The 576716-nt window shown below is 39.9% G+C and overlaps 9 protein-coding genes, 1 long non-coding RNA gene and 2 pseudogenes across 15 annotated transcripts; 8 read left to right on the forward strand and 4 right to left on the reverse strand.

The window, feature by feature from the left end:
- The first annotated feature begins 66078 nt into the window (after positions 1-66078).
- LOC100970381 (adenylate kinase 4, mitochondrial-like) lies at positions 66079-79448 on the forward strand (annotated as a pseudogene).
- Positions 79449-92706: 13258 nt separating this feature from the next.
- On the reverse strand, positions 92707-97423 carry LOC134730431 (uncharacterized). The gene is made up of 2 exons (XR_010112194.1): positions 97201-97423; positions 92707-93609 (listed from the first exon to the last, which is right to left on the reverse strand). It is a non-coding gene; the product is annotated as an uncharacterized LOC134730431 (long non-coding RNA).
- Positions 97424-97477: 54 nt separating this feature from the next.
- Positions 97478-207529, forward strand: PLPP1 (phospholipid phosphatase 1). Of its 2 annotated transcripts, none has more exons than XM_034960095.3 (6): positions 97478-97999; positions 157001-157152; positions 164220-164500; positions 190467-190524; positions 206344-206520; positions 207049-207529. In XM_034960095.3, the coding sequence occupies exons 1-6, from the start codon at positions 97942-97944 to the stop codon at positions 207175-207177; spliced, it is 855 nt and encodes a 284-aa protein (XP_034815986.1). In that variant the 5' UTR covers positions 97478-97941; the 3' UTR covers positions 207178-207529. The 2 variants fall into 2 exon arrangements, with proteins under 2 accessions (XP_034815986.1, XP_034815985.1); XM_034960094.2 differs by lacking the exon at positions 157001-157152 and adding an exon at positions 141362-141516 and having other exon boundaries at positions 97509-97999.
- On the forward strand, positions 98871-141353 carry LOC100987409 (E3 ubiquitin-protein ligase RNF138-like). The gene is given in 2 exon segments (XM_063604467.1): positions 98871-101701; positions 101703-141353. Coding segments are annotated over 2 exon segments (873 nt in total). The 5' UTR covers positions 98871-101519; the 3' UTR covers positions 102394-141353.
- MTREX (Mtr4 exosome RNA helicase) lies at positions 206802-324772 on the reverse strand. Its single transcript, XM_003827367.5, has 27 exons — positions 324379-324772; positions 310062-310199; positions 308326-308392; positions 304778-304840; positions 303745-303857; positions 292359-292533; positions 290771-290861; positions 289087-289211; positions 287922-288020; positions 287346-287448; positions 285397-285528; positions 282891-282970; positions 281510-281620; positions 279286-279387; positions 273853-273978; positions 265664-265814; positions 254089-254261; positions 253380-253448; positions 244465-244593; positions 234985-235095; positions 232092-232280; positions 226932-227095; positions 221807-221912; positions 218147-218203; positions 216256-216418; positions 209411-209515; positions 206802-207663 (listed from the first exon to the last, which is right to left on the reverse strand). The coding sequence occupies exons 1-27, from the start codon at positions 324510-324512 to the stop codon at positions 207611-207613; spliced, it is 3129 nt and encodes a 1042-aa protein (XP_003827415.1). The 5' UTR covers positions 324513-324772; the 3' UTR covers positions 206802-207610.
- LOC129397774 (serine/threonine-protein kinase H1-like) lies at positions 274395-278727 on the forward strand (annotated as a pseudogene).
- Positions 324578-375648, forward strand: DHX29 (DExH-box helicase 29). 2 transcript variants are annotated; one of them, XM_003827366.7, is made up of 27 exons: positions 324578-325144; positions 333551-333624; positions 334818-334931; positions 335859-335988; positions 336685-336830; positions 338064-338192; positions 341861-341987; positions 342780-342938; positions 346348-346513; positions 346793-346916; positions 348397-349005; positions 350697-350840; positions 354914-355090; positions 355790-355930; positions 357155-357299; positions 357434-357551; positions 358781-358865; positions 359982-360070; positions 361449-361577; positions 361668-361743; positions 362518-362742; positions 364338-364474; positions 364929-365022; positions 368940-369242; positions 370375-370506; positions 371949-372045; positions 375353-375648. In XM_003827366.7, the coding sequence occupies exons 1-27, from the start codon at positions 324952-324954 to the stop codon at positions 375403-375405; spliced, it is 4116 nt and encodes a 1371-aa protein (XP_003827414.2). In that variant the 5' UTR covers positions 324578-324951; the 3' UTR covers positions 375406-375648. The 2 variants fall into 2 exon arrangements, with proteins under 2 accessions (XP_003827414.2, XP_057158282.1); XM_057302299.1 differs by lacking the exons at positions 324578-325144; positions 333551-333624; positions 334818-334931; ... (6 more) ...; positions 346793-346916; positions 348397-349005 and adding an exon at positions 349036-349092.
- A 22312-nt stretch (positions 375649-397960) lies between these two features.
- On the forward strand, positions 397961-400745 carry CCNO (cyclin O). Its single transcript, XM_003827365.7, has 3 exons — positions 397961-398753; positions 399350-399535; positions 400037-400745. Exons 1-3 carry the CDS (start codon positions 398373-398375, stop codon positions 400520-400522), a joined length of 1053 nt encoding a protein of 350 aa, XP_003827413.1. The 5' UTR covers positions 397961-398372; the 3' UTR covers positions 400523-400745.
- A 3860-nt stretch (positions 400746-404605) lies between these two features.
- Positions 404606-413024, forward strand: MCIDAS (multiciliate differentiation and DNA synthesis associated cell cycle protein). The gene is made up of 7 exons (XM_003827364.4): positions 404606-404899; positions 404987-405083; positions 405251-405342; positions 408895-408967; positions 409519-409742; positions 410793-410903; positions 411113-413024. Exons 1-7 carry the CDS (start codon positions 404783-404785, stop codon positions 411551-411553), a joined length of 1155 nt encoding a protein of 384 aa, XP_003827412.1. The 5' UTR covers positions 404606-404782; the 3' UTR covers positions 411554-413024.
- Positions 413025-458397: 45373 nt separating this feature from the next.
- Positions 458398-520504, forward strand: CDC20B (cell division cycle 20B). Of its 3 annotated transcripts, none has more exons than XM_008952727.4 (12): positions 458398-458825; positions 459115-459177; positions 484879-485107; positions 488032-488162; positions 491261-491354; positions 497909-498025; positions 502823-503019; positions 504087-504181; positions 506416-506641; positions 510881-511006; positions 511512-511629; positions 517098-520504. In XM_008952727.4, exons 1-12 carry the CDS (start codon positions 458763-458765, stop codon positions 517196-517198), a joined length of 1560 nt encoding a protein of 519 aa, XP_008950975.2. In that variant the 5' UTR covers positions 458398-458762; the 3' UTR covers positions 517199-520504. The 3 variants fall into 3 exon arrangements, with proteins under 3 accessions (XP_008950975.2, XP_003827408.2, XP_003827409.2); XM_003827360.4 differs by having other exon boundaries at positions 511512-511617; XM_003827361.4 differs by lacking the exon at positions 510881-511006.
- On the reverse strand, positions 467000-471830 carry GPX8 (glutathione peroxidase 8 (putative)). Of its 2 annotated transcripts, XM_003827362.7 has the most exons (3): positions 471348-471830; positions 470493-470754; positions 467000-467706 (listed from the first exon to the last, which is right to left on the reverse strand). In XM_003827362.7, the coding sequence occupies exons 1-3, from the start codon at positions 471549-471551 to the stop codon at positions 467543-467545; spliced, it is 630 nt and encodes a 209-aa protein (XP_003827410.1). In that variant the 5' UTR covers positions 471552-471830; the 3' UTR covers positions 467000-467542. The 2 variants fall into 2 exon arrangements, with proteins under 2 accessions (XP_003827410.1, XP_014200393.1); XM_014344907.5 differs by lacking the exon at positions 470493-470754 and having other exon boundaries at positions 471348-471660.
- A 667-nt stretch (positions 520505-521171) lies between the features above and the next one.
- On the reverse strand, positions 521172-528471 carry GZMA (granzyme A). Its single transcript, XM_003827359.5, has 5 exons — positions 528355-528471; positions 525496-525640; positions 523485-523626; positions 523027-523296; positions 521172-521401 (listed from the first exon to the last, which is right to left on the reverse strand). The coding sequence occupies exons 1-5, from the start codon at positions 528422-528424 to the stop codon at positions 521240-521242; spliced, it is 789 nt and encodes a 262-aa protein (XP_003827407.1). The 5' UTR covers positions 528425-528471; the 3' UTR covers positions 521172-521239.
- Between the last annotated feature and the right edge of the window lie 48245 nt (positions 528472-576716).

The raw sequence follows: 576716 nt of genomic DNA on the forward strand, positions 1-576716 counted from the left end.
GAGAGAAAGTTCTTGGATCTTGCGCAAGAAAGAATTCCAGGCAGGTCCATGGAGTAAAGTGAAAGCAAGTTTATTAGGAAAGTAAAGGAATAAAAGATTGGCTACTCCATAGACAAAGCAGCCCCGAGGGCTGCTGGCTGCCCATTTTTATGGTTATTTCTTGGTGATATGCTAATCAAGGGGTGGATTATTCATGCCTCCCCCTTTTAGACCATATAGGCTAACATCCTGACATTGCCATGGCATTTGTAAACTGTCATGGCGCTGGTGGGGGTGTAGCAGTGAGAAGACCAGAGGTCACTCTCATTGCCATCTTGGTTTTGGTGGGTTTTACTCGGCTTCTTTACTGCAACCTGTTTTATCAGCAAGATCTTTATGACCTGAATCTTGTGCCGACCTCCTGTCTTATCCTGTGACCTAGAATGCCTTAACCATCTGAGAATGCAGCCTGGCAGGTCTCAGCCTCATTTTACCCAGCTGCTATTCAAGACAGGAGTTGCTCTGGTTCACATGCCTCTGACAGTACAGAGTTAAAACTCTGTAAGAAAAACTCCTTAAATCTGAGAAAAAGATTAAGGAATCTGGATCCTTGGAATTGACACTCTTCCCTTTTTTCTTCTGAACTAAAATCCACATTCACGTTTTCCAAGTAATACAGCCTCTGTGTCCAGGTCAGGATACAACATGGTGATTTTTTTTTTCTGAAAAAATTAGATTTCTCTAATTTTAAGCTAAAGTTTAAAAATCTATTGTATGTTCACCCCTCAGGATAGTGTATGGATTTGTGTTATTTCCTTCCTTTGAAAAAGAAAAATGGTTTTTGCAAACCTAGTAAGGAGCCCAGATTCAAGATCAGCCTTAATTTCTTTCAGCAAAGCTTTCTATCCTATTCATAAAGCCATAGACCTATATTAATGATGAACTGTATTTCCTAAAGCTCGTTTGTTTTAATAAAAAGTCTCATTATGAAAATCTCAAGCCCACACAAAAGTAATATGGAGTAATATGGTGAACCTCACAATGCCTATCCCCTAGATTTAGTAATTATAAAACTTGGGTATATTTGCTTCACCTATCTTTTTTTTTCTTTTCCACTGAAATATTGTCAATCTCAGATGTTATTTCATCACTACAAACCTTAATTTACAGCTATTAGTAATAGCCTTTTGAACATAGTTACAGTGATGGAAATAGTCTCAAAAGTTTTTGTTCACATAAATTGCTGGTAGTAGGAGTTTGGTTAATTGGAAAATTCTGCAGTAGGTGTCAGATCACTGTGTTAATTTCTCTTAGAAAAGGAGTATAATGAATGGAGAAAGTGCTTCTCTGTGCTTGAGAGCCCCTGAATCTTTATGACTTCAGAATCTTATTCAGTTAAGAGACATAGGATTCAAAAGCCAGACAGCACTGTGAGCGATCTAGGCTTAATCGCAGTTTATCCCCAGTCACCTTCCTTCTCTGTAAAAACTTCAGAAACAGGGCTGGGCACTGTGGCTCATGTCTGTCATCCCAGTTCTTTGAGAGGTGGAGACAGAGTTTTCATTGCCACTTTTCAATAATGTACTTGAATGTTTTAACACATGGAAAAAATGATTTAATATATTTTTGTCCATTTAATGAACTAAGTGAATATGACAATGAATGTGGTATTTACTAAACTAAAAGACAATGTGAATCTTTGCTATTGTTTTCTTTAAAAGACTTGATGTGAGGCCGGGCATGGTGGCTCATGCCTGTAATCCCAGCACTTTCGGAGGCCAAGGTGGGCGGATCACATGAGGCCAGGAGTTCAAGACCCAGCCTGGCCAACACAGTGAAACCCCGTCTTTACTAAAAATACAAGAATTAGTTGGGCGTGGTGGCGTGCACCTGTAATCCCAGCTACTCAGGAGGCTGAGGCAGGAGAATTGCTTGAACCCAGGAGGCGGAGGTTGCAGTGAGCCAAGATCACGCCACTGCACTCCAGCCTGGGTGACAAGAGCGAAACTCCATCTCAAAAACAAAACAAAACGAAAAGACTTGATGTGGGCACGGCTGTGATCCCAGCTCTTGGAAGATTGAGGTGGGAGGATCACTTGAGCCCAGGAGTTCAAGACCAGCCAGGACAAAATAGTGAGACCCTGTCTCTATAAAAAATAAATTTAAAAAAAATTAGCTGGGCACAGTGTCATGCAGCTGTAGTCCCAGGTACCCAGGAAGCTGAGGTGAGAGGATTGCTTGAGCCCAGGACATCAATGAGCCCTGATTGTGCCACTGTACTCCGGCCTGAGCAACAGAGTAAGACCCTGTCTCAAAAAAACAATTTTTTTAATTAAAGAAAAAAATAATTGGCTGGGTGTGGTGGCTCACACCTGTAATCCCAGCACTTTGGGAGGCCGAGGCAGGCAGATCACCTGAGGTCGGGAGTCTGAGACTAGCCTGACCAACATGGAGAAACCCCCATCTCTACTAAAAATACAAAATTAGCCAGGTGTGGTGGCGTGTGCCTATAATCCCAGGTACTCAGTAGGCTGAGGCAGGAGAATCGCTTGAACCCGGGAGGCAGAGGTTGCAGTGAGCCGAGATCGTGCCATTGCACTCCAGCCTGGGCAACAAGAGTGAAACTCCATCTCAAAAAAAAGAAAAAAAGACTTGATAATTTTGAACTTCTAAAATCTTGTATTAGACTTATGCTGTATGACTTCGCCTTCTTAAGTTTTTTTTCATGAGATCGACTCTTTGGCCTATTATTTGGCTTGGTCAGAGAACTCTTTGTAAGTGTGTATATCCTGGCCCACACATTAGAATGATGAGATATGAAGCCATTCATATCACAACTAGTTTTAGACCTTCTTTGTCTGCTGTCATCTCTTTGAATTTTCTAATTGAATTTCTTTCACTTTTTGCTCTCATGCTTAACTCTTGAATTTAGCTTAACACACAACTGAGGATATTATTAAGTAAAATATGGATTATTTAGAGGGGTCTTCCTTAGAAAGTCTATATATGAATATGTGGTATGCTAATAGCCAGAAAGGACAAAGAAAATTAAGTTTGACAGCTGTGGGTGATCATCCAAAATCAATTTTATTATCACACCCAAAAAATGCTTTGATGTAAGGAATAAATTTATTCATAAAAGGGGACTATATTAAAGGGAAATACTTTATTTAAGTATATTTTGCAAATGCAATGCAGCTACTAACTATAGAAGTAAAAGACTTTTCTGTCCAGTGCTTTGGAGGAGATAAAGATGTATAAGACATCATTCATATCTGAAATGAACTTTTAATCTAGTAAAGGAACTGTGTATATAATTAACTATGATGCAAGGCAATTTATACTGAGGACTATTAGAGAAACAGATCCCTTTCAGTTGGGAGCCTTGAGGAGGGTTGATAAAAGAAGCCGAGAGGTCAAGCAGCAACGACCCATTTTCAGGTTCCTCCTCATAACTGTCCAAAATTTAATATTTGGTACCTTCACCAGCAAATGCAATCATATAGGTTAAATGTATTCGCTTTTAGTTTGGTAAATTTCCTCTAAGATAAGTTTTCTGCGACTTGTTTAATGCTTCTGTATGCTATTTATTCTCTTTGCATTTTGAACACATTGCATTATTCTGTTAATCTTGGACAGCAAAGCACAATGGATTAATAGGGCAAATAATTAGTAACACATTGGGTGGTACAAACAGAAAAATGTATAAGTTTTTCTCACCAAAGATTTGTCTTATTTAAATATCAGTATTCAAAGTGTCAAATGTTTGAACTCATTGATAAGAGCAGAAAATATTGATGTTGTATGTTTTCTTTACAAAGCACTGACCTAATTGCTTTTTAGAATCTGGTGGTGGTGTTTTTTGTTTTTTCTAAACTCAATTTCATCCCCATTAGAATATCCAAAACCAAATCCAAATCTAGTTGACACCTAAACAGTAGAATGTTACATTAGTTTGTGATCCAAAGTGAAATTAATCCCCCAGATGCACACAAACTGGCCTGGCTGGCCGGTTTTACAGTCCACTGCTGCCTTCACTTCAGATTATGTAAACACGTGTTGTGAAACAGCTCTGACGGGAACCTTATAACCTAAACATTGTTCTCTGAAATGTAATTTGTTGTCTTTTATATAAAAGAAGAAATTAAATCAAAGATAATTTGAAGGAAAACAACTCTGGGATTTTGTTTAATTGAATTTTGCTGGGAAATATTATTGCTTGGTAGCACTGGCCCCAAGGTCAGGAAGAAGCTGGGTTCCATCTTACGCCAGGTCAAACTTCTCAAGTGACTTTGCCCCTGTGCCTCACATCAGGCCCCAAGGAGCCCCGCAAAGTGTTCTGATCCTAAAGAAGGGCATTACATTATGTTAACTGAAACCTAAAATGACTATCTCTTTAGGACAATATACTGTTGTGACCTCTCCCTCTAAGAATATTTCCCATGAATGTTAAGTAGAGCCTAGTTCCTGGAAGAGATTGATGTCCTAATCCTCCAGAGCCACTTAAGCCAATAGAGGGCTCTAATTTTCCGCCTTCTCTAAGTAATATTACTTCTTCCCCAGTATTATTTTTATGTTCCAGCTCTTCGGCAAAAATAAAATAAGGCTATGTCTTTTTCAACTTCTCTATTCTTTTTTGAGATGGAGTCTCGCTCTGTTGCCCAGGCTGGAGTACAGTGGTGCAATCTTGGCTCACTGCAACTTCCACCTCCCGAGTTTAAGCAATTCTCCTGCTTCAGCCTCCCAAGTAGATGGAATAACAGGAGCCAGCCACCACAACCAGCTAATTTTTGTGTTTTCAGTAGAGACGGGGTTTTGCCATGTTGGCCAGGCTGGTCTCTCTCAAACTCCTGGCCTCAAGTGACCCGCCCCAACTCAGCTTCGCAGAGTGCTGGGATTACAGGCCTGAGCCACTGCACCTGGCCATTCTTACTTATCTCAGGCCATAAAGTACAGGCCTGCGATGGGGATGGGAAATTGCTCACACTCCAGATTTTTCCTCCTTTGGCGCTCTCTCAATCCCAAGTGATCCTATTGTTTGGTCATAGTAGGCACTCAATATACACTTGTTTAATCAATTAATTAACTAGTCAGCATTCTTTATGGAAAATAATAAGGTAATTGCTATTATCTAGGATGTTGTTCCATAGCCCCAAAACCATTACAAAATAAAATTGGGGTCAGCAGGTTCAATATTAGTCATTCAGTCAATAACTAAGTACTGACTGGTTGCCAGACCTTATGCTAAGCACTGAGCATACAGTGGTGAACAAGCCAGATGTGGCTCTGACACTTTAATATCCCTCACCAACCTCTAGGCATCAACAACCAGGTCATCCTTCCAGGTGTCACCGAAATGCCAGGCTATTGCCCCTTCCTGCTGCCTGTCTCAACTGAATGCTGTGCTGTGGCCACATCATACACATGTTTTGAAGAGAAGAATATAGGACAATGTTGCAATAAGTAGGTCTCTGTAAAGTGAATCATTTTTATCAAAATAAAACTGCTTTTAAAAAGTTAGAGCTGGGTGTCGTAGCTTGCACTTGTAATCCCAGGTACTCAGGAGGCTGAGGTGGGAGGATCACTTGAGGCCAGGAGTTTGAGACCAGCTTGTGCAACATAATGAGACGCTGTCTCTGAAAATAATAACAGAAAGTTAACCAGGCATGGTGACACACGTGCCTGTAGTCCTAGCTACTTAGGAGGCCAAAGTGAGAGGATCGCTTGAGGCCAGGAGTTCAAGGCTGCAATGAGCAGTGATTGTACCACTGCACTCCAGCTTGGGTGACAGAGCAAAAAAAAAAAAAAACGACAACAAAAAACCTAGGTTAATGATAATCACATAAGGTTATGTGGTCACAGAATGAATATGAATGACGTTTTATGGGGGATTCTGAGTGACTCATTTATATTATTACTTTATTATTTGCTTAACAGATTATTCTAAAAAGATGTCTGTCTAAGACAAATCATGGAAAAGAAGACTTGTAGAAATATAGCTACAGTCAACCCATTAAATCAAGAACCTACCGATGGAGAACCTTTAGGATAGGTGAGAAAGATCCTTGGTGAAAGGGGTAGATTCAGGTTTTGTGGGGCCTGAGGCTTATACAGTTTGGAGTTATCTCTTTAAGGAAATACACAACATTAGGAGTCCCAAATTAGAAAGGAGGCCGACCGGGCGCAGTGGCTCACACCTGTAATCCCAGCACTTTGGGAGGCCGAGGCGGGTGGATCAGCTGAGGTCAGGAGTTCAAGACCAGCCTGGCCAACATGGCAAAACCCAGACTCTATTAAAAATACAAAAATTAGCCAGGCATGGTGGCGGGTGCCTGTAATCCCTGCTATTCAGGAAGTTGAGGCAGGAGAATCGCTTGAACCCAGGAGGCAGACGTTGCAGTGAGCTGAGATCACACCACTACACTCCAGCCTGGGCAACAAGAGTGAGCCTCCGTTTAAAAAAAAAAAAAAAAAAAAAAAAGGAGCCCATGCAAGTGAGGAGCCTTGACAGCAGCTTTAAGGCAAACCATCCACAAACCACTCTGCGCAGGGGCAACTGGAAGGAATGTTAGAAGGAGGAATAAGAAGAAATGTTTCAGTCACCTTGTTTGATTATGTCAAGCTCTGAGTTTCTCCACTACCTTTAAGAACTGCAACTTTTACCAAACCTAAGCATTATTTCTGGAACAGTTAAATTGGATTTAGCAAAATAGCATGGGATACAAATTCAGTAATGGTTGAGATCAAAGTAGGACATTTTTCTTTTTTAGATTGGAAAGTTTTTACCTGGGTATGGGTCTTTTAAAAGATACTTTCAGCAATAACAAAGAATTCAAAGAACGGTTTAATTTTCAAAGAGTTACTAGTATTAGTCTATCTTAGCGATGAGGAACCTTTTAAGGGCTCTTGATGCATAAAACAAACAACCAAGAGCAACATGAGAGTAAGGCAACATTTCTTTATACTCCACCTTGTTCCAGAAAGGATCTAATTCTACTGCACTAAAGTGCCCAGCTTTAAAGGATTAATGTTAAGTTTTTTTTAGAAACTAAATTAGAAATTTATGACACTCCTTGAGGAGAGGAAACTAAGACTTAATTCAAATAAATAATTTTATCACTCCCCGGTGCTGTATTATATATAAAACCTTTATTGCAGATAGATTAAAGCCCAATCCAATGCAGTAAACTTTTACTCATTGTCCTAAAGTTGGAAATGCAAAGATAGAGCCATCATTTCTAGTGCTGCCAGAGTTATCTTTAATTAATATGAAACTGACTATGCCCTTCTCTGTAAAATCCTTCAGTGCCCCAGTAGAAAAATAGGCACAGGGCTGAACATGGTGGCTCACATCTGTAATCCTAACACTTTGAGAGGCCAAGGCAGGAGGATCACTTGAGCCCAGGAGTTCAAGACCAGCTTGGGCAACATATCAAGACCTCATCTCTCCTAAAAATTAAAAAATTTGCCAGGCATGGTGGCATGTGTCTGCAGTCCTGCATCCAGAGTTGGTTCCTTCCAGTGGGTTCTTGGTCTCGCTGACTTCAAGAATGAAGGTGCGGACCTTTGCGGTGAGCGTTACAGCTCTTAAAGGTTGCACAGATCCAGAGTGAGCAGGAGCAAGATTTATTGTGAAGAGCCAAAGAACAAACCTTCCACAGCGTGGAAGGGGACCCAAGTGGGTTGCCGCTGCTGGCTGGGGTGGCCAGCTTTTATTCCCTTATTTGTCCCCACCCATGTCCTGCTGATTGGTCCATTTTACAGAGCACTGATTAGTTCATTTTACAGGGTGCTGATTGGTCCATTTTACAAACCTCTAGCTAGCTACAGAAAAGTTCTTCAAGTACCCCTCCTGACCCAGAAGTCCAACTGGCTTCACCTCTCAATCCCCCCTCTAAACAGGACACCCCAACTACTGTTGGGAATTGGGCAATGACCACTCTAGCTACTTCCTGCTGGATAGGGGCAAAGAAGGGGCCCTGCAGTGGTAGTGTCCTCCAGAGGGGAACTCTCTAGGCCAGTCAAAGATCCAGGGGTCTTCAGTAGAAGTTTTGAGTTGAGCTCATTTGGGGTTCCATTTGTAAGACCATCTGTAGCTTGATGGCCTCGATCCTGGAGGAAACAAATTTGACAAGCAGGTTAAAAATACAGGGCCCGAAGGTGAGTAATAGCAAGATGGCTGTCACGGGACCTAGAAAGGGGAGAAGCCATGTTGCCCAACACCAGAGGTTGGTATAAGAGTTTGAAAGGTGTTGTCTGATTCAGAAGCCTTTTCCTGTAAATGCTAGGCGGCGTCTCATACTATCCCTGACTGGTTAGTGTAAAAGCAACACTCTTCCCCTAAGAAGGTGCACAGTCCTCCTTTCTCAGCAGTGAGGAGTTCTAGGCCTTGGCGGTTTTGGAGAGTTACTGCTGCCAAAGAGTCTATTTGGGATTGTAGAGTAAGGATAGATTTTGTTATTTCTTGTAAACTGTCAGAAATCTTTTGAGCGTGTGTGGTAGTAGGATAGTGAAGTAGATAAACTGGCTATTCTGGTTCCTGTAGCAGTGGCCATTCCTAACCCTTTAAGTAGAGGTATTAGTTGTATGACTCTGTGCTAACTGACTTGAGCTTTGAGGGGTACTGATAGGGTCTGATTTCCACAAGCTTTGAAGTTAGGATAACACATTTTATACTGTTAACTTTTAGCAAACTTTACTTCTGTTGAAAACCTTGTAAGTTTGGGATATCAATTATTCTTTGCTATTAATAAGACCTCGTTCAGTCCATATTAACTTAAAATTGGTATAGATGGCTCCTTCCTGATTCTGTAAGTACTTTAAGGTTTAGCTGAGTGCAAACAGCTTGCATGTTTGAGCAGATCAATTATTAGGCAATTTTCCTAACTCTGCTTTTACAAGAGTTTCCTTATCACTTACTGAATACCCATTGTGTCTTTTTCCCTTAATCGCCTGGGAGGAACCATCTATCTTCCTGTCCTGAAGAGAGTTCTTCCTAAGTCTGGTCGGACCTTTGTATAGTAATTAACTAAGATTTAGATCCCCTGTTAGGAAACCTGCTGGGTTAAAGATTTTTGATAGGAAGGCTATGGGTTGTCAGTGCCTCAGTGTTTTTGGGCTACGCCCTTGTTTACACTGACAACAAGGTGGTAATGGAGTGTTATAGGGTCATGGAGAAGACATTCAATTATCAATTATAGGTTTTAAATTTACCCTGGCTTTTAAAGGAATAGGGTACACTGTTTTTTCTTTACTACTTCTATCTCTCTTTCTCTCTGACTCCTTGTCTGTCTCTCTCTTTCTCTCTGACTTCCTCTTTGTCTCTGTCTCTTCCTCTCTTTCCTTCTCTCTTTGACTTTCTGTCCTCCCCCCCATTCTCTTTGACTTTGTTTTTGCCCTCTCTCTCTCTCTCTCTCTGACTCCCTCTTTGTCTCTCTGTCGTTAAGCACCCCGAGGGGAGACAATTATGCCCCCGTGAAAGTCCCCATTCTGTTTCAGTCGGGAATACTGGGGCTTAATCTCTTGGAGAGGGTTGTTCTATACCAAGGGTCCTTCCATAGGTATTTCCGATGGGAGGTTCTGCCTGGCAGCAATTTTGGCCTCAGCATCAGCCCAATGGTTTCCTTCTGCCTTTTCTTCTTCACCTTTTTGATGGCTTTGGCAGTGTAAGACTGCCACCTCCTTGGGTTTTTGCACTGCATGCAATAGCTTCATGATTTCCTTGTGGTATTTAACGGTGGTTCCCCCAGAGGTTAGGAATTCCTTTTCCATATTGCAGCATGGGCACGTAGGATTAGATAAGCATACTTGCTATCTGTATACACATTTATCCTTTTTCCCTTTCCCAGTTCTAAGGCTCAGGTAAGTGCCACTAGTTCTGCTAACTAGGCGCTGGTTCCTTGGGGAAGAGGCTTACTTTCAAGTACTGTTACATTACTAACTATGGCATAACATCACTAACTATGGCATAACCTGCCTTCCGTATCTGATTATCCACAAATCAACTTCCATCAGTATATAAGATTAGGATTAGCTAAGGGGACTTCTAAGAGATCCTCTCCAGTGGCATAAGTCTGGACTATAATTTGTTGGCAGTCATGCTTGATTGGTTCTCCATCCTCTCGGAGAAAAGTGGCAGGGTTGAGGGCCGCACACATGTGTATTTGAAGCACTGATCCCTCAAGGAATAGCGCCTGGTATCTAAGCAGGCGGTTGCCTGATAGCCATAAACTTCCTTTGGCACCTATGCCATTTACATCATTAGTAGTCCAGACGGTGAGATCCTTTCCTTGCATTATTTTGATAGCCTTTGATACTAAGATGGCCACCGCTGCAACTACCTGTAAACAGTGAGGCCAGCCTTTTGCTACTGTATCAATTTCCTTACTTAGATATGCCACTGGTTGCGGGGTTGTCCCACAAGTCTGAGTAAGGACTCAGAGCCCTTTCCCAGAAAGCCTGACACCTGTGTCTTTAGTCTGGTGGCCGCGTTAGTTGCTTTTAACTGGCCGACAGGTGCCCGGTGTTTAGCCCCCAGATTCTAAGGAAAAATAGGACAGAATAGCAAGCGAAAGGGGTCCAGTTGTGTCCGGAATTGGTGGGTTCTTGGTCTCACTGACTTCAAGAATGAAGCCACGGACCCTCACGGTGAGTGTTACAGTTCTTAAAGGTGGTGTTTCCAGAGTTTGTTCCTTCTGATGTTCGGACATGTTCGGAGTTTCTTCCTTCTGGTGGGCTGGTGGTCTCGCTGGCTTCAGGAGTGAAGCTGCAGACCTTCGCAGTGAGTGTTACAGCTCTTAAGGCAGCGCATCTGGAGTTGTTCATTCATCCCAGTGGGTTCATGGTCTTGCTGGCCTCAGGAGTGAAGCTGCAGACCTTCGCGGTGAGTATTACAGCTCATAAAGGCAGTGCAGACCCAAGGAGTGAGCAGCAGCAAGATTTATTGCAAATAGTGAAAGAACAAAGCTTCCACAGTGTGGAAGGGGACCCGAGCGGGTTGTCAACGCTGGCTTCAGCAGCCTGCTTTTATTCCCTTATCTGACCCCACCAACATCCTGCTGATTGGCCCATTTTACAGAGAGCTGATTGGTCCGTTTTATAGAGAGCTCATTGGTCCATTTTGACAGGGTGCTGATTGGTGCGTTTACAATCCCTGAGTTAGACAAAAAAGTTCTCGAAGTCTCCACTAGATTAGCTAGACACAGAGCACTGATTGGTGGTTTACAAACCTTGAGCTAAACATCAAGGTTCTCCAAGTCCCCACCAGATTAGCCAGATACAGAGTGCTGATTGATGCATTCACAAACCTTGAACTAGACACAGAGTGCTGATTGGTGTGTTTACAAACCTTGAGCTAGACACAGAGCACTGATTGGTGCATTTACAAACCTTGAACTAGACACAGGGTGCTGATTGGTGCATTTACAAACCTTGAGCTAGACACAGAGTGCTGATTGGTGTGTGTATAAACCTTGAGCTAGACATAGAGTGCTGATTGGTGTATTTACAATCTCTTAGCTAGACATAAAGGTTCTCCAAGTCGCCACTAGACTCAGGAGCCCAGCTGGCTTCACCTAGTGGATCCTGCACGGGGGCCACAGGCGGATCTGCCCGCCAGTCCTGCGCCATGCACCCACACTCCTCAGCCCTTGGGCAGTCGATGGGATCGGGCGCTGTGGACCAGGGAGTGGCGCTGGTCAGGGAGGCTCGGGCCATGCAGGAGCCCACGGCGGTGGGGGGAGGCTTGGACATGGCGGGCTGCAGGTCCCAAGCCCTGCCCTGTGAAGAGGAAGCTGAGGCCCAGCGAGAATTCGAGCGCAGCACCTGGGGGCCAGCACTACTGGGGGACCCACGCACCCTCCACAGCTGCTGGCCCGGGTGCTAAACCCCTCCCTGCCTGGGGCCGGTCACACTGGCCGGCTGCTCCGAGTGCAGGGCCCACCAAGCCCACGCCCACCCAGAACTCGCGCTGGCCCGCGGGCACCACACGCAGCCCCGGTTCCCGCCCCTGCCTCTCTACACCTCCCCACAAGCAGAGGGAGCTGGCTCTGGCCTCAGCCAGCCCACAGAGGGGCTCCCACAGTGCAGCGGCAGGCTGAAGGGCCAGAGTGGGCGCCAAGGCTGAGGAAGCGCCGAGAGCGAGTGAGGGCTGCGAGGGCTGCCAGCACGCTGTCACCTCTCACAGTGGTACTCACTGCTTGGCGATAGTCCCATCTGGGTCACCAAGATGTGTCCGGAGTTGGTTGCTTCCAGTGGGTTCTTGGTCTCACTGACTTCAAGAATGAAGCCACAGACCTTCGTAGTGAGTGTTAGAGCTCTTAAAGGTGGCACGGACCCAAAGAGTGAGCAGCAGCAAGATTTATTGTGAAGAGTGAAAGAACAAAGCTTCCATGGCGTGGAAGGGGACCCAAGCGGATTGCCGCTGCTGGCTGGGGTGGCCAGCTTTTATTCCCTTATTTGTCCCCATCCATGTCCTGCTGATTGGTCCATTTTACAGGGTGCTGATTGGTCCATTTTACAAACCTCTAGCTAGCCACAGAAAACTTCTTCAAGTCCCCACCCAACCCAGAAGTCCAGCTGGCTTCACCTCTCAGTCCCAGCTACTCAGGAGGCTGAGATGGGAGGACTGCCTGAACCTAGGCGTTCGAGGTTTCAGTGAGCTATGATTCTACCACTGCACTCTAGCCTAGGCAACAGAGCAAGACCCTGTCTAAAAAAAAAAGAAAAGAAGAGTGGGCAAGGGTCTTAACAGAGTTAACTGAAAAAGGCCAGATGCAAAAGACTACATATTGTCTGGTTCTATGTATATGAAATGTCTAGAAAGGGCAACTTTATAGAAATAGAAAGCAAAATAGTGGTATCCTAGGACTGGGATGGAAGCAGACGTTAAATGGCCAGAGGGGAACTTGCTAGGGTGTTAGAAATGTTCTAAAAGCAGATTGTGGTGATGGTTGCAGACTATATATTTTCTAAAATCATTAAATTGTACACTTATATTGGGTGAATTTTATGATAATTTATGGTAAATTCAATGGCTTCATTTTATGGTATTTTAATGTAAATTGTCTCTCAAAGTTGTTAAAGAAAAAAAGTTCAACTTCACTATTAAGGAAAATTTTAATATTTTTTGCTACTTGCCAAATCTACTATTACTAATACCCTGAAAAAAGTGTGGAACATGGACACTCATACACAAATGGTAGCTGTAAATGTGGGGACAGACTTTTGGAAGGTAATTTAGCAATGTATATCAAAGCCTCAAAATGCACGTATGCCTTGAATCATTTCCAGTGTAATATCCTAATGAGGCCAGGCGCAGTGGCTCATGCCTGTAATCCCAGCACTTTGGGAGGCCAAAGTGGGTGAATCACCTGAGGTCAGGAGTTCAAGACCAGCTTGATCAACATGGCGAAACCCTGTCTACTAAAAATACAAAAATTAGCCAGCTGTGGTGGCAGGCACCTGTAGTCCCAGCTACTCGGGAGGCTGAGGCAGGAGAATCACATGAACCCAGGAGGCGGAGGTCGCAGTGAGCCGAGATCATGCCACTGAACTCCAGCCTGGGTGACAAAGCGAGACTCTGTCTAAAACATATATATATATATATATATATATCCTAATGAAATAATTGGACAAATGTAGAAACACACACACAGATGTTCATTTCTTTAATATTTGCAATGGAAAAATTAGAGACAACCTAAACGTCCAACAGTAGGAGGTAAATTAGGAAATATTTATCTCTTAGAATACTGTGTAGCTATCTTAAATGGTGATGCAGATGTTTATATGTAATGTCAAAAAGATGTTTATAAATATAAGTAAAGAGATTACAATTAAATATGTGTAAATTAAAAATGTTTGTTTATATACATATGCATAGAAAAAGGGCTGGAAGTTTAACAAATGTGAACATTAGTTGTTTCTGAGTGCTAGGACTATTGGATGTTTCTTTTTTATTGTCTTGTTTATCTGTATTTTCTAAAGTTTTAAAGTAAAATGTATTATGTCTTATGGGGAAAAGGAAATAAAAGTTTTTTTCATAAGAAAAAATCTCTGGCTGGGTGCGGTGGCTCATGCCTGTAATCCCAGCACTTTGGGAGGCCGAGGCAGGCAGATCATGAGGTCAGGAGTTCGAGACCAGCCTGAACAACATGGTGAAACCCCATCTCTACTAAAAATACAAAAATTAGCCGGGCATGATGGCACACGCCTATAATCCCAGTTACTCGGGAGGCTGAGGCAGGAGAATCCCTTCAACCCGGGAGGCGGAGGTTGCAGTGAGCTGAGTTCGTGCCACTGCACTCCAGTCTGGTCGACGGAGCAAGACTCCATCCCCCCAAAAAAAAGAAAAAGAAAAAAATCTCATTGATTTATCACTTAAAACTAATTATAAGGACTTCTTTCGACATTAATAACAAAAATCCTTTGTACCTTCACACAATAGTAGTTATACTTTTAGTGTTTATTGATGGATAGAAATAATGACAAAAAGCTACTCTAACTTCTAAACCACTTACACACAGCTTTGAATGTATTATTACAGTGTCTATGGACATTTAAACAATTACACACACATTTCAGGCTTATTTATTTAGTCTACGTTACAAAACCTTTTGAAACAATTCTGTGGCCTGCAGGTTTGGCAGGACCAAACTAGAGAATAAAGTCTAAATTCTTTAGCTTGGTATCCAGGATCCTTTTTATTGCAATTTTCATACTTGTCCAACTTCATGCCAGTTCACACAGAACTACTTATTATTCCTGGACTGGCCCTGTTCCTTTATTGCATCTACATTTATATAAGGTATGCCCTGGGCCTTGAATGTTCTTTTTCCTCCATGTCTTTCAGGACATTGCTTGAAAATCTCCCTTCTTAAGTACTTAACTATCTTATCCCAGATAGTTTTAATGTTTCCTTTTCTGTGCTCTCCAGAACTTCATGCATCCACTTATCACATTGGATTGTAATTAGTGGCTTATGTATCTTTTTCCAAATAGATTAGGAACTTCATCTTTGTATCCATAGGGTTTAGCAAGTGCAACAGAAAGAGGTACTTGCAATAAACCTCAGTTGATTGAATGAGTGCACAGAAAAAGACCCAGTACTTGCCCTTAGTGGCTTTCAGGCGGCTTAGGGAGACAGATACATGTCCAATATATGATTAGTCTTGTAGTAAAAGATGTCAATGAGCCGGGTGCAGTGGCTCACGCCTGTAATCCCAGCACTTTGGGAGGCCGAGTCAGGCAGATCACTTGAGATCAGGAGTTTGAGACCAACTTGGCCAACATGGTGAAAAACCCCATCTCTACCAAAAAAAATGTATAAAAATTATCCACACATGGTGGCATGCCTGTGATCCTGGCTACTCAGGAGGCTGAAGTGGGATAATCACTTGAACTCGGGAGGCAGAGGTTGCAGTGAGCCAAGATCGCGCCACTGCACTCCAGCCTGGGTGACAGAGTGAGATCCTGTCTCAAAAACAAACAAACAAAACAATAACAACAACAACAACAAAACAGAAAAAAATGTGAATGACTACACAGAAGAGGTAGTGATACATTCTGACTGGGTGATTAAGAATTGCTTCCCAAAGTAGGGTCCATTTGAATTAGACTCATTTTGACGAAAAAGAAGAAAGGAAAAAGAAAAGCCTTGAGTTTATTCTATAGAAAAATGAGGGTGACTCATTTTGCACCCTCAACCTCAACTCTCTAGCTATTCTCACTGCCCCAGCTTCCCTTCTCATCTCACCGTCAAAAGTGACTGACAACAAATTCCTTGTCAGGATGCTGAATTGGCACTCTAATCTCCTAGCAGAGTTTGCTTACCTGGCCAGATATACATTTGAGTGGTAAGAAAAAGTGCTAGATGAAGCATGCAAGAAGAACTCCTTTCTCATCCTGGGTTTGTCATAGTCTAGCTGATTAGACTGGATCCATGATGCATCACGTAGCTTCTTGATTCTCAGTTTCTTCTTTTGCAAAAGAGGGGTAGTTATGATAATGACAATCCTCTCTAAAGTATATCACAGTTGTTGAGAAGAATTTAGAACATGCTATATGTAAAAGCACTTTTCTAAGCTGATGCACTGTACCAATACTCAGTGTTAGGATTATATCATTACATTTCTGAGAATACTTGTTGGAATTGGCCAGACCACTCCTCCTGAGGGGCTTTCCAGCTTCAGGAAATTTTGACAGTGGTTTGGGGAAAGACATCCTGTCTCCCTTGTATAATCAGATCAGTAGTGGTTTTCAAGTGAATTTAGGTAACAAAATATCTGGTAATCATAGAAACAAAATATTGATGTATTTAATTACATCACCCAAATCAGGACTATGTATTCCTAATTTTATTGGCAAAACGGTGAGTCTATTACATGTATGTAAATAAAAAGTAATGGAGTTACCCTTCTCCCCAGTTCCTGCCACAGTCTGAGCCCAAGTAGTTACCTTAGCTATGTACTCATTATGGTAGTCAGGGTTCTCCAGAGAAACAGAACGAATAGGACAAATGCGTATATAGATGTAGATGTGTGTGTGTGTGAGTGTGTGTGTGTGTGTGTGTGTATGTGTACAGGGCTACCTCAGAGATATTGCAAGTTCCATTCCAGACCATTGCAATAAAATGAATATCACAATAAAATGAGTCACGGGAATGTTTTGGCTTTCCAGTGCACATAAAAATTTATGCTTATACTATACTGTAGTCGGTTAAGTGTGCAATAGCATTACGTCTGAAAAACAATGTACATGCCTTAATTTAAAAATACTTTGGGTTTTTTTTGTTTTTTTTTGTTTTTTTTTTGAGACGGAGTTTTGCTCTTGTTGCCCAGGCTGGAGTGCAATGGCGCGATCTCGGCTCACCGCAACCTCCGCCTCCCAGGTTCAAGCAATTCTCCCGCCTCAGCCTCCCGAGTAGCTGGGATTACAGGCATGCACCACCATGCTAGGCTAATTTTTTTTGTATTTTTAGTAGAGATGGGGTTTCACCATGTTGGTCAGGCTGGTCTCGAACTCCTGACCTCAGGTGATGCGCCCACCTCGGCCTCCCAAAGTGCTGGGATTGCAGGCGTGAGCCACCGTGCCTGGCAAAAATACTTTGTTGCTAAAAATATATATATATATTAACAGGAGCCTTCAGGGAGTCATCATATTTTTGCTGGTGGAGGGTCTTGCCTTGACCTTGATGGCTGCTAACTAATCAGGGTGGTGGTTGTTTAAAGGCCAAGGTGGCTATGGCAATTTCTTTCCTTCCTGCCTTCATTCCTTCCTTCCTTGCTTGCTTCCTTTTCTTTGAGACAGGGTCTTGCTCTGTCACCCAGGCTGGAGTGCAGTGGCACAATCATGGTTCACCATAACCTCATATTCTGGGGCTCAAGCAATCCTCCCATCTTGGGAGTAGCTGGGACTACAGGCATGGGCCCCCATACCTGACTAGCTTTTTTTTTTTTGAGATGAAGTCCCGCTCTTATCCCCCAGGCTGGAGTGCAATGGCAGGATCTCTGCTCACTGCAAACTCCGCCTCCCGGGTTCAAGCGATTCTCCTGCCTCACCCTCCTGAGTACCTGGGATTACAGGCACATGCCACCAGGCCCAGCTAATTTTTGTATTTTTAGTAGAGATGGGATTTCAGCGTGTTGGCCAGGCTGGTCTCAAACTCCTGACCTCAGGTGATCTGCCTGCCTCAGCCTCCCAAAGTTCTGGGATTACAGGCATGAGCCACTGTGCCCAGCCACTAACTTCTAAACAATTTTTTGTAGAGACAGGGTCTTGTTGGGTTGCCCAGGCTGGTATCAAGCCCCTGGCCTCAAGCAATCCTTCCACTTCAGCCTCCAAAAGTACTAGGATTACAGGCATGAGTCACCAGACCCAGCTGTTGTGACAGTTTCTCTTTTTTTTCTTTTTCTTTTCTTTTTTTTTTTTTTTTGAGACAGAGTTTTGCTCTTGTTGCCCAAGCTGGAGTGCAATGGCGCAATCTCAGCTCACCGTAACCTCTGCCTCCCGGGTTCAAGCGATTCTCCTGCCTCAGCCTTCTGAGTAGCTGGGATTACAGGCATGCACCACCATGCCCGGCTAATTTTGTATTTTTAGTAGAGACGGGGTTTCTCCATGTTGGTCAGGCTGGTCTCCAACTCCCGACCTCAGGTGATCTGCCCGCCTCAGCCTCCTAATGTGCTGGGATTACAGGAGTGAGCCACTGCGCCAGGCCAACAGTTTTCTTTTTCTTTCTTTTTTCTTTTTCTTTTTTTTTTTTGAGATGGAGTCTCTCTCTGTTGCCCAGGCTGGAGTGAAGTGGTGTCATCTCGGCTCACTGCAAACTCCGCTGCCTGGGTTCAAGCAATTCTCGTGCCTCAGCCTCCCGAGTTGCTGGGATTACAGGTGCCCACCACCATGCCTGGCTAATTGTTTGTATTTTTTAGTAGAGATGGGGTTTTGCCAAGTTGGCCAGGCTGGTCTTGAACTCCTGACCTCAGGTGATCCACCCACCTCGGCCTCCCAAAGTGCTGGGATTACAGGCTTGAGCCACTGCACCCGGCTGACAGTTTCTTAAAATAAGACAACAGTGAAGTTTTCTGCATTGATTCTCTTTCACACACAAAAATTCTCTATAACATGCAGTGCTGTTTGATAGCATTTTACCCACAATATAGAACTTCAAAATTGGAGTCAGTCTTCTCAAATCCTGCTGCTGCTTTATCAACTAAGTTTATGTAGTATTCTAAACCTTTCTTGTCATTTCAACAATGTCCACACCATATTCACCAGGAATATATTTCATCTTAAGAAACCACTTTCTTTACTCATTCATAAGAAGCAACTCATACGTTCAAGTTTGATCATAAGATTGCAGCAATTCAGTCACATCTTCAGGCTCCACTTCTAATCCTAGTTATCTTGCTATTTTCATCTCATATGCAATTCTTCGTCTACTCTAGTCTTGAATCCCTCCAAGTCATCCATGAGGATTGGAACCAACTTCTTCCAAACTCCTGTTTTGTTGTTGTTGTTAGCGGTTTTTGTTTGTTTTTGTTCTTTCTGAGATAGGGTCTCCCTCTGTTGCCCAGGCCGGAGTGCAGTGGTGAGATCTCAGCTCACTGCAGCCTCAGCCTCTCAGGCTCAAGATCCTCCCACCTCAGCCTTTCAGGTGCACACCACCATGCCTGGCTAATTTTTAAATTATTTTTTGTAGAGATGGGTTTTCACCATGTTGCCCAGGCTGGTCAAGAACTCCTGAGCTGAAGCGATCTGCCTGCCTTGGCCTCCCAAAGTACTGGGATTACAGGCATGTGCCACCACCACACCTGGCACCTATTTTGCTGTTTTGACCTTCTCCTCCATGAATCACAAATATTCTTTTTTTTTTTTTTTTTTTGAGACGGAGTTTTACTCTTGTTGCCCAGGCTGGAGTGCAATGGCGCGATCTTGGCTCACCACAACCTCTGCCTCCTAGGTTCAAGTGATTCTCCTGCCTCAGCCTCCCAAGTAGCTGGGATTACAGGCATGTGCCACCACGCCCGGCTAATTTTGTATTTTTAGTAGAGACAGCGTTTCTTCATGTTGGTCAGGCTGGTCTCGAACTCCCGACCTCAGGTGATCCGCCCGCCTCGGCCTCCCAAAGTGCTGGGATTACGGGCGTGAGCCACTGCTCCCGGCCCACAAATATTCTTAAAGGCATCTAGAATGGTGAATTCTTTCCAGAAAATTTTAAGTTGACTTTGCCCAAAGGCATCTAGAATGGTGGATTCTTTCCAGATTTTAAGTTGACTTTGCCCAGATCCATCAGAAGAATAACTGTCTACAGCAGCTATCAACTTAAGAAATGTATTTCTTAAATAATAAGACTTAGCCTGGTGCGGTGGCTCACGCCTGTAACCCCAGCACTTTGAGGGGCCAAGGCAGGCAGATCACCTGAGGTCAGGAGCTCGAGATCAGCCTGACCAACATGGAGAAACCCCGTCTCTACTAAAAATACAAAATTAGCCAGGCGTGGTGGCGCATGCCTGTAATTCCAGCTACTCGGTAGGCTGAGGCAGGAGAATCGCTTGAACCCAGGAGACGGAGGTTGCGGTGAGCCGAGATCACACCATTGCACTCCAGCCTGGGCAACAAGAGCGAAACTTCGTCTCAAAAAAACAATAATGATAATAATAATAATAAGACTTTAAATTTGAAATTATTCCTTGATCCATGGGGTACAGAATCAGAATGGATGTTGTATTAGAAGACATGAAAACATTAATCTCCTCTTACATCTTTTTTTTGGCGGGGGGATGTGGTGCTTGAATGGATGGATCCTGGAGTCGGCCATTGCTCAAGCACACCACCCAACAGTGCCCTTGCAAAGCAGGCCTCATCCCTGTCCACCGGGCCCAGCACCTCCAGGGTCTAACTCATCTCAGACAGCCCTGCTACTCTGAATCCTGATTTGAAATCTTGGTGAAGGTATGTTTTGTTGTTTTTCTAAGTCTTTTAAAAAGAATTATCTTGGTTTCTTTGCTCCTGATGACTTTTTGCCTAATAGCTGGAGCATGAATAATGCTCCATGACTAATCAGATTTAGCCTGCTGCAGAAACTGTTTTAGTTTATCAACTTAAGGGGCATTCTGTGGGAACAAAGTTAAGATTTCAAGAGGTTCCAATGGTTCGCAACCCTGCCCGACTTCGCTTAGGCTTAATACTGCGCTGAGAGCAGTCAAACCACCTTATGACAGCTCTCCCCAGCTGCATGAAAATCTCCTGTTGTCACTCGGTCATATCTCCTCTCCTACTCTAAGCATTTTGGTTACCATTTTATTCCTAACAACTACACCTTGTCAGACACAGAAGGGCACTCAGGAAATATTTGTTGATGAAATGAATAAAATTTCTGATAAGAATAAAGAGTTCATTGTAAAAAAAAATCAAACTGCAAACAAAATAGATGAAATTATACGTGAATTTCTCTCAACTCTCTATGTATAATGTTAAATCAAGTTTAGCCTAAAGCTGCCCTATTACATATTTTAAATTTGGCCTAAAGGTTTCTCTGTACATCATGAACTATAACCTAAATGGAAGGGTAAACAGACTATAGTCTACTCTTGTGCCAGTCACTGAGTTTTGGCCAATCAAATGTGGCCAACTGTTCAAACCATGCTCAAAGAAGGCAAACAGCTGAGCTGTAACCAATCCAGAGCTGTTTCTGTACCTCACTTCCGTTTTCTGTACTTCGTTTTTCATTTTTCTGTCCAGAAATCTTCTTCCACCACGTGGCTGCGCTGGAGTCTCTGAGCCTACTCTGGCTCAGGATGCTGCCCAATTCACAGATCATTCATCACTCAATTAAACTCTTTTGAATTTAATTCAGCTGAAGTTTTTCTCCTAATGGTAAAAACTCTCCTAAGTTTAAGAGCCATAGTGGAAATCACATGGAAAAAGCTGTAGATTTGATTACATAAAACTGCTAAACTCTGTAGATCAAAAAAAATCACAGACTAAATTAAAAGAGATCGAACTGGGAAAATATTTGCTACATATATGATAGATTTACATGGAAATAAGTGGGGGCACCTAAGATATTCCAGGAAAAAATAAGAAAAGAACATGAAACAGACAATCCACAAAAGAGAAAGTATGAATGGCTAACAGCTAGACAATGACTAAAAACTATTATTAACAAAAATTTAAAAATCAATTATAGTACTCATTTCTGACTGGGGCACAGTGAGCTGGGCACACTACTTCTTTCTAGATCTTCAGAGCCAAGTTTTTAAAACTCAAAGCAGGCATTGACTCAGTTTCTTTGTCTGCATTTTAGGTGTTTGGACCCCACCTGAGGAGCTGTACATAACAAAAGCCCTCAATGCCACTAAACCAATGGGAGAGGAGTAAGAGTACAAAGAATTTAAAACCACAATAGACTCATATTATTCTATTACCAGTAGATAGAAATCAAATACGTTTTATCAATTTGAAGAACGTTTTCCACGTCATCCAGTCACCCAGGCCACAAGATCCTCAGTGACGACAGATAATTATGAAATTAGTTGTATTATTGATACTGCTTTTTCCTGGGTATTGGCTTCCCAGAGGTACTGAGAGAATGATGGAATAAAGCATCGACTTTGTCATATAGAGCCATGTATTACAAGTAAAACTTGCTGTTTCAAAATCTTTTCCTTCTCTTTCAAAAAAACTATCATTTTCTTCTCTCTGAGCAGTTTTTGATAGAGTTCATCATTAGCAGGGGCCTCAAAACAGAACATTGCAAATCATGTCAGTTTCAGAATGATTTTTTTTTTTTTTTGGCTTGCTGATCGCAAACTGCAATGTGAATTTCTGCAAGAGCACAGTGCCATGTCATAAATCATTAGTCTGGCTTCAGAGTCTCTTGCTATTTTCTCTACATGGAGGACAGATGCTTTTTTGTTGAATCAGGACCATAATTTGCATCTGGTAGGACAATGGATCATATTCTCTTCTGTCCACACACAGAGCCGCATTGACAACAGCAAGAGTTGCTCAGAGATAGAGGCAAAGTTTGGCTCAGCCAGTGCTAAATTCAGCTTGATTTTTAAAAGTAAATGATCCAGTTAAAATCCAGTGAAGAGCAAAGCACATAGTGGATTTGGAAGTTTCCTTTGAAATTTCCAGCTCAGTGTATGAAGTAACTCAAGACTCTAATGAGCCTCTCCGACTGCAAGCAACTAAGACCCAAAATGATTGTCTGTATCAGATCCAGGGCTTTCTGTGACAGCAGACAATTTATTGTTATGCTTTACACCCTGGTTTTCCGTCTGTGATTGATATGTGCTCTTCCGCTTTCAAAAGACTTTTCTAATAGTCACGTTTCTTCCAACTGACCCTGCAAGATGAGTCAAAAGTTCCATACTTGCTTTCCACATGGGGAAGGGAAGCTGGGGACCCAGAAAGTTGAAGCAAATTTGCTACTCCCACAAGGAACTCTGGGTTTGCCAGTGGTTATGGAAATTTTGTCAAAATGGAAATGAAACTTCTGCTTCCTTAGGTTATCTTTTCTGTTTAAAATGAAATTCTTTCCAGTTCATCGGTTCCTGGGAGACTGGGTTTTTTGACACATGTAAGTTTAGAATCCCTTCTAATTATTTTATTGTATTTATTTATTTATTTTTTTGAGACGGAGTCTTGCTCTGTCACCCAGGCTGGAGTGCAGTGGCACTATCTCGGCTCACTGCAAGCTCCGCCTCCCGGGTTCACGCCGTTCTCCTCTCTCAGCCTCCCGAGTAGCTGGGACTGCAGGCGCCCACCACCATGCCGGCTAATTTTTTTGTATTTTTAGTAGAGACGGGGTTTCACCTGTGTTAGCCAGGATGGTCTCGATCTCCTGACCTCATGATCCGCCCGCCTCGGCCTCCCAAAGCCCTTCTAATTATTAAAACCAGTTTTCTTCAGGACACTCCAGTCTCTGAATTATGAGCACCCTCTTTTCCGGCCTCTTCTCCTACTTAGAAGCACAGCCCTCTTCTGGCTGAGCAGATAATTGTTGATAAATTTCACCAATATTTTAGAGAGGGTTTAGGGATCCATTTAATTGTTGGCTCTGGTGTATATTGTCTTTGAAACTCATGTGTTCGGGTATTTTTTTTTTTCTCAGTAAAGCTGTTGAAACATATTTCCCTTCAAAGTTTCCTTGATTAATTTTAGATTCCAAGATGCTTTGATCATTTGAATTTGGAAAGAAAGCAGATTTAACTTTGATGAAGGAGAAAAGGTAGAGAGGGAGTGCATTAGTATTGTGAATTTTAGATTTTCCCAAGGAAAAAAGATGAAAAAAAGATTTTTTTTTATTTCAATAGCTTTTGGAGTGCAAGTGGTTTTTGGTTACATGGATGAATTATATAATGGTGAATGATGAGATTTTAGTGCACCCGTTACCTAAGTAGCATACATTGTACCCAACGTGTAGTTTTTTATCCCACACTTACCTCCCACAATTCTATTTTTTAAGAGCATAAAATTCTTGGCCTCTATGACATACTTCCCTTTTCAGAGGATGAAGTTAAAAGAAATCTTAGAGATCTTTTGCATCTTACAGATGAAGAAACTGAATTCAAATAAGTTGTGACATGTCTTAAAGCTATTCCTATGACAATATGTACAAATTTACCTCATTACTATTATGCTAATGATGATGTTAGAGATGGGGTCTCACTGTGTTGCCCAGGCTGGTGCAGTAGCTATTCACAGGTCCAATCATAGCACACTACAGCTTTGAACTCCTGGCTTCAAGTGATCCTCCTGCCTCAGCCTCCCTGTAATTGAGACTACAGGTACACACCACCATGGCTGACTTTTATCTTATTCTCCTATAAAGCTGCATAACATTCTATTAGAATTAGTTAGCATTTTTTAGACATTTTTGTTCAATGAATATTTTGGTTATTTCTAATTTTTCACTATTATAAATAATGCTGCAATAAATAACCTTGTACAGGTATCAGAGTTCAATGTGTATTTTTATAGGACAGATATCAGAAGAGAAGTCAAAATTTTAGTAGAAATAGTCCTCCTATGAGATGGCATCTGTGGCTGCATATCCTTAACGACACTGGACCTCATTTATTTTTTGACTTAAGTCCTTTAAGTAACTGTGGTCTTTTACATTTAGCTCAATAATCTATTTGAAATTTACTCTAGTGTATTATGTGAGGTGGGCAGAACCTTTTTTTTTTTTCAGTATTTAACGTAGAGGAGAAACGGAGCGCTAGGTGTCAGAAAAATAAGGGAGGTAGCTAAAAGCAACCTCCAGTGAATTTTGCATAATCCACCCTGCAAAATAAAAGCCATCAGGTGGCCAGACCTGCCCCCTGTGGCCACCTAAGAAGGCTAGTTAGGGACCATCCATTGTTACAGTAAAGTTGCATCATATATGCATTTGGAGATTTAACTATTTGGCTTTTAAGCTTCTTAGGACCGGATACTAGTGATTTGTGGACATTGTTTTAGAGGTTTTTAAATATAATTTTGCCTAAGTGATTTTTACCTTCCTTGTTGATAATAGAACCTGAAATGCCACCTCCACCCCCAACAGATATACCCAAGATGTGACTAGAGCATGACTAGAACATGCTGCCGTTGGGGGTTTCATTGTTTCCCTCACCCACAATCTTCAAGGATCTTATCAAAATATTCCTTCCAATCACATGTATGCTCATATAGTAAGTTCCTGAAAGGAATTCGAATATATAGTTTGGAGTTTTGGAGTTTTCCAGTGATTTCTTTTTTCTGCACCCCTTATGGGTTGGTATTAAATACTTAGCTGACCTAATCCATAATCAACCTACTCTCTCTCCCTGAGCCTCAGAATCTCAACATAGTGCTTTGGGCAGCCACTACTGATTGATCAGAGCTGGCACACAGGTGAAATAAGTTTGCCATCTCTGGTCTAGATCACTGTTAATAAACACCCCACAGTATAAAGCGGTGGGAGATTTCTGTGGTGAACATATGCGGGTTATCGATATGATGTAAATATCAGTGATCTAGCCCATGGATGTGAGACAAAGATTATTGGAGGTCATCTGGCCACCCATGGAAAAGTAGAATGTAGCTTTTTGGGGAAGAAGTCTCTTCCCTTTTCCATTACAAGGCCGAGGTGAGTCATAGGTCTTCCTACTTTCTATGGAAGGGCAGAGTCGGTGATATAATTTCAAATCAAGAGTTCAGAGGTTGCAGAAAGGAAGTACAGCAGAGGCCTTTGGTGCCACATCCATATCCGATAGGCACTCACTGTTATCTTGACAGCAGGTGGCTTCTGTGACTCTGACAAAAGACTTGCTCAGGAGCTCACATGGTTTGTGCATAGGGCAGGTGGAAAGTATTGGGTAACCTATGCCATCAGGGGCAGAACTCAACCAATAACAGAGGGGAATTATGGTACAACACACCAAGGTATAACTCCAATGGGTACTCCTTGCAGTTTTCCAGGGGTCTTCAGTTACCCTAGTGGGTAATCAGCTCATTAACACATGCTCTCTAATTAATGCAACTTCCCTATCTCATTCATTCCCCTGCTGGGATCCTCTTCCCAATAACCTACTTACGCTTCAATCCTTGTCTCAAAATCCATCTCTGAGAGAAACCAACCTAAGGCAAGAGGGAACATCAACTTTTTTTTTTTTTTTGAGACAGAGTCTCACTGTGTTGCCCAGGCTGTACTGCAATGGCACAATCTTGGCTCACTGCAACCTCTGCCTCCCGGGTTCAAGTGATCCTTCTGCCTCAGCCTCCTGAGTAGCTAGGACTACAGGCACGCGCCACCACACCAGCTAATTTTTGTATTTTTAGTAGAGACAGGGTGTCACCATATTGGCCAGGCTTGTCTCAAGCTCATGATCCGCCCACCTCGGGCTCCCAAAGTGCTGGGATTACAGGTCTGAGCCACCGCGTCCAGCCAACATCAACTTTTTAGTGTAGGAGAACATGTCATTTTGAAGAGCTGATACTGTATTAGCTAATAAGCATTCTAAGAAGCTACCTGTAAGTAATAAAGAATTTCACAGGGGGAAATGGGGATGATTAAGGGGTGCAAAAAATAGAAAGAAGGAATAAGAGTTAGTATTTGCTAGTATCAGAGGCATGTGAACCAGGGGCTGCTCTGTCTATAGAGTAGCCATTCTTTTATTCCCTTACTTTCGTAATAAACTTGCTTTCACTCTACTCTGTGGACCCACCCTGAATTCTTTCTTGCGTGAGATCCAAGAACCCTCTCTCAGGGTCTGGATCAGGGCCCCTTTCCTGTAACACTAGCACAACAGGGTGACTATAGTCAAAAATAATTTATTGTGCATTTTAAAATAACTAAAAGAGTATAATTGGATTGTTTGTAACACAAAGGATAAATGCTTAAGGAGATGGATACCCCATTTACCCTGATGTGATTATTACACATTGCATACCTGTATCAAAATATCTCATGTACCCCATAAACAGATACACCCGCTATGTACCCATAAAAATTAAAAACTAAAAAGAAAAGAATTTTAATTCTTCACTCTGCAACGGGATACAAAGACTTTTGGGGGTGGAGTGTGGAGGGGGATCTGTTTTTGTAGACACAAGGGAGGTACAAAAGGGAGAGGATGAATCTCAGGCAGGGAACCCCTACCCTATTGGACCCCTCCTGGCTGAAGCAGTGAGTATGCTGGGATTGCTAAGAGGACTCGCAGACTTCCTGTGCCACATGCCCCATGAGAGCCTGGGACCTCAAGGAGGGGGGCCAGGCTCAAGCACCAGGAACTGCACCAGAGGCGGCAATGATAAGTAAAAGATTACACTGTGATTTTTTCCATTTGGAAAAAACATTATAAATACTGTATGTCCTTTAAAAAACAAACAAAAAAAGTCGCTTTAGGGTTGCCAAATGTCATTTGATGGAAAGGTTGTCATTGTTCTTAGGTCTTGTATTTTTAAAAATTGTTAAAATTTCCCTATTTTTAGGAAATGCCGTTAATAGAGAAACTTTTTCTTTTTTTGTTTTTGTTTTGTTTTGAGACAGGGTCTAACTCTGTTGCCCAGGCTGGGGTGCAGTGCTACAATCAGGACTCACTGCAGCCTTGACCTCCTGGGCTCAAGTGATCCTCCCACTTCAGCCTCCCAAGTAGCTGAGACCACAGGCACGCACCACCACGTCCGGCTAATTTTTAATTTTTTTAGATATGGGCTCTCCGTGTGTTGCCCAGGCTGGTCTCCAATTCCTGGGCTCAAGCGATCCTCCTGCTTCTGCCTCCCAAAGTGCTGAGATTACAGATGGGAGTCACCATGCTTGACCAGAAGATACTATTCTTAATAATATTCTTATTTAGCAGAAGTAAAAGCTGCCAACCATTTTTCACTCTCCCCTTCTGTGGGGTGGAGGGGCGGTCATGAAATCCTAATCTCTGGGAACGGCTGATCACAAATCCATATGGACACACCCCTACTGTGATACAAGGATTTATACAAGCTGGCCACGTGGTAAAGCCAATGTGTGACCAGCCTCTAGCAGCATAGACCAGCTCAACTAACATCCTTTGGGTGGAAGCAGAGGCACAGAGTTCTCACCATATTCTTCTGCAGCCAGCTGGCTAATCTCCATTCCCTCATGCCCAGTGTCTGTCCCTGGCTCTTCACTGGTCCACCAGGCTTTCTCCAGGAAACCCCTAAGCTTGCACCAGGCCGTGAGAATGCTTTATTGTGCCTGCCCCTCCCTCAGCACCCAGACAGAAGGGAGCATAGAGCCTTCTCAAGTTCTCAGACAAGTCACCTGATCTCTTAATGCCCTCTTTAGGGGGACCTTACTTTGGAAGAAAGTCTAGCTTAATAGTAAACGTTGTTTTTGGCTGGACACAGTGGCTCATGCCTGTAATCCTAGCACTTTGGGAGACCAAGGCAGGTGGATCACCAGGAGTTTGCAACCAGCCTGGCAACAGAGTGAGACCTCATCTCTACCGAAAACAAACAAACGAAAATAGTAAAGGCTATTTTTGTTGTTGATGGTGTTTTTTCAACTTCTTTGAGGTCAGAATTTCACTCTATTGTGAAGAGTTATTGCAAAGTATTCATATCACACCATTCCTCAAATACATCCCTCCAATAATAAAGTGCCATTGTTTATCTGTATAGAAATGGAATTCAAGCCCACCATTCATGATTTTATGATGCCATTAGTAACAAATAAGGGGCTGGGTGCAGTGGCTCACACCTGTAATCCCAGCACTTTGGGAGGCTGAGGCGGGCAGATCACTTGAGGTAAGGAGTTTGAGACCAACCTGGCCAATATGGTGAAACCCCGTCTCTACTAAAAATACAGAAATTAGCTGGGTGTCATGGGGGGACACCTGTAGTCCCAGCTACTTAGGAGGCTGAGGCAGGAGAATTGCTTGAACATGGAAGGCAAAGATTGCAGTGAGCCGAGATCACGCCACTGCACTCCAGCCTGGGTGACAGAGTGAGACTCTGCCTCAAAAAAAAAAAAAAAAAAAAAAAAAAAAGGAACACAACTTTGGGGTAGAAGTTGAGAGTGACTAAGCTGAGAAAGTTCTCACAAAAAGAGATACTGAAAGAGATACTGAAAGAGGAACCTGTGGACCTCTACTTACACACACAGGTTCCAGCATGGATGATCAGAGATGTTCCTCTCCAAACGTTTAGACAAATTGTCCCTCCTGAAAAGCACCCTGATTTTCTGTAAAAGTAATCACATAGTACACCTCTAGTCTAGGGAGCAATGAAACCAGAAGGAGCACAGGATGGGGAGTCAGAAGACCCAACTCAGTCATTTTAGAACTGAGATTCCAGGTGTATTAGTTTGCTAGGGATGCTGTAACAAATGCACAAAGTGGCTTAAACACAAACACATTGTCTTCTAGTTCTGGAGGCTGGAAGTCCAAAATCAAGGTGTTGGTAAGGTTGGTTCCCTCTGAGGGAAGTGAGGGAAGGATCTTCCTTTCTTTGTGCCTTTCTAAATCATCTCTAAATATGGAGATGTTGTCGGGCATGGTGGCTCACACCTGTAATCTCAGCACTTTGGGAGGCCAAAGCAGGTGGATCACTTGAGGTCGGGAGTCCAAAACCAGCCTGGCCAAAATGGTGAAACCTTGTCTCTACTAAAAATAGAAAAAATTAGCCAGTATGGTGGCACAAGCCTGCAATCCCAGCTACTTAGGAGGCTGAGGTAGAAGAATCTCTGTAACCCGAAAGGCAGAGGTTGCAGTGAGCTGCGATCCCGCCACTGCACACCAGCCTGGGCAACAGAGCGAGACTCCGTCTCAAAAATAAATAAATAAATAAATAAATAAATAAATAAATAAATAAATAAAGAGATGGTTATACAATTGCATTCTTCTCAACTTAAAAGCCTCTTTCTGAGCTGGACGCGGCCATTCATGCCTGTAATCCCAGCACTTTGGGAGGCTGAGGCGGGTGGATTGCCTGAGGTCAGGAGTTTGAGACCAGCCTGGCCAACATAGTGAAACCCCATCTCTACTAGAAATACAAAAAATTATCTGGGCATGGTGGCATGCACCTGTAATCCCAGCTACTAGGGAGGCTGAGGCAGGAGAATCGCTTGAACCCGGGAGATGGAGGTTGCAGTGAGCCAAGATCTTGCTATTGCACTCCAGCCTGGGCAACAAGAGTGAAACTCCATCTCAAAAAAAAAAAAAAGAGCCTCTCTCTTTGGCTTGTAGATGGCCATCTTCATGTTCATATGATGCTCTCTCTGTCTGTGTGTCTCTGTGGCCAAGTTTCCCCTTCTTATAAAGACAGCAGTCATATTGGATTAGGGCCCACCCCAGTCACCTCATTTTAACTTGATTACTTCTATAAAGACCTATCTCCAGATAAGGTCACATTCTGAGGCACTGGATATTGGACTTTAATATATGAATTTTGGGGAGACAATTCAGCCATAACACAAGGCAACCTCTCTGGCTTTGGTTTCTTCATCTTTAGAGGGGAATGTTGGCCTTATTGCTCCTTCAGGGCTCTTTCAATCCCAGTGTTCCAAGATTTGCTCAGCCCTTTTGAAGCTGCCAAGCCTGTCCCTGCTATCCCCAGGGTTATAAATATAAGAATTTTCCCTCCCCGGGCCTGCCAACCAGTCCTGGAGGGTGGGAAATGAACAGAGAAATGCTGCGAGGGTGGAGTTTTCCTTTAACCTTTTGTCACTTGCATGAGTGCTGTAATCCGACAAACATTCAGGGCGTGGTGAACTGGGGTTCCTGACATCCTAAAGCAAATAAGCAAATGACATTTGTTCTTTTCCAAGTCCCGAGGTTTTATGTGCCCCAACTATAGATGACAAAATAGTTCCAGGAGAGCTGCAGTGTTTTGTTCTCCCTGCCAATTCATTAGCAACAGAACCGTTGCCGGGCTGTAATCCAGCCCGGCTGACAGCAATTCCCCAGTAAAGGAAGGACACAACTGGAGCTGTCTGTGCAGCCAACAGGGATCAGGAGTGCTCAGATGTACTGACACGTTGGCAAAAAAAAAAAAAAAAAAAAAAACAATTAAAGAAAGAAAAGAAACTTACAAAAGTTTATTGAACTGAGAAGTTCACCCGGTTTCTTCAAGGAACTCAGACAGGAAGGTAGGAAGGAGGGGCCCCCGGCATGGTGATAACACAAATTAGGGGCTGGCCAGCATCATCTTTGGTGAAAATTTAGAAAAATTGGGGTTTTCTTACCTATAAATAAAAACTGTTGGTTTTAGAAACCTAAACTAAGAGTATGTGTGCAAAAGGAAATCTATATAAGGAAGCAGGGCTGGACTGTAGTTACAGGAGGCCCAGGAACAGCCCACTTCCTTTCTTTGTGCCTTTTTAAATCATCTCTAAATGTGGAGATGGTAATACAATTGCACTCTTCTCGACTTAAAAATACTTTTCTTCTAAATCACCTGACACATCTTTTTTTGCCCCTGCATGGTGCTCATAGCCAGTAAGAGATCTTTCAGAGACTCTTTATCAGTCTAGTAGATCTTGCTGGAAGCCGCCAGCACTCCAGATGCTGAATGCAGTCAGACTACAGCTCAAGCACTGACCCTGACCATCCTCCTGGTCTTAAGAATGTGCCAAACCTTTATGTTCGAGCTGCTTTATTAGGAACTTCTTGAGCTTTCTTTCCATGCAATTTCTCCATTCCTACTTTAAACTTTTCCACCCAGCTTTTATGATAATAATGAGCGAGGCTTGGATGCTGCTTTATGGTTTTTGAAAAGCCTGGATAGTATATGAGTGTGTCCATATCTTACTTTTTGTTTCTACCATGTGCAGCAGTGCGGGGGAAGGAAAAAAGCCATTCTTGTGGCCCCCTCCCGGCTTCCTGGAAGCTGCAGTGTGCCTGATGGGACAGGCATGTTCCTGGCTACACTATAGCTGAGCAAAAGGTCTCTGCATACAGAAGACCAGGAGACCATAAGTTCATCATCAAAGAAAAGTCTGCAGCTGGTGGGTTGAGCCTGAATAATAATACATGCCACAACTCACTGCTGTTCAACTCATTCCTCACCTGGGTTCACTGACTTGTGTACCTCGAAATGCTATGTTTTGCTGTCTCTTCCCATCTATACTCTGAGATACTAACTCTTGAATCCTCCCAATTAAATAGGAGTCTTGGATACTAAACCTGGCCCTTTAGAAATCACATCCATTTATTTGTTCCTGTAGTCATTAATTCATTCAGAAGCAAGGATTGGATGTCTCCCACCTACCAAGCACAGGACTCAGCCATAGGGATGCACAGAATAACAGGAAAGGCTTTTCCTGCCTCAGAGGAACTCCTGGCCAATGGTCTCCTCTGACGCATGAAGGCTTCTGGATTTGGATTTTCATTTTGAGTTTTTGAACTTGTAGTACCCATGCGTCCTTTTCAAGGAAGAACTTGACTTCCTTGCTAACGCAGAGCATAGATGTCTGCCAAATCCCTGTACTCAACCAGACTTCCAGTCCTGATTTCTCCTAGTCCTTCCTGTTCCTATTCCTGAAGCCCAGCACAATAGCCTGAAGTGTCCACTTGAGTTTGGAAGCTCTGTCCCCATGGGAAGGGTCATACACTAGAGCCTTTGGGGCTGAGGAGCCTCTAAGACATGGCTTCTTTGGAGTCTCTGTCTTGTTTGTTTTCTCTTGGATCCACCCTGAGCATGACCACCACTGGACTACGATAGAATTTGAAGAGCCCAGTATATGTGAGAGGTCATCTGCAACAAATGAAAATGGGGGCCAAAGGGCAAGGTTTAGTTGTCAGAGTGGTATCTGGTGGCAGCAACCCTGCCAGGTCCCCTGGGAGCCCAGGTCTGCCCAGCACAAGTTCCTCAGCCATCCTTGCTGCTTTGCCTTCTGCCAGGCTGGGAAGAGGAAGGGGATGGTTACTGTGCTGTGAAGAGAAAGGCAAGTGGGCATTGGCCATAGCCTGTGCTTAAGAGGCAGTCACACCTATCGAGTATTCCTGCCCAAAATGCTTAACCTGAATCAAATTGTGACGAGATAATCAGATGTCCAAAAAACCCCCAATTGGCCTGAACTCTTCAAAAATGTTGATGTCAAGAAAGAATTTTTTTTTTTTCTTTTTTTTTTGAGACGGAGTCTCACTCTGTCGTCCAGGCTGGAGTGCAGTGGCACAATCTCGGCTCACTGCAACCTCTGCCTCCTGGACTCAAGCAATTCTCCTGCCTCAGCCTCCCAAGTAGCTGGAATGATGGGCAAGTGCCACCACGCCTGGCTAATTTTTGTGTTTTTAGTAAAGACGGGGTTTTGCCATGTTGGCTAGGCTGGTCTTGAACTCCTGAGCTCAGGTGATCCGCCCACTTTGGCCTCCCAAAGTTCTGGGATTACAGGCATAAGCCACCATGCCTGGCCAGGAAATATTTTTTTACAGGCAAGGGAAATGGGCCGGGTGCAGTGGCTCACACCTGTAATCCCAACACTTTTAAGAGTTCGAGGCAGGTGGATCACTTGAGGCCAGCAGTTCGAGACCAGCCTCACCAACACGGTGAAACCATGTCTCTACTAAAAATACAAAAAATTAGCCAGATGTGGTGGCGCACACCTGTAATCCCAGCTACTCGGGAGGCTGAGGAAGGAGAATCACTTGAACCCAGGAGGCAGAGGTTGCAGTTAGTGGAGATCACGCCATTGCACTCCACCCTGGGCAACAGAGGGAGACTGTCTCAAAAACAAAACAAAAATAGCAAGAGAATTGTTCTACATTAAAGAAAACTAAAGAGACATGACTAAATGTAATGCATGATGCCAATTTAGATCTGGGATTGGAAAAAATATAGCCATAACAGACATTATGGGGACAGTTATGAGTGTGTGTGTGTGTGCAGAAGGAGAAAGAAAAATGTGGCAAAATGCTAAAAATTAGTAAATCTAAATGAAAGTATGTGGCTATTCATTGTACTGTTTTCTCAACTTTGCTGCAGGCTTGGAATTTTTCAAAATAATAAGTTTAGAACTCAAGCATCATCCAGTGGCAGGTAAATGGGTAGTAAGATGGAAAAAATGGAGTGAGCAGACAGCAGGATCCAGGTGGCAGCATGGCAGCCCCAGACAACTTCTGGGCTGGGGTCTAGTCCCAGTAAAAAGTCAGGACCCAGGCTAAAAACCAGGCAGGCAGACAGGCATGAATACAGGGAAGCTGCAGCTTAGTGTGCACCTGGAAGCCTTGGGCCAGCCCCACCATCTGGGGACCAGGTGTGGGTAGAGCAGGTAAATTCCAGATCCACAAACAAGCAAATAACTCCCAGTAATGCCACCTGTAGCCTTTGGAGGCTCAGGACTTTCCCAAGTCCTGAGTGCTGAGTGATCAAGAGGCCAGACAGGACTGGAGCCAGCAGGAACTAACATGTCTGCCTGTTGCCCAAGGATGACAAAAGCTCCAGGCGGAGATGGGGACTCCTCAGGAGGTAGGAACCTTACTGGGTTCTGTTTCCTCTTAACTGGCTACGTTCTGCATTGCCAGATTAAGTTACTGATTAAACCCACAGATGTCACTCTAATTTCCAACTTTTTCCATCTTTTCTGCCTCCTAGTCTCTATTTGCAATTCTTCCTAGCTGTCCTTGTTCTTCTCCTAGTTTTATGCCATTATGATGTGTGGAAAATATTAGACAACCTCTCTATAGTGTCTTAAAACGCCTGAGGACAAAGATTCCAAAACAAAATTTATCAAAGCTGGTTTTGGACTCAATAGTGTGACACGTAGTTTCCAAAGGTCATAAAGCTGAGTGCTAAAGTGATCCAGCTCCCAAGCTCCCTGGCTTTGTCATCCTTTGGCATTTTCCCAAGTTTTCTGGTCCTTAAAGGAATTGCTGATTTCTCCTTCCTGACTCTTTTTAATCTCAGCTGTGCTGAGCAGAGCTTCCCAAATTCTGGGCAGGCCAGCAGCTTAGCCCTCTCCTCTCCAGGGCTCCTGAGCATTCCCCCTGTACATAGGGATGGACAGTGCCGGAGGTCAGCCAGGGGTTGGTGGATGGATCCAGTCAAACTCAGCTCTGCTCGGTTTCCACCATGTGGCTCAGCAACAAAGCAGCCATGACACGTGTTGCCAAGACCATGTGTTGGGAGCCAGGAGTAGATGAATTCCTGGTGTACATAAGGAAAACAGCAACTGAGTTTGCTACAACTGTGATTAACATGCAAGATTCATCCTGGAGATAGCTCCTCCTGAGAAAACATAAGATTTGCAGAAGGGGATTTAAAGAAAGCCCCAGTGGCTTTTCATCTCAATCTTTCTCTCTCAATTTTTTAAAGCACCAAATCCCTATGTTCAAATATAAATTTTAGGCAAGAACCAATATACAGGCCAGGCGTGGTGGCTCACAACTGTAATCCCAGCACTTTGGGAGGCTGAGGCAGGCGGATCACCTGAGGTCAGAAGTTCAAGACCAGCCTGGCCGACGTGGTAAGACCCCATCTCTACTAAAAATACAAAAAATTAGCTGGGCATGGTGGCATGCACCTGTAATCCCAGCTACTCGGGAGGCTGAGGCACAAGAATCGCTCAAACCCAGGAGGCAGAGGTTGCAGTGAGCTGAGATGATGCCACTGCACTCCAGCCTGGGCAACAGAGTGAGACTTCATCTCAAAAAAAAAAAAAAAAAAAAAAAAGGAAAGAAAGAAAAGAAAAAAGAACCGATATACAAAAGAGATAACCTGGCTTGTCTGATTTGTGTGTGTGTGGGAGGGGGACCACAGACCTATGTGGTCTTTCCCAGTAGCCCAGGATACCTTCAAAGTATTATTACGGCTCTCATGGGATCCAGGGTTTGAGAACCATTGCTCCCATCTTTCCTCCCCACATGCAGAGGAACTATGGCATCTTCGCTGATGCCTTCTTTAATGTTTGTTGCTTAAGCTATTTTTTTTTTTTTTGAGATGGAGTCTCCCTCTGTTGCTCAAACAGCAGTACGGTGGCATGATCTCAGCTCACTGCAACCTTCACCTCCCAGGTTCAAGTGATTCTTGTGCCTCTGCCTCCCAAGTAGCTGGGATTATAGGCGTGTACCACCATGCCTGGCTAATTTTTCTATTTTTAGTAGAGACAGGGTTTCGCCATTTTGGCCAGGGTGGTCTTGAATTCCTGACCTCAGGTGATCTGCCCACCTCAGCCTCCCAAAGTACTGGGATTATAGGTATGAGCCACTGCGCCCGGCTTTATTTTTTTTTTCTTTTTTTTTTGACGGAGTCTAACTCTGTCACCCAGGCTGGTGTGATCTCAGCTCACTGCAGCCTCTGCCTCCCAAGTTTAAGCGATTCTTCTGCCTCAGCCTCCTGAGTAGCTGGGACTATAGGTGTGTGCCACCACGCTTGGCTAATTTTTGTATTTTTAGTAGAGACGAGGTTTCATCGTGTTGGCCAGGCTGGTCTTGAACTCCTGACCTCAGGTGATCCACCCGCCTCATCCTCCCAAAGTGCTGGGATTACAGGTATGAGCCACTGCGCCCACTTGAGCTATTTTTATGCTTCAATGCATACCAGGACCTCTATCATATGAGATGTTTTATTTCTTTTTTAAATGTCTAGAAAGGTCCTTTGATGGAAAATGAATAACTCATGATATCTTCAAAAACCAGCATTGGCCTGAAGTTAATATATTTCATCCTAATAAAAAAATAAGGCCGGGTGCAGTGGCTCACGCCTGTAATCCCAGCACTTTTAGAGGCCGAGGCGGGCGAATCACGAGGTCAGGAGTTCAAGACCAGCCTGACCAACATGGTGAAACCCTATCTCTACTAAAAATACAAAAATTTGCCAGGCGTAGTGGCACACACCTGTAATCCCAGCTACTCAGCAGGCTGAGGCAGGAGAATCTCTTGAACCTGGGAGGCGGAGGTTGCAGTGAGCTGAGATTGTGCCACTGCACTCCAGCCTGCATGACAGAGCAAGACAGAGCATCTCAATAAAATAAAATAAAATAAAATAAAATAAAATAAAATAAAATAAAAGTGTGATCACAAAGTCTCACTTTCATGATGCTGAAAAGGCAGAGCTCATGAATCCTTCCCTCTCCTCCCTTATGTGATAGACGAACCCCAGGGTGTGGCTCTTCTCACAGGTCCTGTTGCACTGGCTTTCTGTGAACTCAACATCTTGGATTCAGTTGAACTTGCTTCATTTTTTTATTGTTACACACTACGTCATTCATTACTTTTCCTGCCATTGACTGCTAGTTACATTTTCATCTATAACCGCAAACATCATGGGATAGAAAACCGTGGGAAAGTTAATCTCTAAAGCAATGGAAAGTTCCCAAATGTGAGAATAACAGGGCAACCCATGGTGGGAAATGCTACTCAACAGCTTTATTTCATCACAATAACAATGACTCTTGAGATGGAAAAAATTTTTATTTGATAAGGCTACCATTCATCCCAAAATGGACAATGTGTATTTAGTCATTCAATTCAAATTTGTGTGGCTCATTCCTCAGCTACTTAGTTATTTTTCATTAGATTTCATTAGTGGTTAGACTGTATTTCCCTAGTCCACAGCAGCCAGAGCGCTGTACACTATTAACATACAAATGGGGATGTCTCCTGCCCTTATCATCACTTGGAGTCCCCATCAGTGTTCCACCTGGGAGTCCCTAGAGAGCCTCTCGCCTGAACTCACCAAAAACTTTAGGACCACCATAGGCTTCTACCACTGTCTTCTTCTGCTCGGTCCCTCTTCAGTGATGTCAGCTTCCCAGGCCTCACCACCCACACAGCTAATGAAGGTGTTTCAAGGCTACCTCTAGTGTCCTCAAACGACCCCCTTTACAGGCCCATTGTCACTGCCACCACCCCGATACACGGGTACATGTGGTGTACCAATATGGAGATGAATACTCTGAAGGTCATGGCATTTGTTGCCCAAGTGAGAAAAAGCCTCTCTCTATTTCATGTAATGTACATTTTGTGTAATGTACATGAGCAATTACTGAGGCAGTCTTCCCTTGCATCCAAGATCTTAGAGTTTTTAATGAAAGTAGGGGCTGAGCACGGTGGCTCACGCCTGTAATCCCAGCACTTTGGGAGGCCGAGGCGGGCAGATCATGAAGTCAGGAGATCGAGACCAGCCTGGCCAACATGGTTAAACCCTGTCTCTACTAAAAATACAAAAATTAGCTGGTCATGATGGCTCGTGACTGTAATCCCAGCTACTCAGGAGGCTGAGGCAGGAGAATTGCTTAAACCAGGAAGTTGGAGGTTGCGGTAAGCCAAGATCACGCCATTGCACTCTAGCCTGGCGAGAGGGTGAGACTCCACAAAAAAAAAAAAAAAAAAAAGAGAGAGAGAGAAAGAGAAAGAAAGAAAATAGGGCCAGGTGTGGTGGCTCACGCCTGTAATCCCAGCACTTTGGGAGGCCAAGGCAGGCGGATCACCTGAGGTAAGGAGTTTGAGACCAGCCCGGCCAATATGACGAAACCCTGTCTCTACTAAAAAAATACAAAAATTAGCTAGGCATGGTGGCACACGCCCATAATCCCAGCTGCTCAGGAGGCTGAGATAGGAGAATCACTTGAATCCAGGCGGTAGAGGTTGCAGTGAGCCGAGATCAAGACACTGAGTCACTGAGTGAGCAACAGAGTGAGACTCTGTCTCAAAACAAAAAAAAGAAAAGAAAAGAAAAAAGAGTTTTTAATGAAAATAAGGCTTTCAGATTTTAACATAGGCCTTTCTCTTCTAGGATTCAGTCCTGAGTTCATGGAGGCAGGACTAGGGTTGCAGGGGCACAGTCGAGTATATTCAGAACTGGCCCCCCCCACCTTAACAAGCTTTTCTGGTTCAGTCTCTCTTCCTTTAAATGAGTTCTCTCTCCCCAGCCATCAGTTCCTCTTAAAAACCGGCTTTTGGCAGCTCAGTCTACCAAACAGGTCTAGACACGTCTGAATCCCAGTGGGAGATGGCTTAGGCTTAAACTAAGGCTGCTGACACATGACTTTCCACTTAAAATTTACTCCGGCTCTTTTACCCATCAATATGCTTAAAAAAAGAAAGATAACTTCGCTTACATCAAGCATTCATTCTGAAGTTACTGATTTTCTTTTGCCTTGTCCTTATGAGCTCTTGGATTTCAAATGGTAGACTGGTGAGATTATTACTGATCATTTGACTCATACGCATTAACCACATGAATATTAAGTATATGATTTCTATTTCTCCGTGTCAGCATTCTGTTTCCCTAAAATAAATTTACTCAAATGAATCTTCAATAGGATGAGGAGAAATTGGAACCATCGTACAATGTTGGTGGGAATGTAAAATGGTACAGTCATTTTGGAAATCAGTTTGGCAGTTCCTCAAAACGTTAAACATAGAGTTACCATGTGACCCAGCAACCCCATTCCTAGGTATACCCAGAGAATTGAAAACATAATCACACAACAACTTGTACACAAATGTTCAGTATGATTCCCTTTAAATGAAGAGTTCAGAATAGGCAAATCTGCAGAGACAGAAAACAGATCAGTGATTGCCAGGGACTGGGAGAAGAAGGGAATGGAGAGTGACTGCTAATGGACATGGGGTTTCTTTTTGGGATGATGAAGATCTGAAATCAGATAGTGATGATGGTTGCACAACCTTGTGACTACTCTAAAAATAACTGGATTATATATTTAAAGAAGGTGAATTTTATGTGAATTATGTGTCAATTTTTAAAAATGGATCTTTACGATATATTAAACAATCAGCAGCCTGCGTTTTATAGGAAAACTTAAATGGTTGCTTTACTGATGTTTATAACAAATTACAGCCTTCTTGTAAAAAGCAAGATCCTTTGAAAGCCCAAATAGAAAGAATAAATGCTTTGGCTGCGTGCAGTGGTTCATGCCTGTAATCCCAGCACTTTGGGAGTCCAAGGCAGGCAGATCACCTGAGGTCAGGAGTTCCAGAGCAGGCTGGCCAACACGGCAAAACCCCATTTCTATTAAAAATACAAAAAATTAGGCGGGCATGGTGGTGCACGCCTGTAATCCCAGCTACTCGGGAGGCTGAGGCAGGAGAATCGCTTGAACCTGGGAGGCAGAGGTAGCAGTGAGATGAGATCTTGCCACTACACTCCAGCCTGGGAGACAGAGGGAGACTCTGTCTCAAAAAATAAATAAATAAACACTTTTAAAATTTATTCATTTGGCAACCATTGAGCATGTAGTATGGCAATGCGCCAGCATTGCAGAGATAATGGTGACCAAAACAGACACAGAGATATGGGCAGTCTCCAGACAGTCTGCAAAATAGCTATGCCCAGAAAAGCACAAGGCTTGGTGGGAGCATGTGAAAGGAACATTCAACTCACACGCAAGGGCTCGGGGAGATCTTTTCATAGCCCCTGACTCCTATCAGAGCCCTGGAGTTGAGCCCGAGTCAAGGATGCAAAGAGCAGAGGGAGGAGTGTTCCAGGAGGAAGGAATGGGGTGTGCAAAGACCCTCAGGTGAGAGAGAACGTGGACTATCCTGGGAACCCCAAACCGTTTGGAATGGCTCTTGAGAAAAGATCCAGCCTAAGTATTTGGTCTGAACTGAGTCTTGTTCAAACTTTACTCTGTATGTCAATTAAAATGTTTCAGCTGCAAGTAACAAAAAGTCTGACTTCCACAGACTTAAAGATTAAGGACATTTATTTTATTATTCCACCTAACAGGAAGACTAGAGGTTGGCAGACTTCAGAGTTGGTAGATTCAGGGGCTTAACCATGAGGAACTGTCTTTAGGGACCCAGCTTCTTTCTTTCTTTTTTTTTTTTCTCCCTCTGTCCCTCTCTCCCTCTCTCCGTCTCCCTCTCTCCCTCTCCCCACCCCGACACACACACACACACACACACACACACACACACACACGCTGCCACCACCTTCTAACTGTCTCTCTGCTATCCTCCTGTTCAGCTTCTTTCTAAGACAAGTTCCCCTTGAGGCCACATGACCTGGGACAACATGCTTTCCTATTCTCTTTCAGCAAGAAAGACACTTCTCTTTTCTGAAAGTCCCTAGCAAGCCTCCCCTGATATCTCATTGGCACAAATTTCTGAACTGACCCCTGGCGAGAAAGGGGGAGTTATCCTAAGTGTCTTGGATTCATTATCTAGCAGTGGAATGAATGCTGGGGGGTCAGCCTCAATGTGGCCACAGTGGACCATAAACATAGTTGGCTGCCTTGGGCTGGCACTGCCTTCACCAGCCCCTGCCTTGGGGCCTGTCTCCCACTTTTGCATCAAAGACATGGCCAAGTTGAACTTTAAAGCATGACGTATAATGTGGTTTTCACTGCAAGTTTTGTGAGAATCAACTATCATACTGATAAACTTCTCAAAAATTATCTTTAAACCTCTTCCTTTCCTCAAATTTCCACTCCTTACCACACCCACCACATCTCTTTCTCTCCACCCCATCTTCCTCCCTAGGCCTGCTACAGCCATACTGGCTGTTACCTATTTTCCACTCCTTTTCTTTAAACCACTCAGCTTGCATTTTCCATCCAGCAGAAGCCAGTCCCCTCAGCCCCCATGCCGAGGAACAGAGTTTCAGGTCACCTTCTACATGCTCCCCAGGGTCTCAGTTCTCACCCTGCCTGGAATGCAACAGGAGATCTGCAAGCTGACTTCAGTGTTTCTACCAAAAAACCCCTGTATTCTGTTTACTTCAAACTCTTTCAACCCAACAGTTTCATTAACCATCAATAATTATTAAAAGCTATGAAGACATCACACAGAAATTGTTCTATGAATATGGCTTAAAAATACCACAAACCCCCACAGAAATACAAACTACCATCACGGAATACTACAAACACCTCTACGCAAATAAACTAGAAAATCTAGAAGAAATGGATAAATTCCTCGACACATCCACCATCCCAAGACTAAACCAGGAAGAAGTTGAATCTCTGAATAGACGAATAACAGGCTCTGAAATTGTGGCAATAATCAATAGCTTACCAACCAAAAAGAGTCCAGGACCAGATGGATTCATAGTCGAATTCTACCAGAGGTACAAGGAGGAACTGGTACCATTCCTTCTGAAACTATTCCAATCAATAGAAAAAGAGGGAATCCTCCCTAACTCATTTTATGAGGCCAGCATCATTCTGATACCAAAGCCTGGCAGAGACACAACCAAAAAAGAGAATTTTAGACCAATATCCTTGATGAACATTGATGCAAAAATCCTCAATAAAATACTGGCAAACCAAATCCAGCAGCACATCAAAAAGCTTATCCACCATGATCAAGTGGGCTTCATCCCTGGGATGCAAGACTGGTTCAATATAAGCAAATCAATAAATGTAATCCAGCATATAAACAGAGCCAAAGACAAAAACCACATGATCATCTCAATAGATGCAGAAAAGGCCTTTGACAAAATTCAACAACCCTTCATGCTAAAAACTCTCAATAAATTAGGTATTGATGGGACGTATCTCAAAATAATAAGAGTTATCTATGACAAACCCACAGCCAATATCATACTGCATGGGCAAAAACCGGAAGCATTCCCTTTGAAAACTGGCACAAGACAGGGATGCCCTCTCTCACCACTCCTATTCAACATAGTGTTGGAAGTTCTGGCCAAGGCAATTAGGCAGGAGAAGGAAATAAAGGGTATTCAATTAGGAAAAGAGGAAGTCAAATTGTCCCTGTTTGCAGATGACATGATTGTATATCAAGAAAACCCCATTGTCTCAGCCCCATATCTCCTTAAGCTGATAAGCAACTTCAGCAAAGTCTCAGGATACAAAATCAATGTACAAAAATCACAAGCATTCTTATACACCAACAACAGACAGAGAGCCAAATCATGAGTGAACTCCCATTCACAATTGCTTCAAAGAGAATAAAATACCTAGGAATCCAACTTACAAGGGATGTGAAGGACCTCTTCAAGGAGAACTACAAACCACTGCTCAGTGAAATGAAAGAGGATACAAACAAATGGAAGAACATTCCATGCTCATGGGTAGGAAGAATCAACATCGTGAAAATGGTCATACTGCCCAAGGTAATTTATAGATTCAATGCCATCCCCATCAAGCTACCAATGACTTTCTTCACAGAATTGGAAAAAACTACTTTAAAGTTCATATGGAACCAAAAAAGAGCCCACGTCACCAAGTCAATTCTAAGCCAAAAGAACAAAGCTGGAGGCATCACACTACCTGATTTCAAACTATATTACAAGGCTACAGTAACCAAAACAGCATGGTACTGGTACCAAAACAGAGATATAGATCAATGGAACAGAACAGAGCCCTCAGAAATAACACCGCATATCTACAACTATCTGATCTTTGACAAACCTGACAAAAACAAGCAATGGGGAAAGGATTCCCTATTTAATAAAGGGAATTAAATGGTGCTGGAAAAACTGGCTAGCCATATGTAGAAAGCTGAAACTGGATCCCTTCCTTACACCTTATACAAAAATTAATTCAAGATGGATTAAAGACTTAAACGTTAGACATAAAAACCCTAGAGGAAAACCTAGGCATTACCATTCAGGACATAGGCATGGGCAAGGACTTCATGTGTGAAACACCAAAAGCAATGGCAACAAAAGACAAAATTGACAAATGGGATCTAATTAAACTAAAGAGCTTCTGCACAGCAAAAGAAACTACCATCAGAGTGAACAGGCAACCTACAGAATGGGAGAAAATTTTCGCAACCTACTCATCTGATAAAGGGCTAATATCCAGAATCTACAATGAACTCAAACAAATTTACAAGAAAAAAACAACCCCATCAAAAAGTGGGCGAAGGACATGAACAGACAGTTCTCAAAAGAAGACATTTATGCAGTCAAAAAACACATGAAAAAATGCTCACCATCACTGGCCATCAGAGAAATGCAAATCAAAACCACAATGAGATACCATCTCACACCAGTTAGAATGGCAATCATTAAAAAGTCAGGAAACAACAGGTGCTGGAGAGGATGTAGAGAAATAAGAACACTTTTACACTGTTGGTGGGACTGTAAACTAGTTCAACCATTGTGGAAGTCAGTGTGGTGATTCCTCAGGGATCTAGAACTAGAAATACCATTTGACCCAGCCATCCCATTACTGGGTATATACCCAAAGGACTATAAATCATGCTGCTATAAAGACACATGCACACGTATGTTTATTGAGGCACTATTCACAATAGCAAAGACTTGGAACCAACCCAAATGTCCAACAATGATAGACTGGATTAAGAAAATGTGGCACATATACACCATGGAATACTATGCAGCCATAAAAAATGATGAGTTCATGTCCTTTGTAGGGACATGGATGAAATTGGAAATCATCATTCTCAGTAAACTATCACAAGGACAAAAAACCAAACACCGCATGTTCTCACTCATAGGTGGGAATTGAACAATGAGAACACCTGGACACAGGAAGGGGAACATCACACTCTGGGGACTGTTGTGGGGTGGGGGGAGGGGGGAGGGATAGCATTAGGAGATATACCTAATGCTAAATGATGAGTTAATGGGTGCAGCACACCAGCATGGCACATGTATACATATGTAACTAACCTGCACATTATGCACATGTACCCTAAAACTTAAAGTGTAATAATAATAAAATAAAATAAAATAAAAAATACCACAAACCAAATCCAAAGACAAAAATTGAGAAGCAGTTGTAAAATACACAATAGTTTTTTATATAATCACTCAGAAATAAAAGAACAGCCAGGGCAAAGGATATGAGCTGTCAGTTTATGAGAGAGAGAGAGAACATTTATTTCAATTGTTTGCCTATCAGATTGATAAAGATTTAAAATCTTACTAATATCCAATGTTGGAGGGAATAAGGAGCAATAGGCACTTTTTTTTTTTTTTTTGAGACAGTGTCACTCTGTCACCCAGGCTGGAGGGCAGTGGCATGATCTCGGCTCATTGCAACCTCCGCCTCCCGGGTTCAAGTGATCCTCCTGACTTAGCCTCCCAAGTAGCTAGGACTACAGGAGCATGCCACCACACCCAGCTAATTTTTGTACTTTTTTTTTAGTAGGGATGGGGTTTCACCATGTTGGCCAGGCTGGCCTCGAACTCCTGACCTCAAGTCATCCACCCACCTCAGCCTCCCAAAGTGCTGGGATTACATGCGTGAGCCGCTATGCCTGAACAATAGGCACTTTTGATGGGAACATTAATTGGAACAACTTTTCTGAAAGACGATCTGCATTTATATCAACATTTAAAATATATTTACTTTTGATCAAATAATTAATGCTTCTAGGAATTTATTCAAAGGCTATATTCAGGCAAGAACACAAAAATATAAGTACACATATTCGTCATAGATCTTTTCATAGTAGTCAAAATTATAGGGAGTTAATTAGTGAATTATGGTAAATTTGTGTTTGCAAAGACTTGCTTACCTATGACTACCTCCCCAGAATCTAGCTCAGTGCGTGGTCTATATATGAATATTTACTGAGTAAATGAACAAATAAATATAGTAGGAAATTCTATAGCTATTAAGAATGATGATGTATATAGGCCAGGCACAGTGGCTCATGCCTGTAATCCCAGCACTTAGGGAGGCCAAGGCAGGCAGATCACAAGGTCAGGAGTTCGAGACCAGCCTGGCCAACCTGGCAAAACCCCGTCTCTACTAAAAATACAAAAGATGGCACGCGTCCATACTCCCAGCTACTTGGGAGGCTGAGGTAGGAGAATCACTTGAACCCGGGAGGCAGAGGTTGCAGTGAGCCAAGATCGCACCATTGCACTCCAGCCTGGGTAACAGGAGTGAAACACTGTCTCAAAAAAAAAAAAAAGAATGATGATGTATAGATGTATTTCTATATGATGTATATGTATTTGTGTATGACGATGTATAGATGTATTTCTATACATCGTATATTTCCATAAATTTTCCATTTATTACAATGGAAAATTATCCATCATATCTTACTAAAAGGAAAAGCAGATGACAAAACTGCATAGATAGAATCATCTCATTTTTGTATAAAAAGCAAATGTGTGTGTGTGTGTGTATCTATGGAAAAAAGTTTAGAAGTATATACCAGAATATAAATTGTGGTTCTTTCTAAATGGTGAGATTATAGATGTTGTTTGCATTCTTATTTATACCTTTAAGTAATGTCTGGATTTTTTACAATGAGCATAGATTAACAGATGTGACTTCGATAATCACAAAAATTTCATTTTGAATAACAAAAATACTGCTCTCTATGAATATATGTGCTACAGAAACACACATATATGAAAGTAAGTATAAACTACTTTGTAGTTTTGTATGTCTTTCCAGGATCGCCTGAAGATGACAATGTCCTTATAGCAAGTTACCACCAGGAAAAATCAACAAGTTGTCCAAAACTTGTTCAAAAGAGGCCAGGCATAGTGGCTCACGCCTGTAATCCCAGTACTTTGGGAGGACAAGGAAGGAGGATCAGTTGAGGCCAGGAGTTCAAGACCAGCCTGGGCAACATAGCAAGACCCTAGGAGGCTGAGGCAGGAGGATCACTTGAGCCCAGGATTTCAAGGTTAGAGTGAGCTATGATTGTGCCACTGTACTCCAGCCTGGACAACAGAGAGAGACACTGTCTCTTAAAAATATTCAAAGAAAATGCAAACAAAAAGTCTCAGGGAGTTCTTCAGCAGCACATTGTGTACTAATGCACTAGGTGGACAGGAGGTGGACTGGATCAAGACAGACCTTTCCCAGGCCAGACACTATAGAGGGCCCAGCTGTGATTATCCTCCAGCCATGGTCCTCCCCCGAGGGCCAGGAATCCAAGGAGCCAAGCTCACTCCCTTCTAGATTGTGTTCCAAGTATCTTGGCACTAAAACAGCACCCCTGCACCTGCTTCTTGCACAGACCTTTTGCTGAAGTCTGAACACCAGTGGGTCAACTGTGCCTCTAGTATACACTTTCCAAGCCAAAGAGTTGGCCAAGGGGGATTTATGTATGGGGGTATGAATAACTGGGGTATCCACACATGTGTGCAAGAGTCCCTGGAAGAGAGATGCAGGGTGTTCAGGGGAGGGAGGAGAATGGAGAACAGGCCAGAGGCTGTTTTTTCCCCATGTTGCCACATTCCAGAGTGAAACTCTGATAATGCCAAATTTGAAGCCAGCCTTCCTGCTCATTATGAAGGTATATTTGTAAATGTAGGAGGATTAAATATGCCATTTACAGCTATATTGGCTTGATTTATAACTTTTAAATATTTAGACACATGGTATGTGGGCCTTCATTTGTATTCTTGCCCTGCGTTCCACAAATGTTAGGGATAGAGCCTGGAGACAGAGAGCAAAACCAGTAGATCAGTTTGCCCTGTGAGAAGTTCCAACTGTCAACTGAGAGGGTCTGCAGAAGAGCATAGATGTTGCTCTCTAACCTCATGGACAACTTAGACCTAGACCAATCTTGGATGACATCCATGGCTTCCCAGTAGGTTCACTGGTATCATCTGCTCTCTAGTGAATATGTAAAGCAGAAAACCAATGATGAAAGAGGCCTAGGATGCATCCAGTCCATCAGTGGAAGCAATGCTTATTAAAGGTTAACTCTGATAGGCTAAGCATTTGCTAAGAATAGACAATAGGATTCCCAAGCACTCAGGAGCCTGAAGCTGTATAGATAGCTTGGATTTATTTGGTAGAGAAAAACTGCTTCCCATACAGCTTTCTGGAAAAGCACTGCTTCCTGGGAGCCCTGACGTGGGACTCTGCCTGAGTTTGAAGCATAGTCAAAAATAATAACAAAGGACAACTCAATAGAAAAGGAAAGGCAAATACATTTTGAATATATAAAAATATTTTCAACCTCACAATGTGAAGAAACAAATTTAAAGTATGCTTTTCACATGCACATTATCAAAGATTGAATGATTTGATTATATGAAGCATTAGGTTAGATGTAAGACAATAGGCAATCCTGTGCATTTTGGGTGGAAGTATAAAATGTTACATCCTCTTTGAAGTTATGTTTTGGCAGAATCCATCAAAATGCAAAATATTCAGGTGAGCAGATCACTTGAGGCCAAGAGCTCAAGACCAACCTGGCCAACATGGCAAAATCCTACCTCTACTAAAAATAGAAAAGTTAGCTGGCCATGGTGGCACACACCTGTAATCTCAGCTACTCAGGAGGCTGAGGCAGGAGAATCGCTTGAATCCAGGAGGGCAGAAGTTGCAGCAAGCTGAGATGGCACCACTGCTACTCCAGCCTGGGAGACAGAGGGAGACTGTCTCAAAAAAAAAAAAAAAAAGAAAGAAAAAAGCAATACATTTATACTCTGACACAACCACCTCACTGCAGGAAATTTATCAGACAGATACATACCTCTTTGCATATGTACACAAAGAAATTTGCATATTGCATATTGTATGTAGTAGGGAAAGATTGGGAACAATTTAAAAGTTCATCGTGGCCGGGCGCTGTGGCTCACATCGGTAATCCCAGCACTTTGGGAGGTCGAGGTGGGTGGATCACAAGGTCGGGAGTTCGAGACCAGCCTGGCCAATATGATGAAACCCTGTCTCTACTAAAAATACAAAAAAATTAGCCGGGCGTGGTGTCACATGCCTACAATCCCAGCTACTCTGGAGGCTGAGGCAGGAGAATTGCTTGAATCCGGGAGGCGGAGGTTGCAGTGAGCCGAGATCGTGCCACTGCACTCCAGCCTGAGCCTGGGTGACAGAGTGAGACTCTGTCTCAAAAAAAAAAAAAAAAAAAAAGAAAGTTCATCAATATGATACTGGTTAGGTAAATTATGCCTCATCCATTTAGTGGAATGCTATGTGACTGTTAAAAAACAAATAGGATGATTTATGAACTGCTTGAAATGCTCTTCAAGATAGATTATTGAATAAAAGATTAGGGTGCATGAAAAACAACTGGCCTGTACTCTTTGATAAACATCATGAAAGACAGGTGAAGTAAAGAATGTATCACCGTGAAATTGACTAAAGTCTCATGACAGTCAAATGCAGTGGGTGATACTGGATTGGAGCTTGGTGTGAAGAAAAAAACAATTGCCACAAAGGATAGTATTGGGACAACTGAAAAAATTTGTATTTCAAACTGTATATTAGATAACAGTATTGTATCAATGTCAAATTTCCTGAATCTGATCGTGTCATGGTTATGTAGGAGAATGTCCTTGTTGTTAGACAATATACTAACAAGTACTTAGGGATAAAGATGTCTGTAACTCACTCTGGAATGGTTCAGTAATAATAGTAATAATCAAAATATATGTATGAATATAAAAAATACAATTGTGGCAAAATGTTAAAAGTTGATGAATCTACATAAAGGCATATGAGAGTTCATTTTACTATTTTTGTAACTTTTCTGAAGGTTTAAATGTTTTTTAATAAAAAGTTTTTTAAAAAGAAAAAGAGGTGTAGAAGAACCTCTAGTGTATTACTTTTTAGGAGAAATTCATAGACTGGAAGGGAACAGAAGAAACTGATATCAGTGGTTGCTTCTGGGATATCAGAAATTGGCCTGAGAGAGCAGGTAGAAGGGAGATTTACTATATTGTGTACCTAACTGTAATGCTGGGACTAAAAAATTTTTTTAAAATCTTATGTACGCATTTCCTATTCAAAATGAGAGAGGAAGCAGCAGGAGTGGGTGGGGGAGGGAACCAAGACATTATTTTAAAAGTAACCACAGCTACTAACCAGCAAACACAACTTCACTTTCATTGTATGCATTTAGAGTAACAATTAGTTTTCCTAATTCATTTTAGGCATTCCCATGTACACTGATCAAAAGTAATCAGTATAGTTTTTTTAAATGAAAAGCAGAACCAAAAATGACACTGCTCAGAGACAAGCACTCTTTAGATTTTTCCTATGGCTCCCTGTAGTCTTTTTCCCAAACACTTTTTTTTTTGTTAACATAGTTGAGATCATACTTAATATATAATGTTATGATCTACCTCCTTTTTGGCTTAATATATCAAATATATATCTATATCTATAGATGGATAGATAGATAGATACATAGATACATAGATAGATACATAGACAGATTTTTTTTTAAGACAGGGTCTTTCTGTCACCCAGGCTGGAGTGCAGTAGTGCAATCTAGGCTCACTGCAGCCTCTGCCTCCTGGGATCAAGCGATCCTCCCACCTCACCCTCCCAAGTAGCTGAGACTACAGGCCTGCGCCAGCATGCCCAGCTAATTTTTGTATTTTTTGTAGAAGTGGGGTCTTGCCATGTTGCCCAGACTGATCCTGGGCTCCTGAGCTTAAGCAATCTGCCCGCCTCAGCCTTCCAAAGTGCAGGAATTACAGGCATGAGCCACCTTGCCTGGCCTTCAAATATTTTCTCAAGTCCTTAACAATTTGTTTTAAACAAAAACCTTAATAGCTGCATAATGTACTATCCTATGGATGTCTTACAATTTATTGAACCATTCCCTGTTGTTGGACATTCAGGTTGTTTGCAGTTTTCTAAGTAAATCTGCAGTGAACATAATAACTTGTAATTCTCCATCTGCATTTCAGTTTCTTTTCTTCTTTTCTTTTCTTTTTTCTTTCTTTCTTTTTTTTTTTTAAGACGGAATCTTGCTCTGTCGCCCAGGCTGGAGTGCAATGGCGCGATCTCGGCTCACTGCAACCTCTGCCTCCCGGGTTCAAGCAATCTTCCTGCCTCAGCCTCCCGAGTAACTGGGACTACAGGCATGTGCCACCATGCCCTGTTCATTTTTGTATTTTTAGTAGAGTTGGGGTTTCGCCATGTTAGCCAGACTGATCTTGAACTCCTGACCTCAGTTGATCCCCCCACCTCAGCTTCCCAAAGTGCTGGGATTACAGGTGTGAGCCACTGTGCCGGCCTGTTTTCTTCAGATAGATTCCTAGGGCCATTCGCAGTGGTTCACATCTGTAATCCCAACACTTTGGGAGGCTGAGGCAGGAGGATCACGAGGTCAGGAGTTCAAGACCATCCTGGCCAACATGGTGAAACCCCGTCTCTACCAAGAATACAAAAAATTAGCCAGGTGTGGTGGTGTATGCCTGTTGTCCCAGGTATTCAGGAGGCTGAGGCAGGAGAATCGCTTGAACCTGGGAGGCGGCGGCTGCAGTGAGCCAAGATCGCGCCACCGCACTCCAGCCTGGGCGACAGAGTGAGACTCCATCTCAGGTTAAAAAAAATAAAATAAAAAGATAGATTCCTAGTAGGGAAATTACTGGGTCATAGGATATTAACACATTTGAAGACTCGTGGGACATATTGTCAAATTCCTTTATCAACAGATTGTTCCAGCTCCTTCTTGCAGTGTCAAGGACCTTCTGAGCCTGCAGTGATGGGAATCTCATGGGTTGTAGACTGGATTAGAAGGCAGAGACCTGTGTGGCGGTCTCTGCTGTGCCACAAATCACTACCTGGCCCTGAGAAAAGCAGTTTTTACAAAACACCAATAATAATGATTTTTAAATATATGTAAACCTGAAATAATTTTTAAATCACTTTCATTGTTTTCTTTTCTTTTTTTTTTGAGATGGAGTCTCTCTCTGTCACCCAGGCTGGAGTGCAGTGGCGCCATCTCAGCTCACTGACACAGCCGCCTCCTGGGTTCAAGTGATTTTCCTGCCTGAGCCTCCCAAGTAAGTGGGATTACAGGCACACGCCACTAAAAAATCAGCACACCCAGCTGATTTTTTTGTATTTTTAGTAGAGATGGGTTTCACCAGTTGGTCAGGCTGGTGTCGAACTCCTGACCTCAGGTTATCTGCCCACTCGGCCTCCCAAAATGCTGGGATTACAGGCATGACTAACGCGCCTGGCCTTTAAATCATTTTCATATGTTTGTTTGTTTGCTTGCTTATTTGTTTTGAACCTTGCAACTAGCCCATGAAACAACAGGGAGGTATCATTCCCATTTGAAAGATCAGAAAGACTCCGGGCAACATTGCAAAACCCTGTCTCTACAGAAAAATTAAAAATTAGCCAGGCATGGTGGCACACACCTGTAGTCCCAGCTACTAAGGAGGCTGAGGTAGAGAGGATCTCTTGAGCCCAGGAAGTCGAGCTGTGGTCATGCCACTGCACTCCGGCCTGGGTGACAGAGCAGGATCCTATCTCAAAATAATAATAATGATAATGATAAAGCTGGGTGCAGTGGCTCACACCTGGAATCCCAGCACTTTAGGAAGGCGGGGCAGGCAGATCTCTTGAGCTCATGAGTTTGAGACCAGCCTGGGCAACATGGCAAAACCCTGTCTCTATAAAAAATACACAAAATTAGCTGGGTGTGGTGGCCTGCACCTGTAATCCCAGCTACTCGGGAGGCTGAGGCAGGAAATGGCTTGAGCCTGGGAGGCAGAGGTTACAGTGAGCTGAGATCGTGCCACTGCACTCCAGCCTGGGTGACCGAGTAAGACCCTGTCTCAAAGAAGAAAGAAAACAAGGTTCAGAATGGTTAAGTGATTTTTTTCCAGAATCACCAGCTGGTAAATGACATGAAACACACTACTTCTGGTGCATACTTCAGAATAATTTCCATTTAAGTCACACCGCCTCCTTTTTACCATGTCATGCAATCCCTCTAGATCTTGGTGGGGATTGTCTTAGTGCTTCTCAGACTTTCCCGTGCACATAAATCATCCAGGTATCTTGTTATAATACAGAGTCTGATCAGCAGGCCAGGGGTGGGCCCAAGATGTGACATTTCTAACAAAGTCCCAGGTGATACAACACTGCCAGTCTGTGAACCCAACTTTGAATTGCCAGGTGGGAGACAGTCACTTAAATTCCTTTCAGCAATACTACTCTATATTTCAGTATTTTCACCTAGGATAAATTATTTAGTGTGTAGAAGCTGTTTATCATATAGAACCCACCAGGTTCCAGAATGCATAGACAAGTGGATGACAATCAGTAACTCACCATAGCCTGGATTCCATAATTTTATACCAAAAATTCAAATAATACAGCTTTAAAAAAAACATATATATCTAAGAAGTTATTTGAAGCTAAAAACACAGATTGCAGAACCAGTCAGTACAGAGTAGGATATTTGGCTGAGGAGGCAAGAGCTATATACAGAGAAGTGACCTAAGAACACCAGGGTGCATGACTAAGTACTGGCAAAGGAGAGCATCCCAGGCAGGGGCCACAGCCTTGGAAAGGCAAAGGAGAGTAGGAATTAGTCAAATATTTTAGGGTCAGTAGACAGACTAATTTGGGAAGATAGAGATCTTCCCTATCTTCCCAGGGAGATAAGATGGGAAGTGCAACTCCAGGCTGGATTTTCATAGCTTGTGGATGCTTGGCTGAATTTAGACCTTTATCTGATAGCATACAGGAACATGCCACTGAAAGCTTTTTTTTTTTTTTTTTTGACAGAGTCTTGCTCTGTCACCCAGGCTGGAGTGCGTTGGCATGATCTCTGCTCACTGCAACCTCCGCCTCCTGGGTTCAAGCGATTTTCCTGCCTCAGCCTACCAAATAGCTGGGATTACAGGCGTGTGCCACTACACCTGGCTAATTTTTGTATTTTTAGCAGAGACGGGGTTTCACCATTTTGGCCAGGCTGGTCTCGAACTCCTGACCTCAAGTGATCCACCCACCTCGGCCTCCCAAAGTGCTGGGATTACAGACGTGAGCCACCACATCCAGCCCTACTGAAAGCTTTTGAGCAAAGGAATGACATGATGGAGTTAGGCAGATGAATTTTCGGAGGGAAATAACTGGAGTGCTAAAAGGCCATTGCTGTATTAGCTGTGAGAGAATTGCAGTAGAAATGAAAATGGACAGGTACAGGTACAAGAGATATTGTGAGGGAAAAAAGTAACAGGTTGACTGTACTGGCTAATTATATGTGGTGGATGATAGAAGAGTTTAGGGTGAGTCTCTGGGGTTTCAAGGCTGGATAACAGGAAAGTGGTGGTACCATTAGCAAAAATGGGAACATAGGAAACATGCTGATTTAGAAAACAATTTCCTCCTGATAAGCAACCACAACAATAGCCCCAAACAACTTTATATCCTGGCATGGCCCAGGATACTATGATCACAATGGCAGAAGAAAGACAATTTGAGACAAAATTGCCTTAATTTTCTGATCACTAGTTAATATTCTGCCTTCTGTCTATAAAAACATCTGTCAGGCTTATGACTGGTTTTCCAAGAGTGATAGGTATACACAGATTTCTGCCTACTTTCCACCCATCCTAACAACTGTCGCTGGTCACACAGCTGACTAGAAGTGCAGAGAGAAATGTGCATGCTGGGATCAGCGCCAAACTAACCTGCCTGTATGGGGTTCAGACCAGAGACTGGCATCGTGAATTCTGGCTTTCTGTGCACTCTCAGTACATGCACCTTTAGAAAAGCATTGATCTAATTCTGATTTCATTCTGACTTAGCATGATCCACTAGAAACCTCCTTGCAGGAATCTGAAATTCTGAGTTCAACTCACAAATACACTGGCTTCATTGCCTTATAGTGGCCTCGATGTCCTCAGAATAGCATAGTTATTTGCAGCCAAGCGCAGACCTTTATACACTATTGGCAGCCTCTTCTCGGCGGAGCTCGTGGGAGCCTGAAAGGAAGAAGTCCAGACATGCAGGCAATTTTCTCCTCTGTTCATCAATCCACTCCATTGTCTTTTTCAGTGGTTTGACCTCATGCCACAATTGTAAGGTATTTTGGAAAGCCCTGAGATATATTCATAGCTGTGGCTGTACAAACAAAAGATTTTTAATTAAAATAAAAGCAATAATAGAAACATTTTCAAAAAGAGGGTTGGTTTTTTAAAAAGCCAAATGTCTTTGTCAAATTCTAACTGGGATAGTTCCATGTGTAGATTATTTTCTTTTCCTGTGACTTCTTATCACAGATAATTAATAAGAATTTGTGGAACACCCACTCTGTTCAGAGCACAATAATAGTACTGCCATTGTTTAGGGTTTAAAGCAAGTTGCTAATTCAATAAACCCAGTAAAGGGTTTCTTTTTTTTACCCCTTTGTAACAACTATCTTTTATCTGAGAGATTGAATATATTTCAATGGTAGAATCATGTGGCATCATATATCATGATTTATCATAAATTTGCAGTTGACCTATCAAGTGAGATTGAACTATGATATGAAGCCACCATAGAAAAAGTTTTTCTCTATTTCTTCCCTCTTCAGTCTTCTAATGGAAGTATAGTTTGAGTGGTGAGAGAAATGTTCCAAGAACAGGCAGATGCAACATCAGCATCTGCCACAATAGAAATGAATAATGAATTCTCAGGATAATTTTCTGTTTTTGTTTTGGCAATAAAAACCCGACTTGTGTTTTTATTACTCTTCTCAATCACTTCTTAAGCCAGTAAACCTGATATAGGCAAATAAATTAGTTCAGAAATGTCTTCAATAATGGGATACTCTTAGAGAATGGGCAAGTGACTTTGGGAGGCCCAAGTGGGAGGATCACTTGAGCTCAGGAGTTCAAGATCAGCCTGAGCAACATAGTGGGACCCCATCTCTTTTTAAAAAAAAATGAGAGAGAAAATAGGCAAGTGATTCAAGCAACTCATTATTTCAACCACAGTCACACAGCAGGAAGATATTCAAAATTAAATAAATGCCCCAGAACTTGCATAAGAACAAACACACAGAAAGAAAAGATAAGACTCTGTGGAAACCAGCTGGATTTCATCTGTTACTTCAGCCATTGGGCAAGATCTGTTTGACATATACTTCTGTAAAAGTTTCTTATCTATGGAACCAGCTAAGTTCTTTGAATATCACTTCATCTTGATATTCCTAATGATGATGAAAGATTTGTTTGCTGGGCTGTGTCCAAACACAAGCTGAAGTGGAGATTCTAGGTACATATCAAGATGATTTGGACCAAAAGGAGCTCTTTTGATAATTTGGAGCCCATTTCACTATGTTTCACTTTCGTTGAGGTTTCCATAGTGGAGTGGTTATCACGTTTACTGCACACTTATGTTTCACTTTCAGTAACTGGGATTAAATGGACAGAGACTAAACAATTTGTGTTGTGTCTGGGCATGGTGGCTCACGCCTGTAACCCCAGCACTTTGGGAGGTTGAGGCCAGCCTGGGCAACATAGTGAGACCCTATCTCTACAAAAATTACAAAAATTAGCCGGACATGGTGGCATGTGCCTGTAGTCCCATCTACTCAGGAAGCTGAGGTGGACCAATCACTTGAGCCCAGCAGGTAAAGGCTGCAGTGAGCTGTGAGACGTGACCACGCCGCTGCCCTCCAGTCTGGGTGACAGAGTGAGACCCCATTAAAAAAAAATTTACGTTGCTTCAAGCTTTGTTTTATGTTTTGGGATAGTTTCCCAAATCTTTCAAAATATTGGATTCATTAAGTTTTTTGTTGTTCAGGAGGGTTTTTTTGTTTGTAGAAATGTTACCATTTTCTATAACTATGGTATAATATCACAATCAGGCTGTTGATACAATCAGCAATTTCATCCAGATTTCCCCAGTTTTACTTGTACTGGGCGGGGGGTGGGGTGGGGTGTGTATTTACACAATATTATCACTTGTGTAGTTTTGTCTATCCACCCTACAGTCAAAATGCAGAACGGTTTCATCACCACAAGGATTGCTTGTGTTGCCTTTCTGGAACAATACACACACCCCTCCCACCCCACAAACTGTATTTTTTTTTTTTTTTTTTTTTAAACGGAGTCTCACTCTGTTACCCAGGCTGGAGTGCAGTGGCGTGATCTTGGCTCACTGCAACTTCTGCCTCCCGGGTTCAAGCAATTCTGTTGTCTCAGCCTCCCGAGTAGCTGGGACTACAGGTTCGCACCACCATGCCAGGCTAATTCTTTGTATTTTTTAAGTAGAAATGGGTTTTCAGCATGTTGGCCAGGCTGGTCTCAAACTCCTGACCTCAAGCAATCCACCAGACTTGGCCTCCCAAAATGCTGGGATTACAGGCGTGAGCCACTGTGCCCAGCCCCTGTATTGTATTTTGACCTATCAGTTAGTTCTCCATGTAGACTGGAAAGTCAGATGATAGCAATGAAAAGCATGGGCTCTGAAGCATCACTGCCTGGGTTTGGATCCAGGATCTACCACCATGCTAGGTAATTTATATAACTTATCTAATTTAATGCTCAAAAAAGCCCTGTGAAATAGATATTCTTATCCCTATTTTCTTTTCTTTCTTTTTTTTTTTTTAAGACAGAGTCTTGCTCTGTTACCCAAGCTGGAGTGAAGTGGCATGATCTCCGCTCACTGCAACCTCCACCTCTAAGATTCAAGCGATTCTCCTGCCTCAGCATCCTAAGTAGCTGGGATTACAGGTCTGCACCACCACACCCATCTGATTTTTGTATTTGTAGTAGAGACAAGGTTACATCATGTTGGCCAGGCTGGTTTCAAATTCCTGGCCTCAAGGATCCACCCGCCTCGGCCTCCCAAAGTGCTGGGATTACAGGCGTGAGCCACCGCACCTGGCCTATCCCTATATTCATATGAGGAAACTGACCCTTAGAGAAATGAAATACAATGCAATATTTGCTCAGAGTAACACAAAAACAGACATTCCAACTAAGATACAAAACCGTGATTGTCTGACCCCAAAGCCCACGCTTTTCCCCAACAGCAAACATTAACTTTATAAGAATAAATAAATGCACCTTTGTGCATTTATTTATTTTGGTGCATTTATCTATTATTTAATAAAGGTGCACCAAAGATGCAACTTTGTACATGAAAATGATTTTTCTAGAGTAGAGTTGTAAATAATATCTGTTGGATAGAAAAGAGAATTCCAGGCCAGGCACAGTGGCTCATGCCTGTAGTCCCAGCACTTTAGGAGGCAGAGGTGGGTGGATCATTTGAGCCCAGGAGTTCAAGACCAGCCTGGGTAACATGGTGAAATCCTGTCTCTATTTAAAAACAAAAAACAAAAAAACAAAAAAACAAAAAAAAAAACTAGCCAGGCCTAGTACTGTGTGCCTGTAGTCCCAGCTACTCGGTAGGCCAAGGTGGGAGGATCACTTGAGCCCGGGAGATTGAGGCTACAGTGATCCACTGTGATCTTGCCACTGCACTCTGTCCTGTAACAGAGTGAGACCCTGTATTTAAAAAAATAAAAGAAAAGAGAATTCCAGAGTGTATAGTTTTATTACCCTACAGGACATTAAACAAGTTTTTTTAAAAAAAATAATAGACCTTTCCTTTTTACAAGTTTTTGATTTGCTGATAAATTAGGCAGATTGTACAGACAGTTCCCATATATCCTCTCTTCCTCCACTCTTACCCCCACAGTTCCTCCTATTACTGTATTAACATCTTGCATTAGTGTGGTACATTTGTTATAATTGATGAACCAGTACCGACAAATTATTATTAACTAAATTCCACAGTTTACATTAGGGTTCATTCTTTGTGTTGTACAGTTTTACAGGTCTTAACAAACACAAAATGTCATGCATCCACCATTACAATGCTATACAGAATATTTCACTATCCTAAAAATCTAATGTGCTTCACCTATTCATCCCTCCCCTGAACTCCTGGCAATCCCTGACCTTTTTATTGTCACTACAGTTTTGCCTTTTTCAGGATGTCATATAGTTAAATTAATAATATGTAGCCTTCGTGGATTGGCTTCTTTTACTTAGCAATATGCATTCAAGATTCCTTCATGTCTCTCTGTGGCTTGATAGCTCGTTTCTTTTTAATGCTATATAATACTTCATTAAATGGCCAATATCACAGTTTGTTCACCTATTCAACTATTGAGGGATGTTTTTGTTGCTGCCAGCTTTTGGCACCTATAAATAAAGCCGCTATAAACTTTGGCATGCAGGTTTTTGTGTGAACATAAGTTCTGAACTCATTTGGGTAAATACCTAGGAGTATGACTGCTGGATTATATGGTAGGAGTATGTTTATCTCTATAAGAAACCATCGGCTGGGTGCAGTGGCTCACGCCTATAATCCCAGCACTTTGGGAGGCTGAGGCAGGCGGATCACCTGAGGTCAGGAGTTCGAGATCAGCCTGGCCAACATGGTGAAACCCCATCTCTACTAAAAATACACAAATTAGCTAGGCATGGTGGTGCACACCTGTGGCCCCAGCTACTCAGGAGGCTGAGGCAGGAGAATCCCTTGAACTCAGGAGGTGGAGGTTGCACTGAACTGATATCGCACCACTACATTACATCCTGGGTGACAGAGCAAGACTCCATCTCAAAAATAAAAAAAAAAAAGAAAGAAACTGCCAAACTATCTTCTAAAATGGCTGTACCATTTTGCATATCTACCAAGTTTTTTAAAAATCTAATTTAGGTGCAGTGGCTCCTAAATTAGGTGGCTCCTAAAGTGACTGTACCATTGTGCATATCTATCAAGTTTTTTAAAAATCTAATTTAGGCACAGGTGAGGTGGCTCACGCCCGTAATCCTAGCACTTTGGGATGCCAAGGTGGGCGAATTGCCTGAGCTCAGTAGTTCAAGACCAGCCTGGGCAACATGGTGAAACCCCATCTCTACTAAAATACAAAAAATTAGCCAGATGTGGTGGCAGGTACCTGTAGTCCCAGCTACTCGGAAGCTGAGGCAGGATAATTGCTTGAGCCCGGGAGGCGGAGGTTGCAGTGCGCTAAGGTTACGCCACTGCACTCCAGCCTGGGTGACAGAGCGAAAAAAAAAAATCTAATGTAGTAATCTTATTTCTAGATTATTTCTTTCATAAATTGCAGATATTCAGTCTCTTGAATTCTCCTGTGAACCAGTTTCACAATCCTGATGGCTCCCCAATTAACAAGGTAAATAAATATTTGACATGTGCTTACTTAAATATTTGTGTTAAGGGCCATGCTTTTTACTTTCTAAAAATTATACTTTGAAAATGATAACCTACCATATTTCCCACATGAAAGACATAACCTAACATACACTACAGGAAGAAAATCTTTTGTCATTTTTCTAGCCATGGTAATGAACTTCACAGTCACACTGAGATTTCCTAAGGGTAGACTCACATGTAAACTGGCTCAATAACCCTTTTCAAAGCTAATATTTTACAAGTGCAAAAGAGTACCCGTTGAACATTCCAGGGAACTGATCCATAAATTTATTTCCAAAATGTTTTAACTTGGGAAACAATTACTGGATAAATGCTAAGTTACCCTGGTATAAATCTGATAAAAGTGAATTTTTCAAGCCACACAGTCTCCTTTGTTCAGTATATTTTTAATTTAGTGGTCTCTCTTAAGGGAGGAATTGAAATCAACCCTCTGCAACTGGGTCTTAGGCTTATCTCCAAGAAATAAAATCTCACAAGGTTTTGAGGCCTACAGTCTGAATTCTGACACTGCACAGAACTTATACAGACAGGGTAGAGACAGTAGAATTACAGGTCTGGTAGTGAGGGAGGCTAGGGTGCGTGGTTTGAATGTCAAGGGCGTTCTTGGGCTTGCTGCAAACCTCATTCTGATTCTTCCATTTTTTAACTGTTGAACTGAAGTCTATTTCTCTGCAGGGTTAAGTTATTCCAGACCATGGAGAGAATGATTCGCTCTTGCCACCCTCCTCAGATGCGGAGCCACCGGGCAGATGGTTGGCACTGTGCACATGGCACTTGCATACACACACACACACATGCACACACGCACACACACTCACACACACCTCAACTAATGTAAAGGTCCCAACATAAACATTAGTTCTCACAAGTGCTTCAAGGATTTTAAAGGCTTTGGTGCTGCAAAAAAACATTTAGTCAGCTTGTGACAGCTACAATCCTGCTCCTGTTTCAGGTTTAAGAAAAAAAGAAAGAAAGAAAAAAGGAAACCATACTCATTTCTTCCTTCCACAGCTCAGTGAAATTCCAAAAAATTAGTAAGAATCCCTTAGCCTGCCTCATTGGTAGAAATGTCTGGTTGGGACATTCCTTTGGCCACTTTCGCTGAAAACTGCATACCTCTGGGACTAAAGCATCCCCACTCCAGTCTCCTGTCTCAAAACTGACTGAGAATTGTCTACAAAGATAGGAGTACTCTGTGCAAAAAACCCCCAGAGAAAACAACACAAAACCACACCTGACCCTGCATAGAGCTTGTATTTCCAGAGAGAAAACACAGTCTCTGAGATAGTATTAGGTTGGTGCAAAAGTAATTGCGTTTTTTATAATTACTTTTAATGGGAAATTAATATTTTTTTAGCATCCCTCAGGGCCTCTTTTTATTTTCCCTGCTGAGCAGGTAACCACCTAAGGAGTGTTTGTCCCTGTTTCCATCATAGTCAAGGAAATGTGGGACATTCTTTTGCCTGTGAAATGGGAAAGTTGTCACTGCGATACAGTGTTAAGTTTCTCCGAGAGCCCATCTTTGCAAGTGAAGAGGCCTTCCTTATAGGAAATAGAAATGCTGACCAGGCCTTTTCTATCTAGGACACTTGTGCTCCTGGTCATTTTACTACAGCAGTTTGTGTTTAATTTGTTGTTTTATTTGGCAATAAGCAAGCAAGGAAAACAAGGGTATTAATAATGATAATCGTCATTTGAACTTCCTGGGTACAACATGTACTTGTACCCAAGTGCTGAATACAATTTTTAAAAAGGATTATTTGTATGTGTGCACAAATGAGACTAAAAATTGCCATGAACTTAAATCATTCATTCTCCTTTGTCCCAGAAAAACACATTTTTGTCTCCGTGGCATTTGAATCAACTTTTCTTTCCTTTCCTAATTTTGGCATTTGAAAAGATTTTATGTCATGAAACGACTTTATTTATGTATTCTGCAACCCTTGCCACAAAGCCTTAGGGTGTACCAATTAAAAACATGAGTTTTACCCAGCAAAGAACTGAAGCAATTTGATGATTTTTCATCGATGAAACAGTTTCCATTAGCAAGCTCCTTGCAAAATGATAGTTCTATTTGGCGACTCAAATGCCAGAAATCTGGTTGTCTTTCTGGTTTTGCGGCGAATCCCGCCTGCCTGCGGTGGTCTCTGTTGTTGATTTAGGATTTTGGCTTGGCGGCCCTTTGTTCTTCCCTCTCATCCGTCCTTTGTTAGAAAGGTGGAAAATCAGCAAGGGCTGTAAGCGCCGAGAAAACAGGGAGTCTCCTAGCAGGAGTCTCTTGAGTGTAGTTACCATTTATGGATTATGATCTAATAATTCAAATTCCAGGGCAACAGAAGACCATTGCAGAAGTTTTCTTGGCATATTAAAATCTGCCCGCAAGAGAGTTTACCAGAAAAGGAATCTCTGAGGTGAGGACCTGACGTCCACATCTTTGCGTTGGATGGCCAACATTTCTGAGAAACACTAAGCTGTGAGGTCTTCTGAGAAATAAGCTGATGTCACAGGGTTGGACGGACCTGTTGCCACAAGATGCTAATGCTCTGGAAACCTGCCAAATGTATTGCCTGTTTAAAATGTACTCCATAGAACTACCATTTGATCCAGCAATCCCACTACTGGGTATCTACCCAGAGGAAAAGAAGTCATTATACGAAAAAGATACTTGCAGCTGGGAGTGGTGGCTCACACCTGTAATCCCAGAACTTTGGGAGGCTGAGGTGGGCAGATCACCTGAGGTCAGGAGTTTGAGACCAGCCTGGCCAATATGGTGAAACCCTGTCTCTACTAAAAATACAAAAATTAGCTGGGTGTGGTGGCGGGCATCTGTAATCCCAGCTACTCAGGAGGCTGAGGCAGGAGAATCGCTTGAACCCAGGAAGCAGAAGTTGCAGCGAGCCGAGATTGCACCATTGCACTCCAGCTCTGGGCAACAGAACAAGACTCCATCTCAGAAAAAAATTAAAAAAGAAAAAGAAAAAGATATTTGCACACACATATTTATAGCAGCACAATTTGCAATTGCAAAATTGTGGAATCAACCCAAATGCCCATCAATCAATGAGTGGATAAAGAAACTGTGAGATATATGTGTATTTTTATATATATATCATATATATAACATATATAATATATATCATATATATAACATATATAATATATATCATATATAACATATATATGTTATATTATATATAATATAACATATATATGTTATATAATATATATATATAAAATGGAATACTACTTAGCCATAAAAAAGAATTAATTAAGGGCATTTGCAGTGACCTGGATGAGACTGGAGACTATTATTCTAAGAGAAGTAACTCAGAAATGGAAAACCAAATATGGTATGCTCTCATTGATATGTAAGAGCTAAGCTATGAGGATGCAAAGGCATAAGAATGATACAATGGACTTTGGGGACTTAGGGGGAAGGGTGGGAAGGGGGCGAGGGATAAAAGACTACAAACTGGGTGCGGTGTATACTGCTCAGGTGATGAGTGCACCAAAATCTCACAAATCACCACTAAGGAACTTATGTAACCAAACAGCATCTGTACCCCATTAACCTATGGAAAAATTAAAGTAAAAAATGCATAAATAAAATGGACTCCAGAGAGAAGTTGGTTAAGGGGTATAAAAATACAAGTGGATAGAAGGAATAAGTTCTAGGCCGGGCACGGTGGCTCATGCCTGTAATCCGAGGACTTTGGGAGGCCGAGGCGAGCGAATCACAAGGTCAGGAGTTCGAGACCAGCCTGGCCAACATGGTGAAACCCCATCTCTACTAAAAACACAAAAAATTAGCTAGGCGTAGTGGTGGGCGCCTGTAATTCCAGTTACTCGGGAGGCTGAGGCAGGAGAATCACTTGAGCCCAGGAAGCAGAGGTTGCAGTGAGCCAAGATTGTGCCACTGCACTCCAGCCTGGGTGACAGAGCAGGGCTTCATCTCAAAAAAAAAAAAAGTATTGTTTTATAATGTATTATAAATTGACTTGCTTACTATAAACAATTTACATACAGAAATGAATAAAGGAGAAACTAGCATTTCAAATAATCCCAATCCTACAGCTAACTATTGTGAAAAACTTGATATATATGTGTACATATATGACATATAGTATCTAATATATATCTATTACATTTTATCTATTATGTATTATATATACTGATTTGGCTTTTTTTTTTTAACCAAATGGCTTACACTCTACATTCTACTCTGTAATTTGCCTTTTTTTCCCACATAACAAAACGTCCAGACATCTTTCAAAGTCCAGATACGTATATCTACTCTATTTGGTTTTGGGTTTTTGTTTTGTTTTGTTTTGTTTTTTGAGACAACAGGGTCTCCCTCTGTCACCCAGGCTGGGGTGCAGTGGCGCAATCTTGGCTCACTACAACCTCTGCCTCCTGAGTTCAAGCAATTCTTCCATCCCAGCATCCAAAGTAGCTGTGACTGCAGGTGTGTGCCACCATGCCTGAACTTTTTGGTAGAGATGGAATCTCACCATGTTGGCCAGGCTGGTCTCGACCTCCTAACCTCAAGTGATTCACCCGCCTCGGTCTCCCAAAGTGCTGGGATTACAGGCGTGAGCCACCATGCCTGACCTATCTACTCCATTTGTAAAATGACTACATAGTATTCCATTGCATGGGTATACCATACTTTTCCATCTAATTCCTACTGGTGAAGATTTGTGGTTTCTAATTTTTTGCCCTTATAAATAATGCAATGGGCATCCTTGCATATGTATCTTTGCACACCTGTTTGGGAAGTAGAACTGTTGGATCAAAGGATATTGTGTATACATGTTCAAATATAATCATACTAGTGCCTGTAATCCCAGCACTTTTGGGAGGCCAAGGTGGGAGAATCACTTGAGGCTAATAATTTGAGCAGCCAGGCAACATCATAGAAAGACCCTGTCTCTACAGAAAGTTAGTCGAGCATGGTGGAGCATGCCTGTGATCCCAGCTACTCGAGAGACTGAGGCAGGAGGATCATTTGAGCCCAGGGGTTCAAGGTTACAGTGAGCTGGGATCGTGCCACTGTACTCCAGCCTGTGTGACAGAGCAAAACCCTGTCTCTTAAAAATGAAAAATAAGCCAGGTGCGGTGGCTGAAGCCTGTAATCCCAGCACTTTGAGAGACCGAGGTGGGAGGATCACGAGGTCAGGAGATCGAGACCATCCTGGCTAACACGGTGAAACCCCGTCTTTATTAAAAATACAAAAAACATTAGCTGGGTGTGGTGGCAGGTACCTGTAGTCTCAGCTACTCAGGAAGCTGAGGCAGAAGAATGGTGTGAACCAGAGAGGCAGAGGTTGCAGTGAGCCGAGATCACGCCACTGCACTCCAGCCTGGGCAACAGAGCCAGACTCAGTCTCAAAAAATTAAAAAATAAAAAATAAAAGATTATAAGTATATCATATGCAATTGTGTCCTCCACTTCAGCTAAATATATCATTTCGTGATATTACATGAACTTTGTAAGTATCATTTTAATGGCTGCATAATATCCCATTCAGTGAATTAATGCTTCTAAGTCACATGAATATGACTAATCAAGTCATTAGAACTTTTTTTTTTTGAGACGGAGTCTCGCTCTGTCACCCAGGCTGGAGTGCAGTGACAAAATCTCAGCTCACTGCAACCTCTGCCTCCCAGGTTCAAGCGATTCTCCTGCCTGCCTCCCGAGTAGCTGGGACTACAGGCGCCTGCCACCAAGCCTGGCTAATTTTTTGTATTTTTAGTAGAGGCGGGATTTCACCATGTTAGGCAGGATGGTCTCGACCTCCTGACCTTGTGATCCGCCCGCCTCAGCCTCCCAAAGTGCTGGGATTACAGGCGTGAGCCACCACACCCAGCCAAGTCATTAGAACTTTACTAATCCTGCAAACAGTATACATGAGACGCTTATCCCTCACTGTTTTTAACTGGTAAAACTAGTGGCTGTGTTAAAGCCACAAAACACTAGTGGCTTTAAACACATCCTGAGTGGGACTCAATGTGGCTAAAAAATGTGTCTTGCTGGAGACAAATATCTAAGTGATTTTAAATATTGCAAAATATTTGTAAAGACAGAATAAAGATCAAAAAGGTAAAAGTAGATGAAAGAGTCACATTCCATAATTTTACCAAGAAAATAAACCAATATTTCAAAGATGAAAAATTATTTCTTGATAGCAAATTCAAATCACTTAAGCTGTATATTTCAGTGGAAAATATTTTTTAAAAAACAGCCATATCAGACCAACAGGAGGTTTCTGACTAAAATAGTTCATTAGCAGATCAGGAAACCACAGTGTTTTCTGATCACAATGTTTGCTGATCTAGTTTCTCATCCCTTTGTTTATGCATACATTGTTCCTGGAGACATGTCTGATGACAGCTGTAAGTCCATCATCTTAAAAAAAAAACCTGTAGTTAAAATGCAGACTAGTGAGCCTGTTTCAACATGTCTCCAAGCTGCATTAAATCATAGCTTGATCAAGAATCCACTTCTGAGGCCGGGCGCGGTGGCTCACGCCTGTAATCCCAGCACTTTGGGAGGCCGAGGCGGGCGGATCACGAGGTCAGGAGATCGAGACCACGGTGAAACCCCGTCTCTACTAAAAATACAAAAAATTAGCCGGGCGCAGTGGCGGGCGCCTGTAGTCCCAGCTACTCGGGAGGCTGAGGCAGGAGAATGGCGTGAACCCAGGAGGCGGAGCTTGCAGTGAGCGGAGATCGCGCCACAGCACTCCAGCCTGGGCGACAGAACGAGACTCCGTCTCAAAAAAAAAAAAAAAAAAAAAAAAAAAGAATCCACTTCTGGGCTTGGGCTAGGCGTGGTGGCTCAGCCTATAATCCCAGCACTTTGGGAGGCCCGGGCGGGGGGGGATCAGTTGAGGTCAGAAGTTCAAGACCAGCCTGGCCAATATGGAGAAACCCCGTCTCAACTAAAAAATACAAAAATTAGGCCAGGCACAGTGGCCCACACCTGTAATCCCAGCACTTTGAGAGACCGAGGTGGGCGGATCACTTGAGGTCAGGAGTTCCAGACCAGCCTGGCCAACACGATGAAACCCCGTCTCTACTAAAAATACAAAAAATTGGCTGGGAATGGTGGCTAATGCTTGTAATCCCAGCTACTCAGAAAGCTGAGGCAGGATAATCACTTGTACCCAGGAGGTGGAGGTTGCAGTGAGCTGAGATCGTGCCATTGCACTCCAGCCTGGGCAACAAGAGCGAAATTCCATCTCAAAAACAAACAAACAAACAAACAAACAAACAAACAAAAAAACAGCTGGGTGTGGTGGCATGCACCTGTAATCCCAGCTACTCAGGAGGCTGAGGCTTGAGAATCACTGAAGCCTGAGAGACGGAGGTTGCAGTGAGTTGAAATCGCGCCACTGCACCTCAGCCTGGGCAGAGCGAGACTACGTCGAAAAGAAAAGAAAAAAAGAAGAATCTGCTTCTATCTAGGTGCAATGGCTCAGCCTGTAATCCTAGCACTTTAGGAGGCTGAGATGGGAGGATCACTTGAGTCCAGGAGTTCAAAACAAGCCTGGGTAACATAGCAAAACCCTGTCCTACTAAAAATAATTTTTAAAAAATGAGCCTGGCGTGGTGGCACATGCCTGTAGTCCCAGCTATTTGGGAGGCTGAGGCAGGAGGATTGCTTAAGCCCAGGAGGTTGAGGCTGCAGTGAGCCATGATTGTGCCATTGCACTCCAGCCTGGATGACAGAGTGAGACCCTGTCTCAAAAACAACAACAAAAACAACAACAAAATCTGCTTCCTAGAAACATCAAACATATTAGACCCTACAATTTGGAAGGTTGTTTTTTGCTTATCTGTTTTTTGTTGTTGTTGTTTTTGGTTTTGTTTTTGAGACGGAGTTTTGCTTTGTTGCCCAGGCTGGAGTGCAATGCTTGAGTCACTGCAACCTCTGTCTTTCCAGTTCAAGTGATTCTCCTGCCTCAGCCTCCCAAGTAGCTGGGATTACAGGCATGTGCCACCATGCCCAGCTAATTTTGTATTTGTAATAGAGATGGGGTTTCACCATGTTGGTCAGGCTGGTCTCGAACTCCTGACCTCAGGTGATGCGCCCACCTCGGCCTCTCAAAGTGTTGGGATTACAGGCGTGAGCCACCATGCCCAGCCCATGGAAGTTTTTATTAATTTGCTCTACGTAAGGCATTGCCCAGAATATGGGATTGTAAAAAATGAAAAAGTGGAACCCTTTACTCAAATAAAGTTGTATATAGAAACCTAATATGTAAAACACTAAAGAAAAATCTGCTTTGCTTCAAGCCAGATCAGGGCTCAGAGCCCCATTACTTCAGCCCTATCTTTTCCTCTGTACAGATGCTCCTTGATTTATGAAGAGTTTATGTTCCAATAAATCATAAATTGAAAATATCATATGTCAAAAATGTATTTAATACATCTAACCCACTGAACATCATAGCTTAGCCTGGGCTGCCTTAAATGTGCTCAGAACACTTACATTAGCCTGTAGGCAAACCCATCTAACACAAAGCCTACTTTTTAATAAAGTGTTAAATATTTCATGTAATTTATTGAATACTGAGCTCAAAAAACAGAATGGTTGTACATGGGCACTCACCTTTAACGTACACAGCCGAAAGCATACGGAGCCTGAAGAATGTTTAAAGCATTGAACTAACATGAATTGCTACATGATGAAGATGCTGCAGTGGCAGAATCATCAATTTATCTCTCTTCTGATAAGGCTGGAAAATAGGCACTTGGGTATCCACACAGTACACTGTAGAGTTTGGGTTGTTTATCCTCCTGGTCGCATGGCTGACTGGGAGCTACATCTTGCTGCAGCTGCCCATCGTCGTGGGAGTATCATACCCCATGTTGCAGGGGGAGACTCTGTCTCAGAAAAAAAAAAAGAAAGAAAAGAAAAGAAGAAAAAAAGAAAACAGATCATAGAGTAAGTCTTTTTTTGTTGTTTTTATTTTATTTTTATTTATTTATTTATTTTGAGACGGAGTTTCGCTCTTGTTGACCAGGCTGGAGTGCAATGGCACATTCTCAGCCACAGTAACCTCCGCCTGCCCGGTTCAAGTGATTACCTCGCCTCAGCCTACTGAGCAGCTGGGTTTACAGGCGCCCGCCACCACACCCACCTAATTTTTGTATTTTTGGTAGATACATGGTTTCACCATGTGGGCCAGTCTGGTCTCAAACTCCTGACCTCTGGTGATCCGCCCATCTCGGACTCCCAAAGTGCTGGGATTACAGGTGTGAGCCACCATGACTGGCTGTTTTTGTTTTTAAATGAGACAGATCACCCAGGCTGTTACCCAGGCTGCAGTGCAGTGGCGCGATCACGGCTCACTGCAGCCTTGACCTCCCGGGTTCAAGCGATCCTCCCACCTTAGCCCCCCAGGTGGCTGTGACTATAGGCACATGCCACCACACCAAGCTAATTTTTGTATTTTTAGTAAAGGTGGGGTTTTGCCATGTTTCCCAGGCTGGTCTTGAACTCCTGGACTCAAGCCATCCACCTGCCTTGGCCTTTGAAAGTGCTAGGATTACCAGGAATGAGCCACCACACCCGGCCACAGTAAGTTTTTTTTTAATTTTAAATTTTTTTTTTATAGAGATGGGGTTATGTTGCCCAAGCTGGACTCGAACTCCTGGCCTCAAGTAATCCTCCCACTTCAGCCTCCCAAAGTGCTGGCATTACAGGTGTGAGCTACTGCACCTAGGTGAGAGTCTTTTTTAATGCCAAGCTTAACTAAATTTAAACCAGAACAATTGTACAGTATATTCACAAATATCATTAGACATTATACAGTTAGTAAAAATGATACTGAAATTAATCCATCAGGTGGATTTTAGCAATAATGTAAATATAAAATTCCATCTATTTTTATATATTAAATATTGTGTGTTTATGTGGAGACCACCCTTATTCTACAATCCAGTCAGGGATAGTAGGTTTCATTCTGGTAGGATGAAAGAAGACTTGGGAGATTCAGAAATTTGGAAATAGAGTAGCTCCATGTTTAAGAATTGCTTTAAAAAATGAGTCCAAAGACTACCTACAAAAGAATCACCTTGAGATGTTAAAAATATAGGTTTCTCTACTTCATCTCCAAAGACTCCCATTCAGTGTCTGGAGAGAAGCCCGGGAATCAGTGCTTTTTCAAATGGTCTCCAGGTGATTCCAGTGTGCACTCAGGCAAGAAGGTGGCAATAAGGAGTTTCAGCAAGAGATAATATGGAATTTTGGTAGGCTCCTATGAAAAGCTCAGCTGCAAGAAAGCCAGAAAACAGGTCAGCATGTGGCATCTGAGAAGTGTCATACCAGTGCTATACCAGTCCTGGGTTGCTTGTTGTTAGATTTATTCTCCAGTTCTTTCCCTGTCCAGCTCAGTGTATCAGGGGTGTCCTGACTCCTGCAGGCTGTTTCCTAGGTCCCTTTATAGACTGACTTCCAGCTGGGATTGGCTAGTGAGAGGTACTGATCTGAGTTTGGAAAGCAGAAGGGAGAAGCCAGGGTATTTCTCCCTTTTCTCTATCTTATTCTCTATCTTAGACACCTTCTTTGGCTGCAATTGTGTCTTCTTCATGGTTCCAGCTTTCATCAGATAGGCCCACTGTGGTTCTTGGTCCCACTAGCTGACCACAGCTCCTGGGATCTAATTACATCTTTTTCCATCCCTCCAGCCTAGATGTGGAAATGCCTTCCTATTGGTGCCAATATCTGGGATACTTTAACATCCCCTATTGGCTTCTCAGCTACTCTATCACTCATGTCACCAATTCCCCTCATTAAATTTTCTCTATTCTAAATACTCAGAACAGTGTCTGTTTTCCTCATTGCATGTTGGCTGATGCAGGCCCCAGCCACAGGGTTAGCTAGGGTTCAGAACCAGGTCTCCAGTCAGTCCTGGGATAGGTGGAACTGGCAGGAGCAAGGCAGGGAGGGTGCCAGTCATGGGGTGGGGTCCTTGGGTGTATAATTCAGGACTCTCCAGCTGCGTGATGAAGCTTGGTGCCTCACCATAGGCTATATCTCTGGTTTTCAAAAAAGGTCACAGGCATATAACGTCTTCTGGAAGCCTTACTACTGGAGTGTGTAGCACATAGTAGCTGCCTAATAAATATTTATTTATTAGATGCTTGTAGCTGGCAAGGGAAACCATTTGTTCAGATTTAGGGAAAGAATTTGAAAGAGATTCTTTTCACATATTCTGCAAATGCTTCTGGCATGAAAAAGACATAAAAGATTATTTTTCTAAAGCTATTTATTTTTATTTTTCAGCTCCCAGAAATGTTTTTTTGAGCTGAACAATATCTTCTTGGAATCAAGTGACAGTTTTTTAAAACTAGAAAATGAGGCCTATGAACTAAAGATTTATTGTTATCTACCTAGCAATGAATATTAGTCCATAGCTTATTTTTGCAACAAATATATGTTAAATGAGATAAGTAATATCAGATAATGGTTACATTCGATTTCTACCACAGTTTTGCAGTAAAATGTTATCATTTCTAGGGAAGTAAAAGCTTAGTTGACCGTGAGAACAATTAAGGCTCAGGAAACAGCAAAATGCATTGATATTAACAAGTTAATTTTGTTTTAATTTTATTTATTTATCTATTTTTTTTTGAGACAGGATCTTGCTCTGTCACCCGTGCTGGAGTTCAGTGGCACAATCACGAGTCACTGCATCCTCTACCTCCTGGGCTCGGGCAATCCTCCCACCTCAGCCTCCGGCGTAGCTGGGCCTACAGGTGCACACCACCATGTCCAGCTAATTTTTGTATTTTTGTAGAGACTGGGTTTTGCCATGTTGCCCAGGGTGGTCTTGAACTCCTAGGCTCAAGTGATCCTCCCACCTTGGCCTCCCAAAGTGTTGTGGTTACAGGCATAAGCCCCTGGGTCTGGCTACCATCGCCATTTTAATGCCCATGTTTACCCAATGTTTAGTTCCCACTTAAAAGTGAGAACATGTGGTATTTGGTTTTCTGTTCCTGCGTTAATTCACTTAGAATAATGGCTTTCAGCTTCATCCACGTTTCTGCAAAGGACATGATTTCATTCTTTTTATGGTTGCATAGTATTCCATGGTGTATATGTGCCACATTTTCTTTATCCAATCCACAGTTGAAGGCAACTAGGTTGATTCCATGTCTTTGCTATCATGAATAGTGCTGTGATGAGCATATGAGAGTATACATCTTTTTTGTTTGTTTTTGGTTTTTGGTTTTTTTGATTTTTTTTTTTTAGATGGAGTTTCACTCTTTTTGCCCAGGCTGCAGTGCAATGGTGCAATCTTGGTTCACTGCAACCTCCACCTCCCAAGTTCAAGTGATTCTCCTACCTCAGCCTCCCAAGTAGCTGGGATTACAGGCGCCCGCCACCATGTCCAGCTAATTTTGTATTTTTAGTAGAGACGGGGTTTCACCATATTGGCCAGGCTGGTCTCGAACTCCTGACCTCAGGTGATCCATTCATCTCAGCCTCCCAAAGTGCCGGGATTACAGTTGTGAGCCAATGTGCCTGGCCGAGTGTATATGTCTTTCTGGTAGAACGATTTGTTTTCTTTTGGATACATACCCAGTAACGAGATTGCTGGATCTAATGGTAGTTCCATTTTAAGTTCTTTAAGAAATCTCCAAACTGCTTTCCACGGTGGCTAAACTAATTTACACTTCCATCAACAGTATGTAAGTGTTCCCTTTTCTCTACAGCCTCACCAGCATCTGTGGTTTTCTGACCTTCTAATAATAGCCATTCTGACTGGTGTGAGATGGTATCTCACTGTGGTTTTGATTTGCATTTCTCTAATAATTACTGATGTTGAGCATTCTTTTCATATGTTCATTGGCCACTTGTATGTCTTCTTTTGAGAAATGTCTTTTGACCACTTTTTAATGGGATTGTTTTTTCTTTCCACTTCTATAAATTTTATAATTAGAAAACTTAGAAAGGCCAGAAAAATGAAAATTTAATATACATTAACTAGAGAAAATCAGTAGCATACGTGTGTGCTAGCAACAACTCATTGGAAAATAGAAGTTTTTTTTAAATATATAGTTCCAAACCCTATATATAAATAGGATATAAATAGGATTTGGAACTTCTCCGAGTATTCTTTTTTTTTTTTTTTTTCTGAGACAGAGTCTAGCTCTGTTGCCAGGCTGCAGTGCAGTGGCGCGATCTCGGCTCACTGCAACCTCCACCTCCCGGGTTCAAGCGGGCCTCAGAAATAATACCACAAAGTATATATACTTTTGAGGCCTCTGTTCTGTTCCATTGGTGTATATATCCGTTTTGGTACCAGTACCATGCTGTTTTGGTTACTGTAGCCTTGTAGTATAGTTTGAAGTCAGGTAGGGTGATGCCTCCAGCTTTGTTTTTTTTTTTTGCTTAGGATTGTCTTGGTCGAGCTCTTTCTTGGTTCTATATAAATTTAAAGTAGTTTTTTCTAATTCTGTAAGGAAAGTCAATGTTAGCTTGATAGGGATAGCATTGAATCTATAAATTACTTTGGGCAGTATGGCCATTTTCACCATATTGATTCTTCCTATTCATGAGCATGGAATGTTTTTTCTTTTGTTTGTGTCCTCTCTTATTTCCTTGAGCAATGGTTTGTAGTTCTCCTTGAAGAGGTCCTTCACATCCCTTGTAAGTTGTATTCCTAGGCATTTTATTCTAAAAAAGAAAAATCCTCTAAGAAAAAGACAAACAACTAAATAGAAAAATGCACAGAACAGTTGAACAGATATGGCATAAAAGAGGCTATCCAAGTGGCTAATACAGTAAAAGATGCTCAGCTTCATTAGTTACTAGGGAAATGCAAACCAGAGCCATAATTAAATACCTCTAAATATCCACCAGAATGTCTATAGAGAAAAAGTACTGGTGACGATGTGGAGTAACTGCAATCCTCATACATTGCTGGTAGGAGTGGTACAAACACTTTAGAAAATTGTTTGGTAATATCCAGTAAAGCTGAACATATCCACACTTTATGACCCAGAAATACCACTTCCAAATGTAATCCAATAGAAATGTGTTCATACGTTCACCAAAAGACATGGACAACAATGTGTATAGCAGCACAATGCATAATTGCCCCAAACTTGGAGACTATCCAAGTGTCCATAAAAAACAGAATGGGGCTGGGCACAGTAGCTCACACCTGTAATCCTAGCACCTTCGGAGGCCACGGTGGGAGGATTGCTTGAGCCCAGGAGTTTGAGACCAGCCTGGGAAACATGGAGAAATCTCATCTGTACAAAAAATACAAAAATTAGCTAATTGCAGTAATGTGCACCTGTAGTCACGGCTGCTTGGGAGGCTGAGGTGGAAGGATCGTGAGGCAGAGGTTGTAGTGAGCTGACATTGTCCCACTGTACTGCAGCCTGGGTGACAGAGCAAGACCCTGTCTCAAAAAACAAATCAAACCAAATAAAAAAAAAAACAAACAAAAATAGATGAATAAATTGTGGTATTTTCATAAGATATAGAAAACTCTACAACAATGAGAATAAATAATTTACAGCTACTTGCAATAAATCAATGGATCTCACAAAAGTGATGTTGAGTGAAAGAAGTATGTACTGTATAATTCCATTGATATTTAGACATTTCAGCTGAGCCTAGTGGCTCACACTTTAATCCTAGCACTTTGGGAGGCTGAGACAGGAGCATCACTTGAGCCCAGGAGTTCGAGGTTATGGTGAGCTATGATTGCGCCACTGCACTCCAGCCGGGGTGACAGAACAAGACCCTGTCTCTTAAAGAAAAAAAAATTAAAGACATTCCATCGATATTGAGTACATAGTGTATAATTCCATTAGTAATTTGAGATGTATATAAAATTGATTTATATGTTGTGCTTTACAGTGTTCTAATGGGCTTTCTAAACAACTGTATGTTTAAATTTAGATGGCTTATATGTCTATAACACCAGCAGCTAAGTAAGCATCAAATTTGTCATTGTATTTCCCTCCTTAAACAAACCTGTGGTAAGCAGAATAATGGTCCCCCAAAGACATCCATGTCCTAATTACTAAGAACCTGTGAATATGTTACTCTGTAGGGAGAGGGACTTTGCAGATGTGATTAAATTAAGGGCCTTGAGAAGGGGAAATTATGCTGGGATATCGGGGTGAGTCCTATCCAAAATCATATGCATCCTTAAAATTGGAGAACCTCTCCCAATGTGGTAGGAGGGAGATGTGACTATGGAAGAATAGTTAGAGAAATGCCACATTGCTGGCTTTGAAGATGGATGAGAGAATAATGAGCCATGGAATGAGGGCAGCCGTTGAAGTTAGAGAAGGCAAAGAAACAGATTCTCCCCTAGATCCTCCTAAAAGGAACGCAATCCTGCCAACGCCTTGATTTAAGTCCAGTGGAAAACATATAGGATGTCTGATTTACAGAACTGTAAGATAATGAATTTGTATTTTTTTGGGCAGTGGGGAGGGCAGGGTCTCACTCTGTCACCCAGGCTGAAGTACAGTGGCAAGATCATGGCAGCCTCAACCTTCTGTGCTTAGGCAATCCTCCTGCCTCAGTATCCCAAGTAGCTGGAACCACAGGTATGTGCCACAATGCTTGGCTAATTTTTATTATTATTATTTGTACAGATGGGGTCTCCCTATGTTGCCCAGGCTGGTCTTGAACTCCTAGGCTCAAGTGATCCTCCCACCTTGGCCTCCTAGAGTGTTGGGATTTCAGGTGTCAGCTAGCACACCCAGACAATTTGTATTGTTTTTGAAATACCAAGTTTGTGGTAATTCGTTGTAGCAGCAATAGAACACTGATATACCTTTCTTCTCCTGAATTTTAGTTGGAAAGGCAACATTTTAAAAAAATCTCATGCTTTAATCTCTTATGACTTCCCACTGTCAGTAGCAGCAGCAATGATCCTATAATGCAGGAAGTTTGGCAAGATTGAGAGTTATGAACTGTATAGAATAAATCAGATATGCAAGGAGAAAAGGACACAAAGGGCTTGTCTTCAGTTCAACCCCAGTTCAACTGTCACTGGGGGTTCTGTTATGAAAACAAGCGCTGTTTCTGCAAGGTGCAGAGGCCAGGGCAATACTCCTATATAAATCTGCTCTTGATTTAACAACAAAAATACCTTCATAAATAAGGAAATCGTTCCAGTAAGTATTTGGCATGCCAATGATACTAAAAATCCATTAATGCATCTGAGAAGTGATTATACCTCCCTGAATTGGGGCCAACAAGATGATTCTTTGAGGTCTCCCACAAGAGAATAATATAACCAAGCAGAGAACTTGGCTGTTTAATTAGCAAGCCTGAAAAATAATGACTTGTGAGTGTGCCAACCAATGCTGACCTACTCTCTCCACCCACATTCTCTGATAGAGACTTTGATGTTTTTCCTCCAAGAGTTTTTAAAAGTGTTATGAAAACACAGCTTCAGTACAAGTTTCCTAACCTACACCTACACCCTATACAGGAATTCTGGAACCATCACTTGAACTATCATTTCACACAGAGCATTGACGCGTCATTAATTGTGAATACTTGCCAATTTTGGTTGTAAATTGTTTGGCATTATTTTGTAAAGCAGAACATATGCATATCCATATTCCTATGGCTGCTGTAACAAAACACCATGGATTTGAAACAAGAGATATTTATTCTCTCACAGTTCTGGAGTCCAGAAATCCTAAGTCAGTTTCACTGGGCTGAAATTAATGTGCTGGCAGGGCACTTTGTTTTCTGCTCTTCTGTTTGGAGTCAAATCTCCCTCTGCCTCCCACTTATAAGGACACTTGTGGTTGTAATTAGGGACCACCCAGATAATCCAGGATAATCTTCCTATCCCAGGATCCTTCACTTGATCACATCTTCAAAGACTCTTTTCCCATATAACAGTCACGGGTTTGAGAATTGGAATGTGGACAAGGCTAATATGCATGTGCTTCTTTTTTTTTTTTTTCGAGTTGGAGTCTTGCTTCGTCGCCAGGCTGGAGTGCAGTGGCGCAATCTTGGCTCACTGCAACCTCTGCCTCCCGGGTTCAAGCAATTCTCCTGCCTCAGCCTCCCGAGGAGCTGGGATTACAGGCATCTGCCACCACACTTGGCTAATTTTTTTTTGTATTTTTAGTAGAGATGTGTTTCACCATATTGGCTAGGCTGGTCTCGAACTCCTGACCTCAGGTGATCCACCTGCCTGGGCCTCCCAAAGTGGTGGGATTACAGGAATGAGCCACCGCACCCGGCCATACCTTCAAACTTCTAAATAAAGACCAAAATACTTCTAATATTAAACAATGAAATAAATGTGAGCTAGGCATACATTTAAGAAAGATTCATAAAAACGAGATAATGATTTACCCAATTTTTGTTGTTTTTCAGACGGGGTCTCACTCTGTCCCCCAGGCTGGAGTGTAGTGGTGCAAGCATAGCTCACTGCAGCCTCGACCTCTCTGGGCTCAGGTGATCCTCTCACCTCAGACTCCCCAGTAGCTGGGACTACAGGTGCACACCACCACACCTAGCTAATTTTTTGTATTTTTTTTGTAGAGACAATGTTTTGCCATGTTGTCCAGGCTGGTCTAAAACTCCTGGGCTGAAGCTATCTGCCTGCCTTGGCCTCCCAAAGTCTCTGGATTACAGGTATAAGCCACTGCACCCAGCCTACCCAATTTTTGGGGAATCAATGAGTGAAGGTGGTTGTAGTAGTGTTGGGTTAAATTAAGGAAGAAATGTTTGCAAAATGAAAAACGTAAGCAACAGCTCTTACCACCATGCAGTTAAAACACACACACACACACACACACCACACACAAATACAATGGGTCTGCTGAGCGCTTTCAGATCATCTACTGTTGTGTATTTGTATGATTATCATAGACTCATCAGTTTTTAGTTTATAATAATTTGTATTTATTTATTTCGATTTTCCAGCCCATTTATTCCAGTTCAGGGTTAGTGCCTATCTTGTCAGTTCAGGGTGCAAGGCAGGAACCAGCCCTAGACAGGATGCCATCCCATCACAGGGCACATTCATACGCACACCCAAACTCACTCAGACCAGGACCACGTAGAGACATGCTCCTTCACCTCATGTGGACATTTTTGGGATATGGGAGGAAACTGGAGCCCCAGAGAAAACCCAGGCATATATGGGGAGAACGTGCAAACTCCACACAGGCAGTGGCCCCAGCTGGGTGTCAATTTTTTTTTTTCTCATCAACATTATAATGGAATGAGGTTCTTCAAGGATCTGCTGTATGAGACTAACCCAGAGTAATTTTTCAAATTACTAGATTTAATGAATCAGAATTTCTAAGAAATATGCTGGATAATCTACATACTTAACAAGCATCCCAGGTGATTTTTCTCATTAGGGAGATTTGGGAAATTTCTAGATGAGTGTTTCTCTAGAGTTAATGTGCATAGGAATTACCTGGGATCTTGTTTAAAATGCAGTTTTAGGGCTGGGCGCGGTGGCTCACACCTGTAATCCCAGCACTTTAGGAGGCCGAGGCGGGCGGATCACCTGAGGTCAGGATTTCGAGACCAGCCTGGCCAACATGGTGAAACCGAGTCTCTACTCAAAATACAAAAATTAGCTGGGCATGGTGGCTCATGCCTGTAATCCCAGCTACTAGGGAGGCTGAAGCAGGAAAATCGCTTGAACCCAGGAGGCAGAGGTTGCAGTGAGCCGAGATCGCGCTATTGCACTCCAGCCTGGACAACAAAAGCAAAACTCTGTCTCAAACAAACAAACAAACAAACAAAAAACAGCAAAAGCGGAGGGTGCTAGAAGTAGGGGGCCTAGAAACAAAATTCCCGGGGCTCCCTCCGGGGCCGCGGTCTGGGCTGCGCATTTGGCTGCCGCGCTCCTCGCGAAGGCAGTGGCTTCCAAACTCCTGAGCGCGGTCATCCTCAGACCCCCCTGCTCGGGCAAGGGCACCGTGTGCCAGAGGATCGCCCAGAACTTTGGCTTCCAGGATTTCTCCAGTGGGCACTTCTTGTGGGAGAACATCAAGGCCAAAACCGAAGTTGGTGAGATGGCAAAACAGTATATTGAGAAAAGTCTTTTGGTTCCAGACCATGTGATCACACGCCTAATGATGTCTGAGTTGGAGAATAGCCGTGGCCAGCACTGGCTCCTCGATGGTTTTCCTAGGACATTACGACAAGCCGAAGCCCTGGACAAAAATCTGTGAACTGGATTTAGTAATTAGTTTGAAGATTCCATTTGAAACACTTAAAGATCGTCTCAGCTGCTGTTGGATTCACCCTCCTAGCGGAAGGGTATATAACATGGACTTCAATCCACCTCATGTACATGGGATTGATGACGTCACTGGTGAACCACTAGTCCAGCAGGAGGATGATAAACCTGAAGCAGTTGCTGCCAGGCTAAGACAGTACAAGGATATGGCAAAGCCAGTCATTGAATTATACTAGAGCCGAGGAGTTCTCCAATTTTCTGGGACAGAGACGAACAAAATCTGGCCCTATGTTTACACACTTTTTTCGAACATGATCACACCTATTCAGTCCAAAGAAGCATATTAACCCTGCCCAATGGAAGAACCAGGAAGATGTGGTCATTCAGTCAATTGTGTGTGTAGTATTGGTGCTGTGTCCAAATCAGAAGCTAGCTGAGGTAGCACTTGCAGCCTCTTTTCTAGTTGAAATGGTGAACTGATGGGAAAACAGATGAGTAGAAAGAGTTCCCGAAGAGGCCCTCCTCTGCCTTTCGAAAGGAAGGTCACCTACACATGTTTAACGTGTCTCTGCACGTCTCAAGCCCTTCACAGGAGAACAAGTACAGTGTGGATTTCAAACGGGGTGTAACCTCAGTTCCAGCTGATTTTTGACAGCTATGTTGTTGCTGTGGTATCCTTTTTTTTACACGTGATGATGGTGGTTTCTGGTTCCCCCCATCCCCACAAAGGCTGTTGTACCACAGCACCTGGAAGCCTGAGTCCGTTAAGGGCTCTAGCCCAGATTTGTCCCAGGCTTTCTGCTGTGTGCCTCCCTGGTGACAATGAAATTAAGGCTACTTACTCTCAGTGGTTGTTTCTCTGCTCTGAGTGACTGTGTCCACAGTTCATTTTTTTTCCAGTAGGAATAACTCCTTTTCTGCATCCATGCTCCATAGAGTCCCTCCCTTTCAGACATCCTGGGATGAAAGAATTTGGCTTCTATTTCTTTTTAGACTGCATTTTTTTTTTTGACATCTGTTTTCACTCTTAGGCCATTAAACAAAACAGGTAGTTATCGCTCTTATCCCTCTGAAATTCTTCTAAGAACTGAGTGAGGGGACTGTATTGAATCTCTGTATGCACTGGGAACTGAGCTATGAAGAGGATCTTCTTTCTGAAGAGGATCTTACTAAACTGCTGGTCTGACACTCATGGATTGACACTGTTCCTTTCTTTTATTGTGAAAAAAATTAAACCCCTAAAAATCGTTTGGGAACTCCCTAAAGTATTTTGGGAATCCTCAAAAAACATGGGAGGTATAAGTATTTAGCTACATAAATGTTGTAAGATCACATCTTATGTGTAGAAGTGATAAGATCATTTGGAATTACTGGACTAGTTGAATAGTTAAGGTTTCTATTCAGGACAATAAAATGTATTTTGAAAGTGCTGCTAACTATTGATGCTGACAGTGTTTCACTCCTATCAGTGACTCAAATATATTATAAATAGGTGGTAAAGGGAACGGAGCCTGTGGGGTTAAGTAGAATGTTGTGCTAGCTGTGCCTGGACTGACTATAACAGCTTTATGATTATGGGAAAACAAAATCTTTATTTTTTTTTTTCCATTCCAAAGATTCATCCTACAGGGTGGCCATAAAGTCTAGAATTAGATACAAATATTTTGTCATTCATTATAACATAATATCAATAAACCATTTGTTAAAAGATTTGCCTGGTTTCCAGAGTTGGTGGCCACCTTGAATAATTCTTGCTGTGGTCTGGGAAGGACAATGAAATTTATTCCTGCTGCCTTAAAAATATGTATCCCTTCTTCATGCATCATAACTGTCCCCAGTGAGTGTCCTTTACTATTCCTGAGAGTGACTCCTGTCTAACTTTTCATACTGGTGAGAAGAAAAGGAGCCTATTTTAACACTTCAGTGGTGTTGAAACACATTACTTACTTTCTGAAGATGTCTCAGTGAATCCTCAGTCAATTCACTGCCATATGTAATCTGTATGATAATGAATGCATCTTCCTTCTAAGTACTGCCCAAGCACTTGCCACCTCCTCTCGCATTGTCCCTTCATGTGAATGTTTTTTGGTTACTTTAGTGGAAATATAGACAAGTCTCCTCCCCATCCTCTCAAACATAATGAGATTGTTTACTTTGTAGGTTTATATAATGAAAATGCCCAGTCAGATCTATGAATCGTCGGTACATTATATTGCCTCTGAGCACTTTAGAATGTAGAGTTGCAATTGAATGGCCATTTGTGGAGATGGGGTGCATATCATATGTAGATAAAGCTCAGGTCTCCTGGGGAACCAGTTATAGAGAAAAATAAGTCTGATATGAGGAAAATTGCATGATTTAGAGTATTTCTGCCATAGAGAAAATTTCCACAAACTAGGAAACGTAGAGAGTTAAAGTTATTCTATAGAATACCCAAAAGAGGAAAGTCTGTGCTTTTTTGAAAGGAAAATCTCCAAACTTCTTTCTTCACTTCCCTCTGTGTTTAACTGACCCTCCAATGTGATCATTGCCTTTGGAGTTTTGGAGAAGTACAGGAAGTGGCCTGATCCCTGCTTCCATACTGCACTCCTCTATCTATCCTTCCCTCCCTCTTTCCTTCCAGCTAAATAGACAATTCTAGCCAACATTGAGTCACTCGGTAAGTCTCCAGTGTGTGTGTTTGCTGAGATTGTCTAGCAGTTGAGGGCCTGTGCTGGTTTAGGTGAGACCAAATAGAGATAAATATCTTTTCCATGGTCTTTGAAACGTAATGTTTATTTTGTGGTCAATGGCCTTAAAAAAAATCTATTTCTGGTTTTCTTCAACAAACTCACTAGTTTTTCCCTTAAATGATTTTGTAAAAATTAAAATTATCTTGAAAATGTTTTGACAAAAATAAAATTAAAGGGACATCTTTTCTTGGTTTTCCTTCTACTGCCACACATGACTGTTCTTTCACCTTTAACCAAAGAGGGTGGTTTAGATGGTTGGGTTGTGCTCCGAGGTCGCCCCAACCGAAATTTTTAATGCAGGTTTAATAGTTTAGGACCTGTGGGTTTGTTAAGTATTGTTTGCATTAATGAATTAAAGCTCCATAGGGTCTGGTTTCCAAGATTCTAACCTGACCTCGCATTCTGTCATTCTACCCAGCTCTTAATTCAGTTTGCTTCCATTATCCTAACAGGCTTCTTACTTACTTAGACCTTGGAAATGCTGCTGTGTTTAATACCCTCCAATATTAACACAGACTTAAGATAGGTACTGTTTATTGAAAGCCTACTGAGTGAAATGTGCAGTTTTAGGACCTTTATAAACATCTCAATCTTTCTAGCATCCTATGAAATAGGCATGATTTCATGCTGATAAAAAAGAAGACAGGGGTCCCAGGGATGTGAAGCATCTTGCCCAGGCTTTGGCTGCTGGTGACCAGTGTAGCTGGGACTGCAGCCCAGGTTTTCCTCACTCAGAAGACCGAGCTTGTTCCTGGATGTTATTAATATCTACTTGTGTCCAAGCAACCAAGGGTCTTGAGTCTGCTTGGTTCTGCTTGTGGTCTCACATCAAGAGTAACAGAGCTAGTCTAGGCATGGTGGAGCTAGTCCCTGCCTGTAGTCCCAGTGCTTTGGGAGGCCATGATGGGAAGATTGCCAGAGGCCAGAAGTTCAAGACCAGCCTGGGCAACATCACAAGACTCCATCTCTACAGAAAAATAAAAAATTAGCCAAGCATGCTGGTGTATACTTGTGGTCCTAGTTGCTCAGGAGACTGAGGCAGGAGGATTGCTTGATCCTAGGAGTTCGAGGCTGCAGTGAGCTATGATTGCACCTCTGTACCCCAGCCTGGGTGACACAGCGAGACCCTGTCTCTTAAAAGAAAAGAAAAGAAAAAAAAAAGAAAAGAAAATAGCAGACTCACTAAAGTGATGGTCACCTTTTTATGAAGTTCCTTTTTTTTTTTCGTTTGCTTAAGCAAAGGAAGCTGCTAGAGGAGAGTCTTGGTCTTCCTGCCTAAGAACTCCTTTATGAAAGGAATAAAAGACTGTCAAAGTAGGCTGGGCTTGGGTCCAGGCTAATCTGTGAAGGAGGCTAGGTCATGTTCGTTACCTACCCTTTGGGTGTCCACTGGGTCGTGCCGCTGGAGCGGGCTTTACCCTTGAGCCATGGTGCTCACACATAGGCTTTCGAGCTCCTTGGAGCTATCCAGACCCTGCTCACTTTTCTTTCCAGAGATCAGAACAAATCACTCCCTCACTCCTACTCCAAACAAGGTCTTGTTGATAAACTAGTCCTTCTCAAAGTGCTGGTAGGTAAACCAGCGATGATGGAGCATCAAACACAAGTTAACTCCTGACTTTTGTACCATTGTCTCTCTATTCCATTACATATTAACATGACTCTGAATACCTTCGCCCACCATCTGCTTGTTGTGCAACAGTTGAGGCAGTAACCAGGGGAGATTCACTTCCTGTCTTGTCCTTCTCCAGGGATCACTCCCCTGCTACCCTCCAGCAGCCAAGCTCAGGTGAGCTCCATTTTTACCCAAGGTGTGACCCTCTCTTTGGTTGGGAAGGAGAAAGGTAAGAATAGCCATGAATGAGTAAGGATTCTTAAAGGGAGGTGCTGCTATGGTTTTTTTCTGCTATTTAAGATGCTGAGACAGGATAACTTTAGAAAGATGCATGCACAAACCCATAAATAGTGCTTTTATAAAATTTAGTTCACTGGAACCTGAGTTCAGTATTTGACATTAGCTTTTCTTCCAAAGTGTTTAAGCCTGCTGGAGGTCTTTTTTCAAATAATAAATACCGCATATTTCCAAATGTGTTATGGTATAGGCAGTAGTTACTGTTTGTCTACTCCATGTTAGGCACATTACATGTATTGGCTAATCAAATCTTCATCAATTATCTATGTAATAATCTCAATTAACTTGCCTCCTTGTATTATAAATGGAAATAATCCTGTTTATTTAAACGTATTTTTATGTACCAATAGCGATTAATCAGGAAATTCAAAGGGCCTTTTTTTTGTATCTTTCCCTAATTTGAGCTTCCTATTCTCATTAACAGATAAAACAACACATTTGCTTCAGCCTGGAATATTTGCTTTTGGTGCTTAGAGGCAGAGACAGGAAACGGGCACTCAGGGAGTCACACTGGTAGTTGCACACTGTATCTACAGAGGGCGTGTCTCATCTGTACTCTGCTGGGTTACAGGATGTCAGGAGGTATTTTTGTCCACCTGAGAATTCCATTTATTACCTTCCATTTAACAGACAATGTCTTTCCTTTCTGCAGTTGATTTTGCTAGAGAGGCAATTCATAAGGTGAAGTCCTGTTCATAGTGTGACTTGTTTTCTCACTATCCCCTTCCATTTTTAGTAACTCCTTGGTCTATTTGGTGTCTTTAAAAAAAAGAAGTTGGTAATGAAGACTTCTTTAAATAGGGAAATGTGTGCTCTTTTATGGCATAGATATGAAATCCCTTCCTGTGGTAATAATTAGGTTATTCCCAGAAGCACAGGGTCATTCTTTTTTTTTTTTTCAGATGGAGTCTCGCTCTGTCACCCAGGCTGGAGTGCAGTGGTGTGATCTCAGCCCACTGCAAGCTCCACCTCCTGGGTTCACGCCATTCTCCTGCCTTAGCCTCCCAAGTAGCCGGGACTACAGGCGCCCGCCACCATGCCTAGCTAATTTTTTGTATTTTTTTTTTTTCAGTAGAGACGGGGTTTTACCGTGTTAGCCAGGATGATCTTGATCTCCTGACCTCGTGATCCGCCCACCTCGGCCTCCCAAAGTACTGGGATTACAAGCATGAGCCACCGCGCCCAGCCTCACAGGGTCATTCTTTAAATAAAAGCTTTCCTGTTTAAAGCTTTTCAAAGGAGCAGACCACCTTGAAGATTCCCCCTAGGGTTGATATGTGTCTAATTCCTTTTATAAAATTATTATTGTTTTCATTTTAAAGCTTTGGCTATAAAGTCAGAAATGTCCTAAATAACAAAATATTTCATATTTAATTTAAAGAAAAGCAAAGAGAAGAAAAATGAAAACCCAGTCTTTATGTAAGCTCCAAGGATATTAGGGCTTAGAGGGCTTTTCTAGTTTTATGAGAATTTATACTACTGATTTTTGTATTATATATTATTGGGGTTTTGTTGTTGTTGTTTTGTTTTGTTTTTTGAGATGGAGTCTCACTCTGTCACCCAGGCTGGAGTGCAGTAACGCGATCTCAGCTCACTGCAACCTCCGCCTCCTGGGTTCAAGCGATTCTCCTGCCTCAGCCTGCTGAGTAGCTGGGACTACAGATGCGCGCCACCACGCCTGGCTAACTTTTGTATTTTTAGTAGAGACAGGATTTCACCATGTCGTCCAGGATGGTCTTGATCTCCTAACCTCATGATCCACCTACCTTGGCCTCCCAAAGTGCTGGGATTACAGGCATGAGCCACTGCGCCCAGCCCTATATTCTTGTTTTTGAGATGAACAGATCTCTGGGGAAATTGTTGAGTTACAATGGCATTTTACTGTGATCCTTCTCAAGCTCAGATCATTTCTGTAACCCAATGACGACCTGTCTCTTTGGGGTACTGTCCTGTGAAATGTTAGCTCAATTTTCCCAGAAGTTGTGTGTTTGCCATGAGTCAGAGTGCTTTTCCTCAGTGGGACAGTTGCTGGCCCTCTTAATTTTGGTGTATGTGCTTCAAAGTATGTAAACCTCTAGTCTGATCTGTATATGATATCCTGTTAATTGTATTATTATTTTGATTATCTTGCTGGAAGGTTCATAATTTTCAATTTGATAGAAATAAAGTTTTTTTCTGCTTATAAAAAATAAAATAAAATGCAGTTTTAGATTCAGTAGATTTGGAGTGGAATCTGAGAGTCTGCATTTCTCTTAATAATAGCCTCCGTTAATGCACACACTGCTAGTCCAGGGCACATTTTTGGAAGCAAAGCTCTAGAGCACACTATGGTGTCAGAGACCCTGTTTGAGAATCTGGGAAGGGCTACAGAGCCAGTTCATAGCAAAATACATAAACATGTAATTGATATGCAATTGCAAAGGATTTGCAGGGTCTCTGAACGCTATCCTTAGGCTCAAGGTTAATAAGACACAGACATCAACCTGGTTCTCATGCAAAAGTGACAGGAATCTTTGAATAATAATGTCCAACATCTATTGAGCACCTACTATATGCCTTGGCATTGTGCTGAGTGATCTTGACATATTAGCTCATTTAATCTTCACAACAAACCTATGAGGTAGGTACTATTATTGTCATTCTCATTTTACCAATAACGGGCGGATCACTTGAGGCCAGGAGTTCGAGACCAACCTGGCTAACACGGTGAAACCCTATCTCTACCAAAAATACAAAAATTAGCTGGGTGTGATGGCACACACCTGTAGTCCCAGCTACTGGGGAGACTGAGGCAGGAGACTCGCTTGAACCCAGGAAGTAGAGGTTGCAGTGAGCCGAGATCGTGCCAATTGCACTCCAGCCTGGGCAACAGAGTGAGACTCTGTCTCAAAAATAAAATAAATAAATAAATAAATAAATAAATAAGGAAACTGGTGCACAGAAAGTTCTAAGCAATTTGTCCAAGGGTATTCAGTGGAGTATTCAAGAGCTGGATTCCTGAACCCAGATGTTTCATTACTATGTTTTGCTGCAACTAATGTGTAGTAATTACTTTGAAGAAAGTGATTACTTTCTTCAAAGGGAGTGAAAATGTGGGCTGATGATACCTGAGTTTCTCTAATTCTGATGGACATCAGAATCTCCTGAGGGAATTTGTTAAACATCATTACCAAATAATGCTTGGATTCCAGCCTAGCTTCTGAATCAGAATCTCTGGGGGTGGGGCTGGGGGATTGTGTTTAACTAATGCCCAAGATGATTCTGATGTGCAATATTTGAGCATCATTGTCACAGACTTTTCAAAGGCAGAGTTTTAAGAGTCCAAAGGAAAGCTAAATGAAGTTTGTTGTGTGAGAAACTCTGAAAGGGAAAGTGTGACTCTGAGGGTTAGGAGGCTCCCAGAAATGTATTTCTGACTCTGACCTTGATAAAGAAGAAAAGTGTGGTGGCCCTAGAAAATTCCTTTGTTGTCCCATCAGGATTATTCCTTAACACAGTCACTTAAAAGGAGAAAGGCCCACTTTTAAAAGAAGTTCACCTTGTTGAGGACACAAAAAAGTACTTACAAAGGGGCGTCATTGATCTGTAAGAATAATGCAGCAGAATTAACCCCACTCCCCACTTCTTTTTCTTGCTTTTTTTTTAGATGGAGTTTTGCTCTTGTCGCCCAGGCTGGAGTGCAGTGGCGCGATCTCGGCTCACTGCAACCTCTGCCTCCTGGTTCAAGCAATTCTCCTGCCTCAACCTCCTGAGTAGCTGGGATTACAGGTGCCCACCACCATGACTGGCTAATTTTTTGTATTTTTAGTAGAGACGTGGTTTTGCCACATTGGGCAGGCTGGTCTCGAACTCCTGACCTCAGGTGATCCACCTGCCTCGGCCTTCCAAAGTGCTGGGATTACAGGCATGAGCCACTGTGCCCGGTCACCCCATTCCCCACTTCTAACTCCAGACAAGCTTAAGTGCATGTGAGGGGAAAAGAGCTAATAACAACAACAAAAAGGAGGTGGGAGGGGGGCACAGCTTGCCTCTTTCCTGAACTCTTGCTTTACTTTTCTTTTTCTCATTCATTCATTTATTCCAGTACTTTTTTTTTTTAACTGCATGTGCCTTTATTTTGCCAAGTACACTCTCGGAACTAGGAAGGTCTGCTCCCCTCACTTAAGAAGATCCATTAACTTGCCGGGTGCGGTGGCTCACGCCTGTAATCCCAGCACTTTGGGAGGCCCAGGCGGGTGGATCACCTGAGGTCAGGAGTTTGAGACCAGCCTGGCCAACATGGCAAAACCCCCTCTCTACTAAAAATACAAAAATTAGCCAGGTGTGGTGGTGGGCACCTGTAATCCCAGCTACTTGGGAGGCTGAGGCAGGAGAATTGCTTGAACCTGGGAGGCAGAGGTTGCAGTGAGCCGAGATCATGCCATTGCACTCCAGCCTGGGCAACAAGAGCGAGACTCCATCTCAAAAAAAAAAAAAAAAAAAGAAGATCCATTAACCACAAAGATCAACCCAAGAATGAGTGCTAGGAGAAGGGCAAGTGCAATGTCAGAAGAGCACAAATGGGGTTGTAAGCAGAAGAGGAATTGTAAGATGGAAGAAGGGCAAATTTTATTATGATTTCTAAAACAGGTGGAGCAGGTGTATTCTGACTGGAGGCCAATAACTACCTGGCAATCCTACCTAAGATTTATAATTTTAATTTTTATTTGAGACGGAGTCTCGCTCTGTGGCCCAGGCTGGAGGGCAGTGGTGCTATCATGGGTCACTACAGCCTTATTTCCTGGGCTTAACTGATCCTCCCACCTCAGCCTCCTGAGTAGCTGGGACTACAGGCATATGCCACTGTGCCCAGCTAATTTTTTTGAAAATTTTTTAGAGAAGGGGTCTTGCAGTGTTGCCAGGGCTGGTGTTGAACACCTGGGCTCAAGAAATCCACCTGCCTCGACATCCAAAAGTGCTGGGATTACAGGCATGAGCCACTATGCCTAGCCTATTTTTATTTTTTAAGAGACAGGGTCTCACTATTTGTGTAGGCTGGACTTGAACTCCTGGGCTCAAGTGATCCTCCCACCTCAGCCTCCTGAGTAGCTGGGGCTAGAGGTATATGCCACTGTACCCAGCCTGTCCAAGATTAAAAAAAAAAAAATGTGATGTCTTTAAGATTATAGATACTTTATAGGTAATTAATTTACATATTTCTGGTGATAGATTTTTAAAGAGATTGTTAAAAGAGATATTTGTGGGCCAGGCGCGGTGGCCCACACCTGTAATCCCAGCACTTTGGGAGGCCAAGGTGGCAGATCACAAGGTCAGGAGTTCGAGACCAGCCTGGCCAATTTGGTGAAACCCCACCTCTACTAAAAATACAAAAATTAGCCAGTCATGGTGGCAGGCACCTGTAGTCCCAGCTACTCGGGAGGCTGAGGCAAGAGAATCGCTTGAACCCGGGAGGCAGAGGTTGCAGTGAGCAGAGATCACGCCACTGCACTCCAGCCTGGGTGACATAGTAAGACTCTGTCAAAAAAAAAAAAAAAAAAAGATAAAGAAAAAGAAAAAAAGAAATACTTGTGAGCATCCTACAGAAAGGAACTGGTGATCACCAGGGCCAGGTGTGTGTGGAGTTATTAAGAACAAGTCATGACAAATCATCACTGTTTCTTTGGTAGATTAAGGAACCATGGTAGGTAGTGGGTTGAGTGGGTGGTAGGGAAGCAGAAACAACGGATATGGATCCGCAGAAATCTTTGTTTTTGAAAAAACATGCATTGTGTGTCAGCATATGTCAGACATTTGCTAGGCAATTGCACCTATTTTTTTTATTTGCTCATTACTAGAACCTTTTTTAGAAAACACTGACTTCCTAAAAAACAACAACATAGAATCCAGGCCCTCCAACCTTGACACGGAAGGAGAGATTGGTGGAAGGAAAGTATCTTTCTGGAGCTGGGTTGCCCATCCACAGGGCCCCAAATCAGATCCTAGATACACACTCATCTCCTTTTCATGGGTTTTCACTAAAGATTGTAACTAAACACCTCACACTTGGGAATTGGCTCAAGTGTTAACAGAAGACTTTCCCCTTTTAATACTCTGTAGCAAAGCTGAAAAAGGACTGGAAGCCATAAATACCTTTAGGAAAGATAGGAAATAAAATGGATATATACATGAAAAAAGACCAGAATCTAGATAATCTGATTTGCAAGATAAAGTTTACTCACCTTTATTTAGAGTCCTCTGCAGAGACTATGACTTCTTTTCACTACCAGAGTACTTATTTTAAATGACTGTTGTTAGTATGTCTCTACCTACTTTGAGTGATTTTTCTTTACCCCAGCTGTACTTTTTAGTTACAAATTGTTATAACCTACCTTCTAGAACCAATCTTATCTTCCGCTAATCCCCAATGTGAGTTTCACAGCCTTTCCTACTCAAAGACTTCAAAAAAGCCACTTGTTTTGCCTCCTTTATGCTTTAACCATTGCTCAATCTTCAAAGTTTATTCTTCCTCAGCACCCTTTTCTATTGACTCAAATTGTTTTATTCAGGGCTTTGAAGTTTCAAGGACCAGAAATTCAATTAAATTAGTTCAAGTAAAAGGTTTTCTTAGAATAATGACATGAAATTTCTCAGAAATACCAATCAAAGTTCTCTTGAGCCTTGTATTTGTTGTGAATATTTTAGGCTTAAACATATTATTATTATTTTTTTCTCACATAAGAAGAAATCTGGAGGCAACCAGTTGCTGGTTATTTTTAGTAGAGCTCAACATTATAAAGACCAGTGACACTGCATTTCTTGGTCTGTCCCTCATAATCAAAAGATGGCTGCTGTAGCTCTAGATATCAGGTCCATGTTCAAAGAAGGTAGAAAGGAAGGGAAGGGAATTCAGCCTTTTCCTTTGGTCAGGAAAGCAAAAACGTTAAAGAAACCTGCCAGTAGATATCTGCTTACATTACATTTACAAGAACTCTATCACACAGCTGCTAATAAAGGAAGTGAAATGACAAGCCACATACTCGGAGAAAAAATTTACCACACAAAGAATTATTATGAAGAGTATATGAATAACTTCCACAATTAAATAAGAATAAGATATACAATAGAAAACAATAGAAAAATGAAAAAAAAAAAATAGAAAACACAACAGAAAAATGGCAAAAGACATGAACAGGCAGTTAATAGAAGAGGAAACATTTTTGGTGAATACATTTAGGGAAAGACATCCAACCACATTGGTGACCAGGGAAATGCAAATTAAGGCTACATTGAGATACACATTTATACCTACTAAATTAGCAAAAGTTAAGAAGTCTCAGAATATTGCATTGATGAGAATGTGGAGTTTCATCCACCACTAGTGGGGGTGTGGATGAAATGGTATAACCATTTAGTAAAACAATCTGAGATTATCTCATGAAGTTGAATGTGGACATACTACATAATGCAGCTAGTAATTCCACACAAGAGACATGTACACAAATGCCTGCAGCAAGCATTATTTGCATAAATGAAAACCCCGATGACTATTGTCAGAAGAATGAATAAAATGATGTATTCATATGACAGACCTACTATTGCAGCAGCATGAATGAATGTAAGAAATATAATTGAGTGAAAAAATATCAAGGGTAGAAGATTAAATCTATGGCATAATATTTTTAAAAGCTAAAAAACAAGCAAGTGAAACAATATATATTTTTAGAGATACATATGCACGTGGTTAAACGATATGGAAAAAACAAAGCTAGGGAAAGGTAAATATAGAATTCAGGTGCTTTCAAAGATTCTGCAATGATCCAGGTGTTCAGTTGAATAGAATTGTAGATTCATAGTTGCCCATTTTATTATGCCTCATAACTTATTATTATTTATTTGTTTTTTTGAGACGGAGTCTCGCTCTGTCACCCAGTCTGGAGTGCAGTGGCACGATCTTGGCTCATTGCAACCTCTGCCTCCTGGGTTCAAGCGATTCTCCTGCCTCAGCCTCCCCAGTAACTGGGACTACAGGTATGTGCCACCATGCCCAGCTAATTTTTGTATTTTTAGTAGAGACGGGGTTTCACCAGGTTGCTCAGGCTGCTCTCGAACTCCTGACCTCAAATGATCTGCCTGCCTCGGCCTCCCACAGTGCTGGGATTACAGGCGTGAGCCACCATGCCTGGCCTTTCATAACTTATTTATATGTTATATATTTATGTATCAAACATTACATGATTAAAATTTTTATTTTATTTTTATTTTTATTTATTTATTTTTTGAGATGGAGTCTCGCTTTGTCGCCCAGGCTGGAGTGCAGTGGCACCACCTCGGCTCACTGCAACCTCCGTCTCCCGAGTTCAAGTGATTCTCCTGCCTCAGCTTCCCGAGTAGCTGGGATTACAGGCGTGTGCCACCACATCCGCTAATTTTTGTATTTTTGGTAGAGATGGGGTTTCACCATCTTGGCCCGCCTCGGCCTCCCAAAGTATTGGGATTACAGGCGTGAGCCACTGTGGTCGGCCGATTAAAAACTTTAATAAGGTATGAAGCAAATGGCTTTGACAAAAAGTGTAAAAAGGATTAAAATACACCATCCTGTGAAATTTTCTTTTTGGAGCACATGTACTGGGGAACCAGACATCGACATTTTTAGTTATTTTAGTTTTACAGTGCTATTTGAGTATAATAGAAACTGTATTTGCTTCAGTCAATTTGGGGAGAAAGAACAAAAACACATGGAAACACAAATATCCTAAGGGAATTGAGTCTTTTTTTTTTATTTTTTTTTTTATTGATCATTCTTGGGTGTTTCTCACAGAGGGGGATTTGGCAGGGTCATAGGACAATAGTGAAGGGAGGGTCAGCAGATAAACAAGTGAACAAAGGTCTCTGGTTTTCCTATGCAGAGGACCCTGCGGCCTTCCGCAGTGTTTGTGTCCCTGGGTACTTGAGATTAGGGAGTGGTGATGACTCTTAACGAGCATGCTGCCTTCAAGCATCTGTTTAACAAAGCACATCTTGCACCACCCTTAATCCATTTAACCCTGAGTGGACACAGCACATGTTTCAGAGAGCACAGGGTTGGGGGTAGGGTCACCGATCAACAGGATCACAAGGCAGAAGAATTTTTCTTAGTACAGAACAAAATGAAAAGTCTCCCGTGTCTACCTCTTTCTACACAGACATGGCAACCATCCGATTTCTCAATCCTTTCCCCGCCTTTCCCCCCTTTCTATTCCACAAACCGCCATTGTCATCATGGCCCGTTCTCAATGAGCTGTTGGGTACACCTCCCAGATGGGGTGGTGGCTGGGCAGAGGGGCTCCTCACTTCCCAGTAGGGGCGGCCGGGCAGAGGTGCCCCTCACCTCCCGGACCGGGCGGCTGGCCAGGCGGGGGGCTGACTCCCCCACCTCCCTCCCGGACGGGGCGGCTGGCCGGGCGGGGGGCTGACACCCCCACCTCCCTCCCGGACGGGGCGGGTGGCCGGGCGGGGGGCTGAACCCCCCACCTCCCTCCTGGACGGGGCGGCTGGCCGGGCGGGGGGCTGACACCCCCACCTCCCTCCCGGACGGGGCAGCTGGCCGGGCGGGGGGCTGACACCCCACCTCCCTCCCGGACGGGGCGGCTGGCCGGGCAGAGGGGCTCCTCATTTCCCAGTAGGGGCGGCCGGGCAGAGGCGCCCCTCACCTCCCGGACGGGGCGGCTGGCCGGGCGGGGGGCTGACCCCCCCACCTCCCTCCCGGACGGGGTGGCTGCCGGGCAGAGACGCTCCTCACTTCCCAGACGGGGTGGCCGCCGGGCGGAGGGGCTCCTCACTTCTCATATGGGGCGGTTGCCAGGCGGAGGGTCTCCTCACTTCTCAGATGGGGCGGCTGGGCAGAGACGCTCCTCACCTCCCAGACGGGGTCGCGGCCGGGTAGAGGCGCTCCTCACATCCCAGACGGGGCAGCGGGGCAGAGGCGCTCCCCACATCTCAGACGATGGGCGGCTGGGCAGAGACGCTCCTCACTTCCTAGATGGGATGGCGGCCCGGGAATTGAGTCTTATTACTTTGCAGACACTTTTTGAAATAAATAAGTTGCTGAGACAGTAAGTGCTGTTAGAATGGAGAGAGGGAGACTTACCAATAATATTATGCTAAAGAGCAGTGCAAGTAGAGGAGCGGGGACAGAATTGAGCATGCAGAGGTATCGAAAGAGAAAGTGGAAATGCAGCATGTAAATTGCAGATTCCTTTTCAAGAAGTTTAGTAATGACAGAAGAGAGGAAATTAGCTTCTTTCTTCTTCAGGGAGCTTCAGGACTGTTCTTTGGAAGCCCACCCTACTTTGCTTTTGTTTGATGCCTGTATTACAGGGAGAAAAATTTGGCCCAAGGACAAACTTTGTTAAGCATTTATGCAAGCCTCTGAGGTTTCTTTCTTTATTTTTTTAAAGTATTTTTTTCTGGGATGCACAAACTCCAGAGAAATGGAGTCAGTGCTCTCACCTCTGAGGTTTCATGTTCAGTCCAGGGACACACTCATAGCTGCCCCCCTCCCCCGGGGGTATTAATGGTGTTACCATTTAATTCGTGTTTCCTTTTTTAATTATTTTCATCACCATTTCAAAGTTATTTAACTCATTCTCAATTCCAATGATCACACCAGAATCCAATTATGACAACAAACCAAAACAATCAAACAAAAAAATCCCCCCAAAAAGGAATGAAAGCTCCCCATTCCAAAACAAAATGATGTATCATAGTCATTCTTTCCACAAATAAGGGCTTATTAATTGCTTTTTTTTTTTTTTTTTGAGACAGAGTCTCCCTCTGTCACCCAGGCTGGAATGCAGTGGCGCGATCTTGGCTCACTGCAACCTCCGCCTTCTGGGTTCAAGCGATTCTCCTGCCTCAGCCTCCCGAGTAGCTGGGATTACAGGTGCCTGCCACCATGCCTGGCTAACTTTTTTGTATTTTCCTTTTTTTTTTTTTGAGATGGAGTTTCACTCTTGTTGCCCAGGCTGGAGTGCAATGGCGCAATCTTGGCTTACCGCAACCTCTGCCTCCCGGGTTCAAGTGATTTTCCTGCCTCAGCCTCTCAAATAGCTGGGATTACAGGCATGTGCCACCAGGCCTGGCTAATCTTTGCATTTTTATTAGAGACAGGGTTTCTCTATGTTGGTCAGGCTGGTCTCGAACTCCCACCTCAGGTGGTCTGCCTGCCTCGGCCTCCCAAAATGCTGGGATTACAGGCGCGAGCCACAGCGCCCAGCCTACTTTTTGGTATTTTTCATAGAGACAGGGTTTCATCATGTTGGCCAGGCTGGTTTCAAACTCCTGACCTCAAGTGATCCGACTGCCTGAGCCTCCCAAATATTGCTAGGATTACAGGAGTGAGCCACCGTGCCTGGCCTTATTAATTGCTTATAATCTGCACATGGCACAAGTCCCATTTAAAATAACAGGAAATGACAATGCATTTTAATGGGCTTTGGTTTATTAATCTATTTTATTTATTTATTTATTTATTTATTTGAGACAGAGTCTAGCTCTGTTGCCAGGCTGGCTAGAGTGCAGTGGCATGATCCCGGCTCACTGCAACCTCCGCTTCCTGGATTCCAGCGATTCTCTTGCCTCAGCCTCCATGTAGCTGGGACTACAGGCACGTGCCACCATGCCCAGCTAATTTTTGTATTTTTAGTAGAGACGGAGTTTCACCATGTTGGCCAGGATGGTCTCGATCTCTTGACCTCGTAATCCACCCGCCTCGGCCTCCAAAAGTGCTGGGATTACAGGCGTGAGCCACCGTGCTCGGCCCTAATCACACGCTTTCTAAGTGGGCCTCAGGATTCCCCTTGTGGGCAGAGAACTTCTCTTGTTTATTTTAGCTTCTTCACAGATGTGTACCAGGTATCCATTAGGGGCTCAATAAATGTTGAATTAATGAATGTGTGAATAAACAAAAAAATCACTAATCAGTAAGGTTTTTTTGAATGCTTATTTTTGAAAACGCACTTTAAGAGTAAATTTTTTTTTTAAATAGAAAGAATAAGATCTAGTACTTGATAGTACAACAGGGTCACTATAGTTAATAATTAAATTGTACATTTTAAAATAACTAAAAGAGTATAATTGAATTGTTTGTAATACAAAGGATAAATGCTTGAGAGGATGGATACCTCATTTTCCATGATGTAATTATTACACATTGCATACGTGTATCAAAACATCTCATGTACCCCAAAATATATACACCTATTATGTACCCACAAAAAGTAAAAATAAAAAAATATTAAAAAGTAAATGTTTTTAAAAATTACTTTTAAAAGGTAAATATTTCAAAAGCTGTTTAAGACACTGAGACTAGACTGTAACACAATAGGTGCTCAACAAATGTTTTTTGAATAAATACCTAATACTCAGACATCACAAGTACTTTGAATTTATTGTGACCTTGCAATCTGAGGCCCTTGTAACTCTGGGAGTAAAGAAAGCCACATGATAAACAATGGCACATTTTTCTCAGGTGTAAATTGCTTAAAGCTTTTATGGCTATTTAAACAAGAGGCAAAATAAAACATTCGCATTCGTTTTAAAGAAAAACATCTTTCTTCAAATGTACTTTTTGTTTTTGAGAGCTTACTTGCGGCTATATCTCCAGACTCTGTGTTTAATGTTATCTTTCCATTGGCTTTATGAGTGCTTTGCAGGAAAAGTCGAAGAAGTAGTAGGCACATTTTGTGATTTGTGTTTTACATATTTAAAGAGAAAATATACCAATCATTAACATCTGCAGACGGTTTAACTCTAGATAAAGCCACTTTCATATAATCTTTTCTGGGTTTCACTTCTTCCTCCAGACTGGAACACTGGGCAGCTTAAAGCTGTAAAAGCTTTAAGCAATTTACACCTGAGAAAGATGGGCCATTGTTTATCATGTGGCTTTCTTTACTTCCAGAGTTACAAGGGCCTCAGATTGCAAGGTCACAATAAATTCAAAGTACTTGTGATGTCTGAGTATCAGGTATTTATTAAAAAAATCCCCATTTTACATATTAGGAAACTGAGATTACTAAATGTGGGCTAGGGTCCTCCTGGGAATGGGGCAGGGGGAGTGCTTGCTGCTGTTAAAGAAAATTATCCTGACACTTGTCAAACACATGAATAATTTATTCAAGATTATTACAATAAGGGTCATGACTATTGGAACAGGAGAGAGAAATTGAGCTCAACTCAGAATACAGCAAAGACAGCAGGGGATTTATAGCCAAGGAACAGGCACCGTGTCTGTGAGGGAGGTGACGGTGGATGGAAAATTACTAAGAGGAGACATCAAGGGTAGAGGGATTCTGGCTAAAGGCAGGTCAAGGGCTTCTACAACAAAGGTGTAATATAAGGAATCTAATCCGATATTAAATATCAAGAATTCAACGGTGATCAGGTATCGATAGCATGCTTCTTGCTAACATTTGGGCTCAGCCAGGACACAGGGAGGTCAACGTTGAGGCCTAAGTGAGAAAGGGCTCAGAAGTACCAAACTAAAGGAGAGCATCTCTGTTCCTGCCTACTCTGACCTCTTTTCCCCCCTTAAACTCAGTGGTAACAATCTGACCTGTTTATTACCTCATTCCCATGGAAGGGGTGGGGAGTGGCAGGCAGCCGGTGCTCTAGGATCGTTGGGTAGGGAGCCTAGCTCTCTGAAAGCAGCAATGCCTAGTGGGGGTACCGAGGCCGAGTTCGGAGACCACCTGAGCAATTGCGGTCCAGAGCAAAGCCCCCTGGATCGGAACGGGAGCCGCCCCCACGCCCCGCCCGGCTGCGGAGAGCCGCACTTCTGGGCGGATGCCGCAGGCCGGGAGGGATGAGGCCGACGGCGCTGATTGGCTGACCGCCGCGGCCTGGGGTTTCCCCGGCCCCGCCCCTGCTGCACTCCCCCCGCCCGCGAGGCCGCGCGCCGCCCGGTCTTGCGCTGCCCAGCGGGAGGGGCCGGTCCCCATCCTTAAAGCGAGAGTCTGGACGCCCCGCCTGTGGGAGAGGGCGCCGGGATCCGGACGGGGAGCAATCGGGGCAGGCCGTGCCGGCCGAGGAGGTCCTGAGGCTACAGAGCTGCCGCGGCTGGCACACGAGCGCCTCGGCACTAACCGAGTGTTCGCGGGGGCTGTGAGGGGAGGGCCCCGGGCGCCATTGCTGGCGGTGGGAGCGCCGCCCGGTCTCAGCCCGCCCTCGGCTGCTCTCCTCCTCCGGCTGGGAGGGGCCGTAGCTCGGGGCCGTCGCCAGCCCCGGCCCGGGCTCGAGAATCGAGGGCCTCGGCCGCCGTCCCGCAGCTCAGTCCATCGCCCTTGCCGGGCAGCCCGGGCAGAGACCATGTTTGACAAGACGCGGCTGCCGTACGTGGCCCTCGATGTGCTCTGCGTGTTGCTGGGTACGTACGCGCCGCCGGGCGCGAGGGGCGTGTGCGGCTGTCCCGGGAGGGCTTTAGCGCAGAGCCGCGACGGGCAGCGGGGGTGTGTTGCCTGACGCGTGCGCCGCTGTGGGGCGACACACGGGGGCGGCTTCTGCAGCCGAGGGACCCCGCTTTTGCAGCCTGCACCCCGGCTCCCGCGTGCCCGCCGCTGTCTGTCGCCCGTCGGTGCGCTGAGCCCAGCCCTGCTTGGACGCTGTTCACGCCTGTGCGCTCCATGCCTTGCTCCTGTCCTCTGTTTGCAGTTCCACTCTAGCAGAGCAGGGTGGGCTCCTCCCCTCTGTACGGTAGAGGAGCCTGGTCACTGGCCCATCTCAGTAGTGAAACTGGAGGTTTGATGCACAGGGGATTCTCAGTAGCAGGCGCCAGTGCCTGATTTATCGTGAGAAGCACTTTAATATTTCGGCTATAAAAGGCTAGAACTAGTTCCTAATTAGAAGGTGTGCCAGGTTGTAAATTGTCAGGTTGCAAGTAGGGATGAGCACGCCAAGTTTTTGCGTATAGGTCTAAAGAAGTTTTGGGGGTCGGGGAGGACGCGGTACCCCAGACCTGTTTCCTTGTCTGCCCAGACCTTGCCATGGTGTAGCTTTCCATCTCTTGTGACAGTGTCTCAAGGAGCAGTAGACATTCTTTGGCTGCAGCAGATTTCGCATTGTCTTCCTGATTGGAAGAGTTCAGTTATGAGGCTTCTGGTTGCCAGTTACTCCTTTCTTTTGAGGAGAAAGAACTGGAATCATTTGGATAAGGGATGGGCGTTGGAAGGAGTAGCTTTCACTTTTTATGTATTGTATAAGGCAGTTATGCTGTGAACTATTTATATATGATGGAATAAACAAAAAGCAAGAGCTGCTGGAGGTTTGGATAGTCCTACTGATGTCGAAGTAATCAGAATAGTAGTAGTATTGGCAAGTTCTCAGGGTGGGAGATCTGTGGCTTTAGCCACCTGGATGGAAGTCTGCATAATTGTTTCTCAGTGACAGGAGATTCCCTCGGTTTTAATCCACTAGTTCCTAGTTATTCCACTCTCCAGTTTCCAACCGGGTCATTTAGGCCCTTGCAATCTTGTGGAATTCTTATAAATTCTGTTACCAGGTTTTGTTGTTGTTGTAAGGAAAAATTCCATTTTGTTATCTTTTTTTTTTGGATACAGTCTCTCTCTGTCACCCAGGCTGGAGTGCAGTGGCGGGATCTCGGCTCACTGCAGCCTCTGCCTCCTGGGTTCAAGTGATTATCCTGTCTTGGCTTCTCTAGTAGCTGGGATTACAGGCACCGCCACCATGCCCGGCTAATTTTTCTGTTTTTAGTAGAGACAGGGTTTCTCCATGTTGGCCAGGCTGGTCTCGAACTCCTGACCTCAGGTGATCCGCCTGTCTCAGCCTCCCAGAGTGTTGGGATTACAGGTGTGAGCCACAGCGCTGGGCCCTAAAACTGCATTTTGTTACCTGTTAATATGAAGCATCTTTGTTGTTTCCCAAGACACTTCCTGTTTAGGTCCACAGTGAGTTTTAGGAATTAAGTTTAGGAAAGTGGAACACAATTTTGGAACATTGTCTTTTTTTTTTTTTTTTGGAGACGGTCTTGCTCTGTCGCCCAGGCTGGAGTGCAGTGGCGCGATCTTGGCTCACTGCAACCTCCGCTTCCCGGGTTCAAGCAGTTCTCTGCCTCAGCCTCCTGAGTAGCTGGGATTACAAGCACATACCACCATGCCCGGCTAACTTTCGTATTTTTAGTAGAGACGGGGTTTCACCGTCTTGGCCAGGCTGGCCTTGAACTCTTGACCTTGTGATCCACCCGCCTTGGCCTCCCAAAGTGCTGGGATTACAGGCGTCAACCACCGCGCCCAACTGAACACTGTCTTTATAAAAACACAGTCCTTTCAGATGTCGGGACTTATTAATAATTAAATGTTTTCAAATTTATTTGCAACAAAAAATTACCTTTCATAGAAATGTTACATTAAAAAATATATTTTAACTTATACTTGATGTCATTGGAACTTTGTTAAACTTTGTTTATATTTTAGTGAAAGGAGAGGAAAATGTTCGATCAGAAAAAAATATATTTCTAATGTATTGAATATTATCCTATCATTGCCACATATTGTGCACTATCAGAATTACATATCATCTTCGTCTTTTCCTACTGTGGGAGTTCGATCAATTTGTAAAACAACATAATTTTTTTTCTATGGGCCAAACAGTGATTAGAATGGCTGAAACATAATACTGCTCTGAGGTAGCTGAAGCTAATGGTATTAAACACAAAGCCATATGGTAGATCTGCAATTAAAAAAAAATCACATATAATGGAGGAACTGACATGCAGTATAATTTTATAAATTATGGGTTGTTGTAGCCTGTAGTTTTAACATGATACAAACATCACATAATTATCCTATAAAGGTTAATTTCATTGCTACATTGACCTGACAGTTGCAGGAGTACAATAGCTGTCAATAAGATAAAATTGTGTTTTTGGTGGTTTTGGAGAAAGCTTTGAGGACTTGTTTTAGGAAAAGGCATTTAATCTATTTACAACATTATGTTTTGGTATTACTGGCATTTCTTTTAAAGTAATTCAGTATATTATCACTATAAGCTCAGAATTCCCTTTTCCTAAATAGAAAGTGACCTATTTTACTGACTTTTAAAAATGTAAGATTACATTACATTTAACAACATCAACTGTCCATTGCAAACAGCAGTGAAGGAGACCAGTGGTGCAGGAGATACAAAACTTTTTCACGCTTACTTTTGGAAGACACGTGTTATATAGCAAATGCGCCTTTCTGGTGGAGTCTTTTATATTAAATTTGATTTGTATTCATTTTACTGACAGCAGGAGATTGGTAGCCTAAAATCATGGTAGCTTCAAGAGAGTTTTCAACCTGGCATAAATTTCCTTTTTCTGTGAGGAATCCACAGGTAAGAATTGACTGTTAGAACAAAAAGATGATTAAGCACTTCGTAAGTGCAGGGTTTTGTGAAAGTGGTTCATAATTATAATGTGGATACATTCCAGATTCTGTTAATGACCACCTCAACATCATACAGTATAGCCATTTTAATATGATGATGTTACGTCAACCTGTTATACAACTACTTTATAATTTTACTGTGGGTGATGTGTGTTGAAGTGATCATTAAACATGCCTGTGTGAGTGTGTGTGTGTATATGTTTCTGTCCGTATGTCATCTTTATCATCAGTGTGAAACACGACTTCCTCTATATACACGTTCGAATTATTAGTTCCTTAAGTGGATCTGATAAATCCTTGGAAAAAGAAGGAGAATTTTGAGAAGTAATGTGTGTTAGTTCCTCAAGTGGATATGGTAAATTCTTGGAAAAAGAATGAGAATTTTGAGAGATAATGTATATTTGATTCCTTTCTGAAATGGAACATAGTCTTGCCATCTGTCTTTGGCTCTTTTTATGACTGGTTCTGTGACTATAGAACAGGCCATATACATTATCTGAGCGCATGAGAAAAGCTCTACAGAGAATGGTAGTAGGCTGGTATGAAAGGCGCGATGTTGTTGTAGGGCATCGAGCCCCGGGCCGTCACCGTCACCTCGGCCGCTGCCGCTGTCACCATCGCCTTGTTCCCCCATCCCCCGCCATGGCTGAGGACCTCTCCGCAGCCACATCCTACACCACAGATGATCTACTGCCCCGTCTGTCAGGAGGTGCTCAAAACGCCCGTGCGGACCGCGGCCTGTCAGCACGTTTTCTGTAGAAAATGTTTCCTGACTGCAATGAGGGAAAGCGGAGCACATTGTCCCCTGTGTCATGGAAATGTGACTAGAAGAGAGAGAGCATGCCCTGAACGGGCCTTAGACCTTGAAAATATAATGAGGAAGTTTTCTGGTAGCTGTAGATGCTGTGCAAAACAGATTAAGTTCTATCGCATGAGACATCATTACAAATCTTGTAAGAAGTATCAGGATGAATATGATGTTTCTTCTATCATTCCAAACTTTCAGATCTCTCAAGATTCAGTAGGGAACAGCAATAGGAGTGAAACATCCACATCTGATAACACAGAAACTTACCAAGAGAATACAAGTTCTTCTGGTCATCCTACTTTTAAGTGTCCCCTGTGTCAAGAATCAAATTTTACCAGAGAGCGTTTACTGGATCACTCTAACAGTAATCACCTATTTCAGATAGTTCCTGTGACATGTCCTATTTGTGTGTCTCTTCCTTGGGGAGATCCTAGCCAGATTACCAGAAATTTCGTTAGTCATCTAAATCAGAGACATCAGTTTGATTATGGAGAATTTGTGAATCTTCAGCTAGATGAAGAAACCCAATGTCAAACTGCTGTTGAAGAATCTTTTCAAGTTAACATCTGAAGGCTGTAGACATCTCTGCATCTTTGTACCTGCAAGTGCCATCTTTAAGGGGGAAACTACATGAAGTCACCGTTTTCAGTAACTTGATGTGTATATTAATAAAAGTAATTCAGTCATTTTAATTTTTGATTGAAAATAAAGGTAGGGCTTCTAAAAACTTCATCCTCTTGGTAAGTTAAAAAATGAAAGTTATGACATTAGCTTTAAAAGCGTAAAAAAGATGTTTCACTAATGTAATGGTGAAAGAGAATCCCTGTTGTACTTTATCTTTTTGTAATATTAAATATTCTTGAATTTTTCATTATGTTGCTTTTGAAATTTGGTACATTCCTCCCATTTACTTTATTATTGTACACATTTAACACACAGTAGCAAATTTTGAACGATGTGATTGATATAATCTAACAAATCTGAGCCAGTTATTAGAGTTGCAGAATAGAAACTTGAAGTGCTAAATGGAAAAATCCAAAGGAAAATTTTTAAATGCAGATTCTAGCTGAAAAATTCAACTATAAGAAAATTGTATTTATATAACATTTACTATTTGAGACTAGTAATAATTTTAATTCTTTAAAAAGTGAAAGCTTGTTGTAAATATATTTTCTTTTTGTTATTAGAAGGAAATACAAAGAGAAAAATTTATTTCTTTCATGGGCATTTGGTAATTTCAGTCTTTGACTGATTTGTAAGCCTAGAATATACTAAGCTGAATAGCAGCTCTTTGGCCTCAGAATTTTCAGTAGCCAGTATTTCTGATTAACTGAGTTGAAACTCTTATTAGAAACTTTCAGATGGTGATACTGTATTCTAGAAGATATAAATGAGAGGTTTGGCTTCATCTCAGTTTAGAAATTTATTCAAAGCTAAAGATGTATATGTATATATATATATACTTTTGTGTGTATATATACAGGTATGTGTGTATGCAGTTTGTCAGGTTATATATAAGAGTTTCTATAAGGATTTTTTAAATGGACAAGCAATAGGGGGTTGAAGTGTTTATCTGATTTGTTAAAATTTTGTATATAACCAGATTTTTAAAAAGTGATAGTCACAGTGCTAAGTGATCTAGTTGGCTGCTATTACACCTTAGAAATTGAGTTTACACACACACACAATTACCTGTTTGTATGGTGCTCATTTCTTATTCTCAGATATAATGTGTGACCGTGATATAGTGAGAAAGATTCTACCAACCACTGTTTCACTACTTTTTAGTCAAAATTGGGTATGTTCTTAGTATTCATTAGTGAGAATCATATTTTGTAGAAGGCCCAAATCACAGAATAAAGGACTAAGAGTGGATTCACTGACATTCCATACTAATGTACATTGTTTATGCTTTCTTTAAAATAACTAAAAGAACATAAAAGAGAATCTCAGTAGTTTTCTGCTAATATATACATATATTGTATAAAAAGGTATATTTTGGTTTTGTTCTACACTGAACATTTTTTTAACTTGGTTTAATAAAAATGTTAATTTTGGAAAAGGCGCGATGTTTTAGCCCAGTGTATTAAACCATATCCTGAATACAACTTATTAGTGTTTAATTGCTAAGGGTCATTTCAGATTTTAGCCACTATGGCATTAGGCTGTCGATTAATGGACACTGAGTCCATTAATTTATTCAATGCATATTGATTGAAGGCTAGCTTCGTGGCCAGTACCATGTTAGGTTCTAGGGATACAAAGATGAATAAGATAATTCCTGCCCTAAAGGGCTCAGAGTCTGATGATGAAGAAATAAACAAGTGGTTATAATACATCATGATAAGTACAATAATGGAGGTTTGGAATATGTTCCCTTTGAGCAAAGACGAGGGCCTTGTCTTAGATCTGCTCCATTGTAGATAAATGACTTGTCTGTTTACTCTTAGAGATGCAGAAAGGTCAGAAGTTACCTGGAATTACTCGTAGGTGCTGCTGCTTTTTTTTTTCTTTTCCAACTTGATATAGGGCAGTAGGAACCCAAGTAAGTACCAATGTTTATGACTTATTTGCGGGCAGTCCCACAATATCTAGAAGATTTAGATGGAACTGACAAAACTTTGATTCCTTATACCTGTGTTTTGCTGTTTGACAATCATTTAGAATATCCTTCTGTGCTGTGTGTGTTCCATTTGCCCTTCCAGATCTTTTCTCCACTCTGCTCTGTGCTTCTGGGAAATGAATTACATGGGCTACATCAACTGAGCCCTTCCTTTTTGGTTTCAGATTAGCTTTGCCCAGTGGGAGGGACATCAGAAAGGATCTCCCTAAAAGCTAGTTCCCTCTTGCTGGATTTGGTGTTGCCAAAGCTGTTCTGTGAGTAGTTCACAACTTGTATTCAATAATGGCCCTCTCTGCCAGCCATCTATAGTTACACATCTTTCTGGGTTCTAATAACCCTTCCCTAGCCCCTTTAGACCTGGAGATGATAATGGCTTCCTGACGTTGCTAACCTGGAGTTATACCACCATCTGTTGCTGTTTTCCCTAAACCCTGCCTCTATCTTTTGAAATGGTTCCTTCATTAAGTTTTCTTGAATACTTCATTTGAGTGTGCTGCTTTTCTTGGCAGGACCCTACTGATAATACCCATCTATGTCTAAAACAGATTTGAGGTAGCTTTCGTTTCTGCATTAAACACCAATTACAGTGTCCTTAATGGCAAATGCAAACAGGAGCCCATGGGCTGCCATCTTGGCTTTCTTGGGAGGGAGGGGGTTATGGTTCCCTCAGCATGCTCCAAATGTGGTATCATCATTATGCCAAATCAAAGTCAATGGGTATAGAGTAAAATCTGGCTGCAAAAACATTTGCAACCAATGCTAGATGGTTGTGGGGTCCCTGTTGCTTGTTTTAGCCCAGTAATTATCTCAAATACTGATGCCATTTCTTATTACCATAATGCTGACATCATTTTACCCCTTAAGGATACTCCTAAGGAGCGGTCCCTTTGTTAAGCCTCAATCTGGGTCCCTTCCTCAAAGGGGGAAAAAACAAGTATTTTGGGAAGATTCTCACTTGCTAAATAGTTTCCAGCATTTTGTGCCTTCCCTTTTCTCGTAACATTTATTTGTTCATTCACTCATGTTCAGTACACATTTGTTAACTGTATCATAGGTGCTGGGCAGTGTGTTAGGCACTGAAGATAAAAATAAGTAAACAAATAGGACACGGTGCCTATCCTGACCACTTGCTGTTTCTTCTATTTAACTTTTTTTTTTTTTTTTTTTTGAGATGGAATCTGGCTCTGTCGCCCAGGCTGGAGTACAGTGGCCCGATCTTGGCTCACTGCAAGCTCTGCCTCCTGGGTTCACGCCATTCTCCTGCCTCAGCCTCCCAAGTAGCTGGGACTACAGACGTGTGCCACCATGCCCAGCTAATTTTTTGTATTTTTAGTAGAGACGGGGTTTCACCGTGTTAGCTAGGATGGTCTCGATCTCCTGACCTCGTGATCCACCCACCTCAGCCTCCCAAAGTGCTGGGATTACAGGCGTGAGCCACCGTGCCCAGCCTCTTCTATTTAACTTCTATTAGGAAACTTATTTTGCTTCTGATGAAAGTTTTCTTGTTTTTCTGTTTGTTGTTGTTGTTGTTGTTGTTTTTCTCTATTCTAGTCACAGAGAGGGAAGGAATCTCAAAAAACGAACAAAAATTTGTCAAACTGGCATATTCTTGGGTCAGTCTAGAATCCTATTGCAAGGCTTTTTCTTTCTTTAAATGGGTAGTTAGGAACAAAAGCAGAGGCTTGGAAGAAATTGCTGCTATTTGGCTCTAGTTGGTTTTATTCAGCTGAGTTTTAGCTTAAATTTACCTTACTTGGAATAAAATATAGAAATGTTCAGAAAACTTTCCCCTTATAGATTTTATGAAATGTAAATTCTTCCTTTATATTCTCTTTGAATTACATCCTTTGGAAACTCAAGAATGTGCTATGGATCTTTGTTAATCTCTTTCTCATTTAGTCATTTTTGGCTGAGCTCTACCAAACTTTCCAATGTGTTACTCAGTTTGGGGAATTATTCTGATTCTTTTGGTTAAGAAATTTAAGGTTAAAATTGTCAATGTTTGCCTATTTAAAAAAAAAAAAAAGTTGGCAGCAAAAGTCACTAAACTCCCAGATTTTGAGTGAACTGATTAACATGTAATTTCAGTTTTTATGGAAAGAAATTTGGAATGTTGTCTACTTCCTCCTAATTTAGGTGCCTTAATTCAACATTTGAAATGGAAACATACAGTCTGTACAATCAGCTAATTAGGGATTATAGAGATACTGTCTTGTCTCTTCTTTTCAAAAAAAAAAAGCATTTGCCATCCAGAGATTATGAATAGTGGTTACAGGTAGCATTCTCATCTTTCTATCCTTCTTTCTCCTTTTACCTTCTTTTTCATTGTCATTCCTTCCTCCCCACTGTACTTCCCTTCCTTCTGCTCATCTGCCCTTCAGTCTTCTTGATGTTTAGGTTTAATGTGCAAATGGTTTAGGTAGGTTGCCTTTTTACTCAACTGAAACTAGTCAAAAATTGGGGGCCAGGCATGGTGGCTCATGCCTGTAATCCCAGCACTTTGGGGGACTGAGGTGGGAGGATCTCTTGAGCCCCAGAGTTCAAGACCAGCCTGGGCAACATCGTGAGACCCCATTTCTATTTTTTTAAACAAACAAAAATTATAAAATTGGGAAAGACTTGTTCCTTATAAGCTATGAAAAACTAGTCTATGTTTTTCTTTAAAATGTTAGGCAGCATAGTCTAGTGATGGACTGTGGATTCAAATTTTAGCTCCTCCATTGAACTCTGTGACCTTGGGAAAGTTTTCTCTTTGTGCCTGTATTCTTTAGCTATATAATGAAAGTACCTATGGTTATCTTAAATGAGACTTAAATGAATCAATATGTAAAGTGCCTTGCACTTAATATGCATGATGTATGTTTGTCAAGTAAAATAATTCTCTATAATCCTACTACCTGTAACATAATAATTATATTAGTAGAAATAACATCAACTAGTTTTGTATTAGGGACAAAAACACAAACTTTAAAATGTTTCTCATGAGTACTCATGGAATGCTTTTGAAACTTAGTGTTTTATTAGTCATGTGTGAAAGCCACATACGTGATTTCTAAGTAGTGGTAATTCCAGCCATGGTGAAAATTGATCTGTGTAGGTCTGTGGTGGAGTGTAATTAAACAAATGGAAAAACTGTTATTTTATACAGTGATAAGTCCTGAATTTCAGCTTACTCCAGAAAGTGGAGTTAGCTACACTCTAGTCACCTTTTTATTGCTGAGGTCTTGGGAATGATTACTCCACTTATAAAAAAGTAGAGTTAATATTCCTAAAACTTTTTTTTGCGGGGGGACGTAGTTTCACTCTTGTCGCCCAGGCTGGAGTGCAACGGCATGATCTTGGCTCACTGCAACCTCTGCCTCCTAGGTACAAGCGATTCTCCTGCCTCAACCTCCTGAGTAGCTGGGATTACAGGTGCCCACCACCACGTTGGGCTAATTTTTGTATTTTTAGTAGAGATGGGGTTTCACCATGTTGGCCAGGCTAGTCTGAAGCTCCTGACCTCAGGTGATTCACCCGTCTTGGCTCCCAAAGTGCTGGGATTACAGGCATGAGCCACTGCACCTGGCCCAATATTCCCAAAACTTTTGAATGACCTTAATTATACATCCTCATTTGTATAAATTCTGTTATTTGAATTGCTCTTGGCGATTAAACAGGCAGCAAGGAAAAACCGTTGTGTAATACTTCTTTATATCCTCTCTCCCTAAACCAAGCTTGTCCGATCCATGGCCCACAGGCTGCATGCAGCCCAGGATGGCTTTGAATACGGTCCAACACAAATTTGTAAACTTTCTTAAAACATTGTAAGATTTTTTTGCAATTTTTTTTTAAGCTCATTGGCTATTGTTAGTGTTAGTGTGTTTTATGTGTGCCCCAAGACAATTCTTCTTCGAGTGTACTCCAGGGAAGCCAAAAGATTGGACACTGCTGCGTCTAAACTCTTTTTCAAACATTGTGACATATGTTAAATGCAAATTGTTTTTAAAGTTGTGTGAGCACAATGTTATTTTAAAGTATTTGACATTGCATCATTTTTTATTTATTTATTAAGCACACATTATTTGCTGTAATACAATGCTAGGAGCTGCAAATACCAGTGCAAAAAAATCAGATCTCCATACCAGTGTATGTAAGACAATTACAGATGTTTGTAAAGGCTATGACAGAATTAAAGCAAGATTATAAGAAAGTTAGACTTTTGGGGATAGCAGTCTCAATGAAGGCTCTCTAAAGGGGGAATATTTGAATTGAGAGGTATTGGACTTGAGATTTAAGGAACAAAATGAGTTGGCCGTGGGGGAGCTGGGGGAAAATTCCAAGCATAGGGAGGAGCAGGTGTTGAGGGCAAAAGAAGAAAAGGGCATTTTGTCACAGAAAAGAGGCCAGTGTGGCTGGAATATGGTATGTATCAATGGTATTTTTAATAGTGAATTTTGTAACTTTTATTTCTAAATGCCAGAATGGATAAAAATAATAATTGACATTTATTTAGTGCTCTCTAGGCTTGGTACAGCCAGTGCAGTCTCTCAACAACTCTCTTAGGAGCTTGGTCATCTGCTTTCTGTAGATGACGGAAGTGAGGCCTGGGGAAGTTGGGAAACTCACCCAAGGCAACCTGGCTAACAATGGTATAGTCAGGAATTGGGAAGTGCATTTTTGAGGATTATAACTTTTGAATGCAGATTAACTAGTGTGTATTTGGGAAAGGTTGTAATAAATGGAGAGGGTGAAGTGGGGATGGTTGATGAGTACAAAAAATAGGTAGAATGAATAAGATCTAGTATTTGATAGTACAGCAGAGTGATTATAGTCAATAATAATTTAATTGTACATTTAAAAATAACTAAAACAGTATAATTGGATTGTTCGTAACACAAAGAATAAATGGTTGAGGTGACAGATACCCCATTTACCCTGATGTAATGATTATAAATTATATGCCTCTATCAAGATATCCCATGTGCCCCATATATATGTATATTTACTATGTACCCACAAAAATTAAAAGTAAAAAAAAAATGGAGAGGGTGAGAAAGGCAAGAATGTGGGAATTCATTGTCTATAAAAACAATGATTATTGGGCTTGGTGTGGTGGGTCATGCCTATAATCCCAGCACTTTGGGAGGCCAAGGTGGGTGGATCACGAGGTCAGGAGATCGAGACCATCCTGGTTAACACGCTGAAACCCCGTCTGTACTAAAAATACAAAAAATTAGCTGGGCGTGGTGGCGGGCGCCTGTAGTCCCAGCTACTCGGGAGGCTGAGGCAGGAGAATGGCGTGAACCCAGGAGGTGGAGCTTGCAGTGAGCCGAGATTGCGCCACTCCAGCCTGGACGACAGAGTGAGACTCCGTCTCAAAAACAAAACAAAACAAAACAAAATGATTATTTTAGATGGCTTAAATATTTTGTAACTATTTTAGTTTTATGTTTAACTAGTTATGATGTAGTTTCAGAGTCAGTTTCTGCTTACCATTTTGAGTATATCTGCTGTCTAAAAGAGGCACTTTAAAGTTGGGAGGAGTGGCTTACACCTGTAATCCCAGCACATTGGGAGGCCGAGGCAGGAGGATTGCTTGAGGTCAGAAGTTGCAGGTTGCAGTGAGCTGTGATTGTGCCACTGCACTTCCAGCCTGGGCGACAGAGCGAGACTCTGTATCTGTAAAAGCAAACAAAAAGAAGAGGCACTTTAATATTTCATATCTCAGACTCCCAATAACTATTAAGCATTAGCAATGAGGCTATATCATACTGGAAGATGTAACTAATTTCCCCTATTCAGTAACATGCTCACAGACTTTTTCTTCAAATAGCGTTGTTATAGGCATTCCTTTCAGGTTTTCACAGGAAAGGAAGATCTTTGTCTCTCCCTGTGTTTTAGATGAATCGTGTATGGAGTTCAGAGTGACCTTTGGTAATGCATTCTAGCAGATATAGTTAGAACCTCGTGATTTAGTCCTCAGTTGTCACTGCTTGGAAATGTTTCCTGAGTCTTTTTCAGGGTGGGGTGTCCAGGAAAATGACATATAGGAAACGTGTAGCGGATGAGCCCTTCAGTTAATTGGCAGCTTGTCAAGGCAGATTCTGCCTTGCCTTTTGGTTCATTTGCGTCAGCAGTAGGAGAGATGGGTTTGCTGCTTGGTGCTGGAGAGGTAAATGAGTAGAGAAGAAAGCTATTATCTATTGAATGCCTAGTATATGCGTTTGGTAAATGTTTCACATGAACTCATGTGATCATCACAAAACTCTGAGGTACATAGTATTAGCCTCATTTTATGCCCTACCTACCACTGGAGATACCAAAAATAGGTATGCATTTTTCGATCAAGGGAAAAATATAACCCATGGATTTTTACTAGCTTATTACTTATGGTAGAAGACAGACTCATGGGAAAAATGATAAAACTGTATAATGTTATCGAGTGCCTGTTAGCACTGAGATTACTAAGAATGAGTGAGACAAGGTCTCCATCCTCAAAAGGTACACAGAGCTTTGGAAGGTGAGATAGGCAGGTATTTTAATCAAGTTTTTTGTTTTTTGTTTTTTTTTTTTTGAGACAGAGTCTCACTCTGTTGCCCAGGCTGAGTGCAGTAGCATGATCACAGCTCACTGCAGCCTTGACCTCCCAGACTCAAGTAATTTTCCCACCTCAGCCTCCACGAGTGGCAAGGACTGCAGGTGTGCACCACCATGCCTGGCTAATTTTTTTTTTTTTTTTTTTTTTGAGACAGAGTCTTGCTCTGTCACCCAGGCTGGTGTGCAGTGGCGCAATCTCGGCTCACTGCAAGTCTGCCACCTGGATTCCAGCGATCTTCCTGCCTTAGCCCCCCGAGTAGCTGGGATTACAGGTGTGCGCCACCACGCCTGGCTAATTTTTGTATTTTTAGTAGAGACAGAGTTTCACCATGTTGGCCAGACTGGTCTCGAACTCCTGACCTCAAGTGATTTGCCCACCTCAGCCTCCCAGAATGCTGAGATTACAGGCATGAGCCACCGCCCCCAGCTCTGGCTAATTTTTGATTTTTTGGTAGAGATGAGGTCTCACTCTGTTGCCCAGGTTGGTCTGGAACTCCTGGACTCGAGTGATCCTACTGCGTCAGCTTCCTGAAGTGCTGGGATTACAGGTGTGAGCCATTGTACTGGGCCAGAAGTCTGTCTTTATTTCAGAACAATTTCCCCTGAAACCATTGCAGTTGCTGTACAGCAGAGATAATGTAAACTTTTGGGCACATTACTTTTGGCTACTGCTGAATTCTGAAATAATTCCTGTAGATAGTTCAGAAGGATATGAGTCTATCCACATTAATAGGTGAAAACACTCTAATATTGGTACTTAGGAAGTGTATCGCCATTCAAATACTTGTTATATGAATGACTGGGCAATAAACTTGAGTCAACCATTCTTCCAGGGTTTAAAGTCTAGCTCCATCTATTACTATTGTGTTACTTTGGGCAGGTCACCTCAACTCTTTGAGTTCGTCATCTAATGAGGAAAGAGATGATGCTAATAGTGCCTTTCTCATAGTGCTGTGAAATTAGATGAGATAATGCATGAGACAATGTATGTGAAGTGGTTAACATAGTCCTGGCCTGCAGTAGGCACTCAAATATTTTTGCTGTTTTTGTTATTATCATTATTAAGCTAATAAGCCAATTTGGTACCACTGACACAGTCTGCTATTTAAATGTGATTTCATGTGTTGGTGACTTTTTATTTGTTTGTTTAATTTGTCCTAGCTGCAGTTTAAACACCATTGAAGTCAGAACCTGGTTTGTATTTCAGTTCCTGGTGCCCAGATCATGATGGGAAATGTTTTGATTACTTCTAACCTATTTCTTTCTGGAATCAGATACCTCAGATCTTTTGATTGTACTTCTAGGTGAACAGTATTCCCACAGCTCATAGGCAAGGTACCTAAATGAAGTTCTTGGTTGGAGAGAGAAGAGCAAACTAGAAATATGAATAAATAAAGATGTGTGTGAGGTGAGAATGGCATGGTTTGGATAGTAATAACTTCTCTTAGTCCTCAGCTCCTAAAACATGAAGATTTTATTTCTTGAATATAAACTTGTCAAGAGCTAACTTAAAGTACAGGTTGAATGAGTTAAACATTGCCACTTCTCATCATAACTTCTTTTGATGAATAATTTATTCTTTATTTTTTCTGTAGAGTTTAAGAAATAGATGTATGTAATGATTACAGTCATTTATAGTATTCTGGGGTTGTCCTAATTTTAGGTAACTGTCTTCAGAAAGGTAACTTGTTAAATAGATGACTAAATGTAATTAAAATTCATACTTTTATACTTTTTTCTTTTTCTTTTTTTTTTTTGAGACAGAATTTTGCTCTTGTCCAGGCTGGAGTGCAATGGTGCGATCTTGGCTCACTGCAACCGCCAGCTCCCTGGTTCAAGTGATTCTCTTGCCTCGGCCTCCTGAGTAGCTGGGATTACAGGTGCTCACCACCATGCCCAGCTAATTGTTTGGATTTTTAGTAGGGATGGGGTTTCACCATGTGGGCCAGGGTGGTCTTGAACTCCTGACCTCAGGTGATCCACCCACCTTGGCCTCCCGAAGTGCTGGGATTACAGGTGTGAGCCACCATGCCTGGCCACTTTTTTCTTAAAATTTTTAAAAAACACACTTTTAAGAGAATATCTCTATTTGATCTAGAAAGTATCACTAGCATAGTTATGCAGTGTAGCAGAGGCAAGTGACATTTGTTGTATTTTACTATTTTTCAAAGGGCATGGATAAGAGAAAGGAGTTTTAAATGTGCTCCTTTTCAACTATTGTCTCTGCCTAGCCCAGTAGCCACTTGGAGAAAAGGTTTCTTAAATTGTGATGTTATCAAAACTTGTTGGGCAGGTTATGGATAATGTTCAACTTTATGGCTAGTGTGGATATCTATATTAAAATTTACTTTATGTCCCACAGTATGAATGCAGTTCTCAGTGTTGCCATTGAATATAATTATTAACCAAATCTGAAAACCAGTAATTACCCTCTGAAGTTTTTTTATGGATTTCCCCCCTTTCCTCAGGATTTGACATTGTAAATGATTTTTTAGTGAGTGGCAATTAGTTTGAACCCTTTATTTAAAGACTTCAAAGTGTAATCTAGTAGTAAAAACAGTTGGTTTGGAAGTCAGATTCCGGTCTTGCCTCTGTTATTCTCTGTGATCTCATGGACAAGATCCCATGGCTGCTTCATTTACTGATTGTAAATTATAATGAGAATGATGTATTCCTTGTTTATCTCTCAGGATCATAGTGGTAAATGAACCTCAGTTATTAAGGAGAGTCATCTTGCAGCAGTTGACACCAATGGATTCAGGTAGTAAGACAAGGAGCACATGGTATATAAGGGGCTATTTTGAGCAACTGCAGTGGACTTGTGGGAGATCAATTATAAACTTAGCCTGGCTAAGAAAGCGGTGAGTGTTACTGTCAGCATAAAATAGGAAAAAGTTGAAGACTGAAGTATTTAGAAAGTAGTAATATAGGAAAATGATCCCTGACACAAAGTAGTGTAGGCCTCCTGCCTGGCTTTGGTTACATATGTTTCTTCTGGTAAAAGAGGAGGCAAAGATGAGAGTAGGAAAAGGAAAATTAAAAAATGAAAAAAGGCCGGGCGCAGTCTCTCATGCCTGTAACCCCAGCACTTTGGGAGGCTGAGGCCCCAGCTGGGTGTCAATTTTTTTTTTCTTATCAACATTATAATGAAATGAGGTTTTTTCAAGGACCTGCTGTATGAGACTAACCCAGAGTAATTTTTCAAATTACCTGATTTAATGAATCAGAATTTCTAAGAAATAGCTGGATAATCTACATACTTAACAAGCATCTCAGCTGATTCTTCTCATTAGGGAGATTTGGGAAATTTCTAGATGAGTGCTTCTCTAGAGTTAATGTGCATAGGAATCACCTGGGATCTTGTTTATAATGCAGTCTTAGGGCTGGGTGCGGTGGCCCATGACTGTAATCCCAGCACTCTGGGAGGCCGAGGCAGGCGGATCACGAGATCAGTAGTCTGACCAACATGGTGAAACCCTATCTCTACTAAAACTACAAAATTAGCTGGGTGTGGTGGCTCATGCCTGTAATCCCAGCTGCTCAGGAGGCTGAGGCAGGAGAATGACTTGTACTGGGAGGCAGAGGTTGCGGTGAGCCGAGATTGCGCCACTGCACTCCAGGCTGGGCAACTAGAGTGAAACAATGTCTCAACAACAAAAAAGAAAAAAGTAAATATTGCTGGTAGCTCTGTTTTTGCCTTTCAGGAGCACTTCTGAAGAGAATGAGGCTTTTTTGAGAGGAAAGAGGATTAATCATGAGGACATGCTTTGGAAGGCCAGAGTTTGCTGTCCCGTAAAGAGATTGTGGTAGAGATTTTATTTTCAGTTGGATTAAGTCTAGAATCACATTGATAGTGATTTACACTGCCTGAAGTAGGGAATTTGCTCTTTAGGTTGGTCAATTAATTAGGTCCGTATTCTAGATTTGCTAGAAAAAGGAGCAACTCACTTGAAGAGCTTTGTGGTGGTTGCTCTTATTTCATGTCCTCACATGTTTCATGATTAAGGATGAAAATTGGGCCTGGTGTTGTAGCTCACACCTGTATTCCCAGCACTTTGGGAGGCAGGGGTGGGCAGGTCGCTTGAGCCCAGGAGTTCAAGACCAGCCTGGGCAACATGGCAAAACCTTGTTTCTACCCAAAAAAACAAAACAAAACAAAATTAACTGGGCTTGGTGGTGCAGGCCTGTAGTCCCCAGCTAACTTGGGGGTTGAGGTGGATCACCTGAGCCTGGGAAGGTCAAGGCTGCAATGAGCTGTGATTGCACCACTATACTCTAGCCTGGGTGACAGAGTGAGATAGGGTCTTGAAAAAAGTAAAAAAAGAAATATTTGATTTGAAAGATAGCGTAATTTGGTTGAATATTTTGTAAATTAAAGTTGTAGTAAAAGCAGAGGAGTTTGAAATTTTGGACTGTCAAATAGAATTGTAGCAGAAGTGTTATAGTTGCTATGAGGCTAGCCATAGACATATTTTAGTGAATTATCTGACTTATAGTGAATTATAGGAGACTTTAGTGAATTATATGAGATAAAGACATATTAATACTTTCTTCAATAAAGAATGTAAATGGATACTATTTGAATGGGCTACCATTATGTTTGTGTAAGCTATAATTACCCAAAATAACAGGGAAACAGTGTTGTACCTTTTAAAAGAGCTTAGAATGCTAGGATGATTCTTACCTTGCAATTTCAACTGCAGATTTTGTATTTTATTAAGACACGAAACAAATTTCCATTCATTTTTACTAATATATAGATATTTTGCAGAATTCTTTTGTGTTCATGGGATACATAAAGTTTGAGTATGGACATTGGAAGCATACAGGTCTGAGTTTGAATCTCAGTTCTGTCACCTATTGCTTGGGTAACTCACCTGAGTTCACAGCTTTAGTTTCTTTATCTGAAAAGGACTGTGTCTTAATCTGTATGTTCTCCTTGGCATGTGGCCCACTGACCGTTACATAGTGGGCATTTGTTTATTCCACAAATGTCTGTTGCTCATATACTGTGTGCCAAGCACTGTCTTAGGTAATAGAGATACAAGTAATCATACAAATAAATATGAAAAATGAACCAATAAGTATTGTGAAGGAGAAGTATGGGTGCTATGATAGTTTATAATAAGGGGTCTAAAAAAAAAGGAGAATGAGGTAGCTTTTAAAAATGATTACTTTGGCTGCAGGGTAGAATCATAGATTAGAGCTAAGAAATAATGGATTTAGGGAGATCAGTTAGGAAACTGCTGTAACAGTCCAAGTGAGGCAGACAGTGAGACTAAAGAGGTGGTGGTGATGGTGGTAGAAATGGAGAAAAGTAGATACATTTCAGAGGTATTTGGGAAGTAAAGGATATCTGTCTTGGTGACATGTTGAAGGTGTAGGGTAGGAGAGAGAGAAATGTCAAGAATAGTTCTGAAGCTTCTGGCTTGTATAATTGAACAGATGTTGGTTCCTGCCAGTTACTGAGGTGGAGTGTGCTAGATGAGAACCTGGTTTGATAGGAAGGGGGATGGGGAGGAGATAGTTTGGTTTGGGGCATGTAAGTTTAAGATGCTTTTGAAATATTTAAGTGGAAGTACCAAGTTCTTGTTTGGATAATGGTTCTAGAGCTCAGAGGAATGGTCAGACTTTTGAGAATTGTTGGCATATTCGTGGTAATTGAAGCCATGAGAATTGATGAAATTTCAGGAAGAAGTTATAAAATGAAAAGGAAGAAGACTTTGTACTGAGCTTTGAGAAACACTGACTTTTCAGATTGGTTGGAGGGAATTAAGACCACCAAGACTGAGAAGCAATTCCTTAAAAGCTAGGAGAGTGTTTCTGGGAAGCCAAGTGGAGAGAGTGGTAACGATCTACTTTGTTCTGAAGGGTCAAACAAGATAAAGACTGGAGAGTGTCCACTGGGTTTAGTTACACAAAGATCATTTATAACCTTATGTAAAGCCATTTCAGTGGTGAGTTGGAAGCTGAAAGAGATGGATATTGCCGGGTATAGATTATTCTTTGAAAAAGTTGGATTGAGGAAGAAGGGAGAATGTGGTAGCTTAAGGGAGAAGACACTCAAATATTGGCTGAGTGAATACATGTGCAACATGAACCTCCTTTAGAAAATAACAAGCACAGGCTAGCAGGATCATCTCTGAGGAGGATGGGAGGAGGACCTGTTAGGGATATCAGCTGAAACATGAATAGTCTGGGATCATAGTTTTTTGTGTTTCCTATGATGTGCCAGATGAAGGAAGAAGAATCTTGCCAGAAGGAGAAATGTCATTTTTAGAACAATGGTATAGGAATCGTTGACCACCCTTACAGAACCCTCATTGCTGAGAATTTGATATATTGTTTTCCAACTATCACCAAGTATAGTGGAAAGAGTCTGGGATTGGAGCCTGGTAATCCTGCTTTGCTATTTTCTTGTGTTAGGTCGCACAGTTGATTATTTAGTCCTAAAGAGCTTCAATTTCTTCATTTGTATAATGGAGCGAATACTGTCTACTTCACGGATTTGTTAGGATTAAATGACAATCTGTGTATATAAAGTAGCAGGTATTTAGTAGGCACTCAATAAGCTGATGTCTACCTGTTTTCTTGCTTCTCATGGTAACAGTTGTTTATTGTGTAGTTTCAGCATTGTAAGTTTGCTCTTAGCCTCAAAGGAATAATTTGTGGGAATCCTTCCTTCTTCATCTTATCTTTTGTGTAAAATAACTTGAGTGATACAAGCATACATTTCTGGGGAAATGGAAATATGATTTGCTACTGCAATAATAACCAATAAATAAATATTTTGCCAGACGTTTTTGGCATGTATGCCTTATATTTGTGTGCCTTTTAAAAAAAAGCGTGTGTGTTTTAAACAAAGCTTACTAATTTAGATATGCCAATTTGGTAACTTCCTGCCAGAGTAAGAGTTTTTATGTTTTCCTTCTGAGACACACCTTAGTATAACTTTATTTTAGTTTCTGGGCCATTGCCATTTGGCATAACTTCAAACTAGATGTGATGGACCCACATAAATACTTTAAAGATTAAAAATTTTTTTTTATGGTGGGGGGATATGAACTTTCAAAACCAGCTGAGGTGTCAGGTCTGGATTTTATTTGGTTGTTTAATTTTTTTTTTTTTTTGAGACCAGGTCTTCCTCACTCTGTTGTTCAGGGTGGAGTGCAGTGGTGTGATCACAGCTAACTGCAGCCTTGACCTCCAGGGCTCAATTTGATCCTCCCACCTCAGCCTCCTGAGTAGCTGGGATTACAGGTGCATGCCACCACACCTGACTAATTTTTATACTTGTTTATTTTGTAGAGATGGGGTTTTGTTATGTTGTCTAGGCAGGTCTTGCACTCCTGGGCTCAAGCAATCTGCCTGTCTTGGCCTACCAAAGTGCTGGGATTATAGGCATGAGCCATGTGCCTGGCCATTTAAAATTTTTTGTTTGTATTTTTGATTTTCGAATTTTTTTCTACACATATTTTGAACACTGAGATAACTAATTGTATACCAAAATGACTGAAATGAAGTCAGTCTGATTTCCATAAGTTTGATTGCTAAAGCAGTCTCCTTAAAGGTGTTAAAATGTGCTCTCAATCCCCACCCTACACAACATCTGTCTCCCAGGCTGAAGTGCAGTGGCACAAACATGGCTCACTGTAGCCTTGACCTCCTATGTTTAAGCATTCCTCACACTTCAGCCTCCTGAGTAGCTGGAACCACAGATGTGCGCTGCCATGCTTGGCTAATTTTTAAAATTTTTGTCGAGTCCTGGTCTCACTGTGTTGTCCAGGCTGGGCTCAGGAGATCCTCTCACCTCTGCCTCCCAAAGTGCTAGGATTACAGGCATTAGCCACCACTCCTAGCCTATGTATGAACCTTTACAGAAGTTGATTACCCTAGAATTTTTATAAGAGCATTAGAATTTGCCAGCTTTCTTCAAGAGTTAATATAGGCCGGGCGCAGTGGCTCATGCCTGTAATCCCAGCACTTTGGGAGGCCAAGGCGGGCGGATCACCTGGGGTTAGGAGTTCGAGACCAGCCTGGACAACATGGTGAAACCCTGTCTCTACTAAAAAAAGAAAAAAAATACAAAAATTAGCCAGGTGTGGTGGTACCTGCCTGTAGTCCCAGATACCCTGGAAGCTGAGGCAGGAGAATCGCTTGAACCCTGGAGGCAGAGGTTGCAGTTAGCTGAGATCATGCCACTGTACCTCCAGCATGGGCGACAAAGCAAGACTCTGTCTCAAAAAAAAAAAAAAAAAAAAAAAGGAGTCGTTATAGTAGTAATACTATAGTAAACACATACTTGGTATTCTTTGGAATATGGGCCTTACTATGGAATAGGAGAAATTATTTCTTTCCCAGTTACTAATAAGGGAGACTTCATTGGTTAAGGGAATTTTGTGGGTAGAATTGCTAAGACTAGAAATCTCATTGTTGGTTCAAAGAGAGAAATAAGTTAACCACGTGTTCTCACCTGAATATAGGATGCTTTGTTTTACAAGCTTAAATAATACCCGGACAAAACTCTACAGGTCACAAGTTCTTTAAAGACTTAATAAACTCTGTAGAAACTGTACTTCAAAGGGGAACCTTCTCCTTGATTCACTATCCTGCCTTGTCTTCTGAAATTTATTGGTTTTTGACAAGCGTTTGAAGAAAGACCACTAAAATACAGTGTTGTTAATATTTGGTGAAATGTTCTTGTACATACATCTGTTACAGATTTTCCAAGTTAAAAATTACTTTTCCATTAGAGGAGCTCCCCATACCTTGTTTCTTTCCCCAAAGGGGTGTGTGTGTGTGTGTGTGTGTGTGTAGTTTATAATGTATTTTACTCTTTTGACTTTGGAAATACATAGTGTTTCATTGTATAGATTTGGCACAATCCACTTTTTAACTCTAATTTTTAGACGTTTGAACCTTGGATGATATGGAATACTGTCATTAGTAAGTTCTATGTTAGCTTTTTTTCTTTCTTTCTTTTTTATTTTTTTTTTTGAGACAGTCTTGCTCTGTTGCCCAGGCTGGAGTGCAGTGGTGTAATCTCAGCTCACTACAACCGCCACTTCCGGGGTTCAAGTGATTTCCCTGCCTCAGCCTCCCAAATAGCTGGGATTACAGGCACCTGCCACCACGCCTGGCTAATTTTTGTATTTTTAGTAGAGACGGGATTTCACCATGTTGGCCAGGCTGGTCTCAAACTCCTGACCTCAGGTGATCCACCCACCTCGGCCTCCCAAATTGCTGGGATTATAGGCTTGAGCTGCATCGCCTGACCAGCTTGCTTTCTTAAAAAATATTCTGATTGCTGAAGTTTCTTTTTTTCTTTTGTATTTTTTCAAGGAGTTTTGCTCTTGTTGCCTAGGCTGGAGTGCAATGGCACTATCTTGGCTCACTGCAACCTTCGCCTCCCAGATTCAAACGATTCTCCTGCCTCAACCTCCTGAGTAACTTGGATTACAGGCTGCCACCTGCCACCACGCCCAGCTAATTTTTGTATTTTTAGTAGAGTGGCTCAGCCTGTAATCCCAGCACTTTGGGAAGCCGAGGTGGACGGATCACGAGGAGATTGAGACCATCCTGGCTAACATGGTGAAACCCCGTCTCTACTAAAAATAAAAATAAAAAAAAATTAGCTGGGCGTGGTAGCCGGCGCCTGTAGTCCCAGCTACTCTGGAGGCTGAGGCAGAAGAATGGCGTCAACCCTGGAGGTGGAGCTTGCAGTGAGCAGAGATCACGCCACTGCACTCCAGCCTGGGCGACACAGCTAGACTCCATCTCAAAAAAAAAAAACAAAAAAAAACTCAACACGTGTTAGATCGCTAAAGTCTAAAGAGCCCAGAAAAGAAAATAAATATCATTAGTAATATTCTCACCATCATCCAAAGATTACCCCTTTTAACAGTTTGGTTGCTTATCTTTCCAGTGCTTTTTAATGTCCATACACCCACATTTTTTTTAAACCCATGCTTTAAAAGAAAAAAAAACTTGTGATATTACTGCATGTATACATATATTTTGTAATTTTCAATATAATTGTCTCTGAAATTTTAATGGTTATATGGTATTTCACTGTATGTATTTGGTAGAAGTCACTTTGCCCCCATTTTTGGATATTTAGGTTATTTGCAATTGTGCTATTATGCTGTGTACAACGTCCTTGTGGAAACTTTGGCAAACCTTGGTTTGTCCATCTCAAACTCTCTCACTGTACTCTGTCCTTTTCAGCCTGCTTCTCTCTCTTTTCCAGTAACTCCTTTAACAACAAGATCAGATCAGGTGGACAGATTATTCTTCAAACAATTTACTATTAGGCAACGAATATGCTGGTTTCTGTGAATTCTGGGATTAAAGAGATACATAGACACATTTTATTTGCAGAGATAAAGAATTACAATAATAAACTAAGTGTTGTGATAGGTTTATATATGTATAAGGTCCATGGGGGCTCGGAAAGAGAGCAGGGGTTGTGAGGGCAGTAGGCAGGGAAGAAAGATCAGGGAGTAAGCATTTATTAATCCTCTTAATGTGCCAGGCACTAAGTTAGGCACATTACTAGGCTCTTAGTTTGCAGCAGTTCTGGGAGGTACGTACACAGTATTATTCTTACTTACCAGATGAGGAAACTGAGCTCAGACAGGTAAGTAATTTGCCCAAGCTCCCACAAGTAGTAACTGGGAGAAAGCCAGAAGTAAACCCAGCCAGATATACTTGACTACCCAACTCTGTCCAGTACTCCACCCTGGCACACCAAAGGATTGGTTCCACCAGTAGCTGAATGGAAGCTAGAATGGCAAGTAGGCATTAGCTAGGTGGAGGGGGTGGGGTCATTGCGTAGAGCATGTCAAGAGGTTTGAAATAGGTATGAGGAGTAGGTGAGATGAGGCTTAAGCTAACATTTGATTGTTGTGTTTTAAAAATGTATGTATAGTAAGATTGACTCATTTAGTGTACAGTTCTGTGAATTCAGATAATATGGAATTTAGTCCTGTAACCAGATACAATCAAGATACTGAATTGGTCTGTTACCTCCCTGAGTGCCCTCATTCTTCTTCTTTGTAGTCAGCTCCTCCCACCAGCCTTGACTTTTGGCAAACAGTGATGTGTTCTCTATCCTATATGTCATATAAATGGAATGTCATATAATGTCATATAAATGGAATCATAAAGGCTATATAGTATGTAGCCATTTGAGTCTAGTCTCTTTCACATAGCATAATGCGTCTTTGATTATGCCAAGTACTGTGATGTAAATGTTACTGTACAGTTTTGCTGTAGGTTTTTGTCCCTTTCTAAATGTGCTTATATCACTTCTAACCCTAGTTCCATGTAAACAGAATGTTTTTTGGCAAAGAAGTTATTAAGTTATAGCTTCAAATACCATGGAAGCCCTAAATAGTTTCCCGATAAGTGGCCAGGAGAAAGTACAATTGAAAAAAATGAGCTGTCTCTCCCAGTACCCTTTACCTCAGTTATCTCCTTGCTTTTGACATATAAAAATCACGTGGATGGTTTACTACTGATTGTGACCTTTGCCATCTTAAAAGGGAAGAGAAAGAAAGCGCACAGCTGTACCATGAGGGAGTGGAAGGAATTAATGTTGTTCTTGGCCAGTTGGCACTGTTTTCTTGTGCCTTTCTGGGAAGGGAACAACAGGTGAGAAGGTTTGCTTTTTGTTTTTGTTAGTGTATAAATAAATAGGTTAACTTGTTTTTTATTTGTGTGGAAATGTGAGAGTCCATAGTGAAGTAACCTGCCCTGATAGCTCGTGATTTTTTAAAAGCTCATTAAATATATACACAAATTTATTTTAAGTGTCTTAATGAACTAAGCTACTCCAAGGTTGAGGATATTGTAGGCAATTACTGACGTAAAACTACAAATGTAAAAACCATCTTTGGTAAGTGTCACTTATATCCTATATCCCAACTGCTTTTTCTCCCTTTTATCCTAATTTTAAAATAAAAAAATAACGAAGTACTTTTTATAATAAAACCATGTCAGCCACAGAGAGATGGTGACTGTAAGCTAAGTGATCAGAATGTAGGTGCCTCTAAAAGTTGAGGGTGCACAGTTCTTTGAATTCTTGCCTGTTAACACTTTTCATAACATCTCTGTGAATCACACTCAAATATACTGTACAGTGCTATCACTGATACCTCTCACCTGCCACCAGGCTCTGCCCCTTCCCTACCAATACCTTGCACAAATTCATTGTCCTGAAGCACAGCTTTCTTTCTCAAGAACCAGTGTTGATTTTTCATTTCTTATTGAAACATACACAAATTGTTTACCTGAAATTGAAAACCTTCATGCTGTAGTTTTGCTTTGCCCATTCACATTTATTTCTCTTTGTTACTCATTCCCTTCTACGTTACTTTAGTGAAATCATCCTGTTTTTTAGTTGTCTAATAGCAGATTGAGTTCAGTTACCAATTTTTAAATTCAGTTCTAATTCCATTTCCCATTGTAGTTGTTTTGACTAGTTTTTTTCTACTCTATTAAAAGCTCTAGTTGTTCTCTGCTCTCCTCACTTATCTGACTCTGAAATCTTCTAAATGGTACCCACTTTATTTAGAACGTTTTAGGGTCAAATAAGTACAGGTTGGAATCCTGAGTGCACCACTTAACTATTGAGGCTGACAGCCAGTGTACACCTGGATCTTCCCTTCCCCTGCCCCATGACTCTTCATTGTCTTAGTCCCTTCTATGGACCTCCCTATGATACCTCAGCTAAAAGTTTAAGCAGAACCCAGCTCCTCTAGCACCAGCTAGTGTCTGTTCTGAGTGGCCGATGCTGGTACAAGTATGAGTTATTAAGTATTTTTAATTTCACCCTGTTTATTATATGTATGATTTTAATTAAGTTACTTGTCCTTTCTGAGCCACTCCCAGATCTTTAAAATGGGGATAATAATACCTGTTTTGCAGGATGACTGTTCATTCATCAAATATTTGTTGAAGGCCTGCCTTGTTCTAGGCAATGACTTAAGTACTTGGGATATATTGGTGAACAAAACAGAAATGTCTGTGCCTTCTTGGATCATGTGTTTTAGAATTATGAGAATTAAATGAAAATAAATATTCAATACGGTGCCAGACACATAGAGGTGCCCACAGTGTCTTATCTCACTTTCTTCCTGCTTGCCATACCTTTTCCATCAGGGCCAAAGAGAATGGGAAGTGGGAAGAAATAAACTTCATATTTCATTTGTATAGCTGTGGAGAGTAGCAGGCCCTGGGTCCCTTTGGGGAGGTCTTGCGAACCGGGCATGGCCTTCTGTCAAAAATTATTAGACCAGGCATGGTGGCTCATGACTGTAATCCTAGCACTTTGGGAGGCTGAGGCAGGAGGATTGCTTGAGGCCAGGAGTTTGAGACCAGCATAGCCAACATGGCGAAACCCCATCTCTAATAAAAATATAAAAATTAGCCAGGCATGGTGGCACATGCCTGAAATCCCAGGTCTCCAGGAGGCTGAGGCATGAGAATTGCTTGAACCTGGGAGGTGGAGGTTGCAGTGAGTTGAGATTGTGCCATTGCACTCCAACCTGGGCAACAGAGTGAGACTCTTGTCTCAAAAAAAAAAAAAAAAGTTTTCAGTGATCAGTGTGCAGATATAGGTGGATTAAAAAAATCATCAGTGACCTTTTATCTGTACTTTGTTCTTTTACTACTCAATGAGACTGAGAGCCTGTTGGATTCACTAAGACCAGGTGAACCCAGAGGGCTCTCGGTCTCATTGACTCAATTGGGTTTGAATCCCAATTCTGCAGCCTACGTGGCTTTGGGCAGGTTTCCTCATTTTCAAAATGATACAATAATATTTACCTTTTAAACTTATTGAAGGATTGGAAAGCTGTAACACCTAGCATGCTGTCGTGGCATAAGGTGGGGGTTAAGTAAAAAGTAGCTACTATTAACATTTTTGAAAAGTGCTCCTTCATTTTCCCTGCTCCCTTTCATACTCTTCATCCTACTTTCCTGGTAGTTCATTTCTTCTTAGTTGGCTGTTGACTTTCTCTTTTCTTTCCAAGATTATGGCTCATGCCACTTTTTCCGAGCAATCTTAAAGTCTCATGGCTTCAGCTATTTCCTTTATAACTGATAATTCCAGATATTCATCTTCAGTCTGTATTCTTTTCTGAGTGCCAGATATGAATGTCTAGGTGTGTGCTAGACATGAAACATGTGCCAAATGATCAGGAATGATAATCAGGATGGAGTCTGTATACTTGACCTACAGAGGAAACAAGCTGTCTTATCTGGCAAACTTTTTAGTTTTGCTTATTAAGTTGGTAAAATTTTGAATGACTTTCTTTACTCTTGGACATCTAATGATCTTTTGTAAAGAAGGGGAAGAGAACCCTTTCTGTTCAGAAATAACACACAACTTGATGAGTAGGAGAATTTTTCATGTGATTCTGGAAAGAATTTGCAACACCTGTTTCCAAAGAAAGCAAGAAATATATTCCATATTTTTCTCCCCAAAATGTATTTTGTCCAAACTGAATTGGACACAGAGAACATTCCTTAAGTTTGGAATAAATAAACTTTCTGAAAACTGCTCAGGTAACAAAGTAGTAAAGAGCCAAAAAAAATTTTATTTACTTCTAACCTTTGACTACTAAAAGGAGAAAATGAAAGGGTTCATGGAAGCAAACTTCACAAAAGTAACTGTAGACTTAACTTGTCAGATCCAAATATACATGTAGAAAAATGTACAAACATGGTTAAATTTACATATGCCGGAATTTTGGGGGGAATGGAATGTGCTTCTTACATATTAGTTTTATTTATTACCTTTTTGGTAAAAAATCAGCTCCTAGAAGCAACTCCCACACTGTTTATTTTTCTTATACATTTTGCTGAGGTTTCAACATTTCTCTTCCATAGTTTGCAGCAGGATGGCTACTTAACCAAATTTAATAGGGTTAAGATTTATTGTGTGTATCACATAGAGACCCTGGAAGTTAGGCTCCTTTCCTAAGAGAGAGGCTGTGTAATGTGGTGAAAAGAAGAGAAATTTTTTGTTAAAGTTTTGGTTTCCCTGCTTACCAACTGTGTAATACTGGATTATCTGCCTTAGTATACACTCAAGTGCTGTGCACTTGGGTGAGTTACTTAGTGTCTCTGAGTTTGATGAAATTTAGCCCAGAGATACAATTAGTGCCTTTTTTTTTTTTTTAGTAATTTGCTGTATTTGTGTCTTCTTTTATATTCTTAAGCTAAAGTAGGACTGACCATTTCATCAGCCTGTTTAAAAAAAGGCATTTGGTTTTGTTGATAGTCTTTTCCTTTATTTTTCATTTCTTTAATTTCTGTTCTATATTGCTTTTAGTTTCTTGAGCTTTTAAAAATAAGGTTTTTGTTTTGTTTTGTTTTGTTTTGAGACAGAGTCTTGCTCTGTTGCCTACGCTGGAGTGCAGTGGTGTGATCTCAGCTCACTGCAACCTCTGCCTCCCAGGTTCAAGCGATTCTCCTGCCTCAGCTTCCAGAGTAGCTGGGAGCACAGGCATGCGCCATCATGCCTGGCTAATTTTTGTGATTTTAGTAGAGATGGAGTTTTGCCATGTTGGCCAGGCTGGTCTTGAACACCTGACCTCAAGTGATCCGGCCACCTCAGCCTCCCAAAGTGTTAGGATTACAGGCGTGAGCCACTGCACCAGCCAGTTTTATTAATTTCTAATGCAGGAATTTAAGGGTTTACAATTTTCATGTGTGGTATTTTAGCTGTATCCTTTAAGTTTCGACTTGTGGTATTTTCCTTGTTCACTTTTAACTATTTTGTCATTTACCTTTTGACTTTTCTTGACCTGTGACTCATTGACTCTTAAGTTTTCAAACATAGATATTTTGGGGAGACCTTTTTTTTTCTCCGTTACAGAATTGTTAAGATTAGAGATAATATGTAGGCAAATATCAGGCAAATAGTAGATACTCAATAAATGTTTTCATTTTTCCTTAAAGAAATAAACCTCTGCTATTTGTTTTTTTTTTTGCGTGTGTATAGATGTGTAGAGATGGGAGTCTCCTTATGTTGTTCAGGCTGGTCTTGAACTCCTGGCCTCAAGTGATCCTCCTGCCTTGGCCTTCCAAAGTGTTGGGATTACAGGTGTGAGCCACTGCAACTGGCCTAACGTCTACTTTTGAAATGAGAATGGGAAATACACAATTGCCAATAAGTGTAAATAATACTAAAAGTGACTTTAGTTCTGCATGATAGCCAATTGAGTAGATGAAGTATAGAAAATATAGGGGGATGATAAGAAGAGGGTAAAATTGGGAGGAGGTAAGGGAGAGAAGGAAATTTAGCCCTTCCAAATTCTTTCTCTAGAATTTAGAGAGGATGGCTCACACCTGTAATTCTAGCACTTTGGGAGGCCAAGGCGGATGCATCACTTGCGACCAGGAGTTTGAGACCAGCCTGGGCAACATGGCAAAATCCTGTCTCTACGTAAAATACAAAAATTAGCCGGGCGTGGTGATGTGCACCTATAGTTCAAGCTACTCAGAAGGCTATGGTGGGAGGATTACCTGAGCTTCAGAGGTTGAGGCTGTGGTGAGCCATGTTGGTGTCACTGCACTCAAGCCTGGGTGACAGAGTGAGACACTCTCAAAAAAAAAAAAAAAAAAAAGGAAAGTTAGGGAAAAAAGTGGAAATATCAAGTGTTAATTCCAGTCTTCTGTGAAGTCATATTCTGCTGAACAGTTTAGTCTGTGGGCTTCTACATACTAATTATTTTAGATTATATTTCTTACACTTTAGTAATAGAAGTGTCCTTAGATGACCTTTAGTGTGTATGTGTATGTGTATGTAGGTGCATGTTGCCCTGCATGGCAACAAAAATTTTGTTTTTGGGGAAAGGGTCCCTAGTTTCATTAGTCTTTTTTTTTTTTTTTTTTTGGAGATGGAGTCTTGCTCTGTCTCCCAGACTGGAGTGGAGTGGCACAATCTCGGCGCACTGCAACCTCCATCTCCTGGGTTCAAGCGCTTCTCCTCCTGCCTCAGCCTCCCAAGTAGCTGGGACAACAGGCGTGCACCACCATCCCCGGCTTTTTTTTTTTTTCGATACAGAGTCTCTGTCGCCCAGGCTGGAGTGCAGTAGGGCACTGTCTGCTCACTGCAACCTCCGCCTCCTGGGTTCAAGCAATTCTCTGCCTCAGCCTATTAAGTTGCTGGGATTACAGGTGCCTGGTACCACACCCGGCTAATTTTTGTATTATTAGTAGAGACGGGGTTTCACCATCTTGGCCAGCCTGGTCTTAAACTCCTGACCTCCTGATCCACCCACCTCAGCCTCCCAAAGTGCTGGGATTATAGGCGTGAGCCATCACGTCCGGCCTAATTTTTGTGTTTTTAAACAAAATTGCCTGATCTCAGGCAATCCACCCACCTCTCAAAGTGCTGAGATGACAGGTGTGAGCCACCGCACCCGTTCCATTAGTCTTAAGGAGGTCCATAATCCCCAAGAAATTAAGAACCACCCCTCCCTCCCTCCCTCCTCTCCCCTTCCTCCCCCCTCTCCCCTTTCTCCCCCCTCTACTTCCTCCCCCCTCTACTTCTTCCCCTGCCCCCTCTCCTCCCCTCCTCTCTCCCCTCCCCTTCATCCCCTCCTCCCTCCCCTCCCCTTCCTCCCCTTCCTCTCCTTCGTTTTGAGACAGCCTCTCTCTGTTGCCCAGGCTGGAGTGCAGTGGCGCGACCTCTGCTCACTGCAACCTCCACCTCCTGGGTTCAAGCAATTCTGCTTCAGCCTCCTGAGTAGCTGGGATTACAGGTGCACATGCTACCATGCCAGACTAATTTTTGTATTTTTTTAGCAGAGATGGGGTTTTACCATGTTGGCCAGTTTGGTCTTGAGCTCCTGACTTCAGGTGATCTGCCTGCCTCGGCCTCCCAAAGTGCTGAGATTACAGGCATGAACTACCGCACCCAGCCAAGAAACAACATTTTAGACTTCATTAGTTGAGATAAATTGAGAAGCTTAACAGGAAGTAATTTATTTTTTCCTGCTCTAATAGTAATGACTACTTCCCACTTGAGTGAGATTTGGTGTTCCTTATAATTCCTCACATTACAGCCAGATGACCAGGCAATATACTAAGATCAGGATTTGACTTTTAATGTAGTGCAACTTAAAACTACTGAACATGATATGTTATAAGCATAAATATTGTAATACCTGGTATGAATTACAAAACTGTAAATGCCTTTGATTAGTAAAGTTTTGATACAGCTAAGCCAAGCATTTTTGGCCTCACCTGAGGGTAGGAACAGTTCTGGGAGTAAGAGGAAGCAGTTGGTAGCTGCAGTGGAGATGCGATACTGTAAAAGGCAGCTTTGGACAGCCAGAAGACAAGAAGACACTGTTGGGTTAGAGATGAAAGGTTTTACCCCAGGACAAAAGAATAGGGAAGACCTGAGGCTGGTGAGAGAGGTAGGAGGGTACCCAGTCATACTTGACTGGCCCTCTTGCTTCCCTTTACATGAAGGCGTCATTGCCTGAAAAGAGAAGCTAGCTCAGGATTCTAAAATTTGAAGGATGAAGCAGTGATAGGTTCTTCAGAGGAAGCAGCTAAATGTATGCACGTGGGGGAGTTTTTTTTTCTGAGCACTGGCTCACAATAAAACCTGTGTTTACTCGAGTACTTTATAATTATTCCCTCTTATGTTTCTGGAATCAAAATTAGTGCCTTGTGTTAATATGTTTTGGAAATTTAATGCTCAACCTGTCAGTTTATTTTTAACCCCCTAGATCTGCATTATCCAGCATGAGATCCATTAGCTGCATATAGCAATTTAAAATTAAATTAATTAAAATTTAATACAATTGAAAGTTCAGTCCTTCAGTCACACTAGCCATATATCAAGAGCTCTGTAGCCTCATGTGACTAGTAGCTACTGCACTGGACAACACATTGTATTGGACATTTTTTTTTTTTATTTTGAGACGGAGTCTCACTCTTGTCACTAGGCTGGAGTGCAGTGGCACGATCTCGGCTCACTGCAACCTCCACCTCCTGGGTTCAGGTGATTCTCCTGCCTCAGCCTTCCGAGTAGCTGGGACTACAGGTGTGCGCCACCATGCCTGGCTAATTTTTGTCTTTTTCATAGAGACGGGGTTTCACCGTGTTGGCCAGGATGGTCTCGATCTCTTGACCTCGTGATCTGCCTGCCTCGGCCTCCCTAAGTGCTGGGATTACAGGCATGAGCCACCACGCCCAGCCTGGACATTTCTTTTATCACAGAAAATTTTATTGGCTAGCACTGCCCTAGATAAAATTATGTATTTTCTTTCCTTTTTCTCCCATCAGACTAAAGCTGTTTTATATTAATGCGTAATTAACTTTGATATTTGAAAGTAAAAAACTTGAAAGGCTTACTAGAGTAATATTCTTTTGCTTTTTACATAATTAAAAAGACAGTGCCACTCTTTTATAATGATCTGCCTGAGTGCCATTATTTTATAAGATTTTTCAAGAAGTGGTGACTAAATCAAAGCACTGTTATGGCTTGTATTTATCCCCTTCTACTGAACTCTTGAGTCTCAAGGTTATTTCTACTCTCTCTGTAAGCATGTCTGGAAGGGCCCAAAATGTTATAACAAAATTTCCAATTTAAAAAGTTAGTGGCGGGGCACAGTGGCTCACGCCTGTAATCCCAGCACTTTGGGAGGCTGAGGGGGGTGGATCACCTGAGGTCAGGAGTTCCAGACCAGCCTGGCCAACATGGAGAAACTCTGTCTCTGCTAAAAATACAAAATTAGCCAGGTTTGGTAGTGCATTCTTGTAATCCCAGCTCCTCAGGAGGCTGAGGCAGGAGAATTGCTTGAACCCAGGAGTTAGAGTTGGCAGTGAGCCAAGATCACGCCATTGCACTCCAGCCTGGGCAACAAAAGCGAAACTCTGTCTCAAAAAATAAATAAATAAATTAGCGTTGTTTCGTACATTTTTAAGGAAATCATCATAGATCTCTAAAGTTGCAAGAGAGGGAAAATCGCCAAAAGTAATTATTTTGCTGTAGGGCTACTTCTCTGAGAACCTATCAATTAGGCATAAAGGCTATAGGTTAGTTTTTACTGCTTTGTGTTTTTTTGTTTATTTGTTTGTTTGTTTTTTTTGAGACGGAGTCTTGCTTTTGTCGTCCAGGCTGGAGTGCAATGGCATGATCTCAGCTCACTGCAACCTCTGCCTCCTGGGTTCAAGTGATTGTTCTGTCAAAGCCTCCTGAGTAGCTGGGATTACAGGCATCCGCCTCTGTGCCCAGCTAATTTTTGTATTTTTAGTAGAGATGGGGTTTTGCCATGTTGGCCAGGCTGGTCTCAAACTCCTGACGTTGTGATCCGCCCGCCTCGGCCTCCCAACGTGCTGGGGTTACAGGGGTGAGCCACCATGCCTGGCCTGCTTTGTGTTTTAACAGAGTAAGAAAATAGACTTTTCCTTTGCTCTAGTTTCAATCTTCTTAATATAGGTAGGACTTTTTCAGATAAATTGTATGATTAATTTCAGGAAAAGGATAGTATGGATGATTTCAGGTAAGTTATAGGCATAATTTCAAGAAACAAAAAATGTTTTTATTGTGATAGAGCATCTCAAACACCTTTAGAATCTACCTCTTTTTCCTGTTCCCCCTGTTATTTCTTTGTTTCAGGCCCTTAACATCTCTCATATACACTGGTATTTCTTGCCTCTGGCCTTGCCGTCTATTCTGTCTTCACACTGCTTTTTTCTTTACACAGCTCTTTTCACAGCCCCCTCAGTTAGAGTACAGATTGGATTGTGTGTCTCCCTGCTACCTGCAGAATAAAACTTCAAATGTGATGATTTTGGTCTTTTGTTTTATTATAAAATATTCAAACATGGAAGTATATACAGTAGAAAATAAGTTTTCTCCCTGATTTGATTTGTATTAGTACCATCTCTGCTATTTAACCCCCACTGTTAAATTTGACTGGCTTAAAAAAAAATACCATCTCTGAAGTAACTACTTAGAAGTTGGTCATATGTTTTTCCAGACTTCCCAATGTTTATTTATATATAAACATAAATAATTTTAGGCCAGGCGTGGTGGCTCACGCCTGTAATCCCGAGACTTTGGGAGGCCGAGGCAGGGGGTTCATGAGGTCAGGAGATCAAGACCATCCTGGCTAACATGGTGAAACCCCGTTTCTACTAAAAATACAAAAAATTAGCTGGGCGTGGTGGCGGGCGCCTGTAGTCCCAGCTACTCAGGAGGCTGAGGTAGGAGAATGGTGTGAACCCGGGAAGTGGAGCTTGTAGTGAGCCGAGATTGCGCCACTGCATTCCAGCCTGGGTGACAGAGCGAGACTCTGTCTCAAAAAAAAAAAAAAAAAATTTTTAGAGAAATCAAATTATACCATATATGATGTTTTTACTTATTTTGCTTGGTTTTATGATCTATACTCATTGATTATATTTTTTTGTTTTAATTTTTAATTTTTCCATATTTTATGGTAGGATGTCTGAAATATAAATATATTCTTATATCTCATATCTGAGATATAAATATATATGTGAAATATAAATATATTCTACCGGATTTTATGGTAGGATATTTGAAATATATATTCTTTTATGGTATTCCTATAAGAATATATTTCAGGTATATATGCAAGTACCTTAGCATTGTGGTGACTTATAATAGGTGGTCAGTCAATGTTTGTTTCCATTCTTGGACATATATGAGAAGGGCCATATAAGATTATTAACTATTTATTTATTTATTTTTTTGAGTAGTGAAACTCTAAAGACTCACAGTCTGAGGACTCATGGAGTTGTTCACATCCATGAACAACAATGTTATGAATCTTAGTTATAAAGCAAACCTTTCTCTGGAGCATGTTTGTGTTTTCTCATTTAGGTTTATAAATTGCTCTGAGACTAGCAGGATTGCTGTTTAAGAGTCTTGTGAGGTAGGCTGCCCGATTATTTTAGGTGCTTCCAGTAAGAGCAGATATTTTTTTACTGGTGAATAAGAGACCACATTATAATTTGTCCTTTTTACTGAGAGTGCATAGTATATTGTATACTGTAAACTTGTATAGTATGTGAAAACTTTTTACATGGGAATCTTGGAACAAAGTCATAGATGTCTAACTCGTTTGCTAACTCTGAGGATGTGGAGGATGGATATGGACATAGGAAGTTCAACATGTGTATCATGGAGTGGGATATGTAGGTGTGTAATCTATGATACAGTTTCAGATCTGAGAGTTTCTAGTGGTTCTAGAGAAGAGAACAGGATGGATCTGGAGCTGTTGTTAATTATTTGTAAAGTCCTATTTTGAAGTGTGATTGCTTTTTACTCTTCAGCATCTCCTTTGGAAATCTTATCCCTCTACTTTCCTGCAGGGAGTTTGTTTTGGGTGGATCAGTAAAGAGGATGCAATTGGGGCCTCAACTTCTTTTCTCATTGAGGAAAGAGTGAGGGGTGCTGCTGAGAGAAGTGCTTCTACAGTAGCCATATTTGAAGGTTTGCTTAGAGGTAATGCTGGAGCGTACACAAATTGCCTTCAAGATTCCAGTAGTTTGTGATTTACAAATTTGTTTGAGCAGTTAACATGGGTATATTCAGTTTGTTTATCTTTGTTAGCAGTTTGTGTTCCCAATGGAAAACAGCGTGAGAAAGAGTTGCTAGAGTATAGAATTGTAAGTGCTTCCCTAGCGTGTTCTTGGACTTCAGATTGTTCACCTTTTTTTTTTTTGTCCCTTCTTGGTTTGTTTGTTTGAACTTGAGCCCTTTGGTGTGACAAGTCACATACAGCTTTTCAGGATCTAAGTTTATGGTTACATAAGATTATTGTTTATATGTTTCAGAAGCTTTGCTCACTTGTTCATTCATTTCATAAATATTCCTTGAAATGCTTACTGTAAGCAAGATTATGCAGGGCATGTTATTAGGTGGTAATTAGGGAAAGGGAAAAATGGAAATTATATTTTGCAGATACAACAAAGGCTGAAGAGGTGTGTGTGTGTGTGTGTTTTAGATACACACACATCTATATGTACACAGAGACATGATCCACAGTTGTGTAGGAATAACTTCCTAAACATCTTTAGGATCTACCTCTTTTTCCTGTTCCCACTGTTATTTCTTTGTTTCAGGCCCTTAACATCTCTAATATACACTAGTATTTCTGTCTTCACACTGTTTTTTTTCTTTACACAGCTCTTTTCACAGCCCCTCCATTAGCACACAGATTGGAATTGTGTCTCCTTGTTACCCACAGAATAAAACCCAATGTTCTTAATATGTAGTCTTAATATAGACTCTATAAATAGCCCCTTTATTAATCTCTCTTGAATTACTCACTTTTAGGTTTCAGCTCCCTACTGAGACCCCAACTGGCTTTACCTTCTGTTCCCTCCTGGTTCTGCTTATCTTCCATTGCCCCTGTGGACCTGCTTTCTGTCATTGCCTTCCCTGCCCTCAGTCTCAGGAGCCTGAGACTGGCTTCTAGATGGGTTTGGACAATGGATAGCACTGTCAGGAGGAGAGTAGAGTTGCTGTGTTTATTTTCCTGGTTTCCTCCTGCAAGATCATGTCATGTTGGCTCTCCCAGAGGCCATGGCTCATATCATGGGGCCCTCTTTGTCTTTTCAAGTCTGTAGATGATAGCAGCTTCAGGAGGTTGCACTATCTTTTGACTGTGCCCACACCCTTCACACCTCGTAAATAGTCCCTTTCTTAAACTCTCCTTAAATTACCCAGTTTGGGGGTGCTATCTGTTTCCTGCTGGGATCCTGATGGCTATGTTGCCCAAACCTAAATGTCAGTCATGCTTGCAGTTACAGCTGTGTTATTTTCCTGTAGTACTGATTTCCCTCTTTTATTAAAAGTTCTGTGGTGGCTGGGCATGGTGGTTTATATGTGTAATCCCAGCACTTTGGGAGGCCGAGGCAGGAGGATTGCTTGAGTCCAGGAGTTTGAGACCAGCCTAGGAAACATAGTGAGACTTTGTCCCTACCAAAAAAAAAAAAAAAAATTAGCCAGGAATGGTAGCACAGGCCTGTAGTCACAGCTACTTGGGAGGCTGAGGTGAGAGGATTGCCTGAGCCCAAGAGTTCAAGGTTACAATGAACTATGATCCTACCACTGGACTCCACCCTAGGTGACAGAGTAAGACCCAGTCTCTTAAAAAAAAATTTCTTTGAGGTCTTTTTCATTCTTCACCTCTTTTAGTCTTTTTTCCTTTCTTCTTTCTTGGTGTTGCAGCTGCCATATTATGGCAGTGGAAATGTTTGAATGAATAAGGAGGGGATGGACATCTGAGTTTCCCTGTTGTATAGCATAATATTCATTTAAATGTCTGAAATGAGATCTTTAGAGAAAATTGAGGGAGTGAGTACATGAATCAGTGTAGTCACTTTAATAACTTGATTTTTATTTCATTGTTTTCAAAATAAATGTAGTACTTTTTCTTTACCTTCTACATATTAGGGATTAACATTGATTTACTTTAGTCTTTCTCTTTGTAAAATGCATTTTAGATTTATTCCATTGGAATATTTTGTAATAGCACATATTTGAGGAAGTATGTATGACATATATTTAATAAAATGGAAGAGGTTTCAATTATCACTGAATTGAGGAGAATATGGGAACATCTGTTTACATCTATCCAGGTATTCATGTGTCTGTTTTCCTCAACATATCATAGGAGTAGTGCACTAAGAGCAGACATACATGCCTAACAGTTGTGTTTAGCAAGATCAAAATATGTATGTGGTACTGTCACCCATGGCCCTGATAGGAAACAGATGGCATATTCAAGCTGGATAATTTGAAGAGGATTAAATGAAACAAGTATTCACAAATAGGTGGGCAGAGTTTAGAAAATCAACAAGAGATATTGTAGTATCTTGGGCTAGCAACAGAGAGGATGGGAATATTGCCCCATAGACCTGAAGTGCAAAGAGAAGGAGTGCTACCTCAAAAAGAGAGCTGTGTGGAGAAGGCTGCCTGATAGCAGCGGTAGTCCCAGGTAGAGGGTGAGCCACCACACCCGGCGGTTATTACATAGTTTTAAAAGTGACTCCTCTTAAGGAAATTTTAATTAAGAGAAAAATATCCTAGAACTATGATTAGGGTCAAAACAGTATCTATGTTCTTTAGGTATTAAGGAAAAAGTGTATCTGTCCTAAGAAAGTGTTTATAAGGAGAAGAGTCTTCCTAGAACACTAACTTTAACACAGAACTCTCATCACTACTCTAAAAAATTAACATTAAAAATAATCTTGGCCAGGTGTGGTGGCTCATGTCTGTAATCCCAGCACTTTGGGAGGCCGAGGCAGGTGGATCACTTGAGGGCAGGAGTTCAAGATGAGCCTGGCCAACATGGTGAAAACCCGTCTTTACTGAAACTACAAAAATTAGCGGGGCTTGGTGGCGTGTGCCTGTGGTCCCAGCTAATCAGGAGGCTGAAGTCGGAGAATCACTTGAAACTGGGAGGCAGAGGTTGCAGTGAGCCAAGATCGCACCTCTGCACTACTCCAGCCTGGGCGACAGAGCAAGACTCTGTCTCAAAACAAAAACAAAAACAAAACAAAACAAAACAAAAATGATCTCAGTAGCAGATAAAGACTATTCCATTGCTTTTTGGAATAGTGATACCTGTTTACTCTGGAGGGATGGACATGCCTCTGTGTGTGTGTGTGTGTGTGTGTGTGTGTGTGTGTGTAATACATATGAACAATAGGGGACATAATTTTGACATATTTAACTTGAAGAAAGGCATGCTTAGACAATGACAACCGGATATTGAACAATGCTCAATACTAAGTTTTTTATGAAGATACCATTGTTGTATTAGTGGAGACGGTATAATATATTCTCAGTAAAGACCTCAGTCTTTACTCAGTTCTCATGCTCCTTGATGTCTTAGCATTTGATATATTAGATTTGCCATGTACTAGATACTCTGAGCTTTGGTTTTTGTATCACAACATTGTCCTACTTCTCTATTGTTCATTCATTCTTTTGTTTAAAGAATGGCCAGACTATGCTGCTGAACAAGACAGACACAGCCCTTGCCCCTTGGAGCCTGTGAGCATCCTTTCTTCCTCTCCTATAGCCTCTTTTCATGTTTTCTCTGTGGATATTAGTCCTTAGCTAATTGCTTTGTTTCTTTTAGTCTTGATTTGCCTTCTGTAAGAACTGTTTTATTCTCCTAGCTTAAGTTGCAAATTCTAATGCCAACAACTTACACATCTTTCTCTACTTCTGATCTTTACCCTGAATTTTATTCACTTAGCCATTTAATAAATTTTTTTTTTTTTTTTTTTTTGGAGACAGAGTTTTGCTCTTGTTGCCCAGGCTGGAGTGCAATGGCGCCATCTCAGCTCACCACAACCTCTGCCTCCTGGGTTCAAGCGATTCTACTGCCTCAGCCTCCTGAGTAGCTGGGATTTTGGGCGCCCGCCACCATGCCCGGCTATTTTTTTTTTTTTTTGTATTTTTTTTAGTAGAGACAGGGTTTCGCCATGTTGGCCAGGCTGGTCTCGAACTCCTGACCTCGTGATCTGCCAGCCTTTGCCTCCCAAAGTGCTGGGATTGCAGGCGTGAGCCACTGCGCCTGGCCAATAAATTTTTGTTCAGATCTGTGTGCCTGGTACAAAGGATACAAAAATGGTAAAGGTAGCCTTTGCCCTCAGAGTTGCTGACACACACATAAAAAGTTAAAGTACAGTGTGATAGACATATGTACATGGTGCCATGGGACAGATAAGAAGGGAGTACCTGGCTTGGACTTGAAGGAGAAATGAGAGAGCAACTATCCACAGTAGAAGGCTGAGCATTTCAAATCCCTATGAAACCTAGGGTTTTGAAAACAGTATGTTTCGGCAACAGCAAGTGGTTCAGTGTGATTGGAGCCTTAAGGGGACAGTGGAAGATGAGGCTGAGCATTTAGGGAGGTGCCAGATTGCCCCAAAGGCAGTGTTCTCAATACTAAACTAATGTTCTACCACCATAAATGAGCTCCTCCTGGCAACTTCTCATTTCTATCAATGGAACTTTCGTTCTTCATATGTCCAAACCCTGAAGTGCCATCTTCAGGTCTGCCTCAGCATTTGTGATCAGTGCTCAAGTTTTGTATCATTTCTATATTCAAAACATTCTTCTGTGCATCCTATTCTGTTTCCACTATCTACACACTACTTATCACCTAATTAGTAGATAATTTCAAAACTGTAAATATTTGTGTTTCTTCTTGCTCTCTCCCCTTTTTTTTTTTTCCTGGAAGTTAATTTCTAAAATTCCTCATTTTACCATGTTGCTGACCCTGAGCAAAAGAGGACAGTGATATTTTATTTCCTACGAACTTACATCCTTTCCAAGTGTTTTAAACCCATAATCCTTTTTCTTTCTTTGGAGTTGGGAGTCTTGCTCTGCACCCATGTTGGAATGCAGTGGCATAATCATGGCTCACCGTAGCCTCGAATTCTTGGGCTCAAGTGATCCTTCTGTCTCAGCTTCCCAAGTGTCTGGACTATAGGTGTGTGCCACTATGACCAGCTTTTTTTTTTTTTTTTTTTTTTTTTGAGATGGAGTCTCGCTCTGTCGCCCAGGCTGGAGTACAGTGGCGCGATCTCAGCTCACTGCAATCTCTGCCTCCCAGGTTCAAGTGATTCTCCTGCCTCAGCCTTCCAAGTAGTTGGGACTACAGCCACTACGCCCAGCTAATTTTTTGTATTTTTAGTATAGATGGGGTTTCACTGTGTTAGCCAGGATGGTCTTGATCTCCTGACCTTGTGATCCACCCGCCTCGGCTTCCCAAAGTGCTGGGATTAGAAACATGAGCCACCTCACCCAGCCACCCAGCTAATTTTTAAAAATATTTTTTAGAGACAGGGTCTTGCTGTGTTGCCCAGAATGGTCTTGAACTTCTGGCCTCAAGTGATCCTCCCGCCTCAGCCTCCTGAGTTACTGGGATTACAGGTGTTAGTCACCATGCCTGAGTCCTATAATCTTTTAATAAACACAGAAATCTCAAGCACTGTTATTCCCATGAAAAACCATAGAATTGCAGAATTCAGAGATAATCTATAGCAAATAATACACTGTTCCATTAACTTTCAGTTTTTTCTTCTTCTTTTTTTTTTTTTTTTGAGACAGGGTCTTGTCCTGTTGCCCAGGCTGGGGTGCAGTGGTGTGAACATGGCTTACTGAAGCCTTTACCTCTTGGGCTCAAGGGATCCTCCTGCCTCACCCTCCTGAGTAGCTGGGACTACAGGCACATGCCACCATGCCCAGCCAATTAAAAAATTTCTTTTGTAGAGACGAGGTCTCAATATGTTGCCCAGGCTAGTCTTGAACTCCTGAACTTAAGGGGTCCTTCTGCCTCAGCCTTTCAACGTGTTGGGTTTATAGGTGTGACCCACCGTACTCAGCCTACTTTGAGTTCTTATCGTGAACACAACATGTATTATACTGAGTGAGGTTTTTAAAGGACAGGTTCCCCTTCTCCCAGTCATATTCTAACCTGTTAACCTAGCCAGATCACTTGTCTCCATGGGAGGCCGTATATTCCCTAACTCTGGAAGAGATAGCTTGTGTTGGAATCCTGGTTCCACCACTTCCTAGTTTCAGCAATGTTCCTCATTTCTCTAAGCTTCAACAACGTTATATGAAAAAAGCAGGTAGTGATAATACCTACTTCACAGAGGTGAGGTAAGGATTGAGTTAATCTATGTGGCCTAATTCCCAGCATGTGCAAGCATGCAATACATGTTGGCTACAAAATGCGTGTACCTTGAAAACTTCTTGCTCATTCCCTTTGTGCTCTTGTTGATGCAATTCTCATGCTTCCCTGCCTCCCTCTACCACTAAATGGTCTCCCTGTGCTCCTCCCTATTGCTTGTGTTTTACCTGTCATTTCACGTTCAACTCAGTTGCCTCTTCTTTAATAGTCTTTTCTAACTCCTCCAGTCTGTGTTGACCTCTGAATTCCTATAGGTCCTTCTATGCCATTTTAGTAATTATATTCCTATTTTTATGGCATATTTCTGCCTTTTATGGTATTTCTTCTTAACTTTACATGCAATAAAAGAGTTGTGGAATTACCATCTCAATCAAGATACAGAACAGTTTCATCATTTTCCCCAAAAAATCTACCTTGGGATTTGTTTTTAAACAATTTACTGGGTATACATTATTTTTCTACATATACAATTTAGGTTCTTGAATTTAGTAATGGTTTTATACAAATTTGTCTTCCCTAAGTATGGCTTAGTATTGCGCATATAGTGAGTGAGTTTGTATAAAACAAAGCCTAAAAGCATGGTAAATTTGAATATCTTAAGAAGCCACTAATTTAAATTATTTAACTTTGGTCTTTCAGGGTCATTTTATTTAGGTGCAAAATTTCAACTGAAAATTATTTCGGTATAACTTGTTAAAAGTGGTTTTGGAGCCTTGCCAGGGCTAATAAAACCGGGTGTTTGTTTGTCTTTGGAAAACAAAAGGCTTTTTCTTTCTATTTTTATTACTGAATATATACTTGTGGTTTCTATCATTTTCTTTCTCTCTCTTTTTCTTTCTTTTCTTTCTTTCTTTTTTTTTTTTTTTTTCCCTGAGATTGAGTCTTGCTCTGTTGGCCAGGCTGGAGTGCAGTGGCACAATCTTGACTCACTGCAACCTCTGTCCCCTGGGTTCAAGCGATTCTCCTGCTTCAGTCTGCCCAGTAGCTGGGACTACAGGTGTATACCACCATGCCTGGCTAATTTTTGTGTTTTTAGTAGAGATGGGGTTTCACCATATTGGCCAGGCTCGTCTTGAACTCTTCATGTCAAGTGATCTGCCCACCTTGGCCTCCCAAACTGCTGGGATTACAGGCATGAGCCACCTAAATTTTTACATGTTTCTTCTCCTGGATGACATTTGGTTGTTATGATATTAATTACTAAATTTATTTATGGAATTTTGCCTTTTTTCTTAAACACAGTTTAATGTAAAGCAATTCAATTAAAAATGAATTAACTACAGAATGCAAAATGGAAAACCTTCCTGTTTTCTCAGCTTTATTTTTCCATGGGCCAATTTTGCTCTCCTCCTTGTGGAAGTCTCTTTTATTGTTTATTTCTAAAATCGGAGGTCAATGCAAGTAATAGTATTTATACTTGGAAAAAGGTGGGGCTGATATGGACAAGCAAATGATGCTGCATGATTTCCTTAATCTTTGCCCTTGGGTATAATGGAGATCCATCTCCAGAGAGGGCAAAATATGGCTAGGATTTGCATCCCATTCAGTAGACTTTACTTCCTAATGAAGTGAATTGAATTTAATCATGTGTGTCTTTTTTTCCCTTCCCCAACAGCTTCCATGCCTATGGCTGTTCTAAAATTGGGCCAAATATATCCATTTCAGAGAGGCTTTTTCTGTAAAGACAACAGCATCAACTATCCGTACCATGACAGTACCGTCACATCCACTGTCCTCATCCTAGTGGGGGTTGGCTTGCCCATTTCCTCTGTAAGTAAATTAATAAGTAGGTAGTGATGGGTTTGTTGTGCTGGAGGTTGGATGAAGCATGGAGTTGGGGCGGGGGTAAATCCACAGTACTGTCTTCACCAGTGTTGATATGGTGAATGATTGCTTGAGGAATATACCCACTGTTTTAGTCCAGAGGCAGTGTTTCTCCAGTTAAAGGTGGATGTTACCCAGAACAACTTGATGTGATTCTGAAGAATGATAGAATGATTATTTTTGAATAGGAGAGTCTTTTTGAGTCATTTGGATCAACTCCTCTCAGTAAACAAATGAAGAAACTTAGGTCCAGACACTTGTTAAAGCCCAGTAAGCTATCGTACGGCAGAGCTGAAACTAAGATTATGCTTGCTTTATCATACTGTTAAGTGGAAATTGAGGCCATGAAAAAGGAAAACGTTTGCATATTAAATTTGAGAAAACAAACTCAGCAGAAAGACCACAAATATATGTGCAAAATAAAATTATCAGAATACATTAAGATATGTCACTATTGGCCGGGTGTGGTGGCTCACACCTGTAATCCCAGCACTTTGGGAGGCCGAGATGGGCGGATCACCTGAGGTCAGGAGTTCGAGACCAGCCTGACCAACATGGAGAAACCTAGTCTCTACTAAAAATAAAGAATTAGCCAGGCGTGGTGGCGCATGCCTGTAATCCCAGCTACTCGGGAGGCCGAGGCAGGAGAATCGCTTGAACCCAGGAGGTGGAGATTTCAGTGAGCCAAGATCATGCCATTGCACTCCAGCCTGGGCAACAAGAGCAAAACTCCATCTCAAAAAAAAAAAAAAAAAAAGAAAAGAAACGTCACTATTTCTTACTTTGTACTGTCCTTCAGATAGTTCATCAGTTTGTAGGACAATATTGGGCTTCACTGTTAAATAATTAAAAATTTTCATTCTAGTTTAAGATTCACAAACTAGGTTAAGATTGCCACTTGGGATATTATGCCTACTTTCTTTACCCTTGGCTCTCATTCCTAAATCTTGCCATTGTCATTTTATGTGACTTGGAAATAGAAGGGAAGGAGCAAGGTGAAGATTTACCTCCTTGAGTGTCTTGGCAGTGCAGCATATCACACCTTATTTCTCCTCTGGCCACCTGTCTTGTTACTTGCCTTTCCTAGATATATGACTTACAAAACTTTAGTGTCTCAGTAAACTCAGTAGCCTTGTTCTGCCGTAGGACTGGCTGGCTTTTCTCTCTCTATTTTGCCTCCAAATTGGCTAAGAATAATAACCTAGTTGTTTGTTTTTTCAGCTTATATATCTGAGTTCATTTTGCCTTTTTGTCTGGTAGATTTTTTTCTAATGGGCTGCAGCTCAGTATTTTGAAGGTGAAGGGGTCCAGGATTTTATTATGTTCTAAGAGGTATAAGTATTAATATATTCATATAATTCTAATTTGATTATAGCTACTTTTATGGGAGTAAAATGAGAAAAATCTAGCATTTAGTTTAAGGGGATACTTCTTTTTCTAAGAAATACATCCCACCATAACTGGTTACTTAAATTTTAGTTATTCAGCTTAGGAGAAACTATGTGCAGGGAAGTACTGCCACTTGGATGACAATAGATGGTGTTTCTGTACTATATGAAGTACTAAGTAGTTGTGGTAGCCATGATTCTGAGCAACTGTTGCCAGATAAAGTTTCTTTTTTAAGAAAAACTTGCCCCTGTATTTGAGGAGATAATTGCTTGAGAGTGAATAAATTAATTGTAATAATAACACATATATATTTTTGAGATGGAGTTTTGCTCTTGTCGCCCATGCTGGAGTGCAATGGTGTAATCTTGGCTCACTGCAATCTCTGCCTCCCAGGTTCAGGTGATTTTCCTGCCTTAGCCTCCTGAGTAGCTGGGACTATAGGCGTGCGCTGCCATGCCCAGTTAATTTTTGTATTTTTTTTAGTAGAGATGGGGTTTCTTCATGTTGGCCAGGCTGGTCTTGAACTCCTGACCTCAAGCAATCTACTCTGCCTCAGCTCGGGTTCAAGCGATTCTCCTGCCTCAGCCTCTTAAGTAGCTGGAATTACAGGTGCCTGTCACCACTTCCAGCTAATTTTTGTATTTTTAGTAGAAATGGGGTTTCGCTGTGTTGGCCACCTGGCAACATGCCCCTGGCCCATAATCTTTTATTAATTAAAAAAATTATTATAAAGTAGAAAGAGAAAATAAATAGCCCTTAGTTCTACTACTTGAAGACAACTACTGGTAGCATTTTGATGTTTCCTTTAGTTTGACACATTTTTTTTTGTTGTTGTTGTTTGTTTGTTTTTTATTTTTATTTTTTTGAGATGGAGTCTCACTCTGTTGCCTGGGCTGGAGTGCAGTGGCACAGTCTCGACTTAGTGCAACCTCCGCCTCCCAGGTACAAGCAATTCTCCTGCCTTGACCTCCCGAGTAGCTGGGACTACAGGCACACACAACCACACCTGGCTAATTTTTGTATTTTTAGTAGAGACGGGGTTTTACCATGTTGGCCAGGCTGGTCTTGAATTCCTGACCTCAGGTGATCCACCTGCCTCGGCCTCCCAAAGTGCTGAGATTACAGGCATGAGCCACCGCACCCAATCTAGTTTGACAGTTTTTATATCATTATGAGCACACCACAGATTTAGTTTTGTGCTTTGTTTTTTTACTTATCTTTATAACAATTTTTTTTTTTTAGTTATAGTATTATAATATCAAGCAGCTTAAATAGCAATAGGGCTAAATTTTTTTTTTTTTAAAGGGGTGGAAAAAGACTTAGTATCAATCTTTGTATCAATCTTAGTATCAAACTTTGATTAATTCCTGTGAGTTTGCTGTTAGAATTGACCTGGAAAAATATTTTAATGCCAATTATTTATTTATTTGTTTGTTATGAGACGGAGTCTTGTCCTGTTGCCCAGGCTGGAGTGCAGTGGCATGATCTTGGCTCACTGCAACTGCCGTGCAGTACCACCACACTCGGCTAATTTTTTGTATTTTTAATAGAGACAGGGTTTCACCATGTTGGTCAGGCTGTTCTGGAACCCTGACCTCAGGTGATCTACCAGCCTCGGCCTCCCAAAGTGCTGGGATTACAGGCGTGAGCCACCACGCCCGACCTAATGCCAATTTATTTTTAATTAAAGAAGTAGTATTTGGCCAGTTTCTGGGCCTTAAATGTGCTTGAATGTGCAGGAAGGAATTCTTGCAAATTCTTAGGGTAGATTTGTTTGTTTTAATAGTTTGTGTATAACATCTCTTGTTATATATAGAAAATAATTTTCTATAAAATGAATTATGCTTAACATAACTTTCATATAATGTGCCTTATAATTTGATCAGAATTAAGATTTGGGGTGATAGAAAATCTATATTTTAAAGCAGTGATTTATTTTTACAATGCGAGGTTCATAATCTTTTTAAGAAATATATTCTTTACTGTTTCTTCTTTAGCTATCCAAAAAGGTGCCATATTCAGAAAACTATAGATTTCTGCATTATTTGGCTTTTACATTTTTTTTTTTGTTTTTGGGTTTTAATGATCCATATTAGATTTGACACCAGACTTTTTTTTTTCCATCATTTTTGGCTTTGTGTAGTTCTACCTTCTCCCTTGGTAATTCATTATACATTTACTTTTATAAATTCTTATATTTCTAGAAAAAGGCAAGACTTTTTATGTACAAACTTTCAGAGTAATGATAGTAACAATAAAGTTAGTATTAAATCTCAAATCCATATGTTGCAATGAATAATATACTTTGTCTAAATTTAAAAATTTGTAGTTTCAGGATAGAAAACTTACCTATGTTTAATAGGCTATTTTAAATCGACTTGAGTACTGACTGTAAGTAGTTGCTTTTCTTAAGTGATGATTACTGTATGGCATAACCTTTTAGCAAAAATACTTAGCCTAAAATAACAGTATAGCCAATGTTTGTGACCAACTTATTAAACTTTTTCTAAAGAGTGATTGTATTACTTATGGTGACCTAAACTGGAAATGTACATGGATGTTTGTGAAAAGGGCTTAATCACTTTTTTTTTTTTGAGGTGGAGTCTCGCTCTGTCGCCCAAGCTGGAGTGCAATGGTGCGATTTTGGCTCACTGCAACCTCCACCTCCCGGGTTCAAGCGATTCTCCTGCCTCAGCCTCCTAAGTAGCTGGGATTACAGTGGTGTGCCATCATGCCTCGCTAATTTTTGTATTTTTAGTAGAGATGGAGTTTCACCATGTTGGTTAGGCTGGTTTTAAACTCCTGACCTCGTGATCTGCCCGCCTCGGCCTCCCAAAGTGTTGGGATTACAGGCGTGAGCCACGGCGCCCGACCAAGGCTTAATCACTTTATATATTTTATGTTATTTTATTGTATTTTTTGAGATGGAGTCTGGCTCTGTTGCCCAGGCTGGAGTATAGTGGTGTGATCTCAGCTCACTGCAACCTCCGCCTCCTGGGTTCAAGTGATTCTCCTGCCTCAGCCTTCCAAGTAGCTGGGACTACAGGCGTGTGCCACCACAACTGGCTAATTTTTTGTATTTTTAGTAGAGATGGGGTTTCACCATGTTGGCCAGGCTGGTCTTGAACTCCTGACCTCAAGCAATCCACCCACCTCGGCCTCCCAAAGTGCTGAGATTACAGGTGTGAACCACCACATCCAGCCACTTTATATATTTTATAACTTAGTGAAAAACAGATGACTACCTCAAAGAAAAATGGGGAAAGGGCATGACTAGAAAGCTGTCAGTGGAAGAAAATTGCCAAGAAATATAAAGAAATGCTTTAACATTTAACATTTCTTAAGACTAAGTCTTAAGAAATCAAAGTTTATATTAAAGCAACACTGAGAACACAGTTTGGCCTGTCACAGTAGCAAAGGTAAGAACTTTCCCAGCTTATCAAGCATAGAAAACAGGTGTTCTCATACACAAATCTGGCAGGGGTATAAATTGGCATTAAAAAGAGTATATTGTTGAACCTATAAATTATACTGGAAGGAATTTATCTTGGAAATAAAAGTTTCATGTAGAGAATTAGTTGCAAGACAGCTGATTACAGTACTTTTTATAGAAGAAAATTGGAAATAAGTAAGTTCAGCTGTAGGGGACTGTTTTATGATTTATTCTAGTGATGAAATATTATGATATTTCATAATTTTTGATAATATTGACATAGAAAGATTTTTGTAATATATTGAGAGGGAGAAGAATAGTAATCGTTCTTTCTGAATAGTGGGATTATTGGTATATGAGATATTTTCATTTGGTCTCTTATATTTTCTGTTTTTCCCCTCCCTTGAACATTGTTTTTTCAAATAAGGAAGCCTATTTTTATTTTTTAAAAACCCATTAGAAGTTTTTCTGTTTTCATTTTCATATACCTGAAGTTTAAATGCCTTAACTATATACCCATTTTTACATAGCATTGTGGAAGCTTAACTGTTACGTGTGTGGATTTTGTCTGTTTCTAAGAAAGTGCCAAAAGAAAAAAAAAGATCAAAATAACTATGTTTTGAGATTTCACAGTAAATCAAACTTCACTCCTTGTCCTGTGGCTCAGCAGTCTACGTAGCTGACTAGGCTTTTTAGAAGTGATTGGTTGTCCGTGAACCTGAGTGGATCTACACATACCCATGTAACTCCTTGAATGTGGAAAGTTTGTCTTTTGTGTTGCAGCATGCTGTAATTCAATTCTGACACTAACCACCTGGAGTTAGCATGAGACTCCACAGATTTAAGGTCATTGTCCCCAATAAGACTACTTTCACTGTAGTTTTCAGGTGCAAATTTGAAGTTCCCCAGGCTGCAACTCTGGGGGTTCCTGTGACTCTGTCAGGTTCAGTAATAGGCTAAAACAACTCATAGAGCTCAGGAAATCATTTTACTTATGATTATAGTTTTATTATAAAGAATCAGAATGAGCCAAATTAAGATACACAGTCAAGGTCTCAGGGTGGGGGGCAGCCTGAATGTAGAACTTTTCTGTCCTCTCCCAATGTCATCAAGATGTGTCACTTTTCTGGCACATTGATATGTTCACCAACCAGGCAGCTCCTCCAACCTTCAGTGTCCATTGTTTTTATTAGAGTTTTATTATGTAGTCATGATTGATTGAATCATGCCAAGCAATTGAACTTGATCTCTAGTTCCCCTCACCTACCTGGAGGTTGAGCTGGTTTAAAGCCCTGTCCCCCTAATCACATGGTTAGTGTGACCAGCCCCCATCCTGAGTCATTCATTAGCATAAACCCAGGTGTGAACCAAGGGGCTCAAGAATAACAAAGACCCTCCTATTACTCAGGAAATTGTAAGATTTTCGAGTCTCTCTCCCAGGGACAAAGGCCACATTCTTTGTTATAGACCCCAGTCTCTGTATTTTTTACCTATAGCCTTGGTACCTTGAAAGTGTTTAAAGCACTCAGTTGTTGGTTTGATACAATTTAATATTTTTTAAAAAAGTTTTCGTTGTTTCCTTTCAATCTGCCAACCCAAGTTTACTTAGGAGTTGGAAACTTTCCATCTAATATGGGTTTCTATTGTTGAAAAAAATTATTCTGATACTTGTTAAAATGGTAAGGAAAACTTTACTCAAGACTATTGCACCTAGTGCAATAGCGGAGGGCTCAACTCTGACTACAACAAGGAGAAGGGGGTGGATTTATGGGTGAGGGGAATCAGTGGATGGAAAATCACGAAGAGGAGACATCAAAGGTAGGAGATTCTTGTTAAGGCAGGCCAAAGATTTATGTATCAAAGGTGGGAGATGAGGAATTTAATCATATATCAATGATGAGGGGCTTCTTGCTTAGCTGACTTAGCAGGACTTTTGCTAAGACTGGGCATGTCCTGTCCTTGCACACCATGCAAGGACAGGCTGACATGAAAGGCCAAGGTTGAGGCCTAGTTGAGAAGAGGGTTCACAGCTGGTTAACTAATGTTTAGTCAACTAAAGAGCCTTTGTCACTGTCTATTAATGATGAACTTTATCTTAAGCGTGCATTGCATAGTGAGTTAGTAGCTCATCGTAGAACATCTATGTAAACATATCTTAATATGCAAAAAACCTGTGTTCTAGGTTAATTCAGAAATATGCATTATTTAAAATCCCATTATATCTCCATTTAATAGACCAAGTATTGGTCTATTAAAATTCCTTTACTCTAGGATGTGGATTGTTATAGTTTTTGGTTGGAGATTTTTGCAAAGTCATTCTAAGTGTAAAAAATACAGAAATGGAAATAGCCTCTCAACCCAAAATTTCTAATAATGTAGTTTTTTTTTTTTTTTTTGAGACAGTCTCCCTTTGTCACCCAGGCTAGAGTGCAGTGGTATGATATTGGCTCACTGCAACCTCTGCCTCCCGGGTTTAAGCAATTCTTGTGCCTCAGCTTCCCGAGTAGCTGGGATTACAGGCACGTGCCACCATGCCTGGCTAATTTTTGTATTTTTACAAAATAGAGACGGAGTTTCACTACATTGGCCAGGCTGGTCTTGAACTCCTGACCTCATGTGATCTGCCCACCTCAGCCTCCCCAAAGTTCTGGGATTACAGGCATGAGCCGCTGCACCTAGCCTCGAATAATGTACTTTGAATTATCCTTTTCAACTGATGTTGTTTGTGTGTTAGCATAATGAAAAATGTCTAGCTTTTGTATACCATTAAGCACTTGTATTTTTCTGGCATTGATTAATCAGATTTTCACTATAAATATTACTAGTGTAATAATATATTAAGTAGACAATATTCACAATTTTAAAGGATAAAATACGACTTTTTAAGAAATATTAAGAAATATTTTTTATTAATTTTGGTAGTCTAAGTGCTCCTAAGTTAATTTTAAAAAATCACTTTTACTCCCTTTGTTAACACCTGGGGGAAGTAACACAGGATACATTTTTTGGGTTGAATTGTTGTGGAATACCACATTTGAAAAGTTTGGGATTTGATAATGTTTTGGAAGATGAGGGAGATTATTTACTATATATACGTGGATTTTCTGAAGTTCTTTGTTTTTGGTACATTGTTTGAAAAAATAATATTTTTTTAGAGAGGCTGCCCACAAAGCAGGTAACTGAGGTATAATTTTTATTATTTTGAATAGCTTACTTAAATGGTAATAAGAAATTGCTAGTCTTGAGGAAGAAAGAATGAGTGGGTTAATAAGTTTATTTTTATAAAGTGTAAAGTACTATATAAGTAAAGTGTTCTTATGGCGAAGTGGCTTTAGAATTTTACCCTGCATAGCAGAGGAGATTGGAGTTGGTTAGGTTTTATGGCAAGGCACATCTCTCTTGCTGTCCTTTTCCTGTACTGGTGCAGGAAGCTGGTATCCAAACAGTCTATTGCTCACATTTGTTTGTCATTTCTCCCTTGTTTTCATGGGGACATAGGCGCTGTGCTGCCATTTCTTATTTTCACCTCTATAGGCAGTAAGACAATAATCTTCACTAGGGTAGGAATGGTCTGTATTGCTCACCATTGTAACCTTAGTGGCATGTAATAGGTGTTTAATAACTTGAGGTAGAAAATTTTATGAAAAACTACAAAATGTTAAATAGAATAAGATTGTTGTTTATGTTTGATAATGACTACTACCATGAAAATTCAGCTTAACTCTGGAAACTGACCATATTTCCAAGTCATCTCTTGCTATCAGATACCTCATTAAAACAGTTTTTCGGGGGTGAGGGGGGAAAAAGGAGACTTACATTGAATGCGTATCCTGACTGGAGATATGTGTGTGTGTGTGTGTGTGTGTGTGTGTGTGTGTGTATATACTATATACTATATATATATGTATGAGATATATATATCTCCAAAGGGGGAAATATAAATATATAAAATTTAAATATAATACTTAAATATAATATTTAAATATAAATATATAATTATAAATATTTATATTTCCCCCTTTGGATGTATCTTATATAAATATATATTTATAGATCTTATAAAAATAAAAATATAAATATATATGTATTTCCCTCTTTGGAGATATCTTAAAATATGGAGGAAATGTCTATTAGAATTGTAGAAATATAGTACTGTGGAGATTGGTTTCTTAGGTTGGAAAAAAGTTTTATTTTCTTGTTTACTTATTCTCATGTGTAGCTGCATTTCCTATCCACAGCATTGTGGAAAGTACTGATTCTCAATTCTTATGAGCAATTTTATTAACAAAATAGTAATAGCTCCATTATTTGACAGTCTGACCTATATGTCTGGGTTCTTCAGGCTTCTAGCCTACATCCACATTCTTCTCTACTTGTTCAGGCATTAAGAGAAGAATGTATTTCCTGAAATATTTCACAAGTGGACACAGTTCTTTCTATTCCGTGGGTCTTTTGGTCTGCATATGGGGTCTTTTTTTCTTCCAAACTATTGAGGTGGTACTTGATCTCACAGTAAATCCCAAGGCACCTGCCATCTGTGTGTCAGGATTTCTCAGACTGTTGCCAGCTGCTGTCATCCCCAAGGCAGTGTATCCCTTAGTGATTTGCTACTGTGGTCTCTAAAGTTGCATGCCACTCTCTCCTGGGCATCTGGTATGTTTTAGATTCATACAATGGAATACTGTTCAGCAACAAAAAGGAACAATATATCCATGGTGCTATATAGGTGATCCTTAAAACATTATTTTGTGAAGGCAGTTTTGTAATTTTCGCTAATATTAGAAGAGTCCCTTCACATGTAAAAGAGTTTTTAACCAGTTTCCCAGATTTGCTGGATACCCCAGCACCAATATTTCTAACTAAAACTGTTAGTATTTGTATTATGGTTCCAAGATCCTGAGCATTTGTGCAAGAGGAAGTTAAAGAAGATGTGGTGTGACCATGTTCATATGTTGTCCTTTCCTGTCTCTAATAAAGGACGGCGAAGTGTTCTTGTGGTATTTGGTTTGTGGAAGCAGTAAGTTACCATATCACATACTCTGTCTTGAACCATTATAAATATTCACTGGTAAAATATAGAAAGTTGTGTTTATTTATAGCTGAGTATGAGTTTACTATGCAGAGAACCTGAGTCATGGGCTGACTAGTGAATGTATCAAAAAGCGGAATGTGGGAATGTAAAAGGGTGCAACAACTTTGGAAAACAGTTTGGCAATTTCTTAAAAAGTTAAGCATCAACTTACCATATGACCTAGCAATCCCACTTGTAGGTATCTACCCATTAGAAATGAAAACATATCTACAAAAATACTTGTATATGAATGTTCATAGGATTAATCTTAATAGCACAAAACTGGAAGCAATCTAAATGTCCATTAACTGGTGAGTGGGTAAACCAAATGTGGTATATACATACAACTGAATACTATTCATTAATAAAAAGGAACAAAATGCATGCTGTAACACAGATGAACCTCGAAAACATTATGCTGAGTGATAAAAGCCACATATAAAATACTACATATTGTATAATTCCATTTATATGAAATGTCTAGAAAAGGCAAATTTGTGTAGAGACAGATAGCAGATGAGTGGTTGCCTGGGTTTCTTGGTGGAAGCAGGGATTAAATGCAAATGGGCTCAAGGGAATTTGGGGGGTAATGAAAATATTCTAAAACTAGATTGTGGTGATGTTGCATAGCTATATAAATTTACCAAAACCATTGAATTATATATATACTTAGAATGGATGAATGTTATGGTATGTAAATTATACCTCAATTTAAAAAAAGGGAGCGTGAAAATGAATTTTGCCAGCTCAAGTAATAAGAAACAGTGTTTGACAAGGGTAGTCATTTGAGAAATGATGAAAGAGATTTAGAGATATAATCTTTCAGGTGAAAGGAAAAGGGTTTTGACTTGATTTGATAAACGAAGAAAGGGAACTCTTTCACTTTTGCCTTGAAATCTTCAGTAAATGTCAAAGTTAACATCAAGTATCTATTTAAATGTTTGCATTTCTCCACACTTTTGTACACTGTGTCTGGTGAAGTAAGTTGATGGTGTGCACTAACCCTTTTGGAATAGTTTATCAAGGATTTAATGTTTGTATCTTTTAATTCCACATACATATATATCTTAAGGAAATAACTAGAAATGCAAACAAGAATTTGTATTCAGAAATGTTCACTATAGCATCACATAGGGTAATCAAAAAATTAAAAATAACCTACATGCTCTCAAAGTAGGAGGAATGGTTAAATTATAATTGATTTTGCTTTGTCTCTCTTGGTTTCAAGGAGTAGAAATTCTAACTAGATTAAGTAAAATTGGGCTTTGTTGAAAAGGGTAAAAGGTGCTCTAATAACCCCAAACAGCAAGATCACTGAGGCCTTTTGGCAATGGGGAGCCAGAGCTACTTTCCCATTTCACCCGTTCAGGGACCAGGCTAGTCACTGCTTCCTCCTCTGTAGACCTGCTTTGTTCTCAGCTTCTTCTTCAGCCAGTCTTCCTTGTACATGGCTCAGTGTTGTTTGCCACCTTGGACTTACTCAGTTTTTGTTAAAATTCACATATTTCCAGAACAGGAATCTGAAAGAGCTGTTCTTTTTGAGCCTTAGGTGGGTCAGTGAACAACCCGTGGTTTGGTCTTTTTCTTCATCCCCTTCCAGGGGTCTGTATTTAGGTTTAGATAGTTAGTGAAAATGAAATGGCACTGGGTAATGACATTGATTCAATACATCTTGGCTGGGCACACTGGCTCACGCCTATAATCCCAGCACTTTGGGAGACTGAGGCAGGTGGATCACCTGAGGTCAGGGGTTTGAGACTAGCCTGGCCAACATGGTGAAACCCCATCTCTACTAATAATACAAAAAAACTAGCTGGGCATGGTAGTGCACACCTGTAATCTCAGCTACTCTGGAGGCTGAGGCAGGAGAATCGCTTGAACCCGGAAGGTGGAGGTTGCAGTGAGCCGAGATTGCATCATTGCACTCCAGCCTGGGCAGCAACAGTGAAACTCTGTCTCAAAAAAAAAAAAAAACAAAATCTCATAGGCTTATATGAGGAATGGCAAATATTGGCCATTATTTATTATCAATTTAAAAATATTTCTAAGGCCTTTGGTGGTGGCAGCCTCTTTTCTTGATTCTCTCAACAGAATAGTGTACATTTGTGGTAGATTCGTGCTTATTTTCTTATATTTCCTTACCAAAACTTGAAGTCTGGATATTACCCTTTCTTATTAAAACCTCTTTTACTAAGACTGGCAATTGAAATCCCATTGGATGCCATATTGGGCACTGTGGACCAATCTCCACCTCCTGTATGCCCTCTCTTTCTGATGTGGCCACGGTGAGGTCACTGTCTCCTGACCTGCCCTTACCCCACTCATGTCTGCCTTAGTGGATCTTCTTCCTCTCCTCATCTTCCTCTGCTGTTGCTCTGTGCCTCATCCTCCACTTCTTTTCTCTCTGTATACATCCTGTACAGTGTTTTGTACCTCTGTGACTTTAGAGACCCTTTCTATCCCCAAATCTCTGTCTCTGTCCTAGACCCCTTCTGCTGAGATGGAGTCTCTCATAACTACTGGCTTATCGAATATCACACTCAGGGGTATCACCAACTCTCCTTTTCTTTCGAACATTCAGAATTTTTTGTACCTCAGTTTATTCTCTGCTATAATTATGTACTGTGCCTTATTCAATTTGTATTCCTGGTAGCACCTAGCGGAATTCCTTGCACAGTGGGTTTACTTAGTATTTGCCCACATGAATATTTTTATTTTTTAAAATGGGCTATTATCCTTTGTATGGGGTTTTATTTTGTTCCCCTACTATCCTGAAAAATACCCACAAACTTTTTTTCTAAATCTAAGAATAGTTTCTAACATGGTTTTTGTGGTCAGGGGGGAACAAAACCCGTTAATATTAATGGACATACATGTTAATAGCATTTCTAAATACATCTGGGCATGTGTATTAGGGCCTATATGTTTTCTCTGAGAATAAGGACACACAGCCTAGTGAGTTTTGGACTCGAATCCTATTATATGTGAATTTTCTTTCTTTCTTTCTTTTTTTTTTTTTTTTTAAGACAGAGTGTCACTCTGTCACCCAGGCTGGAGTGCCGTGGCACAATCTCGGCTCACTGCAACCTCTACCTCCTGGCTTCAAGTGATTCTCCTGCCTCAGCCTCCCAAGTAGCCGGGACTACAGGTGCATGCCACCACACCTGTGAATTTAATTTCTATACTAAATATACTATTCCAAAAGAAAGAAATGTTTATTGGAAAATGCAACCAATTCAGAAATATGCTTTGTAGACAGTGAAAGTTTCAATTATTTTGTGTAGACTAAATTAGATTATAGAGGTTCTTTGGCTGGGCACTATGGCTCATGCCTGTAATCTCAACACTTTGGGAGGCTGAGCTGGGTGGATTACTTGAGGTCAGGAGTTTGAGACCAGCCTGGCCAACATGGCAGAACCCTTCTCTATTAAAAATACAAAAATTAGCTGGGCGTGGTGGTGGGTGCCTGTAGTCCTGGCTACTTGGGAGGCTAAGGCAGGATAATTGCTTGAGTCCTGGAAGTGGAGTGTGCAGTGAGCCGAGACTGTGTCACTGCACCCCAGCATGGGCAACAGAGCAAGACACCATCTCAAAAAAAAAGAAAAGAAAAAAGAAGTAGTGGTTCTTTTTATGTACAAAATAAATTTGCTCATTGGGTTAGAGTATGGTTATTGATTAGGGGGCTAAGCATTTAGTTACTGCATGGGGCAGCCAATAATAAAATCACAGCCCTGTGTATTTACCTCCACAGTGTGTGCTGATAAGTGCAAAAGGTTTGTGCAAATTCTTTTGAAGTTATATTGTAACCATGGTATATGTATTGAAAACTTGGCCATTTTACCCCATTCCTATGAATGAAAACTATTTGGTGCATCAGAGGATAGTCTGAATTGGGATATGAAGGCCAGTATAAGTGTCAGTTAGCAAAGTCAGCTCTAGATTAGTTTTTTTTTTTTTTCTTTTAAGGCGTAGCATTACTAGAAGTATAGCTTTGGGAACCTTGTAGCATCTTAAAGACTTTTAAAGGGTTGACAGCTATTGGCAAATTGACTAATACAGAGAACTAAACTTTGGTTCATGTATTCAATGTCTAAATGAAAAATGGGAAGATAAAAGAGCTAAGAATGAAATGTGATTTCATGTGCTTCTCCTTTTTAGCTCTTATAATAGATTGAACAGGTTTGATATTTGTGGTAAATACACTCAGGCAGAGTGACAGAGGCTTGGTGGTCATTTAGCCTTTAGGGCCTTAGTGGAGTTAATGAGAACTGCAAATGGTCATCAAGTCTTGGTGCAAAGCAACACTTTTACAGTGAGTGTGTTAGCTTAGTGGTTATGGTATTACTGCAGGGACATGGATCACTTAGGGAGAGAGCGTTTCAGGCTTGGGTCAGTCTTAAAGCAGATCTCATGTGGAGGGTTTCTGCTAACCTGCATCTCTTACAACACAGTACTAGTCAGTATGCTGTAGTATTAATCAGTAGGTCAAGTTCAGTGAAGTAAAGGAGAATTGAATTCTTGAAGTTCACATTTAGGCAAAAATTTGGCGTTTTAGGAGGTGAGTATAAGACATGATCTTTACAGAAAACGCTGATGATAAAAACAGCGCTCTCTGTTAGGTGCCTTTATGCTTGACTCCATTGTCATCTTTTCTTAAGAAACTAAGCTCAGGACTGGGTGCAATGGCTCATGTCTGTAATCCCAGCACTTTGGGAGGCTGAGGCTATAGGATCAGTTGAGCTCAGGAGTTCAAGATCAGCCTGGGCAACATAGCTAGACCTCGTCTCTACTAAAAAACAAACAAACAAAAAAACAAAAAAAAAACCCCAAAAAAACCAACTAACCAGCTTGGCATGGTGGTGCGTGCCTGTGGTCCCAGCTGCTCAAGAAGCTGAAGCGGGAGGATAGCTTGAGCCCAGGAGATCAAGGCTGCACTTAGCTATGATCGCACCATCGCACTCTAGCCTGGGTAACAGAATGAGACCCTGTCTCAAAAAAAAAAAAAAAGAAACTTTAAGTTCAGATTCCTTTTTATAGCAGCTTTCAGCCTGCTATAGACAATACAGAAATGAGTGGATAAAGTTTTATTTAGATACTCTGATAGCTTAGCCAATGACAATGACCTATCCAAATATGGAATGCTAAAATGTTTTCTTTTTGGAAGCAAAGCCCATGAAAAATTGGTTTGGAAGTAGCGTTAAAAACCTGGTGATTAAATGACAACAAGAACGTGAGAAGAGATTTTTCCAAAATCCATTTAGTGTGTTTGGACAGAAACAAAGGAAAGATAACTCTTTGTTAAATTGGTTAATAGAGGATTTGAACACTTTGTTTGCTGTAGACAAAACATCTTTATCTTAAAACTGTAATCTTTCTAACTTCTGTTGCATGCATTGCTGCATTTCCTTTTTTACATGTGCTCTCATTTATTTTCATGGCAAATGCATTTTTAGACAGAGTCTGTGGGATAATTATTGCCATTAATTAGTTTTGATATTTCTTTTTTAATGATATTTTCATTTATTCCCTTTTGCTAGCTGGATTGCCTTTTGCAATTCTTACTTCAAGGCATACCCCCTTCCAACGAGGAGTATTCTGTAATGATGAGTCCATCAAGTACCCTTACAAAGAAGACACCATACCTTATGCGTTATTAGGTGGAATAATCATTCCATTCAGTATTATCGTTGTAAGTTAAATCCACTTTTCCAAGTTTATAACTTTTGGGCACTTGGCTTAATTTTCTGTTACTCTTTTAATGCTTAAATGTGTAATCCTCCAAAAACAATGTATGCTTTTTAAACCTTTAATTGATGCTTTATTTGATCAAGAGAATCTCAGCTATTTTAAGTGGAGTCAAAAAATAACAATGTGTAATTATAAGAGCCAGGCATGGTGACATGCCTGTAGTCCCAGCTACTCGAGAGGCTGAGGCTGGAGGATTGCTTGAGTCTCGGAGTTGGATACTATAATATGTGATGATCACATCTGTGAATAGCCATTATACTCCAGCCCAGACAACACTGCAACATCCCATCTTAAAAAAAAACAGAAAAAAAAACACGAAAAGAACCTTGCTGGCTATGTATAGATTTTATGCTAATCTTTTCCATGTCACTGTGATTGTTAGAGCTCTAATTTTATTGTTTTAATAATCTCGTGATCAATAGTTGAATGTTATAGCAATATGATTCTAGCATACTTTATACATAGGATATCATTTTATAATTTATTGTATCTGTATGTATGTACCTACCGTTTTTGATTCTCCCTCTGTACTGAGTTCTAGAAAAGAAAAATTTTGCTAAGTGATGTTAAAACTTTAATGCATGCCTACTTTAAATAATTTTTAGATAATATCATACACAGGAGAGAAAAGCTATAGTTCTATATATGATTAGTAGTGAATATGAAAGAATTTTTACTGGTACTGAATGCAAGAGTGAGTCTTAAACTAAAATAGTAACTGTTGTTTTCCGGTATTTCAGGTGGAAATGCTTAAAGAATGTGTCTAGGGATAAGACTATTGACTGGACTACATGATTTTTATAATCTCTACTAAAATTCTGTAACTTAACAGTTTTGTGCTCCATAGCTTGTAATATTATGGTTCCAGCATGCTTCCACTGCATGGCTCTGCTGACCATAACTTGTGACTTTATAAACAAGATTTATGTTAGTTAAAAGTAGAAGGCTGGGTGCAATGACTCACGCCTGTAATCCCAGCACTTTGGGAGGCCGAGGCGGGCAGATCACCTGAGATGAGGAGTTCGAGACCAGCCTGGCCAACCTGGTGAAACCCCGTCTCTACTAAAAATACAAAAATTAGCTGGGTGTGGTGGCACACACCTGTAATCCCAGCTACTCAGGATGCTGAGGCAGGAGAATCGCTTGAACCTAGGAGGCGGAGGTTGCAGTGAGCCGAGATTGCACCACTGTACTCCAGCCTGGTTGACACAATGAGACTCCGTCTGAAAAAAAAAAAAAAAAAACCAGAAAATATGGTGGATGTGGTGGCTCACGCCTGTAATCCCAGCATTTGGGAGGCCAAGTCAGGAGGATCACTTGAGCCCTGAAGTATTGAGACCAACCTGGGTAGCATAGCAAGACCCCTGCCTATATCCATCCCCCTCCTCACAAAAAAAAGGCCAGGTATGGTGGGTAGGAGCCTCTGGTCCCAGCTACTCAGAAGGCTGAAGCAGGAGGATCCTTTCAGCTCAGGAAGTTGAGCCTGCAGTGAGCCATGATTGCACCACGGCATTCCAGCTTGGGCAACAGAGTGAGACCCTCTCTCAAACACACAGACACACACACAAGATTTTTTTTTTTTTAATTAAAAAATATATATAGTTGTATCCAGGAGATAGGCCAAAGATGACAGCATATATATCATGTCTGTTTTTGGAGTTTATTTTAAAAAAAGAAAAGCTTCTTAATTTAGAAATGTCTTAAGAATGATCGTAATACCTTATTAGCAATGAAAGTTAACTTGTAATTTGTGGTGCATAATTAATAAAAGAAAATCTTTGTATATAGATATTTGTTTTATAAGACTGTGAGCTCCTTGAAGGCAGAGATGATATCTTGTTCATCTTTGTGTCCACCGCCTGGCATGGAGCCCAGCATGTCCTAGGTGCCTGAATGAAACTGTATGGAGGAAACTATAGAGTAATTACGCAGTAATGTTGGTGACTCTCCTGAAGTACGGGGAAGTTTTAGGAAATCAGGTATTCTTTTAATCTAAACAAATCTTTACACTGAATTTTTTCTGCTAGAAGAAAGCCAAGTCTATAATTCTTCCATTAAGGAGGGAGTAGGGTCTTTTTTAAAAAAGTATATATGTTTCTGAGTGATTGCTAAGTAATTAAATATAACATTTTTAGTAGGACTTTTAGTTGCAAATAGCCAATTTCAGACAGGATTCAAATATTCAAATAAACAGTGCTAGAAATAGACCTGTCTTTCAATTCTGCCTTGTTTTTTGGTCTCAGTAAAAAGGATGCCATGCTAGCAGAACTACAGGAATTTGCTCTAGCCTGGAGGGCTGCAGTAGAGCAGGACACTGATTGCTGGGCACTGTGTTGATGTGCACGGCCTACACAGGGCCTGACAAAATGCTTAGTTAGCAAAAACTCATGAATTATATTTCATTAACTTGGAATTCTTTTCTATTTCTTTTCTTCTTCTTCTTCCTCTTCCTCCTCTTCCTCTTCTCTCCTCTCTCTCTTTCTCTCTCTTTTTCCCTCTCTTTCTGTCTTTCTCTCTCTCTCTCTCTCTTTCTTTCTCTCCTTTGTTTCTTTTCTTTCTTTCTTCTTTCACAGTCTCCCTGTGTTGCCCAGGCTGGAGTGCACTGGCGCGATCTCAGCTCACTGCAAACTCCGACTCCTGGGTTCAAGCGATTCTCTTGCCTCAGCCTCCCACATAGCTGGGATTACAGGTGCCTGTCACCACATCAGCTAATTTTTGTATTTTTAGTAAAGATGGGGTTTCACTATGTTGGCCAGGATGGTCTTGAGCTCCTTACCTCGTGATCCACCTGCCTCAGCCTCCCAAAGTGCTGGGATTATAGGTGTGAGCCACTGCGCCCGGCCTATTCTCTACTGTCTCAACATAACCTGTGAGAAAGTTATCTTTACATTTAATAAAATGGCAAGCAAATTAATAGATGAATGCAGACTGCTTTAAAAAGAACAGATTGTTTAAAGGTATTGTTTTCATCTCTACAGTATCACTGAAAACAAACACTGCTTAGGGCAGTGGTTTTATGTATGTATGTTTTGATTAATTGATTGACAGAGTCTTTCTCTGTCACCCAGGCTTGGAGTGCAGTGGTGTGATCAGAGCTCACTGCAGCCTCAACCTCCTGGGTTTAAGTGATTCTCCTGCTTCAGCCACCTGAGGAGCTGGGACCACAGGTGTGCACCACCACATCTGGCTAATTACATTTTTTTTTAAAGAGATAACTATCTCTCTGTGTTGCGCAGGCTTGTGTCTCAAACTCCTAGGCTCAAGCAGCCCTCCTGCCTCAACATCCCAAAGTGCTGGGATTATAGGTGTAAGCCACCATGCTCAGCCTTATGTGCTCATTTAAAATAATTCAATTTTACTCATTAACTCGGCCTCTTTCAGGCAATGCTCGGTTAGACTTGTATACATTTAACTTTATTTACTAGAAAGTAAATCATTTATTTAAAAAAATCCCTATGATTAAGACTGCATACCAGGGCCTTGACATGAGTTGCAAATGATTGATTAATAAATGAGTGATTGAGGGAGCTGGCAGGTAGAGAACCAGGATTATTATAGTTTCTGAGAAGACATGAGATAATTTCAATGAGGAGGAAATGGTCAGTGAAGTCAAATACACTGAGAAGTTAAAGTAAGTGAGAGTTGATAAAAATCTGTTTGATCGGGCTGAGTGCGGTGGCTCACGCCTGTAATCCCAGCACTTTGGGAGGCCGAGGCGGGTGGATCACAAAGTCAGGAGTTTGAGACCACCCTGGTCAAGACGGTGAAACTCCTTCTGTACTAAAAATACAAAATTTAGCTGGGTGCGGTGGTGGGTGCCTGTAATCCTGGCTACACAGGAGGCTGAAGCAGGAGAATCACTTGAACCTGGGAGGCGGAGGTTGCAGTGAGCCGAGATCACGCCGCTGCACTCTAGCCTGGGCGACAGAGCAAGACTCTGTCTCAAAAGAAAAAAAAAAATCTGATCTGATGAAACAATTTTGACTTTTGAGAAAAAAATCAGTAGAATAAAGGAAATGGAAGTGGTTAGAGATATTTAGGAGGGAGAAGAAGATGCGGAGATGTGTCATTGATTTTAGACAATTCTTTTGGGAAGGTGGGCCCTGAATGAAAGACACAAAATCATAGGGACAGTGTAGAAACATATAAAATGATCTTGGTTGATGGAGATTTAAAGGGGATGATAAGAGAATACTGTGGGAGATAGGCTTAAAAAGGTTGAATCACTCTGATTTAGATAATTATTAGCTTTGAACTTCATAAGTATTGTTTTACTCCTCCAAACATTTTTATTTCTTTGATAATTTATCATATCCCAGAATCTAAGTAAATAATGCATTATAAATAGTCTCAGTTTAAGGATTAGGCCACACTTGGCTTAGGTGTAAACTTCATGAAAGGTTAAGAATTGGCATAAATGGCTCAAAGGTTAGGGTAAGGAATTAAAATGAAACAAAAGAATATGGTTATCTTGTGTGGATCAAATGGGCAGACGCATCTCTGCATTTAATTCAGAAGAATTGATTTAGAACTTCTTTATTGTCTGCTTCTCTCAGCGATGTGAGTTGACCTAGCATTTGCTGGCTTTAGAGACTCCCCTGCATTCCCATTATTAATGGTTAAGTTTCAGCTTACACTACTTCTGAAGATCAGCTTTTAATCTGTGCCCAGTATTCTGAATATTCCTAGCAAACTAATTTTCTGTCATCACTGGCAAGAGCCAGGATTTGGGTGGCCATAAACTATGATGATTATGACTGGGAAGACTCACAAAACATACTACCTGTTTCTGGAAAATAGTTCAGTGCCTAAGAACAGCTCATACCTGAGATGTGGAAGTTTCAACTGCTGAAACTGTGGTTGATTAATATGCTTGATATGTTTTCAAGAATCAAAGATTAATTCCAAAATGAAATGTTAGATAAGTTCTTTCTGGCTGCTGATCTGTGAGGAATTACTGGGACCCCTTAATGGCCTAAGGAGGCAATGTGTACTGAAATGGAAAGGGTTCCTCTGTTGGCAGTCAGGGATAACCCTAAGCAAAACTGTAAAGGAATGACATTCTTGGAAGTACATATAGTTTACCTCTCCTGTGACCTGTTCTCAGAAAAGAATCTGACTAATTCATTCACGTTAAGGACTATAATTAGAACTGTATTTTTATGGGGCTTAACGTGTAAACTAAGGGCATTTGCTGTTTACCCAAGGCAGCACCTTTCACTAAAATTTATTGACCACCTACTTTGTTCAGGTCACTCTGGTGATATGAGGTTTTCTGTTCAACAATTAAGAAATCCTCCTTACCTTGTAGAGTTCATAGTCTCATTGTCAAAGTTAAAACATTCTAATTATGGAACTCTAGGAGCCATTGAGCCAGGTAAGGAAAGGATTTTAGGTATCAGATTCTTGAAATCCCTTTCGGGAAGCAACCGTTTATTTTACTTATGGTAAGACTTACTCTGAAGACAGTTGATCCTCATTAAATGGAAATGTTTGAATGCTTTATAAAATTGTTTATATAAATTTAAGGTGAAGCAGAGAAGCTAGTAATGTATCTCAAGTCAAGCTTTGCTACTTATATTCTCTCCACACAGATTAGCAAACCCACTGTTCAGGCTGCTCTGTGGTTAAGTGTTTTTTTTTTTTTAATTTTTATTATTATTTTTTGAGATGGAGTCTCGCTGTGTCGCGCCCAGGCTGGAGTGCAGTGGCGCCATCTCAGCTCACTGCAACCACCACTTCCTGGGTTCAATTGATTCTCCCGCCTCAGTTTCCCAAGTAGCTGGGGATTATAGGTGCCTACCACCACTCCTGGCTAATTTTTTGTATTTTTAGTAGAGATGGGGTTTCACCATATTGGCCAGGCTGGTCTCGAACTCCTAACCTCAAGAGATTCACCTGCCTCGGCCTCCCAAAGTGCTGGGATTACAGGAGTGAGCCACAGTGCCCGGCCTTAACTGTTTATTTTGGTTTCAGGTAGCTAGAGTCTTACTGTCTTTTTTAATAGCAAATGTTATTATTTATAATGTTGCCATTCAGTATTCTTTGAATTCTCAGGATATGGGTTTGTTAACTTATAAAGCATTGGAAACCTTTTTATACTTTTAAATTAGTGACTAAAAATCCCGTCCCACCCCTTGGGACCCCAGCAGAGGTCACCTGGAAGGCTAAATCCCTGCCCTCTGTATCCTCCAGCAATCCTCCCTGAAATGATTTTACTCTTTTTAATATGATGGATGTCTTTGATTCAAAGGAATATTTGAGAAAAATGAAGCCTCTGTCAGATAAAAGTACTTATACACAGGAGTTTCTGATTGGGGAAGTAGGTATGTATGTATGTATTTATTTATTTATTGAGACAGAGTCTTGCTCTTGTTGCCCAGGCTGGAGTACAATGGCACGATCTCGGCTCACTGCAACCTCTGCCTCCCAGGTTCAAGTGATTCTCCTGCCTTAGCCTCTGAAGTAGCTGGGATTACAGGCACCCACCTTCATGCCTGACTGATTTTTTGTATTTTTAGTAGAGACAGGGTTTTACCATGTTGGCCAGGCTGGTCTCGAACTCCTGACCTTGGGTGATCCACCTCCCTCGGGCTCCCAAAGTGCTGGGATTACAGGCATGAGCCACCACACCCGGCTGGAAGTTTGTTTTTTGGACAAGCCATAGTTTTTGTCCTCCAGGATATATCACTGTCTGCTTTTTAAAGCTCTGTTTATTTGAATACAAGAAAAAAAAATAAGATCTTGTTATTTTAGGTAAGTGATGATATAATTTTGTCCCAGCCATGACTTTGTAAGTAATGTCCACCGTTGATATGACACCTGTTTTGTGGTTTAGAATTGGATATCCTAAGTTGACTCTCCATTGTAAAGAAAAAAGGGGCTGGGACTGTTTTTGAAACAAAGATATTTTTGTGATTTACCATTTCCTTTTTTCCCCCTATGTTTTGTTTTGTTTAAAGTGCCTGCTTGCTACTTTAACATGTTATTTTTCTGTTTCTTTTTCAGATTATTCTTGGAGAAACCCTGTCTGTTTACTGTAACCTTTTGCACTCAAATTCCTTTATCAGGAATAACTACATAGCCACTATTTACAAAGCCATTGGAACCTTTTTATTTGGTGCAGCTGCTAGTCAGTCCCTGACTGACATTGCCAAGTATTCAATAGGCAGACTGCGGCCTCACTTCTTGGATGTTTGTGATCCAGATTGGTCAAAAATCAACTGCAGCGATGGTTACATTGAATACTACATATGTCGAGGGAATGCAGAAAGAGTTAAGGAAGGCAGGTGAGTGTTAAATCGCTAATGCTTGTTTAATCTTGTATATTCTTGGAATAGAAGGTTTCAGTGACTGGAAGATAAGCCACGCACTTAAAAAGAGAAGTTAGTGTTATCACTGGGAGGTGAATTTTGATCTTGTATGAATTGTTCTCTCTCATCATGCCTTTTTCCTTTTTTATTGCTGTCTTCCATTTAAAAGTGTTTTATTGCAGCTCTTTTTTTCATCGCCAGCATGTAAGAATGTTAAATGAACCTTATAGATCATTTAGGCTAGAGTGAGCAAACTTTTTCTTAAGATGCCAGATAACATATATAATATATATAATTTTTTTTTTTTTTTACATTTTTATATTATTATTTTGTAGAGACTAAGTCTCACTATGTTGCCTAGGCTGGTGTCAAACTCCTGGGCTCAAGTGATCCTTCCACCTTGGCCTCCCAAAGTGCTGGGGTAACAGGCATGAGCCACCACACCCAGCCAATAGTAAATATTTTAGGCTCTCTGGGCCATATAGTCTCTTTCACAACTATGGAACTGTGCTGTTAATAGCAAGAAAGCAGCTATAGACAATACTTAAATGAATAATGTGGCTATGTTCCAATAAACTTCACAAAAACAGCGGCTGCCACAGGGGTCATAGTTTGCCGAACCCTGATCTAGTCCCACCATTATTTATGAAGCTCTGCTAGATCTTAGTATTCTTAGATTATTATTATTGTTTAGATTTTTTTTATAAGGTAACTTGGTTCAGGTTGTGACAGCTCTAGGTCATCAGGTTGCTGTCTTATAACGCCCTTATTGGGCTCCTTTCTGCATGCTGGGACACCTTTAGACATGAATGAAACAGAATGTTTAGAACTCAGAAGATCCAACTTTTTAAATTGATAGATGAGGAAAAAATAGAGAACCAAGAACACTAAGTAAAGCCACTAATTAGTAGCAGAGCCAATTCCTCATTTCAAGTTTCAAAATTGTCAGCCTTATCTTTTTATATATCAAGTTTAATTTCCTTTAGTTGTTCAAAGTACAAATACTTTCTTGGGTAAAACATCCTTTGTTTGTTTGATTTTTTTTAGATACGATTTCTAGATACTTCATTGTCTTTGTTGGTATTCTTGAAAGCAACGTGGGCCTGCTAATAGCTTCAATTTTTTTTTTCTTTTCTTTTTTTTTTTTTTTGAGATGGAGTCTTGCTCTGTTACCCAGGCTGGAGAGCAGTGGCATGATCTTGGCTCACTGCAGCCTCTGCCTCCCGGGTTCAAGCGATTCTCCTGCCTCAGCCTCCCGAGTAGCTGGGACTACAGGCACGTGCCACCATGCCCTACTAATTTTTGTATTTTTAGTAGAGACGGGGTTTTACCATGTTTTCCAGGCTGGTCTCAAACTCCTGACCTCAGGTGATCCGCCTGCCTCGGGTTCCCAGAGTGCTGGGATTATAGGCATGAGCCATGGCACCCGGCCAGTAGCTTCAATTTTTTGTATTTAGTGGGGATGAAAAAAATCTTATTTAACTAGAGTATATACTATGGTATTTGCTTGGGGTTTAGCAGTGAACAAGACATCTCTGGTCCCCATCTTCATGGACCTTAATCTGGCAGGGAAGATTTACATTAAACAAAGGATGAGAATGTAAGAGAACTTGCTTGGTGACAATGAGGTCAAAGAAGAGAAAGCTCAAGCTGTTAAATGGCAAACTTTGAGGTGGTGAGGAGGACTGATATGGGTGTAAAGTCTTAATGAAGGAGGGAAAAGTGACTGAAGAGGTAGACAGTTGAGAAATAGTTGGTAAAAGGTGATAGTGTTGATTCGAGCTCAGGTGAACAAGCATTTTTATAAGGGGCTAGAGGAAGAATGGTCCAGAAATGGCTTTGAGGAATGATGAAAACACCAACATCAATACTGGACTCTTAAGGTGTATGGGCTGTGTAGATCTCATTCCCTGCAAGGGCAAGCAGTATCCTAGGGAAAGCCTCTTTAATTGGATGGCTAGGAGGTACAGAGAGCCTTCAGGGAACAGTTTGGAGACACAGGGAAAGATAGAAGACTTTAACAGTAGAGCCAGAATTCCAGAGTGTTCAGTGGAGGAGTAGGAACAGAGGGGATGAACAAATGGCTTGGGTGGAGGAGAGGAAGCCTATTGAAAATGAGACTGAAATTTAAAACAAATTATAAAGAAGAACAAATAGCTGGGTAAAAACATACCATGTAAAACAAAATCTGATACAAGCTTATCCAACCTGTGGCCCACATGTGGCCCAGGATGGCTTTGAATGCAGCCCAACACAAATTCGTAAACTTTCTTAAAACATTATGATTTTTGTTTGTTTGTTTATTATCAGATATTGTTAGTGTATTTTATGTGTGGCCGAAGACAGTTCTTCTTCCAGTGTGGTGCGGGGAAGCCAAAAGATTGGACGCCCCGATTTAATAGAATAAAATTATCATGATTTCTTCTTCCATCTATAACTTAACCATATAACCTTTAAAAAATACCATACATATTTATGAATGCAATGATAAAACCAACTATAGGAGTACGGCTAGCGTGGTGGCTCATGCCTGCAATCTCAGCACTTTGGGAGGCAGAGGCAGGCAGATCAGTTGAGGTCAGGAGTTCAAGACCAGCCTGGCCAACATGGTGAAACCCCGTCTCTACTAAAAATACAAAAAGTAGCTGGGCATGGTGGCCGCACACCTGTAATCCCAGCTACTTGGGAGGCTGAGGCAGGAGAATCGCTTGAACCCCGGAGGCAGAGGTTGCAGTGAGCAGAGATTGCGCCACTGCACTCCAGCCTGTGTAACAGGATGAGACTCTGTCTCAAAAAAAAAAAACCACCTCCGCCCCACATAAAAAAACACTTATAGGATTTAAATCACAAAGGAAAAAAATAGAATAGATACTAGTCGAACTACTCTTTTAAATAGCTTTTTTGAGGTATAATTCACATGACATAAAATTTTGCCCATTTTAAGTGTACAATTGAATAAATTTGTAAAGTTATTTACCGTTACAGTCAAGTTTTCAGATATTTGAAAAGCTTGTCCCTGAGTGTTTACAGTCAATTCACACTCCCATCTGCAACCGGAGGGTCAAGTTTCATTGCCTATAGTTTTGTGTTTTCTAGAGTATTATATAAAAGGAATCCTACAGTGAGTACTTTGTTGTGTCTGCCTTCTTTCACTTAACATGTTAGTTTTGCAATTCATCCATGTTGTTCCTTTTTCTCCCTCTGAGGTATATTCGATTGTATGGATATAACACAGTTTACTTATCCATTCATGCAAATATTGATGGACATTTGAGTTGTCTCCAATTTTTGGCTATTAAAAATAAAGCTGTTCTGGCTGGGTATGGTGGCTCACACCTGTAATGTCCGAACTTTGGGAGGCCAAGGCTGGGTGGATCACTTGAGGTCAGGATTTCGAGACCAGCCTGGCCAACGTAGTGAAACCCCATCTCTACTAAAAATAACAGAAATTAGGGAGGTGTGGTGGTGCACACCTGTAATCCCAGCTACTTGGGAGGCTGAGAAACTGAGGCACAAGAATCACTTGAACCCATGTGGTGGAGGTTGCAGTTAGCCCAGATCATGCCAGCCTGGGTGACAGAACAAGATTGCTTCTAAAAAAAAAAAAAAAAAAAAAAAAGATGTTCTGAACATTTGTGTACCAGTACAGTAATATATACTTTTATTTTTTCTTGAACAAATATCTAGGAGTAGAAGTGCTGGACTATATATAGCATGTGTGTATTTATTAATGGCCAGTCTTTGTTATTTTAGCCATTCTAAGGGTTTTTGTTATGGTATCTCAGTGTGGTTTTAATTTATATTTCCTTAATGACCAGTGTTGCTGAACATCTTTTCGTGTGTTTCTTGTCCATTCAGATTGTCATTTTTGAAATGTTAATTCTTTTACCCATTAAAAAAAAATTAGTTGCTTGTCTGAGTTGTAAGAGTTCTTTATATATTCTGAATAAAAGTCCTTTGTTAGATATATGTTTCGAAAATATTTTCTCTCAATCTGTGGCTTGCTATGTATTTTCTTATTTATTTATTTATTTATTTATTTATTTATTTATTTATTTATTTATTTATTTATGGGACAGGGTCTTGCTTTGTTGTCCAGGCTGTTTTTGAACTCCTGTGCTCAAGCGATCCTCTTGCCTCGGCCTTCCAAAGTCAAAGTGCTGGGATTATAAACATGAGCCACCATGCCCAATCAACTTTTTCTTTTCTTTTTTTTTGAGACAGAGCCTCACTCTGTCGCCGAAGCTAGAGTGCTGTGGCACAATCTCGGCTCACTGCAACCTCATGCCTCAGCGTCTTGAGTAGCTGGGATTACAGGTGTGTGCCACCATGCCCAGCTAATTTTTGTATTTTTAGTAGAGACGAGTTTCACCATGTTGGCCAGGCTGGTCTTGAATTCCTGACCTCAAGTGATCTACTCGCCTCAGCCTCCCAAAGTGCTAGGATTACACGCGTGAGCCACTGCTCCTGGCCCAACTTTTTATTTTCTTTTTCTTTTTTATCTTAATTTAAGTTCTAGGATACATGTGCAGAACATGCAGGTTTGTTACATAGGTATATATGTGCCATGGTGGTTTGCTGCACCTATCAACCCGTCATCTAGTTTTTAAGCCCCACATGCATTAGGTGTTTGTCCTAATGCTCTCCCCATGCCTTACCCCACACCCCCTGACAGGCCCCGGTGTGTGATGTTTCCCTCCCTCTGTCCATGTGTTCTCATTGTTCAACTCCCACTTAGGAATGAGAACATGTGCGTTTGGTTTTCTGTTCCTGTGTTAGTTTGCTGAGAATGATGGTTTCCAGCTTCATGCGTGTCCCTGCAAAAGACATGAACTCATTCTTTTTTATGGCTGCTTTCTTTTTCTTTTTTTTTTTTTTTTTTTGAGATGGAGTCTCGCTGTATCCCCCAGGCTGGAGTGCAGTGGCACGATCTTGGCTCTCTGCAAGCTTCGCCTCCCGGGTTCACGCCATTCTCCTGCCTGAGCCTCCTGAGTAGCTGGATCTACAGGCACCCACCACCATACCCAGCTAATTTTTTGTATTTTTAGTAGAGATGGGGTTTCACCGTCTTAGCCAGGATGGTCTTGCTCTCCTTACCTCATGATCCGCCCACCTTGGCCTCCCAAAGTGCTGGGATTATAGGTGTGAGCCACTGCGCCCAGCTGGCTGCTTTATTTTCTTAATGGTGGTTTTTCAAGCTTAAAAGTTTTAAATTTGATAGAATCTAATTTATCATTTTTTTCTTTTATGGTTTTTGCTTTCTGTGTCCTAAGAAATCTTTACTTGCCTCAACGTTCCAAAATTTTTCTTATTTTTTAAAATAAGTTTTATGATTTATTTGTTTAGTATTGTGATCCATTTGAATTATTTTTTTGTGTATAATGTGACAAAAAGGGTCAATATCTACTTTTTCTCCATTGAATATCTGGTTGTTCCAACATTATTTATTGACCAAAAAAAAACATTTTCACATTGAATTATGTTGGCACTTTTGTTGAAAATGAATTGACCACATAAATGTGGGTCTATTTCTGGACACTTAGTCTAGTTCATTGCTCTATATGCCTCTCATGCGAATACCATACTGCAGCTTTGTAATAGTTTTAAAATGAGGTGTAATTGGAAGCTTTTAACTTTGTCCTTCTTTTTAAAGCTTGCTTTGTCTATTGTAAGTTCTTTATGTTTTCTTTGAAAGGGCAGAAATTTTATTGAGATTGCTTCAAATATATAGATCAATTTTTGAAGAATTGCCATGTTAATATTGGGTCTTCCAATCCATGAATATGTTGTATCTCTCCGTTAACTTAGGTTTTCTTTAGTTTCTCATGCCAGTGTTTTTTAGTTTTCAGGGTCTGGGTCTTGCATACGTTTTGTTAAGTATATTACTAACTTAATGCCATTGTGAGTTTTTTTTTTAATCAATTTCCAATTGTTTTGAGTGTGTAGAAGTAGAATTTGTTTTTATATTAATCATGTATCCTGCAATCTTGCTAATTTAATTTATTAGTTGGAGTGATTTTATAGATTCCTGAAGGTTTTTTGCTTTCCCATTGATGTTGTGTGTGAATAAAGAGAGCTGTACTTCTTTTCTCTTTTATATTGCCTTAGATTTCTTTTCCTTTCCTTACTACACTGGCTAAGACCTGCAATACCAGGTTGAATGAAGTGGTGAGAGCAGATTGCTTGTCTTCTTCCTGACCTTAGGAAAGAAGCACTCAGCCTTTCACAAATATGTTAACTGTGTGTGGTTTTTTTTTTGTAGATGCTTTTTGTTAGATTTTTATCATGAATGGGTATTGGATTTTGTGACATGCTTTTTCTGTGTTTGTTAAGATGGCTATATTGTTTTTCTTCTTTATTCTCTAATATAGTATATTATGTTAGTTTTTTGAATATCAAAGCAACTTTTTATCCCTGGGGTATATACTTAGTCATGGAGTATTATACTTTTTATATTAATTGGATTTGGTTTGCTAATATTTTATTAAGGATTTTTACATCTGTGTTTATGAGTTATTGGTCTGTAGTTTTCTTGTAAAGTTTTTGTCTAGCTTTAGTGTCAAACATTTGGTATTAAATGTTGAATTCATCAGTGAAGTCATTTGGGCCTAGAAGTTTCTTTGTGGGAAGGTTTTAAGTTTAATTTTATTTTTTAAAACTGAGACAGGGTCTCACTTTGTTACCTAGGCTGGAGTACAGTGGCGTGATCTTGGCTCACTGAAACCTTGACCTCCCGGCTCAAGTGATCTTCCCACCTTAGCTTCCCGAGTAGCTGAGACTACAGGTGTGCGCCACCACGCCTAGCTAATTTTTGTTGTTGTTGTAGTATTTTTTGTAGAGACAGGGTTTCACCTGTTGCGCAGGCTGGTCTGAACTCCTTGTCGCAACTGATCTGCCCACCTTGGTGCCCAAAGTGCTGGGACTGCAGGCATGAGCCACCACTCCTGGCCTATTTTTTAATGTTTTAAAAAATATTTATATTCATTCATTCATTTATTTAATTAATTAGAGATGGAGTCTTGTTCTGTTGTCCAGGCTGGAGTGCAGTGGCCCAGTCATATCTTATGGTAGCCTTGAACTCCTGAGCTCAAGTGATCCTCCTGCCTGAGGCTCCTACTTAGCTGGGACTACAGGTGCATGCCTTCAGGCTCGAATAATCTTTGTGGGAAGGTTTTAAATATGATTTCAAGTTTTTAAATAGATATAGAACTATTCAGATTATCTGTGTTTTCTTCTATGAGCTTTGGTTGTTTGTCTTTTAAGGGATTTGTCCATTTCATGTAAGTTGTCAAGTTTATTGGCATCAAGTTGTTCATCATGTCATTATACTATCTTTGTATTGTTTGTAGGAACTGCAGAGATAGCCTCTCTTACATTCTTACTATTGATAATTTGTGTCTTATGTCTTTTTTTCTTGACTGATCTGGCTAGAAACTTATCAATTTTATTAACCTTTTGGTTAGTTTCAAGGGTTTCTTTTGATTTCATTGATTTTTATCTATTTTTTGTGTTCAGTTTCATTTATTTTTGCTTTTATTTTTATTTACTTTCTCCTGCCTGCTTTTAGTTTTGTTTGCTTTTCTTTTTTCTAGTTTCATAAAGTAGATGCTTAGATCACTAGCTGTGTCACAAATTTTGATATATTGGATCTTTATTTAACTGAAAATATAGTTGATCCTTAAACAATGCAGGGACTGGGGCGCTGACCCCCTGTGCAGTCAAAACTTCACATATAACTTTTGACTCCCCCATAACTTAACTACAAAGAGCCTACTGTCGACTGGAAGCCTTAATAACGTAAACAGTCCATTAATGCATATTTTGTATGTCATATTTATTATATACTATCTTCTTACAATGAAGTGTGGTAGAGAAAAGAAAATGAGAAAACCATAATGAAGACAAAAATATGTATCTGCTATTCAGTAAGTGGAAATGGATCATCCTAAAGGTCTTTATCCTCATTTTCTTCACTGAGTAGGCTGAGGAGGAGGAAGAGGAGAGGTTGGTCTTGTCTCAGGGGTGAGGGAGGTAGAAGGGAGGCAGGAAAGGCAGGCATGCTCAATGTAGCTGTTATTGAAGAAAATCTGCATGTAAATGGACCTACACAGTTCAAACCTGATTTGTTCAAGGGCTAACAATACTTTCTAATTTCCCTTGCGTCTTCCTCTTTGATCTGTGGATTATGTAGGGGATTTTGCATTTATCTTTCTGTCATCGATTTCTAATTTAATTTCATTGTGTTTAGAGAACATACTTTATATGATTAGAATTCTTTCAAATTAGTTGATTCCCATCCCCCTGGGCCCCCACATTTTTCACATACAGTCTATTCTGGAGAATGTTCCATGTGCACTTGAAGAGCATGTGTTTTCTGGGTGAAATGTTCTGTAGAAATCAGTTTGGTCAAGTTGATTGATAGTGTTACTCAAATCTTATATATCTTTACTGATTTTTTTTTAACCAACATGTTTTGAGTTATTTTTTGGGGAGCTTGAAATCTCTAACTATAATTGTTGAATTGTCTTTTTGTCCTTTCATTTGCGTAAACTTTGTTTTTTTATCTTGTGGCCGTGCTGTTCAATATGTAACACTTACAAATGACGTTTTTTTTTTTTTCTGCTGTATTGCTCCTTTTTGGTATCAATGTATTTCTTTGTGTTTAGAAATATTCTTTGTTTTAAAGTCTATTTTGCCTGATATTAATATATAGTCACTCTAGTTCTCTTATGCTTATTGTTTGGGTTATATATTTTTCTATAAGTAAAACTTTTAGCTTATTCGAATCTTTGAATTTAAAGTGTATCTTTTAGAGACAATATATAGTCATATCTTGCTTATTCTTTTTAATCCAGACTGAAAAATCTTTGCCCTTTGATCACAAATTTAATGTAATTACCAATATGGCTGGATTTTTCTGACATTTTGCTATGTGTTTTTTTTTTTTTTTTTTTTTTTGAGACAGGGTCTCTGTTGCCCAGACTGGAGTGCAGTGGCATAATCTTGGCCCACTGCAGCCTCTGCCTCCTGAGTTCAAGCAATTCTCCCACTTCAGCCTCCCGAGTAGCTGGGATTACAGGCATGTGCCACCACGCCCAATTAATTTTTGCATTTTTAGTAGAGATGGGGTTTCACCATGTTGGACAGTGTGGTCCCGAACTCCTGACTTCAGGTGATCCACCCACCTTGGCCTCCCTAAATGCTGGGACTACAGGGGTGAGCCACCATGCCCAGCCTTGCTATGTATTTTCTATGTTTCGTCTCTTTGTTACTGTTCTTCCTATACTGCTTTCCTTTGTATGAAACAATTTTTTTTTAGTGTAGCAATTTAAGTATCCTACTGACATGTTATCTGTTGTTTTGGTGGTTTCTCTAGGGGTTACAATATACATCTTCATATATTTAATTTTTTTTTTTCAGGTTAATACATGACTAAGCTACAGGAAAAAAAAGCATATATGTATTAGTTTATTATTTACTTATAACCAAATGAAGAAAGGTGTTTATTTTCAGTGATCATAGATTAACCTGGGAGTTAACTATCTTCTTATTTTCTGGCATAAATATCCAAGCTTTTGCATGCTGACCATTTGTTACTCATTTTCATCCTTTTGGCATTCTTGTAACATAGGCATGGACAATAATATTGTCCCACTTTTATGAATAAAGAACTTGAAGCACAGTAAGGATTAGCAACTTGTTTTTGATTCTAGAAACTTAATAAAATGGAGGTGGGACTTCAGTATCAGGGTGTTGATTCTCTGTTTTGTACTTTTCCACCAAATGCCATGCCTATGTCTCTAATATCTCTCTTGGATCAACCAACATGTTAATAAATTAGGCAGGAAAACTCTAATCTTTTCTCTCAGCCAGCAAATTTAAGAAAGTCATTGTGGTGATGAGTGTACCTAAAGTCTAGAAAATGTCATTGTAAATGATTTTTTTTTTTTTTTTGAGATGGAGTCTCGCTGTGTCAACCACGCTGGAGTGCAGTGGCGTGATCTTGGCTCACTGCAACCTCTGCCTCCCGGGTTCAAGCGATTCTCCTGCCTCAGCCTCCTGAGTAGCTGGGACTACAGGCGCCTGCCACCACGTCCAGCTAATTTGTGTATTTTTAGTAGAGATGGGGTTTCACCATATTGGCCAGGCTGGTCTCGAACTGCTGACCTTGTGATCTGCCCGCCTTGGCCTCCCAGAGTGCTGGGATTACAGGCGTGAGCCCCCTTGCAAATTATTCATACATATATTATTTCTCTGGTTCAGGTACATAAATCTTATTTTGTTTTAGCTGAGAATTTTCTTGTGATATTTCTTATTGATGATATTTTTGTTTCTTGCACAAGCCATTTTGACAAAATGTGAAATATATTGATTTAAAATGGTATAAAAATAATTATTTTGTGATATATACATGTCATACTCATTCACTGTCTCTTCCTGGTGTATATAAATTGGCTGCCATATACTGTTACTTTGATTGCACTTTTAACCTAAGTATACTTAGGCTTTTTACCTATTTAAAATTTCTACAGCCATCCATATGCAAGTGTCCGCTTACAGTCCTGTGTAAGGGTTGGGAAAGCACCCTCTTTAAAAGCAGAATTAATTTTGGATAACTGAAATTGCAGAGCTATATATGTTGAAAGTAATTATTATTTATAGCTTTTTTTTTTTTTTTGGTCTGAGACGGAGTCTCACTCTGTCGCCCAGCCTGGAGTGCAGTGGTGTGATCTCTGCTCACTGCAACCTCTGCCTCCCAAGCTCAAGCAGTTCTCCTGCCTCAGCCTGCAGAGTAGCTAGGATTACAGGCCTGCACCACCACGCCCGGGTAATTTTTGTATTTGTAGTAGAGACGAGGTTTCACCATGTTGGCCAGGCTGGTCTCAAACTCCTGACCTCATGATCTGCCCACCTTAGCCTCCCAAAGTGCTGGGATTATAGGCGTGAGCCACTGCACCAGGCCTGTTTATAGCTTTTAAGATAAGCTCCCTTAGTAAGCTTTGGGGTTCTGAAGCAAGGAGCAAGGAAAATCAAATGTAGAAAAAGTTTTAGAAAGACTTTGTATCTTCCTAGAAAAATGTAATTTCCATCTGTCTTTCCAGAATGAGTCAGTTGTTGCCAATTTCAGAGCTGTATAATAGTGGTACATAACTGTGGGTATGCATTGCTGTTCTATTGTGGAGTATAGTTTGGCTGGATACATACTTTCCTATTATTTTTCTCTTGAATTTTAAAAGTCAGAAAGCTAAAAATGCAAAAAATCCAGTCTAAATATTGTCTATAGTTTTTTAGGATTATAGTGTAATCTGCTCTTTTAACTTATTTATCTCTATAGCCTGCCACCATATAAGCTTTTAATTATAAAATTATGATGCTTGACATTGGGGAGAAAGGAACATAAGCACCCATAATGAGTCATTTTTGTTGACTGTATAAATGAGTCAGAGTTACATGTAAAGATGAGAATATCCTCCTACAATTTTGGTTTTTGGTCTTGATTTTTTCCCATTGACTCTCTTTTCTCCCCGCCATCCTCTCTCTTGCACGTAGCACACTTTTGCGCTCTGTCTGCTATTACTGATATTATAAACCTTTTACTGGACTTCAGTTGTAGTGACCATTAGGTCCTAAACATAGAACTAAGAGCATAAGTGGACTTTAATAGAATACTTACTAATTTTAATATCTAGAGTTCATAATTTAGAATTAATGTATGAGAATTTACTGTAAATTAAAAGGGGCTATATACTTGCAATATTAGAACATCCAGTTATCTAGGACTGCCATTACTAATGCCAATGAGAATACCATTCCTCTAAGATTTTCTGGGGAAAAAAAAAGCTAATGAGCCCAGGTAGTTCACATCTGTAGCTCCCTTCCCAGGCCAAGATTCTCTTTAGATCCATGGCCCTTAAATTTTAATGGTTCATTAGAGTTATCTGGAGGGTTTATTAAAACACAGATTGCTGGGCCACAACCTCAAGTGCCTGATTGAGAAGATTTAGCATGGGGCTTGAGAATTTGTATTTCTTCTAACAAGTTTCAGATGCTGCTTTTGATCTTGGCACCACAGCTTGAGAACTACTACTTTAGATTACCTGGATTATGAAAACATGACCTTGGATGACATCTACTTCAGGATACAAGGGTTTATATTTACCGTTAGGATGAATTTAAGGGCATACACAGCTAGCTAGTCTATTTGTTATTTTTAAAAAATTAAGACAGGGTCTTGCTCTGTAGCCTGGCCTGGAGTGCAGTGGTACGATCACAGCGCACTACAGCCTTGACCTCCCGGGTGCAACCAATCTCCCATTTCAGCCTCCCGAGCAGCTGGGACTATAGGTGCTTGTTGGCACCTATAGGTGCTGTTGGTGTAGCCACCATGCTTGGCTAATTTTTGTATTTTTTTTGTAGAGACAGGGTTTCACCATGTTTCCCAGGCTGGTCTTAAACACCTGGGCTCAAGCGTTCTGCCTGCCTCGGTGTCCTACAGTGCCGGGATTACAGGTGTGAGCCACCGTGCTGTGCCCGGCCTAGCTGGTCTATTTGTGATAGTACAGTATGGAAACTATTGGCTGCTTGAAGAGATTTGCTTTTTTTTTCTTTTTTTCTGGCTTTTATTTAAATTGTGTATGTTTTAGCACAGGCCCAGTGTTTCTGATCCATTCTGAGTAACTGATCTCTGGCTGTATGAATCAGATTTAAATACAAAATTATTTTTGTTTGGATTATGGAAGCCTTGTATTCTTCAGATGCTTACTTGCAATATATATGATTGAGTGTGAGAAATAAATTTCCTTTTTTAAATGCAACCCACATGCAGATAAATAAAGCTGAAGTTTGAGGAAATGCCTTCTATCATAGGAAAACTCATTATAACTAGACTGGCTGGGTGTGGTACTTACGTACCTAGTACAACTGGCTTTACATTTTGAGAAAATGGCTGAAGAAGAATATGGTCTAATTGTAGACATTACTGGGTAAGCATTTATGATGCTAAAGGATTCATTTGTTAAGGCTTGTATTTCTCATGCATATGTATGTCAGTAACTAGACAGCTTTTTAAATCATATACCTGTGTAGGAATAGCAACATATGAAATGAAGAAGGGGATGATTTAAAAAGATCCTTCACTTTGTGAGAGGATATTATTATTGTATTTAACAGGAATGTGACTTAAAGATCAGTACCTCTTTCCAGCTTCCCTGTTCTTAATGTCAGTACCTGACAATTTAGGCTTGTAGGCAAAAAGCAGTGCTACTTAGTCTCCAGGGAATATGTGAGTAAGAAAACCAATAATAGCCCCTGAGGAGTACAGAAATTTGCTGTACCAAAATGGCACCAGCTTCGCCTGGACCAGCTAATTTACTGACCAGTAACCTACTGACCTGTCTGGATCTTGATTTCCTGTGATGTCATTCTCTATTGAGCAGACAGACAGAAAAAGCTTTTGTTGATACAGAATTTCTAATGCCACTCTTCTGGGAGAATGAGGTTTGCAGAGACATTAGATAATATTATCTAACAACAGTACTGTTCGTTTATATAATAAACTTGGGAGATATAGGAGGGAGATATAGGATTGGCTAACTTTTATGTTTATATTATGTTAATTATTTTTTCTTACATAATATATTGCAACTCAGAAGCAATGTTTTCCTTCTGGGGTAATGTTTATAAACTTTTGCATGTGAAGATGGGCAATTTGGAAGACTTTTGGTTTCTGGAAGAACAGAAATACTCCTGTAAAAATTGAGAAAATCTTCACATAGGCAGTGGGAAATAGAATTCAGACAGCCCCTAAGTCCTTTCTTCTTATGGTTTGTGGTTTGTTATTGTGCTGCTTACGTTTGTTTTGAGCATGTTTTTAAGACTTGAATTTTCTTTTTTTTTGAGACAGAGTCTTGCTCTGTTGGCTAGAGTGGAGTGCAGTGGCATGATCTCAGCTCACTGCAACTTCCACCTCCTGGGTTCAAGCGATTCTCCTGCCTCAGCCTCCTGAGAAGCTGGGATTATAGGTGCGTGCCACTGCACCCGGCTAATTTTTGTATTTTTAGTAGAAATGGGGTTTCACCATGTTGGAAGGTTGTTCTCGAACTCCTGAACTCAGGTGATCCTCCAGCCTCGGCCTCCCAAATTGCTAGGATTACAGGTGGGAGCCAACAGTATCCGGCCTAAGACTTGAATTTTAAAAAATTTATAACAGGATACATCTGTATTTAATCATTATGAATATTATTTACTCAGTTAATCTGACTGCCTTTGACCATAATGGAAAAAGGAATTTGAGGCATTTTGCACACATTATTCCAATACTTGCCAGATGTGTTGGGGAAGATGCATTAAGTTCTGCTTGTTTAAGCTAATGTTCTTTGACACTGCCCAAGATTTCTGACAAAAGAATGACAAGAGAGGGAAGTTAAACTGGACTTCCTAATGCTCCTCGGTTTTGATGAGGAAGTCCAAATTTCTAATCACTGAAAGGGGAAAATACATCAGGCAGTAAGGTGTCTAAATTAGATAACTTAGTGGCTTGATGTAATTTATTAGTATATAGCATTTAATTACATGATAAAGTATATTCCTTAGTTTTATTAATGTATTTTTATAACTGTCAAAACATAAGTTGTTAAAGTATACTTCTTGTGAAGCCATTTAAACTGATACTCTTGATGCATGTGGGTGGGAGAGAAGGTGAAATTGTTTATGACATTTAAATTTGAAAAGTGTAAGGATTATCTTGGATAATTAAATAAAACTTTATTACTCAATAGTTTAGATTCTACTTTAGCAAAAAAGGAAAAAAACCACAATGAATACCTACTCTATGTTCGATAATGCTGCAGGGTGTTAAGAGTACGACATGAATTAAGATGTGATCTCAATCAGGGAGGATGGGAGTTTGCCAGTAATTTTTCTTTTGTTTTGGTGTACCTTCTGATTTTTAAAAATAATTAACATATCTTATGCAACTAAAAATATACTGTCAAACCTATTTAAAACATCTTATTCTACCCAGCCTGCCCAGCTTTTGATGTAATTGGGGAAGAAGGTTCAGTAACAGATGATTTTAACATAACAGGTTGGGCTATGATTGATATGTTAATTGAGTGCTCTTCAGAGAAAGGGTGATCCATAAATTCAGTCTAGATTTTTAGAAAGGTTTCTTGGAGGAAACAGGGGCTGAATTGACTCTTAAGTAATAATTACCAAAGAGAGGTGTGGAGCTGATTTCAGGCAAAGGTGTTGAATAAACAACATGAAACAGATATGTTGGGAACTGTAAGTAGTGTATTACACTGTTTTGCATTGCTATAAAGGAATATCTGAGACTGGGTAATTAATAAATGAGGTTTATTTTGGCTTATGGTTCTATAGGCTGTGTAAGCATGGCACCAACATCTGCTTGGCTTCTGGTGAGGGCCTCAGGAAGTTTACAGTCATGGTGGAAGGTGAAGGAGGAAACAGGCATACCACATGGCACATGAGCGACAGGGAAAGAGAAGGTCCCAGACTCTTTTAAACAACCAGATCTCATGTGAACTGAGTGAGAACTCACTCATCACTAAGGGGATGGCACTAAACCATTCATGAGGGATCCATTCCAGTGATCCAATACCTCCCGCTAGGCCCCACCTCCAACATTGGGGATCACATTTCAACATGAGATTTAGAGGGGATGCCCATCCAAACTATATCAAGTAGTTTGTTGGCAAGTGATGGTTCTGGAGCTGTTGGGGCTTAGGAAGAGTGTGTTTACTCTTTGCTCAACAGTTTGTTCTAGTGAAGGACTTGAAGCAGGAGAGTAACAAGCTCATGTTTGTTTTCCTATACTTGTAAAAATTATTCAGCTTTCCACTCTTTAAATATACTAAAATGGGCACCTAAATGTTGTACGATAAGAATTGGTTTCTTTTCTCTAACAGCAGAAGGGCTTGGGATACTGAAGGAAATGTGACTTTTCTGCCTTTGTCTATTGGGTAGTGGCTCATGCCTATAATCCCAGCACTTTGGGAGGCCAAGGTGGGCAGATCACGAGGTCAGGAGTTTGAGACCAGCCTGACCAACAGGGTGAAACCCCGTCTCTACTAAAAATACAGAAAATTAGCCAGGCATGGTGGTGCGCACCTGTAATCCCAGCTACTCAGGAGGCTGAGGCAGGAGAACTGCCTGAACCCGGAAGGCAGAGGTTGCAGTGAGCCGAGATCATGCCACTGCACTCCAGCCTGGGCGACAGAGTGAGACTCTGTCTCAAAAAAAAAAAAAAAAAAGTTTTCTCTAAGTGAATTATTGCGGCACTGTGTTAGTCCTCCTGGTAACATGAGCTGTAGTGACATCGTCTGGTTTTAATCTTAAAGGAATAGGAGGTGACCTGTCTGGCAGCCTCCTACTGGGCTCTAATAATTTTACATTTGTGTGGGCTTTTGCCTTCTCTTGCCATTGGTGGTGTCTCCTTCAACTCAAATCTAAATTTCTGTATTGGCATAATACTAAAAACACTTTTATTGGTGTCTTGAGCCTTATCTTTCTTTTTTACTATCACGCCTGCCTAATTAAAACAAATTTTTTTTGTAGAGACAGGGTCTCACTGTGTAGCCCAGGCTGATCTCAAACTCCTGGGCTCAAGTGGGCCTCCCACCTTGGCCTCCCTAAGCACTGGGATTACAGGCGTGAGCTACTGCACCAGCTAAGGCTTATCTTTCTTGACCCTAGTCACCAAGAGTGATGATTTCATTATCTGCAGGAGAGTCATAAGTGGAGCCTACTGCCAGGTTGTAGTAGATGTTCTTGGCCTTGTTGTTGTCTTTTGGGGTGAGGGCTTAGAGTAGAAGTCTCAGGGTCTCGTTTCTAGTTAGCAGTCCTGCCTCTTAAAACAATAACAATGTGTACTTTAGAAAGTGATTTAAAATTGTCTCTTCCTTCTGTATTATTCTGAAAGAATTTACCTTTTAGCAAGGGAGTCTTCTTGTTCAGTGTTTTTACAAAGGGGGTGGGTGGTGGGCAACGTGTTATAGTTGCCTGTAAAGGAGTGACACACAGTGTGTCGTTCGTTTCATCCACCGCTTGTCCCTTGTTTCCTTTTTGACTGTAGTTTTACTGTTAGGTAAAGTGGCTTTGGTGATTTGGAGTATTTTTGTATGAGGTCATGAATTTTCCTTAATAACCAAGGAAACTTATGATCTTTCCTTCCCCTGGTTAGTAGTTGTATGTGTTTTACCCTTTTTGTCAGCAGCCTTCGTCACAGCCTAATCTCTCCTCATCTGTTACAGTAGTCACCAAGTTTCCCTGCTGAGAGTTTGGAAGCATTTCTTTCCCAGTCATGTTATTTTCAAGATACACCGAGTTCTGCTTTCCTTTATCTTAAGATTCTCAGCAACCTCCTATTTTCTAGATTCGTTTTTTTGCAAGATTCTTCCAGAAACAGAAGACACACATGATAACAAGTTCTAAATACCTTACACACATACCTACTGTGTCCTACATTTCCCCACTCTTTTTTCATTGTCCATGTTCCTGCTAGTTTCTCTCCTTTAAGGTTTATGACCTAATATCTGTAGATGTCAGCCACTCGGCATGTGATTCACAGATGTTAGTGGCTGTGGAGTGATATTTGAGGAATTAATGACTAAAATAGAATAGTCACTTCTGTCTTATTTCAGATGGGTATGTGTCTCTCTACGTAATGTGGGTTGGTTAAAATTGACCTATATAATAGAGTAGCTTTAAATGGAAATGTATTAAAATAATTGTAAAAATAATTCAAGGAGTATATGACAGGATTTCTTTGCTGCAAATGAAACAATTTCTCACTTTCTAGGTGGTTCAAGGAAATAAGATGAGTCTATATAATTTTTTGTTATATTTTAGTTAATTTTGGTGGGGACCGTTTTATATTCCTTTACCATTTATTACCTTCATCTCTGTACCCTTTGGGAGAGGTACCCTGTGTTTCTTATAGTTCTAGACATTTCTAGAAATATGATTTCTTTAAAAAGCCTCCCCTTCCTAAACATTCAGTATTTAAGTATATTTATTAGCTGCATTAGTTATAAAAATGGCAGAGTTAATTTACTGAATTTCAGGGTATCAAACATTTGAAGAAACATTTGAAGAAAATGCCTCATGTTGTAATTTGACTTCCTTTTAAATTATATGTATATTGTATATTTTTATTGGAAACACAACATGCGATATTTATAAATACATATATATGTTAAAACATTTTAACTGCAAGATGTGAGAACAGGGCCCGATTCACTGCTGGGTTCTGGGCATGAGTTTGTAGGTAGGGAGCTGCGTTTATACTCGGAGTAGTGGCACTTTTAGCCAAGAAACTCTTGGGGAAACTATTAGGAAGAGAAATGTAGACTGTGTGTGTGTATTTGGCGGGGAAGAGATTTGTAAGAAATCTGTAGCAGGCATGTCAGATATTTTGACAACCATTACTTTAAAATATTGTCACATATATATTATCCCTTTTACATCAAGTTGTGTTTCCAGTATTATCACCGTGTTATGTGAAAGTTTAGTTTAACCCCCATTTGATACCTTTCCCTGGAGCTGCTGTTAATAGTTTGTATTTCCTTTCAGTCATTTTGCTATGTATTTTTATATTGAATGTGAAATTGTATAGTTTGTGTGGATTAAGTAACATTTAAAATATGTCTTGGAGACACAGCTTGTATCAGTTCACATAGAGCTATTCATTTTAGTTAATATGTTGTACAATCAGTTCTCCATATCTGTGGATTCAACTAACTGTGGATTGAAAATACTTGTGAAAAAAATTGCATCTGTACTGAACGTATACAGACTTTTTTCTTGCCATTATTCCCTAAGCAATACAGTAGGACAACTATTTACATAGCATTTACATTGTATTAGGTATTGGAGGTAATCTAGAGATGATTTAAAGTATATGGGATAATGTGTGTAGGTTATATGCAAATACTGTGTCATTTTATATCAGGAACTTGAGCATCCATGGATTTTGGTATCCTTGGAAGGTTCAGGAACCAGTTCCCCACAGATACCATGGGGCGACAGTATTCAGAATAGTGCTAGTAGAATCGGCCGGGTGCAGAGGCTCATGCCTGTAATCCCAACACTCTGGGAGGCTGAGGTGGGTGGATCACCTGAGGTCAGGAGTTTGAGACCAGCCTGGCCAGCATGGTGAAACTCCATCTCTACAAAAAATACAAAAATTAGCTGGGTGTGGTGGCGCACGCCTGTAATCCTAGCTACTTGGGAGGCTGAGGCAGGAGAATCGCTTGAACCCAGGAGGTGGAGGTTGTGGTGAGCCAAGATTGCACCACGGCACTCCAGCCTGGGCGACAGAGCAAGACTCTGTCAAAAAAAAAAAAAAAAAAAAAAAAAAGGTGCTAGAATCTTCCTTGGGTCCTTGAGTTTCCAGCAGTGTTGCAGTAAACATTTGCATTTCTCTAGGAGACATACCTCAAAGTGGAATTACTGGGTTACATAATACATTTTTCCCATGTTGATAGATATTTCCAAACCATCCTCCAGAAAGTGTGCAATATGAGAGTGCTCATTTTCTCATTCATCACCTACTTGATTCCTCAAGTATCTTAGATGTGAGATTCTTGTAGATAATAATCTGATATCTCATTGCCAAATCATTTAGCACAGTTATCGATTGTCAAAATCTTTCTGAAATAAACTATGACTAATATACTTAGGAAAAGTTTATGTTCATTAAGAGGTCATTGCTCATATATCCATTTGTAGCATTTGTACAGGACATTTTAACTTTTTTATAGGATCAGTCCATGTTTAAAGATTATCAGAGAGGGGAACTTATGCTATACTTCAGGTTAATCTGCTGTTATATAAACTTTATAATCAGGAAATAACATTTGAGAAAATGCCTCATGTTATGGTTTGATTTCCTTTTTTTTTGCATTTAGAGTGTACAAAAAAGACAAATTGGTATTCACTTAAAATGATTATTTACTGAACTCTAGCCTGAGTGACAGAGCGAGACCCTGTCTCTAAAGAAGACAAAGACTATTTTTACATTGACAACATCTATTTCTTCATGGATTAAGTCTAATTTCTTCTTCGTATATTTACTTTACACATTTTGCCACATGTAAACTGTACTTTGTGATGGAACTCCCCTGCCTGGAGATGGCAGGATTAAAGTTCCTCTTTGTCTGTCTACCATTGACAAGAGTGAAATCATGGCACAGAAAGAGTTGGGAAGACTCAGATTTGAGCTGCAGAGACATGGGACTTTTCGAGCAAGTTACTGAACCTGTCTGAGAATCATTATCTCTGTGTGAGCACGAGAGTTTTTGTGAAAAGTAGAAACGCTGTGTATTAAGTACCTGAACATACTCAGTAACTTGTAACAATTATAAGTCTTTAAACAACCTTTCTGCCTTATAATGCTTTGGGAATCAATTTCAGGATGATTTTTAGGGGAAAAAGGAAATTCTAATTTGTAGCAGAACCAACTTTGGCGTACCTGGGGGAAATGGTGGTATAGTAATAATTTGAAACGTTTTTGAGCATTGGTCACTGTATAATTAAAAACAAACCACTGTTGCTGAAACTATTGTGTCTGTTAGTAAAGTGACTGATTTTAGATAGCATTTCATTAGTTCTAAGTGTTCTTTTAAAAAAGCCTGCTTCTATTTCTGGTAACATGGAGGATTAGAAGTGCCTACTGATAATAGTTCAGCTAAACGTGCTACATGATACGTTACACACACACTTGTGTATACTGTATCTTAAATTATATATACACATCTTGAAACACATTTAAGTGTTTTTAGTAAATAGTTTAGCTGGTGGGAGAGTAAAGGGATTTTTCTGAGGCCTGCGTCAGTTAGTGCTGTAGATCCAGTGAGGTCGTTGAAAGTATCTGCCGGTTCCCAGTGGCATAGACACTGAGTTTTGATAGGCAGTGAACATGGGGCACAGATGTAAAGGCTGAGGCCGGGGAAGAGGACATAAAAGACATGTGGATAATGTGAGAACTCCCGAAGAGTGGCAGCATCCTCCCCGTGGGAGCTATTAAAAAGAATTCTTAAACACAGGACCACACTCACACTGGTCTGGAGCGAGAATTCATACTATTTGGTTTAGGAAGGAAAAGGAAAAAAAGCTTGAAGTTTAAAGTGTATTGGTAGTGAACCCAGCATAAGTGAACACAGACCTTCTCTGGAGGAACTCTCCTTAAACCAAGGCTCAAAGATTCCCCTCAGATAGAGTCCTAAGGACATGACCTCATTCTAATATAAATGGACCTATGTGGAAACAAGCTACCCTAAGAGACAGTCAGCAAATACAACAAATTACCTAAACTCTCAAAGAGATGACAGATATTAGAATTACCAGGTGTAGACTAAAATCAGAGGAGATAGAAAATATGATGTGGGATGAAGAGAATCAAAGTTGGCCAAGTAGGTTTGGAACCAAAGGGATTTGTAAATGATACATAAATGGTAATTTAAAATTTACAGTGTAACATATTGATTAAGCAGATTAGATACAGTGAAAGGGATGACAAAATGAAAGATACACCTAAAGAGACCTAGATGAAAAATAGAGAAGAAAGGGTAAGAGATCTGGAGGAATAGAATGCAAAGGTCTTACGTGTTGAATCAGCATCCCATAGAAAGGTACGAGGATGGAGGATGCCCAGTATGCAAAGGTGGCTGAGGACTTCTACAAATTGGTGAGTCCTCAGATAGAAGAAGCCAACGAATACTGAACTAGAGCAATAAAAGGAAATCCTAGTACTAGACACAACGCAGTAAAACTAGAATATTGATTGATGGGGGCAGGAGGAGAGGAAGCAGTTACAGAGAAAAGACAGATTACCCAGAAAGAACTGGCTGACAGATGGCTTATATTTTAACAGCAAAAGCAGAAGCCAGAAGATAGCGCAATGATAGCCTCAAAGCGATGGGAAAAAAAGTCATCAATTTAGAATTCTGTACTCAGGAATACCATCATTCAAGAATCAATGTAGGCTGGGCACGGTGGCTCATGTCTGTAATCCCAGCACTTCGGGAGGCCGAGGCAGGCAGGTCACTCGAGGTCAGGAGTTTGAGGCCAGCCTGGGCAACACGGTGAAACCCTGTCTCTACTAAAAATACAAAAATTAGCCAGGCATGATGGCAGGCGCCTCTAATCCCTGCTACTTGGGAGGCTGAGGCAGGAGAATTGCTTGAACCCAGGAGGCGGAGGTTGCAGTGAGCTCAGATTGGGCCACTGAACTCCAGCCTGGGTGACAGAGTGAGACTCTGTCTCAAAAAAAAAAAAAAAAAAAAAAAAGAGTGAATGCAAAATAAAGATATTTCAAATGAAAACAGCTAAAGGTGTATCTGTTTTGTGCTTTTTAACTTTGGAGAGTAGGGAGGAGGAAAGGAAGAAAGGTGGTGGGAAGAGATCAGAGATGATCAGCTGGGTTCTTTGTGATTTAACCTCCTTCTGAGCCCCAAAATACTAAATTAAGATATGCTTTATATGAGTTGATTGCTTTTGATGCTGATGAAGGATGGATTTGATTGTGTCTTTGCGATTTATGAGGCTGAACATGGATGTGGATGTTGGAGCACAGAGATAGAAGAATGCTCAGTCGAGGAGGGAACTCACATGCATGGGGGCAGGCAGATGCAGGCAGATGGCTATGAATGCTCTCAATGCCATGATATTGGGGATCAGGCCAAGTTTAATCAGCTCGGAGAAGGGGGTGCCCTGGCTGACAAATGTGAGGAAAAAAACATCATAAAGTTGCCATTTGAAATAGAATCCCAGGCTAGGCGCGGTGGCTCACGCCTGTAATCCCAGTACTTTGGGAGGCCGAGGCGGGCAGATCACCTGAGGTCAGGAGTTCAAGACCAGCCTGGCCAACAGGGCGAAACCCCATCTCTACTAAAAATACAACAATTAGCTGGGCGTGGTGGTGCGCACCTGTAGTCCCAGCTACTCAGGAGGGTGAGACAGGAGAATCGCTTGAACCCAGGAGGCAGAGGTGGCAGTGAGCCAAATCACGCCACTGCACTCCAGCCTGGGTAACAGAGCGAGACTCCATCACACACACACACACACACACACACACAAAATAGAATCCCATTCATAGTGATTTATATAGTCAAAATCAGTTTACTTAATAATTGAAGCTGGCTTATTGTTCAGTAGACCACTCCTCAGAGTCAGTGAAAACAGCAGCATTTCAAAATACATTTTTCTCTCCGTAAATTTTCTTCCTGAGAAGATTTTCGTAAGATTTGGTTGGAAAGCTGGCTCACATTGTTACTGTACTGTACTTGCCTTCATCAGAGAGGCTATAATGAAGTGAGATGATAGTCTAGGATTGGTTAAAATCTAGAATTGGCTAAAGTCTAAGGGCAGGGTTCTTAGGCCAGGGCCATAGTCTTAAACATTTCAGTGAAGTCACTATGATGAAAACAAACTGCATTTGGGGCCGGGTGCGGTGGCTCACGCTTGTAATCCTAGCACTTTGGGAGGCCGAGGGCGACGGATCACATGAGGTCAGGAGTTCCAGACCAGCATGGCCAACGTGGCGAAACCTCGTCTCTACTAAAAATACAAAAATTAGCTGGCGCAGTGGTGCAAGCCTGTAATCCCTGCTATTAGGGAGGCTGAGGCAGGAGAATCACTTGAACCCGGGAGGCGGAGGTTGCAGTGAGCCAAGAATGCACCACTGCACTCCAGTCTGGGCAATACAGTGAGACTCTGTCTCAAAAAAAAAAAAAAAAAAGCATTTGGGCTACTCCTTGGGATTTATTAAACCACCCATACAGATATTTAGTATATTTGTGAATTCTGGTCATAATAAGATATCTGTAAGAGCTGTATCTCCTAAAGACTCTGATAAAGAGTTAGATTTATATGGAATATGAATGCTTTGAATTTCCATTTTTTTGTGCTTTATTCTGTTTGCTTAATAGAAATAAAAGACCATATTATGATCTGTTTGGTAAATTACTATGGATAAAGACGTAGACACTGAGATTGAATAGAATTACCCCTTTGTTTTTAATCCCTGTCTGTCAAAGTCATAGCCAGACTTCTTCACAAATTCCATACTGAATAAAATATCTGTTTTTGTATTCAGTGTAAAAAATGGAAACCAACAAATGAAATCATTCTATGGCTGATTCAGAGCTGTTTAAAACTATTACCTAAATTAGTTTGCAGTTCATGATTTTATAGCACAGTGTAAAGGATTTAGTGAGACCTCACTTGCTTGGCTTTGAGAATATTTCTGTGATTATGGATATGTTGGCTTGGTGGGCTTTGACAATCCTTGAAATTGGCTTTTATTAACTTGTAGGCTCTTCAATAAAACATTGAAACTATAAAATATGCAGAGCTGTGCTCTAATTATCTGATTTAAAATTACTATTCGTATTGATCCATTCTGTGTGGTCAAATAGCAAGGTTAAAAAGTGATTTATTTTTCTTCCTTTACGTAGACTAAACCCAGAATAATTATTGGGTTTAATTACATAATTCCTGGTTGGCACAGGAATTTACAGAATTCTCTTTCTTAGGCATGTATCTGATTACAAAAAGAAGTCAAAATTCTTGGTAGAATCATATATATATGTGTGTGTGTGTATATATATATATATATATATATATATATATATGTTTTTTTTTTTTTTAAGTAATCCTTTCTTTCCTACCCACTGGCAGCTGCCAAACATACACACGTGACTTTCCAGTATGTGTGTGAGGAGGTTTTTCTCCTGTCTGAATTCAGGGAACCAACGTCTCCCTTAAATTCCTTTTGAACAAGGCAGAGTGTAATAAGTAAATTACTTAAGAGCCGGTCCCTCTTGTTTTTGTTCTTATTCTTACGTAGGGAAAAGTGGTTGGGAGATGCATTCTAGTTATTTGCATGAGCATCTTTTCATGGCATACTTTCACTGTGCCTGATGTGCTTGCCTCTTCTGCATCAGTGGCTCATTCTGTATAAGCAAATCTTAGATCTTTAATGTTAGCTCTATTTTTCTTTTCTCAGAAGTGCCACAAAATTAAGTTTTGTAAGCATTCTGTCATTTTTAGGTGGGGAAGATGATACTTAGATGTTTATAGACTCTAATATTGAAAGAAACAAAAGCACTGAATTTGGTGGGAAATGTAAGGCAAGATGTGTGCCCATTTAAAACACCAATTTTTTTTTTTTTTTTGAGATGGAGTCTCCCTCTGTCACCCAGGCTGGAGTGCAGTGGTGCGATCTTGGCCCACTGCAGCCTCCGCCTCCCAGGTTCAAGCAATTCTTCTGCCTCAGCCTCCCGAGTAGCTGGGACTACAGGCACACGCCACCACGCCCGGCTAATTTTTGTGTTTTTAGTAGAGATGGGGTTTCACCATGTTGGCCAGGATGGTCTCGATCTCCTGACCTCGTGATCCGCCCGCCTTGGCCTCCTGAAGTGCTGGGATTACAGGACTGAGCCACTGCGCTGGGCCAAAATACTAAAATATTAATATGGATGGAAAAAAGCAATCAACTTCTGAGTGTTCCCAAGGAGGTATGACATTATTCAGGGACTAATCCTGCAAGTGGAAAATAAAACTTAAATCATGGTCACATAAGTGTGTATGTAATAAAGTCAAGGCAATTTGTGCCAGTTATGACTTGTCAAGTATCATTCTTCTGACATCTTAGAATTGCTTGGCAAGTTTATTTTCATGACACATTACCCATCCTGAAGGTTTCAATAAAATGATACTGTATAGAGATCTGACCTCAGATCCTTCTTGCACTCTTTAATGTTCGTGTCCTAATTGTCCCCCTGCCGTACCCTTCTAATTTCTCAAAGTAGAGGGAGGCAGTTGTGTACACTCTGAAGCTAAGGAGCAGATTTATGAAATCAAGAATACTTTTGGCTCCTAAGAGAGAAAAGTAACATTTGTCTTCTTTTTCTTCCAGGTTGTCCTTCTATTCAGGCCACTCTTCGTTTTCCATGTACTGCATGCTGTTTGTGGCAGTAAGTACTTTGTGTCTGTTGACGGTTAGGTTATGTGCTGCATGGAATTAATGTGCTCAGCATCAGTGTCCTCACCTGTCCTAATAAATTAGCCAGTAGCAAAAGGTGAAACAGATGATCTGCAAATCTGTAAGTTTCATGCTGAGAAGTAGTTGATGTGTGCCCTTACTTTGGGACGTTTCCTGAAGTGGTTTTCTGGAACACAGCTTCTGTGTAATCACAGCAGGTAACTAATCTGAAGGACTGGGACAACGGGCTGCTGTTGCTTGTTAACCTCCTCCCTAACTGGGAGCCACTCTCCTCATCTGCTCAGTGTGGGCGAACAGCAGCAGAGCTTCTTTCCTCCTGGGCTCTGCTGTGGTGAGGAGTTGGGTTTTGATCATTGTTAAGTGAAGGCAGCTGTCCTTGTTCCTATTTGAGCAGATTTTGTTTTCCTCCCATTTTCTAAAACATTCCCAGAGTGCTCTGCAAGGGACCAGAAAGGTTTCAACTGCTGGGAAAGGCAGTTGCCACTTCTGGAGCCTGTCATCTATACAACTTCCAGGTCCAGTTCTGATGCCAACCTGTAGAGCAGCAGCATAGCAATTTGCATTTGCATCATACAAAGCTGGCAGTGAGGCCTTACGAAGATTTGCACCCACATTTTGCATTATCAAACTAGAGATGAATATGTAGTTTTTTGAGAGTAACTAATGCAAGACCAGGCTTCAGGACACATTCAAGGGATTTTTAAAGGTCAATTTTACTTGATTTTTATTTTTTTATAATGTTTTCTTTACATATAAAGTATTAATAAAACACTATATATTTGGGTGTATTAATATGTCCTGCATTATCAATATTTAGGGGGAACAGAGAGGAGGGTTAGAAAATCTGTACCCTAATAGATCAGCTATAATTTTTGTCTTAATTTTCTTTATAAGGGGATTTTTATACAGTTGTGTTCTGTGTAAATTTGTCATTTCCTGTGTTTTTCCCTTTGATCACATTAAGTGCTGTATGATAATTTAATGCTTAGACTTAAAATGCACAATATGTAACATTAAGGGTAAACTAATGGGAATTAGTCTCAGAGATAATTTAAAATGTTTTACTAGAATCTTGCTTTTATTTGAAAAAACAAATTCCAAACATTAAAAGAATATGTAAATTGTAGATGTGTTATATAAAATTCAAAGTCAGAACCTCAAGCCATTACAACAGCTAATTTTCAAAGCTTTCTTCTTACATTAATTAAATTTTGTGAAGAAGCACAGAGTATGATTCAGCAGAATTTAGGGCTTCCTTTTTAAGACACACACTCAAATGTTTCTGCAGATGCGGCATGGAAAATGTGACTTATCTGAAGGTAGTTAGCAGCAAATACTATTCTGACATCTTCTGTTCATTTATCCTATTAGAAAAAAATCAGCATTCTTTCTTAAGCGAGACAACATATTTTTTTCTTTTTAATTAGAGCACGAGGACCAGGGCAGACCCAGAAGGCTGAGCAATAGCTAGAGCCGTTACTATCCTGAGAGCTCTTCCCAGAGCATGGGCCTGTGACTGGACTGAAGGGCGTTTGAATGTGTGGGCGTGCTTTGTATGCCCTGGGCTAGACCTCACTAGGTCTAGCTTTTGTCTCACTAGCTATTGTGGTTTGTTTTTCGCTCACCTGTGTGTGTTAGTGTCCAAGTCCCTCTTTATGAGAAATCTAGAAATCTGAGTTTTGATTGATCTTGATGATGATTTGCATTTTACACTACTTTTATTTTTGACTAAATTTCCATGAAAAGATGAGGGATGACTGCCACTGTTTTACAAGTGAGGGAATAGGCACCTTGGGAGGGGGCTGCTGAGTTCTGTGAGCTCTGTGGGGTTTCTTGATAATCAGGATCCCATGCTGTATTGATTGATTGATTACTTGGTCTGAACCCTAGTCCATTTATTTTGAAGGTCAGCTGATGCAGATCTCTGGAAGTAAAATGGCATTCTGGAAGTGACTGACACATAACTTTGACCCACTGTTTGTAATTTTAAAGAAAATTCTCAGCTATAACATATTCCATACTTTATCATTTTCTGCTCTTCTTCCTTGACCCTTCTCAAAACACCCATTAACGTCTGTGTAATTGGTCAAATAGTAACTTGTACTGAGGGCTGTTTTGTGAAAGATTAAAATTACTATAGAGAGGATGACATTGATATAATAGAGGGCCTCAGTGGCAGGCCTGCTCAGTGGACATGCAGCCACATATGAAGGATATCAACTCGGGAAAATGATGTCAACCATAGTGTGGTAATTGGGTCAGTTTGAACCAACTGTGTTAAAAGAACAACTTTAGATAAATTTAAGGGTGTCACTGGGCAAGGAAGAAACGACTTTCAAATTGGGCAGCCCTCAGAGTCACAGCAGATTCAGAATGACTCCACTGCTTCTAAGTGGTCAGGGAGAATTTATGGACAGAAAAAGGAAAGTGAGTACAGAAAATGGAAGCGAGGTGCAGAAACTGCCGGATTGGTTACAGCTCGGCCTTGGAGCTTTATTTGAGCGTGGTTTGAATGGCTGTGAGTGGTTGAAATATGGCTGCCGGGACTGGCTGAGACTCAGCTGCTGTTACAGAAGCACATTCCTGAGTCAGGCTCCCAGTTTGCTACTTACCAAATTAGGTTGTTCTTTGTACAGAAGAACTCAAGTATGTGAGCAGGGGGTTTTCAGGCCAGATTTTAGTTTGATTTAACAGATGTAAAGTTGTAATGGCAAAAAAAGCAGCCTAGATAAATAGATTTGTTGTAGACCAAGACCTTTCTGGAGAAGAAAGCAGGCCAGAGCAACCATGCACTGCACTTTACTGACTCTAGGTAGTGGAAATATTTGCTTGATGTGGATGTAGGCCCCAGCTTTTATTTCAGCCCTGAATACACAGATCCTTGCTTTTCACATTTATGTACAACTTTTTTTTTTTTTTTTTAGACGGAGTCTTGCTCTGTCACCCAGGCTGGAGTGCAGTGGCGCGATCTCGGCTCACTGCAAGCTCCACCTCCCGGGTTCACGCCATTCTCCTGCCTCAGCCTCCAGAGTAGCTGGGACTACAGGCGCCCGCCACCACGCCCAGCTAATTTTTTGTATCTTTAGTAGAGACAGGGTTTTACCGTGTTAGCCAGGATGGTCCCAATCTCCTGACCTCGTGATCCGCCTGCCTCGGGCTCCCAGTGTGTTGGGATTACAGGGGTGAGCCACCGCGCCTGGCCTATGTACAACATTTAACCTCTAAGCCCCACCCCCGAATTCCTTGAGCAGTGACTCATCTTGTTTCTCTGGGCACCTTGGCTTCATGAGTCAGTCTCAGATTTGGGTAGAGACGTAGTCATTTAAATCCTCTCCTAGGACAGTCTTTGATAGCCAAAACTTCCCTGTCAATTCCTGACACCCAGAAATTAACTTCTAGTTAAAAATGGCTCTTAAAACACCCTGACCATTGTTCTTCTCTGGCAGCCAGTGCAGCCCTGCACACTTAACTGTGCCAAGAGAGAGTCAGCATCAGTGAAAACCTCCCAGGCTGCGGGAGCTCAGGGCAGGGCTGCTTTGCACATAGCCAGTTTATATGCTTAGTGACTCCCCGTGAACTTGGCTGAATGCCACAGATTCCAAATTTATTTGATGATTCAGGAGAACAGCCATGGTATGAGTCTGTATTTTCTTTCAATACAGTGAGGAGTGCTAAAATACTTTTCCTGAGACCCTTCTATTGAGGCTGTAACCCCAGATTGTTTATATCACCGCCTGTTATGAAATTCCTGTATCTATGCTTCAGCCAGACTCTCCTCCCTGCCACAAAATGCCTCTTATCTGGGCCTTGCCCCTGCCCTGTGTTTAGACAGTGCTGCCCACCTATCTAAATCCACTCAGACTCTTTCATACTATCCACTTTCCTTAAGATTCATATAATCCCTCATTTAGCATTCACTGTATACTACCTAGCATTGTTGATACTTCGTGATGTTTTCCAAACTTGATTATTGCTGAACATTGGGCAAATAATGAACAACTCATGGCCCATAGCCTACGAACCTTGTCTGATTTTGAGGTGGGATTTAAGATCTAAATTTAGTGCCTCAGTGAATCCTAAAAATGGTGAAATTAAAACCCAAAGAAGACTAAACTGAGGCCTGCTTTCCAGTGTTCTTCTGGACAGATCTGTCATCAAATGTAGGTGGAGCAATCAATTTGGCTTGCCTGGCTAGTCATAAAAGCACTATTTCAAAATAAGTAGACCAAGGTATATTTCTTTGCATTGAGCCTGCTGTTGTTAGTCTAGTTCTGGGGTTGGTATTTTTTTTTTTTTTCAGTTAAAGGTCAGATAATAAATATTTAGGCTTTGTAGGTCACATATTCTTTTTTGAAAAAAAAAAAAACAAAAAAAAAACTCCTTAAAAATGTTCTTAGCTTGCAAGCCAACCCCTTGACTCTAGTTTAAAATGGAAAAAAAAAAGTTCTTACTTTATTAACAATAGAATATTCAGAGGCTATGAGACAATAACAACATTTTACAGTTAAGAAGTGTTAACAAGATTAGTCAAGGAAAGGCAAAATCAAAACAGCTTCAAAAAATATCTCGTTCAACAATTATTTATTTTAAAGGTGAGATATTCTAATTAGATCCTTTAATGGAAGTTAAATGTTTCAGAAATTTCAACCAAAAATGGTTATATGTCCTTCCTGTCTTAGTTTGGGCTGCTATAACCAATTGCAGCAGACTGGGTGGTTTATAAAAAACAAATTTCTCAGTCTGGAAGCTGGAAGTCTAAGATTAGGGTGCCAGCATGATTTGGGTAATGGTGGGGCCTTCTTCCAGGTTGTAGAATGTCCTCACACAGTGGAAGGGGCAAGGGAGCTCCCCTGGATCTCTTATTAGTTCATTAATCCCTTTCATGAGGGTTAACCCCTTATGACCTAATCACCCACAAAAGTCCTATTTTCCTAATCCCATTGCCTTGTGGGGGTTAGGCATTCAGTATACAAATTTTGGGGTAACACAAATATCCAGGCAATAGCACCACCCTTCAGTGATAGTGAAAGAATGAAAGAATGCCTAAGTAGTATCACAGATGTTGAATTTTCTAGTTTCTTTTAATATTAATTTTTAAACAAAAGAAAAAATGGGCATACCTTGTAATTTGTTCCTGATGTGGCTCTGTGTAATGAAGAGTCTTCCATTTGTTTTGACCAGGTCTTCTTTGTGCACTTTATAAAACTATCATGAGGCTCTTCACAAGCGGAGCCACACGTTTTGGAGTGTTGGTTTATTAGTCTGTTTTCATGCTGCCGATAAAGACATACCCAAGGCTGGGCAGTTTACACAAGAAAGAGGTTTAATTGGACTCCCAGTTCCCTGTGGCTTAGGAGGCCTCACAAGCATGGCGGAAGGCAAGAAGGAGCAAGTTACATCTTACGTGGATGGCGGCAGGCAGAGAGAGCTTGTGCAGGGAAACTCCACCTTATAAAGCCATCAGATCTCGTGAGACTTACTATCACAAGAACAGCATGGGAAAGACCTGCCCCCATGATTCAATTACCTCCCACTGGGTCCCTCCCACAACATGTGGGAATTCAAGATGAGATTTGGGTGGGGACACAGCCAAGCCATATCATTTGGGACTGGGAGGAAGGCCTCTGTGCTTCTCAGTGAAGCATTTGCTGCCTGCAGGTGGAATGGCCAGCTTTCTGCAACCCTCCTTTCTGGGCTTGAACACCTGGTTATTTTGAGCAATGTGATGCTTGGTGTCCTTATTGCTCTAAGAAATAGGAAATTGCTTGTATGAATCTCTAGTAATATCCCAGCTATAAAGTTTTTTTTTTTTTTTTTTCTCTGAGACAGAGTCTCACTCTGTCGCCCAGGCTGGAGGGCAGTGGTGCGATCACGGCTCACTGCAACCTCCGCCTTCTGGGTTCAAGCAGTTCTCCTGTCTCAGCCTCCCGAGTAGCTGGGACTACAGGCGCACACTGTAGTACAAAGAGACAGGGAGGAATAGAAATAGCCTAACTGTGGTTTCCTTCTGAGGCGTCGGGGTTGTCATATGTTGTGTTCCTGTGGTATTTGTATATCTAGCCCATTTTAATAGATGAAAATGGGGGAGGGAGGAGTGTGAAGGTCAGGCGAAGAATATGATGTATCTTTGTTTTTCCTATTAATCTTCATTTAAAATTTGTGTGTCCTGGAAACCCATGTCTCTTCCTTTCCAGTTCTAGAGTTGTGTTCCTGTACGTTACAGCAGGGATCACACTAGTGGCACACTCAAGTGTTCTTTTGATAAATGACATTTACTCTTGATGTGTATCAGGATAGCCTCCAAATTTGGGAGCAGAGACTATAAATACTAGAAATAGTCATCCTTCTTAATCAAGGAAGGAAAGCATTTTTTGGTATGGGCAGCTGACTGGAGATTCTCCCGCATCCATTCTCCCTGTTCCAGGTGATCTCTTGTATTAATACCTTTTAAAAAGCCCAGTTACCACTGCACATCTCCCTCAGCATACTTCCCTGGATTAGGCCCCCTTTTCTGCATTTCTCTGGTGGCTGGACTAATTTATATTCCGAGCAGCAGTGTAGAAGAGTTCCTTTTCTCTGCATCCTCACCAGCATCTCTTAATGTTTTTTTGGTCTTTTTAATAATGGCCATTCTAACTGAGGTAAGATTGTGGTTTTGACTTGCATTTTCCTGGTTAGTGATATTGAGAATTTTTTCATATACCTATTGGCCATTTGTATGTCTTCTTTTGAGAATTGTCTATTCATGCCCCATGCCCACTTTTCAATGGGAGTATTTGGTTTTCTACCATTGAGTTGAGTTCCTTATATGTCCTGGATATTGGCTCCTTGCTGGATAAATACTTGGCAAATATTTTCTCCCATTCAACAGACTGTCTCTTTATTCTCCTGATTGTTTCCTTTGCTGTGCAGGTTTTTAGTTTAATATAATCCCATTTGTCTATTTTTATTGCCTCTGTGTTCAAGGTCTTAGCCATAAAATATTTGCCCAGACCAATATCCTGAAGCGTTTCCCCTATGTTTTCTTTGATTAGTTTTATCGTTTCAGGTCTTACATTTAAGTCTGTAATCCAACTTACTTGAGAGATAGGGGTCCAATTTCATTCTTCTGCATATGGATATCCAATTTTCCCAGCACCATTTAGTGACGAGACTGTCTCTATTGTATGTTCTTGGCACCTCTGTCAAAAGTCAGTTGGCTGTAAATATGTGGACTTATTTCTGGAATCTCTATTCTGTTTCATTGGTCGCTGACGAGTCTGTTTTTATACCAATACTGTGCTGTTTTGGTTATTATAGCCTTGTAATATGAAGTCAGGTAGTGTGATGCCTCCAAGCTTTTTTTCATTTTGCTCAGGATTACTTTGGCTTTCTGGCTCTTTTTTAATTCTGTATGAATTTTAGGATTTTTTTTTTCTATTTCTGTGCAGAATGTCATTGTTGTTTTGACAGGGGTTGCATTGAATTTGTAGATTGCTTTGGGTAGTCTGGTCATTTTAACCATATTAATTCTTCTGATCCTTATGCGTGGGATATCTTTCCACCTGTTTCTGTCTTCTGCATTTTCATTCACCCGTGTTTTGCAGTCTCCTTTGTAGAGTTCTTTTACCTCCTTGGTTAAATAGATCCCTAGGTGTCTTTTTTTCTTCTTCTTCTTTTTTTGTAGCTATTGTTAATGGGATTGCTTTTTTTTTTTTTTTTTTTTTTTGAGACAGAGTCTCACTCAGTCGCTCGCCCAGGCTGGAGTGCAGTGGTGCGATCTCGGCTCACTGCAACCTCCACCTCCCAAGTTCAAGCGATTCTCCCTCCTCAGCCTTCCCAGTAGCTAGGATTACAGGCATGCACCCAGCTAATTCTTGTATTTTTAGTAAAGACAGGGTTTCACCATGTTGGCCAGGCTGGTTTTGAACTCCTGACCTCAAGTGATCCACCTGTCTCGGCCTCCCAAAGTGCTGGGATTACAGGCGTGAGCCACAATGCCAGGTCTGACCTCTTGATTTCTTTCTCTGCTAATTCACTATTGTTGTATAGAAATGCTAGAGATTTGGGGGCATGGTGCCTCACGCCTGTAATCCCAGCACTTTGGGAGGATGAGGCAGGAGAATCATGAGGTCAGGAGATCGAGACCATCCTGGCTAACAGTGAAACCATCTCTGTTGGAAATGGAAAAAATTAGCCAGGTGTGGTGGCACGCGCCTGTAGTCCCAGCTACTTGGGAGGCTGAGGCAGGAGAATTGCTTGAACCTGGGAGGCGGAAGTTGCAGTGAGCCAAGATCGTGTCACTGCACTCCAGCCTGGGTGACACAGTGATACTCGGTCAAAAAAAAAAAAAAAATGCTAGAGATTTTTGTATGTTGATTTTATATCCTTTAACTTTACTGAATTTATCAGATCTAAGAGTTTTTTGGTAGAGTCTTTAGGTTTTTCTACATATAAGATCATATTGTCTGCGAAGACGGACAGTTTGATTTCCTGTTATACAACTTGGATGCCTTTATTTCTTTTCTTTTTTTCTTTTCGAGTCTGGGTCTCCCTGTCACCCAGGCTGGAGTGCAGTGACACGATCTCAGCTCACTGCAACCTCATTGTCCTGGGCTTAAGCAGTGATGTTCCCACCTCAGCTTCCGAAATAGCTGAGACCACAGGCACATGCCACCAATGCTGGATAATTTTTTGTATTTTTTTTTTTTTTGTAGAGATGGGGTGTCGCCATGTTGCCCAGGCTGTTGTGAACTCCTGACCTCAGGCGATCTGCCCGCCTTGACCTTCCGAAGTGCTGGGATTACAGGTGTGAGCCACCACACCTGGTCCGTTTATTTCTTTTTCTTGCCTCATTGCTCAGGGTTAGGTCTTCACTGCTATGCTGAATAGGAGGGGTCAAAGTAGGCATCCTTGTCTTATTCCAGTTCTTAGAGGAAAGGCTTTCAGCTTTTCCCTGTTTAGGATGGTGTTAGTTGTGTGTTTATGTAACATTTATCATGTTGAGTTATGTCCCCTTCATGCGTAGTTCCTGTGGACAGGTTGTTTTTTTTTTAAATCATGAAGGGATGTTGAATGTTATTAAAAGACTTTCATCACATTTGAATGTGATGTGTCACATTTATTGATTTGCCTATGTTGAAACCTCCTTGCATCCCTGGGATAAATCACACTTGATCGTGGCATAATATCTTTTTGATGTGTTGTTGAATTAGGCTGGCTAGCATTTTGTTGAGGATTTTTGCATCTGTGTTTATCAGAGATATTGGCTTATGGGTTTCTTACGTTGCATCCTTGTCTGTTTTTTGTATCAGGGTAATGCTCACCTCATGAAATGAGTTAGGGAGAATTCCCTTCAATTTTTTGGAATAGTTAGAGGAGAATGGGTGTTCTTCTTTTTAAGTATGGTAGAATTCAATAATAAAGCCATTTGGTCCTGGATTGGGACCAAATGGGAGGCATTTTATTACTGATTGAATCTCATTACTCATTATTGGTCTGTTCAGGTTTTCTATTTCTTCCTGATTCAATCTTGGAAGATTGTATGTATCCAGGAATTGATCCATTTATTCTGGGCTTTCCAGTTCATGCACAGCAGTTAGCAGTAGTCTCTGATAGCTAGGCATGGTAGCTTATGCCGGTAGTCCCAGGACTTTGAGAGGCCGAGGTGGGAGATCCTTTGAGGCCATGAGTTCAAGACCAGCCTGGGCAACATAGCAAGACCCTGTCTCTACCAAAAAAAAAAAAAAAAAGAGAAAAATAAAAATTATTCATGCTGGGATGCTCTGTAGTCCCAGCTACTCAGGAGACTGAGACGGGAGGATCACTTGAACCCAGGAGGCTGAGGTTACAGTGAGTGATGATCACGCCACTGTGCCCCAGACTGGGTGACAGTGAGACCCTATCTCCAAATAGATGATTGGAGATAGATGTTCTTTTATATTTCTGTGTTATCAGTTGTAATGTCTTTTTCATTTCTGAATTTATTTGGGTTTTCTTTTTCTCTTGTCGATTTCGTTTATCCTTTCATAAAAGCAACTTTTTTTGTTGATCCTTTGTACTTTTAAGAGTTCATTTTGTTAAGTTCTGCTCTGCTCTTTAGTATTTTTCTTCCACCAATTTTAGGTTTGTTCTTGTTTTTCTACTATCTTGAGTTGCATTGTTAGATTATTTACTTGAAATCTTTCTAGATTTTTGATGTGGGCGTTTATTGGTATTAATTTACCTCCTAGCATTGTTTTTGGGTTTCGGTATGTCCTGCCTCTATTTTCATTTGTTTCAAGAAATTTTTTTATTCCTTTCTTAATTTATTCCCTGACCCAGTGGTCATTCAGGAGCATGTTGTTTAATTTTCATGCATTTGTACAATTTCCCAAGTTCCTCATTATTCATTTCCAGTTTTATTCCATCACGATCTGAGAATAGTTTGGCTGGTGGGGTTTATTTTTCTTTCAGCACATTCAATACATCATCCCATTTTCTCCTAGCCTGTAAGGTGGCTGCTGAGAAATTCACTGTTAGTCTGATAGGTGTTCCCCTTCTAAGTGACTTGATACTTTTCTCTTGCTGTTTTATTCTCTGACTTTTGACAGTTTGACTGTAATATGCCATGAATTTTTGAATTGCATCTATTTGGGGTTTTCTAAGCTTCTTGTGCCTGGGTGTCTAAATCTCTTGCTAGACTTGGGAAGTTTTCGGGTATTACTTAATCAAATAGGTTTTCTATCCCTTTTTTGTTTTCTGAGACACCAAAAATTTGAATATTTGATGACTTTATGGTGTCACATATGTCACATAGCTGTTGCTCATTCTTTCTTATTTTTGTCTGGGTTCAAAAGACCTAATTTTTGAAGTTCTGAAGTTCTGCTTGATGCAGTCTATTGTTGAAACTGTTGGATCTATTTTATATTTCATTCAATGAATTCATCAATTTCAGAATTTTTTTTTATATCTATGTCTTTGGGAATTTTCTCATTCATATCCTAAATGGTTTCTCTGATTTCTTTGTATTATTTTTCTGATTGCTGTTTTCTTGTATCTCACTGAGCTTTTTCAATTTTTTTTGAATCATTATTTTGAATTCTTTTTCTGAGATTTCACACATTTCTTCATTGGAATCTGTTGCTAGAAAATTACTGTGTTCCTTTGGAAGTGTCATATTTCCTTCTTCATGTTTCTTGAATCCGTATTTCGGTATCTGTACATCCGGTTTAACAGTCACTTCTTCCAATTTTTTGAATTTGCCTTCATAGGGGAGGATATTTTCCTTAAGATGTATCTGTGGTGTTGGTCGGGTAGATCACTTTGGCTTTGATTCCAGATGCATGCAATAGTGTAGTCTCAGTATGATTTCTTTGGCTGTAAAGTTATCAGTTGTGTGTGATTTCCTCAGTGACTTAAGTTGCAGTTTTTAATTGCTGCAATGAAGCATTTGCTGGAGATGGGAACATTAGGTGGGCCCATCCTCGAGCCCCAGGAGTGGCAGCAGCAGGCTGAGCATGCCTGTCCTTGGGCCCTGGGGCAGTGTATGCTGGCACTGATGTTAGAGGGTCCAGGTGGGCTGATTCTTGGGCCTCCAGGAAGCTTGCTTGGATGCCAGCAGTAGCACGGTGGGAAGGTCCTTGGGCTTGCTGCCCATAGACAGCAGGTGTGGTGCGGGCAATGGCAGGACAACCCTCTGATTCCCAAGTGGTTTGCGCTGGTGTTGGTGGTGACCGTGATGGGCTGGGTGGCTAGTCCCCAGGCCCATAGGTGGTGCATGTGGGTGGTGGTAGCAGCAGGTTGGATGGTCCCTTCCTGAGGCCCCTGGGAGGAGTGCTCAGGTGTTAATGATAGGTGCACCCTCCAACGCCCGATGGTGTGCTTGGGCATAGGGGTAGGTGGAGCCGGGCTGGATAGGTCCCTCAGTGGTGTGTATAGGGCTTGGCTGTGGTAGGTAGGGGTGTTTTTGTGTGGCAGCAGTCATAAACAGGTGGGCTGGGAGCATGCACTTTGGCCCCAGATGGTATCTGCAGGACAGGGTAGCCTGTAATCAGGCTTGACAATGCACAGTGGCTCTGCTGGCTCACTGCCAGTAGCTTGTATACTTTGGCCCTGCGGCAGCACCCAGCTGTGGGTGGGGGACTTTAATGGGGCTTCAGAGATGTGGATATGCAGGGGCTGTTGGGCCTCAGGGAATGATGCAGTCTGCTGGGGGCGGGGCTCTCAAAATGGTGCCCTGCTGTAGCTGCTTAGGACTGGGGGGGGGGGGGGATGAGCTCCCTCTCTGGAGCAGTGCCATCATGCAGTCCCCAAGTTCCCTGTTTGTGTGGGTTGAGGGTTTCTTCCATGGCTGGGATTGCAGGACTTCACAATGGGAATGCGGATGCTGACTGTTGGGGGTCACTTACCCTTCTCCAGCATGGGGGAGCCTCCCCAACCAATCCCTGCCAGGTACCCTGCCTTGCTTCCCTCTCCTTACTTGCCTCAGGTGTTTCCTGTCATTTTGGTGTTAAATTCCAGCATTCTCTCTTAGGTGATCTATTCAAAGTGTGATTTATCTACTACTGTTTTGGTGGTTCTTCAAGCAGAAAGCAAGTACCAGGGGCACTTTAGTCAGCCATCTTGAAACCACTCCATTGTTTTGTACTAAACGGCTTGCTGTCCTCGACCATAGCTTTTGCTTCCTCCTAACTTTAGTTTGCAAATAACCTATTATGTACCCATTAGGCATCCTTCCTACTACTTTTGAAATTAGAGAACGCCTTCATACTTCTGGTATAAATTCCAGAGACAAAATACAGCCCAGCAGATCTCTGGGTGATGCCTGGTGTAAGTCATCTAGTCAGTGCAGGGAGATGTGGGTATGCAAGGAGAAGGCAGGGCTATGTGGTCCAAATAGGACTGACTGTGAATGGGCAATTCCACCTAGAAGGGGAATTAAAAGTAATAATGTTGCTGCCGAGCCTGTCTGGTACCACACACTGTACCAGACATACAGCTCTGTTAAGTTCCTACTCTTAAAAGAGAAGTAACTGAATGCCTTACCTAGAATGGGTTTAATAGATAAGGTTGGCAAATGGCATGTATGGGGAGGAGAGAAGAGTGGAATCTGCAAAGGAAGGAACCTATACAGCCTTTTTACTATTAGCCTTGGCACTGAAGCATGAGCTATGTCCCCTGTATCTAGTTCTAATAGAACAGTATTGAGAAGCTTCAGACATTCAACTTTTCAGTGGCAGTTAGGGAAAGCTAAAGTAATAGACTTTCTTTTAAAGGAAGTCATGTCAAGTGTTTGCTTTGCCCAGAATCAAAGTAGAGCCACCAGAAAGACACTACCTTTTAGCTTTGTTGAACTTATATAGGAAACTTTTGCTGGCAAGGTGGGAGGGGAAAAGCCAGTCCGGATTTCTGGGCATGTCAGCTGTGGAATTCAAGTTTACCCAAGGTCTGAGAAATTCAGGGTGTCCACTTTCTTGAGCTCTACAGAAATGGAAGTCTTCACAGAGCTACACCGAGTACCCTGACCCAGGGAAATGCAGTATGGGCACATAGGAAGCACACTCAGGCCATGCCTGTTTGTCACTAGAGAAGCCAAAGCCTAGAGCACAAGGTTAGGTACAGAACCACAACTGGGGAATCCAGAATTCTCACGGTGAAATAATTTCTGGGTCCATGGTCAGAGTTTCACTGATGGGGGAAACCTCTATTCTTGGGTAGATGTGTAAGGAGAAAAACAGCTATTTATAAGGGGAAAGACTTCACTTAGAAGTGTTGGAGCGAGCTGGGTGTGGTGGCTCATGCCTGTAATCCCAGCACTTTGGGAGGCTGAGGTGGGTGGATCACCTGAGGTCAGGAGTTTGAGACTAGCCTGGCCAACACAGTGAAACATCGTCCCTACTAAAAATACAGACAATTACCTGGGAGTGGTGGTGAGCGCCTGTAATCCCAACTACTCGGGAGGCTGAGGCAGGAGGATTGCTTGAACCCGGGAGGCAGAGGTTGCAGTGAGCCGAGATTGCACCACTGCACTCCAGCCTGGGCAACAAGAGGAAAACTCTGTTCCCTGCTTCCCCCTCCCACATCCCCCCCACCAAAAAAGTGTTGGAGCTTAGTTGATTATTGATAATGTTAAGTAAATGTTAATTCTTTTCACTGGCATGTTGGGGAAGAAATCTGGAGAAAATAATATTCAATATGAGTTTGCAGGCTACCTACAGTGAAAGTCAGGGTTCTTTAGAATGGAAATATTGCTACAGGGATTTTAGAATCTTAAAAGAGGAAAGACCTTGAAGTCCTAGCTCTGAGTTTCCTTCAGGTTGGAAGTAGCATGGGACTAGCTTAAGTCCATTCTAGAGTTGCTATTTTTGATTTGACTACTTACTTTTTTCACAGCTTGAACAACAAACAAAAATAAGGATTCTGCAGAAAGCCAGTGGTACTTAAACTAGCTGATGAGTCAGACTCAGTTAAACAGCTGGTGTGCTCTTTTAGAACTAGATGGTTTATACTAAGTACTTGATAAAATTAGATAAGCCCTGGGTCTTTGCCAGCTTTTGGGGACTGAACACCCATGGCAGTGCCCAGAGAGCTGGGAATGGATTTGTGTCATCTATTTTAAATAGGCAGTGTCCATGGGGAGAGCTATGTATATTGTTTTCTAAGGACTGCATTTAATTAAGTCTACGAGTCATATATTATTGAACAGAATTTTAAAGGGAATGTTATAAATTATATTGTTATTGGATAGAAATTAGGTAGTTTTTTCTTTTTTTTTTTAATGAGAGCAGACTCCCTAAAAAGAATCATTTCTACATAAAACCTTCAGAGATGCACCCAAAGTCAAAGGCAGACTGACATGAGAAAGGGGAATTTCTTAGGTCCGATTAGTGTACAGAAAACTCATAGAACTTAACTTAAAGGGGATACAGGTACTGTTGAAAGAATACACTTCTTGGCTGGATCATAACTAAACTACAACCTATATTACTTGCAAATACAGATTATTTAGTCTCAGTTGCCTTGTTAAACAATTTGAGGGTAGAAGAGCTCTCTTTGGTTAATTAATGAAATAGTCCCTAGATAGGCCCAGAGCAATGGCAACCTGTGCCCAGAATGCTAGCACTTTATCCCAAGACTCAGAACTAACCACGATACTGGGTCAGGCATGGTGGCGCATGTCTGTAATCCCAGCACTTTGGGAGGCCAATGCAGGCGGGTTACTTGAGACGAGGAGTTTGAGACCAGCCTGGGCAACATAGTGAGACCCCCATCTCTATAAAAAATTAAAAAAAAATAAACAATTAGCTGGGCTCAGTGACATGTACCTCTAGTCCCAGCTACTTGGGAAACTGACATGGAAAGATTGCTTGAGCCCAGGAGTTTGAGGCTGCAGTGAGCTATGACTACACCACCACTGCACTCCAGTCTGGGCAACAGAGCAACGCCCCATTTCTTTAAGGAAAACAATAAAAAAACCAATGGCAGCACTGGTCTTGACTATCAGAATTATAACCCAAATTGCAAGGGGAGGAACTGTCCCTGAAATCCTGTTTAGAAAGCCATAAACAAGGAAACACCTGTTTGTATACAGTTTGAAGGGTGGTATAGCTAGGTTGGCAATAGATTCTTGTGAACAAGTTAGTAGGGCAATAGTTTTGTTTCTTTAAAGGATTAACATTTAGGTAATAATGCGTACGTGAATGTTTGCCTAGAAGTCCTGTTCCCTATATAATAATACTTTGATAATCATTTCAAATGCCAACCCTTCCTTAATATAAAAGTTTTGCGTTATGTTAAATCAACTATTTTTTTCTTTATTCTTTTCTTTTAGCTTTATCTTCAAGCCAGGATGAAGGGAGACTGGGCAAGACTCTTACGCCCCACACTGCAATTTGGTCTTGTTGCCGTATCCATTTATGTGGGCCTTTCTCGAGTTTCTGATTATAAACACCACTGGAGTGATGTGTTGACTGGACTCATTCAGGGAGCTCTGGTTGCAATATTAGTTGTAAGTATACAGGTCAACAGCCTACATCTTGATATTGCTAAACATTTAGATAAGTAAATAGAAAAAAAAAATCCAAAAAATCCCCAGCTGAGGAGAAGACTGTGCAGTGGACAAGAATCTCAATGTTATTAAAAGTCACTTCAGGATACACAGCAGGTTAAAAACTAGGTTGCTCTTTGTAAAACTTAGTATTTTTGTAAAATCTTAGTATTTTTATTGTGAAAGGCTCTGGCTAGAAATAGTTTTTTTAGGTGGTTATGACTTGAAAAAACTAATTCACATGTAGAAATAACTCTTTTATTCAGTATTGGCAAAATGAAGCTATTTGCTGAAGGCATAACAAAGCAACTCTTAATTTGGAATAATCTTTAAAAAATCCCAGTTAGTCTCTAATTTTTTATATGCTTAATCTGTATGCCTCAAAGTATATCCTTTTGTTTATATTTATCTTAGGATGCTGTTGATCACAACTTTGTATGTAGTTTTTAACTTGATCTAAATTATACCATTAAATATTTTGCACTGTAGGCTGTATATGTATCGGATTTCTTCAAAGAAAGAACTACTTTTAAAGAAAGAAAAGAGGAGGACTCTCATACAACTCTGCATGAAACACCAACAACTGGGAATCACTATCCGAGCAATCACCAGCCTTGAAAGGCAGCAGGGTGCCCAGGTGAAGCTGGCCTGTTTTCTAAAGGGAAATGATTGCCACAAGGCAAGAGGATGCATCTTTCTTCCCAGTGTACAAGCCTTTAAAGACTGCTGCTGCTGCTATGCCTCTTGGATGCACACTTTGTGTGTACATAGTTACCTTTAACTCAGTGGTTATCTAATAGCTCTAAACTCATTAAAAAAACTCCAAGCCTTCCACCAAAACAGTGCCCCACCTGTATACATTTTTATTAAAAAAATGTAATGCTTATGTATAAACATGTATGTAATATGCTTTCTATGAATGATGTTTGATTTAAATATAATACATATTAAAATGTATGGGAGAACCAAATCCACACTTGCAGGCATTTGTAGTCAACTGTAATCAAACAGGTGGTCAATAATTTAAAATCTCACACTCCTTTAGCTGACTCTACAAGTAGAGGCTGGCAGCAAACACAATATCTCTCTTGATTTTGGTGATTCCTAAGAGAAAAGAAAGTAAGGTTTAAACTTTCAAGACCACAAAACACCTAACTTGTCTCTACCGAAATTTTAAAGCCAGTATACCAACCCTGATTCAACTGGTGAGCGAGCAGCCTAGAAAGTCAAACACCTTGCTGAACACCTAGAGGAATTTGCAGCCACCTCTGTGAGGTGGAAAACATACAAGCCAGACCCCTGTTCTTTTGACTCTGAAATAGTCCATGGGGGCTGGCCAGGAAAGAGGTGTCTAGAACTGTTTAAAAAGATAAATGCTAGGTCGGGCGCAGTAGCTCATGCCTGTAATCCCAGCACTCTGGGAGGCCGAGGCGAGCGGATCACCTGAGGTCAGGAGTTCAAGAGCAGCCCGACCAACATGGAGAAACCCCGTCTCTACTAGAAATACAAAATTAGCCGGGCGTGGTGGCGCATGCCTGTAGTTCAGCTACTCAGGAGGCTGAGGCAGGAGAATCGCTTGAACCTGGGAGGTGGATGTGGAGGTTGCGGTGAGCCGAGATTGCGCCATTGCACTCCAGCCTGGGGCAACAAGAGCGAAACTCTGTCTCCACACACTAAATAAATAAATAAATAAATAAAAATAAAAATAAAAATAAAAAAAATTATAGGGAAGGACTAAACTGTCTAAAGAAATGTAAAATCCAAAGACTTGGATTTTCAACCTATATCAGAAGACACTTTTTTTTCAGTTCCCATGTGAAATTCTTTCTAGGCCAAGGAAGGACAAATACAAATTTTGATTACAAATTATTTTTAAAACTTTGACACCTACACTTAAACTCTGAGTCATTAAACAGGCCTACATTTATCAACAATGTGGAAATATCAGCCAGTTTTTGCAAACCTCTTCTTAGGACACTAAGTTGTTTGCAGAAATCACTAGCATTGACTGACTCAGCAACAATGTGGTTACTATTCTTTGATTAACTTAGTCCTTTTTCTTGGTCAAGAGTCAGGACTGAAGCTTATGCCCCTTGCCCCCCCACCACCACTCCATTACTACCACCTTGGTTTAGCCATCCTTTCTTGATCTGTTCTCCCCACTTCTACTGTGCTACTCTACAGACTTGCCCTGAATGTAAGAGCAACAATTACCTTGTAAAGTCCAAGTTAGGGCAGGTCACTCCCAAACTCCACACCTCCAATCACTGCAGAGTTGAGAAGCCTGGGGCTGGGAACTATGGAATCATTTCCTTTCTCACTTCAACCCCTACTCCTCTACTCACTGCCCATTCTGCTCCAGCCACACTGGCCTCTTGCTGGTGTTCACGTACATCAAGCATACACCAAAGGCCTTAACTGCCACCTTCCCTGTGGAGGCCCTAGACCATCATATCCATCTGCCAATTCTATTGTCTTTTCTGCTTTGTTTTTATCTTACAGACTTATCACCATCTGATAAATTTAATTGTTGACTTATTGTCTATCTCCCCACACTAGAATGTAAACTCCATGAAGGCAGGGGTGTCTTTTTGTTCACTATATCCCCTAGTGCTTAAAACAATGCCTGGCATGTAGTTAGCGTACAATTAATATACGTAAATGCATGTATATATAAAATCTCAACTTTTCCCCCAACACACTAAATTTTATAGAAACACTAGTAGATAGCTCTCCATGACAATGCAGTGAAGAACATCTCAAAACGTCCTCCTAGGTTGTGGTCCAGGGCTCAAGATTTGCTTCACCAAATTTGTCTAAATTAGAAACAGCTTATGCATATGATACTGACCTTCTGCAAATTTATTTTCCAGCTCAGTATTTCCAATGGCTTTTGCTGCTTGACACATTTGTCGAAGCAATTCTTCCAGGCGCCTCATACAACGAATTATGCTGCCTGGATAGAAAATAAACAAAACACTGGTAAAATGGAAATAATCAGGAACAGCAGAATTTTTGTTAAGAGGCAAGGCAGGAGAACACAGGATAATTAATAGTACTTTGAGGGACTTCCCATGAAGTAAATCATGGTTAGGTACTGGAGAAAGCTACAAAGATGAAAGGCTTAACTCCCACCTTTGACTAATGGTAGAGACACCTGTTTATTACTAACATGCTGACACTTGGTATTAAGTAGGAAAACAAAATGCCCTAGAAGGAGGGAGCAACTTTGGGTGAAGGCTGCAAGGATGACATAATCTGTGTCTGTAAGAACCAGGCAGTATCTCTCAGGCAGCAGCAACAAGGGAAGGACCACCACGACAATGCAGAAAAGCCTGGCAAACCGCAGCTATTCAAGGACCCTGAGTGTGGCCTAGTGAGGCATCTGGACACCATCCATACCATCTCATAGAATGCAACAGACTGTTTTTAGCAGCAGAGTAACAAGATAAAACTTGTCATTTTAAAGGTGCATTCATTCTTCTTGACCTTAGATTCTTTCATTAGTACGTTCTTTACACAGTGTTCTCAAGGAGCACAAGGAAAGAAGCCTTTTCCCATGGGTCTAGAATCTGTTTGAGAAAAGTGTTTGTATCAAAGCTGAAGCTATAAACATAGTTTCACTTTTGCTAGACTTGTGCAAAGAGGGGCAGAGATTGTGAGATCCTTTCTCTAAGTGCTACCTGCCTAAATCTAAAACGCTTGACTTCATTTTTAATATATGAAATACATTAGGAATACCAGTTCTCAAAATGCAGTCTGTAGGAACAATGAACTATTTACACTATTAACACTATTATTAAATTAATAATAATTATTTGTTATTTCTATTCTCAGCTGCTAGGAATGCAGGCTCCAATACTGCCTTGCAATGAAACAGGAAATCCAACTGCAGAAACTTCTGGGTGTCAAGAGAGAGGGTAGGAATTGGGATAGAGAGGGTAATGTCATATTACCTATGCAATCAGATATTAAATGTTTATGCAAACAAGTATATCCAAAGATAATTAAATTAGGTAGTGGCTCAAAATGTAACTAGATTTTTACCTGAGACCAGATTCTCACAGGTCATTTAGGATTGAAATGAAATCCTTTACAAAGTCCTCTGCTGCATAGGGCATTAAAGAGCCAGACACATTCTCAAACATTGTTTTGACTGACTTCAAATGTGTACCAAGAAACACAATGTGATATTATTATTTCACAAATTTTAGTAACTCGTGTTAACCAGAATCTGTGAAAGTTATCAGAGACCAAACCATACGAAGTAAATTACTAAGATAAAGAATAAACTAAGGCAAGTAAATGCACATTCAGGCCAGAGAGCACTGTCATGTCACATTTTGTAAACATTTCGACTCAATTTCTGGAAACTTTAGTTTCGACACAGTTTCAGGTAACAAGCAAATTAGGCCAGTAGGCACAAGGTTGCATATACAATGACTGTGGTTGTTGCCCACAGAGTCTCATCAACAAATCACTGGGTATGTGCACAAACACTAACTGTCCAGAGCTGCCTGAAACATAGAGGCTACTCCCCCCAGGGATTAATGAAGACTGACGATTAAGTAGTGAATTGTCTAGCATCTCTCCTACCTACTACAGTTCTCTGTAATCCAAGGGCTCTTCTTACACCCACCTTTATAAGTCATCCTGCCTCATCAGCCTGACTAAGTGCTAGACAAAAGTTTCAAAGCCATGACCCATCATAGGCTAAATGAAGCTGACCAAAACCGAAACAAAACAAAACCACATTAACCTACTGGTTTGTTACAAAATTTTTTTTTTGGTCCTGCCAGAGTAGAAAGAGAAATCCAATTCTTTCTAGTTATTGTCTTTAAAAAATTTTTCAAATAGTGGTAAAATATAAAACATAAAATCCACCTTTTTAACCATGTTAAATATACAGTTCAGTTACTGCCCTTTTTTATATTCAGGTTTACTACATTCTGGAAGAACTCACATGGAGACAGAATTCACACACCATAAAATTATTTTAAATAAGTGTACAACTGAGTGGTTTTTAGTATATTCAGACTTGTGTAACCATCATCATTATCTAATTTTAGAGCATTTTTACCACCCCCAAAAAACCTTGTTCCCATTAAGCAGTTACATGTCTTCCTGTCCCTCCAGCCCATGGCAACCACTTCTATGCTTTGTCTCTATGAATCTGCTTACTCTGGACATTTCATATAAGTGAAATTATACACTATGTGGCCTTTGTGTCTGCCTTCTTTCAACTTAATGTGTTTAAGGTTTGTCCATATTGTAGCATGAGTCAGTATGTCTTTTCTAACTGAAAGCTGTTCCATTTAATCTTTATTAGAATGGAACACCTTGCCATTAAAAATGGCAAAAACCACAATTACTTTGGCACCAACCTAATATATACCACAATTTATTCATCTATCGATGGACACTTGGGACTATATGCTTTTATTTAAGAGCATTTTAATAAACATCAGCCTTACCCGGTTGATGAACAAAACAGCATCATTCTCATTAAGGAGAGAAAGCAGCAGATTTTCCCGAACAGAACTTCTGCCTTCAGCTTTCTGGCATACCCTAAAGCAGTTTCCCACAGTTCATGCTCTGACCCGAATTTAATACTCCTATCCAGCCTGGCCTGAGGTTAGAATCACACATGTATCTTGCAACTACTTGCCGCTAAACCCCAGCTTAGGCTGAACCCCTTCTTGAGAGCAGAGACTATTGCTCACACTGTAACTAGCATGGTGCCTGATTCCCACTAGGGTCTCAGAATTATTCATTAAATAAGTATTGCCAAAATGTAAAGACAGAAACAATTACTAATAAATTATTACTCTATTATTATCAGCAAGAATACTTTTAAAAGACAAATCCACTGGAAAACCACTCATGACACTGATGATGCTAAGAAAGGGTTAAACTGCTACTTGAAAGGCATGTGAGAGAATGTGTGTGGTGGGGACAGAGTTGAGGAATGCAATTCACAGTATTTGCTTTCAAAACATGTGGCATACAGAGGGAGCAGGACTGAAAAAAAATAAAAAGCATATGGCAGGCAGAGGTACAGTAAATAGTTTCAAGAGATAATTCATCATAGAAGCTTTCCTAATGACACTTGCTCAGTGGAAAGCAAATCCTTTGTCATCCTTCATAGTTAAGAGTACAATATTGTTTATGTAGAGTCAGAAATAAATAGTAACAGCCTCTGGATTACTTGACTAAAACCCTAGGCATCAGCCCATACAAATAGTTTGTTTAAACTGTCATTCAAATTTAGTTTAATGGAAATAAAAAACAGCTAAATTCTGTCATTTTTTTTTCCAGGGTGATAACAGAATAAATACTTAGTCTTCAAAATTTCTCAACTGAATCACAATATGAACTTTTCTTTTGCATTAGACATCCCCCAAACACATGGTTTTAATCATTACAGTGTTAACTAGCCTCAGTTAATGTTTGAAGAATACTTAAAACTACTTCTGAGGCTCAGGATATGAAATGACCAGACACTTTTATTTTCATATGAAAAGAAAATTAAGAATCTTATTAGGAACAAATATGGTTTGCACACAGCACATTAGAAAGTTCCAATGCAATTACTGTCTGCCTGTAAAAACAGACACACTGTACTGTGTGCTACAGCTTTGATTACAGTATTTTTCCAATCATAAAACATGTGTAGGCCAGCTGCAGTGGCTCATGCCTGTAATCTCAACACCTTGGGAGGCTGAAGCAGGTGGATCACTTGAGCCCAGGAGTTTGAGACCAGCCTAGGCTTCATGGTAAAATCATATCTCTACAAAAATTAACAAAAATTAGGTGGGCATGGTGGTACATGCTTGTGGTCCCAGCTACTCTGGAGGCTGAGGTGGAAGGATCACTTAAGCCCGGGAGATGGAGGGTGCAGTGAGCCAAGATCAAGCCACTGCACTCCAGCCTGGGTGACAGAGCCAGACCCTGTTGCAAAAAATAAAAAACAACCACATACAATAACGAGATGAGGAAGGAATGGCTATTCTTGAAATGGAAGCACTATGTAACACTGTAAAAACAAAAGAGAGAAATACTATCCTAAGAAAATGAAGGTTCTCATTTTTTGCTACTTAAATCAAAAAATAGTTTTAAGGGCGAATACATAGTATATCCCAATTTTTAGAAAGGTTTAAGCTCATCTACTGGCTCACACACAAGAAAAACATAAAAATTATGCAGATGTTAGATCTAATTTCAAGTTAGAGCTAAAAAACTGAATTTCTCAAATTTTCAAACTGAAATTTCAAGCAAACTGTGATGTAGAAATAGCCCCTGAGTAACTGAAAGAGGACAGAACAGACTTCAGGAATGCTGGTATGCTGTGGAAAAAGTCAACTCATAGGTGGCATCTAGTATGAGCTACAAACCATCTTCAATTTGGCAGTTTAGGATTTATCTTCCATACTGTGATAACTTCTACTTAGGTAGAAAGAACAGAAAAAATAATCCATAAAGACAATTTTATATGAATTCCTAGATTAAAAAAAAAATATACTCATCTGACAGGCCAGGTCTACTGCCCTTGCTTTTCACTTTTCTTTTTTTCTTTTTTTTTTTTTTGAGATGGTGTCTCGCTCTGTCACCCAGGCTGGAGTGCAGTGGCACAATCTCAGCTCACTGCAAGCTCCGCCTCCCAGGTTCACACCATTCTCCTGCCTCAGCCTCCCGAGTAGCTGGGACTACAGGCTCCTGCCACCACACCCAGCTAATTTTTTGTATTTTTTGTACAGATGGGGTTTCACCGTGTTAGCCAGGATGGTCTCGATTTCCTGACCTCCTGATCCGCCCGCCTCGGCCTCCCAAAGTGCTGGGATTACCGGCATAAGCCACCGTGCCTGGCCTGCTTTTTACTTTTCTAAAAAAAATAAAAAATAAAAATAAAAATAAAAAAATAAAAAATAAAAAGCTACTCTCTGCCATGTACCACTATTGTTTTATGTCACTGTGTTCTGACTTTTCAGAGAAGCAGATATTATACAAATATGAGTATTGTATTATCAAGTCTTATTATTAGGCATTGAACAGTTACTAGTTTCATCCTTATGTTCCAAAAAGATGTCAGACTGAAGACTGGTGGTGCTCTATGTGATCGCCCTAGTGCTGCTGAAACACAATTGTCATACACCAACCTGTGCTCCTGTTTTAAGCAATTTTCATCAGTGAGTACACAACATCCCTCTTCTCACTGACTCGGCTAAACACCATTAACTATTAGAGATGTTGCTAAACATCATCTAGGATTAAGACCTGTTTAGTATTACTCCAAGCATGACTTTTCTGTGGATGGAGATGGTATAGTCTAGTGTAGGGTTTAAGAAATTTTCAGGTGATCCAAAATTTAAGGATAAGGTGGTATGGTGCTTAACTGAAGTTACATGTAGTTACAGAGACCAGAGTTTAAATCATCGTGCCCTCACATCACCTTGGCCAAACTGTTTACCATAGTCTCCTTGTGCAAAGTGGAGATAATATCTACCCTGAATTGCTATTTGGTGATTACATGTAAATTATACAGAGCTCTTAGCATAGTGTTCGGCATATAGTACTTACTGGGCAATGACTTTCCCAGTAACAGAATACAGAATTCAAAGGATGCTCTGGGACTGTTTGACTAAATGATCATTTAGAGGAGGCTGAGAAGTTTATAAACCTTAGAAAAAATATGTAAGATACAACACCATAATTTAAAAATGTGCTATAAACTTTAACATTAAAAACCTTAAAACCCATAAAGTTCAATGTAGTAAAGGCCCTCAGTTTAAGTTTTTAATATTCTGTTGCAGAGAAGTTTAACCTATGCATCATAAAAATAACTGATTCATAAAATCAGTAATCTATTACTTCTTTAATAATATCAGTTGAAAGGCCTATAATATTTGGCATGTTAAACATGTAATTTTTCTCAAACTAAACCTATAAGCAATAGTAGCAGTTCTTATTATAATCTCTATACAGAACAAACTCATTTATTTTCATTTTTAAGAAAGTTCAATGTAAATTATCTCATTCAGTAAATACAACTGGCCATTTATAAACACACAAGCCAATCTTTTCCTACTGAATGCAGCATTTTAAAATATGGTTTCGTTTAAACAGTCTACTTACTTTTTGCTTCTTATTATTCACTTATAATTATTCCTTATATTTCTTTTGCCTTAATTTTTTCATTTAAAATTTCTCTTCAGTTGAGTAACAATTATTCTTCAGTCTCTTAAAATCCTGCTCATTAAATTTAATCTGATTCATGCTGCAATAACAGTCTGACTAAAGCCAAGTCAATTACACATGCAATGACTGATCATTTTCAGCTCTGCTATTTTTAGTGGAATTATATAGCTCACCAGGAGAACAAAAGTGAAAAGGAAAAATACCCACATAAACATGACTTCTTAGGGTCATCTGCTTGTGACTGTAGAAACTCATAGAATTACAACTGCACAGAATTATACAGTTTAAAATAGTTTCTAAAGGACTTTCTAATGAACAGACTATGCTTATTAAATAATACAAAGAATTTGGGGAGAATATTTTTTAATCTATATAATAGGGAGAAGATTTCATTTAGTTACCAAATATTAAAAATACATATTATACTTGTTTAATTAAAACAATACCATCCTAACTGTATTTCTTATACTGTAAATATATATGTGTAAAATTTAACCATACCTTCAAAGACATCTGTCATTTTGCAGATATGGGCAAATGTAGCTCCAGTTGCCCAGGTATATACTACATCCATTAAGTGAGGTTTAAATGAGCTTAGATAAGTTTCCTCATCAATTTCCAATTTGGCTTCTGCTGAAACTTTTGCAATTCTTTTAGCACATTCCTTTAAAGATAAAAGAGTTAAAATTCCTTACTTATGATCTCCCATATCACTTTATTCTTTAGGTTTCCAAGCCAATATTCCAGGAGGTCCCTTTTTCTTCCTAGGTATTATGTCTGCAATGTGGACATTCTGCTCCTAAGTAGGCACAGTGCCTGTTCCATTGCTAAGTGATTAAACGGCCAATCTTTCCCATTATGTTGAGGTAGTTAACTAAGAAAAATGTATCAAGAGCATGCTTTTCAGCCAGTGATACCTTTTCAAAAAAGAAACAGAACTCTTCATTAAAATTATTCAAGAGGAGCATTTAACTAATCTCTAATTATTTCATTACAAAACAGATTTAGAGAAATACAAATCCTAGAGCAAAATACATTTTTCCACAACAATGCTTAAAAATGTACATATCTTCATATTGTTTTCCTCTAAGTTGAGAAACTTCATTCTTCTTTACTTGGCAATCTAAAAGGCCAAAAACTCCTAGGCCTATGAAGACTTTGCTGGTTCTAGAAATTTAAATTTCTTAGTGATTTTAAGGCATGTTACATGTTCCACTGAACTGGCCTTTTAATTTTAATCAGAATTTTTTGAATTATTATTTTTAAAATATTTTAACTTTTATTTTAGGCTCAGGGGTTCATGTACAGGTTTCTTATCTAGGTAAACTTGTGACTCAGGGGTTTGGTATATAGATTATTTAGTCAGCTGAGTACTAAGTATAATATGCCACAGGTTTTTTTTTTCTTTTTTCTTCCTCAACCTCTCCTTCCTCCCACTCTCCTCCCTCAAGTAGGCACCAGTGTCTGTTGTTCTGAAGGGGCCTTTTTATGACACATTTTTTTGTTCCTCTCTTGTAATTCCTTAGCTCATCTTTCCTTGTCTTTGTCTAATGTTGAACAGACAGAAAAAATCGGCTTATCCTATGAAAATAGTAAGAGAGAAATTTATTACTATAAACTACTGTGGCTTTGAGGACCCAGAGACAATTTCTTATGATAAAACAGATTTTAAAACTTTGTTATAGGCTGGGCACAGTGGCTCACATCTGTAATCCCAGCACTTTGGGAGGCCGAGGTGGGAGGATCACATGAGCTCAGGAGTTCGAGACCAGCCTGGCCAACATGGTGAAACCTCGTCTCTACTAAAAATACAAAAATTAGCTGAGTGTGGTGGCGGGCGCCTGTAATCCCAGCTACTCAGGAGGCTGAGGCAGGAGAATCGCTTGAACGTGGAAGGTGGAGGTTGCAGTGAGCCCAGATCACGCCACTGCACTCCAGGCCTTGGTAAGAGAGCGAGACTCTGTCTCAAAAACAAAACAATAAAACAACCAAACTTTGTTATAAACCAGAATGAAAAAATGTGCAAAAAATTAAAAATAAACTAAATCCTAGTCCTTCAAGATACCATTATCAGTACTGAGGAAGAAAATGACACATGCACTGAGCTGTCAATACAGCCTATTTACATTATGAAGCTTTTAATCTCTGTTCACAACAATGCTATACAGTTCATTACAATAATGGGAAGAAATACTGTTTAATTATTAAAGTAAAAATCACAAGAGATGTTATCAGAGTAACATTAAATTACATGACTGACATCAAGTAACATTTAATCCTTACAGGTTATCTCTGTGAAATGATAAACTACTATGATTAGATTATCAAAAATGTTTATTTTACAATCTACTATTCATAAAATATGTAGTTCCAAAAAAAAAAAAAACCTTACCTGCATTTGACGAAGTGGTCCTGCTAATTGTTCTGTTAATTTGGGCATCTCACTAGACTATAAAAGAAAAGGAAAACAAGATATAAAAACCCACGTTTAAAGTTACTGGTTTTTCACACTACCTGTTTTAACAAATTAAAGCTTGCAAGATAGTCACATATCAAATTATAAGACCTTAGTCATCAGCATTTAGAGTTTCTAATCAATTCAGTTTACACAGGCAAAATCACTATTCCTCTCATCCCAAATTATAATATTCTGTTATTACATTTCAGAGGAAAATACACTGCTAAATTTGCAAAGTGTGCTAGCTAGCTCCTTTTTGTGATTACATATGGAACTGAGGGAGGGTAAATATTGTAAACATACATAGTAGTTCAGTTACATCAACATTAAAGGGTTTTATTATCATAGTTTAACTTTGAAACAGTTTTAGTTTCTAGGCAACTTTCAATCTGTAGAAACTGAAAAGTTTGAAACTGAAAACTCAGGATAAAGTACGTTAAAAATAGTGTCCCTAATTTTTATTTTACCCAGATGTTCTAACAAAGTATAAGACAGCTAAAAGTTTAATCTGAGTTTCAGTATTCTTAGTATTGCTTTCCCACAGCTGAAAATTCTGTCAATTTCTGAATTAGATAATGGAGTTTCAGGTCTACACTAAGTAGCCAAATTAAGTTGGACAAGCTGCTTAAATTCTGTGTACTGGTTTTCTGCCCTGTCAAAGAAAAATAAAACCAGATCCTCAAAATGAGTAGGCTTATGATGAGAATAACAGACATTATTTGTGAAGAAATTTTTGACAAAGGTAGTTACTGTACAAAAATAAAATTACTATAAGAATGGTATGTATGTATGTATGAGACAGGGTTTAAAGTAATTATGGCTAATTTTTTTTTTTTTTTTTTGAGACAGAGTCTCGCTCTGTTGCCCAGCTGGAGTGCAATGGTGCAATCTCGGCTCACTGCAACCTCCACCTCCCAGGTTCAAGCGATTCCCCTGCCTCAGCCTCCTGAGTAGCTGGGATTACAGGAGTGCCACCACGCCCAGCTAATTTTTGTATTTTTAGTAGAGACGGGGTTTCACCATGTTGGTCAGACTGGTGTCGACTCCTGACCTCATGATCTGCCCGCCTCAGCCTCCTAAAGTGCTGGGATTACAGGCATAAGCCACTGTGCCCGATCGCTAATTTTTTTTTTTTAAAGCAATTGTAGGCTAGTTGCGACATATCTGCCTTTATTTTAAGCACCAGTACTTATAAAGGACTTGATTTTGATTTGCAACATGTATATATGTATAATAAATCAAGAACCAGATTCCATATTATTGCTGCTAAAACCAGAAATTATTGATGAATGGCAAAAAAGCAAAATAGCCAGAATGACCTTAACATCTCAGTTTAATAAAGAACCCAAGACTGCGAAATGTCTTTGATATTATGTCTATTCATGGTCAACAGCTACTCATCACATTCCTCTCTGCTATTCACTATAGGTGGAAGGCACCAGTCCTGATATGAGGAGGTTAACTGTGATTTTAACAATGTTCTCCCACCAGGTATGTACAGTTTGTTCCCTCATCTCTCCTGTAGGCCTCAATATAAGTTTCACTTCATTAGTGAGGCCTTTTCTAATCATCTTATTTAAAATAGTAACACCATCTCCCCAGTGATCTTTGATTCTTCTCACTTTTCTCCAAAAACCTTCACCCCTATTTGACAGAATGTATGTGTATTGTATTTCTTTATCTTCATCCACTAACATGTAAGTATCAGGAAAGCAAACATTTCTGCTGCATCTCTGGTGCTTAGATCTGTACACTGCCCACATTGGGTGCTTAATAAATTTTTATTTTCAGTTTCAGTTTTCAGTTTCAAATGAAACTGATCTTTATATTATAAAGATTGATCTTTATAATATAAAGATTTACGTAACCTTTTAAATATTATTTTTAAAATGTAGAGACAGTTTTATAAATACATTTTAAAATAGAAGTTATTATATCAAGCAAATTTCATCTTACTTATAACAAGTATTTTACTATATTTACTAGAAGACAACGTTCTTTTTGGCAGAAAACATTCTGTTAAAAGCATCAAGAAAAATCCACATGACAATCAGTACAATCTTCCATTTCAATGTTAAAAGGCGCCACCACAAGAATTGATGACACTGTATATAAAAAAGTGTGGTTTCACTGAATAAATCTTAACTGTATATATTGACATCTTGCCCCAAGATTTAAGAGCTGTGGTTTAGCTTAACCAACTCCTTTGAAGAGGGAATATAATTGGCTTCTCAGAAAAAGGAACTATTGTAATAGTGCCAAAATATAAAACAACAAGAACATGCAAATAATGAAAAGTAAGACAAAATTTGACATGGGTGGAAGACCACTTATCCCCAAACTATTTACAAACCTACATCTCTGAACCTTCCTATTCCAAGTAAGTTTGACAAATGTTCTTAATTATCTTTATCTTGGAAATTGATATAATAAAATTTTGAGCCTAAGGAAAAACAAACACAATATTTTGTAAAGTAATGCCTTCCTTTTGTATGCATATTTCATAGATGCATGGTAGGCAATCCCAGGAAAGCATAAACTGTTTTTGGATTATTGTCCTATTTGTTATCATTGCCACTAACAGCTGTGATTCTAATCAGTAATCAGGGACCTGAGAAAAGTACCCATCTACTTCAAGAAGTAATATATTTGATCTGATTAATAAATAGGGAAACAGTTAACAGGTAAACAGACCAATTAAGTGTGGTTTCACTGAATACATCTTAACTGCATATACGGACATCTTGCCCCAAGATTTAAGAGCTGTGGAACTTAAAAAAAAACTCAACAATTTGTTCTACACAATTTACTTAAAAGTTAAACTAAGTATGTATAGTAAAAGGTCCTCCAAAAATTTAGAATATTAAATTATTTTTAGAAGGCAGATGTCCTTGTCTTATTCTCATTCTATCCACTTCATCTACAATAAATAAAGTCTTAAATTTGAAATGCAAAACAATATATCTTACTTTTAAAAATGAATCAAACTGGTTTTTGGAATGCAGTACAAGGATAATTAGTGTTCTTATGTGTTCCATCCAGCACTTCATTTTTTGATTTCTTAAGAACTGTTGAAAGTGAACTAATTACTCATATGAAAAAAACTGCTGCCAAACCAACAAGGATCTTATATTCACTACCTCAAACCGTGCCCATGAAAACTAATGTTTCAGTTCCTAGCAGGATGGACTGCTTCGTCATTATTCTTCAACACTGGGGAGGAGAGTTAATTCAACCTCACTCCCCCCTTTTATTTTTATCAGACTTTCCTAGTTTTCTTCTCACTCATCTTTTTATTTCTAGGACTGTCTAGGACTTGGCCAAATGTTCAATGAATTGGGTTACAGAACAAATTTAAAACTTAAAATCTAATTAATGGTGATTGTTGACAAATCTTATTTTATTCTCCTTTCTAATAATACGTATTTAATCATTTAATTTTCTTAGTACATTTGTGTTAAAGTTGCTGTGATTTCCAATTAACATTACCCTATAATATGTAAATATTAGTAATATTTGATAATATAGCCATAACACTATTAACTACATGATGTGTGAATTAATAAATAAGATGTGCTGAATCAATTAACTTACATTCTCTTGAAACACAAAGCAGCTTAATAATGCTGTTGCCTGTTCTGCAGAAAGGTCATTGAAAAGGCCATTAAACATCATCTCAGTTAGAAGGAGCTCATCAGCACTACAATGGCAAAACAAAAGAATAAATTTAAAATGTCAGAATATAAAGACACACATGCACACACATATGCCCTTAACGTGTAGTTTTTAATAAAATATATTATTTGACCTTAAGGAGTAATCAATGAGGAATGACAATGATTTATTTAAGGACATAGTAGATCTTTAATAATTACCAATATATTATATAATCAATGTAAAACGGGGATTTCACATAAAGATTCCAAATATCAAAATGCACACATTCATGAAATAAGAACAATTTCTTAACCTTTAGTATGCTAGGAAAAATCATCACTGTCATTTATTTTCTAGGGCCAAAGGACTCTTTTAATTATTTTTCAGTTATTTTACAAATAATCTGTAGAATAAAGATAATGAAAAACAATTTTATTAGAAATCTTAATTAGAATGTACTCATAAGAAGAACCACATTTTTTTATTTTTATGTTTTAATTTTTTAAAGTTTTTATATTATAGTAGAGATGGGGTCTTGCTATGTTGTCCAGGCTGGTCTAGAACTCCTGAGCTCAAGTAGTCCTCCCACCTCGGTCTCCCCAAATGCTGGGATTACAGGTGTGAGACACTACACCTGGCCAGAAGACTCACATTTTAATTCATATTTTCCAAAGGCTGAAAGTGTATATAACCAAGATGGGCAAGAGCCTTTAAATGCAACAAACTGCTGCTCACCAATTGTCATCCACAAATCTGAAAAATATCCATCTAGGAAATACAATTCTAGATTTCAAGTACATTTCTAACAGGTAGGTACTAGCTCATCACTACGTCTGTTTCTTCTTGCACTTGCACTGTCAAAATGTACAAGTCCAGATTTACATCTCTTTTAAGTTCTAGCTTATTACTTTTGATTCCTGTTTTGCATCATCAAAATACAGTTTTTTAAGCTGACAACTTGATTTTGTTGAGAGGAAGGTCATCTTCTTTGCTCCATAATTGTGAAACATTTTCATATACAGACTTATAAGGACAATATATTTATTATTACAAAGATTAGAATGATCAATTCAACAGGTTTTAAAAAATTTCTTCATCATCTCTTTCCAATTTCCTTATATACACAACTGTGTATTTGACCACTTGTGGACCATATAAGGAAACTTTGGTGCACAAATAATAAAAGATGAAAGACTATTATTACAAGTCCTTTTAGCAAAATGAGATGGTCCAGGTTCTTATCATAGACATTACATAACTAGGTCCTTTCTGTTGAATGATTACATGAATAATAATCTCATATATATATATATGAGATTATTATTCATGTAATTATTCATATATATTTATATATTCTAGGGATATATATATATATATATATATATATATATATATATATATATATATATATATATATATCCCTAGAAATATATTGTTCAGCAGGGCACAGTGGCTCCTGGCTCATTTGGGAAGCTGAAACAGGTAGATCTCTTGAGCCCAGGAGTTCAAGACTAGCCTAGCAACATGGCAAAACCCTGTCTCTACAAAGCAATACAAAAATAAGCTGAGCGTGGTGGCACACGCCTGTAGTCCCAGCTACTCAGGAGGCTGAGGTGGGAGGATCACTTAAGCCCAGGAGGTCAAGACTGCACTGAGCCATGATCTTGCCACTGCATTCCAGCCTGGGTGACAGAGCTAGACCTTGTCTCAAAATACATAAATAAATAAATAAAAATATGGTTCATGCACTAGTTATTATGTCTGAGAATTTACCTAGGGTCTGAGACTTTGCTTATATAATCAATCTCACCATTATCACTTTGACTACAGTGCTTTTTGTCCCTTTGTGTTTATCTTCTGATTTGAGTAATAACTGCAAAATATCTTCACTTATTTTTCTTCTTGGGTGGAAAATGAAAAATTCTGAATTCGCAACTGTGTTCAATTCAAGCTAAAAAGAAACACTACAAAGATGATGTTTCTAGACTTCTATAATCAGGGTTCAATTGACCCACACAATAACTGTACTGTATTATTAAAAAAGTAAACTTTGCCTTTATTTTTTGCAAAGTCTTTAAAAAAGAATAAAGCCATGAACTATTATAATCTTTACTAACAGTTAAAATATTTATAAATAAAAGTCAAAAACTAAATTTGGGTCTCTAGTGTTAAGCTTAAGAGTTAAGTCAAGCAAAGAGTGCAACAATACAAACGAGGAAAGACTATTTCAAGAAGCTACAGTCTAACGTTGGGGGCAGACAAGTAAGGTGATAATCACAGAACAGTGGTTTAACAGAGTGCTCTAATAATTGATTTATACAAGTGGTTATGAGGAAAAAAAGGTGAGGAGCCTAAAACCAGACTGAAGAAGTTCAGAGCAAGTTTCGAAGTTCTTTGCAAAAATATGCAAGAATCGCAGGATATGGGGTGGGGGTGAAAGGTCATATGAAGCAAAAGGAAAAGCATGTGTGGGGTGTGGCAATAGACTGCTGGAGAGGGAGAGTAAGAATATACTAAATTATGGAATCTATTCTAAAAGCAATAAGGAATCACTGAGGGACTTTTACCAAATAGAATGGCACAAAGGGGCTGGGTGCTGGGTGAAGTGGCTCACACCTGTAATCCCAGCAATTTGGGTGGTAAGGTGGGCGGACTGCTTAATTACAGGAGTTCAAGACCAGCCTGGGCAACATAGCAAGACCCTATCTCTACAGAAACTTAAAAAAGAAATTAGCCAGGCTTGATGGCACACACTTACAGTCCCAGGTTCTTGGGAGACTGAGGCAGGAAGATCACTTGAGCCTGGCAAGTTGAGGCTGCGGTGAGCCGAGATTGCACCACTGCACCCCAGCCTGGGCAACAGAGCAAAATCCCATCTCAAGAAGGAAAGAGGAACGACATACCAGATTTGTGCTTTGGGTTTTGAAAACTCAAGAAGGGAGGCAACGAATAATCAGGAGGGCAACTGCAGTAATTGAGGCCAAAAATAATGAGGGATACACATTAGCCAGTGGCAATGTTTAAAAAGGCAAAATGGGTGAGAGAAGGGGTCTAGGATGATGCCCCAGTTTTTGCAAATTTGGGGGAAAGTTAACAAACTTTGATATAATATTGTTATTACTATAAATGAAAAATGCACCTTGGAATAAAATCAATTTCCATTCTTTCAACACAAAATCTAGTTGTAGATATCTAAAGGAAATTAATTTCTATATTAATTGTAAAACAGGTAATTATTAGAAGGAAATAATCCCAATAACATTAGCATATGAATCAGTAGACCAGTACTGCAGTTTAGATTTAATCCTGGATATGTTATTAATTAAAATCCAATAGCACATTATCCTGTGATAACAACTAACTAGGGCTGGGTAGTCACTGCCCCCTTTTGGTGGCTAAGAGTTGTCCTGTTCACCACAGTCTCCTGGTTCTATGAAGACATCTGAGTCTGTAACATCTGGACAGATGAACGATATAATTACATTTTTACCAAGAAAGTCTGAAATCATTTACAAGGCCTGTAATTCCCTAGTCCTGTCCATCCTGGCCATGCTGAGTACATAAAAAACTGTTTCAAAAGTGTCTTTTATATATTCACTGAGAATGATGATCATCACTATATGGACAAAACAAGATATATCTTCAGACTGGATATTGCTTGAGCTACCAGTTTATGACTTTCCAGTTAAGGAGGACAGAGGCAAGCTGGCTCCTAAGGCAGGAGACATTCCTCGTGGTGGGAAATAACGAACACATTTTTTAGAACAGTATCATAAATTGTATTTTCTAAAGATGGCCACAACAGCATCTCCTATACCACATGTTCTTCTAGAATTGCACTGATCTATAAAGACTGCCATGTGCATACGTGGAAATTTCAATTTCAATTAAAATGATATAAATTATAAAATTCAGTTCCTTCGTCTAAGCACACATCAAATGCTAAATAGTGGCTACTATACTGAACAGTGTAGATACAGAACAATCCAATTATCACAGAAAGCCATACTGAACAATAGCCACTTCCCCATCAAGAGTTGGAATCTAATTATCCCCCACTTGAAGCCAGGAGGGTTTATGACTCACCTGTAATCAAGAGAATGTGGTGGAAATGATGGTGTATGATAACAAAGCTAGGTTACAAAAGGTAAAGCTAGGTCAGAAAAGGCAACCTTAGCCAGCTAGAAGACTCACACTGGAGCCTTCAGCTACCATGTAAGCATCCTGAGGCTGCTGCCATACTGTGAAGAAGCCCAAACCAGCCCACATGGAGAGACCACATGGAGAAGCTCTAACAGAGAGAGAGAGGTCCTAACATTCCCCAGCCGCTCCGGACTCCTACTGTTTCAGCCTAACCACCTGTCTGACGGCAATCCTGGGGGACAGAGCCAGAACCATCCAAATGAGCTCTTCCTGAATTTCTGACCCATAAAAACAATAAGAGGATAAAGTCACTGTTGATGTTGTAAATAATTTAGTTTTGAGGTCATTTGTGACAAAAGATTACTGAAACAGATAATAATATAACCAGTTTTAATCTGTGGCTTATAATAAGTTCTGTTGTAAAATCCTATTATTAGCCCAAAATCTCATTACAATTTGCTATGCACGTAACAAGATAATGGTTACTAGGCTAAGTTTCAAGGTGGGAAAATGTTAATAATTTTTAAAAAGTATACAAAATTATATATAAGCTAAGATTATGTAAAAATCCCACAAGGCATTAAAAAAAGTCAAAGGAAATACATACAAATGCTAGGAGCGCTTGTGTTAATTACTGAGATCTAAGATTTTTCTAATTTCTCAATTTCATGGTTCAAAACTGTATTTAGTGTGGAATATATTGTACAAACTTTATATTTTTAGAAAGCTCTTTTTTCCTAAAGATAATGGTTATTTTTAAAATCACTTAAAACTGCGAGGCGGAGTTGCAGTGAGCTGAGATTGCGCCAGTGCACTCCAGCCTGGGCAACAGTGAGACTCCATCTCAAAAAAAAATAAACAAAAATTAAAATTAAAAATGAAAAAAAATGAACTTTCTAGAACAATAACCAGATTTTACCTGCTTATCTCACAAGCCACTCGTCCTTTCATCTCTATTACATCAGAAGAAGTAGCAAATCCCAACCTTCTTAAAACACGTTTGCGACATTTGAGTTCATCCATTTGTAGGACTGTTCTTGCTTTCTTCAGTTCTCGCTTTGCAGATTTAATATCTATTGCAATCTAAAGCACATAAAAGTATAAAGAAAGTTCAATAATAAAGTGAACAATGTACAAGGAGATTTATTCATGAAATCAAACAAAAAATATTTTTAAAGAACATCTTACAGTATACTTCTGGGTTAAAGCTTCAGTGCTGAGGAGATTGGGGAAACTGGAGCTTCTTAGATACATTCCCGGAACATTATACAAGAGTAATGATGTATCTGTAAAGTTATTAAATACTACCTAAAATATTAAGTACATGGAAAATACAAAATGTCCATTTGAAAAATTTGAGGCAGAGCAGGCAGATGTTAGAAAGTGTAAAAAGCTTGAGACAGAGAACAGAGGCCGGGCGCAATGGCTCACACCTGTAATCCCAGCACTTTGGGAGGCTGAGGTGGGTGGATCACGAGGTTCCTGGCCAACATGGTGAAACTCTGTCTGTACTAAAAACACACATACAAAAAATCAGCTGGGCATGGTGGCGGGCGCATGCCTGTAGTCCCAGCTACTCAGGAGGCTGAGGCAGGAGAATTGCTTTAACCCGGGAGGCAGAGGTTGCACTGAGCCGTGATCGTGCCACTGCACTCCAGCCTGGCAAGAAAGCGAGATTCCGTCTTAAAAAAAAAAAGAAAAAAAAAAAAGAGAACAGAGCACAGCTCTTGCTTAAATGGAGAGAGGTAAGGAGGAAGGCTAGAAGGAGGAGAGTGAGCTGGATATTGTGAGCTAGACAAGGTAGGCTGTAAGAGTAGAAAAAGTCAGTGGTGAATTTAGGATAGGCTCTCCCAAGACAGGATTCACTAGACAATTAATCACGGTCCAAAAGTACCAATCCCAGCAGCTCTAGCTTTTCATCCTTAGGGCATCAGGGGGTAGCTTAGAGAACAGGGAAAGAAAAATGAGGGTACAGAAATCTTTTCTCTTGACTATCTATATTTCCCCCATGATGTCCTGAAAACTATTCCTTCTCTTTGCCCTTAAGTTAAATCACGAATTTGCCTAGGCTGGAAATGGTTTTAGCAAAGAGAATAGGCCTTTATTCAAAACATAGATGAAACCTTAAAATGAAAATGTATCACCTTGATGTCATCCTTTAGAGTAGATAAGTTTTAAAATTTAGTTAATCAGTAAATATTACATATTTTCTGACTATGACAAGCATACAGTAGTACAAGAACAAAAAACAATGGTATCCTGAAGTGGTGGTTCAGAAAAACACCAACAGAAAAATTTTGATAAGCTGAAATCCGAAGATAATGGAATTTTTTAGACTGTTTATTAAACTTCTACTAAGGAGGAAAAATTATGAAGGTGATCAGCAACTGATATTTATTCAGAGACTACCTATGTCCTCTATTTCTAGTGCTTTACATTATTTCATTCTTATAGCAATCCTAAAAGGTAGGGAACTAATATTAAATCTGCATTTTACAGACGAGAAAACTGAGGCACGGAGAGATTACTAAGTAAATTGGTCAAGAATACAGAGCTACTGAGTGGTAAAGATGGCGTTCAAAGCCAGGCTAGCAGACCCTAGAATCCAAGCTCTTTTCAATTATTTATATTGCTGTGAACAGGGCTACTGAGTGATAAAGATGGGGTTCAAACCCAGGATATCAGACCCTAGATGCAAGCTCTTAGTGATTATTTATATTTCTATGAACAGATGTGTAGTCACAATGCCATGTCATAGGAAGCAATGCTTTCCAAGCTAGACAATGAATGCTATGCTACCTAGCATGACTTATCAGGCCTACCAGAGTAAAAGGAACAAACCATTGTTTTTTAGGGTTTCTTTGACTGAAGTGACTGAGGATGCCTACTGTGAGCAGAGCAAAGCATCGTGCTAATAACTGTGAGGCTTATAAAGCTTAGAAGGTAGAAGAGAGTCCAATATTTAAGACATTTTTTCTTGAGTAATGTTTGTATTTTGAATATAAAAATACGTGAAATATTTTAGATAAAATGGGTTAAATAAAAATATTACTGAAGTTAATGCCACTGGTTTTTTCTTTTTTAAAATGTGGCTACTAAAAAATTTAAATGCGGCTGACACCAGACAATGCTGTACAAGATCTTTCCCAACATATTTATCAAAGAACACAGATATACAGTTGGCCCTACATATCCGTGGGTTCCACATCCATGGATTGAACCAACTGTGGATCAAAAATATTGGGAAAAAAAATGTCTGGACTGTACATGTACACTTTTTTTTGTTTTTGTTTTTTTTTAAAGAGATAGGGTCTCACTCTGTCACCCAGGCTGGAGTACAGCCGTGCAACCATGGCTCACTGTAGCCTCAACCTCCTTGGCTTAAGTGACCTTCCTACCTCAGCCTCCTGAGTACCTGGGATGACAGGTGCATGCTACCATGCCTGGCTAATTTTTAAAATTTTTTTTGCAGTGATGGGGGTCTCATCATCTTGTCCAGGGTGGTCTCAAACTTCTGGGCTTCAAGTGATCTTCCCGCCTTGGCCTCCCAAAGTGTTGGGATTACAGGAGTAAGCCACTGTGCCCAGGCTGTATTTTTCTTCCATTAAAAAAAAAGAAATTTTATATATATATATACACACACACACACACACACATACATACATACACATACACACATATAATGTGGTTATATGTATATATCATGTGCTTATATACATATAAGCACATTATAGACAATGATGGGGAGGGGGCAGGAAAAGAAAAAAAAAAGACCACTATAATCTTATTGCTGTAACACAACCACTTAAAGTTTTCCTTTCAGTCTTTTCTGGTGTATTTTATATTTTTGCTAAATAGTAATCGTAGTCCACTTCAATTTCAGATCCTTTTTTCATGTTATGCTTATGCATGAGCTTTCTTACATGTTATTGGAGAGTCTCCATAACAACTTTATTTAGCCAGTCCCTTCAGCCAGACAAGGTCTTTTTCAGTATATTTGAGCAGCTCAGATAATGCCTTCAACTCCAAGGATGCTTTCCAATCATTCAATCACGCTCAAGTCTACCTGTTCTTGTGTTGTGAAAACATAAGGCTGACCCTGGTGGCCATGGAAGGACTGACAGCAGGGAGAGAGCTGCTGCAATGGTCCTGGTTAAGAGATGAACAGGTGAGAATCACAACTGGATATCTGTGTAAGTAATGAAAGTTTCTTGTGTCCCAGTTTCCTCATCTTGAGAAGTACCTGGCAAGCTTCCTGCCTAGCAGCACTTGAAGGTGGGTCAGAGCATAGATGTGTTCACTGAGCATGCAGCCAGTATTGTGTATATGCTACAGCACCATATGATGTAAGTTCACAAAAAGCTAGAAAGGGAGAGTGCTTTAAAACTATGAACTGAACACATTACTCTATTAAAGGAGTTTCTACTCATGTATTTATCCAACAAACACTGGGCATTTACTTTATAAAGACAGACCATTATGAGAAAATGTAAATAAGTTAAAATGAAACATCTGACTCTAAGGAGCTTAAAATCTAGTTTGTGAGACACAAAGACAAATGTATTGATAAAAGTGGTATGTGATAAAAGTTGAAAAAGTACAACAGCAAGGAGTTGTAAGTTTCATGGAGGAAAGGAGATTTGTATAGTATAATACATTCCAGTTGAAAAAAAGTAGGTAGTGGAAAGGATTGTGTTCACGTCAAAAAGCTTTTTCTAAATTTGCTATACAGAATGCTTATAATAATGGTTTTACTGGTTAGATATTACAGCTAATTATCCTAAAAAGCTGAACTACTAACATTTGACGCTATTAAGATGGCTACAGCAAAAACCACAGACAATAACACATGCTGGCGAAGATGTAGAGAAAGCAGTTATCTTGCAAACTGCTAGTGAGAACATAAAGTGGTGTAGCCATTTTGGAAACAGTCTGGTAGTTTCTGAGAATAAAGGTAAATATAGAGTTACCATATGATCCATCAATCCTACCTAATTCCACTCAAGAGAACTCAAAACATCCATACAAAAACTTGTATACAAATGTTCACAGCAGCATTATTCATCAGAGCCAAAAAGTTAGAAAAAAACAAATGTCCTGTCCATCAACTGATGAATGGGTAAACAAAATATGGCATATCCACATAACAAAATATAATTTAGCCAGGCCAGGTGTGGTGGCTCATGCCTGTAATCCCGGCACTTTGGGAGGCTGAGGCAAGCGGATAATCTGAGGTCAGGAGTTCAAGACCAGCCTGGCCAACATGGCGAAACCCCGTCTCTATTAAAAATACAAAAATTAGCTGGGCATGGTGGTGCGTGCCTGTAATCCCAGCTACTAGGGAGGCTGAGGCAGAAGAATCACTTGAACCCGGGAGGCAGAGGTTGCAGTGAGCCACAATCACGCCACTGGACTGAAGCCTGGGTGACGGAGCAGGACTCTGTCTCACACACACACACGCACGCACGCACGCACGCACACACACAAGATTTGGCCTTAAAAGGAATGAAGTACTGATTTATGCTATGACAGGCATAAACCCTGAAGACATGCTAACTGAAAGACAGCAGACACAAACATCATATATTACATGATTCTATTTATAAGAAATATCCAGAATAGGCAAAACCATACAGATAGAAAGATTTTGTGATTGCCAAGGGCTGGAGGATGGGAGAAACAGAGAGTGGCTGCTAATGGGTATAAAGTTCCTTCAGAGGGTGAGAAGAATGTTCTGAAGTTACATAGTGGTGATGGTTGCAAGTATGTGTGAATACACTAAAAACCAGTGAGTTGGACATTTTAAAAGGGTGAATGCTATGCTGTGTAAATTATATCTCAAATTTAAAAAAGAAGAAAAAACAGAACATCCTATGTGAAATATCAAACTATAGCAAAATGAACTTTATCTTGTCTTGCTGATGAGAGCTGACAGGCTCAGAGCTGACAGTTTATTTAAAAGATAGCTCACATTTTCCTGTTTTAGCCAATTAAACCAACAGGATAAGAAAATGACAAACACATATTTATTCAGTGAAACATATAGAATTCTACTATAAAAACCAAATTTCTGCCATACCTGTGCTTTTTTTTCACAAAGCGTATACACAGTTTCCAAATTTGGATCATTGTGAAGTGGATGAGAATACATTCGATGCTCAAAAGCTTCTACTTTCTGAATGACTTTTTTCAGCCCTTGATCTTGAATGCCCATATCATCAATAGGGTCTAATAAGGGGATGCCGTCAGGAAAACGTTTCTGAACTTCCTGAAAAAAATATGCAAAATTCATTTTCATCTTATAGTCAAAATTAGTTAAGACCAAACCAAATCAGTGTTTCCCTTTTTTTCTATGCACATGGACATAAAAAGTATACTACATATATAATTTTGTCTTTTGCCAATTTAAATTATAGGGCATTTTTCCATTGCATTTATTTTTGAAAACTCCTTTTCAACGCTATACTATGATTTACAGATGTATTATGATTTGTTAATAAATCTACAAGTCATAATTTGATCATAGTCCTGAACGTGGCACAACTTATTGCTAAATTCATTATTGTATATTTACATTGTTGTAACTTCTTGCCATCAAAAGTAATCTTGTATTGAGCATCTATGTTTAAACTGTTTTCAGATTATTTCCTTGGTGTTGATGCCTAGGGAGGGCACTACTGACTTGTAAAGTATAGACTTTTTAAAAAAAGTCCTGAGGGCCAGGCGCGGTGGCTCACGCCTGTAATCCCAGCACTTTGGGAGGCCGAGGCGGGCGGATCACAAGGTCAGGAGATCGAGACCATCCTGGCTAACACGGTGAAACCCCGTCTCTACTAAAAATACAAAAAATTAGCCGGGCGTGGTGGTGGGCGCCTGTAGTCCCAGCTACTAGGGAGGCTGAGGCAAGAGAATGGCGTGAACCCGGGAGGTGGAGCTTGCGGTGAGCCGAGATTGCGCCACTGCACTCTGGCTTGAGCGACAGAGCAAGACTCCGTCTCAAAAAAATAAAAAAATAAAAAATAAAAGGTCCTGAGACCTTTAGCTTAAAAAAAAACATGATTAATGGTTAAATGCAATAGACATATTCATACAGAGAAGAAACAGCTCACTGTAGGCTGGTGTCCTACTGAGAAACTTTCAGGGTCTTGGATAAGCCTTAAAGATAAGATAGGATTTGGCTAGTTAGGAACTGGGAATTGGGGAGGAGAAACACATTAAGAGTGACAAACAAATGTAAAGGGTTCAAAGACATTTGCACATTATGTCCTAAATGAGCAAATAAGGCAAGCTCTTTCAAAAGACTGATATCTCTGGTAAGTGCATATGGTACAGTTTCAGGATATATGTCTGCCCTAATCAAAGCAGGCTAGTGTCAGCACAAAAATCCTACACGAGCCTGGCCAAGTTTTATATATAAAGAAACTGAGTCACTGGTGTGAGGTTCCAGAACAGAGAAAACACTAAAATTGCGGTTCTGAAGTTTAAAAAGTATAATTAATGTAGCTAAAGGGAAATCTTTATTTATTATGTGAAGGGTCCTGTTGGCAGGCTAATTTCCCCGATTCTTCCTCCTGCGGCTTCTCACTATGTGGTGAATGATGTAAACGACTATGAAGAACCAAGAAAAAAATAGTCTAACTTTGTTTAAAACATGTTGCAAAACTGAGACTCAGATTATCATGAAATTAATGTGAAAGCTGAAATATATCAACACCAGATACAGCACAGGGATGTTTAAGACAAATACAGACAAGCCTGACATTTGCCAATAGACAAAGAAAAATTAATTTCAATTTTCACTTTAGCAAAATGACAACTGACCTAACCCAGAAGTACAAAACAATTAGTTTTTTTCAAAATAATGGCATTACTTAATGCTAAGTTAATAATGATTAATGTGTATTTCTGCTCAAAACTGTGCTATTCTGAAAATATTAGAAAAAACAATTTCAATGAACTTATAAGATATTTATTTACTACCAGACCAATAGTGATAAAAACCTTCTAGGAGTGATTGTTTTGGAAAAGATATCCACATCTACATAAAAATTTTGTAAAACTGTCAGAGAATCACTCATTTCAGGAAGCCCACCATTGGAACACAGCTTAAAAATTCCTACTCTACTCTGAAAGCATCCTACTTATCTTTGCTTTCTCAGATTTTAGTACAGAGCCTTCACTGCACAGTAAATGCTCTTCAAACTATTAACTAAATAACTTCGTTAAAATCACTTCCTTTTTTTTTTTTTTTTCTTAAAAGAGACAAGGTCTCACTCTGTTGCCCATGCTAGAGTGCAGTGATATGATCACAGCTTACTGTAGAGCCTGGAACTCCTGGGATCAAGTGAACCTCCTGCCTTGGCCTCCTGAGTAACTGGGATTATAGATGCATACCACTGAGTCCTACTAATTTCTTTTTAAATTAGTTTTACATTTTTTGTAGAGATGGGGGTCTCACTATGTTGCCCAGGCTGGTTTCAAATTCCTGGCCTCTGGTGATCCTTTGTGCTGTGGCATCCCAGAGAGCTGGGATTACAGGCATGAGCCACTGCACCTTTTTTCTACTAGGAAATTAAATTTACTACAAAATCTCAATTTTCCCTATTGAAAATAAAACAATTTCATGTATTTATTAACTATATTAAAAAATGGTTAAACGTCCTGTCAGTACATGATTTTATACATAAAACTTGTAATACAGTCTATAGCTTTCACTCATAATGAATAAAGCAGAATGGTTTTCCTTGTGAGTCCTCCTTTACTAACTCACTTTGTTGGTAGATTCAAAGAGAGTACAAATCCACATGAAGGTCTGCTGCCTTTATTTTTATGAAAAATAATTGCCACTATTGGTAGTATTTATAGGTATTCTGAAAGAAAGCAATATATTTAAAAGCATTTCAGTTGCCTCTTTATAAACACTATCTGTATTTACATAAAATTTATACTTAATTTATAAAATTAACACATACCTGTATTGATTTTAAAACACTCTGTCTATTGTCCACCGGCCGAAGGTCTTTAGGAATGTAAAGCCTAACACTGCTGATAGCGGACAGGAGATGCACCAAAACTGGGACAACCTATGACCAAAAAGTTATACAGTATTACAGTTAAATTTGCACATGTTCATATTCTACTATTTCCTAAACTTGGATCCCTAAAGAGGAAGTTGCATTTACGGTATGTAACAGGTATAAGAAGTACATAATAATCACCGTGAAGCATTCTCCCACACTGACGCTTTTCTTATTAGAGACTGTATTTAAAAAATAAAAACCAGTTCAAACTTCTAAATAACAGGTAAATAAATGGTACATAAAAATAAGAGCTCCCCTCAATACAGAATCCACACTTTACTCATTTTTATGGTCTCAGATATTTGGCAGTTCAAAAATATTAATACATAAAGGTACTATAGTAGTAAGAATGAAAGACTCTTGTTAACAGGTTTAGGAAGTCAAGAAAGATTCATGTAAGTTCTGGATGGGCAGAAATGAAGAAGTATTTCAAAGACAGAAAGCAGCATATTCCATTAGACATAATCTTGAAGAACACCTATCTGCAAACTTTCTTCCATGTTTTCTCTTGTCGAAATGGCACATTATCGACATCAAATTTTGCTTCCTTTCAACTGCTCTTGAATCTAGAGAGCCTCTATAAACTGAGGCAAAGTTAATGTTTCCACAGGTCCAAATCTGTCTTCCATGGCTACTTTTACACTGATCACTGATGAAAACACAATTTTCACTGGCTTGCTGATAGCAAATACATTCATAGTGCTTTACTGAACAAAAACGGTACAGTGATTGAACTCAGTCTTCAGCTAGTTGTGTGACCTTGCACAAATTATCTAACCTTTCTAGATTTTCTAGTACAGGTAGAAAGGTTCGATAATTTGCCAAACTTGCCAAGAAAGGTTTAGTTTGTCAAACCATTAACAGCAGTTTTTCTCTTTCTAGTTAAAGTTTTTGGGGTGGGGTGTTTTTTCTTTCTTCCTGCCTGCCTCTTCCTCCTCTTCCTTTTTTAATCATTTGAAATTAACTTGCAAACAACAATCACTTCACTTGACCAGCAAATACATGTATATGTTAAGAACAAGCACATTCTCCTGCAAAGCTACAATGTTGTAAGATCTAAGGAAATATCATATACAATCCCTATTCAGATTTCCCCACTGACCCACTAATGACCTTTATACATTACTATTACCATCATACTTTTGGATTCAGGGTCCAGCCAAGGATCATAAACTGGATTTAGTGGTCATGTCTCCTTAGTCTTCTTTAATCTAAAAATATACCCCACCTTTCTTGCTCTTTCATGGTACTGACATTTTCACAGAATTCCAAGTTTACAGAAAACTTGTAAGAATGAAATAAATCCCACATACCCTTATTTCAGTTCACTAATTAGTTATATTTTGCCTATTTGCTTCATCGTTCTCTTTCTACACACATAAAGTACATGTATTAAAAGAGGAAAATCTAATGTCAAGACAATGATATCATCTAATCTGTAGTCCATATTAAGATTTCGTCCTCTTTCACAATAATGTCTTTTATACCACTGTACCTTCCCCACCACTACTCCATGGAACCAAACTAGGATCATGCATTGATGTCACATTTCTTTCATCTTTAATCTGGAACAGTTCCCCAGTTTTCTGTGTCTCTCAAGACCTTGATTTTTTAAAAAGAATATAGGTTATTTTATAAAATGAGTCTCAGTTTGGGTTTCTCTAGTTATGAGGAATCATAAGATTCAGATTATCCATTTTTGGTGGAAGTCATGTTCTGTTCTACTCAGTCCACTAGTCAACATTATTAGAGATAATGTTGATCACTTTGATCATTCAATTAAGGTGCTATCTGCAGGATTCTTTATTATAGTATTATTTACTATTTTACTCTCTACAATTAAGAAATTTGTAGGGAGAGCCTTTAGAGATTTTGTAAATATCCTTTCTTCATTAAACTTTCAGTTTGCCAGTTTCAGCATCCATGGATGATTCTTGCCATAGTAAATTACTATTTGTGGTAGTTGCCTAATGGTGACTTTTCTAACTTTTATTTTATTTTATTTATTTTATTTTTTGAGACAGAGTCTTGCTCTGTCGCCCAGGCTGGAGTGCAATGGCATGATCTCGGCTCACTGAAATCTCTACCTCCCGGGTTCAAGCAATTTTTCTGCCTCAGCCTCCTGAGTAGCTGGGATTATAGGCGTGTGCCACCATGCCCAACTAATTTTTATATTTTTAGTAGAGACGGGGTTTCGCCATGTTGATCAGGCTGGTCTCGAACTCCTGACCTCAAGTGATCCACCCATCTCAGCCTCCCACAGTGCTGGGATTAAAGGCGTGAGCCACCACGGCCAGCCATTTCCTTTATATTTTATATATCTCTCTCTGGATTCATGGATTATTTTATTTTCATATGGTTATAAATCCTTTACTATCTTTTTTTTTTTGAGATGGATTCTTGCTCTGCCACCCAGGCTGGAGTGCAGCGGTGCGATCTCGGTTCACTGCAATCTCCGCCTCCTGGGTTCAAGTGATTCAACTGCCTCAGCCTCCCGAGTAGCTGGGACTACAGGCACCTGCCACCATGCCTGGCTAATTTCTGTATTTTTAGTAGAGATGGGGTTACACCATGTTAGACAGGCTGGTCTTAAACTCCTGACCTCAGGTGATCTGCCCGCCTTTGCCTCCCAAAGTGCTGGGATTACAGGTGTGAGCCACCACGCCCGGCCCTTTACTATCATTTTTATTTTTACTTCCAAACTGTCTAATTCAGGGGTCCCCAAGCCCCGGGATGGTACCAGTCTGTGGCCTGTTAAGAACCAGGCCATGCAGCAAGAGTGGTGGGGGAGAGAGCATTACCACCTGAACTCCCTCTCTTGTCAGATCAGCAGCAGCATTAGATTCTCATACCAGTGCAAACATGGCACATGCAAGGGATCTAGGTCGCCTGGTCGTTATGAGAATCTAAGGTCTGATGACCTGAGGTGGGACAGTTTCATCCCCAAACCACCCCTGCTCCACACTGGTCCATGGAAAAACTATCTTCCACAAAACCAGTTTCTTGTGCCAAAAAGACAGGGGACTGCTGGTCTAATTCATTTTAGAAACAACATTCTGTAAGCTGCATTGGGTCTTGGGCCACCAATTTGTGAACCAGCAGTTGATGCACTGTTTGGACAGAGAAGACTCAGGACATGAAAAATTATCAGTACCACATAGCCGACATCCAGAGTGAAAGATGCACAATTTGTATGCACTTAACTACATCTAAAAAGGTAGAAAAATTAAAAATAATTCACTTGGCTTTAGAAAGAGTATTTTTATATACCTGTAGTCGAATTCAATATGCACAGGTATCTGTGAATTTCCTTCAAAACAGAGTAACACTATTTTGTGAAGACGAGATTCAGAAAGAAGACAAAAACTGTCCTATTTCAAAGGCTGCTTTCCATAATAAACTCCATCCAAGAAATGGTCAACTAACACTTTAATGACAGGAAACAGATTACAAAGGCCATTCTATAAATGCCTCCTAAAGCACAGAAAAGGGAAATCCTAAGAGTTCCCTAACTAGAAACATGACATTTTATAAACAAGAAGTTAAATGTTTAAAAATTGAATGAATAGTTGTCATGAAATTATAAATATCAAATTTCAGATATTTAAAAACATCATAATATTTGCATATGGCAGTTTATTCAATTTTCTAAACCTAATTACCTTCATGATATAACTCAGAATTCAGGTTCAACATGATGCAGCACTGGTCTTTGTAAGTCCAAATAACCATGTGAGCAATCAGTGGAAACTTGCTAGAATACCAATAACAGGAAGTATTTTTATCCTTAGACCTTTTAAATCTTTTTAATTTTCCCCTAAATAAGCAAATGTGGTAGACAATATAAGAAGCAAGTTTTAAGTCAATACATTCTAAATACATTTCAAGCTATGTAATTTCTTCAAATCAAGACTATCACCTGAAACAAAATATGGTTTTTGAATTTTTCATTCAACAAGCAAGTTGTTTTTTGAACCAACTGAATTTTAATCAAGTCATGGCACACGCAGTTATTTTAACCAACGTGCTATTGATTAATTTGCAATTAAAAAACTGGATTTGTGTCAGTGAAAATGGTGGAGTAAGGACCTCCAAAAATCCTTTTCTCCATAAAAGCAATGCCAACACTGAGAAAACTTGTCAAAATCAACTTCTTCAAAATTCTGGAAATTAACCAAAGGCTTGCAGGAATCCAGGGAGCATATATTCAAGAAAAATGCTGACTTTTGGTAAGAATAACAAGCTTTGTGGCAAATTTAACTTATCCTACTCCATCTCCCACTCCTTAGCTTCCTAATAGCCTGAAAATCAAAGAGCAAATCCCACTGAAAACCAGTATGGCAGCCACTGGAGGGGAGAGAATAGGGCTGGAACCTCTTCGAAGGCCTATTTCCATAGAATTGTCATTATTGAAGTCTGGTGGTTCCCCGGAAGACTCCATTCACAAGGCTGTTTTTTATTTGACCTGACTGAGAGCTTACCAGTGCAAACCTTTTTCCTGGCTGTGTTTCTCAAAAATAGTAAGAAGCAACTGCTTAACACCATGGCTGCCTGAGGTTGTGAATGACAGGTGGGAGAAACAACAGGTTAACCAGAAAGCTTAAAAGGAAAGGCTGGGGAGTAAGACATTCATGGGGAATTAGAAAAGCTCCCACACATTTCTGGAAATCTAGAAGGCCATGTACAGGGCTGTGTGCATAGTCAAGAAAGACCTGAAAAGACTCTAAGCTCTCACTTCTGTCTGACCATGAAACTGTACATCCAGGAAGCGGCTAAGGTAATGTTGTTAACTGCCTAGCTGAGGGTTGATGGCTTGCTGCAATATGCATACAAAGCCTCTAAGTAAAGACTGGCGAATTTTTTTTTTTTTTTTTTTTTTTTTTTAGACAGAGCCCTTCTCTGTCACCCAGGCTGGAGTGAAGTGACACAATCTTGGCTCACTGCAACCTCTACCTCCTGGGTTCAAGTAAGTCTCCTGCCTCAGCCTCTCGAATAGCTGAAGCTACCAGCGCACACCATCATGCCAGCTAATTTTTGTATTTTTAGTACAGATGGGTTTTGGCCACGTTGGCCAGGCTGGTCTCGAACTCCTGACCTCAAGTCATCTACCCACGTCAGCCCCTCAAAGTGCTGGGATTATGGCATGAGCCACCATGCCTGGCCAGATAGGAGAACTTAATGATTGCAGGCATTTAAGGAAGTCTCTGAACAATTATGAGCTGACCAGGAAACTAACCAAGCAGAGACCTTGGTGGCCACACACAATTAAAAAATATAGACTTAAAATAATTCAGAAATGACAACACAAACCAGTGACAACAAATAACAAGAATAAACTCTGGGGGTGCAGGAAAACTCCGATTTACAGAGTTGCTACTGTTAGAGAACCAAACTGGGGCCCGCTTGCCTGCTGCAGTAAGACCAGATATCTACATTGAGGTTTGTAGTGGGAGAAAGGAAGGTGTTTATTTGTAGGGTGCCAAGCAAGGAGGATTAGGTAGTTAATATTTAAGTCCTGACCTTCCAGATGGCTTAAGGTAAGGGTTTCTAAGGGCAGGAAGGCAGAAGTTACAGCAGTTATAAATCAATATATGGAGGTTATATACTGGTTTGATTTAAAAAGGCAGGACATCTCAAATCAGGGGCCCACAGGTTATAGGTGGATTTAAAGATTTTTGATTTGTAATTGGTTAAGGAGAAGTTTTGTCTAAAAATTTGGGATCAGTAGAAAAAAATGTTCATTCTGGCTCTTTTAGGCCCCTCAGGAAGAAATTTAGAACAAAGAACAGCAGTCAGAGTTTTAGTCCTCTGTTCCTCCTTATTTGAGGCTTATGTGCCAGTATATCCGTTTGGTGTATGTCTGAGTTTTTGAAAAATAATTTAGGGACATATGTGAAGATGTTATTTTTAGTTTTTATAGGGAATAAAACAAGCTCAACTCTACTATGTTTTTTTAGACAAAGAGATTGATTTTTTTGAGAGGGTCTTGCTCTGTTGCTCAGGCTGGAGTGCAGTGGCATGGTCACGGCTCACTGCAGCCCTAACCTCCTGGGCTCAAACGATCCTCCCACTTCAGCCTCCAAAACAGCAGGGACTACACGCACATGCCACCATGCCTGGCTAATTGTTATTTATTTATTTTTGTACAGACAGGGTTTCACTATATTGCCCCAGGCTGGTCTTGAACTCCTGGGCTCAAGCAATCCTCCCACCTCAGTCTCCCAAAGTGCTGGGATTATAAGCATGAGCTACTATACCCAGCCTTGTTTATTTATTTTTTAGGTCTAAGCTAGGTGCACTCTAAAGGAAGGATCCCTAATCCATCTCACTACATTATTTAAAATGTCCAATTTTCAATGAAAAATTATGAGACATGTAAATAAATTAATAAAGTATGACCTATACACAGAGAAAAATAGTAATTAATAGAAAATATCCTGAGGAAGCCAAGAAATTTGACTTAATAGACAAAGGATTTAAATCAGCAATTTAAAATACGTTCAAAGTTGACCCCCTCAAAAAATCTGATTTCCATAGAACATCTTCAAGGTAAACTTGAAACCTGCCAAAACAGCAAATATTATTCCATGACAAGTACTGGTATCTTAATCCTCAAATTTTTATAAGTGTACAGTTCTAATCTGTAATCTTCTATTCCATGTCCTTTTATAGATGTTTTTATCTAATGAGGAATGATTCCACCTAGTTCCTGGTCTAGAAAAACAAAACAGAACTCCCTTATCTTCACTCCCTGACGCTGAGTCTCATTTAACTATCATGATGTGGCCATGATAAGGGGAAATGGTCAGACACATGGGAGCTGGCAAAGCAACAGTGTCAAAACTGCAAGTGATCTTTAGAACACACTAAACTGTTCACCTCTGTTAATCAATGTAATTCAGAGCTGGAGTGCTCTTGCCCTCTACACACAGACACACACACACTCTAAGCCTTTTTTAGAAAAGTAAGTTCAAGAATATTAAAGATACAAGGAAAAGTCACTTCAGAAAGTAGTCTTCAAGGCCAGGTGCGGTGGCTTATGCACGTAATCCCAGCACTTTGGGAGGCTGAGACAGGCATATCATGAGGTCAGGAGATCAAGACCATCCTGGCCAACATGGTGAAACCCAGTCTCTAGTAAAAATACAAAAATTAGCCGGGCACGGCGGCGAACACCTGTAGTCCCAGCTACTTGGGAGGTTGAGGCAGGAGAATCACTTGGACCCAGGAGGCAGAGGTGGTAGTGAGCCAAGATTGTGCCACTGTACTCCAGCCTGGCGACAGAGCGAGACTCCATCTCAAAAAAAAGAAAAAAGAAAGTAGTCTTCTATAAACGCTGATAAAAAGCTAAATTTGGCATCATATCCACTCAAAGTCAGACAGGGCAAGGATGATTATGGAAATCCTACTTACCTTATGCAATGGAAGCCTGCTTTTAACCTACCCTGAATAATGCTACACAATCAATGAAGTTGAGAGCTAATATTTCCTTATAAACTGCCCACATAACTATTTCTCTGTCTAGGATTTCTATTCAAGATAATCTACAAGGCAAACAATATATTTATAAAACATATACTTATATAATATATATTATATAAATATATAATTATATATAATTATATATTTATATAATTATATGTAAATATATATAATATGGTTTCTTAACCTATAGTCCCTCTCTCTGTACATTGTTTCATGCCTTTTGTCATTAACCACAAGGAACAGAAAAATGTGAAGTTCTTTCTAAAGAGGGGGTTTCATGCTCTGTACATATGGCTTCCCTTGCTAGGAATATAATTCTTGTCTGTAAAGGTACTCATGTTCCTACAAGTTTGTTAAAATCTCACTACTTCCTTTATAAAGCTTTACTAATTACCCACCCTGAGCAGTTTTGAAGCACAAAATGCTTCCTTATTAAGCTGCATCCCCTTAAAGTCACAGACTATCTGTAAAATTCATGTTAACAACCCCCCACCCCTTGCCAATTTCCTTAGCAGCGTAGACTGAAATAAACATAACAAAAAATGCTACAGGAGCAGAGGAAAGGCCCTCAGTTTGCCTTGGTTTCATGACTTCCTATATAATTTTCTTGGAAGAATCTGAGCTTTCAGTGTAAGAGTGCTATGACTTACTATCAATGTCTGCCATGAGAAAGGGAGAATGTTGAGATGTGTGGCACACATTTGCTATTCCAACTTGCAACAACTCCTAAAGGCCCTTTGGGGACAAAGAGTATATGCCTAACTGTGGGAGTTTTAGCCTTATTTATAGTTAGGCAGTCAATCAGTAAAATAAATGTTAGAAAAAAATAAAAATCACACAAGTTTCACTTGGTGGTGGAATTCTAGAGGTGAACAAATTAGAATACTAAGAAAAGGAGACCAAAGTTTAGGTAATATTCAGAATTATAAATAAACATTTAAATCGTCATTTAAAAATGTTACAGTGAATTGTCTTTTTAAAAATACTGCCAACTCCAAAACCCATAATAATTTATTGATCCAAAGAAGCAGTCTATGATACTACAGTGGCAGATTTTACTTTCTACAAACCATGCTTATAATAACAAATATCATTACAATGACATTTTGTAAAAGACCTATCTAATACGCCATGTTTTACATTCAATTAGAAGCACATGTAAATTAAATGATTTTAACTACGGAAACTTGGGTAGAAATTTTTCATTGTTAAAATAATGCTTCAGTCATTACAGAGCCTCCTCCTTAAAAATGGGTTATGTTCTGATAAACTAGTTGTAAGTAGAAAATATCGTTAGGTCAAAAATGTATTTAATACATGAACACCTAATGTACCAAACATAACTTGGTGTAGTTTACCTTAAATGTGCTAAGAACACTTACACTGGCTTACATTTGGGCAAAATCATCTAACACAAAGCCTATTTTGTAATAAATGTTAAATATCTCATTAATGTATTACTTTTGCACTATTGTAAAGTCTAAAAATCCTAAATCAGGACTGCCTCTATTTCCATGGGAATGGGAAATAAACAGCATGAATGGATTCAAACTGTAAAATCACTCAGTCACAAGCAAGGATAATGAAAAATCTTTATGGCCCTGGCAAAATCCAGCTTCATGTAAAATTTCAATGACTGAATACTTTTTCTTTCACTCTGTCATGATTTATCTTGTTGTAATTTGATAAAAGAAAAATAAAAACAAATCTCATTAATTATCCTACTGATACGTTAGATAGCTTTACTAATATACCTTAAAATACCTTGAAAACTTCTAATTTAGAAATCATGATAGTATGTTCATTACCATCACATTGGAGAACTTTGGTGATGACAAATAAGTTACAGAATATCTGAAATCAGAAGACAGAAAGTTATGTACAAACCTGCATCTCTCCTTTCTCATCAGGTTTAGCTGGTTTTGCAGCTTCTGTAGCTGAATTTTTCAAGCTCTCTTTGCTACAGCGCAGAAGTACTTCTACTACATACAAAGGATCCAGTTCACCAGAGTTAGGCTAAAAAACAAAACAGAAGATGTTCATTCATTCTTAAGAAACTGGCCCATAAATTTTAAGTTCCATCTGTATAGGAACTATTTTCTCAGCATTTAGCATTATGACTGACACAAACTGTGTAATACATACTTATTTTATGAAATGAAAACTGTCTCTCTGGATTCAACATGTTCCATTGGATGAGAAAACACAGAAATAACTTTATATTTATAAATTCTAATTTAATAGTACAAGCACTGTCAAGTGTGTCACAGAATGTTTCTAATAATGTTAAGAAACTAAAATTTTCAGTGTCAGAAAATTAATTTGCATCTTCAAATCACTCTAACATAAAAGATAGATTGAGAATAGATTATTTTATTGCTTATTATGCTAGCATTTCTATAATGTGGTTCCAATTTTTATTGTCTTTTAGTCTTTAATATTCTGTAATAAAACTATAATTCTGAAGATCTAACAACTACTAAGATCTCACAACTTCTGCACTATGATAATGTATGTTTGAGTAGCATCTTTGAAGCAATAACAGAAGATATTTTTTCAGTACAGAATGCTGCATTTTTAAATAAAATATTTAAATAATCTGTTTTGCATAAAATACACAAAAGGAAAGTTATACGGCAAAGACTTGACTATGTGGACTCCACCCAGGACAGTTCCTACTAAAAAAGTGAAAATCTGTCAATAAATGACAATGAATCCATTTCTACAATCTATTTCTGCAATAAGCTACCAATTGTTTAACAAGAATAAAACATATTTCCAAATGCTGAAGAAAAAAGAAATCACAATTATTTTAAATCATTGAGTTCAAATTTCCTCAAAGAAAGCATACACTCTATTTTTCCAATACGAAAGAAAAACTTTTTCTCAGCATACATTAGTTCAAAATGTGGTTATTTTAAAGGAAGTTGCAAAACATTCCTCAGTTTAAACACAAAGCAAAAATGAAGATAGTTTGATTAGATTATTTTTATCTGCAAAGATTATGTTCAGTCATTATGAAATGAGTTTTACAAACAATGAGCTAAACAAATAGCTATGATCAACTATCAAGTCTTCCTAAGGAGTCAATGATTATAAGAAGACTCAAGGATTATCACATTAGCTTTACAGAGGAGGAAAAAAACCCTCTGAATAAGATGCATAACACAATGTGATAGATGAATTAGCTCCAAGGTGTTAGGAAGATGTGAGTATCTGGACAAAAAAACCCCACAGGCGTATGTGCAATCTTTAATGTTTCTAGATAACTCTGTTGTTGGATTTGGTTCCAATTTTGTAGATTAATAAATTTAATATTCTCTGTAAGATATAACAATCACAGAAGTGACTATTATAACTCAAGTATATCATACATAATCATCTATTTTTGCAGAGCTACTAAAACCAACTTATAGCATTATGGAAATATTCTCAAGTGTTACTATGGAAACACAATAGGAAGCCTTCTAAATTGTAACATTAAATGAAAATTTTGCTGTTAAAAGTATTTCCTAAGATTATAAATTTTTTCTCAGCTAACTTACTCTAGTTTTGCACTCTGTAAAGATGGATCAATGTCCACTTTCAGATAAAAAAACTAGTTAAGTGTTCTATTATCTTAATTTAGATTTTTGTTTTTAAGTCCTAATTTTTACTTCCTAACAGTATAACTGAACTTCTTTTTCCTAGCTTCTCTTTATTCCTTTTAAAGTGTGGCTAATTTCTTGCTATAAACTGAAATTACCTAATTAAAACATAATTTGGTAATCCCAAGCTTGTAGAATGCAAAGAAACAAGCAATTTAAAATAACATTGACAATTACAATTACATTTTTATTTATTTAAAATGCTTCTAACAGTTTTCTTCGTCGGTTTGGATACTCCCTCTGCCTCTGGCAAGCTCTATTGGCCACAAAAATCTTTGGATTTGTATTCTGACCTAGATCCCAAAATTAATAAAAATGTACTTCACATTTTTAGTGAACAAATTCAGGTAGTGCAATGGAAAAATTAGTTTCACCATCAATAGAAACAGAAAAAAATGAATGTGTTCCTCTCTAGTCCTCATTCTATCTTTGCCTAAAAGAACTCTCATCAACTGATTCTACCTTTATAGTTAGGCAGTCACAGAAATGAATTTAGGATCAAAAGAGGCAAGTAATTTTTTAAAAATATGTCTTGTGTGTGTGTATGCATACTTGTAACTATGTTAGCTATAATTTTTCTCTCCTGAACCTTTGACTGACTACCAGATCATGACAGTGTGATCCACAAGCCTGCTCCCCAGCAACTGAAGAAAATTATGAAAAACCAATCATTTAAATTTTCTGGAAACAGTCCTAAGAGAATATATCAAATAAAGAAAGATGTAGTCCAAAAAAAAATCTAAAATTCAGTAAAGTCTTTGATATCTGAAAAAAGATCGCTCCCTTCCTCACTCTTCCCACTTCACTGAAACAGAAACTCCAGACTGGTGAAGCCAAAAATACAGAAGGGCTCAGTATCCCTGCAGCTCTTGCTTGGAGAGGGCTTTTAGGAGGGGCAGGATGTCAACATTTCTCATTCTCCTCCCACCTACCTTTTGCTGCTGCTAAGTCCTCTGCAAGTAAGGCTGAAAGGTAGAGGCTCCCCTTCGTTCACCTAGCCTCTACTGGTTGGCCAGAGGCTCTATCTTGGTGTGGTGCTCCTGAGAAAAAGGGCCCCAACAGCCCTTCCCCTGGTTTATAAGGCAATGGGTCCATGTTGGGAGAGGCAAGATGAAAATACCTGAGGCTACACCCCAACCCTCCACCTATGCCCCTGCTTCTAAAGCGGTGATGTTACTCAGAGAAAAGTGTGCATTCTCCCCACCCCCAGCTTTAGAATTTTGACTCAGAGACTTTGCCTGGGTGAAGAAATACGCCTTAAAACAGACAACTCTTAATATCTTCCCAAAGGACCAGATTTTATTTGTAACAGAGCCTGAGGAAATTCAAGACTAAGATAACTTTCAGAAACAGCAGAGGTTGTGGTGAAATGCAATTGGTAGATCTGTATTCATTGGAGATATAGGCTAAATTGTACAGCAGATAGTTTGCAGAAGAGAACCTGGTTTTAAAAATGATAGTGGGAGGAGCCCTCCTGCTAACAGAGCTTAACAGTTGGGTATGCCCAGAGAAAGGTAAAGTCACAGAGACCCCTGTCCAAACCATTGTCATCTCAGGGTGACTGTGGGCATAACCAAGGCTGTGACCCCCAACTCCACCCCAGAAACAAACTAAAAGGCTACATACTATAGGGGGTAAGAGGTAGACAGGACAGAGACTTACAATCAAATAATCCAGCCCGACACTAAACAAATAAACAAGGAAATAACAACAGTGGCCTGCAAGAGGTGGAGGCAGGGAGGGGAATACCTAGAGTTACTACAATATATTATCAAAAAAGAGACATGCAAAGAAACAGGAAAGTTATGACCCATAGAACAGGGAAAAATGTAGGCAACAGAATTTGCCTGTAATAGTGACCAGATGTTAGGCTAAAGAGACTTAAAAGTTGCCACTATAAATATATTCAAAGAATCAAGGGAAATCACAATTAATGAAGTAAAAGGTACAATAACAATATTGTATCAAATAGAACATATCGATGAAGAAACAGAAAGTACAAAAAGAAACCAAAAGCAAATTTTAGAGTTTCAAAGTCTATTTACCGAAGTGAGGAAAATTACTAGAGGAGCCCAACAGTAGATCTGAACTAGCAGATAATATCAACAGTGAATCTGAAGATAGACTATTGATGGAGATTATGCAATCCCAAGAACAGAGCAAGAACAAATAAATAAAAATGAACCAAGCCTCAGAGAAATATAGGACACCATTAAGTGCAACATACCCATAATGGAAGTTCCAGGGGAGAGGTTTAGAAAAAGAAGTAGAAAAATATTCAAAGAAATAATGGCCTGGGCACAGTGGTTCACAAATGTAATCCCAGGACTTTGAGAGACCAAGGCGGGAGGATTGCTTGAGCCTAGAAGTTTGAAACCAGCCTGGGCAATGTAATGAGACCTGGTCTCTACAAAAATTGTTTAAAGTTAGCCAGGCATGGTGGTGCACACCTGTAGTCCCAGCTACTCAGGAGGCTGAGGTGGAAGGACTGCTTGAGCTCAGGAGTTTGAGGCTGCAGTAAGCCATGATTGCACCACTGCACTCTAACCTAGGTAACAGAGTGAGACCCTGTCTCTAAAAATGACAAAACAAAAACAGAAATAGTGGCTGAAAACTTCTCAAAATTTACTGGAAAAAAAAAATTCATCTACATAGCCATAAAATTCAATAAAGTACAAGTAGGATAAAGGCAAAGAAGTTCGGTCACTTTCTATGCAGATACATTTATCATAATAAAAATGTGGAAAGCCAAATCAAAAAGAGAAAATCTTAAAGCAGCAAGAGAAAAAAAGATTAATCTCTTACAAGGGAACTTCAACAAGACTAACAGCAAAAACTTCTCAGCAGAAACAATGGAGGCCAGAAAGCAATGAGTTGACATATTCAAAGAAAAAAACAAACAACTGTTAACCAAGAATCCTATATCCAGCAAAGTTACCTTTCAAAAATGAAGGCAAAATAAAGACATTTTCAGATAGACTAAAAACTGAGAAAATCTGTTTCTGGCAGATCCACCTTACAAGAAACACAAAAAGAAGTTCTGCAGGCTAAAATCAAGTAATACTAGACATTTATTTTAAACTACATAATAAAATAAAGAACACTGGTAAAGGTAATTATATAATTATAAAAGATAGAAATAAATGTCTTTTTCTCTTCAATGATTTAAAAAGCAGTTGTATAAAACAATATGTATACATTGTATTATTGAGCCTGTAACATACCAAAATATAGTATCTTGGCAGTAACAACATAATGGAAGTAGGTGGGAGCAAAACTGTTTAAGGTTAAGGCAGTAACTCCAGGTAGTAACATGAATCCACAGGAACAAATAGAACCAAAAATGATAAATAAGAAGGTTAATATAACAAAAGCTATATATACACACTTGCTTTCCTTTCTTCTATAAGCTTTAAAAGTAATAAAAAGTGGCCAGGCATGGTGGCTCACGCCTATAATCCCAGTACTTTGGGAGGCTGAGGCAGCTGGATTACCTGAGGTTAGGAGTTTGACATCAGTCTGGCCAACATGGTGAAACACTGTCTCTACTAAAAATACAAAAAATTAGCTGGGTGTGGTGGCGTGAGCCTGTAATCCCAGCTACTTGGGAGGCTGAGGCAGGAGAATCACTTGAACCTGGGAGGCGGAGGTTGACCTGAGCTGAGATTGTGTCACTGCACTCCAGGCTGCCTGGGCGACAGAGTGAGACTTCATCTCAAAAAACAAAAAAACAAAAAAAACCATAAATGATTTTCAAAAAGTAATAAAAAATTTTCAAAAAGTAATAAAAAGTACATAAAGTATTAATCATAATAATGTATTGCTGGATTTGTAACATTTATAGATGTAATATGTATAACCATAAAAAGAGAGAAAATAGAATAGAGCTATACAGAAATAACACCTCTATATCACACTGGAATTCAGTCAGTGTAAACCTAAAGCTTATTCTAATAATACGTATATGGAAAGCCCCAGCAAACACTAAGAAAATCTCTCTCTCTCGCTATATAAATATACATATATATACATGTACACATACATACATACATGTGTATGTATATGAAATCTTTAAAAAATTAAAATGCCACATTAGAAAAAATTCACATGATACAAAAGAAAGCAGTAAAAGAAGAGAAAACAAAGACACAAGACACAGAAAACAAAAATTAAAATGGCAGCTGCAAATCCAACTATATCAGTAATAAAACTCAATGTGAACAGATTAAGCAATCCAAAAAAGGAATAGATTTTCAGATTGGATTAGAAAAACCAAAATCCAACTGCTGTGTATGCTGTGTACAGGAGACACACTTTAAATTTACTGATATAAACAAGACTGAAAATTTAAAAATGGGAAAAAATATTATGCAAAGAATAATCAAAAGAAAGCTCAAATAGCTATGCTGATACAAAACAAAATACATTTTAACAGAGCTTGAAAACACATGAAGCAAAAACTGATAGAAATGAAGGGAAAAATAGATAATACAACAACAATAGTTACGAGACTTCAATACTCCACTTTCAATAATAGATAGACCAACCAGACAGAACGGTCTGCAAAGAAAGAAGTCTAAGACCTGAAGTTCTAAACCAACTAGACCTAAAGGACATCTATAAAACATCCCACCTTAAAGCAGCAGAATACACATTTTTCTCAACTGCACATAGAACATTCTGCAGGACAGACCATGTCAGGCCATTAAGCAAACTTAGAACAATTCAAAACTACTGAAAGAATTCCAAGTACATTCTTGACAAAAACAAAATTAGAAATAATAAAGACAAAAATTTGGGAAATTAACAAGTATGTGAACATTAACACTCTCCTAAATAACCAATGGGTTAAAGAAGAAATCAAAAGGGAAATTAGAAAATACTTTGAGATTAATGAAAATGATAAAATATACTAAAATTTATGGAATACAGCTAAAGCGTCTGTAGAGGGAAATTTATAATTGTAAAACCTCTATAATTGTAAAAGCTCTATTTAAAAAGAAGAGGTATCTCAAGTTAATAACCTAATCTTCTACCTTAACACGTTGAAAAAAGAACAGTAAACTGAACCTGTAGCCAGAAGAAAGAAAATTAAAAAGATGGGGCATAACCTAATGAAATAGAGACAGAAAAATAGAGGGAAAAAAAATCAGTAAAACCAAAAGCTCATGGAGAAGATTAACAAAATTGACAAACTTTACCCAGAAGAAAGATTTAAACTACTAGGTCAGATATGAAAGAGACACTACTAATGACCATACAAAAATAAAAAGGATTATAAAATAATACTACGAATAACTGTATATCAATAAATTACAGACAATCTGAAGAACATGCCATACCAAGTAGAAATTGACTTAGTAATCTCTTAGTAAAGTACCCATAAAGAAGAGCACAGGCCGAAGTGGCCTCATTGCCAAGTTCTACCAAATATTTAAGAAGTTTTGAATGTGATGAAGATATTGGGGAAAAAATATTTAATACCAGTTCTTCAAAACCTCTTCCAAAAAATGGAAGAAAAGGGGAACACTTCCTAACTCATTCTATGAGGCCTGCATTACCCTAATACCAAACCCAAACAAAGATGTCACCAAGAAAACAACAAACCAACATTTCCTATGAATACTGGCATGAAAAATCCTCAGTATTTCCTATGAATACGGCATAAAAAATCCTCAAAAACATACTACCAACTGAATCCCAATACATAAAGAGAATAATATATCATGACAAACTGGGATTTATCTCAGAAATCCAGTCATGTAAACATCTGAAAACCAGTTAATGTAATATATCTTATCAGAATACAAAATAGAATAAAAAGCAAAAATCACATGATCACCTCAATAGGCACATAAGAAATATTTGACAAAATATTTATCTTTCATGAGAAAAACACTCAACACACCAGGAACAGAAGGAAATTTTCTCTATTTCTGGGGGATATGGAAGGACAGGTGAATGACATAGGTTTCTTTTTGAGATGATGAAAATGTTCTACAATCGACTGTGGTGATGGTTGCACATATCTGCAAATATACTAAATGTCACTGAGTCATACACCCTAACTGGGAAAATTGTAGAGTGTGTATCATCTCCATAGAACTGTTAAAAAAAAGAAACAAGCCGGGCACGGTGGCTCATGTCTGTAATCCCAGCACTTTGGGAGGCCGAGGCGGGCGGATCACAAGGTCAGGAGTTCGAGACCATCCTGCCTAACACGGTGAAACCCGTCTCTACTAAAAATACAAAAAAAAAAATTAGCTGGGCTTGGTGGCAGGCACCTACAGTCCCACCTGCTCAGGAGGCTGACGCAGGAGAATGGCATGAAACCGGGAGGCGGAGCTTGCAGTGAGCCGAGATCGTGCCACTGCACTCCAGCCTGGGCGACAAAGCGAGACTCCGTCTCAAAAGAAAAATAAAAAAAAGAAACAAAAAATGTAAAACCTAAGGTGAAAGGAATCTACAGCACTTCAGTATAGGTAAAAATATTCTGCCTTAGCAAAATTCTCTTACAAACAAGTTATGGAATGAGTAAACTGGCAAAGGCATGCTAGCTTTTCCATCTTGGGTTACATAAATGTCCATGAAACCACTGTATTTAGCACTCAATGTCACACTTCCAACTCCACATAAAAAGAGAATTTAATAGCTGTCAGAGAGGCTTCAATAAAGACTACTCTGTCCAGTTAACCTCATCTCCTGCAAGGAAGATCACAGCTACATGAAAACAATGCATGTGTCTCTCTGAGTGTGTGTGTGTGTGTGTGTGTGTGTCAGGGAGATTTGGGGAGAGGAAGGAAAGCACCACCACCATTTAATAGTTTTCTCATGGTTGAGGTGATACACAGAAAATATAAAGGACTGGCTTGGCGCGGTGGCTCACACCTGTAATCCCAGCAGTTTGGGAGGCCGAGGCAGGTGGATCACCTGAGGTTAGGAGTTCAAGACCAGCTTGGCCAACATGGCGAAACCCCATCTCTACTAAAAATACAAAAATTAGCCGGGTGTATTCCAAAAATTAATTCCTCATGGCAGCATTTATTACTGCTTCTCTTCAGGTAATATTATTTCTTCTTAGATCGATTTCATAAGCCTCAAAAAACATTTCACTAAAAATTGATATACAATTCTAATTTAAAGATAATAGTTTACCTTAACATTTGACTTTTTTGAGAAATTCACCACTACTCCCCAGCCAAAGTCATCTCCTTCATTCTTTACCTAAAAAGAAAGAAAAGCAAGTAAGCAAGAATCAAATGTATATCTACAAGGCAATTTCAGCCTTTCACACCTACATTCTAGACTAATAAAGCTTTCTGAATTTTCTGATAAAATATCTTTGAAAGAGCACTGCTAAATTTAAGAAACAAGATATCAACCCTGCAGGAAAAAAATCAATGCCAAATTTCATTTTAGAAATTGCCCCTAGGACAGCAATAACAGGAATCTCTCAGTTGGCAAATGAATGCTGAAAATGACAGAATGTTCCAAGGATATAAATCTTTTATATCTAATGAATTCATCCAGAACTTAAAATTGCCTTATTTTTCATATAGCTATATGAATAGTTATATGAACAGTTATAGTTAGCATTTCATAACTAGAAATATTTTATATGTTAATTCCAAAACTATCTACTTCAATTTATAGTCCCCAAAACAAAAACCAGTGGTGATTAAAAGGCCTTTGCATAAGCCCCTAAGTTAGTGCCATGTGAAACAGGTAAAATAATATGATTAATATAGATCAACTATTGTAGCAGGAAGCATTTTATCAGAATAAAAAATAAATTAGAATCTTTAACAAAAATATGTTTAAATATTGAATTATTCAAGTATTTTATGAAGAAACAATGACATACCTTTACCAAACGACCTGGTTGTAGAAAAGGTAAGCAGTATTTTGGTTTGTGAATATATTCTTCAATTTCTTTACCCAATTTGGCAAGCTGCTGTCTAATCTTATAATAGATAACCACACTTTCTTCATTGGGAATTACTATTTTATTATACTGTTCTTCTGAATTCTTTACCTCTGTAAATAGAACACATGTACAAAATTAAAAGGTTACACATCTTATTTAAATTATACCCAAGACATAGGATTTTTTCTATTAGGTTGGTGCAAGTGTAGTTGCGGTTTTTGTTTACCTTCCACCTTCCTGTAAGTCTCTATGTGTTCATCTATCCAAAAGCTCCCCAAACCCTGTCCTCTTGTGCCTTTTATGGAGGCTTTATTGGATAGACATGACTGACAACTGCAAAGAAATGTGGTTGGTTACAATCTATTACTAATAGACTGAGTGGGAAAACCCAGCAAGATCTGCCCATTATGATTTTTTTTTTTTTTGCACCTTTCCGTATAGCATTTCTTCCTCCAAGGTATGACTCAGGATCTCTTTTCAAATGAGTGCCTTGTGACCTAAAATCAGACAAGGTAGGTCAGAGAATTTTTTTAGGTCAGTCTCCAAAACAGAAAAGCTGGAGATGATTCCTGCCTTGGGGAGAAAAAGCAGCAGGTGAAAGGAAGGCAGCAGAAGGTCAGAATCTATCTTCTGGGACCTGCTTCTGACCCAACATTATAACAAAAGACTAACAAAGGCTATGGGAGTTATAAACCAGGAACCATGGACAAAAACCAACCAATAAATCACAGGCCACACCCTGGTTTTTTGTTAATATGGAACTCATATTAACAGGATATATAATTTCAAAGATATTGGCATATTATTAGACTTGTATTTAGTCATTAATTAGATCAGTCTACCATTAAATGATATGAATATATCTCTTAGGGTGAGGCCATGCAGGTTTGCAGGCTTTTATTTGATCTTGCCTGGTTTTAAAAGTAGGAGTCATCTTGGCAAATATATAGTTTCATATTTTTAGGCATTTGGTATAATTGAACTAGGATATAACTGTTTTGAGCTTCTTTAGAGGTATTAACTAATACTGGATTTTTAAAATGTGTAATTCCGTTTTTAAAATCCATAGCCTTTTTTCTTCTTTTTTTTTAGAGACGGAGTCTCGCTCTGTCGCCCAGGCTACAGTGCAGTGGCGTGATCTCGGCTCACTGCAAGATCTGCCTCCCGGGTTCACACCACTCTCCTGCTTCAGCCTCCCGAGTAGCTGGGACTACAGGCGCCCACTACCATGCCCAGCTAATTTTTGTATTTTTAGTAGGGACAGGTTTCACCATGTTAGCCAGGATGGTCTCGATCTCCTGACCTCATGATCCACCCGCCTCGGCCTCCCAAAGTGCTGGGATTACAGACATGAGCCACCAAGCCCGGCCTTTAGCTTGTTTTTTTTGAGACAGTCTTGGCTCACTGCAACCTCAGCCTCACAGGTTTAAGTGATTCTCCTGCCTCAGCCTCCTGAGTAGCTGAGATTATAGGCGTGCCACACCATGCCCAGCTAATTCTTGTATTTTTAGTAGAGACGGGGGTTTCACCATGTTGGCCAGGCTGGTTTTGAACTCCTGACCTCAAGTGATCCACCTGCCTTGGCCTCCCAAAGTGCTAGAATTACAGGTGTGAGCCACCACACCCGACCTATAAAATCTATAGTTTTTAAATACCCTTCCTTCTTTTTAAAAAAAATCTATGGAAGGGACATTAGAATTGGCCACAATGTTGGTTTAGATTTTAGGCAGCAAGAGTAGCCTAGCACTATGTCCTCCACATTGTATTCTATTTAGATGTGATAAGGTTATACAGGTACAGAACTAGTGCCATTTCATTAATGAAGTGCTACAGCGAATTCTAAAAAGATCTAAGAGATTTGTTTTCACTTTAATCGCTGTTATCATGGGCCTCATTGCAGTCACTGCAATGGCCACCACTGCCGGAATGGCATTACACCAATCCATTCAAACGGCTCATTTTGTTAATGATTGGCAAGCCAATTCCACCCAAATGTGGAATTCTCAACACGGCATCGATCAAAAATTGGCAAATCAATGATTTAAGACAGTCTGTTATTTGGCTTGGAGATCGGGTAATGAGTCTTGAACGTCGCATGCAAATGCAGTGCAATTGGAATACTTTGGATTTCTGCATCACCCCATATTCCTATATGACTGATCATTCATGGGAAATGGTCAAAGGACATCTTCTAGGTAGGGAAGATAATTTATCACTGGACATAACTAAATTAAAGCAACAAATTTTTGAAGCCCCTCAAGCTCACTTATCCATTGTGCCTAGAGCTGAGGCGTTAGATCAGGTGGCAGAAAATCTTTATGGATTAAACTCCACGACTTGGATTAAGTCTACTGGGGGCTCCACTATAGTAAATTTTGGAACTGTGTTTCTCTGTTTAATCAGCTTGATTTTAGTGTGCCAGACCAGTCAAGGAATCCTGCGTCAAAATCAAGAGAACGAACAAGGCTTCATCACCATGGCACATTTATATAAAAAGAAAGGGAGAGATGTTGCGGGAAGTCAGGGACCCCAAACGGAGGGACCAGCTGAAGCTGTGGCAGAAGAACGTAGATTGTGAAGATTTCATGGACATTTATTAGTTCCCCAAATTAATACTTTTGTAATTTCTTATGCCTGTCTTTACTGCAATCTCTAAACATAAATTGTAAAGATTTCATGGACACTTATCACTTCCCCAATCAATACCCTTGTGATTTCCTATGCCTGTCTTTACTTTAATCTCTTAATCCTGTCAGCTGAGGAGGATGTATATCGCCTCAGGGCCCTGTAATAGTTGCATTAACTGCACAAATTGTACAACATGTGTGTTTGAGCAACATGAAATGTGGGCACCTTGAAAAAAGAACAGGATAAAAGCAATTGTTCAGGGAATAAGAGAGATAACCTTAAACTCTGACCGCCAGTGAGCTGGGCGGAACAGAGCCATATTTCTCTTCTTTCAAAAGCAAATGGGAGAAATATCGATGAATTCCTTTTCTCAGCATGGAACATCCCTGAGAAAGAGAATGCGCACCTAGGAGTAGGTCTCTGAACTGTCCCCGCTGGGGCGTACCTGTCTCTTATGTTCGAGACTGCCGGGGTGAAATAGACCCCAGTCTCCCATAGCGCTCCCATGCTTATTAGGTAGAGGAAATTCCTGCCTAATAAATTTTGGTCAGACCGGTTGATCTCAAAACCCTGTCTCCTGATAAGATGTTATCAATGACAGTGGTGCCCGAAACTTCATTAGCAATTTTAATTTCGCCCCCGTCCTGCGGTCCTGTGATCTCGCCCTGCCTCCACTTGCCTTGTGATATTCTATTACCTTGTAAAGTACTTGATGTCTGTGACCCACACCTATTCACACACTCCCTCCCTTTTTGAAACCCCCTAATAAAAACTTGCTGGTTTTTGCGGCTTGTGGGGCATCACGGAACCTACCGACATGTGATGTCTCCCCTGGATGCCCGGCTTTAAAATTTCTCTCTTTTGTACTCTGTCCCTTTATTTCTCAAGCTGGCCAACGCTTAAGGAAAATAGAAAAGAACCTATGTAAATATTGGGGCAGGTTCCCTGATAATTAGGCAAATAGTTGTATTGGTTTTCAGTCTATTTTGTCAGATGGGATGAAGGTACAATTCATCCTATATGGCTCTTAGGAATTTTGATAAAAGGGTTAAATATATAGTTGCAGTTTTCTGTTTAGGAATTATCTCTTTTTAGCATTTGTAGTTGTAGCCCTGGTCTTAGGACCATTCTATCAGGTAAAGAAGGAAACAAAGTTGTTCTTTTGAGGTACTGTGTTTTAAGAAACACAAGTGTTTTTTTGGCTAGGCACAGTGGCTCACACCCATAATCCCAACACTCTTGGGAGGCTGAGGCAGGAGGAGGATACCTTCAGCTCAGGAGTTCAAGACCAGCCTGGGAGAGACAGTGAGATTCCATCTCTACAAAAATAAAAAATTAGGTTGGTGTGATGGTACACACCTGTGGTCCTAGCTACTTGGGAGGCTGAGGTTGGAGGATTCCTTGAGCCCAGGAGGTTGAGGCTACAGTGAGCTATGATTTTGCCAGTGCACTCCAGTCTGGGCAACAGAGTGAGACCCTGCCTCCAAAAAAAAAAAAATTGTTATATATATATAAATATAAATAAATGTTTTTTGAGACAGTCTTGCTCCGTTGCCCAGGTTAGAGTTCAGTGGCACAATCTTGGCTCACCGCAACCTCTGCCTCCTGGGTTCATCCAATTCCCTGCATCAGCCTTCTGAGTAACTGGAATTACAGGTGTGCGCCACCACATGTGGCTAAATTTTGTATTTTTAGTAGAGACAGGGTTTCGCCATGTTGGCCAGGCTGGTCTTGAACTCCTGGCCTCAAGTGATCCACTCACCTCGGTCTCCCAAAGTTCTGGGATTACAGGCATGAGCCACCATGCCTGGCATTTTTTGTATTTTTTATGTCACATAACAGTAACTAACACAGAAGAAGCCTTCTGTGACTCAATGTGTGAGGGTTTTTCTTCCCCACACACCAAGCAGTGGATGCCAGCTGGGTGTCCTCTAATTTAATTTTGACATTATCCACCTGGAGACAGCATCAGGTCTCACAGGTTGAGAGTTCAGTCCCCAAGACTGCCCCCACCCCTACCCCCACTAGTCACAAGTTAAGGTCTCCAAAATTTTAGACACTAGTCACAAGTCATAAGTTTAGACACTAGTCACCACTTAGGGCCTCCAAAAAATTTAACAAATTGAAATTTTTACAACTTCCTCTTTATGTCTGATTATTTTTGTGTGTGTGAGTAGCTCACAAAACTCAAAAAAACACATTTATCAGTTTATTACAAAAATATTTTTAAAAATAGATAAAAAAAATATAAGACAAAATCTAAAAAGGTCCTAAACACAAGAGCTTTTGTCCACACAGAGATGGAGTGCACCATCTTCCTCAACAAATAAATTTTTGTTTCCTTCCTATAAGTCTCTTCATATTTAGCTATCCAAAAGTTCCCCAAATCCTGTCCTCCCTGGACATTTCATAGTGACTTTTAATTAGATGGACATAATTCACAACTATATATAATTAAACAAAAAAATACATAATCTAATACTAATGGAGTAAAAAAACCCAAGAAAGCCCATTTATTTAAAATTTTTGGGTCTCTCTATATAACATTTCTTCCTCCAAGACATAATACAGAATCCCCTTTAAAATGGTGGTCTTATGACCTATAATAAGACAAAATAAGTCAAAAAAATTTATTATGAACAGATCTAAGACAAAAAGACCAAAAAAAAAAAAGAAATAAAAATAAAAAGAAACAACCCTGCCTTAAATAAATAAATAAACAAAACTAGGTTAAAAAAAATCTAATTTCTAAGGCCTATTTCTAAGGCCTAAAGTGCCCCAACGTTTTAACAAGACTATATATAACAAAGGGTATAAAAATTATAAGCCAAAAACCATAGACAAATACACACACACACACACACACACACACATTACAGTTTTAAATTGTGGTAAAATCCAATTTCTTTTTTTCTTCTGTTGTTCATGCTTTTGGTGTCACAGCTAAGAAATCACTGCCAAATCCAAAATTACATAAATTCACACCTATGTTTTTTCCTGAGTTTTAAATTTTTAGCTCTTTATCTATTTTGAGTTACTTTTTGTATATGGCGTGAGGTAAGGGTGCGACTTTATTACGCATGTTGCAATCCTTTTGTTTCAGCACTACTTGTTGAAAAATCAATTGACAACAGATGTACAGGTTTACTTCTGGACTCACAATTCTACTCCACTGATCTTTATCAAACTGCTCTATGTAACCAGTGTGCTTCAGTTTCTTAATCTGCAAAATGAGGATAACGATAGTGCACGTATCCCCACAAAGCTTTCCTAGGGACTGATGAAAGACACAGAATATACTTAGCTAACAGTATAGCTCATGGTAAACAGAAAGGATATTGCTACTGTATTGTTATTATGTTTATTATCATCATCAACCTTTTCACAGACTGTTCCTAGAGCTCTAAGTTCTAGTCTTTTGTACTACCTTGGGCATACTGCATCATCCTGGTTATTTTTAAATGAACTGCATCACTGCTTACAGGAGCTGTATTTCAGTCATTAAATACTAGAATACCATCCGTAACAACACGCATTATGGCAGTAAACATTATCAGGAAAAAAAATTAAGCCCTATAAAAGAATATTTGACAGACTAAAGTCATTAAGAGTTATACGAAAATGAAGACTGCACACTGAAATGATGATCCTGCTGCCCCGCCCAGAATTACATATAACATTCTATTTGTAGGAATCAGGGGAGCACTAAAGGCAGCACAGACCGGAGGAATTTAAGAAAATGATATAAGGAAATATCTATGGGGGATAACAGGGAAGCATCCAGGAAGATTTTCTTTTTTATATCACTCCAAATCACTTCAGTGCTCAGACTATTTAACTAGTGAGTCAAAAGTCTGAAAGACATTTTAAGAAGTCACATTTATTTTGTAGTTAGAGTCCAGGACTCTAACTACAGCTACATACCACTCCAGAAAATTATTAACTTTAGGTACAGTCTTTTTTCTCCATATTAAACAAACAAAAATCAGTTTCTCTAATCTTTTCTCATGTTAAAAAAAACGGGTTTTATGTCTTTCAAAATTGATAATATACATGTAACAAATTAGAAAACAAAGACATAAATTAATGAGGCAACTTGTTTGTGAGATTGCCACTATGAAGCAAATTAACTTAAGGATAGTACCTCTTCCACCCCAATCAGACAGTTGAGGAACTTTAGTATAAGAAGCTAGTTTAACTGCAGTGCAAATGAGAAGACCTCATGGGTCACTGCCATAGGAAAGCCTCAGAATTTCAGAAGATAGCATGTAAAATATGCCCACAAACTCTTAAGACAGCTTGCAACCAATTTCTTCCTCTCGAGGAAGATGAGAGATGGTGGTTGCAAAAACATATTTATAGTATATAATATAGTGTATAATAGTGTATACAATAGATAAGCCTGGGAGTGACTAGGAAATGAACTGCCATGCTCAGAACTAAGCAAATTTTACAAGTAAAAGCATAGATTGCTTTACTGCTCTATGGCAATACTATCATTTTTGCAACAAGCACTTACTGAGCATTTAACATAGATTATCTCATTTAATTCTTAGAACTTGAATGTACTGGATATTATCCCAACTTCATAAACAAACTAAGGCTCAGGTAGCCCTGATTCAAACCCTCATTTAACTGCACAGCTCTTCCTATTACCACTGGCATTATTAATGAAACTAAATAAAAAGACTAAGATTAAGTATGCATTTTTCGTTTCAGTAAGGGTAGAGTAAAATCCAAGGACCTCTACTCTTATGGCTCACTGAAAAATGTACTGTTGATTAGATAAATCAAAATGAAAAACATCTCATGTATGTGAGCCATCTATTTGTTACAATGAATAAAACATTCTACCAATTCTACACTTCACAATAGCCCACATTTTGTTATATTTAAGGTGGTAAAAATAATACCAGTGCCTTGAAAAGGCTCTAGTAGTATCTGCAACAAAAGAAGTATACTCCTGCAAGTAATGAGTGAAAATAGGAATGAACTCCATTCAGGATGCATTCTCTCACACTACATGGTCTGTTTGATCATTAACACTCAGCTCTGCAAACTGTACTAGAGGTTTTTCAATTCCCTTATTTCTCTTTCATCACTCAAATTCCTACCTCTTCCATTAAAAAGTATGTTATACTTTTGACAGTATTTTTACTTACTGGTTTCAGGAAGTTAGAAAAACAGAGCCTGCCCCTTTAAAACCAGAGGTAGAGAAATGCAGGAATAATTAAATTCCAAGTAGACACAAGTATTCAGAGGCAATGCCAGTGAGCAAAGATCATGTTACTCACAATCCTTTTAAAAGGTAAGTCAGAACCACATTGAAAAAACAAAACACAAAAGCTGGGGACTGTGAAGACAGAGGACATGAGATGGAAATGTCTACCTAAAGGGAAGAAACCGAGGCAAGATTAACAGTTTATGCGGGCCAAGGCTGAGGACTGCAGCCAGAGATATACTTCTAAGTTCAGGAAGTGCTCTAGAGAAAAAAGAGGGGCTCCAATTTCTAAAGAAAAAGGGATAATCAGGGTCAGGCACAGTGGCTCATGCCTATAATCCCAGCACTTTGGGAGGTCAAAGTGGGTGGATCACCTGAGGTTGGGAGTTTGAGACCAGCTTGACCAACATGGAGAAACCCCGTCTCTACTAAAAATACAAAATTAGCTGGGCGTGGTGGTGCATGCCTGTAATCCCAGCTACTTGAGAGGCTGAGGCAGGAGAATCACTTGAACCTGGGAGGTGGAGGTTGGGGTGAGCCGAGATCGTGCCATTGTTGCCATTGCCTGGGCAATAGGAATGATGAAACTCCGTCTCAAAAAAAGAAAAAAAAAAAAGAAAAAAGAAAAGAAAAAGGGATGAATTAGAAGAGCGGCTAGATTACAAAAGCTGTCAGGAATTCTCATTGGTAAAAAGAAATAACACGGGTTAGTGACTGGCTATACAGTGGCTTCAAAAGGTAATTATTTAGTTCCAAGGGTAGGAGACTTGAGACTTGACTTCGGTTATATTTTAAATGACTTTCTCGGCCTGAAAATTGAAAGGGGCTCCCATTCCTCAGGTAAAAGGTTTTCTTTTTAATTTCTCAGAGAAATGGTGGAATGTTTAAGTTCATTGAGTGAGCAGTAGAATCCTGCTCTAAGTCATACTGAACAATCTCTGGGTCCAGCCAGAAGTCAGAAAACAGGCTTTAAAAAAATGGGATAATACTTGGGAGTTTTCCCTCTATCCTCCACTGTACCAGGGATGCTTTTAAAAAGTAATTTACTGCTTATCAGAATGTAAAAAGAAAAAGAAACAAAACAAAGGTAGGTGCACCAATACACACTTCTGTTTCACTTGGTTATTCAGTCTCCAAAACAGTCTAACTGCTAGCTGTGTGTGTATGTATAATTATCCTACTCATGCATGACTGTGCTAACTGCTTAGGAGGAATACTTTAATTTCCTTTTTTAAGTATTAAACTAGCTTGTAATCTTACACCTGTTTCAATGACAGCATCTGAAATTTCCATAAGGTAAAATTAATAATAAGTACTAATCTTATTTTAACACCTCCTTAATTCACACTCAAATCCAAAGTGTATTTAAACCTTGTTCATCTTTATTATTAATTTTATTTTTAATAAAATAAAATAAAATTTATTATTAATACAATTTTTGGTGGGAGAAAGGGATTTATAGCTCTTTTAAAAATACACTTCTCTGAGACTAGAATCATACTTTTCTATCTCTTTGCTAAGACCAGTTTATCAGCCAAACGAGGGGCATTATTAATAACTTTTACAAGAAATTAATAAAATGTATTATGATTTGAAATTATACATTGGTCATGTTATAAGGTTTTTAAAAAAAATTCAAAAATCTGCTTATGGAAATTTACTAAAGGTGAGTGTTGAGATCATCCAGCTCACATTTTAAGAAACTGTCATCTTCGATTTTTTTTTTCAATTAGAGAGGTTACTACATTTATTCTCATCACTTTATTAATGGTGAAACCCTGTATCTACAGAAAATACAAAAATTAGCCAGGCATGGTGGCACATGCCTATAGTCCAGCTGAGCTGGGAGGATCAACTGAGCCTGCACTGAGTTGTGATCGTACCACTGCACTCCAGCCTAGGCGACAGAGCAAGACCCCATCTAAAATAAAGTAAAATAAGAGTGGAATTGTCCTATATACTCATGATAGAAAGGAATCTCCAATTTGTCCTGTTAAATAAATCATGATAGTTATAAAATTGAAACATTATTCAGTCATTAAAAATCATGCTTTCTTGAAATTAAAACTTTTTGTTCTTTTTTTGAGATGGAGTCTCGCTCTGTCGCCCAGGCTGAAGTGCAGTGGTACAATCTCGGCTCACTGCAACCTCTGCTCCCGGGTTCCAGCAATTCTCCTGCCTCAGCCTCCCAAGTAGCTGGGATTACAGGTGCCCACCACCATGCCCGGCTAATTTTTTTGTATTTTTAGTAGAGATGGGGTTTCATCATGCTGGCCAGGCTGGCCTCGAACTCCTGACCTCAAGTATCTGCCCCCCTGGGCCTCGCAAAGTGCTAGGATTACAGGTGTGAGTCACCACACCTGGCCGAAATTAAAACTTCAAAAGTCAGAATCAATGAGCTACTAAATACAAAGCATTTAATAAAAGGCTAGGCGTAAGGTAAATATTTAACAAATGATATTAATTATAAGCATTATCATTACCAGTATCATTATTACAAAAACTCCACATCTAAATTTTGCCTTTAAAAAGCAAACTTATTCGTGAAACAAAATAGAAAAACTCCAAAGTGTTAACAGTGGTTGGGTAGCTATTTCTGTATGAGATTACAAATGATTTTAACTTTCCTCTATCTTTTGTCACATTTTCTTTCTCCTTTTTACGATGACTACGCACAATATTTTTATAAGATTTATCCAAACCAGTGGTTTATTCTTTTTCACATTCAAGTGAAAACCAGTACTTTAAATCGTTGCCTCCATTTTAGCTTTTAATCAGCTCTTATGACCATCAGTCACACTACCCTCTAAGGTAAGAATCAATGTACAATTCCACTTGAACATAATTACCATAGGACATTTACTTTTTGTGCTTTAGTAAGCATTACCTTAATATTAAGAACTGAAAATTCCAAAAAGCTAAACTCTAATCCAAGTTAAAGCATTATATTTCCCTAAACATTCACAGGCTTATGCCAGGGCACTCTTTTATAATGAGAAATGGTGAAAGGACAAGGCTAATATGCATGTGCTTCTTTTTTTTTTTTTTTTTTTTTTGAGTCGGAGTCTCCCTTTGTCACCAGGCTGGAGTGCAGTGGTGCAATCTTGGCTCACTGCAACCTCCGCCTCCCGTGTTCAAGTGATTCTCCTGCCTCAGCCTCCCAAGTAGCTGGGACTACAGAAGCCCACCACCATGCCCAGCTCATTTTTTGTATTTTTAGTAGAGATGGGGTTTCACCATGTTTGCCAGGATGGTCTCGATCTCTTGACCTCGTGATCCACCCGCCTCGGCCTCCCAAAGTGCTAGGATTACAGGCATGAGCCACTGCGCCCAGCCGCATGTGCTTTTTACAGGTCAAGTTTTAATATACTAGGCTTTGTGTTATTTCATTATTCAGGACCATGAGTTATATGACATATATGCACAAGACAAGAATTATACTAAATTTGAGCCAACTATAGAAAAGTTTCCTGCCAGGGTTTTCTTTCCTTCATTTTGAAATGTTCTATTCAGTTACAACGACCAGACTACAGTTGTGCAGTCCATTACGTATGAACCAAAATTTACCTTGCAAAAACAAAAGCCAAAGCAGCCAATAATGCAGACATTTTGCTAGTCAGTCTCCTAACTACACTAAGCTCTGTTATGGTATTTTATACTTACTCTCTACTACTCCTGGAATTGCTCTATAATGCTGAAACTGGTAGAAGGATTTTTCCAACATGTACTCAGGATTAATTTCTTCTACACGTAGTAAGTTCAAAACCATGTTGTAGGTCAAATGGAAAGCACTATTTAGAGGATCAGCGGAGCCCTAAGAGAGAAAAAAAATGTCAATTTTGTAGTTTTCCAAATAAATTTACACAAGTACCTTTAACCTACTATAATGCTCAATAACAGTCTACATTAAGAAATACTACAGAAATGTATTAGTTCTACCCTTTAGTTAACCAATATAAAATAAAACCACGGGTCTTTGGGAAAGTGAAGGGAAAAAAAAAATCAGTATGAAAGTATTTAAAATACTGTTTGCCAAATGTGTAGCTCTCTGCCCTCTAAGCATATGACAGGATTGCTCTTTGTGGTCCCCCACTGCAAGGCTGCTCACTGCAGCCTTGAAATCTTGGGCTCGAGCAACCCTCCAGTCTCAGCCTCCCGAGTAGCCGTGATTACAAGCATGTGCCACCATCCCCGGCTAATTTTTTATTATTTTGTAGAGACAGAGGTCTCATTGTATTACCCAGACTGGTCTTGAACTCCTGGGTTGGCTCAATCCTCCAACCTCAGCCTCCCAAAATGATGGGATTATAGGCAGACTATTCTTTATCTACACTTTAATTCCTTTTTGTCTTCCTAACTGTGGCTGTTACTCAAGAGCTAGACTAATGACTAGACAGTATAAAATATTTTATTGTAAAATAAGTTATACTGTAGAATTTTATTGTAGAATAATGCAACCTAAACTCACAAGGTTTATATCCAAAATAGTTCCTTCACACATAAACTTCTCTTTCAGCAGTGTCTCTTCAGAAGTTTTTTTTTTTTTTTTTTTTTTAGATGGGGTCTCGCTGTGTAGCCCAGGCTGGAGTGCAATGGCATGATCTCAGCTCACTGCAACCTCTGCCTCCCGGGTTCAAGCAATTCTCCTGCCTCAGCCTCCCAAGTAGCTGGGATTACAGGAGCGTGCCACCAGGCCCAGCTAATTTTTTGTATTTTTAGTAGAGACGGGATTTCACTGTGTTAGCCAGGATAGTCTCGATCTCTTGACCTCTCCACCCACCTCAGTCTCCCAAAATGCTGGGATTACAGGCATGAGCCACCGCGCCCGGGCCTTCAGAAGTATATTTTAATAAAAATGCTTCAGAAGTATGAAAATGGTTGTGTAGTTATTTAAATAAGAGAATGACCAAATTCTCGGAGGATACATGTAGAAACATTTAGAAGTGCAGTATCACTATGTAGGCCACATATTTCTAAATGGCATAGCAAAATACACAAATACTCTTAGAGTACTCCTGGGTTCTTAAATTGAAGTCCACAGGACAACCTTATGAAATCCAGAATTTTAAATGTATGCAGTCAGGATTTTATGCAGAAAAAGGGGAGACTTCTCATCTGTCTCTCAAGTAAGGATATTTCTTAGTTCCTGAAAACTCAAGAGCCATACTTTAGGAGGATAGTTAGTAAGTCCCTAAAACCTTGATCTTTACCCACTTTCCTTAAAAATAGGGCCAAACGGAGTGGTGAAGTTAGTAGGAAAACCAGATTCTTGGAGAAAAGAGAGATTAAAGAACTTCAGCTACTTTATAATTTTGCAAACACATTGTTTGCAGACTTTCCTGTTATTTTTTCTTCTATGATTATGTCCACCAAGAAATCTCGGGTTTCAATATAAGAAATGTTTATTTCTAACCCCATGCTCCGCTTCTATATTCCCAACTGCTGTACAAACACCCATGTAAATTCTCAGTCACCTGAAACTCAACATGGCTTTTTGACATTCTACCCAAGTAAGCCCAGCATAGTTCCAACTTACACCTGCTGTACCAGTGTAATGACTAATAGTCCCCTCTTTCACTCTGACAGTATCCCAATTTGGATGATAAATAACATCACTATACTATCTAAAATGAAATTTCTCTCTCTTGCTCTTCCTGATTTCTGACCAACTTTCTCTTTCACATATATTGATGGTTAATGAGTTACTCATTTAAATTCCAGCTTAGGAGTTTGTTTATTCTGCGTTATCTCTCCCTTTTTAATCAATTATTGCAGACTATTTACTCAATTTGTCTTAGATTAGTCCTTTTGTTTCTTTACCACTGCCACCACTCTAGTCCAAAGGTTCACCAAATCAAACCTAGATTATGACAACTACCATCCTAACACCTAGATTACTATAACTACCATCGTAACTGTTCTTGTTTCAATGTCCTTTCCAGTTTGACTTGCCGCTGCCAGATGAATCTTCCTAAACATGCTTTTGCTGTGACATACTACCCTACTCAGCAATAATATATGATTACTTAAAGTCCCTGTAGGTACTGAAATCAGTTTCATAGTTTATACCAAATTTCATTTTATTTTCCCCCAACGAAATAGAATGGAAAATAACATAATACATCATAGCAGAAGTGTGTTAAGAAACTTTTATTTCTCAAACACACACCACACAGAAGTGTACTGGACATGTTGTAAACTCTATTGTTTTCTAAAGAAAAGGGTAAAAATGGAAAATACTGAGGCTCAGAACTGAACACCCAATTTAGCAATCAAGTTAATAAGCTTATGTGTCTCATCTATAAGTATCCACACAAATCCTTTGTCTTAGCAAAACTAAGAAATCCAAATACATGTTAATTCTCGATGCTAAAGCCTCTCCTGTTTCCTAAAGTATCATTCTTTCTTTTTAGCCATGAAAATTAAAATGTAACCCCCACTCTGATTCCATTCCTTTGGAGCTTGCCCCACCTACATTCCTCCATAAAGCCTTAAACCACAACCATCTAGTCCAGAATCATCTCAAATTTCCCTGAACTAGAATTATCAGAACTTATATTCTAGCACTGGGCCATATATTGCTTCCTGTTCACTTTCTATGCATGAATGTAGATATATTCCTTAAGTTTAGAAATGATCACCATTTACTGAGGGCTTAGCATATGCCACTCACTGTACTAAATAAATACTAAATCTTCAATTCACAACATTCATAACAGTTTTCTGTTTCCATTTTAAACAAGAAACAGAGGCTTAGAGAGGTGCAGGGACCTGCCAAGACTAAACAAATAGGAGCTAAAATCTAGGAGTATCTAGGCTTAAAGTCTTCATGGAGGGCAAGTCATATTGGAACTTACTTTATATACCTATCAATCCAATACATCCCTCATATTACTAAAAATATAAGAACTCTTTAAGTGTTGATCAAGTACTCTTTTTACATATTTAATTTGATCAGTTAACTAAAACAATGTATCAAGAGACAGCCTAATAAGAGGATCACCTAAAATTTAACTGAAACAAGACAGGTAACCAATGATAAAGACATTATGTAAACTTTGAAGGATTCCAGGAAAACTTCGAAGAATTCCTTTTTGCCGATTTGCTTACTGAAAAGATACTAAGATTGAGAGAGCCAAACATACCAATTTTCTAGAAAAGCTTTTGTAATATTTTATAAATATTAATATAATGATCTCTTACATTTTAGAATATATGGTTCATTTAGGCAAGTAGTTCTAAAAATTAACAGGCTAAATATTTTTGCATTATGAACCATAAAGGTGGAAGATGAAGAAATAAATAAATGTGAGTCTTCCCACTTCTTCAAAAAAGGCCTGTACATTGTTATCTTATGTACAGTTACAGAACTAACTTTAATAGAATAGGTATGTGCTTCTTAAATTTACAAATAATTTAAATAACCAGTAAGGTCAAAATTATTTTTCCTTCAATTCAGGAAAATTTGATTCATTGTTGAAAAGAACACACCACTGACTAGAAGTATCACACTATTGAAATGAGCACTTTATGTACTCTAAGTAACTAGTATGTTTATTTAGTAATTTCAGAAATTATAGAAATGGTTTTATTTTGATAAAACCAATAATAACATTTACTCAAAGTACTGTGATATTTTTACATTCTTTGGAAAATATGGGCACTATATTGGAGCATGTATTTCTTCTAGTTATACTGGAAAAATATAATACCTAACCGCTAACAAATAAAAGATGCATTCACCAGTCTTTCTGAAAGGCTGTTTAATAATACACACTTTCTCATTTACTCAACTTTTCATTTGAACACACATTATGAAAACTGATTTTTTTTATAGCTCATATCAAGTAATCAAAAATGTATCAAAAGAACTGCTGTCTTGGCTGGGCGTGGTGGCTCATGCCTGAAATACTAGCACTTTGGGAGGCCAAGGTGGGTGGATCACCTGAGGTCAGGAGTTCAAGACCAGCCTGGCTAACATGGCGAAATCCCATCTCTACTAAAAATACAAAAATTAGCTGGGCATGGTGGCACATGCCTGTAATCTCAGCTACTTGGGAGGCTGAGGTAGGAGAATCACTTGAACCCAGGAGGCGGAGGTTGCAGTGAGCCAAGATCACACCACTGCACTCCAGCCTGGGTGACAGAGCGAGAAACTGTCTCAAAACAAAAAACAAACAAACAAAAAAAACAAAAAAAATGCTGCCTTATGTCAAATTCTGTTTAAGCTAATAGCAGATACTTCAACAATAGCAGGACTGGAAAAGTTGAAAAGGTTTCTCTATTGCTCCTTTAAAAATTCGCCAAGCCAGCCAGCACGATGGTTCATGCCTGTAATCCCAGCACTCTGGGAGGCCAAGGTGGGCAGATCACTTGAGCCCGGAGTTCAAAACAAGCCTTAGCAACATGGCAAAACCTTGTCTCTACAAAAAATACAAAAATAAAAAAAATAAAAAAAAAATTAGCCAGACGTGGTGGTGCATGCCTGTAGTCCCAGCTACTTGGGAGGCTAAGGTGGGCGGGTCGCTTGAGCCCTGGAGGTCAAGGTTGCAGTGAGCCGAGACTGCACCACTGCACTCCGGCCTGGGCAACAGAGCAAGACCTTGTCTCCAAAAAAAAAAACAAAAACAAAAACAAACAAACAAACAAACAACAACAACAAGGCTGGGTATGGTGGCTCACGCCTGTAATCCTAGCACCTTGGGAGGCTGCGACAGGAGGATCCCTTGAGCCCAGGAGATCGAGATCAGCCTGGGCAACAAAGGGAGACCCTGTCTCTATTAAAAAAAAAAAAGGGGCTGGATGCAGTGGCTCACGCCTGTAATCCCAGCACTCTGGGGGGCTGAGGCAGGCAGATCACCTGAGGTCAGGAGTTCGAGACCAGGCTGGCCAACACGGTGAAACCCCGTTTCTACTAAAAAAAATACAAAAATTAGCTGGGCGTGGCGGCAGGTGCCTATAATCCCAGCTACCTGGGAGGCTGAGGCAGGAGAATCGCTTGCAGTGACCAAGTTAAAAAATTACTCAAGCCATAAAAATGAAGGAAAAAAATTATTAAAATATTTCAAATTCACAATCATTATTTACACACTCAAATATATAAATATGTGTGTGTGTATGAATGTACTGAGATTTTGAAAGCTCCAACCAGCAACAAACACATGTATTTTGCCATGTTTCTAACACCAATAGGAAAAATAATTAAATATGACAAATAGACTTGAATTATACTAATGTATAAAGTAAACCTACTATTTCTACATATAAGGTGACTATGAAGAAGCTACGTATTTTAATTTTTGAGAAAATGACTTTAAGTACTCAGTATTTCTATTAAAGTTCTGAAATTACTTAAGAATGATCAATTATTTTTGCCTATAAGAAAATATACCTGACATGACTATTTTTTAGTCTATCTACTTTAAGTACATCAAAGAACAAACTGTTGTCTCATGTCAAATAGTGTTTAAACTAATAGTTGAAAAATCTATTTGCAAGAGGTACTGAGAAGCAGTACCATATAGTAGTTAGAAGCATAAACTCTGAAATCAGACTGCCTGAGTTCAAAAGCAGGATTTGCCATTTAATAACAACATAGCTCTGGACAAATTTTTTAACCTCTGCATGCCATTTATAAAATGGAGATAATAACATAATTATTGTAATTAACATTTGGAACATATTGAATATTCAATAAGTATTAGTTGTTACAAATACTGAATAAGTTACTTATAAATTCCTTAATGATAGTAAAACCACCTGGAAAAAAACCTAGAGGAAAAAGGTTGTATGCCAGTCTTGATAAAAGAAATATGCCTAGAAATGCAGACACAAAAACAGGTACTCCTTTCAATCAGTCAAACTGTATAATATTCAAAGTGAAATGTTCTCCTTCATACCCCAAGGATGGCTATTAACCAAAAGGGCAGCTAACAAGTGCTGGCTAGAATGTAAAGAAATTAGAAGCCTCATATAATGCTTGTGGGAATGTAAAACGGTGCAACTACTAAAGAAAACAGTCTGGCAGTTCCTCAAAAGGTTACACATAGATTTACTCTATGGCCCAGCAATTCCATTCCTAGGTACACAGTCAGGAGAAAAGAAAACACATATTCAAGTAAAGACTTGTAAAAAAAAAAAAAAAAAAAGTTCATAGCAGTATTACTCACAACAGCCAAAACATGGAAACAATCCAAATGTCCATCCACTGATAACAGATCAAGTTTGGCATACCCATACAATGAAATATTATTCAGCAATGAAAAGGAATGAAGTACTCATAGATGTTACAACATGCATAAAACTTGAAAACATTAGGCTAAGTGAAAAAAAGCCAGATACAAAAGGGTACACATTATACGAGTCTGTTTATATGAAATGTCCGCAACAGACAAATCCATAGAGACAGAAAGCAAATTAGTTGTTGTCTAGGGCTTGAGGTAGGGGTGGTCTTGTGAAGAAAGAAGAGTGACTGTTAATAGGTACAGGGGTTTCTTTTTGGATTGATGAAAATATTCTAAAATTGATTGTGGTGATGGTGACAAAACTCTATGAATATATTAAAAACCATGGAAATGAGTGACTTGTATGGTATGTGAATTATAGCTCAATAAGTCTATTAGAAAAGTTAATTTTAAAAATGCAATGAAAGGTGATAGAACTTTACACTTACAAGGTAACAAATCCAGAAACGTCAAGTAAATGGAATGAAAACTCTGCACTAAAGGAACCAGATGCTGTCATTAAAATATTACCTCCTATAATCTGGCAATCCGATTCTGTTCTTTCCACACACACAGTACAAGGAAAGAAAAATAGCATGTGCTATATCTGGCACAATTAGAGAAAAGAATAAAAATACAAATTTTCAGCCTTGTTTAATTTTCCTTTCATGAAGCACTAAAGAGGTTTCCAAGTGTTAATCTCTAAAGTTGAAAATAAGACACCATACGATTATTATGAATATGTACAGACAAGCTTTGTCTTCACTCATGTAAAGACATATAAAGATATACACACCTTCATCAATTTTGTTTCAACATACCAAGCTTATGACTATATCTCAAATTCTCCACAAAGTTCCCAAGTCTAAAAAGTTAGACACATAATCTGTTTCATAGATACTGACCTAAGTGTGTCTTAACATGTTTTGACGTAGCTACTTTTAAGTAACTAATAAGCTGGCAATTAATTTTGTGTTTTTAATTAAAGTTTCCTATCTTATTAACACTTTTCTCTATATGGATAAGAAGAAAAAAAGCAACCAGGCCAATCTTCCTTGAGAAGCTCTTCAAAACAAAATCCTAGACCATCCGAAGCACAAATACTAAGCAAGCAAAATAAAAGTCTAATCTGCAATAAAGCTTAAAATGTGTCCTTTTTGATTGGGATATTTATAATCAATAGGGTAAAGTGTAAACGCAGATTGCTGAATTAACCTATTAAGCTATCTGCGCTTGCAAAGGTAGAGGAAGCTCATTGCCTGCCCAAAACACTTGATTATCAATCACGTGCCCCACTTCCTGTTCTACCAGGTAAAGAACAACTTGTGCAGTGGATGGGTCAAATAAAGAGATTTCTTAAATTTGGAGGACAAAGTAAACATTTCTGCCCTCTCTGGAGATCTTCACACCCTATCCATTACATGAGTTGCTCTCCACCTATTAGGTGAAGTAGGATACAAGATGTTAGTATTTTGAGTAATCACACCCTTCCATCTTCCCAAGCCCAGATAGTTTCAGTATATTAACTCATTTCACTTAGGTGTCTGACTGACACAACCAATTCTGAAATGGCTCCTGAAGTATATTTCTGGAATTCTTGGTAAAGGTACACAATCTTAATGTAGTTACCTTAAGTAATTGTTTTCCAATTGTTGGGCTCATCTTTTCATCTACCATAAGAATTACAATTCCTCTATCATCCATTCCTCTCCTTCCAGCACGACCAGACATCTGAATGTATTCACCAGAAGAAATCTGAATGAACATAGTTAAAATTCAGAGTTTAGGAAAAAAACTGGTAAAAAACATATTCTTAAAATTTCTCTTTTTGTAAAATTTATAACAAGTTATAAACCCTAAGAAAGGAAACATGATTAAAAACAACATGAAGTTTGAGAAGAGTTAAAGTCAAAGCACAAAAATGCAAAACATGTGAGAATAATGTTTCAAACCCACATCACACTGACATAACAAAACTAAATTTTAGACTTATTATCATTTTGGATCGAAAATTTATGCTTTTAATCTAAATTTAAAGCCTAAAATTGAGGCTTTTAAAAATTTTGGCTTTCCACGTAATCCAATTACTGTTAATTATGCTTACAAATATATGACAGCTTCTGGGAAATATTGGCTAATTCACTGGCAGTAAAAAATACCTTTGAGCTGGATATTCTGGAAAACAGCAAAATCTTGATCTCCCGACCTCGTGATCCGCCCGCCTCAGCCTCCCAAAGTGCTGGGATTACAGGCATGAGCCACCACGCCCAGCGAAAACAGCAAAATCTAAGAATGCAATGACTCAAACTCAACCAAGTATCAATTCTGACTTGATCATAATTAACTTTCTGAATCTGCAAAATGAGATGACTATAATTCATGCTTTTGGAAAAAACAAAATTCTCTCCTATTTTCTTGGTATGTATGCTTGGAGTTTGGTTGAGTCCGTCTGTCACCAGGAACAACCTGATAGAAGAAGGTTAGTAAGCCACCTGTATACAGGCTTTCAGGGCACCACTGAACCACTTCAACACTGGGCAAAGTTTTTTCTGTAAGTGCATGTGTACTCTTCTCCTGTGGAAAGGGTCCAGATTCTTTTTAAAAAATTGTAACTCAAAAAGAGTGAAAAACCACTATAGGTCACAATGCTGATGCCTGAGGATGGTGGTGGCAGTCCTAGCTCAGACATGGTTAGCAGAGCTGCTGAGATGCTGAAAGCCCACTGCCTGTATGAGGTAGATGGAACACTGCCTACAGAGCAGATCCCACCAGCCTCACTGGAGAAGATGTCTTTATGTCCATGATGGGCTGAGGGAAAAGCAAGGTCCTTCCCAAGCCATCCAACGATGTCTAGCTGGATCTGGTCAAGAAGGTGCAGCTGTTCAGTGGCACTCAGAGTGGTATGTATAAGCACTTCATCATAGAGGCAGGCAGGTTTCCAGCAGCCAGTCAATATGCATAGTGTCCCCAATACCGGCCACGAAGAGCCTCCCTTGTGATCACACAGCCAGGGTGGCTAAATACAGGGCCAAGTTCAACCCATATATGACAGTTAAGTATGACATGAAGACCCCAATTGGCAAAGGAGATTCTGCCAAGTGGTATGCATGGAGCACTGAGCCACTTGGCAGCATACACCAAGATAACTGAGATCAAGTACCAGGAGGGGTAGGAGGTGTGGGAGTCAGAGCTGTGCGTGCTGCACCAGGTGCGTCATGCCAACATTGTCCAGCCGGTGGAGGTGTTTAGGATGCAGGAGCATGTATACATGTTGATACAACTGATCCCTGCTAGCATAGAGCTGTTCAACCACATCATCACCAAGGGTTCCTTCACTGAGCATGATGCCATGTGAATGCTGCAGATGGTGCTAGATGGCATCCAGTATCTGCATGCACTGGGCATCACAAACCAAGACCTCAAGCCTCACAATCTGCTCTACCACCATCCAGGCACTGACTCCAAGATCATCATCACTGACTTCAATCTGGTCAGTGCCCGCAAGAACAGCAACAACTACAAAGGCCTGATGAAGACCACCTATGGCACACCAGCATACCGTGCCCCAGAGGTTTTGGCCTGCAAGTACTACACCATTCAGTGCACGTGTGGGTCCCAGGCATCATCGTCTACATCCTGCTGAGTAGCACTATGCCCTCTGGGGACAACAATCATGCCTCAGAGACAAGTATAGTTACTCGAATGAGCCCTGGCTACCCAGTATGTCCAACCTGGCTAAGGATTTCACTGACTGCCTGCTGACAGCGGACCCTGGAGCTCATATGACTACACTGCAGGCCCTGAGACACTTGTGGGTGGTAAACACGGCAGCCTCTTCATCCACGAAGAATCTGCACCAGTTCATCTCCCAAAACCTCCTCAAATGTGCCTCCTCACACTGCCAGAGCACCAAATATGCCCACTCCACGTGTTAAAGCCACTTGACAGGCTCCAAGCTGAGTCACATGCAAGAGCGTGAGCTGCAGAAACTCAAACTTGCGTTACCAGCCAACAGTACAATGGCTGACCCACCTGGCTTGGTACAGACACAGCATGATCTCAGCCTGGCCATTCATTGCTGTACCATCTAGGACTGTTACCCTCTCTGGAAATAGGTCTATACAGCAAGCAAAAGGTGAAGAATGTCTGGTCCCACTTCCTTCTCTGTGCCTTCAGCAGCCCCACTCCTCGCCATGGGCCTGGGCCATATGTGACAAGAGTAGAGGTGGCACAGGGGGCTGTCTGTGACTCCCTGAATGAGGCATCTGGTCTGGCACTGACACTCATTTTGGTGGGAAACTGCTCTGGTATGAGTTGGAGAAAGGACAGAACCTGGCCTTCACTGTCTCCCTAACCCTTTCACTCTTCCCCAGAACAAGTGGGGGCAGCAGTGCTGGCTGAAGAGTGTTCTATAGCCTCAGGACCCTTTGGGACAGTTAATTCTAGAACTACCCCCCATTCCTCCACAGAGCCTTCTTCCCTGACTCTCTACATTCCAAGGCATCTTGATCCTTAAGATTATGCTCCAGTAGGAGGCCCAGGTAAACACAAAGCTTATGCCTTGACTGGACTCGTAGCCCCTGGCTAGATCCAAACAGTCCCCTACCTCCCAGCCAAGACATTTCTTTCTTCATGGTGCCCCCACGAAGACATCTCCTGGCCCCAGGATTCGCCAAGAGCTCTGGTGGTAGGGCAACAGCATGGACCTTAACCCTTCTAGATGGTGTGGCCATGCTGGTGGCAGGGTTGCCCCAGGCTCCAGCCTATCTCTGACTATAAGAGGGTCCCTGGCCCACCAGCCTACCACCCTCAATGCCTTCTTTGCAGAGCCCACTATTACCTCCCTTTCCCCCTTGGATGTCCATTCCATCCCCCAGGTGCCTCCTTCCTAACAGTGGAGGGGTTAAAGGGAGTCCCACTGCTGCTACCTGGGGAATGGGACCCTTGAGGGCCAAAGCAGAGGGCAGGGGGTTCACCATTAGGATTCCATTGTCAGCCCTGGTTCAATCCTTTGATATGGCCCATAGCCCTTTCCCATCAGGCTCCAGTGCTCCCTCTTCTACAGTGGCATGAAGGTGCTATCTGGCATCTGGCATAGTATAGAGAGCCTGGGAGTGATCACTGCACATCCATCATACACACCCATCATGCACACCCACTGTCCTCCACAAGGAAGCAGGAAGGAAAGGGTTGCTTTGTGAGGGAGGGTCCCAGGCTGCTTAACTCTCTCCTTCTCTTGAGCTTCTACGCATCTCTCCCTGAAACTTAATCATATTGTGTGAAATGTCTCTGAACCCTGGGTGGCTCGGCACTGACCTTCTCAGAGCTTCCCTTGCCCAATCCACCCTGTGCCTGCTTCCTCTCATGGCATTAGCCTTCCAGTCTGGACCTCGATGAGTCTCAGGCTAGAGGGAGTCCCTGTGGGAGGTGGGTGCGGTTGGTTGACTGCTGTCCACTAGAAATCATCCTCAAATCTGTCATGGTACCTTCCCCCCACCACAAACCAGGCCGGAACCCAAATTCCCTCTCTCCACAGCTGCCTTTATTGGGTAGGAAGGGGCTAGGGCCCAGCCTTAGCCAGACTGCAGAGTCCCTGCTAGCACAGAGGGTTTGGCTCCCACTCAGCAGCTCTACTCAGCTTTTCCCAGGGGCAGCCTTGGGCCAGGCCCTCCTGACCCAAGAAGTTCTGGCCCAGAAATGTCACTGCCTCACCATACTCGTATTCCTCTTTTGTAGAGCATCCAACATTTTAAAATAAAACACATCATGAAAAATGTTTCGCCTTTATTTACAGTTTCAGCGAGGGTACTTTTCAGCATTTTGATGATTTGTAATTCCTTTCAGAAACTTCTCCAAGCAGAGAGAATCACCAATTTCAAAGATAAAAGGTTAAATAAAGGACTATTTTCCCCAAAGCCAGGCTATGTGAATTCAAACTAGAAATCTTTGTTCCATCACTTTCCTTTCACCCCCGCCAATATTCTACTCTCTGCTTAGCAAATTCTCATCTGCTGTTACTTATTTTAAGGACTGCCTTTCAATGAAGCATTCCCTGACCCCCAAATGACTTCCTTTCTTATGCTATATCCCTGAACATACTTCTCAAGAGTGTTTACAGCATAACATTTTATTGTATATCTGTCAAGAGAAACGAGTCTGGATTGTCTTTTTGCTCTGTTTCTACTTCAGCATCCCAGTCACCTACAGAGTTCTAAATTCATATTTTAAGTTTGGTAATTGTTTACTAAATGGAGTACTTGCCTTGGGATTAAGGATTTGCTTTTTACCCCAGTTCATTGTTTCACCTATGCTCCCAACTTTCTCTCTTTGCTTCTGCCTTGGACATGTGTGCAAACCTGTTAGAACTTCTTTTTTAAATCTGAAGGGCAAAATAGATGCAAGTACAGCCACTGTAGTGGTGCTTTAATACCTTAAACTTTAAGAAATGAAAACTCTAGACATATTTAAAATGATTTAAAGCATTCATAAACCACTTGCACACTTAACCTCCTATCATCAAACTCCTTCACTTAAAGGAATCTCTTTTTTTTTGAAGGAGAGGTAGGAGTGAAGGAGTTAGGATAAAAATTTAAGGGAACGGAGGTTTGTTCAATTAATTAATTTATTCAGAGACAGGGTCTCACTCTGTCCTCAAGGCTCGAGTACAGTGGTGCAATCACAGCTCACTGGAGCCTTGACCTCCTGGGCTCAAGTGATTCTTCCACCTCAGCCTCTCAAGTAGCTGCGACTACAGGTGCACATCACCACTCCCAGGTGATTTTTGCATTTTTTGTAGAGATGGGGTCTCGCTATGTTGCCCAGGCTGGTCTCAAACTCCTGGCCTTAAATCATCCTCCCACCTTGGCCTCCCAAAGTGCTGTGATTATAAGCCTAAGCCACCACAAATGGCCAAAAGCCAAGGTTTAACCTTGATGAAACTGTATTAGCTCAGGTTCAAGTTCTTAAGTAGGTGGGACTTAAAATCTCAAAGACTATGTAAGCCAGTTATCTATAGTATAACAAAGACAAAAATTATTTTGATATATGAATTGCTTTACTTACCCATCGGAAATCCTTCCCATCAAATTTGCGGGCATTTGTAAATAAAACAGTTCTAGCTGGCATGTTAATTCCCATAGCAAAGGTCTCCGTGGCAAATAAGGCCTAAGTAAATAAGTAATTCTATAATTAAACATGTATTTTAAGCTGAAAATCTGGTTTTATAATTTTTAAGTAAATGCATTATTAATCTTTAAAATTAGTTAATGAGATCCTACAAAAATAACAAACAATATGTTCTCAAACCTATTTCGTATTTTATATATAAAATTATTAATTAACATTTAATGTCTCTCGTAGCCCAGAAGTTTGGTAATTCAGGGAAAACAGACTTTCTTAAATTCTAACAGTGCCAACTAGAGAGAATACACACTGGTCTTACGAACAAAGTTTTAGGTCATAGAATATTTTTCTAAACACGAACACATTTCCTGGCCTTTGCAACTGACGACGCAGTGATTTTGAGGACCACTTCAGTATTAGAAGATCTCTCAAGGAAGACTAGAATCACTGACTCTGTAATTCACTTCTAAGACCAACAAAAATAGTGGTTTAGGTACAAAAGGATATATGTATAAGTAAAGTCACTGAAGTACTAAATTCTCTAGGAAAGAAGTAAAAATATTTTAGTTCATCATCTCAATAGCATACTATTCATTCATTAAAAAGAATGAAGAAGAATCTGACATATGATGAAATTATATAATAGGGGTAGTATAATGACTTTTTTTGTTGTTTACAAAATGACTAATGCATTATTTGTATGTATACTAGTAGATATTTCTGGCAAGTGATGGGATGATCTTTCATTTTTTTACTTTACATACAACTGCTCTATTTGAATTTTACACCCAACAAGTACTGCTTGTGTATTTTTTAAAAGATCCTTAAAAAGTAGGGCTCAGCAAAATATACAATCTAGAAGGGACATACCAGGATCTAAGTAAGTATAAAATTCATTATCTAAGTGACTTCAAATATGTTCTTCAAGATAAGTAAATTTATCTTAAATATTCTACTTAGTGCTGAGGTTCTCATGATAAATCTCACATTTGATTTTTAAAATTCTAATAATTTTTAAACATAATGTATGAGGCTGGGCATGGTAACCTATAATCCCAGCACTTTGGGAGGCTGAGGTGGGAGGATCACTTAAGGTCAGGAGTTCAAGACCAGCCTGGCCAACATGGTGAAACCCCATCTCTACAAAAAAACAAAAACAAAAACAAAACAAAACAAAACCAAAAACAAAAAACAAGAAAAAAAAATTAGTTGGGCATGGTGGTATGCTCCTGTAGTCCCAGCTACTTGGGAGGCTGAGGCAGGAGAATTGCTTGAACCCAGGAGGCAGAGGTGCTACTGCACTCCAACCTGGGTGACAGAGCAAGATTCTGCCTCAAAAAAAAAAAAAAAAAGTATGAGTCATATATAGACTTATGATTACATTTTGATGTTGTTTCCCATTTTTAATATCCCATTTCTTGGTATAAATATCAATATCATTTAAAAAAAGTAAATCAGATGCTCTTTGGTTTAAATTAGAATATTAAAAAAACTCTCTTTCCTAAGTCTAACCAGCAATTTCCTTGTCTTCTCTAAACTAATCCTTTTATTCTGTATGCAGAAAGAAGTTTACAACCCCGGGTTTAGTAATTAAATACACCTTCTGCAACATTCTGTGGTATCCAATAGTGTTACCACTACATTCTTTGGTTTTGTTCTTGTTTTTGAGAGTTTTGCTCTTGTTGTCCAGGCTGGAGTACAATGGTGTGATCTCCGCTCACTGCAACCTCCACCTCCTGGGTTCAAGTGATTCTCCTGCCTCAGCTTCCCTAGTAGCTGGGACTGCAGGTGCTTGCCACCATGACTGGCTAATTTTGTATTTTTAGCAGAGATGGGGTTTCTCCATGTTGGTCAGGCTGGTCTCGAACTCCCGACCTCAGGTAATCCACCTACCTCAGCCTACCAAAGTGCTGGGATTACAGGTGTGAGCCACTGTACCCTGCCACCACTACATTCTTGAAGAAAGGAAACAAATGGTTTTTTTTACCTACACTTCAAGATTTATTTAAGTATAACATCATATTTAAAAATCAAGTTCATTATTTAAGTCATTTCATTAAGCCTTGTTAAAAACACACATATTGCCTATAAACAATGTTCTCTCATTTTCAAACTCTTCATACAACACGATATGGGGGCATAAAAAATAAAAATAAAACCATACCTTTATCAATCCTTCAGAAAAGAGAATTTCTATAGTTTCTTTCAAAATAGGAAGTAAACCACCATGGTGAATACCAATTCCCCTCTTCAAAAGAGGAAGTACATGTTCTACCTGTGATTTTGGAATAACACTGATTTTATAATGATGTGAGAAAAGGATTTTTAAAATGTTAAACAAACTCAATTAAGAAAAACAGTAAAGAATGCTTTCTCTTTAAAGAAACTTAATAATATCTTTCCAGAATAAAAGCAAAACTCAAACCTATATTCTCACGGATTATTAAATTCAATATAATTCTGGCCAAGCTCATAGGAAAGGCATATAGTAAGTATACTTTACAAATGCTTTGCTGTCTTAAATTTTCCAGCATCACTTCATCTCCTCAAAAAACAATTACACATTATAGGGGCAGAGTTTTTGCCTGTAGAAAATAAACTTAAAAGATACTGGCAACTCAAACCCCCAAAAAATAAATCACTGTAACACATATTTAACATGAATATGTACTTAATCTAAAAATAAATCAATTATTGAAGAATTCTTTCAACAATCTATCAAACGCCATTAAATACTTACTACTAGAAGTGCGCTATGACAAAGATGTATAAAAACATGGCTCAGCCCTTAGATACTAATAATTCAGCCAGGAAGAAAAACTACAAAAAAGTTTATACATTAAATACCCTTTTCAAATAGCAAGAAACATGTTATCACAGTCTTATGGAAAATCCCTTACAAATCAAGGCATTCATCTGTAAAGGAGAGTATGATGATCTCCCAATGTTTCTTTTCACTCAATAAAACTTTCATACCAGTCTAAAGCACTATTTCTCAGCTCTGGATGCACAGCAGAATCACCTGGGGGGCCTTTAAAAGATTCTGATGTCCAGAATGTACATCAGATCAATTAAATCAGAATCTCTGGAAGTGGCACAAAAGCATCAGCATATTTTGGAATTCCCAGGCTGTTTCAACAGTCAAAGCAAAAATACACTGGATTAAGGCAAAGTAGGTATGTTAAATTCCTCACTAAACACATGATTTTCAGTAACTGTTCTCTTTTATTTTATGTGGTAGCCTTCTGGATTAAAAAAGTTAATGACTTAAAACTAGCATTAAAAATTCTGTAATACTGAGAACACTAGCAGTAATTTTCACACCATACTAGCTCTCAGAGAAAAGTTCCTTCAGACAGCAAATCTTTCTTCCTATTGCCTTTTTGAAGTTTAAAGTAAAAGTCAAAGTATCATTAAGTGCATATCACAACCCATATGCTACAGTGTGTGAAAAGTGCAATAGAGTAATAAAACCAAGCAATGTAAAGTGAATATATGCAATCTATTATTATCTACACTTTTATCTACTGATACTGAAAACTCACCTGAGGGAGTTTTTTATCTTCATCGGATAAGCAATCAATTGCATTACTGAATACTTCTTCAACCATCTTCTTTTCTTCATCTAGGAGAAAATTCAAGGGTACAGAAATATCAAAATGAGTTAGTGATACCAAACTTCACACATTACAAAGAATAAGAATCTAAAGGCCAGGCATGGTGTCCCAAGCTTGTAATCCTAGCACTTAGGGAGGCTGAGGCAGGTGGCTGGCTTGAGGCCAGAAGTTTGAGAACAGCCTGGGCAACATGGCGAAGCCCTGTCTCTACAAAAAATACAAAAAAATTAGCCAGGCATTGTGGCGTGCACCTGTAGTCCCAGCTACCTGGGAGGCTGAGGCAGGAGGACTACCTGAGCCCAGGAGGCTGAGGCTGCAGTGAGCCATGATCACACCACTACACTCCAGTCCTGGCAACAGAGTGAGACCCCATCTCAGAAAAAAAAAAAAAAAGAGTCTTTAAAGAGCAAAAGTAAAGAGGTGGCATTTAAGATGGTCAAGGAGAAAGTAGATAAAAATTACCACATAATCAATATAATTCTCTGCCTTTCAAAACATATCTAGTAGACTTAATTCATGAAAAAAGTACTATCTTACAAAAATAGTAACAATAACCACATCTGGTGCTTTACATACAACATTTAAGTCTAACAATTACAGGACACAGGAACTATTATTATCTACATTTTACTACTAAGTAAAGTGAAGCTTAGTTTTTAATAATTAGCACCACTATTAACTGTGAGAAAAACAATTCCAAAGCCCATGCTCTTTCTTAACCATTGCACTGCCTTCTTGTACAGTGTCTATCAAATAATATATACTAAGCATTTGTTAAACTTAATAAATATTTGTTAATCAGTATGCAACCCTGCAACTTTAAGTTTATTCGGCACTTGTAGATAAGAGAAAACATTTATGGGCAGAACAATTCAGTCTTTAAAAAAACACAAACTATTAGTGGCTTTAGAAGGCTATGTCAGCTATCTGTCATTTGTTACTTTTACTCATGGAAAAGTAGGAATTAGCTTTAAAATGCACAGATAAAAAAACAAAACCTGCCTTGATAAAGAAAACAATACAACTGAAATTTAAATTTGGATGGCTTAAGATATTATTTACTTTTCACTGTACTGGATTACATGTGCAAAAGGCAGAGTTGAAAGATAATCGGGTTGGTATTCAGCACACTGCAATTCTTGGCCAGTGGTTTGGTTTGAATGTGTCCCCCTAAAGTTAATGTGCTGATCCCTTAATCCACAATGAAACAGTGTTGAGAGGTAGGGCCTTTAAGAGACAGAGTCCTCATGAATGGATTAATGCCTTTATCAGAGGAGTGGGTTAGTTATCACTGGTATGGGTTCCTGATAAAAAGATGAGTTCAGCCCCCTTCTCCCACCCTCTCTCTTGCATGCTCTCCTGCCCTACTGTCTTCAGCTGTGGGATTCCACGACAAAAAAGGCCCTCACTAGATGTGCTGGGTCCCTCAAATTGGATTTCCAGCCTCTCAAACTATAAGAAATAAATTTCTGCCTTTCATAAATTACCTAGTGATATGGTTTGGCTCTGTGTCCCCACCCAAAACTCATCTTGTAGTTCCCATGATTCCCATGTGTTGTGGGAGGGACCCAGTAGATGACTGAATCATGCGGGTGTCTCTTTCCTGTGCTGTTCTCGTGATAGTGACTAAGTCTCATGAGATCTGATGGTTTTGAAAATGGGAGTTTTCCTGCACAAGCTCCCTCTCTTTGCCTGCTGCCACCCACGTAAAATGTGACTTGCTCCTCCTTGCCTTCCACCATGATTGTGAGGCATCCCCAGCCACGTGGAACTGTGAGTCCATTAAACCTATTTTCTTTGTAAATTGCCCAGTCTTGGGTATGTCTTTATCAGCAGCGTGAAAATGGACTAGTCTCAGCTATTCTGTCACAGCAACACAAAATGGACTAAGACAGCCAGGTTGTGCTACTGTCTTAACTGTGTGACTTCAAGTGAATTACTTTTGCAATTAATGTATAGGAATAATTTACCGATTTGCTAGAAGTTATATCACTTTGATTGAGAATTACAAAATAGTTGAGCAAAGGGCAGGTCTTACTGGTTTAGACTTCAGTGAGAATGAAGCATGGTATTTTCTATATAGAAGGTGGTCTAACCAAGCTATGAGACCTACCCTTAAGTGGTCAAATAGAGAGCCACAATAACTGAGGAGTTTACGGTAACAAAGTATAAGAAGGCATGATTCTAATATTTTTCATAGGGTTCTCCAAATTTTAAATAGAACAATGTACTCATATCTTTCAATAAAAGGAGAAGAAAGGGAAGAAAGTATAAGTCAAAGGCCTTTAAAGCTTTTACAAATGTGCTGAGTACTGCTGTAACTGTAAGGTGAATGGCATATCCTAGTAATATGTAACAGATAAAAATATTACTAGAAATATATTTTACGCTCATTTTCACATAACATTAAAATAATACTGAAATGATGTAGTACCTGTGTTGAAATCTAATTTGGTCATTTGAAGTGCATAGGCTTCACAATCTTTCTTACTAAAACTGAAAATAATCACAGGTTGGAAATTTCTTTCCATAATCATCTTCACAATTTTGAAAACATTTGATGGTCCTGCAAAAACAGTGAACAACACACCAAAATTAACTCAAAATAGATCACAGATCTAAATTTAAAAGCTAAAACTATAAAACTTTTAAGAGAAAATATAGGAATAAATCTTCCTGACCGTGGGTTAGACAAAGCATTCTTAGATATGACAACAAAAGCATAACCAACATAAGGAAAAAAATGCATGAACTGGACTTCATCAAAGTGAAAAACTTTTGTGATTTCATGGATACCATCAATAAAGTAAAAAGACAACCTCAAACAGAATGGGGGGAGATATTTGCAAATCATCTATCTGATAAGGGTCTAGTATCCAGAATATGTAAAGAACTATCATAATTCAACAACAACAATAAAAAAACATACTTTTAAAATAGAGAAAGAATATGCAAATGGCCAATAAGCACATGAAAAAATGTTCAACATCAGTAGCCACCAGGGAAATGTAAACTGAAACCACATTAAGATACCACTTCACATTCAATAGGATGACTATAATCAGACATACAATACTAAGTATCGTGGAAAAATTATATGTGAAAAAATTAGATCCATCAAATTATACCACCATCTTCCCAAATGGGAAATCAGGGCAAAATACATAATCTGTTTCATTTACCCATTACCTAGCCCAGGGATGCTGTAATTACAGAAAGATGCCTCTGTTTCTATGGAGGAGGAGTACGGTGATACAAAGGATATAGAGAAAATGGAACCCTCACACATTCCTGAAGGAAATGTAAAATGGTATAGCCACTTTGGAAAATACTTTGGCAATTTCTCAAAAGGTGAAACATAGACTTTCCACATGGCGCAGCAATTCCACTCCTAGGTACATATCCAGAGGAAAACACCTATTCACACAAAAACTTGTATTAAATAGTACATGCATCAATGTTTACAACAGCATTCCTAACAGTCAAAAACCAGAAAAACCCAAAAGTCCATCCAATGATGAATGGAGAAACAAAATGTGGTATATCCATACAATGGAATGTTATTTAACCATGGAAAGGAATGGGTACATATAGCATAAAATGAACAAACTAGCCGGGCACAGTGGCTCACACCTGTAATCCCATCATTTGGGAGGCCAAGATGGGCATATCACTTCAGGTCAGGAGTTTGAGATCTGCCTAGCCAACATGGTGAAACCCCGTCTCTACTAAAAATACAAAAATTATCCAGGCATGGTGGCAGGTGCCTATAATCCCAGCTACTTGGGAGGCTGAGGCAGGAGAATCACTTGAACCCAGGAGGCAGAAGTTGCAATGAGCCAAGACAGCACCAGTGTACTCCAGGCCTGGGTGACAGAGCGAGACACTGTCTCAAAAAAAAAAAAAAAAAAAAAATTAAAAGTAACGAACCTTGAAAACATTACATTAAGTGTAAGAAGCCAGTTGCTCCAAACATGCAATGCACAGACAAGGGAAAGCCACAGAGATCGAAAACAGGCTAATGATTAACTAGGTCTGCGGGATGAGAAGGGAAAGGTTGGGGGAAAAGGGAGAATAACTGTTAATGTGTACAGGGTTTCTTTTTGGGTTCATGAAAATATTTTGGAACTAGACAGTGGTGATGGCTGCACAATTCTGTAAATATACTAAAGACTACTGAATTGTATACTTAGATGAGTGAATTTTATAGTATGTAAATTATACTTAATGTCATACAAAAAAGATAAATATTTATCCAATTTTATCACATATCGTCTAGACCTTTACATAGCTTGAGAAAAAAAAACTAAGACAAAAAATATCAGAGTAATCTGAATATACAATTTACATGTAAAATTCTCTCAAAGCAAAGTTCCAAATTACCTTTTGTTCCTCCTTTCCGCCCTTTCTGGTCTCCTTTGGCCAAATCACCTGCATCTCGAAGCACTTGCATTGCAGTATTAAAATTATCTTCTCTGAAGTCACCCTGGAATCACAAATTTTTTCTGTGTAACTTCACTAATACTTAATCATAATTCAAACATTTTTCATACATAAGGCTTCCCCAAATAAAAATAATTTAGTATAATAATGAAAGCCACTAAAATAGTCCAAACATGATCTGTGGTAAGAGGTATTAAAAGGTGAAAAAGAAGGAATAAAAAATGAAGAAAAGCAAAACATAAGATATCTGAAACATGTCCAGAACCCCTATTCTCTAGGTATTTTTAAATACTGGGAAAGGAGGGAAATCTGATTCATGCATAAGAAAAACACAAGTCTCAAACATAATGTTTGAAATAAAAACACACAAAAAAATCAAGATCGATTGATTAAAACTAAGACAAACAAATGTATCTTTTCCATTCTTCTCTAATTCACAATTTAAAAACAACAACAACAAGATATTAACAATAAAGTATGACATTATAGATTTAAAAAGGACAATTACTCTCTTACATTTTCATCAACCACAAGATGCAGGCCATCTCCCCCTGCTGGAAAAATGTAGTGTTGCAATGGAGTGGGCCGATAATCTGTGTAAATTACATGACAAGGCTGTAAAAAGAAAGAATTAAACATACAAAATTTTATTTCCTCAAAATAAAACTGTATCTTAGTCCAACCTAAAAGATCTTAAGAAAATCAAGTAATGAATTCAACATTTCAAAAAGAAAACACTTCAAAAAATTCACTAAAACCCAGGCAAGAGAAAAATGTAGAAAAATTAGGTCTATGAAATTATACTACCATCTTCCCAACTTACCAATTCCCTAACCAGGGCTAAATAGATGACCTGAGCATCAATTACCCATTACCTAGCCCTGGAATGCTGTAATTATGGAAAGATGCTTATTTTTCTATAGAGGAGGTATACGGTGATACAAAGGATCCATGAAGTAAAATGGAACTTTTCTGCCCCACTCAGGCTTTTCAAAACCTTAGTATAAAGCAGCACTTGATCTAGCTTCTCCCCAAGATCCATTGGATTTTTCTATCCTACAGAAGCAATATGGGAGAATGCCATAAAAACATGATCAGGGAGCTTATAAACAGATAAGTTCATGAGAACATCAGTGTAAAGGAAAATTAAGGGCAGAAAAATAAAAGCAAGAATAAATTCAGTATACATAAACAAATGCCTATTACAAGCATATACAGACGCTAAAGTCAGACTAGAAAGGCAATAACAGAAAGTCAGTAAAAAGTCTGTGTTTACATGAGAAAAATCAAATCAAATGCTCCAGAGATGCCCAGGTTTTCCTGGCACCAAGGCATTAGGGGAAATTCTGTGTACTCATCGATAACTATTTGAGTAAATGCAGTAGTTTCCAAACCTGGCAGATCATCAGATCAACTTGGGGAATTTTTAAAATTGGAGTTCCCAAGGCACTATTACCTGAGATTTAGATATAGTGGGTTTGAGATGGGGCTCAGAAATCAACATTTCTAAAAAGTCAGTCAGTTGATTTTGAAAAGCTGCTTGATTTGAGAAGTAGTTTACCATTAAAATGTTTTTTTTATTATTCTGGACAACATCAGGAGAAAAGCAAAGGGAGAGTAAAGCAAGACTAATCTGTAACATTTTGAATATTGAAGACACCAAAAAAGGAGGGAAAAATACCTGTTTATGTAAATGGCAAATCCATTCAGCAAACTGTCGGGCATTTGGAATAGTAGCCGAAAGAAAGACATAGTGGACGTTATCAGGAAGCAAAATAATAGTTTCTTCCCATACTACACCACGTTCTGAAAAAAATAAATATATACTTTGGACTATAGTTGGACTACAGTGTCACTCTGTGATAATATCTAAAATTATATTCTCCGAAGCTTTATAGTTAGAAATGCAGACTTTACTTAAGAATATTTTAAGCCACAGAACCTTACTGAAAACTATTTCTCACCATTAATCTATCCAGTAGAAAATTAGTAGACTAAACCACTATAAATACAATGTACTCTGAAATAGCCTACAAAGAGCAATTCCAGGGTTAATCTTTCCAAACAACCTAACAAGAGCCTCAATGACAAGGCAGCGGAACAGTATTTCTACTGCACATTGAAAAGTAATGGTTACTAACTTGTAGAAAGTTATAGCAACACATTTAGAAGATACTATTCCTATTCTAGACGGCATCGTTCACCCAAATTATCCTTGTGATCCTCTGGAGATGAAAGAAAGACTTGATGAATGATAAAACCGTAAGTCATTTTTTATTAAAACGGAAAAAGTTTGACAGCTTCCCTCCTAGAATAGACAAATCAACAAAGGATTTCTGATTCTAAAACCAAAACAACTCTGTTAAGAGCTTAATTTTATAAATTTGGAAAGGGTGAAATATTCAAAGGGTAAATGATTTCTTAAATTCTATTACTTTCTCCATAAATACAGGCTGATTTAGTGAGCTAGTTTAAATAAAAACTAAATCTTATTTTAAGCGTGTACATATTAAACATTTAACTTTTCAATGTGTTTGTTAATGTTAGCCCTGCCAGCACCCTACAAATTCCAAGCATACTTACTTTTTCATTACGAGAGCGTAACAGCCTAAGTAAGGGGCATTTGTAAGTTTTTCTTTTTGTTCATTTTTATTTCATAATCCTCACTTTTTTTTTTTTTACCATAAACACATATTTCATAGTTACTGAACTAAATAAAAATCAGGAAAGTTAACTTTGCAAGCTAGAAGTTTTAGAAATTCTGTAACATTAGTTCTACTGGTGAGCTATTAGAAGCACGCCATCTTTTAATTTCTTTTGCTTTATTTGAATTTGCATTTCTCACCCAGCAAAAGTTACTATTAAAGAACTGTACTTGAATGAAATCTTAATGGAAAAATAATATCATGTTGTCCACTATTTAAAGAAGCAAGGCTGGGTGCGGTTCATGCCTGTAATCCCAGCACTTTGGGAGGCCAAGGTGGGAGGATCACTTGAGTCCAGGAGTTCAAGACCTGCCTGCTCAACGTTGTGAGACGCCATCTCTACTAATAAAATAAATAAAAATTAGCCAGACATGGTGGCACACGTCTGTAGTTCCAGCTACTTGGGGGACTGAGATGGAGATCAAGGCTGCAGCGAACCATGATCCTACCTAGGATCCTACCTAGGATCACGCACTTCAACCTAGGCAAGAGTGAAACTCTGTTTCAAAAATAAATAGGTAAATAAAAATAAAGAAACAACAGTTTATTAGAACCCTAGCCACACAAAAACTAGAAGCAAAGTTTAACAATAACTTGCTCAAAATTCCTAATGTCATTCTGAAGGGAAATACATGATATACATTTCAACACTGAATATACCTGAATCTCTCATATAATGAATTTCATCAAATATAACCCAAGCAACTTCTCTCATAACTTCGGAACCTCTGTAAAGCATACTTCTCAAAATCTAAAGAAAAAAGTAAAAAATGTATTTAGTTGGATTCTGACATAACAGCTAATAGTTAGAGAAAAGTTGTTTTTTCCAACAAGGAATTATGGATATTCTTTATTAAATGGAAATATTAAAATAATTTTAAGGGGTTACAGAACTTACTATTTAACAAATATTAACAAAAGTAATATTCAATATCACATTGTTGTATATTATATTGTATATTCCTTTTCTCATAAAAAGCAAAGTAAATGGCTTCTAAACAGTTACTAATCAGATACAATCCACAGAGAGAATTATCACCCCTACTCTCCATATGTCTAGAACATGATGCAACTTCCTTCTATACACAGCACCGTCCCAAGATTCATACTTTCTAAAACATAAGTACAACTTAAATTATCCTCTATTCAAAACACTGGATCATCCCTGACTGTTTGCCCATTTTTTCTGCCTCGTTTTCTTGCAACATGGATACTTCCTGGCAACTGTTACCCTAATTTTTGGAGTTAATGAAAACCTTCCACAGATGAAAGAAAGTTTTGAAAATGGAAAATAAACTTCCATGAGGCGACAAAATGAAAAGTGAGCAATGCTTTTGGCTGGTTCTCCAAATCAGAAGCTAATTTATGCTCACCATTATACCATATCCTTGGGGTTAAATGCAAAGATATAATTAAAGTATGTACAAAAATACTTAGTAAAGATAACTAATCATGTCCAAAACTTAAGATATTCTAAGTATATGCAAAACTTAACTGCAATTATGGGAAGAAGGTAAACATAATACTGCACTCTAAAAAATCAGTTACTTGGCTGGGAGCGGTGGCTCACATGTGTAATCCCAGCACTTTGGGAGGCTGAGGCAGGCAGATCACGAGGTCAGGAGATAGAGACCATACTGGCTAACACGGTGAAACCCCGTCTCTACTAAAAATACAAAAAATTAGCTGGGCATGGTGGCGGGCGCCTGTAGTCCCAGCTATTCGGGAGGCTGAGGCAGGAGAATGGCGTGAACCCAGGAGGCGGAGCTTGCAGTGAGCAGAGATTGCACCACTGCACTCCAGCCTGCGAGACAGAACGAGACTCCATCTCAAAAAATAAATAAATAAATAACAATCAGTTACTCATCTACTTGTATCAACACTTAGATATAGAAGAAGGCAAAGTCACATGAAATGAAGAGTCACTATTACTATATATTCAAATCCTTAAAACTATGTACATAAAACCAGTAAAATATTTTCATGTCACTGACAGAAATAAACTTTAAAAATACCTGAAGAAAAAAATGTATCTATGAGACAAATAATAAAGTATGGTCATTTAGAAATGTAATATTATCAGAACACTTTAAGATAAATGTTATCCATTTTGCCTAAGTCTAATCAGAAAATAAAGTACTATACTTTACCTAAGTAGAGCAACCAATAAAACTTCCCAGGTTCTAACTGAATAGTCACATTAATTTAATTAAAAACAAAAAGTCAGATGAGGCACTACATGAATTACCTCTGTGGTCATAACAAGACAAGATGCCGTAGGATTAATAGTAACATCACCAGTCATCAAACCAACATCTTGAAATTCTTCATACATTTCACGGTATTTTTGGTTACTCAGAGCCTTAATTGGGCTGGTAAATATTACACGCTGCTTTTCCCTTAAGGCCAATGCAATGGCATACCTACAAATGTGAAAACAAATAATCATAAAACTTTTCCTTTAAATTATGACTTTAAAAATTCTGTTAATATTTAAATTGTGTCCAAATTTTTCCTAATTACTTATCTTGAATGGACTCTGAAGAACAGTAACACCATATCTATTATACTAATAATTATAATAAATATGACATAGAGTGATCTAAAATCATTTTAACTCCGGTCACTCAGAGTTAATGCAACTTAATCACTAATAGCAATAGATTACTAACAGTTACCTATTTCTTGCAAGGAAAACACCTTTGGTTCTAAGACGGGCTTCCAAAATTCAGAGACTCTGTCTGTGAGTTCACACATATACAGATGATCAAGTGCTTATAGCCCCTGGAAAATGAAGTGTTTCCTCCTCAAGTTTCACAAATAAGTTAATCTATATGTATTCTTTTCCCACATGTAACAGTTAACAAGTCAGTCCTCTGAAAATTATGGTAGGTTCTGATTATGGAAAATTTCTTTCATAGCTATTAACAGAACACAATAGAGCAGTTTTGTTTTTCTTTAAATATAGACAATGACATCAGCATTAAACTTAACATTGTAGTAGATCCTCCTTATTTAAGATTCAGCTCCTGCCCAGAATAGGCTTATTATAATGTATTTGGGGAAATAAAAATAACATTCATCCCAGCCAGTGAAATAAGCAATTTTTAAAAAATCAGAAGTTGTCCAAACATCAAATATGAATTACAAGAAACATACACGAAAAGAAAATACAGAAATGCTACATACATTATCTAAACTTTTCAAGAAAAAAATTGCAAGATATAAAAACAAACAGGAAAGTATGACCATATGTAGGAAAAAAGAAGCAGTCACAAGAAACTGACTGTCTCAAAAAGGAACCAAAACTATTAACAACATAATCAAATGGAAAGTCTACAGATTAGGCCGGGCGCAGTGGCTCACACCTATAATCCTAGCATTTAGGGAGGCTGAGGTGGGTGGATCACATGACACCAAGAGTTCGAGACCAGCCTTGGCCAAAATGGGGAAACCCTGTCTCTACTAAAAATACAAAAATTAGTCAGGTATGGTGGTGTACATTTGTAATCCCAGCTACTTGGCAGGCTGAAGAAGGAGAACTGCTTGAATCCAGGAGGTGGAGGTTGCAGTGAGCCAACATCACGTCATTGTACTCCAGCCTGGGTGACAGAGTGAGACTCTGTCTCAAAAAAAAAAAAAAAAAAAAAGAAAAAGAAAGTCTACAGATTAACAATCAAAAGAAAAAATTCTCTAGATGGGCCCATAAGCAGATTTGTGATGACTGTTATCAATGAACATGAAGATAAATTGAGAGAAATTATCAAATCTAAAGAGAAAAATAAATAGAAAAATAAGAGACACTCAGGTATCTGCAAGACATCCTCAAGTATCTCAAAGGAAATTCCAAAATAAGAAAGAGGTAGGAAAAAAAAAAACAATAAAAAACTTCATTTGTTTAAAAGACATTAATCCAGAGATCCAAGAAGCTCAATTAACACAGTAGGAAAAAGCAAAAAAGAACCATACCTAGAAACATCATAGTTAAACTGCTAAATGACAAAGGCAAAGAGAGTCTTTGAAAAACCACAACAGAAAAACTCAATACATAAGAGAACAACATAATTAAGGCTGACTTCTCATCAGAAACAATGGAGTAGAATGAAATGATATCAATAGAATGATGTATCTGGAGTTGAAGGGGAAAAAAAATCGGTCAACCAGGAACTCTATATCCAGTGACACTGTCCTTCAAAAATGAAAGCAAAATAAAACTACTCTGTAAGAAATATTTATTAAAAACCCTTCAAACTAAAAGGAAACAATACCATAAAACAGAACAATTAAGACTATGTATGTAAAGGTATATATAAAATTTTTATCACTTAATATTTTTAGAAAACACAATTTAAAGCAATGATCATACTGTATTACAGATACTGTATTATTAGATTTATAGCATATGTAGTTGAAATATATGACAGTATTAAATAGTACAAAAATGAGAAGAAAATACTAGGGCAAGTTTTCAATATTTTCCATAAATTGTGACTGTGATTTAGTTAAACATGCATACTGTAAGCCCCAAAATAACCACTAAAAACTAACTCAAAGAAAGCTAAAAAGTCAAGAGAAATTAAAATGGTACACTAAAAGATATTTGTTAAACAAAATAGAAGGCAGTGGAGGAAAAATAAGGATCAAAAAAAAAAAAACATGAGAAATATACCAAAAGACCCCCAAAACGAACAACAAAAGGCAAATATAAATCCAACCATATCAATCATTAAATTAAACTACTGAAATTTCACAAAGTATCTTCTCTAATCACAAATTAAGTTAGAAATAACAAATGGCTAAGTATATGGAAAATCACGTTTGAAAAGTAAACAACATACAAGGGAACCAAAAGAGAAATGAAAAAGTGGATTAAATGAAAATGAAACACAGTATTATCAGTTTACAGGATGCATTTTAAGCAGTACTGAGGGAAATTTTATAGTTTTATATAAACACTTACATTAAACATAAAGAATTATCTAAAACCTCAGGAAATTTCTACGCCAGGCACAGTGGCTCACTCCTGTAATCCCAGCACTTTGGGAGGCTGAGGCAGGAGGACTGCTTGAGCCCAGAAGTTCAAGACCAGTCTGGGCAACACAGACCCTGTCGCTACAAAAAATAAATTAAAAATAAATAAATAAATAAAATATAAAAATTAGCTGGGTGTGGTAGCGCATGTCTGTACTCCCAGCTACTAAGGTGGCTGAGGTGGGAGCATCAGTTGAGCCTGGGAAGTCAAGGCTGCAGTGAGCCATGATTATGCCATTGCATTCCAACCCGGTTGACAGCAAGACCCTGTCTCATAAAAGAAAAAAAGAAATTTCTAGATAGACACGGTTTACCAAAATTGGCTTTAAAAAACAGGAAATTAAATTAGGAATTAAAAATCTTCCCACAAAGAAATGCCTAGGCTTAAATGGCTTCACTAGTGAATTCTATCAAACATTTAAGAAGTATGCCAAATACACAAAGTCTTATGGAAAACAGACCAGGAGGCAACACTACCAGCTTACTTTAAGAGTCCAGTATTACTCCGACACCAATGCCAAAGACTTCATAAGAAAATCACATACCATTATTCCTCATGATGACACAAAAGTCTAGAATAAACCAGAGTCAGCTCTCTACACACGCAGGTTCTGAGGATTGAAAATACACTACTGTATTTGCAAGATGAGGAACCCATGGATACGGAGAGACAACTGTTCACATCTGAAGGTTCCACAGGGCCTACTGCAGAAATTTGAGCATCTGTGGATTCTGCTATATGAGGGGGTCTGGGACCCAATCCTCCTTGGAAAATGAATGACAACTGTACTGGCAAACTGAAATCAGTAACATACACAAATGATCATCTGCCATAAACAACCAGATTTATTCCAGGAATATAAGGTTGGTTTAAAATCAGAAAATTTAATATAGTACACTAAGAGAATAAAAAGCTAATACTACGATTTCCTCAATAGATGGAAAAATCATTTCACAAAATACAACATATCTTGGTAAAAATTCTCAATTTTTTTGTTTATTTTCATTTATTCCCTACCAAGAACAGAAAGAAACAACTTCATTCTCATAAAGAGCAACCAGCAAAAAACAGCTAACGTCATACTTAATGTTGAAAGACTGAATGCTTTCTTCCTCATATCAGAAATAAGGCAAGGATGTCCACTCTCAGTACTATCCAACGTTGTACTAGATATTGACAATGCAATAAGACACACATATTGAAAAGGAAGTAAAACCATCTTTTTTCACAGGCAATGTTATCATCTATATAGAAAGTCTTATGGAATGTACAAAAAAGTTAATAAAACTTAAGGAAACATGATGAGGTTGCTGGATAAAATACCAGTATATAAAAATCAACTGTATTTCAATATACAAGCTATTAGCAATCCAAATATGACCTTAAGAAAAAATGTGATTCACAATAGCATAAACAGAAATACTTAGGAATAGGTTTAAGAAAACACGTATAAGACCTATACACTGAAAACTGCAAAGTGTTGCTAACAGAAATTAAAGTTGACCTAAATAATGGAGAAATACATCATTTTCATCGATTGAGTCAATATTGTTACAATGACAATTTTCTCCAAATTAATTTTTAAGTTCAACAAAATCCCTATCAAAATTAAAATGGGCTTTCTGGTTGGAAATTCACAAGCCAATCTTAAAATACTATTGGAAATACAAAAGACCTGGAAGTGCCCAGTTTTTAAAAATAATGAAGTTAGAAGATTCTCATTACCTAGTATCAATACTTATTATAACCCCACAGTTATCAAAATAGTGTACTAGTGTAAAGATATAACAAAGTCCAGAAACAATCCTACACAATTTACGAGTAATTTACGGGAATTCGATTCAATGGGAAAAGATAGTACTTTGAATTGGAACAATTGGATATCCAAATACAAAAAGCTAAATTTAGACCCTTTCCTCACATCTTACAGAAAAACTAACTTGAGAAGAATCACAGATCTAAATGGAAGAACTAATACTATGAAATTGCAAGAGGAAAACGAAGAAGAAAATACTTGTGATTTTGGGATAGGCAAAATCACAATTAGGTAATTCTTAGGTATACCAATTGCATGATCAATCTATAAAATATTAAGAAATTAAACATTTAAATTAAAATGCTTTCTCTACAAAAGGAACTTGAGACAAGCCACAGAATGAAAAACATATTTATAAATCACATCTGCTTTTTAAAAAAACTTGTATGCTAATAAAGACTTCTTACAACGCAATTAAGACCAACAACCCAATTTAAAACATCAGCAAGACTGAAATAAACAATTCAAAGATATATAAAGAAATGATAAACATGAAATGATGCTTAACACCCTTAGTCATCACAGAAATGCATATTAAAACTACTTTGGGACATCACTGAAATGGGTATAATAAAAAAAGACAATACCAAGAGTAGGGAAGGATGCAGAGAAACTGGCACCCTCATACATTACTGGTAGGAATATAAAATGGTACAGCCACATTAAAAAATAGTTCAGCAGTCTCCTCAACAGTTAAATACATATTTGCCATAAAATACAGCAATCACATTGCTAGGTATCTACCTTAGCTAAGAGAAACGAAAACATAGGTCCACTTAAAGACTTGCACATGAATGTTTACATCAGTATTATAATGGCCAAAAGATGATCAGTGTTTGCCTGTGGCTAGAGATAGGAATGGGTTTGAATGTAAACACACATAAGAGAACTAAATAGATGGAAGTCTTCTAAAACTGGTAAGGGTTGCACAACTGTACCGATTTACTAAAACTCACTCAAATACATATTTATGATAGATAAATTTAATGGTAAGTAAATTATATAATAAAGCTATTCACATAGACTTAAAAAATCAGCAGTGTCAGAAAAAGTATTTGGTTTACATATATAAACAACCTGATACCAACATGTTAGTCCTAGTACCAGGTTTATAAATAAAATGTTGCACCCTGCTATAGTTAACAGGTGAAGTAGGAGTTTACCTAAAGTCCTTTATCACTAGGGAAAATATGTGAGATCTGGTGTGCAACATCTGGTGTGCATATACAATTAGGTACCTCATCAGGTTTACTTTTCACTGAAGTGAAATTCATATAACATAAAATTAACCATTTTAAAGTGTATATTTCAGTGGCATTTAGTACATTCATAATGTTAGGCAACCAGTACCTCCATCTAATTCTAGTATTTTCATCACCTCCCAAAAAACTCTGTACTCACTAAGCAGTTATTCTTTACTCCCCTCCTCTCACTAGTCCCTGTCCCCCACCAATATGCTGTCTTTCTCTATGGATTTACCTATTCTGGATATTTCACATAAATGGAATCATAAAGCAATCTTTTGACTCCAACTTCTTTTAGTACGCATAATGTTTTTAAGCATGTATCAGCACTTTATTCCTTTTTATGGCAGAGTAATATTCCACTGTCTGGATATACTACAACTTATTTATCCATTCATCATCCACTGATGGACATCTGGATTGTTTCTACCTTTTGGCTATTGTGAATAGCGCTGCTGTGAAGATTTGTTTAGGTACCTGTTATCAATTCTTTGGGGGTACAAATCTAGGAGTAGAAATGCTGGGTCATATGATAATTCTAACATTATAACAAATACATTACATTCTACATTATAACATTCTACATTATAACAAATTCTACATTATAACAAATCTAGGAGTAGAATTGCTGGGTCATATGACAACTCTACATTATAACTTTTTGAAGAATTGCCAGACTGTTTTCCACAGCCAACCTCATCAGGTTTTCAAGTATCTACAATCCTGGTGAATTTCTTAAATTCCCTTTACGACTTCCTAGCCCAAGTTTTACAGCAGGTTTCAGCATATCTATATGAAAACTTCCTCTACAGAAAAATCTCTCCTCTTGTAGGAAAAATGAAAGCAAGGTTACACTAATGGCCAAAATTCAAGTTATTATACATATGCTGGCTTTAAATGCATAAAGCACCAAACATACCACAATTAAATAGTGAAAAAAATAATTGAACTAAGAGTAGTCAAATCTCTTCTTCTATACCTGTGCCTTAGGAGGAAACTGGTTTGTGAATTAAGCATCTTCTGAACAGGAGTGGACTCTTAAGAAATTCCACTGAACATAACTAGGGTGATAGAGAACCATAATGTGTTTAAGGCTGAGAAAGAGATAAAGACTATTCTGCAACTGGCTGATACTGCTGAGATGACAATATAAGATACAAACTTCACTCCTCTAACTCAACGAAGAGAAAAACTGAGACTTACACAGCTAAGCCAAGGTCTGGAAGGAATGAATACAGTGACCAGATAAGCCCTGACCAGGAATACAAAATTATTCAGCACCCAACAAGGTAAAATTCACAATGTTTTAGTATCAATAAAAGGTATGCAAAGAAGCAGGAAAATATAACCTATAATGACAAGGGAAAAAAATCAATAAAAACAAATCTGAAAATGAGACAGATGACGGAATTAGGAATTAATAACACAATGACCAGATAAGCCAAGGTCTGGAAGGAACTAATAATAGATAAGATAACCTGTTAAGGAAAAAAATATTCCAGGATTCATGAATTATTTTGATCACTACTATGATTTAGATGACCCCTACGAAATGTATGTAGAAATTTAATTGCCAAAGTAATGGTATTTGGAAGTAGGGCCTTTAAGAGGTGATGAGGTCATGAAAGCTCCATCTTCATGAATATACTAATTACATTATCTTGGGAGGGAATTATCAAGGGGGTGGGCCCCAGTTAAAAGGACAAGTTAGGCCCAATTTCCTCTCCCTTTCTTGCCATGGGATGACTCTTGCCAGAGGCCTGTGCCATATTCTTGGTTTTCTCAGCTTCCAGAACCATGAGCCAAATAAACTTCCTTTCTTTATAAATTACCCAGTCTGTGGTATTCTGTTAAAGCAGAATACAGCAACAGAAAACAGACTAAGACAACCACCATGCCAAGGTAAAATGGCTGATGAACGGGATGATTGGTGCCATTTTTTAAATCTGTTTCTTTTCTCTACAGTCTTCTTTACTCTTTAGGTATCCCCTGTTAAGAGTACCTAATTCAGCTACTCAACTGGAAAGGTCATAGAGAAATATGTTATAAATTGTAAAAGTTAAATCAAAAGAGTCAATCTACAACAGATTGCAAAATGCCATCCACATTAATGAGCACCATCCATCCACTTTTAGAATGGCCCAGTTCCATCAAACATTAGTATTCATCACCTGGTGATCTTGTTAAAATGTAGATTCTCAATCAGCAGTTATAGGGTGGGGCTAGAGATTCTGCCTAACAAGTTCCCAGGTAGTATCAAGGACTATACTTTGAGTAGCAAGACTACACAATCTTAGTTATTAAATATATTTTAGAGAACAGGAACCTACCAAAATACGTGCACTATTGTAGTAATACATAATGTACATTAAAAATAATACAGAAAACATCCACTTACACCAAGATGGAGTAACAGAAACTGGCTTTACCCACCCACCTGAAACAACGATAAATAGCACAAAATATATGAAACAGTGGTTTCATACACTGGATATAAGAACAGTACGCCCCAAGAGAGAGAAAACAAAGTAGGTAATCCAAAATTACTGCCTAGATTTTCCAAACTGCAGTTCTAAGATGGGCAACCAAGGTAAACCCTGGAAGTTTCCCTAAGTTGAACAGACCAAGATCGTAGTCTGTGAAGGCCAGGGCAGCTGGAGTTTGCAGGGCAGAATACCAGAGGAGACAACTGCAAAGAGAAGGCTCTGAAAATCTGCTGAGCATCTGCAAGTCTTCAGGTAGTAATGATCCGTGAATAAGTCTTAGGAAATTATGAGGCCAGGGAAAAACCAACCAAGAGGAGAAGAGATAAAAATTACCAAATCTTAAACACGACTGGCAGAAACGTGGTTTCCCACCAGCTACAGTGGAAAACCTCAGAATTCACAAGATACTGCATGGAATACTGAGAAGAATACTGACTAAGTAGTGGGGAAAATCAGCCCTAGACTAAATGCTATTCTGGTCGTGCCTAAAAAAGTCATAAAAGTAAGCCTCAAAAGGGTATTTTTTCCAAGTAACTTAACTATACCTCAGAACAAATCTCACAAATATGTACAAAAATGCAAAAGTATTCAGCACCGAACAAGGTAAAATTCACAATGTTTTGGCATGCAATAAAAAAGTATCAGGTATGTCAAGGTGCAGGAAAACACAGTCTGTAATCAAAATTTTTTTTTAATCAATAAAATCAGATCCAAAAATGAGACAGATGACAGAATTAGTAAACAGGGATATTAAAAGTTACTATAACAGTACTCTATATGCTCAAGAAAGCTGAGGAAAATTAAACAGCACGTTAAGTAAAAATACGGAAAACACTGACGAAATCAAAATTTTAGAGATGGAAACTGAGTGTCTGAGATTAAAAAAACACACTGGCTAGTATTAAAAGCAGATTAAGACACTGCAATAAAAAAAAAGTGAATAAACCTGAAGTCACAGCAACAGAAACTATCCAAAATGAAACAGAATAAACACCAAGAATAAAATTATAATAAATAAACACAGCTTCAGTGGGCTGTGAACAACTTAAAGGGGCCTGCTGTAAGTATAACTTGAGTCCTCAAAGAAATAAAGGAAGGGCAATATTTGCAGTAAAAAATGTCTGAAATTTCCCCAAATATAATGAAAACTATAATAAATCCACACATCTAAGAAACCCTACAAACTCAAGTATAAGAAACATGGGGAAAAAAAAAACTATCTCAGTCACATTATAATCAAGAAGTCAGTGATTAAAAAAAAATCAAAGAGGCAGGAAAGTCAATCCATCAAAGAGACCAGGAAGTAACCAGATAAACGAAGTAGTAACAAGGACATTTAATGTTTTTGTAACTGTACCCTATCTGTTCAAGCAGATAGGATTTCTATAAACTAGAAATAGAAGAAAACATTAAGAAAAAAAAGGAAGCTAAAAAAAGTTAAGAGACACAGAGGATAACAAAAATAAATTGAACTTCTAGCAAAGAAAATATAATATCTGAGATTAAAAATGCATTCATGCCTATAAGCCCAGCACTTTGGGAGAGCAAGGCAGGAGAATCACTTGAGCCCAGGAGTTTGAGACCAGTGTAGGCAACACAGCGAGATTTCATCTCCACAAATAATCAAAAACTTAGCCAGTCATGGTGGCACATGCCTGTGGTCCCAGCTACTAGGGACGCTGAGTTGGACTGCTTGAGCCCACAAGTTTGAGAATGCAAACGAGCTCTGTTTGTGCCACTGCACTCCAACCTGGGCGACAGAGCAAGACCCTGCCTCAAAAACAAACCAACCAATAAAAAAGTAGCACTCAATGAGATTAACAGCAGATTAGAAAATTCAGAAGCAAAGATTAATAAATTTAAAGACATTGCATTAGAAATGACCCACAAATGAAACTCAAAAGAAAAAAAATGAATATAGTATCAGTGAGTTGTGAGACAACTTTAAGTGGCCCAAAAGAGTCCTTGAACAAGAGCCCTGAGGACTGCAAAAACAAACCCAAAGACAAGAAAAAAATGCAAAAACAACACCAAGGTACATAAAAAACAAACTGCTTAAAATCAATGATAAAAATCAATCTTAAAAGCAGCCAGAGGAAAAAAGACACATTATGTACAGAGGATCAAAGGTATACTAGGATTTCTTGTCATAAACTATGCAACTCAAAAGGCAGTCTTAAAAGAAAATTACAATTCCATACCAAAGGAAAATACCTTTCAAAAAAAAGTAAAAGATTTTCAGACATACAAAAGTTAAAAGATTTTCTCATCAGTAGAACTGCACTACAATAAACTGCTAAAGGCATTTCTTCAGATAGAAGGGAAATGATGCTGTACAGAAAACAAGATCAAACATATCAGACGTGTCAAATTATTTAAGAAACATATCAAAAACATGGCCAGGCATGGTAGCTCATGCCTGTAATCCCAGAAATTTGGGAGTCCAAGGTGGGACGATTGCTTGAGCCCAGGAGTTTGAGACCAGCCTATTTGAGTTTGAGACTCTGTGTTGCCTCTAAAAAAAAAGAAAAAAAAAATTAGCCAGGTGTGATGGTGCATGCTTTTAGTCCCATCTACTAGGAAGGCTGAGGCAGGAGGATCGCCTGAGCCCAGAGGTCAAGGCTGCAGTGAGCCATGACTGCGCAGAAGAAAAAAAAATCATGTCAATAGATGCAAAAAAAGCACTTGACAAAATCCAGTATCTAAATATTTTATACCCATAGACATAAATACATATGCAAACAAAATCTCTGCAAACTAAGAACAGAAGTTCCTCAAACTGATAAATAAAAAGCATCTGTGAAAAACCAACAGGTAATATCATGCTTAACGATGAAAGCCTGAGTGTTTTTCTCCTAATATGAGGAACAAGAAAAGAATGTCCTCTTTTATTACTTCAAGTAAACATTGTATTAGAGGTTCAATAAGACATGAAAAAGAAATTGTTCAAAAGGGACAAGTAAAACCATCTTCACTAGCAGAAATCAAACAGCAAAAAAGAAACTTTTAAAGAGTGAAATAAGAAACAAAGTGACTTTAAAAAGAAAGCTACTCACTCGGCGCATACTGTTTTTCCCGCTGAGGTATGTGCAGATACTAGAACAGACTGATTATTGTCAACACACTGAATGGCCTCTCTTTGAAAAGCATCAAGAATGAATGGGTATTCCTATAAAAACAAAACATTAATATCTGCATAAAAACATCTAGTTGTATCAAAGCATACTTAAAATCAAAACACAAGCAGGCTACCCCCCAAAGCATTCTGGGAGTATTCCTTTATGATTTTATTTAGAAAATATACTACACACTAGTGAAAATAAGGAAGAGTACACTACATTTTTGCCCAAACAACACAGAAGCTAATTCTGCTCTCTAATCTTTCAATCATTACATTATGTTGGTGTCTATTATATTAATAATAAAATAATCATTACCATTTACCAAAAACAAGCTCTGTGGCCAGGCACTGTGTAACACATTTTCCATATATTATTACTAATTTTCACAACAACCCCTATCATAGATATTATTTCCTTTCATAGGTAGGAACTCTGAGGCTCTAAAAGTCTCTCAGTAAAGTTCACTCCGTAGAGGCAGAATATTACATCTATTAGACTTTAAGAGTTCATGCATACTCTACCATACCGCCTTTTTTATTTAAGAAAATTACTTGGAAAATTAAACCTTAAAAATTTCTTGGCCTTTTAAGGTCTATCAGGCCTTCCAAATCCGTCTAAAAAAAGCACAGAGTTCCGGTTTCATTAGAAGCCTGTTAAAACCCTAAAACTATAGGCAAAAACTAGTACACATGTATTTTTTGCTGGAGAAAGGTTGATAACTTTCATTACATTCTTTTAAAAGGTTGAGAATCACAATTTTAATATTTTAAAATCTCATCATGTGATGGCTGGTTTCCAGCATAGTTGTTAACTGATTCAGTTCTCATTATATTTGTCTTTAGTTGGCTTGTTCTTGATACATACATATACATGTTGTGGGAAATATAAAAATCTCATTTGAAATAAGAATTTTAAGAAAAAGAGAGTCTCACGAAACTATATAAACTGTATTACCCAAAGTACAGACCTTAGCAGCTTTTCCAACTCGTGGTTTAAGTGGTAAATAATCCTCATCTGCAGGAAGTGCAACCTGACAACAAAGTAAAAAAGAAAAAAAAACCTCACCAACTATTTGAGAACTGATGTATTTAGCATTCCATAATGAATGATGGTTTGGAAAATAAAACTGATGAACTAGAGTGATGAACTTTAGCTGTCTCAGACACTGTAAATCAAATAACTGTCTTTAAGAACAAGGCAAAAAGCTAGTTTCAACACTCAGAAATTACATCTACTCGCATTTGTCTAAGGGTAATAATTGAAAGCTGATGTTTATCTCCCTGAGGAAACTGTGTACTTTTTAAAGTCGAAACTACTACAAAACAGAAGAATAACAACACAGTGGGTAGAAAACAACATAGAACAGAAAGAGAAACTTTTGAATGCTCATATGCTGACAGGGAATGGCAATTAGAAAAAAAGAGACTCTAGAAATAGTTAAGGGAAAAGGAAATTAATAAAGTCTTTGTGCAGTGTGGCGATTCCTCAAGGATCTACAACTAGAAATACCATTTGACCCAGGATCCCATTACTGGGTATATACCCAAAGGATTATAAATCTTTCTACTACAAAGACACATGCATACGTATATTCATTGCGGCACTATTCACAATAGCAAAGACTTGGAACCAACCCAAATGTCCATCAATGATAGACTGGATAAAGAAAATGTGGCACATATACACCATGGAATACTATGCAGCCATAAAAGTTGATGAGTTCATGTCCTTTGCAGGGATATGGATGAAGCTGGAAACTCATTCTCAGCAAACTATCACAACAACACAAAACCAAACACTGCCATGTTCTCACTCATAAGTGGGAGTTGAACAATGAGAACACATGGACACAGGGCAGGGAACATCACAAACCGGGGCCTGTAGAGAGGTGGGGGGCTGGGGGGGGATAGCATTAGGAGAAATACCTAATGAAGGCTGACAGGATGATGGGTGCAGCAAACCACCATGGCAGGTGTATACTCATGTAACAAAACTGCATGTTCTGCACATGTACCCCAGAACTTAAAGTATAATAATTAAAAATAAATAAATAAAGTCTTTGTGGAGATAGGATAAGACACAATCAAGAATACTGGCAGAACAACCATCCTTAGTCTGGAAGGGGAATGTGACACGTACAAATAGCCTTGGTGATGGAGGTTAAAATCAGAGGACATTTCAACTTGATATCCTCAAGCCTGTGAAGAGGAAAAGTCACCCTGCTGAGAAAGTGGGAAGAAGTGACAGAAAGGTGGGCTTGAAGATAATCATGGAGCACAGAAGGGGCTTTTGACCTCCTGAGGATAGAGTTTGTATTTCTTTTTTCTTTTTTTGAGACAGAGTCTCACTCTGTCACCCAGGCTGGAGTACAGTGGCGTGATCTCAGCTCACTGCAACCTCCACCTTCCTGGTTCAAGCAATTCCCCTGCCTCAGCCTCCTGAGTAGCTGGGATTACAGGCACATGCCACCATGCCTGGTTAATTTTTTTTGTATTTTTAGTAGAGACGGGGTTTCACCATGCTGGCCAGACTGGTCTCAAACTCCTGACCTCAGGCAATCCGCCTGCCTCGCCCTCCCAAAGTGCTGGGATTATAGACGTGAGCCACTGTGCCCAGCCATGTTTATGTTTTTCCATCTTTTATAAGCCCAGATAACTGAATAGGGTCTAACATATCCTGAATAATCAAATGGACATCACACCTGTCAGACACTATGTACTACCTCTAAAGAAACATAAGAGACTTTCAGTAGAAAAATATTTTAAAAGATAAATTTCTAGAAATCATGTCCTTTGCAGTAACATGGATGCAGCTGGAGGCCATCATCCTGATTTAACGCAGAAACAGAAAATCAAATACCGCATATTCTCACTACGTTTAGTGAGAGCTAAACATAGGGTACACATGGACATAAAGATAAGAACAACAGACACTGAGGACTCCAACAGCAGGAAGTGAAAGTGGGAAAGGGTTGAAAAACTATTTAATACCTACTGGGTAGTATGTTCACTATTTGGGTGACGGGTTCAACTGAAGCCCAAACCTCAGCATTACACGATATACCCATGTAACAAACCTGCACATGGCTAGGCACAGTGCCTCATGCCTGTAATCCCAGCACTTTGGGAGGCCAAGATGGCTGGATCACTTGAAGTCAGGAGTTTGAGACCAGCCTGACCAACATGGTGAAACCCAGTCTCTACTAAAAATAAAAAAAAAAATTAAAAAAAAAAAAATTAGCCAAGCGTGGTGGCACGCACCTGTAATCCCAGCTGCTTGGGAGGCTGAGGCAGAAGGATTGCTTGAGCCTGGGACGTGGAGGTTGCAGTGAGCCGAGATCACATCACTGCACTCCAGCCTGGACGACATAGTGAGACTCTTAAAAAAAAAAAAAACAAAAAAAACCCCCCCCAAAAAAACAACACTTGCATATATGTACCACCTCCTGAAAAAATCAAACTTGCATATGTACCACCTCCTGAATCTGAAGTTAAAAAAAAAAAAGATAAGGTTCTAAACCTACATTGAAAGTCTTTTTGTTAATTTGGATTACTCTGCTTATTCAACAGACTTTTAATGAGATTCTCCAATTACCTCTAAAAATAACTTGCTATAATGTTTATAATAAAAAATTTTGAGAAGGAAATAGTGTTATAGTTCCATCATGTCCCTAATGTGTATAAATTCTCACTTCTAAATGGATACAAGCTATCTCTGACCACCATCTTGTGGCAGAACAAAGAAACTGCAATTTATCAGTCATCGGAGCAAGACATGAAATAGCATGTAACCTTCAAAAATAGCACTGTTACTTAACTTTAGGAGTATGAATGCTCTAAACACCTACTCTGTGCTAGGTACTTTACCTAATGTACTTCTATAATCCTCACAACCACACCACAAGGTAGATCCCTTTATTGCAAATTTAAAAACTACAAAAAAACAATGTTTTTAAATAAACAAAGAGGTTAAGAAATTTACCCAAGATTGGCCGGGCGCAGTGGCTCATGCCTGTAATCCCAGCACTTTGGTAGGCTGAGGCAGGTGGATCACGAGGTCAGGAGTTTGAGACCAGCCTGGCCAACATAGTGAAACCCCATCTCTACTAAAAATACAAAAATTAGCCAGGCGTGGTGGCGCACGCCTGTAATCCCAGCTACCCAGGAGGCTGAGGCAGGAGAATTGCTTGAACCCGGGAGGCGGAGGTTGCAGTAAGCCGAGATTGCGCCATTGCACTCCAGCCTGGTCGACAACAGCGAACCTCTGCCTTAAAAAAAAAAAAAAAAAAAGTTAAAATAAGAAATTTACCCAAGATTATAGTTAAGAAAAATGCTGGGGGAGGATCTGAACCCAAGTTTAATTACAAAGCCCCAACTCTTCCACTAAGTACCCCATGGAAACTATTTATTGTTTCCAAGGTCCTCATGGCTAAACTGTTTGCTGATCATCATACTAGATAGTCCAAAGAAAAATCCCATTTGTAACACTAACCTTCTGTATGCTGTTTGTGCTTACCTCATGTGTACACCCTTCAACAGTTTCAACTGATTGTACCTTGACTCTGGGCATCAGGTCTGCCAAACTTAAAAAAAAAATTGTTTAAAGTTACACAAAAACAAATTACTTTTCTATAATTTGATAATAAGCCTCACATTGCACTGTTAAGGAAAATGACACTGTCCAATCATCAGTATTCCAAATAGGAAAAACTTTGGCTATTAAGAATACATAGAAATGTTTTCACATTATGCAAATATATGCTGAAAATTAAAAATGACCAGTTAACATCTTTTATTACAGATACAGAACAGACTGCCGAGTGATTATTCAAATAATTATGTCGGCTTAGTTCCAATAACTATTTTGAATAAAAAGTACCTCTACCAAGCACTGTCACCACTTCAAAACATAAGCTGGTTATAAACCATTACACAATAGAAAGTATAAAGTAAACTAGCCCAATTGATTTGTTGCTATTATTTATAGAAGTGTTCCTGGCCAGGCACAGTGGCTCACACCTGTAATCCCAACACTTTGGGAGGCTGAAGTAGGTGGATCACTTGAGCCCAGGAGTTCAAGACCAGCTTGGGCAATACGGCAAAAACTCACTACAAAAAAACTCAAAAATTAGCATACGTGGTGGCACGCGCCTGTAGTCCCAGCTACTCAAGACATTGAGGCAGGAGAATCACCTGACCCTGGGGAGGCTGAGATGGCAGTGAGCTGTGATCACACCACTGCACTCCAGCCTGGGTGACAGAGTGAGACAATGTCTCAAAAAAAAAAAGTTCCTTATTCTCATCAAAATCCTACATTATGCTATCTAGGTCCTCTGTTTAGACTCTGAAAAGGCAAAACTGGATAAAATGAAGAAAAATAGATGTATTTCTGTGCTAGATTATTATCTTACTTATCGTACTTCTGAGATTTAAGTCAATAATATTACTTTGGACAAACTCAAAAGTTACAAACAAGTAACAATGACTTTAAACTACAAATATTATTTTGTAACTTACTATAGTAGCCTGGGAAAATGGTGCATCTTAAATATTCCAGTGACACATCTATCACCATTTATAGGAGATAATTTTACTAACTGTAACAAAAGTTAACTGGTTTTAAAAAAAAATCACAGAAATTGTAAACTCTTCATGGTAGTGCCAAGTTCAAATATGGAACATTAGAAGGGAGGAGCAAAGTTGTAAAGATCATTACCACAATACAAAACAGGTCAACCAAGGGTACTGGCATCAACTTTTAGAAAGCTCCAGCTTCCAAAATCAGATAAATACCAGCGATTCCAGCCACAGATACCCATAGCAGGAGTCTTGAGATGCACAGCCACTCTACTCCACATGCAACAATGAAAATCTAATTCGCTCTAATGTTCCTTCCCACTTATTCCTTCCACTGAGTTAGCTTTATTTTTTCCTTTTATTCCACTCTTCCAGTTATCCTCCTCCTGAGGCATTACAAATAAAGAAAATGTATTTTTTTAAATCAGGTTTTAAGACTTTTTTCTCAAAACTGGATTCTAAAGTATTAAAAGATGAGTATTTTCTATATTGCTTTCCAACTCCCCAAACTTAGGTAAGTGTTCTACATTTACGTGCCTGTGCAAAAATAGAAAGAATATCTTCATTTCTCTAATACGGGCATATATCTAAGTAGCAACATGGAGACAATTTTTAAAACCTCATGTAACCACCTGAATTATGAGTTACTAACATTTAGGACTTTGGAAATATTACCTTAAGTCTTCAGTTATTGACTCTTCTATCCTGGGCTTCTTTCCAAAAATGGGTTCATCTGTACCTTCGAAATCTACATCTCTCTTATTTTTTCCATTATTAGTTGATTCTGATTGTAATTTACCATCAAAATGTTTCCTGAAAAGTAAATAGTTTGGAATGAATTCTGCAGTATCCACTTTTACTTTAAGGGCAACATCATAAAATACTGCTCTATACCATTAACAGAAAGTCATGTTTTAAATAGATGAATGTTACAAACAACAACTGGCTGAAGCCCGGAATACCTTAACTTTATAACTAGTAAAACTGAATACTACTGCATTTGTATTTCATTTTTCTTTGATGGTTTAAAATTATCTTAAAATTCACATTAACATAACTATTAAATATATTTTCTTTAAAACTGTAAATTAAAACATCATTAGACATTAACATGAGTTACCTTTAACAAACATTTAATGCTTTCTCTAAAGGCATGATACCACTATTTGGAAGAAAATTTTTTGTGATTAGATTTGCTGGTCAAAAGTAGTGACAATAAATGACGTTTGGAGCCGGGCACGGTGGCTCATATCCGTAATCCAAGCACTTTGGGAGGCCGAGGTGGATGATCACTTGAGGTCGGGAGTTAGAGACCAGCCTGGACAGCATGGCAAAATCCCATCTCTACTAAAAATACAAAAATGAGCTGGGTATGATGGCGCATGCCTGTAGTCCCAGCTACTCGAGAGGCTGAGACAGGTGAACTGCTTGAACCCAGGAGGCAGATGCTGCAGTAAGCTGAGATCGCGCCACTGCACTCCAGCCTAGGAGACAAAGCAAGACTGTCTCAGGAAAAAAAAAAAAAAAAAGAAATAGATGTTTGGTACACTGAATATCCATAGGGGAATTCAATCTGACCTGTACCTCATCATACACAAAAATCAATTCCATGTGAATTTTAGATCTGTGAAAAGGCAAAAACAACAAAGAATCTAGAAGATAAAATGAGAAAATGATCTTCCGGACTTCTTAACCAGGACAGAAAATTAGGGGTGAGGATTATAAATCAATTTTTAAAAGATAACCCAATTAAAAAAATGAGCAAAGGACTTAGTGGGCACTTTAGAAAAGAGGATATTCAAATGGGCAACAAGCACATGAAAAGGAGCTCAACACCATTACTTATGACAGAATTGTAAATCAGATATCAGGTCAGTGGCTCAAACTTTTTGGTTTCAGAATCCTTTCTCAGTCTTAAAAGTTATAAGAAACTCTAATGAATTTTATGTGGTTGTATCTATTGATATTTGCAATATTAGATATTAAGATTAAAAATTTTTAAAATACTTATTAATTCACTTTAAAATGGCAACAGTCAAACCACTACATATTAACATGAGTAACATTTTTGGTAAAAAATAAGTATTTTCTACAAAAATTTTAACGAGAATGGCATAGTTTTTATATTTTTCCAAATCTCTCATGTCTGGCTTAACAGAAACAGCAGGATTCACCTGTTTCTGTATTCAACTTGCTATGACACATTGTTTTGGTCAAAGCATATGAAGAAAAATCTAGCCTTACACAGATATGTAACTAAAGAAGGACAGGGTATTTTAATAGACTTTTCGGAAAATTGTGACTTTGCCCCTCTGATCCCGTAACAAAACAGTCACACTCAGAACTGCTATTCCATTTACAGTCATGAATTGTGCAAACGATGTTGAGCCAAAGCCAAACATAAAAACATATTTTGTATGATTCCACTTACATAACAGTCCCAAACAAAAAAACTAACACATGTTGTTATCAGGACAGTTATTTTTCTAAGGGACACAGAGGGGTTGTAATATTCTGTTTTTTTGCACAGAATGGTGGCTGCATGGATGTGTTCCACACACTCTAAAAATCCATCCCATAATCTGCACACTTTTCTTTATGTTTTATTTAAACAATTTTTAGGCTGGGCGGGGTGACTCATGCCTGTAATCCCAGTACTTTGGGAGGCCAAGGCGGGCGGATCACGAGGTCAGGAGATCGAGACCATCCTGGCTAACATGGTGAAACCCCGTCGTCTCTACTAAAAATACAAAAAATTAGCCGGGTGTGGTGGTGGGCACCTGTAGTCCCAGGTACTCGGGAGGCTGAGGTAGAATGGTGTGAACCCGGGAGGTGGAGCCTGCAGTGAGCTGAGATCGCGCCACTGTACTCCAGCCTGGGCGACAGAGCAAGACTCCCTCTCAAAAAAAAAAAAAAAAAAAAGACTTTTTAATAAAGGGTAAAACAATACTGATCCATATGCTTGAACAACCTTTCCCTAATGAAGTCCATTCTCTGATACCTAGCAAAACCTAAAATTTGTAAATTCTGTCACTCCCAATTTTGCAAAAAAGCTATTCATTCTAGTCCCATTTTTGTTGCTGACTACTTACGTGAACCTCTTCTGGACAGGTCATCAATATCCTTGGGCCTCAGGAAAACAAGACATTTGGACAATAACTGAGATCCTTTCTAGGTGTAACATTCTATTATTCTATCTCTGAGTAAGCAACAACTAAGCCACTATATTTAAAACATTCTATTACGAGCTGGTTAAAGTCTATAAAACAAAGAAACATGAAAGGTCCCAAACCTTTGAGAAACTGAAATTCATAGTAGAACACTTCTGGTCAGAAGTGCTACATTATTCTTTAATATTGCATGTCAGACTTTTAGGACTCTAATTATTTATTTCTCTCATAGCTTGGTATGTATGTCACATGTGGAACTTGCACACAAACATCTGAGTTATCCAGAAAGGCTGGAAATGAAGTGTTGTAGATAACCAGCTTACTTTTTAAGGATAAGGTTTTAATTTATTGAAACCATCTGAGAATGTTATTCTTCTTAGTTCATAAGGGTAGCATGCTCTATACATAGCACAAGAAAGAGCACCAAATTGGCCATTAAGCCCAAACAACAAATTTGGCCAACATCTAATTATAACTTATTGGCCAACAAACCCAAACTGGGATAACTAGCCTGTAATTACAGAGGATAAAAATCAATCTCTAACCTACAGAGGAATTTGGCAACACCTAGCAACACATTCTAAAATGTTAAGGTCATGAAATTCAAAGACTAGTACATATTACATGAGACAAAAAAGACATGACAACCAAATCACTCAATCCTATATAGAATTATTTTCTTATAAAGGACATTAAAGCAATTGGCAAAATCTGGATAAGTCTGATTAGGTAACAGTACTGTACCAATATATAACTTCCTAATTTTGATAACTATAAACTGTGGTTACATAAAAGAATGCTCTCATTTTCAGAAAATACACACTAAGCAACTTAGAAATCTAGAGGTAAATGGGCAACATATCTGCAACTTACTCTAAACAGTTCAGAAAAAATTATATATCCACAAACATACACATATACATATGCATTATGGGAAGAAAGAGGAAGGGAGGATAAAGTAAACGTGGTAAAGTGTTAAAATTTAGAATATTTGAGTGAAGATGTACAAGAATTTTGGTGCCATTCTTATATATTTTCTCTAAGTCTGAAATTATGTCAAATAAGAAGTTTTTTTAAGTACTCACACTACCTGAAATGACATTTAGTACTACTTGTAATAAAAGTTAAGCAGTGACTGTTGTGTACAACCATTGTATCTCGCCTAGAGAAGAACATGTGCCAAGCAGAAGTATTTGGTCTTTTTAAACTTTTATTTTAGGTTTGGGGGTACATGTGAAGGTTTGCTACGCAGGTAAACACGTCATGGGGGTTTGTTGTACATATTATTTCATCATCTAGATATTAAGGCCAGTGCCCAACAGTTATCTTTTCTGCTCCTCTCCCTCCTTCCACCCTCCCTCCAAGTAGACCCCAGTGTCTGTTGTTTCCTTCTCTGTGTTCATAAGTTATCTTTTAGCTCCCATTTATAAGCGAGAACATGCAGTATTTGGTTTTCTGTTCCTGCATTAGTTTGCTAAGGATGATAGCCTCCAGCTCCATCCATGTTCCTGCAAAAGACATGATCTCATTCTTTTTCATGGCTGCATAATATTTCATGGTGTATACGTACCACATTTTCTTTATCCAATCTGTCATTGATGGGCATTTGGGTTGATTCCATGTCTTTGCTATTGTGAATAGTGCTGCAATGAACATCCACATGCATGTGTCTTTATGGTAGAATGCTTTATATTCCTGTGGGTATATATCCAGTAATGGGATTGCTGGGTCTAATGGTATATCTGTTTTTAGCTCTTTGATGAATTGCCATATTGCCTTCCACAATGGTTGAACTGATTTACACTCCCACCAACAGTTGTAAGTGATCCCTTTTCTCTGCAACCTTGACAGCATCTGCTATTTTTTTAGTTTTTAGTAATAGCCATTCTGACTGGTGTTAGATGGTATCTCATTTGTGGTTTTGATTTGCAATTCTCTAATGATCAGTGATACTGAGCTTTTTTTATATGCTTTCTGGCCCCATGTATGTCTTCTTTTGAGAAATGTCTGTTCATGTCCTTTGTCCACCTTTTAATAAGGTTGTTTTTCTCCTGTAAATTTAAGTTCCTTATAAATGCTGCATATTAGACCTTTGTCAAATGCACAGTTTGCAAAAATTTTCTCCCATTCTGTGGGTTGTCTGTTTACTCTGTTGATAGTTTCTTTTGCTGTATGGAAGCTCTTAAGTTTAATTAGATCCCATTTGTCACTTTTTGCTTTTGTTGCAATGGCTTTTGGTGTCCTTGTCATCAAATCTTTGCCCATTCCTAGGTCCAGGATGATACTGCCTAGTTGTCTTCCAGGGGTTTTGTAGTTTTGGGTTTTACATTTGTCTTTAATCCACCTTGAGTTGATTTTTCTACATGGTGTAAAGAAGGGGTCCACCTTCAATTTTCTGCATATGGCTAGCCAGTTATCCCAGCAGCATTTATTGAATAGCGAGTCTTTTCCCCACTGCTTCGTTTTGTTAGCTTTGTCAAAGATCAGATGGTTGTAGATGTGCGGCCTTATTTCTAGCTCTCTACTCTGTTCCATTGTTCAATGTGCCTGTTTTTGTACCAGTATCATGCTGTTTGGTTACTGTAGCCTTGTAGTATAGTTTGAAGTAGGGTAATGTGATGCCTCTCCAGCTTTGTTCTTTTTGCTTAGGACTGCCTTGGCTATTTTTGGTTCCATATAAATTTTAAAGTAGTTCTTTCTAGTTCTGTGAAGAATGTCATTGGTAGTTTGATAGGAATAGCATTGAATCTGTACATTGCTTTGGGCACTATAGCCATTTTGATGATACTGATTCTTCCTATTCATGAGCATGGGGTGTTTTTCCATTTGTTTGTGTCTTCTCTGATTTCTTTGAACAGTATTTTGTAATTCTCATTGCATATATCTTTCACCTCCCTGGTTAGCTGTATTTCTAGGGTGTGTGTGTGGGAGGGGGGAGGTGTGTGGCAATTGTGAATGAGATTGCTTCTCTTATCTGGCTCTCAGTCTGGCTATTGTTGGTGTATAAGAATGCTAGCCTTTTTTGTACACTAATTTTTGTATCCAGCAGCTTTGCTGAAGTTGTTTGTCAGCTGGAGTGTTTGGGCCCAGACTATGGGGTTTCCTACATATAGAATTATGTTGTCTGCAGTTTGACTTCCTCTCTTCCTATTTGGATGCCCTTTCTTTCTTTCTTTTGCCTAACTGCTCTGGCTAGGACTTCCAATACTATGTTGAATAGAAGTGGTGAGAGAGGGCAGCCTTGCCTTGTGCCAGTTTTCAAGGGGAATGCTTCCAGCTTTCACTTTTTCAGTATAATGTTGGTTGTGGGTTTGTCATAGATGGCTCTATTATATTGAGGTATGTTCCTTCAATACCTAGGTTATTGAGAGTTTTTAACATGGAGGGGTGTTGAATTTTATCGAAGGCCTTTTCTGCATGTATTGAAATAATCATGTGGTTTTTTGTCTTTAGTTCTGTTCATGTGATGACTCACATTTGTTGATATTTGCATGTTGAACCAACCTTGCATCCTGGGGATGAAGCCTACTTGGTCATGGTGGATTAGCTTTTTGATGTGCTGCTGGATTTGGTTTGCAAGTATTCTGCTGAGGATTTTTGCATTGATGTTCATCAAGGATAGTGGCCTGAAGTTTTTTGTCGTTGTGTCTCTGCCCATTTTTGATATCAAGATGATGCTGGCCTCACATAATAAGTTGGGGAGGAGTCTTTCCTCCTCAATTTTTATGAATAATATCTGTAGGAATGCTACCAACATTTCTTTGTACATCTGGTAGAATTCTGCTGTGAATCCATCAGGTCCTGGGCTTTTTTTGGTGGGTAGGCTATTTATTACTGATTTAATTTTGGAGCTTGCTACTGGTCTGTTTAGGGAATCAATTTCTTCCTGGCTCAGTCTTGGGAGGGTGTATGTGTCCAAGAATTTATCCACCTCTTGTAGGTTTTCTAGTTTGTGTGTGTAGAGGTGTTCATAATAGTTTCTGATGGTTGTTTTTATTTCTGTGGAGTCAGTAGTAACATTTCCGTTGTAACTTCTAACTGTGTTTATTTGATTTCTGCCAGGGTATAAAACAATGATGTGAGCGTTCCACAGGTTTTTTTTTTTTTTTTTCAAGTTGGGTCCCAGCTGTATCATCCAGGGTGGCCCCAGCCTCCCTACTAGCTGGGACTACAGGCATGAGCCACTGCCCCCAGCTCCACAGTCTTATACTTCACTGTACAATTATACATAAGTATAAATACAGACTATTTTTAAAATGCTAGTGTAGAACAACCACCTTCTTAGTTGATGGAGATTTGTATGAAGTACACATATACTCAGAAATAGTTCTATTCTGAGAGCTACAAAGAAGTTAACCTGATAGTAATCTCCAGTGGATTAACTATTGCTCTATGCCGCAATGGAATATGGGTTTTTGTTGTTGTTGTTGTCTGTCTCGAAAAATATATATAATAATAATAATTACAAATATTTGTCAAAATGATTTTAGACTATCTGGGCAATCTGTTTAACACAATGAAAAGCACTGGTTTAAAACGGATCAGATGCACATGTAACAAATAAAACCATACAAGGATTTGAAGAAAACATGACAAAAAATCCAAGAGCAACAAGAACGACAAACGTGACTATATTAAAATTTTTCTGAATGACAAAACATTGGGGAAAATATTTGCAATTTATGTTAGAGAAATAATATCCCTAGTCTATAAAGAGGTCCAAAAATTAAGAAGGACCAACTATCAATTTTTTTAAAGATGAAAAGAAATATAAATTAACACGAATTGAAATACAATTTCTCATCTATCTCACTGACAAAAATCCAAGTTCAATACACTGTGAAAAAGGCCATAAAGTACTCTCACACATTACTGTTTGTATCAACTTTCTATTGCTGCTGTAACAGATTACCACAAACCCAGTGGCTTAAAATGGGCCCCCAACCCCTGGGCAGTTCATGGCCTGTTAGGAAACCAGGCTGCATAGCAGGAAGTGAGCAGCGAGTGAGTGAACATTACCACCTGAGCTCTGCCTCCAGTCAGATCAGCAGCAGCATTAGATTCTCATGGGAGCACAAACCCTATTGTGAATTGTACATGTGAAAAATTTAGGTTGTGCACTCCTTATGAGAATCTAATGCCTAAGGATCTAAGGTGGAAGAGTTTCATCCCAAAACCATCCCCCTACTGCTGGTCTGTGGAAAAACTGTCTTCCATGAAACCAGCCCCTGGTGCTAAAAAGGTTGGCGACGGTTGGCTTAAAATAGGACAAATTTACTGTTTTATAGTTCAGAAAGAAAGAAGTGCAATATAGGTCTTACAAGACCAAAACCAGGGTGCTGTGTTGGCAGGGCTGTGTTCCTACCTGAAGGCTCTGGGGGAAAATCCATTTCCTTGCCACTTCCACTTCTAGAGATCACCCACATTTGCCGGCTTATGACCCTATTCCTCCACCTTTAAAGTCAGCCAGAGCCCTTCTAATGTTGCTGTCTTTCTGGTTCTCTCCCTTCAGCTTCCTTCTTTCACTTTTATAAACCCTTGTTATTACTTCGGTCCCAACTGGATGATCCAGAATTCTCTCTCCACCTCAAGGTCAACTGATTAGCAGCATGAACTCCATCTGCAACTTTCTCCTTTGCCAAGTAACCTAACAATTTCAAACGTTCTAGGGATTGGGACATGAATATCACTAGGGGACTGTCATTGCTACCACACTGTTGAAAACACAAAATGGTACATCTCCTGTGGAGAGGAATTTGGCTACATCTAGCAAAAATGCCTACTTAGTTACTCTTTGACCTAGTAATTCGCTTCTAAGAATCTATTCCAAAGATAAAATGGCAAACAACAACAACAAGAAACAGACTTCTACAAAACAGACATTGTTGCATCATTTGTAACAGCAAAAGACTGAAAACAGTACCATGTTCATTCAGAGAACATTGATTGAAGGACTGCAACTATGCAGTTGTTAAAAAAAAAAACCAGCTCTCTACATATTGATATACGATGATCTCTTGGTCAAAATATCAAGTAAAAAAAGATGAACAGTTTTTAATGCTACCTTTTGCACAAGAAGTGAGAAATGGAGACATCTGATAGACACACATGTACGCACTATTTGATATTTTCAAAAAGAAAAGAGACAAAGCAAAAACTAAAGGGGAGGGAGGAAATGGAAGAAGGGGCAAGGATGGAAGCAAGAATGTACTGTTTTAAACTTTTGATTTTGTAACTACAAAATCTTTTACATAATTTCTTAAAAATTAAATTTTTAGCAATTCTTAAAAACTGTAAATACACTGAAACAAATGAACACAATAAATATCAAATTAGTGGCATAAACATTTAGAGAAAAGAACTACTACAGAGTATTTTCACTGTTACCACAATATATTGAGGGCAAAAAGAACCACAATTGCATTCAATATCTTATTAATTGCAAAATTATTTTTAAACTATTGTAAGTATATATAAGAAAAAGTTTAATTATGTAATTGTCAGCAGGAATGAGGATTTTCTTTTCTTTTTTTTGAGACATGTCTCTTTCTGTTACCTAGGCTAGAGTGCAGTGTCATGATCACAGCTCCCTGCAGCCTCAACCTCCCAGAGCTAAAGCAATCCTCCCACCTCAGCCTCCTGACTAGGAGGGACTACAGGCGCATGCCACAAGACCCAGCTAATTTTTTTTTTTTTTTTTTGTAGAGACAGGGTTTCACCACGTTGCCCAAGCTGGTCCCGAACTCCTGGGCTCAGGCAATCTACCTGCCTCAGCCTCCGAAAGTGCTGGGATTACAGAAAAGAGCCATGTGCCTGGCCTAGGAATGAGGATTTTCAACAAAACCGAGAAATGATACATTTATAAAAATCCAAAAAGTTAAATAAAAACCCTGTGATGTTAATTGTATTGCAAATGTCAGTATGAATTCTATTTTTTATAAAAACAAAGATTCCCTAGTTCTTTGTACTGTAAAAACCTAAAAGCAATGAAATCCAGTAGCATTGTGCACCCTAAGCACAAAATAACATTTCTCACTATAAGAAATTAGAGACTCCTTAGAGATGTGGCTGATTCCAAGTTTGGCACTGAAAGTGTATAGTGAGTCCAGAAAATCCAAAAAACACATAAGCTATCAAAGACTTATGATGTCTTGTCAAAAAGACACAAGAACCAACCTCAAGAGCACTCACTGTTCAAAAGATTGGAAATCCAAGTTTCAGAAAACGTAACAGAAACAACTCAAATGTCCAGTAACAGATGGAGGTATAAACAAATATGGTATATGCATAAAACAGAATACTATTCAGCCAGAAAAACAAACTATTGATATACACCACATGACTGAATCTCAGAAGCACTATGTTGAGTAAAAGAAGCCATGTAAAAGGAATACATAATGTATTTAAATAAAATTTTAGAAAATATAAGTTCTAGATAGGTGGCGACAGGGATGTATTAAAAAGGGGCACAAAAAAACTCCTGAGGGTGATGGAAATGTTTATCTTGATTGTGGTGGTTTACTGCACTTCAGTTATACCCCAATAAGATTAAAAAAAAAAGAAGAAGAAATAAGTGCAAAGGAGTAAATATATAAAAATCCACTCATTTACCCAGAAACGAAACATAATCATACACCCATGTTGGTCACCATTGAAACTTCCTTAGGGCACAACTCATTTCCTTAAAAATTGTTAAAGGATCAAGCATTTATCCTGCCTTTTCGTTATGAACTGTATTTCAAGGTAAACAGCTGATGAGACAATGCCTTTTTTAATAGGTGGATTCCAGGTAATAAATGCAGAGAGAAATGATAAAAACAGAAAATCGCCACTGTGCAAGTACTAGTGAAGTAATGGACCTGGGCAATTATCACTAGGTGCTAAAGCCATCATGTGAAAGGTTGATGAGGAATCAGGGTGATACTATTTTCGCCAACTTGTCAATCTTAGAACAGTAGAATATTCAGACATTATGATGTAATGAAATAGGAAGTAAATTGAACCTGAATCTAATCAAGACACTAGATCAGAGCAGTCCAGTATATATACATACATATACAAGCTACAAGCTGCATATGTAATTTAAAATTTTCTAATAACCACATTTAAAAAGGTAAAAAGAAACTGTTGAAATAAATTTTTATATCTTTCATTGAACCCAATATATGCAAAATACTATCATTTTAATTATAACCAAATTAAAATTAAGGAGATATTTTACAATTTTCATATTAACGTTTCCAATTCTGGTGTGAATTTTACACTCACCGAACATCTCAATTCTGACAAGTCATATTTTAAGTGCTCAACAGCTACGTGAGGATAGTGGCTATTATGTCACAAAATGCAGCTCTAGGGATGAGGACAGTTTACAGAAGATACTTGAGGATACAGGAGCAAGTTAAATGGCAGTTTAAGAAAGCAAATCTAGGATGTGGGAAACTCCACAGAATAGATGACCTGGTTTCTCCCTTCACTCATCCCTCCAAAATAGAAATCAATGGCAGAAAGAAAAAAGAGGGAGGCTGTTGTAGCATAAAATACTTAAGGGACATAACAATAAAAACAGTGTAGGGTTTTGTTTGAATCCTGATTCAACTACCAATGATCAAAAAACATCCGAGACAACTGGGGACATCTCACTGCAGATTCAGTATTTAACGATATTAAGGAATTATTGTTAGTTTTGTTGGATGACATAAATACTGAAATATTTAGGGAGAAAAAACAACTTGCATTTGATTAAAAAAAGATGTAGGAATAGATTGATCATGACTTGATATTGATGAAGCTGAGTTATGAGTACATGAAGCTCTTCATACTGTTTTATATATAAAATACATAGTTTGACAATTCTCATAAAGTTTTTTAAAAAAGTACTCACTGGCTGTGCACAGTGGCTCACATCTGGAATCCCAACACTTTGAGAGGCCAAGGTGGGAGGACTGCTTGAGGCCAGGAGTTTGAAACCAGCCTGGGCAACATACTATGAGACCCCCGTCTCTACAAAACATTTTTAAAATTAGCCCGATATGGTGGTGTGTACCTGTACTTCTAGCTATTCAGGAGGCTGAGGTGGGAGGAATGCTTGAGGCCAGGAGTTCGAGGTTACCATAAGCTGCTAAGCACCAGTGCACTCCAGCCTGGGTGAGAAAATGAGACCCCATCTCTAAAAGGTAAAGAAACTATTTTTTTAAAAAGCATCCACTTGGTCTAGAATACTAAATAAAGGGCAAGTTCCTCTGAAGTTCCATGATTTGCCCTCCTATGTTACACAGATCAGATGAGAATCACACTATGCATAATGTTAGTATGGCCACTGCAATCAGGCAAATAGGATTTTTTCTCTTTTTTTTTTTGAGATGGAGTCAAGCTCTGTCGCCCAGGCTGGAGTGCAGTGGCACAATCTCGGCTCACTGCAACCTCCACCTCCCAGGTTCAAGACATTCTCTTGTCTCAGCCTCCCAACTAGCTGGGATTACAGGCGCCTGCCACCAGGCATGGCTAAATTTTGTATTTTTAGTAGAGATGGGGTTTCGCCATGTTGGTGAAGCTGGTCTCGAACTCCTGACCTCAGGTGATCTGCCCGCCTCCGCCTCCCAAAGTGGGATTACAGGCGTGAGCCACCACGCCCGGCCAGGATTTTTTTCTTAAAAATATCTAGAAGACCTTGCTAGAAGTGTTGGTAGTAAACAAAACCCTTTAAGCTACTAACGTTCTCCTGTGTTTTCTTATTTCCTTTCTCTAATATTCATTTCCTAATATAATGAAATGTAAATTAGATTTTTATTTCCTCTTTTCACTTTGGAAGGCTGTCAAACAGCTTACCCCAACTAACCTGCAAATAAAACTCATTTTATCCTAGCAAATTTGAGGTAAAGTATATACTAACATGGTAAATTATACATGTATTGTCTTCATAATATCATAGTTGCCCATTCAAACACTCTAGCAACTATTACTTCCTCTCTTGAAAGAAATAAAAATAATTGGTCCTCCTTTCTTATTTTCTCTGAAAAGCTTCCCCAAACTCTCCCAATCCAACTTAATGCGAGTAGACTATTTTTCCACTTTGTTCCACTCATTTCGCACTCCTGATAGAATTTTCTCTTATCCCTCTAATCTCTTATTTAGGCTTATGTACCCTCTCCAGAAGTTCTGTGTTGTGTCACTTACTTCCCCACAGAGATCTCTATCTCAAGGAGACCAATTCAAATGATATTCAAATATACACCTCCAGTCCTGGTCTCTCTCCAAAACCCTATTAAAACTACCCAGTGGACATTTTCCTACAGATATACTAGCATCCCTTCACATTGTCTCAAGCCAAATTAATGTTATCACTATATCAAAACCTCTGAACGTCCCTGTTTTTTTCACCCTGACATGCAAATTAAACATCTCTTTTGACTTCCTTTCCCTTGTTTTCCTTAATTAATGAAGGCCTGTCCATTTTTTCCTTAACATGTTCGTACCTTTCCATTCCTCTGCCACTGCCTGAGTTGAGGTTCTTTTCATCTTTACAACCAGATAACTAACATAATTTCCTAATTTACTTTCTCATTGAGTGTCTATCTTCTTTCCCTATACTATTATAGTACTCTGCCAACCACTGCCAAATTAATTTTCCTAAACTATCATTCTACTTATCCAATCACCTTGTTCAACAGGGTTTTAAAAATGAAATCAAAACTCCTCTGCTTGATATTGAAGGCCCCTCATGTTCTCAAATCAATGTATATTCCCAGTCTTATCTCTTGTAGTCCCTAAATGAAACAGTTCCTCTTGCTCAATTTGTGCTCCTAAAAACAAACTTGGCACCATTAACAACGCAATTTCCTTAACTCAGAATATTCTCTTGTATATAAATAAGCCTTCCTGAAAGTCAGAAATAGGTATCTCCCTTTCTTGAACTTTTATAACACTTAATTGTATATATCATTCATTTTAAGTTAACGACCTCCTCACCTATACTGTAACTCTTTAATGGGTACCTGTTCTCTTTCCCTACACCGAAAATTCCTTGAGAGCAAAATCATGTCTAATTTAATTTCAAGCATCTATTGGGTATCTGGCCCCACAATGCCAACAGTGTATTTTGTTGATTGTTAATTAATCATCTTACTTTATTTAATACAAGTAATAGCTTTTCCTTGTTCTACTATAAACAGATCTGTACACTTTCTGGTGGCTGTATGCACCAGTCTAAACATATGGGTAGGGTCCAGTAATTTTTAAATTTTTTCTCAATAAACTCACGATAGCTACCATTTATTAGTGATAGCTAGCTAACCACTGTTAGGCACTTTACACGTGTATCTCATTGAATCCTCATATCACCACCAGTGGTAGGCACTATTATCTCCATTTTACGGAAGAGAAAACTACTACATCTTGGAGATTAAATGTCTCTTCCTTCTCATGTTATTATCTGCCCTTTCCCCTCCAAATCAATTCATATCATTTTTTCTAAACCTTTTCACCTTTTACTCAACTAATCATTCGTTTTGTTTATTAACGACTATGTGCCAGGTGTTGTGCTGGTGCAGGAGACAACCGCGAAGATGGGGACAGAATCAGTAACATCGACGTAAGGGAAGTGAAGCAGAACATCACGCTGCCTGCAGACACCAGGAAACGCCAAGACCCCCCTTCCACGAACCAACATTCTTCCACCCTCTCCAACTTTTTTCTGGAACCCCTTCACTTCCAACGCCACTCAATGTACACTTCACTTTCTCGTGCTCTTCCTAAGAGAGTAGTGTTTTCTTCCTCGCCACCGAGAAAAAACATAAAAGCAACAACTGGAACTTCTTCCTTACCCTGCCTTGTCTGCAGACCCTGGAGGCCCCTTCCATTTCCCCTTGTCCTTTTCCTTGTCTTTTTTGGTTCCCGCCGCAGTGGTCGAGTCGCCCTCGAACACGCTGAACAGCTCATCTCCGAATGCGTCCGCCATTTTTGGGAGCAGTGAGAGCGAATCTCCCTCCTACCCACGATGCCCCGCGACCGAAGACAGTGACGTCTCGTGAAGGCTCAACAGTGGCCCGCAGGAGACAAAAGTAGTCGAGTCGCGCAGCCGACAAAAATGTTCCCCTGACTTTTTTTTTTTTCCTGCTTTTCTTTCCTTTCCTTTCCGACCTAAAGTGGATAAGCTGCTCAGTGGATAAAGAGCGAGGGCGGCGCGTGGCGCCTGGCGTGTGGCAGGCAGCTGGCGACTCAAGGAGGCGGAGCCTGCTGAATTCGACCAATTGCGAGGCAGCGGTCGCCCCGGCCCGAGAAGCCCGGATCGAAGCGCAGGGTGGCAGCCCCGGAGCCGGGGAATGTGAAGAGCTCTCGGCTGTGCAGTGGTAGCGTCGGGGCCTGGGCCGCGAAGGATCTTCTGCCACAGCTGCAACATGGGCGGCAAGAACAAGAAACACAAGTCTCCAGCGGCCGCGGTGGTCCGGGCCGCCGTGTCTGCTTCCAGAGCCAAATCTGCCGAGGCTGGAATTGCCGGGGAGGCCCAAAGCAAGAAGCCAGTGTCCAGGCCGGCCACCGCTGCCGCTGCCGCTGCCGCTGCCGGCTCCAGGGAGCCCCGTGTCAAGCAAGGTACGAGAGGTCCCCCAGCCCCTGGCTGTCTGCCCTGAGACCCTGCTGCTTGTCCTGAGGAAAGGGCCTTAGAACCCGGGAGGAGCTTCGGGCCCAACATTTCTATTTCCCAACACTCGAGCTGCTACCTCCCCATGGGGTGGCCTTGTTTTAGATTTAAAAAGTCTAAGCTCTTTGGGCCTCCAAAATTCTGACAGTAGCCCTGTTGCAGCTTGGCATTTCTCTTTTAACTCACACTTCTCCCCCTTCTAAAAACAAAATAATTGCATTAGCTCCTGTTTCAGCAGGAATCCATCCTGAGCACCATCTCAGCTAGCTAGGCTAACGCAAAGACGAGTATTGAGTGGAGTCCCTGACCTCCTGGTGCCAGCCAGCCCCATTTTCTGTCAGTTTTTCATATCATTTTCAGCAACAATCTAGTGTCTCCATGCGTTCTGGAAAAATCAATACTTAATAAAAATTACAGGACTTACACACTGGTTACACACTGGTTACGTGTAACCTATTGTAAAATTGTCTGCCCTCATTTCTGCCGCCATGCAGTTTTGCTTACTGTACAAATTGATTTGACAACTCAACTTATAGATGGCCGATTCCTGCTGCAGATGAGCAGGCCACATATTACGGTTGAGCTCAAAAGATGAACAATTACATTCTGTTGTGTTCTTCTCGGGTTGTTTGCTTGTACTTATTGGAGTATTCAAGAAATATTTGCTGAGCATTTATGTGTATATATGCAAATATTTAGTATGTGTCTGATAAGATGTGAGGAATGTGATGAGCAAAAAGAGACATCACCTCATGGAGCTTGCCAGTCTAATGTCAGAGATAGGTATTAACTGATAGATAACGCACACAGACATATTTATAGCCTTATAATAGATAAGTGCCACAAAGAAAAGCCAGGGAAGACAGTTTAACAGGGTAATCTAATTTTTCTCGGGATCAGCAGGTATCATGGATGGTGTCTGGAAATGTAACAGTTAAGCTGAGATGAGGAGAATGAAAAAGGAGTTAACTCTGTGAAGCATGGCAGAAATTAGTATTTCAGGCGGGCGTAATGAACATCATGTGTAAAAATTTTGAGTCAGGAAAGAGCTTGGGGCTCTTGAGGAATTCACAGAACATAAAGCATCGCCAAAGGATGAAATGAGATGAGACTGAAAAAGTAGGCAGGTACCAGACCTTTACCTAGAAGGTGGAAACAGTTCTTTGCCCTGCGATTTATTGTAGTGTTAGCTACAGGGTTAGCATACTTGTAATTACAAATACATAGAATTTCTCCCTGACAACTATGGCAGTTTTATTCTGTGGATCAGCTTCTTTTTTACTTTTCCTTTGTCTTTTACTGACATTCCTCTGAATTATTTGAACTGATAGTCATTTGTTATATTCTTTGAATTCCCTTTCCTCCAGCCCCAAAATGTGACCCTTTCTCAAGGTGTCAATCCTTGACAGTATAGTTCACTCCTAAAGCCCTTCTAGGAGTGTTCATCTATTTCCATTACTTCTATCTTTTCCTTTGTAGATGGCCTCTCTTCCAAGCTCAAGTTGGCAATTTATACATTTTGCTGGATTCTCTGACCCTATTTTTTGCAAGCATCTCAAATTTAACAGGGCTAGTACTAAACCACTCTTCTTTCCCCAAAGTAACTTTTCCTTCGACTTCCTTGTTTCTGTTTTTCCATATTTCACTTTGCATTTGTGTAGTTCACATCCTAGTCTCGGTACCTGTGAATTCCTGGAGTAGCAACGAAGTCTTTTAATAGGGCTCCATAGCTGTGCTCATTTTGCTTCCTCCAGTTGGTCTTGCATATCAACATCAGACTGATCTTCCAGAAATGCTGCTTTGGTCGTTAACACTTCCTATTTTCTTCCATGGCATCCTCACTGACTTTGCAATAAAATACAAATCATTTAGCTAGCTTCTAAAACCCTCTTTCTAACCTTTTAATAATTCCTCTATTCAACTATAGCAAGTCTGGTGTGTTTTCATTTCTCCAAATGGAGCTCTTAGCTTTCTCCTTCCTCGTATTTATTCTTGCCATGTTTTTCTTCATGGAGTGCAATCTGTCCCTAACATCATCTACCAAAACCTTAAAATACCCATTTCAGATAACAACTTCCTTTTGAATTCTTCCTGCTATTCACAACTGACGTATCATAGTTGTTTAAATCATTCTTTTTGATAGTTAGTTCTTGCCTTATGATATGTAAAGAATTATATGTTTTATATATCCAACAAAATTACAGGAGGTAGGAACTGTTTTATGGATATGTGTTAACATTTCCCCAGTATCTACTCCAGTGCTGTGCATATCGTCATGAAGAAAATTACTTGGATAACTGGTAAGGAAAGTTCAAAGGAATTATTAAGACCAAGAAATCAAGAGAAAAAAACTAGAGGTTATCTCCTAAATTTGCACATAACTTTTGGGTTTATTTTAGGGTGCTTTTAATATATAGTATAACGTACAATAAACCTATTTTGGAGAAAAAAGTGGAAAAATGCTCAACTCTGTGTAGTTCCTAATGTAGATGTAATGGTTCTACTCTACTTCCGTCCCTCCTTATCTTTCCAATTTGACGGCACAGCTGGTCAAAATTGTCCTCTATTGTAGAGGTTCAGAATCACCAAATGGCTTGCACAACAAGTAATACCAGTCTTGTTTTTTTTTTTATTTCATTTGCTCATGAAAGAATTTCTGAAGAGGCCGAATAAGGAGGAGGGTGGGGAGAGGTTCAGTATTAAATAGGATGGTCAGGGAAGGAAGGCATCATAGAAGAAGGTGGCTAGGCGCAGTGGCTCACGCTTGTAATCCCAGCACTTTGGGAGGCCGAGGCAGGCGGATCACGAGGTCAGGAGATTGAGACCACGATGAAACCCCGTCTCTACTAAAAATATAAAAAATTAGCTGGGCATAGTGGCGAGCGCCTGTAGTCCCAGCTACTCGGAGAGGCTGAGGCAGGAGAATGGCGTGAACCCGGGAGGCGGAGCTTGCAGTGAGCTGAGATTGTGCCACTGCACTCCAGCCTGGGCGACAGAGCGAGACTCGGTCTCAAAAAAAAAAAAAAAAAGTGACATTTGAGCAAGCAAAGGAGGCAGGTAAAGTAGTTACACAGATGACTGGGTAAAGAGTCTCCTGGGGAGAGGGAACAGAAAGGCCTTGAGATGCAAGCCTGGAGTGTTCTAGGAATAGCAAGACCTTTCCCCATCTTTCTTTTACTGTCCTTCCCTTTGCCTTTCTTTTCTTTTCTTTCTTCTTTCTTCTTTCCATTCCTGTGCTTTAGAAGTGCCACTTCCTTAGCCTAAGTATAATTAAGCTGCTTTATCATGTTATGACTGAGACCAAAATAAGAGGTTCAGTAATTTAAGTTTTCTCTTCCAACCAAGAGGCTTGTGTTTCTGAAAATCCTTGAACCTAGTTGAGGCTTAAAATTTTAAGAGGGGAATAAGAATTGGGAATGGATGTCATAAATTTATGAAAGCCATTATAAATTTTTTTTTAGGGTCACTAAAATAGAAAAAGTGCTATGAGGAACAGAAAATAGTGACTTGGTAAACATTAAATGGAGAATGGAGGGTCTATTTTGGTTTGAAATAGGAATAGCTTCCCTTAGAAAACATTTAAACTGAGATGATCTGCAGAGTATTTGTGGCAGAGGGAAAAACAAGCCTAAAAACCCTAAGGTGGAAACAAGTTTGACATGTTGTAAGAAGATAGTGCTGTGTGGCTGGAGCGAAGAAAGAAAAAGTTAAAATGTGGCTGGAAGTCTGGGAAGGAGCCAGAGCAAGTTCAATGGGAAGTGGGGGCCGGTGTTGGTATTAAGTAGAGGAGAAACTTTAGCTGGTTTACATTTCAAAATGATTAGTCAGGCGGCCCTGGCAGTGTGTACTTCCTCACAGGCCTTAATTGCTCAGACTACATCAATTCACCCTCATCTATTTTCTTGGCACTCTGCACTTCCCCTTTATTACTCATCTGAGTATTAGTTGCTTACTAATTATATTACTGTTCCAGAATATAAGCTCCCTGAGGACAGGCACTGGGTCTGTTTACCACCAGAGTCCCTGTTTGGGTCCCTTGCCTGATTAACCATTCTGCAGATGTACACACTGTCGATCAGAAGGGAATCAGAGTGCTAACAACTCAAAGTCAATGTCTTAGTCATAGTGGGTCATTAGCATTGCTTTTTCCTTTAAAATACAGTATAAAAAGAATATGTAGCAAAAGAAAAGATTATTGGGCAATAAGAAACTGATTCTGGTTGATTTTTTTTTTTAATTAGCTGAGTCATTTTGAGGAAATCAGTTTGTCTGTGCTTCAACTTTAATGTAATAAATATTTTTGAGAGCCAGCTATATATGTTGCATCATTCCATGACCTTTCATTTATAAATTTGGAATTCATAATACTTTGCCTTGGAGATATTGCATACTAATATCCTTACTTCCAGTCAGATTTCCAGTAACTTCCACCATCTTAAACACAAAACCAAAAATTGTAAAAGTCTCCAGGCAATAAGGAAAGTAGTTGTCATAAATCTTACGCACTTTACTTGGCAAAAGTGAACGTGGCCCAGTGAATGTTGAGCAGGATTCCTTGATTTCTCTGATCATTTTTCAGAAACTCAGCTCTTTTGTTTACCCTCTGGAAGTTTGCAGTATAAGCCAACTTCAAGGAAGTGATACAGTTGAAACTCTTAGGTGAAATGTTTGGAGGAGACAAATGAGAATTTTACTTTAATCTTTTCAACTGGGTAAATTAAAAACCAGTTTTTTTTGTTTTTTTTTTGATAGGGTCACTCTGTCGCCCAGTGGCTCACTACAACCTCTGCCTCCCAGGCTCAAGCAATCCTCCCATCTCAGCCTCCCAAGTAGCTGGGATTACAGGCACAAGCCACCACACCTAGCTAATATTTTGTACTTTTTGTAGAGATGGGGTTTCACCATGTTGCCCCGGCTGGCATTTTTAAAGGAATTTACAGTCTTACTCTTGTCAGTAGCATATGAACTTTGAACTGTTTCTCCATGTAGTCTTGGTAATGTACTGCTCATCTATCTGTAACTTTTTAAAAGGGTTATAGCTGGGGCCTCTTGATGTGTTTGGGGACCTCTAAAACTGCATGCTAAATTTGTGCACAAGCTTACTATAATTGATAAGACTCCCCAGAAATAGTTAAAGACTACTAAATATATACTCTCCTTTATGACCATTGACATGAATTTATAGGAGAGATTACTAGAATTAAGGTAAAGTTTGAGACTAGACGATAAGGAAACTAACAATACTATACCAGAGTTGTTATTATCTTTTTACATATGCCATGTAGCTTTGGGTACCTCCGATATAACTATAGCATAGCAGTAATTGACAGAGAACCACAAATGTTTCTCTTTCAGACTGCCCAGATGTACAAGTTAATTTCAAGTAGTTTTTCTCAAAAACTTTTGTTCTTTTAAAATATCTAATTATATTAACTACCATCTTAAAATGAAGAACCTAATGTAACCCAGCAGAGAGCAAAGTCTTTGACTTTAAAATCATAAGAACATTTAATGTTTAAATGTCTCAAAGTAGAAAAAATACTTTTCTTATTTTAAGGTGTATAAAAACCATGCAACTAGATTTATGATTCTGGAATCATTCTTTTTTTTTTTTTTTTTTTTTTTGAGATGGAGTTTCACTCTTGTTGCCTAGGCTGGAGTGCAATGGCGAAATCTCGGCTCACTACAACCTCCGCCTTCTGAGTTCAAGCGATTCTCCTGCCTCAGCCTCCCGAGTAGCTGGGATTACAGGCATGCACCACCACGCCTGGCTAATTTTGTATTTTTAGTAGAGATGGGGTTTCTCCATGTTGGTCAGGCTGGTCTTGAACTCCTGACCTCAGGTGATCCACCTGCCTTGGCCTCCCAAAGTGTTGGGATTACAGGTGTGAGCCACCACGCCTGGCCTGGGATCATTCTTATACAGCAGTGGTTCTCAAAGTGTGCTCAGGAGGTCCTAAGGAACCTGAGACTTGTTTGCCAAGGGCTCCATGAAGTGAAAACTTTTCATAATAATTCTGAGATGTTTTTGCCATTTTTCACGCTCATTTTCTCATGATTATGCAGTGAGGTTGTCCAGTTGGCTACATGATGTGTAATGTTACAGCAGATTGAATGCAGAAGCTAGATGTTACGAACTGAATGTTTGTGTCCTCGAAAAATTAGTATGTTGAGACCCTTACCCCCAGTGTGGCTATATTTGGAGATAAGGGCTCTAAGGAAGTACATAAGGTTAAATGAGATCACAGGGATGGGGCCCTGATCCAACAGGATTAGTGTCCTTATAAAATGAGATACCCGAGAGAGCTCAGTTTCTCTGAGTAAGCACAGAGAAAAAAGCCATCTGAACATATAGCAAGATGATGGCCACCTACATGCCAAGAGAAGAGGCCTCAGAATGAAACCTACCTTGCTGGTACCCTAATCTTGGACTTCCCAACCTCCAGAACTATGAGAAATAAATTTCTGATGGTGAAGCCATCCAGCAGTCTGTGGTATTTTGTTGTGGCAGTCTGAGCAGACTAAGATACCAGATATTAAAGAGATTTGCAAAAACGGATATTATTTTTTGTCTTGAAAAATATAGTCACATTTCATCTTAAGCATCATTTATATTAACGAAACAGGTTTATTTTTATTAATATTATTTTGTTGAGGTTCTTTTGTTTTTTTGAGACAGAGTCTCGCTCTGTCTCCCAGGCCAGAGTGCAGTGGTGCAGTCTCGGCTCACTGCAACCTCTGCTTCCTGGGTTAAAGCAGTTCTCCTGCCTCAGCTTCCCAAGTTGCTGGGATTACAGGCATGCATCACCAGGCCCAGCTAATTTTTGTATTTTTACTAGAAATGGGGTTTTGCCATATTGGCCAGGCTGGTCTCAAACTCCTGACCTCATGTGATCTGCCTGCCTCCGCGTCCCAAGTGCTGGGATTACAGGCATGAGCCACCACACCTGGCCTATTATTATTATTATTATTAGAGACAGGGTCTCACTCTGTTGCCCAGGCTGGAGTGCAGTGTTGCAGTCACAGCTCACTGTAGCTACTACTGCAGCCTTGAACTCCTGGGTTCAAGCAGTTTTCCTGCCTCAGCCTCTTGAGTACCTGGGACTTCAGACATGTGCTACCACAGCTGGATAATTTTTGTAGAGGCAAAGTCTCACTATATTGCCCAGACTGGTCTCAAACTCCTGGGCTCAAGAGATCCTCCTACCTCAGCCTCCCAAAGTGCTGGGATTACAGGCATGAGCCACTGCGCCTGGCCAGATTTATTATTTTTGGTGAATGAATGTTTTAAAATTTCCCTTTTAATTTATAATATACTAAGCATCAATAGACATAACCCACATAAACAAAAACTATTTGGATCCTTAGTAATTTTTAAGAGAGTAAGGGGTCATGAGACCAAAAGTTTGAAAATAATGTGTGTTGTTTCCTGGTTACTCATTGTTAAAGGACTGAGACTAGACAGCGTTTCTGTTCACTGGAACAGACTTGGCAACTGTAGTGGGTTGAGTGAGTAGTGTCCCCCCAAATATTCATGTCCACCTGGAACCTCAGAATGTGACCTTGTTTGGAAATAAGCTCTACAGATCTGTGGATCTTGAGATGAAATTATACTAGATTTAGGGTGATCCCTAAATCCAATAATGAATGTCAAGAGAAAGGAGAGGGACATTTGGACACGGGGAAAGGGAAGAAGGCCGTGTGAATGAGGAGGCAGAGACTGGTGTTATGCTGCCACCAGAAGCTGGAAGGGGGAAGGAACGATTCTTACCTAGAGCCTTCAGAGAGAGCATGGTCCTGCTCACACCATGATTTTGGAGTTCTAGCTTCCAGAATTGTGAGAGAATAAATTTCTGCTGTATTCAGCCATCAAGTTTGTGGTAATTTGTTATAGCAGCCCTAGGAAACTATAGCAACCCTGGACTTGAGTTCAAGGAGAAAAGATGATAGGAACTCCCACCTCCCTTTTCACTTAGCATACCACCTTCAAGAAAGAGTGCTTTCTCTTTAAAATTGTCCATCTACTCTGCCAACAATCATATCTTAGAAGTTTTGCCTCAGCTAAGTGCCAGGAGAAAAGCATCTGACTAAAAGATATGAGGATAAAGATAGATTTAACCTAAAAGATATGTAGGCATTTGCATTTTATGAGAAACTGGTTAACATGGAGTAATGCTAATTGGTAAAATGTTGAAAATTTAGACAGGATATTGCTAGCTACTAGATTGAGTTATTTGGTGAAGTATTGGGGAAAAAAGCTGAAATCGAATATTTAATATTTAGCATTCTTTAGAGGAAAATTAAAATAATGTAATAGATATTAATCATTAAATTGCCTTGTCTATTTGTATTTACAGGTCCAAAAATTTATAGTTTTAATTCTACAAATGATTCTAGTGGTCCTGCAAATCTGGATAAATCTATTTTGAAAGTAAGTAACCAAGGTTTTGAGTCATTTCAAGAAATGTTTCCCCCTTTTTTCCCCCAAAAAAGATGTATCCTTAAATGTAAGAAAATGATGGGGTGTTTTAAATTTTTGTAAATAGTACTCTAAGAGCTAATCTCTACTAAAAATAAGTAAATCATACACATATGTTGAGAGACAGTAAGAAATGAAGGAAGGCCTGGTTAAGATCTAAACTTCTTAAGCATGGCATATACATTTTTTCAGGTCTGTCTTAGAATACCGTTTCACCCTCCTCTCTACTACTCTGATCTCTACTTAATATTTTAGTTCATGGGACATCTCATGAATATCTCATTTGTTCTTCTAAATCCGTGATTTTACAACTTCTAGCTTTTACCCATGTACTCTCTGCGTAGAGTGCCCTTATTTCCCCTTTTTATTTGTCACCTCTGTGACCTCTATGAAGTCCTTTATCAACCGCCAAGTTGATTTTCTTGGTGGTTCTGCTATTACTTGATATATCTTTTTTGATGAATTGCCATGCTGGGTTGTAATTTGTCTCTTTATATATATTTTCTGGGCTAGACTGTGAATTTCTGAATTATATTTTTGTGCTTAGTTTATAGTAGGCATTTAGTTAAAAAGTAACAAAGGGAAGATATTTTTGTAAGTAGATGGTTGTGTACTCTTAGGTCAAAAATAACAAAAGAACAGAAAATAAAATGGCTAGTAGGAAAAAGTAGGAATCAAAGTCTAGAAGCCAAAAGAATTTGTGTAGCTTATTACTACATATTTAGTTTTCAGTTTTACTTGTTATAGCCGTTTTTAGTGTAGTGTTCATTGTTTTAGGTTGTGTGCTTGCACTGGTTTACATTAAACCCCTCCAAGAATTCTGATTCAGTATGTTTGGGATAGAACTTAGGAATCTTTGTGACAGCAACCCAAGGGTGGTCCAAGGACAATGTCTCGTGACATTGCCCTCAAGAGGCTTTTTCTTGCCATGTGTTATCTTGTTGCTTTTTTCATATCACATTTTTTCTTAAAGAAATGATAGGAATGTGGTCAAATGGGTGGTAGTCCAAAAAATGATAATTACTGTATCTGATTTTAGCTGAAATTTTGGGCTTGGTTGGCAGGAATATAGAAAACTGTATGATTGGCTTTTAATTTTTTAATAATTTAGCTTCTAAATGATATGACCTTTTTGGCCTCAACAGGTGGTAATTAATAACAAACTAGAGCAAAGAATTATTGGAGTGATCAATGAGCATAAAAAGCAAAATAGTGACAAAGGAATGATTTCTGGAAGACTTACTGCCAAAAAATTGCAGGTATTTTGCAAACTTTTTTAAGTTCCTTAGTTTTAGTGAAGCATTTTTAGACAGCTCCTCATGTGAGATAAAAATGGCTTTACAACTTCCATTGAGATTTTATGTAGATCATTTCCATCTCTAAGAATAGAGAAAGAATTGTGCACACCTTAAATCAAGAAGGTACAAGTGCACACATTAAAATGGTGATATGAAAATTAAGGTATATCCCCAGAATTATATTATTGAGCACCTACTATGTTAGATTCTGTGCTGGGCACTTTGTTTACATTTTCTCTGACACAACAGTCCTATGAAGTAAATGTATTTGGCCCCATTTTTTCAAGTGAAAGAATTGAGGCTTGCAAAGATGCCATAAATTATACCCTAAGGTTACTAGTAAACAGGGTCTGGATTTGAACCCAGCTCTGCCTAACCATAATGATTATGCTTTAGAAAGTATGTTAAAATGCTTTATCTATAAAGATGTTCACTGAAGCACAGCTTGTAATAAAAAAAAATATGTCCTAAGTGTTCAGCCATAGAAAAATATAAAATTAAATTAGGATATGTCCACCCAGTGGAATATTATGTAACTATTCAAAGTGATGATGCAGAGTTTCTACTAACTTGGGAAGGTGCTTATGTTATAATGTTAAGTGAAATCTCTTTTTACAAAATTATGGAAAAATGACTGAAAAAAATGTACTACATTTAGTATCTTTGGATAGTGAGAATATGGATAATTTCTCCTGGTTCTCTTTTTTAAAGATTTCTGGTTTCCAAATTCTTAATTCAGTAAACACATTTCATTTTTAACTGGGAAAAAAAAGATAGTTTTGAAATATAATTTGTGTCAAAGTTTCTGGTTTAAAATGAATGGAATAATTAGTAACACAGGAAGGGAACTTTGACAAATGTGACTTTTTTCATATTTGCTTGTCATAGGATTTATACATGGCTTTACAAGCATTTTCATTTAAGACAAAGGACATTGAAGATGCCATGACCAATACACTCTTATATGGAGGTGACCTTCATTCTGCCTTGGATTGGCTCTGTTTAAACCTTTCAGATGGTAAACAATATCATTAAATTCTTTCAGTTTCTAAAACCTTTTGAAGTAGTTTTGGTATTTGTATCAACCTTTTGGCTCATACTCATATTTTTTCACTGTCATAATTATTTACTTTTAAAGTGTTCTTACCTTCTGTTCTTTTCAGGATATTTTCCTTAGAGATTGTGGCCTATGCAAGAAAATATTATGTTTTGTGTTCAGTTGTTGATTGTTATTTTGCTATGTCCTTAATACAAGGTTTGCCTCTCAATAAGCTATGTCTCCTGGTTTTTCATTTAGAAATTAGGACTGTCCTTGAATATATAGTATTTTATTAAGCAGAGGATCATGATTGTAATCTTTGGCAAGAATCTGGAGTGCAAATGGCTTGTGGTGACTAAGGATACTACCACATGCTGTGACAGAAAGCCAAAGAGTGGGAAGGATTAAGATCTTATGACAATTTAGGAGCCTAACAGTCAGGGTGAAATAATGGCCAAATACAAGAGGGCTAGCTATCATCTGATGAGTATGTTCACTTCTAGTTTGACAGATAAAACCAGGTTCATCTTAAGATTTCTATTCTTAGGAGATGAGGGAATAGAAGAAAATTAGGTGCTCTAAGTCTAGGCAAGGTTTACAAATGCTTAACAAATATTTGTGTGTTTTATGTATCATATGCCTGTTTATTTTCAACATAGTTTCTTTTATTTTAAGATGCACTTCCTGAAGGATTCAGTCAGGAATTTGAAGAGCAGCAACCTAAAAGTAGGCCTAAATTTCAGTCTCCTCAAATACAAGCCACTATTTCACCTCCATTGCAACCTAAAACAAAAACATATGAAGAGGACCCTAAGAGTAAGGTAATTTGAGAATTAAGCATTTAAAGTTGTATAAAATCAGAATGGAGCACATGTAACAGTTCAAAGAGTATAAATATTAGGTTTCTATAACATTTTTACTTCTTACAAATAACTAATTGGTTTGCTAGACTTTTCTATCATTGTTTGTTTTAGTTATATAACAAACCACCCCAAAATGTAGTGGCTTAAACCAACTATTATTTCTCATGATTCTGCAGTCTGTGCTGGGCTCAGCAAGGTGTTTCTTTGGTTCCAGGAAGTATCTTCCAAGGCTGGAACATCCAAAGTGGCTTCTTCACTCCCATGACTAAGCTGGAGACTAGCCAGGCATCCCTCTGTCTACATGTTTTTTCCACATGACTAGCTTGGGTTTCCTCACATATAGTGGTCTTAGGGTGGCTGGACTTCTTATTGCATCTGGCTTCCAAGAATATTTTAAGATGATAAGCCAAAATGTACAAATTCTTATCAAACTCCTGCTTTATTATTCTTGCTAATGTCCCATTGACTGAAGTAAGTCACATGACCAAGCCCAGAGTCTGTGGAAGAAAATTACAGATGAGTGTGAATAATGGGACTGTAATTCTTTAGGGCATTACACTTAAATACTCTGCATATTGTAAAACGTCTACGAAAAAATAATCCTCATAAAACCACTGTTTTTAAGGAATAACACTAGTTTTTTTGTTGTTGTTTTTTTGAGACAGAGTCTTGCTCTGTCGCCCAGGCTGGAGTGAGTGGCGCTGCACTCACTTGGCTCACTGCAAGCTCCGCCTCCTGGCTTCACACCATTCTCCTGCCTCAGCCTCCCGAGTAGCTGGGACTACAGGCACCCTCCACCACGCATGGCTAATTTTTTGGTATTTTTAGTAGAGATGGGGTTTCACCGTGTTAGCCAGGATGGTCTCTATCTCCTGACCTTGTGATCCGCCCGCTTCGGCCTCCCGAAGTGCTGGGATTACAAGCGTGAGCCACCGCACCCAGCCAACACTAGTTTTTAACAGTTCTCCTTTCATTCTTTTTTACCGCTTTATGTAAACATATTCTTTGGATTTCGCAATTGTAAATTTCTTAATGTTAAGGTCAATTTATTTGTCCTTCACTGAGCAATAAGGAATAACAGCTTATATGTCTGCTGCTTTTGAGTGTGAGGAAATTGTAAAAGCAGTGACAAGATAGTTTTGACACCTTTTTCTAACTTTGGTTTTTCAGATATTTGTTTTCTCTTTCTAGCCAAAAAAGGAAGAAAAAAATATGGAAGTAAATATGAAAGAGTGGATTTTACGATATGCTGAACAACAAAATAAAGAAGAAAAGAATGAGAATTCTAAAAGTTTAGAAGAGGAGGAAAAATTTGACCCTGTGAGTAGAAATTTGTATTAGGCTTCTAACTGGATGCTCCTAAGCAAGATATATTTCCTTTTCTGAGCCTTAGTTTGCTCATTTGTAAATTGAAAATGTACCTGCAAGGGGTTGATGTGAAGATTAAATAAAATAACACTTAGGCAAAAACTTAGCAGAAAGTTAACTGCTCAAAAGATGTTAATTAACATTTCTCATATTTAAAGAGATAATCATCAAATATTTTAAAATGATTTTTATGAGTAAGGAGTATGCTAAATTCTTTAGGTAATAAAAAAAGATAAGGCACGTTCCTTTACAGAAGTTCACGGTCTAGAGAGAAAAACATAGACATCATATATAAGATAGAAATATAAGGCAGAAAATATACTAAGTCAAAAAAGCAAGGTATGGGAAATACTGCAATACATATATCTGACAAAGGACTTCTATAAATAATTATATAAAGAACCTTTAAAAATAGACGCCTCACAAAAGTAGATTAAATTAGAGAAATGAAAATGAAAACTTAAATGAGATACACTATATATCCATCAGAATGGCTAAAACTAAAAGGATCAGTAATACTAAATGTTGGGAGGAATGTGGAACAACTGGAATACTCATATTGCTAATGGGAGTGTAAAGCTAATGGAAATGTAAAATGGTACAGCCACTTAGGAAAACTGGTCCTTTCTCATAAAAGTTAAACAAATACTTATCATGTGACCCAACAATTTTATTTCTAGGTATTAAGAAAAATTAAAACATTTGTTCACAAAGACTTGTACACAAATGTTCATAGCAGCTTTATTTATATTAGGCAAACACTGCAAACAGCCCATATGTCTGTCAACAAGCAAATGGTAGAAGTTGTAGAACAGCATGTGTAATCTGATGAATTCATTTGTGTAAAAGAATATATATAGCTACGTATTTGCTTTTTTACATAAGCAAAGAAAACATCTGGAAAGAGACACAAGAAGCTGTTACTGGTGATTAGGACCAGGGTGGTAGGGTGGGATGGAGAATTCTTTTTTATATTCTTCTGTATATCCAAGTTTTTTTAAACCATGTTCCTGTATTAAACTAATATAAGTAAAATATTTAGGGCAGTATAAGTCTACTTTGAGATTTGGAGAAAGAAGAGGTCTCTTCTGATTGGAGCATTAAGTCAAGACTTCAAAGAGATGGGACCTAAAGGATGCACAGAGTTCAGACAGGCAAAGAAAGATGGGAAGATGGTCCACATGTGTGAAATAGTGTGAACAAGGGTACAGCTGTGGAATTGTACAAGGAGTCTTTCAGTAGTAAAAAATGGATGAGCATATATAGAGATAAGATGTATAGATGAGTACTGGTAGATAGGAGTAAACAGGTGAGTTCACCTGAGACTGGAAGATTTTGATGTCCAGAAGGTGATTTTGACACTTTTCCTTGACAGTAAAGAGCCACTACAGATTTAGGGACAGGTAACTGACAAGAATTTTTAGGTCAAGCTTAGTAGCATTTGAGGTGGTTTGGAATATTGAGTGATGTTTAGAGCAATTTGGAAAGGGTAGGGAGGCCATTATGGTAGCTATTGCACTTGCTCAGGTGTGAGATAATAAAGGTTCATATTGGTAATTGGAAAGGAAGAGAGACATTTGTAAAGCAAGAATCAGTAGAAATTGGTGATTTACGGAATATAAAGGCTAAGGAAGATTTCTTCAGAGAAGATATACAAATCACCAGTAAGTGTATGAAGAAATGCTCAACATTACTAATCATTAGGGAAATGCAAATCAAAACCACAATGGCATACCATTTCACACCCGTTAGGATGTCAGCTATCAAAAAAAACTGGAAATAATAAATGTTGACAGGGATGTAGAGAAATTGGAACCCTGTGTACTGTTGGTGGGAATGTAAAATGGTGCAGCCACTGTGGAAAACAGTTTGGTAGTTCCTCAAAAAATTAAAAATTGAATTACCATATGATCCAGTAATTTCATTTCTGGGTATATACTCAAAAGAATTGAAAGCAGAGTCTTGGAGGAGATATTTGTACACTGTGTTCATAGCAGCATTATTCACAATAGCTAAAACATGGAAGCAATCCAGTACCTACCAATAAGATGAATGAATAGGTAAAATGTGGCATGCACATCAAACTGAATAGTATTCAGCCTTAAAAAAGAAGGAAGTTCTGGTACATGCTACAACATGGATGGACCTTGACCGACATTATGCTTAGTGAAATATGCCAATCACAAAAAGACAGATACCATATGATTTCACTTATATGAGGTTCCTAAGTCAAATTCATAGAGACAAAGTAGAATGGTGGTTGCCAGGGGCTAGTGGGGGATGGGAGAATGGGTAGTTATGCTTAATGGGAATAGAGTTTCATGTTTGCCAGATAAAAAGTGTTCTGGAAATGGATGGTGGTGCTGGTTGTACAACATTATGAATGTATTTAATACCACTGAACTGTACACTTAAAAATGGTTAAGATGACAAATTTTATGGGGGAAAAATGTGCCAAAGATGGCAAGAGGTGCATAAGTGGAGGGATGGTGGTATCATTGCCAAGTACAGGAAAGATGGAAAGGATAAGTATTATTTGGGTGAATTTGAGGTGGTAGCTAACCCTCCTGTCTGTTACACTGTATTGATATTTGTCTTTACACAAAATGGTACCAAAATTCGGCTAGATATGCTTGCTTAATTGTCTCTTTTTCCTTCTTTTAACAGTTGTGTTTCCTTCTGCAGTCCATAGTTTTATGCTTCTAATCTGCTGTCACTTATTAACCTAAGGGGGAGAAAAACAGTAATTTGAGTTTAACTTTAAACTCTTCCTAGTTTTTGCTCAGGAGTCAAGTCATGTCCTTGAGGGTTATGACATCCGTTTTCCTCAAAAGCCATTTTTTTCCTGTCTTCCATAAGATAAGAGATATGTGAAATTAACTTTCAGATGAGTATTATTATTACTGCATGAATAATCCTTTAAATACACATACTTATGAAACAATTTTTTTTTGAGACAGAGTCTTGCTTTGTCACCCAGGCTGGAGTGCAGTGGTACGATCTCAGCTCACTGCAGCCTCTGCCTCCCAGGTTCCAGTGATTCTCCTGCCTCAGCCTTCTGGGTAGCTGGGATTACAGGCGTCCACCCCCACACCCAGCTAATTTTTGTATTTTTGGTAGAGACGGGGTTTCACCATGTTGGCCAGGCTGGTCTTGAACTCCTGACCTCAGGTGATCCGCCCACCTTGGCCTCCCAAAGTGCTGGGATTATAGGCGTGAGCCACCACACCTGGCTGAAACAGTTTTTATAGAAATGAGCTCTACTTTTTATTCTGCAGTTTGCTTTGGTTTACTAACATGTCAAGGAAGTTTCTCCATGTGGGTCACCCTCTTTCTTTTGCTAACCTTATTTTATTTTCTAATGACTGAATAGTCTCTGTAGAGATGTGTCATATATGATTTCCAGTTTTTCTTTTACAGTCAGTGCCTCACCAAACATCTATGCACCTGCAAATCTGTGCATTTGTTTTATTTCTCTATGAAAAATTCCTAAAAGTAGATTTGCCGGATCAAAGGATAAGGTAAAAATATCACAGATTTTGATACAGTTTATTGACCATAGATAAACTAATCTTGCTCTTCTTTTTTTTTCCCCCTCCTCATTGTTTTATTTGGAACAGAACGAAAGGTACTTACATCTTGCAGCAAAACTGCTGGATGCAAAAGAACAAGCAGCTACCTTTAAACTAGAAAAAAACAAGCAAGGCCAAAAAGAGGCTCAGGAAAAAATAAGGAAATTTCAAAGAGGTAAACACTTTCAAATACTTAGATGTATAAATGTAATTGTCTTCTATTTGTTGGCCTTCCTGGGATGGATGATGCTTCCTTTTAATATGTCTGCCCTTTTCTAACAGTTTATACATGGGATTAGCAAACTTTTAAAATAATAAGTAGTAAATACTGTGGACTTCATGGGCCATACAGCCTCTGTTACAGCTATTCAAATTTGCTGTTACAGCACAAAAGCAGCCATAGACCATACAAAAATGAATGGCTATGTTCTAATCAGACTTTATTTATGGATACTGTAAATTTCAAATAATTGTATCATGTCACCAAATGTTCTTATAACTACTTGAAAATGTAAATACCATTCTAGCTTGCAAGCCATACAGAAACAGCCAGTGGACTTGATTTGGCCTACAAGACATAGTTTGCCAACCTGTGATTTTTATACCATAAAATATCGTGGTCATTCAAGAGAGAAAGGTGAATACAATTCCTTGAGTATTTATTTTAATGAAGATGTTTGTTTTTCCAGGCTTATTGCACCTATTAAATAATTTATTTTAAAATTTTTGTATATGTTGTGAAAATTAATAAATTGCCTCTGATTCCTGCACAGATTCCTAACAGGAATTATTAAATAATTGGCTACAAGGAAAAAGAAGGAATGCAGTTTTTTTTAATCATTTTAAAAAATAAGGCATGAAAACCATGAAACTCCTGGTGTATAAATACCAAAAAAGTAAATAAATAAAAGATAAATAACAATTTTTTTAAAACCGTGAAACTAAACATTATATTTTTTCTTGGTAGAAATGGAAACTTTAGAAGACCATCCAGTATTTAACCCAGCCATAAAGATTTCACATCAACAAAATGAAAGGAAAAAGCCTCCTGTAGCCACAGAAGGAGAAGGTGCATTGAATTTTAATTTATTTGAAAAATCTGCAGCTGCTACTGAAGAAGAGAAAGGTAAAATTAAGGGAAGATGGTCAGGGTGTAATTTGTAAATAATAAAATGTCAAGAAATATATAATGGTAAAATTCGTTACTTTGCATTCTGGCAAAGTACGTAAGATGGCAGTGAAGTTACACTTTATAAGCTGTCTTGAAAAAGTATTAATAATTATGATTACATATGTACAGCATTTTGTAATTACAAATAAATATCTTGCCTCAGTCTCATCTCTCTCTGATTCATCTCCAGACTGCTGCCAGAGTTATCTTTCTATAATACAGATCTAAATGTGAGTTTCCTGCCACCTTTAATGGCTATGAGCCTACTGACATCAGTAACAAGTCCAAATCTTTTAGCATGGCATTCTGGATCTTTTGCATTCTGCCGCAATCTACCTTTCTACCTTATTTCATTGGCTTATTACTCCAGCCACCTTACTCTTGAAGACGTTGGCTGTTTTATGGTTTCATTACTTCGCTCATCTTGCTACCCCCTACTTGGCCAACCTGTTCCCAGCTCAAGGCTTAATGCAAACAGCTCCTCTTCCCTAAGCCCTCCCTAACTCCTTCCATACCACCAGACAAGTAATCATGTACTTCTTTGTGCTCCCAAGTTAATTATTTTTTTAAAAAATTTTTGAGTTAATTATTGATATAGCAAGTACAGTATTTATCAGATTGCATTTTGGTTTTGAGAAGAGCATTCACTATAGGATCAAATAATATTTTAGTGTTAATCATAATACTATAATTTGCATTATAGTTTTTAGAAGACCAGACTGAATGGTCTTCTAAAAACTATGGAAGTGTTTTAGTTAATTATTTTTTTAAAATAATAGTATATAGTAAATAGTATAGTATTATATACTATAGTTTAATAGTATACTATTTACTAATAGTAAATAGTATAACATATAGTATTTATCACATCGCATTATAGTTTTTAGAAGACCATCAAGCATAGTATTTGTCAGATAATATTTATAGTATTTGTCATAATACTATAATTTGCATTATAGCTTTTTTGTTGTTGTTTTTTGTTTTTGAGATGGAGTTTCACTCTTGTTGCCCAGGCTGGAGTGCAATGGCATTATCTCAGCTCACTGCAACCTCCATCTCCCGGGTTCAAGTGATCTCCTGCCTCAGCCTCCCAAGTAGCTGGGATTACAGGCATGCACCCCCATGCCCAGCTAGTTTTTGTATTTTTAGTAGAGATGGGGTTTCGCCATGTTGACCAGGCTAGTCTTGAAGTCCTGACCTCAGGTGATCTGCCCACCTTGGCCTCCGAGGATTACAGGCGTGAGCCACTGTGCCCAGCCTTTTTCTTTCTTTCTTTCTTTTTTTTTTTCTTTTTTTCCAGCTCAGGCTGGAGTGCAGTAGCACAATCTCGGTTCACTGCAACCTCCACCTCCTGGATTCAAGCAATTCTCCTGCCTCAGGCTCCCCAGTAGCTGGGATTACAGGCGTGTGCCACCATGCCTGGCTAATTTTTGTATTTTTAGTAGAGATGGGGTTTTGCCATGTTGGCCATGCTGGTCTCAAACTCCTGACTTCGGGTGATCTGCCCTCCTCGGCCTCCCAAAGTGCTGGGATTACAGGCATGAGCCACCGCGTCTGGCCACACATTATAGTTTTTAGAAGACAAGACTGGATGGTCTTCTAAAAACTGTAGAAGTTTTTTAGTTAATTTTTTTTAAAAAAAAATTCTGAGTTAATTATTGATATAGCAAGTATAGTATTTATCAGATTGCATTATAGTTAGTTTAGTCCCACGCTAAATTGTCAGTTTTTTAAATTATTCATTCTTTCAGTAGTATTTATTGTTTTTGTGGGGGATTTTTTTTGAGACAGACCTTCACTCTGTCACCCAGGCTGGAGAACAGTGGCACGATCTTGGCTCACTGCAACCTCCGCCTCCCAGGTTCAAGCGATTCTCCTGCTTCAGTCTCCCAAGTAGCCGGGATTACAGGTGCATGCCTGCATGCCCGGCTAATTTTTGTATTTTTAGTAGAGACGGGGTTTCACCACGTTGGCCAGGCTGGTCTCGAACTCCTGACCTCAGGTGATCCACCCACCTCGGCTCCCAGAGTGTTGGGATTACCGGTGTGACCCACCATGCCTGGCCTCAGTAGTATTTATTGTGTGTTCAGTAATGAACAAAATAACCTAGTCTCTGCCTTTTCCAAGTGTACAGTAGAAAAAGTAAGCTTCAAATATATACAATACGTAATTACAAATTATGATGTGTACTATCAAAGGAAGTAGCTTCTAATAATATAGATAACAAAGGGGTCTAATTTGGATTGGGAAGACCTTGCTGTAATGACATTTACTCTGAGATTTGACAGATGTTTAGGTGTTAGCCTGGTGACAAGTTGGTGAAACAGTCCTTCCAAGAAGGAGAGGGTACATTGGAATATCTAAGGTAAAAAAGAAAGCAGCACTATTCAACAGAATTTTCAATGATGGAAATGTTCTATATCTGTACTATCCAGTGTCATAGCTGCTAGCCAAATATGAGTAAGAAGCATTTGAAATGTAACTAAGAAACTGAATAATTTACATTTAACCACATGTGGCTATGTCTGCTGTTCTGAGACAGGCATACTTAGAGCATTGAAGAATTGACTGATGGCCATTGTGGTTATAGCATAATAAGCAAGAGGGAAGAGTGGCAACAAATAGGCAAAGAATAGTAAGGAATTTGGACTTTATCTGTAACAGGAAGCTGTTGAGGGTAGTGCTGGTGCCGGTGGCAGACAGCTGATAAACCTAGAAATGACATCTGATTTCTATTTTCTTAATGGTTTAACTACAGAGTAGCCTTCCAAATGTTGCAATTTGTAGTATCCTAAGTTCATCACATGCAGTGTCATATTTTACAAGAATACATAAGTTCCTCAAGATAATTATTTTTAAACATTGAGAATTTTCCCAGGTTCTATCCATTAAGAGGATTTCCTTATGTCACATAGAGAAAATCAAGCTTTTCTATTTGTCCTTTCTTCACCTGTTCTTTTTTTTTTTTTTTTGAGACGGAGTGTCGCTCTGTCACCCAGGCTGTAGTGCAGTGGTGCAATCTTGGCTCACTGCAAGCTCTGCCACCCAGGTTCACGTCATTCTCCTGCCTCAGCCTCCCGAGTAGCTGGGACTACAGGCGCCCGCCACCACGCCAAATAATTTTTTTGTACTTTTAGTAGAGACGAGGTTTCACTGTGTTAGCCAGGATGGTCTCGATCTCCTGACTTCGTGATCTACCCGCCTCGGCCTCCCAAAGTGCTGGGATTACAGGCATGAGCCACTGCACCTGGCCTCAAGTATTATCTTCTAAAAGTGCTGTTCTCCAAAGCAAGAGAGGACTTTGATCACTGAAAAGAGAATGCTTGACCATTTTTAAAGAACCAATCTTTGTTTACCATTTTAGATAAAAAGAAAGAACCTCATGATGTAAGAAATTTTGACTATACTGCTCGAAGTTGGACTGGAAAATCTCCCAAACAATTTCTGATTGATTGGGTCAGGAAGAATCTTCCCAAGAGTCCAAATCCTTCCTTTGAAAAAGTTCCAGTAGGTAGATACTGGAAATGTAGGTATGTTTTTTGTTGTTGTTGTTTTTAATTAACTGAATGAACTTTAGAAAAATTTAAGGTGGAAATCTTTTTGTTCCCTGTGAGGTAAGCAGACATTTAGGAAGCTCTCAATTCTACATCTCAGGTTTATTGTCTGATAGATTATCATTATCTAATAATGCCTTCCATGGAAATATTTAAATAATTAACAAACTTGAGTTTAATGTTAATGGAATTCTGAGTTTTTTTTATCTGACTTTGTCAACTTTATTTTTTTAAAATGCGTTTGCTTCTTTGTAGGGTTAGGGTAATCAAGTCTGAAGATGATGTCCTGGTAGTATGCCCTACAATCTTAACAGAAGATGGCATGCAAGCTCAGCACCTGGGAGCTACTTTAGCCCTTTATCGTTTAGTTAAAGGGCAGGTAAGACTTTTTAGGCCTAACTATATCTGTATGTGGAAGGCAGTATTTAATTATGGTTCAATTTTCTCTTTATTGACTGTTTCTTCTGATTAATCCTTTCTCATTATTCCTAATTTGGCTTCCTTTCAACCCTAAACATAGTTTGATCTTTCTTTCCTCTTAGGACAGAAGTCTGAAAGAGAGAGTATGATGATCCGACTTTTGGAGCTATGCTAATTTAGCTATGCTAAAAACAGTTGTTAGTGTGGTTGAATTAAGGAGAATTTTTGTTTTGAGACAGCATCTTGTTATGTTGCCCAGGCTGGAGTGTGGTGGCAGAGTCATAGCTCACTGAAGCCTCAAGTGATCCTCCTGCCTCAGCCTCCCGAATAGCTGGGACTACAGGCATGTGCCACCACATCCAGCTAATTTTTTTTTAAAAAGTTGTATAGAGACAGGGTCTCACTATATTTCCCAGGCTGAAAATTTTTTGTTTTCCTTTAATGTTATATTGTCTCGCTCAACTTAAAAAAATTATGTAGACATTGCTTCCACTTTTCAATTTTAGGTTATATTAACAATACACTTCCAGTTTCAGGAAAGATTAAAATAAAGTGCTACTGAAGGAAGCTCTTTAAGAGAACATAATGCTCTTTTTTAAAATTTTGGATTGTCAGTGTTTCGTTTTTACAGTAAATGTGTTTCTTTCTTCGTAGGAAATTAGAACCATTGAAAATTTTAGACACTGATTAAGTGGAACTCTGGACAGTAGTTCTTTTCCTATTTCTGCCAGTAAAAGTTCTTAATGTCTTTATTTCCCTTATTTTGCAAAATAAGGCACTATGAACTATTTGCTTGATAAAAATGGCTATCAATGTCAGAGAGAGAATTGTGGATTCTTTATAGCACAGAATTGAGATAACTTAGATTCTATCCAGTATAGTTCATTTAAAATACTTTGACCTGTAACATTATACAACTGCCAGAATCTCAAAAGAACTGCTTTGTGGTTCATTAACATTTTATATAGTGCCACTGCAGGAATAAGTAATAGACATTTGTTCAGTAGTTCAACATATTCCGAGAATAAGCACCTCACATATCTTAACCTCAGAATATGCCTATAAGGGAGGTACAATTACTAGCTCCATTTTAAAAATGCAGAAGCTGAGACACATAGAGATTAAGTGAATTGCCCAAGGTTACACAGCTAGTCAGTCAAGAAGCCTGAATATGATGTGCTGTTTTTGAATTTGCATCATGCACATACATATATTAAAGTAATAATAATTTGAGTCAAATTATATTTTAAGATGAATATAGCTATCCTTTTAAGTGCTAATCAATTGAATTTGCATCATACACATACATATATTAAAGTAATAATAATTTGAGTCAAATTATATTTTAAGATGAATATAGCTATCCTTTTAAGTGCTAATCTATTGAATTTCCATATTAAATAGTTAGTGAAAATAACATACCTCTGTTTTTCCTTTAGTCAGTTCATCAGTTACTTCCTCCCACTTACCGAGATGTTTGGCTGGAGTGGAGTGATGCAGAAAAGAAAAGGGAAGAATTAAATAAAATGGAAACCAATAAACCACGTGATCTTTTTATTGCCAAACTTCTGAATAAACTGAAACAGCAGCAACAGCAGCAACAACAGCATTCTGAAAATAAGAGAGAAAACTCTGAAGATCCCGAGGAATCTTGGGAAAATTTAGTTTCGGATGAGGATTTTTCTGCACTGTCCTTGGAATCAGCAAATGTGGAAGATTTGGAACCTGTTAGAAACCTCTTTAGAAAGTTGCAAAGCACACCTAAGTATCAGAAACTTCTAAAGGAAAGACAACAGTTACCTGTATTTAAACATCGGGACTCAATTGTTGAAACTCTTAAAAGGCATCGGGTAGTGGTTGTGGCAGGTGAAACAGGGAGTGGTAAAAGTACTCAGGTACCACATTTTCTATTGGAAGATTTGCTTCTAAATGAGTGGGAAGCAAGTAAATGTAACATTGTCTGTACCCAACCCCGAAGAATCTCAGCAGTTAGTTTAGCCAACAGAGTATGTGATGAATTGGGCTGTGAAAATGGACCTGGAGGAAGGGTAAGCTGTCATTCAACTCCACCTCAGTGAATGATGGTGACATTACTCACCTTTGCTTTTGTGATCCAAATGGAATGTGTACCGTATGTGAGTTTTCACTGCTATTGGTTGATCAGTAGCACATTTCAGGCACTTTTCACATTTTCTTTGATAGATGTGATAGTATGCCACTGTCCTATGAGAAGGATTATCAGTAGAGTTCTGTCATTAAAATTCTCTTATAAAAGAAAAAATATATTAACTATAATAATTGAATATTCAAATATGTTACACACTAAATTGAACAGCCAAAGAATGTGGACAAACTCAAATTCTACTAAAATATATCTCAAGTTTTTGCAAACGTTTTCTGTGGAATATATTCCTGAATGATTTTCATTAATTCTTTTCAGTGAGCAGAAGGGAAAAACAGTATAAATTAAAATGTTAGTATTTTCCAACCCCATATTTTTTAAAAAAATGAGAAAAATACTTAAATATCTATTGTCATGCATTTTGCCATGCAAGTATATGCAAAACTGGCCAAACCTTAACCAGAGTGACGGCAAAGTATGGGAATTAGTTTAATTAATTAAACTAGTTAGAACCAAATATGACAAATTGCAAGTTCATGTAATTCTGATTATTTATACTTTGAATTGTTCTTTCTGGAGATGGCATATTATATTTTTATCTCTAAACTGGGTACCCCTTCATTAAAAGTTTTCTATTTAGCAAATTGTCTGGGTTTCTGTCATGGAATAGAGGAGGAAAAAAAAGGCACGGTTTCTGCTCTTAGAGAATGACAGACATATACACAAATAAGACAACGGAATGACTGAAGGAGTAAGAAAGAAAATGTGATGAGGAATGTTACATTAAAATTCCACTAGGCACCCCTAGTATGATACTAGCTGCTTTTTAATGGTGGCAAATTTTATGAGATCTTGATAGAAAAGTAGACCAAATTATAGAAGCTGCTTAAAATTCCATTCCTGAGTACCTCAATATTTTGCTCCATGATTATTTAGGAAGAAATTAATTCAACATTTATTAATGTTTTAATAATCATATTAATGGTATTTAAAGAAAGTGAACAGTTTTTTTCTCAACATCTTGAAAAGAACAAAAATTTTGGGGCTGGGTGTGGTGGCTCACGCCTATAATCCTAGCACTTTGGGAGGCTGAGGCGGGGGGATCACCTGAGGTCAGGAGTTCGAGGCCAGCCTGGCCAACATGGTGAAACCCCGTCTCTACTAAAAATACAAAAATTAGCTGGGTGTAGTGGCATGCCCTTGTAATCCCAGCTATGTGGGAGGCTGAGACAAGAGAATCTCTTGAACCCAAGAGGTGGAAGTTGCAGTGAGCTGAGATTGCACCACTGCACTCCAGCCTGGGCAACAAGAATGAAACTCCGTCTCAAAAAAAAAAAAAAAAAAAAAGTTTTTCTGTTCAAATTTGCCAAAATATGAAATATATTTTATAGCTTTATATAGTTGAAGACCATGGGAAAATGCTTTTAATAATAAATTGCACTGAATAGATTTGCTAATATTTGTTAATAAACTAATAATTACTAATATAATAAATTGTACTAGATTACTTACAATGCTCCATTTAACAGCAAGATCAGCACCTCTGCTTCACTTTTTAAAGCTTGTTTCCCATATTACTCATGAGAATCTAATCAAGGCCTTATGTTCTCCCTTTAGAATTCCTTGTGTGGATATCAGATCCGGATGGAATCTCGAGCTTGTGAATCTACCAGGTTACTCTATTGTACAACAGGGGTTTTGCTAAGGAAACTTCAAGAAGATGGTCTTCTAAGTAATGTGTCTCATGTTATTGTAGATGAGGTGAGTGGATTCTATAGTTGTATTCAAAAATTTGAAATATTTTTGTATTAAAAAGATGTTACTCCTAATACTAGATAACATTTTCTTTATGCTTACTAAATTATTATATACCTTATATATAATAATTTCTTGTAACAAATGTATCTCCTGTTAGTTGGTTTAATAAATACTATATAATATTTGCTATATGCTTTTCTATTCAAGGGGATATATATTTGTGTGTGTGTATATATATAGCGTGTGTGTGTGTGTACATATATATTGCTATTCAAAGGGTTATATATAGCGTGTGTGTGTGTGTATATACATATAGCATGTGTATGTGTGTGTATACATATATATACATGTATAAAAATCATCAGGCTGTAGAAACTGCACTATTTGGGGAGTCAGGTCTTTGTGGGGTCCTTCATACCAGCTGGCATCAGTGGGGTCCTTCAGACCAGCTTTGAGTCAGTAGTTTCACTGGCACATAGGACCTGAAGGAATTTCTCAAATGGAAAATGTAGCATTTCATAATGTTCAAGTTATCTATAGAGTAGTTAAGGGGAACGATAATCTAGGGTCTGTGTGATTCTAGGACAATAGGCAGTGAACTACTATGAAGAAGCAGGTCAGAGAACAAGCAGACCTAATGATGAATGCTGAATGTGCTGCAAGCTTGGTTTATGTTTGTTTTTCTTCCTTGATTAATTTTATAAAGTTTATAGGCATGGTTTCACTCTTATCACTAAGATATCAAAGAGAAAGAGGCTGAATGGCTGCTTTTTTATCTGGCCCATGGGCTCCTGCGGGAAGGGAGTAGGGGTAAGGTGTCACATTGTGGCTTTGTATGACCAAGACCTAGATTTAATCAGTATCATCAAGGGTCAACATGAGCCAAAATGCTAATTTTTTTTTCTTATTACCATTCTTAAATTAAGCTACAATATATTTATAGTGAGAAATTCTTACTGTTAGGTAAGTTGAAACATCTGTAGCAGTTAATAAGTTCTGTTGAACTCCAAATTATTACCAGAAAATTGCTTGGTAAATATAGATCAGGATGAACTCTAAAAACCAGACCAACTTCAGGAAGTTGTGTTCTTTCATGGTTTTGTATTAGCCATTTGTAGACACAGTTAACTGAATTGAGCTCCACTGTGATGCCATCAACCTCTTAGACACTACAGCAAGTAAAAAAAGCCTAGAAGTGAAATTCATCGTCATGTTAAGTATTTATTGTAAGAGATGTCAGGACAAAGTCCATGACATTATACAGGACCCTCTTTATGAAGACAGTCAGGATAATGCTCCTTCTGGCCTTACTATTAGGAATTGTGTGATTTTAGTTTGTAGTCAGTGTGTGAATTGAGTAGGTTTTCTTGATGGCTGCTAGTGTGCTTCCAGCCAAATTTTCTGCCCATCTATAACAAGTATACTTCATAGTATGCATTTTTATTTGCTCTATTTTATGTTCTGTCCTTATTTTTTTCCTTTAAAAAAAAATCTGGCCAGGAGCAGTGGCTTGCACCTATAATGCCAGCAATTTGGCAGGCTGAAGGGGGGAGGATCACTTGAGCCCAGGAGTTTGAGACCAGCCTGGACAATATAAGGGAGACCCCCTCTCTCCAAAAAAAAAAACAAAAACAGCAAAACAAAACAAAACAAAAAACCCCACACATTAGCTAGGTTTAATGGCTTTTCCCTGTAGTCCTATCTACTCACCTATAGTCCCATCTGCTTGCAAGGCTGAGGTGGAGGATTGCTTGAGCCTGGGAGGTCAAGGCTGCAGTGAGCTGTGGTAGCGCCACTGCGCTCCAGCCTGGTCAACAGAGCGAGAGCCTGTCTCAAAATAGCAAACAAAAAATCCTTATTTGTATAAATTCCTATCTATTTGATGAAATTTTCCAGATCTATGCCATCCATTAGATTTCCTTTCTGAGCATCAGACTTAAATATCTAGCTACCGTCTAGATACCGTCAGTCTCCAGAACTCCAAACTCAGCAGTTCCACTACTCAACATCTTTCCTCCCTGTTCATCTTTTATAACTTGCCCCTTCTCATCTCTTCTCAGTCTCTGAATGATCCCCAGTCACCTGGTCAAACCACCAAAGTAAAAATGTCTTTAAGATTTTTCCTTCTTTCTCCCACATCCCCTGAATCCAGTCATATAGTCCTTTTATTTTGCCTTTCTCAAGTACATTTACTTTTCTCCGTATTCACTGGCGTTACCCTTGGAGAGGCCACGATTATTTCTTTAACTACTACAAAAGTCTCTAATGAATTAAACTTCCTGCTTTATTTTGCTCTCCTCCACCACATTTTCCACACTGTAGCCAGGATTATCCTTTTTAAAATAAAACTCAGACCACATGATTCCTCTGCTTTAAAATGCATTAATCACTGCTCTTCCTGACTCGTTGGGATAAAATCACAACTCCTTAACACAGCTGACAAGGCCTTACAGGGCAGTTTATTGAGTATCTTACCAGCTTTATTTCTGACCCATTCCCCATCCCATGCTCAAGTCATTGTTTTTGTTTCTCTGGTTTCTGAAAGTTAGTATGATCCTTCTTTCTACCATGAATTCATACACACTGTGTACCTTGACATGACGGCTTTTTTCTCCTTTTTTCATCCCGTTTCTTCCTCCTCTTTTTCTTTTCATACTCATTCCTCAGTCCTCAGCATCAGTGGCATTTGTCTTAGTAGCCTTCTTGACCATCTGGATTAGCTATGCTTCAAATATAATTTCAAACCATCCTATACAGTATCTTCTTACTGCACTGAAAACTCAAAGGAAGAGAACTCTCTTGGTTGCTTTTTAAACTCCAGCATCTAGCACAATGCTGAGTACTTATTGTTGGGCTTTGTTCTAAGGGCTTTGCATTATCTCATTTGATTGTCACAACTCTATGAAATTTGCATTATTTGTATTCTCCTTTTATAGAAGAAATAGACCCAGAATATTTAAATGACTTTTCCTAAGTCACACTGTAAGTGGCCAAGAATTGGACCCTAGCAATTGATTTCAGAGTCTGAACACTTAACCCCTACTGCCTCCCTTCGAAACAAATGAATGATAAAACCTGTTTTGTTATCTTGATACACTTTATCCTTTTGTGCTACCTTAAATCTGTTATAAAATAGAGTAGAAATAAGTCACAGTACAGAAAGTTGGAAGACAGACTCGTATAGTCCACAGATACTAAAGTTCTGACAGTATACCTCATCCGTGCTCTTCCCTAAGATGCATGTGTTGGAAGAGCATAAAACCCTTTTTTCTGACAGTGATAGAGATTCTGTCGGATTCCTGCTAGTTAATGCCTCTTTTTCTACCTAGTAGATAAACCATCTGTCTTGTAATGGTGACAGTATAGTTTTATATTAGTGGCAGAGGTTTAGGAGTCACTCTTGCTTCTAAGTGAAATTTGGGATATACCTTACATCTTTTTTTTTTTTTTTTTGAGACAGAGTCTCACTCTGTCGCCCAGGCTGGAATGCAGTGGTGTGATCTTGGCTCACTGCAAACTTTGCCTCCTCGGTTCAAGTGATTCTCCTGCCTCAGCCTCCCGGGTAGCTGGGATTACAGGTGCACACCACCATACCCGGCTAATTTTTGTATTTTTAGTAGAGACAGGGTTTCATCATGTTGGCCAGGCTGGTCTCAAACTCCCGATGTCAGGTTATCCACCCGCGTCAGCCTCCTAAAGTGCTAGGATTACAAGTATGAGCTACTGGCAATAAGCAACTCCTTTTTCATGCACCCCTCAAACTTAGGGTTGCACCCAGCCTTATCAGCTACATCTGATCTGATTTGCAAACCGTCTCCTAGGGTAGAGTCATGCTGTCATGGCTAATCTAGTTCACTATATGATTTTCAGTGACTTCCAATTTTAGAGAATGACTTTATTTTCAGTTCTGAAGATCTGTCTTATTTAAAACATACAGCTTCTCCCTCCCCGCACATGCACTGACTGTACTTAGATATTGAATAACTTTTAGTAAATCTGGGTGTCTGATTGTTCAAGCCTCTTACTAGAATTTATACAATATATGATGAACTTTTTTATTCCCTTTTTAAAACTAGGTTCATGAAAGAAGTGTCCAGTCAGACTTCCTACTAATTATCTTGAAGGAAATTTTACAGAAACGTTCTGATCTACACTTGATTCTAATGAGTGCCACTGTGGACAGCGAAAAATTTTCTACATATTTCACACACTGCCCCATTCTCAGAATTTCAGGAAGAAGTTATCCTGTTGAGGTAAGTTTTCTTTATAATGTGTGTATAAGCAGAAACTGCATTCCCACCAGGTTCTTTCCCTAGAAGATGGGCACTTGTAGTCAGAGGCCAGAACTATTCCTAGGTACAGTGAGTCAACAGAGGAGCTGGACACAGCCTTAAGAATCAGATGACTGTTACTGCCTTGCCTGAGGCTGGATAGGAGAGAAAGGAGGGTATTGACTCAAGACAGCAGTGAGGGCTAAAGAACATAAACCTATTTTCACGTGAAAATCATCATATTCAGATTAAGAGTTGCTGCTCTTCCCTGGTCATCTAATGGCTAGGGGAAAAAAAAATAAAAAGAGTGGCTACCTGGCAATAAGGAACTCCTTTTTCACCCACCCCTCAAATTTAGGGTTGTCTTTGAAGCTTCCTTTCTACATATTCCATTCTTGATTCTTACCTTTTCAGTTCAGCTGATACAATCTATTCTTAACTGTTTCACATTATATGTATATACATAAATATATCTCATAATGTAATTTGTCCTGAGACTTTAGAGGCAATCCCTCTATGTCAACCAAGTCTTCATTCCCAAATAATACTAAAAATTTTTTTTCATAATATTCTAAATTAACATTTGGTGACATTCAAAAGGTGGTGTCCCCTGTTCTCTTTAAAATGATATTTACTGAAACGAATTTGAATTCACCCATTTATATGCCTTATTCTATGCAGGTTTTTCATCTTGAAGATATAATAGAAGAAACAGGCTTTGTACTGGAAAAAGACTCAGAATATTGTCAGAAGTTTCTGGAAGAGGAGGAAGAAGTAACCATTAATGTTACAAGCAAAGCAGGGGGAATAAAAAAATATCAGGTAAAAAGAAAATATTTTGAAAGATATCAGATAATGATATCCAGGGCCTAACCTGCCACAAGAGTTTCAAAATCATGTGGTTAACACAGTGAATTTGAGTATAATTTGATAGATGAGGAACAGATCTGAGAATGAACAAATTTTAAAGGTCATTTCTTTAATCTTTATTTCATAGACTGTAGTCTTTGATTTGTGATACTTTGATTGTCCTCTTAGACTATTCTGGGACATCTTAGGTACGCATACAAAATCAAGGACCATACAAATTAGAAGCAACTTCTTTTTATAACAGTGATCAGTTATTGAGGAGTACATTAGTAGTGATTTTTCTCTACTTCCTCTCAACACCATAGGTGCTCAGGATAGGGCAAGTCCCAAATCTAGATCCTTGCCATTGGTTTTCTTAGCCTCTGTCCTGGCAGGAGCAGGGCAGAGGCAAGATGGTGATAGGTAGATAGTGATAGATAGACAGACAGACAGACAGACATACATACATACATACATACATAGTGAAGCTGTCTAGGGCATAGTTCTTCCTGGGAAGTTAGTCTCAATGACATGTTTTCAGAAATATCACAAAAACAATGTTATCCTGCATTTTAGCCAGTAGTACTAGATCCAGCATTTTTGTCATAGCCATGATATTTCATGCATGTTTCCAATTTGATGAAAACAAAGTTATCTTTATATTTTAATTAAGCAGATAGACAAAAATTAAATTTTTAAAGCAAAAATTAAAATCTTGCCCTAAAACCCCAGAGGTAAAAATTACAAACTAAAGAAAGACTTTAGAATATAGTTATTTCAAAAGAGATGATTGGAATTCAGGAGCCAAAGTAGAATGTAGAAGGAATGAGCCAGGTACAAACTACTTACTAACGTTATGACCTCTCTTGGCCTGGCTGCTTTTTAGTTGCCACAGAATGATGCATACATGATTACAGTATGTTTTTCTACAATTCTTTTAGTATGTATATGCCAAGATAAAAAGGTTTTGCTATACCTAAGGGCTGGATGACATTAAATTATAGGACAGAGATGATATTTTCTGATACTCTCACCACTATTAAAAAGTATACTCTTCCTGTATTTTAACAAAATAGTAATGGTGACAATGAGAAAAATATAGATTTGAATGAATGCAAATACCGCCTTTTTTCCTTCTTTGTCTTACAAAAATACTTAATATTTTTATTCACCTCCCTCTGGTTGGATTTCTTTTAGGAATACATCCCAGTTCAGACTGGAGCACATGCTGATTTAAATCCATTTTACCAAAAGTACAGCAGCCGCACTCAGCATGCTATTCTATACATGAATCCTCATAAAATCAACCTGGATCTCATTTTGGAACTTCTTGCATACTTAGGTATATTTCTATTTCTAATGGGTCTCCATTTGATTTGATAAAACATTTCTACTAGCTGGAGATGTTTTATTAATATTTTATATGCTGTTCCTTATCTTCTTATTTTGAATATTGTATCTTTTTAAAAATTTCAGATAAAAGTCCCCAATTCAGAAATATTGAAGGAGCAGTATTGATCTTTTTACCAGGCCTTGCTCATATTCAGCAGTTGTATGATCTTCTATCAAATGATAGAAGATTTTATTCTGAACGGTAACTACTCATCTTCATTATATTCCTGGTAGTTTTAAAATAGGAAAATATTTGGTACATTAAAACCCTTGATCAGAGTTTTCAAAGTCTTTTCACCATGGGTTAAAATTACCTATGGGGAAGTAAGATTTTTTTCTTTAAACACTTCCATTATAACATGTTATCTACTAAAAATTTTTAGGTACTATATTCTGCATTTATTCCATTTTATTTTATTTTTGAGACAGATTCTGTGTTGCCCAGGATGGAGTGTAGTGGCACGATTGCACCTTTAGCCTCAAACTCCTGGGCTCAAACAATCCTCCCACCTCAGCCTCCTGAGCAGCTGGGACCACAGGTTGTGCACCACTACGCCCAGCTAATTTAAAAAATTTTTTTCATAGAGACAAGGTCTCCCCCTGTTGCCCAGGCTGGCCTCAAACTCTTGGGCTAAAGGGAACTTCTCACCATGGCCTACCAAAGTGCCAGGGTTACAGGCGTGAGCCACTGCCTGTAGCCTTCATCTTTTTTTTTTTTTTTTTGAGGCAGAGTCTTGCTCTGTCGGCCAGGCTGGAGTGCGATGGTGCAGTCTCAGCTTACTGCAACCTCTGCCTCCGGGTTCAAGTGATTCTCCTGCCTCAACCTCCCCAAGTAGCTGGGACTACAGCCACATGCCACCACGCCCAGCTAATTTTTATATTTTTAGTAGAGATGGGGTTTTACCATGTTGACCAGGCCGGTCTCAAAACTCCTGACCTTAGATGATCTGCCCATCTCAGCCTCCCAAAGTGCTGGGATTACAGGCCTGAGCCACCGCACTTGGCCAGCCTTCATCTTCTTAAGATTAAGCAGAGGGAATCCTGTGGTTAAAAAGTAAGATGGTGACTCCTGCCAACCCGCTAAATCGTGCAAAACTCCAACCAAGCTGCAGTTTATCATCCATATATATTTAATCAGCTGTTTACTATATGTTTTGATAGTTTATTACTACTGTAGTAAACCATATAAACCACTTCAACATTAGAAAGAACATTAAAAAAATTTAATCCTATTCGCATAATTTGTTTATATTCTTTGTGATGCATGTATATGAGGTTTCATTGTACAATTCTGTAAACACTTGTGTATGTTTAAATTTTTTCATAGTAAAAAATCTTAAAGTTGCTTGCTATATGCAAATAAATTTTGTTATTCTTTGCAGTGTCTTCTAAAGAGAAACTCTTGCTAAGAACTATGATTTTAACTTTCAGATATAAAGTGATAGCTCTGCATTCTATTCTTTCAACCCAAGATCAAGCTGCAGCATTCACACTTCCCCCTCCAGGAGTCAGGAAGGTAAAATTTAGTACAGCAAATTTATATGTGATCCACCTGAGAGTATTTTATGATGGCCGTATAACTTTTTATCATCAAAGACAGTTGTTAACATTAAGTGCCTTATAGCGCATTGCGAACTCCAAGTGTTCGGCACCTTGCCATCATCAGAAGTGAACCCAGTGTTACAATTCAAGCATTTGAATATTTACATTATGTGCTATTTAAGGGAAAAGACTTCATTGAGGGAGTGCTAGTTGAAAAACATAGTATGGATGTTGCCTGTTGAGGAAAAAAAGTCACAACTTTTTCCCAAGAAGGCATCACAAAGGAGATTGGATATTTAAATCCTGGGAGTATTCTTGTTGTTCTCTAGGCAGATCCTCTCTGATGATTTTTATTGTACATAAACATTGGGTAGGTCACAAAGCTAATAAGTAACAGAGCCAGGACAACAACCTAGTTCTCATTAATGTGATTTTTTTTTCCTAATAATAGTGAAGGGTTGTGCTAAGCTATCTCCATTCTCTACCCAGTTCCCCATTCTACTTATGTTTTTTTGTTTTGAGACCGAGTTTCAAAACAACACTCCAGCCTTGTTGCCCAGGCTGGAGTGCAGTGGCACAATCTCGGCTCACTGCAACCTCCGCCTCCTGGGTTCAAGCGATTCTCCTGCCTCAGCCTCCTGAGTAGCTGGGATTACAGGCACCTGCCACAAAGCCTGGCTAATTTTTGTATTTTTAGTAGAGACAGGATTTTGCCATGTTGGCCAGGCTGGTCTCAAACTCTTGACCACAGATGATCCTCCCGCCTCGGCCTCCCAAAGTGCTGGGATTACAGGCGTGAGCCACCGCACCCAGCCCTACTTATATCATTTTTAAGAGATTGACTAGAATTAGGGGAGTGGTATTTTTGTTGGAATAAAAATCTGTATTTTAGATTTAGTCTAATTAGTAAGCTAAGCTGACAAAACTAGAGTAAATTAAAATCACACAGTAATAGCAAATAGATTGTAAATTTTTGTGACTGAAATTGAAATTCAGTTTTTAAATTTCATCAGCTCAAACTAAAGAAATTTAAATAATGATATATTCATGAAAGTAGTCTAAATGTTTTAAGCTTTTTGTTTATTTTCAGATTGTTTTAGCAACCAATATTGCAGAGACGGGTATCACTATTCCTGATGTTGTATTTGTAATTGATACTGGAAGAACAAAAGAAAATAAGTAAGTTTAAATTTCCCAAATCAAAACATTTTTAACCTGGAAAGAGGTTGGGGCTCTTGAATTCTTGGGAGAAATCCTAAAATTATTTAAGGAAAATCCTAAATGTCCTAGTTCTGTCCAAAGCAAAAGCCTTAGAGAAACTATAGGAAACTTTAAAATATCTGAGAGTAAATGTCAGAATTTCATTTCATGGGTTTTCCCATAAGTAATACCAGTATACTGCTACTTTTAGAAAAGTGCTGAGAAAAATTTTCAGAACATAAATGTTTATAGATATTTTATTTGTAAAATAAATTGTTTAACAAAAAGCATTCTTTGTGTCATTATTTTAAAAAAGAAACATGGCTTTTGGAGTAAGAGCTGAATTTAAATCTCTTGAGCAAGTAATGTAACATATAACCTCTCTAATCAGTTTCTTCATTTGTAAATGGGTAAAATGAAAATTTCTTTTATTTTATTTTTGAGATGGAGTCTTGCTGTGATACCCAGGCTAGAGTGCAGTGGCACAATCTCACTGCAGCCTCCACCTCCCTGGTTCAAGCAGTTCCCCTGCCTCAGCCTTCTGAGTAGCTGGGATTACAGGCCCATGCCACCACACTCGGCTAATTTTTTTGTATTTTTAGTAGAGACAGGGTTTCACTATGTTGGCCAGGCTGGTTTCGAACTCCTGACCTCAGGCAATCTGCCTGCCTCGGCCTTCCAAAGTGCTGGTATTACAGGCGTGAGCCACCTCGCCCAGCCAAAATGAAAATTTCATAACTGAAAGTGCCTAGTTTAGTAACTGGAACCTAATAGGTAACTGTAACTGAATTTTCAACAAAAAGATTACTACTGTATAAATAATGTTTATATTGAATAAATAGGACAGACCACCTTTAGTAATTTACTATAATATAGATACACTACCCCTGTTTTAGGAAACCATAGCAATATTTGCAAGAGAGTACCACCATTCAATAAAAAGTAGATTCTTGATTCTTTGAATTGTACCTCTAGAGAAAATGTTTTCAGGGTTTAACTGTATCGTGAAAGGTATGTTGAATTGTAATGTTCACAGTAACACTTCTCAAAATATTTCAAAAATTATCGTCGCATAATTAATAGGTATTCTACTAAATTTAAAAAAGATTCTATGATCAGATTAGTATGAGAAAGGATAAGTTAAATAATTTTTTTTCTTTTGCCAGACTTTGTAGTATATTTAGTATGCAATGTTTACTAAATTATTTAAATATGAAGCATAATTTGAGAACTATTGGTCCACAATAATGGACTTTTTAAGCCTGTGTTTAACTTAGTTGTAAGAGTCAAATCCAGCTTCTTCCAATTTTGACTTAAGTCAATTATCTACATATTCTCTCCTAAAACATTTCTTTAGGTACCATGAAAGCAGTCAGATGAGTTCTTTGGTGGAGACGTTTGTCAGTAAAGCCAGTGCTTTGCAGCGCCAGGGAAGAGCTGGGCGGGTCAGAGATGGCTTCTGTTTCCGAATGTACACAAGAGAAAGGTATGGCGTAGCACTGGAAATGTAAAACACATAAACCAGTATTGTGTGACATTTCTGATAATATGTATTTAGTATTACTTTATTTTTCAGATTTGAAGGCTTTATGGATTATTCTGTTCCTGAAATCTTACGTGTACCTTTGGAGGAATTATGCCTTCATATTATGGTAATCTCAAGGGAACTCGGATGGATTTTGTCCTTCGCCCCTTTCTAGAAAAGAAAAAAAATGAACACCTAAACTTACCTTATATTGCTTTAGATTTTCAACTTTTTTACTCTTCTTTAATATATGCCCTTATCCATCTTATTATAAGTAAATCCACTGTGTTTTGATTTTGCCAGACACTTACACTTTATAGATCAAAATACAGCCTCATAATCTAGACTAGTAGTTCTCAACTGGGGGCACTGTTACCTACCAGGGGACATTGGGCAATGTCAGGAGATATTTTTGGTTGTCATAATTGGACAGGGAGGGTAAATGGTATCTAGTAGGTAGAGATCTGGGATACTCCTAAACATCTGTCAGTGTACAGGGCAGCTCCCTAAAACAAAGAATTATCCAGCCCAAAATATCAGTAGTACTGAGACTGAGAAACCCTGACTTAAACAAAGGTCTTCTTAGACTGAAAGATCTATAATATCCTTCAGTTCTTAGATTTTTGACTCCTATCAAAATCAGGAATGAAGAAACTAAAAATGTGGACTGGAAAATCTAATCCTTATTCCCTCCCCACCCAAACACACACATACACTCATACACTCTTCCCCCCAACTCCTCTACCCCCATTATAAAAAAAATAACAGGATAGCCCTACTTTCACATTTTACCCTCTTTGCTCAAAATTTTACTGAAGTCAAATTTAGTTCCAGTAACATCTCATTGGGTAGTGTTCATTCTTTGATTTTATACCAATTTTATTGCTTTTTTAATCTGCAGAAATGTAATCTTGGTTCTCCTGAAGATTTCCTCTCCAAAGCCTTAGATCCTCCTCAGCTCCAAGTGATCAGCAATGCAATGAATTTGCTCCGAAAAATTGGAGCTTGTGAATTAAATGAGCCTAAACTGACTCCATTGGGCCAACACCTTGCAGCTTTACCTGTGAATGTCAAGATTGGCAAGATGCTTATTTTTGGTGCCATATTTGGCTGCCTTGACCCAGTGGTAAGTCAAACAATGCTGCTGCTTCTTTACTTTAAATATCCAGGAAATTACAAGTTTGGAAACAATTGTTAATTAAAAATTTTTTTAACTAAATAGAATGTCTATACTAACATTAAAACCAAGAGGGCCTGAATGCTTGAATTTTTTTTTTTTTTTTTTTGAGACAGGGTCTGGCACTGTTGCCCAGGCTGGGGAGCAATGGTGCAATCTAGGCTCACTGCAACCTCCGCCTCCGGGGTTCAAGCAGTTCATGCCTCAGTCTCCCAAGTAGCTGGGATTACAGGCACGTGCCACCACACCTGGCTAATTTTTGTATTTTTAGTAGAGATGGGGTTTCACCATGTTGGCCAGGTTGGATAAGAATTTTTTAATATAATATTTAACTTTTTATATTTATATACTTGAAAATCTGTTCATCCATTACTGAAGTGTTCTGTAAGTACTATTTTGTGAGTGATTTTGGCTTGTCTAAACTTTTGTTTTCAACCCACTTGAGATATTTAATGGAATATGTAGTGGATGATACTTAGGAAGCTTTGAACACTACCAACTTTGAAAAGTAAAATTAAAAACTTTTTTTCTTTCCTTTTTTGTGCTCTCTCTCTGAGCCAATAATTAGCAGAGTTCTCTTTTCTCAAATTATGTCAGAATTAACAAATTCAAATCTGTCTGAGTCTCTGGGCACATACGCTTACTGTGCCATTCCAGCTTTACAACTTTATCAAGCTATGGCCTTTTCTGGGATTACCAATAAAGGCTATTTAAATACAGAATGGAAGCCTGGGCAACATAGTGAGACCCTGATTCTGCAAAAAAATTAAGATTAAAAAATTGGCCGGGCATGGTGGTGCACCCCTGTAGACCCAGCTATTCAGGAGGCTGAGGTGGGAGGATTGCTAGAGCCCTGGAGTAGGAGGGGGCATTGAGCTATGATTGGGCCACTGCACCCCAGCCTGGGCAACAGAACAAGACTCTGTCTCTAAAAAACCCAAAAATAAAAATAAAAACAGAATGAAGAAAATGTGACATTACTATAGTCTCTCTTTGTTTGGTATTTGAAATAGATATTCACTGGAATTTTGCCAAGTTCAAAAAATAACCTCTTCCGTGATAGTTTATCTGAAAACCTACAACAACAAATGGATTGTTATGTAGTCCAAATTATTTTTAAAGATCACGGCAGACTAAGAGTGGAAATTCAGTGGTCTTGAGGCCAAGATAACTGAGTTAGGATTCCCAGATTGCCTCTAACTGTATGACAGACTATAAATCATTTATATAAATGTTCAGTTTTTTTTCTCTGATTGTGGTGATAATTGCCTCCTTACCTCACAGAAAGGTTATAAAAGGATTTATTTTTGAAATTCCTTAAAATGAAACAAAAAATAACTGTTTAAAATGAAAATATAAGTTAGCTATAGAATATTTTATATTAAACATTAATTAGTATAATAATACTAATAAACATAAAATATTGAAAATAAACAGGCAACTTAAAGTGTGATTGTTTTATGATTTGCTTTCTTTTATAAGTTAACTTTCACTGTATTGCTCTTTAATGATAAATTGTTTTGTCATTTATGATTTATGGATAGGCAACACTAGCTGCAGTTATGACAGAGAAGTCTCCTTTTACCACACCAATTGGTCGAAAAGATGAAGCAGATCTTGCAAAATCAGCTTTGGCCATGGCGGATTCAGACCACCTGACGATCTACAATGCATATCTAGGGTAAAAACGTAATCTGGCTGTTATCAGTAAGCCAATTACCTGAGGTTATTTACTTTAAAATATATTACCTTTGACTTATTAAAATTGTACATCTGAGGTTTAAATTTATTTTTAGTTATTTCATCTGTCAAGGTATAATTATGTTAGAGATTCATGTGTTTTATAATCCTTCCTAAAACTTAAGAATAATATATTTGGTATTATATGCATATTAACTCATATTTGAAGTAACTTAATAATTTACTGTTAAACATAAACGGAAAATATCTGTTAATGCTGTAAACAGATCTGTTAATAATATTCTTATATACAATTGGTAGCTGCTACAAGCAAGATCCCTCCCCTTTTAAAATTATAATTTAATTAAATCTTACTTTGGTTACTAGCTCTGAAAAAGAGTTTGGAAAGAGAACATGGTGAACTTTATTCATTAATTGACATTTTATTTATCTAGATGGAAGAAAGCACGACAAGAAGGAGGTTATCGTTCTGAAATCACATACTGCCGGAGGAACTTTCTTAATAGAACATCACTGTTAACCCTAGAGGTAATTCTTAATATGGATCTCTCACTCAGAGTCATGGGTAACTATAATAAGTTATTCCGGAAAAAAGAATGCCTAGGAAAATACTTGTCACATAGTAAGGGCTTAGTAAACATTTGTTGAATTAGTACATTTGTGATTGTACTTCTTTCTTCCAGCAAGTAACTTGTACGTATTACACAGTGATTTAAAATAGTATTTAATAATCATAATATGTTCAAGAAATAATTAAAAAGACTGGCTCATTCCTGTAATCCCAGTGCTTTGGGAGGCTGAAGCAGTAAGATGGCTTCAGGCCAGGAGTTTGAGACCATCCTGGGCACATAGTGAGACTGCGTCTCTACCAAAAATAAAAAAATTAAATGGGCATGGTAGCACACGCCTGTAGTCCCAGCTACTCAGGAGACCAAGGTGGGAGGATTGCTTGAGCCCAGGAGTTCAAGGTTGCAGTGAGTTACAATTGTACCACTATGTACAGAGTGAGACCCTATCTCTTTTAAAAAAGAAAGAAAAGAAAAAAGATGCAACACGATTTCATAAACACTATCTTGGGAATTAGAAGTCTCAGTTTTTCATTAAAAAAAAAAAAAAAAATCACCTGAGGTTGAGAGTTTGAGACCAGCCTGACCAACATGGAGAAACCCCATCTCTACTAAAAATACAAAATTAGCCAGGTGTGGTGGCGCATGCCTGTAATCCCAGCTACTCGGGAGGCTGAGGCACAAGAATCACTTGAACCGAGGAGATGGAGGTTGTGGTGAGCCAAGATCGCGCCATTGCACTCCAGCCTGGGCAACAAGAGCAAAACTCCGTCTCAAAAAAAAAAAACAAAAACAACACAAGGACTGGGCGCAGTGGCTCATGCCTGTAATCCAGCACTTTGGGAGGCCGAGGCGGGTGGATCATGAGGTCAGGAGTTCAAGACCAGCCTGGCCAAGATGGTGAAACCCCATCTCTACTAAAAATACAAAAATGAGCCAGGTGTGATGGCGGGCACCTGTAATCCCAAATACTCGGGAGGCTGAGGCAGAGAATTGCTTGCACCCGGGAGGCAGAGGTTGCAATGAGCCAAGATCGCACCACTGCACTCCAATCTGGGTGACAGAACGAGACTCTGTCTCAAAAAAAAGAAAAGGGAAAAAAAAAAAAAAAGTTGAAAGGAGAGAATCTACATTTCTCAACTCTGAAATGTGGTTATTTAATTACGAAAAATTTCAAACACACATCAAATTATATGGACATAATGAACTTTCACCCATTTCCCACTTTCATAATTACCAACCTGTGGTCAATCTACTTGTACTCCTTTTATTCTACTATCTGCCCTCTAGATTTTGAAGCATATCCAAGGTATCAGATTTTTTAAAAACATTATCACACCCAAAAATACTCAATTCCTTAATACCATCAAAGATACAGACAGTGTTTAAATATCCTCAGTTACCTCATTACTGGCTTTTTTTTTTTTTTTACAGCTAGTTCAAAGGATGATCCAAACAAGGCCCACACTTTAAATTTGGTTCATATGTTTTTTAATAAAGTCTCTTAACCTATAGTTACCACTTTCTCAGTTTTTTCCTATTTGCCATTTATTTTTTGAAGAAACCAGATACATTGTCCTGTAGAGTTTCCTGCATTCTGGATATGGCTGATTGTATCCTTGCGGTATTATTTAACATATTCTTCTGTGTCCTGTATTTCTTATAAAGGGGTGGTATATTGAGAGTTTAATCCAATTCAGGTTCATCTTTGTTTTTTTTTTTTTTCTTTTTTCTTTTTTTCAGAGTCATCTCCCTTTTTGTAACATTAAGATATATCAATGGGGTCAGCTGGGTTCATCCATTACAAAATTCCCCACTGGCTTTTCATGTAATGCTGTTAGCAGCCATTGATAACACTCGGACCTGTTGTTTCATTAGGGTTGCAAATGATGGTATTATAATTCTACTTGTTAGCTAGAATTATTTCATGAAGAACTACTTTTTCCTTATCAATATTTGAATACCCTGAGGTACAGTCTATACAAGAAAATTAGGATAAATGCTTGTTTCCTTCTACCTAGCAGTTTTCATAATGAGTTGATTCCTAAGCATCTCCACAAGTAATCAGTGAATCTTGTTTTTTTAAAAAATTGTTATGAACTTAATGATTTAAATATATTTGATGTGTTTTAGTTCTCTACAGATGTTAATTTTTTAATACTCAAATTGTCCCCTCTTTGGGAAGTGAGAGCCCCTTTGGGTTGGCTGCTGAGTCCTTTTCATATAATCTTAGCAATCTTTGATGGCTTCCTTGCTTTTCGTATGGAAGGCTTCTCTAGTGTATTTTATGCTCCAGGCTTGGAATCAGTCATGTTTCCAAAGAGCTCTGATTCCTTTTCAGGAAATTCTATTATATGTCCCTAAATATTGGCCAGCTATTTAGCTACAGCCTGGGATGGCTAGTTATGAAAAGGCATTCAAAGCATCATACTTAGTGGCTGGTTGTGATCAACTTTATCAGTCTGTTCTTAGGAAGGGAAACTAGATGGTTTAGCCCATTACTCAGGTTGCCATTCAGGAGTAGATTTATTTCTGGGAGGAGAGAGAATAGAAGTGTAGTTAAAATGTAAAGACAGGTGAATGTGAAAAGCAGGGTTCCCCCACAAATACTGTCTTTTTGTTTTTTTATTGATACTTATTTAAAAGGAAATGATGTTTAATACGATATGCTATAGAAGTTTTTTTAAAAATAGATGGGGTCTCACTGTGTTGGCCAGGCTGGTTTTGAATTCCTGGTCTCAAGCGATCCTCCCATCTCAGTCTCCCAAAGTGCTAGGATTACAGGTGTGAGCCACCTCACTTGGCCCAGATATGCTATAAAAGTATTCAGAAAATAATGTATCTCTCACATAATTCCCCTTTATATACTCATATTTTAAAAAGTAAAAAGGTTTTTTTCCCATATTTGACACACTGCTTTTTGTGATTAAAAAAAACTGCTAGGATGACAGCAGAGACTTCTCTAAGTGGAATGAACTTTGTCCTTCTCGAAGCACATGAAGGGCTAAATTGAAGAAATAGCCACCTCTGGGCCAACTGACTGGGAACATGTAGAAATCCCAGTCAGCTGGCCCAGAGGGGGCTATTTCTTTAATTTAGCCCCTTTTCCTTTATGTTCAAATTGCTTTCCACCCCTTCTTCTGTGAGCCTTTTCTTCACGTCCCTGAGACTACAAAGTTTTAGATGTCTTCACCAACCCTGTGGTGTTATGGCAGCTGTCTGTTTGGTCTTTTCTCCCCTAGAATCAAAGTCCCTTAAGCCCCAAACTTAAAGGATATCCTAAAGGTAAACATCACCTTTTAATTGCTTGTATCCTGTGTACTTTGAAAAATGCCCACCCTTCCTGTGCTAGTTTTGCTGATCAGCACATATTAAACGTAGAAAAACATTTTAGGCAACAATTTTAGATTAAATGAAGTTGCCATTAATAAATTCTTTCAAAGTTCTTTAAGAAATTAAGATGAGATTTCCAGAAACAAATAAAGAAGGTATTTGCAATCTAGGATCAAGATTTCTGTCAATTGTTTCTCAATGCTGACCATCCTCATTGAGTAAAAATCTCCAGAGAAAAAGGAGAGCTACTATGGAAGTAGATGTAGTGAATGAAAATGTGTTCAGACACATTTTTCTTGCTCTCAAATTTTAGACATTCTTATGTTTTGAGGCATCTGAAGTCTTTGGGTGAGGAGAATAGCTGATTGTAATTCTTGACTTTCCAGTATCTTTTTTTTTTCCCTAAGGTAATTTGGGCTATCGTTAGCTAAATAATCATTAGCATCCTGTCAATTTTTATAGGAAGCAGTAATATAAACTACAATGTTATTTGGAAATTCCTCTAATCAATTTGATTATTTGTGTTTTTAACATAAACCAATCTAGGATGTAAAGCAGGAGTTAATAAAGTTGGTTAAGGCAGCAGGATTTTCATCTTCCACAACTTCTACCAGCTGGGAAGGAAACAGAGCCTCACAGACCCTCTCATTCCAAGAAATTGCCCTTCTTAAAGCTGTACTGGTGGCTGGACTGTATGACAATGTGGGGAAGATAATCTATACAAAGTCAGTGGATGTTACAGAAAAATTGGCTTGCATTGTGGAGACGGCCCAAGGCAAAGCACAAGTACACCCATCCTCAGTAAATCGAGATTTGCAAACTCATGGATGGCTCTTATACCAGGAGAAGGTGAAGTACTCATTCCTAAATTCCAGTATTCAGAGCATTATTCTGCAAGTCATTCATAACAAGTTAGGATGCCCTAACAGGTATTTTATTTGGTTCTCAAATTGAGCTATTCATTTTTGTTAATATTTGAAATCAAGATGCACATAGCCTCTCAAACAAAAGAATGCTTATTTTCTCTTCAAAAACAAATAGTAAGGTTTCTACTCTGCCCATCATCTTTTCTACTTGGAATAAAGACAGTAATAGCAAATTGATGTTGGTTAATAATGTATCAATCCCCTTAGTATTTCATTAAAAGGTGCTGCCTCAGAAGGGAATAAAAGACAAGTTGTATGTGCTATTTCCAAATAAGGGGAATATTGGATGGTGTAGTACAACTGTGGATGATTTGCAACAGTTTCGGTCAAGTATCACCTAAGATAATTTAATAGCAAATATTTATAGATTACAATGAAAACAACCTTTTGAATTGGAGCTGCATGACCACTCCATTTTCTTATTTTTTAACATATGGTAAAGGTTAAGATGGCATTTTCTGTTCATATTTTGGGTTTTTGTTTCCTGTCTCATTCACACATTTTTTAAGGCAGTATGAGAAGAAAAGGGAACATAAAGAATTGAAACATATTTCTTCTCCCTTTTCAAAAAGTGCCTCCATTTTGTTTCTTGACCTTTAAAATAACAAAGATCCGTAATTTCAAGCACTGGCTTGAATAACTCTCAACATTTATCAAACTTAAATGTAAAACATGAGAAATTACTGATTGATGCCCTTAGCTGAATGTTGGTTTAGAAACCAGCAACTGAAAATCATAATTTTAACATTAATTATTTAATATCATTAGCATATAAAATTGCTTGTACCTAGTTTCCTTTATGTTCAAAGTATATAACTCAGCCTTAGCAATAATATTTAAAATGCCTTTTCATAGCATTAATGCACAGGTGGTAATAGTAATTATTATAAAATTGATAAATTATGCACATAAGAAAATGAAAATGTAGCTTTACAAATACTCTGGGCTTAAAATGTAGAATAACAAATTGTAGAAAAATGCTTACTTGAAAAAGATAAATGACCTCCTTCTATTTTTATATTTTGAAGTTATTTTCCCCCTTTTTTCCCATGTAGATAAGGTATGCCAGAGTGTATTTGAGAGAAACTACCCTAATAACCCCTTTTCCAGTTTTACTTTTTGGTGGTGATATAGAAGTTCAGCACCGAGAACGTCTTCTTTCTATTGATGGCTGGATCTATTTTCAGGTACATAGTACAACTGATTTTATTGATTATTAAAAATTTTCAACTTCCAGTACCATTGAGGTACATTTTAAAAATTTTATTGGAGTTTGCATAATTTCTTCTTAATATGAGTTAAGTAGAATTCCTTATTTTATCTTGCCTCTGTGGTTTTAAATCTGTTAAATTTGAAAATCAAATTATATTGCTATTACAAATTCTATTTATTATTAATAACAATTCTAGCTTTCTATGTGTTGGGTACTTCAATAGTTAACTTTATGTGGATTTTCCCAAATTAATATCCTAGCAACCTTGTTAGGTAATTTCTATAGTTTCTTTTACATAGAGACACTCAAACACAGTGAGAAATTAAATAATTTTCCCAGGATTTACGTGGATTGTTACTGACAGAGCAAGATTCAAATCTAGGACTATTTGATACCCAAATTTATTCTCATTCCACTACATTGTGGAATAAAAAGGAATAAAAAAGACCAAACAGATTTATAGTTTATAATTCATACTGTTGAATTCTTCTCTGGAAAAATTAGACCAACCTATGCTTATTTCTGGCAATAAGTTTATCTGTTTCTCTGTACTCCCATCAAGATTGACCAGCTTAAACTAAGCAAACCTATTACATTGTTAGGTTATTCTATGATAGCTGTTTGTCTAGGACTGGAGAGGTGAATTTTAAGTGCAGCTTTACAATTATATGCAGTTTCTGCAAAGAAATTGGGGTGGTGGAAATGTTTTATAACTGGATTGTGATGGTTGCACAACTCTATAAATTTACTAAAAGCTATTGAAATTAGTGAAAATGAGTGAATTTTTATGGTAAGTTATATCTCAATAAAGCTGTTTTAAAAAATTTTACACCCCAGGCCGGGTGCCATGGCTCATGCCTATAATCCCAGCACTTTGGGAGGCCGAGGCAGGTGGATCATGAGGTCAGGAGTTCGAGACCAGCCTGACCAACATGGTGAAACCCTGTCTCTACTAAAAATACAAAAAATTAGCCAGGCATGGTGGCAGGCACCTGTAATCCCAGCTACTCCGGAGGCTGAGGCAGGAGAATCGCTTGAACCTGGGAGGCGAAGGTTGCAGTGAGGCAAGATTGCGCCACTGCACTCCAGCCTGGGCAACAGAGAGAGACTCCATCTCAAAAAGAAAAAATTTCCCTCCCCAAAACTGTAGTCTTAACTTCCACAGAGTTGATAGAGAAGAAAACAATTATTGGAGTAATAGTTGCCTTATTTTGGGAAGAGTTACCAGATTTAATAAGGAAATTGACAGGTTTGCATGCCTAGCTAGCAGAAATAATTTGTATTTTTCCCATTGTGTTTTCCATTAAAAGCAAGATGTGCTACGGCAGATTGTAATATATGCTTGCCTTGATTTACTTAAACACATTCACACTCCCCTGGATTGACTTTGTCCATTTTTTCAACTCCTCTTAACAGGCCCCTGTAAAGATAGCTGTCATTTTCAAGCAGCTGAGAGTTCTCATTGATTCAGTTTTAAGAAAAAAGCTTGAAAATCCAAAGATGTCCCTTGAAAGTAAGTGTTTGCTTATAAGTGAAAGACCATATACACATATGTGTATGTGTACACATACCTATGTATTAATGTGTGGAAAAACTTTGTAAGAGGCCAGGCACGGTGGCTCACGCCCATAATCCCAGCACTTTTGGGAGGCCAAGGTAGGCAGATCACCTGAGGTCAGGAGTTCAAGACCAGCCTGGCCAACATGGTGAAACCCTGTCTCTACTAAAAATACAAAATTAGCTGGGCATGGTGGCGGGCACCTGTAATCCCAGCTACTCGGGAGTCTGAGGCACAAGAATCACTTGAACCTGAGAGGCGTAGGTTGCAGTGAGCGCCGAGATCACATGATTGCACTCCAGCCTGGGCGACAAGAGCGAAACTCCATCTCAAAAAAGAAAAAAAGAAACTTTGTAAGAGAAAATCTGAAATATTCTAGAAATTTTTTTTTGTAACATTGGAGTATACTAAAGCACACTGAAGTCATAAAAAATCCCATCTACTTTATGCTGAATTCCATCAAACTCAATTAGTGATTATTCACAGCCTAATTATCCTCTTAAGGTTTAGTTTACTCCTGTCTCTTTTAAACTTCATTTCTAAACTTCTAGCCATTTCATAGAAAAAAAGGTTAATAAAACTGAGCATAGTAAACTTTGTTACTTATTAGCATTTTAGTAAACTGGTAACATAGCTATTATTTAAAAAAAAATAATAAGCCAAACATGGTGTCATATGCCTGTAGTCCTAGCTACCCAGAAGGCTGAGGTGGGAAGATTGCTTGAGCCCAGGAGTTAAAGTCCAGCCTAGACAACATAGAGAGATTCTGTCTCTAAGAAATATATGTATATATACACATACCTATATATGTATTTGTGTGTGTTTGTATGATTTAGGGACTTTCTGTTAGGTTTATTTCAGCATGGTTTTTCCACCATGTGTTTCTTTCAAATGCAGAGCTATTTCTCTGTATAAAATAAACACATTATCCTTCAACAGAAATCTGAAATGAGCCGGGCATGGTGACACCTGCCTGTAATCCCACCACTTTGGAAGGCTGAGGCAGGAGGATCGCTTGAGGCCAGGAGTTCAAGACTAGCCTCGGTAACATAGGGAGATGCCATCTCTACAAACAATTAAAAAAAATTAGCCGGGCCTGGTGGCTTGTACCTGTTGTCTCAGCTACTTGGGAGGCTGAGGCGAGTATCCGCACTCCAGTCTGGGTGACAGAGCAAGACCCCACATCAAAAAATAAGAGAGAAATCTGAAATGGACACCTGAGTTTGCAGTTTGCCCAGTGCAGTGTTTCTCAAACTTGCCAAATCATCAAAATCATCCTGGCAGTTGCAAAGAATACAAGGTCCAAAGACCTACCCCAGACATACTGATCTCTATGGGTGAGGCCTGTGGCTATATTATTTTTTAAATATTTTATTCTGTAACATTTCCCCTCTAAGGCTATCCCGTTTTTAAATGCAGTTAATTATTTTTAATAAACTGAGTTGTTTTTCTGGTAGAATGTCCCACATTTAGGATTTGGTTAGTTACATACTCATGCTTTAACATGTTCATGTATTTCCTATAAACTGGTAGTTATATTTGGAGGTATGATTAGAATAAGTTTTGAGGAAAATAATACTTTCTAGTTGGTGCTGTATTCTCCCCACTGCATCACACCAGGAAGCACTTAAATTTGGTTGTCCTTTTAATGTTAAGAATTGATCAGTGACTTCAGTATGATTGTACTGAACAAAGTATCCCCAGTTTATTCTCAACAGTCACAGGCAAGTTGGGGGAGCTACTGATCTAGTTCTACTACCCTGAAGCCTCATACTCTGTGTTTATTTGTATAACTAAATATGAATGCATAAGCATTAAAATGTATTAATTTTCCTATACTGCTGGAAACAGATCAAGTCTTAACATATTAAGACGTGGGCTCTTTTCTCAGGGAGCTTTGTGCATTACAACTTTGGCATTAGAAGGAATTACATTTTATAAAGTATAGGTTGAACCTCAGCTTTTAATTAAGCAAAATGATTTTTTGAAATGATATCAGTGTTTCCCTTTGCCATAAGAGAGAGAGCAGAACTTACCAAGTTGGGTGTAGTATATACGTTTGACTCGGGAGGAAGGAAGAGGTATGTTAGTGCTCTCTCTTGGATTTATAACAAAAAGTTGGTAGAATGCCAAACATTTGAAAAACAGTAACTGAACTTACTCTTGTACTTTCTTTTACTCTCTCTTCCTCAATTTAAAAATCATGGTTCTTGGAGCCAGGTATGGTGGCTTGCGCCTGTAATCCCAGCTACTCAGAGGGCTGAGATGGGAAGATTGCTTGAGCCCAGGAGTTCAGAGCTGCAGTGAGCTGTGATCACACCACTGCACTACAGCCTAGGCGAGAGTGAGACTCCATCTCTTAAAAAATAAAAAAGAAAAACGTTCTTTCTAGACCTGCCATTGTTCCAACTTCAAACAAGTGACCTCTCTTTTTCCCCTCCCTCCCACTTTTTTGTTGTTGTTTCTAATGCCACTGTAACCATTGCAACCATTGAAAGCGACAGCATTCTCTGAGTATCTAACGTAAATGTAGAATTTCAGTTTTGCAGCCCTGATAATTGTAACTTTCTAAAGAGTGGTTGTGAGGTTCTTAGGAAGTCACAATTTCAGAGTTAACTATTAAGTAGAAGCAGTTGTTAACAAAACCCCTTTAGCAAATAATGCAGCCTCTGTTGCTCTGTTTGTCAAATTAATTGGTATTTGATTCCTTTGTTGTGTAGAGAGGTCTGTCACTTCCCCATTGACACCTCTCCAAGAGCGCTTCCCTGTTAGAATTTTTTGTTTCCTTTGGACTAAACATGGAGAAACTGGTAACAGTTCTTTCTTCCTTGCTCATACTTTGGAAATTCTGCCATACTCTGAAGAACACTGAAGAGTCAGTAGAGCCTTCAGTATATTGCAGCCAAGTGAAAAAGTTGAGAAACTTACTTTCTTCAAGGAATTTTTATAGAATAAAATTTATAATTCCTTATAAAGAAGTAACATTTCACATCATATTATCTCTTTGGGGTTTAGCCTATACAAATGTTATCTGTTTTCAAAATGTTAACTTTTGTCAAACTAGGTATGGCATAACCTACAGCAATAAAATCTATGTAGGGCAAAAAATATTTTATAGGTGTCTCTAGTTTTATTACTGGTGTTAATTCTGTATTCTAATGTAAAAATTTTTAGTGACATATACCTCTTATTTACATGTGCATACCTTGGAAAATTAGACAATGTTGCATTTATTCGTGGCTTTTTTTTTTCTTCCACTCAGATGACAAGATTCTGCAGATCATTACGGAATTGATAAAAACAGAGAATAACTGAAACTGAAATTCATGGTCAACTGCTTTAAAAATTAAGATGAAGATACAGTCATGAAATTATCTGAAAATGGGTCATCACATTAAGTATTTCATTACTTAAAATGTTGGTACTAGCCATTAACTTAAAGGTGGCGGGAAAAAAGCACATACTTTAAACATGTATAATTTTCTAGTTCCTTTTTAATGATGATTATTCTGAATGTATTTGCCACTACATTTACAATAAATTCTTTGGTATTATGCATGTTTTGCTCATCGTTGTGTTAATAAGGGCAAGGACTATGTCTGTGGTATCTGTAGCTTAATGTTGTGATTCCCTATGTAGCTGCCTCATCCCCTGTCAGTCCTTGATGTCTGCAGAATTTAAACCCTATAGACCCAGAAGGGAAAATAATCTCCAAAACCAATTATAATTAAATTTCCATGAAAAGGAACAACTTCAGAAGTCAGTTATTTAATATTTGATAGTCAATTTCAGAACCTAAATAAATGCACTATTAATAGATGCCACCTATTTCAGTAACATTCAAAAAGCATAAACATGTAGTTCTGGAAGACAGGCAAGATTGACTAATACTCCTGTCAGCCTTGGGATGGATAGCTTGCACTGTTTTCCTCAGGCTACCGCTGTGATATCCCTGCCCCTGAACCCTTTTTATATACGCGATTGAACTGGTAAGGTCAGTAACTTTGAGATAGTAAAGTATGCGTAGGTATTTTTCATTGGTCCTATTTGTTTTGGTTACTAACAATCTTTTGAAATTCCATTTTTATTACTTAGAGGGATTTCTCTTCATTTCTTATCAATAGATTTTTGATAAACTTCAAATATAGTCTCTTTTAGATCAAAAGGCAGAAATTGCATCTGAAGATCAAAAGATTAGAATTTAATAGGAACCTAGTATAACTGCTTGGCTCTCATAACAGGTATATAATTTTAATATTTTTTGATGAACAAATTAAACCGTAACTTTTACCTTATATGCAAATGGAAGTAAAAACAATACTTAGTAGCAATCTCTAATTTTAGGTTTCTACTTGCAGTGTGGCAAGGGAATTTAGAGCAAGGAGTCAAATGTGACCATGGTTTGAAATCTCTAGTGCCATTAATAAAAATGGGTATGTCAGGAGAAAGAGCTAGATTGGGTGTTGAAGGCAGTTCCTCTTGGGACACATGGAGGCTAGTACTCACTCCAAATTGTTTTGTCTGTTAACTCATTTACAGACAACCTACGAGGTAGGTACTGTATTAACCTACTATTTGTATTTTACAAATGAGGAAACTGAGGCACAGAGAAGTGAAATAGCATGTCCGAGATCACACTGATAGTAACAGAAGCATTATGGCTCCAGTACTATTTAGATTTCTGAAATGTAATCATTATTCCTTTGAAATGTGAAACAGTGACTCACATAAGGTAAGGTCATAGGGTTAGAGTCTTATACACAGAGATGATAATTAAAGATGTGGGAGTTGAGGTAATCAGCAAAGGGGTAAGAAGATCAAAGTCCCTTTCGTCTTTCATCTTCTCAGCCGTCACTCAGACCCAGGTCACCATTATCTTTCACTTACACCACTGCAGTAATCTCTGAACTAGGCTTTCTCCTCCTTTTTATACCTCTAATCCGAAAAAGAATATTTTTAAAGGGTATCTGTGTCACCTGGCTTCCCATTGCTCTTAAAATTTAAAGTTCTAAACATGACCTCCAAAGCTCTCTAACTGATCTGGACCTTGCTATCCTCCAGTCTCATCTCCACTCTTTCGTCTCATGGTGCTCCAGCCACACTAGGCTCCTTTTCAGTTGCTAGAAGATGCCAAGCGGTTTTTCTGAGCATTTACACATGGCGTTCTCTGCCATAATACATTGCTTCCAGTTCTTTGCCAAGCAGACTTTCCTGCTCTAAAGCCCTCCGCACAGGCCACCCTACTGAAGTGCATATCCCCTTTTACTCATAACACGGTACTTTTCTCAGCTTGTACCATTTGCTTTTCATCTTCTTCTTACTAGAACATATGCTGCACCAGGACTGTTTCACTCGCTGATACATACCTAACACAATGCCTTGCATATATAGGCATTCAATAAATGCTGAATGAGTGAAGGATAAGGAGAATCAGAGTAGGGCTATCTTAATGCCAAGGAAGAAGATTTTTGAAAGCAAAAGTATTGTCAACAGATGTTACAGAGTAGGGAAAGATTACCAAGGTTTAATGAATACATCAACCTTTTGAGATCAGTTTGAATGGAGGGTGGCAAGGAAGGACTCTCAGAAGTCCCACAACTACATGCACATTCAATGATACACCAGAAGGACTTGCAAGACTCAGAGGCTACAGTTGATTTTGTAGAGAAAGGATATACAATGGAATCAGCAAGGGGAAAAGACACATCACATGGAGTCTGGAGAAATCTATACACAGGCTTCCTATGTGCTATGCAGTTTCTGCCCAGAGAAACCTACTACAGAATCAGAGTGCAAGGACTTTTATTAGGGGCAGGTCATACAAGCACAAAGACCAGGCATAACAAAATCCCAGGCTCCCAGAAGGAAAGCAGGCATTTAAGTGTTCTAGCAGGCAAAACAGTGTTAACAAAAAGCAGAGGACTTTTCACAAGTCAAGTTCCCAGGCTCCAGCCAAGGGCCAGCCCTACAAGCAGTCTCTTCTAAAGACCTCTGGCTTGCTATGTTAACTCTTTTCTGCATGAGTACAAGTCATAATTTTAGGGAGTGAATAAAAATGAAAAGGTGGGGCAGCAAATAGAATATTCTTTATGGATGTTATAAAGGAACAGAATGCATAATAGGTTGAATATGAATATATTCACAAAAGGTTGAAGACCCTCACTGATTTGCAGGCAAAAATAGAAATAACCAGCATAAAGTGAGGATAATATTAACATCAGAGAGGGCTCAACAAAGAACTAAAACAGAATAACATAGGGATCAACTTGGAAAGGCTTTTTGGTTTTCCCCAGCAATGCTTACTGGCTTCGGATAAGCTGATAAAGTTGACAGTGGATAGGATTTTTTGGTTTCTGGGGTTTTTTGCATTGAAGTGACTATGGGATCTTCTTAGAATGAAATAGACTGTGTCATTGAAATGGGTGACTGAAATCGCTTATTTAGAGGCAAATGGGGCCAGATCAGAGGCCATGGACCAGGAAAATGGAGACGTCAGAATCTAATCCCAAATTCATTATGAATAAGTCAATGGTAGGGAGGCCAGTTAGAGGAGAGAATTTCAGAATTTAAAATCTTGAGATGTAATTGTTTCAATAATAAATAAACCTAAAGGGTTTCCCTGCTGATGGATAGCAAAATGGATGTGGGGAGAATTTAAAGTAGGGACAGGATGAACAGCATATTTGTTCATCAGTGTGGATGCAGGAAAAGGATGGAGAAGACCAGGCAAGGTGCTACAGTCACTAGGAAAAGGAGGCGGGTGCCCTCGATCTTAACATACAGTGGTAAGAAAAATCAAGTGTCATATGAGAAAATCACACTCTTCAGATAAGTTGTTGAGTCCTGGTGGTAGTTCAGGAATATGCCTGCCTGTTTTCATGAAATCCGTTCTTATGCATGAGACATTTAGAAGTAGATGAAGAGTCGGCTGAGTGCAGTGGCTCACGCCTGTAATCCCAGCACTTTGGGAGGCCGAGGCGGGTGGATCACCTGAGGTCAGGAGTTTGAGACCAGCCTGGCCAATATGGTGAAATCCCATCTCTACTAAAAATACAAAAATTAGTTGGGCATGGTGGCAGGCACCTGTAATCCCAGCTACTCGGGAGGCTGAAGCAGGAGAATCTCTTGAACCCGGGAGGTGGAGATTGGAGTGAGCCAAGATTGCGCCACTGCACTCCAGCCTGGTGACAGAGCAAGACTCCGTCTAAAAGAAAAAAGAAGTAGACGAAAAGTCTTCACTGGAGAGGATTAGTGGGAAGGAAAGGGAGTATTACCAAGGGAAAGTATATTTCCAGTTTTTAAATTGAGCATTATATGATAAGCACTGAACTAAGAGCTTTACTATATTCTTGTTCAGTCCTCACAACAAGATGGTAATATATTTTCAATTTACAAACGAGAAAACCGATGCTAAAGGTCACTCAGCTAACGGGGAATAAATGAAAAGGTCATTCAAAAATAACCTAAGCAGTCTACTGCTGTGGGGTAAAGGGAATTTTCTTCCCTCCATCCTTCTGAAAGTTCTATAATTTCTCTATAAAATAAACTGACTATAGACAGATTAACAGGGAAAAAAGGCATAAAAATGTATTAATGTGCATAAACATGGGAGCTATACAAAATATGAGGCTCAGAGGAGGGGGGCCAGATGAAGTTTATATAGTATAAAAGAATAGAGGCTTAGAATGTGGCAAGACAGGTTATGGGAGGGAGAGGAAAGGAAAAGCATGGGGAGCAAAGGCTACATCTTGTATGTAGATGAAGTCTCAAGGGTAGCAGCCCTCAGAAAGAATAGAGGGTAGCCCATGGTAACATTTTTGTCAGACCTTTAAAAGTGTCAGATTTTTAGTCTCCTTTTCCTGTGAGGTAATCTTTCCTAGATCTGGATAAGGCAGATAAGGAGGGGCCTCAGAGAGAGCCTGTTTGCATCTGGGGTTTACTTCACTAATATAGATTTCCTCTACAGATGCAAATCTCCCCCATAAAATGACAGTTTTTCAGAGCAATTACCTGTAGTGTGCAGCCCCTCCAAATTGCCATCTTGAAATATGGCCAAAAAGTATTTGGGAGCCAGTGTGGTGGCTCATGGCTATAATCCTAATACTTTGAGAGGCTGAAGTGGGAGGATCACTTGAACTCAGGAGTTCAAGACCAGCTTGAGCAACATGGCAAAACCCTGTCTCCACCAAAAATAGAAAAAAGTAGCTGGGTGTGGTGGTACACACCTGTGGTCCCATCTATTCAGGAGGCTGAGGTGGGAGGACCACTTGAGCCAGGGTGGCAGAGATTGCAAGAAGCTGAGATCATGCTGCTCTGCACTCCAGTATGGATGACATTGAGACACCGTCTCAAAAAAAAAAAAAAGTATTTGGGGGGTGTAAAATATTGGCTTAAGGATAGACATATACAGTCTCTGACTTAAGATAGTTTGACTTGAAATCTTTTGACTTCACAATGACGTGAAAGTGAAATGCATTCAGTAAAAACTGTACTTCAAATTTTGTTTTCATATTTTCCCAGGCTAGTGATATGCAGTATGATTACAGTATTTTCAATTGATGATACCTTTATCAGGACATAACCCCATTGTAAATTGAGGAGCACTGGTAGATAGAATTAAAAGTTCAGACACAAACCCATGTGTCTATGGTTTGCTAATTTTCAACAAGGGTGTCAATGGTGCAATAATCTTTTCAACAAATGGTGGATACCATGGATAGCTATGGATAACCACTGGATAGCTACATGCAAAAGAATGAATTTGGGCCCTTACCTCATGCCATGTACAGAAATTAAAGTGGACTATAGAGCTAAGTGTAGGCTGAACGTGGTGGCTCATGCCTGTAATCCCAGCACTTTGGGAAGCCAAGGCAGGTGGATTGCTTCAGCCCATAAGTTTGAGACCAGCCTGGGCAACAGGATGAAATCCCATCTCTACAAAAAAGTGCAAAAATTAGCAGGGTGTGTTGCTGCACACCTGTTGTCCCAGCCACTTGGGGGGCTGAGGTGGGAGGATCACTTGACCCTGGGAAGTTGAAGTTGCAATGAGCAGAGATCACGCCACTGCACTCCAGCCTGGGTGACAAAGTGAGACCTTGTCTCAAAAAAACAAACAAACAACAACTACATCGAAAACAAACAAAAAAGAGCTAAGTGTAAAAACTAAAACTACAATACTCTTAGAAGAAAATATAGGAGTAAATCTTTAGGACCTTGGATTAAGTAGTGATTTCTTAGATGTGACACCAAAAGCACCAGAAACAAAAGAAAAAAAAAGGTACTTCATCAAAATTAAAAATAATTGTCCAATACTGAAGGATCCCATTTATATGTGGAATCTAAGAAAGTCAAACTCACATAGGCAGAGTTGAACAGTTTCCAGGAGGTAGAGGAAATAGGGAAATATTGATCAAAAGGTACAAACTTCTAGTTATAAAATGAATACGTTCTGGGGATTTAGTATACAGCATGGTGACTATAGTTAATAACAATATATTGTTTACCTGAAATTTGCTGAGAGAGCAATCTTAAGTATCCTCATCTCACATACATGAAAGATGTTAACTGTGTGGCAAACGATGAATTACTCTGATTGTGGTAATCATTATATAGTGTAAACATAGATCATATCACTTTGTACACCTTGAATAAATATAATTTTTATTTGTCAGTTATACCTCAATAAAGCTGGAGACAATTTAATTATTAATATAATAAAAATACTTGTTCTTCAAAGGACACCATCAAGAAAGTGAAAAGGGGCCGGGCACGGTGGCTCACACCCATAATTCTATTACAGGAAAGGGGTCCTGATCCAGACCCCCAAGAGAGGGTTCTTGGATCTCACGCAAAAAACAATTTAGGGCAGGTCCATAGCGTAAAGTGAAAGCAAGTTTATTAGGAAAGTAAAGGAATAAAAGAATGGCTACTCCATAGACAGAGGAGCCCCGAGGGCTGCTGGTTGCCCATTTTTATGGTTATTTCTTGATGATATGCTAAACAAGGGGTGGATTATTCATGCCTCCCCTTTTTAGACCATATAGGGTAACTTCCTGATGTTGCCATGGCATTTGTAAACTGTCATGGTGCTGGTGGGAGTGTAGCAGTGAGGATGACCAGAGGTCACTCTCATTGCCATCTTTGTTTTGGTGGGTTTTAACCGGCTTCTTTACTGCAACCTGTTTTATCAACAAGGTCTTTATGACCTGTATCTTATGCCAACCTCCTATTTCAGTCTGTGACTTAGAATGCCTTAACAATCTGGGAATGCAGCCCAGTAGGTTTCAGCCTCATTTTACCCATTCATTATGGAGTTGCTGTGGTTCACATGCCTCTGACAATTCCAGCACTTTGGGAGGCTGAGGCAGGTGGATCACCTGAGGTCAGGAGTTCGAGACTAGCCTGGGCAACATGCTGAAACCCCATCTCTACTAAAAATACAAAAATTAGCCAGTCATAGTGGTATGCACCTGTAGTCCCAGCTACTTGGGAGGCTGAGGCATGGGAATTGTCTGAACCCAGGAGGCAGAGGTTGCAGTGAGCCACGATTGCACCACTGCACTCCAGCCTGGGCAACAGAGCAAGACTCTGTCTCAAAAAAAAAAAAAAAAAAAAAGAAAGAAAGAAAGTGAAAAGACAACCCCACAAAACAGGAGAAAATACTTGCAAATCATATGCCTGATATAGGACTTGTATACAGAAGATATAAAGAATTCTTACAACTCAATAATAAAAAGACAATCCTATTTAAAAATGGCAAACTAGGAATAGAAGGAAATTACATCAATATAATAAAAATAATATATGAAAATCCCACAGGTAACATCACACTCATTGATGAAAAACTAAAAACTTTTTTTGTAAAAATAGGACCAAGACAAGGATACCCACTCTTGCCATGCTATTCAACATAGTACTGGAGTACTGGCTAAAGCAATTAGGCAAGAAAAAGAAAAAAGGCATCTAAATTTAAAAGGAAGAAGTAAAACTCTGTTCACAGATGACAGATGACACGATCTTATATGTAGAAAACTTTAATGATTCCACAAAAACTGTTAGAAATAATACATTCAACAAAGTTCCAGCATATGAAACCAACATACAAAAATTAGTTGTTTGTACACACTAACAATCCACAAAGGAAATTAAGAAAGCAATCCCATTTATAATAGCATCAAAAAGAGTAAAATACTTAAGAATAAACTTAAACAAGGGAGGAGAAAGAGTTATCATTGAAAACTGCAAAATATTGCTGAAAGAAATTAAAGACACAAATAAACAGAAATGTTCACAGATTAGAAGACTGAATATTGTCCATATGACCCAAAGCAGTCTATAGACTCTATGCAATCCCTATCAAAATCCAAATGGCATTTTTTACAGAAATAGAAAAAAAACAATTCTAAAATGTATATGGAACCACAAAAGACTGATTGCCAAAATAATCTTGAGAAACAACAATAAAGCTAGTGACTTCACACTTCCTGATTTCATACATATTACAAAGCTACATTAATCAAAACAGTATGGTATGGCATAAAGACAGACATATAGACCAACAGGACAGAATAGAGTTCCCTAAATGGTTCATATGTGTATTCCAGCAAGCTGATACAGAAACAGCAGATATGATAATAATATGGAAATGCAGGTTAGGAATTTTTCAGTCACTCTGAAGGTACTGGGAAATATTTTTCCTGAATGATATACCTTTAACATCCAGATCTTCCACAGGAAAAGAAAGCCTAGCCACTCCATCCATCCATTTATTTCAAATCTGTATAGTTGAACAAACTATAGACCAAATCCTACCTCTCAACAGAGCGGCCCAATCTGCCACACGCTGAGTGCTTTTGTTAACTGCAGGCCCTTGATGCCTTTTCTCATAAACTCTAAGCAGCATATGACGAGGCAGCCCTCAACAGCTGCTCTGTTTTGATCTGTACCCTATGATTTGACATCCAAGTAGGCACATTACACATTGTGTGCTGCCCTTCAGCCTTCCTTTTTGTTGCTTTTCAATAGGACGGCTTTGCTTTACATTTGGAACAGGGGTTTATCTTACCATAGTCTGAAGATACTAATTGCTGCCCTCTTTGTTTTCTGTGTGGTAGAGAAATAAAAGACAGGATAGATCTGCTGAGGTTATGTTAATATATGATGCCCCCCTGGGTATAAGGAGTTCTTTCTCCTTGAACATCTCTGGATGCTCATTATTTAAAATCATCATAAATATTATCAATAACAACAACACAGAGATGCATTAGCTTTAGCTTGCATTTAGTTGGGATATTCATTGTATACAGTAAGCCCACTTCCCACTACTACTCCTTTGCAGGTTACCTTGAAGTAATTATTTTTAGAGGATTTAAGTATCAGTATCTAAATATTTGTAGTATTCCTGCCCACCAGAAAATGTTGCTCCCCAAACAAAAACATATTCTCAACATTATGAGAAATCTCACTTAGGGAATAGATTTGCACAACATTAAAAGAAAAAAACTGACATGTGGACTTGCAAACACTAGCAACACACAAGAACTTCTTCAAAGAGGCATCCCTGGCTATGCAATTTAAAGTAGATACCCATTCACACTCTAGGCCACCACACTTTTAAATCTATTTTAAGAATGTATTCCTGTCTGATATGGCTCACTTTTTTATTTTCAGCCTATCCACTCCCAGCTCTATGCAAGCAGGGGCCTTGTGTGTCTTATCCACTGCTGCAAACCTAGAGCGATGCCTGGTACTTAGCAGGTACTCATTAAATATTGGTTGTGGAGGAACAGAGATAGACAACTATAGTGTCCAAGTACAGTTACATTCTAGTAACCAGAGAAATTTTTAAGAGCTTCCTTTCATGTTATATCTTAGATCTTCTACTTCATGTAAAATATATATTTGTACCAGAAATGGAAGGTGGAAAGATAAGCTGTATTTTTCAACAGGCTAATAGCCATGGTTCAAGAACAACGGCACAAACTTCTCTCACTCCTGAGGCCAGCCTGGTTTCAGAGATCTTCTCTTCACTCCCAGCAAGACTGCCAGATATAAGAATTTGCACTCTTTGGCCAATTTAAACTCATCTATTCAGCACCAGAGCTCTCTCTGAAAAGTGAAGTAAACTGTCACTTCCTTATGTGATCACCACCTAAAAGGTGGCTGGTTCATGGAAATTAGATGGCACTCTGTGGTCGTCTCACTCCAGATAGCTTTATGCTTTCTTTGGCCTTAAAGCCTTGCTTCCTTTACTCTATGCCCAAGTCTAGCTCAATTTTTACCTGCCAGCACATACTTGGGCAAGGGGATTCTGCCTGTCTTGCTATAACATATCTCAGAGCCTCCCAGATTTGTCACAAGAAAGTGCAACCAGCTCTGTCCCTGTTGGCTTCTCCTTCCTCTGGGGGCTCTGTCCCTTGGCAAAGCTCTCCTTTCAAAGCAGTGGCCTGAGGACGGACTCAAAGCCTTTCCTTAGTTCTCCCTTCACATTTAATAAATACAGAACAGCACAGGGGTGAATGTCCAAACTGGAATCATACACTTGAATTTAAATACTGAATATTCCACTTACTAGCTGCATCTTCAAGCAAGCTCCTTAATCGGAACTTGTTCTCTCACCTGTAAATGAGGACAATAGTCACACCTATCTCATATGGTTGAGATAATGATGCAAAGCTACAATAAAATATCATGTACAACTTTATAAGCTAAAGAACCCAGCAAATGTTAATGATAACAGCATCTACAGGATCTGCCCTATTGCCTCTCTGACTTCATCTGCTACTCTTTTCACTTCTACTCCAGCCACACTGGCCGCCTTGCTGGTCTTCCACACCCTGGGCTGCCCATGCCTCAGAGCTTTTGCACTGGCTAGTTTCGCTGGCTAGTATACCCACAGATGTCCACATGGCCAACTCCTCCACTTCTTAGGGGTCTCTGCTCAAGTGTTACCTTTCCAATGACTAGCCTATTTAATGCCACAACCTGCCCACTGGCATTCCCAATGCCCCAGAGCCTGTACTGGTTATCTTTCCCTGCATCGTCACCCCATATAAGCTCCACAAAGGCAGAGATGTTTGTCTGTTCTATTCATTGATATAATCCAAGTTCCAAAACAAAAAGGAAAACCAGCTTATATTAAGCTATTCTTGCATTGCTATTTCAAAAAATACCGGAGACAGAATAATTTATAAAGAAATGAGGTTTAATCGGCTCACAGTTGTGCAGGCTGTACAGGAAGCATGGTGCTGGCATCTGCTTATCTTCTAGAGAGGCCTCAGGAAGCTTACAATCATGGCAGAAGGCAAAGGGGAGCAGGCACATCACATGGTGAAAGCAGGAGCGAGCGAGCGAGCGAGCGAGAGAGAGGTGACAGAGTGGGAGTGGGGGAGGTGCTGCACACTTTTAAAAGACCAGATCTCATGAGAACTCACTATCACAAAGACAGCACCCCAAGCCATGAAAGATCTGCCCCCATGATCCAAACACCTCCTACCAGGCCCCAACTCTATTATTGGGGATTACAATTCAACATGATATTTGGGCAGGGACAAATATCCACACTATAGCACAGTCTCGCATACAAAGTTACAGTTTTGCTCCTGGGGTGCCCAGGTGCTGTTTTATTCCATCCACTATTTTCTGATGTCCATATATAATAGCTATTACCACCTTAAAGGCCTCACCTAGGGTCCCTGCTCTCTAACTTTCAGCCAGCTGCATATGAACAGTGTCATTTTTAAAACAAATGACATATCCATACAGCTCAAAATTAAAAAGGTACATGAAGGTACACAGTAAAAAGTCCCTCTTCCTCTTATTTCTGTCTCCTAATCTGCCAAATCTTCTCTCCAAAGACAGCCAGTGTAACCAGTTACTTGTGTATCTGTCTAGAGAGATTCAATGCACATGCAAGGATGTGTGCATATGTGTATATACATGTACACATATATACATATATATCTTTTATACAAGTGACAACATATTAGACATGCTATTTTGCACCTTACTTTATTTCAATCCTCTATTTTGAAAATCTGGGGCCAGCACGGTAGTTCACGCCTGTAATCCCGGCATTTTGGGAGGCCGAAGCAGGCGAATCATCTGAGGTCAGGAGCTCGAGACCAGCCTGGCCAACATGACAAAACCCCATCTTGACTAAAAATACAAAAAGTAGTCAGTTGTAGTGGTGCATGCCTGCAATCCCAGGTACTCGGGAGCCTAAGACAGGAGAACCGCTTGAAGCCAGGAGGCAGTGAGGCTGCAGTGAACTGAGATCACACCACTGTACTCCAGCCTGGGCACCAGGGCGAGACTTCATCTCAAAAAACCAAAAACAAAACAAAACAACAACCAAAAACCTCACGAAAATCATTCCACATCAGTACAAAAACATTTGCCTCATTCTTTTCAATGGCTGCATAATATTCTATTTTTTGGATGTCTCTTATTGAAGACAATCAATGTTTTACTTCTAACAAGGATGTTGCAATAAATATAGTTTTATAAAGTCATTTTGCATTGATGTATACTAACTATCCAGAAGTAGAACTGCTGAGCTAAAGACTAGGTGCATTTTAAATGTTTACAGATCTTGCCAAATTGTCTTCCAGATGGTTGTAATTTATATTGCAACCAACAACATATTGATAACCTATATCCTCTTATCAAATGTTTGGATTGTTATCAATTATGATAAAAGTTTGGATTTTTCTGAGTTTCAGCATCTTTTCATATAGGACATTTTTCTTGTAAACTATTCAAATATTTGTTCATTTTTCTGTTAGAGTGTCACACTTTTTCATACTGATTTATAAGAGCTTTTTATATCTTAAGAAAATTATGTCAATTGCTTCTCGGCCTTTTGGCTAAGATCAAGGTAAAGAAAATTATGCCTATATCTGTGATATAAGTTAAAGTATTTTTCTAGTTTCGACTTTTTTTTTTTACTTTTCATAATCAAATTTACAAATCTTTTTTTTTTTTTTGAGACGGAGTCCTACCCTGTTGCCAGGCTGGAGTGCAGTGGCATGATCTCGGCTCACTGCAACCTCCGCCTCCCGGGTTCAAGCGATTCTCCTGCCTCAGCCTCCCAAGTAGCTGAGACTACAGGTATGCGCCACCACACCCAGCTAATTTTTGTATTTTTAGTAGAGACAGGGTTTCACCGTGTTAGCCAGGATGGTCTCAATCTCTTGACCTTGTGATCTGCCCACCTTGACCTCCCAAAGTTCTGGAATTACAGGCCTGAGCCACTGTGCCCAGCTAAATCTTTTTTTTTTTTTTAACAGTCTCTTGGTTTTGTGTCATACTTCCCTATTCTGAGAATATCACAAAATCTGCAGCTTATCACTTTCAAACTCACCATTGACAATGAAGAGCAAATCTCCTGGATACCCCAATACCAGGGTAGGGTATGGGGATGCAGGGGAGTGGCAAATCCAAGAAAGAGATTTCCTTCCTGCAAATTACCAACCATCTTTCCCTTTATTCTGGCTCCTTTTCTAGAAAGCTCACTTTTTCTCCAAGCAAATGACACCAAGAATGACCTCATTCTTCAGATGAGATTCTGCTCCCTATATCCTGGTGTATGGTATAATGAAGCTACATAATACCCAAAACAAGTTTGATAGTGTAACAAAATCTTGACCATATCATAAGTAAATTGCAACACACTAAATGTTACACACACAGTATCAGGAAGGTTCCTTGCTCCTCACAGCCCTGAGTCTACATGGGCAACACCACCATCTAAAGGGAATCCAGCAGAGTAAGCATCAGGCTACCATCACAGTTTGACGAAATGCTTGCAAGGCCCACTGAAACAAATCACTTAGTATCCCACACCATAACAGAGTTGAGGCCTGGGCTGGCTTCAAGCATAATTATGCTGCAGTGCTTACTACCTTTTAGTTCTTGATGTGCTCTTCTGATCCAGACCCTGGAAGGACAGAGGTTGCTGCTGGAGACCTTTCCACCCAGCATCTGAATATGGCAAAGAGACTTAACCTTTACAGAAGTAAAATTTCTTGGGCCAGGCACAGTGGCTCATGCCTGTAATCCCAGAACTTTGGGAGGCTGAGGTGGGTGGATGACTTGAGCCCAGGAGTTCAAGACCAGCCTGGGCAACATGGCAAGACCCCGTCTATAAAAAAAAAAAACAACTAAAATTAGCCAGGCATGGTGGCATGTGCCTGTAGTCCCCAGAGGCAGGAGGATTGCTTGAGCCCAGTTGGGGGGAGCAGGTGAGGCGGCTGCAGTGAGCCCTGATGGTGCCACTCTAGCCTGGTGAGACCCTGTCTCAAAAAAAAAAAAAGAAGTAAAACTTAAATGTTACACCAGGTGATGTTTATTTGGAGGGCTAGACCTTTAGTTCAGTACTCAAAGACCAGCTTCAGATCTCAAAGTCCAGTGGAACTATAATATGAATAGTAGCCTCTTTGCAACTATAATAAATACACACACTCCCTATAAGAAACCAAAAAACAGGTATTAGTTTTCCAACCACCCTGGATGACAAAGACACATATACCTTATACCTTAGCTAGAAAAAAAACCATAATTATAGCAGCAACTGATATTGAAAACTACATGAACGTATTATATGTCTTCATTAATCCTTATAACAATCTTATAGGATACTCTTACTATCCCAATTTTTTAAACACTAGAGCAACAGAAATAAAAAGGTTGAATAACTTGCCCACATTCACAGAGCTACTGTACTGCAGACAGGATTGAACTCCAGAAGTCAAACTCCAGAGCCAAAGCTCTTAACCACTGCACAGTACTGCCTGTGCCGGGCAGATTGCCACAGATAGGAGGGAATCTGAGGAGAGTTGGGAGAAAAAGCACATCTATGCATGAGGAGAGAAGCAGTGCACTTGAGCGTGTGTGCTGAACTTTTAGTGAACTGGGGATTGGCAAAACTCCAGGAAGGCAGGTAACAAAGAGATAGCCTTTTTCCCAGGTGGACATTTAGACGTGTAAGTCAAACGTCCGGGTTTTTTAAATGTGCTAAAAATGCCTGCCCTTTGTGTACTAAATACCAGCAAAACTTGTCTGACTTCAAGTTATATGTCTCAATTTTGATGCTTAAATACATTAATAGAAAATAGAGTCTTAAGTAAATATTAGAATTTTTAGTGACATCAAAACTGAGTTTAAACATTATTTTAAGGTGCTAGCAAACGTTCACATTTAGATGGCAACCTACTTTGTTTGCTAAAACAAGGCACTGTCAGTAAATGCATTGTTCCTACTTCAGCCCCCATCATAGAGCTGGAACACGGTGAGGGTGGGGGCTTTTGTCTCAAACTGAAGTGCCAAACTGGAATTTTAAAAAAACCCTCTGGTTCCATCATGTTAATACTGCCTTGCAGATTTCATAAACCATACCTGAAAACAAACAGGTCAAATCGTGGTTAAGCAGCTTTTGATGCAGAAGCCTGAGTTTAATTTGGTTTTACATTTTTAAAGTATTTTAGGTTTACCTAGTGCATTTAAGGAGCACTGGGCCCAGGTCCCAGAGAGATTAGTAAACAGAAATTAATTTTAAAGACTTTTCATGGGGAAAATAAAATGCTTTTAACTTGGACCATATTGTTCATACCAACTACAAATACTGAGGAGAGGAAAACGTGGCACTGATATCTCTGACAGTCTTGCTTTAAAATCTCTAGAAGGTGGAGCACAGGACCAAGAGATGTGCAGGAATATCACTTCATTATATGTCCTGTCTAAAACTACATTGAATTGGATTTCAACAGTGCATTCTACAAAGAGGCAGTGGAACATGAGAAAAACACTGTAGTGAGATGGAGGGAGACATAAAATTCGTTGTTTAATGTCAATTATGGTATTTACCCTTATTCATTGCTAACACCCAAATTCACATCTCTATCCCAGACTTCACACCTGAACTCTCAATTTGTGTATTCAAATACCTGTTTTACCTCCCCATGTGGATGCCTGGAAGATGTCTCAAGCATAACAGACTCAAACTCCTTATCTTCTCCATAAAACCTTTTCCTTCCCTCAATCCTTTCCATCTCAGCTAATGACAACTTCATATCTTCAATTATTCATGTCAGAAAATCTGGGATCATCCTTGACTCTTTCTCTCATACCTTGTATCTTTCTTTTTGGGACAGGGTCTTGGTCTGTTACCCAGGCTGGAGTGCAGTAGCTTGATCATAGCTCACTGCAGCCTCAACCTCCTAGGCTCAAGGAATCCTCCCACCTCAGCCTCCCAAGCAACTGGGATTACAGGCACCAGCTACCACGCCCAGCTAATTTTGTGATTTTTGGATTTTTTGTAGAGGCAGTGTCTCGCAGGCAGGTCTTGAACTCTTAGCCTCAAGCAGCCCTCCCACCTTGGCCTCCCAAAGTGCTGGGATAACAGATGTGAGCCACTGTGCCCAGCCCCTATATCTTTATACCAAATTCTGTTGGCCTATATTCAAAATATATCCAGAATCTAATCACTTCTCACCATCTCTACTACCTACTATCCTGGTTCAAGGCACCATCATCTCTCACCTGAATTATTTTAATAGTTTCTTAAGTTTCAATTTAAGTGTTTTCTGTTTTCAGTTTAAGTGTTTTCCGTTTCTGCCTGCGTCCTTCTCCTGCCACCCACATGTATTCTCAGCCTGATTAATTCTTCTATTTTTCTTTTTTTTGTTTTTGTTTTTGTTTTTGGAGACAGAGTCTCGCTCTGTTGCCCAGGCTGGAGTGCAGTGGCATGATCTCGGCTCACTGCAACCTCCACCTCCCGAGTTCAAGTAATTCTCTGCCTCAGCCTCCCGAGTAGCTGGGATTACAGGCACCCGCCACCATGCCCAGCTAATTTTTGTATTTTTAGTAGAGACAGGTTTCACCATTTTAGCCAGGCTGGTCTTGAACTCCTGACCTCATGATCCGCCCGCCTTGGCCTCCCAAAGTGCTGGGATTACAGGCGTGGGACACCGCGCCCGGCCCAATTCTTCTAAAATAGTGTTGTACAACAGAAATACAATGTGAGCCACATATGTAATTTTTTTAATTTTTTGAGACAGGGTCTCACCCTGTCACCCAGGCTGGAGTGCAGTGGCACGATCATATAACTCACTATAACCTTAAACTCCTGGGTTCAAGTGATCCTCCCACTTCAGCCTCCCAAGTAGCTAGGACTACAGACATGAGCCACCATGCCTCATTTTTTTCTAAATTTTTAGTAGAGATGGGATCTTACTATGTTGCCCAGGCTGTTCGTATGTAAATTTAAAATTTCCAGAAATCACTTTTTGTTTTTTTAAGAAAGAGTCTTGTTCTGTCCCCCAGGCTGGAGTACAGTGGCACAATCTCAGCTCAGTGCAAACTTCGCCTCCTGGGTACAAGTGATTCTCATGCCTCAGCCTCCCTAGCTGGGGTTACAAGCATACACCACCACGCCTGGCTAATTTTTGTATTTTTAGTAGAGATGGGGTTTCATCATGTTGGCCAGGCTGGTCTCAAACTCCTGTCCTCAAGGGATCCGCCCACCTCAGCCTCCCAAAATGCTGGGATTACAGGCATGAGCCACTGTCCCAGGCCCAGAAATCACATTTTAAAAACTGAAAAGAAATAGATGAAGTTAATTGTAATAATATATTTAATTTATAAAATCTAGACACCTCTTGTCAGAATCTCTGTCTGCATCTCCCACTCTTCTGCCCCCTTACTCTGCTCTAGGCACACTCCTGTTTCAGGGCCTTTGCACATGCTCTTCCCTTTGCCTGGAATGCCCTTTCCCCAGAATAAGCATGATTCACTCTCTCAACTCCTTCAGGTCTTTGCTCAAATGTCAACTGCTCAGTGAGGCTTTTCCTGACCTCCCTATTTAAAATTCCTATAACCCCATGCCCTAAAGTTCCCATTCCCCTTTCCTGCTTTATTTTCTTAGCTCTTTTTTACCATCTAACATAAACATACATTTATTTGACTATTATGTCTCCTCCCACTAAAACATAAAGTTTATTAGGGAAGGAATTTTGGTCTATTTTATTCACTGTGGTATTCCCAGCACCTAGAAAAGTGCCTAATACATAGCAGGAACTCAAAAAATATTTGATGAATAAATTAACAAATGACTAAAAGTAAACACTGCTTTTAACAATGAGCACAAGCTATAACATCAGAAGGCAGAGGAAAGAGGTAAGGATGTCATGATGACCATTTAATGAAGACATGGCTGAGATTCCTTCCTTTCCTACTCTATCTATAGAGGAGAAACGACCAAGGGGAAATAAACTATGCCTTTTCTTGGAAGAAGTGGACAGGAGTCCTAGATATAAAACCTAGCCCTGAGCTTTGAAGATAAATTTAAGAAGGCTTTTATATCCAAGTTAAATCAATTAAAATAGGTTTTATCCAATATTAAGAGTTAGAAAAAAATGTAAAAACCATCCCCTGAATTAAAAGACTGCTTACAACTGAGATGCTATACTAAGAAAAGCTCCTTTCAAGGTTTGTTTTGCTAAATTCCATGATGCACAGTGGAGCCATATACAAGTTTATATTGAATATTTTCATTAATCAGTCAAAATCTTGGGGATATTGTTTTAACTAAGCAACATTTGAGAACAAAAGGTAACCACTGGTATTTACATATGTTCATTCATTATTTAAATAATGTCTTTTGGTACTTGCATCCTGATTAAGCTCCATCTTTACATTGAAGACTTAATTGAATGGAAACATGGAACTTTCTTTTTGACCTTAAACAGACTGACAGATTTCATTGTTTTAACTGCCAACCCACTTGCCTAAGTACATAAGCCAGACTCACAGACCTCCTTGAATTCACCTAACCTTCAACATGGAGCCCCCTTTGTAATCTATTTCCTAAATCTTTAGAATCTAATATCCTATCTCCATCCTCATTACCCACAATTGTCTCTTGCCTGAATTACTGCACCTAACTGGGCTTCGACCTTTGCTTCTCCAATCTCTTTTCCACATATCAGCTAGAGTAGTTTGATTTTTTTTTTTTTTTTTTTTTAGGCAAGATTTGGCTGTGTTGCCTAGGCTGGAGTACAGTGATATGATCTTGGCTCACTGCAACCTCTGCCTCCTGGGCTCAAGTCACCATCCCACTTCAGCCTCCCAAATAGCTGGAACTAGAGGCACATGCCACCATTCCCAGCGAATTTTTGTATTTTTGTAGAGACAGGGTTTCACCTTGTTGCCCAGGCTGGTCTCAAACTCATGAGCACAAGCAATCGGCCTGCCTCAGCCTCCCAAAGTGCTGGGATTATAGGTGTGAGCCAGGACACCCAGCCTTAAAGTAATTTTTTAAATAAAAGACTTGCTTTGGGAAGTCGTAGTTAACTACGACTTGCTTTGTGAAGCCTTTCCAGGCCAGGCTAATTGCTCCTACTATGGGTTTCTGTGACATCAGGGCTGCCAGATGTCAGGATGCCCAGTTAAATTTGAATGTCAGATAAACAACACATCATCTTTTAGTATAATATGTTCCCTGCTATTATATACTAACTAATGAATAGTTTTTTCTTATAAATATGTCCCATGCAATATTTGGGACATACTCAATGCTCAACATTTTTTTATTTGACATTCGAATTAACCCTGGGTCCTGTATTTTATCTATCAACCCTAAATCCAGTAAATCCTCTATCAGTAATCCTTTACCACGCAGTAATCATTTAAACAAGTGCAACAAGTGGTTCTTTGTTCCCCCAACTACTATGCAGCTCTGTGAGGGCAGGGCCGTGCAGTCTTACAGTTTTAGACCCAGCACCTGGCACAGCAGGCATTCCAGAAGACTGAGGAATACGTCCATCAAGCCAAAGCTCAAGCACCACCTGTTGGGAATTGACTCTAACTATAGGCAAACTCCCTGGGAGTGCAAAGCATTTTCAGCGTGGTGCAAAGACAGTCTCACGTCCACAGATGGATCAAATGATGGTGCTTTTTTTTCAGAATAGCTCCAGTGTGGCCGGGCGTGGTGGCTCACGCCTGTAATTGCAGCATTTTGGGAGACCGAGTCGGGCAGATCACCTGAGGTCAGGAGTTCAAGACCAGCCTGGCCAACATGGTGAGACCCTGTCGCTACAAAAATACAAAAATTAGCCAGGGATGATGTCAGGTGCCTGTAATCCCAGCTACTCAGGAGCCTGAGGCAGGAGGATCGCTTGAACCTGGGAGGCGGAGGTTGCAGTGACCCCAGATCATGCCACTGCACTCCAGCCTGGGGGACAGGGCAACACTCCGTCTCAAACAAACAAAAAGAATAGCTCCAGTGTGATAATACTGTTGACTCCCCAATGACAGCTTTAAGGTGACCCGACTATTTTACGTTCAAAAAGGACATTGAATTTTCACATCTATTTTACTTGACCCTCAAGGCAAATAATATCCATATTTAACAGATGAGGAAATGGAGACTCAGAGGGGGAAATGTCCTGCCTAAGATAACCAATAAAAGAGCCACAGTTTTGCCCTCAGGAGTTGACTTCACTAATTAGATTTTCAAAAAAAAGAAAAAATAGGCTAGGCATGGTGGCTCACGCCTGTAATTCCAGTACTTCTGGAGGCTGAGGCAGGTGGATCACGAGGTCAAGAGATCAAGACCATCCTGGCCAACATGGTGAAACCTGGTCTCTACTAAAAATACAAAAATTAGCCGAGTGTGGTGGTGTGCACCTGTAGTCCCAGTTACTCAGGAGGCTGAGGCAGAAGAATCACTTGAACTCGGGAGGCGGAGGTTGCAGTGAGCTCAGATCTCACCACTGCATTCCAGCCTGGCAACAGAGTGAGACTCCGTCTTAAAAAAAGAAAAAGAAAAAAATAGATGGCTGGGCACGGTGGCTCACGCCTGTAATCCCAGCACTTTGGGAGGCCAAGGCGGGAGGATCACCTGAGGTTGGGAGTTCAAGACCAGCCTAATATGGAGAAACCCCCGTCTCTACTAAAAATACAAAATTAGCCAGGCGCGGTGGCGCATGCCTGTAATCCCAGCTACTAGAGAGGCTGAGGCAGGAGAATCGCTTGAACCCAGGAAGCAGAGGTTGCGGTGAGCTGAGATCATGCCATTGCACTCCAGCCTGGGCAACAAGAGCAAAACTCTGTCTCAAAAAGAAAAAAAAAAATAGATGAAAGCATAATTAGATTTTAAAAAGAAAAAAAAGGAAAAAGGAGTTGACTTCCTGCTCTTTTCACTTTACCACACTAGCCACCTGGGCCAATATGAAAAAATCAGAATTCCTGGATTCTTTCTTCTCACCCAGAAAGCTTCTCTAGGAAGAAGTCTGGTATCTGAGTCCTCTCCACAGGTTCAATTGCTCCTCCCATAATGTTGCTCCTCCCCACAATAGTCTGAGAGACAGTAAGGCCTGGCACCACTCCCAGTGTTTCTTAGCTCGTCTCCCATGTTAGAGATGAGATTATTTATTTATTTATTTTTCTTTTGAGACGGAGTGTTGCTGTGTTGCCCAGGCTGGAGTGCAGTGGCATGATCTTGGCTCACTATAACCTCCTCCTCCCAGGTTCAGGCGATTCTCGATTCTCGTGCCTCAGCCTCCCAAGTAGCTGGGATTACAGGTGTGTGCTATCACCCCCAGCTAATTTTTGTATTTTTAGTAGAGATGGGGTTTCACCATGTTGGCCAGGCTGGTCTCAAACTCCTGACCTCATGTGATCCACCTGCCCTGGTCTTCCAAAGTGCTGGGATTACAGTCGTGAGCCACCACGCCCGGCCCAAATGACATTATTTAGGGCAGAATAGAGAGCTTGCTCAGAGTTATGGGGAAATAGGAGGAACAGTGGTCAGAACCCAAAATCCATTCCTTTTCTTTCACCTGCATCTCTAGGAGGCACCATCCCACCATCTACTAAATTTTCATAGACAGAAACTTGCACTTTGAGCAGACACATTTATCAGCTTTCTTCTGGAATGAGGTTAGGTGGCTGAACCTGCTCTTGGTTTGGCACCCAGTAGCCTCGCCTCTGGAAAACACCAGGGTTGAGGGTACCTGAGCTTTCTGCCGTTGCTAAGTGCCTGTGAGGTTGATTATGGGCTACTTGTGCTCCTGCAGCCCCTTCTCCTATAGGGTCAGAGACCCTCAGGAAGATTCACTCAGGCCACAGAAGGGCTCCAGCTTCTACCAGGACAGGAGTCTGTGGACTAAACCCGAGGCGCCTTGAGGAAACTGCCACGCCCGGTCGGCCTGGGCGTCCCCATTCCAGCTTTAATTTCCCTGAGTTTATCACCCTGAAGGAGCGGACGCAGGAAGCAGGGAAAAACCAAGGACTGGGCTGCCGGCGGGGCAGAAGGCCAGAAGCTAATGACCTAAAACGGAACAGGCTGTGAGCAATTCGATCAAACTCGAAATGCAACTTTCCAACAATGTTCTTAAACCGCTGTAGCCCCAGCTTGCTTGGCTTGGGGTGAAAAGTGTGGGAGAAAGTCTTCACGGCCTGCAGACTTGCTTGCCGACTGAGGTTGATCCGGCAGTTTTCCGTTTTGTTTTGAGCGCGAAAGCCGTGGCTGGCTGGTGGAGCTCCAATCTATTCCGCAGCACAAACGGCCCTTCTGAGGCTCTGCTCCCCGAGGCTGGCGGAAGGAAGGGCACTGGCTACTCCGGTACCCACCGAAACAAAACCGACAAACGCAACCGAATTAACACTATTGCTTGTTTGGGTCACTGAAGAAAACTTTTCCTGTGTCGACAGAATTCTAGCCCGACTTTCGTTTGGAACTCAGGATCAGACCTTTACAAAATTACCGACCTGGGTTAGAGGTGCCCGCACGTGTCGAGACCATCTGGCCAAGGACAGAGAGATGCCCCCTGGGAGAATGTTTTAACCGGCGCAGCGGAGCCGCTTGGCTGCGCCCGCCGCAGCCCTACTCCGTGCGCCGGGCTCCGCAGTGACCCGGGCTGCCGCAGCGACCCGGGCTGCAGCAGCGACCCGGGCTCCGGTTGCCCAGGTAACGCAGGACGCAGGCGCGAAAGGCGGGTGCCTGGCGCGCGCTGCAGCTCCCCCTCCCCCCGGCGGGCCGCGGAGGCGACGCGCTGCCTGCGCCCTGAGGCGAGTGGTTCTCCAGCCGGAAAATCGCGGCTCCGGTGCCGCTCTGGGCTCAGCCAGTGAGAGGCCGGGGGTGTGGTAGAGAGAAGGAACCGGCCAGGTACTTAGGACCGCGCCAGCCTCTGAGCCCGGCCTCCTTCGCACTTTCGAGTGCGCGTTTGCTGCCCGCCGCAGCCCGGGCGTTGAAGGTAGTAAAGCGGCCACCCGGCCGCATCATGGTGGCCCCCTGTCCCACCAGCCCCTCGAGCCCCGCCGCCCGAGCGGGGAGGCGGGACAACGACCAGAACCTTCGCGCCCCGGTGAAGAAGAGCAGGCGTCCGCGCCTCCGGAGGAAGCAGCCGCTGCATCCCCTGAACCCGTGCCCGCTCCCAGGAGACTCCGGCATTTGCGACCTGTTCGAGTCCCCCAGCTCCGGCTCAGACGGCGCAGACAGCCCCTCTGCGGCGCGGGGTGGTAGCCCCCTGCCCGGCCCGGCCCAGCCCGTGGCGCAGCTAGATCTGCAGACCTTCCGCGACTACGGCCAGAGCTGCTACGCCTTCCGCAAGGCGCGGGAGAGCCACTTCCACCCGCGGGAGGCGCTGGCACGGCAGCCACAAGTGAGGTGCTGGTAGAGCCAGCTCCACGCCGCCGCTCTTCCTCTCCTCCCAGGCTCTCTCCTCTCCTGCCGGCTCGGCCCTCCGAGCGCCCGGGCCCGCGACAGCCCAGCTCCCGCCCCGAGTCGAAGCACAAGGGGCCGTGGAGGGGCGTCACCGGCCTCATTTTACAGATGGAGAAAAGTGGGGCGTAGACGGCTTGAGGGACTTGCCCCGTCCCAAGCTGGCTACTGGGGCACGGTAGAGAGGAATTCGTTTCTGGGTTGAGTCTGGACTCCTACCGAACTCGGGCAAGTTATTTAACACCCCTGAGCTTCTTTCTTCATCTGCAAAATGGAACCCCTCCCCTTCCTTTGAATTGCTGAGCCCGTTACGCGAGGTAATGTGTACGACGCTCTCTGCACAGCGCCAGGTCCCAATCCCGGTGTTCCGGCTCAGCACGGCCCACGCGTTTCCCAGTTTCCATTGCGTTTCTCTTTCTGAAATCTTCTTGCCCCTCTCCTGGGAAGCTCCCCGATTCTTCTTGGCCCTTCCTTCCCTTCCACAGTCCCTCTCCACCCTAAGCCCAGCGGGCCCGCCTCCCCCCTCCTTCCCGGCAGGTGACGGCGGAATCCCGCTGTAAGCTGCTCAGCTGGCTGATCCCGGTGCACCGCCAATTCGGCCTCTCGTTCGAGTCGCTGTGCCTGACGGTGAACACTCTGGACCGCTTCCTCACCACCACGCCGGTGGCTGCAGACTGCTTCCAGCTGCTTGGGGTCACATCCTTGCTCATCGCTTGCAAACAGGTACCTGGGGTATCAAACAGGTACACGCGGCATCTGGGGACGCAGCCAAACTCCCCCGCCACTCCCTGGCCGCCCGTCTTTCCAGCGCGCACGATTCAGTGATGGGTTCCCAGAACTCATTTTATCAGACATTTGCATACGCATATATCCCTTAGCCTTAACTTCACAATTTCTCCACAAACGAACAATCCTGTCACTCGGCTTCCAAAGAAATAGCCTAATAGACTAATAGCTGTAATCAGTCCCAAATAGCTCTTTTGGCACCTCTAGTCTAGTCTCCTAAAAAGCCTTCAAAATTTCCCAAGCTTTTTTTTTTTTAGTTGGACAGTAGTTAAATCAACTGCGCTGGAAGTACGCTCTAGGTCACTTACGTGGAAGCAGTGGAGAGGCAGAGCCCCGGCTGTCTCTCTGGAAGGGATGGGGAAAGTCCGGGCGTCATACTGGGGTGGGCCTGGGGCCCGGGAAGCCGCAAAGCGGGGTTGAGTGCGCCCTGTGTTGCAGGTGGAGGTGCACCCGCCGCGCGTGAAGCAGCTTCTGGCCCTGTGCTGCGGCGCCTTCTCCCGGCAGCAGCTCTGCAACCTCGAGTGCATCGTGCTGCACAAGCTGCACTTCACCCTGGGTGCGCCAACCATTAGCTTCTTCCTGGAGCATTTCACGCACGCTCGCGTGGAGGCGGGGCAGGCTGAGGCCTCCGAAGCTCTGGAAGCGCAAGCCCTGGCGCGGGGGGTGGCAGAGCTGAGTCTGGCCGACTATGCCTTCAGCAGCTACTCCCCTTCCCTCCTGGCGATCTGCTGCCTGGCGCTGGCGGACCGCATGCTGCGGGTCCCGCGGCCCGTGGACTTGCGACTGGGAGACCACCCGGAGGCGGCGCTGGAGGACTGTATGGGCAAGTTGCAGCTGCTGGTGGCCATAAACAGTACTTCCTTGACTCACATGCTGCCCGTTCAGATCTGCGAGAAGTGCAGCCTGCCCCCGAGCTCGAAATAAAACAGATCCTTCGTTTCCTTTTAGTCCCTGGCCCGGCTGCTGGACCTCTCCCATAGCCTCAGAAGAGTGCAGTACTGGTCCACAGAGAAGGCTTCAGGACCTGCTTGGTCAGCTGCAGGTTGTAAATAGTGTACGATACTAGCATCTGGTATTTTATTTATTTTGCAGCGAGCACATGAGGAAGCTGAGTCTTTCACCAATAAACAGTTGTGGTTTGTCTAAATCCTGCAAGTGTCTATCTGCGGGGAGGGAAGGTAAATTCAGCTCAGGAATGGTGGTGGTTGGCAACGTTTGCGGGATTTTCCCTTCCCTCTGGGTCCACTCTGTAATTGGGATCTCTGTGGAAACACCAGGTCAGGTGAGGTCCTGGATACTGAATTCCAGAGATTAGTGGAGTCAGGCTTACCTGATGGCTTGGGTCCTGTGACCCTCGAATAGAACCTCTATGCTGTCCAGAGGGTTGCACTTGCTGGTGAGGCAGATGTGGGGCTGGGAAGCTTTGGGGACCACACAGGCACACAAGCAGAAGTGGGGGAAAGCCATATCCAGGCATGAGGAATCCCGTGTTCAAATGGAGCGTGTTGGAAACCAAGGATTTGACTGTGGTCACAGCCATTGCAGGTTGAGCCCATTTACCCTGCAATCACGTGGTCCAACTGTTCATGCTACGACATGTGAGCCCAAAGTAACTGGCATAATAGTCATAATGGCTATATTGAGCATTAAGTATGTCCTAGGTACTGTGTTCAGCATTTATTTCATTCTTCCAGCAACTCTATGGAGCAGAGTCTATTATCCCATTTTTCAGAGGAGGATGCTGGAGCACAGAACCATTAAACAACAGTGGAGTAGCCGGGATCTGAGTCTAGAGTCCCACTCTTAGCCACACTGCTAAATGTCCCCCACTTACAGGTTTCTGGTAATTCTCAAAACACCCTCTTCCTGAGATAGGTGGCAGTTATTTACTCAGTGCTCCCCATTCAGTAGGGACTATAGAGAACACATCTGGAGAGCCAGCGCAGTCTGTACCTCAGTCACGTTACAGGAATCGTTTTACAGATGAGAAAACCAAATTGAGAAATGAGACAGAGGCTTGCTGGAGTTTTGACTCCGCCTGTCATATTGTCTTCAGTCTCACTGTCACGAATCTGATGTAGGCACTGAATCTCTCAGCTCTGTCACCTCTAGCAAATTTCATATCCTCTCTGAGCTCTACAATTGATATCAAGGTTGTTGTCAGTCTAAATGAGATTGAAAAGCTTAAATGAGATTAAGTTTACGTGTTATAAGGTAGTATAGTGATTCAGTAAGTGGGTTCTGTATCCAATTTGCCAGGTGACCTTAAGCAAGTCACATATCTATGCCTACGTTTCATCTATAAAATGGGAATATCGGCCGGGCGCGGTGGCTCACGCCTGTAATCCCAGCACTTTGGGAGGCCAAGGCGGGCGGATCACGAGGTCAAGAGATCGAGACCACCCTGGCTAACACGGTGAAACCCCATCTCTACTAAAAATACAAAAAATTAGCCGGGCATAGTGGCAGGTGCCTGTAGTCCCAGCTACTCGGGAGGCTGAGGCAGGAGAATGGCGTGAACCCGGGAGGCGGAGCTTGCAGTGAGCCGAAATTGCAACACTGCACTCCAGCCTGGGTGACAGAGCGAGACTCCGTCTCAAAATAAAAAAATAAAAATAAAAATGGGAATATCAATAGGGCCTATTTAGTAGGGTGGAATTATAGCTCTAATGAGATGGTCCATACTGATCCCCCAGCACAGGTCCCCCAGCACATAGGAAGCCCTCAAGAAATAAAGGCTAGTGGTAACCTGCACAGTGATGGGAGGACAGGGGCTATGCAGAAAAACTTGGAGCAAAGAAACGAGAGCAAATATGGGAAAATAACAATTTGCGTGGGGTTGAACATATGGTTGTTCATCGTACTGTTTTTTCAAATTTTCTGTATGGTTGAAAAAAGTGATAATTTTTTGGGGGAAAATCTGTCATGTTCCCCTGCACCTAGGGTATATCAAAATGTATGACAAATACAAATAAAAAGCAAACTCAAATTTAGAGAAACTTCTTTGCACTTCTCTCAAAGTGTGCCTTCCAGGTGTTCTCGGAGCCAGGAGTGCCTTACTCTGGGCCCCTTGAATGCCTCTTCTGACATATTGCTATGCTAAACTTTCTAGGAACTTTCTCCTCCTTGGCTGTGGAAGAAGGACATGGTGATCCCCAAGCTATTTGTGTAAAAGCTGCTCTGTGATGGTGAAAAGGGAGGAGGAAGATCATATCACCTGTTTCAAATAACAAATTATTAGGGCCCTCTGCTTGGTTGTAAGAGGTTGGGGTCTGGTCCCCAGGCAAAAGAGTGACTTTGCGCGGAGTTGTCTTCACCAGTATCTGCTCCATTAATCAGCCAAGACTGCTATGAGTTACTGGTTCCAGAATCATCCACACTAGGAGTCATATAATCATGCTATTCCAGTTCCTGTTACAACAGATAATGTGCAATGCCCATATTTTTGTCTACTCCAACTTAGAACTCATTGACGAATATTTGGAAAATGGGCCTATCCTGGAAATTTTGTGACGATCTGCATGTGTGGAGATCTCCCCAAAACTCAGCTAAGAGCTTCCCTACTCATTTTAAAGGCTGGAAAGTGGGTGAGGATGGGGATGGAGATGGAGATGGACTGGCTAGTGGTTGTGCTACTCAGAAACCAGAGGAAACAGGAGACAGAGCTAGGAACAAGTTGTGGGAAGCTGGAAATACAGCTGAAAAGGCTTTTAAAAAATCACTAATTTACCCATACTAAGCACCAGTCACTTTACATAAATAATCTCACTCATCTTCACAGCAACTCTATTGAGGCCAGTGTAACTTTTTTTCCTAAAGACCTAGGGCTCATGGACCTGGTCCTCAGGCACTCTGACCCTAAAGCCAGAGCTCCTCACCATGAGCCATACCACACCACCTCTAGCTGGCTGACCTCACATCAATTCAGTTTCTGCATCTACTCGTGGGTCAGAGGGTCTCTCAGTCTATTCCAGCTCTACCATTGGATTACCTTCCACCGCTGTTAGGGTATCTTGTTTCTTACTAGAGGCTCTTTCACTATGACTACTAGGTATAAGGGGGAAACAAGGTGCCCAACATAGGGGGGTGGGTACACAAAGATTCCAATTTCAGACGACTGTTGAAATTGGATGAATATGAGTGGTACTGAGAAAGGTCCCTCGCCTAAGGATGCCCCTCCCTAGGAGATGCCTCGGACTCAGGAAAATGCCCATTCCTTGGAGAGGTGTTGGCTTGGGAATGGCAACTACGACTGCGAAGAGACCAGCCAAACGTGGTGATGGGCCGCTGAGGCCACTAGGAGAGACAGGAACAGGGTTTTCGGGGATTCGGTACTTTCCACTGTGGCGTTTTCAGAAAGTGGAGGAGGGTTCGTAGTGTCACTTTTTCTTAACGGACGGTCTTTTAAAGGCTGTGCTCACGCGCCACTGCCGAGAAGAGTGCGGGGCTTGGGGAGCGGGGCGGGCTCTTGGCGTCAGGCCAAAAGAGACCACGTGGAAATCCATAAGTCAGGACCCAGGATAAGGTTCAGGTTTGAGGGAAGGGGCTTCTGTAATAAGGGGGCTGTTCCAGGGCATCCCTGCCGGTATTCTACATCCTTACTAAATCCTGCAGGAGCGCAAAGGCCGGAGTCTAGCGCTGGCGGGTGTCACTCCACGTTTATTTCGTGCGCCTTGTGGCTGGAGTGGGAAGAAAAGGAAATAATCGTTAACTTTGCCATTCCCCCTGTCCGTAAGCGGGAAGACGGTACCCAGGGCGAGGGAGACCGGCGTTTGCCCGCCCCTCCTTCTCCCTCTCTTCGCCTGGCGCGTCCGGGAGGCGGCGGCGCCAAAGCTCGCCGAAACGGCGCTGGCGGGCCGGGGCCCCGCGCTGGCGGCTCCCGGGGGAAGCCCGGTTGCCAGGTTGGGTTTAACGCCTCCGCCCGCGCGCAGATTGTCCCGGGCTGAAGGCGCCACCTCTGGCGCTCAGGCGCAAGCCACCCCTCCCGCGCGGCGGTCCTCCCCGTCCCCCGCCGTCTCTCAGCACCTCCTCGGCCGCCCCTCGGCTCCTTCTCGGCCACGCGCCTGCCCCAACCTCTGGCTGGCTTCGGAGCCTGCAGGCACTGAAGGGAGTGCAGGGTGTGGATCGCTGCCCCAGCCCGGGCCGCCGCCTCCGAGCAGTCGGCACCGGGAGGCAGGAGGCACAATGCAGGCGTGCGGGGGCGGCGCGGCCGGCCGTCGGGCCTTCGACAGCATCTGCCCCAACAGAATGCTGGCACTGCCGGGCCGGCTGCTCTGCAAGCCGGGGAAGCCGGAGAGGAAGGTGGGGCGGTTGATTCGGGCCGGGCGGGGTCTGCGCGCTCCGTGCCCCGAGGGCTGACCCGCGTTCAACGTTTGTGTGCCCGGCCAGTTAGCTCCTCCGCGGAAGTTCTTCCCCGGATGCACAGGCGAGAGCCCGGTGTCGGTGTACGAGGATCCCCCGGACGCCGAGCCCACAGCGCTGCCAGGTGAGCCCCGTGGCACCCACGCTACCCCTCGGGTTCCCCGCGCCGGGAGGGTGTGGCGCGCACAGCTCGGAGGAGCTTCTCTCCCCCGGGCTCTGACGTCCTAGCTGCGAGCCTGGCGGAGAGGCTCAGGGCCCGCCCGGCGCGTGTCTCCCGGTCTCCCCGCGCAGCCCTCACCACCATAGACCTGCAGGACCTCGCTGACTGCTCTTCGCTACTCGGGTCCGACGCGCCGCCTGGTGGTGACCTGGCCGCCTCGCAGGTACCTCCCCTTCTCGTGGAGCCTCGTGGTTTCACGCAACCCAAACCCTCCTCTGGGGTGGTAGTTTTAATTCCCCAAAAGCTCCTCTCGGGTCGGGAGCGCAGGCACACTCAGCTGGTGAGGGGAAGCATCGTGCAGGCACCTGAGCCTCCCAGATCAGAACTTCTACTTGCATCCTAGTATGTTATGAAGGCCACATATCCACCGGAGCTGATTTGACCAACTTGATACAGTCGGGCTCATCTGGAGGCCTCCCCTCCTATTTCCCACCCTGTCTACTCTTTGGAGCTGTGACAAGATTGCGCACTGAGAGACCAGGCGGGTGGGTGGGAGCAAAGTTGCGCACTGGGAACCTGTTGCATTCCTATCAGTTCTCCCAACACCCCCTTCCTGGCCATTTTCATTCCGTTGGTATATAAGAAGAGTGGAGGTTGATGGATAACTTCTCTATCAGGACTGGAAAAGAGCAAGAGAATTTGCAGTTGGAAGAAGCAGGAAGGACAAAGGACTCTGGAAGTAATCTTGCAGAAAATGTTCTTCTCTGCAGAGACAGTCCTTCAGCAATTGGGCGCTTTTTCAAAGTCCTGTTCAGCCCTTCGAAAAGCTCTAGTCACTTGCCGTGATGGGGCAAAAAGGCACTTGACTTTTTTCTTTTCCCCAAAACCTGTCTTCTTGCTCCCATCCCACTTCCACCACTTGCTGGTGCTGACGCTTCCCAGGCAGAGAAGGGAGCCTCCCAGCACTGGTGTCTGGGAGGCCAGAAGCCTGGCTCATGGGTAGGACACGAAGTGCCCAGAGGGACAGGAGGTCTTAAACAGATGCAACCCCCAGGAAAAGTGCCAGTTTCAGCTTGCTGGCAATAGGTCTGGGGTTCGCAGACAGGCCCAGTATGGAACTCTACAAAGAATTGACCACCTCCCAGAACTGGGAGTGCTGGTGGAGCAAAACTCAGCCCTCCTCCAAGGGCCTCCTAGAACCTTGGGCTAGAGCCCAGAGACACTCAGTTTAGGTGGCTGCTGAGAGCAGAGATTGTTAAGGCAAGAGTTGGGAGTGGGCACTGCACTGCAGAGGACATTTAATTGTTCTTTTTAGATCTGGATGATCAAATAAGGAAAGATAATGCCTGAGCATCTTCCAACTGACCCAGAGGCCTAGGTCACTCCCTTACCCCAGCATGTTTATTGTGCAAGTAACAAAACCCAAGCAGCTCTCATTGGATGTTTGTCTAAGTATACAGATTCTACATTTGGCATCATGCTCTTTGTTAGAATTTTTTTCTTGCATTTGTAGTTGGAGAAATGCCAGATTTATCTAATTGGGGAGGTAGAATTCAAAGTTTCATTTTGTTTATTTTCTTTTTCTTTTTTTGAGACAAGGTCTCACTCTGTCACTCAGACTGGAGGGCAGTGACATGATCACGGCTCACTGCAACCTGGACCTCCCAGGCTCAGGCGATCCTCCCACCTCAGCCTCCCAAGTAGCCAGGACTACAGGTGCACACACCACGGCCAGCTAGTTTTTGGTTTGTCTTTACTTTTTGTACAGATGGGGATTCGCCATGTCACCCAAGCTGGTCTTGAACTCCTGTGCTCAAGCGATCTGTCTGCCTCAGCCTCTCAAAGTGCTGAGATTACAGGCATGAGCCACTATGCCCAGCCTCGAAGTTTCAAGGACAGAGCTCACATCAGATGGACCAAAAAATCCAGGATTTTTCCTGGGAAAGACAGAGCTAGTTCAGAGGAAAGAGGCCCCCAGGGGAGAAACACTCAGGGAGACCCCTGGGACACTCAGATCACATTTCCCCATTCCTTTCCTGCTGGGAAAGGTGGACAGAGAGAGGAAGTGCTCTAGAAATGTTTGAGGTTCAGAATGGGCCAACACCTGGATTGGCATAAGAGGTAGCATTTCCAGGGCCCCAGTTCCTGAGTTGGCCTCCAGTCTCCTCATGAGACTTTTCTCAAATCCCTACCCAGGAGGAGACCTTCCAGTTATTGAAGAATGAGCCCCTTCAACCAGGGCAGCACTCATGCTCCAGGACTTGTCTGGGGCCCTCAGCCCTTCCTTTCTCATCTCCTTTCTCTTATAGTCTCAGCATCCAACTAGTGGCAGAGGTGCTAGAGGCCTCCCTGCTTGACTCTTTTCTCCCAAGGGAAAACTGATACTTGTACATTCTTTGAAGTTAGGGGCAGAGTAAGTTCCTCTTCCCAGAAATATTTTAATAGTAAAGAAGGGCTTTGGGGATAACAGTATGATGAGCACAAAGGAATGAATCAACAGTGCATTCAGTATAATAAGGTCTTTCTGGTGGGCTATTGGATGCATCTTCTCTTACCATGGCCCTTGAGACTCCTGTCCCCTTCCCAGTGCTGTCTTCGGTGGAAGCCAGCTTTCCTAAAAAGAGAGAAAAGCTAGAGGAAATGAAGTATGGAGGCAGGAGGCCCTATTCCACTACTTCAGAGCTGGGTGACTGGGTAACTCTCTGAGCTTCAGATTCTTCCTCAAAGAGGAATCAGTTAGGCCCCGGCTGCTTCCCACACTGGTATGAGGATGAACTGAGAGACTGTGTAAAAGCGTTTTTATCAACTCTAAATGTCCATGAATTAAGGGAACAAGAAGGCCCATGCGCCTCCAGCCCCTTAGGGTCTCCTTTCCCCTCACACACCCAGACACTCTGCAGGAGGCCGGGAGAGTACAGTTCATAATGTTGGAGGTGCACCGGCTGTACGAGAAAAGTCTACTCCCAACTTTTTGGGAAACTGAAAGAGCAATGGAGGCCGCACTGGCTGTGCGCAGAACAGAAGCATTTCCCATATTCTCCTGGCCCCTCGAATCACAGCTTTCTTCCCGCTCGGTTGCAGGGGTGGGGCGGTTAGCTGGGGCCAAACCTTGGCGGGAAACGCGGCCTCAAATTACTGCTCGAGGCCCCTGCAGGCTGTCGGGTCTTGGGTGGAAAGATCCGGTGTTCAAGACGTGCTCTCAGCTCCTACAGCGGCGGCTCGGTGGCCGGTCGCTGGTGAGTCGGAGTTAAAATTTCGCAGGCGCACAGGGAACCGCCGAGCCTCACGGAGGCGGCTGCTTAGCTAGTTGGTGGGTGGCGGGCTACTCGGCTGCCCGGAGCCGGCGCAGGGCCGCCGCACCGCGGGTGGAAGGACCCATTCCCGCCACGCAGCTGCTCTGCAGGAGCCGCGAACTGCTGCCCCCTTCCCCCAGTCAGTGTCGTGCTCCGTGCGTCCCGCTCCCCACCGTGGCAGTGCAAGCCTGCTGGGTTCCCTGTCTCGGATGGGGCTTGAATTTTCGGGTACGAGACTGGGCTGGCGACGTAAGTGCGAGCAGACCGCCGCCGAGCCCGGGAGGAGGTCTGTTGGTCTAGAAAGGGTTCCGGACCCGCCACAAAAATTGTTTTATTTGGGGGGACTTAGGGGTACAAGTGCAGTTGTGTTACGTGCATATATTGCATAGTGCCTGCCAGATTTTTAACAGGGACGCCAATATTTATTGAAGGCTTTCTAACGCCAGACTCGTTAACCAGTGTACACCTCTGGTTTTTTTCAGAACCATTCCCACCAAACGGAAGCAGACTTCAATCTGCAGGATTTCAGAGACACGGTGGATGATCTCATTTCAGGCAAGTGCAGTCTCCTGGCAGTTAAATAACAGCGGGGGTGTCCCCCACTCCCAAATCAGACTAGTTCAGATTTCGTGGTCGTGAAGGTGGTAAACCCAGCCAACTGTCAACGACTCTCCAGCAACTCATCAAAGAGTCAGCCTTTTCCATATTTAGGACATTTCTCTCCCCCGTGGAGAAGTCGAACCGCTGGATCTACATAGCGCTTTATCTGGGATCGGTGTGAGTTCTGGGAGAGGGAGCCCTATGCTGTGGTGTGGCAGGGGAGGTTGAGTGACGAGTGTGCAGGGTATCGAAGGCCTGTGTGACGTGCAGGCCCAGGGAAGTGTTCTTGATTGAATTCAGGTAAACTTAACAGGCATATGTTGGATACCTGCTGTGTATGTACAGGCTATCAGGAAGGGCCTCGTAATCAGGGGTTTAGGAGTGAGGGTGCTTAATTTAATAAAGAAAAATCTCTACATACACCCTACACCGAGAGTGGCATTTTGCTCCTGTAACTAGCTGGGCATGAATTTGAGGCTGCAAATCCAGCTCCTGCTCTTCTCCAGACTCATCCTCTATGATGTCGCCTACCCTGGCCAGCGGAGACTTCCCCTTCTCTCCTTGCGACATATCACCATTCGGGCCCTGCCTCTCCCCGCCACTGGACCCACGGGCCCTGCAGTCACCACCGCTGCGCCCTCCAGACGTGCCCCCGCCTGAGCAATACTGGAAGGAGGTGGCGGACCAGAACCAGAGAGCGTTGGGAGACGCGCTTGTTGAGAATAATCAAGTAGGGACACCGGTCTGGCGACCAGGAATCCTGGGGCAGGGACAGGATATAGAGGGTGGAAGTGGGGTTTGCAAGGGAGAGGATGAGGTCCTGTGAGTCGGAACCAGTGGACTGACTGGTGGTTCACGTAGCTGCCATTGCTCCGGTGGCTCCACCTGTTTCCAAATTCATTAAGTGGGAATAATTCTACCCCACCTGATTTTTATTTTATTTTATTAATTAATTTTTATTTATTTATTCATTTTTTTTTGAGACGGAGTCTCGCTCTGTCGCCCAGGCTGGAGTGCAGTGGCATGATCTCGGCTCACTACAACCTCCGCCTCCCAGGCTCAAGCCATTCTCGTGCCTCAGCCTCCCAAGTAGCTGGCATTACAAGCGCATGCCACCATACCTGGCCAATTTTTATATTTTTAGTAGAGACGGGGTTTCACCATGTTGGCCAGGCTGGTCTGGAACTCCTGACCTCAGGTGATCCGTCTGCCTCAACCCCCAAAGTGCTGAGATTATGGGCGTGAGCCACTGCACCTGGCCATTTTATTTATTTTTAAAAATAGTTTTATTTGGGGGGATTTAGAGGTACAAGTGCAGTTGTGTTACATACATATATTGCATAGTGCCTGCCAGATTTTTAATAGGGACGCCAATATTTTTTGAAGGCTTTCTATGTGTCTGGCCCTGGACTTACCAATTTATACTTTTTCTTCCCACTTAATGCTCACAATCATTGAGCTAGATACTCTTACTAGCCCCGTTTTACAAGGAAATCGAGACATAGGATTGTTGAACTTCGGTGACAGAACCTAGATCTGCCTGTTGCCCAAGTCAGTACTCTTTATCAGCACGCTACACCGAGGATTAATGGAGATAAATTTTGTCCAAGTGCTTTGTTTAAAAAAAAAAAAGTAAATTGATTATTATTCTCACTAGCGTAAATGCCTGTGCGTCCCCAGTTCCTGATGAGACGTCAGGATCTGGGTTTGATTCATGCCAGATATGCAGACGAGACCCAGCACAGTACCTACCCCTGAATGTTTGGGTCTCCTCCTGCAGCTGCACGTGACATTGACCCAGAAACAGGAGGAGATCGCCTCGCTCAAGGAGCGGAACGTGCAGCTGAAGGAACTCGCCAGCCGAACCCGGCACCTGGCCTCGGTGCTGGATGTAAGTGGGGCGCGGGCGTGTGGGAACTGCAGCACGTCGGAACTGAACAGTTCAGTGCATCCCCGCCCAGCATCGGGACCCGTGGGGGCCCCGGAGAGGAGAGTACCGCTGAGTGCGTGGTGCGTAGCGCGCCTAGGTCACCTTTTGCACGCTCCGAACCCGGAGGGTCCGGCAGGCCCCAGGGCGGCGCTCTTCCCTGTCTTTCGTAGAAGCTGATGATCACACAGTCCCGGGATTGTGGGGCGGCGGCCGAGCCCTTCCTGCTCAAGGCGAAGGCCAAAAGGAGCCTGGAGGAGTTGGTCAGCGCTGCGGGGCAGGATTGCGCGGAAGTGGACGCCATCCTGAGGGAGATTTCCGAGCGTTGCGATGAAGCCCTTCAGAGCCGCGATCCCAAGCGGCCCCGACTGCTGCCAGAGCCCGCGAATACTGACACCAGGCCCGGGAACCTGCATGGCGCCTTCCGGGGGCTGCGCACAGACTGCAGCCGGAGCGCGTTGAACCTGAGCCACAGTGAGCTGGAGGAGGGCGGCTCCTTCAGCACCCGCATCCGCAGCCACAGCACCATCCGAACCCTCGCCTTCCCCCAGGGCAATGCCTTCACCATCAGAACAGCCAACGGGGGTTACAAGTTCCGCTGGGTCCCCAGTTGAGCTGTGATGTGGTCCGCCAAAACACTGCCCTGTGTTTCCACTGAAGTGCCTGGAGGCTTCCCAGAACTTTGACTTCAGGTTGAATGCCACCCTGAAACACTTTTTCAGGAACAAAAGCATCTTGATACCGATGCATTGTAAATTTCTGCTACAAAACATTGTATAGCCCCTCCCCTTGTCACAGTGAAACTCTGTGTATATATGTATATGTCACATATGTCACAGCCAATTTTAAAAGTATTTATTTTTAGCAGCTTTGAATTATGTATTTTTAGAGCAGGGAAGGATTTAGAAACCATAGTTACTTTTATAATTATGTAATGCTCTAATATTATAAGAAGGAAAAGAAGGCTCTAAGAGATTAAGTAATTTCCTGCAATGGGAAACACTGGAACCTTTCAATCACTTTAACTAGTCACTTAAGGACTCTAGGCCCAGAAGCCTGGTTTCTGGGTCACTCAACTTCCCTCAGTCCTAAAAGGACACCTAATTTTGTTACTATTGAAAATTTTTATTTTGGTGGCCAGAATACGAAACCGGGAGAGGTAACCCAAACAGTTGTCTTAGGAAAAGGCAGATTCTCAGAGGCAATGGGCTATCAACAAAATAGGTGCTAAGCACATTTGTTTGTAATGATCATTCATATAATTTAGAAGATTTATGGTAACAGTTTATATTCATTATCCATACAGTTCTATTTGTGCAAATAGAATAACCACCTACAAGCAAACAGTGTTAATGAGAAATATATATTGTTTTAAGAAAATAGCATATACCGCATGAAAAAGAGTGTTCCTTTTTTTTTTTTTTGCCAGAAATCAAGTGTGGAAGTCTTGATCAAAGTAAAACTACCTATTTGAACTGCACAGATAAAACTGGGGTGCACAATCATATTTTACATTTCTTGGCTTGATTTATATAACTTGTAAGAAAAACTTAACTATAAAAAGTCAGTGTGCCTTCACTTTGACTTGACTTCTGTTCCCTTTTGTCTGGGATTCTTTTTCCTACTCATTTCTGAAATTATATGAGTGGCATATGTCAAGTAGTGATTTGTCCTGACCTTCACAGTTCTTAACATGAGGTCTACTTCTTGCACTTGGGGGCCCAGCTTGGGCACGTTTCCAGCTGTGTTACGCCACACTGCATTGCTGGTTCTGCCCTCTGAGAGGAGATATCAGGTAACAGGTGACTTGGCAGCGTGGCAGAACCTGCTCTTCCAGTTTGTCATGTATGTACTGCTATCTGTATTTAAATAGCCATTTAGAAACCAAAAAAAAGCTGATAAAATAGACCATATTTCCTCATATTTTGTCTAACAAATGGACTCTTAAAAAGTACAGTGGATGGCCCAGAATTTTTTTTCATCAGCTCAAATATAAAGTTACCACAGTTCGGGATAAGAAAAAACAAAAAATCACTTCCCCCCAACCTCTTAACCTGTCCCCCAAAACAATCAGCTTGTCATGTCTTTTCCTCTCTCCTTAATGAGTATTCTTATAATGCTTTAATAACAAATAACCAAAAAGTTTTCAATATATAGGTTTTTTTCTGTATGTCTTATGACTGGAGTTTTTAAAATTACATTTCTTCCTGCCTTTAAGATTATATCCCTGTAATTGTCATATTAGCCATTGGTAACTTGAACTGCTTAAGTATCTTTCACTTCTGAGGCAGGGGTTGGGGTGGGAGGTTGGAGGTCGGGGCGTCATCTTGTGGACTAATGGCACAAGTGACTAAATTAGTTAGCAGTAGTAGAATTTACAAATTAGATTCATTTGTTTATTTAACAGATATTTATTGATTATTACCGAGAATCTTAGTAATACAGATACTAAGTAAACAGCAAAATAACAAAACACAAAAATCTTGCCCTCATGGATCTTACTTTCTCCTGGGAAGACATAACTACCAAACAAATAAATATATACATGCTATGAAGAGTAAGGATAGAGAATTAGAGAATTCTGTGTGTGGCATGATAAGAAATACATATTTGGTCTTTGTCTCTGGTTCCTGGCTTCTGGCTTCTAAAATCCTTGGACTCTAACCAGTGATGAGTGCCATCTTGCTATGTTTCCCAGGCTGGTTTTGAACTCCCAGCCTCAAGCGATCCTCCCTTTCCCCCTCAGCCTCCCAAGTGGCTGGGGTTATGGGCCTGAGCCACTACACAGCTAAGAGTGTCTTGTGTGTGCTAATGAGATGGCTGGTGTCTGAGAGCCCCTAGAGAGCTTCAAGATGGGGGCTAGTCTTTAGAAAGTCCAAGCAATGGCTGGGTATGGTGGCCGCTGCCTGTAATCCCAGCAGTTTGGGAGGCCAAGGTGGACAGATCACCTAGGAGTTTGAGACCAGCCTGGCCAACATGGCGAAACACTTTCTCTACTAAAAAGACAAAAATTAGCAAGACAAAAATTAGCTGGGCTTGGTGGTGAGTTCCTGTAGTCCCAGCTACTTGGGAGGCTGAGGCAGGAGAATCACTTGAACCTGGGAGGCAGAGGTTGCAGTGAGCTGAGATCATGCCACTGCACACCAGCCGCCTGGGTGACAGAGCAAGACTCCATCTAAAAAACAAAAAAAGTCATGATTAGAGGGTTGGAACTTTCAGCCTTTCGGCCTCTGCTTCTTGTCCCCACCTCTGGGCAGAGGGGAGGGGCTAGAGATTGAGTTATCCCAATGGCCAATGATTTATTTAATCAATATGAAACCTCCATAAAATCCCCTAAGTGATAAGGTTCAGAGAGCTTCCAAGTTGGTAAAGCTATCTAGGTGCTGGGAGGGTGGTGTGCCCAGAGAGGACATGGAAGCTGTGCCCCCCTCACCATACTTTGCCAAGTGCATTTCTCCTATTTGGCTATTTATGAGTTGTGACCTTTATAATAAACAAATAATAGTAAAAAAATGAGTTCCTGAGTTCTGTGAGCCATTCTAGCAAATTATTAAATCTAATGGGGTGTTATGGGAACCCTAGACTTTGTAGCCAAGTCAGAAATGTGGGCATGCTAGGCACCTGACTGGCATCTGAAGTGAAGGAAGTTTTGTGGACTAAGCCCTTAAATGTGTGGAATCTGACAATAACTCTAGGTAGTGTCAGAATTGAATTGAATTACAGGATACCCAGTTGTATCCGGAGAATTGGAGAACTGGTTGTTGGTGTGGAAAAACCCCCGACATATTTGGTGTCAGAATCTTGTAAATAAAAATAGCTCAGCGCGATAGTAGGTAGTCTTTGGGCCTATGTGGTCTACCCTAGTTCAGGAATATGTGTTAGCCTGAAATTACCTCAATAATCACTTCATTTCCAATAGGACCAGGTACAGTTCTAGTTGTTGCGAAGACAACCAGGAACAAAAAACAAGTGCTTGCCTCATGAAGCATGCATTCTAGTGGGGGAAGACAGATACTAAACAGATAGATGATGTCTGATATTTAACACATTATAAAGAAAATAAAGCAAGGTATAGAGACAAGATGTGACAGGAGTTACTGTTTTAGCTAACACAGGGTATTTCTAGAAGTTTCTATGAAAGTAAAATCAGTTTAAAAAAGGAGGTACAGTGGCCAGGCACAGTGGCTCATACCTGTAGTCCCAGCACTTTGGGAGGCCGAGGCGGGTGATCACCTGAGGTCAGGAGTTAGAAAACAGCCTGGCCAACATGGTAAATCCCCATCTCTACTAATAGTACAAAAATTAGCTGGGCATGGTGGCGCATGCTAGTAATCCCAGATGCTCTGGAGGCTGAGGCAAGAGAATTGCTTGAACCCAGGAGGCAGAGGTTGCAGTGAGCCGAGATTGCGCCATTGCACTCCAGCCTGGGTGACAAGAGCAAAACCCTGTCTCAAAAAAAAAAAGAAAAAAGAGGTACACACATTTTAACTAGATTATTATTAATGACATGGCCTCATAATTGCAACAGTGAGATGTTATTGTAAAGTAGTGGCTCTCGAACTGCTGTGTGTATCAGAATCACCTGGAGAGCTTATTAAAACCCAGCTTTCTGGGCCCATCCCCAGATTTCCTGATTCAGTAATTTTGCAGTAAGGCCTAAGAATGTGAATTTCTCACAAGATCCCAGGTGATGCTGGGGTCTGGGACCACACTTTGAGACCCAGTGTTATAAAGAAGCCTTTTAAAGATTATTTTTAAAAGGTTAAAGCAGGCCAGCCCTGGTAGCTCATGCCTGTAATCCTAGCACTTTGGGATGCTGAGGCGGGTGGATCACCTGAGGTCAGGAGTTCGAGACCAGCTTGGCCAACATGGCGTAAACCCCATCTCTACTAAAAATACAAAAAAAATTAGTAAGGCATGATGGTGGGCACCTGTAATCCCAGCTGCTGGGGAGGCTGAGGCATGAGAATCACTTGAACCCAGGAGGCGGGGGTTGCAGTGAGCCAAGATTGTGCCACTGAACTCCAGCCTAGGTGACAGAGCAGGACTCCATCTCAAAACAAACAAAAAAAGATTAAAGCAAAAACCAACTGACCTAATGTTCTTCAAATATTCTTGTGATTTAGGATTAAGTTTTTAATAATAAACTCATATTCAGATCCAAAAAGGGCTTTTATTTCTTTTCTTTTTCCTTTTTTTTTTTGAGACGGAGTTTTGCTCTTGTTGCCCAGGCTGGAGTACAATGACGCGATCTTGGCTCACTGCAACCTCCGCCTCCTGGGTTCAAATGATTCTCCTGCCTCAGCCTCCCTAGTAGCCGTGATTACAGGTGCCTGCTACTACGCCCGGCTAATTTTTGTATTTTTAGTAGATATGGGGTTTCACCATGTTGGCCAGGCAGGTCTCGAACTCCTGACCTTAGGTGATCTGAAAAAGAGCTATATTTCAAACAGTTGAAAGTGACAATAGTGTGCTTTGAAAATGATGTTAAATGACTCTGATAGGGGCTTCAATGATGATGAAAGTATTGATATTAAAGATGCATGTGAAGAGTCTGAATAAAATTATTTATGGAATGTGTTCAGGAAGCTCAATCCAACTGACCTTTATATGCGGCCAAAGAGATTAGGATCTAGTTCTAATTCTTCTCATTAACTGAAAGGTCATAGATTAGAGTAAGGCCAGGCGGGGTGGCTCACGCCTGTAATCCCAGCACTTTGGGAAGCCAAGCAGGGCAGATCACTTGAGGTCAGGAGTTTGAGACTAGCCTGGCCAACATGGTGAAATGCTGTCTCTACTAAAAATATAAAAATTAGCCAGTGTAGCTCGGCGTGGTGGGTGCCTGTAATGCTAATCCCAGCTACTCGGGAGGCTGAGGCATGAGAATTGCTTGAACCCGGGAGGCAGAGGTTGCAGTGAGCCGAGATCACACCGCTGCACTCCAGCCTGGGTGACAGAGTAAGACTCCATCTCAAAAAAAAAAAAAAAAAAAAAAGGGAAGAAGAAGAAGAATACTGTATACTTAACACTTTTGGTTGAATAATTAATTTACAATAATAACTAATGATACTTTTGTGCTCTGATGTTTTACCTAAATGAGAACTAAGACAGTAAAATAATTGTTAATTAAAAGCTATTTGGAGCAAAATGTAAGAAGAATCATTTGGGGGATCCTGTACCCCATATGATTGCATATAACTTGTTAATCTTATTGTGTCCTCCTTGAAGTGCATGCTTTGGGCTGAAATCTGTGTCATAAGTGATGATGTCTCAGCTTCAGCATAGAGCTTTATGGGACATGACAAAATTAGAGATGTGAAGGCATCTACCTGCGGAAAACACATGTAAACAAGTTTTCTCAAATACTTCTTTCTCCTCCTACCTCCCCTGTTTTCCCTTCTTCATCTCTGCATCTCACAGAAAACAGCACCAGTACTCTGAAATTCTGTGCCAGACAGTTGAGGTATGGATGGAGGCAACTGCATTTGCTTGAGTTTTAGAACAATAAGGGCTTATTTTTCACACCTGTCTAATGGTAAACTGAGACACGAGTTGCTAACATTTGATTCAGCTGCTAATGATGCTGTCGGTGAACCAGCCTTCACCTTTCTGCTTTATCCCCTTACCTTGTTAGCCCTTTATCCTCATGCTTAATAGTTCATGATCAGAAGATTGGTGCTGTGCCTTCAGACATCATGCCTGCATTCAAAGTAGGAAGAAAGAAGGGGGAAGGAGCTTTGAGCACTATTTCTGTCCGTTTTTTTTTTGTTTTTTTTTTTTTTTTTGAGACAGAGTCTTGATCTGTCACCAGGCTGGAGTGCAGTGGTGCGATCTTGGCTCACAGCAACCTCTGCCTCGCGGGTTCAAGTGATTCCCCTGCCTCAGCCTCCTGAGTAGCTGGGACTACAGGCATGTGCCACCACGCCCAGCTAATTTTTTGTATTTTAGTAGAGACAGGGTTTCACCATATTGGCCAGGCTGGTCTCGAACTCCTGACCTCGTGATCCACACGCCTCAGCCTCCCAAAGTGTTGGGATTACAGGCGTGAGCCACCACGCCTGGCCTTCTGTCACTTTTAATAGGGAAGTGAAACATTTTCCCAGGAAGCCCCCCGTGGACTCTCACTCCAGTCTCATGAGTTACATATTTATCCCTACCTGCAAGGGGGGCAGGGAATCTAGAGTCTCACTCTTTTTGCCATTACCATAAGAGGCAGGCAAGATAAAAGGAGACTGGGAAAAACTCTTGTGTTATTCGATTAACAGTGTCTGCCAGAGAGGTTTAGTTGGTCTCAATATGTATGGAAGCCTGAAGGGAAAAGACAAGAGGCCTTCTCTTAGAGCTTGGCCTCCCCAGCAGGGAGTGAGGTGGGCTTTCATCCTTAGAGAGGTTCAGGGTAGGTTCAGGGCCTCCCTTGGCGACCTGGGAGACCAACAGGGAAGGAAGAACTCACAGCCACGTACGGCAGCTTGGAGCCAGAGGCCTGTGTATGTAATGAGAGTCTTTGAATGTGGGAGCTCCTGGGAATGAGATGTAGGAAATGGTTGGCACCCTAATTACATTCTCCTTGATACATTGTCATTTTGACCTTTTAATTTTAAAAATGGAAATCCAAATTTTATGTAAGCAATACATGCTCATTGTAAAAATAATTCAGACAAACAGAAAAGTCTAACAAAGTAACAATGTTTTTTAACTATTATATATTTTTTAACTATCTGAAGATACTACTGTTAACATTTTGGTGTATTTTCTTTAATTATCTGGGACTCAACACATGTTATCTGTTTGTATCAGCTTTGTAGGACTGCTGTAACAAATTAACATAAACTTTTTAGTATGAAATAACACAAATTTACTACCTCAGTTTTGTAGGTCAGAAGCCTATGTTGGCTCAGCTGGTTTCTCTGCTCTGGGTTTCTTGGAAATCAAGGTGTGGCTGAGCTCTTATTGGGAAGCTCTGGGAAGACTCCATTTCCAAGCTCATTCATTGGTAGGTAGAATCCTGTTCCCTGCTGTTGTAGTACTGAGGTCTCCATCTCCTTGCTTGTTGTAAGCCTAGGGCCTGTCTTTTCTCCCAGAGACATCATTCTGGTCTTTGCACATGGGCCTCTGTATTCTGAAGCCAGCAGCGGTGTGTCAAATCTTACTAAGGCCTGGAATCTGACTTCCTTTTCCTTGTGCTATATCTCCCCTTTGCCTCCAAGTGGAGAAAATCGCTCAAAACTAAAAATATAGGTATGAGTCTAATGTCAAAGGTATGGACATGGGTTAGCTGGAGAGCAATAGTGGTGTCCTTGCCCACAGCTCTATTCTGGAGCTTATTTGTCAGATGGAGGAAATCCAAAGAGTAGCTTTATTTATAAGTGCTAGAAGACATTTACAACAGTTTAACACTCTTAGGCAATTGTGGAGAGAAAACCCAGAAACAAGGAAGTAAATCCAGTTTTCGCTTCCCTGTGGAATTCCTTGCCTCAAGGTACCTCAGACTGTATTATGGAAGAAAAGACGCCAGAGTCCTGGAGGCATCTTGGTCTTGATGCTGTGTAAAACTTTACCTTTGGAAAAGGTGCACTGAGCCGAGAAGAGAGTATTTTATGCACATCTCAATGTCTTGAAATCTGACCAAGCCTAGAAATGCATTCTTTTTTTTTTTTTTAAGTGGAGACCGGGTTTCACCATGTTGGTCAGGCTGGTCTCAAACTCCTGATCTCAAGTGATCCACCTGCCTTGGCCTCCCAAAGTCCTGGGATTACAAGCATGAACCACAGTGCCCAGTCTATAAATGCATTCTTTTTTTTTTTTTTGAGATGGAGTCTTGCTCTGTTGCCCAGGCTGGAGTGCAATGGTGAGATCTCGGCTTACTGCAACCTCCACCTCCCAGGTTCAAGCGATTCTCCTGCCTCAGCCTCTTTAGTAGCTGGGATTACAGGCACCTGCCACCACACTGGGCTAATTTTTGTATTTTTAGTAGAGATGGGTTTTTGCCGTGTAGGCCAGGCTGGTCTCGAACTGCTGACCTCAAGTGATCCACCCGCCTCGGCCTCCCAAGGTGCTGGGATTACAGGTATGAGCCACCATGCCCGGCCTGAAATGCATTCTTATAATGTCACCACCAGCCTATTAAAAAATGTTATTTAAAAGATTTACATTTTTTTCTGACTCATTTGTTTAACAATTTTTTTATTGCCCTCTTAACTACCTAACAGATCTTGCTTTGAAAACTCCTGTCTCATATTAAGGAATGCCATTTTCATCCAGTGCCTCATTCTTGTCTGGAGTGAACTTGGATTCACTCATTTATTTATCAAGGCAATGTATATTATTTTCATCTAGTTGTTTACATTTTATTGCCACTTACATCCAAAATAATTCTGAAACCATTTGTAATAAAAATTTACATGAAACAAAACACTTAAAATGAGTACTATTGAATGTAAGAAAATCAGCATGGTTAGACAGGGTAGTAATTTGCTTTGATTCAATCATTCCTAAATTTAAAGATGTATAACCTTCCTTAGGAAAACACCTGTTCAAACTTGCATAGCTAACAGCTATTTTCAATATTTACTTTTAGCTGGTTAACAAAATACTAGGTAAATCAGACATGACAGTTATTTACATTTATTTGTATTGTACTGGGAAAAGAAACTCCACAGATTTACTTAGGATTTATATGAGCAGTCAAGTAATAATTAGAAATTGCATTTAGTTATAGAATGTGGAAAATTCGATTATTTCTAAGCCATGCCATGGTTTAAAGCAAATACAGATGAATACCATATTCTGTGGGTGATAATAATAGCTTTGAGCACTTGCATAAGGTCATGCCTAGCTCCTAAGGTTTCAAGATTTATATTGCATGTATTTCTTTAAAATGAAAGTTCCCAATGTAGAAGATACTTCTTGGCATTGCTTCCAAACTTATAATGAGTCCCCCATTTCTGGGTTGGGTTTGTTTGGTTTGGACTTGTCACCCCCCTTCCTCTTACCACCTCCCCATCGTCCCCATCACCACCAATAGCTGATTGAGCCAGGAGATTACTTTTTAAAACAGATTTATTGAGAAGTAATTCACACACTATATAATTTATCAATTTAAAGTGTACAATTCAATTTTTTTCTCCCTAAGGATTTCTAGTATTTGCACAGGGCTTTGCAACCATATCCACAATCTAATTTTATAATTTTTTGTCCTCCCTAAAAGAAAACCTGGGCTGGTTGGGATGGAGTGAGCATATAATCCCAGTGCTTTGGGAGGCTGAGGCAGGAGGATCACTCGAGGCCAGGAGTTCAAGACCAGCCTGGGCAACATAGTGAAACCCCATTTCTACAAAAATGAAAAATGAATTATCCAGATGTAGTCCTAGCTATTCGAGAGGCTGAAGTGGGAGGATCACTTGAGCCCAGGAGTTTGTGGTTACAGGGATTTATGATTGTGCCACTGTACTCCAGCCTGGTGACAGAGTAAGACAAATAAAATGAAATAAAATAAAATAAAAGTGAAAGAAAGAAAGAGAGAGACAGGAGAGAGAAAGAAAGAAAGAAAGAAAGAAAGAAAGAAAAAGAAATTTGTGTACCCATTAGCAATCACTTCTCATTCTCCTTCCCCATCCTGTAGCCCTAGGCAACCACTAATTTATTTTCTTTCTCTATTGATTTGCCTATTGCAGACATTTTATATAAATGAGCTCATATAATACGTGATCTTTTGTAACTGACTTCTTTCACTTGGCATGAAGTTTTCAAGGTTCATTCATGTTATAGCCTGCTTCAGTACATTATTCCTTTTTATTGCCAAATAATATTTCATCTATGGATGTTCCATATGGTATTTACCAATTCATCAGTTTATGGATGTTTGAGTTGTTTCCACTTTTTGACTATTATGAATAATACTGCTATGAACATTTGGTATAAGCTTTTTTTTTTGTCTGTGTGTGAGTGCATATATATATATATATATATATATATATATATATATATATTCTCCCCCAGTTAAGGATTTAGACATATATTTTTCTCTTGGAAACAAAATACCTCTCCTATATACCTTGGAGTGGAATATCTGGATCATATAGTAATTCTATGTTTAACATTTTAAGGAACTGCCAAACTATTTTTTAAAGCAGCTGCACCATTTTACATTCTCACCAGCAGTGTATGAGGGCTTCAATTTCTCCAGATCCTTAACAACACTTGTTATTGTCTGTCTTTTTTATTGCAGCCATGCTAGTGAGTGTGAAGTGGTATCTTATTGTGGTTTTCATTTCCATTTCCCTAATGGCTAATGATTTTGAATATTTTTTCATGTGCTTATTGGTCATTTGTATATCTTACTTGGAGAAATGTCTTTTCAAATCCTTTGCCCATATAGAAATTAGTTTGTCTTTTCATTGTTGAATTTTTTTTGTTCTTTAAAATTTTTTTTAAATTTCTTTTTTCCTTTTTCTCTTGTTTTTAGTTTTTTTCTTTTTTCTTTTGTCTTTTTTTCATTGTTGAATTAAGTGTTCTTTCTGCCTTTCTGTGGTTTGTTCTTCACTTTCTTGAAGGTATCATTTACAGCAAAATGTTTTCATATTGATGTAGTCCAATTTATTTATTTTGCTAATTATGCCTTTCATCTCATAACTAAGAAATTATTGCCTCACTCAAAGTCATAAATATTTATTCTTATGCTTTCATTTAAGAATGTTATAGTTTTATTAGTTAATTTAGGTCTATGATACTTTTTTTTTTTTTTTTGAGACAGAGTCTCACTCTGTCGCCCAGGCTGGAGTGCAGTGGCATAATCTCGGCTCACTGCAACCTCTTTCTCCCAGGTTCAAGTGATTCTCCTGCCTCAGCCTCCCAAGTAGCTGGGATTATAGGCGCCTGCCACCATGCCCAGCTAATTTTTGTGTTTTTAGTAGAGACGGGGTTTCACCATGTTGGCAAGGCTGGTCTCAAACTCTTGACCTCAAGTGATCCACCCGCCTTGGCCTCCCAAAGTGCTGGGATTACAGGCATGAGCTACTGCACCCGGCCTATGATACACTTTGAATTAATTTTTGTTTATAGCATGGGATGTCTGACTTTATCTTTTTGCATTGGATGGTTTGTTGGAGACTATTCTTCCCGCATATTGTCTTGACACCCATTTTGAAAATCAATTGAACATAAATGTAAGAGTTTATTTTTGAGCTCTCAATTCTACTCAATTGATCTGTGTATCCATCCCTAAAGTAGTACTATGTTGTCTTGATTATTGCAGATTTATAGTAAAATGTGAAATTAGGAAGTGTGAATTCTCCAACTTTGTTCTTTTTTTCAAGATTGATTCAGCAATTTTGGGTCCCTCATAGTGCCACATACATTTTAGGATTAACATATCCTTTTCTGCAAAAAAAAGTCACCTGTGGTTTTGGTAGGAGTTGCATTGACTCTGTAGATCAATGTAGGCAATATTGCCTTCTTAACAATACTAAGTCCTCTAATACATGAATTTGGTATATCTTTCTCTTTATTTAGATTTTCTTTAATTTCTTTCAATAATGTTTTGTAGTTTTCAGTGTAGAAGTCTTACATCTCTTTTGTTAAATTTATATCTAGGCATTTTATTTTTCTTGATGCTATTGTAAGTGGAATGGTTTTCTTAGTTTCATTTTCAGATTGTTCATTGTTAATGCATAGAAATACAACTGATTTTTGTATATTGATCTTGTATCCTTCAACCTTGTTAAATTAGTACATTAAGTCTTGTAGTCTTTTAAATGAATTCCTTAGGATTTTTTGTATACAAAATAATTTTACTTCTTCCTTTCCAATCTAAATAGCTGCTGCTGCTCCTTCTTCTCTTTCTCCTTTCTTCTTCTTCTTCCTCTTCCTCCTTCTTCTTTTTCTTTTCCTTGTTTTCCTTCTCCTCCTCTTGCCCACCTCCTCTTCCTTCTTTTTCTTTCTTCTCTTTGCCTTATTGCCCATGTGCATACCTACAGTGCAATGTTGAGTAGCAATGGGGTGAGCAGGCATCCTTGTCTTTTTTCTCATCTTGGGGGGAAACATTCAGCCTTTCACCATCAAGTATGATGTTTGCTCTGGGTTTTTCATGGATACCCTTTATCAGGTTAAGAAAGTTTCCTTTTTTTCCTGGTTTATTAAGTGTTTTTAAACATGAAAGCGTGTTGGATTTTGCCAACTTTTTTGCATCTATTGAGATAATCGTGTTGCTTTTCTCCTTTATGCTATCATTATATTACATTGATTTTTGGATCCAGGAGATTCTTGATGCAAGATAAACCAATTAGTAATTCCCTTTCCTGGGAAAACTCTGACTTGGAACTGAGGTTTAGTGACTTGTAGTAATTTTAATGTCAAAATTCTGGGAGATGATCCAAAACTTGAAAACATGATGAAAACTTTGCAAGTAAGCATCATTCAGGGTGGGGGCTATGGAGGAGCATTCCAGGTGGTGAGTGACCATCAGGGAAGTGAGCCCTGAACCTTGGAAGAGCTGCGTGTGTATAAGAGAAGCAACTAAAACTCTCCATGCAAAGGAACAGTCATTCTGTCAAGTGGGGAAGGGTATAGGGCAAAAGGACTCCAACAACTAAGGAGCATACAGCCCCTCTTCTTTTTCCTAGTAAAAAGAGACGGGAGATCTTTAGAAGAGAAAGAGAAACAGCTCTCTCTGTATAGAGGGGTCTCGCAGCGGAAAGGATCGGCTGGCAGTGGATGTACTGGATTTTATTCGAAGATCACGGACAGTAAAGGAGGAAATTATATAGAAAAGTTGGAGATCCTGTTGCCGACACGCCATTGGGCGGTCAGAGGCTGAGGTCAGTCCAGAAGCCTTTGGATAACGCCACGGGGTAGCCCCCGCCGGAAATCCTCGTTTGCCTCAGGACTACTTCCAGCCCCACACGACGGCTAAGTCCTCCGTGAAAGGAAGCTATTTCAAACATGGCCAACACGCCCTGCAAGCCGTGGGTGCTGGGGATTCTGCATGTTCTCCCCAGCAAGCCTGTCCCCCAAGTCTTTCAAGGCTGGCAGCCATGTTAATCGTTTTTAAATGGCTGAAGGGGGCCCAGTATTTGGTTTGATTTGGTTCTGAAATGGAGGCCGAGAACCTTAAAGTGAAATGACAGAGTTGGAGTCCGCTGCTCTACTCACCGTTTGGATGAATGTTGTACGTTGGTATCCCGGACAAGGGCCCAATATGAAGGGGCTACGTTGTCTGGGATGTATACCCTGGGGTTTGTCATCTCGCGCCAGGAAAATTTAGGACACGGACACACACAGGGAGTTTAGGAGTAGAGGTTTCATAGACAGAAGAGAAGAGAATGAGAAACAGCTCTCTCTATAGAGAGAGGGGTCTCTGAGCGGAAAGAACCCCCATATAATGTTATTAACTATATTGTTTCTATAGCTTTTTTCCAAATTCCTTTTTGCTTGGAGATATTTTGTGATTTGAAAAGTAGACTTTAAGTTTGAGTCATTTTAGGTTCACAGTAAAATTGAGTGGAAGGTATAAAGTTTTCTCATATATTCCCTGACCCCACACATGTATAGCCTCCCCCATTAACAACATTCCTCACCAGAGTGGTACATTTATTACAGTTGATGAACCTATTGACACATCATTATTACCTGAAGTCCTTAGTTTACATTAGAGTTTACTCTTGGTGGTGAACATTTGATTGGTTTGGACAAACGTATTAGGACATGTACCCACCATTATAGTATCATACAGAATATTTTCACTGTCCCAAAAATCTTCTGTGCTCCACTTATCCAGCCTTCTTTCTCGCCTAACTGCTAGTAATCACTGATCTTTCTACTATCTCCATAATTGTGCCCTTTCCAGAATGTCAGGTAGTTGAAATCATGCAGTGTATATAGCCTTTTCAGACCTTCTTCTTCTTCTTCTTCTTCCTCTTCCTCTTCCTCTTCCTCTTCTTCTTCTCCTTCTCCTTCTCCTTCTTCTTTCTTCTTTCTTCTTTTCTTCTTTCTTCTTCTTCACTTTTGAGACGAAGTCTTCCTCTTGTTCCCCAGGCTGGAGGGCAATGGCGCGATCTCGACTCACTGGAACCTCCGCCTCCCAGGTTCAAGTGATTCTTCTGTCTCAGCCTCCCAAGTACCTGGAATTACAGGCGCCTGCCACCATCCCCGGCTAATTTGTATTTTTAGGAGAGACGGGGTTTCACCATGTTGGCCAGGATGGTCTCAATCTCTTGACCTCATGATCTGTCTGCCTCGGCCTCCCAAAGTGCTGGGATTATAGGCGTGAGCCACCACAGCTGGCCTATTTCTTCCATTTAGTAATATGCATTTATGTTTCCTCCATGTCTTTTCATGACTTGATAGCTCATTTCCTTAGTGCTGAATAATATCCCATTATCCCATTAAGATATACCACAGTTTATCGATTCACCAAATGAAGGATATCTTGGTTGCTTCCGAGTGTGGCAATTTTGATTTCGAATAAAGCTGATATAAACATCTGTGTGCATGTTTTTGTGTGGACATAAGTGTTCAATTCTTTTGAATAAAACCAAGAAATGTGATTGCTGGATTGTATGATAAGAATATATTCAGTTTCGTAAGAAAGTGCCAAGCTGTCTTCCACAATGACTCTACAATTTTGCATTCATACGAGCAATGGATGAGTGTTCCTGTTGTTCCTGTTGCTCCACATCCTCTCCAGCATTTGGTATTGTCAGTGTTCTGGATTTTAGCCAATCTACTAGGTGTGTAGTTGTATCACATTATTGTTTCAATTTGTGTTTCCCTGATGACATATGAGGTGGAGCATCTTTTTATATGCTTATTTGCCATCTGTGTTTTTTTTTGCTGAGATGTCTGTTAAAGTCTTCTGCTAATTTTTAAATTAGGGTTTCTTATTGTTCAGTTTTAAGAGTTCTACCTATATTTTGGATAACAATTCTTTATCCAATATGTCCTTTGTAAACATTTTCTCCAAATCTGTGACTTGTATTTTTATTCTGTAGACAGTGTCTTTAACAGAGCAGAAATTTTAATTTTAATTTTAATTTTAATTTTTTTTTTTGAGACAGAGTCTCACTCTGTTGCCCAGGCTGGAATGCAACGGCATGGTCTCGGCTCACTGCAACCTCTGCCTCCCAGGTTCAAGTGATTCTCCTGCCTCAGCCTCCCAAATAGCTGGGATTACAGTTGCTTACCTAATTTTTGTATTTTTAGTAGAGACAGGGCTTCACCATTTTGGCCAGGCTGGTCTCAAACTCCTGACTTCAGTGATCCATCTGCCTCAGCCTCCCAAAATGTTGGGATTACAGGTGTGAGCCACTGCACCTGGCAGAAATTTTAATTTTAATGAAGTTTAACCTACCAATTCTTTCTTTCATGGACCATCCCTTTGGTATTGTATCTAAGACATCATTGCCAAACTCAATATCATTTAGATTTTCTCCCATGCTATCTTCCAGGAGTTTTATAGTTTTGCATTTTACTTTAGAATTATGATCCATTTTGAATTGATTTTGTAAAGTATATACAGTTTGTGTCTAGATTATTTTTTTTGCATAGATGTCTAGTTGTGCCAGCACCATTGGTTGAAAAGACTGTCTTTTCTCCATTGTGTTGCCTTTGCTCCTTTGTCAAAGATCAGTTGACTATATTTCTGTGGATCTATTTTTAGGTTCTCTATTCTGTTCCATTGATCTATTCATCTATTTTTTTAATCAATACCTCCAATGTCTTTTTTTTTTTTTTTTGAGATGAAGCCTCACTCTATCACCCAGGCTGGAGTGCAGGGGCGTGATCTTGGCTCACTGCAACCTCCACCTCCTGGGTTCAAGCAATTCTCCCACCTCAGCCTCTCCAGTAGCTGGGATTACAGGCATGCTTGCCAGCACACCCGGTTAACTTTTGCATTTTTGGTAGAGATGGGGTTTCACCATGTTGCCCAGGCTGGTCTTGAACTCCTGGGCTCAGGCAATCCGCCAGCCTTGGCCTCCCAGAGTGTTAGGATTACCGGCGTGAGCCACTGCACCCAGCCCACGTTGTGTTGATTACTGTAATATTATAGTAAGTCTTGAATATGGGTAGTGTTGGTCCTCCAACTTTATCTTCTTCAATATTGTGTTGCCTGTTGTGCATCTTTTGTATCCTTATAAACTTTATAATTAGTATGTTGATATCTACAAAATAACTGTTGACATTTTGATTGAAATTGCATTGAATCTATAGATTAATAGTTGAATCTTCTCAGTACTTGGGAAGAACTGACATCTTGGCAATATTGAGTCTTCCTAACCTTAAACATAGGATATCTCTCTGTTTATTTAGTTCTTTATTGATTTCTTTCATCCAAGTATTGTAGTCTTCCTCTTGAAGATCTTGTATGTATTTTGGGTGCTAAAGTAATGATATTGTGTTATTAATTTCAAATTCCACTTGTTTATTGCATCTTGTTCATTGCTAGTATATTAGAAAGCAATTAACTTTTGAATATTAACCTTGTATCCTGCAGCCTTGCTATAATTGTTTATTGGTTGCAAGAGGGTTTTTTTTTGTCAATTCTTTCAGATTTTCTACACAGATAATCTTATCACCTGCAAACAAAGACAATTTTGTTTCCTCTTCCCTAATTTGTTCAACTTTTAAAGATTCCACATATAAGTGAGATCATGCAGTATTTGTCTTTCTGTGTTTGGCTTATTTCTTAGCATAATGTCCTCCAGATTTATCCATGTTTTCACAAATGGCAGGATGTTCTTTTTTACAGCTGAATAATATTCCACTGTATATGGGCACCACAATTTCTTTATCCATTCATTTGTCCATGAACACTTATGTAGTTTCCATGCCTTGGGTATTGTGAATAATGTTGCAATGAACATGGGAGTGCCGATATCCTCTCAAGCTACTGATTTCTTCTTTTCTTCTTTCTTTCTTTCCCCCTTCCTTCCTCTCTTTCTCTCTTTCTTTCTTTCTCTCTCTCTCTTTCTCTCTTTCTTTCTTTCTCTCTCTCTCTTTCTCCCTTCCTTCCTTCCTTCCTTCCTTCCTTCCTTCCTTCCTTCCTTCCTTCCTTCCTTCCTTCCTTCCTTCCTTCCTTTCTTTCTTTCTTTCTTTCTTTCTTTCTTTCTTTCTTTCTTTCTTTCTTTCTTTCTTTCTTTCTTTCTTTCTTTCTTTCTTTCTTTCTGACAAAGTCTAGCTCTATCCAGGCTGGAGTGCAGTGGCACAGTCTTGGCTCACTTCAACCTCCGCCTCCCAGGTTCCAGCAATTCTCCGGCCTCAGCTTCCCGAGTAGCTGGGATTACAGGCGCCTGCCACCATGCCCAGCTAATTTTTGTATTTTTAGTAGAGTTGGGGTTTCACTGTGTTGGCCAGGCTGGTCTTGAACTCCTGACCTTGTGATCCACCTGCCCCCACCCGCCCTCGGCCTCTCAAAGTGCTGCGATTACAAGTGTGAGCCTCCACACCTGGACCCAGCTACTGATTTCTTTTCCTTTAGATTATATATCCAGAAAAGGGGTTTCTGAATCACATGTAGTTCTATTTTTAATTTTTTTTTTTTTTTTTTTTGAGACGGAGTCTCGCTCTGTCACCAGGGCTGGAGTGCAGTGGCGCAATCTCGGCTCACTGCAACCTCCGTCTCCCGGGTTCACGTCATTCTCCTGCCTCAGCCTCCCAAGTAGCTGGGACTACAGGCGCCCACCACCATGCCCGGCTAATTTTTTGTATTTTTAGTAGAGACGGGGTTTCACTGTGTTAGCCAGGATGGTCTCGATCTCCTGACCTCCTGATCCGCCTGCCTCGGCCTCCCAAAGTGCTGGGATTACAGGCGTGAGCCGCCGCACCTGGCCTATTTTTAATTTTTTGAGGACCTCTCCACACTGTTTTCCATAATTCCTGTACCAATTTACATTGCCACCAGCAGTGTACAAGGGTTCCCTTTTCTCCACATCCGCACCAACATTTGTTATCTTTTCTCTTTTTGATAATATCTCACTGTGGTTTTGATTTGCATTTCCCTGGTGATTAGTGATGTTGAACATCTTTTCCTGTGCTTGTTGGACAGGAAAAGGAGAAATGTCCTTTTAGATCCCTGGCCCACTTTAAAATCAGATTATTTGTGTTTTTGTTATTGAGTTGTATGAGTTCTTTATATATTTTGGATATTAATCCCTTATCAGATATGTGGTTTGCAAAGATTTTCTCCCATTTCCATAGGTTGCCTTTTCATTTTGTTGATTGCTTCCTTTGCTGTGCAAAAGCTTTTTAGTCCCCGCTTATTTGTTTTTGCTTTTGTTGCCTGTGCTTTTGGTGTTATATCCAAAAAGTCATTGCCAAGACCAATATCAAGGAGATTTTCCAATATTTTTAAAAGGATTTTTAGACTTTCAGGTATTACATTTAACTCTTTAATCCATTTTGAGTTAATTTTTATGAGTGGTATAAGGTAAGAGTCTGATTTCATTCTTTTGCATGTGGATATTCAGTTTTCCCAGCACTAGTTATTGCAGAGGCTATTCTTTTCCACTGAGTATTTTTGGCATCCTTGTCAAATATTGGTTGCCTATACTCTCCCTTTTGATTGTAGCATGGTATATCTTTCTCCATCCCCTTTTAATCTATATATGTCTTTATATTTAAAGTAGGTTTATGTAGACAACATATAGTTAGGTCTTGTTTTTTGATCCACTCTGACAATCTATATTTTAATTAGTGTATTTAGACCACTGACATTTAAAATGATTATCAATGTGGTTGGATTAATAGCTACTGTAATTGTTACTCTTTTCTATTTGTTGCCCTTCTTCTTTGTTTCCACTTTGTTCTTCCGTTCTTTTTCTGCCTTTTGTGTTTTGTTTTGTTTTTTAGAGATAGGGTCTCACTCTGTCATCCAGGCTGGAGTGCAGTGGTGTAATCATAGCTCACCGTAAACTCAAACCTCTGGGCTCAAGTGATTCTCCCACCTCAACCTCTTGAGTAGCTGGGACTACAGGCATACACCACCACCACCACCACCACCATATCCAACTAATTTTTTTATTTTTAAATTTTTTCATAGAGTCAGGTTCTCACTTTATCGTCCAGGCTGGTATTGAATTTCTAGCTTCAAGCAATTCTTCCACCTTGGCCTCCCAAAATGTTGGGATTACATGGGTAAGCCACCACATCCAGGCCCAAGGTATAGTCATCTTTAAACGTCAATTAGATTAAGCTGGTTGATATTATTGTCCAAATTTTCTATATTCTTACTACTTTTTTGTCTTATCAAATACTATTAAGATCCCCAACTATAACTGTGGAATTGTCTCTTTCTTTTGTTCTATGAATTTTTACTTCATGTATTGTAATGAAGTCTATTATTATACACACATTTATTTATAAATGTTATATATATTTTAAGATATTGACTCTTATTATGAAGTCTATAGTAATATCTTTGTCTCGAAGTTTATTTTGCCTGGTATTAATATAGTTATCTCTGCTTTCTTATGCATATTGTATGTATGATATATCTTTTTCTCTTGTTTTACTTTCAATTTATCTTTGTATTTAAAGTACTTCTACAGAGAGCAGATACTGAGGTTTTTTTTTTTTTTTTGAGACAGGATCTCATTTTGTCGCTGAAGTGCAGTGGTACAGTCACAGCTTACTGTGGCCTCAGCCTCCAAGTGACCCTCCTGCCTTTGCCTCTGGAGTGGTAGTACAGGTGTGTTCCACCACAGCTGGCTGATTTTTTGTGGAGATGGGGTGTCTCCCTGTGTTGCCCAGGCTAGTCTCAAACTCCTGGGCCCAAGCTATCCTCCCGGCTTGGCTTCCCAAAGTGCTGGGATTACAGCTTCTTAAATCCAGTCTGGCAATCTCAGACTTTTAATTGTAGTGTTTAGTTTATTTACATTTAATATAACTTGTTATAGGTAGATTTAGGTCTGCCATTTTGCCATTTGCTTTCAATTGGTTGGTTTCTTTTTGTCTGCCCTTTTTTTTGTTTTAATAAAATGTTTTCTTAGTATCCTATTTTAATTTCTCTATTGTATATGCATATCTTTCAGTTATGTCTCTTTGCATCACTTTTTTAGTGGTTCCTGACATAGGGATTAAAATCTGCATCTTCAATTTCTCACAATCTACTTAGAGTTGATATTGAATGACTTCAGGCAAAATCTACAAAACTTTTAACACTATAATTCTATTGATCATCCCATCATCTTTCTGCTACCGTTGTCATATATATTTCATCATTGTAAGTTATAAACCCAACAATCCAGGGTATCCCCCCCATACAAATTCTCAGAAAACTATTTATAGAAGGGAACTTCCTCACTCTGATGAACAGCATTTACAAAAAAAATACAGCTAACTCGGTGGCTAATGGTGAAAGGATACCCATGCTCACCATTTCTAGCCAACGGTATACTGGAATTCTAGCCAGTTTAATAAGGCAAGGAAAAGAAATAAAAGTCATAAAGATCAGAAAGGAAGAAGAAAGAAAACTGGTGAATGTGGTTTTATTCTTATTTCAGCCAAGCTAATTTCTCTAAACACAATATTAAATCTTTTGAAACCTTTTTTTTTTTTTTTTACAGACAATTGTCTTGCTATGTTGTCCCGGCTAGTCTCAACATCGTGGCCTCAAGTAGACCTCTCACCTCAGCCTTCGGAGTGGCTGGGATTACAGGAACAAGCCACTGTGCCTGGCTAAATCTTTTGAAAACTTTTAAAAGGAGCCAGTCACACAGATGTTTAGTGCACATCCTGCATCTGACTGAGATGGTTAACTTAATAATCTTTTGCTTTACTTAATATTCTCTTACTTTACTTTGGTATCAACTACATACAGACATAAATGAGCTGAATAGATAGACATTATCTGTAGAATTTGGACTATGACATTTTGACATAATTTAGTTTGGTTTGACACATATAACATTTATATATACTTTTAAACAGGCTTTATTTTTCAGAGCAGTTTTAGATTAATGGAAAAATTGACAAAAAGCATGGAGAATTCTCATATATACCCCTGCACACAGTTTCCCATATTATTACATTGTATTAGTAATGTACTAATATAAACACTTATCTTACATTAGTATGGTATAATTAATGAAACAATATTTATATATTATTATTAACAGAAGCCCATACTTTATTCAGATTTCCTCAGTCTTTACCCAATGTCCTTTTGTATTCTGGGTTTTCACCCAAGATACCAATTACATTCAGTTGTCATGTCTCCTTGGACCCTCTTGGTTGTGAGAGTTTCTAACACTTTTTTTTTTGTTGTTGTTGTTGTCCTTGACAGTTTGAAAAGTACTGATCAGGTATATTGTGGGATTCCCCTCTGTTAAAATTTGTCTGATGTGTTTTCTCATGATTGGAGTGAGATTATATATTTTTTGGAGAATAATCATATTATAGCAAGGTTACATCAACACGATTTATGACTTGATGCTGACCTTGATCACCTGGCTGATGTGATATAGGTGATATAATATTTGTCAGATTTTCCACTGTAAAAATACTCCTCCCCACACCCCATACTGTACTCTTTGGAAGGAGGTCACTATGTGCACCCTGCATTTGTGGGGAGCAGAATGTCCACATAAATTGTTTGGCATTCTGCAAGGGAAATCTGTGTCTTATTCCCCATAACATTTATATTGTAATGCTGTCTATCTATCTGTCATCTTTCTATATCTGCTCTTTTCTTTTTAGGTTCAATAAAGCAGTAAAAATGATCTTGCTCTGTAAGGTTCAATATTATTTCTAAATCTAAAGTGATATGTCTTTTCTTTATGCCACAATTAATTAAGCAGAATGATGTTCATTTTATTTGCTTTCATTTTGACTAATATTTGGCTTTTACTTAAATGTCAAAATTCTCTATACTTCTTTATTAGTTATAAAGAAGTAGTTTAGCCTGTGGGCTACGGCCATTAGCCTTGTTTTACAGATGAAGGAACAAGGTGGTTAAGAGCCCTTACTAAGTTCTTACAGCAGATCAGTGGATGAGCTGCCTCTACAATTGATTCTTAGCTTTGATCCCACTTCACTGGGCCTTGTTACATTTAATTATCTCTTTGTAAATTGTAAGACTTTTAAGGAAGAATATTCCCCCTAGTTGTTTCTCGTTTTTGATCTCTAGTTTAAACTTTCCCCTGTCTTTGCATAATGAACATTATACATACTTTAGACTGAAGGGGAGAAATTACAGCTAGGGTTTTCTGCAATGCTTAGGAAACCACCAAAGAGCAAAAACTACAAAGTAAAATTAGTATGTTAGTTGGAAAGCAGGATGAGCACCAGTATTGAACAAAGCAAATGGAAACTACAAATCTGACAACAAATAGAGAACGTACAGGTGTTACTACTTAGAGGAACTTTAGCTTTAAGTTCTTTTCTCTCTGGATTGAAAACAAGACATGTTTGCATTTAAATTTGGAAAGTTTTGCTGATACCTAGTCTTAAAAGTAAATACTCCACAGTAAGTGGCTTAACCATAACAGGTGTACACCAGGAATGGAGTATCTACTCTGCTACGTGGAGAGGAGGGAGAGAAAAGCGCAAGTGGCAGAGGAGCTTGGGGTAAAAAGGAAGGTTGAAGAAATGGAGCTACGTGTTAAACTTACTACTGTGGGAATTTTAAATGAATTCAAAGTTGTTAAACGAATAATGAAAATAGCTTTTTTTTTTTTTTTTTTTAGATGGAGTCTTGCTCTGTCACCCAGGCTGGAGTGCAATGGTGCGATCTCGATCTCGGCTCACTGCAACCTCCACCTCCCAGGTTCAAATGATTCCCTGGTCTCAGCGTCCTGAGGAGCTGGGATCACAGGCACGTGCCACTACGCCTGGCCAATTTTTGTATTTTTAGTAGAGACAGGGTTTCACCATGTGGCCAGGCTGTTCTCGAACTCCTGACCTCAAGTGATCAGCCTGCCTTGGCCTCCCAAGGTGTTGGGATTACAGGAGTAAGCCACCATGCCCAGCCTACACATTTTTAAAAAGTGTTTTATGTAACTGTGATATGAATAAATTTGAACATCTAAAGCCACCTGTATAACAGGAGAATGACATTTGTATCTGAATTTAGTGTAGAAAATTATTTACCCAAGAAGCATTTTATCTTTTGAACAAAGAACGTAAAGTACCCTAAAGCTAGATCTGTGAAGGCACAGATTTTTTTTTTTTTTTTTGAGATGGAGTCTTGCTCTGTTGCCCAGGCTGGAGTGTAGTGGCACTATCTTGGCTCACTGCAACCTCCTCTCCTGTGTTCAAGCAATTCTCCTGCCTCAGCCTCCCGAGTAGCTGGGATTACAGGCCCGTGCCACCATGCCAGGCTAATTTTTGTATTTTTAGTAGAGACAGGGTTTTGCCATGTTGGCCAGGCTGGTCTGGAATTCCTGACCTCATGATCTGCCTGCCTTGGCCTCCCAAAGTGCTAGAATTACAAGCGTGAGCGACCATACACGGCCCAGAAAGATTTAATAGGTAAAAATTTTATAGCTAGATTGAAAAACCATCAACTAAATGGAACTAGATCGAAGAAGAATGTCAAATTAAAACATCATTATCACACTGTCAAAATGTAAAAATGTGAACTAGTTTTTGTTATATAAACAATAATGTCCTTATCCTAGTAAATGTATTATATTTGTTGGGTGCAGTGGCCCATGCCTATAATCCCAGCACTTTGAGAGGCCAAGGTGGGAGGATCGCTTGAGCCTAGGAGTTTGAGACCAGCCTGGGCAATATAGTGAGGCCCCGTCTCTACAAAAAAACACAAAAATTAGTGGGGTGTAGTGGCATGCATCTGTGGCCCCAGTTACTGGGGAGCCTGAAGTGGGAGAATTGCTTGAGCCGGAGAGGTTGAAGCTGCGGTGAGCCATGATCCCGCCACTGCACTCCAGCCTTGGCAACAGAGGGAGACCCTGTGTCAAAACACAAACAAACAAAATGTATTGTATTTACTGGTGTCACATTTTTATCAGACCAGTTTATGGGATCTACTGTATTGTTGACAGGTGATTTTTAAATTAATTGGGTAACTAGTGGTTTATTAAGAGGTCTAATAGTCTCTCAGCTTAGGTTAATTAATTTTTGGAGGTACAGTTATAGTGGGAAGATTTTGACTGAACATAAGGTCTTGCCTAGGATAGTATCTATGAATACTTTTTGAGTCAACTCATTTCAAATGCTTCTCCTTAAAAATACCGAAGAGATTGTTTTACCTTGACAGATTATAAAGAAGGCTGATTGACTGGAAAATAACACTCTATAAAATAAATCATGTATAATTTACAAACAAGTAGATGCATGAATACAGCAGATGAAGAAGGGCTGATAGCCTCAGTGTGTGTTTGCAGTTATTTAACCAGTTATTTCCCATGAGGGTGATGACAAAGCCCTGGACCAGAACTGCTGAATATCACCTGCTCTTGATCGATCCTCTTCTTTGAAACATTTCTTTAGTCAATACCATTCCCTGGCCTATTTCTGTATTCTCTGATAGACCATTTGAAATTGACTAGTTATTTGTGTCTGAATTGATAGGCCAATTGTTGGATTTTTGGTCTGTGGTCAGTTGCTCTATGGTTCAGTCTTTCAAATACAGACTTTCCACCTCAACTAGGGAGACTCCATTAGTTATAATCCGTGGTGTGGGCTGTTTCTGTTCTCACTTTCTATTATGTAAATTGGTATGATGTAGGACATTTAGGTGATGTGATTCTCCTTTAATTAATTAATCAATTTTTTTTCAGAGACAGACTCTTGCTCTGTCACCCAGGCTGTAGTGCAGTGGTGCCATCATAACTCACTGCAGCCTTGAACTCCTGGGCTTAGGCAATCCTCCCACCTCAGCATCCCAATCCTTTAATTGTATTCTACTTGGAAGTACTTATTAATATTTATGCTTATCTTCTATAACACAGTCCTTAGTATATTATCACTGCTGCATGACAAGAAGTTTTATAAATTGTCTTGGCTTTAGTTCAGAAAAACAGAATCTTTCAGGCTCAACATTACCTGAAATATTCTTTTTTATTATTTAGGAGATCATGTACTTTAGTAAACTCCTTCTTTGGGTTTGTTCCCTCTGAAAGGACAGAAAGAGGCTGGGCCCTTCTAGGCTTACAGCTTCTATGATCATAGAAAATTCATAGAAAATCCTTATGAATCTAAAAAAGGGTAGGGTTATTGGAAAGCAGAAAACATTTTCTTTTTCTTTCAAAGCAAACTAATGATCGCTATAAGTAAGTAAGTAAAAAGACATTTGAAAATACGTGGTTATCTTGGTTTTAAGATTTTATTATTATTTTCAAAATAGGCAATTTTATTTTTGTGCACTAGAACAACTGATGGAAGCAAGTGAGGCAGGAGGATCGTTTGAGTCTGGGAGGTCAAGGGTTTAGTGAGCTGAGATTGCACCACTGCACTCTAACCTGGGTGACAGAGTAAGACCCTGTCTAAGAAAAAAAAAAATTAAATGTAAAATTGGACAGACTAAGACTATTTATTTGCATGCAAAGTGAAATTGAGAATTGAGGCAATTTGTTTTCTGGATGTTTCCAGTAAAAGCAATTTTTGATGTACAAAATTCTGAAAATTGCTTTAGTGATCCCTCTAACTTTCTATACAAAGAGAACATCTAAGGTATTTAAAAATGGATTTTAACTTATTTATTCTAATTTTATCTCTCTCTCTCTCTCTCTTTTTTTTTTTTTTAAGATGGAGTCTTGCTGTCACCCAGACTGGAGTGCAGTGGCATGATCTCGGCTCACTACAACCTCTGCCTCCTAGGTTCAAGCGATTCTCTTGCCTCAGCCTTCCTAGTAGCTGGGATTACAGGCATGCGCCACCATGCCCGGCTTATTTTCGTATTTTTAGTAGAGACCTGGTTTCCCCACGTAGGCCAGGCTGGTCTTGAACTCCTGACCTCATGTGATCTGCCCCCCTCAACCTCCCAAAGTGTAGGGATTAAAGGCGTGAGCCACCACGCCCTGCCCTAATTTTATCTTTTAAATAAAAGTATAGAATATCTCTATTATTACTATAGCCCAGGGCATCTTCAACTTGTAAAATGAATTCATGTGCAGAAACAGGTGGGCATTTGGTCATTTTCAGATTCAAAAATGGAATTGGGCAAAGAACTGTAAAAAACAGAATTAGATTAGGACAGCTGTTGCAAACCAGGGAAGTCTCCTGCCCTACTCCTATGTCTTCCCCCAAATCTTTTCATTTCACTTAGATACATGGTCTGAGCTTCCTTTGATTAGAGAATAATTTGGGTTAATAAGTAGCCTCATTTACAATATGTTTTTTTCCTATTATATCAGTTGTAAGTGTTCATTAATTTAGTTTTAGAAAATGAGAAATTACCTGTAGTTTTACCTTCCAAATATTCCATTGTTCATATTTTGGTGGATTTATTCTGCTTTTTTATAACCTTTGGTTATTTTTGGTTTAATTTTTCTCATAGTTATAATCATCCAGTTCATAGCATTTGACTCCTTTATTCCACTTATTCAACATGAACTCCCTCCCCATGAATAAGCAGCTTCTTTGATGATTTCTGGGATGAATATAGGACAGTGTAGCATTCAGGATTCAGTGCAAATTTGATATGCTGGTTTGCTTTCCTGCTTCTACCTACCCAAGGTCATATGCATTTGTTTATTTATTTGATAGGCACACTAAACAAGTTTGTGCCTGAAGTCAGGGAAAGTAGAGTCCCTGGCCCTGAGGAGCTCACAGTCTGCTTGGGAAAAACTGTATCACCAAAAGGGTGAGAGTTTTGACTAAAGGGAAGGGAGACGGGACACTTGGCCCCTGAAGTACTTTGGGAGACAGGACAAGTCGGGACAGAGCTGTGAAAAACATGACAATTCTGTCCTCCAAGATAACAACAGAAAGGGGTCCAGAAGCAGAGGTGGGAGGGTGGCAAAAATAAATGATATATAAAGTTTTCGCTGGGGTGTTGAGCTCAGAGTCGCGTGACCTATGGTGAGAGGTAGTGACTGGGAAAAGAGAATGAGGAAACTCTCTGGGGTGGTGGAAATGTTCTATGTCTTTATTTGGAAGATGATTACACAGGTGTATTCATATGAAAAATTCACCAGGCTATACACTTAAGATTAGTGCACTTTATGTATTTTATGCATCAGTAAAAAAGTCAAAGTATTTCCCCCTAGGGTTGGCCCTTTGCCCAAGGTAGGAGAGGTTTGAAAAAGTTCTGCTTCTCCTGCACTCTCCTATACTGCATTGCTCTGTTAATAGGACCTAGGACTCAGACTTGTGTTACTAATACCATGGCTCTGCTACGTTATAGGTTAAAAAGGCTTTTGTGAACTAATTTCAGAAGTTAAGTACTACTTAAAATGAACTGTGTTGGAAAGTGCAATTGACTTACGAAAGAACATCAGGAGTGTAATTCAACAAACATGGAATAACTAACTTTACTGTGTACAAATGGTGCTTTGTGCTGAGAATGTCTCCAAGATGAAAGAGACAAGGATCCTAGTGTCAGGAACTTGATCTTTCCTAGGTTAGGGTCTTTCCCATATTATTATCAGTTCAAGTTTTGTTTGCCATGTTTTGGAAATAACCAAAACATAGTGTCTTTGAAAAAGATGCTGTTTTCATTCATTTTATGCTGCATTAACAGAATACTACAAACTGGGTAATTTATAAAGGGCAGAAATTTATTCTCTCACAGTTCTGAGGCTGGGAAAGTTCAAGATCAAGGTGCTAGTGGGTTTGGTCCCTGGCTCACAGGTGCCACTTTGGTTCTCTGTCTTTCAGAGAGGAAGAACATTGTGTCCTCACATGGCAAAAGAGGAGAGAGAGAGAGAGAGCTCACTGCCCCCGTAACCCCTTTTTAAAGCAGCATTAATCCGTTCATGAGGGTGGAGCCCTCATGCCCTAAACACCTCCCAAAAGGCCCCACCTCCCAATAACGTTGATTGAGGATTAAGTTTCCAGCACATGAATTTTGGGGACACATTTAAACCATAGCAGATGTTCAACATCATTAGCTATCAGGAAAACGCAAATCAAAACCACAGCAAGATACCACTTCATACTCACTGGAATGGCTACAATAAAGAGATAATTACAAGTGTTGACAAGATACAGGGAAATTAGTATCCTCATACACTGCTGGTGGGAAGACAAAATGGTGCTGCTACTTTGGAAAACAGCTTGGCAGTTCCATAACAGGTTGACAGAATCACCATATGACCCAGCAATTTTACTACTAGGTATCTAGCCGAGAGAAATGAAAACATAAGTCCACAGAAAAGCTTTTGCACAATATTCATGGGAAGATTATTCATACTAGCCAAAAGGTGGAAACAACTAAAATCTTCATCAACTGATGGATAAATAAAATGTAGTATGTCCATACAGTAGAATGTTACTCAGCAATAAAAAGGAATGAAGTATTGGGTGCAGCACGAACGAACTTTGGAAACATTATGCTAAATGAGTCAGTCACAAAAGACCACATATTGCATAATTCTATTTATGTGAACTGTTGCAGAATAGACAAATTTATAGAGACAGAAAATAAATTAGTGGTTGCCTAGGGATAGGGAGAGGGGAGAATGGAGAGTGACTGCTAAAGGGTAAGGGGTTTCCTTTTAGGGTGATCAAAATATTCTAAAATTAATTGTGGTGGTGGTTGGATAACTATGAATGTACTAAAAATAATTAAAATGTACACTTTAAAAGTGTGAATTTTATGCTTCGTGAATTACATCTTAATAAAGCTGTTTAAAAAACCTAGTGCCTTTGAAGGAAGCGACAAGAAAACCTAGTTAACAGCAGCATTCAATAAAAAGTATCCGAGTGGTTAAGAGGTGCTCTGGCGCAGACCACTGGGTTTTCCTGCTAGGTCCGCCATCTACTAGCTGTGGGATGTGGGTATGTTATTAAGCCTCTCTGTGCCTCAGTTTCCTCTTTGGAAAATGAAGATCCTGGCAGAACCTACTTCATTCATAGGCACATGTACATAGGCTTTATGCATAACTGCATTAGTGAATGAGCCCATGTACATTCATGGGTAGAGTTTAATAAATGTTAACTATTATTTGTAGAGTGCTCTAACATTTTTAAAGTACTCTTACACACATTTTCTCACTTGATAACACAAGTTCTTGGGAAATTTTCATTCCTTCTGCCTCGGTAAAGTTTTGAGCAGCTTGTTTTTGGCCCTCGAAACCCTCCTTGTATTTGTTACTCTCTCTACCTCTCCTCCATTCCATAATACCCAGGGTTTATCATTATTTGATTCTTGCTTTTACCTAATTTCTGCTAAGATGCCAATAAATAACACTTAAAAATGGGACCCAGCCAAGAAAATGTCCATGTTAAAAGAGAAATCTTAAAAACCAAAAGGGTCTGTAGAATCCAAAGGACTGGCAAATCTCCAATCACACCATTCAGGAGACAGCCCGTCCTTCTTACTCCATAGACTAGGTTCTGATTTTTGTGACGAGTAGCCTATGATGTAGCAGGTACATTTTGTTTTTTCTAAAATTAGCTTAAAAGTCCTAAAAATGGGCCCAGTGCGGCGGCTAACGCCTATAATCCCAGCACTTTGGGAGGCTGAGGCAGGCAGATCACGGGGTCAGGAGTTTGTGACCAGCCTGGCCAACATAGTGAACCCCCGTCTCTACTAAAAAATACAAAAATTAGCTGGGCATGGTGGCACGCACCTGTAGTCCTAGCTACTCAGGAGGCTGAGGCAGGAGAATCGCTGGAACCCGGGAGGCGGAAGTTGCAGCAAGCCAAGATTGCACCATTGCACTCCAGCCTGGGAAAGAAGAGTGAAACTCCATCTCAAAAAAAAAAAAAAAAAAAGTCCTAAGAATATAAGAATACTCTCATACACACAATTTATACTTCATTTCTTAGATAAAATCTCTTATGCTAATAAACTGAGATTCTAAAATTTGCTTTAATTTTGATAATTATATTACAAGTGAAACATCTTATTGTTTTTCTTGCTACAAAATGAATAACTGCAAGCAAAAGTGTACATAAAACACCCATATTTCTCCCACTTAATGGGAACATCCAGGCTCCTTTGCATATATATACATATATATATATATATACAGACAAATATATACTTAAAATAAGAATTATAACCTGATATGTGCCTCCTTTTTCTTCTAATTAATAGTATTTATGATTCTTTTATGATTTTTATTTCTGAAATATTTTAATGACTTGATTTCATTATATAGACGTGGAGTAATTTATTTAACCAATACCTCGTGGTTGGATATTCAACAAATATGCACTGGATCATTAACTTTCCCTACAATTATTTCAAAAGTGAAGAAAATGCGAGGACACTAAAGGAAGTAAAGCATTTCTTCCCAAATTCAGCCTTTGGGCATTTATAATGGTGGTACAGTTTTGAGTTCTATAATCTAAGATAAATATTGAAACCTGAGGATTCAGAGGTGTACAGTAAACAAAGCATTGGGAAATAGGAATTGAAATTATTTAACCTTAAGAAGAGAAAGCTTAAGAATGGCTACATTTATGTTTATTTACATAGAAAGAATATCCTATAGGACCTTGTGTTTTCATGATATCGCTCTCACAGTGTGTCAGTGTTAGGGTCATTATTGTGTATGTCTCCTCTTCCCATCTAGCCTGAGAGCTCCCAGAGGAAGTTATCTAATTGATCTATTTCCCCAGTCGTGTGTGCTGTTTAAAGAAAAAATGTTTTCTGAACTAAAGTTGAATATAATCACGACATTTCAAAAGAGGAGAGAGCAGACCGGGATAGTTTAGTCCTGCCTATAGTCACTATGCTCATTTTTGTAAACTTCTAAAGGGATTACCAGCCATGTGATTCTATCCATTTTACTAGTATGCTACTGTTTGTTTCTTCTTCTTATAAAGAAGAATTTAAGGGCTTTTCCTCACTGTCTTACTCTAGTAAATCAGGTCCTTGTGTATCCTATTACTAAAATGTAAACATAATTGTGTTGAAATTATGTCCCACTGGCTAAGTTGAACTGTATGAAATGTTAGCTAAATGCTTCTGTATTTACACAGGTATGTTTGCTTACTGGGTAAGCACAGTTGGAAGTGTTTCATTTAAATATGATGAGCTGACAATTTGGCGGTGAAGCTGATGGGTAAGTTTTCCATAATAGTGATGCGATTCAAGTTTTCTATTTTGTTTTGTTTTGCTTTTTACTCAACATTTAGGCGATAAAGTTGTAGAATCTCTATAGGAAAGTTGAGAATGATAGCACACTTTTGGCACACACCAAATTCATGTATTCAAATTATGCGGGCTCAACCTTTGAGGGATGTTTAAGATTTTAGCCTATTGAGCAGTAAGGTCACTGCAAACTTTTAGGTTGTTTGAGTCATAACTTCCCACAGTTGATGACAAAATATTTTAGTTGGCTTGTGCCTTCCTAAACTAGATCTGATTCTGGTGAGGGTTGGTGGTATGTGTTTGTTAACAAAAAAACAGAAAATGTCCCAATTAGATCTTCATTTCTTTCTTTCTTTTCCTTTTCTTCTTTTTCTTCTTCTTCTTCTTTTTTTTTGTAGCAGGTAACAAAATAAAAGCTCTTAGTCAAGTCTCTAATTAATAAAGACAACCATCATATCTTGTCTCCCTATATGCTGTCCCAGAAGAAAAGCAGAGAAACAAGTTTATAAACTCTAAATTTTCCTAGCGAAATCATGTCAGTTGGAGTTGTGGGAATTAACTACTCTTTTAAAATAGTTCCTGCCTTCATTTTGCCACTGAAGTACAAAAATGCTATAAAGTATTTAAAGTGCTTAGTATTGTGGTTGAAAACAGCATTCAATAAATTTTAGCTGTTAGGTTTTTTTTTTAAAAAAAAGAAAACAACATCTTAATATAAAAACTCACTCAAAAAGTCAATGGGCCCAGTTAGTATAGACAATACATTTGATCTCAAAAAGGAAGGAAGAAGAATCAAAATGAAAGGAAAATAGCAATTTAAATTATCAAGGACATCAGAATAACTGAGATGTATATAATTTGTTTTTTTCTTTTTTTTGAGACAGGGTCGTGATCCTCTCACCTCAGCCTCCTAAGTAGCTGGGACTACAGGCATGTACCACTGCACCTGGCTAATTTTTTTATTTAAATTTTTCGTAGACATGATGTCCCACTCTGTTGCCCAGGCTAGTCTTGACTCCTGGCTTCAAAACATCCTCCTGCCTTGGCCTCTCAAAGTGCTGGGATTACAGATGTGAGCCACCGTGCTTGGCCTATTTTGCATTTTTTTTTTTCAATCTGATAAAATAGGCCCACAATCCTGGATAATGTGAAGAGAGCTAATTACTTTCCATGTTCACAGTGCCACCTTCAGGAAAGAAAGTGTTCGTTTTAATTTAGTGCAAATGCATCTTTATTGGAGAAGGTTGGGCCAAGTACCTAAAGATCAGGTGTGTTAATGACGATGTTTAAGTTTGACTGTCATGAGCATGTTTACTCTGATTTCTGCCTGGTTGTGTTCAAAGCAGAAGACAAACTGCTAGCCTTTAAATTTTGAAATGGGGCATTAAAAATTTGATTAGAAATGAAATACATATAATTTCCTATTTATTCTGTTTTGCAACACCATACTTAGATCATCATATGTAAATTATGGAATTTTTATATATCTCCAAGAGGTTTAACAATCTCCTTTGATAATTGGTTCTTTTAACCAATCTTATAAGAAAATTATCCACTATATTGAATTAAAAATGGGACTAAACAATAAATTCTAGTGCTTGAAATAGTACCCAATGGATGAACAACTGGTATAGGAAGTCAGCATGGGTCAGATTAAACAACCTTGGGAAGAGGAGGGGAAGAGCTCCTAGAACTCTCTAGGGCTACATTGTCTTAGGTAGCCACTAGTTACATGTGGCTATTGAGCACTTGAGATGCAGATTAGTACAAATCGGGATTTGCTATAAATGTAGAACACATAAAGGATTTTAAAGACCTAATGCCAAAGAATCATAAAATATCTCAATATTTTTTATATTGATTATATGTGGAAATTATAATATTTCATATATGTTACATTAAATTAAATCTATTATTTAAATTAATTTTACCTATTTATTTTAAATTTTCTTACTGTGGCTACTAGAAAGTTTGAAAGATTACTTACGTGGCTTGCATTATACTTCTATTGGGCAGTTATGCTCTAGGGCATACAAATTATAGTGGAAGCGGCCCCCATGATAATCATAGATTACTAAGCACATACCACGTGTCTGGTATTGTACTATGTGCTCTTAAGAAAGCTTTATGGCCAGATGCAGTGGCTCTAGCCTGTAATACCAGCACTTTAGGAGGTAGAGGCTGGAGAATTGCTTGAGCCTAAGAGGTCGAGGCTGTAGTTAGTTATGATTACACCACTGTACTCCAGCTTGGATGACATTAGAGGCCAAGATTTGGGAGGAAGGTTCAGTGTGAATAGAAGTTTGAGATGCCTGGGAAGCCTACTGGTCTGGATTAGGTATGGATCACAGACACTATGCACCAGGTCGAGACTGCTTATGGAGTACAGTGTTAGAAGAAGCCCTCTGGCCGGGCGCGGTGGCTCACGCCTGTAATCCCAGCATTTTGGGAGGCCGAGGCGGGCAGATCACAAGGTCAGGAGATCGAGACCATCCTGGCTAACACGGTGAAATCCCCTCTGTACTAAAAATACAAAAAATTAGCCGGGCGCGGTGGTGGGCGCCTGTAGTCCCAGCTACTCGGGAGGCTGAAGCAGGAGAATACTGTGAACCCGGGAGGTGGAGCTTGCAGTGAGCCGAGATCGCGCCACTGCACTCTAGCCTGGGCGACAGAGCGAGACTCCGTCTCAAAAAAAAAAAAAAAAAAAAAAAGCCCTCTAGTGTTGAGCTGGAGCTGGTTTGTACCGTTCCACGAGCCAATTCGGCTCTTCTCTTCCCGACTCTGTTCAGTGATATAATGTTGGGAGCTTGAAATCAGCTATGGTAGGAGTATTTACACCACAGAAATTGTCAATTGCTTCAAATCAGGTCTTCCTCCTCCCGCCTAACCTGGTGCCCCAAAGCTGTTTTACCAGCATACCATTTAAAACTTAAACATTTCCAAAGCCTAGCAAGAAGGATAAACCAGTAATGATTACTGAGAAGGAGGAAAACTGGGAATGTGTAGTGTTGATTTAAAAAATAGAAAAAATTTTAAGCAGGAAGAAGTGGTGAATTCCTCCTTTGGAGGAAGCAATATTCCTTTTCATCAAGGAAGATGATGAATTCCTTTAATATACTTGTGATGTTTCTCTGGACGAGATTCTTGATATCCATTATGAAGTATGACACTCAAGTGTGATATGTACAGATAGGGTCTGTCTAGTACAAAGGAAGAAAAATCATTTCTCTCCTGAGCAATATTCCTTTTTCATCAAGTAAGATGAAAAATGAGACCTTTTGAAGGTAGCAATGGGGAAATGATGGTGAATAGATTGAGGATGAGCTAAAGTTAGGAAATTGAGATTGTGCATGTAGACAAATCTTTTGAGAATCTTAGCTGTGGAAAGGATAGCCTGGAACAATAGTTGGAGATTTGAAAACATTTAAATGCTTATTGGAAGAATCCAACAAAGAGGGAGAGCTTGCAGATGAGGAGAGATGGAGGGTACTACTACAGCATGGGCCATGAGAAAATGGTAAAGTTCTTGGAGAAATTAACCTTAGGAGGAGGGATATCTTCTCTATTGCAGAGGAAGAAGTGCAGATGGATGGTGTTACAGGTTTGGTTGCCCAGAAGTCAGACTTGGGTTTATTTTCTTCAGATTTGCTTCCTAGTCTATAGCCATACCACCCTGAATGTGCCCAATCTCATCTGATCTCAGAAGCTAAGCAGGGTTGGGCCTGGTTAGTACTTGGATGAGAGATTTGCTTTCTAGTTAATATGATTTTTTCCTAGTTAATGTAATTTTTTTTTCTGACATGACCTTTAGATACTTTAATATACTTGTGAGGTTTCTCTGGATGAGATTCTCAATATCCATTATAAAGTATTATACTCAAGTGTAATATCTACAGTTAGGGTCTGTCCAGTACAAAGGAAGAAAAATCATTTCTCTTTTGGGGACATTACATTTCTATTAATAAAGTCTAAAATGTTTATGGTAGTTTTATCAACATCATCCTATTGACTCATACTAGCTTGCAATAAATTAAAACTCCCAATTCTTTATTTTATGGTGGTCCTTTTATTTATTTATTTATTTTTTGAGAAGGAGTCTAGCTCTGTCGCCATGTTGGAGTGCAGTGGCACAATCTTGGTTCACTGCAACCTTCGCCTCCCGGATTCAAGCGATTCTCCTGCCTCAGCCTCCCGAGTAGCTGGGACTACAGGCGTGTGCCACCATGCCCAGCTACTTTTTGTATTTTTAGTAGAGATGGGGTTTCACCCTGTTGGCCAGAATGGTCTCGATCACTTGACCTCGTGATCCACCCGCCTTGGACTCCCAAAGTGCTGGGATTACAGGGGTGAGCCACTGCACCCAGCTGGTGGTCCTTTTTAATCATCACTTTTCACTCTCCACCATAAGCATCCTTTACTTGGAAGATATGATTTTTGTTAGTTTGTGAGTTTTTGCTTTTAGAATATGTATAGCTTTTACATGTAGTCTAATGAAGTATTATTTTGGTAATTGATGCATTGTTATAAACTGTAGAGGTAATTTTGGATTTTGATACCATGGAATTAATGCTTACAGATATGTTGACTCTTTTTCAAATCTTTTGAGTATTTTAGATGATGGAAAGATATCTTAAAAGCAACTAATACAACTACAAAATACAAATGATAAGCCCATAATGGCTATTGGGCTAGTGAAGAAAGTCTTTAATAAGTGGACTCTATAATAATACTGCCTTTACTTTTTCAAAGGTGAAATTTGAGATATTGATTATCCCAATCACTAATTGTTATTTGTTCAAATAAACTCTTTAAAATTTCATTGTGTCTCAGTTTTCCTTTTAACAAACTGGAGTGTGGGAAGAGAATCATTCACATAAGTCAAAAATTCTTAATTGTACTATATTTCTAGTAGCATTAAAATAAAAGTTACATTAGCGCTATGTTCTGAATGTTTAGATTCTCCCAAAATTCACATGTTGAAATCCTAACCCCCAAGGTGATAGTATTAGGAGGTGGGACCACTGAGAGATGATTAGGTCATGAGGGTGGAACCCTCATGAATGGGATTAGTGCCCTTATAAAAGAGGCCCCTTGTCACTTCCACCATGTAAGGATACAGCAAGAAGGCACCATCTAAGACCATGAAATGTCCTCACCAGACACTGAATCTGCTGGCAACTTGATCTTGGGCTTTCTGGGCTCCAGACTGTGAGAAAGATATTTCTGTTGTTCATAAACTACCCTGTTTATGGTATTTTGTTATAGTAGCATAAACAGACTAATTAGGCAAAGATTCTTTGAGAGCAAAATAAATGTTAATATTAAACTCCAATAAGCCATTTTGACCCCTATGAATCTCTTTACTCTTATTTTGTATTTTAGTTATGGATGCAGAAGTGACTAATAAGCACCAAAAGAAGCAGAGTTTTAGTTTAAATTTGTATTTATAGGCATTGCCCAATTTATTTAAATAATAAATTAACTGTCATCTCTTAAAATCAGAGCTAATTCCTAAGGTATCTTGAAAGTCACCCTTTTCATTATAATATTAACACCAGCAACAGATGTTTATACATATGTGTGTGTATATATATATGTCATATATGCCTCTGTACATATTTACTTATATCATTTTTTAACAGAGTTAAAAACCTGGAATCAACCAAAAAAGCAAAATATTTTCCCTGTAGATATGAACAATACAGTATTTCCAATTTACCTATAAAACCTTATTTCTTCGTATTAGTGATACACTGACACAAATACTTTCTACACTATTTGCAAGAAATGATACCACTTTCTTGTATAGAAGCTGCCACTATTATTGTGTACTGGTGTATGGGAACCCCAAATGGTCTAGCATCTTTTCTTTAAAGATTCAATTTGATGAGGATTGAGAAAGGACTAAATAAAATAAAAGGACTAAAATATAATGAAGTAATAGTGGCCTCTTTTGTACCTTAGAAAATCTGAAGACCACTATTCAACTCTGACTTATTTTAACTCTTGAGATTCACGTTGGAATCCTTGGCTATCCCTTTTTCACGAACCCCTCATATGACAGAGTTAGTCTCAGAACTTCATAACTATATGGGCCATTTAATCCCTGCAGGTGAGGAAACTTGCCTAAAGTCATATAGGAAAAGTTAGGGCTTCAGCTGGCCTACACTTGCTCCATTAAATTGCACTGAGCTGCCTCCTGCTGATGGGTCTAAATGAAAATAAATATAAAAGGTAAAAAATAAAAACAAAAAAGTCAATAATAAATTGCACTGAGTTGATAAGTCAGAAGTTAGATTATAAAGCTTTTATGTTTGGCACATTACTAAGTACATTGTGGTGACTTAGCAAATATCCAATAATAGAATACGAAGACAATATGAAGAGTTAAAGAGAGAAAATTCATCCTTGGTCACTAAATTTAAAAATCCCAGGCTTGTGAGAATCTCTTGAGTATGTTTTTCTTTAAACAGTGTCCCATTTAAAAATAACTAAAAGAACATCATGCATTGACTTTTTTGACTTGAGGGGAAATTGTAGAATCATGAGGAAATGAAGGCATCTGTTCAGGGCAGTGCTGAAGCTCGGAAGTCTACTTACTAGTGTAAATTCTTAAGTACCTGTGGGTTTATCTATTGTGGGCTATATACAGATCTGCTTCTCTTTTGATGCCTCCTGTCTAGTGTTTTATTGTTTCTTGGTGCATCCAAAAAAATAATGAACAAGATGAACAAGGGAGGAGGTAAAAGCAAAATTATACAAAAGATATCAACTGCATTTGGAATTCTGACAAATGATGGTAGAATGATGACATGGATGAAACTATTGCTTAAATGAGATTTCAGGATTGCTTCTATATAATATCTAAAGCAATTTTCCTCTATTAGCAGATAAGTGGGAACTGATTATATCATGGTATGTTGAATTGAATTTTCTCCCTACAATGTGTAATTTGGGTGTTGATGTGGTAAAAGGAGAGAATTACATAGAGAATAGTCTCTTGAAACATGGAGGGAACATCATCCACTGATGTACTCACGTGGGGCAATGGCCCTCTGTGGTTGCATATAGAGCTCTATAAATAGTCTATGTGTCTTGGGGCTTTACAACGTAGTTCTGGAATATGGCACCAGTAAGCAGTGTATATGGCAAAGTTAGCATGGGCATTCTTACAGCAATTCAGCTGTTGTTTTCTTCTATCTTGACCCAAATATTTCATTCATTGGTCTTGAATACTGAAATAAAAATCAGAATACAGAACATGTGTGTAGAGTGTAAGAAGTTGCAGAAACACAACAAATTTTGATATGGTTCTTCCTTTTAAAAAACCATTTAAAAATAATGGTACAATTTACATAGAGTAAAATTTACTCGTTTTTAGTGAATAGTTTTATGAGTGTAGAGTAATGCCTACAGTCCTATAACCACCCCACAATCAAGATATAGAACAGTTCCATCATTTAAAAAAATTCCCTATGCTCCTTTGTAGTTAGCTCCTCCCTGGCAATCACTTATCTATTTCCTGTCCCCTTAGTTTTGTCTATTCCAGATTGTCCTATAAGTTGAACCATATAATATGTAGCCTTTTGAGTCTGGTTCTTTCAATGAGCATATTGCATTCCCAATACATCCATGATGTTGCTTGTATGAATAGTTCATTCTTTTGTATTGTTGAATCCATTGTGTGGATTTACTATAGTTTGCTTGTTCATTCAACAGACGAAGGGCATTTTGGTGGATATGGGTTGTTTCCAGTTTTTAGTGATTGCTTCTTGCCTTTTACAAAGTTTTCTCTCAATTTCTTTTTATTTTTTATTTTTTTGAGATGGAGCCTTGCTCTCACCTAGGATGGAGTGCAGTGGCGCAATCTCAGCTTACTGCAACCTCCACCTCCTGGGTTCAAGTGATTCTTGTGCCTCAGGCTCCCGAGTAGCTGGGATTATAGGTGTGTACCACCACGCCTGGCTACTTTTTGTATTTTCAGTAGAGAAGGGATTTTGCCATGTTGGCCAGGCTGGTTTCGAATTCCTGACCTCAGGTGATCTGCCGGCCTTGGCCTCCCAAAATGCTAAGATTACAGGCGTAAGCCACCGCTCCTGGCCTCAATTTCTTTTCCATCTGGTCTTCACAGCAACATATGAAATAGATATTATTAGTATTTTGCAGATGAGGAAGCTGAGGCTCTGGAAGGGAGTGTTAATGACTTGGCTAAGTTCACACAGCTAGTAGATGGAAAAGCCAGGATTCCAACAGGTTCTCTGACTCTAAAGCCTGTGTTCTTCCCACAGCTGTATGCTACAAAGAAGCAAAGGGGCAAGAGGGCGCATATTTTATGTCATTCTGAGTTTAGAGGAGATAAAAATCACTAAAAGTAAAATTCACTAGGGGCAGAAGCCCTAACATTTGTTTTGGAAGACACTCCTCCATGGTCTCTCATGTTCCTACATGTCTTGCTGGACATGCTAAGAATGTGAAATCTTGATGACTCTTTATCTGGGCTCAGAATTGGTTTGCAGCATGCCATTTTACAGGTTGAGGGGATCTGGGACAAAAAGCAACCTTGCTTTTGCTTACTATAAAAGCAGAAGATTTATATCTAAAGTATCAGTAGTCCCTGGAAAACTTGGAAAAAGAAGGCATAAGAGCAATCATAAAATAAGTTAAAAAAGGACAAGTATTGATCTTTAAATTAGTCAACTTTTTTGTGTATGAGTTTATCTAAACTGTTTCTTCAACATTTCACCCTCTGGAAAGGAGCCCGGGTTTTAGGGCTTAAAACTCCAAATTGCCCCTTGGTGTTGCTCTGCTTCACTGCATGTTAAGCTCTAGAAAACTAATTTCTTATGTGTTCGTGGGTACTCTTTCTGTGGACTTTAGTGTTGCCATGATCAGACATGTTGAGAGCCTGATTGGCTGTGATTCCAGATAGCTTCCCAGTTGGGAAGTTCCATGCTGAGGTCACTCTGGTTGGTAATTCGTGAACTATGATACAGAGGTAGAAAGAATATTAGAGCTTCCTCTGTTTAATGTCTTCATTTTATAAGTAACCAGACTTCTGGGGAACAGTAACTTGACCAAAATTATACTGCAAGTTAATGGCAGAGCAAGAATATCTGGTCCGGAGAGAACCCCATTGTTTAATTCACCACTCTGGTTCAAATCTACTTCTCCAGAACTATTATCAAGACATAGCAATCATTGGATACTGACTTACATTAACTAAGCTCGAGTCTGGTAGGTAAGCCAGAATCCAATTCACTTACAATTGGAGGTATGTAGCTATCTAGAATCAGGACCCTTCCCTTTCAGAAGCAAGTCTTCCCAGACTTAACCTTAAGTCATAAATCAAGTGGTTGCCTGGTGGGCACAGAATTGGAATACATTTAAATGCAAATGTTTATTCTCTGGTGACATAACCATCTATCTAGATTAGCCATATGGATTTCTCTTGATTTAGTATATTACTAGTTAAGGAACTGAGTTGGAGGTTTAGAATTCACTCATATTATATTTATTGACCACCTACTATGTGCCACGTACCTAGTATATGGCTCTGGACCTAAGGATAGTGTCTTCTGGAAGTGCTTTATAAAGACATATTTATTATCCAAATACTCATTTTACTTAGTCATCTAAGTTCCACCACTTCATTCTCAAAGAAAGAAATGTATACTTTTAGAAGCTTTGTATTTTCTCTCTTGATCCTCATCATAAATCTGTACAGTAGATAATAATTATCCTATTTTACAGTTGAGGAACCTGAGACTTCAAGGGGTAGAATAACATGTTTCAAGTTATACAATTAGCAGGTGTCAGGCCTAGGACCTGCATACTTTTTAACTCACATATTTCTTAAAACTGAGTTTATCACATTCCAAATGTGGCATGTGAAAGTCTTTCTTTTGTGATTCTATATTGCCACTTTCATGATTTGGAAAATGTTCTAATCTCATCTACAAATTGGCTCACTGAACAAATTATTGATCACCAACCAAGTGCAAAACTTCCTATGCGCAAAGCACTGAGCCGATCTCTGAAGAGGAAATCAAGATGAAAAACACAAGATTCTTGTATTCTTGGAGCTTACAATATACTGGAGAATGTATGTAACACACACACAAAATCTGGAAGTAAGCAGACTAGAAGTACAAACAATATGGTATGGGAACAGAGGGAAGATAAATTCTAACTAGCACGATTTGACTTGAGAAGTCTCTTTGGAAAAGGTGGCTGAAATTTGAGAGTAAGAATTTGCCAGGAAGAGATAAGAAAAAAGACAATCCAAAAGTAAGGCAGCCTCAACAAAGACCTGAAGGCAAGAGAGTGCTAGTATCAAGTACATCTGAAGATAGGAGGTGTTGGTGGTGTTGTGGGAGATTATGAGAGAAAGGCAGAGAGAAGTTAAGTCCTAAAGGGGTTTTATGTGAATTAGAAACTTAGAACTTAATTCTAAGTGTTGAAAGGCCGGGCGCGGTGGCTCACGCCTGTAATCCCAGCACTTTGGGAGGCCGAGGTGGGCGGATCACGAGGTCAGGAGATCGAGACCATCCTGGCTAACTCGGTGAAACCCCGTCTCTACTAAAAATACAAAAAATTAGCCGGGCGTGGTGGCGGGCGCCTGTAATCCCAGCTACTCTGGAGGCTGAGGCAGGAGAATGGCGTGAACCCGGGAGGCGGAGCTTGCCGTGAGCCAAGATCGCACCACTGCACTCCAACCTGGGCGACAGAGCAAGACTCCGTCTCAGAAAAAGAAAAGAAAAAAAAAGAAGGCTTTTCAAGGGACTTGGGGCAGGGGAGAAATATGATCAGCTTAAGATAAAGCTTATTGCCTTTTATGGCTTTATTATTGGATCTCTACTTCTTTGCATAGTGCATGACACTTGCTGTGTGCAAAGATATATGTTAAATGAACGGACTGGAGAAGGAATAGATGGAGATTATCAGGTTATCGTTATTGTTTAAGAAGAGGGCAGGTGTAATCAACACAGCAGAGGGGAAAATGTATTTGATAGGTGGATTTGGGCATATGGGGGAAGGGAAAGAGTTAAGGAAAGCTGACTTTGCCTCTGCTCCACCAGGAAGATGGTGATACTGGCAACAGGGCACACAGAGGGAGGAATAGATAGATGGTCTGGGCAAAATGGGAATAAGGAAAGATTCTCAATTCTGTTTTGGATTATGTTGCATTTGTAGTTCTGGAAGAATATCTAGTGAAAACAGATTTTCAGGTCTAGAGCATTCATGAACCAGCTTTTCTTTGAGAGGGGATCATTTTCATATGCCTGATTTCATCCATTGTTTTATACAGATTTGAATTAATTTCATTTTAAAATTTTCTTTGCATTGCCTTAAAATGGTAGAGAACTACCTTATTTGGGCAGTTACCCTATGCAAGAACGACCCTAAGGAGGAAGTGAAAGGAAAAATGCCTTAAAGGAAATAAGTGATTGGAAGTGATCTTAAGATTTTCATGCAGTGAAGCTGGGCAAACCTTTCCCTCTATCCTTGTTAATTGGGGTATGAATGGAGAAATAATTTTAAAGGAAAGACCCTGTACTGTACTTAGAAATCAGGCAGTAATAGAAAAATATGCATATACACGAACAACTTGTAATCGAAAAAATAAGTAATGAGCCATGTAACCAGAGGTGATGTGCTACTTTATTGACCACTCTTCTGACTGAGGCTTTTACACTGCTGGAACCTTTGCAATTTAAATTTTTGGAGCCCTTTGTAAATTAAATTTTTGGATAGTCTGCATCAAGAGGGCTTCATTCGTCCATCCATGCGCTCGCTATACTGAGCGACGTTACACCGGGGAGCAGAGAGTTTATCAGTCTGGGACGATGTTTTTCCTTCCCTTTCTTTTTCTTCGTGGCTGACTTCCTTGCGCCACCTGAGTGCGGTTATCCTAAGCTCTCCCCTTCTGCAGTCTAACGCCTGCCCAGCACAGGCTGGAGCTGTATCAGCCCCCACTGGCGTGGCGCTTTCCCTCACACTCCCAGCTCGCGCTCCCCAACCCCTGCTGGGCGGGGAAGGCGTGCCCCAGGGACAGTTGGAGCAAACTCCCAACCGTCCCTTTGGCCCAGTAGGCGCGCAGGGGCTGCAGGGCGGCGCGCAGAAGCTAGGGGCGGGAGCGGGCGTAGCGAGCGCGAGCGGGTTGAGGGCGCGGCACCAGCCTGGAGCCGGGCGGGGAGTAACCGCGGGCCGGAGGGGCGCGCAAACCTGCCGTTGGCGCTGGGAATGGGGAGCTCTCCGGTTTGCACTGCTCGGAAATTAGTTGAATACAGTGAATTAGAGAAAACAAGTTGAAAAATGATAAGTATAATGAGATCTCATTTGTGGGGAAAGATCCACAGGGCCAGACTCTATGTGTGCACGTGCAAATACATTGAAAAGGGTCTGACGAAGCTCGGGGAAGGAGGAGGTTGGGAGAGCGGATTGAAGGGAGTGTACTTGGTATACTGCACATTCAGTGCATATGCCGCTGAAGCGAGCCCATGTATATGGCATATTTTTGAGATATTTAACATTCTTGACGTTTAGAATGAAAGTGTAATTGAAAAAAAAAAAGAGATCGCATTTGGGAAGCTTGAATATCCTCTTGCTTCCCATTGATAGGGACCTATTCAGATTCTCAGAGCACCGGCGACTTTGAGAGTTAAGGGAAGCTTTTCCAAATTCTTTCTCTCCCTTCCTCCACTAGTCCCACCTCCCCTCGCTCCCGTCGCCTTTCTTTCCTCAAAATCCTTCTTATTGGCCTTTGTCCAGGAGTCTTCCTCACAGCCTTTCTCATTGTCACATCCTCCCTGCAAAACCCATTCTCAAAGAGGAAACATTTGAAAGATAGTAAAGCTACTCTCAGGCGCATAAATATTTGAATTGGACATTGTTCCTAAACCATATTTGATAAAAATTAAGATAATATGTTTACAGGATGTTTCTGTTTTCCCCAAACAGTCTTACCAAAGTCCTTTTTAATAGAATGACCACATGATGTTAAATATTTTTCATTTTGAAATAATTTCAGGCTTAGAAAAAAGTTACAAAAATGGTACAAATAATTCCATTATATCCTTCACTCAGCGTTCACAAATCCTAACATTTTACATAGCCATAGTACAATAATCATAACTAGGAAATCAGCATTAGTACTACTCTATTAACTAATCTGCAGATATGGATCAATTCAAATTTCTACAGTTATCTAACCAATATCTTCTTTTTTGTGGTCCAGGATTCAATCCAGGACCTCGCAATGCATTTGGTTGGCATGTCTTGTTTCTTTTAATCTGTGACAGTTTCTTACTCTTTCTTTATTGATGACTATGATACTTTTGAAAAGTACTGGCCAATTTTGTGGAAAGTCTTTTAATTTGGGTTTGTCTAGTATTTTCTCACTATTAAGGTTATGCATTTTGTGGGGCAAAAATATCACAGAAGTGATGTGTCCTTCTCATGAGGCACAGTATGTCAACATGTCTCACTAATGGTGATGTTAACTTTGATCACTTGGTTAAGGTGGTCTCTGCCAGTTTTGGCCAGTGAAAAGTTGTGATTTTATTTTTTGTGTTTAATTATAGGGGAAAGTATTCTCATCATATGCAAGGTAATTTTAGTATTCTTGACAGTTATTACTGTAATATTTGCCAAGTGGTGAGTTTCTGTTTCCATCATTCTGAAGTTAAGTTTTAATCTGAATATTCAACGGCATAATTACTTTCTAAAGATATTTGACTAATACTTTCTCTACTTCACACTAGGGGAAAAAAAGACATTTGGAGGCTGTGTATATGTATGCTGTGGAATTAATGGCTAGAATGGAATTTGTAAATGTATTTTTTACAGATAATTGCATTCTAAATGAATGATTCACTATTCTTAGTACTTGTAAGAAATTGGATTCTAAAAATCCCAATTTACATGGATTTATGAGCTTATTAGTTGAATTGCTTTTATTCTGTGTTTATACAAAATGGTTAAATGTAAACTATATTTAAAAATAGAACAAAGATAATATGTCCTTCATATTATTTCCAATATACTTTGAGTTTTAGTTGGCATTTGCAAAACTGATCATTTAAATTAACAATGCATCTGACTCTCATCCAATAATAGTTTACTTTTATTTAGTCTTAATGTTTGCTGAAAGGATTTACTGGAATTTGGAATGAGTACTTCACTGCAAGGAAAGTAGACTTCTTGTGGGTGAAACTTAGAGATCTTTTAATCCACTAGTTATTTGACTATCAAACATTTTGATATATGTCATTTGCACATTAAGTTACCCTATGCAGCATTATTATTGTATATAGAAAACTGGTCTAAGATTGGGTCTTAGTTCTAATGCCATTTTTTCTTGCTTTCAGTATGAAGGAAAGCAGGGGAGTGAGTTTTAGGTTTTTTTTTTTTTGGATCACTGACCCTTTTGAGTATTTGCTATCTATGAACTGTTTCCCCAGAAAAACACACAAACTCACATTGCCTTAGAGCAAAATACAATCCAATGTCAAAAATGGTTGGGGGGTTAGCAAGGGAGGGACAAACAGGCTGCCAGGCTGTCAGAGGCTTCCCAGATGCAGTGTCCCCTCCTGCCATATGGCACAACTCGGCTCTCTTGGCAGCTCAGATGGGCAGCTAAGGCTGCACAGCCCATCTGGTTCCCTGTCATTTCCCGCCAGACCTCTTCCTCAACCTTCAATATCTTCCTCTCCCCCTTTATCACGGAGTCCCCAGTGTGCTCAGCTTTCTGGCCCCCTCTTCACGCCTTATGAGGTCCTGCCTGTCACTAGTTCTTTCACTACCTCTTCACCTCTCTCACCTATCTCCTGCTAAGGAACAGGGCTCAGAAGCCCGAGTGAGAGGACCTGACCACTTCCCAATGTGTAGAGCAGGGAATAATTTATTGCATAAATATGTCAACGCTCTCCCTTTTGATCGGCATAGAAATCTTGCCACGTTTTCTTGCCTGTCTGAAAACGAAGAGCTGACAAACACGCCTCACATCTATAGCTGACACAGCGATTACCAACGGACAGAGGCCAGAGAGCTGTGCACGCTCGGATCCTGCAAAGGCAGGGTGTGGTTGGAGAAAGAGAAGTGGGTGCCGAGAACAGGGATCAGGGCCGTTATAAGGAAACATTCTTGTTTCTGAAAATGGAAAGATCGTGAACTCCCAGAACCCGCTTCTTCGCCCGCCAACCCCTCCGCCTCCTGCCGCGGTGGCAGCCCCCGGCGCCAGGCCCAGCCGCAGGCCCGCCACGGCTCGCGGCAAAGCTTGGCGCCCGGGTGCGCGCCTCGGCCGGAGGCGGTGGCGGGGCGGGGCCCAGAGAGGGCCGGCAGGGGCGGGGCCGCGGCGCGCGCCGGGGAATCCCACCCGGGCTCTGACGTCACCGCGGCGCCGGCCAATAAGAAGCCGGTGAGGGGGATTCCCGCGCCGACTGCCGCCCCGCCGGCTTTTTAAATGGTACCCTGGGGAACACCTTGCAGCGGCGGTGGGAGGAGTGGGGGACCTGGAGGGAGGTGGTGAAATAGAATGGTCCTGGGGGACGGGACTCCAGGGGTTTGACGATTGGGCGTCAAGACTGACTTAGACCTGGGAAGAAAACCAGAGGCAGTCGAGCAGAGAGGCCAAACGCCAGGCAGGGCGAAGTCAGCCGGAGATGGACTGGAAACTGGAGCGCACCGCGCCTCGGAGGGTCCGCACGGAAGAGGAGGTGCTGTGGGTGAGTAACACCCTTTTCTGCATTCTCCCTAACTCTCTAATGCGGGGCCGAAGGCCCCGTTCGTAATATCTGTTTAGGACCAAGAGGTGGTACGAAACTCTAAGCCCTGGTCGTAAATTTGAGTGATGTAATTTAATTATATTCTGAAGGTGTCTAGCTGCCAAAAAAAAAAAAAAAAAAAAAAAAAAAAGTGTAATCTGACAAGCACAAGATCTAGAAAAATTCCACACCTGAAATTATGATTTTCCTAAATAGTTTCTCTCTCAATATGTTATCTGTGTTTTCAAAGGAAAGTATCATGCGTGTGCTCTCCAAAGACTTGAAGCAGAAGAGAAGTCAAGACTCCGCCAACGTGAGTCCAGGGCTTGTTCTTGTTCTCTGTTTTAATTCTGATCTTGAACAAACGAATTCTTGGTAAATAATGTATTTGTAGGAAGTTTGAGCTGGTCTGAAAATATGAGAATTTAAGTACAGTATCTTATTACATACTAAAAAGAATTTCTTTATGAAACTGAAGATCCCAGACAAATAATGCAATCGTTTGCATCTGAATCGTACTTTCTAGTTTCTGCCTCCACAGCAAAGGATAAAGCTGGGATGTGTCAGGTAGGCAGTGTATTGCTAGCGGCTGCTAATAATTTTAACAGTTGCTAGTTGCACTCCTCTCTGTTGCATTCAGAAGCACGCCCCCCAAAGAAATGGAAATGGTGCCATCTTGTGGACAATGTGGAGAAGTGGCATAAACCGTGGTTCTTAACATGAGCAATTTAAAGTTGATCCAATGTAGTACCTGTTCTCCTTGAAAGACCAAACCCAAAGGTCTTTAGTGTCTCCTGTAATCAGTGTAAAAGGAAACAAATTTAAATGGTTTTATAAACGTGTTTCATAAACAGCCTTCATCTGCTTTAAATCTCTGTCACCATTTACCATGCTTCTCTCTAGGCTCAATAGTTCATCTTCCTTTGACCTGTACGCAGAGATTCTAGTTCCAAATCCACCACCATTTTAATAGATTTTTCTAGATCTTATATAAATTTTGCAACTAGGCACTGTGGCTCATGCCTGTAATCCCGGCACTTTGGGATGCTGAGGCAGGAGGATCACTTGAGGCCGAGACTTCAAGACCAGCCTGGACAACACAGGGAGACCTTGTCTTTATAAAAAAACTGCAAAAATTAGCTGGGCATGATGACATGTGCCTGTAGTCCCAGCTACTTGGGAGCCTGAGGCAGGAGGATCGCTTGAGCCCAGGCGTTCAAGGCTGCAGTGAGCTATGATTGCACAACTGCACTCCAGCCTGGAGGACAGAGCCAGACCCTGCCTCTTAAAAAAAAAAATTCAATATTCAAGTGGTAACATCCTATATTGAATACATAATTGCATTTTCAGAACTCGATTACTAATGTCATTTCTAGTAGGAGAAAACTAATTGCATTTAAGCCCTTACATTTCTTAAATACTTTAATGTTGATTTTTTCCCCCAAACACTGCTGCAGTTTTGTGTCGTGCACAGCTTATGTATTATCACGACTCCTAGATATTTTACTGTCTAATACAGACAAGTAGTCTTTGGATCAGTAAACAGAAGTGATTTGAAAAGCTATAGTTAAGTAACTTTTTATTTATTTTTTTGAGACAGAGTCTCACTTTGTTGCCCAGGTTGGAGTGCAGTGGTGCAATCTCGGCTCACTGCAAACTCCAGCTCCTGGGTTCAAGTGATTCTCGTGTCTCAGCCTCCTGAGTAGCTGGGATTACAGGCAGCACCACCACGCTGGGCTAATTTTTGTATTTTTAATAGAGACGGGGTTTCACCATGTTGGCCAGGCTGGTCTTGAACTTGTGACCTTAGGGGATCAGCCAACCTTGGCCTCCCAAAGTGCTGGCTTTACAGGCGTAAGCCACTGTGCCCAGCCTACAGTTAAGTAACTTTTAAAATTCATTTGTACTGTAGAACATATTTTTAATCCAAGCATTTAATTTGGAAAACCTAAACGTAAGTATTCTGAAAGTTTTAAAGTTTTTGTTTAACTTTTATGTTTTTGACTAGATTCAAGCAAATATTGGTTTTATTTCTTATAGTCTTGAAGTAATACATTTTGTGTATAAGTTTTCTTTAATGTGACTATTAAGATTAGAGTTCTGCCACTATGTTTCATGTTACAAATTTAGCCTCAGTGACTGCCTGGGCCACGAGAATCGGCAGTGACCTGAATCAGGTAGGCAGTGTATTGTTAGCTGGCTGCTTGGGTCAAGTCAGCAGCCACAACTACCCTGCCACTTGCTTCTGGATAAATTCTTCTTGTCAATGAAGTGCTCTGGATACCTGTGTGTGATGAGCTGGCAGTGTATTGTTAGCTCGTTGAATATGTGAATGGCATCGGCTAACATGCAACTGCTGTCTTATTGCATATACAATGAACATCAGAGTGTAACTGAATCTGTAATTAGTGTGTGTTTATGTGTACTTTCTGCTATGAAGCAAGCCACTATTTACCATAATATATTATTGCCATTAGCTTATAATACAGTAATACTTACAATGGACAGCTTTATAATGGTAAGGAAAGTATTATAATTACTTAAATTTTTTCCTTTTAAGAAAAATTTACTTATGCCTGCTTTTCCGTAACTAAAAATTTTTGAGAAATATTTTTGGAGTCTTTGGAGTCTTTCGGAGTAGACAGTGTTTAAGTATTTATGAAATTACGTGTTTTTAACTATAAGGTTTAGAATGTAATAACAATGTGGAATGGACCTACAATGTGTCCCCAAATTTTCAGTGAAGTCTTTAGGATTCTTTCTGCATTATTAGTTTCTTTTTTTTTTTTTTTGAGACGGAGTCTCGCTCTGTCGCCCAGGCTGGAGTACAGTGGCGCGATCTCGGCTCACTGCAAGCTCCGCCTCCCGGGTTCACGCCATTCTCCTGCCTCAGCCTCCGGAGTAGCTGAGACTACAGGCGCCTGCTACCATGCCCGGCTAATTTTTTTGTATTTTTAGTATAGACGCAGTTTCACCGTGTTAGCTGGGATGGCCTCGATCTCCTGACCTCGTGATCCCCCCGCCTTGGCCTCCCAAAGTGCTGGGATTACAGGCGTGAGCCACCGCGCCCGGCCTCTGCATCATTAGTTTCTAAATACAGCATTAGAATTGGTTTCTATAGCCGTGACTGTATGTGTACCAGCTGAAGGGAAAGTTGAGGTAATTTTCCAGATGAGTCAGTCAACCAAAACATTTTTCACTTGAAATATCAAGAATATTGGGGAATTTTTTTGGGTGGGGGATGGTTTAAATTTTTTTGGAAGATCTACCTCAATCCTTTCACTTCATTTTCTGTAAAATCACAGGTTCATGAAATATTTGGAAGACAGCATGAGATCTAACAACTTGTGAAGTGGGAAGAACTGACCATACAATATGACCTTAAATATATTCTCATTACCTTGGAGGCATTTTGACCCATGAAGCAGCATAGATATGTGCTGGCTTCCAGACATGCAGTATTCTCGTGCGGACATTTGCAGCCAGTTAGTGGAACTGACTTTGGTGGTGCCATCAGTTAGTTAAGCCATAGATGAGATATAAGAAATATTTCGCATTCTCTACTGTACTGGATTATAAGTTATTGGTAAAATAATTTTTATGCTTTCCTTATTTAAACATATTTCTAGAACATGGGTTAAATAGATATCTATAATTTGATTCTTACGCATTTTACTACTTTCAAATCACATCCTCTTTTTGATGTTGCCCAGTGTTATTCACTTTCAGGAGATTTATGTTTAAGTATATCTTCCATGTAAATATTATTTTCATCTTGTCTTTTTTTAAGGTTAAATTTCAACATGTTATTTTCTATAAAGAATCACTGACCTAGTGATAAAAATAAAATCTACTAAATTTAGAAGCTTTGGCTTTTGTGTTTTAGTTTTTTTAAATTAAAGAGCAAGACATAAAATGCCAACTTTATTTTATTTTAGATCCAGGGGGCACATGTGCAGGTTTGTTACATAAATATAATAGGCGATGCTGGGGTTTGGGCTTCTAGTGAACCTATCACCCAAATAGTGAACATTGTACCCAATAGGTAGTTTTTCAGTCCTTGTATTCCTTCCTTCTACCCCTTCTGGAGTCCCCAGTGTCTACTGTTTCCATCTTCGTGTCCATGTGTACCCATTGTTTAGCTCCCACTTAGAAGTGAGGAACATGCCGTAATTGATTTTCTGTTTCTGAAAATGCCAACTTAAATTTTTTTAAGTTTTCTTTTTTAGAACTGTTGATTCTGTAGGGAAACCAACTTTATATTCAATAAACAGAAGATATTTAAAGTTGTGGTTTAATCTCATATTATTGAGATGATGAGAAAAGGGGGAAGGAATGGAATGAAATAAAAATATGTTAAAGAAATAAAAAAATATGTTAAAGAGATGAATGGGTTAGGAGGAAAGTGAAGATACAAATTAAAAGAGAAAATGTTTCCATAGGTGGGAGAGGGAAAGAAAGGGATACACACTGGGATGTCAAGGGTCAAGCAGAGGGAAAAGGGGTGGTAAAAAGAGGAGGGAGGTTCTGCTGATGGTAAATTATTTTCTCCCAGGTGTTTTCTCTTGGGGCAGTCTCTTGGCTGTTCACTGGTGCTGGGAATGTCACTACTTCCCATCGCAGCCCTCTGAACCTGTCACTATTATAGTGATAGCTTTCTAATTTCTCTCTCTCTGCTGCTTTTTATTCCCCTGCACTGCTCTGCAAGAGACAGCCTTAACAGTTCAGCTGGATGAGGGGAAGGGAAGAGTGGGAAGGAGTGTGGTGGATTAGTTTCTAGGCCTAACAATTATTAGAATTTTATTTGATGGGAAAGATAAAATCAAGCAGAGGACTAAATATGGATAGAGTGTCCTCATATCAGCTCCACCCAAACATGTCATTTTTCTTTCAAAGGAACACCACAAATCAATGTGGTGCAATCATGGCTCACTACAGCCTCTACCTCCTGGGCTTAAGCAATCCTCTCACCTCAGCCTCCTGAGTAGCTGGAACCACAGGTGTGTGCTACCGCACCTGGCTAATTTTAAAATTTTTTTTGTAGAGATGGGGTCTCGCTCTGTTGCCCAGCCTGGAGTTCAGTGGAGCCATGTTGGCTCACTGCAGCCTTGACCTCTTTGGGCTCAAGCAATCCTTCCACCTCAGCCTCCTATGTAGCTGGGACCTGAGGCATGTGCCACTACACCCAGCTAATTTTTTGATTTTTTTTGTGGAGACAGGGTTTTGCCATGTTGCCCCAGGCTGGTCTCTAACTCCTGGGCTCAAGTGATCCTCCCACCTCAGCTGCTTAAAGTGCTGATATTACAGGCCTGAGCCATCATGCCCATCGCCAATTATCACATTTTTAGAAATTTTGCATCCTAGTTACTAAACCAGTGGTAGATTGAAATTGACCATGAGGGAGCATGAGCATTTACATTGAGCTGGCAAATGCTGTATGTCAGGATTCCTCCTCCAGAGTCTGCTATTAAACATGTACCAGCCACCATTATATATATGCTAGATACACTGCAGTTATTAAGAATTATATATATGTACATGTATATATAGTATTGATACAGTGTAATTGTTAAACATTTAAAAAAATGAAATACAACTTTCAGGGCACATTTCAGCCAAATTCATATTTATTCCAGTCTCTAACACTCTGTTGTTATGTCTGCTGTAAGATGATCAGGAGTTAGTATGAAGTATTCTTCTCTACGCACCAAAGAAAACAAACAAAGCAAACTTCAAGTCAGTGAATTAGTTACCACAGTTAAAATGCATTTGATTTTGTCCTTTTCCTTTTTCACAAGAAAAACAGCTGAATACTCTTTCATGTGATGCCTGATATTTTTCTTTTTCTCTCTTTTTTGAGACAAGGTCTTTAAGATGGGGTCTCGCTCTGTTGCCCAGGTTGGAGTGCAGTGGTGCAATCCTGGCTCATTGCAACCTCAGCCTCCTGTTTTCAAGTGATTCTTCTGACTCAGCCTCCCAAGTAGCTGGGATTACAGGCACGTGCCACTGTGCCCGGCTAATTTTTGTATTTTTAGTAGAGATGGGGGTTTCAACATGTTGCCCAGGATGGTCTCGAACTCCTGACCTGAAGTGATCCACCCGCCTCGGCCTCCCAAAGTGCTGGGATTATCGGTGTGAGCCACTGTGCCAGGCTCTGATGTTGATATTTTTCTGTTACAGTCCTTAGCCCAGGCATCCTGTAGCACTCTGTGTCCCAGACTTTTTGATGCAGAAACAAGACTGAAGGAAGATTGTCCAATATAGGAAAGATTCAACTTTTCCTCTATGTGTTTGTCTGCTGGTATTCCTATGAGGCATTTGAGTTACAGGTAGCAGCACATCAGCAAATGACTCCACTCCCTCTCTCAGCACACATAGCCTAATTGTTACAGAACCCCGAAGGGACACCTGAATGTCCTTTCTTTCAAGGCAATATGTATGACACGCTTTCAAATCTCCTCCTGCCTACTCTGCTTACCTAAAGGGCAAGGGGAGAAAATCCAGCACTGACAGAGTCTGTAGGTTGAATAAGGCAGCCAAGATTAGAGAGATGTAAGTGAAGAAACCCACTTTATCTGGCTTTGGAGAGAGCTAGTGACTTAAGGCAGGATGTTCATCTGTATCATGTTGACTGGGACAGTCCTGGTTGTTCCCAGTGCAGCTCCATTGTCATCCATCTGGCAGTGGGGAGTCTCTGCTGCCCATGTGGTGCTGGCATATGCAGTTCTGCTCATGCCCCTAACGTGAATGCATAAAACACCCCTGCAGTGCCACAGCACTGCTATGAGCTCATGGAAGGCGTAGGTGAGGATACAAGGCAAGAGTGCTCTGGCAGCAACACTTGGAGGGGCCGCCTGAGCAAAAGTTTTCTTAGAGGCTCAGAATTCAAATTGCTAATAGGCTCTTGGGGCAAAATTGCAAAGGACAGATAGGCTTGTTGGTGGCTTCTGTTTTCTTCGCTAACAATCCAGGTTAGTTCTGATTTCCTTCCTGGTCACTTAAAACACCTTAGTAAGTGTGTTAATTGACTTTTAGAGTTGCAAAGGGCTTTTTATTCCATTCAACCCCTGTTCAATTTACAGGTGAGGAAACTGAAATAAGGTACTTAAGTGACTTGCCTAAAGTCACGCAGCTGGCGAGAGGTAGGAGCATGCTTGCTGACACACTCCTCTGGCATTCTTGAGGCTATCCCTACAAATATCCCTCTTGACCTCTGGTAGAAATTCCACCTCCACCAAATATCTTTCTAAATACATTCATAGCTGGGTGGCTGGATATGTACTCTGAAGCAGAAGATGCTTCATGAAATATTTTTGGTTTATCTAATAACTTTGGTCCAAATACATATACAGAACTATATACTGAGGTAGCATTACTGAATTTGCCATACGAAACATCTTCACTTTCATCCATCAGGTCAGAATTTGGGTGTCAAGTCACAGACTACTTAAATTGGGTCTTTTTCTTCTTAGACAAATTTATATGACTTTTTTACATTTTTGGCCATCTTCCTATTTAATTCTTTTATGCGATGAATGTATATTTCATGAGGCAGTAATTAACCTTCGCCAACTTGGCAGGTTGCTTTGTTAGTCATTATAAGGCTAACAAAATATAAAGGTCATGACTTTGGGAGAAGAAATGCCTTGTGACTCTAAGAGGTTCAGTGACTGCTGATCTACACTTTAGGACTTGTATGATCACCCCCTTTTTATACTAGAATTTAGGCTGTTTGGAGTTGACTTTTACTATTTCAGCTATCAGAATGATGCAGCATTGAATTCCTCCCAAGTGGCTAATCTAGTATGAATACATTAGCAACCCAAATCAGCCTATAAGGAATCAAGTTAAATGATCTTATACTCATGTCCTTTTTTCTACACTTGGGATTTTCATGCAAAAATAAAGACTGACTTACTTGGTAATATTATGATTACAGAATTTGAGTTGCTTCTAAAAAATAATGCAGAGAAATACTGAAAATGATGAAGACTTTTTCAAATGTTATACGGTCATTTATAAATGACTATTTATATATGTCAGTTACATACATAGTGACAGTTATAGTAAAACACTAGGAACCTGTACTTAAAAAGAAAAAACAAAATCCTGTACACAAAACAAGCACACATATATAAGGATTTGAATCTATGTATATATATTTTACATTTTTCAACATTTGTGTTTTATTCCATTAACATAACCATTTACAGTTATTCCAGAAATTTCAGTCATACACAGTGCTCTTGAATCCAAAGAGTGGTCTAGTGTGTTGGCATTTTCATCAAGTACAGTCCTAGAAAATGTCAAGTTGAACAATAAGATATTGAGGCACATTGGTCACTGTGTATTCTGAATTCTTTAGTATGGTCAGAGGAAGTAGTTAATATATTTCATGTTGATTCTTTGGCTACTCTTGATTTTTGCTTTGGGTAACATCCTCATCCTGGGAACATTCATTACCACTTAATAGCAAGATAACATTAAAAAAAAAATCCTTCATTGCCACATTTAATAGCATGTTTAAAAAGGCAGAGGTTGCAATGAGCTGAGAACGCACCACTGCACTCCAGCCTGGGTGACAGAGTGAGACACTGTCTCCAAAAAAAAAATGTTTAAAATGAGACCAAACCCTCATGGAGACATTTCTCTGTTCTATTAGAAACGGAATGGCATTCTCATAGATCCTCTTTCTTTTTTATTATCACTTGTCTAACCAGAGCTGCTATGTCAGGCCTGATGACTTCAATGGGCTCCTCTGGCCTCCAGAACTTCACAACTTGACCCTCAGGGTTGACAAGATACTTCCAAAAATTCCACCTTGGTTCCTTCTTTGAAGAATCTAAAATATCCAGAACATATTTTCATGAGCATAATTTTATTCTTTGTCAAGATTTTCACTTCTATTAGTATCTGCATAAATGACAACTTTAGTATCAAGTTCTAGGACTGTCATAATATAAAAAACAAAACACCCAAACAAAGTGAAACTCAAGGTTAGAGTAACCAGATTTCAATATACTTGATGACTTCACCTATGAGTCTACTTATCTAGTATGTGATCTTAGTATCAAGAAATGAAGCAAAGTAGGCCGGGAGCCATGGCTCAGCCTGTAATCCCAGCACTTTGGGAGGCTGAGGTGGGTGGATCACCTAAGATCAGGAGTTTAAGACCAGCCTGCCCAACATGGTGAAACCCCATCTCTACTAAAAATACAAAAAATTAGCCGGGTGTGGTGGTGTGCACCTGTAATCCCAGCTACTCGGGAGGCTGAGACAGTAGAATCATTTGAACCTGGGAGGCGGAGGTTGCAGTGAGCTGATACCATGCCACTGCCCTCCAGCCTGGGGGACAAGAGTGAAACTCTGTGTCAAATAAAATTAAGAGCCAAAAAAAATGAAGCAAAGTTGTAATCCCAAATTGCTGGGATTACAGGTGTGTGCCACCACACCAGGCAAATTTTTGTATTTTGAGTAGAGATAGGGTTTTGGCCTCCCAAAGTGAATAATCACCTTATTTTGAAAAGCAATAACTTTTTTTTTGGAAGGGTCTCGCTGTGTTGCCTGGGCTGGGCTTGAACTCCTGGGCACTAAAGTGATCCTCCTGTCTTGACCTCCCAAAGTGCTGGGATTACATGCATGAGCTACCATGCCCAGCCATGATATCCTTTTGATAAATCTTAATTTATGCAAGAAATGTAGATTTTTTTTCTATTTATACCACTCAAGATTTATGTTCATTTTATTGACTAACATGAGAAAAAATATAATAATTATAACTAAAATTTATGAAGTGCTTACTATGTGCCTAGTAATGTACGCTCCATGCTTCAAATTGATCCTCTCTTTTAATCTTACAGGGACCCTATGAGGTGGGTATTATTATCATCCCCGTTTTGCAGATGAGATAAATGGAAGCCTAGACACAAGGTCACGTGGCTAATGAGTGGTTGAGCCAGGATTGATACACGGGCCTTTTACTCCAGAGCTCATGCTCTTAACCTTTGGGCTCTATGATCCTCCCTATCTAAGTGGAATGAAACCTTAACTCACTGTTACCTTTTTGATTACACAGGCTAAGAAGGGTTTTAGAAGGTTTGTAGTGATAAAGAGAAATAACCTATGAGCTATTGCACCCACGTATCTGGCTGCTGTAACTGAAGAATGATTAGTTCAATGGCATGTGCTTGGGCTTTTCTTTCCTCAGTGGACCTTCAAAATAAGAGGAATAAAGACCTCACTGTGGTTGCCATTTATGGCGTTAGGCATTATATCAACTTTCCCTAGAAATTAAATATAATGTTTTTAGAAGATTCTGACTTCACATTTATGTGAAATATTATAGATCACTATTTGGTTTGTTGGATTAGAAGCTTGATTGCCTGAGTGAGGTAATAGTTTGATCAAAACTCAACTTATTTACAGTGAAAATAGGACTGAAGATGTCATCAGAATAAGTTAGATGAGAGAACATTAGCTAATGTCCTTTATTTATTTATTTAAGATGCAGGCTTGCTCTGTCGCCCAGGCTGGAGTGCAGTGGCGCGATTTCAGCTCACTGCAACCTCTGCCTCTGGGTTCAAGCGATTCTCCTGCCTTGGCCTCCTGAATAGCTGGGATTACAGGTGCCCACCACTACACCGGGCTAATTTTTGTATTATTAATAGAGACGGGGTTTCACCATATTGGCCAGGCTAGTCTCTAACTCCTGACCTCAAGTGATCTGCCTGCCTTGGCCTCCCAAAGTGCTGGGATTACAGGCGTGAGCCACCGCGTCCGGCCTCTTTTTTTTTTTTGACTAATATGGTTTAGAACAGTGTCTGGCACAGAGCAAGCAGTGTATAAGTACTTTATTTTTACTATTAACAGACTTAATTCCAAACAATCTTAAGAAGTCGTTACTATTGATAGCCCATTTTACAAATGAGAAACAGGCACAGAGAAGTTAAGAAGCCACATAGCAAAAACAAAAGAGCAGCGGTTTGAACCCAGGTAGCTTGAGGCCAAAGCCTATGCTGTCTCTATGCCTCATGACCTTTGTGCTAAGTGACCTTGGCAAGTCTTTAAACAGATTTCTGTAGCTAGCTTAATTGGAGAAATAGCCTAACACTACTGCCCTCTGAAAAAACCAAGTTATATGTTTTTGGATTTTAGCAAAAATCTGGTAAGCTGACATATTCATCTTTGAGAATATTGTTTCAGATAAGAAAGACAACATAAAATTAGCCACAAACATATGTTAACTAATAATGCCCAGCACTATTCATGAGAGCTGTGTGGCTATAATGACGGGAAGGGACATTTCTCCAGATGCTAGTTACAAGAGAGGAGAATTAAGATATTTTGTGAAAATAGCCATGGGCACACTTTAAGTAAATTCTTCAGGAAGATGGTAATAAGGAATCAAATATATTGGAATAGAATTCTTTTACCATCTGAGAAGCTAAAACATTGATTTCAGGGGAGCATAACTCCTAGAAGTTACAAAGGATGAGATTCTGGCTCTTTGATAGTTTTATGAAGCTTTCCCGATACAACGTTTCAAATGAAATAGGAAAGTATTGTCCTGGTATAATTGTTTAAAAATGAAAAGCAATTTAAAACAATATATGCAAGGCAGATATTTACCAACAAGAAATCTAAATGCAGGTTCTCCTTCAGATCCTAGAATCTTAATCTTGTGGAAGATGGGGAATGTTACTCCGTAGTTTTTTCTTGCAAAAGATTCTACTTCCTTGCTTGGGCGGGGCTCCGATTCTCCAAACTGATTGCAGGGAAAAGCCAACACGCTGAAGTGGGATGGTCCAAACTCTTTGTGCAGTTCCTTCAGCCCTAAGTAATTTCTGTCTGTGAGTTGGCAGTCACTGGCCACGTTTACAACTAGTGAAACCTCCCGGAAAAAGAAAAAAATCCAACCGGAAAGTGAAGCAAAAGATTTTTAAAAATTCTGCAAGTAGTTAAAATCCTAAACAATTTGGGGGGGACTATAACCTCTGATTGATGTTTTTTTCATATTTTTGGACATACACAGTTCTATTGAAAACTGTAACCTAGATGCCTGGGTTAAGGCCCTGAAATAGTACTGCCATTAAAAAAGCATTAGATACTCATGAAAGTTTATTTTTAAATTAAAGATAAAACTATGATCCTTGATAAGTTCTTTTTAAAGTTATTAGATTATAGAACCAATACTTTTATTAATAAATGTCATCATGTTCACATTACTAACTGTATTTTCCAAACAACTTTACATGTCAATTCAGCACAAAATTAAAGCATTTTAAAGAAAACGAGATAATCGGAATTTATTATTTAGAAGCAAACTATCAGAACTGTAATAACTAAAGTGATGTACTAATACCATTACTCTGAAGACTAAATTCCAACTTATGACCATGTAACAGCAAAAAATTGATTTTATTAAGAGGAATAAACAGAGACAAGGAAAAATGATAACAATAAAAATCAGATGATGCAACTTACTTTGCCTTTATACTTTTCCAGAGAAACGGTTCTTCCTTTTGCATCCTTCACTTCAAAGGCATAAAAGCTGTTGATTTTAGGTTTGAGGAATTTTAGTTGTAGAAGAAATAGCGTTACTGTGCATAGAACCATAGACAGCAAAACTGCAAATACCTTTGCTCTGGGCCCGGAACATTTTAGCGGGTAAGCTGCAAGAGGCTCCATGTTGGAGGATTCTAGAGGGAAGTCTCAGCAGCCTGGAATTCAAGGAGGAGCTGAAACTTGAAACCGGCTTAGTTTAACGGAAAACCAGGAAGGACAGGCTGACTGCTTTCACTGCTAAGGAACAGAAAGACCACTTCTCAGAGGGGAAATGAAGCGAAACTCCTGAATGAAGCAAGGAGCTCTACAGAATTTCAAAGTATTTGTGATGTAATTATAATTTTTGCTAGAAAAATCAGGACATTTTTGGTAGGTCTTTGACATTCTCCCTACAAAGAAAATATTTCGCCAGAAGATGGTGCTCTTGTAACTCGAAAGCTACGGAGGGCTCCTTCCCCATGCTAAGCTGTGTATTTATTGAGCAACTGTTTGGATGCAGAGGATGGAGTACGATGCTCAGCAATAGTTTAGAATGTAGATTAAATGTGACCTACTCATATGATGTATACCCTGAAGGACGTTACTATCACATGTATGGGTTAAACATGCTATATGAATTCAGGAAATTTGTAGTGGAAAGAGCAGGGAAATATCTGAAAAAGGCTATTTACCCTGATTCATCTAGCTAAGGCAATCAAATACCAGGTGAATACAGTCAAAATAAATATGTTAAAAACAGTGAAGGTGTTAAAAGAAACCCTTCTCTATCATAAAGCAAACTATAGTCCAGTGTTTTTCAAATTTCTACTCATGACCCCCAGTCAGCAGTGCACTTTACAACGTTTGTACCCAGGTACAAACAACACACAACTGAGAAACAACACTTCTCCTTTGAACTGTGATGCACCCCCACCTGTTGCATTTTTAAACAACCCAGTTCTGACCTATCAAAATGATTTCATCATTCATCGATGCACTACAACCTGAAGATGGAAAAAACTGAGGCCGGGCATGGTGGCTCACGCCTGTAATCCCAGCACTTTGGGAGGCCTAGATGGGAGGATCACTTGAGCCCATGAGTTCAAGACCAACTTGGGCAAGAAAGCGATACCCCTGTCTCTAAAAAAGAATTTTAATTAGCTGGTTGTGGTGGTGCATGCCTGTGGTCCCAGTTATACAGGTGGCTAAGGTGGGAGGATCGCTTGATCCCAGGAGGTTGAGGCTGCAGTGAGTCGTGTTTGTAGACTGCAGCCTGGGTGACAGAGTGAGACTGTCTTAAAATCAGAACAAAAGAAGAAGAGGGAAAAAAGCAAAAATTGAACTCCATAATAAAGTAGTAATTTAACAGTTAAATAAGGCAATTCTACCAAAAAAAACCCCTGAAAACAAACAAACCCTGCAAAACCCACCTCTACTTGGGCACGTCATCTAATTGCTTCGTTTTTTCTCTTTATTTCCCTCCACTGGCTGTTGCCTGGCACAGGGGGCCTAACTTTGCTGTTGCTAACGGTCATGAATTTTAGGGGTGGGTATGGGGAGGCAATTGAGGGCTGTATATCCTAAAAGCCATTCACTTTCAATTCTGCTCTGTTTAAGACTCACGGCAAGATCTGGATGAAGGGGCATTATGCCATTTGATCATGATGTGTTTCCAGAAAGTGCAGGGAATGAGCTGAGATGTTTGTGGAGTGCCCTTCCTGTCACTGTTAGCTTGTGGAGCTTCAGAGAGGGTGCTCAGGGTGCTGCCTGCTCTTCTGGTGCCCGCTCTGTGGCATGTGTGTTTTCGGGTGGCTGAGCAAAGCCCGTAGCCTACTGTGTAAAACTTGTGAGAGGAACCACTCAACTCCTACTCTCATGGCCCAGTAAGAATGGATACAGTAGAAAAAGCAATGATTATGCAGAAAGTACTCCCTTTTAAACATAATTCCTAGTAAAGAACAAAAATGTATGTAAGATGTGTTGTATCACTTCCTCATAATTTTACTTTGGTGTTCTCTGGCTGAATTGTTTAAAAAGTCAAAGTCCCTGTGTTTATATGACATGAACACTGCTATGTTGCTTAAGCTCTCTGGCCTTGCTCTCTAAGTGGGATCTGGGACCTTCCACAGTACCATCACCTGGGCATTTGTTAGAAACACAGCATCTTGGGCCCCACCCCAGACTTCCCGAGTCAGAATCTGTACTTTTACAGGATCTCCTCATGACACATACACACGTTTAAGTTTGAGAAGCTTTAGACCTCAACCTTTTTTTGGTTTCAGAGCAACAAGAGTCTTTGGTTTGTCTTTGTTTTCCATAGTGGATGTGTTTCATGTCTCTATGAATACACGAGATATTTTAACTCCTCAGGCTGTACAAGCAAATGACTTAGGAACATGCATTTTAAAATTAATTCATAGAATACCTGCTATAATTTGAGCCGTGTAAACCCAAGTCATTATAACTGTGTTTTGAGGTGGAAAGAGAGTGATTTATCTTTGGCAGGGATGTTGACTGACCACCGCTTAGGCAGGGCCCCATAGGGTGATATTATTTTGATAAAATCACTGTGATAGTTTCTAGTCCATTGTATTATCAGTACAGAAACTCTTATCAAGTGATCCAGAGATGAATGGATTTGAAAAGGCCAAAATTATGCTGTTACAAACTTGCATGTGATTGCTGAATAAGCCAGTTTTTACACCAGAAATAAAACATTATGCAGGCCTGATGTTGAGGTTGGTTTGACCACAAAATTCCATATTACATGAATACAACTTTGAAAACTTACGTGTATATCTCCTGTCAAGGATGAAATCAGAGCCAGTTTGTTAATTTAATGTTCCTAAGGCTTAAGAGCTTCAAATAATGAAGGCATGATATATAAATTTTCATACTGGCCCATTAACCAAACATTCAGATAGCACTTTGGAGAACTTGTGTGCTGGACAGCATTGGATGAACACAGATTTTGGCCCTGTCACACCTCTTCTTTGTTGTTTTGGCAGTCTTTCTCTGCACACATTTTGATGTCATCATCTCTCAGCCTTCTGGGGATCCGCCATCATTGTTTTCATGTTCTGTCTATACTAACTCTATTCTCAGACTATACATATATCAAAATGGCACATTTCTCTGCATAAGGGGTAGTATGTTAGAAAAACCACCAGCGCTCTTTCAGTAAATGAAGGAAGGCTTCTACAGGAGGAGAAGAGATTGATGAGTTCATGATGAAGGCAAGAGGAAGCTACTGGGTCAAGAAAGGGATAAAGTAGTTGACTCAGTTATCAACCAACTCAAGCACTGGAAAGGATACAAATAAGGTGCAAGGGAAGGAGCCAGCCTCATGCAACTGTAAAATCAATTTTGGAAACATGAGAACACACATGAAACGGAAGGATTACAAGGCAGTAAATAACTGAGTGCTAAATAAATGACTTATTTATTTATTTATTTTTATTATTTTTTGAGACAGAATCTCACTCTATCGGCTAGACTGGAGTGCAATGGTGCAACCTCGGCTCACTGCAACCTCCATCTCCTGGGTCTGAGTGATTCTCCGGCCTCAGCCTCCCGGGTAGCTGGGACTACAGGCACGCGCCAAAATGCCCGGCTAATTTTTGTATTTTTAGTAGTGATGGGGTTTCACCATATTAGTCAGGCTGGTCATGAACTCCTGACCTCGTGAGCTGCCCGCCTCGGCCTCCCAAAGTGCTGGGATTACAGGCATGAGCCACCATGCCTGGCCAGTGACTTATGTTTTTAGAGAGCTTTATACTGCACACAATCTTCTTTAGTAGACACATTACTTTCTTCACAGTAATTCTTTGAAATAGGGAGCAGTTAACTCAGCCAAGATCACAGAATTAGTGAATGGAACAATGAAGAATAGAGTTTTGAACTTTCAACTTCATAACCAAAATTATTTCAACTTCATGAAACTGTTTCTGTGTAATAGGTAAATAAATTTATTTAGAAGAAAACATTGTAGGTGAGATGGCTGTAGTACTCTGGTGGAGGGGTCATATGGTTTGGCTGTGTCCCCACCCAAATCTCACCTTGAATTGTAATAATCCCCACATGTGAAGGGTGGGGCCAGATGGAGATAACTAAATCATGGGGGTAGTTTCCCCTATACTGTTCTTGTGGTAGTGAGTAAGTCTCACGAGATCTGATGGTTTTGTAAATGGGAGTTCTTCAGCACAAGCTTTTGCCTGCTGCCATGTAAGACATGCCTTTGCTCCTCATTCACCTTCTGCCATGATTGTGAGGACTCCCTAGCCATGTGGAACTGTGAGTCCATTAAATCTCTTTCCTTTATAAATTACCCAGCCTCAGGTATGTCTTTATTAGCAGCATGAGAACAGACTAATACAAGGGGTTTCATTCGTCAGGAGGCATTTTGTTTTATAAGAAATCACTGTATAAGCGCCCAAAAAGGGGAAGGCATGGAGAACACCAACAAAAGGCTTATCTGTGTGTACTGAAGTTATCTGGAAGGGGCCACGGGAGGTCTGCAGAGCAGCAGGTCCAGATGATAGATGAAGAGTCTTAGTGAAGGTAGCCTTGGCCAGCATGATGGAAGGAAGGGGGTGGGTGCTAAAGATGCTCTGTAGACCCTGCAGGCAGCTGCTGGCGATAGAGATAAAGGATGATGTTTACCTGAAAATGACCTTGACAGTGTGTGTGTCATATTGCCTACTAGGATGGGAAGGCATTGAAAGTTCAAACATGAGATGATGAACATTTTGGTCTTCATGACTAATTTGAAATAGTATTGAGACCCTACATTTGAAACATCTTGTGGACAGAATGCTGCTGCATTGGGCTGGTGGTGGGTGGGAGCGGCACACACTCAGAGGTTAAGGAACGGGGTTGGGGTATGCTTCAGAGCTACCTGGGCTGTCTTTGCTACTTTTATCTTTCTCTTGAGCTTCTAGCAAGACTAGCATCGCCAGCAGGTCTTTTCTGGGATGTCTAGGTTTTTCCCACCCACTGGATATTTGTGTGTCAAATTATTTGTCAGTAGACATATTTGTTTCTATTTTCTCAGTTGTTTCATTCTGCTACTTCCTGACCTTTTTTTTAACCCCTCTGGGTTCTTTTCTAATTATTTTTGGCACTGGTGCTCTGAATTCCTCCTGGTTTAATGTCACTATGATGTGAACTCTACAGGTAAACAAGCTGAACTGATGTGCTTGGAGTACCGAGTCATTCATCCCTTTTCCCTTCTTTGTCTTACTTTTCTTATCTTCCTCTTCCTTTCTATTAATAAATACTTGAGTCATTCAAAACTATGCGACAGGCATTTCCTTGGCAGGAGATAGATCCTGGAACAGAAGTTTAAAAATACTGAAGATGAAATAGCACAATCTGCAGCAGTGTTTCCTTCACTGCAGTCATTGAAGGAATACCACCTCTGTGATTTTGCCATATCTGTATATCGTTTATTTGCTTAACATTTTAATACTCATACTGACAAATGAGTATTTAAATACAATTTATTTTTCTAAAATTAATTTTTCTAAGGAAAACTTTACATCAAAACTCAAAAATTATAAAATGACATTATATACATAATTATTAGTGTTCATCTATACCACTATGAACCATATGTCCCTAGTGCAGGGACTGACAGAATCTTACTTTATATTCAAACTGTGCTCTCTTTCAAAGTTCTCTGAATTGAATCTACCCCTTCATGGGTCCTGGTTGTATCACAGGGAGCAATATAAAGTAAGTTTTTCTTTTATTCATAAATTGCATCCCTTTAAATATTTGAAGACAGTTCCTTTTGGGTTTTCCTCTTTTTTCTTTTTTTTTGGGAGACAGGGTCTCACTCTGTCACCCAGGCTGCAGTGCAGTGGCATGCTCATGGCTCACTGCAGCGTCGACCTCCCAGGATCAAGCGATCCTCCCACCTTAGCCTCCCAAGTAGCTGGGCCACAGGTGCGTGCCACCATGCCCAGCTAGTTTTTTGATTTTTATTTTAGAGATGGGGTCTCACTTGCCCAGGCTGGTCTGGAACTCCCGGCCTCAAGTGATTCCCCCTCTGCACTGGCCCCCCAAAATGCTTAGAGTACAGGTGTAAGCCACTGCGCCAGACCCTTTTGAGTCTTCTTTCTCCTAGACTAAGCACCCCAGGTTTCCACCCTTGGATGTGCTGGGGTGTTGTCCCATTACGGTGTTTACCTTGACCCCTGTCACTGTGGTCTCTTTCCTCCAAATGAACTCAGGGTTTGAATCCTGACTTGTCCATCTCCCTTCTTGAAGAACAGTTCTGGGACTGGACATGGTTCTCCAGATGCGTTCTGAGCAGTGCAGAGACACAGAGTTTAGATTGCTCCTGTTCTGGACACTATTTTTCTGTTAATGGGACCTAAAATCGTACTGACTTTTTACAATAATTTCACCATACTCTTTGCTCATATTGTAGTGGGGTCTGCCTAACACTGCCAATCTTTTTCACTGCATGTCGATTCTCTTCCATCTTATGCCTGTGCAATGAAGAAAAAAAATCTAAATAAGAATATTGTTCATGCAACTTTATTGAATTAAATTTTGCTGCTTTGGCCCTTGTCCCAGACTTTATTCTGAATTCTATTCTGTCCTTTAGTATTTTAACTATATTTACAGCTTAGAGTAATCAACAATTTTGATAAATAAATCTCCATTCAAGTTGCTGATAACAAGTTGAATAGCAGAAGGCCAGAGACTAAACCCTTCAGTCCACCCCGGGGGGATTTATTCAGGCTAATGTGGATCTGCTGACTTGTGCCATCTAGGACACTGGCAGCAAATTTATTACTAGTTACTTGCTTCTCCTATTGGAGAACCATGAAAAATAATACATATATCTATCAGAGGACATGTATTTTTCTTATTTGTCATGTTTTGCTCATAGATCACTAACAAGTATTGGTTCTGAAAGTGCTGTCATTACTCTGGGTTTTATTTATTTGGCCCTACAGACTTGAACTTGTTTTAAAAGCCCAGATATACTTTTGTTGTTTCATTTATCTCATTCTCTAATTTCTGCAGAAATGTTTATTTTACTCTGTACAATTTGAAAATTGTTCTTTTTTTTTTTTTTTATGAGACAAGGTCTGGCTATATCGCCCAGGTTGGAGTGCAGTAGCACGATCTTGGCTCACTGCAACCTCTGCCTCCTGGGCTCAAGCCATCCTCCCACCTCAGTCTCCTGAGCAGCTGGGACTGTAGGCACACACCACCGTGCCTGGCTAATTTTTGTATTTTTTGTTCAGATGGGGTTTCGCCACATTGTCGAGGCTGGTCTTGAACTCCTGAGCTCAAGCCATCCACCTGCCTTGGCCTCCCCAAGTGCTGGGATTATAAGCGTGAGCCACCGTGCCTGGCCTGAGAATTGTTCTCCTTAATGGAGAAGGATGAAAACAGCTTATTTCCTTGCCTCTGGATTCTTTCTCAAATGCCTTGTGCCTTTTTAGTACTATCTGCCTCTAGGGGAAGAGATTCATCTGTTTATTCATTATGGGGTTCCTAGATACCAATGTCCCGAGGATAGTAAGATAAAAGACAAAGTCCCTGGTCTTAAGGAGTGTATGATATAGCAGGAGAGAAAGTAAAAAAGTGGAATATGAGCAGACCTGCTTTTTAGCATAGGGATTAGACTAGACTGATTTGTCAGAGTTCAAACCGTGGCAGGGTTGCTCTGGTTGGTTGTGAGGGTTGTGCACTGCATATTCCAGAGGGTGCCATTCATAGAGACAATGATCTATATAGCTGTATGTAGTATACAGCTGCCTATTAGCTCTATATGCTTGCTAAAATTACCTAACCCCATTAAGATTTGTCTTCCAACTCTGTATTCTGAAATAATACTAGTACCTATTTCAGAGGGTTGTGATGAAACTAAAATAAACACTCCCTCTAATTCATATATCCCAGGGCTTGGCACGGAATAAGTGTTTGGTAAATGTTATTAGCACAAGGTGGTCATGCTGGAGCATGCACAGTGAGTGTGGAAGCACAGGGCTGAGTATTTGTTCCCTAGGGCTGCTGCAACAAATTACCACAAACTTTGTAGCTTAGACACACATATTCTCTTCTAGTTTCGGAGGCCAGAGGTCCAAACTCAGTTTCATTGGACAGAAGCTTGGGTGTCAGCAGGGCCTGGCCTCCTCCAGAGGCTCTAGTGGAGAATCCATTCCTTGCCTCTTCTGGTTTCTGGTGACTGCCAGCATTTCTTGGCCTGTGGCCCTATCACTGCGGTCACTGCCTCTTTGGTCACATTGCTGCTCCTTTTCTGTGTGCAGTCACATCTCCCTCTGCCTTCCTCTTACAGGGATACATGTGATTGCATTTAGGGCTCATCCTGACAATTCACGATAGTCTCCTCACCTCAACTTAACTTCATCCTGAACTTACATCTGCATAGCCCCTTTGCCATATGAAGTAACATTTATAGGTTCCAGGGGTTAGGATCTGGATCTCTCTAGGGACCATTATTTAGCTACCATTGGCTGCCTAATCTAGTTTGGAATCGGGAGGAAGGGAATGTCAGAGACACCTTCCTGAAGGAGTTGATGGCTGAACCCAGAAGTGAAGGTGGCTGGGATTTACCCTGGCAGAAAACTGGGGATGAACATCCTAAGTGGGAAACATTTGGGGTGGACAGAGTGACGGTAGACGAATCATAGAAACTCAGACCTGCTAAGGCAGTAGGATATTGTCAACGTGCAACTTATGTTGTTTTCGCAGACATAGCTGACATAGCATCCAATTATTATTCTTTAATTTCCTCTTTTAAACCCAGAATTTTAAAAATGTATATTTAAAGTTTAGAATTTCTTTGGAATTTTGCTCTAAGGAAACTTTTGAGCAAGTGTCTCTGTCCTCTGCCATGTTTTCTGCAAACTAAGTTTATCTTCCAATGCGGTGTCTCCTCCCTTTCTTGGTACCTGTGAGGGTAAGGGCTACCTGGACATAGTGGAGCCGTTGTAAATGTAGCCCACTGAATGTGGCCCACAGACATGCTCTGTTGAGTCCTCCAGTCTTTTTGAAAAATTAGAATCAGTTGAACACTTTAAAAAGTGGGAAAATTCATATGAAAAGTCTTAATTTCTAATATCTTTTATGAAATGAGACAATGTGTCTCAATGTGTTCTTGCTGTGGCTAAAACACAAGCATTAAAGTTTGAGAGATTCCCTCAGTTTCTGGGGCTGAGACCCCAAAGCCTCTGAGCTGGTACTGCGGTTTTTTTCTTAGCGGAGAGAAATAAAAAAGTGGGGAAATGAAAGTTCGAGTGGCCCTGTGAGGGGGCTCATACTTGTAATCCTAGCACTTTTGGGGGCTTAGGTGGGAGTATTGCTTGAGCCCAGGAGTTAAAGACCAGCCTGGGCAACATGGTGAAACCCCGTCTCTCCAAAAAACACAAAAATTAGCCAGGTGTGGTGGTGCACACCTGTAGTCCCAGCTACTGGCGAGCTTGAGGCAGGAGGATCGCTTGAGCTCTGGGAGGTCGAGACTGCGGTGAGCCATGATTGTGCCGCTGCACTCCAGCCTAGGTGACAGAGTGAGACTGCCTCAAAATAACAAAGCAAAACAAAAAAGAAGGCCAGAGTGGGCCATGCTTCTCATCCAGGCTGGCATTACTCATCACCTTACCTGCTGCCCCCTAGTCAAGGTTTCTGAGATTGAGATGCCTGATTGACATGTACAGCCTCTTTTCATCCTTCCCATTCCTACTCAAAAACCAAGAACTACAAGACAGAAAAACTGACCCCCAACAACACTTTACAACAGCTGTGGCCTCAGCCTCTTGGCTCCTGTCTTCTGCGAAAGAAGTTCTCTTCGGTCAGTTGGTGGGGAGAGCACAGAGCAGCAGTGGAGAGAGAGCCGGCCTCGCCCCCTGGGGGCTGCAGGCAGGGTGGGCCAGCACCCTCGCACACGCTTAGTAAAAAACCCAAACTGAACCAATGCTTACTGCTTCAACATTCTAGCATATTCCCTTCCTATCTTTCATTTAGAGCTAGGAAGTGGGACTGTATTGGAATACTCTTTTATAGTCCCTGTTTTACAGCTAGCAATATATTGTAAGCATTTGCATGTTTTATTCACTATTATCCTGTTACCATTTTTAAAAAGATTTCTTTTATTGAAGTGAAATGCACATATTTAAAAAAACCTTTATTTTTTAATTTTTTATTTATTTTTTTGAGACGGGGTTTCACTCTTGTTGCCCAGGCTGGAGTGCAATGGTGCGATCTCGGCTCACTGAAACCTCTGCCTCCTGGGTTCAAGTGATTCTCTTGTCTCAGCCTCCCAAGTAGCTGGGATTACAGGCACATGCCACCACGGCTGGCTAATTTTTGTATTTTTAGTAGAGATGGGGTTTCATCATATTGGTCAGGCTGGTCTTGAACTCCTGACCTCAGGTGATTAACTCACCTCAGTCTCCCAAAGTGTTGGGATTACAGGTGTGAGCCACTGCACCTGGCCAAAAATAACCTTTTAAGTCACCAATTCAGTGGTCTTTAGTGTATTTCCAATGTTCTGGAACCACCACTTCTCTCTTGTTCCAAAATGTTTTCATCACCTCAGAAGAAAACTCCATACCCATTAAGCAGTTGCTCCCCATTTCCTCCTCCCCTAATCCCTGACAATGACCAATCTGTGTTCTCTGCCTATGGATTTTCCTGTGCTGACTATTTCATATAGATGGAATCACACAATACGTGACCTTTCCTGTCTGGCTTCTTTCACTTAGCATAATGCTTTCAAGGCTTATGCACATTATGACATGTATCAGCAACTCATTCCTCTTGGGAGTGATATGTAGATCACTTGCATATGTAGATACGTCCCATGATTTGTTTATGCATTCATCTGTTGATGAGTGTTTGGGCTGTCTGCACCTTCTTATTGTGATTAGTGCTACTATGAACATATGTGCACATGAATTTGAGTTTGAGTACATATACCTATGAGTGGACTTGCTTGGTCATGTGGTAATTTTAGGTTTATCTTTTTGAGGGATCACCAAACTAATCTTCCACAATGACTGCATCCTTTCACATTCTGTACGCTTGCAATGTACAAACATTCCAGTTTCTTCGCATCCTTACCAATGCTTAATAGTTTCCATTAAAAAAATTCTAGCCATCCTCGTGGGTGTGAAGTGGTGCTTTGGTGTGGTTTAGTTTACATTTCCCTAATATATGTCATTTCTGATGGCAGCAGAGCAGTCCCTCTTAGAGATGTCCTGTTAGTTTGCCTAGTCAGTTCTCCACTGGTAAACACTTAGTCTCTGTCTCACATCTTTTTGTACTTACAAACATGTAAAATGCAGTACACACCCTCATGTTCTCAGTTGAGAGCCTGGACTCTGGGGTCAGACAGGTGAGCCTCAGGTGTGGCATCTCCACTTACTGTGTAGTCTTGGACAATTCACTTGACCTCTAAGCCTCAGTTTCTTCACTGATAAAATGGGCGTAAATAAGATCTGCTTCACAGATGTTTCTTAGGATTAAATACAAATGTGTAAAACCCTGTACATATGGTTTCATACATAGTAACCACTCAATAAATGCTGGATGTTTTCTCCATCTTGGCTCATATCTTAGATTTCTTTTTTCTTTTTTTGTTTTTATTTTGAGACAGGGTCTTACTTTGTCACCCAGGCTGGAGTGCAGCAGCGCCAATGCGGCTCACTGCAGCAAGCAATCCACCTGCCTCAGCCCCGTCAAGTAGCTAGGACTACAAGTACACACCACCACGCTCGACTCATTCTTGTATTTTTTGTAGAGACAGGGTTTTGTCTTGTTGCCCAGGCTGGTCCCGAACACCTGGGCTCAAGCAATCTGCCTGCCTCAGCCTCACAAAGAGCTACGATTTCAAGCATGAGCCGCCACGGCCGGCTGATTTCTTTTTTAAATTCTTAGAGGTGATATTGCTGGGTCAGTAAAAGTTATGCACATATATGAAGGCTTTTGACGCACATTGTCCAAAAGTCCTTTCCAGATACTAATTTAACCTCCACAGCAGTGTATGCCAGTGTTTGTTTTTGGCACCTTCAACACCAGGGATTGTCACAAAAAAATTATTGCTAACATCTCATTGCTGTTTTAAATTTGCATTTTTTTGATTGCTAGTGAGATTAAATATCTTTTGGGCATTTATATATCTCTTTTATGAATTGTCTTTTTAATGTCCTATGGCCCAGTTTTTCTGTTGAGTTGGTAAACTTGTCAATTTCTATAAGAGCTCTTTATGACTAGGATTTTAATCTAAATTGTCTGTCATTTTATTAAAAGATAATTCCAGTTTGTCACTTGCATTTTAATTTCACATGGCTACATGGGATGGTTCACTACTACAGGCTCTATGAATATCAAACTCCTGGTGTTTCTTAGAGAGGATGGACAGATGTTGAGCAAATCACTTACTTTCTCTAGGCCTCAGCTTCCCCATCTGTGAAATGAAGGGTTTGGACTAGAAAATTGCTGTTTATATCCAGATTTGAAATTTTATCATTTCATACAAACATCTTGCATGTTCAGTACATAGTGTTATATCATATGTCATATTTTACACTGATATGTAATGGTAATATTTATAAATGTAATTACTCCCTAAACTACATTGGTATACCTACAGACCCTTGAGCAGAGGCTCTAAGTAAGTAGTGGCATTTTGGTGTTCTTTAGATAGAAGAAATATATATCTATTTTACATATAAAATAATATATTTCACATATAAACATAAAAAAAACATTTTACACATAAATACATATAAAAATGTAACAGTTTACACATAAATATATAAAAATATGTAACATTTTTATATATAAGTACATATAAAATAACATGTTTTATAAATATAAACATAAAATATAACTTTTGTATATAAATATCAATATAAAAATATATAAAATATAACATATTTTATATATAAATATAAATATATAAAACATAACATACTTATGTTTATATAATATATAAATATATAAAACATAACATACTTATGTTTATATAATATATAAATATATAAAACATAACATTTATGTTTATATAATATATAAATATATAAAACATAACATATTTATGTTTATATAATATATAAATATATAAAACAACATATTTATGTTTATATAATATATAAATATATAAAACAACATATTTATGTTTATATAATATATAAATATATAAAACAACATATTTATGTTTATATAATATATAAATATATAAAACATAACATATTTATGTTTATATAATATGTAACTATAAAATATAACATTTTATGTATAACTATATACAAAGATATATATAAATATATAAAATAACATCCAGGTTACAAAAATTAAAAAAATCTCATTATATATATTTTATTGGTGTTGTACTAGATGAGTCATTTGTAATTCTCTTATAGGGAATTTTTACTTTTGCATCACTGAGGCCAGTGGAGTTACAGCTGTTTTTGTTGTTAAACAGGTACTCGATTCAGTTAATGCTACGTATTCTGACTTTAAGAGCAACTTTGCGAAGAGGCTGTCTGCAGAGGTTCCTGTTGCGAGTAGCCCCATTACCACAAGGTGGCAGCAAAGTCAAACTAGGGCTCTGTCCTCTGATTCCTTTGGGGAAGAGCAGTCAACCACCTACCTCCCAGAAGCTTCCGGATCAGTGCTGAAGACACCGCCTGAGAAAGAGACCTTGACTCTAGGTGAGGTGCCCCAAACGCCACAGCCCCGTTTTGCAACGTGAATAAAAGATATATTCCTGAGAGAATCTTTGTCTTGTAGAACTAAGGAGTGTCACATTGAGTCAACTCTTTTCTCTTTTTCTCCCTTCGAATAAGAAATTTCCAAGGTGGGGAGAAATGACACAAAAACAAAGGAAAGGTACTGTATGTGTTTAAAAACAAAAACAAAACTTTAGACAAATTAAATTTTACAAAGTTAATTGTGCAAAGAACCGTTGGCCAATGGGCAACCAGAGAGCCACTCCATGTGGGGGCGGGCAGCATTTATGGATAGGAACTGGAAGTGCGTAGGAGCCGGCCTGATTGGCTACAGCTCAGTTCGCCTTATTTGCACGTGGTCTGATTAGTTGGCCGCCTGTGATTGACTGAAGCTCAGCTTCTGTGATTGGCGGAGACTCAGCTAAGTTAGGCTTTCAGTTAGTTTACATCCCAAGTTAGGTTGCAGTTTAAGATGTAGGGACTCATCCTACATCCTCAGGCCAAATTTAGCTTAATTTTAATATGTTTTTGAGACTTGCATTGGTTAGATGATTACTTTCGTAAAGATTGTATGTATGAATGTATATGTATATATGCATATGTACACACACACACATATATATGTGCTTTTGTTTTGCAAAGTATAGAATTTTAATGACTGGTAAGGTTACTGGTATACAGAGTCAGAAAAAATTATGCATTAGTTATGGAATAATCAGATGTGAAATAGAAGAAAAAGAAGCAGGAGAGAATGAGAGGAAGAGAAAGTAAGAGGAAGGAAGCAAGAGAGAGGGATGAGGGGATGGATGAGGGGAGAGAGACAAAGAGAAAGAGAGAAGAGAGGAGAAGGAGACAGAGGAGGAGCAGGAGGAAGAAAGAAGAAAGAAGAACCTCCAAGAGTAGTAGGGAAGAAGAAGAGGGAAGGAAAGGAGAGTGAGAGACAGTCTGATGCCTATGTTGGGGCAGAGATGGGGGAGTGGGCTCCGAACCACCAGTGTGATGGGCAGGATCCATGATCAACCTGCCAGAGCCCCGAAACACAAACTCTCTTTCTGAAATATGTAATTCTCATTTGGGCACAGACATTTTCATTCCCATCCTTCAGAAGCAAAATTTGCCACCTATCATCAGCTGATGTAATTCCCATTCTTTCTTTTGAGAATCCTAGGCAACATAATTCTTTTGACTATCAGCGTATTTATTAAGACAAATGTTAATAGAAGTGCCAACTCTTTTCAATGACATCAGACACGATGATGCATTGCAGTTCTGCAGATTGAAAGGGAGCCCAGATTTTTTTCAAATCAATGAAATTCCCATGTAACGACAGGCTTTAATACTGGAAGTATTTAATAACCGAGGAGGGAAGCAGTAGGAGATAAGGGGTTGTGAAAAACGTCATTGTTATGACTATCTTCTGAAATAAATCTTTTGTATCTCATTGCAATTGAGGGACAGTTTTGATGCTGATTGTTTTGGAAGAATTTCTGGCTAAAATTAGGGGCTCCCTTTTACTTTCTAGGTTCTTAATTAATTTATTGATTTTTTAAAAAAGTATGACATTGTGTGAGAAATTCAGAAATCAGATATTAACAAAAAGGATTTTACAAGAAAGACCATTTTATTTTCTACTGAAGTTAATACTAGGGATTAATCAGATCTACTGGTTTCTCAGTGCTTTGCTGGTGGGGTTTCTTTCTTTTTGTTTTAGAAGAGCGGATACTGAAGATCCTCCCATTCCAAAGGGACATTTACAAAGAGGTTCATTTTCAGTCATGCTCTGTGGACAGAACCTGAGAGGTCCCTTCTTTCTTAGGCTGATGGACCTGACCTCTTTGTATATAACTGTGATGATTGTCAGTACTAGCCTCTGACTGCAATTTTTTCTTTCTCATTTGAAGTTCTGAGAGCTGGCTTTTTCTCCCCTGTACACTTTTACAAATAGCACGAGAAAGCAAGCATGCATAATTTCTCAGGACAAAGAGCAAGATCTAAAACTTTGACCAGCATTTCATATTTTTATCCTTCTTCTCCCTAAATGTAATATATATTGCTTAAATTTTGAATGTCCCAGTACTTGAGGTACTAGGCTCTAGGAACATTAGTGAGAATTTATCAAGCCCATGGTTGTGCAAATGAAGAAGAGATTGTCACATGGCAAAAGGCTAAGATTTTCCAGTGGTCCCTTGGCTCCTGTGATGAACAAGTGATATGGCAGATATTTAGTTTTAGAGAATGACTTGATAGGTTTCCAGGGCAGTTGAAAGTCTGGTAAAGGGTTTCTCAATCTTGAGAAGAGAGTAGATAGGAATAATATTGATGCAAGTAACATTGACCCTTCTATTACTTTAACTTAGAAAGTATTTCACTGACGCCATCTTAAACTATCTTTAAAACATCTTTCTGCAATAGAAAGGGGGAGAGAGGCAAAGTGATTTGCTCATGATTATGTAGTGAATGTCAATGCTGGCAAAGCAAGCATCCCATAATGTTTTCCTTGCAGGATGACCATAGCTCGGGCAAACCAGATACTCTTTCCACTATCATTTAAAACTATGGAACTGTTTCTATCCATTCTTCAAATGTGCAAATCTGGTTGATTTTTTTTTTCCGTACAGAGATAAAGCATTCACACTGCTGCAGCAGCAAATGAAGTCAAGTCTTTAATCTTGGCACCTCTTCCCCGCTCTAGAGGCCACTGAGACAGCTTTCTCATTGAGTGACAACCTTATGAAGTCAGCAGTCTGGATTGGATTCTGTCCTGCTCTCTGCAATGGACTTTGGAGCGACGAGAGCCTGGGCTTTTTCACTCTGTCCTTCTGTGAAAGATGCCACAGCCAGACCTACAATCAAAGTGATTATCTTGTTTTAAAAACCAAATTCAAAGATAAATGTCTTTCTTGTAGAATCCTGCAAAGAACAACTGAAGACCCCCAGCAAAGGAATTTCTGAAACAAGTAACTCTGCTCTCCGTTTTTGCAAGGCACCTCATGCAATGGACAAAGACTGGAAAGAAAGTGTTGCCTCAAAAGGGCAGGTAGGTAAAGAGAAAAAAACTGAAGATCCCACATCTAGAGAAGCTGAGACAACTTAGTTGCAAATGTAAGGGAAGAGTTGCTTAGTTCTCTTACCAATCAATAAGAAAATGATGCATTCCTGATAAAAAATGAATAATTGAAGGATATGAATAGAGCCACTTTGTAAAATAAAGAAGATATCCCCCAAATATATGAGAAAATGTTGAGTTGGGATTAATTAAAAAAGTGAAAATGAGAATAACTATTTTATCTTTACAAACAGGTAAAGGTTAAAAATATAATGAAATTATACTTATTACGGTATGCTTCCTCTTAGCCTAAGGATCTCTTGCTGTCATCATTTCCAACTATTTGATGATGTGATCTGTCCTTTGGGGTCTCTTAGGAAAAGTTGAATTATTGCTCTATATGATGGTCTTTTAAATATTTCCCTTAAGCCTTTCTTGTTGTTTGTTTTTTTCTTGGTTAAGTACATTTATTACATTTAGGTATCTTTTATTTATTATAGTTTTAAGATCTTAGGAGTCTGACGTAAATCTTTTGGGCACATTAAATATCAACAGCGTGTTTTTGAATTTATCAAATCCAATGAAGAGTCTTTGAAGGAATCCATGTTTCAGTTCGAAAGCTTTGAACTAGAAAAGTCATAAATTCTCAATTTAGGCAAAATTACTTATTCAGTGTATGCCTTTTTCTGTGCTTGGCTATTTTGCTAGAAGAATAATAAAATATTGTTCATATAAATTTTAGTTATCTGAACTCATATGCAATTGGAAGTGAATGTTTTAGAGCAGGTATTTTGATGTGTGCTTTATTGTTGGATATGGGTTTGGGGGATAGGGAATGGCCGGGGAGTCCTACTGAGATAATTAGGGTGCACTGGTGGCCTCAAACCTGGGCCAGATTATTAACACTCCTGTGTTTTCCACCCTCTACTGCTGATTGGAGTTTTTGCTGCCCTACCCCTTAAGACTTCCTTTTCCTTCCTCTTATCCTTTCTGGTAACTGGTGGCAGCAAGGTTAGTGGCTCCATCTGTGGGCTCATGATGGTGTTGGCAAGATACTCCTTAGCAATTGTTATACCAGCTGGAACATCACCCCAGCATCACTGAAGAACCTGGGCAGGGGATAATGGAAGCTGTTCTATGGTGTTAAGGAGAGCATTTTTTGTCATGATTAGTTAGAAGTCAAATAGCGTCGAGAGTGGTGAAGACACAAAGCGAGGTCTTTCCCCTGTAGAGTAAATGTGTGTCTTCATGTGGTCCTCACTGATCATCTGGAGGGTGTTTCCACAACGAGGGCCTGCATAGCTGTGGAGACTTTCAGAATTCATCTTCCAGGAGCTCCATATTAAGTTGCTGATTAAAGTAGTAAGTCGATCTCATCTAGGAAAGAGCACCCCTGCACCCACAGAACAGAAGCGCCTGCTAAACCTTGCTGTGATCAGCTTTGTGGTAACTGTGGGATTCTAAAGAAGTGAGTCTGTGAAGAGTTCATTGAACTACTGATGAGCAGGCCATTTTAGGAATATTATTTTATACTAACGGTTCTCAACTCAGGGTGATTTTACTCATCAAGGGGCATTTGGCAATATCTAAAGACATTTCATTGTTACAACTCAGGGGGAGAGCATCTTGTGGGTGAAGGCCTGGGTTACTGCTAAACATCCTACAATGCACAGAACAGCTCCCACAACAATGAATTTTTGCCCATAGTGCCAAGATTGGGAAACCCTGCTTTCTAGTTAGTTGTTTTACCTTGAATAACTAAAAACCACGATTCATTGACAGCAATGCCAATTATGTGACATCAAGGAAGAAAAACAAAATACCAAAATGTTGTCTGTCAGAGAGACTTCTGTCTGAACTGTGGGGACCCAGAGTGTAAGGAACATGGCTGTGCTTTGGTCAAGGATAGGCCGAGGTAGGATGTTTACATTCTTCGTGACTCAGTGAGTATAGAGCACAGGCGTATAACTCCACTTGTCCTCATAGCCATGTAGACACAACATAGAGAAGCTCACCACTATAGTTATCACCGGGAAGGCCATCACTTGGCTCTAAGCCACTATTGTCCGTAAAGGGTATAATTGCCCTGTTGACACTGTGCAGAAGCTGGCACCTGGAGAAAGAGAAAGCCAGAGCTGTCTTTGCAGATGGATGAGGGGAGCCAGGACACAGCTTGGCTTGCTCGTGCCCAGAGAAAGAAAGTGTTAAGCTGCTGACCCTGAAGGCAAGGGAGAGCCAGTCCTGCAGCTGTGTGTGTGGGTCATCAACTAAGCAGCCGAGATAAAGGTGAACAGTGTAGAGAGCTAGTGTAAGAAAGCTGTTGATGAGAGCTGCTGCTGAATAAAATCATTCACCTGCCTACGGCCCCCCAAAGTGTTCTTTCTGCTCATCCACCTACTCCCTCCAGACCTCAACATGACCTTTGGCGTAGTTGTGAACCTGACACAGTGTTTGTCATATTTGGGAGAGCAAATATTTTGTTGTGAAGAAGCAAAACAGAATCTTCTCTGCTTGAATCATTTATCACTATGTTTTTAGGAAATTCCAACAGTTATTTTTCTTTCCACTTATTACTAATTTTCCCAGACGTTTTTGATTGAAGTTGGATGTAAGAGTGTCAGAAGGGCTCTTTATATATTGGCCCAAAGGGATGGGACCCAGATTTTTGTGCACATGGAATTTTAGTAAAGTTACTTAAGAGCTCTGTGAAGGTGTTAACAAAAAAGGACCTTAAGATGGCCATTCAGCTGTAGCAGGCTTTGCTGATATCACTGGCCTATGGTGTATAGGCTAAACAGATTTTTAGGCTAGAAGAATAAAAAAAGATTTTATTCTAGCCAAAAAATACCTGCTCTATGGAGTTGTTGAACTCCATAGTTGAGAAATAATATATGTAAAATGCTCAGCACTGTTCATAATATATTGTTTAGTTAATAAATAATAGCGATTATTGTGGTGTTGGCTTTGACAATATGGAATCTTTGAACTCCTTAGTGAATTACCAGTTGTAATTCTATATTATACATTACATTTTAGTTGTACATATATGTTTTTAAAGAAATATTCTCCTTATGTGTGTTTATTTTCAGAAATGCCTAAAACAACTCTTTGTAACCCAGAACGTGGTTCAGCAGGCTAATGGAAAAATGCAGCTCTGTGAGCAATCCCAATGTGTTTGGAAAGGTACAGGATCAAGACATTGTCCTTCTTTCCTGCGCTCCTCTCTCTCTGCCTCCTTCATTTCTTCCTAATCTTAATATATATTATTTTTAATATTTACTAGACTAAGTCAACCTAATTGTAAAATATGAATAATTCTCATAATCCTCTGTTCTAACTACCCCTACCTCCAAGTCCCATTCTCTATAGGTGACCACCTTTAGTTCTTCCAGCTGTCCTCCTGGTATTTACATCTATTTTCTAAATAATATTGGTAAACTTCTATTTCTTGTGATTTTAGACTTGATCATGACTTTTTTGTTTTTGGTGTTGCTCAGGCTGGAGTGCAGTCGTGCGATCTCGGCTCACTGCAACCTTTGCCTCCCGGGTTCAAAGGACTCTCATGCCTCAGCTTCCTGAGTAGCTGGGATTATAGGCATGCACCACCATGCCTGGTTAATTTTTTTGTATTTTTAGTAGAGTTGGGTTTCACCATGTTGGCCATGGCTGGTCTTGAACTCCTGGCCGCAAGTGACCCTCCTGCCTCAGCCTCCCAAAGTGCTGGGATTACAGGCATAGTAGATAAGAATTTAGTTCTCTTCCTGCCTCATTCAGTTTCATCAGTTTCTCGACATGCTTATATCACACTTTAAAAAAGTAAAATTAGTAGTTAATGTTTACATCATATTACTACACAACTATTATTCACTATCAAGCCAAATAATATAATTATGCTTCTTTTCTAGTATAATTATTTTGCTGAGTATTAAAAGTTGCCTTATTTTTCATTTACTAGATAACTATGACACTATTAATATTTCCTCTAAATGCTCCAATGTTTTATTCCGTAGCTGTCAATAACATTTTCCATGCACTCACTCACTCCAGTTTCTTCTTTTCCTTGATGTCCTCCCTTTCAGAGCCTGCTGAACAGGCTGCTTTCTTGGCCAGTTGCACAGTTGTCTTCTGGGACTTTTCATCAATATTAGATCCACTATTTTTGGGCAGCTGTGTTGTGCTCTTTCTGGGTTTGCTGGTCTGAAAATGTCCTTATTCTTCTTTTATGCTTGATTCATAGTTTGGCTGGCTATAAATTCTAGTCTCACTCAGAATTTTGACAATATTGCTTCATGGTTTTCTAGTATCCACTGTTGCTGTTGAGAAGTCATGTGTTAATTTGACTTCAACTTTGCTTTTTCTCTCTTGATGCTCTTAGAAAAGTCTTTTATCACCAGTGTTCTAAGATTTCATGATGATAAAGCTTGGCATTAAAAAAAAAACTCATTGTAAATCAAAAGCCCAGTGATTTCCTCAACTCTGTTCACCAACCTCACTATGAAACTTTTTATTTTGGCTATCCTACTTTTAATTTTTTAAAAGCAATTTCTGTACTCTGTTCCTTTTTTTTTTTTTACAGCATCCTGTTCATGCTTCATGGATATACTATCTTCTCCTATATCTCTGACAATATTATTTTATAGATTTTTGGAAGTACTTCTGTGCTCTCTATGTTGTTTTCCTTTGCTTTGGTTTTCTCTCCCTCCAACCCCGCATTTACTTTGGCTTCTCTCTTTCAGAGTGAAAACTTTCCTGAAAGGTGTGCTGTTTTAAAAATAGTACTAGGGTAAAGAGCTTAGTTCTCCTTTCCTAGGTTAAAGAGTACCAGGGTAAATTCAGTATAAAGATATTAGTATAGGCGCGGTGGGTCAAGCCTGCAATCTTAGCACTTTGGGAGGCCGAGGCGATGGTTCACTTGAAACCAGGAGTTCGAGACCAGCCTGGCCAACATGGTGAGACCCCATCTCTACTAAAAACACAAAAATTAGCTGAACATAGTGGCTCACGCCTGTAATCCCAGCTACTTGGGAGATTGAGGCAGGAGAATCACTTGAACCTGGGCGGCGGAGGTTGTAGTGAGCCGAAATCACACCACTGCACTCCAGCCTGGGCGACAGAGTGAGCTCTGTCTTTTTTTAACTCAAAATCTATTTTTTTGTTTCATACATCTCCATGGTGCCTGGTGCTATTGAATTAAAAAATTGTCATTTTTATTTATCCAGAGAATAAACATCTGGTTTCTTCTGGTATATGCATATATGTGTGTCTGTATTTACTTGGTTGGGCAGGGTGTGTGTGTATGTGTGGGAACTTGACAGTCTTTTAACTAACCCACCTCTCAGTCTTCTCTGTGCCTTGGAGCCCTTGTGGGATTTTGCAAGGCAAATCAGCTTGTTTCTCTTCACTGTCTCCCTTTGCAGGCACTTAAGGGGTAGTTTCTTATACTCTTCTTGGTCAGTTATTAATCCTTTATCCACTGTCTAGAAAATTATTGGGCTCTCTTGCCCACTGCTATATTCACTCCCATAGTGTTTGTTCTTGTGTCTTCATCCCTTAAAAAAGTCATTTGCTGTACTTAGGTTGAAAATAGGAGGCAGAGGAAATAAACTTACATGGCCATTCCTCCAATTTGACTTGACTTACCTATGTCTCTCCCCTTCCCATAGATCACTTTAGTGGCAGCATGAAGAAACGATTTGAACAGGAGGATGTTGGTGGCAAAGACTAATTGAGAGGCCCTCTGAATACTCTATGCAAGGCTCTGTTGTTGATTCTTTTAAGGGAACTTAAACTATGAAACAGATCCCACATAAGCCAAGTAATTGCTCATCAGTGGATCACGGGGACAAATGTTATCCAGGTGCTGTGTATATAAAGTAATTCTTTATGCCTTGTCCATATCTAATGACTCTGAAACCTTACAGCAGGCAGCCCCTGTAAACTTTCAGGTGTACCTCTTTGCCCAAAGCTGGTAGGAAACTTTGGATGGTGGTGTTGTGAGCGTATCAGGGAAGCTCTGTAGCCATGCAGTGGGGAGATAATTGCCTGTGGCAATTTCTAGAAGGTCCTGTTCCATGCTACATTTGGAGCTCTCAGTGCTTTCTTTCTTTCTTTTTTTTTTTGAGACAGAGTCTCGTTCTGTTGCCCAAGCTGGAGTGCAGTGGCGCGATCTCAGTTCACTGCAACCTCTGTCTCCCGGGTTCAAGTGATTCTCCTGTCTCAGCTTGGGATTACAGGCACACACCACCATGCCCAGCTAATTTTTGTATTTTTAGTAGAGAAGGGGTTTCACCATGTTGGCCAGACTGGTCTCCAACTCCTGACCTCAGATGCTCCACCCGCCTCAGCCTTCCAAAATGCTGAGATTATAGGCATGAGCCACTGTGCTTGGCCTCCCAAAGTCTTTTGACCCTGAGCCCCATGTGTTTTCATTCCTACTTTCTGTTGCCATCATGGACGTTTTTGTGTTATTCATGAGATTATTGTCATGGCTGGAAAATAATTGTTTGGGAGCCAGAATTCTGTGTGAGAATCCTCTTGAGAGAACTAGTGTGGTTCATTTCACAAATGCCAAGGAAACTTGCCTGCTACATTTCCCCTCTGGAATAAGTTCTGGTAAGCATATCCATGGGGTGCTTTGGCAAGGTCTCAAATATAAATGTGAACAAGGAGACAGAAATCCTCAATGCTAAAGTAGACTTCTGTTTTTATGGCTTGTCCTAATTTTTTTTTTTTTTTTTTTTTGAGATGAAGTCTTGCTCTATCGCCCAGGCTGGAGTGCAGTAGTGTGATCTTGGCTTATGGCAACCTCCACCTCCCGGGTTGAAGCAATTCTCCTGCCTCAGCTTCCTGAATAGTGGGGATTACAGGCCTGTGCTACCACACCTGGCCAATTTTTGTACTTTTAGTAGAGGCAGGGTTTCACCATGTTGCCCAGGCTGGTCTTGAACTCTGGCCACAAATGATCTGCCCACCGTGGCCTCCCAAAGTGCTTGGATTACAGGTGTGAACCACTGCACCTGTTGTGTCCCAATTTTTTATTAAAAATATTTTTTGGGGCTGGGCACGGTGGTTCACGCCTATAATCCCAGCACTTTGGGAGGCCGAGGCAGGTGGATCACGAGGTCAGGAGTTCAAGACCAGCCTGGCCAACATAGTGAAACCCTGTCTCTACTAAAAATACACACAAAAATTAGCCAGGCGTGGTGGCAGGTGCCTGTAGTCCCAGCTACTTGGGAGGCTGAGGCAGGAGAATTGCTTGAACCCGGGAGGGGGAAGTTGCAGTGAGCCGAGACCGTGCCACTGCTCTCTAGCTTGGGTGACAGAGTGAGACTCTGTCTCAAAAAAAAAAATATATATTTTTTGGAAATTTTCTTTTAAAAATTATGTAGATAACACATAGATACACACTTTTAACTTCTAAATACAGGGGTGTCCAATCTTTTGGCTTCCCTGGGCCACATTGGAAGAAGGATTGTTTTGGGCCACATATAGAATACACTAATACTAAAGATAGCTGATGAGCTAAAAAAAAAAAAAAAAAAAAATCACAAAAAATCTCAGTGTTTTTACAAAGTTTACAGATTTGTGTTGGGCTGCATTCAAAGCACTCCTGGGCTGCATGTGCCCTGTGGGCTGCAGATTGGACAAGCTTCTATCTAGAACTTTGTGCATGTTTATTCCTCAAGCATCTGTTTCCCAGCAGTAAAAAGGGAAAAAAAATTGAGTTAGATGCATAAAAATAGGCACAAAATTTCAGGCCTTCTAAATGTTCTTTTGGGGGTTTGGGAATATATGGTTGGGATGAGAGTGTGAACCTTGTCTTTTCCTTAGAATGATATTTTCTTAAAGGCAAAATAAAATATGTGGGGTCACGTCTTTCCTCAGCTCTCTCATCTTCTTTTGTCCTAAACAGCAACAAGTTTTTGTTTTTGTAAGGTGCTGAGTATTTGGCTTAGAATAAAAAATATATGTTCTATGAAGCCAGAGATAATGTACCTATATTATTCTGATATTTTAGGAGTCTCTCTCTCTCTGTGTGTGTGTCTATATATATATATGTATATATATATAGACACACACACACACACACACACATACACTTTATTATTTAGATTTGTTTTAGGTTCACAGCAAAGTTAGGCAGAAGGTGCAGGTTCCCTTATATCCCTTGTCACCACACATGCACAGCCTCCCCCGTTATCAACATCTCCCACCAGAGTGGTACATTTGTTACAATCAATGAACCTACATTGACACATCATGGTCACCAAAAGTCCATAGTTTACATTAGAGTTCATTCTTGATGTTATGTATTCTATGGGTTTGACCAATGTATAATGACATGTATCACTATTATAGTATACAGAATAGTTTCATTTCCCTAAAAATGCTCACTGCTTTGTCTGTTCATCCGTCTCTCCCCTTCCCATAGAAACCCTTTTACTGTATCTATAGTTTTTCCTTTTCCAGAATGTCATATAGTTGGAATCATACAATATTTAGTTTTTTCAGATTGTCTTCTTTCACTTAGTAATATGCATTTAAGGTTTCTTCATGTCTTATTTTTTATTTTTTTCAGAGACAGAACCTCACTCTGTCACCCAGGCTGATGTGGAGTGGTGCAGCCATGGTAGCATTGACCTCCTGGCTCAAGTGATCCTCCCACCTAAGCCACCCAAGTAGCTGGGACTACAGGCATGTACCAGCATGCCTGGCTAATTTCTGCATTTTTTGTAGAGACAGGGTTTTGCCGTGTTGCCCAGGTGGGTCTCAAACTCCTGGGCTCAGGCAATCTGCCTGCCTCAGCTCCTAAAGTGCTGAGATTACAGGCATGAGCCACCGTGCCCAGCCCCAGGAGTTTTTTTGTTCATTCTTTGGGTATTGATTTTTTTTTTAACCTTGTTGATACTTTATCAGCAAGCCTAAGTATTTTTAGTAATCTTGCAGTTTTGCCCTCAACTGCAGGTTTTCATAGCTAACACGGAAGCAGGAATTTATGAGTAACAATTTGGTTTCTTGGTGTAGCATTGTGAAGCTCTCATGCTTTTATCAGAAGCCATCTGGTCATAGACACCACAAGTCACCTGGGTGGTCTTGGTTTCTTTTGATTTTATCATTCTCAGTTTGATCACAAGCTGAGTGGTTGGAGATGAAAAGACAGCGGCCTGTGGTTTGAACTTAGTATGGTCTTTTGATGAGAACTGAACAAAAGATAGAATACTGACCTTAGATAGTCATGGGTAAAATTAACCAAAAGTAGTAAGTCTGTGTGCTCCAATACTGAAATATTGAGAGAAAGAGCTAAAATCAATGAATCAATAAATATTTATTGATGAAGTCTCAGAGTAGGGCATAGGTGTACCAGGTAAGTCTTGGTGTGGAAAAGCAAAATTCACTTTGGTTTTAAAATCCCAAATAACAGAATAAATATTCAAAGCATGATGTAGTATCTCTGTGTACTCCTCACAAGATCTATCTTCTACATTCAGGTCTGTATGCATGTGCTTTTTAGTAGGAAGTGTCATTGAAAAAAATTTTAATCTTCTTGTTTAAATTAATACTGAAGTGCTCTTCATTTCCTTCCTTCCCCGGCTCTTTGTACTGTAGTTTTATCATGATGACTACTTATTTTCCACTTAATTAAGCTTTTCCACTTAATGTTATTTCTTAATTCCCACAAGAATAAATATTATATTTTCAGGATCTTAGAGCTGTGTAGAAGTGTTTGTTTCTTGTAGGCTGCAAAGATGGAGTCAGAGATGAATCCTTCCATCTTAAAAGGTCTGGTGATATAAACGATTCCATACTCCAACCAGAGGTGAAGATTCATATTACTGGTCTTCGAAATGACTACTGTAAGTTATCATTTAGATTGGGAATTAAAAGTTGAAATGACAAAATGCATCCTGTGCTCTGGTATAAACTTGAAATTTGATTAAACCAGATGGCCTTTATGTCTCATATCCAAATAGTGTAGCATCCAAATATGGCTAATATACTTTTTCCTGGTGCAACTTTCATGTTCAGGGATGGTATTGTTAATGTTGGCATGGTGTGAGAAATATACATTTTATGTTACTGCATTAGAAAGAATTGTACTAATGATGGTCTATTCTTATGTATGTATTTTAAATATGGGTAAATCGAATCAGTCAAACAACTGCATTGGGTCTACTTGTTATGTGCCCAGCTTGTAATCTAGTTTGGAGGACAGGACTAACTGACACAGAACTGATACCATATGCCAAGGTAGATTATAAATAATAAATCATGGGATATAAGGAGCTATAAAGACTAGAAGGAGCTTAGTGAGCTTCGGTGTTGTCCAGAAAGACGTTGTGGAGATATTTATACTTAAGCTGGGTCTTGAAAGATCGTTAGAACTTGGAAAGGTATAGAGGAGAAGGACCATTTTTGGTATTGTTAACAGCATGAAGAAGTCAGGATGTTGGTAATTAAGATATTTAATGGCAATGAAGAAGATACATTGGGGACTGGTGAATAGGTGGGTACAGATCATGGAGAAAAATTCAAATTCAGAAATTTAGATTTGTTTTGGGAGTTGTTGACTAAGAGAAACATCAAAGGAAAATTCATGGCAGAGTATGCAGAATGCACTTAGTAGGAAAGAGCTGCCATAGAGTAAAGGCTTATTTTTCCTCCATGAAGAAAAGAAATGGGATGAGAAATGAATTCATGATTATTCCAAATTTTTGAAGCAGGAGAAGGGTGGTGTCACTGAGAAGACAGATTGGCAGAGGAGGTGATTTGGAGAGGAAAGACTATGCTTGAATATTATTTTAAAGGAGACAATCAGACATAGAAGCAGCTTGGCAGATTATTTGAAACGAATGCTGGTAGTTGAAAGAGGATGGACTAGCCCGTAGGTCAGATGATTATGATTGAATCCAGGAGCCAGTGTAAGCTCCCTAGATGAGGGAGAGAGGAGCAGAGGGAAGGGGTCTGGGCTCCATGGAATATCTACAAAGAGGCATGAGCTGGAAAAAGAAAAATCCCTGAAGGGAACAGTTCTCTATCTCCCTATTCCTTCAGCTCCTTCTCCAAGAGAATGTATTGTCATGACCAACTAAGAAGGATGCATTTTCAAAAAATGTTAAAAAACTGTTATACTCATATTAAAAAGAAACAATGTTTGTTCCCATTTTTCCTTTAAGCCACAGCCCTTTTTCTTTCCTTCTTTTTTTTGAAACAGAGTCTTGCTTTGTCACTCAGGCTGGAGTGCAGTGGCTCACTGCAGCCTCCGCCTCCTGGGTTTAAGCAATTCTCATGCCTCAGCCTCTTGAGTAGCTGGGCGTGTAGCTACAGGCATATGCACCATGCCTGGCTAATTTTTGTATTTTTAGTAGAGATGGGGTTTCACCATATTGGCCAGGCTAGTCTCGAACTCCTGACCTCAAGTGATCCGCCTGCCTTGGCCTCCGAAAGTGCTGGGATTACAGGCATGAGCCACCATGCCCAGACGCACAGCCCTCTTTCTTTCCTCTCTTTGACAGTACAACTTTCAAAAGATCTTTATACTTATAATTTTCTATTTCTCTCCCCATATTGTCTCAAATCCACTCTAGTCAAGTTTTAAGTCTCATCATTCAATTGAAACTACTCTTCCAAACATTACCAAAGAACTCCTCATTGTTAAATCCAACAGTTACTTCTTAGACTTCATACCGAACCCTAACAACTATATTTGAGACAGCTGATCAATCCCTCATTCTTGATATCCCACTCTTTTGGGTTTTGTCCAAGAGTGTCTTTTTGTTCACTCTTTCTCATCCTTTTTTGCTGATTTGTGTTTCTCTTTCATTTCCCTGACCTCTAAATGTTGGAGTACCCAAGGCCTATTCCTTGGACATCTTTTCTTTTTTTACTTCTGTTCTATTTTAATTGATCTTAGCTTTTTGGCTATATCTCTTTGTATTGTGTTTTGTCGTCATTTTTCTAGGGATTACAACGTAATTTTAACTTTCTTAGTCTACGTAGAGTTACTATTGTACACGTCACACAATATATAAACATCTTGCAATCACATAGGTCTCTCAAACTCCCCACTACTTTTTAGGTTACTGTAGTTGTCATGTGTTTGTTTGTTTGTTATTGTTTTTTGAGGGAGGTTTTGAGGGAGGTTTTCACTCTGTCACACAGGCTGGAGTGCAGTGGTTCAGGCTGGAGGCTGTAGAGGCTTACTGTAGCCTCTACCTCCTGGGCTCAAGTGATCCTCCTGCCTTAGCCTCCCAAGTAGCTGGGCCCACAGGCACATATCACCATGCCCAGGTAATTTTTTGATTTTTTGTAGAGATGGGGTCTTACTTTACTCCTCAGACTGGTCTTGAACTCCTTGGGCTCAAGTGATCCTCCCACCTTGGCCTCCCAAAGTGCTGGGATTACAGGTGTGAGCCACTGTGTCTGGCCTGTCATGCATTTTATATTTACATACACTGAAAACCATCCAATTGTAAACGTTTTAAAATTTAAAAAGTATTTAAATAGCTTAAGAGGAAAAAATGGCTCCTATGTTCACCCAAATATTTACCAATTTCAGTGTTCTCCTTCATTTCTGAAGATCCAAGTTTCTCTTTCATATAATGTCCCTTTAGCCTGAAGAGCTTCCTTTAGCAGTTCTTGCAGATCAGGTCAGTTGGCACAGACTTCTGTTAGATTTTCCATCTTCCAGTTGATGAGATTTTTGCTGGATATAGAATTCTGGGTTGAAAGATCCACCACTGCCCCCTACCCCCAGCATTTAAGAGATGTTGTTCCATTGACTGTGGCCTCCATGGTATCTGGTGAGAACCCCATGGTCATCTTGTTATCCTGCTTCTAGGACCTGACTCTACTTACACATATGTTAGATTTTTGGATATTATTCCACAATTCGCTGAGGCTTCATTCTTTAACAAATTTTTTCTCCACATTCTTTAGATTGAATAATTTCTGTTATCTATATTCAAGTTTACTCTTTCCTCTATCACCTCTATCCTGCTATTCAGTGTATCCAAGGAATTTTTCAGATATTATATTTTTCCATTTTAAAGTTTGTATTTTGTGGTTTTTGTATATTTGATTTCCATTTTAGAGCTTTGTTTTATGGTTTCTATTTTCTTTACTTAGAAAATACTTTTGATTTTTCTGTTTATCTGTTAAAGCTTCATATAAAGTTTCATATGAATTTTCATTCATTTCATGTGTGTTTTTCTTCACTTCATGGAGAATATAATGGCTGCTTTAAAGTCTTTGTTTGATAATTTCTATACCTAGGTCACCTTGGAGTTTTCATCTATTGGTTATGTTTTGCCTTTACATTTATCCAGTAATTTTGAATTGTGTCTGGATATTGTAGATGTTATGTTATAGTCACTGGGTCCTGTGGAGAATGTTGATGTTTTGTTCTGGTTGATGTTTTTGTTCTAGTTAGGTTCACATTTTAAGTTTTGTCTTGCCATTTGTGGGTGGTGTTTCAAATCTTAGATCAGTTTCTTAAACTTTGACCATGCTGGTTTGGGTCTATATCTCATACATGTGGATCAGAGCCTAGGCTGAGACTTGTATGGATGTTTCAAATCTCAGTTCATTTCTTAAAGCCTTTGCTAAGGTGATTTGAGCCTCTTCTGCATGTAGATGATTTAGGGATAAGGCTGAGATGTGTGTGAATTAATATACTTACACTCAGAGGATCTCTTTCTTTTGGCTTTCCCTTGTCTAGGACTTTCCCCTCATACTGGTATCAATTCTATGCCTCAGGCTCTTTTCCATGGTTTCTCTGACCAGAAAGATGGTGGCCTTTTTGTCAGAGTCTTCGCTGGCACTCCATGACTGGGGCCTGTCCTCAGGGCAAAGGTGTGAAAGAAGAAAAGTGGGAAACTTACCCTCCGCCAGGTTGCTTCTCCAAATTTTGACTCCCTTACTTAGTTTACTGCTTTTCCTTACTTTCCAGGGTCTCCAGGTGTTTGTTTTTTATATTTCATTCAGAGTTTATATTTATCATGGGGACGGAATGTATTGTAGGGGTTTAAACTACTGTAGGGGAACTGGTGTGCTACTTACTTTTATACTGATACGTGTCAGTCAGGAGTTTCTGACTGATAAGAAATAAGATAGGGTATATTTTAATAAATGGTCATACAAATATGTTTTCTCTTAGCAGTCAAAGGTTTCTTATTAGTATAAGCTATAGAATACTGTTGAGAACATGTAGGTATCATACATGAACCACCACCTCTTCTAGCTGCGTGGTGTTTTTGGTTAGAAATGATGGTGGCATCTCCCATATAGATATCCTAGGTCCAAGAGTGTCTCCATAAGAATCATATGCTTTTAACTTTTACTGATCTGTTAAACGAAGTCTACATGTACTAATAACGGTAGATGAATCTGCCAAGTTCTTTAAATGGCTCTAAATAAGTATATTTCAGTGTAAATAATAAGCATTATTGCTTATTAGACTGTGAGTGTTGACACTAGATTCTATTCCACTTTTCATTTTTGAACTTTTAAGGATTTTCTTGGTTCCATGTTTCCATTTTCCAGCTAACCATGGGGATGGTATTAGTCTTTCCCCCCTACCTATAAAGTTGTTTATTTGAACATGTTTTCATGTGGCTGTATATTTATACTAATTTGAAGTGCTTTTCTTATAGATCTGAATATCCTAGATTGGAGTTTTCAGAATCTTGTTGCCATAGCCCTGGGCTCTGCTGTATACATCTGGAATGGGGAGAACCACAATGGGATTGAAAACATAGACTTAAGTCTCACTTGTAACTATATCTCTTCTGTGTCCTGGATAAAAGAGGGAACTTGCCTGGCAGTTGGCACCAGCGAGGGAGAAGTGCAAGTACTGGCCAGTTTTTTTTTTCTCATCATGTTCTCTGTGTATTATTACACTATAATTGACTTTTAATAACAAGTTAATGTAAAATAGAGAAACTAGGTGTGGCTCTTGAAGTATGGGGAATAAAAGGAGATGACATTCTGCTTTTTTTTTTTTTTTTTTCTGAATGGTTTTTAATGAAAACGTAAGGATACTCTGGTTAGTTTCCACCACAATCTTTCTGTCATATTTAAAAATATATTTTCTCTGAGACTAAAGTTGGGCTTGTAGAATCTCCAGTTTTGGAGCTTTGGAGAGAGGAAGATACTTTCAGTTCTCCTTTTCACCTGAAGCCATGATTAAGAGTACAGTTATAGAAAATGAGTGAATTTTTTTTTCTGATAGGCTCCTTGAGATGGGGATTTATCAAATTTCCATCAATCTATCTGATTTCTCATGTATCATTATTATTGTTTATTACCAATAGAATAAACAATATCACTCATGTGCAAATGACTTAGGAGGGCCACAGATGGCTCTCTCACTGCTTTCTCATCTCTGCAATGATAATGAATACTGTGAAGTCTATGTCATGATTTCTTCTTACACCAAAGTTGTCATTCCCTATGTGGATCAGAATATTATCTGTAGCTGGCAGGAAGGGAGTCTCTTAGCAGTAAGTGGAATTACTGATTCTAGGAAGTGTCCGGGTACCCACATCTTATTAATACATTTGTTGGTAACTGTGGGTAGATTTCCAGATTTGGAATTCTCACAATTTAGAAGGAGCTAGAAATGTGGTAATAATTCTCAACCCCTGGCTGCACATTGAATTCACCTGGGGAGCTTTAAAACAACTGCCATATATCCCCAGGCTCTACTCTACCAACTACATCAGCATCCACAGTGTTATAGACTCCCCAGCTGATCCTAATACACAGTCAGAATTGAGAACTGCTGGCTAGATGTGCTGGGTTTTCACTTAGTACAAAAACTAACAATATCAGCAGTAATTGGCTCTCAGGCCTTTGAGAAGACAGTGGGCTGTGAAAACTCCAATGCTACATAACTCTCCTTGTTCATTTTTTCAGTTATGGGATGTGGTAACTAAAAAGCGGCTGAGAAATATGCTTGGTCATTTGTCAGTAGTTGGGGCTCTGAGCTGGAATCACTTTATCCTCAGCAGGTAAGAAGCGTCTTGTTGGAGACAGTTATGTTTGTATTAACAATTGATTATGGGGCCTGAGTAAACAATTGTAATATTCAAAACCTAAACCAATCAAAAATAAAACAAAATAGGCCATTGGACTTAATATCAGGTATGATCCCACCCTCTCAGGTATTCAGATCTGCTGGTCATGTAAGTGTCTTGGTGGCCACATGTATCATGTGTGCCTTCTGCATGGGATTCACTAAATTGTTCAGATAAAATGTGAAAATCCCTTCAAGCAAAAGGTTTCTCTGTGCTAAGTAATAGGTACTAAAGGGATATTTTGCTGAAATCAAGTATTTATTGCTATCAGTATCTATACTATGGAATATGTTAAGCTCTCTGGGGCACATTTCCAATTCATAGACCCACAGAAATTAGAGCAGAAGGAACCTCATAGATTATCCTGTTCAGTAGTTCTCAAACTCGAACATGTATCAGAATCACCTGGAGAGCTCCTCAAAATGCAGATTGCTGGCTTCACTTGAGGGACTTCAGATTCATTAGGTCTTGAGGGGCTGATAATTGGCATTTCTCATTTCCCAAGTGATGCTGATGATACATCCCTTTGAGAACTAGTGATTTAGTTTAACTGCTTCTTTTTAACCAGAAAAATTAAGGGACTTTTTCCTATGAGCCTACATAACTGGTCTAAATGTATATAGCTTTTAATCATAGCCATTCATTTTCATATTGTAGTTCTTAAGGTTAAGGTAGACTTAAGTTAGATAAATCCCAAAGACTGTTTTTTTTTTTTTTTTTTTTTTTTTTTGACATAGAATCTCACTCTGTCACCTAGGCTGGAGTTCAGTGGCGTGATCTCAGCTCACTGCAACCTCCGCCTCCCGAGTAGCTGGGACTACAGGCGCCCACCACCATGCCTGGGTAATTTTTGTATTTTTAGTAGAGATGGGGTTTCACTATGGTGGCCAGGATGGTCTTGAACTCCTGACCTTGTGATCCACCTGCCTCGGCCTGCCAAAGTGCTGGGATTACAGGCGTGAGCCACCACGCCTGGCCATCCCAAAGACTTTTAAAATGTATTTAAGTAATTTGATGTAAACTTGAGACTTGAATATCTTGTGTTTTTGGCCGGTCTTAAAACAACTTAGTTATTGCAGTCAATTATGTACTCAAGCTCCTTTTCTAATCTGCATTGTTAAAATTTAGTTTCATTATCCACGAGGAAAATGAGCAGATCCTTTCTTGTAATAATAGCAGCTAACATTTTCAGACTACTCTGTGCCAGGCACTGTGCTATACTTTTTATGTGTGTAATTTCATTTTAATCACTGCAGTAACATGATAAGGTGGTCTCTTATCCTCAATTTTGTTTTTTCAAATTAAACTAAGACACTAGCCTGAAGTCACATGGTTAGTAAGTGATGGAGTTGGAATAACCCAGCTGGTCTGGCTCCAGAGCCCATATTGTTAATCACAATGCTGTTCAGCATTGCATAGTTTTAAACAATGCGACACTGGACTTTGAGAAATGTCTGAAATAATTGTGGAACATCATTTACTTACTCCTTAGAGAAAATTAAATTAATCCAGAAAGCGTTCATTATCTTTGAAAAAGTGATGTGATCTTTAGTTGTTTAGATTCACATCACTGAGCATGAATGGAGACATTATCCACTGATTAGGAATCATATTGCAGTTTGCTGTGACATTCAATTGGTTTTAAACTTCTTTTACAAAGAAGTTTAGTTCTTTAGCAAAACTAAGAATGGATCTATAGGTTAATAGGACTCTACCTGTTAGATATTTATTTCCTTTTTCTATGTCTAACATTTTACTATAAATATATACTGAAGCCATTTTGTTGAGATAATCTGAAATATTCAAAGTTGCAGAAAAGTGTTAATATTTCCTAGGTCCCGTATATAAACTACTATTTGGGAAAATCTGGTAATCTTCTCAGCTTATTTTTCCATCTCTGCTTACATCAGATTAAAGTCATTAGAAACATCTATCAAAGGATATTTTAAAATCTAGATTTCAAACTCTGCCAGACAAATCAATTTCACTTGTGAAAAGAATCCTCCAGGCAGAACACTCCATCCTTATTAACCCAAGGAATCTCCACCTGTGTTTTGAATCTGTCCTAGGGGTCTTTCAGAAGTTTTACTTTGAACTATGCTTTCCTCCATGTTTTCAAATGTTTATGTAGCAACAGGGCTTAATTTTTTTGTTACGTAAACTCGCAGTGGGTCAAGACTGGGGCGTGTTTATCATCACGATGTTCGGGTAGCCCAGCATCATGTTGGAACACTTCGCCACAAGCAAGCTGTGTGTGCTCTGAAGTGGTCACCGGATGGCAGGCTGCTTTCCAGTGGCTGCAGTGATGGACTGCTGACAATATGGCCCCACGATCCAGGTGCCAGTGCACAGGGCCAGCCGCTGAAAGTCATACCCCAGTCTACGGCAGTCAAGGTAAGAAACCCAATAGATTTCTAGGTTTCCTGTTACGCAGAGGCCACTGGGTATCCTTCACATATAAAAAGAAAATCATTAAGCCAATATTTTGAGATTTTTCTTTCTCTAGAATTTGCTTTGGAGTTTGTCATCACTCTCCTGAAAGACAACCCTATTTATACTTTCCACTGGTCAGATTTTTTAGTTGTAGGTGACTGAAACCAAAGTCAAACTTAAGCTTAAGCAAAAAAGTAAATCTATTTTTTTCTTGTAACTTTGGAGTCCTGGGTACATACAGCTGGTTTTAAATATCAGCTGGATCTAAGGCTTTGAGTAATGTCATTTGGGCCCATCTTTTTAGCTCTTGGCTCCGCTTATCTCTGGTTTCATTCTTCCTTCAGACTTCATTTTCTGGGCAAGATGGCTCTTGGCAGCTTCAGATTCAGATTCTTCCAGATGGGCGCTGGATAAGAAGCCATTTTTCCTTATAACTCTGGTGGAAATGTGCCAGGGAGGACCCTAGTCTGCCTTTGGTCACATTCTCATCTCTCAGTTAATAACTGTGGCCAGAGAGATGGGCACACTGATGGGCCTGGGTCACAAGCTCACACGTAAGAAAAGAGATCAACTGTCAGAAGATGGCAGGGTGCTGTGGAGTTAGATCAATGCTCCACCATGTTCTGCATAATTATTTATTTCTCTTTTAAATTCTTATTTCTAGTAAAAAAATTCCATAGTTTCCTTCTTGAGGACTTGGTGACACAGATGTGTCTTGACCTCAACGTAGTCCCAGAATATATGTCACTCACAGAGCAAAGAAATGGTTCTACCTTATTAACAGTAAGCAAATTTATTACAAGAGGATTTAAAAGTTATTACAGGGCTTCCTAATATAGGTTGAAATATATAGTGACTGCTGCCACTACATTGTGCTGGCCCAATATTCCTGGCTTGTAGTTTTTCATGTCTACAGGATATTGAGAATGATGATCGGTCCAAATGCCCAGTATTCATGACTTGAAGAAAAGTAGGCAAAATATATGTAAAATACGCTGTCTGAAAACAACATACAAAAACAAAACAAAAAAATAGTTGAAAACCCAAGCCAAGCAAGACAAGTTACCTTTTTAAATGCCTTGTTGTCAAAAATCTGATGCAGTGAACTACTAAATGGGAATCCTTTTCACTAAGAGAGAGTCTCCGGAAACCAGAGCAAGCCAAGCCTCCTGGCAGTCAGCACCTGGGGAATCACTGAACAGTCACCAGTCGTGTCTCTTCAGTCACCAGCTAACCAACTGGTGGAGCAGGAGTAGACTTTGCAGGTTGACATGTGCGTGATTCCTCTCATGGTGTAGCTTCTAGTTTTGCCAAAATATTTATTATAAAAGCTATCTGGAAGTATAGGATATTTAAGGAAATGATTATTAATAAATATAAAAAATTATTATCCATCATATGGTAAAACTGGGGCCCATGGGCTCAGGGGAATTTCTGAGCCTCTTGAAATTGCAAAATTTTGTGTTCTGTGAAATAGCCCTCTTCTCCAGCCTAATCAGAGGTGGAGAATGGTTATTTGAAAAAGACAATTAAAGCAGGGAACTTTAACTTATGATATATATTGTAGATATTTTATTTTGACTGAAAACATTACATTCACCAGATTTATTAAACCGTACATTAATTCACCATATGAGACCAAGACCTCTACTTTGAGTGTAGGTAGGCTGATGAGAATTCCTCATTGTCTTTCTTGTATGAACTATAACCATATTTCATTGTTCAAGGTTTCTGTTTATAGTATCTGTCTGGTTATCTATTGCTGTGCAACAAATTACTCAAAAACTTAGTGGCTTAAAACAATAATCATTTCATTATCTTTTATGGTTTCCTGGGTAAGGATTCTGGGAAAATGTCATCTGAGTAGTTCTGGCTCAGGATCACTCATGAGGTTGCAGTCAGACAGCATCGGAAGCTAAAAGTGTGGGAGGCTGGACCACTTGTTTGCCGGCTGCCTGGGCATGCTCCTTCTTGTAATTCCAGAGCATCTTCATGTTGTGTGGGCTGATTTGGGTTTCCTCACAACATGGTTGCCTCAAGCCAGTTGGAGTTTGTGCTTCAGGGCAATAGGTCCAGTGCTTCAGAGAGCAAGGTGAAAGCGGTAACACCTTTTATTAATATAACCCAATTTTGCAATTCATGCAGTGTCACTTTTGTCACATTTATTGGTTCCAGGATAGTCACAAGTCCCACATTCAAAGGTAGAGGAATTAGATTGTACCTATTGATGGAGGGAATGGGCGAGGCTTAGAAAGACTTGGTGGATGAAAGACAGTGTTGTAGTTATCTTTGGAAAATACAATCTGCCGCAGAATCTTTAAAATAGAGTGAGGCCAGGTGCAGTGGCTCATGCCTGTAATCCCAGCACTTTGGGAGGCTGCGGTAGGTGGATCACTTGAGCCCCAGGGAGATCGAGGCTTCATTGGCCCTTTGTGGTAACACTGCACTCCATCCTCGGCAACAGAGTGAGACTGTGTCTTAAAAAAAAAAAAAGAGAAAAGGCTTCCAAATTGTTTAATTTAGTTCATAGAAGTAACAATCATCTTTAGTCCAAATAAAGTAGGTGATTTAATTAAATATTTACATGTAATTTGATGAAATCACAGTTATAATAACAAGTTCACCTGTCATAAACAGGTTTGGCAAAACACAGTGGGCCCTATAAACCCACAGCTTAATTAGTGGGAGCAGAAGTGTGGAGCATTCTAGAGAACAGAAGACTAGCATGCTATGGGTAGGAGTAAATATGTTTTACAGAAGGAGTGGAGAACTTTGGTAAATTTAGCAAGTTGGTTAAATGAAGAATGAGAGCAACTATTGTATATTCAGATGTATGTTTTTAAAAAATGGACTCAAACTTGTAAGAAAAGCGTTAAGATGTAGGTGCTTAAATGGCAAAAAATTCACATGGTGGGAAGTGCTAGAGGAACATAAATACACAGAAAAAAGTTCATTCTTGCTAAGAAGAAAATAAATTACCCTTATAATCTGTTTTGTAATTATTTTAATTTCACTAGATGTAAAATAACATTTTTAACTTCATGTAACCTTTAGCCAGGGTGAAATTAGTATACTCATTGGATGCTGGTGCTGTAAAAAGTTATAACTGCTTGGAAAACTTTATGTCAACTCTTTTGAACCTTGGAATTTACTTAAAAAATTTGTTAGAAAAAAAGACATGTAGAATATATTCATTACAATGTACTTTATGAGAGCAAACAACAAATAAAACACACGCACAAAAACAAAAAAAATACTCCTTTCCAAAAAAAATTAACCCAACCCAATACAAATCAAACCACAATACAACAAAAAACCAAAACAGGTCCAGCATTAGCAGAACAAAAATTAATCAGGATATAACAACATGATGGAATATTATGGGATTGTTAAAAATTATAATTGTGAAAAGTATATTAAAATGTGGTAAACTGTTTATACGATAGGTGAAAACAACAGAAAATAATCAAATAGTATAAACACGATGTTTGCTACTTTATAAAATATTTTTATGTGTAGAAGAGAAGATGCAAAAATGAGGGTAGTTACCAAGATGATTGATAAGGATACACAGATACATATAACTGTAGTATTTGTTAAAATGTCCTTTAAAGTGATTATTATTAGTAATTTCAATTATCAATATAAATGTGTGATACTAAATCCTATTTTTTAGAATTAACTATAATTATAAATAAATAGAAGGCAATTTTATTTTCCGAACTGCTTTAAGATTTGAAGTGCTTGAGACTGTTGAGTTGTGAGCAATCACATATAGTTCTCTTTTCTCTTATCTGACCACCACCTGGAACATAAGGACACAGGTAGACAAATCAGAGAAAGCCTGCATTTTCAGAGCCAATTTGCAAGGGCACATGTGAACTATCCCAGCAGCAGATTTTTGCCCCATAGGATGTATTGCGTGTAGTTTTTCAACTGTTATTGCATAGTCTATGTTAAAAAATCCACAATTGTTATCATCATTTGAGTTGTATTAGGTACCTTCCCTTCCAGAAGTGACTGCTAGTCCCTGAGGAGTAATCTCTGGAGGGTGCAGTTGCTCCTGCCTTTAGATAGCAGGCCCAGGAGAGCTGTGACAGGTGCAGACGTGGGGACTTGCTGCTTACCTAAGTGCATCACATTCATGAGTGCACCTTCTTTGAAGCTGACCTGTCTGTGCTATTATGTGAAATTTTAAAGGCCATGGATTGGTGTCCCTGGCAGTCTGGGGTCCTTGCCATTGGAGGAGGAATGAAGGATGGACGCTTACACATCTTGGATATAAATGCTGGGAAGAGCATCCAGACCCCAAGCACAAACTCACAGGTTAATATCTCCTCTGGGCTTCATCTTCATTTTGATCTTCTGGAATCTTGTGAAAATAGTTTATGACAGAGCCTATGCCCCCAACAAGCTCTCTTTCTCTATTGAGTCCATAAGGAATTTGAGTTCTCAAGAGTTTCTTTTTATTGTAAAAACCTCTTCATTTGTGAGTTCAAAGTTAATATAATTTGTGTTTTCTTTTTTTCACATTTCCTTTCTTTCCCATCACTGCTTTGACCATGAACTTTGAGAGTAGTCTGGCTCTTCCTGGCCAATGATCACAGTTCACTTAAATTCTTCAATTTATTGCACCTAAGCCTATTTGTATACTTGGTCCTTTGTTGCCTTGGGATAAACTTTCCTAGAATGGTTGTAATTTCTTTAACATCCTACCCCAGCTGTACTGGAGGTTGGGTCATGGACAGTGCATACTGCCTGTAACCAGTTTAACTATATTCATAAGGAATCAGAAATTGCAAGAATTCTCTATTTTTGATCATTATTACAGATTTGTTCCTTAATCTGGCTACCTAAGACAAAGGAGATTGCAACTGGCCAAGGTACTCCCAAGAATGATGTGACTGTGTGGACCTGTCCCACTGTGTCCAGGTCAGGTGGGTTTTTTGGTAAGCAAATGGGTGAGTAAAATGCCATGCACCTATAGCAAAGTGAGCTGTTGTTGGGGGGAAAAGCCCTGAATGAAAGATTTTCTCCTTCTGGTTTTTCTAAGTACATATTTCATCAGAGGAAAAAGTCCTACATCCACCCTACCTCAGAGAGCGTATAGTTGAATGTTTCTGAATTTGCCTAAGATTGTTCATCACTTTAAATTAAGTAATCTCCTCCTTGCATATGTATATGAATGATGGAGTGGTGATCTTGGGCAGTTTTTGAACTCGAGTTAGCATCACAAATCATCTTATTTTGAAGAAAAACCAGCGGTGTAGAATGGGTGGAAGATAAAGCGATCTGAAAGGGCAAGACATTATGTGTCAGGAGGCCACTAATGACCATGAGCTTCCTCTGTGAACATCTGCCCTTTCAAGATAGACCACTACTCTTCTCAGCTTCGTTCTACAAATTTTACTGGGTACTTCTTGAGAGAAAGACCCCATGATGGGGAGCAAGACCCAGGCCCTGTCCTCTGGGCCTTAAATCCTCTTTTGTGCAATCTAGAATGTTAAAGGGGGCTCAAGGGTGAGTAGAATATCTCCTCTACCCAGCCCAGGGAAACAGGAAGACAAAACTGGTGGTCGATGCAAGAACAGGGCACCGGCATCCAATCTCTTGTAGAACTCTGATTATATATCCCGTCTTTTTCCTCTGTTCACTCACCTGGCCTCCTGGCCAATCCCTGAGATTTACTTATTGATTATTTATTTATGAAGCATCTATTATGTGGGAGGTACTTTTTGGGGTGCTGGGGATACACAGGTGAACAAGAGAGACAATGTTCTTGCCCTCAGGGGGCCTACACTTTTGTGAGAGGAGACATGCAGAAAACAAATATATGCAATGTTAGGTAGTGATAATACCATGACTCTCTTTGGAGATTCTGAGAATATTAATGGGCAACAATGAAACAGCCTTATCAGATAGACTTCCTGCCTCTGATGATGAGCCCAACTGGACCTCAGCCTCAGAATGACCTTTGTATTCTTCAGCTGTCACACTCTGTGGCCTGGATCAGAATACAGGGAACTCTTAGCAGAGCCATTTTGGTGATCAGGTGCAAGTGTAGGAAGAGCATGAGTCAATCCTCATATTTTTAATCAGAAGACATGCAATTCCCTGGACCTTTTCAGATTAGAGAAGTATTGTAAATCAAGCCTTAAAACCTGGTTGTTTACAAAACTAATTCCAGCAGCTAGGTATGCCCTTCAGCTAGGTGGGGGCATGTGATAGGATATTCAAATCAATTTGCTGATGCTTAGAATAAAGAATGTACTTACCAGGTGTATTTCCTTGTTTCTCTGGTCCTTACAAGCTATAAGTACTTTAGTTTTAACTCCTTGCGAATTGTTTCATTAATATTAGAATTTCCAAGAGTGCATTTAACCTTTTCTCTTAAAATGCTTATAGTTGGAGATGAGGTTACTTTTGAGCTCTTAGACACTCATTTTCATCTCTAACCCATTAGTTTCTTCTACATACAGTATTTCTCAAAAGTGTTTAACAGTTATACAAAACATACATACAAAGTTGTTAATACAAAAACATACCATATGGTCAGTAAGTTTGGAAATTTGGGGTTAAGCTAGAACAGTTTTTTCTTCTTCTTTTCTTTTTCTTTTTATTTATTTTTTTTGAGCCAGAGTCTCACTCTGTTGCCTAGGCTGAAGTTCAATGGCACCATCTCGGCTCACTGCAACCTCCGCCTCCCAAGTTCAAGCGATTCTCCTGCCTCAGCCTCCCAAGTAGCTGGGACTACAGGCGCCAACTACCACGCCTGGCTAATTTTTGTGTGTATTTTTAGTAGAGATGGGGTTTCTCCATGTTGGCCAGGCTGGTCTCGAACTCCTGACCTTAGGTGATCCACCCACCTCGGCCTCCCAAAGTGCTGGGAGTATAGGTATGAGCCACCAGGCCTGGCCACTGTTTTCTTTCTTAAGGACCTTCCAAAGGCTTGGATAGATTATGTGTGTTGTGCATCACCAAGAGAAGGTGATAGCATTTGTTGTTTCCCAAACACATTTGGGAAATCTGTAGTGGGGGACATCTTGAAGTACTTGTTCCATGAACACACTGAGGGAGCACTGCTGTGTCCCCTGGCCTAGGTATTTAATTTTTATGGCTTTCGTTGTGAGGCTGTGTTTCCATTGTGGGTCAAGAACAGGGCTCTTGACATACACCTGATGACTGAGATCTGGATCAGGGTCTTCAAACTGGGGGTCATGACCATTGGATTATGAATGTAGTGAGTCAAGATCAGCAATAAAAAGTGAAATAGAATAGTATAGGATGGGAAAATGGAAAATTAAGTAGTATTTTATGAAACGTATGTAGTACATGTACATGCCTGTGTATGGGGTTGCTACATAAAATATAGTTTTGGCTGTGGATTGTGGTCACAAAGTTTGGAACAAAACTATTCTAGATTCTGGTCACACCTTTACTAAGCTGTACCCTGTTAACCATAGTCATGATTTTTTTTGGGGGGAAAATTTCAGTTAAAGAGACCTCATCCACCTGACTACAGAAGAAAGGTAACTTATGATTATTCCCACCTACTCAAGAGTTGTAATTTTTAAGCTTTGAAATAGGAGTAGGTAGCTTTTTAGCTTATAGGGTGAGATCTGGCCTTTGGCTTGGTTTCATCATTCCATGTATCAATATGTGGTCTCATTTATGACTATAGTTGCAGAAAGAAGACAACGTTTTCATGCTTTCAGTGTCTGTATTCTTAGAACTTGAGAAAATAAACCCTAAAAAGGACCTTTGTCTGAGATAAAGACGACATTTCTCACTATCTGGTAAATTAAGATTGTCACTGATGTGAGAGAAAAACTTCAAGAATGTCTTTGCGTCCAGTCCAAATGACATTTTCCTAACAAATTCTAGAAGTAGCTTTCCAGTTTTTAAGTCAAGATAGTTTTCAGTACATGCTTTGGAAAAGATTGGAATTTCCCCCCACCGTTATTCCTTTCCCCTTTTTCTCTTCTTCATCATAACGCAAAAGAGTGAAGGCATATTTATTACCTATTACATTTATTGAATAGACTCTTCTTTCTTATTAATTTAAAAGCATTAGCGCAGCCTGGGCAACATAGTGAGACTCCATTTCTAGAAAAATTACAAAAATTAGCCAGACATGGTGGCACACTCTATAGTCCCAGCTATTTGAGAGGCTGAGGTGGAAGGATCACTTGAGTCCAGGAGGTTGAGGCTGCAGTGAGCTGTGTTTGCACCACTGCACTCCAGTCTGGGTGACAGAGTGAGACCCTGTCTCAAAATAAATAAATAAATAAAAGCATTAGAGTAATGTTCTATTGTATATTTATCCTCTTCTTTTTAGGAGGCTGGATCTTTCTATGTTGCCCAGGCTGGAGTGCAGTGGCTATTCACAGGCTTGATCATAGTGCACTGTAGCCTTAAACACCTTGCTTCAGGTGACCCTCCTGAGTAGCTGGGACTGCAGGCATGTGCCACTGTGTCCGTCTCCTATATTTATCCTTTTAAAACAACTAAATCAAGTTGCTTTTCATTTATATGGCTTATTATTTTTTAAATAATAGACAGTGGTCTTCCATAAAAAAAAAGAGATTCTTTCATCAGGGTTTGGAGTGTGGTCTGAAAAGTCACAGCATTGAATTGGATCCTAGTTCTGGCTCTGTCATGAATTAGCTGTGTGACCTTGGGCAATACATTTGGTATCCCCAAATCTTTTCCCTCACCTATAAAATAAGGGGCCTGCATTGTCGTTATAAATGTAAACTTTTTTATGTCCCAACACACCCAGGGCCAAGCCCATGTCCCCTTGGAGGCATCCTTTACTGGTGCGCGTGTGTGTGGTGTGTGTGTGCGTGTGTGTGTGCATGCACATGCACGTGGACAGGCATAAAGGAGAGTGTTGGGAGTGATGTGTGTAGAAGAATAAGCATCTCAAATATGTCTCTCTTGGGAGTGGAATAGTGTTTTCACACTCCTTTCTGCTGAGAACCTTGTATCAGAGTACACGATCATTTCTGAAATTCCAGCTCTCAATTGAGTCGTAGGCAGTACTGGTCCTTTGAGCAGTGACCACCCATCTACTTTGATTTCAGCTGTGCCCACAAATACCTACCCACTCAAAACCATATCTGACCTCCTTTCCTCCCTCATTCTCCTAGCCTCAGGCTCCTTTCATAGAGTCAGCTTCACCTATTTTGGCCTAAAGTTTTGATCATTAAAGTCACTGTTGGATTGGGCCAGATTTTGCAAAGCATTTTCCAAGGAGCACTAGCCCTTGAGATGCTCAAATTAAAAGAACTCTGTGGTCAGATAAATCTGAGAAGTACTGCCTATTGTTGCCTCATCTCCGAAACATTTGTAATGCTTCTAGTAGTCCTAAAATGAAGAAATCCTGAAATAAGGAAATGTTTAATTTTCTTAACTCAAAGCTTCCAAATTAGTATGAACATTAAACAGTCTTTTCATTTTTAATACCTATTAACCTCCCATAGGACTACTGTGCCATAGAATGTTCTTTGGCAAATAATAATTTAACAGAAGGAGAAGTATTGTCTCCAGAATTTCCTAAGTGTGGCTCATGCATGCTCTGTGGGAGAGCTTTTTGAGTCCTTTTTCATTAAGCTGCTTCAGTTTATCTGATTAGTTTATTGAAACCTGGGGCCCAGTGGGATACTTCTGGGGGAGGGCTGGGATATGTGGCAGGAGCATAGCACTGTCATTCGTAGGAATGGTTGGATTAGAGAAGACAGAACTAACAACAGTATAGGGCATGAAGGGTGTGGTAGGCTGATAAATGGTCTCCTAAAGGATACCCATGCTAAATCTCTGGAACCTCAGACTGGGACCTATTTAGAAATATTGCATTTGGAGATGTCATTAAGGATCTGGAAATAAAATCATCCTGGATTATCCAGGTGGCCCTAAATCCAATGGCAAGTATCCTTGTGAGAGACACACAGAGGAGAAAAGACACACAGAAGAGGAGGAGATGTGGTCTCAGAGGCAGAGCCTGGAGTGATGTGGCCACAAATCAATGACTGCCAATAGCTGCAAAGCATGGAATCCCCTCGAGAGCCTCCCTAGGGAGCACAGCCCCTGTGACCCCATGATTTCAGACTTCCCATCTCCAGAACTGTGAGAATCAATTTCTGTTGTTTTAAGCCACCCAATGGGTGGTAATTTGTTATGGCAGCCACAGGACACTGATACAGGGGCAAGAGCACTGAGGGAGAAAACTGTCCCAGTCGGCCCTGACTGCTGTCTCCCAGCATGGCTCAGTTGGTGGCAGCTCTGAACCTGGTGGGTGTGGGAAAGCCCTTTATCCTGGGATGGGACTCATGGCCCCAACTTACATTGCCTACAATCCTGAGCAGCAGCCCATGTAACGTGGAGGAGTATGAACTGTCTTTCCTTCTTCCCCCAGGCCACAGGGGCAGAGTGCTGCACCTGGCTTTGAGTCCAGACCAGACCCGGGTGTTTTCTGCTGCAGCTGATGGGACGGCCTCTGTATGGAATTGCTACTAGCACCCAGCCCCTCTAGGTTTCAGTTTCCTTATTTCTAAGTGAAGATGATGATGTTGGCTATGTCTTCTCCATGGGGTTTTTATGAGTATCAAACAAGTTGAAATACTCTTCTTGATGTGAATGCCTGTTCTCCTGTTCTTCTTTTGCAGATTGCTTTACTTGCTCTGCTTCCCAGAGATCCGCTTCTTTTCTTCTCTGCTTTCTTCTTTCTGCCCCTCTTCCTCCCCCTCCTCTTCTTCCTCCCATTCTTACCCCTTTCTAGAGATTCATTTTCACTACTTTATTCAGAATAACATCTATAGCAAAGATTTCTACTTCTTTCCCGTATGACTTTTCTCCCCAGCTCCAAACCTCATATTTCTGATTGCCTCAGGATAGTTCCCTTTTGACATACTTTCCTGTCTTTAGCTCAATCTCAACACATTGAAAACACAACTCATTCACTTGAAAAACACTTATTAAAATCTCACTATATGCTAGGCAGTATGTTAAGCATGCATATTGCTCTCTCTAAAAATCAGTTCTGTAGGAATCCCTTTCCCCTCCTGATGGTCTCATCCTTATCCTGGTCTCCCACTCAGGGAACCTCCTGATTATTCTGCTCTGTGCTTCCTCAGTTCACCCTTTGCTGTCTTTTCTTTTGCTTCACCTAGTCACATCCTGTGTGCCTGACAGCCAGTCTGCTGTAATTGTCTTAGAACTGATCCTCTTGACTCCACACCACTGCTAGGTTGAACATCTAAAAGTCCTGTGCTGATCCTCTCAGTCCCCTGCTCATCAACTCTCAAGGACAACCTATTACCAAACACCTTTGACCTCAACCTCTGGAGTTCTCAGCCCAGGACTGGAAGTTAGGAGATCTGTTCTTGCCTTGGCTCTGCCATAAATACACCCTGTAACCTTGGATGTGTTGCAACATCTGCAAGGATAGGAATTTGATCACTGCTAAGGTTCCTTCAAACTTGATCAGTTCGCTGTTCTGTCTTTTGAATGTTAATTCCCATTCATCTCCTATATTAAGACTTTGGCTAAGTCTTGTGATTTCTTGCCTTATTGGAGCTTTTCTTCTAATCTGAATTCTTGCTTCTCTCTCCTTTTCCTTTACACACCCACACAAGTCCTAACCTCTCCAGGAAGTGTTTTGAAATTATGTTACCTGGGTTTGAGTTCTTGGCATTAGCCTGTATCATCTATTTGGTATTATTATACTATTATAGCTGTTTAAAAAAATCTTTTATTACTGTTTGAATCGTTGGTTGTTTTGTTTTAACATCCTGAGGAGTTTGAATTGAGGGCTTGAGGGAGCATGCGTTATATTTTTTGGGGCTCCTTCATATGTTCTGCATATGCCAGATATCAAATATTGGTTGATTTTTTTTTTTTGCTTTGACATGAATTTTTTTTACTAATACATACCTATTCCCTATGCCCCCAAAATCAACACAACAAAACAAAAACTTTAAGAATTCAAAAGTAGAATAGTATATACCAGGGGAGTTTAGGACTCTTCTATTAAATTAGTGTTAATTTGTCAATATATATTTCTATTTTCCCTGTTTTTTAAATTTCGATCTGTTTGGTAATGTTAGTAATTCTTGCCTTAGAAAATTTTAGGCCACTGAAAGCCACAGATGTGATAGTTTTCTGCAATGCACACTCTTCTTTAATGGTTTTAATTTGATCTTCCGAATACGCCAGGTATTAACTGTAAGACAATGTTTAGAAGAAAATGAGCAAAATGATTAGACCATTTCCAGTGTCCCCTGCCATTCTGTTCTGGATACTTCTGTTTTAATACTCTCATGACACTATGTCATGAACAAAGGGCACTTCTCTCAGTTAATACTGGCATGTGAACAAGAGGCTCTCATTTAAGAAAAATATTAATATATCTGTTACTACGATTAGTTTTGTTGGGAAATTTGGAATATGGTTTTCATAAAGAAAAAGGTAAGCTTTCAGATAGCACACAAAAGCCTGGGCTACAATTTATTTTTAAATTTTTTAATTAAAATTTTTTCACAGAACAATAATTCACATATAGTAAAGCACATAAGTCTTTATAGCTTGATGAGTTTTAAATTTATGAATAAATAAGCGTGTAACCAACATCTAGATCAAGATATGAACATCTCTAGTACCCTAAAGGGATCCCTCGTACCCACTCCTAGTTAGCAGCTCTACATTTTTCTGACTGCTATCCCCATGGATTAGTTTTTCCTTATGCCAACTTTCAGATAAATGGAATCTCATCATGCATATTCTTTTTTATCTCACTTTTCCTCAACATTAAATTTGTGTTGCATAAAACTGAAGTTTGTTCTTTTTCATTGCTGTGTAATATTTTATTGTATGCCTGTGTAACATTGTTTATCCATTTTATTGTGTGTGGATATTTGAGTTATTTCTAGTTTTGACTTCCAAGAATAAAGCTGCTGTGTACATTCCAGAACACATCTTTGGTGGATAAAAGCACTCATGTGTGTTTGGGATCTACCCAGGAGTGGAATTGCTAGGTCATAGGTTTATATATATGTTGAGTTTTAGTAGACACTGCCAATTTTCCTATGAAGTTGTACTAATTTACACTTCTACCAGCAATTAACAAGGGTTCCATACAACCACTTTTTAAACAGAGTTCAAAATCTGTAATACATATTGACAGTAGGGAATATTCCATCCTCTTTTTGCAGTTAAAATCCTAACTAGCAATGAGGGATTGTAGCAAGTATTTAAAATATCATCGTAGTTACTGTCTCAGAGCCTCTCTTTTATATAGTAGCACCAGATCTCCTTTTCTAGTATAAGGGTTCTTATCCCTGGCTGCATATTAGAATCACTGGAGAGCTCATACAAAGAATACTACATCCTGGGTCCCACCAAATACCAATTAAATCAGAATCTCTAGAGGTGGGACCTAGGCATTGGTAATTTTAAAGAGCTTGGTGAGTCTAATGAACTACCATGGTTGAAAACCAATGTACTATTATTTTAGCCAGTCTTTGAGCTATGCTCCTTCCTTTGTTGTTGGTTTTTATTTTTTTGCACTTTCTTTTAAGAGCCTGTCTCTTTGTGTTGCTGTATGTTATTGGTTTGAATATGTATTATGCATGTATATATGTGTGTGTATATGTGTATATGTGTATATATATGTGTGTATGTGTATATACATATATAATATATGTATATATTGAAATTTGTATTACATAATATATAATATACATATATAAAATTTATATTACTAAAGGGACTATAGAAATGGAAAGAATCTGTTCACATAATCACATCTTGAAATGACTGCAGGCTGATGACTACCTACTAAATTCACTATGTTGAAAAAATATTATGAGGGTTTTTTCCAAAGAAAACTTTCTGGATACAAGTCAACACTCACTCCCTACTATGGGATGGCAGCCACTGTGACCACCATGTTGATTGGATCTACCCCGTCTCAAGAACAAAGAGAACTGAGAAATCACCTAGGTAATCCAAGGCTTAAATGCAAGGCACTGAGAAAGAAGGCTGACTCTCTATTGTATAATTTTCTTGGCTGCCCAAGCACTTTATTTGCATGCCCTAGAATTTGGAAAATACCGTAAGGCATTGCTTGTTTCTTTTTCTCCCATAGACTCAGGTTCTTGTGTATAACATGAAAAGCAGGTGTTAATGTGGAACAATGCCCTATATTTCCTTTTAACACAAATGTTCCAGACTGGCTGTTTCTGTTTCCTGTGGAATTGTGGAGCCCTTTACTGCATTTGTTATTAGACCTGATCTTAGGGTTGTTCTTGCTGGATTTCATGGAGACAGAGAGATGAATAATTCAGGAAGCATTCCCATGTCACTTGACGCACAAATGACTCTGGTGACATTGATCACGTAATCCTTGCATTATCTACAAGGCTGCCATGTAACTCTGCTTCACTTTGCTGGCGCAGATCTGCCCACTAAGGTTACAAGAGAGAAACAGGTACAGTCATGCAAATTGATTTTATTTGTGAAAAGATTAAGAAGCCACAGTAAATGAAAGGAAATGGTTATTTAAACTGCTCCCTTGATAGTCATAATTATCCAGTTGAGGTGTTTCTTTGAGAGAAGAGTATAGACACCAGGCCCACGAGGGTCTCCGCATTTATTTTCAAGGCCAAAGGAAGTGACCCCTCGGAAAACACCCTCGCACAACAAAGGGCTTCCAGAATCTCCCTGGAGGAAAACAAGAGGGGTGGGGTGTGGGGTCAGTGTTCAGCATTACCACTAGTGAAATGGAAGAAATTCTGCAGCATTTAATATGCAGTTAAGACCAACCTTGACTTAATTGAAGATAGTGCTTTAATTTTAAAAATTAAAATGTTTGGAAATATTTTAACATTTTTGAATTGGTTCACTTGGTTTATTTATGAGCCAGTGAAAATCGAAGTGAAACTTGTACATGTTATCAGCTAATTTTGAGACTATTGCTCTGCTTTTGGAAAGGAAAGTCTCCTGTTTATTTGTCGTTTTCTCAAAATGCTTAATAACTCAAGGGGCAAAATAGTCAAATGCAGATGGTACATTGAAGCAAAGAATAAACACTATGTTTTCTGGTTCTTCTAGCAGATAATTGCCTTCCAAAAGAAACAAAACCAAATCAGTCCCTTTCAGGCAAAAGTTGGCCTTATAAAGATATGAAATAAAGAACCATGTTGGAACCCGGGATCCTCCCTGAACAGGTTTATTTCCCCTGCCTGTTACAGTAACTGGCATTTGCAGAATTAGTCCTTTAGGTTTAATTCATCAATAGCCAATTCCAGGGTGTTGAGAGAACAGGCAAGGATTGCCAAGTTTCGGTGGTGGCAGGTGGCTGGTGGGATGGGGACTAGCGTCTTGGGATGCTGCCGTGGCCTTAGGATGCTGCATGTGGGTTCCAAAAGCATGAAGGTTCTGGGTTCCTGGGAGCCCAGGGTGGTGGACAAGGGAGGGAATGGGGGAACTAGGGCAGAGAAGAGAAAGTGGACAGGTACTGAAGACAAATGTTTTCTTTTCCTGGGATTTGGCAAGCTTTGGTTCTGAAGGCAAGACATAGATCTAGGGAAGGACAGAGACCTTTGGATTTCTCAATCTCTGGTAACTGCCAAACCATGCATACTGCACACCCTTCTTCAGGTAAGGCTCTATAGGGTCTTTGGGACAAATGAGAAATGCAAGGTAGTACTCAGTTTAAAAATCTGCGAAATGTTTCTTCTATTCTCATCTTTAAGCATGGCCCTATCCCACCTCTTCTCAGGGGGTTCTAGGATGGAAGCTTACACATTTTCTGGTATGAGTCATGCTTTGAAGTTTGCTACGGATTAAACTAAGCTCTAGGAAGCTATGGGGTCTGGCTGGAAATATTCAGCCAGGCTTGACAGACATTTCAGACATGCCGATGTTAAATGGCAGAGGAACGTAGTGGGGAAGGAGAGGGAATGTACTGAAATGGGGAAAGAGTACTGAATGGCCTTGAGGAACCCTGACTTCAGCTCTCGTAAGTGTTGTATATCTTCAAGTTTAGATCTACGTATGTTAACATGAAAAATGAGACCAAACATTGCTTCTTAGTAATTTTTGTAAAAAATCAAAAATATGTAGTAGGTCACCCCATGCACTAGCAGTGAACTTCTTATTTTTGACTAATGACTCACTTGAGCTGCGAGCATTCATTTATTTGACTGGGGTTTTATTAAACTTATTTCAAAAAGCTCTAGGATCCTGTAGAAGCCAGTGCCATGACAAAACAAACATGACATTACATTTTCTCTGTCTGCATGACTTAATTCAATAGCTGAAACGTGGGATCTTATTTTACTTACATTGCACGAGTCTCTTCCACCTCGGAGGCTTCCAGCACAAACCATATTCATTCCAATCACAGGGTTAAAATTATAGTGATTTTGATCATTGCAGACTTTTCTGTCTATGATGGTGATATTGACTTCTCTCAGAGTATCGGACCGAGATGCACTATTGTGAGTCCTCCCCCACCCTGCAACTTGGCACATGGTTCCTGGTTTCACATCATCCCCCTTTTTAGGTAGATGAAGGATAGTCACATATTTGTTAATTTTTGCTTTTTCCGTCAGCTGTTGGAAGAAAAACATAAAGTGTTAATGGGATAAGATAAATATTTACATTTTAAATTATAGTCCAAAATTTCAGGATCCTCTTTATGTGAGTTTTTACAACAGGGTCACCAAGGAAAGGTTTTCACGTCGGCGGCCAGATTGTAGAAGGTTCTATGACTTTTGAGAAGACAATCAAAGATACGTACCTGTAAAAGTTTAAGGTCACCTTCGCGTGTGTCTGGGTCATAGCATGGATAGGGAAACTCTTTCTTAACAAGCATTATCTGTTTTGTTGGCTCTTCCCTGGTTATTGAGTGAGCCCCAAGAATGACCTGGGACCTTTTGTTCCTGAGAACAGACACAACATTATTTACTGGATTTATTCTTTGTATTAGCAGTTGAGCATATATACTGATCAGTTTCATTGTCCCATTTGTAAATATGGAGGTGGGGAGATTTCTTTGTGGCTCAGAAAGAAAATGTGTGCTTTAAAGAATAAAAGAATGTTTATGAATAAAAGAATGTTTATGAATTCATCGTCATCATCATCATCACCAGCTTATTTATAAAAAGCTAAACTAGGTTCATTGAAAAACAAGAGAATTCCATGGCAGCAAAGCCAAGTCTTGTGCTTATCTGCCCCTCTACCCCTGCCTTATTTAGCTGTGATGGAGAATTACTTATTAGCTGTGATGGGAAGCAAAGATCTCAGTAGTCCAGAGACAGAAGCAAAAAGCAGCCAATAGTTGTAAAGTAATGCACTGAAGGGATCTTTTCAAGAAAACAACAAACTCAAATGGGAAAACTTTCAGAAACAGATTGCCCCGTGGAGGACCCTATTTGCTTGGCATTGAGTGTGCTTGGCATTGAGTGTGTTGAAGGGATGGTGGTCTGAAGGAGGGGTCCAGGAGTCTTTTTTTCCTCTTAAACGTTCATTTTGGTTATCAAAATCAAAATGCTTTCTGATGTACTGATGATTGGATTAAGGCCATCATTCATAACCTAGTATAAACTACACCAACCAGATTATGCACACTGCCTCTTTTCCATTACATCAGCTGAGATTAGTCTCACTTAAATGATCACATGTATCCCCAACATATGTGCAACTATTATATGTCAATAAAAAGTAAATAATTAAAAAATAAAAGAAAAAGACCTTAGAACAGTGCTTTCCAGTAGAGCATATTTTTACGATGAAATGTTCTATGAATCTGCACTAGCCACATGTGGCTACTGAGGACTTGAAATGTGGCTAGTGCAACTGAGGAACTAATTTGAGATTTTATTTAACTTTAATTGATTGAAATTTACATAGCTACGTGTAGCTAGTGCCTATCATATTGAATGGCCTAGGTTTAGAGGCTTGATTTAGAGAGTAGGAAAAGACCAGGCCTGGGAAGAGGTTTGAATGTAGTGGTCGACAGGAGTGAAGAGATGGCCAAAGATGTGAGAGGAATTCATGGAGGCATACAAGAAGGTCATTGGACACAAGCTTTCTGTACTTGATGGTTGCACCCAGGGCTCTGAGGGGGCACTGAAAGTTTCACCCTTCCATGCTGAGGCTAATTCTACCTGGTCACGCAGTCATGACAGAAGCAAAGCTCTGCAGCACCTGTACCCAATGGCTCAGTGGAGATGTACAGAAAGAGCTTGTGGATGCTGCTTCCTCATTGCCTGATTCTTTGTGGCAAGTGTGGGCCTAACTTCCTTTTAGGCTCAAGCAAGTGCCCAAAGACTTAAGCGATGTGAAGATACATATGAACCTCCCATGGCTTCAGTGGGATCTACTTTATTTTATTTTATTTTTTATTTTATTTTATTTTGTTTTATTTTTTATTTTATTTTATTTTATTTTATTTTGAGATGGAGTCTCACTCTCGTTGCCCAGGCTGGAGTGCAATGGTGCGATCTCGGCTCACTGCAACCTCCGTCTCCTAGGTTCAAACAATTCTCCTGCCTCAGCCTCCAAAGTAGCTGGGATTACAGGCATGCGCCACCATGCCTGGCTAATTTTGTATTTTTAATAGAGATGGGGTTTCACCATGTTGGCCAGGCTAGTCTCAAACTCCTGACCTCATGTGATCCACCTGCCTTGGCCTCCCAAAGTGCTGGGATTACAGGCGTAAGCCACTGTGCCCGGCCTACTCTTTTTATTAATGTTTCCCCAAATTAGAGTATCTTTACAAACTTTTTTTTAAAAACCCAGGCACTTACAAGTTACAGTGAGCTGCAGTCAACACCCAGTCTTTTGCAATCAAAGCCCCAGCACAGATGTTTTTTCTGTCAAGACTAAGTAGGACCATGTAGGGTCTTGAATGAGGAGTTACTTCATTTCCTCCAATAATTTTTTCACAGACATCTGTTCAATGGAAAAAGACAAATCAGATTGGTGCTCACCCCCAAAGAGCTCTACACAAAGTCATGTTTCTAAGACCAGCCATGCTTTTTGCACTCAGAGAGGAAGTCTGGATGAGAGCATTTCCCCTGCTTTTACTCCATTTAGACCCACAGACATCTGATGCAAATCCTATTCCTGTTGGACTCTAGGGTCCTGTTCTTCCACCCACAGAAGCGAGGCCATTGACTGTTCCAGGATCATTAGGCTGGATGTCACAAACCAGCCACCAGGCCCCATGGCAGAAAGCTCTGCCTTGGTCTTTACCATCAACAGTTGCTGCAGGAAATGCCAGTGGTAGTGACAACCTCAAGTGCTCCCACCCTTTTTGGCTAACTATTAATTTGGGGGAAATAGATAAGACTTTTAGAAGCCTCATAACTTCCCTTTTAACCCCAAGCCATTGCAAAAATACAGCTTATGAACCGATATTAGCATCGTTTAGCTGTGACCCTACCCCTCAGTCCTTTGGTCATTATGAGACTTTTGGTTATTAAATTGCACTGTTCTCACTCATAAGTTAAGAAAATAACATCGATTGCACCTCCCCTTCAATCTCTAGACCAAACCATGGGGTTTAATCTAAGGTCTTTTCCAATGAGATAGGGAAGAGAAGAGAGAAGATACCATATGCCAAGAATTCTGCCTAAGTGACATTTCCTTGATGATAGTCTAGAAGTAGAGACCCATTGTTAAGGAACAGTGAGAACTAAACACAAGGCAAACCATACATGCTGATAGAGAGAACCTTACGTCTTAGTGATACACTCCGAGTGCTCCACCTCCTGCACCAGATGTTCTTGGATTCTCCCAAAATACTTTTGCTGAGACTCATGGTTTCTTGAATAGGGCACAGTGCCTCTTGTTCCATAATTAGGACTAAGTCATTGCCAAATTCACAGGCAAGTATTAATGACAGCTATAGAAGCCTTTCGTAAGATTTGATGAGGGTAAGAGCAAGGAGGAGAGTGACCACATGAAATGTGGCTAGTGTGATTTGAAAAAGCAGAGGTCTCTGCTTTTAAAAAGGAAACTGGGAGGAAGAAATTCTAGCCTCTAGAAACAAAAGGGTAAAGAGCTTATAGAAACAAAAGACCTTCACCCAATCCCAATTTTCCTAGGGTGATTCATGTACAGATAGATTTCAACTGTGCCTTGCTTTGCTGTCTGTTCCTTATATGGGCCCACACTGCCCTCTCTGAACACAGGAAACAAAGAGGAGCACAGCAGGTTGCTTTTGTTGTTTTCCTTTGAAGAAAAGATATGGCTGGATTTATCTGCCCTGTGTTTTTCTGTTATGGAGGATTTAACATGCCTGAATATAGTCATACTATGCCCTGCTTATAACATAGCCAACCTTTGTCCCAAATGTCCTGCAGCCTTGTTATTTTTATATTTCTTCTCTCTCTCTCTTTTTTTTTTTTTTTGAGACAGAGTTCCGCTCTGTCACCAGGCTGGAGTGCAGTGGCACGATCTTAGCTCACTGCAGCCTCCAACTCTCTGGTTCAAGCAATTCTCCTGCCTCAGCCTCCTGCGTAGCTGGGATTACAGGCACGTGCCACCATACCCAGCTAATTTTTGTTTTTTTAGTGGAGACAAGGTTTCACCATGTTGGCCAAGATGGTCTTGATCTCTTGACCTTGTGAAACACCCGCCTCAGCCTCCCAAAGTCTTCTCATATTTAGGTGCATAAACCAGATATGCACCTAAATATGATAAACCAGAGTTCTTTGGGAATTCCTGGCAAGGCAGGTTATTACATAAGTCCCTGCCTCCAAAAGCTGATGAATCCTGGGAAAAACCGTGGCTGGCTCCATATTGCCACAGCTTGAGAGTAGTCCTCACTTCCTAGCAGGTTCTTCAAGGGAAATCTAGAGCTCCCCAAGAGCTGTCACCCTTTCAGTGGTAATACCATGAATTATACAGCATTTTAACCCATGCATGCGCAACTCACACAAAAGCAGAAATATTGGTTACCATTTGGTAGACAAAAAATTAGCTTAATAAAAAATACTATAGCACACCCAAAGGCTTAATGAGGGAACTGGCCTCACGCCTTAATTTATTGCCAAAGAGTCTCTAGACCAGAGAAATAAGTATAAAAATTCTAATAATTCCTGATTCACTTTTGGTGTCTAGGTCAGATTTGTCTTAATTGTCTTTATCTATGCATTTTCTGCAGCAGGAAAGGCTGAGCTGACTAAGTTGCCACTATTCCTTTCCTGGAAGGTACTATTTGTTTTACTAACAAGAGAGTTTTGTTAACTCATTTTTACATTGTCCTTTTTGGCAATTTTCAAGTTACAAATTGGCAGCAATAAGCATTGGTGGTTCTGCTATCTTTTGCAAAATAATTATGAGAAGAAAAGATTTTTTTTTTCTAAAATACAGACATATTTAAAATCCAAGAAAGAATGCTATTTAAAAAAAAAATAGAGACAGGGTCTCACTATGTCGCCCAGCCTGGACTCAAACTCCTGCGCTCAAGTGATCCTTCCACCTCAGCGTTCCTAGTAGCTGGGACTACAGGCATGTGCCATTGTGCCTGGCTAAACATTATAAGGCTTGGGGGAAAACATCTTCTGTCAGTATAGGAAGGTAATATTGCCAAAAGTTCATTGAAAGTCTGCTCCATTTTGCTTCATGGTCATAATGGAAATGAGAAGAATCAGTCTTACCTTCAGGAATTAGCAGGAGAGAAACGACAACTGAGAGAGAGGATGCCAGAAATCTATAGGAGTTCCTCATTGTGGCTGCTGTCCCACATCAATCAACCTGAAAATCTGTTTTCAGTTCTTAACTGCCTCTATCTATATACTGAGAGTAAAAAGGATGTGGTTTCCTTTCATTTTTTTTTTCAAGTTTCAAAGTTTAGCATTAGGAAACCAAATCCAAATAAGTGAGAATGGTGGATGATGGCTCACTGCCAGCAGGCAGGCTTTCCTTTGCTAGGACTGCTGAGGGGGGCGCTGGAATTCTACAGGGTGGGAGAGGGGCAAGGGACCTTGTTGCCATCAGAGTACACCAGGGAAGACTGTAAAGTGTCTCAGCTATGATTTTGAAGACGCTTTCATCATCTGCAATATTATCTGTAGTATCCATGACTGGAAACTCTCGAAGACTTAAATTAGAATTTTAATAAAAGTCCTCAAAATTGGTCACCAATCAAAATTCTTTCTAGCTGTCTCCTTGGGTTATATAAGAATTAGTAGGCCAAGTGCAAGCTGAGGACAGGAGGGAGATTTATTTACATAGAAGCTCCTGCCTGGATTTTCCTTCCCCACTTTGTGGTGAGTGTTTATTGTGCTCCTGCCTGGTCTGTGGCAGGTGTGGGAACATGGGCTGGAGGAGGGTAGGGGCTCTTGGCCCTTTTCAGCCCTCTGATTGTGCGTTCCTGATTGTCTAGTTTCACAACTTTAGATACTGAAAGTATCTCTGAGTTTCCCTCCCTCCCCGCCCCCCACGACCCCTGCTTCCTGCCTTTCTTCCTTACTTTCTTCTGAACAGGTTTAGGTGAGAAAAGAAGTGGGAGTCATTTTTGTTCCAATGTTGGGGAATGTCTCACTCTAAGAAGAGTCAACCTCAGTCCCTGGAGGAACAGTATGCAGTGTGCTTTCTATTTGAAATGAGTGGAGCTCTTTTTCTGAGCTGAGGATGTGGTCTCCGATACAATATACATGGTCAGATGTGCTGTCAGGATGTTGGGTACTGAACCAACCATCCCCATAGTTAACATCCTGATGACTTCAAACCTAGTGGTAACTTCTTTAGAAATCAAGTGACCTTAGAAGGGAGCCCTACTGAGACCCCTGCATTTCTTTTTCTCAGATATTACAAGTGTATCAAAGGTTAATCATTTTCAGTAACAGCAGTGAGGACCCTGCTATTGGTTTTGGTGAGTAATTTTAGTGCAGACTTAAAAAAGTCAAATTGTAATTAACTACACCTACTGAAAAATTCTTAAAGAAAACATTGACAATTTTGTTTATTTTTATGTGAATGGTTGCTCTTCCATTTATGATGACTTCTAACAACTTTATGAGACATAATTCACACACCATAAAGGTCACCCATTTAGAGTGTATGAGTCAATGGATTTTAGTATATTTGCATAGTTGTGCAGCCATTACCAGTACCATGCTGTTTTGGTTACTGTAGCCTTGTAGTATAGTTTGAAGTCAGGTAGCATGATGCTTCCAGCTTTGTTCTTTTGGCTTAGGATTGTCTTGGCAATGTGGGCTCTTGTTTGGTTCCATATGAACTTTAAAGTAGTTTTTTCCAATTCTGTGAAGAAAGTCATTGGAAGCTTGATGGGGATGGCATTGAATCCATAAATAACTTTGGGCAGTATGGCCATTGTCATGATATTGATTCTTCCTATCCATGAGCATGGAATGTTTTTCCATTTGTTTGTGTCTTCTTTTATTTCGTTGAGCAGTGGTTTGTAGCTCTCATTGAAGAGGTCCTTCACATCCCTTGTAAGTTGGATTCCTAGGTATTTTATTCTCTTTGAAGCAATTGTGAATGGGAGTTCACTCATGATTTGGCTCTCTGTTTGTCTGTTATTGGTGTATAGGAATGCTTGTGATTTTTGCACATTGATTTTGTATCCTGAGACTTTGCTGAAGTTGCTCATCAGCTTAAGGAGATTTTGGGCTGAGATGATGGGGTTTTCTAGATATACAATCATGTCATCTGCAAACAGAGACAATTTGACTCCCTCTTTTCCTAATTGAATACACTTTGTTTCTGTTTCTTGCCTGATTGCTGTAGCCAGAACTTCCAACACTATGTTGAATAAGAGTGGTGAGAGAGGGCATCCTTGTCTTGTGCCAGTTTTCAAAGAGAATGCTTCCAGTTTTTGTCCATTCAGTATAATATTGGCTGTGGGTTTGTCATAAATAGCTCTTATTATTTTGAGATACGTCCCATCAATACCTAGTTTATTGAGAGTTTTTGGCATGAAGGTTGTTGAATTTTGTTGAAGGCCCTTTCTGCATGTATTGAGATAATCATGTGGTTTTTGTTGTTGGTTCTGTTTATGTGATGGATTATGTTTATTGATTTGCATATGTTGAACCAGCCTTGCATCCCAGGGATGAAGCCAACTTGATCACGGCGAATAAGCTTTTTGATGTACTGCTCGATTTGGTTTGCCAGTATTTTATTGAGGATTTTCGCATCGATGTTCATCAGGGATATTGGTCTAAAATTCTCTTTTTTTTGTTGTGTCTTTGCCAGGCTTTGGTATCAGGATGATGCTGGCCTTATAAAATGAGCTAGGGAGGATTCCCTCTTTTTCTAGTGATTGGAATAGTTTCAGAGGGAATGATACCAGCTCCTCTTTATACATATGGTAGAATTTGGCTGTGAATCCATCTGGTTCTGGACTTTTTTTGGTTGGTAGGCTATTAATTATTACCTCAATTTCAGAACCTGTTATTGGTCTATTCAGAGATTCAACTTCTTCCTGGTTTAGTCTTGGGAGGGTGGATGTGTCCAGGAGTTTATCCATTTCTTCTAGATTTTCTAGTTTATTTGCATAGAGGTGTTTATAGTATTCTCTGATGGTAGTTTGTATTTCTGTGGGATTGGTGGTGATATCCCCTTTATCATTTTTTATTGCATTTATTTGATTCTTCTCTCTTTTTTTCTTTATTAGTCTTGCTAGTAGTCTGTCATTTTTGTTGATCTTTTCAAAAAACCACCTCCTGGATTCATTGATGTTTTGAAGGGTTTTTTGTGTCTCTAGCTCCTTCAGTTCTGCTCTGATCTTAATTATTTCTTGCCTTCTGCTAGCTTTTGAATTTGTTTGCTCTTGCTTCTCTAGTTTTTTGCATTGTGATGTTAGGGTGTTGATTTTAGATCTTTCCTGCTTTCTCTTGTGGGCATTTAGTGCTATACATTTCTCTCTACACACTCCTTTAAATGTGTCCCAGAGATTCTGGTACTTGTGTCTTTGTTCTCATTGGTTTCAAAGAACATCTTTATTTCTGACTTCATTTTGTTATTTACCCAGTAGTCATTCAGGAGCAGGTTGTTCAGTTTCCATGTAGTTGTGCGGTTTTCAGTGAGTTTCTTAATCCTGAGTTCTAATTTGGTTGCACTGCGGTCTGAGAGACAGTTTGTTGTGATTTCTGTTCTTTTATATTTGCTGAGGAGTGCTTTACTTCCAATTATGTGGTCAATTTTAGATTAAGTGCGATGTGTTGCTGAGAAGAATGTATATTCTATTGATTTGTGATGGAGAGTTTTGTAGATGTCTATTAGATCTGCTTGGTGCAGAACTGAGTTCAAGTCCTGGATATCCTTGTTAACCTTCTGTCTCGTTGATCTGTCTAATATTGATAGTGCGGTGTTAAAGTCTTCCATTTTTATTGTGTGGGAGTCTAAATCTCTTTGTAGGTCTTCAAGGACTTGCTTTATGAATCTGGGTCCTCCTGAATTGTGCATATATATTTAGGATTGTTAGCTCTCCTTGTTGCATTGATCCCTTTACCATTATGTAATGGCCTTGTCTTTTTTGGTCTTTGTTGGTTTAAAGTCTGTTTTATCAGAGACTAGGATTGCAACCCTTGCTTTTTTTGCTTTCCATTTGCTTGGTAGATCTTTCTCCATCCCTTTATTTTGAGCCTATGTGTGTCTTTGCATGGAGATTGGTCTCCTGAATACAGCACACTGATGGGTCTTGACTCTTTATCCCATTTGCCAGTCTGTGTCTTTTAATTGGGGCATTTAGCCCATTTACACTTAAGATTAATATTGTTATGTGTGAATTTGGTCCTGTCATTATGATGCTAGCTGGTTATTTTGCTCGTTAGTTGATGCAGTTTCTTCCTAGCATTGATGGTCTTTACAATTTGGCATGGTTTTGCAGTGGCTGGTACCGGTTGTTCCTTTCCATGTTTAGTACTTCCTTCAGAAGCTCTTGTAAGACAGGCCTGGTGATGATGAAATTTCTCAGTATTTGCTTTTCTGTAAAGGATTTTATTTCTCCTTCACTTGTGAAGCTTAGTTTGGCTGGATATGAAATTCTGGGTTGCAAATTCTTTCTTTAAGAATGTTGAATATTGGCCCCCACTCTCTTCTGGCTTGTAGGCTTTCTGCTGAGAGATCTGCTGTTAGTCTGATGGGCCTCCCTTTGTGGGTAACCTGACCTTTCTATCTGGCTGCCCTTAACATTTTTCCCTTCATTTCAACCTTGGTGAATCTGACAATTATGTATCTTGGGGTTGCTCTTCTCAAGGAGTATCTTTGTGGTGTTTTCTGTATTTCCTGAATTTGAATGTTGGCCTACCTTGCTAGGTTGGAGAAATTCTCCTGGATAATATCCTAAAGGTTTCCTAACTTGGATCCATTCTCCCCATCACTTTCAGGAACACAAATCAAAGTGGTCTTTTCACATAGTCCCATATTTCTTGGAGGCTTTATTAATTTCTTTTCACTCTTTTTTCTCTAATCTTGTCTTCTTGCTTGATTTCATTAATTTGATCTTCAATCACTGACATCCTTTCTTCCATTTGATGGAATTGGCTATTGAAGCTTGTGCCTGTGTCATGAAGTTCTCGTGGTATGGTTTTCAGCTCCTTCAGGTCATTTAAGATCTTCTCTACACTATTTATTCTAGTTAGCCATTCGTCTAATCTTTTTTCAAGGTTTTTAGCTTCCTTGCAATGGGTTAGAACATGCTTCTTTAGCCCAGAGAAGTTTGCTATTACTGACCTTCTCATGCCTACTTCTGTCAACTTGTCAAACTCACTCTCTGTCCAGTTTTACTCTGTTGCTGGTGAGGAGCTGCGATCCTTTGGAGGAGAAGAGGCTCTCTGGTTTCTCCCCATCTTTGTGGTTTTATTTACCTTTGGTCTTTGATGTTGGTGACCTACAGATGGGGTTTTGGTATGGATGTGCTTTTTGTTGATTTTGATGCTATTTCTTCTGTTTGTTAGTTTTCGTTCTAACTGTTGGGCCCTCAGCTGCAGGTCTGTTGGAGTTTGCTGGAGGTCCACTCCAGACCCTGTTTGCCAGGGTATCACTAGTGGAGGCTGCAGAACAGCAAATATTGCTGCCTGATCCTTCCTCTGGAAGCTTCATCCTGAGGGGCCCCCTGCCTGTATGAGGTGTCTGTCAGCCCCTACTGGGAAGTGTCTCCCAGTCAGGCTACATGGGTGTCAGGGGCCCACTTGAGGAAGCAGTCTGTCTGTTCTCAGAGCTCGAACGTCATGCTGAGAGAACTACTGCTCTCTTTAGAGCTGTCAGACAGGGACATTTACGTCTGCTGAAGCTGTCTGCTGCCTTTTGTTCTGATATGCCCTGCCCACAGAAGTGGAATCTAGAGAGGTAGTAGGCCTTGCTGAGCTGCAGTGGGCTCCACCCAGTTCGAGTTTCCTGGCCTCTTTGTTTACACTGTGAGCACAAAACCACCTACTCCAGCCTCAGCAATGGCAGACATCCCTCACCCTGCCAAGCTGTAGCATTGCAGATTGATCTCAGACTGCTGCTCTAGCAGTGAGCAAGGCTCCGTGGGTGTGGGACCCACCGAGCCAGGTATGGGAGGGAATTTTCTGGTCTACTGGTTGTGAAGGCCATGGGAAAAGTGCAGTATTTGGGCAGGAGTGTACCATTCCTCCACGTACAGACTGTCTTGGCTTCCTTTGGCTAGGAAAGGGAACTCCCCTGACCCCTTGCACTTCCCCAGTGAGGCGACACCCTGTCCTGCTTCGTCTGACCCTTCCTGGGCTGCCCACCCTGTCCAACCAGTCCCAATGAGATGAACAAGGTACCTGAGTTGGAAATGCAGAAATCACTTGTCTTCCGCATTGATCTCGCTGGGAGCTGCAGCCTGGAGCTGTTCCTATTTGGCCATCTTGGAAGCCTCCCCGCATCTTCACCTTTTCTACCACTAGCACAGATCATGCAGTTTTCAACAACCAGCTTGAAATTATAGTGCTCTGCATCATTGCATGTTTTTTGGTCCATCATAGTGATGTTTGTTCACTTCTCTCAAGGTGTTTTCAAAACTTTGCATGAGTCTCTTTTTGTGCTTCCCCATCCTGCCACATGACACTTGGTGTGAAGTTTTACATCCTGTCCTGTTTTTGGTAGATGAAGTTTCCTACAGCTTTGCTCATGGTTGCTTTAACTTCCAGCTAGAAAACAGACAGGAAATGGAGTTTTGGGCAGGTATGACAGTAACAAAAACAACAAAATAGCCCTGATTGAAATATATACTTGCTTCTGTAGTCTTATGAGGGACATGGCTTAAGACATGTGCCAACCTGTATTGACAATCGGTAATTGATTTTTAAAAAGTTACAGGACACTTTTTTCAGAAGTGCTTTGCTAGGCTAGTCTAAGTGAGCTTCAGTTCAGTTGACCTGTCAGTGATAAAATTATATGGTGGTGGCTGACAGTTCTGTGGTTGAAAACCTGTGCTGAGAATCCAAACGTTTTTATTCAGGCAGTCTTAGATTCGTGAACTGACTGGTACTGTGACCAGTGGAAGAAAACTCGGGATCCTGGTGCAGTGGGGCAGGGTGGGAAAGGGACCAGTGTCCTCATTTTCCATTTTGGTAGAAATGTGTCTTCCCTACTTTTGAGCATGAGAAAACCAGCCTGCAGGTTTCACCTGCTTTCAGTTGCTCACCTATACTTTGCCTTTTCTTTCATTCCCTAAGTCCTCTTCTTTGCTCGCCACCTTGATTTCTCTTTTTCCACAAAGTCAAGGCAGGGAGAGTATGGAGTATGATTCAGGTTGAGTAGAGGGTAGAGGGAGGTGATTCTAGTTCTTTTATTTCTTCTTGCCTTAAGCTGAGTTTGAAATTGCAGGGGCTTCTGGTATTGTGGAACTGCTAAAAACACAACGGCACCACAGCAATGGTCACATTGCTATGATTGCATTGGTTTCAGGCGATGCTTCCTGACATTAGAGTGTCCCCACTTCCTCGGTGCTCCTTCTGATTACTGAAGCTCCTGCCCCCCACCTTGCTAACATTGTGAGGTGAAATGGCCACAGATGAGAGCCTTTCTATAGAACAGGACTTGAAATGTGCATGTGCAACTTTCCGACTTCTCACCCACTCATGCTTCCTCACAGCCTGCATGCTTGCTATCTGAGGACAAGGAGGAGGGAGACTTCAAAAGGGACTTTGGGGCTTAATGAATGTATCAGAGTCTGGGAAGCACATGTTTGTAAGGAGCAGTCCCCATTCAAGCTCTCTTATGGTCAACTGCATAGGACTACCATGGCCGCACAATTAGGTTTTAGCCCTGGAGAGTTAACTATCCCTGGTGAAGTCTTAACACCTTCTTTGTGGATTCCCTCGCAGCATCACACTATTGGCCATAGTGTCAAAGGTGGGAAGGAGTTTCCCAGCTCTAACAGCATGGGCCCCTCACCTCCTGTACCCACCTCATTCCCTTCTAAAGGTAGGATTTTCAGGTCCTGAAGGAGACCTGGCTTCTACCACTTGCTTGAAACCAGAGTCTAGAATCCCTTCTCTGCTTTTGATTACATTTGCCACTGTCTGGCTTAATTCCATCTCTTATTCAAAATTATTCAAGAAATATTTATCGAGGGCCTAATTATGTATCACATACTGTTGTTCTAGGTATTGGAGGTCATAGAAGTAAGTAGACAAAAGTATCTCTTATGTGGAGCTTAGGTTCCAGTGAGGGAGGCAGGCAGACATACACCATCTAAAGTATATCAGGGTGTGTTAGATGCCATGGAGGAAAATGTAGCAGGGGAGTGGGCCAGGGAGTGCCCTCTGAGGGGCAGGGAAGGGAGTGTCCTTCAGGGCCTAGGACGCCCTGTTGGAATCAGGGTGTAAGTGGTAGGGGGCAAGGAGCATGGAGGTTTTGCCAGAAGTGCACAGAACCCTAAAGGCCTTTCTTTACTCCCAATGATGGGAGTGGGCCAACCCCTGGGCTTTCTCTCTGTCTCTCTTTTTTCTTTTTTTGAATTAGGGCCTCACTCTGTCATCTAGGCTGAAGAGTTATGGTGTGATCACAGCTCATCCAGGATGCAGTACAGTGGAACCATCACAGCTCACTGCAGCCTCCAACTCCTGGGCTCCAGCAATCGTCCTACCTCAGCCTCATGAGAAGCTGGGACTAAAGGCATGCACCACCATGCCTGGCTAATTTTTAAATTTTTTTGTAGAGATGGGAGTCTCACTATGTTGCTCAGGCTGATCTGAGCTCGTAGGCTTAAGTGATCCTCCTGCCTTGTCCTCCCAAAGTGCTGGGATTATAGGCATGAGCTACCATGCCAGGATGCCAGGCTTCCTCCTAACTCCTGCTGGTGACCATCATCATCAGCCCTTTAGGGCTAGTGTGAACTGTTTACACTCTTTCTTCCAGACCTGTTTTGCCCTACTCCACTTTCAGCATGGCAGCCAGAATGATCATTTAACAACAAGGGTGATAATGTTGCAACCCTACTCAAAACACTTTACCATTTCCTTCCCCATAAAGCTCAAGCTTCTTACCAAGGTTTGCAAGGCCTGGCTTTGTGGTCTGTGTCCTGCCTACCCCTTTTTCTCAAATCTTGTGCTAACTCCCTTTTCTCCCCAATTCCTCCAAAAGCATTGTCCAGAAAGACACCTCCAGTACATACTCTTCTTCCTGCTGGTAAGGACCCTCCCTCCCTTCCTCCTGGCTGACTCTGTCCTCCAGGAAGCTTCCCCATGTACTCAAGATAGAGCCCTCTTCTTAGTTATCTCTGTAACTGATGGACAAAATACCATTAGATCAGAGATGGAGATTTATTTGTCTGGGAGCAAGTCCTGATTTCTGGCAGGCTGGCACTAACAGCTAAGCATTCAAATTTTCTGGCTACTCATAAACACTCTCATGGAGCATCAGTGTCAGACCAGGTGATTCTAATAAAGTGAGAAAAAAACAAGTCCTCTCCGGCATCATGTTTGAGTCTTCCCATTCTTTCTGTCTGCTAGATAATTAACGTTTATTAAGAGACTGAATCACAGAATTATTCCACTTGCTGACAACACCCAATTCACAGCAAACTCATTCTTCCTTGAATCCTACCCCAAACTGCCCGACACAAGCTCCAAGCTTGTGAAAAGCCCCAACCAACACCCTCTTACTGAGCCAGCCCATGGTTTCACATAGTGAGCAGTCTCCCTTGCTAAGCCAGCATCAATGAACATAAATTTGTTTGACTTCAGGTGAATTCCCAGTGGTCTTGGATTTACGGGCATCACCACTGTAGATTGCCAAGAGGGACTTTTGTGAACAGCTGTTGACGAACTGAATTCACAAGGGGGAAGGGACATCTGTGGTAGCAGTACTAGGCCTGGCTGTACTTCCTACCCCCAGACTTCAGGCATTAGCCCACTCTGTGCATTAGCACAAGTGCGTGTGTGTGTGTGTGTGTGTGCACACGTGTGTGTGTCTGTGTGTGTGTATGTGTGTATGTAGAACCTACTTTAAGATTACACTATAAAATCAAGGTTGATTTCTTCATTCCAACATTTAAAAGCTTGACTCTGGCCAACTTTTCTCATCTTTGGAGACTTCAGCAAGGCACACTGTTTCCCAAAGCATGGGAAAGTAAACCTGCTACTTCTGCAGGTTTACTTATATATAGACAAAAATTACATAGGAAAAGTTTCAGGTTGCACTGACCTTTTACTATTTCAAAATAGTTATCAAAACCCCCCCACATATTTATCTGAAGGAGTTAAAGATCCCATATGAATGGCTGTGGATCATAGCATGGATAGGAAATCGCCTTTTTAATGGAAACTTTCTGGTCAAGTTTCTGTTTATGGGATGTAGAGTGGGCCCCAAGAATAATTTGAAGTTTGCCCCTCTTGGAAAGAAACACCACCTAACTTATGTAAGAGAATGGATGAAACTAAACTATTGGCTTAATTTACTCAAGTCTGGTCAGTGTTTTCAAATGCCTTCTGATTTATAAACAAGCACTGCAAGACAGAAGGAACTTACGGAGCTTTTTTTTTCCTCTGGTGTTTTAGCACCTGTTACCCCAAATTCCCAAGATGTGTGTTATGATACGTTGCTTCAACTTCACCACATCTTTTCAAGGAAGAAGCAACGGAAAGGGAGTCCCAGGTGTTTTGGCAGAGGCAAGAGCACTGACTTGTAAAGGCCTGGAGAGGTCTGCTTGGGACCTGGAGTCGGGGCTTCCCTTGGGCCAGTGGTAGCTGGGGCTGCCTGGGTAGAGGAGCTGGGCTCTGCCATTCACCTGCTGAAAGGGGAGCTGCCAATTTCTTCACTTCCTTTGGATTTGTGGAGTAAAGCCCATTCCCTAGTGGCCTTCTCGGTTGTTGATACCTAATGGAAGAGACCAAACCTGAGAACTAGAGAAGTAGCAGGTATACTTTCCCATGCTTCTGGGAAGCAGTGTGCCTTGCTGAAGTCTCCAAAGATGAGAAAAGTTGACCACAGTTAAGCTTTTAAAAGTTGAAATGAAGAAATAAACCTTGGTTTTATAGTGTAGTCTTAAAGCCAGTTCTACATACACACATACGCACACACATACACACTCACACTCATGCACGTGCAAACAAATGAACTAGGGCTAAACCTGAATCTAGTTTATGCACCTTATGTAGCTATTCTAGGAGAGGAGGGCAAAATATTTTCTGATTTGTTGGGCAGACTGCATTGAGCTGTTCCATTAATTAATCATCCCGGTGGCTAGCTTTATTTTCACTGCAAATTGTGCTGAAGTTCTTATTTGACAAATTCTTACTTCATATAACAGTATAATGTAAATATGTTCAAATATTTGTGAGAAGGTAGTTTTTAAGCCTGTTCTTTTGTTCATGCAATCTGTGTTAAAGTGAATACGGAAATAATAGGTACTGGTTGCTAACAACAGGTACTGATTAAGAAAACAGCAGCATATCCATGTGATAAACATTATTCTGCCTTTTGAATAATAACTAGGAAAACCACTAGTTTGAACCATGAGAAATTGCTATTTTTAAAGTGAAATAGTAGTAATTTCCTATGGATCAACCGAATATGTAATAATGAGACTTCCTGGGTTGAGTGGGGACTTGGAGAACTTTTCTGTCTAGCTAGCGATATTGTAAATGCACCAATCAGTGCTCTGTGTCTACCTGAAAGATTGTAAATGCACCAATCCGCGCTCTGTAAAAACGCACCAATCAGTGCTCTGTGTCTAGCTAAAGGTTTGTAAAAGCACCAATCAGCACTCTGTAAAATGGACCAATCAGCATTCCGTAAAATGGACCAATCAGCAGGCTGTGGGTGGGGCCAAATAAGAGAGTAAAAGCTGGCCACCCCAGCCCACAGCAGTAACCCACTTGTGTCCCCTTCCATGATGTGGAAGCTTTGTTCTTTTGCTCTTCACAATAAATCTTGCTGCTGCTCACTCTTTGGGTCTGCACTACCTTTATGAGCTGTGGCACTCACTGTGAAGGTCTGCAGCTTCACTCCTGAAGTCAGCAAGATCACAAACCCACCAGAAGGAACAAACAACTCCGATCACACCACCTTTAAGAGCTGTAACATTCACTGCGAAGGTCTGCAGCTTCACTCTTGAAGTCAACAAGACCAAGAACCCACCGGAAGGAAACAATTCTGGACACATTTTGGCGACCACAAAGGGACCATTGCCTATCGATGCTTGGCAAAGTGGTGAGTACCATTGGACCCCTTTTGCTTGCTATTCTATCCTATTTTTCCTTAGAATTTGGGGGCTAAATGCCCGGCATCTCTCAGCCAGTTAAAAGCGACTAGTGCGTCTGCCAGACTAAAGACACGGGTGTCAGGCTTTCTGGGAAAGGGCTCTCTAACAACCCCCAACTCTTCGGAGTTGGGAGCGTTGGTTTGCCTGGAACCAGCTTCCACTTTTCTTGTACTTCTGGGCTGAGCCGAGGGTCAACAGAGAGGAAAGCCATTCAGCTCCGGGGTCCTGACAACAAGTTGGTTGACCCTGTGGCCATGAGTGGAACTCTCAAAGTCATGTCTCCCAAGTGAGACTCACCTATCTATCCTATCTATCCTGACCCTTGCCTCCTGGGTCCTAGCACCTGTCAGACAAACTTCCTCTTGCCTCTTTTCTCTGAGGCTAGTCCTGCTTCTAAAAACCACTCCCTGTCTCTGGTGCTTTTCTAGTTTCTCCTATAAGAATGATTTCTAGTATAAACTTCAGGATTCTGTTACCTTCTTTAGGCACCCAGGCTCACCAATCAGAAACACATAATTTTTGCCCAAAGCCCCACTGGGGCGGGGGACTATCTGGAATTTTAGGATCCCTTCTCAGACTAGCAGGCCTAACAAAAACTATTCCTGAAGCTAGGATATGGGGAGCTTCAGAAATGATATCCTTCCTATTCAAGTGAGGACAAAAGGTGTCACTCTTCCAACCCTGGAGATCCCTTCCCTCCCTCAGGGTATGGCCCTCCACTTCATTTTTGGGGCATAACATCTTTATAGGACACGAGTAAAGTCCCAATACTAACGGGAGAATGCTTAGGACTCTAACAGGTTTTCAAGAATGTGTCGGTTAGGGCCATTAAATCCAATTTTTCTTGGTCCTCTTTGTGGTCTAGGAGGACAGGCAAGGGCGCAGGTTTTCAAGAATGTGTCAGTAAGGGCCACTAAATCCGACATTCCTTGGTCCTCCTTGTGGTCTAGGAGGAAAACTAGTGTTTCTGCTGTTGTGTTGGTGAGTACAACTATTCCAATCAGCAGGGTCCAGGGACTGTTGTGGGTTCTTGGGCAAGAGGGGTTTCTGCTGTTGTGTCAGTGAGCGCAACTATTCTGATCAGCAGGGTCCAGGGACCGTTGCAGGTTCTTGGCCAAGAGGTGTTTCTGCTGCTGCATCAGTGAGCTCAACTATTCTGATTGGCAGGGTCCAGGGACTGTTGTGGGTTCTTGGGCAAGAGGTGTTTCTGCTGCTGCATCAGTGAGTGCAACTATTCTGATCAGCAGGGTCCAGGGATCCTTGTGGGTTCTTGGGCTGGGGGAGAAACAAACACACCAAAACCGCAGGCGGTTTTGTCTTTCAGATGGGAAACACCCAGGTATCAACAGGCTCACCCTTGAAGTGCATCCTAAGCCACTGGGACCAATTTGACCCACAAACCCTGAAAAAGAGGTGGCTCATTTTTTTCTGCACTACAGCTTGGCCCCAGTATTCTCTCTCTGATGGGGAAAAATGACCACCTGAGGGAAGTTTAAATTACAATACTATCCTGCAGCTTGACTTTTTTTGTAAGAGGGAAGGCAAATGAAGTGAAATACCTTATGTCTAAGCTTTCTTTTCATTGAAGGAGAATACACAACTATGCAAAGTTTGCAATTTACATCCCACAGGAGGACCTCTCAGCTTGCTGCCATATCCTAGCCTCCCTGTAGCTCCCCTTCCTATTAATGATAAGCCTCCTTTAATCTCCCCCACCCAGAAGGAAATAAACAAAGAAATCTCCAAAGGACCACAAAACCCCCCAGGCTATCAGTTATGTCCCCTTCAAGCTGTAGGGGGAGGGAAATTTGGCCCAACCTGGGTACATGTCCCCTTCTCCCTCTCTCACTTAAAGCAGATCAAGGTAGACCTGGGGAGGTTTTCAGATGATCCTGATAGGTACATAGATGTCCTACAGGGTCTAGGGCAAACCTTTGATCTCTCTTGGAGAGATGTCGTGCTATTGTTAGATCAAACCCTGGCCTTTAATGAAAAGAATATGGCTTTAGCTGCAGCCCAAGAGTTTGGAGATACCTGGTGTCTTAGTCAAGTAAATGATAGAATGACAGCCAAAGAAAGGGACACATTCCCTACCAGTCAGCAAGCCATCCCCAGTATGGATCCCCACTGGGACCTCAACTCAGATCATGAGGACTGGAGTCGCAAACATCTGTTGGCCTGTGTTCTAGAAGGACTAAGAAGAATTAGGAAAAAGCCCATGAAATTATTTAATGATGTCCACCATAACTCAGGGAAAGGAAGAAAATGCTTCTGCCTTCCTCGAGTGGCTATGGGAGGCCTTAAGGAAATATACTCCCCTGTGACCTGACTCCCTCAAGGGTCAATTGATCCTAAAAGATAAGTTTATTACCCAGTCAGTCACAGATATCAGGAGAAAGCTCCAAAAGTGAGCCCTGGGCCCTGAACAAAATCTGGAGGCATTATTAAACCTGGCAACCTTGGTGTTCTATAATAGGGACCAAGAGGAACAGGCCAAAAAGGAAAAGTGAGGTCAGAGAAAGGCTGCAGCCTTAGTCATGGCCCTCAGACAAACAAATCTTGGTGGTTTGGAGAGGACAGAAAATGGAGCAGGCCAATTACCTGATAGGGCTTGTTATCAGTGTGGTTTGCAAGGACATCTTAAAAAAGATTGTCCAACAAGAAATAAGCTGCCCCCTAACCCATGTCCACTATGCTGAGGCAATCACTGGAAGGTACACTGCCCCAGAGGACAAAGGTTCTCTGGGCCAGGAGCCCCGAACCAGATGATCCAACAACAGGACTGAGGGTGCCTGGGGCAAGCGCCAGCTCATGTCATCGCCCTCACTGAGCCCCGGGTACATTTAACCATTGAAGGCCAGGAAATTGACTTCCTCCTGGACACTGTCATGGCCTTCTCAGTGTTAATCTCCTGTCCTGGACGACAGTCCTCAAGGTCCGTTACCATCCGAGGAATCCTGGGACAGCCTGTAGCCAGGTATTTCTCCCACCTCCTCAGTTGTAATTGGGAGACTTTGCTCTTTTCACATGCTTTTCTTGTTATGCCTGAAAGTCCCAGGGACATATTAGCCAAACCTGGAGTTATTATCTACATGAATATGGGAAACAAGTTACCCATTTGTTGTCCCCTGCTTGAGGAGGGAATCAACTCCGAAGTCTGGGCATTGGAAGGAACAAACTCAAGCTCCAGCCTTAAGCCTTCCCACAGGACAAAACTTCTCTTTATATGTCACAGGGAGAGCAGGAATAGCTCTTGGAATCCTTACTCAGACTCATGGGACAACTCCATACCTGTGGCATACCTAAGTAAGGAAATTGATGTAGTAGCAAAAGGCTGGCTTCACTGTTTACAGGTAGTTGCAGCAGTGGCTGTCTTAGTGCCAGAGGCTATCAAAATAATTCAAGGAAAGGATCTAACTGTCTGGACTACTCATGATGTAAATGGCTTACTAGGTGCCAATGGAAGTTTATGGCTATCAGACAATAACCTACTTAGATACCAGGCGCTACTCCTTGAGGGACTGGTGCTTCAAACATGCACATGTGCAGCCCTCAACCCTGCCACTTTTCTCCCAGAGGATGGGGAACCAATTGAACATGACTGCCAACAAATCATAGTCCAAACTTATGCTGCCCGAGAGGATCTCTTAGAAGTCCCCTTAGTTAATCCTGACCTTAACCTATATACCAATGAAAGTTTGTGGAGACTGGGATACGAAGGGCAGGTTATGCTGTAGTTAGTGACAATACTTGAAAGTAAGCCTCTTCCTCCAGGGACCAGTGCCCAATTAGCAGAACTAATGGCACTTACCCGAGCCTTAGAACTGGGAAAGGGAAGAAGAATAAATGTGTATACGGATAGCAAGTATGCTTATCTAATCCTACATGCCCATTTTGCAATATGAAAAGAAAGGGAGTTCCTAACCTCTGGGGGAACCTCCATTAAATACCACAAGGAAATCATGGAGTTATTGCATGCAGTGCAAAAACCCAAGGAGGTGGCAGTCTTACACTGCCAAAGCCATCAAAAAGGGGAAGGAGAGGGGAGAACAGCAGCATAAGCGGCTGGCAGAGGCAGGGAAAGACCAGCAGAAAGGAAAGAGAGAGGAAGAGACAGAGACAAAGAAGGAGTCAAAGAGAGAGACAGAGAGAGGAAGAGACAGAGAGAAAGTCAAAGGAAAGAGAGGAAGAGATAAAGAGGGAGACAGAGAAAGAGAGAGAGAGACAGACAAAGTAGAAGTCAAAGAGAGAGAAAGAGAGAGATAGAAATAGTAAAGAAAAAACAGTGTACCCTAGTCCTTTAAAAGCCAGGGTAAATTTAAAACCTATAATTGATAATTGAAGGTATTCTCTATAACACTATAACACTCCAATACCACCTTGTTGTCAGTGTAAACAAGGGCGTAGCCTGAAAGCACTGAGGCCACCGACAACCCATAGCCTTCCCATCAAAAATCCTTAACCCAGCAGGTTTCCTAACAGGGGATCTAAATCTTAATTAATTACCATACAAAGGTCCGACCAGATCTAGGAGGAACTCCCTTCAGGACAGGAAGATAGATGGTTCCTCCCAGGTGATTAAGGGAAAAAGACACAATGGGCATTCAGTAAGAGATAAGGAAACTCTTGTAGAAGCAGAGTTAGGAAAATTGCCTAATAATTGATCTGCTCTAAAGTGGTAGCTGTTTGCACTCAGCCAAATCTTTTTTTTTTTTTATTATACTTTAAGTTTTAGGGTACATGTGCACAACGTGCAGGTTTGTTACATATGTATACATGTGCCATGTTGGTGTACTGCACCCATTAACTCATAATTTAGCATTAGGTATATCTCCTAATGCTGTCCCTCCCCCCTCCCCCTACCCCACAACAGTCCCCGGAGTGTGATGTTCCCCTTCCTGTGTCCATGTGTTCTCATTGTTCAATTCCCACCTATGAGTGAGAACATGTGGTATTTGGTTTTTTGTCCTTGCAATAGTTTGCAGCACTCAGCCAAATCTTAAAGTACTTACAGAATCAGGAAGGAGCCATCTATACCAATTCTAAGTTAGTATGGACTGAACGAGGTTTTATTAATAGAAAAGAAAAATTAAAATCCCCAAAGTTTTCAACAAAAGTAAATTTCACTCGCATCCATGTGAAGAGACCACCAAACAGGCTTTGTGTTAGCAGCAAGGCTGTTTATTTCACCTGGGTGCAGGCAAGCTGAGTCCGAAAAGAGAGTCAGCGAAGGGAGATAGGGGTGGGGCCGTTTTATAGGATTTGGGTAGGTAAAGGAAAATTAGTCAAAGGAGGTTGTTCTTTGGTGGGCAGGGGTGGGGTTCACAAGGTGCTCAGTGGGGGAGCTTTTGAGCCAGGATGAGCCAGGTAAGGAATTTCACAAGGTAATGTCATCAGTTAAGTCAGGAACATGCCATTTTCACTTCTTTTGTGATTCTTCAGTTACTTCAGGCCATCTGGATGTATATGTGCAGGTCACAGGGGATATGATGGCTTAGTTTGGGCTCAGAGGCCTAATAGTAAAGTTTGTTAAAAGTTAACAGTGTAACATATACTATCCTACTACCACACACTCTCAAAGGATTTCTCAGACAGTTTGCAAAAAATAATGAAATCTATCCTTACTCTACAATCCCAAATAGACTCTTTGGCAGCAGTGGCTCTCCAAAAACGCCAAGGCCTAGAACTCCTTACTGCTGAGAAAGGAGGACTCTGCACCTTCTTAGGGGAAGAGTGTTGTTTTTACACTAAGCAGTCAGAGACAGTACAAGATGTCACCTGGCATTTACAGGAAAAGGCTTCTGAAATCACACAATGCCTTTCAAACTCTTATACCAACCTCTGGAATTGGGTGACATGGCTTCTCCTCTTTCTAGGTCCTGTGACAGCCATCTTGCTATTACTTTCCTTCAGGCCCTGTATTTTTGACCTCCCTGTCAAATTTGTTTCCTCTAGGATTAAGGCCATCAAGCTACAGATGGTCTTACAAATGGAACCTCAAATGAGCTCAACAACTTCTACCAAGGACCCCTGGACTGACCTGCTGGCCCTTTCGCTGGCCTGAAGAGTTCCCCTCTGGAGGACACTACAACTGCAGGGCCCTTTCTTCACCCCTGTCCAGCAGGAAGTAGCTAAAGCAGTCATCACCCAATTCCCAACAGCAGTTGGAGTGTCCTGTTTAGAGGGGGAATTGAGAGGTGAAGCCAGCTGGACTTCCTGGGTTGAGTGGGGACATGGAGAACTTTTCTGTCTAGCTAGAGGATTGTAAATGCACCAATCAGTGCCTAGCTAAAGGACTGTAAATGCACCAATCCGCACTCTGTAAAAATGCACCAATCAGCACTCTGTAAAATGGACCAATCAGGGCTCTGTAAAATGGACCAGTCAGCAGGATGTGGGTGGGGCCAAATAAGAGAATAAAAGCTGGCCACCCCAGCCCACAGCAGTAACCCACTCAGGTCCCCTTCCATGCTGTGGAAGCTTTGTTCTTTTGCTCCTCACAGTAAATCTTGCTGCTGCTCACTCTTTGGGTCCGCACTACCTTTATGAGCTGTAACACTCTCTGTGAAGGTCTGCAGCTTCACTCCTGAAGTCAGCAAGACCACAAACCCACCGGGAGGAATAAACAACTCCGGTCATGCCACCTTTAAGAGCTGTAACACTCACTGCGAAGGTCTGCGGCTTCACTCCTGAAGTCAGTGAGACCCTGAACCCACTGAAAGGAAGAAACTCTGGAGACATCTAAACATCTGAAGGAACAAACTCCAGACACACCATCTTTAAGAACTGTAACACTCACTGTGAGGGTGTGCGGCTTCATTCTTGAAGTCAGCGAGACCAAGAACCTACCAGAAGGAACCAATTCCGGACACAATTTAACATGTAACAATACTGCTAATAAAATAATACGTAAACCAGTGATAATCACAGAGGATGCTCAAATGATTGATTTTGTAAAATATGCTGATGAAAGAAGTCTGGAACAAAATGTACCAAAATACTAACAGTGATTGTGAGGCGTTGATGATATTGTGAGTGTTTTTTGTTTTTAACCTTTCCTGTTCTTAAAAATGTTAACAATGTTGCTATTTATAGTGAAAAAGATTTTTAAATTTTATGAGAAAATGATCATGCATTTTAATCTTATTCTATAGGATCTGGCCTTTGCTTATAAGGTGAATATCATATTAGAACATAGCATGGAATGTGCTTTTTTTGCTTTCTTTTCCATGCCTACCTAATTTTGGTTTTGGACTTGGTAGTCATTTTTACCTCCCTGAAATAACCTTGAGAATGAGAGGAGCTGAGAGTGACTTACAGGTCACAGTGAGCAGCCATTAACACCCAGTTTTATTTCATCAAAGGCCCTTGCACACATTTCCAGCCCTTTGGTTAGAGTCCTGCAGCATCTTGCATGAGGTAGCACTTCATTTCCTCTACAAGATTCTGGAAAAACTAAAAGAGTGATACAGACTGAAATACTGTCTTACCTAGACACGTTTTACACTGAGAAAGTTTGGCTATAATGAAAAGAGTCAGCATGAGTTCACAGACATGCGCTCCGTGCAAGGGAGAGTAGCTCGAAGCAGTCCAGATGGTGCAGGGTTTGTGCCTCATTCTGCAGCATTCTCATGTACAATTATGTTCCCTGAAACACTTATATGCTTGATGGTGTTTTCTCATGATGAGTTTAGTACTCAGTTTTTGGGTAAGTTTTGTTTTAAGCAAACATTACTATTATGTTAGATTTTGAATGATTTTTTTTTTTTTGGCCACACGTCTAAATGAATTTCTCCTCTCTTTGAAATTGTCAGGGTAAACAATGATAAATTTGTAGGAATGCTCCTTTTTTTGAGCAATGGTTCTTAAACTTTAGTGTCATAATAATAACCCAGAGTGCTTACTTAAAATGCGGATGCCCTAGACCCTTCTCCAGAGGGTCTGGTTCAGAACCTGGAGACCTGCATTTCAAATAAGCACCCCAGGTGATTCTGATACAGGTGGTCCCCAGAACATCTGTGGGATTTGTAAGACAGTGACCAAGTCTAGGAAAGCAGTGATTTGTCCTACTTTTGCCCCTTTGTGCAGGCATTACAAACTAGAAGTAAGTTATTTGGTAAGAGGTATGAATAGGTAGCCAGGAGGACAAAGTGGTGAAAGGTTCGAGGGCTGCAGTGAAATGAGGTGGGTTGGGGCTGCAGCATTCTTGGCAGAACACACATGACTTGGCTCTTGTTGCCAAATATAACTCTTTTTCTCCTCAGTTTGCATGGGTACTAATTCTCTACCCTCTGATTCAGAGGACAGGACATTGAGAGTCTGTTTGCACTGTCATAGATGAAAAAATTCCCTATTAGTAAAACATGTATTGTGTAAGTAAAGGCACCTTTGCATCTTAACACCTGAAAAAGAGAAAGAGTCCTTTGGGGCAATCAGTCTATAAAGAAACCAACCCATTTTCTTGATTTTATGAAGCCAGTGTTAGTCCAGCTTCCTGAGCTATCTAGATCTGCACTGAATACAATGGTCCACCTTATAAATACTAAAGTTGTAGGTATTTAATGGCTTTTACTTATTTCTATCTTGTTTTGTTTTTTGTTATTACTTATGCAGAAAGTGAGGCAAAGTAGATGAGCTTTAAAAAGGGGTGAGAAGGCCGAGGTGGGCGGATCAAGAGGTCAGGAGATTGAGACCACAGTGAAACCCTGTCTCTACTAAAAATACAAAAAATTACCCAGGCGTCGTGGCGGGTGCCTGTAGTCCCAGCTACTCAGAGAGGCTGAGGCAGGAGAGTGGCGTGAACCCAGGAGGCACAGCTTGCAGTGAGCCAACAAAAAAACAAACCAAAAAAAGGGGGTGAGACTATAAAGTATATGTTGTAGCTAAAGAACAAATGTTGATGAGTGTCTCCAACAGGGAAAGAGAATTAGCAAATTCATTAACTGCACTTCTGCTTACACTTCTAATTCCAGGCTGAAATTACTATAGAATCTCTTTCCTAAAAAACTTATATATTCATTCAATTTTTTCCATGCAATTATCCCACAACTAGTTTTGAATAACTACTGTTAAAATGGATGCACAGATGAATGAAACATTGTTCTTGCTGTCAAAGAGCTTTAGTAGTAGAAAGATAGAAAGAACAAAGCTGTGGACAGATATACAAATGATAACAATGGCCAACAGTGTGCTAAGCGCCTTGAGAGGGCATAAATAAGGAACCGTAGGAATTCAGAGACATGAGAAAATGCTGCTGGCAGGGAGGTCATGAAGTCTCATGAAGAAGGCATTTCTTTTTTTTCCTGAAAAAGATTGAAGGATATGTAAGATTTCAACAGGTGGGGCTAGAGGAGATTTCAAGTTTAGGTATAAGTAAAAGGCAATATGTTCGGTGGGGGTGGAGCCAAGATGGCTGAATAGGAACAGCTCCAGTCTACAGCTACCAGTGTGAGTGACACAGAAGACGGTAGATTTCTGCATTTCCAACTGAGGTACCAGGTTCATCTCACTGGGGAGTGCTGGACAGTGGGTGCAGGACAGTGGGTGCAGCTCACTGTGCATGAACCGGAGCAGAGCGAGGCACCGCCTCACCCAGGAAGTGCAAGGGGTCAGGGAATTCCCTTTCCTAGTCAAAGAAAGGGTTGACAGACGGCACCTGGAAAATTGGGTCACTCCCACCCTAATACTGCACTTTTCCAATGGGCTTAACAAACGGCACACCAGGAGATTATATCCTGCACATGGCTTGGAGGGTCCTATGCCCATGGAGCCTCGCTCATTGCTAGCACAGCAGTCTGAGATCAAACTGCAAGGCAGCTGCGAGGATGGGGGAGGGGCACGTGCCATTGCTCAGGCTTGAGTAGGTAAACAAAGTGGCCTGGAAACTCGAACTGGGTGGATCCCACCACAGCTCAAGGAGGCCTGCCTGCCTCTGTAGGCTCCACCTCTGGGGGCAGGGCACAGACAAACAAAAGACAGCAATAACCTCTGCAGACTTAAATGTCCCTGTCTGACAGCTTTGAAGAGAGTAGTGGTTCTCCCAGCACTCAGCTTGAGATCTGAGAATGGGCAGACTGCCTCCTCAAGTGGGTCCCTGACCCCTGAGTAGCCTAACTGGGAGGCACCCCCCAGTAGGGGTGGACTGACACCTCACACGGCCGGGTACTCCTCTGAGACAAAATTTCCAGAGGAACGATCAGGCAGCAGCATTTACGGTTCACCAATATCCGCTGTTCTGCAGCCACCGCTGCTGATACCCAGGCAAACAGGGTCTGGAGTGGACCTCCAGTAAACTCCAACAGACCTGCAGCTGAGGGTCCTGACTGTTAGAAGGAAAACTAACAAACAGAAAGGACATCCACACCATCTGTATGTTACCATCTGTACGTCACCATCATCAAAGACCAAAGGTAGATAGAACCACAAAGATGGGGAAAAAACAGAGCAGAAAAACTGAAAACTCTAAAAATCAGAGCATCTCTCCTCCTCCAAAGGAACACAGCTCCTCACCAGCAACGGAAAAAAGCTGGACAGAGAATGACTTTGATGAGTTGAGAGAAGAAGGCTTCAGAAGATCAAACTACTCCTAGCTAAAGGAGGAAGTTTGAACCAATGGCAAAGAAGTTAAAAACTTTGAAAAAAATTAGACGAATGGATAACTAGAATAACAAATGCAGAGAAGTCTTTAAAGGACCTGATGGAGCTGAAAACCACGGCACAAGAACTACGTGATGAATGCACAAGCCTCAGTAACCGATGCGATCAACTGGAAGAAAGGGTATCAGCGATGGAAGAAGAAATGAATGAAATGAAGTGTGAAGAGAAGTTTAGAGAAAAAATAATAAAAATAAACAAACAAAGCCTCCAAGAAATATGGGACTATGTGAAAAGACCAAATCTACGTCTAATTGGTGTACCTGAAAGTGACAGGGAGAATGGAACCAAGTTGGAAAACACTCTGCAGGATATTATCCAGGAGAACTTCCCCAATCTAGTAAGGCAGGCCAACATTCAAATTCAGGAAATACAAAGAATGCCATAAAGATACTTCTTGAGCAACTCCAAGACACATAATTGACAGATTCACCAAAGTCGAAATGAAGGAAAAAATATTAAGGGCAGCCAGAGAGAAAGGTCGGGTTACCCACAAAGGGAAGCCCATCAGACTAACAGCTGATCTCTCGGCAGAAACTCTACAAGCCAGAAGAGAGTGGGGGCCAATATTCAACATTCTTAAAGAAAAGAATTTTCAACCCAGAATTTCATATCCAGCCAAATTAAGTTTCATAAGTGAAGGAGAAATAAAATCCTTTACAGACAAGCAAATGCTGAGAGATTTTGTCACCACCAGGCCTGCCCTAAAAGAGCTCCTGGAGGAAGCACTAAACATGGAAAGGAACACTAAACATGGAAAGGTACCAGCCACTGCCAAAACATGCCAAATTGTAAAGACCATCGAGGCTAGGAAGAAACTGCATCAACTAATGAGCAAAATAACCAGCTAACATCATAATGACAGGATCAAATTCACACACGACAATACTAACCTTAAGTGTAAATGGGCTAAATGCTCTAATTAAAAGGCACAGACTGGCATATTGGATAAAGAGTCAAGACCCATCAGTGTGCTGTATTCAGGAAACCCATCTCATGTGCAGAGACACACATAGGTTCAAAATAAAGGGATGGAGGAAGATCTACCAAGCAAATGGAAAACAAAAAAAGGCAGGGGTTGCAATCCTAGTCTCTGATAAAACAGACTTTAAACCAACAAAGATCAAAAGAGACAAAGAAGATCATTACATAATGGTAAAGGGATCAATTCAACAAGAAGTACTAACTATCCTAAATATATATCCACCCAATACAGGAGCACCCAGATTCATAAAGCAAGTCCTGAGTGACCTACAAAGAGACTTAGACTCCCACACAATAATAATGGGAGACTTTAACAACCCACTGTCAACATTAGACAGATCAACAAGACAGAAAGTTAACAAGGATATCCAGGAATTGAACTCAGCTCTGCACCAAGTGGACCTAATAGACATCTACAGAACTCTCCACCCTAAATCAACAGAATATACATTCTTCTCAGCACCACACCACACCTATTCCAAAATTGACCACATAGTTGGAAGTAAAGCACTCCTCAGCAAATGTAAAAGAACAGAAATTATAACAAACTGTGTCTCAGACCACAGTGCAATCAAACTAGAACTCAAGATTAAGAAACTCACTCAAAACTGCTCAACCACATGGAAACTGAACAACCTGCTCCTGAATGACTACTGGGTACATAACGAAATGAAGGCAGAAATAAAGATGTTCTTTGAGACCAACGAGAACAAAGACACAACATACCAGAATCTCTGGGACACATTCAAAGCAGTGTGTAGAGGGAAATTTATAGCACTAAATGCCCACAAGAGAAAGCAGGAAAGATCTAAAATTGACACCCTAACATTACAATTAAAAGAAATAGAGAAGCAAGAGCAAACACACTCAAAAGCTAGCAGAAGGCAAGAAATAACTAAGATCAGAGCAGAACTGAAGGAAATAGAGACACAAAATACCCTTCAATAAATCAATGAATCCATGAGCTGGTTTTTTGAAAAAATCAGCAAAATAGAGCGCTAGCAAGACTAATAAGAAAAGAGAGAAGAATCAAATAGATGCAATAACAAATGACAAAGAGGATATCACCACCGATCCCATAGAAATACGTACTACCATCAGAGAATAGTATAAACACCTCTACGTAAATAAACTAGAAAATCTAGAAGAAGTGGATAAATTCCTTGACACAAACACTCTCCCAAGGCTAAACAAGGAAGAAGTTGAATCTCTGAATAGACCAATAACAGGCTCTGAAATTGAGGCAATAATTAATAGCTTACCAACCAAAAAAAGTCCAGAACCAGATGGATCCACAGCAGAATTTTACCAGAGGTACAAGGAGGTGCTGGTACCATTCCTTCTGAAACTATTCCAATCACTAGAAAAAGAGGGAATACTTCCTAAGTCATTTTATGAGGCCAGCATCATCCTGATACCAAAGCCTGGCAGAGGCACACACAAAAAAAAGAGAATTTTAGACCAATATCCTTGATGAACATTGATGCAAAAATCCTCAATAAAATACTGGCAAACAAAATCCAGCAACACATCAAAAAGCTTATCCACCATGATCAAGTGGGCTTCATCACTGGGATGCAAGGCTGGTTCAACATATGAAAATCAATAAACGTAATCCAGCATATAAACAGAACCAAAGACAAAAACCACATGATTATCTCAATAGATGCAGAAAAGGCCTTTCACAAAATTCAACAGCCCTTCATGCTAAAAACTCTCAATAAATTAGGTACTGATGAGATGTATCTCAAAATAATAAGAGCTATCTATGACAAACCCACAGCCAATATCATACTGAATGGACAAAAACTGGAAGCATTCCTTTTGAAAACTGGCACAAGACAGGGATGCCCTCTCTCACCACTCCTATTCAACATAGTGTTGGAAGTTCTGGCCAGGGCAATTAGGCAGGAGAAGGAAATAAAGGGTATTCAATTAGGAAAAGAGGAAGTCAAATTGTCCCTGTTTGCAGATGACATGATTGTATATCTAGAAAACCCCATTGTCTCAGCCCAAAATCTCCTTAAGCTGATAGGCAACGTCAGCAAAGTCTCAGGATACAAAATCAATGTGCAAAAATCACAGCATTCTTATACACCAATAACAGACAGACAGCCAAATCGTGAGTGAACTCCCATTCACAATTGCTTCAAAGAGAATAAAATACCTAGGAATCCAACTTACAAGGGATGTGAAGGCCTCTTCAAGGAGAACTACAAACCACTGCTCAATGAAATAAAAGAGGATACAAACAAATGGAAGAACATTCCATGCTCATGGGTAGGAAGAATCAATATCGTGAAAATGGCCATACTGCCCAAGGTAATTTATAGATTCAATGCCATCCCCATCAAGCTACCAATGACTTTCTTCACAGAATTGGAAAAAAATACTTTAAAGTTCATATGGAACCAAAAAAGAGCCTGCATTGCCAAGTCAGTCCTAAGCTGAAAGAACAAAGCTGGAGGCATCACTCTACCCAGCTTCAAACTATACTACAAGGCTACAGTAACCAAAACAGCATGGTACTGGTACCAAAACAGAGATATAGACCAATGGAACAGAACAGAGCCCTCAGAAATAACACCGCATATCTACAACTATCTGATCTTTGACAAATCTGAGAAAAACAAGAAATGGGGAAAGGATTCCCTATTTAATAAATGGTGCTGGGAAAACTGGCTAGCCATATGTAGAAAGCTGAAACTGGATGCCTTCCTTACACCTTATACAAAAATTAATTCAAGATGGATTAAAGACTTACATGTTAGAACTAAAACCATAAAAATCCTAGAAGAAAACCTAGGCAATACCATTCAGGACATAGGCATGGGCAAAGACTTCATGTCTAAAACACCAAAAGCAATAGCAACAAAAGCCAAAATTGACAAATGGGATCTAATTAAACTCAAGAGCTTCTGCACAGCAAAAGAAACCACCATCAGAGTGAACAGGAAACCTACAGAATGGGAGAAAATTTTTGCAATCTATTCATCTGACAAAGGGCTAATATCCAGAATCTACAATGAACTCAAACAAATTTACAAGAAAAAAACAAACAATCCCATCAAAAAGTGGGCGAAGGATATGAGCAGACACTTCTCAAAAGAAGACATTTATGCAGCCAAAAAACACATGAAAAAATGCTCATCATCACTAGCTATCAGAGAAATGCAAATCAAAACCACAATGAGATACCATCTCACACCAGTTAGAATGGCGATCATTAAAAAGTAAGGAAACAACAGGTGCTGGAGAGGATGTGGAGAAATAGGAACACTTTTACACTGTTGGTGGGACTGTAAACTAGTTCAACCATTGTGGAAGTCAGTGTGGCAATTCCTCAGGGATCTAGAACTAGAAATACCATTTGACCCAGCCATCCGATTACTGTGTATATACCCAAAGGACTACAAATCATGCTGCTAGAAAGACACATGCACACGTATGTTTATTGTGGCACTATTCACAATAGCAAAGACTTGGAACCAACCTAAATGTCCAACAATGATAGACTGGATGAAGAAAATGTGGCACATATACACCATGGAATACTATGCAGCCATAAAAAATGATGAGTTTATGTCCTTTGTGGGGACATGGATGAAGCTGGAAACTATAATTCTCAGCAAACTATGGCAAGGACAAAAAAACCAAACACCACATATTCTCACTCATAGGTGGGAATTGAACAATGAGAACACATGGACACAGGAAGGGGAACATCACACACCGGGGACTGTGTGGGGTGGGGGGAGGGGGAGGGATAGCATTAGGAGACATACCTAATGTTAAATGACGAGTTAATGGGTGCAGCACACCAACATGGCACATGTATACGTATGTAACAAACTTGCACATTGTGCACATGTACCCTAAAACTTAAAGTATAATAATAAAAAAAGGCAATATAGTCAAGGGTTATGAGAATGAAACGGATCACCCACAGAGGAATATTAAATTGAGCTTAATGATTCATTATGTTTAAAACTTTCAAAGTGCAGACTTGACATGTATCTTACAGCCAGTCCATAAAATTTAACTGTTAGCAAAGTGATTTTTTAAATCTCCAACTTGATTTGCTGTCATTCTTTAATTTTTCAGGTTAAGTTTATTCGAGCTTCTACAATTTTCCATAATGTCTCTGGATAATAGTATCTTGAATTTAAACAGTACTTCTCTGCCCTAAGAGTTCAAAGCACCTTTAACGTGATGTATATCTCTAATATATATCTCCTTCTTATCCTTGGGAATTAGGGAATGTCAGGAAATTTCTTAAAGCTCAAGAAAGAAAAAGATTAGAGACCCACCATCACAGGGTAGAGTGGGAAGGGACCCCTCCTCCTAACTCCTTCCCATTCACTTCCTACTTTAGACTGGATTTTCTCAGTCTCAGTTGGACACTATGTTATGGGCCTTAAAAATCTTATAATATTTGTATTTTTAGTAGAGATGGGCATGGTGGTGCATACCTGTAATCCCAGCTACTTGGGAAGCTGAGGCAGGAGAATTGCTCAAACCTGGGAGGTGGAGGTTGCAGTGAGCTGAGAGTGTGCCACTACACTCCACCCTGGGTGACAGACTGAGCTCCGTCTCAAAAAAAAAAACTCATAATATTTCATGGCAAGAGTATTATGTGGGATGATAGTTTAGTAAGCTATATTAAAATCAAAGGAAAAAATCAACAACTACAGAAACAACATTAATGAAAGCAGCTGTGACTTACCAGGCACCTGTTAGTGTCAGACACTGGCTCTAATTATTACAATGCAAGGTAGGTATTATTATTTCCATGTAGAGATAAGGAAGATGAAGTTTAGACAGGGCAATTAACTTGTCCTAGTTCACACAGCTAATAAATGGCAAAGTGGTGTTCTAACCAGTTTCATATCAGGCAAAACCCCTACTGTTTCCATTATGAAGCACTGACTCCTAAAGTAGTAGCTCTTTACATTTTTTTTTTTAAATTACAGAGCCTTTTGAGAATCTGATGAAGTATAGATATACATGTGCATGTAAATATTTACATACAGTTTTGGGAGATTCACAGACTTCCTGATGCCCACCCATGGCTGTGAATTAGCTCGTGGATCTCATGTGAACAACCCTGGCTCTGAAGGTATCATTGAATTATATCACAATGTGTGGTTAAGAATATGAGCTCTGGGCTCATTTACCAATCCTGCTACTCACCAGATGATAAACCTTATTACATTTACTTAACCTCTCTGTGTCTTAGTTTCCTCACATGTGAAATGGGGCTGATAACAACAATACTTAAGAAGATTAAATGAATTAATATATATGAAGTACTTAGAATACTTCTATTTTAAAGTTTTATTAAGTGTTGGCAAATATTTATAGGTATATATATAGTACATATAGTTCATTGTTTTATTAGTATTATACTTTAAATTTTAGGGTACATGTGCACATTGATGTTATTTTCTTTATCATCTTCACCACTGGAAATAGTCAAAAACAAATTCTGAACCCAAGTTTTTTTTTTTTAGACAGAATCTCTGTCACCCAGATTGGAGTGCAGTGGTGTGATCTTGGTTCACTGCAACCTCTGCCTCCTGGGTTCAAGCAACTCTCCTGCCTCAGCCTCCTGAGTAGCTAGGATTACAGGTGTGTGCTACCATGCCTGGCTAACTTTTGTATTTTTAGTAGAGATGGGGTTTCACCATGTTGGCCATGCTGGTCTTGAACTTCTGATCTCAAGCGATCCACCCGCCTCAGCCTCCCAAAGTACTGGGATTACAGGTCTGAGCCACCGCACCCAGCCATGAAACCAAAAGTTAAAAGATTTATAGAGGACTATGACCATTCAGTTGGATTTGTATAACTGGAAGATCCAGTTAGTGAGTAATTTTTACATCCCTGATTTAATGGCTTTGTCAGTTTTTCACTTAAAGGTTTTGCTCTGTAGATCTGACATGAATTTATGAGAGCCACCAGATATAGTCGATGCTTTCATATTTTTGCTGTAGACACATAGGGCATATTTTCTTCTTAAAAAGCCAATGTTCCTTTTAGAAAGACAAATGGTAACATTAAAAATGATTGGAAATTAAGTTATGATTACTTTTGCCTTTTTACATGATGTGAAACATTATTTAAGCCAATATAGGATTCTACTTTCTCATGAGCAATACTGAAGAGCTATGAAAACATGTCTTATCTCCAGGAATTAGAAGGAGAAGCATGGTAGTAGGGAAAGAGAAGGGAAAAAAAATTTTCCTGGCTTCTGTGATCCACATATGGAGATCTTTCAGTTTCAGGTATGACATTAGTAATATACAATGAAACACAAAGGATGTGGGATTTTTCTTTCTCTGCTGTGCTGCTGAAGATTTGGGTGTTTTATTACTGGAAAATATAACCATTTTGTCTGTGGTGTGGTTACTTGTTTCACAAGTGAGATCATTTCCTCAGGGGTTAGAGGTCTGCTACATAAATGTAAATGTGAAGTTGTGAGACTGAGAATCTAAAACATTAAAACAAATCGCTCTTCTTTGATAACTTTTTCACTTTCAAGTAGGAGTTTATTTAAAAGCTGAGAATTCAAGTCTGTATCAATTTGTTTTGAAATATCATCTTCAAATCTATTATAGTAGAGAAAGGATAGACATTTGATGCATTCTTTATTGAGACTGGTAATCATTGAGGAAAAACTGAAGTTAGATTCTTAACTCACAGCATTCAACCATAAGAGCACTAAATGAAGATATGGATGAACATTTTACAAATGTAGAAATGAGAAAGGTACTTCTAAATGTGATATTAAATGCAGAAATTATAGAGGAAAATATTGATAGATTTGATTATAAAAAGTTAAAACTTCTGTATCTTAAAATATCAAACATTAAAATCAAATTGAAGCTATATTCAATATGTGTGACATAAATGGATATTTTTACAAAGCAGTAAGAAAAGATGAACACCTGAAAAGAAAATGAATGGAGGATTTGAAATAATCTACAAAAGAAGAAATTAAAATGGCTGCTATGTGCCTGTTCTATAGAAGAATGCTTAAACATATAGCACAAGCTTATCAGTAATGAAAATGCAATTTAAAACACTTAGGTACTATTTTTGCCTTTCAAATTGTTAAGAAAAAAAACCAAAAAGAAGGACACTTTATGTTGTTGGAAATTTTCAAGTGCTGATGGTATTTCAGACTACTATTGTCTTTCTGGAAGGCAATACATATAAAGGGCTATTAAATTTTATCGAGTCTTTGACCCAACAAGTTATATCTATGAACTAAGAAAAATTGTGGACATGTGAAAGAATTAAGCTATAAGAAGTTTCATTGTATTATTGTTTATAATGAGAAAAAAGTTGAAAATAATCAAAATGCCGCCAAACAAGGAATTAGTTAAGAGTATTATTTTCCTATGGCTGCTGTTGTTGATCGCCACAAACTTAGTGGCTTAAAGAACACAAATTTATTATTTTACAGTTCAGTAGGTCAGGAATCTGACATGGGTGTCACTGGGCTAAAATGAAGGTCTTGGCAAGGTTGTGTTCCTTCCTAGGGGCTCTGGGGAGAATCCATTTCCTTGCCCTTTCCAGATCCCAGAGGCTGTATGCATTCCTTGGCTTGGAGACAATGCAGTGCATGCATCTGCAGAAGGAGGAGTTTTCTTTTTGAAAGGCTCTGCCCTTGCCACCCCTATTGACTCCAGACTGACAACTGGAGTCAAATCTCAGCATAACCTGAGTGGAGAACTATGGTTGTTGCTCTGGGAGAAAGTAGCTTATATGCCAAAGGAATTACAGGACCTGATGGGTTTGTACCAGCCCAAACTGAGAGAACACATGTGCAATTGCGTCTTGAGGGTGCTAGCCTTGAGACCAAGGTGATCCAACCTCCCTCAGCCACTCATTCCTGTGGTCATACCCCAGACCTTGATAGCTCCAGCATTTGCACCCCCTCCCTCATCTCACTTTCATGGATCCTTCTCTATTACTGTCCCTATTTCCAGCTCACTCTCTTTAGTAGCCTCAACTACTGATCCTTTGATCCCACCAGGACACCAAAACCATTGCTCATATCTCCCTTTCACTCTTTCTCACTCTCTCCTCTCTCTTCTATTTACACAACTTAAAACTCCACTGTCCAATGTATGAATAGAGAAACTCATAAAGTGGGTATCATTCAGGCTTTCCTTGCCATTCTGGTGCTGACACAATGAGCCATGACCAAAGTGTCCACGTAGTAGGGCTGGAGGCTTTGAGAGAGGGATTGATCTATTGAAATGATATTTACACAACCTGTCCTCAGGCCAAGGTGCCTGGTGGTAGGGGCTCCTTATCACCAAGGCAATCCAGCTACCACCACTGCTGAGTGCCCCCTTGCTGGCAGCAGAAACTCATGCTCAGCTCTTAGTATGGCACCATTTCAATTACACCCTGACAGGGGCAACAACTATTTTTTTCTAAAATTAAAAATTGTATATATATATTTTAGAGATGGGATCTTGCTCTGTAGCTCAGGCTGAGCTCCAGTGGTATGATGATAGCTCACTGCAGCCTTCAACTCCTGGGGTCCAGCGATCCTCACACCTCAGCCTCCCGAGTTGCTGGTACTACAGGCACATGTCACTGTCCCCAGCTAATTTTTAAAATATTTATTTTTTGTAGAGATGGAGTCTTGCTATGTTGCCCTATCTGGTCTCTAGCTCCTGGCCACAAGTGATCCTCCTGCCTTGGCCTCCCAAAGGCCTAAGATTACAGGCGTGAACCACCACACCAGGCCTCATTTCTTATAATTGATTCCTACTCCAGATGTGGGTTTACCTTCCTTGCTAGCAGTGCATCTAGGAACACATTGATTGACACATTGACATGATGTTTACACAACATAGCTTCAGACCAAGGGACATATTTTATCCCAGAGGAAGTGAAACCAGGGATAATGACCACTGGGTCCCATGTAATCCATTATCCGAAAAAATAGCCAACCTAATGGAAGGGCAGAGTAGCCTAACAGAGGCGTAGGAAAGGTGGCAGTTGAGAAAAAACTTCTGGTGGTTTGAGATGTTGAAGCAATGGCCAATATTATGGGGCTGTGTCTCCCGAAACCAGATTATGCAAATCTACAGGCGCAAAGGAGCAGGAATGATCCCTCTTACGAAGATTCCCTGTGACTCTTTTGTACAATTTGTCCTTTTCATCTCTGTAATGTTAGGTTCTGATGGGTACAGAGGCCTCGGTTCAGGATCAGGGAGAGTGGAGAACTGCTTCTTCCCAGGACAAAGTAAGACAGTAAGAGCTCCATCCAACTGGAAGATGGGACTAATATGGCCAATTTAGGTCCCTCATGTCAGTGGACCAGAAAGTAAAGAACAGACTTATTATACTGGGATGGGGTGATTATAATTGACCCTGTTTACCAAAAGGAAAGCAGAGGATAGCTAGGGGTGTTGTCACACACTGTGAACAGAGAGGAGTATATATGGAACCCAGAGGATTCACTGGGTATCGCCTGGACTTTCTGTGCCCAAGGACAATGGTAAATGAGCAGTTGCAGTGATCACGACCTGATAAAGGCAAGGCAATGAAGGGCTTGGGCTCCCTGGGGATGAAAGTGTGGGTGATTATACCAGGAGAGAATCCAAGAGCAGTCAAATTCCTGGCCAAAGTTGAGAAAATTCTGGAATGAGTGGCAGAGAAAGGAGATGACATATTTCAATGTGGGAATAACTGTGGTAGAAGAGACTGTAGCTTTTTTTCATTAACACTCTTGCCTTAAGCTTTTTTAGAAATTGTGGCTTGCCACCAACTTGGAGGGGACGCTGACTCCACCCCAACCTAACCTCTGTGGGGAAGAAGTGAGGACAAGGCTATTCTCATGAAAATGGAGATGTCATATTTTACTATAGAGGTCAGTTATAATGGGACAGCACTAATGAATCTATGTCCCACATCTTTAAGTATACACCAGATGATCTCTGCCTCATCTGTTCTTAGGCCACTTAATCCTTGGGCTGCATGGGCTACAACCAACTTCACATAGACACCACCCAATGTCGCCTTAGCTTATGCCCTAACTACGTATCTCTCATATTCCACCTCTTTTCCTCATGGCCACTGGAGTGTCAGATGCCAAAGGTCTTCCTAGTGCCCACACATAATTCAGAAGTGGAGATGGGACAGTAAATGCCCTTCAGGGTAAAATCTGACCAATGAGAGACAGAAGCTAGTGTAAACATTCCCCTTTGCCTGCCTGGGTGGACTAGACTGAGACAGGGCAGCTGAGTTCAGAGGGTGGTTCCATGAGTTCAGGCATCCGCTGCACTTAATACCAGAGGTGGCCATAATGGCAGTGCACCCTCTAGAGACTTCTTCCCTGCCTCTCTCCTTCTTTGCCCTGCTTCTCTGGTATCATAGTGCTTAATAAAATAGTAGCATCTCAGCTTGTTCTTCAGGCTTTGCTTTTCAGAAACAATTGCTAAAAAAAGCGGGTTATATAATATTCTCATTTTGTTTATATTATGTACATGCACATATACATTTAAACACACAGGAAGAAGAATACTAGAACATATTTATTTTCTTTTTAAAAAAAGTCTATTTTATTTTAAATTCTGGGATACATGTGCAACATGCAGGACGCGCAGGTTTGTTACATAGGTAAAAGTGTATTATGGTGGTTTTCTGCACCTATCAACCCATCACCTAGGTGCTAAGCCCAGCATGCATTAGCTACTTATCCTGATGCTCTCCCTCCCCTTGCCCCTGCTGACAGGCCCCAGTGTGTTTTTTTCCCTTCCCTGTGTCCATGCCAGAACATATTTTAATACCAAATGTTAACAAGAGTTATCCCTGGTGATTATGGGTGATTGTTTATTTTCTTCCTTTTATTTAATTATAGTTCTATAGCTTTAACATTTTACAATGAATGTGTTAAAGGACAAAAATTGTTAATAAAATAATAGAACTTTGTTTTTAAGAAATATTAATCATGAAATTTTTTCCTACATATGATCTACTATATATTTTATTTTACCCTTTTTTTAGAGTATTGATACCCCTAAAGATAGGTGATAGTAGCAGTTATAATATTTACATGTTGTTTCAGATGTGAAGATTTATTTTAATGATCGAAATTTTTTTCTAGTTAGTAGAAATTTCTATATTTGGACTTTTTATATCTGAAACGTGATTTCACATAAGATAGTTAATCGAACATTATATCTGTTAAATCAAGGTTTACAATTGAAATAATATGTATATAATTCATGTAATTTCACATTCATTTATTCTTCTCATATTTGTTAATAACTTTTTGTGTTAGACTGTATTTTGAGCATTGAAAATGCAAAGAATTAAGACACGTTCTCTGTACTCAAGAACTCACCATTGAGAGGGGAAGTTCTCCTAATGTTACTTATCTTCTCTCACAGTTCTCCATCCATCCATCCATCCATCCATCCATCCATCCATCCATCCACCCACTCACTCAGTCTTTAATGATGGTCTATTGTGTTCCAAACTGCAAAAGGCATGAAAAGTAAATGTTGCCTTATCACAATGAATCTTGGGCACTTGAAGCTGATGTGGAATAATTTTCCTAACATATGGAATTGGTATAGAATATGATTTCAATAAGTGTATTCACTCAGCATGTGTTTGCTCAGGTGCTTCTTATGTGCTGGTACGGTGCTGGATGAATAGATAAATCTGGGCCTAAGGACCTGGATTATATACAGAACCTGGGAACTATACCTAGCTCAGTGTTTCAGGAGCCTACGTGTGGAAGAAGTAAGAGATGAGGTTAGAGAGAGAGGAACATTATGGAGAAATTTCAGCACCATGGCAAATAAGGTAGATAGACTCTCACAGGACAATGGGGAGCCAGTGAAGAGTTTGAAGCAGGCATAGGATTCTGTCTTCATTAGAGAGACCACTCTGACACCAATGTGGAGGCAGTGGCAGCTCTGGAATGTCTGTATCTAGGAGGTTTAAGGAGCAGCAATCTGTTGGAAGGGGGAATTTGGAAATTATCTTGGAGCAGTGTTTTCATAGCAATACCCAATTTTAACCTAGAGTGAATGCTAAGGATGGAAGTGTTTAGTGGGAGGGAATGACAGAAACTCATATTAGCAGGGGGAGGCTGAAAGTTTCCAGTGATGGAGGAGGAAGTGAGGCTAGAGCAGGGTAATTAGTTAGGAAATTATAGAACAGATCTGTACTAACAGAGGCTGTGGGGATGGAAGGGAAGGAACAGATAAGAGGGGTTAAAATTAGTTTGTTCAGTGATAATGAGTTTCCACAAAGAGACAAGAGGAATTTGGGGGCAGGGTCAGGAAAGAGTGGGCTGGATTGGAGTGTGGGGCTGGCAATGGGCTTCTCTACTTGTCTTGCCTCATGGTGCAGGAAGTAATTGGGAAGAAAAGTTTTTTTTTTTTTGAGATGGAGTCTCGCTCTGTCACCCAGGCTGGAGTGCAAGGGGAGGCTATTTTTAAGGTGAGAGGAATAATAGTGTATTTGATGCTAGAGGGACTGATTCTGTAGAAAGGGAAATTTGACAGAGGTAGGTTTACAAAAAGGAAGAATTGGTGGTATAATGTTCCAGTAAGCGAGGGGGATGGGTCCTGTGCAGAGTGGAGGAGCGGGTCCTGGATGGGAGCGTGGAGAGTCTGTCTGCAGTTATAGATGGGAAGTGGAGTGTGCAAGTGTAGACATGGTAGGTGGGTGGATGTGGTGGAGGGAGTCTGCCAAAGTCCCATTCTGACTACTTCAATTTCCTCAGTGCATAGGGAGCCAGGTCATCAGCTCAAAGTGAGAATGCGGAGTGGATATTGCAGGTTTGTGGAGAGAGGAGAAAGTATGAAACAGTCATTTAGAAGAACAGGGAAAATGAAAGAACTAAGGAAATGTAATACTGATTGCCAGGAGGCATTCAAGACCCATTTAAGGTTCATGGTCATTAATTAAGATAAGGCCAAGGAGTTGTGTGATTTTTCTTAGATGCCTATGATGAGTTACAGGTGAAGAGTTTATTTTAACTAGGGTGGTAGTTTTCTAAGCAAACACAACCAAGTGATAAAAGGACCCTGGAATTGAAAGTGTAGGCACAGCAGTGATTGAAAATAAGTGATTATGTACAAAAATTAGCTGGGCGTGGCGGCAGGCGCCTGTAATCCCAGCTATTTGGGAGGCTGAGGCAGGAGAATCGCTTGAACCTGGAAGGTGGAGGTTGCCGTGAGCCAAGATTGTGCCACTGCACTCTAGCCTGGGTGACAGAACAAGGCTCCATCTCTAAATAAATAAATAAAGAAGAAAATAAGTGATTATGGAATTCAAGCTTGGTGAGGTGGGGGGAAGTTAAGACATGAAAAGACCAAGGAAGTGTGAAAAGGTGGTAGGGTCAAAGAATTGGAGTTCCTGCAGAGTTGAAGGATTTGCACTACATGGTACTGGAGAGACGACTGAAATGGAGATTCCGGAGATGCCCTTAGTGCTGATGACAGGTCTAGGGAATGACCACAGTGGGTGGAGGGGAGTAGGAGATAAGTGAAATAGTGTGAAGGACAAGCTATCGAGGTGAAGGAGAAGAGTTTAAGGAATTGAAAGGCCAGGTGCTGAAAGGATATTGAAATCACCAATTATTAAGACAAAAATAGTGATAGAAAAAGTAGCAATAAGCTAGGGTTTAAATTATCAAAAAATGAGAGGGTTCCTCAAAAAGCTAAGCATAGAATTACCATATGACCCAGCAATTTCACTCCTAGGAACACACTCAAAGAGACTGAAAGCCAGGACTAGAACAGACTCTTGTACAGCATTATTCTTAATAACCAAAAGGTGGATATAACCCAAATGTCCTTCAACAGATGAGTGGATAAACAATGGAATATTACCCAGTCATAGGAAAGGATGAAGATTTGATCCATGCTACAATGTGATAAACCTTGAAGACATTGTGCTAAGTGAAATAAGCCAGATCAAGGGTCAAATATTGTATGATTCTAGTTACATAATATACCTAGAATAGGCAAATCCATGGACACAGAAAGTAGATTGGAAGCTATCAGGGGCTGGAGAGAGAGGGGAATGAGGAGTTGTTGTTTAATGATTACAGAGTTTCTGTTTAGGGTGATGAAAAAGTTTTAGAAATACATAGTAGTGATGGTTGCATAACATTGTGAATATAATTAATGCCACTGAATTATACAATTAAAAATGGTTAAAATGGCAAAGTTCGCTACCTACATTTACAACAATTTTTCAAATTAATAATGTAATATACCCCAAATCATTGAACTGTACATTTTAAATGGTAAATTCTATGGTATGGAAATTATATCTCAATAAAGTGGTTAATAAAAAAGAAATGAGGGGACTGTGCAAGTGATCACGAGAGGCACAGAATAGTGAGAGGCAGTGAGTGGCCTCGTGGGATGACATGAGATGCAGACCTTCCACTGGGCTGGGGAGCAGGGGTGGGCAGAATGGTATAGCAGCTTCGTTACGTAGAAAACCCACCACATAGAAACCTCCAGTCCTAGACCACATCTAACTGACCAAATTGCAACCAGAAAGATTTGGTGGGAACCCCATAAAAGTCTGTTCTCATGACAAAGTTCATTCTAAGTCCACAGGTCAGAAAATCAAGCAAGTTGCAATTACCTTTCTCCCACCCACCCCACTTCAGGGAAATCCTGTTCCTATACATCCTTCACCAGATGCAGGGGGTAGGGCTGCCCCTGTCCTGCACCAAAAGAATCAGACTCAGATATGACTCTGATGTTAGAATTATCAGAAGGAAAATTTAAGTAGTAATGATTAATATATTAAAGTGTCCAGTGGAAAAGGGGGATAGCATGGATGAACATAAAAGGGTATTGACACAGAGATGGAGACCATAAAAAGGGACCAAATGGAAATGCTGGAGATGAAAAACACAGTGAAAGACTAATAACTTTGTTATTCTCAGTAGTAGACGTGACTGTGCTGAGGAAGTAGGGTACTTGAAGACAAGTCAGTAGAAATTGCCCCAACTGAAGCACAAAGGAAAAAAGTGAAAACCAAGACAAAACAAAAATAAACTCAGAGCAGACTATCCAAGAGCTGTGGGACAATATCAAACTAACAGTAATGTAACTGGAATCCCAGTCAGAAAACAGGCAAGGAGACTGAAGAATATTTGAAGAGATGATGAATAGAGTGAACATTTTATCCACAGTGAAGGAATGAAAGGCTTTGCACTCTTCTTTGTTAACCTGGGCCTACATTTGCAGTCTGATTCTTTGTTTCATTAATCCGATCTACTTGGACAAACTTACCTTTCTAATTCAAGTTTTAGAACATGATATATTCATTTATTCCATTTAAAATACATATGAAGGATCTAGTTACTTTCTGAATTGATTGTATGGTCTAAATGAGGACCAGACTAGCTAGTCTCTAGTGCTGCGGTCAGGGAAAAGAGTAGGACTTTAGAAAGAAGATAGCCATGGCTCTAAATTCTGGCCCTGCTGTTTAATGTCTATGTCATATCTGAGCACAGCAGTACCTAGTTTATGAGGCTGTTGAGAGGATTACAGTAAAGTAATTGTTCTGACTGTGAAATACTTGGTTTGGAGTGGTCCCAGGCCTTCCCACGTTTCCTTCCTGTTTTCCAGGTGATGATGAACTGGTTGTCAGGGTAGAGAGGTACTAAGGTAAAGTGTTGCATGGCACATAGTTGGCACTCAGCAAATGTCAGTGCACCTCCTATACCCTAACTAAACCTGGACTCACCCCCAAGTCATAATTGTTGCCAGATGCATCCCCGAGGGCAAAGCTGATTTCCTCTTTGTTACGATTGACGTGGGGGATGGATGGAGCCAGAAGAGAGAATGTCTCCAAGTGAGTCAGAGCCTGGATGGGCTATGCTGCCTGTCTAATTTCCCAGGAATTACAGACTTTGTCATCCTTCCTTCTAGCTTCTCTCAGCACCTAGAGACCCAGGGTTTTAGCCCAAAGCAACATATGAGGCAGTACCTGCCCCGTCAGAGGGGATAGTGCTCTCTTCTAATTTCTCTGCCCCCAAACAGCCACATGCCTGTTTGATTTTCTGTGAACACACGTACAAAATATTATAGTATAAGACATTTATAAATTGACCTTTCAAAAGTAGTTGAATTGGCAAAATTTGATAGTTAACTGGTGATAGGGACTGACAGATATGGAAAGGTTTCTACATTATTCTCTGTACTTTTGGAGTCCTTGGTGGCTTACCTGTGCTGTCTATATTAATTGTACCTTTGACAGGAGAGTGACCTTATAATATATTAATATATTCTTGCCATTCATTTTAGAGAGATGATTAAACTTGACCAGTTCACCAAATATCCTGTATCAACATTCTGACAGGATTTGACTAATTGCAGTGAATTACAATGTAAAAAGATATCCAGCCTAGAGTATTTTAAATGTTTATTCTGTATTTATTTGGACTTTTTGGAGTTATTTTATTGATAGTATATGGGACAGGTGAGGTTTTTTTTGGTCTGAGTGAACTTGAGAAGCATATAGGCGTATTTGACTTTTTATAGTGTTTACAGAGAGCAATACAGCCACAGTGTTTGTGGTTATGTACTGAACCACTTGAAAGCACAGCTGTTGGGCAGAGTGGCAGCTCCCTAGCTGTGTGAGTTAGATACACCACATCTTACTATAATAAATAGTAAATATTTAGAGGCTAAAAACCATATCTTACATTATGGGAGAATAGAATAGAACTAATTATTGGGACTTCTGGGGGCACTTGGCAATTTGGGTTACAGTTTTTGCTTTGTCCACCAGATCACTTCATTAAAAACGATGTAAGTACTTCTCAAGGAAGGTATTTAAGGGTAAGTGGAAAATAAGAACTATTTATTTTCTTAGTTGGCATCTAAAGAGGGATGCAGGGGAGTCCCAGGGTGCCCTGGGCGGCAGGATGGGATGCGGGGTGTGGTGGGATGTGGGTTGCGGTGTTGGGGAATGGAGCGGGTGAGAGCGTGTGCATATGCATGTGTGCAGGATGCTGACCGAATGTGAAAGTGAAGGCTCGATTCAGATGTCTTCAGCTAAAATAAAACATTTCAACTAAGCTGATAAAATCATGAAGGAGGTATTCATGAGGAGATGTTAGTGTAGAAAAATCTCCAGAGTGGCACTATTTTAAAGAGTAAAGATGGAACAGTATTTATCATGTAGCTTGCCCAGCTGGTTTATGTTGGAGCTGGGATTAGGACCCAGGTAATTGGCACTTCTTGCCTGATGCCCCAAGACACTTTCCGATCAAGTTCATGGCATTGTACCAGGTATTAGGGGATGGTGGTACAATTCCAGTCTCTTGCCCTCTGGGAGATTATAGTCATGTAACATGCGGCTAGACCTGTGTTTTCTTTCTTTTTTTTTTTTTTTTTGAGAGGAAACTTGCCCCCCTCATTGAATCTTCTGTGGAAAACTAAAATATAAAATAGACGAAAGTCAGAGCTGCTCTGACTGAGTATGTGTGTATACATGTGGGGGTCCCAAGTCTTACCACCCCAGCCTCCTCCTCATAGCTCCTTCTCCTTCTTGGGTGATAGGGCTCTAGGGAACAGCTGGGAAGATTGTGATCTATCCTCAGGCTCCTATGTTGGAAGGGACTGTGAGGCACAGCGATGGGAATGTGCAGAGAGAGGGCTCTGTGGGGCTTATTGCCTGCCTGGTGTTTCCACCGGGCAGGGGTTTGATGAAGATGACATGTCCTCCCAGTGCAGCATCTATTTCCTTCAGTGATGGGGGAGCAGGGGTATTAGAATAACTAATGGTGGCACAGCTTTTTTCCAGGCTTGCTGGACTTTTCTTGTAGAATTTCATTTATTTATTCATTGGTTTAATTATTTATTCATTAATTTGTGAGATATTTACTGAGTTCTTGTTCTGAGAAAGATGCTGAACTAACATACTCTGGGGGAGGGGACCAATAGGCTAGCCTGAAAACTGCCTTCCTTGAGGGCTTCCTGAACAGATTTTGACAACCATTCTGAAGAGGGCAGGTGAACCAGCTCTCAACATAGACACCACTGGCCAACCCGTGTTGCCACCTCTTTCTGGACATTGAAGGCTCCTGACTTTTCTTCACCAACATTAGAAACACACAACTGCAAGTGAACTGTATCTTGGCGGAAGAGCTCAGGTCAAACTGTTGTATTTTTGGATTGAATGCTGGCTTTATTCTAGCACGAGGAAGACTTTGGGTGTGAATGAATTTAGAGTAAGGATGGCAAGAACATCAGAGAGCCCCAAAATGTCTATTGCTATTTTCACAGGCTCTAGATGCTATTTCAAAAAGCTAAGTATGTACAGCATGGCAGATATTGAGGAAATTAATGTACATCTTTTTTGCTTAAAAAACTTCATGTTGTGGCCTGTAATAGTTCATTTGCTTATTTTTATTTTTAAATTTTTTGCAGGATTCTTTTTATTAAAGTAAGACTTACACAAATGGAATTTACCATTTTAACCATTTTTAAGTGTACAGTTTGATGGCATTAAGTCCATTTACATTGTTGGGCAACCGTTGCTACCAGCCATCTCCAGAGCTTTTTTCATCTTCCAAAATTGAAACTGTATACTCATTAAACAATAACTCTCCATTCCCCACTCTCTCAGCCCCTGGAAACTACCCTTCTTCTTTCTGTCTCTGTAAATTTGACTACTCTAGGTACCTCATATAAGTAGAATTATACAGACAGTATTTGTTCTTTTGAGACTGGCTTATTTCACTTAGCATAATATCCTCAAGGCTCACCTATGTAATAGAATATGCCATATTTCCTTTTTATGGCTGAATAATATTCCATTATATGTACATACCACACTTTATCCATTCACGCATTGATAGACATTTGGGTTGCTTCCATCTTTTGTTTACTGTGCATAAAGCTACTCTTAGCAGGGGAATACAAACATTTATCTGTTTAAGTCCCTGCTTTTAATTCTCTTGAGTATATACCCAGGAGGGGAATTGCTGGATCATATGCTAATTCAATTTAAATTTTTTGCTGAACTACCATACTGTTTTCCACAGTGGCTGCACAATTTACACTCCCACTCAACAGTGGGCAAGGGTTCTGATCTGTCTACATCTTCCCCAATACTTGTCACTTTCTTTCTTTTAATTATAGTCATCTTAATGAGTGTAGAGTGAATGAACAACTTTTGAACAAAAACAATGCATTCATCTTTCTACAATGTTAATTATAAAACAATTTAATACAACTCTTAGGTACCTATTCTAAGTTTCACATGAGTGTTATACTAACTGACTTCTTTCTAAAACTTGGACAATTAAAGTCTGTTCTCAAAGCAAATAGAAAAATGGTAGTATAGTAATATGATGAAATATTATACAGTTATTTCACCTGATTCTCTTGTGCCATGACCACACAACCTCAGGACTTCCCATTCATATGCTTGCTATCCAGTCACTTCCCACTGTAAGCACCTGCAAATCTTTGCCAATGAGCTTTCTCTGAGTGCCAAAGCCCTCTGAGCCCCTTAGCAGAGCAGCCTTAAAATGCTGAGGATTAACACCCCCTGGAAGCATCTCTCAGCCATTTGCCAATGGGAGTTAGTGAATAAATACCCCAGCTGCTTCACCCCTTGGTTGGGTTAACTCTAAGATGTGTTCCACACTGTCTCCCAGGGGTCCCCAGTGGGGATTGAGCCCTGGTGACTCACAGTGGTAACTTGCCCAATAACATATCCTTCACTGGTTTCCTCATTTTCCCAGTTTTCTGCAACTGTTTCTTGGGATTATCTCCTAAAAGAACTATTTGTACTCACATCCATGTCTCAGCACCTGCTTTTTGGAGGGACCCAACCCAGGACAGTTGTTATGATGATGACTATGTGGACTTTTTTGTTACATGGTAAAGAGTTTATAAAAGAATGCTAAATTTAAAAAAGACTACATCTAGATTAAAATTACGTTTATGTGAAAATAAGCTTCAGAACTGACTATACATTTATGTAAACTGGTTTTATTTTCAATGGAGGCATTTTATGTGTGTTTTCCTGGTGAAGTTATTTACGTATTATAACAGAAATGAGTTTCCTTGAGCATTTCAAGGCTTTGATCATCGTTGTGCATATATTTGAAAATGTCATGTCTCTGTTATCCTTAGAGTACAACCCATGTCCTTCCCAGATGGTTCAAGTTACATGGTATGTTTCTGGTTCATACAGTGCCTTACTGTGGAAAGATGGCTTCCTGCTCGCTCCTAGGTATATTATTATTTCCAGCTATGCTTAATTTTAAAAGGTAAATAGGGTTTAAAGTCCTACTCTCTTAGCTTTACAAATGTAGACAAATATTTATGTCCTTTTCCTTTTGTGCCAATAGATCTCATTTGCAAAACTTCAGGAAATCTCACCCAGTCAAATCTATGCCATTGTAACAGGAAATATTTTTAGTTTTCTTGTGATGGATCATTCTTTTGTATTTCCTATTCCCACATGTTACTTTCACTAGTGTCTGAAAGGAAGATAGTTTAATGATCCTATTCAAGTTACTTCTGGTTATTTGAGAACAGGACTCACCATATGTTGTATACTCTGTATCTCTTAAGTGAGGATTTATGTGGAATATGAAAAATATGTGGGCAAGGAGTTGTTTTTGAGTTTTTAGTGTTGTTGGCAGTCTAAAGATTTCACAGAAGATTCAGTACAAACATTTATGTCAGATGAAATGTATAGCCAGGAGCTTAGGGAAAGAGGTCTTACTGAGGGAGAAATATTAGACCCTAAAGAGGTAATTTCTGTTGGGAAAACACAATTTCCCTCAAAGCTTTGGGGGCAGGCACTGGGCAGCCTCAGTTGGTGGCCAGCAATCCTATAAATCAACATGAAAGTTTCCTCAGAGAAACTAAACCCATCATAGGTGACATCATTATTATTCTAAGGGAAACTGACCTCGCTGTCATTGTTCACTTGGTTGTTACAAAATAGATAGCAGCAAATTGATCTTCCCTAATAATTCAAGGCTGTTTAGAAGTGAGGTGTACAACTTAAATCTCCTTGTAAACCTTCCAACAGGATAAACATTCCTAACAGGCTCTTCCTTAGAACTCTGGGCAGGTGAGCTGAATTTTCTGAAAGGGTAAATTCATTTTGTTTAATAATCCCTTCTTTAGATAGGTCTTACCGCATCCGAGGACACTTAGCTTGCTTCTGAAGGTTGGGGGAACCAATAGTCAATAAATAAGGACCTGATATCTATTGTACACATACCAAATACCATGGTGGGCTCTGGGGAACTCTGATGAACAAAATCTTCAAGAGCAGGGATTATCTGTGTCTTTGATCCTAAATGCTCAGGTGCATCCTGTTGATTTTCACCTATCCATTTGTTTCTTTGATCTTGGGGAGCAATATTAAATGTAATATGAGTTTGTGGACAGTGAAGTGGTGCTAAATCACCAATTTATCTTCTTCATCTTCAGTCTTCCCCCGTCCACCCTCTGTCTCCCACTAAATTTATTTTTGAGAAGATACAACTATAAAAATGATACCTATTATATTTTATTACAGGGGAACGTGTAGAAGACTGAGTTAGACCTTTAATATATTCTATAGAGGGGTGACTATACAAGAGAAGTTGCAATTCAACAAATTATTAACATTGAAGAAACCAATAGATGGCAAATTTTGATAAAAATTTGCAAACCTACACTGACAAGGTGGAAGTGAAAAAGCCCTCTAAGAGTGCTTTAAAACTTCTTTACTTTTCTGTGTTACCTTCTTGCATGACTTGCCCCTTTGTAAAAATCGCATTCCTTTGCTAGTTCACCTTTCAGTCAATAATTCTTCGTAAAGTAAAACACTGGCTCAGAGGTATGCTGGAGCTGGCTTGTCCTAGCTCACAAGAGCCAACCGTTAAATTTTTAGGGATTTTGAAAGCCAGTTGTTTACTTAGCCAATATTGAAAATTAAGTTAGATAAACTTACAATTAAATAAATCATATAAAACAACAGTTGACCCTTGAACAACATGCGTTTGAACTTTGCAGGTCCAGTTATACACATATTTTTCTCAATAAATATACTGGACAATTTTTTGGAGATTTGCAACAATTTGAAAGAATCCAAAGATAAACTGCATAGCCTAGAAATGTTGAAAAGTTTAAAAAAGTCAGGAATTCATAAAATATATGTAGATACTAGTCTATTTTATCACTCACTACTATAAAATATACACAAATATATTATAAAAAGTTAAAATTTATCAAAACTTATGCATGCAAATATAGACTGTTTATGTTGCCATTTGCAGTCGACAGAAATTTCACCAAACATAAAGATGCAGTATTAAATAATAACTACATAAATTAACTGTATTATACACTGTACTGCTGTAATAATTTTGTAGTCACCGCCTGTTGCAATTGCAGTGATTTCAATTGTTGCAAGTATCCATTTAAAATGCATGTGCTGGCTGGATGTGGTGGCTCACGCCTGTAATCCCAGCACTTTGGGAGGCCGAGGCGGGCAGATCACTTGATGTCATGAGTTCAAGACCAGCCATGGCCAACATGGTGAAATCCCGTCTCTACTAAAAATACACAAATTAGCTTGGCATGGTAGTGGGCGCCTGTAATCCCAGCTACTTGGGAGGCTGAGGCAGGAGAATTGCTTGAACCAGGGAGGCAGAGGTTGCAGCGAGCTGAGATTGCATCACTGCACTGCAGCCTGGGCAAAAGAATGAGACTCCATCTCAAAATAAATAAATAAATAAATAAATAAATAAATAAATAAATATTAAAATGCATATGCCACTCATCATCTTCTTGTGAGCAGTTCATCTCTCCAGTAAATTACAAATTGCAGTAAGAGGTGATCTTTTGTTGTTCTCTTGTATTTTTCAATGTGTTTAATGCAATACTGTAAACCTTCAATAACACGATGAGACCCATAGAAAGTGTCACCAACGATGGTTGAAGTGCCCCCAACTAGTAAAGAAAAGTCATGACGTTACAAGAAAAAGTTAAATTGCTTAATATGTACCATAGATGAGATCTGTAGCTGCATTTGCTCACCATTTCAGACACATGATTCATCTTATAAGCAGACAATATAAACTTACAGTATTGAGAAATACAGTGCAGGACTGCGTTTCTTTTCCCTTATGATTTTCTTTCTTTTTCTTTTCTTTTTTTTTTTTTTTTTTGAGACAGAGTCTTGCTCTGTCACCCAGGCTGGAGTGCAATGGCATGATCTCAGCTCACTGCAACCTCTGCCTCCCGGGTTCAAGCAATTCTCCTGTCTCAGCCTCCTGAGTAGCAGAAATTACAGGTGCCTTCCACCACACCCAGCTAATTTTTTGTTTTTTTAGTAGAGATGGGGTTTCACCATGTTGGCCAGGCTGATTTCAAACTCCTGATCTCAAGTGGTCCTCCTGCCTCGACCTCCCAAAGTGCTAAGATTACAAGCGTGAGCCACCATGCCCGGCCTCCCTTATGATTTCTTAATAACATTTTCTTTTCTCAAGTTTACTTTATTTAACAATACAGTGCATAATATATATATTATACAAAATATGTGTTAATTGGCTGTTTGTGTTATCTGTGATGCTTCCCGTCAACAGTGGGCTATTAGTAGTTAAGGTTTTAGGGAGTTGAAATTTATACACAGATTTTTGACTCTGCAGAGAGTTGGTGCCCCTAACTCCCATGTAATTCAGGGGCCAACTATACTTCTTAATTATTTTATCACATTTTCCTAATACCTATACTGTTGAGGTCACTTATGTCTGTTGTGTCTGCACTATATAGTGGTGTGTTACTCAGCATCTCTTCCCAGCATCACATTTAGTGACGTCACATCAGTAGCCTGAAACTGGCTATGGTGGCAATATTTACACAATGGAAATCAGCAAACAATACAAATCAAGGCTTTTTCTTCCAAGAGCTGGTTGCTAACCATTTTACCAGCTCACCACTGACTGCTATGCTTTCAAGGGCATTGCACTTCCATCTCACCTTCACTGAGTTTTGGGGGTCATCGTGAAGGTCAAGGCAGTGAACCTTAGCATACTGGGATCCCAGGACACCAAGACACACAGAGGTTTTGCTTCTGGGTCACTGGCATAGTCTGTTTGGTGCTGACTGGCTGGCTCAGAGAGGTTTCCTCTCCACATTGAAGCTGTGGTCAGGAATGACAAAGGCTGTGTTCATAACCAGTAGGTCAGACTGAGAGACTTGGCCATCATGATTCTTGTGGGTCTACCTGCTTCGTGTGATCTCTCTGTGAGTCAGGAGAATAGGGTCTGGAGGCAGGGAACCTAAGGCCGATTCACACTGACTTCCTAGAACTACATAAACAGGAAAACCCCAGCTTTCCATGCCCAATTGACAAAAGGACCAGAGGCTACTCCCTTTAGAACCCTCATGCCCCTTTTCTGGGTGGCAGATGAAAAATTGAAAGTACCTCTGATTGGTCCCCTCTTGCAACCAATCAGGCTGGTCGGGGCCAAGTCTTCATCTAAATAGGAGTATAACTTTGTAATTTCACTTCAGCCTCTGATTGAGGGCCACTACTTAATTTACATAGTAATTTACAAGTAACCAATGGGAAATCTCTAGAGAGTATTTAAATCGCAGAAAATTCTGTAACCAGTGCTCATGAGCTACTTGCTGAAGCCCACTCCTGCTCTGTGGA

This window comes from Pan paniscus, chromosome 4, assembly GCF_029289425.2.
Source record: "Pan paniscus chromosome 4, NHGRI_mPanPan1-v2.0_pri, whole genome shotgun sequence".
Taxonomy (NCBI): Eukaryota; Metazoa; Chordata; class Mammalia; order Primates; family Hominidae; genus Pan; species Pan paniscus.

What these genes read in the sequence shown, in the direction of transcription:
- GZMA (XM_003827359.5), bottom strand. Translation starts at nt 528,424, where the DNA reads ATGAGGAACTCCTATAGATTTCTGGCATCCTCTCTCTCAGTTGTCGTT. An exon ending in TCTCCTGCTAATTCCTGAAG is followed by an intron (nt 525,641 to 528,354) that starts GTAAGACTGATT and finishes TCCATTGAACAG; the next exon opens with ATGTCTGTGAAAAAATTATT. An exon ending in GTGGAAGAGACTCGTGCAAT is followed by an intron (nt 521,402 to 523,026) that starts GTAAGTAAAATA and finishes GTTTTCCTCCAG; the next exon opens with GGAGATTCTGGAAGCCCTTT.
- GPX8 (XM_003827362.7), bottom strand. Translation starts at nt 471,551, where the DNA reads ATGGAGCCTCTTGCAGCTTACCCGCTAAAATGTTCCGGGCCCAGAGCA. An exon ending in TGGAAAAGTATAAAGGCAAA is followed by an intron (nt 470,755 to 471,347) that starts GTAAGTTGCATC and finishes TTTTTCCGGGAG; the next exon opens with GTTTCACTAGTTGTAAACGT. An exon ending in TGCATTTAGATTTCTTGTTG is followed by an intron (nt 467,707 to 470,492) that starts GTAAATATCTGC and finishes TGGATATTTTAG; the next exon opens with ATTCTTCAAAGAAGGAACCA.
- MCIDAS (XM_003827364.4), top strand. Translation starts at nt 404,783, where the DNA reads ATGCAGGCGTGCGGGGGCGGCGCGGCCGGCCGTCGGGCCTTCGACAGC. An exon ending in GTGACCTGGCCGCCTCGCAG is followed by an intron (nt 405,343 to 408,894) that starts GTACCTCCCCTT and finishes GGTTTTTTTCAG; the next exon opens with AACCATTCCCACCAAACGGA. An exon ending in GGTGGATGATCTCATTTCAG is followed by an intron (nt 408,968 to 409,518) that starts GCAAGTGCAGTC and finishes GCTCTTCTCCAG; the next exon opens with ACTCATCCTCTATGATGTCG.
- CDC20B (XM_008952727.4), top strand. Translation starts at nt 458,763, where the DNA reads ATGGACTGGAAACTGGAGCGCACCGCGCCTCGGAGGGTCCGCACGGAA. An exon ending in GAAGTCAAGACTCCGCCAAC is followed by an intron (nt 459,178 to 484,878) that starts GTGAGTCCAGGG and finishes GTTGTTAAACAG; the next exon opens with GTACTCGATTCAGTTAATGC. An exon ending in CCCCAAGCACAAACTCACAG is followed by an intron (nt 511,007 to 511,511) that starts GTTAATATCTCC and finishes TCATTATTACAG; the next exon opens with ATTTGTTCCTTAATCTGGCT.
- CCNO (XM_003827365.7), top strand. Translation starts at nt 398,373, where the DNA reads ATGGTGGCCCCCTGTCCCACCAGCCCCTCGAGCCCCGCCGCCCGAGCG. An exon ending in CGCTGGCACGGCAGCCACAA is followed by an intron (nt 398,754 to 399,349) that starts GTGAGGTGCTGG and finishes CCTTCCCGGCAG; the next exon opens with GTGACGGCGGAATCCCGCTG. An exon ending in TGCTCATCGCTTGCAAACAG is followed by an intron (nt 399,536 to 400,036) that starts GTACCTGGGGTA and finishes CCTGTGTTGCAG; the next exon opens with GTGGAGGTGCACCCGCCGCG.
- DHX29 (XM_003827366.7), top strand. Translation starts at nt 324,952, where the DNA reads ATGGGCGGCAAGAACAAGAAACACAAGTCTCCAGCGGCCGCGGTGGTC. An exon ending in CGAATGTACACAAGAGAAAG is followed by an intron (nt 361,578 to 361,667) that starts GTATGGCGTAGC and finishes TTTATTTTTCAG; the next exon opens with ATTTGAAGGCTTTATGGATT. An exon ending in ATGGCTGGATCTATTTTCAG is followed by an intron (nt 370,507 to 371,948) that starts GTACATAGTACA and finishes TCCTCTTAACAG; the next exon opens with GCCCCTGTAAAGATAGCTGT.
- PLPP1 (XM_034960094.2), top strand. Translation starts at nt 97,942, where the DNA reads ATGTTTGACAAGACGCGGCTGCCGTACGTGGCCCTCGATGTGCTCTGC. An exon ending in TGTGCTCTGCGTGTTGCTGG is followed by an intron (nt 98,000 to 141,361) that starts GTACGTACGCGC and finishes CTTCCCCAACAG; the next exon opens with CTTCCATGCCTATGGCTGTT. An exon ending in CTCTGGTTGCAATATTAGTT is followed by an intron (nt 206,521 to 207,048) that starts GTAAGTATACAG and finishes TTTGCACTGTAG; the next exon opens with GCTGTATATGTATCGGATTT.
- MTREX (XM_003827367.5), bottom strand. Translation starts at nt 324,512, where the DNA reads ATGGCGGACGCATTCGGAGATGAGCTGTTCAGCGTGTTCGAGGGCGAC. An exon ending in TTTGTGAAAAAAAAGCACAG is followed by an intron (nt 227,096 to 232,091) that starts GTATGGCAGAAA and finishes TATGTGCTTTAG; the next exon opens with ATTGCAATAGATATTAAATC. An exon ending in GACCACTTCGTCAAATGCAG is followed by an intron (nt 216,419 to 218,146) that starts GTAAGGTTTTTT and finishes TTATCTTTAAAG; the next exon opens with GAATGTGCTAAAAGAATTGC.